The 576,716-nt window shown below is 39.3% G+C and overlaps 4 protein-coding genes across 4 annotated transcripts; 1 reads left to right on the top strand and 3 right to left on the bottom strand.

Moving 5' to 3' along the window:
• The first annotated feature begins 139,017 nt into the window (after window positions 1-139,017).
• On the top strand, window positions 139,018-406,258 carry LOC149192612 (uncharacterized). The gene is made up of 10 exons (XM_089404651.1): window positions 139,018-139,427; window positions 139,726-139,756; window positions 139,998-140,146; window positions 189,668-189,759; window positions 189,932-189,939; window positions 190,092-190,163; window positions 190,350-190,517; window positions 230,055-230,150; window positions 298,675-298,797; window positions 405,720-406,258. Exons 1-10 carry the CDS (start codon window positions 139,408-139,410, stop codon window positions 405,789-405,791), a joined length of 831 nt encoding a protein of 276 aa, XP_089260777.1. The 5' UTR covers window positions 139,018-139,407; the 3' UTR covers window positions 405,792-406,258.
• Window positions 406,259-429,662: 23,404 nt separating this feature from the next.
• On the bottom strand, window positions 429,663-430,172 carry LOC149192611 (cullin-1-like). The gene has a single exon (XM_089407005.1). The coding sequence runs from the start codon at window positions 430,170-430,172 to the stop codon at window positions 429,663-429,665; it is 510 nt and encodes a 169-aa protein (XP_089263131.1).
• A 13,398-nt stretch (window positions 430,173-443,570) lies between these two features.
• On the bottom strand, window positions 443,571-576,390 carry LOC149192609 (uncharacterized). The gene is made up of 3 exons (XM_089404650.1): window positions 576,011-576,390; window positions 523,009-523,426; window positions 443,571-443,937 (listed from the first exon to the last, which is right to left on the bottom strand). The coding sequence occupies exons 1-3, from the start codon at window positions 576,184-576,186 to the stop codon at window positions 443,872-443,874; spliced, it is 660 nt and encodes a 219-aa protein (XP_089260776.1). The 5' UTR covers window positions 576,187-576,390; the 3' UTR covers window positions 443,571-443,871.
• Window positions 545,895-551,046, bottom strand: LOC149192610 (uncharacterized). The gene is made up of 4 exons (XM_089406171.1): window positions 550,951-551,046; window positions 547,142-548,021; window positions 546,886-547,027; window positions 545,895-546,761 (listed from the first exon to the last, which is right to left on the bottom strand). Exons 1-4 carry the CDS (start codon window positions 551,044-551,046, stop codon window positions 546,266-546,268), a joined length of 1,614 nt encoding a protein of 537 aa, XP_089262297.1. The 3' UTR covers window positions 545,895-546,265.
• Window positions 576,391-576,716: the final 326 nt, after the last annotated feature.

Below are 576,716 nucleotides of genomic sequence, written 5' to 3'. Positions count from 1 at the left end.
TTCATATGATAATAACCAAGAAGGCTTTAAACCCTCTTTATCTAGCTCTAATAACACTTGTTAGCCCATGCATTCATCAACCATTCATTAGATTATCAAAACATGCCAAGAGCCACAGAAATAATACATCATATAACCATCATATAAATAGAATGGAAACCATGGTAAATCAACCATAATTCCAACATGATAACCAGTACAAGTGCTCATATACCATAATAGGAAAATAGCTCTTATTAACATATGAACATGTCAACCAAGTTAGGGACTTCCATATAACAACTGACCGTAGATTGGGCTGAACCAAATCTCTCTTTCAGCCAATTACCCCCATGCCATATACCAAGCATGAATGTGGGATTTTATTGGATAACCCAAAACAAAACCAACTAGGGCTTCCAGAGGCCAAACCACCTAAACCCTCAACCATAGTGATTCCACCTCCATGGTATATAAATCACTAACATCAACCAGGTCGGTCTCTACCCAAGTTTTCCAGGACTCCAGGAACTAGTAACCCAACCCATAACCTTCCAAGGCTCCAAAGTGTTTGTTCCAACCACAAATCCAAGGAATAGTAACTCAACCCACCAAGGCTTCGAGAGAATTTTCCCTAACATGCGATTCCAGGAATTAGTAACCCAATCCATACTGTTTTAGGGCTTCCAGAGTGTTTGTTCCAACCCATAATCATAGGGAACCTTAGCACCAATAAAAAATAAAAATAAAAACCTACAACACCATGGTTATCCAGGTAATGACAAGGCAAGGTTGAAACCATTGTCAATCCAGGAAAATCTCCATGCCAATGAAAACACATAATCAAGGAACTAAATGCATATACCATGCATCCAAAAATCAGCAAGGAAATTACACATGCAACTTGTTACATTCAAAGTATCCTTGTTGTAGCTATTGATCCAACCATTTCCTTACGCTTCCTTTCTCTCCTTTGCTTTCTTTCTCCAATCCAAGTGAATACTGCAATGATCCAAGCATGATCCATGATCCAGATTTATGAAGGAACAAAATGAAATACATATATAAAAAAAAACACAAACATACAACAAAAACAAAACTTCAATTCATTAATAACAAAGTACTTGAAATAGTTTTCATGCATAATGGAAATAAACTACCTTAGGCGATGGTAGCTTATCTTTGAGAAGAGATGTGGCGGCTACATACTTTCTAAAGTGTGTTACAATGGATCTCAAAGGCCTATTTATTATTCAGAAATAATGGAGAACCCTAGGAGATGAAGCACCAAAGTCTGTGGGCCCCATTGGGGTAAATTGGTACATCAACTTCTCGGGGTCGTAACTTTGGCATATGATATTGATTTGACGTGTACGACACCTCATTAGAAAGTTATATATGAGGAATAAAAATTTCAATTGTAAACCCCAATTGCAAATTACCAGTTTGCCCATTTTCTAAAAAAAAAATCCATTTAGGGCCTCAAAAAAATTCTTGAAGTTCATGACCCAAAAAACTGCCAAAAATAGTAAACTATGTTATAATTAAAAAAACTAAAAGAAACAATGGTGGGGGTCCAAGTGGAATAGGCGGGTCGCCACTAATATCCAACTAGATCAGTCCTCCATTAGGAAGCATTAGTCCCCATTATTTTGCGTGCCTCCATGAGATGGGGAAACTTCTGTTGAACTTGATCCCTAGTGAGCCACTTTCCCAGGTGAAAGAGTAGGCCTACTTTAACAACTTGATATAGTTGGATCCTCTGTTTGTGAGTGTTGTTGACCTATGTGTCCATGATATGATCATTTGTGGCTGGTTCAATGTATTATGGGTTGATCTCTGTTGGTTTCAACTTCTCAACAATGTCTATTGTCTCTAGCAATGGTGGAAAGGATGGTCGAAGGCGGTTCACATTAAATACGAGGTACAAACTAGGGAATGGGGCGATATTGAGCTCGAAAAAATTTTCTCTCATAGCCTTGGTGATGGTTTAAGGCTTCTATCGGAGTGGTCGAAGTTGACGATAGGCTCTAACGAGATGCTCTTTCTGCAGATGTAACCAAACTTTGTCACCCACCTGAAACTTATGGGGCACTCGATGTTTATCATGAAGTTGTTTTTATTTGGCATTGGCTTTCTCCAAGATGTCATGAACCTATTGGTGGATGTGTTGAATGCAATCAATAAACCTAGTGGCTTTATCAGCTTCAAACTGAACATGGGCAAATTCTTCCTGTGTAGTTGCAAAAGGTAGTCCAACATCAAGGGGACATAACGGTTGAAATACCAGGCCCACTTCAAATGGGTTATGGGTAGTCGAGCTATGGAGAGCTTTGTTGTAGCTGTTTTTTACATAGGGAAGACTCTCATCCCATGTCTGAAAAATCTTAGAGTTGTACATGCATAGTATGTGCACAACCATTATGTTGACAACCTCTGTCTAGCCATAATTATGGGGGTGGAATGCAATCAACTTGGTGAGCTTGGTGTCCAACAATGACCAAAGGCTTGATCGAAATGCGCTTATGAACCTTCTATCCCAATCTGATATAACATTCTATGGGATCCCAAAATGTACCCACACTCGTTCAAATAAGAGTCTGATAATGGCCTATGCTATGATACTCTTCTTGTGGACAACCAATATGGTCATCTTAGAAAATATGTCAATGACCACAAATACACATTCGTTGCCATGCTTGGTAGGAGGAAGGTCAAACATATAGTCCATGGATATGGATTCCCAGGGTTGGATAGGAGTAGGCAAAGGAGTATTCAATCTTTGCTTCTTAATAGTTGGCTTGGCAATCGCACAGGCAGTACAAGACCTGATGTATTTTCCAATATCCTGTTGTATATTTGGCCAGTAAAAATACCTTTGTAGTTTGGCCAAAATTTTCTCCACACCAAAGTGTCTTGCAACCCAACTATAGTGCACCTCCAAAATCAGCTTGGCACGTCCTCTTAAAGGAGCACAAAGGTGGCTAAGATAAAAAAATAATGCATCCTAGAGCTGGAAGTCTCAAACTTTATTTCCATCCACTAGCATATGGTATGTGGTGGAGAAATTTGGATCAATTTTATATAGTTGTAGTTATCCAGAGGTCTTGTGGCCACAAGATTTGAGAATAGTGGTCAGTGTTGCAACTGGTGGCCGACTGGGGAAATTTGCAAAATAATTGGTGTTGCCCTTGTTGTATTTAATATTCAAATGGAATTATTGCAGATGTGTGGAACTTTTGATGGTGAGTGTTTTGTAACTTCTCTTGGGTTTGTATAAACTGCATGGGTTGATGATTTGTGTGGATGACCATCTCCTTCCCCAGAATGTAATGTTTCCATTGACGACGAGCTTGCATGATGGATTACATCTCCTTATCATAGGTGGGACATTTCCAAATGGTGTTGAAAAATGTCTCACTGTGATAGGCCACTCAATGCTCTTGCTGGGTTAGAATGGCACCAATAGCATAGTCATAGGTGTTTGCCTCAATTTCAAATGGTTTTTGTAGGTTTTGCAAGGTGCGTACTAGTTCATAACAGAGGCAATGCTTCAGCTCAACAAATGCCTTCTATTGGGACTTGGACCACGACTCAAAGGCAAAGTGATATGAGAGATTCCCAACATGAACCTCTAATAAAAATTGGCCAAGCCCAAAAATTTGTGAAGCTCTGTTAGAGTGGTTGGGGCTGGCCAATCCTGAATGACTTGGATCTTAGCTGGATCCACATGCATGCCTTGCTCATCAATGATGTAGCCCATATATTGGAAGCAGCCCATGGAAAATGTGCATTTCTCTAAGTTGGAACACGGTTTGTGTTGCCACAGGGTTTGAAGGACCTACCGAATGTGTTGCAAGTGCTCTTCCAAACTCTTACTAAACATGAGGATTTCATTTAGATAAATAACCATGAACGAGTTAGTGAAGGGTGTCAATATGTCATCCATCCACCTCATAAATGTAGTAGGAGCATTTTTCAACCCGAAGGGCATGACCAACCATTCAAAAAGGCATTCATTGGATTTGAAGGCAATCTTCCATACATCTGTGGGTTCTATTGGAACCTGGTGATATCTAGACTTCAGATTGATCTTGTAGAAATACTTGGTCCCCTTGAGCTAGTCTAGGAGGTCATCAATTTGTGGAATTGGATACTTATTCCTGATAGTGATTTTGTTTAGTGCTTGATAATCAATGCAGAGCCTCGAGGTCCCATCCTTCTTTTGTACAAGTATAATCGGGGTCCCATAGGGTGAGGAACTTGGTTAGATTTGCCCTTTTTTCAACAACTCTTGGATCTGTCACTTGATCTCTTCATTTTACAGAATGGAGCGGCAGTATATTGGCCCGTTGGGTAGAGGTGATCTGGGAGTCAGATTTATTGAATGCTTGACCTGAAAATGCAAGGGTACCACTGTGGGTGAGGAGAATATGTCATTGTATTCTTCCACGACCTTATCCACCTGCTTCTGCTATGTGGAGGAACCCTTCCCAGCGACCATGGATGTGGCCATGATCTTCCCCTTACTTTAAGAGTGAATAAAAATGAAAACTAATTTCTTGGTCTAGGAGATGGTATTACTGCATTTCTTAGTAGAGATTAAAGAGATGGCATTAGACGGATCTACCTCTGGTATTATATACAACCTATTGCCAAATAAATAATAGCATTGTGAGGCCTCGAATCATACATAGCATGACACTTCCACAAGTATGGTTGGCCTAATAATACATCACAAACTTCAAGAGGAGCAACGTCACATAGTACCTCAACAGTGAAGGGTTTGATGTTGTAGGGAAGATGACACTGTCGACTGATGCAAAGATCTCGTCCTTGGTGGAGCCACATGATGGTGTATATATGTGGGTATGGCGTGGTCGGTAGGCCAAACCGCTTAATGACGATGTTGAGATGAGTTCATTTTGGCTCTCGCTATCAACAACGAACTGCAGTGGAGACCCCTTCACCCACATCTGTGAGTGAAAGAGATGCTCCCCTTCTTCTAGATCTTGGGCTCAATCTTCCGGATCTTGGTGGTGGAAACGGTGGCATTGGGCTCTGCGTCAATAATATGCTTCCCTTTTTCATTCCCCTTGTCAGGATTTGACTCAGATTCGAAACATGCATCTAACTTTGAAGCCTTCATCTCGACCACTAGTGACTGCTTGGCTCGACACTCACTCCTGTTGTGAGTGGGGCTCTTATGGAACTCACACAACTTTCATGTGTCCTTATTTGAATTGTGGTGTTCTTCTGTTCTTACAACTTTGGAAAGTTGTCTTGGGTCACCCCGCCTTGGATTTTTCCTTTGTTCTACACTTGGGGGTGCCTTCACCTTGCTTCAAATTCATAGATCCAAAGTATCTCTTCTTCTATTTAATTTTTTTCTCGATCTTGACAGTGTATCGATAGGCGACACCAAGTGAGGAGATGTCCATGAATTTCATCTCATCGTGGATATATTTGTGTAGACAGCAGCAGTACTTGAGTACCAGATTCCACTCAGAATCCTTGATACCCAACTTCGTTCCAAGGGTATGAAAAATATTTGTGAACTTTGGCACGTCTTTGTCCCTTCCCTGCTGCGGTGTAGTCCACTTTATGTACTTATCCTCATAGCTCCTGACAAGGTAATATTGTTCCTTGATGGTGTCTCAGAAATAATTCCAAGTGGGTGCGACTAAAAACAACGAGGGTTCCCTCTCATCCCTCTACTCACAGTAGGTTTCCCACCACTCCTTGACATGGGTGGTGGCTTTGAGGAGTGAAAAAGTAATCTTCTCCCTATTGGAAAAATCATGAACCGAAAAATATCCTTCCAATAGATTTAACCATTTATCTACGACATATGCATCTATTTGGCCTTCAAATATGGGAATGTCAAAGTTGACTTGTACCTTAAAGGGAGTGGTGCCTCTAAGGTGGTTACGAGATGAAGATATGTCACCTATGGGTATCTGCCGAAGGATCTGGGAAAAGTTGTCCATCATCACGTTCCTTTGTCACTTGAGGGCTTCTTCGAGAAATATTTTGAAAGAATCTCCTTCTCCCTTGTCTTTCTTTTCTTCCACCATGAGAGGTCGTTAAGGTCAACGAGGCCAATATTGCAAAGATTCAACCAGTTCAAGCCACAACTCTTTATACCTCGACTTTAATGGGGACATGCACAGAATAATAGAGAAAGAGAAGATCACTCTAATACCACTAATCCATATTTATGAAGGAACGAAATGAAATACAAATATAAACAAACACACAGAGATACAACGAAAACAAAACTTGAATTCATTAATAACAAAGTACTAAAAATTGTTTACATGTGGAATGGAAATAAACTATCCCAGGTGATGCTTACTTATCTGAGAAGGGATGTGGCAACTACATTCCTTTTTAATTATGTTACAATGAGGCTTGAAGGCCTATTTATTATTGAGCAATAATGTAGAACCCTAAACATCCAAAAACCTAAACCCAGGAGATAAAGCACCAAAAGTTTGTAGGCCCCGTTGGGGTAAATTGGTACTTCAACTTCCTAGGGTCGTAACTTTGGGATACAATCTTTGTTTAACACATGTGATACCTCGTTAGAGAGATCTATATGAGGACTACAATTTTCAACTAAAAATCCTTTTTAGAAGCCTTTGGTTTGACTGTTAAAAAAAAAAAAAAACAAACAAACAAAACAAAACAAAACAAAAACAAAAACAAAAAACGTCATTTAGGGCCTCAAAATGGCTCTGGAAGTTCAGGACCACAAAAACTGCCAAAAATAGTAAATTGTGCTACAATTAAGGAAACTGAAAGAAACAATGATGGGGATAAAAGTGGAATAGGTGGATGGCCACCAATATCCACCTAGATCCCTCCAAGAATGCTCTAAGTGTGCAAGAGTATGAGAGAATGAGAGAATTAATGAGAGGGCCAAAACCTGAAATGGAAAAATCTCAACTGGCAAAAGTTGTGAACTGACCCTTTGGTGCTTTTTTAATATTGAGGGCTCCTTTTTCCTTCATTTTCCTTAATTTTTCCTCTAATTTCCCTTTCATGCAAATTTGTGTCTCTTCGCCTTCCTTTTCTCCTAGTTTCCTTTATTTTCATAATTAAAATGCCAATTATTGCCTATTTGCCTTTGCCAATTTTCATAACCATTATTAATCACAAGTGATGCCCACTATTATGTTTTTCCCAACATTCAGCTTGGAATATGTGTCCAATGACCTTAATCTTATTTTATTTACATTGAAAATCAACCAGGGGTTGTTACAAACCCCTTCCCCTTGGGGGAACAACATCCTCGGTGTTTAATGACACTTATAACCAACAAAACATGTTGCCCATGGAGCTTTATAACACAGCTCGATGCAACATTTACAACATACCAAATTGTTGAAACCATGAACACCATACTAGTTATTGGAGCTTTATAACACAGCTCGAAGTAGTATTTAAAAATTACTGCTTATTCGATCTTTATAGCACAACTCATTGCAGTATCTACAATACACATATGAATAAACATAAACCAAAACACATAAATCAAACTCATTTTCTCAAGCAGCAAATAAAGAAGGATACATAGCCTACATCTAATTAGTCATCTCCCATGTAGCTTCATCAGGCCCAAAGTGCTTCCAATGCACTTTAACCTACTCAATTTCTCTATTCCGGAGCATGAGTTGTTTCCACCGCAAAATGCACTGAGGTTCTAGCCAAAATTATCCCTTTGGATCCTTGGAAGAGTAGCTCGCACAGCTGATGGAGCTCGAAGAGGACAGATTCTTGGCTAGATTTCATCACTAAGTATATAAGGAACGCGAAAAATCATGGCATGATCGACACATCAAGTTGCGCATGTTTAAGGTAAATGACTTGGTTTTATTATATGATAGTAAGTTCGCTAAGTTTCTAGGAAAGTTTCAGATGCACTGGTTGGGGCCATATGTCATCAAAGAAATCACAGATAGGGGTGCGGTTCAGCTCGCAAAGCTAAACAGAGAACCTTTTCTGGGAAAGGTGAATGGAAGCCGATTGAAGCCATATATAGGAGATCCGACACAATGACTATATGATGGCAGGATAGTCTTAGTGCTCTAGGCAGCTGCAAGGTAGCGCGGGACTATAAACTACACTGCCCAGTTTGGGGGACTATGCGACAAGGGGGCTACGTGAAAAAGGGTGATGTCACAATACCAGAAGTCGCGTGAAGAGAGCTGCGCTATGGAGGGAGATATCGCGCAGCACAACCAGAAAGTGACCATTAAGGTCATTGTTCATGATTTGACAGGCTAGAGATGGTTAAGAAGAGCGGGTGGGTGGAATTTAAGGCTGAAATCTTTGGAGATCTGCCACCAAATCAGCATTAATGGAAGAATTTTGGTGGGAACGGTCAGATTTGAATTCGAATTCTTATATAAATTATGTGTGCGAGTCCAACAAAGAACACTTTGCACCCTTAGATTTTTTGAGCTATGTTGTCCGTCGCTTATGAATTGTAAGTTATTTGAAGATTTGGTCACAAGCTCCGTCTTCAATAATCTTCCCGAGTTAACCTAGAAATTCATTTGCAACACCATGTCAGGACCAGGCCCTGCTGAGACTACAAGCACTAGAGGAACTATCGCTTCCGAAGGAGTTGCTCCAAAGGTTGTGAGCATGAAGGCTCTAGCTCATGTGCCTATGGCACCAAGGTCACATATGCCTAAGCCTACACCTATGAGAGAGACCCAAAAGCCGAAGAAAGATAAGCAGAAGAGGTCGGTGCCAGTGCATGAGTCACCTAGGAAGCATTCTACTGCCCAGGTGCGGAAGAAGGATAAGCAGCCTGAGAACGTTGTATATTTGGAGGATTAAGAGGGCGTTGAAGATATAGATTCTGAGGGCACGGAGCCCATCGCCAAGTTGCTGGAATATATCCCTCCACGTAAAGGGAAGGTGAAGATCACCAAGGACCCATACTCAAAGAAATTCATCATTCATGCATCCCTGTTGCCAGATAAGATAACCTTCGAAGGTCGGTGCTTGGCACGGGTTCCCCTTTTAAAAATGGAAGATTGGGACTTGGTTTACCATGAGAGGTTCCCCCACCTCATGACAGATAACTATATGAAACAAGTTTATTACAAGGACTCAGGTGTCACTGAATTGGATTTAGTTGAATGGATCCACGGAGTAGAGCAATTTGGGTTGTTCAACCTGATGTGGGGCCCCACTACCACCTCTCTAACATTAATGCCACCTATATACGGCAGTTGCTTACTCTGGTGCATGATGGGTGCTTATGGCTTGGAGCACCTATCCCCATCACAGATATGCTCATCAATAGGATCACGCACCTGCTGCATGAGGGTTTGAATCCGGCCAAGGAATTTGGCGGAAAGACAAGCGAGAAAGACTTGGCAGAAAGGATGAAAAATAAATTCGAGCTTATCAAGAAACCGCAAGACTACTCCATCACATCCATCAATGATCCTGAGGTGAAGATTGTTACCTAGATACTAGTCGGCAAATTTATGACGAAGTGTCATGCGGATGAGGTTCCAGCACCTGTGATCTCGTTAGCTGCACAATGCGTGGAGGGAGTGCAGTTTAACTGGTCATGCTATTTATGTAGTGAGTTCCTTGTGAATTGTCATGATGCCCAAGATGAGAGCAATACCTTCCACTACATGTGGTTGTTTCTCTCCATTGTGTTGGTATCTTAGGATCTCCGGAGGATAGCCAGTTTCCTCCCTTGCAAGCAGGGTTGCCAGAGGTTGCACAATTTCCCTCCCTCTGGGCCGTGAAGGACCCTGGATAGGTCACATAAACGAATATTTTATGGGTGTTGATGGAGTCAAGATTCCGCATGGCCATCAACCAGCGCCCACAGTTGTCCCCAAACGTGTGTGAACAGTTGTCTGAATATGCTGAGTTCAAACAAGACTTCCACCGTGTTTACATCAGGGCACGAAAGGACCCACAGCAGAAGTGGTTTGATCTGCCGTACCTAGTTACTGATGATGCCATACAGGAGGTAATCAAGCGCTGGCCAGCAGATTGGCATACTCCATCTGACTTGGCCGCAGGTACCAACAAAGGCATGGGGAGCTCAGCGGAGAAGAAGAGAAAGGATGCAGCAAAGCAGGCAGCGCAAAAATTGGTCGTGCAGCAAAAGGAGGCCGAAGAGAAGGCCCGAATGGAAAAGGAGCGCATTGCAAAGGAGCAAGCTGAATAGGAACAACGCGACTCCGAACAAAGCCGTAAATCCTCTTCGCCCGAAATTAAGGAGGAAGAGCAGTCGACGTAGAGTGGTGGAGGTGATGAGGGGCAGAGCACCCCATTTCGGGTAAGGAAGCACAAAGAACAGCAGCAGGAGGGGTCCTGGAAGAAGAAAAAGGTGACTAAACCACCGGTGGATCCCATTACGCTGACGGAGGACAATCTCGACGAGATCGGGGACAAAGTGCACGACACTACAGCCGAACTGTTGTAGCAATTCGAGCAATAGTACATGTAGTCATTGGGTAATGTTCAGAAGGATCTACACAAACTGCAGACCTAGACCAGCAGAATACAAGTGGGTGCAGGGCAGGTGAGCACCGCACAGACGAGCCTAGCACCGGGGACAAGTCAGGTTGCCAAGTTGGTCAGGAGAGTGGACCTTAGGATAGTTTCACTACCAGAAGGTTCCCTGACCACGGAATCGGTTGCTGACAAGATCATCGTTAGCACCCTGAAGAACATCGACCTCAATATTGAAACCCTCCCTAACGATTTTCTTCATGCGCTGCAGACAAGTGTGACAACGGAATTGAGAGCGCGGGAGTAGCGTGCTCTCAGTTTAATAAGTGAGATATGGGTGAACAACGAGAAAATCTTCACTGAGAAGACACAGGCTCTAAAAGAAAGAGATATGATCTAGGTGTAGAGCGCCCAGTTAGCGGTCGCGGTTGCAGAGGTGTATAGAACAGTGTCGGAGTTACACATACCTAAGCACGCCCAACCAGAGGCTAAGATCCAGAAACTCGTTGTAGGCATCCGTGATGTGAAGGCAGAGGTGGCAAGAGTTCAATTTGAACTCAATATGAAAATCACAGATGTTATATACCTAGGGGGGATAATATGGGGTACAAAGGGAGGTACCTGTTATAGACATATTTGGGCACTGCAACCCCAATCACATATGCCCATAAACCAAGGGCTTCTAAGTCCCTAGAAGTGTTGTTTCATACCCTAAAGGAGCAAGGTCAGCTAATTACATCATCTCCCAGAAGTTCTCCATGAAAAGCTACTCAGAACTGGTCAAAGCAGGACCATACATACTGCCCAGTGCTAAAGGTGTGATGCATCTCACCTACCACATGCAAAAAGTGCGATGCATACTGGAAATCCCTTCTATAGGGTGCGATGAGCGAGAGAAGACAAATGGAAGAAGCAGTTTGCTAGGTGGAAACCCAGAGAATCTTCTAGAAACTGCTCATTTGACACTTGCCTCTCTGAGTTCACCCAGGGATGAGTAAGAAATCTAAATTCTCCATGTGGAACCAGGAACTATCAGGGAGATGGCACTAATCAAAATCCCAGAAGCTGACTCACCCCCCTGCAAATATCTATAAATGGATCCCTCATCCAAGAGATCCAGGGGTTGGAATTTGGTAATTTGCAAAGAGGTGATGCCGGTTTCTCTTTGAAGACATTGTTGGGTGATCTTGCTTTGTGTGAGGTGAAGAGGGCTTTCAAGTTGGGAGGATGGCATTGGGTCAGACCAAATGGTTGTAATCCTCTCTTCTACGACTTTTACTAATAAAGCTATTTGAGTTTTCCTCCATATTCTTGTGTATCTCTGAATATTTTGTTGTTATATGCATTTATATGGTCAATATATATCTGATCCTATATTGTTTACAATGAAAGATCTTTACGCTTTGATGGTATTATGCTGTTGTGAATCTATAGGTGCTCTTTGAAGTTGGACAAGGAAGCAATGGCGAGATTCTGTCAAAGGGGAAAGGAAACAAGCAAAGAGCTAAGCGGAAGACTGAGGTTGGTACTTTCTGCTTCTTTCTCATCTCTCTCTCGTAAAGGAAAAACAAGTGACTTTAATCTATTTGTTTCTAAGATAGCTACCCATCTTAGTGGGACTAGCAGCTCTGAATAGACACTAGATTTCCCAATAACAAAATGGTGACTCCGCTAGGGAGCGATTAGTTTGATTTCTTGTCTCTATTTGTTTGATTCATAAACCACAAATGGAGCCTGAAGTCAAGCCATCTAGCCTTCGAACTGCATTTGTTATGCAAGTGCAAAGTAGATCAATGTTGCTTCATTCAATCTTCGGGTTTGTTTATGAACCGAACAATTGACTTGCAAACATCCTAAGTGCCCTAGAGGTAGCTTGAGTAACCTCATTAGATCAACCATATACTTTGTAGTTACTGACTATCATTTGCTCGGCCTAAATCCCTGAACTAAACTGCAAACTGTGACCAAGAACCAAGTTAAAGTCTCGTCCCAGGACCATCACACCTTGTCTTCTTGGTAGTATGGATGCATCGCACCTCCCGTGTGCAATAGGTGATATGCATCCCTGTTTCCCTGTGTTATAGGTGCGATGATCTTACAAGACTAAATCTGCCTCTTGATTTTGGTTTTTTCTTCACTATCTTAAGTTTTATTCAGGAGTTTTGCTATCTATGATCAGTAGACCATTGTAGAAACCCCATTTCTTTGCATCATCCAACCTCCATTGTACAAAGAATTGTGAATGTTTTTATGTATTGTGCGCCATTTACAATTCTCTTTTACAAATAAGTAGTTTAATCGAACTGTCGTCTTTTGATTTGGAAGTGTCGTAAGTGTCATTTTTAGTCAAAGAAAAGAATCCTACTATTCTTGATAGTCGATTGTAATGTTACTCTTGTATTTGATCTGAATTAGTAGTATTTCAGGTGTCAAAAGCAGTTTTCAATTCAAAATCGTAAAGTGTCATCTTGTCTCCTTTTGTTTTTTGAAAAGAAAATCGTTAGTGCTGTCGCTTTGAAAGAAGGAATAGTTCATATTTTTATTTAGCATTCTTTTTGTCATTCACACATTAAGAAAGCGGAAAAAAAACACATGCATGTGCATTTTCATTTAGACTACTTGTTGATTTTGATTTAGGACAGTACATCTAGTGTGTGCTCTCTGCTCTATGTTGAAAAGATTTCATTTCTCTTTTCCTTAGTAGCTAGGATTTTCATTGCAAAAAGAAGATTAAACGACTGTTTATCATCTTAGATTGCATTTTAGGAATTGTATATCTACATCACATGGTGAACCTAAAAGGAAAACTTCTTAAGAAAGATCAACTATAAAATAAATTCAATGAACATAAAAATGCTTTGGAACCTAATGCACAACATCTAGAAGTCTAGGCTAGAGACGTATCCCGACGTCGTAAAGCCTGGTAACTGTTGCTTTCATCGTAGGTTGGGTGATTCCTCCTCTTTGAGACAATAAGTGCCAGTACGGACTTGTGCTCCCACGTACTGTTGAGTATATATTGGGAGATCAAAATAGGCTATATCCTTTATCCTTAGGAAGTCGTGTCTGCCGCCCTATCATCGCAATGCACTGAACACAACATTCGGGAAGATTCATTGCCGTACCGTAAAAAGTATTCTGCAGTTTTGCAATTGGTTTGGTAATCCCTCTATCTAGATTTACAGAGTAGTCTCTTTCGATCCTTTTCATACTCCTTAAAGGAAAAGGTCCATCTAAGCACTTGTCACTTCAGGCTCATTAAAAATCAAAGGCGACTAGAGTCATCTTTAGCTTTTTCTCAACTCTTAAAAATTGAAAAAGCAAGTTGTGTCAAAGCGTCTAAAATTTATTTTAATCGGAATAACGTCATTGTTCCCTTGTTGGTCTTAGGTTAGGAAGATGGAGTCCACCAACCAAGGATTTCCCCTTGGGGGAAGTCCTAGTCCTTTCTCCTCTTGGGCAGATGTTGGTGCACCTCATATGGCCACATTGTCCCTTCCAGGACTGACAATTGGCCTACTAGTATGGCTTTTCTCAACCTCTGTCATTCAAAACACCGTGATTCCTGAATAATCGAATCAGCAACTAGATGATACCAGAGTTCCCCCCAACCTTCTACTTCGTTTGTCTCTCCCTCTCCTTCTTCCTCTTCGCTTGGTGAAGATAGTAAAACTAAAAACCAAGTAACTGAGAAGAAGAAGAAGGAGAAGGAGAAGGAGAAGAAGGAGCCAACGACAAAAAGGGGCAACCGTGCATCGTCTAGCGAAAATCCACACACCGCACTGTCCAAACCTAAATCTCCATGTGTCATCCAGCAAAGGATGCCACTATCACCAAGATTGTCCTTGCATCCCACGGATCCTATGGGACTGGTCTCCCCGCTTGCACAATCCAGTGTCATTAACCTCTGACGATCATGTTGAAAGTGCACTGTCAACTAGTGAAAGTGAAGTCACCGGAAAAAAAGGAAAATCTAAATTTCCCTGCAGACTATGTGAAGGTGATCATGCCCTCCACCATTGTCCCTTCCTGGATGAAGCTAAAAGAGTCTTGGATAATCGTCCTGTATCACCGTAGCGACTCCCTCCTAGGTACAAGAAACTCTTGCCGAATCCATTACTAGTTGAAAATCCGACTAACCCACCATTGGAGTCGGTAAAAGCACCTATCATTGAAGACAAACCCTCTGAGTCCACATCGAACCAAATTCAACAGGTCAAGATGGCAGTCGATCTCATCTTGACTTCAGAAGATTTACCTTCAAATGATACAGCCACCGAAGAGAATGAGAACGACACCGTTCAAATTCTTTTCGTAAACACAGACTCTGATGAACATGGGGGCAATCTGCCCATTCCTTTACCGCAGGAAGGAAATTCGTCAAAGTTGTATCCGGCCGTTTATTCGGTCCCACCTCCAAGCAACCTAGTCGTTTCCTTCGATTGGAATCTACTAGGTAGACCCCGTTTACCATCTAATGTACCATTTTGAATCATAGTGCAAACTTACAAAATGGTCATGGGTGGTACCATCATAGATGAAGGGGCTTCTGTGAGTATCCTTTCCTCAACTGCTTGGAAAGCACTTGGTTCGCCATCGCTTTTTCCTGAGATGCGATATCTGACAGGCTTCGATAAAGGAACCAGTCGGCCGTTAGGGATCCTTCCAAGTTTGCCTATAACTTTGAGAAGGAAAACCGTTTATCTGAACGTAATGGTAGTCCAAGGACCTTTAGATTACAATCTACTCCTTGGGCGCGACTAAATTTATAGCATGGGAGCCATCGTCTCCTCACTCTTTCGAGTAATGTGTTTTCCGCATGAAGGCAGAGTGGTCCAGCTCGTAGACTAGCTTTCATTCCCTGGTTCACACATAGCTAATAGTCAAATTCCATCCCTAACAGGTCTTTTTGCACAAGGAATGTCTCATCAATCTCCAGTTCGTCCACTTGATGAGTGCGAGTGATTCGGTGGTCAAGACTGAAACCCAGGGGGCATGCACCCTGGTCTGCTTCGGCAGGGAAACTTCAGGTATAGGGTAGGTTTTTGCAGAGGATATATGACTGGTCTGACACACCCATCCGTTTAAGAAAATGGGATTGGACCGGAAAAAGGTACCTCTGTTAGAAGGTAGGCCTTTCCCGATAGAACAAATGTTTTGTTTGCAAATTGAGGGGTAACCTGGAGAAGTAGGCCTTTCTCGATAGAACAATTGTTCTGTCTACAAATTGAGGGGTAACCTAGTAAACTCTACTTCGCTATACTTGGGGGCATGCAAACCTTTTTGCGTGAAAGTGAAAAGCGACCATTTATTTTCTTAGTTTGTAGGTTCTTAACCGTTTAAACTCGTAGGATTGGTCGTTCCTAGCTTACATGATAAAAGGAGTCAGAGAATAATTTCGAATGGTACAAGCTCCCTAAAAAAATGAACCTATCGATGAGACATCCTTATTATACGACTGGCACGAGCAGTTTTACGCGAAGTTCAAGCTCGTTAAAAATTAAACCTAGCAATGAGAATATGTTCCACCAGAGTTTAAGCTCATTAAAAAATGAACCCATCTCCAATAAATAACCATTGTGAATGCAATATCATCAGCTTTTGAGCCTTGGTCGTGTTCTTACCATCACCTCCACTCTGTTGTCGCCGATCATTCACCTCCATTTGATTGTTTACCCCTTTCGAGGAACAGCTGCGATGAGTGATCCTATTAGCCACGTTTTTACACCGTCATGATTAGAAAGTTCCAAACCTTACCTGGAACCAGCTGCTATCTAAAAACATCACTCGTTCCTCAAAAAACGAGTCTCCTTTAAGCTCTTTTCATCTGACTCGTAAAATATGAAAAGATTGTCAAGCAATTGGCCTCTCCAGCTCGTTAAATTGATTGGAAGGGCTATCCCTCCTCTAGATTTTAATCTTTTTGGACCTAAGGGATTATTACAAAAAAAGATCGAGTGTTTGTCTTGTTCGGCTCGTTAAAACTATCAAAAAGTCATCCCTTTCGCATTGTTTTATACTTTTTGGACTTAAGGGATTATATTACGAAAAAGGAATATTGGAGTCTTCTTTCTGTCTCTTTTTAAACTCTTTAAAATTGAAAAGGACTGAGTTATCCTTCTCGTTAAACTCGTTAAAACAATAGTGACAAACTTGTCCATTTAGACAAGAGCGAGTTTCACTGTCGTTGGGCTCGTTAAAACATAGCGACGGGTTTGCCCGAAGGGAAAATTATAAAACAAGCATATGTTATCCTCCTCAAGCTTGACAAAAATAAAGAGGTACTGGTCAGAAATGACTGGGGAAAATTGGGAAGAAAACTTGAAGAAACTTTATTGGTAGCAGGTCGCTCTTGAACATGACACTTTCACTCCATCACCATGATTGAGTCGAGTTGGGTTATTCTGTTCACTGGTCATATCACCATTGGTCCACCATACCATCCACTTTTGGGGTTAACGCTACCAATCCATTTCAGTGTCGCCGATATGTTCAAGAGAATTCGCTCAGAGAATTCACCCAGCTTGTGTCTCATCCGCTACAGTACCTTCACGCTTCATTCTTTCATGACCACCACCCTAAACCTTGTATCATCAGATCGTTTTCACCTCTACAAGATCATTTGCTCCGTTCCGTGTTGTAGATGTGGGATCCATTAATGCCCTCCTATGACGGGTCACTTCTTGTCGACATCAGCTCATTATTGAAGAAGCCGACCTAAGGACAACCCTTCCAATACTTTGAAGCATGCATGCCTCAATGGCAAGTTTCTCACTTCCGACGACAGGTTTACACTAATGGCCTTCGACCGAAAGATTTTGCGTGGTGTTCGACATCAACTCATGTATTCACACCATGTGAATTGCATTATAGTACCTTGAGGGTCATCATCATCATCGGTGATTCCTCTCGTGTCTGTCAACAGCTTACATCATTGGGTAGTAATCATGCGATGTCCTTCCATGTTCGACATTAGAACATCTTTTCACATGGATTGACTTGTACTTTCGGGTGAAGATTGAACGAGTTTTGAAGACCTCGGATCTATTTTCATCCATCCGGGCTGCGATATAATCAGGAAAATAAAGACATAAAATGTACATCATTGTTGCACAGACAATCATCCAAACTAAGGGATGATGGCTCTACCAGAATCATCAGTCTGCACACAGACGGTTGTCTGTACTATGTACATGAAAATGAATTTATCAAGCTGAGCATGGGAATGCCTGCCTCAGATAGATCATGAAAATATTATGAAGATAATGTATTGTATTGTATCTTATTACAAGTCACCTTCCAGTGCGAAAAACCTCGAATCCTCATTATAAATCATTTCACCCGACATCAAAACATTTACGACCTCATACTTTAGGGGGAAACTGTTATAGACATATTTTGGCACTTTAACCCCAATCACATATGTCCATAAACCAAGGGCTTCTAAGTCCCTAAAAGTGTTGTTTCATACCCTAAAGGAGCAAGGTCAATTGATTACATCATCTCCCAGAAGTTCTCCATGAAAAGCTACTCAGAACTGGTCAAAGCAGACCCATACAGATTGCCCAGTGCTAAAGGTGCGATGCATCTCACCTGCCACATGCAAAATGTGCGATGCATACTAGAAATCCCTTCTATAGGGTGCGATGAGCGAGAGCAGACAAATGGCAGAAGCAGTTTGCTAGGTGGAAACCCAGAGAATCTTCTAGAAATTGCTCATTTGACACTTGCCTCTCTGAGTTCGCCTAAGGATGACTAAGAGATCTAAAATCTCCATGTGGAACCAGGAACTATCAGAGAGATGACACTAATCAAAATCCAAGAAGCTGACTCACCCCCTGCAAATATCTATAAATGGATCCCTCATCCAAGAGATCCAGGGGTTGGAATTTGGTAATTTGCAAAGAGGTGTTGTTGGTTTCTCTTTGAAGACATTGTTGGGTGATCTTGCTTTGTGTGAGGTGAAGAGGGCTTTCAAGCTCGGAGGATGGCGTTGGGTCAGACCAAATGGTTGTAATCCTCTCTTCTACGACTTTTACTAATAAAGCTATTTGAGTTTTCCCCCATATTCTTGTGTATCTCTGAATATTGTGTTGTTATATGCATTTATATGATCAATATATATCTGATCCTATTGTTTACAGTGAAAGATCTATATGCTTTGATTGTATTATGCTATTGTGAATCTACAGGTGCTCTTTGAAGCTAGACAAGTAAGGAAGCAGTGGCGAGATTCTGTCAAAGGGGAAAGGAAACAAGAAAAGAGCCAAGTGGAAGACTGAGGTTGGTACTCTCTGCTTCTTTCTCATCTCTCTCTCGTAAAGGAAAAACAAGTGACTTTAATATGTTTGTTTCTAAGATAGCTACCCATCTTAGTGGGAGTAGTAACTCTGAATAGACACTAGATTTCTCAATAACAATACCCAAGGGAATAATGTAATAATGGGATGGGCCATAATAATAAATAAGGTGGTTAACCTGTATCATGTAAGGGACCACAAGTAGTTAGTAATAATGTAAGGGGCCCATGGTATTAGATAGATGGTATTGAGAGAACCATGGTAATGACCCATGGTATTGTATGTATGAGGCCTATATAGAGGCTAGAGACTCCACAATGAGAGGTGTCAAGGATTATTGTATGAACAGGCATATGGCTTGTGGAGTGTTCTCCTTCCTTAAGGAGTGAATGTATGGTGTTGCCCTACGTTAAGGGCTTTGATCAATAAAAATCATTTCTATTTATTTTGATCTTGTTGTTTTGGTGATTATTCTTGGGTATATTATTACTATCATATATTTTCATATTAGACATATAACAAGTGGAATCAGAGCCTCATCGTGGAAACCAAACCACACTAAATTCTTTCAATCTTTCCCATATATGATCTTTCTTTTTTTTATGACTTCTTCAATAGTAGGACCATTATCTTTTCCTGTAAAATATAGCATCTCCATGAAGAGGGTTTGAGAAAAATTCACTTACTTTTCGAAAATTGAAATTGCCGCAATTCAGTTAGTATTGCCCAGAATCTCTATTATGACCTGTTTTCGAAAATGGAACAACCATTCTGCATCTTCCCATGTGGTAGAAATCCTGATCCAGGCACTGGAATTTCAGATCCGCGCTGCAACTCTCCCACCGTCACTAAAAATTCTGAAAAAAAGAGTTGATTTTAAATCAGCGATATCTCCCTCCTCCGGACTCCGATTCGACTAATTTTTTTTTTTTTGAAATCAGGTATTTTTTCACAAAGAATCCAGATCTACAATTATATTTTGCAGATCTTACACCAGGACGTCTAGATCTGCACTGCAAACTCGCTGCCCCGAACAATTGTCTGCAACACCACTAATTTTTAGATCAACGATATCTCCTTCATCCGGACTCCGATTCAACCAATTTTTTTTTTGAAATCGGGTATTTTTTCACAAAGAATCCATATCTGCAATTAGATTTTGCATATTTTTCCCCAAAACATACAGATCTGATCTTCAAACTCGCCGCCCCAAAAAGTTCCTGCAAAAAAATAAAAAAAATTCTTTCCTTTTGCCCAAGAAAGTGCTCTGATTCCACTTGTTATAGCTCTGATACCACTTGTTATAGATCTAATATGAAAATATATGAAAATACAAATATACCCAAGAAATAACAAGATAGAAATAGATAGAAATGATTCACTTTATTGATCAAACCCTTCAGGTAGGGAAACACCATACATTTGCTCCTTAAGGAAGGAGAACACTCCACAAGCCATAGGCATGTTCATACAATGATCCTTGACACCTCTCAATGTGGAGTCTCTAGCCTCTATATAGGCCTCATTCATACAATACCATGGGTCATTACCATGGTTCCCTCAATACCATCTATCTAATACCATGGGCCCATTACATTATTACTAACTACTTGTGGTCCTTTACATGATACGGGTTAACCACCTTATTTATTACTATGGCCCATCCCATTATTACGTTATTCCCTTGGGTACCTCCCTTTGTACCCCATATTATCCCCCTTAGGTATATAACAACAGAGCTAGAACTCAAGTTATAGCCTTTGACTCCACCTAAAGTCAGGGAACAACACAGAGTTCCATCAAGGAAGGGATAGTTACTCTGGATATTGCGGTCATTCACTGCACAGCTTTGTTTGAACAGTCCATGGAAGTGGTGATGACCCAGCAAGAAGATCCCAACCTGCAGATATTGAGTACAGAGGTTTGCAAGCTCCAAACACAGTATGACGAGGTTAGGGCTATGGCACACACCATTGCTACAGTGCAGCGCCTCGCCAAGTTGTAGGAAGGGAAACAGCTCCTCGCTCAAATGGAAGCAGCACATAAAAAAGAAGTAGTGCTTAAGGCCAGGTTGGATCCTTGGTTGGAAGAAGCCTACCAAGTCTCCACCAACATTCAGGAAAATCTGACAAACTTGCAGCTCACACAATAGAAGATCAAGTGAGCCGGCAAAGGACCAACTATAGAGAAGCTGGTTGAACAAGTGAAGCAGGCAGCCACGCAGAGTGCAACTGAAGTAGCAGTTGTGCAGGTGGAGCTAGGGGATCTTCACAGTAATATCACTTCACCATCCAAGTGACTCGAGGGCAATTCACGACCTTTGTGTTGGGGGCCTATTGGGATGGAGTCCCCTGGGTCAATTTTTGGGAAAAAGCCCAAGTTTTGATGTAAAAAGATGTAAAGTCTCCGCAAATTATGGATGTGGAGCGTGTTGTTAGTTAGAAATCAAAAAGGGTTTTTACCCGCATTTATGTAAACTTGAGTTGGTTTTGGAAGATCTACCCATAGTCCGCGGACCATGGGATTGTATAAAAAGGTGTGTATTAGAGAGTCTAAGGCAGATCTATGTCTTTTTCTATGGGTACGATGGAAGTAGTCTAGAGAGTTAGTGCAGAGAAGTAAGTATTAGAGGGGGAAAGGCTCTCCAGCTGAGTGCCCATGGAAGTTTTGAGTGTCTAACCTTATACTGAATATCAATGAAAAAGACTATTGGGAAAATTCACATGTTTTATCTATTTCTCTCCACTATTTATGATTGTGATATATGTTGTAATGAATAATTTCTTTATGAAATAATGATGTGTATATGCACGAATTTACTGGATCTCTCTTATTAACTGAACACAATTAATGTTAAGTGATTACCCGAATATCATAACACTTTCTGTTAATTTTATTGAATACTTGGGTAGATCTGAGTACATATTGATTTAAGAGTAATCTAAGGCGTGCGTAAGTAGCCAGTTTGTCTATTTAGGGTCCGCAAAGACTGATTGTAGGCCTTCGCAGAGGTCCAGGAGCCAATTGAGGGAAATTGCAGCACTAAGCCTTAAAGGCTTATAGATCTATGTGGAGGCAGATCTAGGGCATAAAAATACATCACACTGATCTTTGGATGTGGAAACTTGGTTCCAGCATCCCCCCATACTGCTTCGGGTGAGACTTCAGTCCGCACTACGGATTTATGCTAAAAGGGCCAGTAGTGTAGGGTTTTTTTTGGTGCAACTAACTTTGAACCTAGGTCAAGACCCCCTAAGCCAACACCTATAATACAGGCCAATCAATCACATGATCAACATCCTGGAAATATCTCTTAAGAAATGAAACATGGAAAACATCATAGGCTTTCACTATTGGCGGTAGTTCAAGTCAGTAGGCCACTAGTCCAATCCTCTCAAGGATCTCAAAAGGCCCACAACACCGAGGTGCGAGCTTAGCACATGACCCAATCCTCGAGGAGCTCCTATTGGGTTTGATGCACAATTACACATGGTCCCAACCTTAAACTCCTCGAATGCTCTATGTTGATCTGCATAAATCTTTTTCATGTCCAATGTTTCCTTTATGATCATATTGATAACCTACATCTCCTGCTACATATCATCCAACATATATGGTCCAATCCACACCATGTTCACTAGATCACTCTAGCTAATAGGAGTATTACAACTCCGCCCATAGAGAGCCTCAAATGGAATAATCCTCAAGGATTCCTAATGCCCATTATTATATGCAAACTCTATCAGTGGAAGATACTCATCCCACTTCCTATGTTGATTCATAACATACATCTTCAACATATCCTCAAGAATATTGTTAACCCTCTCTATATGTCCATCTGTCTACAGGTGATAAGCTATACTGAAAGCTAACTTTGTCCCAAAACCTACAAACAACTCCTTCCAAAACATGGAAGTGAACTGGGAATCTTTGTCTAATATGATATTCTTGGGATGACCATGCAATCTCATTATCTCCCTAATGAAGATATGAGCTACCTCACTAGTTGAATTTATAGACTTCACCATGATGGAATCATGTTGCTTCGATGTCCCCGATAAACATGTAATCAAGTCCATGGAAATTACCTCCCATTTCCATTCTAGAATCGGAATAGGTTGTAACAAAACAACTAGATGCTTACACTTTGCTTTCACCTACTGACAATCCAAGCATCTCGCAACAAACTCATCCACCTCTTTCTTCGAGTTCGGTAAATGATAGAACTTATTAATTACTATCAGAGTCTTAAGATATCTCAAGTGACCTAAATACAACTTGACATGAAACTCCCTCAAGATAAGCTTCTTGAGCTCACTGCTACGGGGCACATACATCCTATTACTAAATCTGACCAAGCCATCTACCATGAGGTGATACTCCCCATCCCTAGCACCTTCACCCTATTGTTGATATCTCTGCCTTAGCTGCGGGTACTTGTCATCACACTGCCATGCCTGCAAGATATGCTCCTACAAACCTATCTCATAAGAACTCACTATTGTAATATGATTCACCTACACTCTCCTACTGAGATCATCTGTAACCCTGTTCTTCTTGCCCCTAATGTATATGATCTCAAAGTCAAACTCACTCAGAGTAGCCAACCATCTAGCTTTCTTGACATTCAAATTAGGTTGGTCAAACAAGTACCTAAATCCATTATGATCACTCATCAAAATAAGCCTCTTGACAAGAAGATAATGCCCCCATATCTTCAAGGCATGAATGATAACTACGACCTCAAGATCATGAGTCACATAATTCTTCTCATGCTCATTCAACTTCCTTGACTTATAGAATACTACATGCCCTCCCTGCATCAGGACTCCACCAAGTCCTATCTTACAAGCATCTATACAAACAACAAACTCCTTATCATGATCTACAATCTTCAAGATTGGAGCATTTGTAAGCAAATGCTTCAACTACTCAAAACTAGCTACACACTCCTCATTCCATTCAAACATCTTTCCTTTTCGCTACAAAGATGTAATATGATAGCCAATCCTTGATAAGTTTCCAATGAACCGCTTGTAATAACCTACTAGTCCCATGAATGATTTGACCTCAACCACATTCCTATGAGTTGGCCACTCATGATAGGTCTAATATTTTTTGGGTCCACCGTTATACCTTCCTTGGAAATAACATGTCCCAAGTAATGAACTTCAGTCTGAAAGAAATTTCACTTCTTGAGCTTAGCATACAAATGATGCTCTCTCAACAATCTCAATATTGTTGTCAGGTGTTCTCCATGATCTTCCTCATTCTTAGGATATATCAATATGTCATCAATGAACACTATCACAAACTTGTCTAGATAAGGATGCAACACATTGTTCATCAAACACATGAAAGTAGTTGGAGCATATAACACCCTCCTCCCACATCTACCCAAGTAACTGGTCAATTAAGGTAAACATGTGATGAGAAGTTACTATGATATGATTCAACCTCCTAATTCACCTTAAGGAAGTGAAACTGATGGAAACACACCATACAGGCCTTCCACATCAACAACGGAACTCCCAAAAACCATCTCAATCTCTCAGGTAACCAACCCCTAGGTCCCACTAAGATTTTAGACATTTTAACCCCAGAACACTCCCTTGATATGGGCATTCATGCGTCCAGGAGGCTTTGGACACTCCCACCACATGGGTAGACCAATACCCAGGGACTTTTCTGCCCAGCGCTATGCTTACGTCTCCGGAATTTGAGCCACTTTTTTAGGCCATAGCCCAGGTCACTGCCCAGAACTCAATGACACTTTCAGAACAAAAAGATAACAACAGAATAATGATACAAATGCAACTATTTGAACAAGGAATTGACTGGACCCCTACTATCCATGACAGGAATTTCATCAAACATGTCACAAATATGTAATCTACAGGTTTAAACAACATATCTGAGCATAGGGGTCTCATACTTATCTTAGAATCGCTAAGAAGCATTGTTCCCTTACATCATTAGATGCATTATCATCTATTAGGTCATAGATACATTGTTCATTCAATTACAAATCAAAACATGAGGAGAACCATACATGATCGTTGTCATAATACATTATTATAACCAATATAATAAAAACAAAAATATTAAGGATAAATCAGCCATAGAATCCACATACAAACCAGTATAACACTCATACTATACCAAGTAAAGAACCTCTTATTAATGAATGCAAAATCCATCCTGGTATGGGACTACCATGTTCCACCGAACCATAGAATGGCTAAGCCAATTCTCTCTTCAGCCATTCATCCCCGTACCATATTCCAAGCATGAATGTGGGACTCAAAACAAAAGAACCAACCAGGGCATCCCGAGGCTAAACCACCTCAACCTCATCAATAGAAACCAGGCTTTACCGTAATCCATCCCGAATCACTAGGCCAAACAATAAACATGTAATAACAGGCTTTACCATGATCTCCACCATATCACTAGACCAAACAAGCATGGATGCCACCGGATTTCTCCACCTACACCATGAGGAATTTTCCTGTCTCCTAGTCTCTTAGACTTTACCGCAATCCACAATGAATCACTAGGCCCTAAACTGAGACCCACTCTCCAGGCTTTATCGCATATCCCATCCTGAGATTACTAGGCATGATGGAGAGCACCCACCTCTAGGCTTTACTGTATATCCGACGATTTACCAGTCGAGGATTCCTAGGTCCACTGAGGCACACAATACCTGGATTTACCACAACACACAGTCTCGTTCAGGGGTCACTAGGCCAGTGGCTTTACCGCAATCCATAGTTCGATCCAAGGATCACTAGGCCATGTGTCCTTTATTTTGGAGATCTGCCACACTCAGCATCAAATCCTTCCAGCAATCCAGCTCAACCAAAACATAAGAACCCCATCACACCATGGCTATTCAAAAATGGCAAGGCTAGGTAGAAAACATTGTCACACTTGGAAAAACCCATTCCATAACAGCAAAAAACCCACATGCAATACCATGCATGCCAAATCTACCAAGGAAAACACATATGCAAATTTATACCTGCAAAGAATCTTATTGTAGTTGCTTGATCTTGCTCTTCCTTGCTTTCACTTTTCTTTCCTTTATTTTTCTTTGTCCTTCATTTGCTTGCTTTTCCCTTCCTTTCTCCAAAGCTAAGAAAAAATCTTACACATTGATCCTCATAAGCCTTTTTATTAATGAGGCCTCTATTTTCTTCATTTTCCATTATTTTCCTTCATTTTCCTACTCACATGTAACCTATGACCTTTCAACTTCCTTTTCTCCTAATTTCCATTATTACATAAATAAAATGCCAATGAATGCCACCTTGTCTTTTCAAAGCATTTTCCCTTGCCTTTCCCAATTTCCTTAGCCATAATAAATTGAATGAACACCCAATAAGATTTTTTTCCCACCATTCAGCTTGGAATACGTGTCCCATGACCGTGGTCTTATATTTTTATATTTACATGGATTTTTAACCAGGGTTGTTATAGAGCATTAGTAAGACCAAATGGAACCACCACAAACTCTCAATGTCCATACCTGGTATAGAATGTGGTCTTGTAAATATATTCTTCTTTGATGTGCACCTAATGATATCTTAATCTCAAATAAATCTTTGAGAACATTGTTGCTCCCTTCAACTGATCAAACAAGTCATCAATCCACAACAATGTGTTGGCTTGATGGGGCCTGACCCAGGTTCAAAGTTAACTACACCAACCAACAAAACCCTAACTGCTTGCCTTTTCAGCAACAACCCTCGTAGCGCAGGCTGCAGTCTCACCCGAAGCAGTATTGGGGGATGGTAGAACCAGGTTTCTGCATCTAGAGGCCTCTGTGATAGGTTCCTGAGGCTCCTAGGGCTTAGTTCGGTCTTTGCAAACCCTAACCCTTCTGAAACAGATAATTACAATAATTTGCTTAAACGGTACCTATATCTAAGTATTAAGGGGTTTTCGCAGTGCATTATATTAGATATCATTTTGGGATTCGACTATGTTAAGTAAGTCATTCATCTATGACCATTTCCATGAGAGGTAGTCGTAACTGACTAATTTCTCATGATTTTTAAATAGTTCACTTCGCACTCATTGCATCAGGTGATGCTCACAGGGTGATGCAATGAGTGCTAAGTGAACTATTCAAAAAACATGAAAAATTAGTCAGTTACGACTACCTCTCATGGAAATGGTCATAGATGAATGACTTACTTAACGCAGTTGAATCCCAAAATGATATCTAATATAATACACTGCGGAAACCCCTTAATACTTAAATTCAAAAAGAGTGAAGGGAACTCTACTTGAATGGCTCATGAGGCACAATACTTGCAAAGGTTTTACAAATAAGGTAGCAAGCTAAGTGGGCTTGGTTGTGGGGAAAACTCCATAGTTAAGTGCGCTTGAGCCAAAGGCGATCTGGGATGGGTGATCTCCCGAGAAGTCTTGGTTACAGGGTGCAAGCCCTGGAAGTGATGATTGACGCTATGTGATTCATTTCACTAGTTTCAATCCCACTTCTTCACCCCTATGAGCATCACCCGATGTAATGAGTGATAAGTGAACTGTTCAAAAATCATGAGAAATTAGTCAGTTACAACTACCTCTCATGGAAATGGTCATAGATGAATGACTTACTTAATGCAGTTGAATCCCAAAATGATATCTAATATAATGCACTGTCGAAACCCCTTAATACTTAATTCAAAAAGAGTGAAGGGAACTCCACTTGAATGGTTCATGAGGCACAATACTTGCTAAGGTTTTGCAAATGGGGTAGCAAGCTAAGTGGGCTTGATTGTGGGGAAAACTCCACAGTTAAGCGTGCTTGAGCCAGACATGATCTAGGATGGGTGACCTCCCGTGAAGTCATGGTTACCGGGTACAAGCCCCAGAAGTGATGATTAACACTATGTGATTCATTTCACTAGTTTCAATCCCACTTCTTCGCCCCTGTGAGCATCACCCGATGCAATGAGTGCTAATTGAACTATTCAAAAATCATGAGAAATTAGTCAATTACGGCTACCTCTCATGGAAATGGTCATGGATGAATGACTTACTTAACACTGTTGAATCCCAAAATGATATCTATTATTTATATCTTCGCGAAGGTCATGAAATATTAATAACATGTATAAATTATACTAATCTACCACTTTCGCCCACAAAATAAGCATTCAATCATATAAATTACGATATAGAGCGAAGATACAGAAAACTGAATAAGTAAGAATAAATACACAGATACACAAGTACTAGATCAAAACTATCTTTATTAGATGAATTTGTTCAAGTACAAACTCTTTCTTCCTTGCATACTCAGTTGCAGGGGCCCACGCACTCAACCTGCGGACTTACCGAGGTCTCCACACACTCAGCTGCAGGAGCCTTCCCCTTCGCCTAAGTACAGGAAACATAATTTTCCTGCCTTAGCTTACTTTCCCTTACAATGATTTCTATCAATCAGTTACTTTTTAGACTCACTATGACTCTTTTATTTATAGCCCTTTCTTTTACAATACCATGGTCCGCGGACCATGGGTGGGTCTCAAAACCTTCCTATTACCTACCCACCTAAGGGACTAAAGCCCCTTTTACTCTTACTATCTTCGTGCTCTGCTTCCACAAATCACGGAGACTTTACATCTTTACAAAAATGACTTACAAAATTTAACAAAATTTAGCCCTAGGGACCCCATCCCAACAGGCCCCCAACACAATTTGGTGACTCGTCCTCAAGTCACTCAACTGGCACTTCAATATTGGCTTGGAGTTCATAGAACTCCAACTTCATAACCTATAGATCAATTGTTCCCTACATAGATGTATGCTACAATCCCTCAAATAATTTCTCTATAGTGGGGCCTTCTACCGCAATGCCCATTGTCTTGTGAGTCTATTGTATGCCCTTTAACTTGTTTTGCACTGACAGAGTGAGTTGGTTGGCTTCCTCTATCCAAGGTTGGGTTTTGGCCCTAAGAATGGCCTCTTTCCAGTGCAACTCTTCAATTTTAGTCTGTAGTTTCTTTCCTTCTTGCAACAACAGGAATCATTGCACTAGCACCAAAGTGCGCACAGTTGACCTTATCTCATCAAATTGTTGATGTTTTTCTCTAAGGTTAGTGTCAATCTTCTACAAAGTGGGGTCCTCCTGTAGAGATTTCTAGAGCTTCATGGCCTATTCAAATAATTTTGTGCAGTCCTTGACTGTTTTGTCTAGTGTGGTCATTCCCTCCTTGATAGTTACTTTGCGCTGCTCCCGAACCTCTAGCAGAGTTGTCAGCTGCAACTTCAATTTCAACTCCGAAATCTGTACTTGTAGCTCAATCAAACTTGACAAATTTCATCCTTAGACTCCTTGAACGCTACAACCGGCTTCTAGATATTTTCTGTTGATTCTGCATCCGCTGCAATATTGAGTTCAGGCAACGCATTACACCTATGTAATCGTTACTTCTAAGTTATGGTTGTGTGTGGCAAATTCTTCCTTCTCTTTCAACGCCTGTGCATTTTCTTGAAATATATATTGGTTATTGGTATTAACTTCATTAATGACCAGCAGCGTGCATTTCTCCATAACCCTCACTTCATCCAAAACACCTTGGTGTAGCTCATGTAGAGTCTGGATAGGGAGTGTCACGAAGTTGATGCCTATATCGTTGATCTGTGAAAGTTGGGCGTCGTCCTCTTCTGATTGGGAGCGCAGGGCCCCGTCGGGCAACTGAATCACATGGAGATCCAAAGTCTGATTTGTGTCCAATATTATCACACTCGCTTGACCAACAATCGCTTGCAATCGCCCTGTCTGGATCTGCAGATTGCACAGATCCTTCTGCACATTGCCTAGCACCTATTGGTACTACTGCTCAAACTGGGTCCATAACTCTGTCATGGTGTCCTAAACCTTGTCTCCAATCTTGTCTAATTCCCCTTCAGTGGGGACTAGCGGATCCACCTGGGAGAGTCTTGTAGACTTCTACTTCTTTTGCAGTCTCGAGGTGGTCTGCTTCGGTCTTTTCTTGACCCCAAAGGGGGTTCCCTACTCCACGCCCCCGCTTCCTTCTACGTCTGGCCCTTCCTAGTCCTGGGTGTGCTGAAAATCACACTCCTCAACCTTTATCGTAGTTTCCTGGGTCACTCGCTCTTTTTCAGCAGCTCTCTTAGCAATAGCTTCCTTGTCTACAACTTCCTTAGCAACAGCTTCCTTCTGTTGCGCAGATTTCTCCCGAGCTGCATCCTGCTGGGCCTCCTACTATTTTTCTACTGCAGAGGTCTTCGCGGTGGTACCTTCTGCTACCTTCTTGTTCTTGCACCTGGATCATATGGGTAGAGCCACTCCCTTGGCCATTTACCAACAATTTCTTAGATGTCCACCTCGCCAACAATATAAGGAAACTTATGCCATATCTTCTTCAAATCCTTGCGACCGCGAATAGATACATTATGGAAGTCTGCTTTGAACTCTACGTAGGGTTCAAGTTGATCGTATAGGGTAGGTGATAGCCTCGAACTTTGGCTAATCACCGTGCGCAGATCCATTTCCACTAGCACCAAAAACATCTTGGTCTCAGTGACCCACGTTGCATACTTTATTGCCTAGAGAGAAGTGAACTTCACTGCCTCCAGAAGTTCTTATTCTTAAGGAGTAAACTAATTGTCCTTCTGCATCCTCCATGCTACTAATACGGTCAACAATAACAACCGAGAATAATGAAATTTCTTGCCCTCATCCTGGGCCTCTCAAAAATTCGCCAAAAGCTCCTTGCATAGGTACTGAGCCCAGTTGTACTGGACTCCTATGGCACATTGCATAGCCAAGGAGATCACTGGAACTTGAACCTCATTCGCTCGACACTTCCACATGATCTTGCATGCCAAAATCTGCGTGGTGAACTGCACCGCGGGGTCTGAAATGGAGCGAATGGAATATCCACGTGACTTTTCACCAATCCAAACTCACTCTTCATCTCATTTGCAAGTTGATTCTCCTTTTTTTCCCTCCAAATGCCTCTGTTGGATCCACACCTTGATAGGGCAGCAAGGTGATTCGGTGGATCAGCATATCAGTGATAGGGATGGGTTCTCCCAGCCAGAGACACCCATCATGCACCAAGGTGAGTAATTGTCTAACACATACAGTGTTAATGTTTGTACGGCTGAAGTGCGGCACCTAGAGAATGTTTAGAAGGCCCACTTTCTCAACTCCCACAACCCACTTCATAGGCTCTAGTCGCGTAACCCTGGTTTCCTCATAATAGATTTTTTCCAAATATTTGTTTGACGCAAGCTGAGGGAACTTCTTGTGATCTCCCAAGACCCAATCCTCGAGCTTGAGCGACAGAATGCGGCCCAACAACGAATCCTCAAACACCACCTTCTCTGGAAACAGTGGTGTAGAGATCATGAATTTGGCACTGTCTGGTGTCTTTAGGCACCTTGGATGTGCCCTTGCACAGTGGGAAGTATTTCGGGAGCCAAGTTATATGCTCACCCTCATTGGCATCCATCTCCTCGATGCCTCTGTGAAGTTCTTATTCATCTAAATCAAGGGGATCATGGGGTTGTTTCACTTTGTCCATTTTCCCCTTCTAGCAAATCTCTGTGGGAATTTTTCACAGTTATTGCCTCAGCAAAACTTGTTGTGGCTTTTTTTGCTTTTTATCAGTTGCAGAGGGCTTAGGTCTAGGAGACCTAGGCGTGATAGTTGGAACTCTCGTAGGAATAGAAGGAATTGCTTCAATGGAGGGTGCATCTTCGGTTGTGGGTGGAGTGGTAGTTATTCTCTCAAATATGATCTCATAGCGCCACTCAGGTAAGCTGGAAAACTATGACCGTGCTAGGATGTCTTCCCAAACCTTCTCAAACATACATCATTCATTTTGGCCGCAAAAATAAGGCAAACTTGTGGACAACAAAGTGTTCGAATGTTGGTCAACTTGCCATATTTTTAGGAGTATTCAAATTCGAATCCAACCTTTCCCTCCAATTTTTTATCATTAAGGCATATTTGGCGATAGATTTCCAAATATTTGCCCCATAAATGTGCCCTCCCTGCTCCTCCTAATGGAAAATTTGTCATCCAATCTTCTACAATGCATTCAATGGCTAGCTTTTCACTCGACTGCGTGGCACCAACCTCTATGGCGCAGCTCCCCTCGGCACCCAACTTTCTTCCATCGTGCAACCCTCTTACCTCGTCTTTCCAATTTTCGGGTAGTGTCGTTTGTAGTCCCGTACTTCCTTGCAGCTCCTTGGAGTACTAAGACTATCCCAACATCATATAGTTATTGCGCAGGGGCAAGATCTCCCTTGTACAACTTCAATCGACTGCCATTGACTCTACCTAGAAAGAATTCTCCATTCAGCTTTGCGAGTTGAACTATGCCACTATCTATAATTTCCTTCACCACATAGGGTCCAAGCCAGTGCACTTAAAACTTTCCAGGAAATTTCGTAAACTTGTTGTCATATAATAAGACCAAATCATTAACTTGGAAGATGCTCTGCTTTATATGTCGACTATGTCATGCCTTCTTGCACTCCTTTTGCACCTGTTAGTGAAATCCTATTAAAAATCAATCCTCCTCCAATTCCATCAATTGCACGAGGCACTCCTCCATGGTCTCACGATCAACCATATCCGTCAGTGCTGTAATATGCAGACTCGGCATAATATATTCCATGGGCATCACAATCTCCTGCCTATAGACCAACATGAAGGGGGTTTGGCCTATCAGCTTTTTACAAGTAGTTCTATATGCCCACAGAACTGCTAGTATGTGCACATCCCAGTCATTTCACTTCGCGTTGCAAAACTTTGTTAATGCACTCTCCAAGAATTTTTTGAAGGCTTCAACTATACCATTAGCTTGAGAGTGATATGATGTACTTTTCTGATGATAGACCTGAAATTCTTCAAGCATCGCGGTAATTGTTTCGTTTAAGAAGTGTGTGTCGCTATCACTCATTAATATCTTAGGGTAGCCAAAACGGGAAAAAATAAACTTCGCAGCAGTAGCTATGCTATAGTCCTTTAGCAATTGTGCTTCCACCCATTGCGTCAAGTATTCAGTTGTTGTAATAATATATCGCACTCTAGCCTTTTTCCCTAGTGGCTGGATTGGACCCACAAAATCAATCGCCCACTTATCAAACACCTACAAAGTTATTCGTGGATTTAAGGGCAATTATTCCCTCCACAATGGTCTCCCCATCCTTTGGCAAGCATCGCATGCCCTACAATATTATTTTGCATCCTTATGTATTGTTGGCCACCAAAGTCTTGTGCGCAGGATCTTTTGCGCGGTCTCTCTTCCTGCATAGTGGCCTCCCGCTACTCTGCCATGTGCTTCTGTGAGGATGCTTGGTAATTCAAATTCTGGGACATATCAGCATAGTATCTCATCACAACCCATTTTATACAGGTGTCCAGCGATCATAGAAAAATCAGTGGCGCAAACCACTGACTCCTTTTTCTATTGTGTAGAATATCCTTCTGGGGCTGTGTCAATCATTAAAAACTAGATTATATCAGCAAAGTGATCATCTGTGACATCAATAGCAAAGAGCTACACATCAGGCAACCCTTCTTCCAAACTAGTAGGCTCACCACTAGTCTCAATCCAAGAGAGATGATCGGACCATCATTCAATCTTCTGGGCTTCACAATTACCTCAAAATCATACTCTTGTTATCACTAATAAAATTCCAATGCCAAATGTCTTACATTTGTTTGATGCTAAAAGTCGGTGCTAGTCTAAGTTTGAGTTTTTGTTTGCCTTAGAGTCTGAGTCTTATGAGTCAACTATGTATTCTCGTTCATCACCGGTCATTCTTATTCATCCCCGGTCTCATTTCCATGTGTCAACTCTGTTCAAAGGTTATTATGTGCTACAAAGCCATTTAGGTAATTTCGTAGCGCATAAGTCAGTTTTAAAGTGATTTCGTAGCGCATAATTCATATTTTGTACTCACTGCGCTACGAAATTGGGAATTTATCTTAATCCACAGCCAATCTTACACAGCTGTCATATTCATCAAAATTCATTATCAGTGACTAGCTTATACCCTTTGCCTGTCAATTCGATCGCCTATCCTTATCATTAGGTCATTAGGTGTCGTCGTAAGCTCAGGTTGCAAAACGGGTTCAGACAGATTTGAGAGAGATGTTGCAAGTTTCCAGGTGTGTTACATTTGTGAAGAATGAGAACATGTTGCAAGATTATATGCGGAAGCAGGGGATGCCAGTTCGATTAAATAAAGGTGTGATAGAATTAGTAACAGATCATGTAGTTTGCCGAGAAGGAGAGCCGATATCACCCGAAGCATCTCGCATACTACATTTAATGTGTGTTCAAATGGCTACATTCCACCTCAACCTTGTATGCCGGTGGATCTTGAGATTTACAGAGATCATGGTGTGGCAAATCCTTCAGATGGTTTGTAGCGCATGCATTAAGCATCAAATTCTTTTACAAGTTTTTTGGTTCACGGTATTATTTTAATGTAATACCTCAAGTTCCTTACCATGTTATCATGAATCAACCTGAGGAGATGTTTGCCGTGAGCAACAGTTCTCTGTCAGAATTTGGTGTTCTGGGTTTTGAATTGGGTTATTCAATGGAAAATCCCAATTCATTGGTCCTGTGGGAAGTTCAGTTTGGTAATTTTGCAAATGGCGCCCAAGTCATTTTTGATCAGTTCATAAGCAGTGGGGAATCAAAATGGCTTCGCCAATCTGGACTTGTTGTTTTGCTTCCTCATGGATATGATGGCCAGGGTCCAGAGCATTCTAGTGCAAGATTAGAGCGGCTTCTCCAGATGAGTGATGACAATCCTTTTGTGATTCCTGAGATGGATCCTACATTACGCACCAAAATTCAGCAGTGTAACTGGCAAACTGTAAATGTGACAACTCCTGCCAACTATTTTCATGTTCTTCGTCGCTAGATAAATCGGGATTTCCGTAAACCTTTGATTGTCATGTCTCCAAAGAATCTTCTTCGGCACAAGGACTGCAAATCAAATCTGTCTGAATTTGATGACATGCAAGGTCATCCCGGATTTGACAAGCAGGGAACCCGATTTAAACGTCTCATTAAGGATCAGAATGATCACTCTGACCTAGAGGAGGGCATCAAGCGTTTGATACTTTGTTCTGGAAAGATCTATTACGAGCTGGATGAGCTTGGTATGGAGGCAGTGGCATTGCATTCTCTCAAATCACAATCTGCAAGGCTTGCTGCCCTTCAGCATTTCAAATCTGGGCAGGTTCCAGTTTTGTTAGCAACTAAGGTAGCAAGTCGTGGTCTTGACATACCAAATGTTGATCTTGTCATCAATTATGATATACCAAGGTATCCTCGAAATTATGTTCACCATGTAGGTCGTACAGTGAGAGCTGGAAGGGAAGATGAAGGCAGATGTTCAAACTTCACAGCTAAACGTATATGGTCATCCAAGGTGAACCTGAAGCTGTCATCAGGGGGAAGAAAGGATCTGTAGGTGTCACCATTAAGAAGACAACATGTGCACTTATCTTTGGCCTTTATGATGAACCGGTGACTCCAGGCGAATGTAATATGATTGTGGAGAGGCTTGGTGACTATTTTATTGACCAGGGCATCTAATTCCCAGTTTGTCGTGTCCCAAGTTTGGACATGCTGATGGTTTGCCAGAAGTTTTACCATCAAGTTCAGATCCCAACATAACTAGCTGTAATGAAGAGTCCTGTGATGTAGAAATGCAGATAAAGAAAATCAAATTGTCAAGTGGAAGAACAGGATGATAATGCACTTTGTATCAACTTGCTCAATGGAGAAGACTGTGTTTTTTGAAATTACACAGCAGTTTCGTAGCGCGCTACGAAACTGCTGTAGGTGGTGTTTTCAACGCAGAAAAACAGTTTGGTAATATGTGCGGGAATTTTCAAAAGGAAACACCTAAAGGACATGTAAGGGACCAAATGAAGCCATCACAACCATTCAGATCAAGACAGCTGTACCTTTAAAAGGTGGAATGCTTTACCTCAAGTTTGAAGTTTCTGTTATAAAGCCACTTTATTACCGGTCATAGGGTATTAAATGAGTTGCATACAAGGAATTTTGGCTTGCACACTTGGCCATCGACGAAGCCTCCAACACATCAGTAACATGGTGATCTCCTATATTTTTGGGTTATTAAAAGGGCTAAAAACATGCTGCTGTATATTCGAAGTTATGGAGGACTGGAACCGAAAAGCAAGGGATATCACCTAACATCACTGAGCAGTTAAAGTATTCAGCATCCGAGGCCAACATGGAGCTTTAAATACTCATCTCAGCCATCTCAGCCAAACTGCAAGGAGTCCAAGTGTCAAAGAACAAGAAGGAATCATTCTACGAAGAAGATAGAGTTAGAGTCATAGTCAAATTAGAACTCTTTAGAACTCCAGTTAGCACTAATTGTATTTAATAGTTTGTTGTAAAGCAGATAGGTGTCATCATAGGAAGAATTCGAGTTCCCTTCATGTTGGAGGAGGAAGCTCGAAGTAGTTAGAATAAGGATTTTCTATATATAGCTGGAACATCTATGTAATGAGGGTTGGATATTTTATAAAACAGAGGACTGTTTTGGCTTATGTAAAACAGAGTTCAGTAATATAAATGATGGTTTTACTTCTCAGGATTCATAAGGGATTTTCTTGTTCAGAATGTGTGATGGTATATTTTCTTTAGTGTTCTTTTACAGTTGTACAAATACATAATCACTCAGAATTCATTGATCATGCTCTGACTTCCTGTATGTCTTTGTAAACTGTGGTTTTATATAAGTGGTATTCTGAACATCCAAATGCTAAATGCCCTGACTTCTATGTAAGGCATCATCATTGTTTGTTGTAGTATGTTTGACTCCATAAGCCCAATGGAAACTTATGTAATGTTTGTCCAGCCTTCATATTTGTTAATGTTATTTCAAGAGAGTTAGCCATCTTATTAATAGTCAAAATCAATAACCCTTTGAGAGAGCCCTCTCAGGCTAAGGAGGCTAAGCCTTAGTCAAAAGATTGGTCTGAAATAGTTACTTGAAGTCTTCCTGGTCAGCAGCCTTCCAGGGCCTGATTTTGAGATAACATTTTGGTGCGTCTGCCGAGAGTCTGAAGATTATTCATTCCCGAAATCATGAAGCTGAACTTCTGAAGGTAGCAGGAGCTCAGACATCTATTTGAGGCTGCAAAACTACCTTGGCGACTCCACACATCGAATAAGAAATTGGAAGGTGACTCCACTGCTAGAAGATCAGTAGCTTGATGAAGTTTCAAAATGAGTTCCACTGCAAGAATGAATGCCAGGTATGCTCCTATGAATCGGTCTCATATCCCCGGTTTTCCAAATCCTATGCCAAAGGTTGATTGGTTAGAGGATCTTCCGATATTCAAAGATGAAAAGAAAGACAATGCTGCTCTTCATCTGGTTAAATTCCATATGCATGTACGCAGTCTTAAGGTTCATTTCCCTGAAGATTGTCTCATGAAAATGTTTATGACCACTTTAGAAGGAAAAGCATGGTCTTGGTATAAAAGTCTGGAAAATGGTTCAATATATTCGCTTGCTAGTTTTCATGATGAATTCTGTGAAATGTATAAAGAAGGTTATCCTTCCTTATTGCTGCTTAAAGATTGCTGTAGACATTCTTTAAATCTTATTCAGTATTTGGAGGATTGTTATGATGATGACGAATTCACGGATGAAGAAATTTTAGAGGCTCTTCATAACAATGCATTCCAGCACCAAGGAGAAGGTATAACATTCCATGAAACGCAGCATGAGGAGCAGCAGGGGTTTACTTGTGAAAACCATGTTTCATCCTTTGATACGAATGAAGAAATGCAGCAGATTTCCCAGTCTTTTGGTCATAAAGAGTATGAAAATGATTACACACAGCAAGAAGAAGTACTGGAAGATAGCGTTTACGACTCTCAGGCAGAGGAAAAGGTTGGTTTTTTATGTCAAACTTCTCAGCAGCTTACAGCAATAAATGATCATAAGAAAGAGGAAAATTACATTGTTTGTAGGCAGCATTCAGAAAAGCAGTTCGATAGCATATCAAAAGAATATTGTGTGGTTGAGAATCAGTTGTCTAAAGATGTGGAATATTATGATGATCATCAACATAACCATGTATTCTTTGACCCTATAAGTGAATACATAGACAAGCTTTGCACTCCGGTCTTTCATTTTCATTTGCATTATGAAGATCAAATATATTATGAGTTGATGTGGTCATCTCACTACCATGGTTATTTTGAGGTCGGATGCAGTCAAGAGCCTCAAATATCAGATAAGACAGTTGATTGGCTTTATTGGAAATATCATGTTGCCTGAGCTACAAGTGGAGCTTCCAGCTGATAGGGTAGGTAGGTAGGAAAGTACAAATAAATGACAAGCTGAACAGGAAGCTTAAGCCCGAGGTGAAGGCCCAAGAAGCTTGAAGGGGATGCTTGTCAAGCAAATTTCTGTTTGTCAAATAAATTTTGCAAGGCACTGGAACTGCAGGTTCTTAGTGTACCACAAGGGCACACTATCCCAAGTGGAGCCACTGTTATCACTGACAAAATTCCAATGCCAAATGTCTTACATTTGTTTGATGCTAAAAGTCGGTGCTAGTCTAAGTTTGAGTTTTTGTTTGCCTTAGAGTCTGAGTCTTATGAGTCAACTATGTATTCTCGTTCATCACCGGTCATTCTTATTCATCCCCGGTCTCATTTCCATGTGTCAACTCTGTTCAAAGGTTATTATGTGCTACAAAGCCCTTTAGGTAATTTCGTAGCGCATAAGTCAGTTTTAAAGTGATTTCGTAGCGCATAATTCATATTTTGTACTCACTGCGCTACGAAATTGGGAATTTATCTTAATCCACAGCCAATCTTACACAGCTGTCATATTCATCAAAATTCATTATCAGTGACTAGCTTATACCCTTTGCCTATCAATTCGATCGCCTATCCTTATCATTAGGTCATTAGGTGTCGTCGTAAGCTCAGGTTGCAAAACGGGTTCAGACAGATTTGAGAGAGATGTTGCAAGTTTCCAGGTGTGTTACATTTGTGAAGAATGAGAACATGTTGCAAGATTATGTGCGGAAGTAGGGGATGCCAGTTCGATTAAATAAAGGTGTGATAGAATTAGTAACAGATCATGTAGTTTGCCGAGAAGGAGAGCCGATATCACCCGAAGCATCTCGCATACTACATTTAATGTGTGTTCAAATGGCTACATTCCACCTCAACCTTGTATGCCGGTGGATCTTGAGATTTACAGAGATCATGGTGTGGCAAATCCTTCAGATGGTTTGTAGCGCATGCATTAAGCATCAAATTCTTTTACAAGTTTTTTGGTTCATGGTATTATTTTAATGTAATACCTCAAGTTCCTTACCATGTTATCATGAATCAACCTGAGGAGATGTTTACCGTGAGCGACAGTTCTCTGTCAGAATTTGGTGTTCTGGGTTTTGAATTGGGTTATTCAATGGAAAATCCCAATTCATTGGTCCTGTGGGAAGTTCAGTTTGGTAATTTTGCAAATGGCGCCCAAGTCATTTTTTATCAGTTCATAAGCAGTGGGGAATCAAAATGGCTTCGCCAATCTGGACTTGTTGTTTTGCTTCCTCATGGATATGATGGCCAGGGTCCAGAGCATTCTAGTGCAAGATTAGAGCGGCTTCTCCAGATGAGTGATGACAATCCTTTTGTGATTCCTGAGATGGATCCTACATTACGCACCCAAATTCAGCAGTGTAACTGGCAAACTGTAAATGTGACAACTCCTGCCAACTATTTTCATGTTCTTCGTCGCCAGATAAATCGGGATTTCCATAAACCTTTGATTGTCATGTCTCCAAAGAATCTTCTTCGGCACAAGGACTGCAAATCAAATCTGTCTGAATTTGATGACATGCAAGGTCATCCCGGATTTGACAAGCAGGGAACTCGATTTAAACGTCTCATTAAGGATCAGAATGATCACTCTGACCTAGAGGAGGGCATCAAGCGTTTGATACTTTGTTCTGGAAAGATCTATTACGAGCTGGATGAGCTTGGTACGGAGGCAGTGGCATTGCATTCTCTCAAATCACAATCTGCAAGGCTTGCTGCCCTTCAGCATTTCAAATCTGGGCAGGTTCCAGTTTTGTTAGCAACTAAGGTAGCAAGTCGTGGTCTTGACATACCAACTGTTGATCTTGTCATCAATTATGATATACCAAGGTATCCTCGAAATTATGTTCACCATGTAGGTCGTACAACGAGAGCTGGAAGGGAAGATGAAGGCAGATGTTCAAACTTCACAGCTAAACGTATATGGTCATCCAAGGTGAACCTGAAGCTGTCATCAGGGGGAAGAAAGGATCTGCAGGTGTCACCATTAAGAAGACAACATGTGCACTTATCTTTGGCCTTTATGATGAACCGGTGACTCCAGGTGAATGTAATATGATTGTGGAGAGGCTTGGTGACTATTTTATTGACCAGGGCATCTAATTCCCAGTTTTTCGTGTCCCAAGTTTGGACATGCTGATGGTTTGCCAGAAGTTTTACCATCAAGTTCAGATCCCAACATAACTAGCTGTAATGAAGAGTCTTGTGATGTAGAAATGCAGATAAAGAAAATCAAATTGTCAAGTGGAAGAACAGGATGATAATGCACTTTGTATCAACTTGCTCAATGGAGAAGACTGTGTTTTTGAAATTACACAGCAGTTTCGTAGCGCGCTACGAAACTGCTGTAGGTGGTGTTTTCAACGCAGAAAAACAGTTTGGTAATATGTGCGGGAATTTTCAAAAGGAAACACCTAAAGGACATGTAAGGGACCAAATGAAGCCATCACAACCATTCAGATCAAGACAGCTGTACCTTTAAAAGGTGGAATGCTTTACCTCAAGTTTGAAGTTTCTGTTATAAAGCCACTTTATTACCGGTCATAGGGTATTAAATGAGTTGCATACAAGGAATTTTGGCTTGCACACTTGGCCATCGATGAAGCCTCCAACACATCAGGAACATGGTGATCTCCTATATTTTTGGGTTATTAAAAGGGCTAAAAACATGCTGTTGTATATTCGAAGTTATGGAGGACTGGAACCGAAAAGCAAGGGATATCACCTAACATCACTGAGCAGTTAAAGTATTCAGCATCCGAGGCCAACATGGAGCTTTAAATACTCATCTCAGCCATCTCAGCCAAACTGCAAGGAGTCCAAGTGTCAAAGAACAAGAAGGAATCATTCTACGAAGAAGATAGAGTTAGAGTCATAGTCAAATTAGAACTCTTTAGAACTCCAGTTAGCACTAATTGTATTTAATAGTTTGTTGTAAAGCAGATAGGTGTCATCATAGGCAGAATTCGAGTTCCCCTCATGTTGGAGGAGGAAGCTCGAAGTAGTTAGAATAAGGATTTTCTATATATAGCTGGAACATCTATGTAATGAGGGTTGGATATTTTATAAAACAGAGGACTGTTTTGGCTTATGTAAAAACAGAGTTCAGTAATATAAATGACGGTTTTACTTCTCAGGATTCATAAGGGATTTTCTTGTTCAGAATGTGTGATGGTATATTTTCTTTAGTGTTCTTTTACAGTTGTACAAATGCATAATCACTCAGAATTCATTGATCATGCTCTGACTTCCTGTATGTCTTTGTAAACTGTGGTTTTATATAAGTGGTATTCTGAACATCCAAATGCTAAATGCCCTGACTTCTATGTAAGGCATCATCATTGTTTGCTGTAGTATGTTTGAATCCATAAGCCCAATGGAAACTTATGTAATGTTTGTCCAGCCTTCATATTTGTTAATGTTATTTCAAGAGAGTTAGCCATCTTATTAATAGTCAAAATCAATAACCCTTTGAGAGAGCCCTCTCAGGCTAAGGAGGCTAAGCCTTAGTCAAAAGATTGGTCTGAAATAGTTACTTGAAGTCTTCCTGGTCAGCAGCCTTCCAGGGCCTGATTTTGAGATAACACTCCTGAAAGAGCAACAGCCATTTGCAAATCTTCCCCCCCAACACAGGCTTATTAACCAGGTATCTTAGAGAAAAATGGTTTTCTTACATCTTAAAGTGTGCACCTAACAGATAGTTCCAGCATTTATGTAATGTGTACACCATAGCCATTCCTTCGCTCTCTGTAGTTGAGTAGTTCTTCTCTACCTTAAACAACTTCCTACTCGCAAACGCTATAGGATGATCAATATCGCCTTCACCTGGTTGTGTTAGCACTGCACCTAGTGCAATACAAGAAGTGTCTACATGAACATGAAACTCCTTTTTCCAATCCAGAAATACCAAAATGGGCGTGGTGACCATTTTTTTCTTCAGAATATCTCAACTATTCTAACACTCTTCATCCCAACAGAATGTCACGTCTTTCTTCAATAGTTTCTCCATTGGCACAGTGATTTGCACATAAAACTTGATAAATTTTCTATAATATCCCATATGGCCCAGTGTCGCGTGAAGCTATTTTACGTTCTTTGGGGCCTCCAAATTGACAATAACAACTATATTTACACAGTCTACCATCAATCCCTACTTGCAAACCACATGACCTAGCAATATCCCATAAGGAACACAGAAGATGCATTTTTTCAAAATCAGGGTGTTCTAATGTCTACGACAGGTGTCCAACATAAGGTGTAGGCTTGCAACATGGTGATTTACTAACCCAGAGACAATCCAATCATCAAAGTAAAATTTTAAGAACTTGTGGATGAATTCCTTAAAAGCTACAATTATTACCCGTGAGAAGATCGCAGGTGCATTCTTCAATCCAAATGGCATTATCGTATATTGAAAACATCCCCATTCTGTCACGAAGGTGGTCTTGATGTGATCCTCCAGCGCGATCTTGATCTAATGGTACCCTGAGAACCCATCAGTGAATGAATAGGCTTCCTACCCTCCAACATTCTCTAGGACTTCATCTGTAAATGGCGTTGGAAACGGGTCATGGACGCACACATCATTGAGCTTCCTTAGATCAATGCATATCCAGATTTTATCATGTTGCTTCTTCTTCTAGACTTCCATAGGAGTTACCCAGTCTAATTCTTCCATCGGCTCAATGATCCCAGCCTCTAGTATTTTGTCCAACTCCTTCCGCACTTTTTACTTATACTTGGGATTAAAATGGTAGGGTTGTTGTTTTACAGGCTTCAAAACTGGCTTCAAAGTAATCTTCATCACGCCCAGGTCACCTATTATCCCCTTTAGATCTGATAACTTGGTGGGAAACAAGTCTTGGTATTCGCACAGCAATTCCGCGACCTTATCAATTGTATCCTCATCCCAATAGTCACATATTTTAGCAAACTTCGACCGCGAGTCTGATCCAATGTTTACCTATCTAGTCTTCAAAGGTTCTTCTATGTCAGGAATTGCTGCTTTGGTTCCTTCACCTTCACGTTGTCCCTTAGACTCCGTAATGTTGATATTTCTAGGATCATCTTCTTCTTCTTTTTCGGTCACGTTATAGCATTCTAGCGCATCACACAGCTACGTATTCCAGTCTGGTTGAACCCATTCTACTGGGTCCTCAGGAATTCTAAAGATCGCAGCCTTAATTTCTTGGATCATAACATCAATACATTCAAAGCCATCCTCAAAGCTGAAGGTTAACAAGAAACTTTCCTTGAGGATATCCCAATCGGTTGTTCCATGGCGTAGATCCGTTTCCAGGTACCAATTCACGGAATTGTATCCAAAGTCTGACAAAAGATGTGCACCCATTCAAGCTGAGGATTCTCTCCCCATGCTTTAGTCCATCATGCCAGATGCTTGTGCAGATCGTCTTTTCCAGTGTATTTCTCTGTCATACGGGTATTGGCGTACCCAAACCTTAGCTTCATCATCCACCTATATTCTTTCCAATTGGCGAAGCTATCCTTATGCATACCCCACCAACGGGCAGGTGTACCATGCAGTGCCAGATCTAATGCCTGGAACCGATGTTCTTCTGGCACCTCCCTTTCAAACTTATCCAGAAATAAATTAACATCATTTAAACCATCATAATGAGGCAGATTTCGTACCTCCATGGAAAAAAAACGAAGCAATTTTGTCAACATGTTGCAATGCAGCGAGGAGACTTTGTGTAATCCGTTCTGCCAATGCTCAAGCTCTTCATCGGAATCTGAGGTGTAGGAGTTATCTCTATCCCATGCAATTCATTTGTTTGTTGTAGGACTAATCTAGTCCTCATCACGTGCAATGATCTTATATATTTCATCCAAATTGTCCTCTTCTTCATAGTCATGGACTTGTTCCGTGTATCGCGCACCTTCAGTTGGATCTAAGGGAACAATTACTTAGATCTCCTTCCTTTCAAATGTCATTCTACGTTTCTTAATATTAATGACTGCATCCATGTCGAAGGCCTAATCAATTTCTAGTAGCATAGGGTAAGGATTACTATCATCCACTATCTTGATTACTTCAAAGTTAGACAAGGCGCTTGCACCTTCAATATCCACCGTAACCCCATATAAGCGCCCCATAGGAATGATTTTCTATTAATTTTCCATGAAAAGCTGGATAGGAGACCACTGCAGCGTAGGTCTCCCCATTCTTTCCCAGGTTTGTTTTGGTAGCACATTCGCATCAGATCCTAGATCAAGAATTACCTGCTCCATTTCATACTCTCTTATCTAAGCAGTTAGCCTCATTCCATGACCTATTCGTTTCTTGATTTTCCAACTTTTTGTACAATGTATTGTTTTGGAGGAGGCTTGACCTCATGGGCACAGTTATCAATTAACTCTTGGAGCCCTTCTACCACCTTTCTATCCCATAATAGCTTCATACATGTCTTCAGAAAGGTAACTAATAGCGAAGGATCTACGTCTTGTGCTTCGTTGTTTTTGCCAGACTTCTCCTAACTTTCAAAGGTAGAGGCCTCAGTGAAGTTCTTTTTGGTTTCCATAAAGGTTTCCTTAGCCTGGTTTAGATAAAATCCAAGTTCCTTCTCAGCAGCCTTAGGTACCCATCCTTCACTATCTGGTTGCTTTCCTTTATATTCTCTTGTGGAAACACCAATTCATATTACGATATTAATATTATGCTCTTCTTTGTGAGGCTCTGCTCTCATCATCTGAATATTTTGTGTAGGTGGTTGAACCTTCTTCTCCCGCATCTTGGTTATTAGTATCAGGCAATCTTCTATATGATGATCAAATTGTCGGTAATACTAGAAGGAGGGATGCGTTGGATTCTAACAGTCGTGTGCAAAATGTCCTGCTTCTCCACAATTATAACAAATCACTTGTCTACGACCCCTTCCAACCCCTCCTCCTTGTCCTCTTCCTTGGCCCTGGAATCCTTCGTGCGCTACACCTGCACCCTGATCCTAAGGCTGATTTTCCGTCTGCATTCTATACGTAGGGTTTCGTTCCATCATCAGTCCATAGCTCCATAAATTGCGCTCATCGTGCCCAACTGACTTACAGAAAGTAAAAAATAACATTTTGTGGTGTCTGCACAAAATTTTGCAGGAGATGACAGTTATCAGTCGCGTGCTTCCTAGCTATCTGATAGATAGCGCACTATAAGGGTACTCCCGCGCTCTGTCCAACAGTGTTTTCCAGTTTTAGAGGAACAAGACCTCCCACAATGAGGTAGTTCTAATAAACAGGATAGTGTTCCTTATCATGACCCTGGCCCTTACACTTTAGGCACCAAACTTATCTGCACACCTCGACCTCGACTTCCTTTCCCTTCTTCAGGCTCTGCAATTCCATGTGCAAGCTTGCCAACTATGATTGAATCTACTGTACCCCTATATTTGTATCATGCACTTGTGACGCTTCTAATCTCATGGCAATATCCACTGCTTATGCTTGTGTTCCTATTTTTTGTTGTGACAATGGCAATCTCAGATACAGTAGGAGCAAAGCAAAGTACCAGTCTCTATGATGAGTATCTATAATAGTCATATTAGCCTGTTGAATCAGACATTTTAATCTTTGATCAAAGTCCCACGTGGACTCGTTTATCCTCTACTGAATCTCCTTGAGCTCTGTTATAGACTGGGCCTGAGATTGAGGCTTCTTGAACTCACTATTCAGCACTTGTTGGGTCTTTAGCATAGTCGCGTTGGGCCTATCTATGTAGAACTTGATGTACCATCTCAGCGCTCTATCCTGCAGACGAGATGTGCTTTCTTCATATTTTCATCAGTGATCTTCTATTCCATCCATACAGTTTCTGCGACAAATCAAAATTGTTCGCGGTCTTTAGTTCCCACCCCCTTAAACACATGCATCTTCATTGTGTTCACCATATTAAATGATGGAGGTGGAGGTGGAGGTGGAGGCGGAGGTGGAGTGGATGGATAAGGTATCCCTATGATACCTTGACTCACGAGATGTAGCACGCTTCGCAGTGTTCTTAGAATATTACCTTCATCGTCCCTATTAGAAGAGCCTAACATCGGGCTAATTCTTCATTCCTTCTTAATTCTCTCCCACTTCGCGTAGTCCCAAACATCAATTTAAAGGAATAACCCTCTTTTCATACAATAGCATATTATTCCAAGTCTTTAGAGATTCCAAGTACTTACCTCTTGGTGCTTTGAAGAACCTGCACTCTGCTTCATTGTAACTGGTGGATGTATTGATTGCGAACTCAGTGATGAATCCTCCCAGAATACGACCGATCCAATGGTCGACGACCCATGTGATGTTATTTTCTAAAGCCTCCAAGCGCTTTAGCAGTTCAGGGGTCCACATAATAGGGTCGTCAAGCTTCAATGTACCCTGACTATCCGCCAATCTGGATAGCCACTCATGCAATTCATAGGGGAAAGAGTAGAAGAATATTTCATGTTTGTTTGTAAATAGGTATCTATTCATCCACACTTCCTTCAAAAAGTGCAGATTTCTGTTCTCCTGAGTTGCAAACACGTGCAGCTTCCGATCAAACTACTTTTTGATTTATTTCTTAGTGCGGAACCACATATCACACATCCCTTTAGCAAGATCTTGATCCCGGCAATAGAACCATTTTTTGGCTTAATGGGGCCTGACCCAGGTTCAAATTTAACTCCGCCAACCAACAAAACCCTAATTATTGGCCCTTTCGGAAACAACCCGCGTAGCGCAGGCTGCAATCTCACCCGAAGAAGTATTGGGGGATGACAAAACCAGGTTTTTGCATCCAGGGGCCAGTGTGATAGGTTCTTGAGGCTCTTAGGGCTTATTTTGATCTTTGTGAACCCTAACCCTTCCGAAATAGATAATTACAGTAATTCACTTAAACAATATCTATACCTTCGCGAAGGTCATGAAATATTAATAACAAGTATAAATTATATTGATCTACCACTTTCGCGCACAAGATAAGCAATCCATCATATAAATTGCAATACAGAGTGAAGATATAAAAAATTGCAGAAGTAAGAATAAATACACAGATGCACAAGTACTGGATCAAAGATGCCTTTATTAGATGAATTCGTTCAAGTATAGACTCTTTTTCTTCCCTTTGCACTCAGCTGCAAGGGCCCGCGCACTCATCTTGTAGACTTACCAAGGTCTTCGTGCACTTAGCTGCAGGAACCTTCCCCTTCGCCTAAGTACAGGAAACAGACGTTTCTTGCCTTAGCTTACTTTCCCTTACAATGATTTCTATCAATCAATTACTTTTTAGACTCACTATGATTCTTCTATTTATAACCCTTGCTTTTACAATACCATGGTCCGCGCACCATGGTTAGGTCTCAAAACCTTCCTATCACCTACCCACCTAAGGGACTAAAGGCCCTTTGACTCTTACTATCTTCGTGCTCTGCGTCCACAAATAGCCGAGACTTTACATCTTTACAAAAAGGACTTACAAAATTTAACAAAGTCAACCAGGGATTGTTCCAGTTGATTACCCATGGGACTCATAGGATCCCTTCACAAACTACATCAACAAGCACCCTCTTTACCCCATCCTTTGCATGAGGTTGTCCATTATAGGAAATTGTAAATGTCATCAACTATTCCTAATCATGCATTAATTACAATTGCATAAATTATCATGTTATATCGAGTGCATGTATCACAACATTTTCACTCAATGAACAACATCACATAGTTCCAACATATCTATATAGATTATACTACAACTTATCCCTTAATGTGTTTATCAATGCAAATGTATTTAAACTATTTTACTGTCCTTGTACTTATCAACATTATCAAACCTAAACTATTTACCCATAGCACCTTTCTCAATCTAGAGAATATAATAAATCAATAAGAGAGCAATCAAGGGGTTGTCCCTTTTGATTCCTAATCAAAACCTAAAATTCCCAACTTAGTTAATTTATTCCATGTCCTTTCTGCATAGTATATTATCAACTATGATATTCCTTCAATTGGTTATTCTACTTATTTTCTTAGAAACATATATTCGTCTAAACAAGTTAGAGTTTTAGAGTGAGAAAAAATTTCCCCTTTTTTTCCATATATTCCTATGCATTTTATCCCCCTTTTTGGTTTTGGCTACCATTTTTTACCCTTCCTAACTTAGAGTTACCTTCCTTGATAAAATTATCATACTAAAACATCATATATAGCTCACAAGTTCAATTAGAATAAAATGTATTTGGAATATTAATCATGTTCAAATCATATTTATGAGAATTTTCCTTAACACATGTTTCCATATGCATACATATGTCTTCGCCTATGTTTTTAAATTTCCTCCATTATTTTTTATAACTATTGTTATCTTATCATATCCTTCATGTAGTCATTCCACATGTGATAGCTTCAACATGAAACTCCTTCGTTACAATGTCTAATAGCTCATAATATTCAATTGGAGTTTTACATATCAAACATATGTGCATTAGGAGTAATGAAATGCTTCATCATCAAATAGTTATATTCAAATTCAAATTATTCGTCACAAGTGGACTCAAGTTTGCTCAAACAATATCGAAACACCTAACTCTTAGTTGGCCAATACATGTTCTACTCTTTTTCACAAGCTCTATTCCATTATTTATATTAGGAGTCATTTCCCATGTAGTTGTCCTACTCAATGGAGTCATAAATCTCATTAGTTTCATAACAAAACCTACTAATCACAACAACTACCACATTTTTAGGAAAATTTTCAAAATGATAAGTCTAAATATATAAAATCTCTCCATGCAATAATGTTACTCCATTTATGAGTATTCTTCTACCTTTCAATGAAAATCATTAACCAATTCCATTTCCATTCAATGATTGCACATTATGAAGACAAGTTAATTCACATATCAATCTCCTATCTCAACTGAAGGACCAAGGAAAATTGGCCCCTTAAGCTACGCTTTCTTCTCCCATGACTGCACTATCATGTCCAAGGTATTTTTTTCAACGAGTTTACAATCATATTCATACAGCGTCCGCACATACTTAAAATTAGTTTGTCTCATGAACTTTTACCATCATTCAAATGGAAATTTTCAAAAGTATGTTGTTCTCTTTCATAAGTTAATCAATGGAAAAGAAAACATACCGCTTATCAAGTCATACGTAACACTCTTTCCCAATTATTGCATGACCATTTATACAAGCTCTTCCTAGTGAATGACTTACAACCCAATGTGACTAATACTCCAAATACTACAAAACATAACCTTTAAAATAAGGTTAACTAGGTCGAAGGAACTTAGCTCAAGTGGTATGGCACAATTTTCATGTCCCCAGCTACGTAGTTCAAGTCTCTGGAGACACACTGTAAGCTAGCCCTTATGGCATTTATAAAATAGTTATTCTACTTGGTGAAATAGTTGGAACCATATGTACAAGTTATTGATTCCGCTAAGTGAAAAGCAGTCATTCCTTTAAAAATAATAATACTAAGGTTAACTACGTAACAATAGTATCACACAAAACATAGCAAGCTATATTTCATGTTCCATGGTTAGATTCATGTAGGTGTTTCAATCAGTAGCCATGTACTTAGGTCAATGAATATATACATTCCTTTTTAGGAATAAGAAATTCACTTAATAAGGTTATGCTTAGAATTTTATTCACACTCACGTGTCTCTTGGCCCTTTTTTTAACATTGATTTCTAAGTCCCATTAGCAATACAACATACCACCAAAGATGACTTGTTTTACACCAATTAGACTTTTTCCTACTAGTCATATGAAATTTTCATTTTATTAGTCGTCTCCAGCACCATAGCCATCCTAAGGACAAGGGTAATTTCTTCAATCTCGTGCTTTAAAAATCCATATAAAAAACATGGGTAAGTCTCATTCCTTTGTAGATCATCCTATGTGTTCAATATATTTAACAATAGCCACCCAAGTAAACAATCCATAAAACATCACATTTAAACATACTACATTTTCTAAAGGGTGCACAATCTGAGTGTTTTCCTTCACATGAACTCATAACATTAAGGGGGGGTTTGTTATGAACATAACATTTAATCATGGACGGTCCTTGACTTATTAAATTCTCCTTACAATTCCAAAAAATCACAAATATGTCTAAGGCCATTTATTCACACCCAAATGGTTATTCAACCATCATATGTGTTTTGCCATAACATAGCTGGACTAACCATAACAAATTCCAAATCAGTTCCTCAAACATAGGGAATTATTCATTCAAGCTCCAGTCTTTACACAAGCATCATCCCTTGGCAAGAGGTTTTATCAACTCATACTAGTATGAAATAATTACAATGATATTCACATTAACTCATATAGATCTAGGGGTTGTAATCAATGCTCTGTTTCTATCCTATGTAGGTCCAAATATTGATGATTTTGACTCTATGGTCCATCTCTCGCCCATTAAGACCTTGTGTTTGAAGCATATCTTTGACACCGATTGTAAAACACCCTGTTAGCACCCTATAATTCAACCTCTAGGCCGAGAAAAGGATTACAGGGGTAACCACAAACCACTTGTAACTTAAGGTCCAGCTCCCCTAACCTTGGACAGGGCTCTCTCACGGTTTCGTACTATCAATCACCTAGGGGATTTATAGATCTAGTTTTGAGGCTGACTGATTAGAAACTTATTTTTATTTTATTTTATTTTTTTAAATTAGGTGCAGAGGTTGAGAACTATTTTGGACCAGATTTATAGATCCAAATGAATAAGGGACATATTGTGATTTGTAACAGGGGCAAGATAGGAAAACTTACTGGTGATTTATCAAAAGTTCGTTGTAGTAGAAAGATAAATTGGGTAGGAGAAAAACTTGTACTAGAAAGATAAATTGGGTAGGAGAAAAACAACAAACTGAGCATCAAACTGTAGATGAATTAAGTTTTCCATAGAAGAAACATAACACTTATAACCAACTGAAAACTAGGTAGGGTAAATACATGAATTCGACTATAGGTTTTAACCCCGTACAGAAATTACCTGCATACAAATTCTGCATACAAATTCTAAAACATAGAAAATAAATAATGCGAGAGCAGAACACATATACACAGAGATTTTCCCCTGGATCCCAAAACCGGGACTACCAGCTTGATTTTTCATTATGTTCCTTTCAATGTTATAATACATATTTATACATGCCGAAGCATCCAATACCATGGACCGAAAACCATCGCGTCCAAAAAACATGTGCGAAAATCATGCATAAAACCACAGGTGGGTCCGCCCAACCTAACATAGGGTCCAGAACCAAAATTTTCTGGGGCAGTGCCCTCGACCCCATAAAGTGGGGTTACGGGTGCCCCTCAAACCCCCTGTTAACTACGTGGAAATAATATAACACAACCCAACATTCTCCCACTTGTTGTTTTCCTTCCACAGGGGGCCACAAGAGAGCTTAGTCATTTTTTCCAACCCTGAAATGCCCATTGTCTCTCTACACCAAGAGAACTTCTCAGAGCTCACAGATTTTTTCAATGCATCTGCAGTATTCTTCAAAGTGTCCACCTTTACCAGCAACACCTTTTTTTCTTCTATCATATCCCTCACAAAGTGATACTGAACATCAATGTGCTTTGTCTTTGAATGATATGCGGGGTTCTTTTCCAAGAAAATTGCACTTTGGCTGTCACAGTCTATCCTTATATCTTCCTGTATTAACCCCATACTTGAACACTATCTCTGCAACCACATTGCTTCCTTGCTTGCATGAGTGGCTGCCATGTATTCTGCCTCTGTAGTTGATAGTGCCACTACAAATTGTTTCTTACTCATCCAAATGAATGCACCTCCAAATAGGTTAAACACATACCCACTTGTAGATCTTCTCTGATCCAGATCTCCAGCCCAGTCTGCATCAACAAAGCCATGAATATCTAACACTCTGTCCAATCCTGGTCTTCCTTGGTAGCACATACCATAATCACTAGTGCCATGAAAATACCTGAAGACCCGCTTCACTGTTGTCCAATGCTCCTTTCCTGGTTTTGACATAAACCTGCTCAATACTCCCACTGCATGTGCAATGTGTTATACTCATATAGTAATAGGTGTCATATTTCATGATTGACTGGTTGAGCTCTGTAATATGTTCATACCTTTCCTTGTTGTAAAGGTTTCCATATTATGAAAAAATCAAAAAATTTAAAAAATGTAAAGAGGGTATACCCTAAAATAAAAATCAAAAGGGTGAAAAAATAAATGGTCAAAAAAAATGAAAATAAATGAACCTCAAATAAAAAAGACCAGGAAAGTGTGCAAGTCCAAATGCCACTACTATTTCATTTTCTGTAAATAAAGCATCATGTACAGCTTGTTGAAACTTTTTGCCACAATTGATGAATGGCTGAACAGCTTAATCTTGGCCAGTTCATGTTTTGAATTTCATGTTTTAGAGATAGAGAATAAAATTTGTCCAAACTGTTTAATCTTGGCAGATAAGTAGATAGGTAGAGAAGCAAAGGAGCTCAACAGTTTAATCTGAGCCCTTGGAAGTAATAAGTGCAGACTTAGATAGGCTTATCATGCAAAGAAAAGAAAATTGATGAGGGTTTTCCAGTCTAAGTGCACCCAGTGAAAGAAGACAAAATGTTAGGCAGAGTAGGCTGGGTAGGTAGATGATGTTGCAGAATGATACTTGTGATAGATTTTTGTCTCTGAGTGTGTCAACTTTTTACTATTATCACAAATACCTAGCAGATATTTTTTGGAGCAACTCAAGCGGGGCATGACTAACTCCCTTCATATTGTTTCCCAGTCATTCACTAACTTCCCCAAAGGTATTAAGATCTACTTAATATCCCCAAACCACTCATTCCATTTTTCATCAAGTGCCTAAGTAAAACCCCATTTTTACTCAAGGAAGTGGCCATATTTCTTGTATAAACACCTTTTTTCTTTTTTAGCCTAAGTGTTAAAATGTTAAATCTCTAACATTATACTTAGCGTTGTTCATTTCACAAATTCATATCAACACTAATTTTTATTATGTAAATTCCTTATAATTGTTCCCCTCCCCGTATTACGTATATATAACAAAAACCCCAATGTTTTAATATTCCCCGCCCTGGTTAACTATAACCGTATGTCACTGTTTCAAATGGGGATTAATAGTTCATCCGGAATTGATTAATAAACCACCGCACGCATATAATGGAATTAATCACCATCAAGGTTGATTAATAACCTAACCAATCACCCTGCAAACCAATGAAATTGGCGCCGATTTGATTTATTAAACATTAAATATGATCGGGCCCCCACATATTAAACGTCCGCCATCTCCAATGGGCACCCGCCGTCCGATCTCCATCGCCTCATCCAATGGTTGTTAACCATTTCGTACAACCCTCCATCACCGATGTTTATGTTGCGGGAGACCGGTAGTACTGTTCCCGTACCAGGACAAGCATCGCGCTCCCCCGTTGTTTGCTACCCCTCCGCCTGAAACTGCCAAGCCCAAAAGTGGTGCGAGCAAAACAACTTACCGCCCTCCCACTGACCCTCGTTGATGTCATCTTGCCACATCACCCTTCACTGACGTCACCCACCATGTCACCATCCGTCCTGCCACGTCATCTGTCCTGTACCCCCCACTGACATCATGCTAATGTCATCTGTCCTTAAAACCAAAATTTCCTGCCAAAAATCATTTTTGTTCAATAAAGGGTGAAAAGGTCATTTTGTTATGTTTTTTTCATTCAGCACCCCCATGCGCTCCAGGCGTAAAAAGGACCAAGATCTCATTTTCAGCTATTTCTTCCGCCTCCGACCATAAAAGCTCCAAATAAAGAGCTCGCACCCTCAACCAAAGTTGCCATTGTACAGTCTTCTTCCTTTTTAATACAGTTCAAGCCAGCACTAAAGGTCTTCCTAGCCCACAGAAGAAAAAACAGATATTTACAGGGATATTTGCTACCCTAGCCAGTGTGTCATCAGAGACATGAAAACCAGCAGAGAAAGGCGATGAGAAAACATGTTGCAGTATTGTTTTTTCCAGAAAAACGGTGAGCAGGGGTCATCTCAGCATTAAAGAGGATCCAAACAAGTCAAAGAGTATCAGGGAAATAAAGGCAAATCAAATCAGAATTAAAGAGTATCAGAGCCGACTAAGAGAAGAAAATTAGAATCTAAGAGCGCAGTTAAGACAAACAGTCGGCACAGAGCTACAAAGGACACCTGCAAGACGAACCCTAAAGAGCCAGCCTCCAGCACAGCGTAAGTTAGTTGTATCTACTTTGCTTGTAAATTACTTTAGGTTAAAATCTAGATATTATCTCACAACTTTGATGAGATACCTGTTGTACATATTTTGTTGTATAAATACCCCCTTCATCAGAGTTTTGAAGAGGTGGAGTATGTGTAGATTTTCTTAGACTTTGTTGTAATACTGAACTTTGGAATAAAAAAGTTGTTGGGATCAAATTGTGTCTAGTCTACTAGATGAAGAATTGAAGCAGAGGACCTGTCACAAAATTCTTGAATCAACCTCTGGATCAATAAGTCCCCTATATCTTTTGTTTTAACAATTTTTTGTGTTTTTATATCATCTGTGTCTCATGATCTAAATAATAAAGAAAAACATTAATTCAGAATTTGCTTGACTGCACTCTGTTTTTAGTCTTTATTATTCTCTGTGTTTTCTTCAGAATTAGTATAAACAGTGAATTCTTAATTGCTCCTATTTCTTGATTCTCTCATCTTGATTATTTGATAAAGAATTCTTAACTGCTCTTTGTCGGTAAGCATCCATTTTCCCTCTTTCAATATGTTGAAGGATTCTTAACTGCCCTTCATCCATTTGAGCCCATGCCATCTGATTTTAGCTCTTTAATTGTTCCATGTTTGACTACCTTGCTCTGTGATGCCATCCTCTATAGGGAAACCAAATCCAGAAAACCATCTCTTTTGACTCCATCATGCCCAATGGACTGAACTACTCAGTTTTACCTCACTGTTCTATTGAATCTCACCACCCAAACTCAAAACAAAACCCTTGAAATTCATAACTAGCCTAAAAACCTCTGAAAACAAAACTAAATCAAAAAGAGAGAGCCCTCTCTGGATACAGATTGGCTAGAATCTGTATCTAAAAGATTGTTCTGTGGTTACCTCGGCCGTATTCCCTTTCTTACAACTTTTGGGAACAACCTGAGTGATAACACAATGTATGGTCTAGTACAGACCATTACATACATCAGGCTACTGACTGCACTTGCATATGGAACATGGGACATGTCCTCTTCCTCTTCTTGTGTCTTGGGACACTGTTCAGCAGATAACCTCACACCTACAGGAATAGGAACCTTCACCGGTTTACTATCCTGCATATTAAACCTCTACAATATTGTTTCGAAATACTTCCTCTCGTTTAACTAGAGCTTCCTCTTTACCCGATCTCTTTTAATTTCCATGCCAAAAATATAGTTTGCAGCACCAAGATCTTTCATGTCGAATTTGGAGGACAATTGGGTCTTCAAATCCTGGATAATTTCTTTGTCATTTCCAACCAGCAACATATCATCCACATACAAGACCAGATAAATAACACGGTCACCAATTAATTTAAAATACACACAGTGATCTGCTTTGCTTCTGGTGAAGCCAAGTCCCCATATAAATGTATCAAATTTCTGGTACCACATCCTTAGTGACTGTTTTAACCCATACAAAAACTTCTTTAACTTGCATACCAGTTCTTTCTTACCCTTCACCGCAAAGCCTTCAGGTTGCCTCATGTAGATTTCCTCTTCTAGATCCCCATGAAGAAATGATGTCTTCACATCCATCTGTTCTACCTCAAAATCAAAAGAAGCAACAACAGATAAAAGTAATCTAATAGAAGTTACCTTGGAAACAGGGGAAAAAAAATCACCAAAATCAATTCCTAGCACCTGGGAATAACCTTTTGCTACCAACCGAGCTTTGTATTTCTCCGCTTTTCCTTCTACATTTGTCTTCCTTTTGAACACCCATTTGCTGCCAATGGGTTTCCTTTCAGCCGGCAACTCCACCAAATCCCAAGCCTCATTTTTGTTCAAAGATGCCATTTCATCAACCATGGCCTCTTTCCAGAGTTTTCCATCCTCTGAATCCACTGCTTCCTTCACAATTCTGGGATCATCATCAGTAACAGACAAAGCAAAATTTGAACAGAAAGAAGATGGACTATACCTTTCTGGTTGCCTTCTTTCTCAAATTTATCTTCTCACAGCCGGAGTTTGTGGCTCTTCGTCTTCTGATTCCTCCTCTACTTTAGAGTCTGATTCTTCCTCCTTTAGCTCAAACTCTATCTTCTCAGGTTCCTTTGGTTGGACTTCATGTTTAATAACATCTTTCACCTCTCTGAACACCACATCTCGGTTGTACATAACCTTCCTTGTTACTGGGTTCCAAAGCTTATAACCCTTTAAACCATCTTTATACCCAATAAAGATGCACTTTTCAGATTTACTATCCAACTTTGTTCTTTTCTCCTTTGGAACATGTACATATGCATCACATCCAAATACCCTCAGATGTGAAAGAGAGGGTTTCTTACCAGTCCATACCTCTTGTGGAGTCTTATCCTCCAATGCTGATGAAGGTGACCTGTTGACCAAGTAACATGCAGTATCCACCGCCTCTGCCCAGAATTCCTGTCCTAACCCGGCACCACTGAGCATACTTCTTGCCCTTTCCATCAACATCTTGTTCATTCTTTCTGCAACTCCATTTTTCTGAGTTGTATATGGAGTAGTCTTCTACCATGTTATACCACACTTCTTGCAGAATTCTTGAAATTCCTTACTGCAAAACTCTCCACCATTATCTGTCCTCAGCACCTTTATCTTCTTCTCTGTCTGGTTTTCCACTAGAGCCTTAAATTCTTTAAACCTATCAAAGACTTTAGATTTCTTCTTAAGGAAATATATCCATGTATTCCTTGAGAAGTCATCTATAAATGATACATAGTACACAAACTTACCCAGTGATGGAACCTTCACAGGTCCAAACAAATCACTGTGCACAAGCTCTAATATATGTTTCACCCTCTTACCACCAAAGGGGAAACTCAATCGATTCTGCTTCCCGTATACACAATTTTCATAGAAATCAAAATCCAGTGAGCTATTACTCATACCTTTACCAGGAAGTATTCGAAGGCCTTTCTCTCCAATATGTCCAAGACTTTGATGCCATAGCATGGTCTTTTCTCCAGAGACCACTAGATTTTCTGCTCCACTTTCAGGAACCACGGAACTGTTGCACCCATCAACAACAGTGCTACCTTGTAGCTTGTATAGAGTTCCAATCCAAACTCTCTGCATCAATACCAGTGCTCCCGGAACCATCTTGCAGGTATCCTTCTCGAACATTGTTTTTACACCTACATCATCCAGCTTACTAACAGAAATTAAATTTATGTCTAATGTAGGAATATGTAGAACACCCAGAAGTGTTCTAACCCTTCCACCTTGCAGCTTCAACTTTACTTTTCCACGACCAATGATTCTAGCCTTCCTGTCATCCCCTAAGAAGACATCACCACCATCATATTTCTCATACTCACAGAACCACTCTCTATGGGGAGTGAAGTGAAAGGATGCACCTGAGTCAATCAACCATGCCTCATGATCTACATGTGTACTTGAAGAAGCCAAGTACACATCCCCACCTTCATCTGAGGTGGTTTTCACCTCTGCATAAGGAGCCACATCAGATCCCTTTCCTTTGCCAGGAGCTTTAGATTTACAGTCCCTTTTGATGTGGCCTTCCTTTCCGCATTTCCAGCACACCACCTTTACAGGTTTTCCTGGAGATTTAGATCTCCCTCTAGATTTAGATCTCCCACTCGATAACTTATTTTTGTTTTTGTTCTGGGATCGTCCTCATATAGACAAGGCATCACCATTTTGGCTCTCCATATTTTTTTCGTCTCATCTCCTCCGTCAGTAAGGCTGAGACTATTTCATCAAACTACAAGGCAGTTGCATTGCTACCTATTGCAATGACCAGACTATCCCACGAATCTGGTAGAGAACACAACAAACTGATGCACTTATCTTCATCTGAAATTTTAATATCAACATATGCTAATTGACTTACCATAGTATTAAATGCGTTCAGATGCTCTGTCACTGAGTCTCCATCTTTCATCCTTAGGTTATACAGCTTTTTCCGCAGGAACAGTTTATTCACCAGAGACTTAGATTGGTACAAAGTCCCTAACTTGTCCCACAAAGCCTTTGTTGTAGCTTCCCCTGATACATTCAGCAATACTGAATCTAAGACACACAATCGTATTGTGCTCTTTGCCTTCCGATCCAACTTCTTCCATTCTTAATCAGACACTCTCGTTGGTTTAGTACCCGAATCTACCACGATACACTGATCTTTATCCACCAACAGATCCTCCATCTTGAGTTTCCACAACTCAAAACTCTGACCATTAAATTTCTCGATCTCTATCTTTCCATTGCTCGCCATCTTCTTTCACCACTAGAATCAATCTCGTAGATCTCCCACTGAACAGGGTCTACCACAGGCCCGAGCGAAACCCCTCAGCAATAAAGGCGTCCCCTTGAAGCCAAATCTGCTCTAATAACAAAAGTAGGTTTTAACCCCATACAGAAATTACCTGCATACAAATTCTGCATATGAATTCTAAAACACAAAAAATAAATGATGTGAGAGCAGAACACGTAAAACACATATACACAGAGATTTTCCCCTGGATCCCAAAACCAGGACTACCAGCTTGATTTTTCATTATGTTCCTTTCAATGTTATAATACATATCTATACATGTCGAAGCATCCAATACCATGGACCGAAAACCATCGCATCCAAAAAACATGTGCGAAAGTCATGCACAAAACCATAGGTGGGTCCGCCAACCTAACATAGGGTCCAAAACCAAAATTTTCCAGGGCGCTGCCCCAGACCCTATAAAGTGGGGTTACAGGTGCCCCTCAAACCCCCTATTAACTACGTGGAAATAATATAACACAACCCAACATCGACAACAAATTTGTTTCATCTGAGTATGAAGAAATTATACAATATTCAACTAAATTTAAGAAAATATATGAAAACAAAATATATTTGATTCGCGAAGGAAAACACACCAATAAAGCATGACACAAGAATCCCTGTTCAAAAAACATTCACCTTCTTCTATTTATTTGGAAAAATAAAGTAAAATTCAAAAAATATCCTTCAACTCTTACAATTCAAACCCAACTTAACCCTTTTTTCATGTCTTGTTATGTTAAATACAAGTAGGTCGAATGGAAAATCAAAACTAGATACAATGTATCTTCTACCTACTAAGAGGATCGAAACAACTTGAATTAGAAACATCATGTCTTAAAGCTAGGATAAAAACTCAGCAACATCAATTTTAGAAAATCAACCTTATCTACCACTTTAACTACTTATTCATCCCTATCCTAATCACTGACATCTATCATTATTACTAGCATAACTATAGAAAGGTCCAAAAATAATCGAAATAAAAAATAGCGTGAGTGATGAGTTGCGCGGCAGTGTGCAGTGGAATTCCAGCTCAGCATGGTTATAGGTTGTACCGAATGAAACTGAGCTAATGGGTACAATGAAAATGGTGTTGTGTTGAAGTAGGACCCACTAGATGCTTCCTTCCATGTGTGTAGACCTCTAAAATTCCTAGTCACCACTTGCACAACAAAATTCAAATTATGAGTTTTCCTGTCATTTCCTGCTCCAAAAACATTGCAATATCCAGCAATTCATCACATATACCTTATAACTCCTAGCATGTGTTAAAACTCCAAAAACTTTCACAGTTTTCATAAAAAAAAAAAATATGCCCTCTTGTGATTGAAAAATGAGCCCTTAGCTACACAAATTTTGACTTTCAACAAAATGGAATAGAGTATATGATAAAAAATGAGTAAATTCAGTCAATATACCAAAGCTACCTCCTCCTCTTCTTGCTGGATGATGGTTTGGTCTCTTTTCTAAAGGTTGTTTTGACTTATTTAGCTGGCTTGGAGGTTGTTTTGACTTCTTTAGTTGGTTGTACTACTGTGGGTAGACTGTTAGGTGACTGTTTGATCTTCTTGAGTTTCTTCCTAGATCTTTCCAGCTTCTGTTTCATTAGCCTCAATATTCTCCTCATAATTAGATTTCTTATGTAATAGTTCTTTAGTTGTCTGCGTAGGGGAAGAGTCCATTTTAGGAATACTTTGGCTTTTTCAACTGTGTCCAAAGCTTCTGCAACCCAAACATCAACTTTCGAGATGGTATCATTGATGGCCCTCTTGTAGATTTCAGTATTCTCTATTATCTGATCAACTTGCCTTTGGCAGACCTCAATCTCCTCAAATAGCCTCTGATACTCCTTCCATTCATCAAACTTTGGCTTCTATGTTGTTTGAAAGGTTTCTTTCATATACTCTTTCCATTTAGTTGTTAACCTTGTCATAGGCTTCCTTAGCTTCACACTGGGTTCTCTTACCTCCTCTACACCAATCACCTATTTTCCTTTATCCTGGGTTGTATGCCTAGGAGGCTTCCTGGAAAACTCACTTTCTTTATGCTGGGTTGCTTCTTCTATTGTGTGCCTGAGCTCTCGGTTATCCTTCTACAAATAGGCAATGGTAAGATGAGCCTTAGCAAGGTTGTCCTGCAACTTTGTAATTTCAAGGTATTTGTCCTCCATTTAAACATCTTGCTCACCTCTTGCATCTTTTTCTTGCATATCCTTTGGGTCATCAATGGTATTTTGAGGAGTTGGCTTCTCAATCAACTGCTTTGTAGAAAATCTAGTCCTTGACCTATATATAAATTGTGCTTCTTCCTGTGCCACTTGGATCTTGCCTTTCCCTTTACTAGCTACTCTCTTATCCCTCACTGGTTCCTTCATTGTCTCTTTAGCCTTAGGTTCTTCTTCATGTGCTTCCATTGGAGAAATGTCTACATGAGCCAACAAACCTGAAGTTGACAAGAAACCATCCCAAGACATCTTCCTTTTCTCTAACTCATGCAAAACCAACAGTTTGATCAGTGCAAAGTGGAATAAGTTAGGCAAGTGTTTATCTCCCTTGGACTGGACCCTTTCTGCCATCTTTCCCAAGATTTTGAATAGGTAATAAGGTAAGTTCAGGCTCCTCTTACCAGTGAAGTGCATAAGAAACCTAATGTGATATTGTTACACCTTACTGAAGCGGCCTTCACATGTAAAATACCTATGTACTACCTTCAACAGTTGATTATAGTGGCTCAATAGGTAACTTCTTGGAAATGTGGTGTCATATTTGTTTTTGTATTGAGGTTTTACAAACTCTTTAAAATGTGAGGCATCTAACTCCTTGCCTTTGAACCAGCTTTCACCCTATAATGGAATCTTTGTAGCTTGAGAAATAGTTTCTTCAGACACTGTGAATTCTAAGTCTCCAATTTTAACCTTGTCACCTTTAAAGTTTAGGGAAAACATACTAGCAAGTTGAAAATGGTGGCCATGTGTTTGGACTTTCTCACAAAAGGATATGCACCATATCCTTTCAAATGCCACTTAGATTGCAAGGTCATAGTTCATCATTTCCAAACTCCTAGGCTCAAACTACCTCCCATCCCTTTGCTTTGCCTCTGCTCCCTGGACTTTCCATCTGGCTTTTTGAAAAACTACAACACAGAGTTTCAACTATGTTTTCATGGCACACACCAAGTCTGTGGAGGACAGGTTAACTAACAGTGCATTGGACAATGGAAAGGATGACAGCGTGATGTAAAGAGGTGACTGACAGGGTTTTCACAAGAGTCAAATGACTTTAGCTTTTGGTGCCCTGACAATCATTTTTACATGCCATATATTTGCAAAGGAATCATGCCAATTAACATGAGTTTTGACATATGTGCTATGCATAGACACACATTCGACTTCATACAAACTGACACATAAACCCTGAACACTTCAAAACATCTCAAACATAGACTAATCAATACGCAGGGTTTGTGCAACGATTATGCAGTAAACACACATAGATTTTACCAATCACTCTCTAACTGATTTTTAAAGGGGAAACTATGGGTGGAATGGTATGTTTCCTACCTCTGACAACAAGAAAACTCAGTTGGAAGTAGTGAGAGACCTTTGTAAGGAACTTGAAGTGGTTTTGCAGTAGTTGTGCAATGACTATGTAACTCAGAACTTTGTGCAGCTGCTGCGCAACAACCTTCTCACAATTGAAAAAACCTGCTTTCGAACCTCTGCCAAGCTGATTTCAGCCTTGTGCTGCGCAAACTGTCAAATTTTCTTAGAGAAGAGCGTGACCTATAGATTTGAGAGAGAATGAAGGCAATATGAACAAAAATTTGAAAATGTGTGCCTCATATGTTTTGTTTGGTCATGGGTATAAACTTTGGGTAAAGGGTTATTATGAACATGAAATATGAATGATGGTAATGAGTTGTGGAGGGATGTAGTAGCAATGATGATGAGAGGTGAGTTGGGGGTGGGGGGGCGGTTGTGCATATGATGTTAAATGTAAATGAAGGGGGTCTATGGAAGGTGAGTTATGAATGGAAGGGGTATATGAAAGGAATTATGAATATTAAATGGTGAAATGTGAATGATGAATCATGAATGGTGGAATGGGGGCATGATGGACACCATTAACAACAGACCCACAAAACTTTAATAAATGAAACCTGACTTGTTCTATTCATGGTTTTGACTTGTGATACATACCCCTTGAACCCTAAATGACTCTACATGAAAATATGACCTTATGACCCTCTCATAGACTTAGACTCTCTCAAATTTAATTTTGTCTTTAAGGACCATCTACAACATGAAAAACTTGTAGTGGCCTTAGACAATGATGCTTTAAACTATGAAAATTGTGGTACATAGGCTAAATTGACATAAAAAATATCAAAATGAATAAAAATAGGAAAAGACATTTTATTCCTAGACCCTACGACCCTAACACACCCAACCCCCTAAATGTCATTAGATTGGTCGGGTGTATGATTTTTCACTTAAAAAGATTTCCTAATCACAACATAGGCTTTAATTTAAGAGTTCATAGGCCAATTATGATTGCCGATATCTTTCTAATGGTCATGCTCCTACTCAAGTATGAACTCGAAGCATAAAGTTATGATCTTCCAAAGTTCCAAGGTAGAGGAAGAATTTGTAAGGTGTCAAAATAAAAGTAATTCTTAGTCACCAAAATCCATGTTAAATGAAGACAATGAAAGGTCAATTTTTTACCAAGCAGTGATGCAATGAGTTTCTCCAATGTGTTGAAAGGGAGTTCAAGCTATGAAAATGAGTTTGGAAAACTCACCAAAACAAGTTGAAAATTATCATTGGTGGCAATATTTTTTTTTTATTGTTGAAGGGAAGTTCTTTGAAGGTGTCAAAAAGATATTTCAATTTAGGCATCAACCAACGGCGTTTCTTTTGGGTGTCAAAAGCTAAATTTTCACTCGGTGATAAAAGATAAAGATTCTTAGATAAACCAAATAATCAAGATTGAGGATTTTTCCATGTGATTGAAACATTGGCATTTGTACAATTATACCTCATGATCCATATGATGATATCTCATCATTTATATGATGGCACATCATCATTTATGCATGTCATATTAGTAATCATTATTTTCTTCTATACACTTTAGATGTATGGGTTCTAGGTTTTAAACCCGTGCGGAAATTACTTGCTTACGAATTCTAAAAACATAAAATAAACAATGGTGAGAGCATAAAACATAAAATAGATATACATAGAGATTTTCCCCTAGATCCCAAAACCAGGACTACTAGATTGATTTTTCATTATATTCCTTTCGATGTTACAATACATATATATACATGTCGAAGCATCCATAAACCTCAATCCAATAACCTTGGATTAGAACATAATCCTAGTTCCCCTGACCGGATCTACAAAATACCATGGGCAGAAAAACATCATGCCCAAAACCATGTGTGAAAACCACGCACAAAACCATAAGTAGGTATGCCCACCTAATATAGAGTCCAAAAAAAATTTCCCAGGGGTGCTGCCCCAGACCCCATAACGGGGGGTTGTCGCCCCCCTCAAACCCCCCCATAAAGAGGGGTTTTGCCCCCCCACCCCCCGCTATGCCCGGTGCAATGAATGGGTAGCTGGCTATCCCCCCTAACCCCCTGACCTCACTACTGGGGCTAGTCGTGGAAACAATATAACACACACCCAACATTCTCCCACTTGTTGTTTTCTTTCCACATGAGAGCTTAGTCATTGGTCCAACCCTGCAACGCCCATTGTTTCTCTACACAAAGAGAAATTCTGAGTGCTCACAAACTTTGTTCATGAATCTACAATATTCTTCAAAGTTTCCATATTTCCCAGCAACACCTTTTGGTCCTCGACCATATCCCTTACAAAGTGATATTGAAAATCAATGTGATTTGTCTTTAAATGATAAGCAGGGTTCTTTGCCAATAAAATTGTACTTTGTTTGTCACAGTCTATCCTTGTAGCTTGTTGTACTAACCCCATACTTGAACATAATCTATGCAACCAAACTGCTTTCTTGCTTGCATGAGTGGTTGCCATATATTCTGCCTCTGTAGTTGAAAGTGCCACTACAGACTATCTCTTACTCATCCTACTAACTACACCTGCAAATAGGTTAAACACGTACCCCCTTGTAGGTCTTCTATGATCCAAATCTCCAGCCCAATCTGCATCAACAAAGCCACGGATGTCTAAAACTGTGTCCAATCCTGGTCTTCCTTGGTAACACAAACCATAATCACTAGTGCCACACAAATACCTGGAAACCTACTTCATTGTTGTCCAATGCTCCTTCCCTGATTTTGACATAAACCTGCTCAATACTCCCATTGCATCTGTAATGTCTGGTTTAGTATAAACCATTTCATACATCACGCTACCGATTACACTTGCATATGGAACAAGGGACATGTCCTCTTCCTCTTATTATGTCTTGAGACACTGTTCAGCGAATAACTTTACACCTACAGGAATAGGAACCTTCACTAGTTTACTATCCTGCATATTAAACCTCTGCAGTATTGTCTCTACATACTTCCTATGGTTTAACTAGAGCTTCCTCTTTACCCGATCTTGTTTAATTTCCATGCCCAAAATGTAGTATGTAACACCAAGATCTTTCATGTCGAATTTGGAGGACAATTGGGTCTTCAAATCCTAGATAATTTCTTTGTTATTTCCAATCAACAACATATCATCCACATACAAGACCAAATAAACAACATGTTCACTAATTCATTTAAAACACATAAGTTTTCTGCTTTTCTTCTGGTGAACCCAAGGCCCCGTATATATGTATCAAATTTCTAATACCAGATCATTGGTGAATATTTTAACCCATATAGAGACTTTTTTAACCTACATACTAGTTCTTTCTTACCCTTCACCGCAAAGCCTTCAGGTTGTTTCATGTCGATCTCTTCTTCTAGATCCCTGTGAATAAATGTTGTCTTCACATCCATCTATTCTACCTCTAAATCAAAAGCAGCAACAACAGATAAAAGTAATATAATAGAAGCTACCTTGGCAACAGGAGAAAAAATATCACTAAAATCAATTCCCAACACCTGGGAATAACCTTTTACTACCAATTAAGCTTTGTATTTCTCCACCTTGCCTTTTGCATTCATATTCTTCTTAAACATCAATTTGCTTCCAATGGGTTTCCTTCCAGCAAGAAAATCCACCAAATCACAAGCCTCATTTTTGTGCAAAGATGCCATTTCATCAACCATGGCCTCTTTCCAGAGTTTTCCAGCCTTTGGATCTACTGCTTCCCTGACAGTTCTGGGATCATCATCAGTAATAGATAAAACAAAATTTGAATAGAAAGCAGTTGGACTATACATTTATGTCTGCCTTCTTTCTCGAACTGATCTTCTCACAACTAAACTTTGTGGCTCTTCATATTTTGATTGTTCTTCTGTTGTAGAGTATGATTCCTCCTCCTTTAGCTCAAACTCTATCTTCTCAGGTTCCTTTTGGTATGACTTCATGTTTAATAACATTTTTCACCTCTCTAAACATGACATCACGGTTGTACACAACCTTCCTTGTTTATGGGTTCCAAAGCTTATAGCCTTTTAAACCATCCTTATACCCAATAAAGATGCACCTTTTAGATTTACTATCCAACTTGGTTCTTTTCTCCTTTGGAACATGTACATATGCATCACATCCAAATACCCTCAGATGTGAAAGAGAGGGTTTCTTACTAGTCCATAACTCTTATGGAGTATTATCCTCCAAGGTTGATGAAGGTGATCTATTGACCAGGTAACATGCAGTATCCACCACCTAAGCCCAGAATTTTGGTCCTAACCCGACACCATTATGCATGCTTCTTGCCTTTTCCATCAATGTCCTGTTCATTCTTTCTGCAACTCCATTTTTCTGAGGTGTGTATGGAGTAGTCTTCCGTCGTGCTATATGACACTTCTTACATAATTGTTCGAATTCCTTCCTGCAAAACTCTCCACCATTATATGTCCTCAACACCTTTATCTTCTTCTCTGTCTGGTTTTCCACTAGAGCCTTAAATTCTTTAAACCTGTTAAAGACTTCAAATTTTTTCCTGAGGAAATATATCCATGTATTCCTTGAGAAGTCATCTATAAATGATACATAGTACACAAACTTACCCAATGATGAAAGCGACACAGGTCCAAACACATCACTGTGCACAATATCTAATATCCATTTCGCCCTCTTAGCACCAGAGGGGAAACTCACCCGATTATGCTTCCCATATACACAATTTTCACAGAAATAAAAATCCAGATAGCAACTGGACGTACCTTCTACCATATCATTACCATGAAGTATTTGAAGGCCCTTCTCTCCAATATGTCCAACACTTTGATGCCATAGCATGGTCTTTTCTCCAAAGACCACTAGATTTTCTACCCCACTTTCAGGAACCACAGAATTGTTGCACCCATCAATAACATTGCTACCCTGAAGCCTGTACAAAGTTCCAATCCAAACTCCCTGCATCAATACCAGTGCTCCCCTAACCATCTTGCAGGTATCTTTCTCAAACACTATTTTTACACCTACATCATCCATCTTGCTTACAGAAATAAGATTTTTGGCCAATGTAGAAATATACAGAACACCCATTAGTGTTCTAATCCTTCCACTTGCAACTTTAACTTGACTTCTCCGCGACCGATGATTCTAGACTTCTTGTCATCCCCTAAGACGAAATCACCACCATCATATTTATCATACTCGTAGAACCACTCCCTATGGGGAGTGAAGTGAAAGGATGCACCCAAGTCAATCAATCATGCCTCATGATCTACATGTGTACTTGAAGAAGAATCCAAGTACGCATCCCCACCTTCATCTGAGGTGGTTTTCACCTCTGCAGAAGGAGCATCATCAGATCCATTTCCTTCCTGAGGAGATTTAAATCTATAGTTATTTTTTAAGTTCCCTTCCTTTCCACATTTCCAGCACACCTTTACAGGTTTTCCTAGAGATTTAGATCTCCCTCTAGATTTATCTCTCCCACTCGAGGATTTATTTTGTTTTGGTTCTTGGACCATCCTCGTACAAACAAGGCATCACCATTCTGGCCCTTCATATTTTTCCGTGTCATCTCCTACAACAGCAAGGATGAGACTTGTTACACAACATTTTGTCATTGTCCCTATACCTACAATGAACCCCACATGCTTTGCCTTCATGAAGAAACTCCCATTGTGTCCCTCTTCATGAGAAGATCAATTCCCTTTTTCACCATTTCCCATGAAACTTCTGTTTTGCCCAGTTTACAAGACCAACACTAATGGCCTTTGTCTCCCCCACGCCGATGTGCAGAGATAGCACTATCCCTAGTGCCAACCGGAGCAACTGAACTGTGTTCCAATCACATCGGTCCTATTATGGAATTTTTTTTTTTAAATTAAGAGCCGAAGCTTCCATCTCTAGAAGCTTCGTAACAGAAGTCTGGTAAATGGTTTGGCCGAATGGGGTCGAGGATGTCAATCTGGGCTCCTTTCCCCTATAATGATGGAACTACCTCAAGGGATAAGACCTTCTCCCATGAGGAGAGGATCCATCTCCCATCCATTCATCCTATATAAACCTCCCTTCTTCCCAAGCACAAGCTAGTGTTAGTGTTGTAGTGTTAATGTTGGTGTGTTAGTGCTATTTTGGTTTGGAGTATACAGCAAGTTGTTACTAGTTGTAGCTATCTAGTTGTGTGAGGGAGAAGCGTGATTTGGTTTGGAGTGAAGCCTAAAGGGAAGAGCCTTAAAACTATTGTAGATTGAGGCCATCATGGAATGTTAGCAGAAGTGTGTGGGAACCTAGTCTTCTCAAAGGAGGATTGCAATGCCATCATGGAATGTTAGCAGAAGTGTGTGGGAACCTGGTCTTCTCAAAGGAGGATTGCAATGTCAAGACAAATGTTTGTAATCTCTCTTTGATATTAATATATGCAACTATCAATTGATTTCCTACATGATTTGTCATCTTACATATTCATGGATTAATGTTTCTTGACTTGTTAAGTAGGTTGAATTACAATTTGTCTATTATCACGATGTCGTTTACTTGTTTCAGGTGCTTGAAGAAGTGATAGATAGCTGGAGTGAGCAAGCAAGGACATCATCAAACGGGATAAGCGTACCAAGAGGTAGGCCCTCTTGATTGGTTCTAACCTAAGGAAATCTTCCATAGAATGTATCTGTTGTGGCTAGACCCATTATCGGGCTAGAGGAATTTGTTTGTGTCTGCACTTATAATTTTACTTCACCACAAATTGGCGACTCCGTTAGGGATCCCAATCCTTTTGTTTGTCTTGGATTTCATGATTTCATGAGAACTTTTCTAGTTCCACTTTTTCCCTTTGGTTCTGTTTCTTTTCTCCTGCTTACTAGCCTGAGTCTAAAATTAATAGTAGAAGAATTGGTCTCTGTTTCATTTTTTTTATTTTTTTCCTTAGCTCCCTCGATCAACGCACTTAATTCACTGAAAGTCACATCGATCAGCGTGAGTTGCTAAGAAACAGTCGCGCCAACCAGCCTCTGGTGCTTGTTGTCAGTTAGGCAGTCGCGTCGATGCCTGCAAGTGAAGATTAGGGCCTGACCCAAATCTTGGCCGGTGTGTTCTGCTCTTGTGATTTTGACCCTGTAAGCCTTTTGGACCATTTTTTCCCTGGTTAGAAAGCTACTTTTCTTTTGGTTGTGTTTGCTAGTTGACTTATCATCTTTCTGCTTTATTGATTGATTCATTGAGTGGTCAGCAACACTAGGGCATCTAGTTTGTCATCCATTTAGCAGTTTGTGAACTCAGTAAGTCGGGTTGTAGGTGTGCTTACTCCTTGCATTTCGTTTTTGGTCCTTTTACGACTTTGACCTCTTTTACACAAGTTTGAAAAGTTTTTGTTTGCTTGCCTAAATGTTCCTTTTCCGGCATGGATTACGTTGCTTGTCTTGTGGTTGGTAAAGTCAATGTTTCATTAGTCTGAATGAGTTTCTCTTTTCATGTGTTCATCTACTTGAAGAGTTTATTGTCTCAAGAACTTTTTCATTGAAGAATTATATGCGAAAAGTTTGTTTCATTGTTTCATGAACAAGTATGAAATTCTAGCTTGTTGCATCATTATGCTATGCTAACTTGCATCATTGCAAGACTAGAATTGCATCAGCATTTGAAAAAGGAAGAGAACTCTTTTGCTTTTGAAAGGACTAATAGATAAGTGCTTGTCAGGAAATTAGGAATTGGAATACATTTTTCATTAGTTTATTTTTTTTTAAATAAGGTAGTGAAAGACATTTCATTTTCAGTTGCTTGATTGTTTGCATTTGATTGAATAGTTTCTACCCTATCTAGTGTAGGCATTTCATTGAATTGAAAGGCTCTTGTCTCATTTAGTTGCATTTAAGGTTTTTTGATTCGCATCGCTAAGGCCTAAAAATTGAAACATAGCTCAAAATAAACTTTAAAATGGATTCAATTAACCTAAGGCACATTTGACATTAACGATCATATCTAGAAGGTCTAGGCTAGAGACATGTTCCAGCGTCTTTAAACCTAGCAGTTGTCGTTAGCTTCGGCATTAGATAGCGCTAGTATGGATTTGTGCTCCCCATATCGTCGAGTGTATAACGTGATACCCCTCTAGGCTGCAATCCTTTTATACTTACGAAGCCAAGTCGTCTGCCTTGCAAACGTGATACACTGAACACAGCATTCGGGGAGATTGCTTGCTCGTACTTCTCGGTTCGCAGGGAGGTATTCTGCAGTTCACAGTTTCCTAGTAATCATGTTTACCTAAATCATCCAGAGCAGTCATTTGATCTTTTTGACTCATTAAACTTAAAAGATCATTCGATCTCTTGTCCTTTCGAGCTCATTTCCAATCGAAAGCGATAGAGTCATCTTTATTTCTTTCCGGACTCTTAAAAAATGAAAGAGCACCAGTCTTTTATGTGTCTTAATAATTGATTGCCCACGATCTGAAAACATCCTGTTAGTATTTTTCTGAGACCAAGTCATGAGTTTCCCTTAAAAGAACATTTTAAAGCATTGAAGTTAATTGTTTTGTTGGCTAAGACAAGGTCATCGTGGCTGAACCATCTGGTTCACCTAGTTCCTCTTCCTCTCCTCCGTCTAAAAGATTGTATGAGGAGTCGTTTCATGAGTTACCAGAGTTAATCGAAGACCAAGGTGTTGAACTTGGAATTGTTTTGAGCATTCAACCTTTGTCATCTCATCCTATACCTACTTCGATACTGGGCCATTTGTTGATTTTGGCTCTGAATCTCCGGACAATCCCATTCAAACTCCAGAGAACTCACCGACCACCAACGGTCAGCTTGGACTGGTTATCTACCCTCTGAACCCCCTGTTTGACCTTGTTGTGATATCACTGCAGCATCCTTACAGTTAGTATGACTAGTCGGGTGTTCCTTTGGAACTATCCCCTTGTACTCGTTCGAACATTCGTCATCGTTTGTTTCCAAACATGGAACTTGAAGGTGAAGCTCTAGTCACCTCTCCGGATGAGTCCGAAGTTTCTACTCCACACACTGTTGAGGGGGAAGAGTTTCCTTTTCCTCCCGAGGGTTTCCCCTTTTTCAGAGGGTATTCCCTCCAGTTTTCCACCCAACTATTTGTCTTTGGCACAATTGGTTTCAAGTACACCTAGTGCCTCATCGCTTTACCATAACCTTGTTTCGGCGTCAGGCGCCATGCCTACTTCAAGTCCATTCGTTACGAACACGACTACCCAACAGGTTGTTACCTTAGCCCCAGTGCAACCCACCATTCCGAATACGCTTGTATCGTCAATCCCAGTTACCCGTCAGGCACAACCGACAATTTCAAAGAATGTCTTTGTAAGTTCTTTCGTCCCTCTAATCAGTGGCCAAGTTGTGCCACTGCCTGGGGGGTAGAACCTGAATGTTTCTATGGTGTTAGGTGCCACTAATGTGAGTAGCTCACAAGCTCATGTGCTTGGTATAAACTAGCCTTCTTCTAGTATTATTCATAACCCTGCTGATCCCGCTGAATCAAGAATTGTCCAATACCAACAGGTTCAAAATCCCGTTGGTCCATCTGGATCAAGCAACGTTCAGTATCAGCAGCCCTATGGGGCTCAGGTCCAATACCAAAATCCTTACATTTCATATGGTTCTCAAGGAATGGTTACTCAACCTTACACCCTCCAATATAGGCAGTATATCCAGCCTGACTATGGCCAGATTCAGTTCGGAAATTTTCTGAGCACTATTCAAGTACCCTTGCAACAGCAAGGACAACCTCTACAACAACATGGGCAGCCTTTGTTCCCACAAGGGCAACCTTTGTTGTAGTAAGGGCTCTCCGCGCAACCGTAAGGGAAAATGATCCCGTAGCAAGGTCAACTGCAACAACCGCAAGGTCAATCCTTGCAACCATTGTAGCAAACCACGCAATAGCAAATGCAATATGCTTCGCGCACCTCTCAACCTCTGTCCTCGCAGGGCCAGGATAAATTTTGCAACCCCAAGGTCAACCCTTGCAACATCAAAACCAACCAGGGCAGAAACAACCCTTGTATACATATCAACAAGTTCAACCCTTGCAAGGGCAGGGTCAAGGTCAAGTCTTGCAGCAGAAGGCTCAAAATCCTAACATCCTAGGTCAACAGGTCCAGATCCTACCAGCCAAGGGCATCAGGTACAAAACCCTAATGCCTTAGGTCACTAGGTTCAAAATCCTTTTGGTGAAAGGAAGCAGGTACATAATCCCTATGTCCAAGGGCAACAAGTGTATGAACCTTATGCCTAAGGATAGCAAGTCCAAAACCATCTTGTTCAGGGACAATAGGTCCAAAACCCATATGTTCAAGGGCAACAGGTCCCATGTCCATATGTCTAAGGTCAATAGGCTCAATAGCCTTTCAACCCCTACGTTGCTTATCAGCAACCTATGGTCGGACAGTTCCAAGGTATTTTTTGTAGATCTAATATGAAAATATAAGATAATGCAAATGAACCCAAAAAGTATATGAAATGATTCTTTATTGATCAAAACCTTAAGGTAGGGCAACACCATACATTCACTCCTTAAGGAATGAGAACACTCCACAAGCCATATGCATGTTCATACAATAATCCTTGACACTATTCCTTGACCTGGAGTCTCTAGCCTCTATATAGGCCTCATACATACAATACCATGGATCATTACCATGGTTCCCTCATACCATCAAACTAATACCATGGGCCCATTACATTATTACTAACTACTTGTGGTCCCTTACATGATATGGGTTAACCACCTTATTTATTACTATGGCCCATCCCATTATTACATTATTACCTTGGGTACCTCCCTTGGTACCCCATATTATCCCCCCTAGGTATATAACATTCCACCCCCTTAGCATGTTTCGTCCCCGAAACATGGGAAGAACACTAATAATAAGATCTACTCAAAAGAGTAGTCCACTGGTACCATGCACGTGCATCTGGACATCCAAGAGAAAGGTGAACCCTCGATCTCACTAGTGCCTCGCTCGCTTGAGATGGAAGTTGAACGTGGCATCTCTTCTGTGTTGATGTGTAGTAGGTGGATCTTCGCTCCTCGCTATCTGTCATATGGGGGTTGTTGTCCTTGTGGCTAATTGGTTGCCATCTTGTTGGTTGTTTTCTTGCGGGGTGATGTGGGTGATGATATGTTGAAGTTTTAACCCACGGTGTCTTTTTCTTTAATTCACCCTGCTGTGGTGCCTATTGTGGTGTCTTCTTTTCCAATATGACTTCAACCACTGAGCCCTCATCTGATGTACCTGTAACCTTTTCTGCTTCAACCTCTGTTTGTGTTTGATTATCGATCATCAAAGGCTCATCATCTGATATGTCAGTCCCTGGAACATCTTCTGCTTCAACCACCATGTACTTTACCTGTTTATTGATGAAAATATCCTGTAATGTAATTTTCTACTTTTTATACCAGAGCTTCAGGAATTTCTTCTGCACATTAATATTGATAGTACCTGCAGATTCCATCCAAGGATATCCCAAAACAACATCCATATTATCCATCTCTGAAGTATAAAAATCACCATGCAACACATACTTATCCATAGAAATCTTCAAATCCTTATACACTGGAACATCCTCATTATCCACTTGTGTGTTTTCAATGTGTTTTGCTGGAATTTGCAATTTTTTTCCAAATTAACATTGATGAAATTATGCTTGCAACTAGGATTTATAGAAACAATGATCTTCTCTTTCTGAATCAATCCATGAACCTGCAATAAGGATATACCAGTATGAAATAGCACCACATGTTTCTCCTTATCTTGTTTTCTGGCATGAGACCATCCGTCTAAAAGTAAATTTTCAAATTCTTCAATGGGCAGGTTGTAACACTTCGTTTTGTTAAGTAATCCCCACCATGTGGCTGCCTCCTCTCCAAATAGCTCCACTACCCACCATTTCCAATTGTTTTTCCATAATGATATCTGTTTTTTTATGTATTCTTCAATAGTAGGACCATTATCTTTTCCTGTAAAACCTAGACCCGCTTTGAAGAGGGTTTTGAAAAAATTCACTTACTTGGCGAAAATTTGAAATTGTCACAGTTTAGTCAATATTGCTCAAAATCCCTATTATGACCTTATTTCAGAAATGGAACAATCATTCTGCATCTACCCATGTGATAGAAATCTTGATCCAGGCACTGGAATTTCATATCTGTGTTGCAACTCTCCCGCCGTCACCACAATTTCTGCAAAAAAGAGCTGATTTTAAATCAGCGATATCTCCCACATCCAGACTCCGATTCGACTGATTTTTTTTTGAAATTGGGTATTTTTTCACAAAGAATCCAGATCTGCAATTATATTTTGCAGATCTTGTGCTAGGATGTCCAGATTTGCACCGAAAATTTGTTGCCCCAAAAAATTGTCTACAACACCACTGATTTTTAGATCAGTGATATCTCCTTCATCCGGACTCCGATTCAACTGATTTCTTTTTTGAAATCGGCTATTTTTTCACAAAGAATCCAGATCTGCAATTAGATTTTTCAAATATTGTGCCAGGATGTCCAGATCTGTGCCGCAATTCGCTGCCCCGAAAAATTGTCTGCAACACCACTGATTTTTAGATCAGTGATATCTCCTTCATCCGGACTCTGATTCAACCGATTTTTTTTTTGAAACCAGTTATTTTTTCACAAAGAATCCAGATCTGCAATTATATTTTTCATATGTTGCACCAAAATGTACAAATCTGATCTGCAACTCGCCGCCCCAAAAATCCTGCAAAATAAATAAATAAATAAATAATAAAAAATTCTCCACTTTTTTGCCCAAGAAAGTGCTCTGATATCACTTGTTGTAGATCTGATATGAAAATATAAGATAATGCAAATGAACCCATAAAGTATATGAAATGATTCTTTATTGATCAAACCCTTAAGGTAGGGCAACACCATATATTCACTCCTTAAGGAAGGAGAACACTCCACAAGCCATATGCATGTTCATACAATAATCATTGACAATATCCCTTGACATGGAGTCTCTAGCCTCTATATAGGCCTCATACATACAATACCATGGGTCATTACCAAGGTTCCCTCATACAATCAACTAATACCATGGGCCCATTACATTATTACTAACTACTTGTGGTCCCTTACATGATATGGGTTAACCACCTTATTTATTACTATGGCCCATCCCATTACTACATTATTACCTTGGGTACCTCCCTTGGTACCCCATATTATCCCCCCTAGATATATAACATTATTCATGGTCAAAATCCTCCCTATGGTTAAGGTAATCCGCAATGGGGCCAGCCTCAGATGCCATATGGCCAAAATCCCCCACTGTGGGGCCAAAATCCTTACCAATAGGGATGGGCTCCTCCGTATGGACCGGCTTATCGACCTCCCATGTCTTTTAACACCCAATTGCCTTTCTTGACTACACTCGAGTTGCCAGATGTATCTCGCCTTACAAATGATTCGATCCTTCATTCACCATACTAGCCTTCGGTGCCATCCACGATACCAAGGAATTGTCCAAAGTTCGATGGGAAAGCTAAAGAAGATCTTTAGGCCCATGTGATGACATATCACCTATGGTGCTCGTCGAACTCGTACGCGGATGATTCCATTCGTCTTCGTCTTTTCCAACAAACCCTCACGGGTGCTACACCAAGGTGGTACATCGAGCTACCTCGAAGTACTTACCATGACTTGAACTCTTTAGCCATGGCTTTACTCACGCATTTTTAGTTTTCGGTTTGCTATGAAACTGGCACTTATTTACTCACATCGCTTAAGCAAGATACTGCGACGCACATCTATGATCACATCCATGAATTAAGACGTAGACGTCACCTGATCAAATTCGATATTGTTGATCACTTGCTCACTGAATGGTTCACCAAATCATTTGTGGCCCCAATTGCTCGCGATATAGCTATGGCCGGATGCGTCACTGAAGAACAGGACATCGCTCGTGCCTAGTACTTGGATCTAGTTTACTCTTAGTCTGGCACTTTGTACGAGTTATTACCTAGCTCTGCGGCCATCATCTAATCAACAACATCAAAGTCACCAGTTGTACCTCCTGTTGATGGATTTATTGGTTTAGTATCCTAGACCCCTGCTAAATCTTCTTCCAAACAGAAGTCGGTCTCAAATGTTGTTCCTAATAGTTCATCCTAGAATCCACCTGGCCTTGGAAAAACCTCAGAGCTCCATGTTGTCCAGTCAATCGCAATGGACAAATCCTCGAAAGGAAAGAAGAAAAGCAAAGGCAAAGCTAAAGCCAATGCCCCGAAACAGGGTCCTCCCAAATCGTCTGCTAGCGAATCTTTGCAATGGAAACCTAAGTATTCTTGCCTCATTTGCGAGGAAGATCACTACACGAAGGATTCTCCCCGACGATCCGAAGTTATTCGCTTGCTCAAAGGGACCCCTACTATCCTCAAAGAGTCGTTTCCATCTCAATAGACCCAAATGGTAGACCAACCCCAATCTGCTTCCTCTGGATCTCAAGTGTTCATGATGAGTATGCCTATTGATGTGGCTACTAGGTCAAAAGACTATCAAACTCATACTTTGGCAGTTGGGAAAGAGAAGGAAGCCACACCTTCTTCTTCTACCCTGAGTTCTAGCCCTCTTCATATTGAGTGCCCTAACCCTGATTCCGCTATGCAGCCACCCTCTCAAGATGTGCTACGGAAATCCTCATATAATCCCAATGCCCGAGCTACTCAACACTACAATATTCTTGAGGATTTGGCTCAGGCGCCGTCAGCCATGTCAGCTCTCGAGGTACTCCAAAGTTGCCCATCACATTGAAAATATTTGTTGTTAGCTATCAGGGGCATCGATCCCACCGATTCCAATCTGATATGTTTTGATCTAGAGAACCATGTTTTGCAGCTTCCTCATCAGATTTCCTTTCTTATTCAGGTAATCATCAATGATAAAACCATCCACCATATTTTCATCGATGAAGGTGCTTCCACCTGCATCATGTCGACCGCATGTTGGAACGCTATTGGTTCTCTGGCATTGAACCAATCTCCGAACACTTTGGAAGCTTTCGATGGGTGCGATTCACGACCCTTCGGTGTCTTACCTAACCTTGCCATCACACTGGAAGGCAAGACAGTGCAAATTGAAATAGAAATTGTTGACGCCAATCTCAATTATAATCTTCTAATCAGCCGAAGTTGGACCCACGCCATGCATGTCGTGGCCTCCTCTTTATTTCATGTGATTCTTTTTCCCCATTAAGGGAAGATTGCCACCGTCGACCAACTGTCTTTCTTTGCCTCTTCCTGCTCAAATGGCAATGTTCCATACGTCAAGCACACTGGTGCTCCCTATGAGAGTACGGGGGCAGGTATTTTCAAAGATTCTGCCTTAATGGGAATTTTTCCACTCCCACCTCCTCATGTTGCCTCTGTCAACATGATCTCGATCAAATCTGATCCTTGGGTCTTACCTGCACCAGATCTTGTTGAAACCTGGGGTGAGGTTATGCTGCTTAGTCCCACCAAAGTCAATTACGTGGAAATTGTTTCAGCTTCAAGCTCTGTATCCTCTGATTCTTTTATTTCAAAGACCTCTTTCGATATGTACTCTCAATCCCCGTGGCTTGGCACTTTGGAATCGCTTGATCCCTTAGCCGAGACCTTCCTTGCTGATGAAGGTATCATGGAAGTCATGTCTCTCGAGGAACCACCGTGGATCGATACTCATCATCGCTCCTCATTCCTACCTCGCCCAGCAGTCATGTCTACCATTTTCGAAGAGTCCTCTTCTTCATTTCCGCCACCGATTGTTACTCATGAAGTATGGTCGGAAGGAAATCTGGGTAATATTACCCAAACGATGTCGATTGACATTTCTATCAAACCCGGTATCGTTGAACACGTTCATATTGGGGTATCTTGTTCTCTGGATGAGATCAAGACATATACTCATCTATTTTAGGAATTTTGTGATGTGTTTGCATGGTCCTATGAAGAAATGCCCGACATTGATCCTAGCATTGTAGTGCACGAAATACCAACGTATCCACACGCAAAGCCCGTTCGCCAACAGCTTCACCCGGTGCACCCTAGGAAGGTCGCCGCTATTAAGGGTGAAGTTGAAAAGCTTCTCAAAGTTGGGTTCATCTATCCCCCTTACAGACTGGGTGTCCAATATTGTCTCGGTGACTAAAAAACAGGGCACAATCCACGTTTGCGTTGGTTATCGAGACCTCAATCGTGCCTGTCCAAAAGACAACTATCTTACTCCCTTCATTGATCAAATCATTGATGAATGTGCTAGGAGCGGATATTTTCCTTTATGGAAAGTTTTTCTGGTTACAACCAGATCAGCATCGCACCGGTTGATCAAGAAAAGATAGCCTTTATCTGTCCGTGGGGTACGTTCGCGTAAAAGAAGCTCTCTTTCGGCCTCAAAAATGTTGGGGCTACGTTTTAGAGGGCAATGTCCTATGTGTTTCATGATATTCACAACATTGTCCAGCCCTACTTGGATGACCTTCTCGCTCATTCTTTTCGATGCCAAGACCATCCAGACCATCTTTGGCAGATTTTTCTTCACTGCAAACACTATAACATTCAGTTGAACCCGCACAAATGTGTTTTCTGCATAGAATCCGGACGACTCCTTGGCTTCATCGTTTCTAAGGATGGTATTCGCCTTGATCCGTTAAAAGTCGAGGCCATTGTAAATTTACCCCCTCCATCTTCACTGCACCAACTCCAGAGCCTGCAAGGAAAGGCCAACTTTCTCTGTCGTTTTATACCCAACTATGTTGGGTTAGCCACAGGATTTACTCGGTTGCTAAAACAAGGAACGCCCTTTGTATGGGACGAGGTGGCCCAAAAATATTTTGATGATCTCAAGGTTGTCCTCGTAAGTGCTCCTCTGTTGCACCCACCAGATTATTATCGAGATTACTTCCTCTACCTAGTCGTGGCTCCTAGCACCATTGCTATGGTCTTCGTCCAAGAAAATGATGAAGGCAACGAACATGTAATCTACTACCTTAGTCAAAATCTTCTCGACACTGAAACGCGTTATGCACATGTCAAGAAGTTGGCTTTGGCTATTGTTCATGTTGTTCAATGCTTTCGGCACTATATACTTCTATGCACGACTACAATGATTTCTGAATGCAACCCCATGACCTATATCCTAACTCGCCAGTTGTTGGAGGGTAAATATTCTAAATGGATCGTCATCCTACAAGAATTCGATTTGGTATTCACTACGACCAAATCTAAGAAGTCACTTGTTTTTGCCGAATTGATTTGTTCCCTTCCCTCCAAGTCTCTCCCTATTGGTGCAAATGAACAACTTCCAGATGAGGCCCTCTTTCTAATTATCACCCTTGACACGTGGTACGGTGATATCATCGTGTATCTCTAGACATCCACATTCCGGTCCACGTTCACCAAAGATGATCGCTGAAGGATTCAGCATCACTCCCAACCCTATCGTATTATTGGCGATACTTTATACCGTTTCGGTGTCGATTCAGTTCTTCGTCGATGCCTTATGATCGAGGAAGCTGAAAGAGTTCTCAATGATTGCCACTCCGAGGCGTGTGGTGGTCATATGTCTGGTTACACTACAACACAAAAAAAATCCTTCACGTTGGTTATTTATGTCTGTCTATCTTCAAGGATTGTGTTTGGTCTAAAATGCGGATGCAAATTAGAGTTTCATTTACTATCAATCCAAGTAAACTTCAAGGATCATTAAATATATATGGATTTAGAGACAAACTAAACTAAGCTAGGTGAAGAAATGCCAAAGCTCCCTTACAGGAGGTCTTTCATTGGGATCTCCAACACCTATTCAGTCATTTAACAAAATGAAATCTAAAGACATTATGACGAGTGTAAGAAATATTAAAGCTCCCTTACAGGAGACTGTCCATTAATATTTCTAACATCTTAATCAATTAACTAAGAAATGAAGGCATTTAAACATAATTCAAATTGATTACAGGAAATATTAAAGCTCTCTTACAAGAGACTATTCATTTATATTTCCAGCATCAAGATATTTAAACTAATGAAATTTAAAACATAAATCAAAGAAATCTTACTATACCAAAACAAGTATTCAAGTGAGGCAATGGGGGCCCTCCATAGCTCCACAAGCACGCTTAGAAAGAAGTCAAATGTAGAAGAAAATCCAATCCACTTTATTTATCATCAATTGCAAATTGCAATTACAAGCTCCAAGTTCTACATTCCAAGAGGTCCTAAACTCTACATCACAATGATTTTAAAATCTAAAATTAGAAATGAAGAACTAAGTTTCTAAATTCTAAAAATTAAGATTACAAAATGAAGATTACAAATGAAGGAGATAACACTCCTATTTATACAAAAGCTATGATAACAAACTCATAAATGTAAATCCATTATTCCCTCCTTTGACCCACATATTTCTCAACCAATGGTGACACATAACCCTATCCTCCATGCCCTCCTTCATGAGGTCCATGCTGTAACAGCCCTGAAATAAAAACATGTAATTAATTAGATTAATCATGCGATTTATAATCAACACGCAATTTATCAACTAATTAACATCAAATTTCAAAAATATGAGTAGAGACAACTTACCTGTGGCGATGATGTTTCTCACTTGTGATTTCGAGGTTGAATGCTAGTTGAATTCTACTAACTGCAACAAAGTCTTGGGGATGACTCTCCACCCAACCGTAGGCTCAATTGCACAAAATCTTGCTACAACTGGCCACCCCCGAGCCCTCAATCAACGTACTACTGCCAGGGAATCCTTTGTCTCACAACACTATTCTTCCAAGAGAATGGATGATAGAATCATGGAATGATGGAATGCCTCTCATCTTCCTCACCATCTATTACATAGAGCAAACATTGGAAGGGAACCACATGCACACACTCCATGTGTCAACATGCAACTTTAATGCTTTCTTGTTTTATTTCTTTAGTTTTTACTTTTTGATAGCTTTACTGATTTTTACTGCTTTCTTGTTTTATTTCTTTTGTTTTTACTTTTTGATAGCTTTACTGATTTTTACTGCTTTCTTGTTTTATTTCTTTTGTTTTTACTTTTTGATAGCTTTACTGATTTTTACTATTTTTCTGTTTATTTTTATTTATATTTATTTAGAGTTTTAGTATTGTTATTTATTATTATTTATTATTTATTTACTATTACTATTACTATTTTTTATTTATTTTTTATTATTTATTTAATATTATATTATATTATTTATTATTTATAATTTTTATTATTTATTATTTATTATTAAGGGACATTACATACTCCCCCACTTTAAGGAACTTCATCCCGAAGTTTAAGTTGAATTATTTAACATTTTATTTTGTTATTTATTACTTCATATTCGCCAACACCCTATGCTGAACTCGTATAACCAGCAGGGATCGAAAGTTTCACAACGCCCAGGAAATCCCAAGGAATCTCTGTCATTTTTCCCACTTTCGGAACCAGGCATAAGCCTCCTCGGTCTGTGTCCTAGTCCAAGGCTGGCCCCAAGGCTCGTGCCTAACTTAGACCTCATCTGCCCCAAGGCAGGCATTCGGTACAGTGCTCAATGTCTCTATGCATCTCGCAAGGTTGGCCCACTCCCTCCACAACTCACTAAGGCGCACAACCCTAGGCATCGAAGTCCTTACACCCCCACCAGACTTCGGCATCCCAATACAATACTAAGCACCTGGCCTTCAATATCAGGCACTTGGCCTCCTCAAGATGGTCCCATAGCCCTCAATAGCTCTCCATCAAGAGCTAGACAAGACAAAGGAACCAGTGGCATATGTAGTGTTGATTGAGTTTGTCCCCAGCCCATATTGTGTTACTTATTTTCCCTTGTGCATATGGGCTCGCACGAGATCATCAAATAAACCGGCCCTCTCAGCCCATTTGTGAAGTCCTGTCAATCATCACACCTCAACATGCAACCAATGCATTAGCTATACCATAATAGTATCATAGAAAACAATCCACATGCCAAGTCTTGCATGTCATCATGTAACATTCATCATTGTTAATCGCAACATTATGAATAATAACGAACTGCATGCTCATGCATGTCATAAATTTGTAAGCAACTCTCACTCATGCATTGCAGGTGATAGCTGCAGAGTCCTTAAAGTAGAGACAAATCTGACACTAACTCTAATTTATTTTTAAAATATCTATTTTTAAATACAATTTAAAATATCTTTCAAATCTATTTAACTAAGCGTGGTCGAGCTATAAATTATTTTGAAGATTTTGACCGGATAAACCAATGATATGATGGCACGATATTTAATCATAAGCATGAACTGAGCCAGCGCTTTAGCCACGCCCACTGTTGGAGATTTAACTCTAGTTATTAATTATTCCCGAGTTCTTTTAAATGGATATTTCACTGAAGAAATTGTAAAAAAAAAGAACGTCCATCGTTGAGTGAAATTTATGACGGTTTTAACTCTGGTTTTACTCTTTGATGTTTTCATGTAGGAAAGCTTATTTATTTTTATTTATTTTTTGTACAATTGAGATTGCAATCGAAATTTGTCCAAGAAGTCATGTAGGAAAGCTTATTGAAGTTTTGCTACGAGTCTTAATAATTGAAAACTTCCTAAATATTTAAATTTTTATCACCTGCCTAAGATTCATTTTTTAATATAATTATTTTATTTATTTATTTAAATATAACAATTAAAAATTTTAACATCATACATGCATACAATTGTTTGGAAATAAGAACTTTAAAGTTTATAATAATTATTGTAAGAAAAGAAAGTTTGTATTTATTTCTCTCAAATTTAGTTTAACTAAATTAAACAATTTAGTATTTTTCTCTAAAATTTTATCTTGAGGTCACACAGAGTTGAAACCCGCTCTGATACCATATGTAACAACCCTGAAATAAAAACATGTAATTAATTAGATTAATTATGTGATTTATAATCAACATGCAATTTATCAACTAATTAACATCAACTTTCAAAAATATGAGTAGAGACAACTTACCTGTGGCGATGATGTTTCTCACTCGTGATTTCGGGGTTGAATGCTAGTTGAATTCTGCTAACTGCAAATGAAGTCTTGGGGATGACTCTCCACCCAACCGTAAGCTCAATTGCACAAAACCTTGCTACAAGTGGCCACCCCCGAGCCCTCAATCAACGTACTACTGCCAAGGGAATCCTTTGTCTCACAACACTATTCTTCCAAGAGAATGGATGATGGAATCATGGAATGCCTCTCATCTTCCTCACCATCTATTAAATAGAGCAAACATTGGAAGGGGAACCACATGCACACACTCCATGTGTCAACATGCAACTTAACTGCTTTCTTGCTTTATTTCTTTTGTTTTTACTTTTTGATAGCTTCATTGATTTTTACTGCTTTCTTGTTTTATTTCTTTTGTTTTTACTTTTTGATAGCTTTACTTATTTTTACTATTTTTTGTTTATTTTTATTTATATTTATTTAGAGCTTTAGTATTGTTATTTATTATTTATTTACTATTACTATTTTTTATTTATTGTTTATTATTTATTTAATATTATATTATATTATTTATTATTAAGGGACATCACACATGATCTTCTCCATGAGGTCCATGATCTCCTCAAATTCGAATTTGAACATAGAGTGCCACATAAAGATTCCTTGGAAGCTTCCTTTGTACTTACACATGTCAACAAACTCATTCTAATTGTTAGGTATAATTATATGGATATTATTTTCTAAAGTTTAACCATAGATTCTCTTAAAAATACTAAGAATTAATAATGTTTTGGAAAACACAAAGGTAACCCATATAATGATGAAAGTGAAGCTGATGTGGTGACATGGTGGTCGAATAGAGGTGAGAAAATGTGTGAATGGAGTGACAGTGGATGTTTTTTAAGAATAATTCCTAGGCCCAACAAACTGCATTCTTGTTGTTTGCAAGTGCCACGAATGCCAAATTTACCAACGCAAGATGTGTGCCCCACCCTCTCACCTACACCTCGTCATTACCGTTGGTCCTTTTGCCAAATGGGGCATCGATTATATGACATGTAACCCTCGTTCGACTAGGGGGTATGGCTATATTATCGTCATTGTGGATTATTTCACCAAATGGGTTGAAGCGATGCCTACATACTCTATAGATGGTAAAAAGGTGGCTCAATTCCTTTTCAACCATGTTATTTCCAGGTTCAGCATACCTCAAGCCATACTCATAGACCATGGCTCCCATTTCAAAGATTACATGATGGCTAAGCTTACATCTGCATTGGGTTTGCGCCACGATGGCTCAACCCCATATTACCCTCAGGCCAACGGCTAAGATGAATCCGTGAACAAGGTCTTGGTCACAATGCTTCAACGTACTATTGGGATGCACAAATAAAATTGGCATCTCATGCTCTTTTCAACTTTGTGGACCTATCGAACCTCAACCAAAGATGCAACTGGTTTCACACCATTCCAACTGATCTATGGTCTGGAATCAACATTTCCGATCGAATGTGAGATTCCTTCACTAAAGTTAGTTGTTGAACTCCTCCCTGAAACGTCACCTCAAGAGGAACGCCTCTTATATTTAGAACAACTAGACGAGACTTACCGTCTCGCCACCTTGGTCATCAAAGCACAAAAGAAACGGGTCAAATCCCATTTCCCCCAATTGGTCTCCCCTCGCGTGTTCTCTGAGGGTGATTTGGAATTACTATATGACCAAGCTAATGATAAGCTAGGGGCAGGCAAGTTTGAACCCATGTGGCATGGGCCCTACATCATGATCTTATTGAATATGAAGGAAATCCTCTTGATAAGCCCTGAAATAGGCTTTACCTCAAGAATTACTAGGCTTAGGTCATCTTGCATGGTTACTTGTGTACATTAGTGTGTCATTCATTTTTTGTGCAGCATAGTTTTGTGTGATAGTTTTCAAACAGCTTTCCTATTTACGATGCTTTTCTTACTTTGCAGATGTCTGCAACTCCCCACATTTGTTTCGTTGATGGTGCTTGCAGCAGTACCCGAAACCTATCATCCTCGACATGGGCTATTTATGACCCTAACAGTGAGTTGATTAACCTCCAAGGTATCTGTCTAGGTCACACAACTAACTGTAGAATTCCCCACTGTAAATCAACATATTATGTAATAAACTAAAACACAAGACAAGATTTACTTCTACAACACTTTGCAGAAGCTTAATCAAATTGAGCAAGATCAATAGAACTCATATAACTGAGAATGAGAAAGAAATCACACATAACACAGAATAAATATCACGGGGAAAGCCTCAGCCTAAAACCCCAACTCTATATTATCATACAAGTGGAAATCTTGTTCAAGTTACAAAAAGAATCAGCTCTCAAGCTATCCTGCTCTCTCTGCAATCAAACAATATAGCTCACAGACTGAATAGACATAGTATATGTCCTCCTCAAGCCCTCCAAGCCTCCTATTTCCTTGCGCAATTTTTCTTGGGGTCCAATGATGTCACATGTGTGAATTGGCCTCATCACACTCACTGTAACCTCTGATCTAACTGCGCAATCCTCAAGGAAAGAATTCCTTCTGCATGCAAGGAATATTCACAATGGAATATTCTAGCAATTGATAGTACACTGCCCCTCCATCTGATCTCAACTGGGTCTCTAACTGAACTGACATGCATGAGTTATTTATGAGAGAATACTCAGTTATCTGAAGTGCAGTAGTTACATGCATGCAAGCATTAACTAACTGAACTTACATTAATTCAACAACTGTTTGAATTAATCTAACTCGACTTGACTCAGTTAACTAAGTCAACTAATTACAACTCACTCTTATCTCTTTAACTGATGGATAAATTCCTCAATTAATGGAGAAACTGTTGCATGTCCCCACATAGACTTCAAGTTTGATTTTCCTTCACTAATTAACTCAAGATGAATTAATTAATTAATTTACAAACTGTTGATAAGATCAAATTCGAATTTTCCTTCACTATTTTAGTATAGGGACTAACTAAAATAGAAAGGTATCCCAAAATGCTATTTATAGAATGCTATTTTTAGCACTTCCATTTTTCCATCCATTGTTGCTAAGATCAACACTAGTTGAACTGTTATTTATAGCAATGCTATTTTTATCAATTTTATTTTTAGCATTTCTTGTTGCTATTTTCAACACTAACAACATTGCTGAATACAATGCGGTCATCGAACTGTTATCAGAAGCCATCGCTCTGGGAATCAGAGAATTGGTTGTCAACCTGGATTCACAGCTTGTCATCCTTCAGCTCAACAGGGAATATTCCATTAGAAACCCTCAAATATTGAGAATGTATCTCTGTATCCGTCTATTGGAAAGGAATTTTGATTATATTACATATTATCACATTCCTAGATGCATGAATACATTGACAGATACATTAACTAATCATGTGTTGGATAGACATTTACGAAACATGTAAAAGATAAAACAAACCATTTGTATCATAGTAGACAGGAAAATACAACATATATATATATATATATATATATATATATATGGTGATAATGTTTGATACATCAGAACCCCAAAAAATAATATGTGTGTCCAAAATAACATCGGCGGCTCGCAGGCCTCATATATTCGTGGCATGCAGGCCTCAAAAAATGTAAATTCTGGACCTAGGAACTAATCAGCATGGTGATCGTGGTAGCATGATACGGCTCATGCAACACGAGTCAGCAATCAGCGGATCCGATCCGATACTCCCACCGTGTGTCTCTGGTACTGACAAGGAATGTCTCCTACCCGAGCATACTCCAGGATACCACGAGTTAACCCCTCAAGGTTCCTCGCGATCTTCTCCTCGTTGTCACTCCCAACCTGATAAGGAGCAGCAACATCAATAGGGTGGGGGACGCGCCTGGCTATTGCGGACATCCTAGCAGGTCACTCTGGTCCAACGTTTGCATTAACAAGAGAAATGTTATAAGCACATATATACCAAAAACAATTAAAAAAATATTAAAATCAAAAATTTGATTTTTTACCTTCAACATCGAAGTCTTCCCCATCTGGTAAGGGCATATCTGGATCTCCACGGAAATCAGTGTCACTATATGGCCAGTCCTCCATGGCGTTCTTATGTCATCATAGCCATGAAAAGAATGCAGGTCGGTATGACATGTGCTAACCGCCAGTGATCTTGGGCATCAAACGGCTCCAGCCGACCATCCGTGGATCGCGTGGCATGGGAGGATCTACCTCAGTCAGTTGATACTGGAACAGTGGTACCCGTTCCAAGAAGAAGGTCACAAGTATAGATCCGAAGCAAAATTGCTTCAAATTCCCCACCTTGGCTTTGGACAGCTGGTGTTTGATGTTGATCTTCATGGCCTCTGCCCAGTTGAAGATCGTATGATCTGTACAGTCAATAGCATAAAGGAACTTCAACTTGTTAGTCTCATGTTCCACCTGGGACCCCGCCACTCTTTTGATAGTCAACAGAAGCACTCTCAGTGTCAAATCTTGAACACTGGAAATCTCTATCTTCCCACTTTTGGATTTCAGGGCCTCAAGGCAATGTTCAACAAGCAAGGAAGATATGATTGCCCATATCGGTCATGACCCGTACAAGTTCAATGGTTCCCCTCTGTGGGACAATCTAGTGATGAAGTATATATCTGAAGTTTCCAACTCCATCTCCTCGTCGCCAATGACAAATATCTCCCGATTAATGTCCCAAAGACTAATCACGTATCGAAGCAACTCGGGATGGGCCCACATCCCTGGTGTGAGAAAGAATTTGAGGAGCGCGCAAGCCCTCAAAGCTTCCAGGCAATTTTGGTCATTCATTGCCTGGGTGTCAATATCCTCATGTTCCCGTTCTTTCCAGTCCACCATTTCAAGCGATTCTTTCCTGTAAAAACCATTAATTTGAGTCAACAATCATCCTTGGCCCATAAAATTTAAGTTTAAATGGGGAATTTTTGAGAAAATAGGGTTTCGCCCTACTTACAGCATCGGCGCACCTGTTTTAAAAATAGTTGCGCCGATCGGCGTGGATTGCTTTGTTAATCACCCTCGGCCGGTGCGATTCCGTGCCCAGAATTCACGTCGACCGAGGGCGAATTTTTATTTCAAAAACCTCCACAAAAAACCAAAAAAATGGTTTAAAACATAAATAAAGGACATGAAAATGGAGCTTAGGGATTTAGTTGTTACCTGGAACTAGCGGCTCATCGATTGACCTCCCGGATCTCCCGCAATCTACTCCAAAACAATTAGGGCAAAAGTGAGTAAAAAGTCTTCACAACAAAGGTAAAATGGTTAATTTTTAAAAATATATTTACTTTCCCCTTTTTATTCATTTTTTCATGAAAATATCAGGGTTTTGTAAATATTTTGACCTATTTTGCCTCAAGAACTCGAAATACACTTTACCTTATTTGTGCAGCGACTAGTGATGGATGTTCGACGATGATGACAAGTCATGTTTCAGCTCTTTTATCGACTCATTAAACTCATATGAAAAGATTGCCGAGTGTTTTTCCCTTTTGACTCGTAAAAGAAAATAAAATGGGGGGTCCAATTTCAGCTCTTTTCCGACCCTTTAAAAGCAAAAAGATGGTCGAGCCCCAGTCATTTCTAACTTGTTAATGGATGTGAAACATCATGTGCCCAGTATAAGTTTACCCCTTTTTCATGCTAGGAGGCACTATTTACGAAAAAGGTACTCCTGAATTGAAATGGTCAAGCGATTCTCTCAAGTATTGTTTTCTACCTTTTCGGGCTCGAGAGACACAAACGTACGAAAAGGGACCATGTGGAGTTTTCTTTTACGTGTCTTTTTCAAACTCTCTAAACATGAAAAAGATACTGAGTTACACCTTTGTCGAACTCATTAAACTATTAAACAACATCGGATTCATCACCATGACAAACATGAGCTTCTCCTTCCTAGGGCTCGTTAAACTTACTAGGTCAGATTCATCTGAAGGATGAACTTATAGTGCAAGCATATGCTATCCCCTTCAAGCTTGTGATTAAAAAATAATTGGGGTACCTGCCAGGAATGGTGGGGGAAAATTTGGAAATCTATCAGTTGTGTCAGAAGCTCACTCTTGAACATGACACTTTTTGCTTCGTGTCGGGTTGGGATATCCTCCTTTGTATCGTTGACCTTCTTGGGTTTAAACCATTCATTTTTTCCTTCCATTTGATCTCTACCACGTCATCATGACCATCGATCCTATGGATCCAAGAGCTGCCAAACTTCTAGTTGTGTCGCCGATATGTTCAAGAGTTGTCCTTTTGTAGTTACACTTAGCTCTGATTCTCTGTATCACTCAAAATCATTTTGCATCCTTTCATCTCATGTCGATGATGTGGGAAACATTATGGCCCTCCTTCGACACGATCATTTCCCGTCAACTTCATCTCATTATCCAGAAAGTTGACTAAGAGACTCCCTTCCAGTACCTTAGAGCTTGCATGCCCTAATGGAAAGTTCTTCGCACTCGACAACAAGTTCACATCATTGGCTTTCGATTGAGTGATTTCATGGGTGTTTGATTTCAATTCTTCTATTCACATTCTTTGGATTGTGTTGATAGTACCTTGAGGACCATTGTCATTATTGGTGGTTTCTCTCACACTTGTTAACAATTTACATCATTGATTGGTAATCAAGCGACTTTCTAGCATGTTCAGCGTCAACACATCTATTCACATGTTAGAATTTGTACTTTGATCAGGTCGTGTAAAAGTGCAAGACCCTAGACTCATATCACAAAAGTCCAGGTTGCAAAGTGGTGTGACATGGTTATGATGATATGCATGTCTCTTTCAGATGGCTGGCTGCGACCAGACCATGAGTTATCAGATGTGATCCTTCTCATTATTGGATGGATGCGACCATACCTTGGTTTCATTATGATCCTCTTTGACGAATAGCTGCACCCATACTTGGATCCATTTACATGATCATTCTCTGGATGGTTGCGTCCATGCCATGATTCATGTATCATTTGAAAGAGTTCTCAATTATGTATATGTATATGTACTTGCTTGCAGGTTTTCTGACGACAGACTACGATTCCCCGCACTGATTCATAAAGCACTTCATCCCTCACTCTAGCTCGGCCTTCATGCTTTAGGGGGCATTTTTTACACAACATTTTGTCACTGTCCCTGTACTCCCCGTTCCTTGATCCTGGAGGACCTCTACATTGAATCCCACATGCTTTGCCTTCATGAAGAAACTCCCATTGTGTCCCTCTTCATGAGTAGATCAATTCCCTTTTGCACCATTTCCACTGAAACTTTTGTTTTTCCCAGTTTACAAGACCGACGCTAATGGCCTTTGTCTCCCCCATTCCAATGTGCAAATATTAGCACTATCCTTAGCACTGATTGGAGTGACTGAGTTGTGTTCTAGTCACACCGGTCCTGTTATGGAAAGTTTTTTAAATTAAGAGCCGAAGCTTCCAGCTCTAGAAGCTTCGTAACGGAAGTCTGGTAAATGGTTTGGCTGGATGGGGTCGAGGATGTTAGTTTGGGCTCCTTTCCCCTATAATGATGGAACTACCTCAAGGGATAAGACCTTCTCCCATGGGAAGAGGACCCATCTCCCATCCATTCATCATATATAAACCTCCCTTCTTCCCAAGCACAAGCTAGTGTTAGTGTTGTAGTGTTAATGTTGGTGTGCTAATGCTATTTTGGTTTGGAATAGATAACAAGCTATTACTAGTTGTAGCTATTTAGTTGTGTGACAAAGAAGTGTGATTTGGTTTGGAGTGAAGGCTAAAGGGAAGAGCCTTAAAACTATTGTAGATTGAGGCCATCATGGAATGCTAGCAGAAGTGTTTGGGAACCTGGTCTTGTCAGAGGAGGACTGCAACGTCAAGACAAAAGGTTGTAATCTCTCTTTGATATTAATATATGCAACTATTGATTGATTTCCTACATGATTTGTCATCTTACATATTCATGGCTTAATGTTTCTTAACTTGTTAAGTAGGTTGAATTACAATTTGTCTATTATCACATTTGTTTGTGTGTTGTTGTTTACTTGTTTCAGGTGCTTGAAGAAGGAAGCAAGAGATATCTAAAGCGAGCAAGCAAGGACATCATCAACTGGGATAAGCGTACCAAGAGGTAGGCCCTCTTGATTGGTTCTAACCTAAGGAAATCTTCCATAAAATGTATCAGTTGTGGCTAGACCCATTATCGGGCTAGAGGAATTTGTTTATGTATGCACTTATAATTTTACTTCACCACAAGACTATTTCATCAAACTACAAGGTAATCGCATTGTTACCTATTGTAACAACCAGACTATCCCACGAATCTAGTAGAGAACACAATAAACTGATGCACTTATCTTCATTTGAAATTTTTATATCAACATATAATTTTAAGTCCCTAGGGACCTAACACATAACAACTGGCTTACTACAGTATTAAAGGCATTCAGATGCTCTTTCACCTTGTCTCCAACCTTCATCCTCAAGTTATACAACTTTTTCCATAGGAACATTTTATTCACCAGAGACTTAGATTGGTACAAAGTCCCTAACTTGTCCCAAAAAGCCTTTGTCGAAGCTTCCCCTAATACATTCAACAATATTGAATCTAAGATACACAATTGTATTGTGCTCTTTGCCTTCCGATCCAACTTCTCCCAGTCTTTAGCTGACATTGTTGTTGGTTTAGTACCCGGATCTACTGCGATCCACTGATCTTTATCCACCAGTAGATCCTCTATCTTAAGTTTCCACAACTCAAAACTCTGACCATTAAAATTTCTTTATCTTTATCTTTCCACTGCTCGCCATCTTCTTTCACCACAAGAATCGATCCCGTAGAGCTCCCACTGAATAGGGTCTACCACAAGCCCAAGTAAAACCCCTCAGCAACAAAGGCATCCCCTTGAAGCCAAAACGGTTATGATACCAAATGTAGGTTTTAACCCTGTACAAAAGTTACCTGATTACGAAGTCTAAAAACATAAAATAAACAATGGCGAGATCATAAAACATAAAACAGATATACATAGATATTTTCCCCTGGGTCCCAAAACCAGGACTACCAAATTGATTTTTCATTATATTCCTTTCAATGTTACAATACATATATATACATGTTGAAGCATCCATAAACCCCAATCCATTAACCCTAGATTAGAACGTAACCATAGCTCCCTTGACTAGATCTACAAAATACCATGGGCAGAAAACCAGCATGCCCAAAACCATGTGTGAAAACCATGCACAAAACCATAGGTAGGTCTGCCCACCTACTATAGGGTCCAAAAAAAAATTCCCTTGGGTGCTACCCTAAACCACGTAGAGGGGGGCTACCGCCCCCCTGAGACCCCCCTGTTGTGCCTGGCGAAACAAAGGGGGAGCTTGTCGACCCCCCTCTCACCCTGGCTTCACTTCTGGGGCTAGTCATGGAAAGAATATAACACACTCCCAACATGGGTCACATTTTCACATGTACATACATTTTACTTTTCACTCAATTTGGAGGATTTTGTGCTCTATATGGCATAGCGAGTGTCACATAGAGATTATTTTTTCATGCAAAACTATTTCTGACACCTTAAAGATTTCTCTTTTGTGGTGTATCACACCTTGGAAACTTTTGGAAACTTTCTCAATGGGGCATATCACATTATTTTTTCTCCTTTTTATGCAGTAAAGGGAATTTCACTACCTTCCTTTATTATCACAAATTTTTCTTTCATGTAGTGTATCACACTGAAAAATTTTCTTAGTGTAATACATTACATTTCTCAATTTTTGTATCCTTTTTCGAGGAAAGAAATCGGCCTCCCTCTTAAATCAAAGGAAAGAATGCGGTTACTGGTACCAGGCCATCCCACAATTATACTCACATAAGAGTTCTTACTTTTCAAGCCATTACAACAATATCCTTCAACGCATCAAAGCTCAACACTCACTATTGGGGATTTGAACCTAGGTAGGTAGGATAACATTCATTCCACTCAACCACTTGAGATAACCCCAATTAATCTAATTTTTTTAATCTATGTGAAAAAGAACTCGTTTTCCTAAAAAGAATTGTCTTTTTAGACTCATTACTCTCTTACTCCCTTGCTCTTTGCATCATTAAAAAAATTCTTTGCTAGAGCACGTTGCATGAAAAGTTTTTCCAATGCAACATATTGCATCATCCTAAAATATTTCCTAATGATGCCACTCTTCCCCTTTATTCAGTCAAAATGTTTTCTTTATGTATGATGTATTGCATTGAAAAAATATCTTGCTGTGATGTATCCCAAGGAAAAAAATCATGTGGTATATTAAAATTCTCTATGTTTTCCTAAAAAAAATTATGTCCTTCTCCCTTTGTCACATCATAAGATTTTTTTTTGCTCAATGTATCACAGTGCCACATTTTCTTTTTGTGTGGTATGTTGCACCAAGAAAATATATTTGTGCGATATAATGCAACATAAGAAAATCTTTTATTGCGATATGTGAAATTTTCCTAAATTTTCTCAAATTTTATTAGGTTTTGAAGACTTGTATTTCTATTGATAAGCATCATATTGCATGGAATAATTTTTCGTGAGATACATGTTGTATCACAACATTATTTTATCTTTGTCATACATGTTGTATCACTTGAATATTTTACTCACGTGATACACCAAAAATTACTAAATTTAACTTGAAATTTCCTAAGTATTTATCACAAACATTTCTAATCATTTACAAGTTTAGGGTTCAAATACTTGTAGAACGTAGTTGGAAACTTTTCATCTCTAAGTAAAAAACCACAATTCCATTTTTGTAATCTCTAGACTACAAAATGAGTGGTTGACTAAGTTCCTACCAAATATGAAACCAACAACCTACCAAACAAAGATTACCCAATTAAGCTCATAAATTTTACAACATCAAGCAAACAAAGAGATAAAGAGGGAAACCTTTTTGTTCATTGCCCAAGGATTTTTCCTCGTGGTTATATACATTTACATTCATTATGCACCTCAGGATTCTAATAGAGTGTGGTTGACTTTCATTCCCTGGTATGTAAAGAATATTTTTACCAAAAATTAGACTTAGAACATTCATAACTCAAATCATAACACTGTTGTAGTATAAAATCGATTTGTAAACTGCCATGGATATTCTATTAGATAGTTTTTCACAACATATCTAATAAAATTAAGCTTAAAAATGGATATCTACATCATAAGGATTTATTTCTCCTTAGATTCCTAGACCTATTAATTATTGTGTATTATGTATACATGCAAATCCAATCTCGCAAACCTCGACAACCTCAGATGGCGGAAGAAGAGAAAGACGAGGGAGCAGGAGATCCCTTAAAAATATTGCTCGAAGAAGCCCTTGAGTGACAAAGGAATGTGATGATGGACAAATTTGCCCAGATCCTTCAGCGGATGCCCATACTTGATGCATCTTCATCCGAAAGCCACTCTAGAGGCACCACTCCCTTCAAGGTACACGTCAACTTTGATATTCCCATATTTGAAGGCCTGATAGATGCAGACATCGTAGATAGATGGCTAATTCTATTGGAAGGGTACTTTTCAGTTCATGATGTTTCCAATAGGGAAAAGATTACTTTTTCACTCCTCAAAGCGCCCCCCTCCCCCCCCCACCATGTCAAGGACTGGTGGGAAACCTACTGTGAGCAGAAGGACAAGAGGGAACCCTGATTGTTTTCAGTCACACCCACTTGGAACTCTTTATGAGATGTCATCAAGGAGAAATATTACCCTGTTGGTGTTGTGGGGAAAAATGCCTATGCAGGACGATCCTATCCACCTAACGTGTGACAGTGCCTTAGCAACAAACGAGTACAGCTATATTGGTTTCTTCCTTTATGAAATGTGAAAGAAGAGAGATCAATAGACTTACCAGTGTCTTCCATTTGTCCCTCGATCCGGTCTCTCTTCTCTTTGGGTGTTCACAGCTACTTGCCTTCTTGCTTATCTAGCTACAACTTCCTGCAAGATCACAAGAGAACAGCTACTTGCGACAAGAGAACAGCTACTTGAGACAAGAGAAGAACACTACACAAAGACAGATATTCACATTCATAACTAGTTTAGGATTAGAAATAAACTAAACCTGCTAATACATTCATACATCAAAATACATCAGCATATAGGAGAAACCAAGATAACTTTATTGATGAATAACAAGGTTCAGGAAGAGATACAACCCAGAGGGCTCCAATCCAGCATCTCCTTCCCAGCAAATGGAATTCCTCTCTTTTCCCACTTCAAAGCATTAAGCACCCAATGATTCCAATCTCAAACCAACAGCAATTCTTTGCAATAACAAAATTCCAGCCCCCAGATCTCATGGAGGAGAGATCCATATATAGATTTTTGGAGAGAGGATGAGTCAGCTTGAGATCTGACTAGTGTCCTCTCCCTCTATCAGTTCTTGAGTCCACTTGGAGGTTCTTGCTTCCACTTGGAGATTTGGAACCTCTTACTTATCACCAGTCGAATTCCCTGAGGCAAGTGTCATTTTGGAAGCTTCCTGGGTTTTGACACCTTGAGAAACGAGCCTGCCACTTGTCCACTCTCGTTCAGCGCAGGTAGCCTTTGTTCCAGTTGACATTCAACGCAGGTAGCCAGTGTTGGCTTTGACATTCAGCGCAAACAGCTAGTGTAGCCACTGAAATGATCCTGAATTGACTTGTTTTTGAGCAGTTTCAGGTGGAGAACTTCCGTGAATTGTTGTGGTTTGTTAGCCTTGTTCCTCTAGGGGTATGAACAACATGTTTAGGGACTTTGGATCCCTTAGATTATGGACATTTCATGCTCAATGTTGTAAGGCACAAAAATGTCTATAACAGTTGCCCCCTAAAGTATGAGGCTGTTTATCGGGTGAAATGCTTTATCAGGGGGATCCGAAGTTCATCCAATGCTGAGAGGAGACCTGTAATAAGATACAATACAATACATTATTTTTCATACTGCTTTCATGATCTAGCTGAGGCGGGCATTCCCATGCTCAGCTTTATAAATTCATTTTTCTGTACATAGAACAGACAATCGTCTGATGGTAGACTGATAATTTTGATGAAATTATCATCCTTTGAGTAGGATGATTATCTGCTGCAATGATGTACATGTCAATGTCTTTATTTTTCCTGAATATATATCGCAGCCCGGATGGATGAAACTAGATCCGGGGTCTTCAAACTCGTTCGATCTTCACTCTAAGTACAAGTCGATCCATGTGAGAAATGTTCTGAAGTCGAACGTGGAAAGACATCGCTTGATTACCGGTCAATGATGTAAACCATTAACAAGCGCAAGAGGAATCACCGATAATGATAATGACCCTCAAGGTACTGCAGTACAATTCACGTGGTGTGAATAAAGGACTTGGCGTCGAACACCACGCAAAATATTTCAGTCGAAGGTCATTGCTATATACCTGTCGCCGGAAGTGAGAAACTTGCCATTGAGGCATGCAAGCTTCAAAGTACTGAAGGGTTTGTTCCTAGATCAACTTCTTGGATAATGAGCTGATGTCGACAAGAAGCGATCCGTCAAAGGAGGGCCTTAATGAATCCCACATCAGTGACACGGAACGGAGCTAATGATTTTAATGGAGGTGAAAACGATCTTTGACATATGATTCAGGGTGGCGGTCATGAAAGGATGAAGGATAATGTATGGCAGTGGATGGGACACGGTTGACTTTTCTGAACGACTTCTCTTGAACATATGGCGACACTGATACGATGGATCGGTAGCATTACCCCAAATATGGATGGTATGGCGAGACCATGGATGTGACCGGTGAATGAAACAACCCAACCCGATTGTGGTATGGAGGAAAAGTGTCATGTTCAAGAGCGACTTGCTACCATCAAAGTTTTCTTTAGTTTCTCCCAATTTTTCCCCAGTCATTGCTGACCAGTACCTCTTTATTTTTGTCAAGCTTGAGGAGGATAACATATGCTTGTTCTATAACCTGCCCTTCGGGCAAGCCCATCGCTATGTTTTAACGAGCCTAGCGATAGTGAAACTCGTTCTTGTCTAAAGACAAGTTTGTCGCTATTTAATGATTTTAACGAGTCTAACGACAAGGATAACTCGGTCCTTTTCATTTTTAGAGAGTCTGAAAAGGTACATAAAGTTAACTCCAAAATTCCTTTTTCGTCATCTAATCCCTTAAGTCCGAAAAAGTATAAAACAATACAGAAGGGATGAGTTTTCGATAGTTTTAACGAGCCGAATAAAACAAGCGCTCGATCTTTTTGTGCAATAATCCCTCAGGTCCAAAAAGATTAAAATCTAGAGGACGGATAGCTCTTCCTGTCCCTTTAACGAGCTGGAAGGCCAAGGACTTGGCAATCTTTTCATATTTTACGAGTCAGATGAAAAGAGCTTAAAGAAGACTCGTCTTTTGAGGAACGAGTGATAAACAGGGATAGCAGCTGATTCCAGGTATAGGTTGGAATTTTCCAATCACGGCAGTGTCACAAGGATGGCTAGGTGAAATCACTCTTCGTAGCTGTTCGTCAAAATGGGTAAACAATCATATGGAGGTGAACGATCGGCCAAATGAAAAGTGGAGGTGACGGTGCAAACACGACCAAGGCTTTAATGGCTGATGATATTACATTCACAGTGGTTATTTACCGGGATAGTTCATTTTTTAACGAGCTTAAATGCGGGTGGAAACATTTGCTCGATCTTACGTTTATTTTTTAACGAGCATGAATTACGTGCTAAAAATACTCGGATCTTGCGTTTATTTTTTAACGAGCATGAACTTTGTGCCAAAACTGCTCGAATACCCAGTCATATGATAAGAGTGTCTCATCAAGATTCTATTTTTTATGGAGCTTCATCTCACTAAGCTTTGCTCCGCATCCTTTCTTTATGCAAGTTAGGAAACGGCTAACCCAAAAAACAGGTAAATAACCGCTCTTTTCTTGCACTCCAAATGGTTTGCATGCCCCCAGGTATAAAGTACGATTTCAAGGTTACCTCTACTTCTTTTCCTTCAAAACAATTGTTTTAAAGAGAGAGGTTTACCTCTTTCAGGTTACCCAAAGATTGTCTCGTTAATCTTTCAAACAAAACACTTCCTCGGCAATGTCTACCGAAATAGACAAAGGTGAGCAACGGTGCCCGCCAACTCACATAACTTTGACAAAAGAATCTTATTCTAGAACAACCCCTCTTCCTCTACGGACGGGGTACGGACTAGTCATATTCTCCCGCGGAAACCTACCCTATACCCAAAGTTTTCCTGCCGAAGCATACCAGGACGCATGCCCCTTGGGTTCCAATCATATCCTCCCGGATTACTCGCGCTCATCAGGAGGACGGACCGTGGGTTGAGACACTTCTTGCGTGAATAGACCATTTAGGGATGGTACATGACTATTTGCGATGCGTGATCCGGGAAACGAAAGTTGGTCTACGAGCTTGACCATTCTTCCTTCATGCGGAAAACACATTACTCTAAAGAGTGAGGAGATTATAGCTCCCATGCAATATATATAGTCTCATCCAAGGAGTAGGTTATAATCCAAGGGTCCTTGAACGACCATCACGTTCATCTGAATGGTCTTCCCTTTCAATGTTATAGGCACATTGGGGAGGATCCCTAAAGGTCGACTGGTTCCTTTATCAAAACCTGATAGATTTCTCATTTCAGGTAAAAGCGTTGGCGAACCAAGCGCTTTCCAAGCAATAGAGGAAAGGATACTCACAGATGCCCCCTCATCAATGATAGTGCCAGCCATCACCATTCTGTATATTTGAACGATAATTCTGAATGGCATGCTTGCTGGCAACTAGGGTCTGCCTAGTTGGTTCCAATCAAAGGACACAACCAGGTTGCTTGGTGGTGGGACCGAATAAACGGCCGGATATCGCTCTGATGAACTTCCTTCCTGCGATAAAGGAATGGGGGCATTGCCCCCTTGTTCATCAGAGTCAGTGTTGATGAAGAGAATTTGGACGGTGTCGTCTTTATTCTCCTCTGTGATGGTATCATCCGAAGATAGAGCCTCTGAAGGCAAAACCGGGTCAACTGCCGTATCAACCTGTTGACTTTCGTCAGGCATGGATCCAGACGGTTCATCTTCAATGATAGGTGCTTCGGCTGACCATCTGGGTGGGCCAGCCGGGTTCTCAACTAGTGAAGGACTTGGCAGGAGTTTTTGATATCCAGGAGGAAGTTGCGCTCGTAAAATCGGGCGATCTTCTAGAACTCTTTTAGCCTCGTCTAAGAAGGGACAACGGTGGATGGCGTGATCGCCTTCACACAGTTTGCAGGGAAATCTAGATTTCCCTCTCTGTCCTGTGACTTCACTTTCACTAGTTGACGGTGAGCAATCAACATGGCTATCAAAGGTTGATGCTACCGAATTGTGCAAACGGGGAGACCAGTCCCTTAGTATTCGAGGGATATAGGGACAATCTCTATGGAAGTGGTCTCCCTTGCATATGACACATGGTGATTTAGGCCTTGTCAGTGCTATGTGTGGATTTTTGTCAGACGACACTTGTTTGCCCCCAGTCGCCTCTGGCTCCTTCTTCTTCTTCTCTTTCTTCTTCTTTTCCTTCTTCTCCTTAGGAACTTGGTTTTTTGTTTTACCAATTCCGTCAAGCGAAGAGGAAGGAGGAGAGGAAGAGTTAGATGAAGTATAAGGCTGGCTGGCAACCCTGGTCTGGTCTAACTGTTGACTTGACTGTTCAGGAATGGTGGTGTTCTGAACGACATTGGTTGAAAAGAGCCAAACTGGCAAGCCAATTGTCAGTCCTGGAAACGACAATGTGGCCATGTTGGGCGCACCAACATCTCCCCAAGAGGAGAAGGGACTAGGATTTCCACCAAGGGGAATTCCTTGGTTGGTATGCTCCATTTTTTTAACCTAAAGATCAACGCAGGAATTAAAGGGTGATTGTTCCGTTTAAAATAAATTTTTTCACGACGCTTTAGACACAACTTGCTTTTTCAGTTTTAAAGAGTCGAGAAAAAGCTAAAGATGACTCTAGTCTCCTTCGATGTTTTAACGAGCCCGAAGTGACAAATGCTCGGATGGACTTTTTCTGTTATAGAGTCTGAAAAAGGCCAAAAGGAACTACTCTGGAGTTCTAGGCAGAGGGTGTGCCAAACTTTTCGCAAAACCGCAGAATACTTTTTAGGGTACGGGCGGTCGATCTTCCTGAATGTTGTGTTCAGTGCATTGCGATCGGTACGTGGGAGCACAATCCGTACTGGCACTATCGTCCCTCAGGAGGAATCACCCACCATCCACGAGATCGACAGTCATCAGGCTTAACGACGCCGGAACACGTCTCTAGCCTAGACCTCTATGTTGTGCGTTATGTTACAAAGCGTTGTTAAGTTCATTCAATTTATTTTAGGTTGATATTTTTAAAGTTTGCCTTTCAAGGTTCACCACGAGATGTATGATACAAATTCCTAAATGCAGTCTAAAGATGATAAGCAAGCTTTATATCTTTTCAACTTTGAAAATCCTAGCTACTAAGGGAAAAGAAAGACACCATCTTTTCTCAAAGAGCAATCAGCACACTCTAATGCACTTTTCCTAAATCCAACATGCAAACTATCAAATGCAAATGCACAATGCAGGTGTTTGTTTTCCGATTTCTTAGTATTGATGCCTACAAAGAAAGCTTTTTGTACAACTTTGAATTTGCTTTTAAATGATCAATACAAACAAGTTTACTTTTTCGAAATCAGAGAAGATAGAAGAGATTACAACACTTAATGATTTTCGAAATGAATACTTGTTTTAACACTTAAAAGAGACAAACTCAAACCAATAAGCAAAAGCAAATGTATAATCAATCTGCAAACAGCCAATGAACTCTCTTCTAAGATCACAACCAACAGATCTGAATCAAGGGCTACAGGATGACTATTTCACTCATGCAAAGGAAAACTGTAAATGACGCCACAAACACATAAAAACACTCACAGTCTTTTTGTACAAAAGGAGGCGGAATGTAAGCAGAGAAAAGGAGTTATCAGACTGGTACCTATGCTGGTTACAGGCTGCAAAAATCAGAGATCAAAACAAGGCAAAACAGAGCAGAGAACCCCAGCTGCACAAGGACAAACTGGTTCAGCGCAACCTCAACACAGGGGTTTTGACATTCAGCGCAGGTAGCCTTCACGGGACCTACGTTGAAATGCAGAATCCCTTCACTGGGTCTGCGCTGAAGGAGAAACTCTCATTTCCCTCAGGTTCTGGGTCACAGATTGCTATTTAATTCACTGTTTTAGGCCAAATAAAAGCAACAAGCAAGGTACAATCAAAGGGATGCTTTGAAGGGCTACTAAGATCTATCACAAGGATCATCAAATCATTTGTGAATCCATTGTTCAGATCATAGACAAGTCTAGCAATTGGACCAAAGCATCAACTTTCTACTTTGCATCCGGGAAAGATGCAGTTCGATTGTTGCTCTCAAGTATATGATGCAAACAATGATAGAAACACAAATAAAATGACTAAACAAATCTTCCCCAGCGGAGTCGCCAATTTGTTGTGGGGAAAAATGCCTATGCAGGACGATCCTATCCACCTAAGGTGTGACAGTGCCTTAGCAACAAACGAGTACAGCTATATTGGTTTCTTCCTTTATGAAATGTGAAAGAAGAGAGATCAATAGACTTACTGGTGTCTTCCGTTTGTCCCTCGATCCGGTCTCTCTTCTCTTTGGGTGTTCACAGCTACTTGCCTTCTTGCTTATCCAGCTACAACTTCCTGCAAGATCACAAGAGAACAGCTACTTGCGACAAGAGAACAGCTACTTGAGACAAGAGAAGAACACTACACAAAGACAGATATTCACATTCATAACAAGTTTAGGATTAGAAATAAACTAAACCTGCTAATACATTCATACATCAAAATACATCAGCATATAGGAGAAACCAAGATAACTTTATTGATGAATAACAAGGTTCAGGAAGAGATACAACCCAGAGGGCTCCAATCCAGCATCTCCTTCCCAGCAAATGGAATTCCTCTCTTTTCCCCCTTCAAAGCATTAAGCACCCAATGATTCCAATCTCAAACCAACAGCAATTCTTTGCAATAACAAAATTCCAGCCCCCAGATCTCATGGAGGAGAGATCCATATATAGATGTTTGGAGAGAGGATGAGTCGGCTTGAGATCTGACTAGTGTCCTCTCCCTCTATCAGTTCTTGAGTCCACTTGGAGGTTCTTGCTTCCACTTGGAGATTTGGAACCTCTTACTTATCACCAGTCGAATTCCCTGAGGCAAGTGTCATTTTGGAAGCTTCCTGGGTTTTGACACCTTGAGAAATGAGCCTGCCACTTGTCCACTCTCGTTCAGCGCAGGTAGCCTTTGTTCCAGTTGACATTCAACGCAGGTAGCCAGTGTTGGCTTTGACATTCAGCGCAAACAACTAGTGTAGCCACTGAAATGATCCTGAATTGACTTGTTTTTGAGCAGTTTCAGGTGGAGAACTTCTGTGAATTGTTGTGGTTTGTTAGCCTTGTTCCTCTAGGGGTATGAACAACATGTTTAGGGACTTTGGATCCCTTAGATTATGGACATTTCATGCTCAATGCTGTAAGGCACAAAAATGTCTATAACAATTGGGAGCTATGGATATAAGTACATAAAGTGGACCACACTACGGTAGGGAAGGGACCAAGATGTGATAGATTTCACAAATATTTTTCATACCCTTCACATGACATTGTGTATCAAGATTTTGAGCAGCATTTAGTACTTAAGTACCATGGTTGCCTGTACAAATAAATCCAAGATGAGATGGAGTTCCTAGATATCTCCTCGCTTGCCGCCACTTACCGTTACTCTATCAATATCGAGCAGAAGTTTAAATAAAATAAGTGAGACTTTGGATCTCTGAATCTGAAGCAAAGTAAAGACGCCCACAAACCGCAGAACAAAGGACAAAGCCAAGGTGTGGCGACCCAAAACAACCCGTCAAAGACACAAGAAAAGAACAACACCACGAAGATAAATAAGGACACAGGAAAGTGATGTGAGTTCCATAAGAGCCCCACTCACAACACAAGTGAGTGTTGAGACAAGCAGTCACTGGTGGCAGAGCTAAAGGTTTCAAAATCATATGCATGTTCCAACTTTGAGTTAGAGCCCGATAAGGGTAATGACACAGGGAAGAAAATTATTGATGTGAAGTCCAATGCCATTGTTGCCACCACCAAGATCCAGAATATTGAGCCCGAAGATCCAAAGGAGGAGGAGCGTCTCTTCCACTCACTGACGTGGATGAAGGGTTCGCCACTACAATTCATTATCGACAGTGGGAGCCAAAAGAACCTCATTTCAATAGAGTTTGTGAAGCGGTTGGGCCTACTGACCACACCACACCCACAGTCGTCCACCATCGTGTGGCTTTACTAAGGACGAGATCTTCTCGTCATCCAATAGTGTCACCTTCCCTACAAAATCAAGCCCTTCACAAATGAGGTATTGTGTGATTTTGATCCTCTTGAAGTTTGTGATGTATTATTAGGCCAACCATACTTGTGGAAGTGTCTTGATGTATATGAGTTGAGGCCTCGCACTATTATTATTTCTTTGGGTACTAACTTATACAGGATACCAGAGGTAGCCCCGCCTACCGCCATCTCTTTGATCTCTTCTAAGAAATTCAGTAAGATCATCTCCCAGACTGAGAAATTTTCTTTCTTTCTAATTCTCTCTCAAAGTAAGGAGAAGATCATGGCCACATCCATGACCCCTAGGAAGGGTTCCTCCATGCAACAAAAGCAGATGGATATTGTGGAAGAATACAGGGACATCTTCTCCTCACCCACAGGGGTAGCTTTGCACTGTCAGGTCAAGCATTCGATCGATCTGACTCTCGAAGCACCTCTACCCAATGGGCCGATATATCGTCGCTTCCTTCTAGAAAATGAAGAGATCAAGTAGAAAATCCAGGAGTTGCTGCAAAAAGGGAACATCTGACCAAGTTCCTCACCTTACGGGAGATCGATTGTACTTGTATATGGAGACTCTGCATTGATTATCGGGTACTAAACAAAATCAATTTCAGGAACAGGTATACAATCCCATGGATTAATGACCTTTTGGACCAACTCAAGGGGGCCAAGTATTTCAGCAAGATCAATCTAAAGTCTAGCTATCACCAAGTTCTAATAAATCTCACAGATGTATGGTAGACCACCTTCAAATCCAAGGAAGGCCTTTTTGAATGGTTGGTTATGCCCTTCAGGTTGACAAATGCCCCTACTACTTTTATGAGGATAATGGATGACATCTTTCGATCCTTCACCAACTCATTCATGGTTTTTTATCTGGACAACATCATCATCTTCATCAAGAGTTGGGAAGAACACTTGCAACACATTCAGCAGGTCTTCCAAACGCTACGGTAACACAAACTATGTCCCAACTTGGAGAAATACACCTTTGGCATGAGCCAGGTTCAATATCTGGTTTACATCATAGATGAGCGTGGCATGCATGTGGATCCAACTAAGATCAAATTCATTCAGGATTGGCTAGCCCTAACCACTCTAATAGAGCTTTGCAAATTTTTGGGCCTTACAAATTTTTATCGGAGGTTTGTGTTGGGATTCTCCCATATCACTTGGCCTTTGAGTCAGATTACCAAAGATAGAGCGAAAGTAAATTTTTCCTGGTCTGAGTCCCAACAGAAGGTGTTCATTGAGTTGAAGTGCTACCTCTTCTCTGCATCATTACTCACATTGCCAGACCTGCAACATCCATTTAAAATTGAGACGGACACCTTCGGCTATGTTATTGGTGCAGTCCTCACCCAACATGGAAATCCAATGGCCTATCATAGTGATACACTTTCCGATACAATTCAGAAGTACCCCATCTATTATAAAGAGATGTATTCCATTGTGTAGGCCGGTCGACATTGGAAGCATCACATTCTGGGGAAGGAGATGATAATCCACACCAATCACCAACCTCTTCAGTTTACATAGACACAAGGGAAGTTGCAGAACGATCGCCATAAGAAGTGGTTTACATATCTTAAAAAATTCCACTTGAACATTAAATACAAAAAGGGTAGCACCAATCATGTTGCAGACTACCTCAACCGACCCTTAGTTGCAGCAGTGACTACTATTCTCAACTCTTGTGGCCACGAAACCTCTGGATGGTCACAACTATACAAAAATGATCCAGAGTTCACCTCCACATACCAGATGCTAGTAGATGGCAAGCAAGTTCCTATTTTCCACCTCTAGGATGCATTATTATGCTACCTGGTCCACATTTGTGTTCCTTCAAGCAAGTGTGCCAAGATGATTTGGGAGGTGCACTACAGTCGGGTCGCAGGACACTTTGGTGTGGAGAAAACTCTGGTTGTACTACAAAATTACTTTTATTGAACAAAACTCAGACAAGATGTTGGGAAATATATCAAATATTGCATTGCCTGCGCCATCTCCAAACCAACCATCAAGAAGCAAGGCCTGTACACTCCTCTGCCTACTCCCAGCCAACCTTGGGAATCCATCTCCATGGACTATATGTCTGGCCTCCCTTCTACCAAGCATGGTAATGACTATGTATTTGTGGTCGTGGAAAATTTTTCTAAGATGGTTATATTGGCGACCTATAAGAAGAGTATCATAATAGAGGGCACTAACAAACTCTTCTTTGAACGAGTGTGGGTGCATTTTCGGATCCTGCGGACCATTATATCAGATCGGGACAGTAGGTTCCTGAGCACATTTTGGTTAAGCCTCTAGACACTATTGGACACCAAGCTCACCAAGTCGATTGCATTCCATCCCCAGACTGATGGCCAAATAGAGGTCGTCAACAAGATGATAGTGCACATACTATGCATGTACAACTCTAAGCATCCATGAACCTGAGATGAGATTCTTCCCTATGTACATCACAATTATAACAGAGCTCTCCATAACTCAACTTGTCGCAATCCCTTTCAGGTGGGTCTAGGATTTCAACCATTGTCTCTGATTGATGTTACCATGCCTCATGCAACTGCACAGACATAATCCACACATGTATTGTCTGAGGTTGATAAAACAACCAAATTTATTAACATCCACCAGCAGGTTCACAACATCTTGGAGAATTCCAATGCCAAGTAAAAGCAGCGACATGATCAACATCGGGTGCCACACAAGTTTCAGGTGGGCAACAAAGTTTGGTTGCATTTGCAGAAAGAACGCCTTACCAAAGCCCATCAAAAGCTCAGGCCAATCCTATATGGGCCTTACACCATTACCAAGGTTGTGGGAGACAATACTTTTGATCTCAACATTTCCCCATTCCTTGGCCTGCACCCAGTGTTCAATGTGGACCGCCTTCAACCATACTTTCCACCATTACTGGACACATCAGACATCGCAAAACAACTCACACCAACAGAGTTAAACCCAAACTGCATGGAACATGTCAAAATTGATCGGATCATGGACACACAAATCAAGAACACTCGGTAACAGAAGATCCAACTATATCAGGTTTTCAAAGCTGGCCAACTCCTACACCAAGATAAGTGGCTCACCAAGGACCAAGTTCAATAGAAGTTTCCCCATCTCATGGAGGCACTCAACACAATGTAGACCATTGCTTCCTAAGGGGGCAGGATTGATCCAGGTGGATATTGGTGGCCACCCGCCTATTCCACTTGGACCCCCACCATTGCTTCTTTCAGTTTTTCAGTTTCCTTAATTGTAGTACAATTTACTATTTTTGGCAATTTTTCGAGTCTTGAACTTTCAGAGCCGATTTGAGGCCCTAAATGATGTCTTTTTGGAAAATGGGCAAACAATATTGTTCCATTAATGTTTGCAGTCAAAATTTATAGTCCTCGTCAAATGAAGATTGTATGCCAAATTTACAACCCCAAGAAGTTGATGTACCAATTTACCCCAACTGGGCCCATAATTTTGGCTCTTCATCTCCTAGGGTTAGGTTTTTGGATGTTTAGGGTTTTCAATTATTTCTCAACAATAAATAGTCATTCGAGACTCATTATAACATAGTTCAGAGGCATGTCGCCGCCACATCTCTTCTTAGAGGTAAGCTACCATCGCCTGAGCTAGTTTATTTCCATTTCTGTATGTAAGCATATTTCAGTTCTTTGGTATTAATGAAATGAAGTTTTATTTATGTTGCATCTCTCTGTATATGTGTATTTTGTTGCATCCCTGCATAAGTCTGGATCAGTAGATATGATTATTGGCATGAAATTTAATGTCCATACTTGATACGTTCAAATCCTAGACTCACCATAATAGCATTTTCTTTGTTATATTTACCTCCTCTCTTGGTTTTTCCAAAAAGAAAAACAATTATCCATGGGTTATGGGTGTAAATTGTGATGACATTGAAAACTTATTAGCAATATTCACTACAAAAGTGTGGTTTAATGTATTTTTTTAAAAGAATGTAATAACAATAGTTAAACCCAAAGAAATAAGGCCATCTCTCATTCTTTATGTTTGCATAGCCTATCTCTCTAAAAACACCTAACGTGTTGACAAACCTAACATGGTTACAATATTGGTATCTAATATTTTATTATTATTTGGAAACATCTATTGGACCCTCGACCACTTAGTATATTATACATGGCATCCTTGTTATTGCATAGACACTTGGATGAAAAAATACATAATTAATACTTGAATGTAAATCTCTCAACAATTCATTGATCTTGTAAAGGTTTTTGCAAGCTCATTGTAAAGATAACACATGTTTTTCTTTGTTTCACACAAAATTATGCTACCTTCCTCGAACATTTCGTGAAGGAGAAAGAGGAACCATTAGACCAAATTCGTCAATGGAGGTCCAGTTCAAGCAAGTTCAAACAACATAAATCAGGTACATATCCTATAGCATCTCTCGCTGCTCCCTACTCTTGTGTTGCAACTATGATGTGTAGATAATTTGGGCATGCCGATATAACCAATTTTTCTGTTGAGTGGGCTCCCCTAATAGATGAAGGAGTGAACTATCTTGTAATGGATTGGGGTACCATTTTTTCTAACAACCTTTCTATGAAAATTCGGGAATATAGGCAAAAGCGATTTGTCACCACTAGAACAGTCCCACCGTTTTTCATGAGTGCCTAGATTATGAATGCAATCTATTCCACCACTAGTTTTCTAACTATGGGATGGAAATGGACTATTCAAGACCCTACCCCCATTCACATATATGACAAAGTTCTGTGGGAGTCCAATTACCAATCCCATTTCTACAAAATCTACCAAGGAATCATGTTACCCATACACTAAGCAGTTTTTGACAAGAAGGCCCCAAGATTATCCGATGAGGCCAAGATTGATATTTTTCCAGTAGGTAGATGGTTCGGGGAAGAGTTTTTTACTTATGTCTAGGTTTTTGGAAGTATAACACCCCCTTATGTCCTCCCTTAGTATGTACCCAATAAGCTTCTTGTCCAGGAGATTGCTTACCAAACTGTAGGGGATGGGATAACTAAAACCTTGAAAGAGTTCAAACAATCCATTTGGCCTTCTTTTCCCCTCCAATGTGATGTCTATGCATTGCACGATTTCAATCATGGTGCACTTGAAATCGAACACATTTTAAGTTTGAAGCTAGCTACCATTCCCGGCAGGCAGTATGACCCCAATAAGGTCGCGCTCAACTTCATTGCTTCAGTTAAAATAAGGCAATTCATCCATGAGGAGGATGATTTTGATGATCTATTTGAGTCAGCCAAGCTATTTTCACAAGTCCAGCATCTGGCTACTCTAAGACTCAATCCACCATATTTGGCTCATTTCCACCAGTACATGAGGAAAAGGTTACTGAAGCTCCCTATGGACCTATTAGAAATACCTAAGCCAAATACTCAAAAGGAACAAACCCCAAGCCACAGCTCGGAAAAAGGCTCAAAACACAATTTTGAGCATGATTCAAAAAAGGTATCAGAACATTATTTTGAACATGATTCAGAAGATAAATCAGAACATGATTTTGAACAAACTTTAGAGCAAAGATCAGCCTAGAATTCAGAATAAGGCTCACAGCATGACTCAAACCATGACTCAGAGTATGATTCAAAGAAAATCCAAGAAAAAAGTCCTGAAAAGTCCTCAACGAGAAAGAAGTGGAAGATGTTTCCACTAAAGTACACAGAAAGGAGCGCCCCTTGAAAAATCAACTGGATGAGGCATGGAAATAGTTTGATCGACAACTCAGAGGAAAGCAAGGGGAGGAAAATGTTGAAATAGAGAAAATACTCAACACACCCTAGAATAATGAACAAAGCTCACTTACTTACAGAGCTACTAACAAAGTTGTTGCCACAGAAGAGATTGAAATCATCACGACCTTCCCCTCAACAGAAATTGTTCTCAGAGTAGAGGAAATTCCTCCTCTTGATGTCTTTTACAATCCAAAGCATCAGGTTGTGGTAAAACAACAGAGGAAGAAAAGGAAAATAGAACAGTCCTCGGTGCTAAGTCCTGAAAATGAGCCAATGGACGTCATTTGGAAGGATACTCCTATGGATCCTTCAGATAATTTGACCAAACTGTCACAGTTTGCAGGTGCTTATGCATCTGCCACTATTGATAAAGCAGTGGAGGTCAAACAACTAATAAGGGAGAAATATGAGAGGATACAACAATTGGAACAACAGTTGGCTGAAGAAAAGAAGAATGTAAATCGTCAAATGAAAGCACAAATGGCACAACTAGAGTAGAGCTTTGATCAGTTAAATATCCAATCTCAAGCAAAGACAAGTGCCAAAGATGCTCATATACAACAGCTACAATTCTCTGTGGAACAATTGAAAGATAATCCTAAAATTGAGGATTTTGTCAAAGAAGCACTTGAACTAAATTCTTTGTTGTCAAAGCAACAGGCAACATTTTGTCATAGGCTATCGATCATCAATTTGATGTGCAAAGAAAGTGATTCACTGATGAATCGAGTATCCGATATGAGGGTCACTTTCAATGAGATTGATGAGAAAATTTCAGGATACATTTGATGGCAAGATACTACAAAAGGAAGGATAGCAGATCTCCCCATAATAGAGGAATCTCACTAAGATATCCTCTTCATTGATTGGGATATTCAGCTAAAGCAAGCAGAAAGGGCAGTCGCAAGAGTGACTGATGCTACAAGAAACATCATTGAGACCATCAAAGACAATTTACGTAATGCCCACCTGTGAGTCTTCCCAATATCAGATACTTAGAAGAAAAATGGCAAGAAACTTCTACAACAAAAGAAGAAGTGATTAAATAGCTTACAAAACTACACTGGGAAGTGTATTGGAGGTATCTGGTAAAGCCACACAATCAGTGGCTAGTACTATTTTGCCTCGCTGACTCAACCATGCACATGCTTCCTTCCCTTTCAAATGCGGTGTATACCGGCCAGATGCACACAAGGGTGAAACAACCTCATAAACTCAAGATGATGATGGATATATATCAACTCATACAACAGATGAAAGATTAGATATCGTTGCATGCTAGAACTAGTCATTTCAATCATTTGTCTTTTATGTAATTCTGTCACTTATTTTAAGGAGAGTTGTTTAAACCTCCTCGGAACTTCATGCAATACCTATTTTTGTACTTATATTTTATTATTTAAACCCTTTCATGTATTTTAAGAAAGGGTCTAAAATTTTATAAAGAAACTCTTTATTTGCTTGCATTTTTGTACTTTAAAGTTTCCCTTGGTAGAATCCTTGGATCAGAGTCCTAAAAAAATTGTGAAGGAGGTTTACAGCAGCTTGCACTTTTGTACTTTTGCAAACCATCTTAATAAGACAAACTAGACTGAAGCTACTTCCTTTATGAGCAAACTGATATGCATCGGGTACTTCTATCTTTGTGTATTTATTTGTTCATGAAATAATAGCCATTTTATTACATTGTTTACCATATGTATTTTTTTCATACAATATTGTATCCATTCACTTTTTAATATACTAGCATTGTTATCTTTTAATGCATTGGTGAGCAAGTGTTTAAACAATATTTGATTCGATATATGTTTATAAATTATTTTGATTAACTATTTAATCAAAATAATTACTTTAAAATCTTTTTCATTTCTGATAGTATTTCGTTAATCTTCATTGTCAAGTACTAAAGATCATCATTGTAGATCGCACAAGTATAAGTAAATTCTCGGGTAGTATATAGATTGGTTATACATGTATATGTGTTTTAGTTGAAAAACCACCCGATATATCACTTAGTTTTAGCAATAAAACACCTTATCCATCCTATCACATTTTGATTAGGAAACTGGTCCAATTATATTCAGTGGGAGCCGCTAATCCAAATGGAAACGGGATGGTATTCAAGTCCCCAACTCGGTGGTTTTCCTCCATGTTGTTCTAGCGATTTTCAAGGCATCAAAATTTGTGTGCTAGAAGGAGGGCTAAGACTATTAATGGCAAAGAGAACTCAATCCAAATTAACAAGCCATTCCAAAATCCACTCCCCCTCAAGATCACCTCCACCTTCTAGATCATCATCTAAAACTCCTATTTCTAGATCAGAATTTGAGTAGTCACTCCCAAAATCTCCTAGTTCTATTCCTAAAGTACCTTATTCAGATTATAATCCTGAATCACCTGAGGTTCAAACTTTAATAAAGAAATTAAAGGAAATCTCTATTTCAGAAGACAAGCATGTCCCATCTGAATCATTTGAAGGAAGTATCACTTCGGTTTTACCTAATCCGTTCTCAAAGTGAGAAGGTTGGAGTTCCTCCATCTGAATTTCCTCTTCCTTATTTTAGAAACAAAACTAAGAAATCTGAGTCACATACAACAACTAGTGAGGTTTTATCAAATTCCCCACCGCAAACACCTTCATTCCCTCCATTCGTTCCCACTTATTCTTCTCAAAATACTGGTGCTAGTTCATCAAACCCTAGCCCTCAACCTGCCTCTTATTCCACTCAAACTATGTCAATATAAACTTCCCCTCAAACTCCAATAATGGCAGGACAACAACCACCACCACAAGTCAGACCATGGACTAATCCTAGAGTTGTACAAATGGTACCTCCCCTTCATGACCTACATAAACATCTTGAGAGATGGCTGCCAAAATTCAATCCTGATGATGGATTTCTTGTTGAGGAACATCTCCATAATTATATGTTGGCTATCAATCTTAATGGAGTAGCCGAAGAAGTTTGTGAAGTAAGATTATTTCCCTACACTCTCCAAGGATCAGCAGGTTCATGGTATTTTTCAATACCACCAGGATCTTTTACTAATTGGGACATGTTTGAAGAAAAATTTCTAGCCAAATTTGGTGATGATCATACAATCGCGTCTCTTATCAATGATATTTCTAATTTAAAAGCTAAATCAGGTGAAAAGATCAAAAACTTCAATTCCAAATTCAGTAAACTGCTAAAAAAATCCTAGTTGCATCAAGCCCTGGCGTTGATGTCCAAATCGAGTGGTATATTTCCTCTCTTCCATCTAATATAGCAATTTTTGTAGATAGAGCTAATAAGGCTACTCTGGCAGAAAATATGAAGGAATCCCTATCCGTGGAAAAGAGAATAGTCGCTTTAGAAAAGAAAATAGCCCAGGAAGATAGAAAAACGAAAAAGGTATCATTTAAGGATGAACCAAAGAAGCAAACCCCTAAAGATCCTTTTGATCTCGAAGGTCTGCAAAAAGTCCTAAAAACCATGTCAGATGAAATGGTAGAGATTAAGAAATAAGTAGTTGAATCCTCTTCTAAAAAACCTTTTAGATGCTTCAAGAGGAATCGAACTTCTAATCCTCATCCACCAAATACAATATCCAATGTTGAATCTGACTTAGAGGAGGAGGAGGAAGAAACTGCATTGACTAATGAAGAGACTGAAGATGAATAATTGGTTGAAGTACATGGAATGTGGGATTTCATCCTCCCTATTTCCAATAATGAAGAAGAGCAAGAAGCTTTACTTGTTAGCACCAGGAGTAAGGGCCCTGCTGATTCAACATAATCAAATAAAAAGCAAAAGACCTCAACCTCTGCTGCCAAGGAAAAGGTAGCCAATATAAATTATTCCCCCAAAACTTCTCAACCAACTCCATCCTCATCTAATCCTCCATCTTCATCTAAAACCTTAGTAGTTATTGACACCGTGGAATATAATATAGTGGAGGACATGAAGAAAACTGGAGCCAATATCCCTCTTCATGAGCTCAGTAAACTTAAACATCAACAGAAAATATTGTTGAAAGAATTGAATGCAGTTCATGATTCTCCTCTTCCCGCTGCTGTCATATCCCAAGATGCGAGAGGAATGGGTAAACTCCATAATGATTCGTCAAATAAGGTCGATCCTATTGATGTTATCTTAATTGGTGACAAATCCAATTCACATACTCCCCCTTTCCTCTTGACTTATGAAATCTTCAATAAAAATTTGCACAATTGCTTAATAGATTCAGGGGCCTCTTCAAACATAATGTTAAGAATAATCTGTTCTAAATTAAATGTCTCACCCCAAAAGTCTATTGTTCATATTATGCAACTTGATAGGACAAAAGTTGAGGTCTTATGAGAAATGAACTCAGTTACCATTAGACTCTCTTCTAATCCGAAAGTTTGTCAAGTGATTGACATATTAGTTGTTGATATACTCGAGTTCTATGGTTTAATTATGAGTAGAGATTGGTCTGAAAAGCTCCACGGCTATTTTGCAACAGATTGGTCTCACATGTGGCTCCCTTACAATGGAAAGCCAAACCAAATCAGAATTGACTGAGAAAAGCATTTGAAGCACACAGTGACTGATTTTGAAGGTGAGAATGAGCTAATAGCTTTCAACAATAATATCATTGGAAATTATTCTACTGAGTCATTTTTAGGGAATTTCAAAGCACAAAAGTCTCCTTTTTTGGACAAATATGTTACTTCCTAGATTGAGAACTTTTCTCAAACAGATTCTTCCAGATGTATAAATCTTGTAGATAAACCATTAGTTAAAACTTTGTTTTGGACATTATATTTTGATGGATCTAAATCCAATGATGGTGCAGGAGCCGGTTGTATATTAATCAGTCCAGAAGGAGAAAAAACCATGCTAGCATGGAGGTTATAATTTGGATGCACAAATAATACTACTGAATATGAGACACTGATTCAAGGTTTGTATAAAACAATAGGCCTCGATATCAAATATCTTAGGGTCTTTGGAGATTCAGAAATTGTTATCAAGCAACGAAGAAACACCATTCATTGTCTCTCTGGACATTTAAAACATTACCAATCATTAATACAATATCTTACTTCACATTTTTTAGCACTCAACATCTCTCCTATTCCTAGACTTCAAAATCCAAGTGTTGGCCTTCTAGCTAACATAGCATTCAAGCTTATAGCATTAGAAGATTACAGTTAAGATAGGTTTTCCATAGAATTGATTTTTAGACCATCCATTCTCGATAATGTCACCAATTGGAGAGTATTAAATGAGGAAGAGGATATTATAAACTTTTTAACATCAGAAGGGTCATATGATGATCAGATAATAGATGAAAATGAGCACGATAATCAGCGGAAACAGAAGTCTAATGAGAATCCCATACCTAAATATGTGGTAAAACTGGAGGATCTCTATGAACTTAAGGACATATTCAAAAAGGTTACTAATTATAAAATCCAAAGTTCAACCTTCAGGTTTGAAATAGTAAACCTTGGAATTGATGTCAAGCCTCAAAACATCAATCTAGTACTTGGTCTCTCTCCTGATGAAAGATCAACCTTTATCCATTTGTTAAGAAAGTACAAAGGTATCTTTGCTTGGAACTATGATGATCTTAAAACATATGATAGCTCTATTAGACAACACACCATTTCCATGATATCCGATGACAAGCCTATACAACAGAAATTAAGGAAAATTCATCCCAATTTAGAAAGTCAAATCAAATCTGTGCTGAATAAACTCCTTAAAGCCAAAATCATCTTCCTGTTTGGCATTCAAAATGGGTTTCAAACTTAGTAGCTGTCACAAAGAAGAATGGTGACATTTGCATCTGTATCGATTATAGAAATTTTAACAAAACTTGTTAGAAGGACAATTTCCCATTACCAACCATGGCACAAATACTGCAATCAGTAATTGGTTCAAAACTAATGTCTTGTCTTGATGGATTTTCAGGATATAACCAAATCCTTGTTCATCCAGATGATATATTAAATACTACATTCAGGACTAAATGGGGGACCTATACCTACCAGAAAATGCCTTTTGGTTTAATTAACGCAAGGGCAACTTTCCAAAGAGCTATGGATATAGCCTTTAAAGGTCTGATAAACAAAACTATTGTCATCTATCTGGATGATATCACTGTAAAAAAATAGCCATTTACATGACTTAAAGTAGATCTTTGCACATTGTAAGAAATATGGAATTTCATTAAATCCAAAGGAGTCTTATTTTGCTATAAGTGAAGGTAAACTTATAGGGTTTATTGTATCCAAAAAAGGCATTTGTATTGATTTGGACATAATAAAAGAAATTGTTGAAATTTATTTACCCCACAACAAAAAATCTATGTAGTCTTTTCTGGGTCAGATAAATTTTGTTAAAATATTTGTCCTTGACTTTTCCCAAATTGTTTTACCATTACAAACCATGATTAAGAAAAAATCAATCTTTAAATGGGGACATAATGAAAGAGAAGCTTTTGATCTTATCAAACAAGCTATTATGAATGCTCCCTCTTTAACAACTCCAAATTTTTCTAATCATTTCATTTTGTATACATTCACTTTTGAAACATCATATGTTGTTGTTTTAACACAACTCAATGATCAAGAAATCGAAGCACCCATCTCTTTCTTTAGTTCTAATTTTCAAGGTGCTGAACTAAATTATTCAGAGGTGGAAAAACAAGCTTTTGTTGTTTTCAAATCTGTAAAGCACTTCAGGCCTTTTCTCCTCAAAACCCATACTAAAATAATAGTCCCATTCTCAGCAGTGAGACAATTACTTATGCAAAGGGAAGTAGGAGAAAAAAGGGAAAATTGGGTAACAACTCTGCAAGAATATGATATTGACATTAAACCAACCAAAATTGTCAGAGGACAAGGTTTTTGCAGATTTCTTAGAGCTTCCAACCTACCAACAGATGAGGACTCAGGTAACACTGTACATGTATCAGAGGTAAGCCTAAATGATTTAGAGTCCCAATATGTTGATCTTATTTTCTATTTGAAAAATGGATACGCTCCTCCTGAACTCAATCATAAAAGGAAAAGGGCTTTAAGATTGAAATAAAATCAATATGAAATCATTGATGATGTGTTATTCAAAAGAAATTACGATTCTATATTATTAAGATGCCTTGAAAATTCTGAAGCGCATAAGGTTTTGCAGGAACTCCACGATGGACCAGCTGGTGGACATTTTGGAAGAGATACTACTACACACAAAATCTTGCATGTTGGGTACTATTGTCCAACCTTGTTCAAGGATACCCATGAATACGTAAGGAAATGAAAAATATGTCAAACTGTTGTTGGAAGACAACAAAAACCTACCTTACCTCTACAACCAGTGAACATTGATCAACCTTTTGAACAATGGAGATTAGATATCATAGGTGAGATCGTTCCTCATTCTTTAAAAAAACATAACTATATCCTTACAGCTATAGACTATTTACTAAGTGGGTGGAAGCCATTCCACTAAAGGTAGCCAATTCTGATGCTATCATTGGATTCGTTGATCGATTCATTATTACTATATTTGGTTTACCAACTGCACTTATGTTTGATAATGCATCTTACTTTTTAGGAAATAATATGACTAAATTTTCTCTTAAGAGGGGTTTTAAACTTAAATACTCTGCTAACTACTACCCTCAAGGACCTCATAAGGATTATTAAGAGAATTATTGATCAGATCCAAAAGAATTGGCATAAATCTTTGACATTTTCTCTATGGGCAAATAGGATCGGAAGGCCTCAATAGGCACTTCTCCATTCGATCTGGTATATGGGAAAGAAGCTACCATCCCTGATCCAGGTGGATATTGGTGGCCACCTGCCAAGTCCACCTGGACCCCCACCATTGTCTTTCTCAGCATTTTCAGTTTCCTTAATTGTAGCACAACTTACTATTTTTAGTAGTTTTTCGGGTCCTGAACTTCCAGAGCCGTTTTGAGGCCCTAAACGACGTTTTTTGGGGAATCCGGGGGCAACATGGGTCCATGGAATGGACCGATGTTGCTTGTTCCAACAATGGTAGTACTCGGATAGATCTTTCTAACGAGCTATTGTATGCGTCAAACGGAGATCGTATGCCAAAGTTACGAACCCGGGAAGTTGATGTACCAACTTACCCAAAAACGGGGCCCACAATTTGGCGTTTCATCTTCTAGGGTTAGGTTTTGGAATGTGAAGGGTTTTCCATTGTTTCTCAACAATAAATAGGCCCTCGAGCCTCATTGTAATACAGTTCGAAATAGTTCAGAGGCATGTAGCCGACACATCTCTTCTCAGAGATAAGCTACCATCGCCCTAGCTGGGTTATTTCTATTTGTAAGCATATTTCAGTATTCTCCATTAATGAAATGAAGTATTATTTCCGCTGCATCTCTGTTTTTATGGTTATTGCATCTCTGTATTTATGGTTATCTCTGTAATCTATTGCGTTCCTGCTTAAATCCGGATCAGTGGTATCAGAGCGGTCTGCTTTTTCTCTGTTTTTCTTTGCATGTCCCCAACGAGGTCGGGATATAAGGAGTTAGGGCTTGAATTGGTCGAACCTTTGCAAGACCAGCCTCGCAAATCTCGACGACCTCCCATGGCGAATGAGAAGAAAGATGAGGGGGTAGGAGATCCTATCAGAATCTTGCTCGAAGAAGCCCTCGAGCGGCAAAGGAACGCGATGATGGATAGCTTTGCGCGAATCCTTCAGCGGCTACCCAAAGGCGACGCATCGGCTTCCAACAGCTACTTTGGAAACGCCACACCATTTAAGGTACAAGTTAATTTCGAAATCCCCATCTTCGAGGGTCAAATAGACGCAGATGCCGTAGATAAATGGCTAAATCTGCTAGATGGGTATTTTTCTGTTCATGAATTTTCAAGTCGGGAAAAGATTGTTTTCGCTCTTCTCAAAGCAGCCCCCCACGTCAAGGACTGGTGGGAAACATACTGCGAGCAGAAGGATGAAAGTACAGGCTCACTGTTTTTAGCCGCACCCACTTGGAATGACTTCCGGGATGCCATTAAGGAGCAGTACTACCCTGTCAAAAGCTATGAGGACAAATACATCAAATGGACCACACTGCGGCAGGGACGAGACCAAGATGTACCAGAGTTCACAAATATTTTTCATACCCTTCGCACATAGTTGGGTATCAAAGATTCTGAGCTGCATCTGGTACTCAAATACCGCGGCTGCCTACACAGATACATCCAGGAAGAGATGGAGTTCTTGAACATCTCCTCACTCGGCACAGCATACCGATACGCTGTCAAAATCGAGCAAAAGTTCAAACAGAAGAAGCGAGACTTTGGATCTGCAAATCCAAAGCCCAAAGGACAAAGCCAAGGCGGGGTGACCCAAGACAACCCCTCTAAGCTGCAAGAAAAGAACAACACCATGAAGCCGAAGAAGGACACAGGAAAGTGGTGTGAGTTCCACAAGAGTCCCACTCATAACACAAGTGAGTGTCGGACCAAGCAGTCGCTGGTGGCCGAGTTGAAGGCTTCCGAATCAGATGCATGTTCCGACTCTGAGTCAGAACCCGACAAGGGGAATGACAAAGGGAAGCAAATCATTGATGCGGATCCCAGCGCCACTGTTGCTACTACCAAGATCCAGAAAAATGAGCCCGAAGATCCAGAGGAGGGGGAACGTCTTTTCCACTCACAGATGTGGGTGAAGGGTTCGTCGCTGCAATTCATTGTCGACAGTGGCAGCCAAAAGAACCTCGTTTCAGTAGAGGTCGTGAAGCGGTTGGGCCTACCAACTACACCACACCCACAGCCGTACAGTATCGGTTGGCTTCACGAAGGACGAGATCTCAAAGTTCGCCAGCAGTGCCGCCTTCCCTACAGCATCAAGCCCTTCACAAACGAGGTATTGTGTGATGTTACACCTCTGGATGTTTATGATGTACTATTAGGCCAGCCATACTTGTGGAGGCGACATGCTGTGTATGAGTCAAGGCCTCACGCCGTCATCATTTCTTTGGATAATTCATTATACAGGATACCGGAGGTAGCCCCACCTACCGCCACCTCTTTGATCACTGCTAAGAAAGGCAGCAAGCTCATCTCACAGACTAGGAAATTTATTTTCTGTCTGGTTCGCTCCCAAAGTAAGGGGAAGATCGTTGCTACATCCATAACCCCCGCGAAGGGTTCCTCCACACAGCAACAGCAACAGAGGGATACAGTCGTGACAGAACACAGGAACAACTTCTCCTTACCCGGAGGGGTACCACACAAGTTTCAGGTGGGCGACAAAGTTTGGTTACATTTGCAGAAGGAGCGCCTTACCAGAACCCATCAGAAACTCAGACCACTTCGACATGGTCCTTACACCAGTAACAAGGCTATGGGAAACAATGATTTGAAGGACAACATTCCGCCATTCCTTCGCTTGCACTGAGTGTTCAATGTGGACCGTCTCCGACCATGCTCCCCACCATTTCTAGACACATCCGACATTGCAGAACAGCTCAAACCCACAGAATTAAATCCAGATTGCATGGAACAAGCTGCAACTGATCGGATCATGGACACACAGATCAAGAACACTCGCCAACAGAATATCCAACTGTATCGAGTTGTCAAAGCAGGCCAACTCCTTCAGCAGGGCAAGTGGCTCACCAGGGAACATGTTCAGCAAAAGTTTCCTCATCTCATGGAGGAGCTCAACGCAATGGGGACCATTGCTTCCTAAGGGGGGAGGAATGATCCAGGTGGATATTGGTGGCCACCTGCCAAGTCCACCTGGACCCCCACCATTGTCTTTCTCAGCATTTTCAGTTTCCTTAATTGTAGCACAACTTACTATTTTTAGCAGTTTTTCGGGTCGTGAACTTCCGGAGCCGTTTTGAGGCCCTAAACGACGTTTTTTGGGGAATCCGGGGGCTTGTTCCAACAACGGTAGTACTCGGATAGATCTTTCTAACGAGCTATTGTATGCGTCAAACGGAGATCGTATGCTAAAGTTACGACCCCGGGAAGTTGATGTACCAACTTACCCAAAAACGGGGCCCACAATTTGGCGTTTCATCTTCTAGGGTTAGGTTTTGGAATGTGAAGGGTTTTCCATTGTTTCTCAACAATAAATAGGCCCTCGAGCCTCATTGTAATACAGTTCGAAATAGTTCAGAGGCATGTAGCCGACACATCTCTTCTCAGAGATAAGCTACCATCGCCCTAGCTGGGTTATTTCTATTTGTAAGCATATTTCAGTATTCTCCATTAATGAAATGAAGTATTATTTCCGCTGCATCTCTATTTTTATGGTTATCGCATCTCTTTATTTATGGTTATCTCTGTAATCTATTGCGTTCCTGCTTAAATCCGGATCAATCCCTTCAAATATAGCTATTCCCTCATTAGCCCTAGTCCAATATATTGAAGAATAACCTTCTTCTTCCTTACAACTAAGACAATCTCAAGTCATTAAATTAGAAGAAGAAAGGGAAAAAGCCAAACTTACACATACTCGCCATCAACAGCTAGTCAAATATTCTTTTGATGCAAGTTCTGTTTCCACGAAATCTTTTCAAATTGGTGATCTCATCCTTAAATGGGACAAGGCACATGAGGAAAAGGGAAATCTTACCAAATTCCAGAAAATGTGGCTTGGACCATTTCAAATTGTTGGACAGGTAGGCCCATCAACATTCATATTGCAAGACTCATCAGGAAAGAGAGATTTTCTCCTTGTTAATGGGCTTATTTTGAAAAAAATATTTTCTTAGAAGATTACATCTTCTACTGTACATTATTGCATTTACATTTTGTGTTTTCTTAGGAAAATAATGTTAAATAACATTACTTTTGGCTTTACAATAAAATCTCTTGAAATATTTTGATTTTTCGCTTTTAAAGTAGAAATTCTTAAGGAAATAAGGACAACATTTGAAACTTAGCTAACTATCATAAAACTTTGAAATCTTCTTTTCCATTGAAGTTATAATTCTTTGAAAACCTCAACTTTATAAAATCCTTTATTCTATTATCAGTGAAGAAAAGTTATTTTTAACAAAGTAAAGACTAATTACAGCTAAGCATCTCTAACTCTAAAATTGTCATCCAAAACTCTTAAGGAGTCAATGATTCTCCCAATCCATTAACTTTACTATTTTTAGAGTGTAATTCAAAAATATATTAAACTTAAAAGATAAGGGGTCTCATCACAAGCCTGCTTACCATGTTCATAGGGAAATAATAGACTGACATTACCAACACTAAATACCAAACCAAGGTAATGGCTTATGATTATGTTAATCTTAACACAAGGGGTTTCATCACGAGCCAACTTGTTCAGCGCAATTACAACCAGTGAATGGCATTGTCACTTTCTGGTCACCAAACCAAGGCAATGGCTTTTATGTAATAAAAATTGCTAAGAGAAAAATAAACAAATAAAAAATGAAAAATGAAATATATATATACTTTTGAAATTATCTCTAAAGACTACACTCTTATATGGACGGGATTCTGAATCATTGATGGTTAAAAGGTAACCCTATCAAGGCTATGGATGCTTGCTGGAAGCAGTGGCTCTACTTGTGACAAATGAGTATATCAAAACACTAAGTTGTAAATAGCCCCCTACTTTATCTTTACAACTAAATAATGACTGATATAGATAAAAGGTTTTTCATCTATACGAGGATATAAAAAGAATTGTAATTAAGTGAGACCTTTTATGTTCAGAGTAATGTTACTTATCTAAATATTTCGAAAATATTTTTCTTTCCTGAACTATTTTAACTTAGAAAAGTTTTAGAAATTTCATTATTATCATAGATAATTGGTTCTTCTGGTGAATCGTCAATTGTTGTGTTGTGCAACAACCCCCCATTTATTTGTCTTAAAACTTAGGTGATTATTGTATAAATAAATGGGGACCCTTAAAAAATTAAAAAAATAAGAATACAAGTTTAATTTGAAGATTTTCTTAGGAATAAATTTGATTTTCTTAATAAAACCTCATTAAAGCTTGAATGACCAAAGAAGGCCACTTTAAAGGAAAATCCGACAATATCGCATATCACAAAGTCTCAAGAGTATAAAAGTTCATCTACCGAGTCGAGACTTGCGATTGCGATAAAGGATAGCCCCTGAGAACCCAAACATATTCATTCTTTATAAAAAGCTTAAAGTATTAATAAGAATTCCTTACGGCGAAAGCTTCTCACATCGCAATCCCACGACAAACATACAATATATCCAAAAGGCCTCCCTCTTGCAAAACGTGGTAATCATCGGTTTCGATGAAACACTAAACCATACCATTAAAATACAATCGCATCCGGCAAGAATGCTACTAATCTTCGTCTGTAACATTCCAAATGGTTCTGATTGTGATAAAAGTTATTCATTAAAGGAAAGTGCCCAAGGAAATTATGAAGCTTAAACAAAAGCCTCGCTTAAATATAAACCTAAGGGCTCACTATACTTCCACGTCATTTATCGCAATCTCTAAAAAGATTTTGGCAATATCTATTCACCGTTGTCCCGAAATAGCCGATTGCGATATTGCGATTATCGTAATCACAAATCTTCCATGCTTAACACACCAATACAGTGATATCTTTGTCGCATATCGGTGCATCACTTAAAGAATGAACTTGTTTCACCATCCGAAGAGATCTTGTGATGCCATTTATTAATGAATAATAAATAAACCATGCAAAGCCATGATTTCAGTTAATTAATGGGTTTTAATGATATTAATGGTTTCAGGGTGCAAGGAGATTTGGTGACCTGTTTAGATTGATTTGCATTAAAACCTCCCTTTCTATCATTTCAAAAGCTTTATGTGTTCGCATGATTTTACGTTTAACTCCTATTTTCTCTTCAGTTGCTCTGTATTCTCTATATTGCAGGATTTCTCCCGAAAGAGAATTGTGTAGCAAAATGACTAAGTCTAAGAAGGGAAAGAAGTCTGGTGAAGCCACTCAACCCTCTACGTTTGATGTAACTGAAATGCCTCCATTATTTTTAGACACAACATGTACTATTGATAGTGGGACTTCCTCATGGGAAGCTATGTACAATCTGCTGGAAAACGAGGGACCAAGAATAATTGAAACCAAAGAAACAACATATGCTACCACTTCTTTTGAAGCTTCTTACTTTGAAGTTGTTGTTGGGTTGTGTTATATTCTTTCCACATAGTTAACATGGGATTTGAGGGGCACCTGTAACCCCACTTTATGGGGTCCGGGGCAGTGCCCCAGGAAATTTTGGTTTTGGACCCTATGTTAGCTTGGGCAGACCCACCTATGGTTTTGTGCATGATTTTCACACATGTTTTTTGGACACGATGGTTTTCGGTCCATGGTATTGGATGCTTCGACATGTATAAATATGTATTATAACATTGAAATGAACATAATGAAAAATCAAGCTAGTAGTCCCGGTTTTGGGATCTAGGGGAAAATCTCTGTGTATATGTGTTTTATGTGTTATGCTCTCGCATTGTTTATTTTCTATGTTTTAGAATTCGTATGCAGGTAATTTCTGTACAGGGTTAAAACCTACATTTGCAAGTTCTTTCCTACACAGAATTGTTGTCATGCCGAAGATTTTACCATACACTGATATGGTAAAATGGATTATAGACAGCATCAACATTTCAGACTGTGCATTCCAGACTTCAAGACAAGAGGTTATTGGTTCCTTCACAACAAAAGACCTAAAGAGAATGTATCATATACCAGACCCACAGAAGGTATATGATAAATCCTTCCTCGAACATTTTGCGAAGGAGAATGAGGAACCATTAGACCCAATTCGTTAATGGAGGTCCAGTTCAAGCAAGTTCAAACAAGAGAAATCGGGTATGTATCCTATAGTATCTCTCGTTGCTCCCTACTCTTGTGTCACAACTATGATGCATAGATAATTTGGGCATGCCGATATAACTAATTTTTCTGTTGAGTGAGCTCCCCTAATAAATGAAGCAGTGAACTATTTTGTAATGGATTGGGGTACCATTTTTTCTAACAACATTGCTATGCAAATTCGGGAATATAGGCAAAAGCGATTTGTCACCACTAAAACAGTCCCACCATTTTTCATGAGTGCCTAGATTATGGATGCAGTCTATTCCACCACTAGTTTTCTAACTATGGGATGGAAATGGACTATTCAAGACCCTACCCCCATTCACATATATCACAAAGTTCTGTGGGAGTCTGATTACCAAGCCCATTTCTATAGAATCTGCCAAGGAATCATGTTACCTATCCACCAAGCGGTTTTTGACAAGAAGGCCCCAAGGTTATCTAATGAGGCCAAGATTGATATTTTTCCAGTAGGTAGATGGTTTGGGGAAGAGTTGTTTACTTATGTCCAGGTTTTTGGAAGTATAGCACCCCCTCATGTCCTCCCTTGGTATGTACCTGATAAGCTTCTTACCTGGGATATTGTTTACCAAACTATAAGGGATGGGATAACCAAAACCTTGAATGAGTTCAAAAATTACCTTTGGCCTTCTTTTCCCCTCTAATGTGGTGTCTATGCATTGCACGATTTCAAGCATGTTGCGCTTGAAATCGAACACATTTTAAGTTTGAAGCTAGCTACCATTCCCGGCAGGCACTATAACCCTAATAAGGTTGCACTCAACTTCACTGCTTTAGTAAAAATAAGGCAATTCAACCATGAGGAGGATACTTTTGATGATCTATTTGAGTTAGCCAAGCTATTTTCACAAGTCCAACATCTAGCTACTCTGAGACTCAATCCACCATATTTGGCCTGTTTCCACTAGTACATGAGGAAAAGGTTACTGAAGGTCCCTATGGACCTATTAGAAATACCTAAGACAAATACTCAAAAGGAACAAACCCCAAGCCACAACTTGGAAAAAGGCTCAGAACACGATTCTGAGCATGATTCAAAGAAGGTCTCAAAACACGATTTTGAGCATGATTCAGAAGAGAAATCAGAACAGGGTTCTAAACAGACTTCAGAGTAGAGATCGGCCCAGAATTCAGAACAAGGCTCACAGCATGACTCGAACCATGACTCAGAGCATGATTCAAAGAAAAACCTAGAAAAAAGTCCTAAAAAGGACACTGAGAAGGAATTCGAAAAGGCGTCAACAGAGAAAGAAGTGGAAGATGTTTCCACTAAAGTACACACAGAGGAGACCCCCTTGAAAAACCAGCTGGATGAGGCATGGCAATTGTTTGATCAACAACTCAGAGGACAACAAGGGGAGGAAAATGTTGAAACAGAGAAAATACTCAACACACCCCATAATACTAAACAAAGCTCGCTTACTAATAGAACTACTGACAAATTTGCTGCCATATAAGAGATTGAAATCATCTTGGCCTTCCCCTCAATAGAAATTGCTCTCAGAGTAGAGGAAATTCCTCCTCTAGATGTCTTTTGCAATCCAAAGCATCGGGCTGTGGTAAAACGACCGAGGAAGAAAAGGACAATGGAACATTCCTCAGTGCTAAGTCCTCACAATCAACCAATGGACGTCGTTTGGAAGGATACTCTTATGGATCCTTCAGATAATTTGACCAAACTGTCACAGTTTGCAGGTGCTTATGCATCTGCCACTATTGATAAAGAGGTGGATGGCAAACAACTAATAAGGGACGAAGATGAGAGGATACAGAAATTGGAACAACAATTGACCGAAGAAAAGCATAATGTAAATCATCAAATGGAAGCACAAATGGCACAACTACAACAAAACTTTGATGAGTTAAAGGTCCAGTATAAAGCGAAGACAAGTGTCAAAGATGCTCAGATACAACAATTGCAATTCTTTGTGGAACAATTGAAAGATAATCCTAAAATTGAATATTTTGTCAAAGAAGCACTTGAATTAAATTCTTTGTTGTCAAAGCAACATGCAGCATTTTTACAGAGGTTATCAATCATCAATCTGATGTGCAAAGGAAGTGATTCACTAATGAATCGATTATCCGATATGAGGGTCACTTTCAACGATGTTGATGAGAAAATTTTAGGATACATTTCATGGCAAGATACTCCAGAAGTGTTAATGGAACCAAAGCAAGAAGAAAGGGTAGTCGCAAGAGCAACTGATGCTGCAAGCAACATCATTGAGACCATCAATGACAATTTATATAATGCCAATCTGATACAAGAATGCCCACCTGGGAGTCTTCCCAATATCAGAGACTTAGAAGCAAAATGGCAAGAAACTTCTACAACAAAAGAAGAAATGATCAAACGACTTACAAAACTAGACTGGGAAGTGTATTGAAGGTATTTGGTAAAGCCACATAGTCAGTGGCTAGTACTACTTTGCCTCGCTGCCTCAACCATGCACATGTTGCCTTCGCTTTTAGATGCGATGTATACTTGCCAAATGTGCACAAGGATGAAACATCTTCCTGAACTCAGACCGGTGATGGATATATATCATCTCAGACAACAAATGAAAGAGTAGATACCGTTGCATGCTAGAACTAGTCATTTCAATAATTTGTCTTTTATGCAATTCTGTCACTTATTTTAAGGAGAGTTGTTTAAACCTCCTCATAACTTCATGCAATACCTATTTTTGTAGTTATATTTTATTATTTAAACCCTTTCATGTCTTTTAAGAAAGGGTCCGGAATTTTATAAAGAAACTATTTATTTGCTTTCATTTTTGTACTTTAAGTTTCTATTGGCAGAATCCTTGGATCAGAGTCCTGAGAATTTTGTAAAGAAGGCTTACAGAAGCTTGCACTTTTGTACTTTTGCAAACCATCTTAATAAGACAGACTGGACTGAAACTACTTACTTTATGGGCAGATTGATATGCATTGGGTACTTCTATATTTGTTTATTTGTTTGTTCCTGAAATAATAGCCATTTTATTATATTGTTTATCATATGTATCTTTTTCATATAATATTGTATCCATTCACTTTTGAACATACTAGCACTGTTATTTTTTAATGCATTGATGAGCGAGTGTTTAAACAATATTTGATGCAATATATGTTTATAAATTATTTTGATTAACTATTTAATCAAAATAATTACTTTAAAAGCTTTTTCATTTCTGATAGTATTTGGTTAATCTTCATTGTTAAGTACTAAAGATCACCATTGTAGATCGCACAAGTATACATAAATTCTTAGGTAGTATATAGATAGGTTATACATATATACATGTTTTAGTTGAAAAACCACCCCATCTATCACTTAGTTTTAGCAATCAAACACCCTATCCATCCTATCACATTTTGATTGGGAAACTGGTCCCATTATATCCAGTCAGAGCCACTAATCCAAACGGAAAAGGGACGTACTCAAGTCCCCGACCGGGTGTTTTCCCCCGTGTTGTTGCAGTGATTTTTGAGGCATCAACAGATCCCAACAATAAAATGTTGAGAGTGTCTAAAGTATATATGTGGCTTATCATAGCAGGGCATGATTCCACCATGTCTTCCACTCTTCTTTTGGTTCCTATGGCGAGTTGAACCAACCATGATTTTTCATGGGTTTTCTTTTGCAAAGCACATTTCTCCACAACCTTTAGGTTGATATAACCGAAATTAGAACCTGGGTCAGTTAAAATTTAAAAAGTTTGGTTAATGACCATATCTCAATTACTAAATATTGATGGTTTGATTGCCTATTGTCCAATGTGGTGTAAATTTGTGGCATATTTTGAGCCACATCATTCATTGTTGTTGCCTCTTGCAGATTGTATATTTTCGTATGTTGATAATTACTTGTGATATCTTTGAGATCTTATTAAATTTCTTATGTTCTTCTTTTATCTTTGTTTCATCGAGCAATCATCAAAACAAAACATGAATATCAACAACACCATGTGTAGGCTATCATCCAGGGCTAAAACTCCTCTATAGGGGAAAACCTAGTCAAAATCTTCCACTAGTAAATCAAATTGAGATAGACCAAGACCTTAGACCCCAAAAACCTTCCTCCTCTACAAATCCAGCCTTCCAAGATGATTCAACAAACTTGGGTAGTCCCTTCTTGTTCAACAACTACAACCCAACAACAATCTAGAACTTCAACCCCGAACAACTTCATAATTTTAGCCTTAGAAACAATCCAGAACATCAAACTTAGCTACCTCATAACTTTGTCCCAACAACTTCGCATGTGTGAGAAAAGGAGAGAGAAAATTTTGGCTTCTAGTTCTTGACAAAGTCCTTCTTTTTCGCTAGCCCTTTCCTTCTTGTTCCTTAAATTTCACACCCATTTCTTATCCCAAAAATTGCAAATTGAACTTGATGAGTGAGTGCTCCAAATGAGGGAGTTGTTGCCTTCATATATGATATTTTGCCCCTCAATTAGGTCGACTTGTCCAGTTTCAGGCTGACATGGTGGAGGAGGCCTAGAAGACCTAATTTACATCAAAATAAATTTGTTTCTTAAGTTAAAATGCCCAAGAAGGGTCTATTACATTATGACATGGACACGGACACTTGACATAAACCCTAAAATTCTACAATGGAGGCTTTGGCCTATAAACTATTGACCCAAGCATGAAACCCATGCTTTAATAAGTCAATTTCTTTAATAATATTTTATTTTTCTTTATTTTAATAAATACATTACAATTACGAAGATCGGCACTAGTTACATTCTTCAACGCTCCCTCTTAACTAGGGAGGTATTCATAATTACATATATATAAAGGTACATTGAAGATATCAAAGTGATATACTCTATGAAGAGTCACAACACACACAATGCTACAAATTAAATACCTAACCATGGTACTCTAAACGGGTGGGACTAAGGTGGACTCAAGCTTTAGCCACTCTAGGTACCATCAGACTTTTAAGTTCTACGACCAACCCAAGGATCTAGGTGTGTATCCAAGGTTAGAGGTCCATGACCAACGCCACCCTACCTACTTCAGGATTTAGACATCAACGCATAGAAATCCAGATGTCCTCCCAGACATTTTGTATTACACAATATGCCTCATCTCTCCTTTACAACTAAATCATATATATATCCATCACTCCAAGCATGCTTCAAACGTTCAACCTTTTTATGGAGAGATCCTACACAATCACAACCCCAATCAATAATAAACCTTTAAATACATATTCAAGTAAACACAAACCTTCAAAGTCCTCAATCATTTTGATGCTACTCATATCATCATCAAGTTATCCATATACAATTTTGTCGAAAGCTTTATTCTTTCACTTCTTTAGTAGCACCAAAACACAACCTCAATATTTCTTTAAGTCTTTTGTTTGTAACACCATGAATCATCTATTTTTAGTACTTCAGTCTCATTCTTTCTTCAAGGCATTTATTATGACTGTCATAATATGCCCTCCCTCTTAACTTGGGGAGATATACCCTTTCTTCTATCCAGGCTCCCTCTCAACTTAGGGAGATCAACAACTTCATAACATGGCAGAAACTTCGTCCTTTTAAAGTTTTATTCATGTCATCAAGTTTATTTTTGATCATAATCTTCATTATGAACATATTCAATTGAAGATCATGTGCCTGCAAAACCTTTTTAGCAAGTACAATACAAATATACAGAAGCATAAAGTCACCTATATCAAAATCATGTTACTAGAATGGAAGCATTAAATCATTCATGCTTTAGACATCAAATACCTAAACCTAGTTAGGTTCATAATCAACAAGGGTTACATCTTTTATATACTAGACTTCAACATCTTGCTAGGGTTTTGTCATAAGCCCTAGATTCCTTCTTCGAGATACAAAGCCTTAGATTCAATCAAATAGTAATCTAATCATAGTACTATACATCTATGGTTTCAAAAATATGCTTTTAGAATTTCATGTTAGACTCTACTAGGGTTTTTTGCAAACCCTAGATTTTATCATCAAAGTTGAATCATATCAATAACCAAAAACAATATCATCATATCCTAGAATATCAATCTCTACTAGGGTTTTGTTACAAACCCTAGATTTCACAAACTAAAACATGAGCATCAACAATTAAGTTAGCATACGCACATATAAATGTCTAGGATGCATTTCACATCAATATCTACTAAGTAAACCCAAGACACAAACATTCATACATCAAAGTTAGATATACAACAATTTTTGACCAGGCTAGGGTTTCAATCATACATATGAATATATACCAAGGGTTTCATTCCTAGGATATTGTTACAAGGGTTTTGTTTATGAACCCTAATCCACCAAAGCCTAAATATATAGGGTTTCACTATATGACCTACACATTAATATCAAACCCTAAAGGACCATGGCTTTTACCAAGATATGACAAAAACCCTAAACTTCAAAAGAATAGGATTTCAACATATGTTCTAGACTTTATCAACAATCCCTAGGTGACTATGTTTTCATTATTAACATTGACATACCATTAGCAACAAAAGGCTAGGGTTTGAAAGTGAACCGTAAGGATTAGAGGTTCATAAGAATGATCAAATAACAAGAGATAATATAACATGGGTAGATTCAACCTAATGATTAATCACCCTAACAAGAATCTTTATAATCCAAAATCCTAGATATAACGATGTCAATAATGTAAAGTAAATTTCCAAAGAGAATGATCATACCTATTGTATGAAGAGAACCTTGTACCAAAAGTTGTACTTTGAAACATAACTTATGTTGTTCTTTCACAAATCTTGTATGACTTCAGTTCTTGAAGGGCTTCCTTCGCAACAAAACTTCTTTCATGATTCAAGTCTTTCCTTTGAAGTCTCCTCCATAACCTTTGTGCATTCTGCAAGATTTCCTAACAAGGAAAATACAAAGAAAAGGTTATTATTATACAATATAAGGAAACCTCGACATGAGGAGGAAACCAAACATAACAGAGGAAACAAGGAACAAGATACTTATCTTTTAGTAAAATGGTGGAGGTTTCCTCCTAATCTAGTCCTTTGAGGGATACCTACACTTCAAAAAATCCAAAAGTGTTCTAACAAGATATATTAGACCTACAATTTTTAGAAATCAAAACATAAAAGAAAACATTGCAAAACTTAAGATAGAAGGATATGTGAGGGATAATATTCCCTAAGAATATTTGGAAAATAGGTCCTTGATTTCAGATTTTTCAGTCTTGTTTCTCTTAGGTGGAGCTTCATTAGCAACATTCACATGTTCTCTTTCTCTCTTCTTATTCCTTGGATATTCACGACAATGGCTTTTGTAATGACCCATCTTATGGCAATTGTAGCATTCAATCTTGGATAGGTCAACTTTCTTCCATGTTCCTTTGAACTTATTGAATGTTCCCTTCTTCTTGTGATGAGAAAAATAGGCATTACAGGTGTTGTCTTCTTCATCATCCTTATTGTTGTTTACTAATGATATGCGGGCTTCTTCTTGACTGCATGCATTCCACATTTGTTCAAAGGTAGGTGTGTATTTTCAACTACTAATTCCTGATGCAAATAAGCTCCATGATTTCAATAGACCTAGAAGTGCAACAATCACAAGTACCTTTTCTGGTACCACTTCATCTATAGCTTGGAATTCATCTCTTGTTCTAGAAATCCTTACAAAATATGATGACACAATATTGTCTATTGTCATCCTTATTGTCCTTATTTCATTCTTGAGGCTAGCAATCTAACCAATGTTCTTGATGGTGAATTACTTGGAAAGAGTTTCATACATTTCTTGAGTAGATTCTATGTTGGATATGTATGGAATTAGGTTGTCTTTTACTCCATCTACTATCATATCCATGGCCAAGATTTCAGTTTCTCTGAACTTCTCCTTTCCTGCATTATTTGTAGGCTTCTTGAAATTTCCTTGAACAAGGTTCAAAACTTTTGTGCTTAGTGAGGATAAGATCTATCCTATTTTTCAATGCCCTGTAGTTGGAGGATCCTTCTAGCTTGGTTTCTCCCTTCATTGTAGTTGACATAGTTCCTATAGATAGTTGTATCCTTGTATATTCATTTCCTTTGATCCCCTATTTCTTCAATAGATTTCAAGTTTCCTTTTTCTTCCTTCTTCACCTTAGCTATGAAACCATGTTAGAAAATAAAAAAGGCAGAAATATTTTATTATGTTGATAATTACTTGTGATATCTTTGAGTTCTTATTAACTTTCTTACGTTCTTCTTTTATCTTTGTTTCATCAAGCAATCATCAAAACAAAACATGAAGATCAACAACACCAGATGTAGGATATCAACCAGGTCTAAAACACCTCTATAGGGGAAAACCCAGTCAAACTCTTCCATTAGCAAATTAAATTGAGATAGACCAAGACCTTCAACCTAAAATACCTTCCTCATCCACCAAACTAGCCTTCCAAGATGATTCAACAAACTTCGGTAGTCCCTTATTATTCAACAACTACAACCCAACAACAATCTAGAACTTCGACCCCCAACAACTTTAGAATTTTGGCCCCTAGTAACAATCCATGACTTCTACCTCAGCTATTTCAAAACTTTGACCCAACAAATTCACACGTGTGAGATAAGGAGCGAGAAAATATCGACTTCTAGTGCTTGACAAAGTCCTTCTTATTTTTCGCTAGCCCTTTCCTTCTTGTTCCTTGAATTTCACACCCCTTTGTAGTCCTAGAAATTGCAGATTGAACTTGATGAGTGAGTGCTCCAAATGAGGTCGAGTTGTTGCCTTTATGTAGGAGATTTTGCCTCTCAATTAGGCCGACTTGTCCATTTTGAGGCCGACTTGGTGGAGGAGGCCTAGAAGACCTAATTTACATCATAATAAATTTGTTTCTTGATTGACAATGTCTAAGAAGGGTCTATTACATTATGACATGGACAATGACACTTGAGATAAACCCTAGAATCCTACAATGGAGGCTTTGACCTATAAACCATTGAACCAAGCATAAAACCCATGCTTTAATAAGTCAATTTCTTTAATAATATTTTTTTCTTTATTTTGATAAATACATTTCAATTATGAAGACTAACACTAGTTACATTCTTCAACATTATACAACCTTTTTCCATTTTGATGTTGCTGAGGACAATCTCTCTGTAGATGTTTCTCTCCACATGTCCAACATTGTAAGGTCCCTTTCCTAAACTCCTTGACATCTTATCTTGCTAGTTTAGTGGGACAATTTTTGTTGGCATTAGTGGGTTTTTGTTGATACTCATTCTTCGTAATAGTGGTGAACTTCACATTCCTCCCTCCTTGCTTATATCCTAAGGATTTTGGCCCTTTTCCCTTGAAGATGGTCTTATCTCTTTTTTTCCATTATGTTCGAAACTCAACTCTATGTTGGATTGCTTATACCAATATTTGGCATTTCAATTAGTGTCCTATAATGTTCTTGGCCCATCAAGCTTAATCGTGTCTCGATAAGCTTGTAGTAACCCACATAGGTACCTTTGAATCTTCACCTTCTCTTCCCTGATATATGGCACATACCTTAACAACTCCAAAAATATGTTTGTGTACTCAGGAACAGTAAGATTCCCTAGCTTATGCTCATGGAATTCCTTAACTTTGCTATCATAGTACCTCTCAGACAAGTACTTCTCCTAGAAATATTTATCAAACTTTCTCCATGACAGTTCCTTCTCCTTAATGTCCTTAACGTTTCTCAAATCCTCCTATCAGATATCAATATTTCCCCTCAAGCTGAAAATGGCTACTCTAGTCTTCATGTTTTCAGAGTAGTCATGCACTTTGAAGTATTTCTTCATTCCCAACAACCAAGCCTCTATCTCTTCAGCCTTCTTTATTTCTCCAATGAAGGTAGAGGGATTTGCTTTATTCAACTCTTCTAGCATTAAGCTCTTCTCACTTCTTCTTTGTTGATTGACTTCTCGTTGCAGCACCAGATGAATGGTCACAACTGCTTGATTCTCTTTCTAGACTGCTAAGTGATATTTCTTCTCTCACCGTGTCTTCACTTAGTTGCCTACGTCTTTTCCTTGACTCATTGCCTCCTACCCTATTGTCTTCCAGTCTTTGCTTTTGGACCTTTAGTAGGCTTGGCTTGGATTTGTGCTTGCCTAAATATTGACATCGAGCTCATGCTGCTTATGCCTTTGTAGGTCTAGTAAGCTCTGCAAAATCATTGCATTCGCCTATGCTTTCCTTTCTTTTTCTCTAATAATCTTTTCATTGTCTTCCTTGCAACTTCTCAATTCAACTCTCAAGCTGCTGAGAGCATCCATTTAATCAGGGGAATTTTCATCTAAATTCTTCCTAACCAAGTCCTCTTACTAATAATGATGGGATTTTTCCATGCTGCATTGTACCATTATACTTCTCATTCATATATATCTCGTTGGAAATTTGTGTTTTTTATCTCTCTCTGTTAATTTGCATTTTAGAAAACAACATAACATATTGGAAATCTATCAAGCCAACAATAATATCAGTTGTAGGTCAAAAATCAATACACATTAATATATAGTAATTAAACTATCAGATTAAGTGTTTATCCTATGTGCGTGAGAGCCTCTGCATGTCCAATGTTGAACCTTCACTCTGATACCACTTTATAATAGTCCCTCCCAACCCCTTCTACTAGCTCAAGTTAAAGGATGTGTTACTTAACAATCTAACCTGAACTCCAAATTTTGTCTTGAAGATCGGGTTACAAAAATCCTACTTATCCAAAGGTTGCAGAATTAAAATTATTTACCACCATTATGTCTATCTCATGAGAGATTTTCGATGATATAAACCTCATCTCAACCTGAGTCATGGATTGAAAGTTATGCCTATTTGAAGTTTAACCAATTAAATAATGCCACATCAGTAGGGGATCCCCATGTGATCACTACTAGGTCCTCGTGGCACTTGCCACGTCAATCCCAGTACGCGGGTTCCACTAGAATCAAACCTTCATCCTATACAAAGGTTTAATGTTATGTCCGACTCAAGATTCTAAAGGCTAGAGTGGTTTCCATAGGGGTGGAGTGTATACCTAGTTTAGTAAACATGATAAGGGGTCCTCCCACGCACCCTAGCATTAACCTGAGTGATTTCCCTCATGGCCCACTCAAATGATAATGTACCGCAGACTAGGGGGCCAATGATTTTGCTAAGTTGTAGATTTATCCCATTTATGCAATCATGTTGTTCAAAATATTTGTTGTTAATGGGGCCCAAGCATTAAACACCAACATGTTCATGGGGTCTGCCAACCATCGATCTTGTGGATCCCTGATTGCACTATTCAAGGTGAGCACCCGTTAACGTTGATTGGTCCAAAGTGAGGATGAGTATATTCAATGAATATACCCTACGATTTCATCAAATGACGAAGAATTTCCTCTCTTCGTCGCCATTCTCAACCTTTGGACTATCAAAGAGTTTAATTATGTTGGGAAAATCTCCAACTACTGATATGTCAATTGATGAGCTCAACGATCGACCTTTTCACAGCAGCTGTCGCCATTGCTCTACTATCGCTACCCATTCCATATTGTATCGCATATATGTTATGATGGCGAGCAATGGGCAGTGGCAAGGTTCTGCCTCAACATTAACACAGTTCCATACCAACTCACCATTATCATGTGGTGCTTCCATGTCAACACTGGTGCATGGGCCCCACCAAGACCACTTCGTGTTATGCAATCATTTCACATTACATAAAGTCCTAGAGCAATCCGAGGTGATACACAATTGTCCACTATTGATGTACCTTAGATTGCCAAACCTCCATACTACTTGACTTCATTTAAGGAGATTTGACTTAGCAAATGTCTGGGGATCCACAATGGTGTGTACCACTTGCCAGCCCTAGATCTTAGACATGCCTAATAGAAATATGGTCCTAGCCTTATCCAGGATCTCTTGCGTGTTCGCAAACTCGCTCATATCCAGATTCTCCTAATTACCGGATGCATCCAAGAATGAACTTGAGAGTTGCCTCCTCAAGTATCCGGATACAAACAACACTTGGGCGGTAAAGAAGTATCCAACCCAGACACAACATTCATAAAAAGGGTCATGCAGTCCCAGATAAGTCCCAAATTACTGCCAAGGCTCTACAAATAAGTTAAGGTCAAGGGAATTTACCAGAATTTCCTAAAAAGTTGGTGCTTCTACTAGAATGCCAACTTTCTAAGACAATGGCCAAATCCTGGGATCAAACCTTCAGAGATACTAAGCCATGTCCACAAGAGCTCAAGGACACCAACATAACTTAATTTACTAAGGATTCTAAACAAAAGAGATACATGGATCCATAGGCCAGATTTCACAAAAAAGCTACAGACTAAGCTCTGTTTAGTGAATATCAAGATCTCAAAACAAAGTACAAGTGCATATAAACTATAAAATCATTGCACCACTCTCATACCAAGTAACTTCCAGCACTAATTGAATCCTCACTTGACATACACACATAAGTTACCATAAATACATGTAAGAAAACTCATTCTCAACGAACATTCAATGAATTCAACAACCTTCCTGAGTAGTGTTGAACCATAAATTTGCTAATAACATATTAGACAATTTCATCATCCGTAGTTCATTTATACACGAGCCATTATACTTATCTGAATAACTTGAAATGGCTGGCAATCGAAGGAGGGACTTCAACTCTCCAACCAACCATAGGCCAACTACACTGCAATCTCTCTTGCAAATATCCACCCTTTAGCCGGATCCAAAGCCTGAGGGGATGCTTGCTCAGGGAATTCACCCAAGGCTCAACTGGGGTATTGCTTAGTTCCAGGAGTTTAAATCTACTATCTAGGTGGTTTATCAATTGTATTATCAAAGCAAGCACTATAAGAACTTGTAACCCACTTTATATATGGTTTATTAGCTTCACGACAAGCACCATAATGGCTCAGTTAGCCCTACCAAGTGGTTTATTAGATTTGCAGCAAGCACTTGAGTGGTTTATTATCCCATTCAACAAACACTAAGCGGTTTATCAACTTATTCAACAAGCACTTATTGGTTTATTAGCTTACTCAACAATCACTTGTGGTTTAGTCCCCCTTTAAGCCTCCTAACGCCCAGTCAAGCTTGGACGCACACAATCTAACGACCTCAACACATCAATACAAGGGATAAACACCCCAATTTTAGAGTACAAGACTTCGTTGCACTTCCAACACTGCTCCTGTGCTCCATGCCCAACGTTTCATCCTTCTTTCTCTACTGTCACCTCTTCTTTTCACTATCTTTTTCCTTCTCACCTCTTATTTTTCCTTGAGTCCCTTCGTATCCTGCAATACTATTGAACTTTGCCTTCCCTCACATTGTGGATTCAAGAAACATGGGCACTTCCCCTATCCAATCATGTCTTTTCCATCTGTTAGGTGGTAGTTTGATCTATTATGCCACCATATACCACTCTCCCACTTCTCTGTTGTCCCTTAGACTTGGATTCGTGTGTCCCTCTCTTCAGACTTGCATTTCATATTTTCATTATTTTCAAGAAAACAATTTAATATTTGAATTATGTACAAGATTGTCTCATCGCATTGTGGTTACCACGTTGGCTTTTACAATTATTACCACACATACAATAATAAGGGGTAGAAAGGCGGGATTTTTACAATTTTGCACATTGGTTTGACAATTAGAGTGAGCAACCAACACCTCAATAAGATCCCCATAGTTGGTGGTCTTGATGAGAAATCTTATTTAGCCTTGTGTTTGTATCAACCTTAAGAATCCTTAAGAATCTCCAAATTATAGACATTTTAGCCTACATAATAAGCAATGAGTGTAATTATGCTAGATTTAGAGTTCCTAGCTCCAAGGTATAAGCTTTCTTCATGGATTTTATAGTGTTTTGATAGAATATGCCCTTTCAACAAAGGCCTCAAAGTTTAGGACAACTTCTTCCTTTTTAATGAGATTTATAACAAAAATGATTACCGTAGTCAAGCATAATGATGATATAATTGAAATACTAATCTAAATTATAATGCCACTTATCATATAGATAAATAAAACAAATGGTTTCTTATATAAATGTTTACACAAATTCTTTATTTTAACACTGTGTTTACCGTTTTAGGACATCTTCTTCTTTTTTAATGAGATTTATAATAAAAATGACTAAAGTCAAGCATAATGATGATATAATTGAAATATGAATCTAAATTATAAAGCGACTTACCATATAGATAAATAAAACAAATGGTTTCTTACATAAATATTAACAAAAATTCTTTATTTTAACACTGCTTTTACCATTTTAAATTATCATTTAAAATACTAAAAAAAGTTATGATTTTGAAAAAAAACTTATATCTAGAATTATAAAATATAATTAAAGTTTTATATTAATTTTTAATATTGGAAAAAATTAAAATTATATTGATTTTTAATTTTTTAAAAAAACTATTGAAATATAATTAATCTTACTGCTTCTCTGCATTAAAAATAAAGAAAATAAACCCTTAAATTTGACCAAACTAAGGACATTGATTGGAAAGATGCTGCTCCCATAGACACGGTTAGGCTAGAAACCCTTTGTCCTATGGCAAACCAAACACTTCTCCCACACAATAATAGTAATGATGACAGTGGTCAGCTATTTCAAACTCACTTGCACTTGCAGGAATGTATGCTTATGTGGGGTTTACAGGCGATGTTTGTCAAGTACCCAACTGTAATCAGCATGAAATGTATTTTTATTATTTACTATTTTGGTAAGCGCAAAATACCATTAGGCAGAGAAGTCATTGGATTTCAGTTGACATCTCCTCCTGAAATAATATCCAAATAAAATACAGACTCGAGTCAATTACGTGCGCTTCACTTTTAAAGGAAAGGCACGTACCAATCCTACAAAGTTGAAGAATGGACAATCCGAGGGCATCTAGGTGAGATTTTTTCATTGATCCTCTCGGCAGACAGAAAGTTCTTTCGCTTTGTTTTTCTTGTTTTCACATATAGGCAGTCTCTCGCCCGTCCTCGTCGAAGTAATTGGAAGCAGGACAGCAGCAGCCATGGTTCAAATCACAGAATTGTATCCTCCCCTGTTAATTTCTATTTGTTTAAATCAGATTCTGCATCTGCTCATTGTCATATAGTGTTCGTCTGAGTTTAGTCAGCTGTTTTTGTGAGTGAGCGGGAAACTACCTACAGAAATTTCATGGAGACCCTATTGGGGAATTAGCATTTTTCATATATATAAGAGACAGACAACATAGCATAAATTCATACGAATGGGTAGGAGATGGTGTTTTATATATTGCGAAAGAATTCTCAAAGATTCGAGCTTGTAAATTCCTTGACTGGATGCCAATTGGCGAACATTACTTCAGCCGAGTGGTGATGCCCCTGTCTTTGGAAGAGGTAAGTAGTGGATGGTTCTTTCTGTTTGTGTTTCCTCATACATTCTGTTACATGAAGCGATGGTTTCACAACAATGGCGTCTGTTTTCAATATAAAGATGTTAGCATTGACAACAATTACAATCAGTTTGTTTCTGTGTGCAAAGAGGCATCCATAAAATAGAACTAGATTCCAAATTTGCATATGGGTTTGGCATGAAATATGACATTTTGTTGTTTGATCTTGTGGAAATCATCCACAGTATCAAATAGGACAGATGTACATGGTCATGAAGCTGCAGCAACAGAGCACGACAGGAGATGAAGGAGTTGAGGTATTAGAGAACAGACCCTTTGAAGATGATGAATTTGGGAGGGGCCAATACACATATAAGGTCTATCGTCTACAAAGGTACTGCACTTTGCGATCGAATTAAGTTATATTTGATAGCAATTTTTAATCTTTCATTTTCAGAGTCAAGAGACTGGTTAGAAGTGAAAAATGGGAAAAGGCTATCTTTTTTAAAAAAGATCCCTTTTTCTCAACGGAAGTACAATGCTATACATTCATAAGCAATGTCGTTACATTACATACACGTATGGCACTGAATTCCGAGAGTCGGCTTAACCATATCGTTTACAAACTCATACACATTGAGTTACCATTTTCCTTTTCAAACAGAAACTCTCCATTTTTTTGGCTGTAGTGGGGCAATCTCCTAGGACGTTGGAGATTCTCTGGTAGTTGAGAGAGGTTAACACCAAAAAGCTGGGAATCAAACCTGGGTGCCCAACCGACAAGTTAGCATTAGGCTAATCTATTGAATTTTTCAAAAACTCCATGTGAAGCACCTGCAACAAGATGATTCTCAGCATGATTGTTTGCTTGGAGTGTCATGATGGACAATATCGGCAACGGGGTCATTGATCACGCCCTCACTTCAATTCATTTCATCTTGAAAGTTTCTTGATGAGATCTTTTACTGACTGTCCATTTGCGAACAATGACTCTTAGTTCATCGAGCTCTTTTTCATTTTCTCTGATCTGCTTCCAAATGTTGGTGCTGGCATTGTCAAGCTGGAAACAGGTGCCTTTCAAGATTTATGATACTTCTTGATTCTTGAACCTTGACCATTGCTTTTCTACACGGGAATCACCACGTCGTGCTATACCTTCTCAAGAATCTCAATGACAATCTTTAATTCATTGATGCCACTATCCTTTTGGTCTGGCCTTGCATGGAGGTGCTGTCACAATGTTTTGAACTGCAACAAAAGGTCAAAATGAAGATTTACCACAGAGATTTTGAATAAGAAGCAAGAATTGCTTAACAAAATTTTTCATTTGTCTCTTTGGAGATGGGTTAAAGTAAGTGCTCTAATGTAATTTTTTTTTTAAAACTGGAACTGTTAATTTTCATTGATATTTATAAAAAATGGCTGAGTTCCTGCACAGCTACAGGTACAGGGTTCAAAACAAGTTCAAGTTCTGAGTGGTATCCACTCAAAGACAGAAACACCCCGTTGCATAGTGTAATTAGCAGAATTTTCAAAAACCCTGCAGTTCCTTTTCGTACAACCCTGCTGCTATAAATTCTACAGAAGAAATTATTATTTTTTGGGCAGGAACAAATTATACAGAATTATAAAATAAAATAACGCCCATCTAACCCATGGCTCCCCGTGTCGCTGCTCCTGTTGGTGCTGTGTTCCTTCCAAGCGTATTAGATTCATTATGGAATGGGGTGGTGGGAGGGGGTGGCCCCCCTTTTTAAAAGTCCTTCTTGTAACCTTACTCCTACATTGGCTTGGGTATCAGCCAAGGAGTTCTGTCCCTTAAAATATGGAATGCTGCCACCTTATTGAAGCGTGTAAATCATAACTTGATTCGTGCCCACAGACCATCAGATGGAGCAAAGGTTCCAGATTGGATTTTGAACAGTTGATCGATAATCAGACGTGAATCCTCAATCACATTAAGCTGCTTGATACTTAACTGCTCTAATGTTTAGCCAAATTCAAACTTTGTAAATTACATTTATATCTCTTAGTAAGATTGTTTTCCATTCTATCGGCTGATAAATGGTCCTGTGACAGCTACCATCTTTCCAAGCCCTTCTATAGTTATTCGAAACCTGTTTAACTGATTTCATGGAGGCGCACAGTTTACATTTTAAATTTGTTAAATTGTACAGTTTAATGCTAACTTGCAGGTACCGATGGAGCACACTGCTATGCACATAATATGATAATTGCTGGATAAGCAACTGTTATAACTGAAAAAGAAACTTGTAACTGAAATCTGAGCTGAAAATTGGAGAACTTACATCTGAAGCTAAAACATGATTATCTCTGGACTGAAATGAGAAAATTGAATTTCTAAACAGAAATATGAAAAATTTCCAGCCAGGGGAACCATGCAAAAAACATGAAAATAGATACAAAGTACATACAGTTACTTTTATTATTACAGACAATTACATGAGGTAAGTAACTTTCCTGAGGAGTTAGGGGTGCCAACTCAGGCCTAAGTCTCAAAGGTAGTATGGGTGATGTACAGGGAATTAGAATACTGTATCTCATAGGCTACCTATAAAACAATTCTCCAAAACCCTCCCGTAAACCCTAGCACTGGTTTGTTTAAATAGATTCTTATATCTCCCAAATTACACAAGAAAACAATAGCATAAGATAAGGACAATTGTAAGAAAGGTCCTAGAGGGGACAAGCTAAGTTAAGAATGCTAAGTTTGAAAAAGACAGATAAGAGTCCTAACTTAGATAAGATAAGGTAAAGTACTATTTTGGAGAATATAAGGATGCCAACTCAGAGAAGATAAGGACATTATCTTAAGAGAATATAAGAAATGGTATTTTAAGCGTTGCTAGTTAGTGCTGCTAAGGCTTATCAAAGCCATGGAAGATTATGCTTGAGCATGATTATTGGAAGCATCTTATGAACTGGAATTACTGTGTTTTTCCTTAGGTATCACAATGGTGCCCCCTCCTTGAATTGCTTTTCCCCAAAGCAACTATAGTGCTGGATGTAGTAGGATATCCAGTCCTTGTTACTATATTGTCTATATCAAGTGATGATGCCAGTTCTAACATTACAGTAATTGGCTGGATGTTGTAGGATATGTGGCCCTTGTTCCAATAACTGCACGCCTCGACAATTTAAATCCAGCTTTGTCTATGCACAAATGAATGATAGCGACAACAGTCTCTTCACTTTCATTTGACTGATTTGGATTGCATGCCCATCAATGACTATGCTTCTCCTAGCTTCTTGCTTAGGAGATTTCAGTATCATCTTAAGAGAATAAATTTCTTTCTACAGGGTTCCCAGCCCGCTTTACTTCTGCTATATCAGAACTCAGTGAATATGAGAAATGATCATAAGGTGTGTGTAATGCATGATTGAAGGCGTTTTGCTATGAATACTTGGTTGTTCTCCGAAACTTGGTAGGTATCATCTTGCTGGCTGGAAGGAATAACTGTCTGGCAATTGCCTATACATGTGCAATTTTAAAACAATTTTCATTTCTGGAGCTAAGCATTCTCCAAGCTGAATGATCTTGTACCACAAGGACTTCTTCACATGCTGGATTATCTTTGCTATTTGTATATGAGTACTCCCAGTACTTTGTTGGATTGCCTTGAGGTTGTAGGTTACTAGGTAGCCTCTCACTTCCACTAGAAAACTCTCCATAGCTGAAGCAACATAAATACATTTTTGGAAGCAGAGGTATAGATGTTTGAAGTGATATTTGTTCTATTCTTTGGTCATTATTTTTAAAGACTTGATGGAAACCATAACTTTCTACCTTATAAGTTGCCTTATCTACATTAGATTTACAGAATGAATCATAAATTTGAGAATCATCAGTGCATGCATAACCTCATTGTTCTTGGAAGCTGGAAGTGATTGGCATTGTTATCTAGTATCTACCATTCTGGAGAATAGTGATTGCACATATGGTTTAGTAGACCGTGACTCAAAGATCTGTACTGTTGCAGAGGATTCATAAATTCTTTAGCCAGGCAAATCTCATTCTGGTTATAGCTCAAAAGTGGCATTGAATTACATACTGTCAGCCCCTGCCCTAAATCATGTGACAGGATCCTTAACTTACGAAGACCTTACTTTGACAGCTGTGAAAATAAATTTTGAAGGAGATATTGCCCTCGTTCAATCATGGTCATATCAAGAGCAGAGCATCTACAGCACTGGGGAATAGAATGGCTTAACTGTGCTCTTCTTTTGGTATAATATTTGATGATAAGGAGGGTCGACCTGTCCATGAGAAGACCTAATAAAGGGGCCAACCTATATATATGAAACCCAGGGCCGACTCATGTTTATTTTAGTGATGAACGAGTATTTATATACCTGTTTGGGGGTGCTTTTTGGTGGCTGGTCCAGAACAAAGTTGGACATAATTCCTGAAGAAAACAAAGTCTGTTTGGTGGGCTTTCTTATGGGTTGTACTGGGAGTTCTCTGGGCCTCATTCTTTCTTGCAAATCAGCAGATTTATGAGACCTTGTAGCAGCATTTGTAATGGCTGAACTGGAGCTGAAGTGCCATTTTAAATCTGTAGAAGCAGAAGCGAGGCATGCTTTTTCTCAGGATGTTTTGACACATGGAGGATTCTTACAAAATTTTCATGTATTATTCTGGAATGTGCTTAACTTGGAATAAATCTGTCCTTGTGCAACCTGAAAACAGTCCAGTTTTAGCTGTATGGATATGACAGCAATGCTATGGATTTGTTGGAGTTCAAAATTGAAGTGCCTTTGGGTCCTTTCCTGGCAACAAACCTTTCCAGGGATGTCACAAGCATCGAATCAACATTTATGCTAGCTCCCAGACCTGGCAGACTTGAAGAAGGATGTTTTCAAAGCAAGAATAGGGGTGCCCAGCGTTGACAGCCTGTTGATATGGTCAAGGGTACTTGACTTATAATTACTTCATTTTGATTGGTTTTTACATTGGATACCAAGCCATGATGATAGGGTCACCCCACATTCTTTAATGCTGTTGTCGTTGTCTCTAGAAGTCTGGTTGTCATTTTTCCTAATGTGGAGGGCATCCTGGTTTTGGGGAGGTTATTTTAACTACCCTTGACCTAACCTTTCACTCATTCTAAAGAGCTGTCACCATTCCATATTGGAGGCATCAAACAATTCTTACTTGGAGCTGATTTGAAGGGGCTGTCCCCTCAAGTCATCACCTTGAGGACTCCAACGTCTCCTCTGGAAGGTGAATTAGAAGGTTTGCTTGCATGGTTTGAAGATTTGGTTGAAGACACGACCTTGGGGAACCTTTGGAGGCCAGATGTTGCATCTTGGAGCCACCTTCATCCATCATTTATGGAGATGTCCCACTCCTTTGGGGATTTTTCACTTTGGAATCTGGATATTGTCCATGTGGCTGAATCACCCTATCTTTTATGGATTTTAGACTTAATTGTTGAAGATAAGTTTGTTTTACTTCTCCATAAGCGAGATTGGATGATTTCACATGAGATAATAATATTTTGTTGTAAATGAATGTAAGCATCACTACATAAATTGAGATGCCCTTCCTCATTTGTACTCATGAGTAGATTGAGGGAGAAATCCCTTTGCCCTTTTGAAATTTTGTTGGAGACTTTTATTCTTCTTCTATATGCTATGATTGGCTAGCTTGAGGACTCTCATGAAGGTGTTATTTGATGATGCTTCTCAATGAATGGATGTGCAATGGAATGAGTGGCTTGGTGTGTGGTCTCTTCATTTCCTTGTGGTATTTTATCTTGAAGGGTTGTAAAAGTGGTGTTTTCCCTAGTGGTGGTGGTGCACCCTTTTTTTCTTTCCTTGATAAATCCCTTCTCAAAGACATTGGAAGAATTTTAGTGGCGGATCTTCCCCTAACCTTCTTGAAACTTGTTGAGCAACCAGGGTGATTTATTAGGGCTTGTAGTGGACAACCCTAATTATCATTTTAGTTTCACCTGTAACTTCTGAATAAGGAGCCTTAGTTGATCCCATATGCCCAATGAAAAGGCACTAGTTTTTGGTCCTTCCATCAACCTCTTCTCTTTAACTCTTTTAAAACTGTTCTACTAGATTTCATTTTTAAAATCTCCTTGGAACTCGTTCCCATGTTGGCTTGAAGGTCTACCATATGGTTGTTTTCTCTTTTAACATGAAATTTTTTATATTCCTCTAATTTATTGAGAAGGTACATTATCCTTATTACCACAGGAGAGGGGTCAGAGTCTATAAGGTGCTGCTTCCTAGAGAGTCTTACACACTTTTGAATTACCACCATTGAGTCACCGACAATGATCAATTTCATGATGCCTTTAGAGATACTAATCTTCAGGCCTTTCCAAAGTGAGAGTCCTTCAACTTGATTGTTCGAGTTCCCCAGTCCCCAAGAGTACTTTATTTCAGTTTTTTCTTTGAGGTTCTAAAGCACCCCTCCCATTCCTGCCTCCCTATCATTACTTACAAGTTATGACTGAAACTAAAAACATGATATTTTCTGGACCGAAAATGTAAAACTGAACTTCTAAACAAAAATTTGAAAATTGTCCACCAAGAGAACAATATTTAAAGACTAGGAAATAGACTTGTACTCTCACTTGTATTATTTCAGACAAGTGCATGAGATAATGTAACTTTCCTAAGGAGGTATTTGTGCCAACTCAAGCCTATGTCTCAAAGGCAGTATGGACATTGCACTTGGCTAGGGGGTTAGTCATCTTCCATGTCTTTGATCAACCTTATCATCTGTTGGACACCTAATCCTCTATGGGTTGGTGTAGAATGTGAACAACCATGAGAGTCCAAGAGACCTTGGGATGTGGAACCCAACGGTCACACAAATGTACTATAAATGTATATAATTGTCAATAATAGATACACACTCATGTTTATCATTTACACATTGTGTTTGCCATGTATGTGTCTAACATGGTATCAGAGCGGGCAATACCCTGCCTTGCCCATATCTAAGCCACCTGGTTTTGTGGCTTTCCTATATGCTCTATCTAGCTGTGCACTTCTTGACTGTGGTTTCAATGGCGTTATCTATGGGTTGTTTCTTCATTGAAAGGATCGTTGCTCTTGATATGTATATTGCATAAGTTGGATAGATCGGAGTTTGTGCATAATATGTGGGATGTATGCATAGAATTGTGTTGAATGTGCATTGTGTTCTACATTCTAAATGTTACTGGGATGGAGCGTTGAAATAGTGTGTTATGCACATGTCAGTTATGTCATTCTGCTCATTGTCATTTCTGCTCACTGTCTGTAATACTCCATTAATTTACTGACGATTAGGAATTCGTTGCCTCTCCTCTATCGATTCTTGCTATAACGTATTCTCCTTTTGTTGATCCTCTCTGCGTGGCGACCTTTACGCTGTTGGCATATTCGAACACTCATTCGCAGGCATCTCCACGAAAAATCCTAGGGTCTTTGCGACGACCTTTTCTTCACGCGAACGGGCACTCTGTCCAGTGATGTGATAGGCCGCGCTTGCATCGGCGAACTTTGAACTCATACATTCGGAATTCGTGGCAGGAATACGTGTCCACGGCAGGCCAAGAAGCCTCTTCTTCGTTGTTGGAGGGCAAGAATTTATTCGGGGACTCGATCACAATCCTTGGACTCACCAAAAAAAAAGAAAAAATCCTCAGACTCCATAATTGTAGTGGTAAAGCCGAAGTTGACACCGAGGCCGTTGTTGCCGAAGTAGTGGCTCTTGTTGAAGAGCTTCTGGACCGAAGCAAAATATTTACTGTTTCTTGATTTCTCAGAATTGGGGAAGTCTCAGAAAATAAATTCAGGCTTTGCAAATATTCCATGTTTGTCAAGGCATAAGGGGAAAGCTCAGGGGGTTCAACATAGAAAGATTTTGGCAGGTCTTGGGACTCAAAGGTGCGACTTACAGGACAACAACAGTTGCAAAAATGGACGTTTTGAAGAAATAATTAACCTAGCCTATTTGCCTTCTTTACTAGGGAAAGCGTTACAATCTTAGCGTGATAGGAATAATCTTGGCTTACCAAATATCCCGAAATTTGCCAGGAACAAAAAGCATTCTCCAAATCCTGAAACATAACGTTGGCTCCTGTCCTTGTACAACTTGTTTTCCTGTTCACTCTTGTCTGTGGCCCAGAAATCCTTGGGAAACTCTCACACTTTGAGCTGTGATAGAGTGTGTACAAGCTGAGAGATATGTATATTGTGCGAGCAAGCCAAAGGTTGTGGCACGACACTATTTTGGTTGCGTACAGAGTTGCAGGTCTGTAATACCATGCGAGCAAGCCAAAAGCTACAACACGACTGTTATGTGTTGTGTTTACCATCGTGCGAGTGTGCCTCTTATCTAAAATTACTCGGATTGGTCAGAACCTGCTAAAGGGATTAGGCTGGTTTTCAGTCTGTTGCTATTGATTATCCCATGCCTGTCTACTCTGTCGCTTCACCGCAATATCCACATTGTTTTCATTTTCTCTCGCATCTGCAATTTCTCCATGCGTTTCTCTGTCTCTCAAGCTCTGTCCATTGGTTAGTACATTGGTCCTCCTTGAAGAGACCTGACTGAGTGCTTGTCCAGACCATAAATGATGTCTCTCAAAGCAAGGACCGGAAAAGATCAGATAAGATGAAGCACATGAGGAACTAGAGTTTCGAAATCCAAGCACATACCGGTGGAAGTAAGCATTATTGGTCAGAGGTAAAGTAGAAGCCCAAACGACACAGATATAGAGATGCCTTATTCCGTCCAGAAAACATATGCATGGAAACTACGCGTAGAATAGAGATCCATGGGAGAGACGACAAAATACGATTTTTATAGCAGAGCAGATGTGATTTGCAGAAGGGTAGTTTCCCTAGAAACAAAGTGAATTTTGGAGAGAGGAGACAATGCAAAGCAGTTTGAACTAAGGCTATACAATGTCGAGCCAACCAGAAGCATAGAAAAAGGCATGGACTCTCCTTCAACTAGTTTTTAAATATTCACATCAAAATCTGGAGAGACTTCTCGGACCCCAAAAGACATTACATCAGTGCGAATTGAAGGCCATGAGTAGTGGTTGGAGCCTTGAAGTCGGTGCTTGTTATAAAGGAGATAAAGGAATGCAACTGAAATTGGTCCGACCTGCCGTAAATAAGTTTTGAGTAAGGTGAAGTGCTGGTATTGTTTGTGCGTAACTATACTGTATTATCTATGCACAATTTTTCTAAATCATTGAATTAGTTGTGGAAGCCACTAAATCAATTTTGGAAACTGTGTGTTTGGCTTATGTGCTGCATTGAACCTCTATGTTGAATGAACTTGGTCATTATTGTGAGGCAGTATAGCAAGCTCAAGCATCCAAGTTTTTTGAATCTCCTTTTTTGTTGAGTTTGAGTTGTTGATAAAATGGCTAAAATTACCACTTTATTAGAGTTATTGAGAACTCTAATCATGTCTACTGCTGAAAGCACACTTAAAGTCAGCAAAGACACTCTCACAGATATTCAAACCTCTCTGCAAAATGCACAGGAGAATATTGAGTTTTTGTAGCTTGAGACAACGCTACAACAAGAGGAGTTACAACAGAAAAGACATCCTTCTGAATTTGTTCAAAACAATTCCTTATTTGACTTTGAAATAGGATCCTATCAACAACTAGCAAGTCATCAAGTCAGTAATGTTGAGTTTGATCCCCATCAAGTGCCAATTTCAAGAGTAGTTTCGCATAAAGATGCAGAAATTCAGCCTGCACTTCCTAAGAAAATCATCAAACCTTGGGAAGAGCTTGTCCACAACAAGCACAGAACTGGTCTTGGATATGACAAGGACGTGTCCTTTCATGTTCTAGATTATTCAAAGCCCATTCAGTTTCACAGTGTTGGATTCCTTCATGAAAGTTCGCCTTGAATTGTTCCAGATTCTGCTCCTCTTCCGCAGCAACAACAATAGATTGTGAAATGGCAAAACTGTGACTGAGTTGGCCATCTGAGAGATCACTGTTTTGATCTTCATCCTTGTAAGCATTGTCATAAAAGCAATCATTCTTCAAACAAATGTTTCAGAAACAAACCTCCTGCAAGAACAAAGATTCATCTTGGATGGATCGCTTCTTGGCAATGGGCTACAATAGCCAAGAAGATATTTCGTTCATACAACAGGATTTGTTCTCGAATATTGAAAAGTCTTGCAATTGAGATCTCTCCATCATCTCACCTTGTATCTGACATGGGGGGAAATGATGGTCATCTACAAGCTTCAAAGCCACATCAAGCGAGCCTGAGCCACAACTTGCCATACAAGATTCAGAGTTGTAGCCAGAGACAAAGATGCCCCTGAGCATGCCTTCAGTCAGTGATACCTCTTCAAAGAATTGGGGACACTTCCTCTAGCAGAAGACTTCAGCTTCTTGCCAGTTTTGGAAGAGTTCCAGGAATTGCATTAAGCATTCCAGAGTTGGTGGTAATCTTTAAACCATCACAGGTTGAGACCTCCCTTTTCAGGTTGAGGTTCTCCCTTTTATGCGGGGTGAGACCTCCCTTTCATGGTTGAAGGTTTTCCTCTTCAAAACATCAAGAGCACTTCCTCTAGTAGAAGACCTGAGCTTCATGCCAGACTTGGAAGAGTTCCGAGAACTACACTAAGCGTTCCAGTGTTGGTGGTCATCCTTAAACCACCCCCCTTATACCAACATTTCAAAGAGCACATTCAGCCTAGTGCTGCCATGCATGTTTTTTGCACATTTTGTATTACAACTCTCTTCTTGGACTCATACATACCCCTTCGGATTAAGGGGGGAATGTTGGACACCTAATCCTCTATGGGTTGGTGTAGAATGTGAACAGCCATGAGAGTCCAAGAGACCTTGGGATGTGGAACCCAACGGTCACACGAATGTACTATAAATGTATATCATTGTCAATAATAGATACACACTCATGTTTATCATTTACACTTTGTGTTTGCCATGTATGTGTCTAACATCATCTCTAACTAGTTACACTTCAACCATTTATTTTCTTCTCCTATGATAGTATTCTAATCTTCTCTAAATTAGCATCTTCTCCAAAATAATATGTTACTGTATCTTTTGTAAATTAGGATTCTTATTTTATCTTTTTCTAAATTAGTATTCTGATCTGACCTTATCTTAGTTCCTCTATGACTATTCTTAGAATTTTTCTTTATATTTTTTTCACAGGAATGTGTAGATTTTGTATTTGCAAAAGCTGTGGCTGAATTGGATAGTGGTGTTGTATTACCCCTTGAAAATACATGCTTCATTTTTTGCATTTTCATGGGCTTTTCTTCTCTCGCCTAGCTTAGTTACAAGTTGATGGAAGCACATGGCACCGAGAGATACAATTTTGGCACGCTTGGAAAAGTTGAGGAAGGAACACCCTATTTTAAGAGATGTCTAGAACATATCTATGGTGAGTTGAGGTGTCAAATACAACCTAGAACAAGAATGCCCTACACATGGAAGGTTAAGAGCACAAAGGGAGCAAATGCCCGTCTTGGAGGAGGCTCGGGGCATGACAAGTTACAAAGGAAAGACTAGATAGAGGAATGCCTAGCTTGGAGCACTGCTTTGGTCAAAGGAGATCACTTGATAATACAAATTCCACCTCAAAGGAGCATTGTGGTGAGTTGATCATGAATCAACCCCTTGCAAGGATATTTGGGAAAAAATGGATTTAAAAGCATGATAAAGCAACTTTGAGGGGCATTGCACGTTATCCAAGGTGCATTCCACATTTTTGGAGGCAAGTTTGACCATTGAGACATTTGGGGCAAAGGCACTTGCTTCGTGGTAGGTTCTACATATTTGAAGGAAAGTTTGTTGCATACAAAACCACCATGTGGCATGGTTGATATAGTCCAAGTCCCTAAACGAAGAACAAATGAATACTCAAATGAATTAGAATAATGACATGTGGTAAGTGGGCTTATGCAAAGGGAAAAGGAGGTCTTGTTGACCCCATCAACGGTTAAAATCTAGCTAGTTTTTATCAGTTGGCATTTAGTTATAGGTGTAGCAGGTTCCATAGAGATCAACACCAAGTTTCACTATGATTAGAGTTTCATATTAGATGCATATTCACTAGTATTGGGGAAAATTGCTATTTTTAACAGTTTTCCTATTTTCTAAGAGCCAAAGTTTCGAGGTTTGCATGTCAAAGTTGATCACATATTTTTGGTCCTTGTGAGTTCATGATGCCATTGAACTTTTTTCAGGATACATATAAGCATTTTCATGATACCATTGTTTTTAGTAGTTAGGGTTTCAAGGCTCTCATTTTGATTTAGAGCACATATTTGGATTCCTTGGAAAAAATGAGTTTGATGAGATGATTTGATTGCCATGCAAGGTGCTGCTATTTTTAGGCATGTTATCATTAGCAACAATCTTGTAGCGATTCCCTTTGTATTTTAAACTATTTTTTACGAGTTAGATTGCTATTTTTGGCATGGCTCTAATTAGCATTACTATTTTTGGTATGTGTATGCTCTAGACTCTTGGTTCCAACGAGTATTCATGAATGGGTTTGTTAAATTTAGGCAACAATGATATGTTCTATGCTTTAGAGCAATTTTACTTAAATTTATTTATCAGCCCAATATCAATTTCAGTTTAGTAATCACATAAACATGTAAGTAAAATGCTGATAGAACATAAACATAAACAGTACAAGACAAGCCAAGACAAGAGGACACAAGATGTGGCACCAGCCAGGGACAAACCCCAATGTGGGGAAACCCTTGATCAATTCTTCCTTTAGTCTTCAATAGCTCAATAGAGAGAGATAGTACAATTTACAAATTCTGATAATTTATGATAGCAGCAAAAGAGCCATAACCAGAAAAGTCAACGCTGGTAAATATGGCAGATTTGACCCTCAACAATTCGGTCAACTTCAGTCAACTTTGGTCTCCAAACAGCAAGATGAATCAACCCTCAAAACAGTCACATTCAACCTAGTTAAAGTTTGGTCAAACAATCAACCTGCAGTCAACCCTAACCATAGTCAACACTGGTCAAACAGTCAACGGATTGCCTCGATTTCTGTGCTCAGAAATGCAGCCTACCCAAACAGAAATTCCTCACACAAAACCACAGTGAAAGATGGTCAATGCAGCCCAAAACAACCTTTTGCAAATTCGGTCAAACCTGGTCAACGTAGAAACAAAAAGTTTCCCTTCCTTTCCTTCGCACGTGTGGAGAGAGAGATTGCCCAAAAATCCATACCCAATCAATGAGAGGAGAGAGAGATGTATGAAGATGAGTGTGTGTCCAAATGAGGAGGAGACATCATGTATTTATAGGCAAACGTTGAGGATGAATAGACGTGATTGTTGGGCTTCTGAGCCTACATGAGTTCGCTAGCTGTCCTTGACAATTTGTCTATAATCAAAATAAATTCATAACTTCATTTGTACATGTCAGAATGGGATGATCTTTAGATCAATCCTACACCTCTCGGAGAGAGGAATCCAAGAAAAATATCAGCTGTCATAAATGAGATGACCCATGTGGAGTTTGGCCCTAGTTGCCAATTTTAACACTCCCTCTCAACTAGGGAGAACTCCACCTGCTAATCCATCTGCCAATCTGTACTATCTCTGCCATCCATGCACTGCTCTGCTCAACTATGAAGAAGAAGAAGTGATCGAGAATGTATCATACCATTCTCTACTGATCCGAAGTCAGTCCCAATCAAAAGAGAGTGTCTCATACCACTCTTACTGACCCGAAGTCGGTTCCAATCAAAAGAGAGTGTCTCATACCACTCTTACTGACCCGAAGTTAGTTCCCATTGATCCTAGATCAATATCAGACATCCTAGCATAGGGAGTATGGTAGTACACGATGCGTCCATCGGTAGTACTATGGTCCCTATCCTCATTTCCCTACTCATTGGCCAGATGAGAGGTACTTCCCATGAGTCCCAAATTGCATGGGTAGGATGTCTCAGGAGGAGAAAGGTGAACCAGTCGTCATGCCTACATGTCGCCAAGGGGTATCACAGGGGATGGCTGAACCACTCACCCTATACACAATAAACCACTAGGGGAAGGTTGAACCACTCACCCTATGGTTGCTCATGCTCCAAGTAGTACCCCAAGCCCCTCGAAGCTCCCAGAGCTCAATGTCCGTCTCATACAGGACCCTCATATGATGGTCTCTCCACGACTCCAAGTCCTCGGAAGGCCAAGAATTTGACCTTTCCTAGGGGCTTTGTTAGAATATTGGCGACCTGCTCATTAGTCCCAATGTGATGAAGCCTTATTGCTCCTTGTTGTACCATATCCCGGATAACCTGGTACCTGATATCTATATGCTTGGATCGATCATGAAACACGGGATTCTCTGATAATCGGATCCCACTCTGGTTGCGCAAAGGATCATGGTGGTATCCAACACATGTCCAAACAACTCACTGAAGAGCTTCCTCAACCAGACAAATTCACAGGAGGCCATACTAGCAACTATGTATTCGACCTCGGTGGTGCTCAAGGCAACCAATTTCTGCTTCCTGCTCATCCAGGATATCGAAGCAGAACCCAAAGAAAAACAACATCCAAAAGTGCTCTTGCGATCCACCACATTGCTAGCCCAATCAACATCAGAATAACCATGCAGCCTCACATTTCCGGTAGTGTATCTCAGTCCATGAGTGATTGTGCCTCGAAGATATCTCAGAAGATTCTTGGCGGCAATCCAATGTATATGATGAGGCTCAACCATGTACTGGCTCAATGTGTTAACTGCAAAACATATGTTCGGACGAGAGTTCACCAAGAACATCAGTGCTCCTATGAGTTGACGATACTCAGAAGCATTTCCCAATTCAGGTCTAGCAACACTACCACATAACTTCTCAAAGTTAAGTTCCATCGGAGTAGTCACAAGCTCGCAATCCACCATCCCAAATCTTTCCAATATTTTCACAACATATTTTCCTTGAGAGAGAAAAATTTCACCTAGCTTTTGCCAGACTTCCAACCCTAGGAAATAGTGCATCGGTCCTAGGTCCTTCATCTCAAATTCAGAAGCCAACTCCCTCCTACATTTGTGAATGAGAGGGTCTACACCTGTCAGAAAGAGGTCGTCCACATAAAGTAACAGAATGAGAGGTTTATCATTTTCAACCTTAAAGTAAATGTTCGTATCATCTTCACTTCTAGACAGCTTCATCAGATAGCTATTGATCCTCTCGCACCAAGCCGGGGGTGCTTGCTTCAATCCATAGAGAGTTTTCTTCAACCTGCATACATGAGATTCCTGATCATGAACTTCAAACCCCTCGGGTTGTTTCACATAGACTTCCTCTTTGATTGAACCTTGCAAGAAGGCGACATCCATCTGATGTAGGTTCCATCCTTGTGAGGCAACAAGGGCTATGATTGAGCGGATGGTGGTGTATCGGGCAATAGGTGGAAATATCTCATCGTAATCTACACCTTCCTTTTGAGAGAAGCCTCGAGTAAAAAAGTGAGCCTTGAACTTTTCTGCACTTCCATCAGCTCCATGCTTGATTTTGTAGAGCCATTTAGAAGTGACAACCAATTTGTCCTGGGGTCTAGGGACCACATCCCAGACATCATTCTTTATAATTGACTCGTATTCTTCATCCATAGCATCCTTCCATAATTGTTGCTTCATGGCTTCTTCGAATGATGAAGGCTCATTTTGAATGATAGTGCTCATGGTGGTCAAATATCCTTGATACTTGTTTGGCTTCTTTCTTTCACGGAAAGGCCCCCTTGGTGCAATGTGCCTCTTAGCATCTTTGAGAGTCTCCCTAAGCCATGAGGGTCTCCTCTTGGAGGAGGAAGGCTCATGAGAGAGTGGATCAATAGGATCCGTAGGTTCATCAACATCAGGCATCGTTTCGTCCTCTTTTTCACCCTGATTTCTTGTGTCAGCTTCTTTGCCCTTCCTTAGGATATGAAGGTTGTTGATCTTCTTGAGGGCCATATCTTCGTCGAAGGTGACATCATGACTTATCTCAACTTCCTTTTGACCAGCCACATAAATTCTATATCCCTTAGAATTTTCACTATAGCCCACAAAGATTCCTTTCTTCCCAGATGCACCCAATTTGCTTCTTTTCTCTTTCGGCACATGAAAATATATGAGGCTTCCAAAAATTCTAAAATGAGAGACATTGGGTTTCTTACCAGTGAACATTTCTTCGGGAGTCTTGGAGTCCAATGCTTGATGAGGGCATTGGTTTTGAACATACACGGCGGTATTTGCAGCTTCAACCCATAGAAACTTCGGAAGGCCTTGATCATGAAGCATGGCACAGACAACTTCTACAATAGAGCGATTCTTCCTTTCAGCCACACCATTATGCTCGAGTGTATGGCGTTGTAGTCTCCCTCTTAATGCCAGCTTCTCTGAAATAATCTTGGAATTCATTGGATCCATACTGGGTCCCATTATTAGTCCTCAATATCTTGATTTTCTTCTCGAATTGGTTTTTGATCAAGGCTTTGAAGTGTCGAAACCAGGGGAACACTTAATCCTTCTTCTTCAAGAAGTAGATCCAGGTTTTGCGAGAATAATCATCCACAAAGGTGAGATAATATAAGTATCCTCCCAAGGAGTTTACGAGCATCATACCAGATATGTCGGAGTGGATCAATTGCAATATGTCTGTCGTCTTGCTATTACTTGAGGGGAATGGTCCCCTTGTAAGTTTTCCATCGGCACATTCCGAACATACAACTTCATGCTCTACTTTGAACTTGGGCATACCTGTCACCATCTGTATCACATCGGGTAGGGCCTTATAGTGAAGATGGGCGAACCTCCGGTGCCATAGTTCAGATTGTAGAGATGTGTTACAAGACATGGCTCCCAATGGACTTCCTCCAACTTGATATAAAGTGTCAACCCTGAACCCAAGAGTAAAAGCATCTTTAAAATTTCTTTTCCAAACACATACCTTTCCATCGATAAAAGCCACCTTGAATCCTTTATCTTCCATTGCCGAAATGGACACCAAGTTCTTCTTGAGGTCGGGTACATATAGTACTTCTTGCAAATGAATAATGTAACCTTGATTCAATTGAAGGGTAACATTCCCTACTCTCTTCACGGGATAGGTGGCATCGTCTCCAAGGATGATCTCCAGGTTTGTCTCCTTTTCTATCAGATTAGAGAGGGCTTCCTTGTATCCGGTGAAGTGCCTTGAGGCACCAAAATCAATTAGCCAATTTCTCAAAGTGTTTGGAGGAGACGCAATGGAGAGGGCCGATATAAGATAGTACTCCTTTTGCTTATTGTTAACAACATTGGATTCTTCATACCTGGAGTTCCTTGATTTCTTGGAGGGTCGACCATTTCCTTGATGTCCCGCATTCCTTTTTCCTTTGCCATTGGACTTGCCATTCCTTTGATCATTGTTGTTGAAGTTGCCCCTGGAGTTGTTATGATAATCATCATCTCGAGGTGTATCCCTTCTATTAGGACACTCCCTTGCATAGTGGCCAAACTTATTGCAAACAAAGCATCTTCCCTTCCTTCCATTTTTGAATCCCGGTCTTCCTTGACTTTGCTTCTTTGAACCTGCATTGTTCTTCCTCTTGGCATGAGTGGAGAATGTAGTGGGGTTGCTTCTATTAGAAGACATTTCTTGCTCCACCATTCTTGTTTCTTCTTGAATTTATCTCAACATCAGTTCTTCAAACCCTGGAATTCGATCATTGTTGAGTATAGTGGTTCTAAATACATACCACTCAGGTGGGAGTCCTCCAAGGGTGGTGAGAGTAAGTTCCCTGTCATGAATGACTTCTCCAATCAAGAGTAGATCATTCTTGATCTCAGTAATCCTTAAGAAATAGGATTGAATGTCCTTGTCCCTGCCCTTCTTAATATCCTTCAACTTATTCTTGAGAAATAGAATTTGATTAGCATTACTAACCTTGAACATGTCGACCAACCTGTCGTAGATCTCCTTGGAGGTCTTCAATTCAGAGATATAGGCCACTAGATGCATGTGAATGGAATCCCTGATAATCTTCTTCGCTTTGACTTCAGCCCTATTTTACTTGGTCTTCGCAGCAGCCGATGCATTTGAAGGAGGTTCAGGGATTTTACCCTGCACATAATCCATCACTTATTTTTCTTCCAAGGTCAAGTCAAGAGACATCATCCATCCATGATAGTCAGATTTATCATGGAGCTTATCTTCAGCCGGAAAGTAGAATGAGGAACCCATTGAGTCTTTTGTCATTGTCCGACTGTCTTTGGTGATTGCTCTTTCACTCTTGCTTGGGCTTTGTCTTCACCTCAACTCTGATACCATGTTAATTTTAGGAAACAATGGTATGTATGCGTTAGAGCAATTTTACTTCAATTTCTTTATTAGCCCAATATCAATTTCAGTTTAGCAATCACATAAACATGTACGTAAAATGCTGATAGAACATAAACATAAACAATACAAGACAAGTCAAGACAAGAGACACAAGATGTGGCACTAGCCAGGGACAAACCCCAATGTGGAGAAACCCTTGATCAATTCTTCCTTTAGTCTTCAATAGCTCAACAGAGAGAGATAGTACAATTTACAGATTCTGATAATTTATGACAGCAACAAAAGAGCCATAACCAGAAAAGTCAACGCTGGTCAATAGGGCAGATTTGACCCTCAACAATTCGGTCAACTTCAGTCAACTTTGGCCTCCAAACAACAAGATGAATCAACCCTCAAAACAGTCACATTCAGCCCAGTCAAAGTCTGGTCAAATAGTCAACCTGCGGTCAACCCTAACCATAGTCAACACTGGTCAAACAGTCAACGGATTGCCTCGATTTCTGTGCCCAGAAATGTAGCCTGCCCAAACAGAAATTCCTCACACAAAACCGCAGTCAAAGATGGTCAACGCAGCCCAAAACAACCTTCTGCAAATTCGGTCAAACCTGTAAATGCGTAAGCAAAAAATTTCCCTTCCTTTCCTTCGCACGTGTGGAGAGAGAGACTGCCCAAAAATCCGCACCCAATCAATGAGGAGAGAGAGAGATGTGTGAAGATGAGTGTGTCCAAATGAGGAGGAGGCATCATGTATTTATAGGCAAACGTTGAGGATGAATAAACGTGACTGTTGGGCTTCTAAGCCTACTTGAGTTTGCTGGCCGACCTTAACAATTTGTCCATAATCAAAATAAATTCATAACTTCATTTGTATACGTGAGAATGGGATTATCTTTAGATCAATCCTACATCTCTTGGAGAGAGGAATCCAAGAAAAATATCAACTGTAATAAATGAGATGACCCATGTGGAGTTTGGCCCTAGTTGCCAATTTTAACAGGGTTCAAATTGAGCAAGTGGAAGTATTTTGGTGTGACACATGGCAACCATTGGGAGGGTTGTCTCATGAGGCAAACCCTTGGTCAAATTGATATTGAGCTTGTCTGTTGCATAAACTCTAGTTTGATCCCCTTGTACTTTTGGTAGTTTGTTAAGTTTGTCTAGTCAAAGTTATATCTTGTCGTCATGACATTAGTGCTAAATTTGCCACTAGATGACCCTTAACATTTTGGGGCCTTCCTAAACTTGGATAGCTAAAAGTCAAAATTTGAATTGCTATCTTTGGTCAACACAAACCTTGATACTTTTGCTAGCTTTGACCAATGTGGCCTTTTCATTTAGTTTTCATGTGAATAGCTTTAAAACTCTAATTTGATATGTCATTCCTATGTGGCATGTGTGATGATGCTAACTAGCTTGATCAAGCTGAAAACCCTAATTCGCTTTGGTTCTTGTGTTTATTTGGTCAGTTGAGACTTAAACTTCAATGGGATATTTTTAGTTGATACTCTTGCATGCGTGAGTTTGACATTATAATTTGGATCTATACCCACAAAATTAGGTTCATGCATGCCAGTCACTCATCAATTAGAGCTTTTGAGATCTTATTAACATAGAGTGAATAGGATAGAACTAGAAAGAGTTATTCCATTGAGCCTCTAACTTTCTCCTTGTTTCATTATTTCTTTCTGCCTTTGTTGTCTATGCTCCGTGTCATGATTATTATGCAGCTGGCCTTGTATTTTATCGCTATGATGCAAACAATCTTTTGATTAATGTGGTGATAGAGTTTGACTATGTAGTTTTTTTATAGCTCTTCAAAATTGGTGGTTGAATAGATTTGTTTTGTTGCAGTTGTGTGGGTGGGCTAAGTGCCTTTACTTTGATTTTTGATCACTATAAGTGCATGCCCATCTTTATTTCATGTTTCATGGTTTAGTTGTTGTGAAGTGGAAGCTCTCATTATTGGATTTAAAAATTTTCGTGTTCTTGGTTGCTTGCATGCATAGTAAGGACAACTATTTTGTGTGTTGATCAATTATACTAATCATGTAGATTATCTAAGTGTCATTGGTGCATGAACACTAGGGACACACCCTCTTGTGACTAGAGAAACACTAGTCCAAATGAAGGAGTAATTACTAGTAACCTTGGGCCAATTACTCATAGTTGTTCTTAGGTTTCCATGGAGTAGATGAGAAAGATACAAATTGGCATTGTTGTTGGGGACATCGTCAATCCTCAAATACTACAATGACAACATTGAGTTTTTATTTAGTGATTTATTTTGTTTTAACTCACTTGATGACTTTATTTGATCATACACAAGGCGTTGTTTCGAGTCTTAGGTGAATCTGAACATCTATTGTGGAACACAAGGGTGGATCACTACTAGCTAACAACATCCCTCGGTGACTCCATTGTAGAAAGATCATGATTGATCATGCGTGTTGAATACATATAGTGGGTGTAGGGTAATTTTTCCTTGGTTTATGAGTATTCTTACATTAAGAGGGAAGAAGATGCAACTATTCGTAAGTTTTATGGCAGATTTGTTAATGCATTGCATGAGGTCAATTCCTCATTTCAACCAAGAAACATCTTGGTGGGTTATGCCTTTGGTTCTGATTATGAGTTTTGTGCTCTCTTTTGGAGTGAAAACCCAAGAAATTTAGGGCGACCCTTTTTTGCTGTCCTAAGAGTGCAAGAATTCCTTGCTACTAAAAAAGAACATGGTAGTGGAAATCTTGCGTGTGGTGAAATTATCAATGATGAAAGGGATGATGGTGACTCTTGCTTGGTGGATTATGCCTTTGGTTTTGATTATGAGTTTTGTGCTCTCTTTTGGAGTGAAAACCAAAGAAATTTAGGGCAACCCTTTTTTGTTGTCCTAAGAGTGCAAGAATTCCTTGCTACTAAAAATGAACATGGTAGTGGAAACCTTCCATGTGGTGAAATTATCAATGATGAAAGGGATGATGGTGACTCTTGCTTGGATAATATGAACTAGTAATTGCACAACTTGCGCCAAGTGTAGAGTTTATTGAAGATGAAGAGCTGAATTTACATTGGGTTTGTTGGTTTCTTCCATTAGTGATGATAAAATTCAAAAGGAAGAGCAACAAATCAGCAATGCAATATTGAATCAGCAAGAGACTTTCTCCTTGATCCAAGAACAATTTGATTTGATACAATTGTTGTAGGGGAGCAACTTTTGGTTCAACTAGAAGCTGATATTCCTTACAATTTGCCCATAATCCCGCATTCAGATTTTGATCTTCAAGGAGGTCCTTTGACTGATCATTGCTTGGATATTAGGATACTAATGATCTGGTTGAACTGAGGATGATGGAGGTGTGTTAAACTTTAGAGTTAATATGTTCTTTTCTTAGGTCAGTTACTTCATTAGATTATAAGCTCATTATCAATTCCATTATTCCATTAGTAATCACGTTAACCATAGGACAATAACTGATGAAAGAACCTTAAACATAAGTGCAGAAGGCAAGCCAAGACAAGAGAACGCAGGAATTGGCTCAAGCCGGGGAAAACCTCAAGATGGGGAAAACCCTTTATCAATTCTTCTTATTATTAATATCAAATGTTCAACAGAGAGAGAGAGAGAGTACAATAAAAATGACTTGCTATTTGACGATCTAATAACATTGTCCTTAGACAAGAAGATAGCTTAATCAATCTACAATTCTGGAAAAACATGCTTCTAGAGTTGGTGCTTTCTTCTCTGCAATACTGACGACTAGTCAGGGTTTGTTGTTAACCTGCTACACCTTTGTTTCTCCTCTTTCAGACCTACTCAATCATTGTGGTTATGCCTCCAATCATCTCTGCCCCTCTTCCCTGTCAACATAGGTTAGTAATTAGCCCTTCAGCTAGTCATCCACCTACCTGAGCAAGGGATATAGGCTTGCGGCCTATTCTATAGCCTTGAAATACCTCTTGGCCCTCTGGTTCCAAGTCAAATAGGCCTGCGACCTACCTGTGACACCACACAAAGAAAGCAGCCTGGTGATGGAGAGTTTCACACCCAAAAGTCATGCCAAAACATCATCCAAAATTGCCATAAAGCCTGCGGCTAGGTGCCTTCTACTAACTTGGGCTTGTGGGAGATAAATTAGCCAGAGAACAAACCCAAACAACTCATCCTCCTAGCTTCTCCAAGCCGCGGCTCCCTCAGAAGTATCACACAAGAGATTTTGGATGCGTGAAATAAGGTTGGAGGACTCTTCCTTTTATAGGAGATGGAGAGGGGTTCCAATTGTTATTTGACCCACGTTGACCTTATCAATTTGCACATGTGAGGACTTTAATTCAAAAACACATTTCTCCTTGACCAAATTTGATGATCTTTAGGTCAATTTTGGTCCTCTCGAAGAGAGGAATTTAATGCAATAATTATCTTCATCAAATGAGCTGTCCAAAGTGGAATTTGGCCCTAGTTGCCAATTTTAACAAGGTGTTGTTGGAATTTCTAAGTCTAACTGTTAGAAATCTTTCCTGTACTCTTTGATTTATTTCTTCCTACTTGTTCTGTTAATTAACAAGTTATTTGCCATGTAAATACTGAAAATAAATACAAGTACAGTCTCAACACATACAGATCAATTGAAGGAAAAAAACAAGCACACAAGCACACAAGTGACACTGTTATTTTTGGACTAATGTCCCCGGAAAAACCCAATGCGGGAAAATCGGTGTAGCTATATGAGGGTTTTATTATTAAGCAGTTTCAAAATAAAATCTGGGTGCCAAAAATGGCTCACCCAACAGAGAATGCCCTCGGCAGTAGTACCTCTCAGTCGGAGACAGATATTAGCCCCAATTTGACCCACGAAATCTCCCAACGTCAACCTCTAGGGTCAGCGTCAGCGTCTCTGGCCTCGCGTCAGCCTTTCTGGCCCAGCGTCAGCCTCTTGGGGCTCTGCGTTAGCCTCTGGAGTCTCTGCGTCTCCCACGCTGGCCCTCCTTAGGCTCTGCGCAGCTCCTAGATGCCTCTACATGGCCTCTGGCTGCTTCTGCGTGGCCTCTAGCTGGCTTTGCGTCAACCCTCTCCCGGCTTCTGTGCTGATGCTCTCGGTACTATCTCTGCCTTTCTGCTACTGCATTCACTGCTCCTCAATTGCAACTCTAATCACTCCTTCGATTTTCTCAGCGAGCCCTTCCCCAGAAAATCGAATTCTTGATCAACTCGATGTGTTCTTCAAGTGACTCTCAAGCCTCCTCTTATACTTTTCTCGTTGACATTTCAATCGCTGAGATTAAGTCCCTAATCAACGGCTAAGATTAGATCTGGCTTGATCCATGACTTTTGGACTATTCTAACTCAGTTTTATATTAATTCACATTAATATTTTATTTTCCCTAAGTTTATACTTAGGGACTCCATTAAAAATATTAATTATTTTAGTATCTCCCAAACTGGTTAGATTCTACCCAAACCATTTCTCGGTATTGGAGATCTCATGTGCTTTAGCCTCTCCACCAATTTTCGTGGCTAGAGCACATCCGATGCTACCTCAAATCAACAGGTGTTTATGGAGTTAGATTTGAATAGTTTTGGTTCTTCTACTTTCTTATTGATCACTGGTGAGGTACCATGTTCCAAGTTTCAACCGATATACTTACTTGATTTCTTAAGTAAGAAGCACATGAGTGCATCTTTCTATCTTAGGAGACTTCATGATTGGTTGCATTACAGGGTTGATTATGGTGATCTATGCCATATCATTGATCACTTGTGTACATGACTACATTTGGCATTTAAGTACGTTGATGATCATGGTATCTTTTTTTTTTTGATAACAATAACTAGGAGATATATAGTAATCAAAATTTGCAGCACATGCACACAACAAAAATACAACACAAATACAAGAAAGATTTGCTTTAGAGATTTTGAACAAAAAGCAACAACATAGCTAAAAACAATCCTCTCCCATCATAATGATGAAAGGGAGATATCTAACTCTAAACCTTCCATAACTAACTCTTTCTGCTTCCTGAGTCAAGGGTAGATTCTTAAAAATTGCTTAAACAAAATGACGCAGAAACAAAACATGATTAAGTATTGAGCGATACCCTCTCCCCACTAAACCCGAGGGAGTCTAGCATTCGCTGCGTACTAGTTAAAATTTTTGGATTTCTCTTTGCTTTTCAGATCGCTTGGTTTAATCCTTGGGGAGGGTTACGCCCAAAGATGGCCTTCCATATTGAGCACTGCTTGAAGCTTAAATATGGGCTCATAGTTTGACCACAATGTACACTCTACAATTGGGTGTATGCTCTTTGTATTCCCCTCAACTAGTTCAGAGTGGGTTCTCATATACTTCGAGTAGAGACAGACCACTGGATCAATCGAGCCTAGACAAGATCTGCCAACTATGCCATCTACAAGAGATTGAGACTGAGGAGCATTGAGATCAGGGGGGTTTCATTGTCTAGTTAGGGGGGACTTAGACCCTCACTAGCTTCTCCAATTTCCCAGACCAAAGATGATTAGTGTTATGCATTTAGGAGGCCCTAAACCTCCAAGCCCATATCAGTCCAAATGCGTGCAATTTGTTGCCCTGTAAAGGCTGTGCTAGATGAAGTGTACAAGTGTTGGCTATGAGGTATCCCAGATACCCCATGTGGATCGGTCATGCCCAGTCCTTTTGTGAAAATTGGCAACTAGGGCCAAATTCCACTATCGATAGCTCATTTGATGGGGATGATTATTGCATTGAATTCCTCTTTTGGAGAGGACCAAAATCGACCTAAACATCATCAAATTGGAATAAGGAAAAATGTGTTTTTGAATTTATGCCCACTTATATGCAAACTGTCAAGGTTAGCCTCACCTCCATAAAGCCCAAATGTCATGTCTCTTGACCCTCACAAATTTGTATATATATATATATATATATAGGTGTCCTCCAACGTCGTTTGTTACATCCCAGGGCTCCAAAGTATGTTTGAGGTAGCTGAGTTCTATGAGGATGAAGGACTTTTTTGTTTTGCGCTTTTTCTTCTGTCACAAGGCTGAGATTCTTCTGACAGATAGTCACAAGCTAAGTTGCAGGAAACGCAGGGCAGGGGTCCGTTTCCGTACGGAAACGAAACGGAAACGAGTTTCCCCGTACCGTACGGCGTGGAAACGAGTTTCCGTCCGTATGGGCGCGTTTCCCGAAATGGAAACGCGCCCGTACGGACGGAAACTCGTTTCCACGCCGTACGGGCCCCGTTTCCCACAAAAAAATACTTGTTTTTAAATTTTTTTTTTTTCCTAATTAGTTTTTAATTTATTTTAGGGTTTCTAATCACTTCTAGAAACCATTTCTAAAGTTATAAAAGAGCAGTGCCTCTCATTCTCTCATCACACTATTCAGCAAGGAGTTTCTCTTGGAGATTGGCAGTTGTTTCAGTAGCTGGTGTTTTGAGCATTGAGCAAAGTAGATTTCAGCAGCGGGAGAAAGAGATTTCAGCAGTAAGAGAAGGAGATTTCAGCAAGAGATTTCTGTAGCAGCAGATTTGGCTCAGTTACAGCCATATTTCTCTTCTCTTTTCTGGCATTTCCGGGTAGTTTCAACCACAGAAAATTAATTTGGGTAAGTCACATTCATTTTGTTAGTTTTTTCTTACTATTTCTTCAATTTTTCTAGGGTTTATGCAGCTAAATTGCTGAAAAACGTTTTTTATTTATAGATTTGTTTTTTAAATTTATTTTTGCAGCAGATTTGGCTCAGCTACAGCCATATTTCTCCTCTTTTCTGGCATTTTAGGGTAGATTCAGCCACAGATAATTAATTTGGGTAAGCCACATTTATTTCTTAGTTTTTTTCTTACTATTTCTTTAATTTTTCTAGGGTTTATACAGCCAAAAATATGAAAAACGTTTTTATAAATTTATTATTTACAGATTTGTTTTTTTAATTTATTTTTGCAGCAATGGCTTCCAGCCAAAGTGCAGCTGCAACTTCAAACCCTAGGGCCAACCCAAGGGCTGAATATTATCCTCTTTGGAGGCATGTGGTGAAGCTTCAAAAATGTGGAGGTGGTGGCTCATGGGAATGGCGATGCACTCTTTGCAATATTACGTACAAGGGCTCCTACCCAAGAGTGAAGGCGCATCTGTTGCATGGAGGAGGACAGGGGATTCTGGGTTGCACAAAAACAGCAGATCCGTTGGTAAGGAGGGCATATCAAAGAGAGCAAGATGAGGCGGATGGTACTAAGAGGAGGCATGATGAGCATACTCAGGCTACATCTAACATTGAGCCAAGGATTGTAGTTGAAGCAAGAAAGAGGAGAGGTGGTCTGGGTCACAGTCAAGAACATGAACAAGCAGCACCCAAACATACCAGAGGCTCAGGGGCATCCCAATCAGTTCAGGATAGCAGAATTGCTAGATTGGTGAATGTGCAAGCAAGAGAAGAAGCTGATTCCAGAGTTGCCAGGTGCATTTATGCATGTGGTATCCCATTCAATGTTGTTCGCTCTCCTTACTGGCAAGATATGTTGAGGGCAGTTAACAAAGCTCCTCAAGGGTACAAGGGGCCCAACTATGAGAAAGTCAGAACCCAGCTTCTCAAAAATGAGAAGGAACTTGTGGAGGACGTTTTAGCTCCAATTCGTTCTTCTTGGAGTAGCTCTGGGGTTACCATAGTCTCAGATGGTTGGACAGATATGAGGCGCAGACCATTGATAAATATCATTGCCACTTCCCCCAAAGGAGCAATGTTTATCAAGGCAGAAGACTGCTCAGGAGAGGTGAAAGATGCACAGTTCATTGCTGATATTATTATAAAAGCTATTGAACAAATAGGGGCTAACAGGGTGGTGCAAGTTATCACGGATAATGCACCAGTTTGCAAAGCTGCAGGTTTGATTATTGAGGGGAGGTATGACAACATATTTTGGACACCATGCATTGTCCATAATCTGAATCTGATCTTAGAGGAGATCGACAACAAAGTTTCCTGGATAAAGGAAGTCACAGGGGATGCAAGGGAGATTATCAAATTCATCACCAACCACCACCAGTCTCAGGGCATATTTCGAGAGTACTCCAAATTGGAGTTGTTAAAAGTTGCTGAGACAAGATATGCCTCAAACTTCGTGATGTTGCGCCGCCTTGTTGAGGTTAAGCATGCATTAGTTTCTATGGTGGTGAGTCAACTGTGGATTGAGTGGAGACAAGCAGATTCAGAGCGGGGATCTATGGTGCGTAGATTTTGCCTTGATGAGGATTGGTGGAGCAAGGTAGATTTCTTGCTAAAGTTCACAACCCCTGCATTTGAGCTTCTCCGGAGTGCTGACACTGACCAACCTTTCTTGGGAGAGGTATATGATGGCATGGATTCCATGGTTGAGAAAACTATGGAAATCATTTCGCAGGAGTCTCCACAACTTCTGTTTGTTGATGATCATTTTGCTGGTTTGATCAAGAAAATCATTGTTGACAGGTGGAACAATTTCAATACACCATTGCACACTTTAGCACATGCTTTGAACCCCAAATTTTATGATGAAGAGCTTATTGCTAAAAGCAATGGGAAGAGGAAGGCACCCCATAAGGATAGAGAGGTGGCTACTGGGGTGAAAAAAGCACTAATGAGAATGTTTCCTTCTCACCTACATAGGGAGGTAAAGGAGGAATTTGCCAGTTTTGCTGCAGGAATAGATGATTATGCAGATATATCAGCTTTGGAGGAGAGAAGCACCATGAATCCAGTTAGGTGGTGGATTTGTCATGGAGCAAATGGTGTACATTTGCAAAGCCTTGCCATTCGTATTCTTTCACAAGTGGCAAGCTCTTCATCAGCAGAAAGGAATTGGAGCACTTATGGTTTTATTCATTCTGTGAAGCGCAATAGGTTGGGCTCACAGAAAGCAGAGGATCTTGTTTATGTGCACTCCAACCTTCGCCTTGCATCTCGTAGGGGTCCAGAATACAACAGTGGTCCTTCTAAAGAATGGGATGTGGATGCAGAAAATCCTGATTTGGATCTCTCTCTTGCTGCCCTGAATATTGAGGAGGATTCTGGAAGTGGAATTGGTGCATCATATTCTTCAGCACCACCATCCACTGTTGAGCATTCTGCTGCTTCTATTTTTGATGAGGATTGTTATGATGAGGATTAGTCTTTTGTGACTTGTCTCTATAGTTCTTGCAGCCTTATAGTCTTTATTGTACTTGCAGCCTCATATACTAATATAAATAAAGGCTGATTTTGGATTTTCCAGTTCCTATATTTTTATTTTCATTATGTGATGACTCATGAGTAAATGTGATCATTGTGATGTAAATTTAATCTTAATGTTAAAATGTTTAAGTAAATGTATCATTAATGCTTTATGATTGCAGTCTTGCACATATATATATTAATAATTTTTAAATGTTTTTATATATATATATATATATATATATATATATATATATATTATTATATATATTCGCGTTTCCCCGTTTCCAAAATTTGGGGAGGTCGCGTTTCGTTTCGCTTCCGCGTTTCGTTTCGCTTCCCCGTTTCCCCGTTTCGTGCAACTTAGGTCACAAGACTTAAGAGAAATTCTGGGCAGTTTGTATGGGTCAATTTGTCATTGCAGGAATAAATTCAAGAGAAGAAAATGAGGCCGAGTTTGTTAATTGTTTCTGGGCTAGTTCGTGGTCATCTTGAGGAAGAAAATCTCTCCTTATGAGGACACACTTTTGATCTGTTGTCTCAGGTAGGGCTGCAGGTCTGTTATAGTCTGGACCAGGGGCTGAGAGGCCTAATCTAGGTTCAAATCAGCCCTAAGGGCCAACGAAGGACAACACATTGTATGTCAAGCAAAGCTGCAGCTAACATAGGTATTTTGGAGCAGTGTAAGAGGGCTAAAACGCTGATACCTAACCCTAACCAAGTCACCAAATCCTACAACAGAGAAGCAAACCTAGATCAAAGGAGACTTCAGGCGTGTTAATGTAGATTAGGAAGGATCGCCGTAGTTGTTGAGAGATCATAGGAACTGTTTGGAATAATTTGACATTGGATATTAGGAGCCCTAACTAGGCAACAAGCTACATCAACAAGAATTGTAGACTTTACAACGCAGTTGTGGACAGTGATTCATCTAGTCAATTTTGGCTTATATTATTGTACTTTCTCTCTCTCTCTCTCTCTGTGCTGAACGTTTGATCTTAATAATAAGAAGAATTGATCAAGGGATTTCCCCATCTTGGGGTTTTTCCTTGGAGTGAGCCATATTTTGTGTCCTCTTGTCTTAGTTTGTCTTCTACATATATCGTCTATGTTCTTTCATCAATTACTGTCAATGTGATAATGTTTTATGTGATTTCTAATGGAAATGAAATGAATTGAAAATCGGGCTAATATGGATCCCTGAAGTAACTGTCCTAAGCAAAGAACATGTTAACCTAAAATTAACATGGTATCAGAGCTGAGGTGAGGACAAGCCCAAGCAAGAAGGAATGCAATCACTAAGAAGCTTGTTGACAAGTCTCCATGGACTCCTTTCTCTTCAAAATTCAAGGCTTCATCCAAAGTCGGAAATATACCCAGGATCGAGCTCCTTGTGGCATTAAATCAAATTCTGGCCATGATCTCAAGCTAAAAACCTAATCAAGGAATTCGTAACAACAGGACTAATTCGCTTTATTTCCGGTTGAGTTTGTACACACTTCTGTGCATTTGTTTGTGGCAGGATACTCTAAAGGTTGAAAGCTTATGTGACTTTGAAGATAGGGCCAAGCCATTTTAGTACCTTGTTTGAAGAGTTACAGTACTTGTTTTGGAGGACCGGATCATCAGGCATATAGCTGGAGTAAAATAGCGCAAGAGATGTTTTGATCTGAGGCACTTCACATGGCTCTAATGACTTTGAAATTTTCCATAAAACTTGTACTGTTCTCACTCCAATTTTCGCATGGAATAGATCTCATCTTCATAGAAGTTTCGCTATTCTTTCATGCTTGGGTCTCGTTCTCACGTCACATCTCTATCTCGGCACAATAACCATGTTTTATGTGGCATCACACAGTTGGCACGGTCCCTTCGTAAATGCTTACATTATAGATGTATGGTTTGACACACCCTGTCGCTGTTTGGCACCTTGTATGATTCTTCACCCATCACATCTCTTTTGGCTCATCGCATTTGTAATTTCGAGTCCTCAACACATTGGCATAGAGATACGAAGGTATGGTTCAAGCAATATATGTAAATGGCAGACAACGTTTTGGTATGACTGAACCATATGTATTTAAAACATGGAAATCATCTCAACTGAGTATAGTTGAACCACATTATATGCATGGTATAGATACTCTTAAGTTATAAGAAGCCATTATGGTATTATATATATTGACATGGCCTTTGCAGTACGTGTGGCTTCTTGTATACTATTGGTATGGCATCATATTTATAGGCAGACCAATATTCATACATATAGTCAGCATTAGAAGAAGTGTTGATATATGTATGACATCTAGAGGCAGTTATGGTATTTTCACAAACAGTGTCGTATGGAAATTTTGATAATGAGACTTGTTCACAATCAAAGTTGTGAACAAATCATGGGCATGGGTAGTATGTTGACTTGTATCTCCTTGATTGAACTTCTGAGCCTGTTTTCAAAATCCTCATCATTCAAATAAATGCTAGAAAAGAAGAAGCACAGTTCTATTGTTCTTAAGCATAATTGAAACTTAATTCCAACCTCTTTCATAAAGAAAAAGGAGCCGAGGGGACCTACGACGATGGCTCATCACCTTGTTTTGGACAGTAGTATAAAAGGATTAATGCATTTGTACACACCCTGTCACTGTTTGGCACCTTGTATGATTCTGCACCCATCACATCTCTTTTGACTCATCGCATTTGTAATTTCGAGTCCTCAACACATTGGCACAAAGATACAAAGGTATGTTTCAAGCAATATATGTAAATGGCAGACAAAGTTTTGGTATGACTAAACCATATGTATTTAAGACATGGAAATCATCTCAATTGAGTATGGTTGATCCACATTGTATGCATGGTATAAATACTCCAAGTTATAAGAAGCCCTTATGGTATTATATATATTGACATGGCCTCTACAGTACGTGTGGCTTCTTGTATACTATTGGTATGGCGTCATATTTAGTCATACATATAGTCAGCATTAGAAGAAGTGTTGATATATGTATGACATCCAGAGGCAGTTATGGTATTTTCACAAACAATGTCGTATGGAAATTTTGATAATGAGACTTGTTCACAATCAAATTTGTGAACAAATCATGGGCATGGGTAGTATGTTGACTTGTATCTCTTTGATTAAAATTCTGAGCTTGTTTTTAAAATCCTCACCATTCAAATAAAGGCTAGAAAAGAAGAAGCACAGTTCTATTGTTCTATAGCACAATTGAAACTTAATTCCATCCTCTTTCATAAAGAAAAAAGAGCTGAGGAGACCTACGACGATGGCTCATCACCTTGTTTTGGACAGTAGTATAAAAGGATTAATGCATTTGTATACCCCTCCTCAGTATCAAGAAGATATGCTGATAATATAAGTCTCTATATGAGATCTACAGTGACATGTGATGAGTCCCATCAATAGGTATATCTTGAAGTTCATTATGCTATCCTCCAGCCTTAAAACTATCATTTTCTCACATTTATTCACATTTTTGGTTATAATATGCTTAGTAAGAAGAGTAAAAGGTGTTTGTCATAGTATGTGGCCTAATGTGATTAAATTGTAGGAAAAGAAGCATTTTTGAGGCATTTACTATGTAGGGGCTTGATGAAGACAATCAATAGGAAATCTAGGGAGGCTTGTCCACCTCCTCAACTCTCGGCTTAAGATCACCAAATCCTCACTCACAAGCTCAAATTCACTGACAGCCGAGTAACTCCAAGTGCATGAGAAGCTCAAGGAGGACAAGATCCACAATTTTCGAGATCAAGGAGGAAATCACTCCTATTTTCAAGGGAGTTGCTATCAGCTACCCTTTTGTATAAATAAATGAGCTGAAAGGCTCATTAGGATTCAAAGTTTTGATTCAGCTAGGAGTAGCTATTGAGCCCAAGGCTTGACATTGTCATTGTTAACTTTCATATGATGTATGAGACTACTATTTTCTAATAATGAGAAGTTGGTTATTAAGCTGCATCTGAGCTAGTGTTAGAGGGTTGAAACCCTTGGGTTTGGGCCTAACCCAGAGGCTTTGGTCCCTCTTTTGTATTTTTGTCTTGTTCTTAGTTTAAATCATTTCATGTCTTTCTTTCATTGTAGTAGATGTTAAGCTATAAAAACCTGTGATTGCAGGCTTCCCTATCACCTCTCTTGTGGGAGAATGGTTGGAAATATTTACAATCTCAGTCCAAAAACATTTTGTTTATGATTTCTTGGAAACAAATAGATGTTAGTTGTCCTTCTTCATATTTACTTTCTGCAACTTAAGAGTTAGTTCAGTGATCAAAATAGTGTTGTGGCATAGAATAGATGTTATTCAAATTCAACTCATCTTTTCCATCATAGTTTATATCACTGTGTTAATGATCAATTGATGCATACATGTGGCTAGTTGCAGGGTTGTGTTGATCTGTAGGGGAGAAAAACTCTTTCATCTCCACTCGGACTTCTCCATCTTCTCCTTCCACCCTTCAATTCTGCTCCCAAAACTCTGTTTCCATAGTCACTTTGTTTAGACAATTAAGGACACTGTGGGCATTCATCTTGGTGCAAGACAGACCTCCGAGAGGTCCTAGGCTTGGCTAGGAGGCTTCCCCAACCTTCCTTCACTCCCTCCTACCTTCATCCACCTCTTCATGCCTTCAAGACACCATCTCCACCCTAAAAAGGATCTCGGAACCCCTCCTGTAGCAATACAGGTCCTCTTGTAGCAATACAGGACCTCCTGTAGCAGCACCTGTAGCTGGCCTGTAGCACCACTTTCCTCCACCTGTTTTGCTCCCCACTTCAATCTTAGCTTAGTCAAGATGAATAATGACCCCAACTTGTGATTTGATGATCAAGAGAAGCTCCTAGACCACTCCAACCACCTCTTTTTCTCATTGCAAAACAAGGTAGAATTAGTGTTTTTCATTCACAAGCATGATACAAGTTAGAATTCTGATTTTCAAGCAAATGTGAAGTAGATCAATGGTACATGCAAATAGGTTACTGATTTGATGAATTATGCAAGATAGAGTAGCTTTACTTCTGCAGGTAGATTAGCCCTTTCTCTTTCATGTAATGTTAGTTAGCATCTACAAGTTGAACAAATGGCATTTTCATTTTCATAGTTAAGAATCAATTTTCAATTGTGCTTTCACTATAGTTGAATTGGAGGAATGGTCTCTGAACACCTTGATCTAATGTCATGACTAAGGGTGGCATGAGTAGAATCTGACCTACTGTGCATATAGCATTGTCACCTCTAAGTTTGCATGAACCCCGGGTTGATAATTTGAGTTGAGGAGCCCTTGGGAGTTGTAACACTCTTGGTGCAATACCGAGGCTCACCAACATGATCAACACACACACACACACACATATATATATATACACAACTTGAACTTCTTATGTCAGTTGAGCCAACTTGTGGAGTTTTTTGATTTACAGTAGCTACACTGAGATCCTACGATATAGACATCCGCAAATTTTTGGTCACATTGGAAAGAAAGATAACCACAGGCATCAAGCAGTGGAAGCATTTGATTTTTGTAATCCTCTTTCAGTTTTGAGAAGAAATACTCTCCTTGAAATCTTCTATACTAAGCTTCAGTAGTGAAGCAGAGATTCTGCTGATGACATGTCAGTAGGCAAAGATCTTGGATCTCTCAAGAAGGAATGGTCCTCTTGAAAGTTTGAAAGCTCTGAAGCTATCATAAAAGTCAAAGATAGAAGCCTGTGCAGTGAAGATTCTTGGTTATATGTGACTTCAGTTCTGCTATGTGTGGCACTACTCTATGTATGGCATCTCAGTATATTCAGCTCAACATGGTCTTCTTTCAGTTCTGCATTATGCATGATATCGTTACAATCCAGTAAGTATAAATTGATGACAGTGTTATAGTCTTGTTCACAAGCGAAGTTGTGAACAAGAAAGATGTTAACTTTGGATAGCTTATCTTTTGAAAAATTATCTACTGTGCAAAAGCTACAGGGATCCTCTAGTAAAAGAAATTGCAATACCTTTGTCTTTGATAATGGGTGCAACACACTTGAATTATTCTTGAATAACGACTGGGAGAAGAAGTGCATGGCACTTTGGAACAGTTCTTTGTAACATCAACATGGAAACGAAGGTATCTTGCCAAATTCTATATCTTGATGATCACGATAAGCAGAAGACCCTGATTTTGGCATCTTAATTGCATTAAGCAAATATCTTATGAAGAATAGTCTTGTAGATGTCTGGATGCGAAGGAGCCCTCCTCATCATGGATTGGGTAATTTGATGCGTTGGTAGCTGTCAGCTAGCAATAAAAGATAATTCAAACTGTTTTGAGTTTGTTGTTGCAGTTGCCTCGTGGAAAGTCTCATCTCTCATATGGGTAGCTCATGATTAAAGACTAGATGATCACTCAAGCAAGGCTTCAGAGGGAGCTATGATGATTGGATACAACTATTGATGATATTTGTTCAACAGATGATGATCCTCCCATTTATCAATGTGAGAGGCATGAAAAATAGGCCTGATAAAACGGAGGAGCTGCTAATTCAGATAAACAACTTGTGGGAATCATGATGTTCTAGTTTAACATCCGATCAAATATGTACCTTGCTACAATTTATGGTTAAGCCTAAATAACTGCCTATTTATCTATGATCTAATATACTCTACCAGGAATCTAAGATTCCATGGATTTTCCGATGTTAACTGAGATGGCAGAGTGAAGAGTGGAAAGAGCACATCTAAGTGTTGCAGCTCCTGAGATCCACCTTTTATTTCGTGGATGAATCAAAGACTAATGTCTGATGCTCTGGGAGCACCATTGAGGTTGATTGTATAAAGCAACAAGCATGGCTTATTATGAAGCCATTTAGTTGAAGAAGCTCTTCAGTGAGCCATTTGTGCACATGCTGGAAATCATCATTGTATATTGTAGAATGGGATTCACCTTTTAGAGAATCCCGTGTTCCACAACCATTCTAAGCATATTGGCATCAGGTACCATTTTATGTATGGAAGCAATCAAGCTCCATCATTCCAGGATGGATGCACAGGTGTTCAACATCCTTGTAAAGCCTCATGGTAAGATCAGGTTTCTTAGAAAGAGGTTGGAGTCGTGGAAAGACCCTACTATGAGGGTCTTGGTTGAACATTGAGCTCTGGGATCTCCTGGGGGCCTGGGGTACTTCTTGGAGCTATGTGTGACCATAGGGCGAGTGGTTCACCTTCCCCTATAGGTACGTTGTGTACAGGGTGAGTGGTTCACCTTTCCCTGTGATGCTCCATGATGATATATGCATAGGATGAGTGGTTCACCTTCTTCTATGGTATATGAGCAGGATGAGTGGTTTACCTTCTCCTACGGATACCCTAGTGAGAGATGCATATAGGCATTTGTCAGTTGTCACATGTGGACATGTCGGTGGGACGTGGTTCATCCTTTCCCCACATGTAGGATGCTCATTCCCTACGATTGATGGTTGACATGTTGGTGGGACGTGGTTCATCCTTTCCCCATGTGTAGGATCCTTCCTACGATTATGGTTGGCATGCATGTAGGACGTGGTTCATCCTTTCCCTACTCTCGGTGGTTTGCATGCGCGTAGGATGTGGTTTATCCTTTCCCTACGATGGTTGTGACATGTGACTGTAGGATGTGGTTTATCCTTTCCCTACATGTGGTTGTGAGCAAGATGTGATTTATTCTTTCCCTGCTGTTGCCCCAACATCATCCTACCCATGTAGTCCGGGACACATGGGAAGTACCTCTCATCTGGCCAATGAGTTGGGAAAAGTGGTTTGGGACCATAACACTATCGATGGACGCATCGTGTATTGCCGTACTCCTTATATCTAGGATGTGTGATGTTCAACAAATTTGATCTCTTGGGATTAAGTTTGATTACGGTTTTACACCTGGTTACGTGGACTGACTTTTGTCAGTGGAGAGTGGTAAGGTCTTGTGACTCACTCTCGATTGATTCTTCTCCATTATCTATATCAGTGTTCAACAAAGTTGAGATGGGATGCAAAGATGGTTCTTGATGACAGGATGGCATGGATTGGCAGGTGGAATTCTCCCTAGTTGAGAGGGAGTGTTAAAATTGGCAACTAGGGCCAAATTCCACTCTAGACAACTCATTTGATAGAGATGATTAGTGCATTGAATTCCTCTTTTCTAGAGGACTAAAATCTACCTGAAGATCATCAAATTTGAATAAGGAAATATGTGTTTCTGAATTTATGCCCACTCATATGCAAATTGTCAAGGTTGGCCTCACCTCCATAAAGCCTAAAAGTCATGTCTCTTGACCCTCACGAATTTGTATATATATATATAGGTGTCCAACGTCATTTGTTACATCCCGGGGCTCCAAAGTATGTCTGAGGCAGGCAAGTTCTAGGAGGACGAAGGGTTTTTTTGTTTTGGGCTTTTTCTTCTTTCACAAGGTCCAGATTCTTTTGTGAGACAGTTGTAGGACTTGAGAGAAATTCTGGGCAGTTTGTATGGGTCAATTTGTCATTGCAGGACCAAATTCAAGAGCAAAAAATGAGGCTGAGTTTGTGTAATTATTTCTGGGCTAGTTCATGATCATCTTGAGGAAGAAACTCTCTCCTTATGAGGACACACTTCTAATCTGTTGTCTCAGGTAAGGCTGCAGGCCTGTTCTAGTCTAGACCAGGGGGCTGAGAGGCTTAATCTAGGTTTGCATCACCCCTAAGGGCCATCGAAGGACAACTCATTGTATGTCAGGCAAAGTTGCAACTAACAGAGGTATTTTGGAGCAGAGTAAGAGGGCTAAAATGATGATGCCTAACCCTAACCAAGTCACCGGATCCTACAGCAGAGAGGTAGACCCAGATCAAAGGAGACTTTAGGTGTGTTAATGCAGATTAGGAAGGAGAGCAGCAATTGTTGAGAGATCATAGGAACTGTTTGGAATAATTTGACAGTGGATATTAGGAGTCCTAACTAGGCAGCAAGTTACATCAACAAGAATTGCAGACTTTACAAGGCAGTTGTGGACAGTGATTCATCAAGTCAATTTAGACTTATATTATTGTACTTTCTCTCTCTCTTTGTGTGTGCTGAACATTTTATCTTAATAATAATAAGAATTGATCAAGGGTTTTCCCCATCTTGGGGTTTTTCCTTAGCTTGAGCCATATTTTGCGTCCTCTTGTCTTGGCTTGTCTTCTACATATATCGTCTATGTTCTTTCATCAGTTACTGTCAATGTTATAATGTTTTATGTGATTGCTAATGGAAATGAAATGAATTGAAAATCGGGCTAATATGGATCTCTGAAGTAACCGTGTTAAGCAAAGAACATGTTAACCTAAAATTAACACCTTTTAGTGCCCATTCTCAAGGTGCTTGGTTTATTTGCCTCTATGGCTGAGTATCCCTTCATGGGTGTAACTCCCTACCATGTTGAACATTTATGTCTTGAGTAGTTATGTGAGCATTTCTAGATGGATCTACTTTGACACATGATTAGGGGAGCCCTTAGTTACTCACTTATGTTATTGCTATGTAAAGGTGAAAATACCTATTTTTAGCACACCTATTTTTATTTTTCACATGGACCATGTTATCGTATGTGTCCATACCTTTGGGCTTGGTTATTTGATATCATCACTTTTACATGGAAGTGTCACAATTCACGATGCATTTGCATTCCCAGTGATGATGTTGCAAGTACTTAAACTGACATGGAGGTGCAAACATGGAAAATAAATGATATGTCAAGACTCAAGGACCAAGGTCAAGCATGGAAGCAAAGAAATCATGCCCTAATTCATTAAAGCAAGCAAGAAGAAGCCCAAATATGAACTCGTCCATCTTCAATATTGCCATTGGGGGTCAAAAGGTGTAATGTTGCAAACTTAAACAAACAGTGATATACAAAAGCAAATTCGATTTATGCACAGAAAAATTAAATGATCAACAAATAATCAATACACAACAGAAATGAGAACCAGCCGAGCCATTTTATTTATGAATGGAGCAAGAACAATAGTGTGGAAAAAGCACCTGGGCTTGCCTCAAGGGCAAGCTAGATAGAACCCAAGTGTCAACAGAAATCCAAAATGCTAGAAAGCAACTGCTCCTCTAAGGCTCTATGCTGTCTCCTAGTAATGTCAACTGTTGGCTGGAAAGGGGCTGCAAGAAACCTTGCCTCCGGTGCTCAGAAAATGATGAAACTTCAGCCACAAGATCCTTAGCGAAAACCCACAAAACCCAAAAAGGGTTTGGCCTGAACCCAACCTCCCAAATTCGACCTCCTCTATGGCCTACACCCTCCAAACAACGCCAGAAATACAACCTGCAAGAAATGGCCACAAAGTCTTCCTCCAAGCTCTGGAAAGGGAATAAACTTCACCCCGAATAACTCCTCTAACTCCACGACAAAGCTCAGCCTCAAGAGCTGATACTCTGCCCACCAAATGAGCTCCCAGACACTGCCTATGCGCTGGCCTAGGTAGTGCGAAAGTCACACTGTCAAACCAGAAGCTCAATCAACTCCCAAACTTCCCCAAAGGCTGACTATCTTCCTTACCCTCTCCTTCGGAAAATCTCACAACAAAACTCCACAAACGATACAACCTCCTCTCTCACTGTGTCCTCCAGAAATACGCACCACCTGGAAGGAAATGCTACTGCTGGAAACCACAATGTGATTCTCCTCTTGAAGAAATGAAGGAAACCTTCCTAGGGTGGCACTCGAAGTCCCCTGAAGAAAGGGTGAGCTCTTCGCCTAAAGAACTCATGCTAAACAACTAGTGACTCGTCTAAGCAGCTCAAGCAACCAAGAGAAATCGATATACACTCATGAATGAAATAGAAGAGGAGAGCTTCCCTCCTTATATAGTTTTCGTGGGGCACTTTTCCCTCCATTTCGTCTTCCATCGCGGGCCACACTTAACCAACACCATGCAAAAGTTATCCCCCTCCATGCAAATTGAACTACGGAGTGCGTAATTCCCTAGTGAGGGTGGCCCCCATGTGTAACTTAACTACAAAACAAAACATCTTCTCCTAGTCTAATCTCCTAATAACATCGAACGAGGTCCACTAACTCCAAAATTGGCCCCATAATACAAAATAAAATCTTGTTCCAAAATGATTTAGGAAGGGACATGATAGTCCTTCCTACTAAATGTTGCTTGTCCCTAAGCAACTTCAATGCTGGATCTTCCAAAATGTCCTCTCCCTCCCAAGTGGCATCCTCATTTGGTAGATTTTTCCATCGCACCAAATATTCTCTGATTATCCTGCTTCTGAGCTTCCTCTCTCTGGTTTCCAAGATGGCTTCTGGCTCTAAGATCAAATGCCCCTCATCATCAAGCGGAGGCAACTCCATGACTGCTGTAACCTGTTGCCCCAACACCCTCTTGAGGCATGACACATGAAAGATGTTATGAATCCTGCTCCCTGGTGGTAGCTCCAACTCGTAAGCCACCTCTCCAACTCTCCTGCTCACTCTATACGACCCAAAGAATCTCGGCTGCAACTTTTCGGCCCCCTTCTGCTTGAGTGTGGATTGTTGGTACAACTATAATCAAAGGTAGACCAAGTCACCCTCCTCAAAATGTCTCTCTACTCGATGTCGATCAACATACATCTTCTGCTGGTTCTGGGCTACCTGTAAGTTATCCTTAAGAGCCTTGAGGATATCTTGGCTCTCTAGGATCCAATCCTTGGCCTTTGGGGCCCTGCTATCTCCAAAAACAATATCAGCAAAAGATAAAGCATCATAACCATATAAAGCACTGAAAGGAGTGGGTGGTGTTGTAATAATACTCTCCCAGGTGCAACCATCGAATCCAAGCCCTTTGCTTCCCTGTCACATAATTCCTAAGATAGCCCTCTAACCACTGGTTCACCCTCTCTGTCTGACCATTAGTTTGCGGATGATAGCTGGTGCTCGAGGTGAGCTCAGTGCCAACTAGTCTGAAGAGCTCTTGCCAAAATCCTCCCATGAATTGGCTATCCCTGCCACTGACTATGGTCTTAGGAGTCCGTGCAGATGAAAGACCTGCCTGAATAACAAGTCTGCCACTTGTGAGGCTGAATATCATGTCGGTATGGCAAATAAGTGTGCAAACTTGGTCAGCCGGTCAACCACTACAAAAATACAATCCTTCCCTTGCACCGAGGGAAGTCCAGTGATGAATTTTATAGAGATGCTCTCCCATTTCCCCTCAGGAATGGGAAGAGGCTGCAACAATCCTGTTGGATGGGTCAACTCACCCTTATTCCGCTAGCAAGCTTCGCACTCCTGTACATGCCTCAATACATCTCCCTTAAGGCCCTTCCAAGTGAAGCGCTCTCTCACTGCCATATATGTCTTCCTAAACCCTTGGTGCCCAGACAAAGGAGAATCATGAGCTGCTCGAAGGACGCGCTCCCTCAACTGTGATCTTGAAACCAAAAATATGCACCCTTTATAATAAATGACCTCATCCATCACCCTGTAGCACTCATCTGCATAACTACCCTCCAAGATCTCGCATGCCCGACGATCCTTGGAGTACTCTACCAATAACTGAGCCTTCCAGTCATGACAAATGCTCATGAGTGAAAGCCCGACTGGTCTCCTGGATCAGTGTTGCACGAAGCGCCCCCCCCCACGGTTCCAAGCCCCGAAGCGCGTCCCGTACGGAAGCGCCTAGGAAGCTTGGTCGGAAGCGGTGCTTCCGAATTCGGAAGCGCCGCTTCAGCATTTTTAGACGCTTCCTGGAAATTTGGAAGCGTTGTACGGAAGCGCCGCTTCCGAAACGCGCTTCGTACGACGCTTCGGGCATCGGAAGCGTGGCGCTTCGGAGGAGGAAGCGTACGCTTCCCGTACGCTTCCAGAAAAGCGTTTAGAAAATCGTTTTTTTTTTCAATTTTTTTTTTAATTTTAGGTGAGTTTGCTTGTTGGGGGTGGGTCCACCTTGGGTTACGGTGACGAATGAAGGCAAAAAAAATATAAATATAGCAGATGCTTCCTCATGGTAATGTTAAGTTCTTAAAGTAAAAGTGACATTCTCCTTTATTTTTCATTTTCATCCTTTTACTTAAATTTTTAACATTACCATGAAATGACTCAGGATGTTTGAGAGTGGTTCCAGCCTCATTGGACTTCATATGGAGAAAATAGAATTTCATATCCTATTCAAAATTCAACAGACTTAACAGTTTTCAGGAATTCAGGATCAATGGGATTGTGGCATTTCATTAGATTATATCAATTATGAAGGTATGCGATTAGCATTTAATCAAGAGCACCAAGCCCTATATGTACCCTAGTGTTGGTGGTGTTATTGTTGAACTCCTTTGTCACGCGGCACGCCCTTAGCAAAAAATTACCTTTCAATCAAGTCAAAATCATCGATCAAGCATGTTAAGCTTTTTCTACCATATTTTAAGTCTTGAATTAGGTAGTTTGATCAAAATTGGGCAATGTTGACTAATATCCCTAGACAATCGAGGTAGAGGCAAAGGCTAGACAAGAGGAGAAGAATCTAGATTCTAGATGGTTGATGCATCTAAATGGTTGATGCTCGAATAATTAATCATTAATGTACAATGGATGTTATATCTATCTTGATTTATGCAAAAATATGCATGTTTTCATGTCTTCTACAATTAATTTGGTATTTGGGATGTTTGTTTTGAGTATAAATGCAAAAAAATATAAATATAAATATATATATATATATAGCAGACGCTTCCGCGGACGCTTCGCTTCCTAGATTTTTGGAAAATGACGCTTCGGCGTCCCCGCTTCCAAAAAACGATTCCGCTTCGCTCCCGCTTCGTGCAACATTGTCCTGGATAGTGCATCCGCCACTACGTTGTGCTTCCCCTGCACATACTCAATAGCAAAATCGTAGGCCTATGCTTTGCTGAGCCATCTCTGTTGTTTGTCATTGAGGCCTTGCTGCCCCATGAAATGGCGATGATTGTTGTGATCCATCTTCACCCGAAAACGATTCCCCACCAAATACTGTCTAAATTTGGCCAATGCGTGCATTATGGCCAACATCTCCTTGTCGTAAATGGAATACGACAACTAATGAGGTAGAAGCTTCCTACTCTCAAAAGCAATGGGGTGCACACCTTGGGACAAAACTACCCCGATCCCTACACCTGATGCATCGCACTCCAATGTGAAAGGCTGAGAAAAATGTGGGAGTGCTAAAACTGGACAACAACTCATCCCCTCCTTGAGGCGGTCAAACGCTGCCTGAGCTCCATCTGTCCACATAAAGGCCCCTTTCTTAGTCAGATCAATAAGGGGTGTTGCCAACTGTGAGAAGCCCTTCACGAACTTCTGATAATAGGTACAGATGCCCAAAAATCCTCTCAATGTTGGCACATCTCGGGGCTTTGGCCAATCTCGAATGGCTCGAATCTTCTCCTCATGCACCTTGACCCCATCTTGCACCGATGATGTGTCCCAAGTAAAGCATCTCTGTCAACCCAAAATCACACTTAGACATCCTTGCATAGAATTGCTGCTCCTCCAATATACGCAAGACTGTCTCCAAGTGTTGCAGGTGCTCTTCACATGTCCTGCTGTAGATCAAGATGCCATCAAAGAATACCAGTACAAACCTCCTCAACTGGCTTCAGACACATGGTTCATGCATGATTGAAAAGTAGCTGGTGCATTAGTCAACCCAAAAGGCATGACTAGGAACTTGAAATGCCCATAATGACACCTGAAGGCTGTCTTCGGAATGTCCCACTCTCTCACCCGAATCTGATGATACCCTGACTATAGATCTATCTTAGAGAAGTACTTGGCCCCTCTAAGCTCGTCCATCAACTCATCAATGCGTGGAATGGGATACCTGTTCTTCAACGTCTTCTTGTTGAGGGCCCTGTAGTCAATACACATGCGAAGAGTCCTGTCCTTCTTCTTCACCAGCACAACTGAAGAAGCAAACGAACTAGAACTTGGTCCAATGCCAATCAGATGGCTCTCTCGATCTCATCCTTATAGGCCTTGGGATGCCTATAGGGTGTGGTGATGACTGCTTGCACACTAGGCTCCAACTCTATAGTGTGCTCAAATCCTCTGTCAGGTGGTTGCCCCGGTGGTATATCTCCAAAAACTACCAGATATCTATCCAGTATTGCCTGTATGTCCGGATGTGGTGGTGTGGTCTTTTCCCCAGCCTCTGAAATCCTCAGCGCTATTGCTCATGCTATGTCTCCATGCGTCAAATCAACGTCCATCCGGTGAGCTGAAACTGTCCAAGGGGGGTACGAATGCATGCCCCTAAGAACCACCGCTTTGCCATCTGGCCCAATAAACTCCATCACCCACTGTTTCCAATCGGTGGTAACCCGACCAAGGGAATACAACCATTGGACACCTAGCACCACATTGGTGTCCGGTACATCCACTACGAAAAAGTGAGCATCAATAAAATTGTGGGTGGCCCCACTATCTACCAAGACTGAGACACGTTGCCCCTGCACCGCACCTCTGATCCTCAAAGTCAAGAATTTGGGAATCCCGCACAAAGAAGCTAGGACTTCCCCTGCTGGTGCGAAGGGTGCTCCTCCCTGATGTCGTGGTGGTGGTCCTTTTCTCGCTGGCTCCTCGCTGTCTTTGCCACCAAATTCCAACTCCTCATCATCCTCCTAATCACTGTTTGAGAAGACCTTGATGTAATGGGCCTTGCTTGCTGTGCACTTATGACCGAGTGCCCAAGGCTCTTGGCATGTAAAGCATAGTTTCGTCCTCCTGAGGTCTCTCCTGGTCTCGTCATCCAACTGACCACACCCTTGGGCTGCTCTCTGCGTTGTGGGTGCTCGAGTGTCACTTCCCTTCTGAGGGTAGGGAGTGTGTGCAGGAAATGGAACTCGAGCCTTGGGAATGACCCCCTGCAAATCCGGAGTGAAAGACACTGCCTCCAAAAGAGTAGATGGTTTGCAAGACTTCACCAGTCCTTGCAATGGCTCTGTCAATCCCTCCACAAATGTGTATACTCTCCTCACATCTGACAAATCAGGCACCATGACTGAGACCCTCAAAAACTCCGAGATATAATGCTCTGGATGCCCTATCTGTCGGAGCTGGGTCAACTCTCTAAAGTGAGCCTCTAGATCCTTTCGATCAAAGCGCTCCACTACTCTTCGTGTGAAATCCTCATAGGAGGTCACGCTGGCATGCCCCAGAGTGGACAAACCATGAAACCACCAATCGTGTGCCTCCCCCTCCAGGTGCAATGTGGCCATCTTGATGGCTTCTACCTCTGTCATTCGATTCAGCTGGAAGTATGTATCCAACTTCTCTACCCAAGCACGTGCTGTGCACTTGGAAGTGCCATCATATGTAGGGAAATATATTTTCCTAATAGAACGATGTAGCTCATAGTTTTGTGTACCATAGCCTTTCCCCTTCTTGTTCTGCTTGAGCTTGCAAAAGTCTCTGAAGGTTAGAGCCTCTCTAAAGTCTGCCCCCATGGACTGCCACTCCCGAAAATGCTCCCCCATCAATGATGGATCCTCAACTCCACCAGACTCTCCCTGCGCCAGAGTTATAAAAGAGGGTAAAGTAGCTTGAGTTGGTTCACTTGAGGATGGCCACTGTGTAGTGGGAGAAAGATGATCGAACTGTTGAGAGGCCCCCTAAGTCTCTCCAACTACAAACTCCCGGTGAGTGCTTCACTCCCGATTTTGCATTTTGATCTCGTCCAACAACTCCTTCTACCCCTTTGCCAAATCACTCAAAGCCTTCAAGACGCTATCGAAGGTCATCTCTTCTCTGCTCTTGGGCTCACCCATATCTTCTGTTACTGGCAACTGCAGTCTTCCCACGATCCTCCATGTCTGGAGTAATCTCCAACTCCCTTTTCCTGCTCCGCTACCTCTTCCTTCTGGAAGTAATATTCTGCCGGTCTTCTTCACTCATAGAAAAGTTTTCCCACAGCTTAGCCAAAACCGAAGCTTTGATACCACTGTAATGTTCCAAACTTAAACAAACAATGATATACAAAAGCAAATTCGATTTATGCACAAAAAAAATAAACGATCAACAAATACTCAATACACAACAGAAATGAGAACCAACTGAGCCATTTTATTTATGAATGGAGCAAGTACAATAGTGTGGAAAAAGCACTTGGGCTTGCCTCAAGGTCAAGCTAGACAGAACCCAGGTGTTAACAGAAATCCCAAATGCTAGAAAGCAACTGCTCCTCTAAGGCTCTGTGTTGTCTCCTAGTGATGACAACTGCTGGCTGGAAAGGAGTTGCAAGAAACCCTGCATCCGATGCTCAGAAAATGATGAAACTTCAGCCACAAGCTTCTTGGCCAAAACCCACAAAAACCCCAAAAGGGTTTGGCTTGAACCCAACCTCCCAAATTCGACCTCCTCTATGGCCTACGCCCTCCAAACAACTCCATAAATACGACCTGCAAGAAATGGCCACAAAGTCTTCCTCCAAGCTCTGGAAAGGGAACAAACTTCACCTCGAATAACTTCTCCAACTCCACGACTAATCTCAGCCTCAAGGGCTGATACTCTACCCACCAAATGAGCTCCCAGACACTGCCTTTGCGCTGGCCCAGGTAGTGCGAAAGTCACAGTGTCAAACCAAAAGCTCAATCAACTCCCTCGAAGAAAGGGTGAGCTCTTTGCCTGAAGAACTCGTGCTAAACAACTAGTGACTCGTCTAAGCAACTCGAGCAACCAAGATAAATTGATATACACTCATGAATGCATAAGAAGAGGAGAGTTGCCCTTCTTATATAGTTTTCGTGGGGCACTTTTCCCTCCATTTCGTCCTCCATCGTGGGCCCCACTTAACCAACACCATGTGAAAGTTATCCCCCTCCATGCAAATCGAACTACAGAGTGCGTAATTCCATAGTGAGGGTGGCTCCCATGTGTAACTTAACTACAAAACAAAACATCTTCTCCTAGTCTAATCTCCTAATAACATCGAATGGGGTCCACTAACTCCAAAATTGGCCCCATAATACAAAATTAAATCTTATTCCAAAATGATTTAGGAAGGGACATGACAAAAGGCCAATTCCAAGAGGACACTGAGCAAGAAAGGGTGACGTTTGGCCTCCTAAGGAATCTCAAACAAGTCACTTCAAGCCAATTTCAAGGGAAATGTTGGACCTTTCAAGCAAATTGGCCTCCTATGTTTGACATTACTTTGTTTAGTGGGGCTTTATTACATTTTTGAATTTGGAAATTCATTTCCATGCTTCATGGAAGTGCTTTTGACTTGTGGTATGGGCATAGGCCTTTATTTAAGTCATATTTTGAAGGCCAATAAGCTATATTTGAGGTTTTTATTGGAGTTGTTTTGAAGGTGCCATCCCCTTGGAAGATTTTATCACCTCTCTTGGGGATTTTAACCGATGTGAATCAATTTTTTCATGTAATGACTTAGTCTCCAAGCCTTTTGTTGTTGACATGTCAATATTTCTTGAAGTTTCTTAGCATTTTCTAAGGAGCAAAAAGGGGAGAGATGTTGAGAGCCTCTTCTATAAATTGAGAACTTACCTCCCAAATCATTGTGAATTGTTGAGATCATTATGCCATAATGTAATATTTTCATGAAGCCTTGGTGTCAACTATTGAAGTCTCTCTTTCTTGGTTATTCTTCATATTTTTCGTAAGGCATTATTGTGATGATTCACAACTACCACAGGGCTACATAGATTGATACATTGAAGGGCAACTTTGTCACTTGGAAGGAGAAGTCAAGGGTTTGTTTTCTCACTTCCCCTTTGTTGGCGCAAGGTAATTATTGAATCTCCTTGTTAGGCCATACCCTCAAAGGTTCCTTAACAAGGGTTTTGATTTTATTTCATTCCATAGTTGATTTTGTGGTTGAAGCATTCCCCCTGGAGGGATACACGGGATCCCTTTGTGTAGGGATTTGGTTTCATAACTTTTCTTGATTAGACAAGGGGCTAATCTAACTTCTATGGTTCCAGCCTGTTGCCTTAATCCACAAGGATCAGATAACCAATTTTAAGAGGGGCATTCATCTTGACTCCAATTGCCCTAGTGGAGATAAGGAAATGAAGCCCTAATCCAATAACTAACCACTTACTTTAAAAATTCCAAAATTGTCTTTTATTTTTCTATAAATTAAAAAATACAAAAAATAGAAAAAAATAAAAGAACAGAAAAATCTAATTGTCAAAAAAAATTATTGAAATTCATTTATTTACCATTTAGAATAAAATCCACAGATCAAATTTTTGATCTAGATGTTTTTCTTGGGATTTGTGCCATATTTGGCCCAAGTGCAAGGTGGCTCTCTTATTTTATGCTTTCTCTAACATCGTTTTAAGAGTTTGAAGGTCCTTACAATTCAGGAATTTTATAACAGCAATATTTACTATTTCACAAGAATTGGTAAGACCCTAGGCCTAGGGCTTCATGAAAAAGGTTGTTTCTAACCCTCTTCAGCCCTAGTTTCATTTGTAAAGTGTTTCAGGTGTATATTATTAACATTGGGAAGTGATTTAATCTACCCTAAAGGCTGCAAGAGGTTTCATCTTGTTTAGGGTGTTTTCCAATTTTGATCCCATGGGGATTGGCCCCCAATTTCACGCAAGTTTGGATCAGATTTCTGTAGCTTACTATATACTTGCATTCTTACTGCTGCTGGAATGTATTTTTTGTCTTATTACAGTGCCCAACTTCAAGCACCCATAGATCCATCATCCTAGTGTGTTTAAACTTTACACATTTCAGGCTTGCTTGAAAGACACTCCAAACCTGGGATTTCTGCATTTTTTGCCAATTTTGCAGGTATGGAAGTGTAGGACAGTGGCAAACTAGTCCAAATCAAGTTACAAAATCAAGTGGCAACCAAAGGCAAATCATTTCACTTGATGTATATACCCTTCCCTCACTCTTGAGTGTCAAAGGTAACCATTTATTATGAAAATTGAGTGAGCATTCACATGATGGTTTGTATTTTTTGCATTTCGTATTCATATATCGGACCTAGCATTTTCTTTCAGTTAACTACTAACCTACATCATACATCGGCATTGGTCTCTAGAATTGTTGGTGAAGTGTGTGCAGATTGGGATGCCCCTTGTGGTTTCCTAGCAGTTGGCCTAAAGTGAAAGGAGATCATGCTGAGGTGATAGTGGGCATATCTCCCTTGTCTTTACCCCCTAGCACCTTGACCATGACCTTTCCAAGTCTACTAATTTGGGTGGTAACATGTGCCATGATCAGACTCTGCATGTTTTGTCTCTAATAGTCTGGAATCTTTAAAATATTTAATTTTTATTAAATTTAAACTTTTTATGTGTTTTTTTAGTAAACTGAGTCATTGAAATCAGATTGCTTTGAGTCAATCCAAGTCTAAGTCTGAGTTGACCTTGACCAATTCTGAGTTCGAGTTTAAAAAATTGGAACTTCAATCTCCTCAGTTCCTTCTGCTACAGTTGTCTGAAACTCTGATTGTAGGATCGATGCCCTATGTCATCACCTCATAGTTAACCCATTTGTTTTGCAAGTGGCACTTTACCTATCGCAACTGGTTGCTTTGTCCTGTAATCACTGTTCCCCAAGATGACAATCATTGTTCTATTTTCAACCTTGCAACTAACAGTTTCCCTCTGGAAAATATAGTTATTTAGTTGTGATCAGCAAACGGTTTCTACCCATAACTAGCTAACAACATGTAACCTACTATATGCACTTCACTTGTAGGATGATTCAGACAATGAAAGTCTGGATTTTGTAATTGGTAAACCTAATCTAAAATTAATTTTATTCTATTTATGGAAAATAGATAGTTTATATGCCATATATTCCAAATTATGTATTGGATTAGATATTTTCACTTTGGCATATTACTTTTTCTACTTCAAGATACACCATCTGGATTCTATTCTTGATCATCTGAAAATCCTATATGCCTGTTAAAGATAGATTCCCTACAACAATGTTGCTAGTTTTCTGCAACAAAGAGAACTCTCAATTTCTGTCTTGGCTTGGAAACATATACTCTACAGTTTTGTGCATAACTTGAAGAAGTTACGTGTGTGCTTTTCATATATTAATATATTATACATGCATTTGTAGTCCCTTTGGAATCTTTTCACCATCCCTAGATGTTGCTATAACTTATTTGTCTTGTGTGCTAGTCTGTTTTTCATCTTTGCAAAGCATACTTACGAATTTCTACCTTCCTTTGCTTCCATGTCTTACTATTCCTGACATACTAGACCTTTTTGGGCTTGAGTTTCCTTGTTTCTACATTCCCTTACACTTCTAGGAGTCTGAATATAGGAGTGTAAAATGCAGATTGTTTAATTTCAATTTTTGTGTCTGGTTGGGCACCTTTTCAATTTCTACCTTGCATATCCCTCATGCTGATAAATTTTATATTAATTTCATAAATGTCCTGTAGTAAAGTTCCTTCATGGCTGAAAAGTTTTGCGCCGGCAAATGCTCTCATCCTTGAAGAGGAAGCGTGGAATGCTTTCCCAAAATGCAAAACAGGTTTTCCACTATTTGAACCTTTTGGGTTGTGTGTTGTTTCCAGTGTTCTTGTTTATTTTCTTTATAACTTTATTATTATTATTTCTTATTATTGTTCAGCAGTATGGACTTTGTACTAAACTTTCCACTGTTTCCTTGTTATGCTGGCAATGGATCGTAATTTTTTTTCAAGTGCTCAAGGTATGCCTCCGAAGATAAATTAGCATGATGCTTTTTTACTGCATTTCTGTATTATTTCTCAATTTTTTTTTCCCTTTTACAACAGTAATTCTTTGTTTTTGTAGCATATACAATTACAGATGAGAGAAATTACTAAAATTTGCTTTGTTTAGTGCCCGTATTTTACCAAGTTTACTGTGACTGTCGAGACTATCCATGTGGCAGACAATGAGCGAATATTTAATGTAAGCATGATTTTATTTTATCTTAAGAATGATCCATTTGATTCTCTTTGCCAAACTATCTTGAATTGCACTACCACGTTAGTGTACTTTTCTTTTTACTTAAGATATAAATTTTCTCTTTATAAAAATATTGTGAAAGGCACACTGCTAGTGAACATGGTTAAAAAAAAGGACTTTTCCCTGCAGGTACATAATTTAAGTGTGGAAAAACTAGCTTTAAGGAAGATAGAAAGTATTGATATAGCATCAACTACAACAGATTACTGGAATTATCTAATTGGAAGCACCAATATCGACATTTCAACATTTCAGTCATGTAAAACAGGTCGAGGACCCCTTTTGGCTGGATGGCAGGTGAATATGATACTATGCTGTAATATTAATTGATAAGAGGATGACTCTGCTTCTGCATTTGAATTATCGTTTTGTGATTAGTTGAACCTTGACTGAAAGATGAATTGAGTTCTCATACTTTTATGAATTTTAGTTCAGAAGGGAAGTCATGGCGATTTCTACCACTAACTTTTGTATGAATCCCGTTTTTTTCTTTTTTTTCTTTTTATAGATTTTGTATATGCATTACATGCATCAAGGAAAATGCATTCTTCATATATTATGAGTGGAATCTATTGCGATGCTTATGGACCTTAGATGTCTTGTTTATTTTGTTCTTGACAACAACAGAAAGAAAGTCTACATTTTTGGAGATGATTGCATTTTATGTAAGGAAATATGTCTATGTTAGGATATTCCAACACATAGGAAATAGTTAAGTATAACTTGGTCTAATGTAGAGTTAGGTGAAGTGTGTTTCTTTACTATGTACTTTTGTAACTTACAATCCGATGGTTACGATATGTTCTAGACATGAAGTGATCCGACGGTTCATTCTCTCATCGGTATTACCGATGCTTGATCCTTGGCTTAACACCCAATTGGTCCATGATCTCTATTCAAAGAGCATGGAGGGTCATTTGTAGTGTAACCGTTCATGAGAGAAGCTTATGTAAATTTTCATTCTTTTATTAATAAATTGCCTGAAGTGGCCGCGTTGGCTCAGGCCGTGGACTGTTTCCCTCTTTGAGGGTTTTAACCACATCAAGAAAACTAGTGTATTGATCTGTGATCTGTTTGTGAGCGGTGTCCTTTGGTGTTCTGTATGAGGAACTTGCCCTATAAATTCCTAGATGGGGTTGCTCTGTTACCATGTAGGAATTTACAGGGTAAGTTCCTCAGACAGAACAACATACTGGATTTATACAAACAGACTCCAGCCTTGTATGTCAGCTTAAGAAATCCCTTTATGGTCTCAAGCAAGCCCCTCAGGCTTGGTATGCCAAAATGGATAGCTTTCTTTTAGAAACTGGCTTTTCTAGGTGTCATTTTGACAATACTGTCTACACCAAGAAAGTGGGAAAGTATCTTATCATTCTTGTTCTTTATGTTGATGATCTTATCCTTACTAGTAGTGATCCCAACCTTATAAACCATGTGAAGTCCAGCCTTAAAAAGAAGTTTGAAATGACAGACTTAGGACACTTGCATTATTTTCTTGGTCTTCAAGTCTTGCAATCCAAGGAAGGTATTTCCCTTTCCCAGTCCAAGTATGCCTGTGATCTTCTATGCCATTTTCACATGGAAGACTGTAAGCTAGCCCCTTCTCCCTTTTAGTCTGGATCCAAACTTTCAGTCACTTGTACTTCCCCTGAAGTTGATGCTACCTTATACTGTCAACTTGTAGGAAAACTTTTGTATCTGACCCATGCTCGTCCTGACCTTTCCTTTGCTATTGGCCTTATTGCTCGGTTTATGCGAAAGTGAAATCCACATGAAAGTCATTGGAAAGCAGCTAAAAGAATACTTCGTTATGTTCAAGGTACAATTCAATTTGGGATTCATTATAGTCCAGAAGCATCTCCTCTATTGGTTGGTTTCACTGATTCCAATTGGGCTAGTGACCCCGATGATCAGAAGTCTACTGTAGGTTATGTGTTCACTCTTGGTTCAGGACCTATTACATGGGCTTCAAGAAACAAAGTGCCATTTCTCTTTCTTTAGCAGAAGCAGAGTATCGTGGTGTCGTAGAAGCTAGTAAGGAAGCCCTATGGATTCGTTAGATCCTGTCAGAGTTTGGCTTTCAGCAGCAACATCCGACTACACTTTGGTGTGTTAATCAAGGTGCCATTCAACTATGCAAAGATCTAGTCCAACATCAGCGCAACAAACACATTGAACTGCACATGCATTTCATTAGAAGGCTCATTCATGACCATGTTCTTGAAGTGCAATATTGTTCAACAGATGATCAAGTTGCAGACATCTTTACAAAGGTTCTCACAGAGGCATAGTTCTGACATACTTGGCTTGCTCAAGTGCTTCGAGATAACTTCATGACCCCTCCATGATTACCCAAAAAGTTTGTGGGTAACGGGAACTGTTACAACAAAATCTGTTGTCTTAGCACAAAGCATCACTAGGTGACCTAGACAATGTGCAACACTCAGGAGTGTCACCATTGTCACCTCAGTAACTACTCCCCTCTTTTTAGTGAGGGACACGATCCAACACAAGCAAGGCTTCCCTGGTAGGGCTTAGGGATCAAGTAACCCAAGCATTTTAAGTTAAGTTCCCCTTAAGAATCCTACTATGTAAATCCACTGATAAAGTATAGCAAATTAGGGTTTGAGGTGGATGGAGTGGATTCTAGATTTGGGTTCAAGAGAGCTATGGGTCAATTGAAAGGCTAGGGTTGGCCTAAAGAGTCTCAAATTGTTTTCCCAAACACCAAATCAAGAAAATACTCATGGTTGCTATAAACTATGGTTTTAAATTAGCAAATTGCAACAACACAATTGTTTATAACAGCAGCAATTTTAGCTGTGAGAATAGTGGATACGTATGTAAAATAAAGGGTAAATTAGAGAGTAGCTAGGGACAAAGTTATAACAATTTTTGATTGTTAATAAGGCAGAAAACTGCAAATCAAACCTTGAAATCAGTCCTAGAAAATGGCTAAAAATATGAAGAACTTCAATTTATTTCTCTAATGCACTTTTACACAATGTCTAACCCTAGGGCATACATCAATAAGTCATTAAATGCTAAAATTTAAGATTTTGTTGTAATTTAAACGTAATCTACCATAAAATAAAAAGAAAAACAACATTTTGTATTTTAAATGAATGCCACAAGAGATTTGGACTAATTTTTTTATCAATCTAGGGCATATGGAGTCTAAGAATCAAACAATTTTAGGTTTCCTTGGAGTGACACTAAATCCAAATAGATGAGGAAAAATAAACAAACTTACCCGAGGGTTGGAGATTTAGGTTTGCATTTTTTTAGACGATTAAGGAAAATAATAAAATATCTCTATTCCTCAAATACTTGGAAGAAAGATTTAACTTAACAAGGGACAATGGAGCAAATACGAAATAAACTTAACAAGGTACAATGAAGCAAATACAAAATAAACTAACTTAGCACATGAATTTGCATCCCATGAAACATTGCAAGGGTGGAGTAACAAAGCTCAATCCCCTTGAAATTTCTTCAACATGGTTAATCTGATGTTTACTTCCAAGTGGCTCCCAAGTACCTTTAGGCACCATTTTTAATACGTGCAAATCACTTTATTATAACCAGTGAAGTGGGCTCGATCACTCCATTAGGTCCGATATGATCTCGATACCAAGATAAAACAAATAAACCATCTTTCTTCACCATGCATCATCCAAGATTAACCATAAGCATCCATGAAAAGAGATCACATGATATCACAATTCCACCCAGGAGAAGTTGCTCAACTAAGCCTCCATAGTGCACGAGAGAGAAAATTCACTCAAGAGAATGAATGATCCAAGTTATGACAATAAATGAAGGAGGTAAATTGCTTTCGTATTTCTATTACTGTAGCCAATCGATTTAACTCGAAATTAGGCTAAAGGCGCTAAAAAGTACTAAATTCATGATAAAAGGTGGATATGTCATCAAGCTACCACCCAAATATAGTCTGTAAAAAGAAATAACATGAAAAATAGCCTCAAAGAGCCCACACGTGTGAGCATAAACTCCTCCAAGGGTGACTTTATTGTCAAAAGGCATGCCTTTCTATGAAAAGGTGCAAGAAATAGTTCAAAGGGTGTATCTCATCCCATAAGTCATGTCTCTCCATCCAAAGGAAGTGTCTCATCACCAAAATAGCCCTTTCAAGCCATATGTTAGCCTCCAAATGCTCATGTCATTGTTAAACAGAGTGCTAGGGTGTTTTCATCAAGCTAGGGCATGATCTCATCAAGGTAGAAGGTGGAGTTACCCCTCCAAAGTGGTCCCAAGTGGCCATCCTCATCAATCACCATCAAGAGAAGAGCAACATCCATCAACAAGGTACAATGCTACTGTGGGGGTGTCCTTTCATCTCAAGGGTGCACCTGCTCTCCAAGCCAACGTCTTAGCCTCAAAGGTTCACTTCTAAGGTCCTCAGGTCGAAGGAGGTTCTCATCAACTCGACTAAGTCATCATCAAGGTGAACACTCCTTAAAGGTGCCCCAACATCCCCCGTTAAGTGCTCCGCGTAATCATGGAATGTGGCTAGACGTCCTCTATGAAGTAATGGAGAAGCAACACATCATCCCTCAAGGGATCTTGGCAACACCTGGAAGAATCATCTAGCACATACTCAAGGAATCAAGTGAGATCAACATCCTAGGTATAAGAATCGTAAGAGCATCAAGGTGGACCATATTTAACGTCAAAGTCATCAAGGTACTTCACACAAGTAGCATCTTCAAATGTCTCACTAGCTTATGATTGTATACAAGTTGCTAGTCTTAGGTATGGAAGGGTTATCACATAACTCTATTAGGCGCTTCCAACCCCAAGGGGAGGAACAATTTCTAGGGTGACCCTTTCAAATGATGGGCACAAGTGGTAGGTGTTATGGCTTGGGGTTTACTTCATAAAAGGTGTCATAGTCTTCTAGTAGGTTATGTAAATGCAATATCCCAAATGGCTATTCTAGTGTAGTAATAAGCTAACAGGCAAATAAATCTTCAAAGATAGACAGGAAAACAATAATTACTCATGAACAACTGGAAATAGCACCAAAAACTCCATATATTTTATTTATTAAAATAGAGAGTACATCAGCTAATAAACACATGAAACTTGGACTTTGCCTAGCAAGAGAGAACACGACCTACAATAGAAGAAGGAAATCAACCCAATCTGGCTATAACAACTTGTGTTGAAGTTCCATGACACTAGAGAATCTAGGTTAGGGTCTTACAATCTCTGACACAACCAACTCAAATCCCACAACAAACTACTTTGCACAACAGAATAAACACAACAGTAAATCAACTAGTGAACATTAGACAACTTTTTACAATTTTCAACCCAACTTCGTTATATTAATCAATCTTTAATACAACAGTCTAGGCTACTGTACCAGGGATCATGGCCCTCATACAATCACTGATACAAGAATACAACTAGGCCTTGGTGTCAGTCCTTTGACAACCAATCTACTTTGAACAAGACAACACTTGACCTACTTGTTGATGTAGCGCTCCACAACCCTTTTAGTCCACGTGTCCTAAAGTTTAAACATTATGCTGGTCCTTTGGCTCCTAATCTGTAGCAACACCAATATGCCTCTATCAATGATCCACGTCCTTTAGGTCACTAAACACAACTCACCAATTTCCCTCTAGCCGATCATTAGTCCATCGATGTGTCAACACATAAGGTCTTCATCAACTTCCCACTTGCTGCTCCTTAGTCCTTCAAGAATACAACACTTTGGGACTTCTTCCCACTTCTGCCTTCCTTTGCTATTATATTAAGACAGACTTAGGGCATGGAGGCTGCCCACTATCACTATCAAAAGTCCTTCTCCAACAGTCAACTTAGAGCCTATTCATAAGCTGTTAAAATTGGAAACTAGGGCCAAACTCCACATGGGTCATCTTATTTATGACAGCTAATATTTTTCTTGGATTCCTCTCTCCAAGAGGTGTAGGATTGATCTAAAGATCATTCGATTCTGACATGTACAGATGAAGTTATTAATTTATTTTGATTATGGTCAAATTGTCAATGTTGGCCAACAAACTTATGTAGGCTCAAAAGCTGAACAATCATGTCTATTCATCCTCAACGTTGCATATAGATGGAAGGTGACTTAGCCTCATTTGGACACACTCATCTTCACACTTCTCTCTCCCCTCATTGATTGGGTACGAATTTCTGGGCGTCTCTCTCTCCACACGTCCGAAATTTCAGGAGAGCGAAATTTTAGGAGGCCGAAATTTCAGGAGACCGAATTTCTGGACAGTTTGACCAAGCGTTGACCAGCATGTGTTGACCTCCTTTGACTGCGTATTTTGTGAGGGCTATCTCTGTTTGGGCAGGCCGCATTTCTGGGCACAAAAATCGAGGCTAAATGTTGACTGTCGACCAATGTTGACTGCAGTTAGGGCTGACTACAGGTGGGCTGTTTTACCAGACTTTGACTGGGCTAAATTTCACTGTTTTATCTTGTTGTTTGGAGGCTGAAGTTGATAGATTTGCTGAGGGTCAAATCTGCTCTGTTGACCGGCGTTGACCTTTCTGGTTAGGGCTCTTTTGCTGCTGTTATAAATGATCAGATTTGTAAATTGTACTATCTCTCTCTTTTGAACTATTGAAGACTAAAAGAAGATTTGATCAAGGGTTTCCCCACATTGGGGTTTGTCCCTAGCTGGTGCCACATCTTGTGTCCTCTTGTCTTGTCTTGTCTTCTATTGTTTATGTTTATGTTCTATCTACATTTTACTATCATGTTGATGTGATTGCTAATCTGAATATTGACACTGGGCTAATAAAGAAATTGAAGTAAAATTGCTCTAAACCATAGAACATACCATTGTTGCCTAAAATTAACATGGTATCAGAGCTGAGGTGAAGACAAATCCCAAGCAAGAGTGAAAGAGCAATCACTAAAGATAGTTGGACAAGGACAAAAGGTTCAATGCGTTCCTCATCCTACTTCACGGCTGAAGACAAGCTCCATGATAAATCTGACTATCATGGATGGAAGATGTCCCTTGATTTGACCTTGGAAGAAAAAGAAGTGATAGACTATGTGCAGAGTAAAATCCCTAAACCTCCTACAAATGCGCCGATTGCTGCGAAGACCAAGTACAATAGGTCTGAAGTCAAAGCAAAGAAGATTATTAGGGATTCCATTGACAATCATTTGGTGGCCTACATCTCCTAATTGAAGACCTCCAAGGAGATCTATGACAAGTTGGTCGGCATGTTCAAGGTTAGTAATGAATGATCTACTCTCGATTGGAGAAGTCATTCCTGATAGGGAACTTACACTCACCACCCTTGGAGGACTCCCACACTGTCCTTAACAATGATCGAATTCCAGGGTTGGAAGAATTGATGTCGAGATGCATTCAAGAAGAAACAAGAATGGTGGAGCAAGAAATGCCTTCTATTAGAAGCAACCCCACTACATTCTCCGCTTATGCCAAAAGGAGAAATAATGCAGGGTCTAAAGATTTTCCATAGAAAGCCTAGATCTAAGGGAGGAAGGAAGGGCAGGTGCTTTGTTTGCAATAAGTTTGGCCACTATGCAAGGCAGTGTCCAAATAGAAGGGACACATCGCATGATGATGATCACAATCATTCTAGGGGAAACTTCAACAACAACGATCAAAGGACTGGCAGGTCCAATGGCAAAGGAAAAAGGAATTCGGGACATCAAGGAAATGGTCGACCCTCCAAGAAATCAAGGAAATCTAGGTATGAAGAATCAAATGTTGTTAACAATAAGCAAAAAGAGTATTATCTTATATCGACCCTCTCCACTGCCTCTCCTTTGGACACTTGGGAAATTGGTTGATTGATAATGGTACCTCAAGGCACTTCACTGGATACAAGGAAGCCTCTCTAAACAGAAAGAAAAGGAGACAAACTTGGAGATCATCCTTGGAGATGATGTCACCTATCTCTTGAAGGGAGTAGGGAATGGTACCCTTCAATTGATTCAAGGTAACACTATTCATTTGCAAGAAGTACTATATGTACCTAATCTCAAGAAGAACTTGGTGTCCATTTTAGCCATGGAGGACAAAGGATTCAAGGTGGCATTCATCGATGGAAAGGTATGTGTTTGGAAAGAAATTTTAAAGATGCTTTTACTCTTGGGTTCAGGGTTGACACTTTGTATCAAGTTGGAGGAAGTCCATTGGGAGCCATGTCTTGCGACACATCTCTACAATCTGAACTATGGCACCAGAGGTTTGCCCATCTTCATTATAAGGCCCTACCCGATGTGAGACAGATGGTGACAGGTATGCTTGAGTTCAAAGTAGAGCATGAAGGTGTATGTCCAGGATGTGCCGAAGGAAAACTTACAAGGGGACCATTCCCCTCAAGTAATAGCAAGACCACAGATATATTGCAGTTGATCCACTCCGACATATCTGGTATGATGCCCATAAACTCTTTGGGAGGATACTTATATTATCTCACCTTTACGTATTATTGTTCTCGCAAGACTTGGATGTACTTCTTGAAGAAGGATAAAGTGTTCACCTGGTTCCGACACTTCAAAGCCTTGATCGAAGACCAATTCGAGAAGAAAATCAAGATATTGAGGACTGATAATGGGACCAAGTACGAATCCAATGAATTCCAGGATTATTGCAGAGAAGATGGCATTAAGAGGGAGACTTCAATGCCATACACTCCTGAGCAAAATGGTGTGGCGGAAAAGAAGAATCACTCTATTGTAGAAGACTTTCGTGCCATGCTTCATGGTCAAGGCCTTTCAAAGTTCCTATGGGTTGAAGCTGCAAATACTGCCGTGTATGTTCAAAACCGATGCCCTCATCAAGCATTGGACTCAAAGACTCCTGAAGAAATGTTCACTGGTAAGAAACCTGATGTCTCTCATTTTAGACTTTTTGGAAGTCCCATATATTTTCATGTTCCGAAAGAGAAAAGAAGAAAATTGGGTGCATTTGGGAAGAAAGGAATCTTTGTGGGCTATTGTGAAAATTCTAAGAGATATAGAATTTATATGGCTGGTCAAAAGGAATTTGAGATAACTCATGATGTCACCTTCGACGAAGATATGGCCCTCAGGAAGATCAACAACCTTCCAATCCTATGGAAGGACAATGAAGTTGACACCAGAAATCTGGGTGCAAAAGAAGACGAAATGATGCCTGATGTTGATGAACCTATGGATCCTCCTCCTCATGAGCCCTCCTCCAAAAGGAGACCTTGATGGCTTAGGAAGACTCTCGAAGATGCCAAGAGACACATTGCACCAAGGGGGATTTTCCGTGAAAGCAAGAAGCCGAACAAGTATCAAGGATATTTGACCGCCATGAGCACTATCATTCAAAATGAGCCTTCATCATTCGAAGAAGCAATGAAGCATGAAGTATGGAAGGATGCTATGAATGAAGAATACGAGTCAATTATGAAGAATGATGTCTGGGATGTGGTCCCTAGACCCCAAGACAAATCGGTTGTCACCTCTAAGTGGCTCTACAAAATCAAGCATGGAGCTGATGGAAGTGCAGAAAAGTTCAAGGCTCACTTTGTTGCTCGAGGCTTCTCTCAAAAGGAAGGTGTAGATTACGATGAGATATTTGCACCTGTTGCCTGATACACCACCATCCACTCGATCATAGCCCTTTCTGCCTCGCAAGGATGGAACCTACATCAGATGGATGTCAAGACCGCTTTCTTGCATGGTTCAATCAAAGAGGAAGTCTATGTGGAACAACCCAAGGGGTTTGAGGTTCATGATCGGGAATCTCATGTATGTAGGTTGAAGAAAGCTCTCTATGGATTGAAGCAAGCACCTCGGGCTTGGTATGAGAGGATCAATAGCTATCTAATGAAGCTGGGATTCACTAGAAGTGAAGCCGAATCGAACCTTTACTTTAAGGTTGAAAATGATAAACCTCTCGTTTTGGTACTTTATGTGGGCGACCTCTTTTTGACAAGTGCAGACCCTCTCATTCGCAAATGTAAGAGGGAGTTGGCTTCTGAATTTGAGATGAATGACCTAGGACCGTTGCACTATTTCCTAGGGTTGGAGGTTTGGCAAAATCCAGGGGAAATTTTTCTCTCTCAAGGAAAATATGTTGTGAAGGCACTGGAAAGATTTGGGATAGTGGACTGCAAACCTGTGACTACTCCGATGGAACTTAACTTTAAGAAGTTATGTGGTAGTGCTGTTGGACCTAAATTGGGAAATGCTTCTGAGTATCGTCAACTCATAGGAGCACTGATGTTCTTGGTGAACTCCTCTCCGGACATATGGTTTGCAATTAACACATTGAGCTAATATATGGTTGAGCCTCATCATATACATTGGATTGGTGCCAAGAATATTCTAAGATATGTTCGGGGCACAATCACACATGGACTAAGATACACTGTCGGAGATGTGAGGCTGCATGGTTATTCTGATGCTGATTGGGCTGGTAGTGTGGTGGATCGCAAGAGCACTTCTGGATGTTGTTCTTTTTTGGGTTCTGATTCGATATCCTGGATGAGCAGGAAGTAGAAATTGGTTGCCTTGAGCACCACTGAGGTCGAATACATCGCTGCTAGTATGGCCTCTTGTGAAGCTGTCAAGTTGAGGAAGCTCTTCAGTGAGCTGTTTGGACATGAGATGGATACCACCGTGATCCTCTGCGACAACCAGAGTGGGATCCAATTATCAGAGAATCCCATGTTCCATGATTCCTCCAAGCATATAGATATCAGGTACCACTTTATCTGGGATATGGTACAATGAGGAGCAATAAGGCTCCATCACATTGGCACTGATGAGCAGGTCATCGATATTATGACAAAGCCCCTGGGGAAGGTCAAGTTCTTGGCCTTTCGAGAACGACTTGGAGCCGTGGAGAGACCCTCTTATGAGGGTCCTCTATGAGATGGACATTGAGCTTTGGGAGCTCTAGGGAGCTTGGGGTACTTCTTGGAGCGATGAGCAACCATAGGGTGATTGGTTCAGCCTTCCCCTAGTGGTTTGCTGTGTATAGGGTGAGTGGTTTAGCCTTCCCCTGCGATACCCCTTGGAGACATGTAGGTAGGATCGGTGGTTCATCATTCTCCTGCTGAGACATCCTACCCATGCAGTCTGGGACTCATGGGAAGTACTTCTCATCTGGCCAATGAGTAGGGAAATGAGGATAGGAACCATAGTACTACCAATGGACGCATTGTGTACTACCATACTCCCTATGCTAGGATGACCAATATTGTTTTGGGATCAATTGGAACTGACTTCGGGTTAGTAAGAGTGATATGACACACTCTCCTTTGATTAGGACTGACTTCGGGTCAGTGGAGAATGGTACGATACATTCTCGATCACTTCTTCTTCTTCATAGTTCAGCAGAGCAGAGCAGTGCATTGATGGCAGAGATATTACAGATTGGCAGATGGATTAGCAGATGGAGTTCTCCCTAGTTGAGAGGGAGTGTTAAAGCTGGCAACTAGGGCCAAACTCCACACGAGTCATCTTATTTATGACAGCTAATATTTTTCTTGGATTCCTCTCTCTGAGAGGTGTAGGATTGATCTATAGATCATCTAATTCTGACATGTACAAATGAAGTTATGATTTATTTTGATTATGGTCAGATTGTAAAGGTCGGCCAACAAACTTATGTAGGCTCAGAAGCCCAACAATCACGTCTATTCATCCTCAACGTTGCATATAAATATAAGGTGACTTAGCCTCATTTGGACACACTCATCTTCACACTTCTCTCCCCCTTTCCTCATTGATTGGGTACGGATTTCTGGGCCTCTCTCTCTCCACATGTCCGAAATTTCAGGAGAGCGAAATTTCACGAGGCCGAAATTTTAGGAGATCAAATTTCTGGACAGTTTGACTAAGCGTTGACCAGCATGCGTTGATCTCTTGACTGTGTTTTTTTTGTGACGGCTATCTTTGTTTGGGCAGGCCGCATTTTTGGGCATAGAAATCAAGGCTAAATGTTGACTGTTGACCAATGTTGACTGCAGCTAGGGTTGATAGCAGGTGGGTTATTTGACCAGACTTTGACTGGGCTGAATTTGACTGTTTTGAGGGCTGTTTTATTTTGTTGTTTGGAGGCTAAAGTTCATTGAAGTTGATCGATTTGCTGAGGGTCAAATCTGCCCTGTTGACCAACGTTGACTTTTCTGGTTAGGGCTCTTTTGTTGATGTTATAAATTATCAGATTTGTAAATTGTACTATCTCCCTCTGTTGAACTATTGAAGACTAAAAGAATATTTGATCAAGGGTTTCCCCACATTGGGGTTTGTCCCTGGCTGGTGCCACATCTTGTGTTCTCTTGTCTTGGCTTGTTTTCTACTGTTTATGTTTATGTTTATGTTCTATCTGCACTTTACTATTATGTTGATGTGATTGCTAATCTGAATTGATATTGGGCTAATAAGGAAATTGAAGTAAATTGCTCTAAAGCATAGAACATACCATTGTTGCCTAAAATTAACATAAGCCCACTTTGCTGCCCTTATTCCTTCAAGAACAACCCCTTTGGCTTCATCAAGTCTACCCTTCTTACAACTGTTATAAGCAAAACTGATCTAGGGCTCATGTGACACCTACTACAGTCCTTCCTTTCTATCCTCAGGATGTCAAACAAAACTGTCCAACCTGGATTCTCATCCACTAGCAACAAAGTCAACTTGAAAACATCATTCTACATACCTTTTCATTTGTCACTGGACCTATGCATAATGTTGTAGGCTCTCGACCTAGTTAGGGCTTCTGACTGTACATGTAAGCCCTACCTTTCTGCTCCAAAAACCCATCCTCAAGCTGCAGTCCTGCTCCATCTTCAATTCTCTTCCCTTTGCTAGCTTCTAGGACTGATGTAGCACTTGCTTAGGCCTTTCGGCCTCTCTAAATTAGAGGTTACAAGACTCTCGACCCTCCTTCCAAACACACAGAGAAATGCGGCTTGATTATAGGATATTTCGCTATGCCTTTGTTGGGTCCCTATAATACTAGTGATTACCCCATTACTATTGTAGTTGTACCCCTTATTAATATTGTTGTGCCCCTATTAACCCCATATTGTCATTACTGTGCCCCATAGAATCCCTCTATTGTTATTTTTGTGGCTTTATATTATTATTGTTAGCTCGTCTGGGTTATATTGTGACTCCTTATACTCCTATATATAGAAAGGATGTTTTGTCATTTGAATCATCCAAGAATTGTTCATTTATGTAATGTAAAGGAGGTTGCCCCCTCGAAGAGGCTGAATTCTAAGGCGTTGATCTATCTTTTCTATCTTTTTCTTGAGCTGGTTTCATAACATTTGGTATCAGAGCTTTGGATTCTAGGGTTTCGCTGCTCCAAACAGGTCATCGTGGCATTTTCGCTAGAACTTTTTTTCTACGACGTTTCAGAAGCTAAAAAAAACCCATTTGAGAAGACATCGCGTTGAATCTCGGGTCCGAATTTCAGAGCTTTTCGCGCTATATTTGCAGAGATATGATCTGAGGAAGTTGGTCTTTTTACAGACTCCTGAATTACATTCCAAACAGGTGACCTGGGGAAAATCATCATAACTTTCTCTCTGAGCATCGGATTGAAATTTCGTAAGAAGCTACAGAAAGAGGACGGACTATAGTTTCTTGTATATCTTTTTCAGAGCCAAAGGTCGAAACAGGGACACGTGGCATGTCGTACAAGTTCGCTCTACTGAACTAGTCTATAATCAGGTCACTGTGGGAGATTTGACATAACTCTTCCTTGGAGAATCCAATTGGGATTAGACTGGTGGCATTGGAAAGAGGACACAGAGGGCTACTACAGGTCGCAATTTCAGAATTGGATGATCAGAAATTACAAAGATACATCAGAGGCAATATCGAGCTCCTACAAAGTGAAAAAAGGTGTGTAGATTTTTTTAAATTTTTGCTTAAGCTTGGTTTGAAAAATTATTTTGAAGGAATTCAAAGGGCATAGTAGAGCATTGTTATCGGTAACTGATGCCCAGAGGAAAGAAAATGCAAACACCTAGTAAGCAACCTGAAAGCAGTAGCATGACTCATGAAGAAGAGGAAGAAATGCTACATGATATATCAAAATTACAAGACCAAGTGCAACAAATGTCAGTCTCACAAAAGCTAACGGAAGCTAAGATAAATGGCATGGAATCTAAGATAAAGGGCGTGGAAGCTAAGATGAATGGCATGGAAGCTAAGATGGACGATTGGAAGACAGATTTGAAGACAGACATGGAAGAATTGAAGATAAATATGAATAAGTTGCTACAAGAAATGGTCCCTAATGGTGAAAAGGTAGTAAAGGAAAATCATGATGAGAACAAAAGAAATGTTAATCATGATTCCATAGACCCTAATGTTGGATCGAAGACCCTCCATATTCCAAAAATCGATATGAGGAAGTTTGATGGCAAGGATCCCGCAACATGGATATTACAGATGGAACAATTTTTTGATCTCAATAATGTGCAAAACACACAAAATGTACGTATTGCAACTTTATATTTGGAACCAAATTAGTTTGTATGGTATCAATGGCTTTGCTCTCGTAAACAAATTATCACTTGGACAATTTTTACGGAAGAATTGACAACACATTATGAGGATACAAAAAGCAACACTTTTTTTAGCCAATTGATAAGTCTCAAACAAAAGGGTCCAATAATGGAGCACATTGAGGAGTTCCAAAAATTGAACATAAGGGTAAAAAATATTCCAGAGGAGCATAGGATTGATGTGTTCATAGGGACTTTAAAGGATAATATCTAACATGATGTTCGCCTTTGGGAATCTGATTCATTAGAGAAGGCTTTCAGGTTAGCAAGAAAAATGGAAAGCAAAATTATGGCAACCAGGAAGCACACCACTCACAACTATAAAGATGGAAGTATTGTTGCCCCTAGTCTTCCACAACCTGTAAGGTTGACACCACAACAATTGGAAGAAAAAAGAGCAAAAGGGCTTTGTTATAGTTGTGATAGCAAATACACTAAAGGTCATAAGTGTGCTGAGAAGAAATTATTCTACATAGATTGTGAAGAGGAAGAAGAAAAGGAGCAAGAAAAGTCAAAAGAAGAGGATATACTCCAGGAACAAAGCCTAGATAAAGAAGAAATGAATCCGACCATATCTTGTAATGCATTGGCGGGAATTACCACTCCTCAAACCATCAAGATAGAAGGACAAATCAAGAAGAAAAAGGTAATAGTGTTGATTGATTCAGGAAGTACCCACAATTTTATTCATTGTAAGGTAGCAAAAGAATTGAATTGCTTCTTATATCCAGCACCAGAGTGTCAAGTGATGGTTGCAAATGGAGGAACAATAAATTGCTCAGGAAAGTGCCATAATATCAAGCTATCGATGAGAGAATATGTATTGACTAGCCCAATGCTTTCCATTCCAATGGGAGGTGCTGATGTTGTACTAGGAGTCTAATGGCTACAATCCTTGGGTACAATAGCTTTTAACTTTCAAGAACTTTTCATGAAATTTTCTGTGGAAGGAAAGGAAGTTGAATTAAGGGGTATTGTAGGGAAACCGAGAAAGATAATTAGCTCTAACGGTATGACAAAGCTTCTAAAAAAGGAACAAAGAGGTGTAATTGCACAATTATGTTCGCTAGATGTTTCCACATTGGAATCATTTATTTCTCCAGATCTCCAAAAAGCCTTGGACAATCATTCCAAGGTATTTGAGACTCCCAAAGGTCTCCCACCTATTCGTGATCACGATCATGCTATTCATCTGATTCCAGGAAGTGTTCCTCCAAACATCAGGCCGTACAGATATCCCTATGCCCAAAAGAGTGAAATTGAACGTGTGGTTGCAGAAATGCTAGAGGCTGGTATAATTCAACCGAGTCAAAGTTCTTTCTCTGCTCCAGTAGTATTGGTGCACAAGAATGATGGATCATGGCGCATGTGTCCGGATTATAGGGAACTCAACAAGCTCACTATTAAAGATAAGTTTCCCATTCCTGTCATTGATGAATTACTGGATGAATTGCATGGATCAATTTACTTCACCAAGTTGGATCTTCGTTCAGGATATCATGAAATCAGAATGAAGACTGAAGACATTCCGAAAACAACATTTAGAACTCATGAGGGTCATTATGAATTTTTGGTCATGCCTTTTGGCCTTACCAATGCACCTTCAACATTTCAAGGTTTGATGAATTCAATTTTCAAACCATTCCTTAGAAAATTTGTGTTAGTATTTTTTGATGATATACTAATCTATAGCAAGTCTTGGAAGGATCATGTTGAACATGTTGACAGGGTGCTACAACTATTAGAGGAGAAACAATTATATGCAAAAAGATCCAAATGTTTCTTTGGAGTACAAGAGGTGGAATATCTGGGTCATATTGTATCTCATGAAGGAGTTAAGGTAGACCCTAGCAAAATTAAAGCCATTAAGGAATGGAAAATTCCCACATCCATAAAGCATCTGCGAGGATTTCTCGGGTTGACAGGGTATTATCACAAGTTTGTTAAGAATTATGGGAGAATAGCAGCACCTCTAACAACATTATTGAAGAAAGATGCATTTTCATGGACTCCAGAAGCAACAAAGACATTCGAACATCTTAAAGAGGCAATGTGCCAAGCACCGGTCTTAGCTACACCGGACTTCACAAAAACCTTTATTGTGGAATGTGATGCTCAGGAAATGGAATTGGTGCTGTTTTAATGCAAGATGAAAGACCCATTGCTTTTGAAAGTCGTCCAATCAAGGGAAAGTTTTTACACAAAGCTATTTATGAGAAGGAAATGTTGGCAATACTCCATGCACTTAAGAAATGACGACCCTACCTAATGGGAAGACACTTCAAGGTAAAAATGGATCATGATAGCCTTAAATACTTTTTAGAACAAAGTTTATCCTCTGAAGAGCAACAAAAGTGGGTCACAAAGATGTTGGGTTATGACTTTGAAATCATCTACAAAAAAGGGAAGCAAAATGTGGTGGCAGATGCACTCTCAAGAAAGGATGAGGATGTGGAAGCATTGTTGTGTGCCATTTCTATTATCCAACCAGATTGGATAAACGAAGCAAGGGAGGAATGGAAGAATGACGAAGAAGTGTGGGCACTTATTCAAAAGTTACAACAAGATTCCAGTATGTCTGATACATTTAGCTGGCAAAATTATTCGTTATGGTACAAAGATCGCTTATACCTCTGTAAGAATTCCCAGCTAAAACAAAAGATTCTTATGGAATTGCACACTTCTCCCTTAGGAGGGCACTCAGGATTTTTAAAAACTTACCACAGGGTTAAGAAGGAATTTTTTTGGGATGGCCTTTAATCAGATATCCAAAAATCTGTGGCGGAATGTTTGGTTTGCCAACAAAATAAAATTGAAACAATTAAGACACCGGGTCTATTACAACCTTTATCCATTCCAAGCCAACGTTGGGAGGAGCTTTCAATGGATTTTATCACAGTTTACCCAAGTCTGAGGGAAAGAGTGTCATCATGGTGGTAGTTGACAGACTTACCAAGTATGCACACTTTTGTGCATTATCACATCCATGTAAAGCCAGTACAGTTTCTACTGCATTTATGGAAACAATTCAAAAGCTACATGGAAATCCAAAGATTATTGTAAGTGACAAAGATCCCATTTTCACTGGAAATTTTTGGACATAATTATTTTCTTGTCTTGGTACTCAGTTAGCTCATAGCTCATCTTATCATTCTCAATCTGATGGGCAAACTGAGATAGTAAACAAATGTTTGGAAGGATATCTTCGTTGCTTTGTATCTGATAAACATACACAATGGGTCAAATGGTTGCCTCTGGCTGAATGGTGGTATAACACTTCCTTCCATACAACAACAAAAATGACCCCATTTATGGCACTTTATGGGTATCAGCCACCATCCATCACATCATATTTAAGTGAAAATTCTAAGGTTCAAGCAGTGGAACATCACATCGAACATCAACAACAAGTCCTCCAACTCTTAAAGGATAACCTCGTGTTGGCACATAATAGAATGAAACAACAGGCAAATCAACATCGTAGCGAAAGAAGTTTTGATGTAGGTGATTGGGTATTCCTACGGCTACAACCATATAAGCAAATGTCCCTCAAGCAAGCTAAGAAGGATAATAAATTATCACCAAAGTATTATGGTCGATACAAGGTGTTGCAAAAGATTGGTACTATGGCATACAAATTGGAGCTTCCTGCAGCTTCTTGATTGCACTCAGTTTTCCATGTTTCATGTTTAAAGAAGGTTATAGGAGACAAGCTCCCAGTTCAAACAATATTGCTAGAACTTGACGAGGGAGGAAAAATTATATTGGAACCGGAAGCAGTCACAGAAATACGAACTCGACAGCCACGAAATCGATCAATTTCGGAGTATCTTATCAAGTGGAAGAACTTATCCGCTGAAGATTCCACATGGGAGGATGAGAATTTTATACAGAAGTATCCAGAACTTCTCAAGCGTTGAGGACAACACTTTTTTGAAGGAGAGGGGCATGTTGGGTCCTTATAATACTAGTGATTACCCCATTACTATTGTAGTTTTACCCCTTATTAATATTTTTGTGCCCCTATTATCCCCATATTGTTATTATTGTGCCCCATAGAATCCCTCTATTGTTATTTTTGTGGCTTTATATTATTATTGTTAGGTCGGCTGGGTTATATTGTGACTCCTTATACTCCTATATATAGAAAGTAGGTTTTGTCATTTGAATCATCCAAGAATTGTTCATTTATGTAATGTAAAGGAGGTTATCCCCTCGAAGAGGCTGAATTCTAAGGCGTTGATCTATCTTTTTTATCTTTTTCTTGAGCTGGTTTCATAACAACCTTTATGCACAGAACTGCCTTCTAGACTTCGGCCTGCACTCTTCCAAACTTGGCCTCCACTGTGTCACAAGAAAGAACCAAAACCTCACCTTTCTCAACTTCGGCTAGGGCACCAATGGACTACGGCCAAATCATAGATGTTTTACCTATGATTCATTGCACTTGGATGTGACAAATGAGGATGCTCCTCTCCCTTTTTTATATGTCTCCTTGGTGGTAACAACTAACCCTTGAAGGGAACCTGTAAGTCTAGATCGACTTGAAAATTTTGTTACAAACCCATTCTTTGACATAATTTTTTTTTTCTCCACATTGACAAGTGTTCTCTTGTTGTACTAAGCAACCCCTTGCTCCTTTAAGGGTGCTCCATCATCTCCATGTGCTAAGAAATAAAAAACATGTATGGTTTCACATCCATTGCAAAACTGACCTCTTGGGTTTTTAGCCCACAAAGCCCTTTTGTGGTGCCAATTCCTGCACAACGCTATATCCTAGTGTTTGGAGTACATCCCAAGTTACCAATCTCAACAACTTGGCCCAAACAAAGAAGAAAACACAACCCAACAATAGAGAAGGTATGGTCGAGAAAAATAAGGGATACAATGAGCAAAATAAAAGGAAACTCAACCTCTGGATGTGTCCCGCGTCCAGCCTCTAGAACCCCACAAAATGACCTATAAATTGGCCCACTACTTGGTTAATTTCTCCTCGTCAATAGCTGAAAACATAATAGGCACTTGCCGCCCCCAAAACAGACCCAAACTTCAACCAAAATCCGCCCAACAAGACAAAAACGTGTGACCCATACTTAGCCACTAAAACCCCATGATATGACTGAGAAAATTGGCTCGTTTGTGGCTATTATAACTCTCTATGGCCATTGGAAACAAATGGGCACTTGCTTCCCAGAAAACAACCCCCAAAACCTTGCAAAATCAGCCCCTTGAGATAAAAAAGTACTGCCTATAAATCAACCTCTATGGCTGTACAAATTTCTCCACAAACTAGCTCCAAAATCGTTGCAAATTCCTTGCTTTAAGATCAATGGGAAAGTTGAGATGATTTCTCCGTTGGATGCTAGCTAGGGTGGCATTCAAAGTCCACCGAAACCGGCTAAATATGAGTGCCCTTGGAAGCCCTAGCACGCTCTAGTAGAGCTGCGTCCAAGTTTAATTTCCAAATAGGTGAACGTAAGAATAGAATAGAATGACCCATGAGGTCCCCTCATCACCATGATCACACCGGCCACTCCAAAGCCCCTTTTCATCATCCTTCCTTCTAGATTTTTTCATCTCGATTCCAAGTTATTACACTAAGGTGTTCCTCCAAATAATCAACTCCAAATAACACCTTTAGCGTATTTGATTAAAATATGTTGGATAATAATCCCATTTTACGGGAATCGTTAGAATGTAACGAAACCAAGAACGAGCTGTGCGGAACTGACCCTGATGATGAAATATAGCAAGCGAACCCTGTTGGACGCCATAAAACTCCTCCAAAACCCTCCAAACCCTTTGATGATGTAATCTCGCTCTTGTGACCTGGTTGTCACTAGCCTTGGAAATCCACCCTAACCGCATCAAAAGGGAAACCAAAAATGGGGATATTTAGTGTTGTGAATCCTGAAGCCGATATTATCGCAAGTAGTAATCGCGGATTTTTTTTTATACACAATAATTTCGAAAAAGTCGCGATTTTTTTCCCAATTTATTGCTGAGGGTCGGGGCAGCGCGGTTTTATAAGGGATGCTAAATGTTCGAAATGCAATTTTTTTGAAAGAAAAAAATAATTTTTGAGTGGGGCAGCTTAATGATCAAGTCTAGGCCCTAGTATTGATATGCTATTCATGGTAATGTTAAATTCTTAAAATAAAAGTGACATTCTCCTTAATCTTCATTTTCATCCTTTTACTTAAATTTTTAACATTACCATGAAATGACTCAGGATGTTTGAGAGTGGTTCCGACCTCATTGGATTTCATATGGAGAAAGTAGAATTTTAGATTTCATTCAAAATCCAGCAGACTTATCAGTTTTTCAGAATTTCAGGGTTTGGAGATTGTAATGTTTCCAGGTGACACCACCTGCCGGGCTACCCCTGCCACCGGTAGAGGACGTGGTCTACCTCCAATAGCTCCTACTTCTAGTTCTTCAGCTTCTAGAGCACAGCGGACTCCATTGCCAACTCCACCAACACCAGCATCTACATCTAGAGGGAAAGGGAAAGCTGTGGCATTTTCTCACAAGAGGGGCAGAGGAAATCAATAGGATTAGACTTTAGTTATTTTCTTCATTTTATTGTATATGACATTATGACATGATGAGATACATTATTATATTTTTTGTTGATATTTTGAGGCTGAGTTGGGACTCAGGAGTCAGGACTTACTATTCAGGACATGATTCAATGTTTTGTGTGATTTTAGCACTAGAAATGATATTAAACATCTTATATATTAGTTCTTTTATCATATTTATGTGTCAATGTATTTATTTTATGTTGTAGATGGTTTAGATATTAAAAAACTTGAAAAAAATTGAGAAAAATGAATATTTTTGTACCAAACGATTTTTTCCCGATTATTTCCGATTATTTCCCAATAATTACGATTTTTTCCGATTTTTTCCTCGCGCCGATATTAACCCGATAACAATTAATGCAACATTGGATATTACAGATCATATGGGAAGCCAAAAAATCCCATGTTTGGTTTCGCTTATGATGCGGTTACGATGGACTTCCAGGGTTAGTGACAGCCAGGTCACAAAAGCAAGATTATGTCATTAGTGGGCCGGACTTTTGATTTCCCTTATGATCTGTAATATCCCCATTTTTGGTTTCCTTTATGATGCAGTTAGGATGGACTTCCAGGGTTGGTGACAACCAACTCACAGGAGCGAGATTACGTCATCAGTGGGCCCAAAGGAGTTTTATAGTTCGCTTGCTATATTTCATTTATGTTGCACAAAACTTCTACGAACTCGACGTTTTGGGCCGTACTCGTACCCGAAACTCAGCCATCATGTAATCATCTATGAGAGTTAGTAGACATGGTTTTCCTTCTAAATTGTCATCTATGGGTCTTATTCCCTTTTTTCTTGCTAGATAATGTGTTATTTACTTATATATATATATATATATATATATATATATGATGTTTCAGTTGACATTTCCATTTTTGGGAGGTGACGTTTCTAAATGTACTTGTTTCAAAAACTCTGAAATGTTTCGGAAATTCGTGCAACTTAGTATTTCATCATCAAGGTCAGTTCCGCATAGTTCGTTCTTGGTTCCATTGCATTCCGAGGATTCTCATAAAATGGGGTTATTATCCAACATATTTTAAATAAATACACTAAAGGTGTTATTTGGAGCAAATTATTTCGAGAAACACCAGTGTAATTACTTTGTTGGAATTAGAGTGAAGAGATCTACAACATGGGATGATGAAAAGTGACTTTTAGTGGCCAGAGAGATCGTAGAGGCATATTAATCATTTTCCGAGATTAAAAGTGACTTAAATAAAATAAAATAAAAAGAGTCACTTAGATAAAATAAAAGGGAGGAGTTTCTAGAATGAAAATAAAATAATAAAATAAAAGTTCTTCTAGAAGGTTGGAGAGAGATCCATGAAGTCTTTAAAAGTGGGCAGAGTAAGTCACTGGGGACATCTTGGATTCGGATTACTTTCTTGGAGAGTTTGAGAACTTGGTTTTGAGGTTCTGAGAGCCCTAGGACGAAAACCCTTGGGTTTCTTGTTGTGTTGGATGAAACCCCAATCACGATTGTGGAGGTTTCATTCATAATTCTCATAGAGCTTCATCAGTATCAGTTGATGTGCAAATCTGTGGATTGGGGTAGGGATCACCTAAATCTCCAACTTGGACTTCATTTCTAGTTTCGGTTTTGAGAGGCTAGGAACAATATTACAACAATAATTCTGGAGGCTATATTGTTTATTATCAACCATTCAAATATCTTGTTGGTGTTTAACAGGTTCCAATCCAGATTTGGCATGTAATGTCATATTTCAGTTAATGAAATGAGGCTGATTTTCTAATAAATATTGTCTGTGTTTTCTTGCCAAGTTTTCCCAAGAGTCATGGCATTATTTTTTTGGCAAATATATCTGTGTGAAATTGTCAAGAAAAGATTTATCGAAAGTTTTTACATATTTTCTGGTTATTTATGGCTAATTAAACAAAAAGGTATATTAAAGTAAAACCATCATCCATGAATGTCTCTATAAAGGGAGTGCGTAGCTACTTGAGTTACCTTCCCTCACCTTTGTTTTTCCAAGCCCCCTTATTTACCTTTTTCTTTATTTGATTTGGCTTGTTTAACAAGCTTCATTAATCATGGAATAAAGATAATATAATTCCCCTATAATGATGGGCAATTTATCACTTCATTGAGGTTAGGATGTTCTTTCAAAGTTTCTTTTTCTTTGATAGGCATGATATGCATGGATACTCTCGAGGATAAGTGGCTATATAAGAGGAGGTAGAGCTCAAGCTATAATTGGATTTTGATTGCTTTACATCCCTTGCCATTCTTTTGCATTTTAACATTTGGCTTGTGCTTTTTCTTTTCTTACAGTTGCATCAACCTCGGGTATTTTCAACTCCCTTGCTTCTCATAAGACGAGGTATACAGGGAACTAATATGAGCAACTGACAACAACTAGTCAAAAGTTGGGATAATGAAATAAGGGGAGTGATGACAAGTGTTAAGTATGAATATCCTGGAACACTACCACAATCATATCCTCCTATTCATGCCCCTCTTAGACAATGAAAGAAAGACCCTAAGGAAGGTCAAATTGGACTAGGAACAAATGGTAGCCACCAAGGTGAACTAAGGGAACAATTTATATAACCCAAACATCATGGTCTATAATACAATTTCCGCTCATGATCTATACTAGAATGCTAAAAACGTTAAATGAAAACACTTGCATGCAAGAATGGTTCATGTGCCTTGTTACCCACCCAAAGTGGGTAACCCCAGGAGAAATTTTTTCTCTCCCATTGGTCAGCTAGCCAGCCAATAGCCCAATCATGATCCACAAATAACATTACTTTAGAGCTCTTCACCTATGCTTTGGTTAGTGCTTTTTCCCATCTAGCATAGTTCTTGAAAGAAGGTGGGTCATCTATGAGAAGGTATGCTAACTATTTCTATAATATGTATTTTCATTTAATGTTTGGGGCATACTAATATGGATCACAGGCCAAGCTAGATGATTGACCACTCTTCATTGTACCCTTGATTCCATACTTCACTTGGGAGATTATCCTTTATCCCTAGTCTAGTGTGACCTCCCCTGAGCCCCTTTTCATCCACTATTAGGAGGGACACTAATAGGAGGCACTAATTAATTTAGCATGCCCAAGGTAATTCATATTTACCATGTGCCATGTTTCTCTTATCATCCACATCCATTCTTTGGGTTGATAGACATTTGTCACTGGGGCTGGCACCCTATATCCTCATTCTTGTGTCAGGGCTTGGAAATTTTCCCAAAGAGGTTGATGCAACTAAAAGAAAGATAAAAAAATATGAAGCCACAAAAAGAAAAAGAAAAATACAAAAGATGGTTGGGACATAGTAAGTATGTGGGCAAAATCTTAGCATGAGCTCTACCCCCCATTATTGGCCATCACATTGTTACTCAATATTTCATGCTCTATCTAAATAAAGAAACTCATGAATGTCCCAACCTTGATGATGCTACATCTTTAAGAGGCATTGGAAAATCATAAAGTAAGCCTGGGTCTCTTAAGCTATGCAAGAAAGAAAGACAAATAATTGGATTAAAAGGTGCATTAGAGGGGTGGAAAAAGCAAGCCGAGGAAAGGGGTAGCTCATGCCTCCATGATTGCTCCCTCTTTTCATTATAACACTTAGATATGTTGGACTTCCTTAAGCTGGTTCCATGGCTATGGTCATTTTCCTTGAAGTCTTGCCCATTCATTCAGCACCTTTACACATGCATATATTAGAAGGTACACATATAATTTCTGTAATCATGTGTTTTCATTTAACGTTTGGGGCATACTAATATGGGTCATAGGCCAAGTTGGATGATTGATCTCTCTTGATTGTATCCTTGTTCCTATCCTTCACTTGGAAGATTATCCTTTACCCCTAGTCCATTGTGACCTCCGTTGAGGCTCTGTTACCCCTCAATGTTTGCAAGGGTAATTTTTTTTTGCATTTTTTATCACCACCATTCTAAGCCCAAGGTCACAAGTCAAAAGTGATGTAAAAGCCATGTGAGACCTTGTATTAAGTATCCTTGACCTTTTTTTTGAGTGCGTATCTTGTTCTTTTGGTTCAACCATGGTTGGTCCCTTGAAGTTTCACTTCAAGTTACTCTCAACCTGTATAGGATTGGAGGGCCTTAGGTGAATTTTCTTGAGGACTTACGGTTTTATGGGAGTCTGCATTTGTACGAGTGATCACCAGTGTATGGGCCATACAATGCACATCAAGGAGCACCTATGTCATTCCACATGGTTATGATCTGTAGAATTTGTAGGTGGCCATGGCTTTGGTGTAGTATTCCTCAAACAACACTCAAAGAGTGACAGTCTCACTTGACAACTTTTGACATCCCCTGAGGCAATTCATGGTTCCCAATGTGAAGTGGTCCTGGTGGTCAAGCATTCAACTTGGTCTCACAATGTGCAATTTGAAAAGAAGAATCCATGCCACATCGAATTTTTCCAATCAAAGATGGTAGTGGCTAGTTACAACTTGGTCAAACTCGGCCAATAGATCAAACCAAGTTTCTAGGTGACAGGACAGGGGCAACATTGTGTTGTTTGCGACATGCATTATGTCAAAAGTGGTCTACTCAATGATGTTGATTTTGGGTAGCATCGGATGTGCTCTAGCTCCGAAATTTTGTGGAGGGGCTAGAACACATGAGATCTCCAAACGCAGAAATCGTTTGGAGAAATTCCACCCAGATGAGGGGTTATTAAAATAATTAATATTTTTAATGAGTTCCTAAGTCCAAACTTAGGAAAATAAAAATATTAATGTGTATTAATAAAAATATGGGTGAGAAGATTCTAAGTGACGAGGATCAAGCCAGTTCTAATCTTAGCTGTTGATTAGGGACTTAATCTCGGCTGTTGATTCATCAACAAGAAAAGTATAAGAGGAGGCTTGAGGGTCAGTTGGAGATACATCGAAGAGATCAAAGAGTTCAATTTTTCTGGGGCATGGTTTGTAGAGAAAGTCGAGCTAAGTGATCTGAGTTGCAGTGAGGGGTAGTTCGGCAAGAGAACTTCAGTCCGAGGCCGAAGAATACATAGCAGAGAGGCAAAGCAGCACTGGGAGAGACAGTGTAGTCCTAGAGAGGGTGACGCAGAGGCCATAGGGGCTGATGCAGAAGCCGTAGGGGCTGACGCAGGCCCTTAGAGGCAGCGTTGGGGAGATTCTGTGGGGCAGAGAGGGAGCAGTTTAGCAAATCGAGTTTTTGAGCAAAGGAGGCTCATTGTGGAGGTGACGCAGCTCCTAGAGGAGGTGACGCAGTTCCAACACAGAGCTTGGAGCAACCATCGCTGCCCAACACTGGAACAATCGGGTTGTCTGTGGGGTTTGATCATCCAATTGTTGAATTTGCCAGAATATCTGTCTCCAGATAGAGGTACTTCTGCCAGGATTTTTTTTTTGTTGGGTGAGCCATATCTGGTACCCTAGTTGTATTCAAGAATGTGCTTAATAATACAAACCCTCTATATGTTGCACCGGTTTTCCCGAATTGGGTTTTTCCGGGGACGATTGTCCAAAAATAACGGTGTCCCTTGTGTGATTGTCTCAATGTATTTCAGTTCATGTTCTGTATGTATGTAGGTTGCAATAGTGTTTTTCATCGATATTTATGTAATTAAATAACTTGTTAATGCAAAGAACAAGTAGGAGAGGTTAAACTAGTAATTGCAGTAAGGGTTTTTGATGTGTAGATTCATAAATCTTCACATGGTATCAGAGTGATTGCAGATCACAGGCAACTGAAGAAACCAACCAAGAAATCTGGATAATTTGCAATAGAAAAGCAACTGTCGCGAGTGACAGCGCTGTTCCAGAGCCAAAGACGCAGAAGGTGGAGTGACGTAGTGCAGAGAAAGTGACGCAGAGGCGCACGCAGTGCTTGCGTCAACACTTTGAGCCAGGTGGAGATGACAGTAGCTAGGAGGAGCCCATGCAGTAGCTACTTCAACCATCAAGGCCAACACAAAGGTAGAGGGGGACAGATCAAGCTCATGCAGAGCCACGTCATCTTTCTGAGCTAGGAAGGATTGACGCAGTTGGCTAGGAGGAGCTGATCCAGCCCACGCAGTGGTTGCGCAGATCCTGAAGGGCTCAAATTATTCAAGTTGCCGGGGCTAAGGAAGCTGAGCAGATTTTTGGTTTGAGGAGCTGGTGGGATGCTGTTTCTGTTGGTGCAGAACAATGTCTAAGGAGATTGAACCAAGGTAGAGGGAATCACTACCTTGACAGATTTCTAGCCAAGAAATCTAGATCCGGGTTGCAACAATAAAGGAGGGTTGGAGAGGAGCGATTCGACAGTTGGCCGGAGGATTTTCGAGAGGGAAATCAAGACTCGGAGGGAGTCTAGAGAGGTGTTGTTCCTTAGAGGGTTTCTTACACCCAAGGAACCCAGATCCAAGTCTTGCTAGATGGACAACAGGAGAGGGAGAAGAGAACCAATTCTATTTTTGAGTAGAGATGGCAATGAATGGGTTGAGGGATCAGGACAGATTGGATGAAGCTTCCAATTTTGTCATCTGGAAGGCTAGGATCTTGGCAATCCTAGATAAACATCACATTAAGGACTATGCCTTGAAGGTGGTTGCTGTTTCGATTGACGCTGATGCGGCATAGAAGTATGAGGAGGCCCAGGCGAAGGCTAAGTGCATGATCCTAGACGGGGTCAAAGATCATGTAGTACCACACATTGCTGAGAGGGACACAACAAGAGAGATGTGGGAGACCCTGACCACGTTGTACCAGGGCTCTTCCGTGCAACAGAAGATGCTATTAGAGAATCAGCTAAGACAATACCAGATGCAGAAAGGAGAGGAGATAGATCCCTTCCTTCTCAGGTTGCAAGGGATTCGTGACCAACTGACTTCTGTGGGGTCTACACCAAATCCAGAGTTCATAGTCAGGACTACCCTGAATGTAGTCACTGAGGACTAGGAGACATTTGTCCAAAGTATCTTGGGTAGAGCAAATCTCCCCAGTTGGGAGGAGATGTGGGCAACTCCTCGACAAGAAGAGCTTAGGAGGTTGACCAAGGCAGGAAGTAGTGGCAAGGGAGCCCGAGTCAAGGAGGAGGAGGAGGAGGAGGAGGAGGAGGAGGAGGATGCAGCTCTCGCATCAGTGGGACAACAGGGGCCCCAGAAGAGGAAGAAGGAGGACATGACTAAGGTCAGATGCTTCAACTGTGGGGAGCTGGGACATTATGCCACTCAGTGCCCCAGGAAGAAAGGCAAGGGGGAGGCTTCTGACTCAAAGGCTGCTCCAGCAAGGGCAAACAAGGATGTCGAGGATGACGGTTGTGCCATGAGTGCTCATGCACCTTTGGAGAAGAGGTGGGGCGACATAGAGTTGTAGTAAAGAGGACTACATGACGGGCATGATCCTTGAGGTGCCTAAACTCTTGGATCACATACGGCTACGGGAGTCCTTAACGAAAGTAGCAAAATGAGGGGTGTCGGTTGGAGTGAGGTGTGATGGAGCAACAGTGGCATTGCTAGAGTGCCAAAGTTTGAGGTAGCGCAGTGGATGTTGTAGCAGTGCGAGAGGCACAGAGCAGTTTGCTGCAGCACAGTAGCAACAACGGGTCAGCACAGATTAGTAGTAGAGGTAGCTTCAGGATCACGAGGCATCCACATTGACCAGGATGTCAGTGTTTGGGTGAGTCTTCAGTTGGCTACTTCTCAACAATTGAGTTGCAGCGCAACAGTTAGCAGTGTTGATTTGGGGTAGCATCGGATGTGCTCTAGCCACGAAAATTGGTGGAGAGGCTAAGGCACATGAGATCTCCAATACCTAGAAAGGGTTTGGGCAGATTCTAAACAGTTTGGGAGATATTAAAATAATTAATATTTTTAATGGAGTCCCTAAGTCTAAACATAGGGAAAGTAAAATATTAATGTGAATTAATATAAAACTTGTGTTAGAATGGTCCAAAAGTCATGGATCAAGCCAAATATAATCTTAGCCGTTGATTAGAAACTTAATCTCGGCCGTTGATTTGTCAATGAGAAAAGTATAAGAGGAGGCTTGAGGGTCACTTGGAGAACACACCAAGAGATTAAGATTTCGACTTTCTGGGGCTGGATTTGCTGAGAAAGTTGAGAGAGTGATCTGGAGTTGCAGCTGAGGAGCAGTGAATATAGAAGTAGAGAGGCAGAGATAGTGCCGGGAGGATCAACGCAGTAGTTGGGAAAGTTGATGCAGAGGGCAGAAGCTAGAATTGCCGGGAAAGCTGATGTAGAGGGCAGAAGTTGAAACTGCTGGGAACAGCTGGAACTGTCGGGAAAGTTGACGCAGAGGGCAGAAGTCAGAATTGCCAAGAAAGTTGACACAGAGGGCAGAAGTTGGAACTGTCGGGAATAGCCGAAACTGTCCGGAACAGTCGGAATTGCCGGGAATAGCCGAAACTGCCGGGAAAGCTAACACATAGGGCAGAGCTAGAACTGCCGGGAAAGCTGACGGAGAGGGAAGAAGAGGCTGACATGGTCCCTAGAGGCTGACGCTGGGGTTTTTCATGGGGTAGATTGGAGCTGAGGAGCTGCCAGAGTGTTTATCCGTGGTTTCAGCTGGAGCATCTGTCTCCGAAGGAGAGGTACTACTGCCGAGATTTTTCTCTGTTGGGTGAGCTGGATTTGGCACCTAGATTGTATTCTGAAACTGCTTAATAAGTCAAACCCTCAGATCGCTGCACCGGTTTTCTCGCATTGGGTTTTTCCAGGGACATTAGTCCAAAAATAACGATGTCATTTATGTGCTTGTTTTTGTTTCCTTCAGTTGATGATTTGTAATGTGTTGAGCATGTACTTGTATTTATTTTCAATATTTACATGGTAAATAACTTGTTAATTAATCAGAACAAGTAGGAAGGAATAAATAAGACAGTACATGGAGGGTTTCTAACTGTTAGACTTAGAAACTCCAACATGGTATCAGAGAGTGGATACAGATCACAGGAGAATTGAGGACATCAGTCGAGTAGAGCAGCAATAGCAGAAAACAGCTGTCCTGAGTGACAGAAGCTGTTCCTAGCAGAGAAGCAACAAGGAAGGGGTGACGTCAAGTTCGAGCCAAGAAGAGGTAGCATAGAGGCTAAGGGAAGTACAGACAGGCTCACGCAGAGGCCAGGAGGGTTGACGCAGTTGGCTGAGGAAGTTGATTTGCCGGTGCCCGGATTGTGCAGAGCCTAGGAGCTCTAACCTTCAGGTTGTTGGGGTTTAGGAGGCTGTGGGTAAGTTGCAGAGTGGCGCTGGTGCAGTACTGTAGTCAGAACAATACCTAACAGGACAAGGCCAAGGTAGAGGGAGTTGCTGCCGAGGCGGATTTCTAGCCAAGGAATCCGGATCAGTGTTGCTGTTGCACAGATGATTGGAGAGGGGCCACTTGATGTTGGCAGAAGGATTTCCAGGTGGGAAATCGGGACTCAGAGGGAGTCCAGAAGAGAACTTCCAGACGGGAAGTAGAGAGACTCAGCAGGAGTCGAACCGAGAACTTCCAGACGGGAAGTGGAGAGACTCAGCAGGAGTCAAACCGAGAACTTCCAGACGGGAAGTAGAGAGACTCAGCAGGAGTCGAACCGAGAACTTCCAGACGGGAAGTGGAGAGACTCAGCAGGAGTCGAACCGAGAACTTCCAGACGGGAAGTAGAGAGACTCAGCAGGAGTTGAGCTGAGAACTTCCAGACGGGAAGTAGAGAGACTTAGCAGGAGTCGAACTGAGAACTTCCAGACGGGAAGTAGAGAGACTCGGAGGAGTCAACAAGAAGAGCAAAGAGATGGCCATGAATGGACTGAGGGATCAGGACAGGTTGGATGAGGCATCCAACTTTGTCATCTCGAAGGCCAGCATCCTTTCTGTTCTGTGTGCCATGAGTGCACACACACCACTTGAGCAGAAGTGGGGAGACATTGAGCTGTAGTCAGACGGACTACAGGCGATGAGGGGCAGGATCCTCGAGGTATCCAGCCTCTTGGATTAGACCTTGCTACGGGAGCCCCGAAGAGGAGTAGCAATACTGGCGATGTCAGTAGAGACGGATGCGGATGGAGCGACAGAGGGAGCTACAGTGCAGGATTCCCAAGACAACACGAGGCTAGCAGGCTGCAACAGTGCAAGAGGCACGGGAGTGTTGCACTAGTGCAAGATGGCACAGAGAGGTGTGCAACGGTGCGAGATGCATGGAGTTGTTGCAGCAACACAGAGGTCAGAGAGGGAGCACTTGTCAGTGACGGAGGGAGCTTCAGCATCAGGAGTGTTTCTAGCCTGACAAAGATGTTAGAGTTGGGAGATCAGTTACTTACTTCTCAGTAACTGAGTTGCAGTGCAGCAGTTAGCAGTGGTAGTGCTATGAGCAACACAATGCAACATGATGAGAGGGGTTGCAATGTAGATGCAGTAGTGGCAGTGGCAGGGCCATGGGCAATATCACAGATGCAGAGGGAGTTGCAGTACGAATGCAACAGTGGAAGTGGCAGGGCCATGGGTAGCAGTACAGGATGCAACATTACAAAGGATGTTGGGCAGCAGGCCTAGCATGAACACAGGGACCGATGTCGGATGATCAGAGTGATGCTCAATGAGGAGTATTACTAGAGCACAGTCCTCACTAAGAGGGAGTGTTGATTTGGGGTAGCATCGGATGTGCTCTAGCTACGAAAATTGGTGGAGAGGCTAAGGCACATGAGATCTCCAATACGTAGAAAGGGTTTGCACAGATTCTAAACAGTTTGGGAGATATTAAAATAATTAATATTTTTAAGGGAGTCCCTAAGTCTAAACTTAGGGAAAATAAAATATTAATGTGAATTAATATAAAACTATGTTAGAATGGTCCAAAGTTCATGGATCAATCCAGATCTAATCTTAGCGGTTGATTAGGGACGTAATCTTGGCCGTTGATTTGTCAACGAGAAAAGTATAAGAGGAGGCTTGAGGGTCACTTGGAAAACACACCAAGAGAGAGTGATCTGGAGTTGCAGCTAAGGGGCAGTGAATATAGAAGCAGAGAGGCAGAGATAATGCCGGGAGGATCAACGCAACAATCGGGAAAGCTGACGCAGAGGGCAGACGCTGGAATTGCCAGGAAAGTTGACGCAGAGGGTAGAAGCTAGAACTGCTGGGAATAGCCGGAACTACTGGGAAAGTTGACGCAGAGGGTAGAAGCCAAAATTGTCGGGAACAATCGGAATTGCCGGGAAAGCTGACGCAGAGGGTAGAAGCCGGAACTGCCGGGGACTATCGGGAAAGCTAATGTAGAGGGCAGAAGTCGGAACTATCGGGAACAACTAGAACTACCGGGAAAGCTAACGCGAAGGGCAGAAGAGGTTGACACAGTCCCTAGAGGCTAATGCTAGGGTTTTTCGTGGGTCAGATTTGAGCTGAGGAGCTGCCAGAGTGTTTATCTGGGGTTTCAGCCAGAGCATTTGTCTCCGAAGGAGAGGTACTATTGCCGAGATTTTTCTCTGTTGGGGAGCCAGATTTGGCACCCAGATTGTATTATGAAATTGCTTAATAAATCAAACCCTCGGGTAGCTGCACCGGTTTTCCCGCATTGGGTTTATCCGCGGACATTAGTCCAAAAATAGTTGTGTCATTTGTGTGCTTGTTTCTGTTTCCTTCAGTTGATGATTTATAATGTGTTGAGCATGTACTTGTGTTTATTTTTAGTATTTACATGGTAAATAACTTGTTAATTAATCATAACAAGTAGGAAGGAATAAATCAAAAAGTACATGGAGGGTTTCTAACTGTTAGACTTAGAAACTCCAACAAGCAGTGGCAACGCTATGGGCAGCATGAGGCAACATTTTGAGGCGCTGTAGTACAAATGTAGCAGTGGCAGTGACAGAGTCATGGGTAGCAGTACAGGAAGCAACAGTGCAGTGGATGAAGGGCATCAGGCCAAGCATCAGCAACACAGAGGACCGATGCAGTGGATCAGTGTAGTACTTCTATTGAGAAGTGTTACTAGAGCACATTCCTCGCTAAGAGGGAGTGTTGATTTTGGGTAGCATCAAATGTGCTCTAGCTCCGAAATTTTGTGGAGGGGCTAGAACACATGAGATCTCTAGAACCCAGAAATCGTTTGGAGAAATTCCACTCGGATGAGGAGTTATTAAAATAATTAATATTTTTAATAAGTTCCTAAGTCTAAACTTAGGAAAATAAAAATATTAATGTGTATTAATAAAAATATGGGTGAGAAGGTTCTAAGTGACGAGGATCAACCAATTTTAATCTTAGCCTTTGATTAGGGACTTAATCTCTGCCGTTGATTCATCAACATGAAATGTATAAGAGGAGGCTTGAGGTTCAGTTGGAGATACATCGAAGAGATCAAAGAGTTCGATTTTTCTGGGGCGTGGTTTGCTGAGAAAGTCGAGCTAAGTGATCTGAGTCGCAGTGAGGGGCAGTTCGGAAAGGGAACTTTAGTCCAAGGCCGAAGAATACATAGCAGAGAGGAAGAGCAGCACTGGGAGAGATAACGTAGTCCCAGAAAGGGTGATGCAGAGGCCGTGGGGGCTGACGCAGGCCCTTAGAGGCAACATTGGGGAGATTCTGTGGGGCAGAGAGGGAGTAGTTCAACAAATAAGCTTTTTGAGCAAAGGAGGCTCACTGTGGAGGTGACACAACTCCTAGAGGAGGTGACGCAGTTCCAACGCAGAGCTTGGAGCAACCATCACTGCCGAGCACTCGGAACAACCAGGTCATTTGTGGGGTTTGATCATCCAGTTGCTGAAATTGTCAGAATATCTATCTCTGGATAAAGGTGCTTCTGCTAGGATTTTTCTCTGTTGGGTGAGCCATAACTGGCACCCTAGTTGTATTCAAGAATCTGCTTAATATTACAAACCCTCTATATGTTGCACCGGTTTTCCTGAATTGGGTTTTTTCGGGGACGATTGTCCAAAAATAGCGGTGACCCTTGTGTGATTGTCTCAGTGTATTTCATCATGATTTGTATGTAGGTGTAGGCTGCAATAGTGTTTTACATCGATATTTATGGAATTAAATAACTTGTTAATGCAAAGAACAATTAGGAGAGGTTAAACCAGTAATTGTAGTAGGGGTTTCTGATGTGTAGATTCAGAAATATTCACAAATGAGAGGGATAAAACCCATGTTTCAAATTTTGCAAATCCGTAATGGTGTTAGAGATCATCTACTTAGGCATGATGATGCGAAAGAATATGTTTCTAGATGGCTTAATAGGGGAAAATATTGATAGAATTTGAGATGTAATGTCTAAATTAGTCTATAGAATGAGAGGAACAAAACCCACGTATCGATTTCTCTAAATTCCCAATGTAGCTAGAGATCCACCACATGGCAAGATGATGTGGTAGGTAGGTGATGATTTGGTAGCGCTATGAAAGATATGAAGATTTCGAGAGATACCTAGTTTAGATCCAAGCTGGTTTCAACATACCTAGTTGCTGGGATTGTTAGAAAGTCAAGGGCGTTGGAGATTCATCTTCCATGTAGCTAAGTTGAATTACTAGAGGGAATAATCAAGTCAAAAATATTTGTTGGTGAAATCAACTAGCCATAAGAGGGTCTAAATACTAGCCATTGAGGACCTGGTGGACCAATTAGTTGGGAAATGGACCGAAGTAGCCGTTAGAAGATGAATTTCTCCCCCAAGGGACCAAATCTATTTTTTTAAGGGTGATCAAGTGGAACATTGAGCTACTATTGTTTACTGTTTTGACTATTAACCATTGTGGACCATGAGCAAAGGGAATTTTGAGCTAAATTTTGGAAGATTGTCTAAGTAGACCCCCTAGTGGGTGAATTAAAAATTATATTGTAATATTTATGAAAAAATTACTAAGTCTCCAATTTGTGGATGACTAGTAAATTACTATTTTGAGGAGTCAAAACTAATCGTTAGCTAGCCATTATCTAGCCACTGCAAATTGTTCTATAAAAGGCTAGCCTTCCCTCATTGTATTGTTGTTGTTGTCAATTGAGATAGGTGCTATCATAATAAAGAGCTCACTTTTTGAATACCCTTGTGTAAATTTTGTTTATGCATTGTGTGGAGTGAATATTGTTTTCATTCTTTTTCTTGATATATGTTCTAGGCTTTTTGTTCTAACTATTCTTGGTGATAAATAAAATTATGCTAAAGCTAACAATTCTTGCTATTGAGGAGCTATCTAGCCACATGGAAAAGGCCACCAAGGGGTTGACCCCACTCAAGTTCTTTTGTTTTGCAAGTGGGTCGATCCAAGCAACCAAACCATCTCTAGAGGGGAGCTTTGATTTGTGTAGGGTCTTGCATTTATCACACACAGAAGTTGAAGGCTAGAGACACCACTTTGAGAGAGGTCGCTTCTAAGTGAGTTTGAAAGTCACCAAGAAAGTTAAGTCAATAATGGGGGCAGTTTCTGTCCAAGGCCAAACCCACTCCTTTGAGTTCAACCAAATATATTGTTTTAAGTTCACTCCCATATTGCCAAAGATGATTTGACCAAATTCCTGGAAAAGCAATTTCCAGCTCCAGCTTGCTGGAAATTGACCTTTTCAGCTGTCATAGGTTGATGAGAGGCCTCATAAGTCTCTATTTTGATCCTCAAGCCTCTCCACCCATAGACATAAAGTCTGGAAGTGCTTAGGCACTTGTAGGGGGGCTGATTTGGGCTTAACAAGTTGTTGTCCTTGTTTTTATGTAGAGTTTGCAGTCTGATTTTAGAGAACAACAAACTTTTTTGACCCATAAGCCTCTAACCAATGGTCCAAACTGAAATATAATTACATATTTGGTTAGAATAAATTCCATAGACTAAAATTCATTGGTTACACTTCATACTTCCAGGATTTTGGTACTTCTAAATCTGTTTATTTTTTTGCCATACAATGACATTAAAGACCAACTAGACAGTTCCAAGAGATTAACACCTCCACTCCAAGTGACCCCATCTAAGACACCGATCTTATTTGGGATTGTTTGGGGTTATATTTGGGACTCCTCCCTTGACCATTTAGGAGGTTGTTGGGTCTAAAAAATGAGGGCTTGGGCTGAGGTGACGGTGGGTTCCTGCCTTATTTGTGCCCATCTAGAGGATTGCGAGGACCTTAGCAACCATGCTAATTGGATTGGTAATAGGCACAAGAGAGTTGGACGTCTCTATCAAAGAAGCCCTGAGATGAGTCAAAGTTGCAATGTCTAGCCTCCAAAAACTTCCAAGTGGATAGACCCACAACCAACTCCTCAAGTTAGGCAAGATAAGCCTCCTTTATCTCCTCCAATGTGGATGTGGAGCTCTCAAGGTGTAACATTCTCCACAAAGTGTGAAAGGACCAAGTAGAAGACCTCATAAATGGCATGTGTGACCCTTTGAGTGAAATAACCTCCATTGGATGTGAGTAAAAGCTCCTCCAAGGTGGATGTCCTCAATATTAGCATAAGTATGTGTGCAATAAGGTTTGAAAGTGGTGGAGTCCATCCTCCTCAAATGAGGGTTTGTAGCATGTCACCTCCTTGCTCGGTGAGACAACCCATTAATAAGCAAGCTAAAGTGTTCAATGTAACCTTCAAATAGCCCATGCAAACCAATAAATCATGAGAAGATGTGTGAGGTGGGAGATCTAAGGAAGAATGAGTCAAATAAGCCATCAATCAAGTGCCAAGTCATCAAGAATCCAACCAACTCATCAAGGAGAAAGACAACTTCATCAAAATATGCATGAAGTGATGCAGAATGTGCATATGCTTCCAAAGGTAGGCCTATGATGGGGAGCACTCAAGATAATATCATGCTCCATGCTACATGTAACCCATCCATGTGTAAAAATTGTCGAGAAATATTGATTGAACAAGAGCTTCTTACACAATTTAGATGTAAATGTGTGTGAAGTAGTTCGAGACGACTTCTAGTGATCACTTAATAAAAGTGGGAAATAATACCATCTTGTAATTTCACTTCAATAAATAAAAGTCAAAGTCAAATTTCCTAATTTCTCTTAATTTATGAAATCTAAATGAAATATTATAGAGATTCTAGAATATTATTAGATTTCATCTAATCTTAGCCGTACACGTCAGTATTGAGATAATGTGGTTGCTAGGATTAAGAGAGATTTTAGAATATTATTTGATTTCATCTAATCTTAGCCGTACATGTAACGACCCAGCTAAATTGATCCATTATATAAAGTTTTAAACCTTATAATAAAACAAATGTGATGGAATTTAAACAATAAATGTGTTAAGTTTTATAAATACAATTTAAATTTATAAACATATATAAGTTAAATTTTATAAAATATATAATTAAACTTTATAATATATATATATTAAATTTACAAAATACATAATTGAACTTTATAATATAAATTTTATATACTATATAATGGAACTTTATGATATATATATAACTTAAATGTTATAAAGATATATAGCTGAACTTATAAGTATACATATGCTAAGCGTAAAACACAACCTATGCTAGCATACCTAAAAAAATCATTAAAGGATCCATTAATAAGGGGCGCGTCCAACCAACTGAAAATTTATAGCAGAGCGCCCTTTGCCAGGAAAAGATCTGAGAGTTAAATTGCATGGAGGGCGTGTCAAGTCGAGGGAAGGCGGTGGCTGCAGGTAGGAGGGCGGCCACCGCCAGGCCCGGAGATAAAAACCGGCAGCCTGGATCGAGAGGGGGGGAAAAACCAGAGAGGGGCAGAGAGAACCGGAAGCAGAATTTCACCAGGAGAAAACCAGGAGAAGATAATTATCCATTGGAAGAGCTTTAAGCCGTCTGAGGTTCTGGGCACGGAGGGACAGAGAGCTTCTGTTGAGCAGCTTTCTGGATTGAGCAGCTAGGTTTGCTCAGTCTGGTTGGGTGGTATTGGTCTCCCGGAGATTGGATCAAAATAGCCACGGCATCACCAGCAGCAGAATCACCAGTTCAGTAGCAGAATCAGCAGCAGTTAAGGTAAGTACAAATTAATTCTTCAGGCTTCTGTATTTCAGATTTTAGTTACTGTGTGTGAATGGTTATTACAGTACATGTCATTGTTGAGATAATGTGGTTGCTAGGATTAAGGGGATTAGCTGCTAAGGTTTGGGATAATAGTTGCTAAAATTTGGGAAATTAATTGCTAAGATTGAGGAGATTAGTAATCTCTCTCAAAGCATAAATAGAACAAGATTGGGGAGGTTGAAGAAAGTTAGAAACACATTTTTTACACCAAGAAGACTTAAAGAGATCAAGATAGATAAGTTGAGCAGATTCAAAGCACAGGAGAGGAGCCAAGGCCACGAAGCAGGCCAAAATACAGTCTATACAGTATTGTACAATAGTTTAGGTTGGCAGATTCTCAATTGACCAACAGGTAGATTTATCTTATTGAGTGCAGATATGATTTTTTTGTGTATACCACACAGCTGTTAGTTTGACTGCTTGTGGAGGTTTCCTTATAAGTTTGGGATATTTAAATGAAAATATGATTGGAGGGTGTAATTACCAGCGTATTGTGTTTATGCTTTCGATGTTCATTTTTCAGCTATATATGTGATTGCTGCATGTTTATAAAATATTTATTTCTGTTGTGAAATTGATTCAGATCTGGTTTATTTAATTGAGGGAAATATAGGATAGCAATTACCAAGGGCTTTAAAATTGATAAAATTCATCTGTTAGAGCTAGGGCATTGGAGACAAAGGAGCTTAAAGCATGCTCATACTCGTCCATCCAAGTGATACGCCATATGTAAAAAAGGGGATGCATACCAAGTGCTCTAATGCCATGATGAGGCCAACCAAAGGAGTATGCCAATACAATGCCTGCATAGCCCCAAAGTGTCAGGGAATTCCACCAAGGGATTCATACATCTTCATATCCAATAATTTAGCAAAGAATGGAGACCAGAACATCACTTGATGAAGTGCAATGTTATTTCTTTCATGATAAGCAAGTGCATCAAGCAAAACACCATCAAAGCCTCTAACACATCATCATCCATGTCATCAACAATCCAAGAAACCAAGTGAGAACCAACAAATGCTAGCCATCCAAAGCTTTTTTTGATAAAAATCGCAAGGGTAGTGAAAAAAATTCACTAGTTTAAGACCTCGTGCAAAATCAGGGGTAACATGTAGAATAGTAGAACAAGTATTGATATTTCACTTGTAAAAGTGGTTCTCTCGTTACTTAAACATCTTATACAAACTTCCATTTTGGGTAAAAGAATAACTTTTGAGTTTAAAAGCATGGTCCTTCATAAAAGCATCTTTTGCTACCTGCCACATTTATGGGTAAGATTTTGTTTTGCATCACTCAGGCTCAGATTTTTAAATATTTCCACGATGCCTAGTATAAATTGGTTTATATTGATTCTTAAAGACATTGTTCCCTTACAGATAGCTTTTAGATTGAAAATTGAAATCAACAGACAAGCATATTAGACATTGAGTTCATGTATTCAGATTTGTCTACTATGGCTTCTTTATTTTGCTTTTATTCTCTACTAGTAATAAGAGGGAAGCATTCAGAAGTTCATCGCAAGTTTTATATCCTGCTTGCTGAATGATATTGTATGAATTCTAAGATTCTTATGGTGCCAGAATTTGATTTACTTTAGTAGCTTCATTATATGTGTGATCTTTTTTAAAGTATTTTCTGTGTCCATCATTCCTTAGTACAAAGAATTTTGAGGATTTTAAGTTGCAGGTTTCAGTGATACTTTCTATGGCAATGATGTAGGAAAAATGTAATCCAATTATGACAGCATACAAATTGGTGACAGTGGATGCCCCTTACTGGGGTTTTGGTTCTCGTTTGGAAAAAATGCTTCTATCGGTATGCTTCCCATTTCAGGCCCCTATTTTTTAAGTTAAAAACCAAATACCAGACATATTTGGTTGTCCATAGTGTCAATTTTTGTGAAATACGGAAGAATTAGAATATATTGTTTTATAATAGCCTTGCAACCTGTAATTCTGATTTCTACAAAATTAGCAAGACATATTTTTACATATTCTGATTTCATGGTTTGCATATTGGCAATCATATTATTACAGATCCGAATATATTGTCACAATTCTTTGAGTGCAGCGTGTATTTTGTATGGACTATAAAAATAACAAAATCAAACTCTGCTTTGCCATGCGTTTAGGACACTCTACAATAAAATATCTCAAAGGAAAAACTTGATCATAACCAGAAATAGAGCCATCTTATCTAGGTGACATACCCCTATAAATATTTGTTTGTATTGTTATGAGGTCTGTTGATGCTGCCTAGCACACACACCTAGTTTAGTGTGGGAAAAGTCCTTAACCCCACAAAGTGTGGCTTGGTGGCAAACTTAAGAGATGGGGCTGTCACCTATTCCCAACTCTCTCCATTAAAGCTCTCTCCAAGGTAAAGCTAAGGGGGGTGGTCCCTAATGAAGGTTAGATGAAGAAATATGAGTTTCTAGGAGATCTTAGGTTAATGAGACTACTTTAAAAAATTATGAGCAAACTTAGTGAATATAATGAGCAATACAAAATATGGATTGAATAATCAAATAAGGATATTTTCAATGATCATCAACATATCTTTCAAAATATAAACATGTAAAACCAGTGCCTTGATGATTGCTTCAAGCCATAGTAAAGACTTGCTCAAATAAATATTCAAAATGAAATCAGAAGTAGTCCTGCAAAACAAATCAATGTTAAATGAAAAATATCAATTGCAAGGTACAAATTGCACTTTAAAGAGATGCTCAAATAAAGATACTATCATTCATGAATCATGATGATAAGCATGTATAGCAGTAAGTTAAATGATAATGACTTGCAAATGAAATTAAATGAAACAAAGCTTTACTCTCAAAGAAAAATGTTGTACTTGTTAAATGAGATACTTCAACAACAAAAATGACAACTTCAATGGATAGTGAGGTTGTTCACCATAACAAGTACATGAGATAAATTTGCAAGTAAATTTGGAAAATGCTTTAAAATAAATGAGTTAGAATGATATGCACTTAGCTAAGGTGAAATGCAATTATCTTGGTAAGTTTTTAAACTAAATGCCTGTTCTAGGTGAGAGATTTTCTCTTTAAGCTCTTACCAAAGGGTAATGATTGGGGTGGTTGAAAGGAATAGGGGCTGAGGAAGCACTTGTCTTCGTTAACGATACTCTTCCCCTAATCCTTACAAGCCATGTGTGCCTTCATTTCTATAAGGGGCAAAGCCACCTTCATAACTGCAAGGTTGCACACTTTACTTTACTCCATACCAATTAGAAAAACTTTTAAGGAAAACCTATTATTTCTATTCAACCAAGCTTATGCTTGGAGGTAAATTTTAAGTATGCAAGATCTAAAACTAAAATGCCTAAATGCTTGTATGTTATTAGTGCTTGCAAAGGAAAATGCCTCAAAGTAAATGGATAAATTGCTCAAAATTGCATCAATGACTTCCAATATTACTCACAAGCTTGTAAAAGTAAATGGCATGTAAACATAAGCTTCATAAGTGACCAAGATTTGCAAATTTGCTCCAACTAAATGCTTAATCAAAGGATATACCAATGGACAATATACTTAAGCATAAATTGACAATGAAGCATGTATCAATTGAAATGTAGCCAAGAGTAAAATGCTTGCTTGTAAGTGAGCAAAATGATTACTTAAAATGTATGATGCATGATCAAAACAACAAGTAAGCATGTAATGAGGCAATATATTCCAAGGAAACCAAATGCTAAGTAAATGAGTTAAACTTGCCACATAAAACTTAGAGTACTTGTATTTGCTCAAAGATTGTGCATGGAATGTAAGAGATTGCAAATACTTGAGAAATACAAAGCAAGCTAAAATTTGAAATTAAATGTGGATGCTATGTGAGTTAGATTACCAAAAGAGCATGTAAATGAACTAAGTGAGAAAACTAGAAAATGGAAATGCAAGTCAATCCATCCAAGAAAGGTCCTCCCTCTAAATGAGGAGGAGGGATGCCATGGGTAAATGCCCAAGCTCCCACAAGAAAATTGGAATTTTTATTAAATGTTACAATGAGGAGAAGGCCTTTAGAAGGCTGCCCAAAAGATAAAGGATAAACTTTTACAAAGTAGGAGCTTTAGAAGCTAGAGTCTCCTTGTGAAACTTGGCAACCTCAATAGCCAATGGAAAATTTAACAAAAATCTGAAATTACAAGAAAGAAATCAACCTCAAAGGGCCCATGGCCTAGCTATTTTGCAGCTGCCCTCAAGTGCTCATGGCCTCCTTGAAATTGATCTCCAAAAGTGTGAGAGGTCTTGCAAACACTAGTTAGAAGTTTCAAAAATCTCTCCTCAAGACTTGTCACAAGATGAGTTGCCAAAGGCTCCAACTATGGGCTGCAAAACAAAGAGGATTATTAGTGGAGAGAGCATGCAAAGAAAACAAAATATGGTACATACTAATATACAAGAAACCAAACCAAGTGAAAGGAGTGAACCCCCATACTTGTCTAGTTTAGAAAATTGCTCTTAATTAGCTTATGAAATCTTTGAAAGCTCTAGATCAAAAGAAACATGTAATTTAAATTTATAAATGATTCAAGTAGATAATGGGAAAAAGAACTCCCCTCTTGCTTCTCTTTAGATGAAATCCTTGAAGTGAAAGTTGATGGGTCTTGAGCAACCTTGAATCTGAGAGTGAGTTGATCTATGTGAAACTTCTCCCACGCCCAAATGGATTCCTACACACAATTCAAATAGATTTTCCCTACACACTTGAAGACAAATATTAGCTTGCAAAAGGAATTAGAGCAACACAATGGGTGAAATAGACCAAAGATTCCTCCAAAAATCAATTGGCAATCTCACTCCTAGAATACTACTGTAAACGCTTGCACATATTGATCCAAAATAGATGACAATAGAAGCTAACAACATTCAAATGTATAAGAAATTGAAGCACAATAACAATAGTATGGAAATAAATCACCTCAAAGTGCCAAGAGAACACCACCAAAATTGCCCCAAAGTCTTTGTTTTTATTAGCAAAATGCAAGTGTACAAAATGACAATGTTCTCAAGCCCAGTAGCTAATAACATGAATACATAGTGAGACTCCAATGCTCACTTATATAGAAATTTGGGAGCAAATCCCAATGAGAGATCCAAGTGACAAGTGGTGTTGGAGAAGATCCCAAGAAGAGAAGTCGAATTCCAAGTGGAGAGATGAGATGACATGTGTGGAGCTTCAACCAAATCGAACTCCTTGAGGTGGCCATCAAATTCTTCAAGTAAGTCAAAATTCCATGTGTGAGACCAAGATATGCCAAATGTGCAACAAGAGGGAGTTAACTCCCCAACCATCAAGCCATGAAGTGCCACATCGAATTGATGTTCCCAATGTGCCATGCATTGGAGCTCCTTGAGGAAATGCGTGGGCCTTCCTTGGGGAACTCGTTGATCCATGATGATGCCAAGTGTAGAAGTAGTGGAGTTATGTTGGAGACAAGCCTCCACTAAAATCTCAATAAAAAATCCATCCAAATATTCCCTCATGTGCATTTACTCCAAAAAATTCGATTTTCCCAGTCAGCAAATTGAATTCTCTTTTTGTAGCAAGAAAATCGATTTTCCCATGTGATAAATGCTTTGATGATGTTAGGTGCCAAATCATCTCCCACTTGTCCTTTGACTTAACTCTTGACTTGAGATAATTTCCAAGTCATTTCCATGTCATTTTCTCACATGGAGTTATTTATTTCTCTCCATTTATTTAATTTCTGGGCTAATTTATTCCCACATTTTCCACTAAACTTAGGAAAAGTGGGTTTTGAGGGTCTAAAACTTATTTTTTACCCCTCAAAGTGTGTCATAGTAAAATGTTGAGGGTGAGAAGAGAAGTGTAATTTTGAGCACACATGCCCCATACAACTTCTCTAGACATCACTTATTACGAGTGTTCCACGGGGACATGTCCCCCAAGGTCGAGTGCACGCACCCATGCACCCCTCGCACACCATGCACCTGGGACGGGGGGACATCTGGGGGTGTGTTTCCCCAGTGTGGGGGGCGCGACTCCCCAAAAGGGGTGCTTTCCCCTTTGAGGGATGTGACTCCCCAAAAGGGGTGCTTCTGGTCGTCCCCTTTTGAGGGGGGATGCGCCCCCCCTTGAATTTGTCTAATAGCACTTAATGTAGAGGACCAATCATTGAGATTAACTCCTTGATATTGATTTTATTTTCAGTCCTCATTGTCCACTTTTACTTTTCACTTTTAACTTGATGTGATACTAGATATTGAATTTTAATGACCTCAGACCAACTATTGACTCCTCACTCTTAACTATTTTTGAGTTTGAGATTTTGAGTTATATCAATTTCAAATTAAGTAATTTACTATCGCAGTATGAAGGGGTTTCTGCAGTGCATTATATTAGATATCATTTTTTGGGATTCAACTGTGTTAAGTCATTCACATATGACCAAGTCCTCACACTTAACTATTTTTGAGTTATATCAATTTCATATTAAGTAATTTACTATTTTAGAATTAAGGGGTTTCCGCAGTGCATTATATTAGATATCATTTTTTGGGATTCAACTGCGTTAAGTAAGTCATTCATGTATGACCATTTTCATGAGAGGTAATCGTAACTGACTAATTTCTCATGATTTTTGAATAGTCCACTTAGCATTCATTGCATCAGGTGATGCTCACAGGGGTGAAGAAGTGGGATTGAAACTAGTGAAATGAATCACATAGCATCAATCATCACTTCCGGGGCTTTCACCCAGTAACCAAGACTTCCCGGGAGGTCACCCATCCCAAATCGCTTCTGGCTCAAGCGTGCTTAATTGTGGAGTTTTCCCCACAATCAAGCCCACTTAGCTTGCTATCCCATTTGCAAAACCTTAGAAAGTATTGTGCCTCATGAACCATTCAAGTAGAGTTCCCTTCACTCTTTTGAATTTGGGGAAACTAAGTGGGCTTGATTGTGGGGAAAACTCCACAGTTAAGCGCGCTTGAGCCAGAGGCGATCGGGGATGGGTGACCTCCCGAGAATTCCTGGTTATCGGGTGCAAGCCCCGGAAGTGATGATTGATGCTGTGATTCATTTCACTAGTTTCAATCCCACTTCTTCACCCTTGTGAGCATCACCTGATGAAATGAGTGCTAAGTGGACTATTCAAAAATCATGAGAAATTAGTTAGTTACGACAATCTCTCATGGAAATGGTCATACATGAATGACTTACTTAACGCAGTTGAATCCCAAAAAATGATATCTAATACTATTTTATTGTTCAAACTTCAATATCTAGTATGTAGTATATAGTAATATACTAGTATGTTTTTCTTTTAAATTTTAATGTAGATTCTAGAATGATGAATGATGAATTTAAGTTTTTAATCGATGTAGATTATAGAATGATAGATGACATGGATCTATGTATTTGAATATTTCATTATTGAATCACATGGTATGGATGAATGATGAATATATCATATGAATGATGTAGTATCAAAACGAGTGATGAGGAGGGATCAATGCATGCCATTATTTAATTCAATTATGAATATAAATTTTATGTGTGGATCAATGTATTTACTATTACTGTTGGACACCTAATCCTAAATGGGTTAGTGTGGAAGCTGAATAGACTAAGTAGTCCAAGAGACCTTGGGATGTGAAACCCAACGGTCACAACAATGTACTATAAATGTATATCTCATGTTAATAAAAAATGTATTGCATGTTTTATCTTTCATATCTCTCTTGCTGTCCATGTGTGTTTAACATGGTATCAGAGCAGGCGTATTCCTGCCCTGCATAATTAATATGAGCCACTTGTTTTCTGTGGCCTTTCTTACCTGCAAGTCATGTACATTCATATAATTGTCAGTGCTGCTATTATGGATGTAACGTACATTCCAGCAATCTGAAAATAGAGGCCTGGGTATTTTAAGAGTCTGTCAACTCTGCAAAACTTGCCTGCCTTCTCAGTCTAACGCTCAGCCTATCGCTCTCCCCATCGGTTCCGCTGGTCGCTCTGCGCTAACTGTTCTGATGCCTCTGTCATCAACGCCTCTGTCACCACTGCGCTCTGTCCATAACGCTCTATAACACATCTGTCTCTCATAAGTCGCAGCTTGTCTCTGACCGCATCGGAAACTGAATAGTCGAGGTTCGAATCTCCATCAATGCTGCTCTGACATCAATGCTGGTTGAAACGCTGTGTTATGGTATTGGTATTGATGCGTTTAACTGTATTGCGCTGAATTGAAATGAAAACACTGTTGGATTGACTGTGTATCCGTGTTGAGAATTTTCACCTTTCCTAGTTGTTTCTTTGCGGGTTTCTTACAGTTGCTGGTCGTGTGGGAGTTAACCGTCATGAATCGTCCATTGTAGAGTTGTTTGAGAGACACACTCTCTGTAACAGATATATAAATATTATCACTGCCTAGCATATACTAACAATGTAAATGGGCGTCGCCTTGTTAGATATTTTGGAGATATTTTCTTACAGAGGTTTCTAACAACATCAGTGCTTGTAATAAGCTCCATTTGCTGCAGAATCACCTTGACAGCCGAAAGTACAACTGCACAGTTGGCATGCTGAAGACGAGGAGTTACACGTTCAACAATGTTCTCTGCATCTCGGGCATCACTTGCCTTGTATTTTGAAAGAGCATCTAGTATAAACACTTGACCCCATTCAGTGCATTCATTGAGCGCTGCCAAAAGTTTAAAAAGTGTGTGACTAGTAATTTCAAATATTGCTCTACTACTGTTTTCTTGGATCTCTGCCAGTGCTGCCACGACATTCGCTACAACCATGGGATTGCTATCTGAAATCAAGTCCTTAAGAGTCTCTAGAAACCCTCTATCCTCCACCAGTTCAGCATTAATATCATAAAGTTTAGCAACACATATAGCAGCCGTCTTTCGCACATAAGGATCATCATCCTTGAGGCATCTTTGAAGCGGATCACACAAATATCTGTGTTTTTGTCAACCCGAATACAACCCATTGTTCGTACAACAGTATACACTGTATAATATTAATTTTGCTGAATACACTGTATGATTTGTTGCGTTGGTGTATTTGAAGACTGGTATGCGTGGTTATTTTGGTTATAATAATTGATATGCGTGGAGGTGTGGAGACTAACCGTGACTCTTCTTTCACATATATATACACTTGTGTTGTGATACGTTGCTCTCGGCGCTGAAATGAATTGATAGTTCGTGACCTGTGTTGCGATACCTATGGTTCATTTGAAGTGGTGGAACAGTTTGCAATATATACACGGTGCGTATGATGGTCCCTTGGATGAATGTATTGCGTGATTGAACAATTAATTTATCTCTGGCATGGATTATATATGCGTTGGAATTGGTTATGTATTGAAGTGTGCACAACCTTTGTTTTGAGTATTAATATCCAAAGGAATATTAGATCTCCTTGATCGTATAGCCAGATGGGTTATAGTATTTTTTTGGGTTGTCGTTGAACAACATTTGGTCCAACAGCTGCATCAATTTATTGATATCATCAGAAGCAAGCGCATAAACAGTTGCTGGCAAATTTTGCAACTTTTCATTCAGAGAAATCGCCTGATCATAGCCAGTTGAAAGCTGAGAATTGGGGACAGACGAAACAACTTCTCTGCATTTTTTCAGCAAACTTTCCTCCTGTTTAGACTTTCGAATCTCCACCAGGTTTTCCTCCCGCTTGTGACGGGCCTCCACTGTATCGACCGCCACCTTGTAACGTTGCTTCCGGGCATCGGCTTTGGAATTGGGTTTGACAGACATTTTGGCCTTCGGGATCTCAGAAATCTCGCAGAAATGATCCAGGAGAGGTAAGGAGTTCGAGTCACAACGACCCCACGAGCCTTTACAAGGAGTCGAATTACCATTCCTTACTGTTGATCGCATTACTTGCTTGTTGGGTACACGCTAAAGTTTGTGGGTTACAAATCCCCGGTCAGAGGCCGAATTTGTCATTTATGTTAGGGGATATTAAGAGACAGTGTGTATTAGGAGTTACAATGAATCGATGTGTGTTTAACAGAAAATTTCGTTACAAAATGCCAAAACGCATCAGTGTTTGCCATTGTTTTGTAAATTCGAAGTTGTCAAATTTGTAATCTCTACGAATAGTACAAAGAATCTATTATATCTTGTACTTCGGGCCTCATAGCAGCCATCACATGCATCTGCACTCGGATTGGTGTGCATGAATCACTCCCACTGAGTGCCATGAATATCACCAAGGGTAGAGATTTATGTTAAAAACTCTCGATATTTCGTTGTCAATAATAAAATAAGACAGGTCTGCTAAGGCTGTGGCCATGGTTAGGCCGAGATATCTGTTCAAAACTCTCGATGTGTTGGAGAACGCAAGTGTATCGAAGTCCGCTCAGCAACGTATATGCTCACTGTCACTGTGATATACAGGAAACAAAACGTTGTGTTGTGTGTCATAGGTGTGCATGAAAACACTTATTGTGCGTAAAGTTTAGGAGCCAGCAAGTCATTGGAATTCAGGAGCTCGTATTGGCATAAAATTGCAGAAGACCGAGCTTGTCATACTCAGGTGGTTGAAACCACTACTGTACTATGTCAGAGGAAAAGGTTGCTCTTGGGTACAATTTCTGGGTATTGCAAAAGTGGGAAATTTTCATCTTAAATAGTTGAAACTTCTACCGAAATATCTAAAGGAACGTGCATTGGAGACTAAAACAACAACAACAACAAAAAGGGGGGGGGAGTGCATTTTTGGTCATTTGATTGTTTTTACAAATATATTGTTGATTTGATTGTCTGAATAATGGAGAAAAATCATGGATTATTAGAGTTATTAAGCACTCTAATTTATCTACTGATGGAAGTATAGTTAAAGTCAACAAAAACTTTAAAACACTCTCAGAGATATTCAAAAATCTTTACAATATGCACAGGAAAAGATTGATTTTTTGCAACTTGAGACAAAGCTACAACAAGAAGAATTACAACAGTGGAGTCATCATTCTGAACCTGTTTCTGTTCATAAAATTGAAACAGACTCCCATAAACAGCAAGACACTAATGTTGCAAATTCAGTGCCTAATACAACAACAGATTTACATGCAAATGCAGAAACTCAGTCTGCACTTCCCAAGCCCATCATCAGACCTTGGGAACAACTTGTCCACAACAAGCACAGAACTGGTCTTGGATATGACAAGGACTTGTCCTTTCATATTCCAGACTATGCCAAGCCCATTCAGTTTCAGAGTGCTGGATTCATTCATGACAGTTCACCTCCAGCTGTTCCAAATTCTGCCCCTCTTCCACAGCAACAACAACAACAACAGATTGTGAAATGCCAACACTGTGACCGAGTTGGCCATTTGAAAGATCACTGTTTTGATCTTCATCCGTGTAAGCACTGTCATAAAATGATAAAACCAGTCATTCTTCACACAGATGCTTCAGAAACAAACATCCTGCAAGAACAAAGATTCATCTTGGATGGATCGCTTCTTGGCAATGGGCATCAACAACCAAGAAGATATTCCAAACACATGTCAGAACTTGTTCCAGAATATTGAACAATCTTGCAGTTGAGTTTCCTCCATCATCTCACCTTGTATCTGACAAGGGGGGAAATGATGGTCATCTACAAGCTTCAAAGTCACATCAAGCAAGCCTGAGCCACAACCTGCGACACCAGTTTTAGAATTGTAGCCAGAGACAAAGATGCCCCTGAACATGCCTTCAGTTGGCAATCTGGGACACTTCCTCTAGCAGAAGACTTCAGCTTCTTGCCAGTTTCAGAAGCATTCCAGGAACAAAATTGAGAACACTTCCTCTAGCAAAAGACTCCAGCTTCTTGCCAGTTTTGGAAGAGTTCCAAGAATTGCATTAAGCATTCCAGAGTTGTTGGTTATCCTTAAACCATCACAGGTTGAGACTTCCCTTTTCAGGTTGAAGTTTTACCTTTTATGCGGGGTGAGACCTCCCTTTTATGGTTGAAGGTTTCCCTCTTTAAAACAATAGGATCACTTCCTCTAGCATAAAACTTCAGTTTCTTGCCAGTTTTGGAAGAGTTCCGGGAACTGCACTAAGCGTTCCAGTGTTGGTGGTCATCCTTAAACCACCGCCCTTTTTAACAACATTTCATAGAGCACATTCAGCCTAGTGCTGCCATGCATATTTGCACATTTTGTATTATAGCTCTCTTCTTGGACTCATACATAACCCTTCGGATTAAGGGGGGGAATGTTGGACACCTAATCCTAAATGGGTTAGTGTGGAAGCTGAATAGACTAAGTAGTCCAAGAGACCTTGGGATGTGAAACCCAACGGTCACAACAATGTACTATAAATGTATATCTCATGTTAATAAAAAATGTATTGCATGTTTTATCTTTCATATCTCTCTTGCTGTCCATGTGTGTTTAACAATTACTATTAGTCTATTTATGTTTTCATTATTTAATATGAATATGAATTATATATATATATATATACAAAATTAAAAATTATATACCCTGACGCCGCCTCATACCCTCGAAATTTCCCTAAAATTTAAGGGTACTCCCGCACATCCGCCCTGTGTGTCTCCCCGCACCAGAGTCTTGGTGGAACATAGCTTATTACATTTTACATTCAGAATTTATTTAAATTTCCGCCCTACGGAAAATAAAAAAAAAAAAAAAAAAAAAAAAAAAAACTGACCCCTAGACTTATTCAAATTCCACGAAATTTTACGAGTGATCTAGTATGGTAATATACAATGACTCTAGACACTAGGACTCACCCAAGGCCTCACCATCAAGCCACACTCTGGATTTGGGGTTATGCTTGAAGGAAAAGACTCAATTAATTATTAAGTCCTCGAAAACACCTAATAATTAACCAAGTAAAAAAAATCTCTTAGAGTAAACTCACTTGATGACAATGTCTGAAGTTACCCAGGTCTGTTACATGAGTCAACTCATCACACTAGCATCACTTTACATCATCCCCATAGGACTTTTGGAATTTGAGTACAACATGAGAAGAAGATGAGAAGAAGAAATAAAGTTAAAAAACTCTAATGATATAGTGAACTCTGATGGTACATGAAGCCTTTGATATATCTTTGGCATGGAGCCTATCTATTTAGATGATTTATTAAAAGCAACTTAATCATGTAAACTCTTGATATGCTACTATCATATGCTTCTTTCTATGATGCTATGCAAAACAAACTATTCTAAAGGAAAGATTAATCCTTATAAGGAACTTGACAGTTAGTGAGCCTTCTTTAGTAGTTAAGATCCTTCACTTCTTCCTTCTTCGACTTCTTCTCAATTTCTCCCACTGCCTCAGCTACATGAGCTTTGCTTCTTTCCTTTCTTTTGTTGTTTTCTTGGCTTGGACAATCCCTCCTAAAGTGTCCAAATTCATTGCGCTTAAAGCATTAAACCTTGGACATATCTTTCTTCTTGGACTTTCCAAACTTTCCCTTATTTAGCTTCCTAACTCAGGCTAGAAATGCTTGAGAATGCTCATATGATCCAATGCCATCTTTTACCTTGATCCTTAATTCTTACAGAATGCATTGAGCCCATAAATCATCAAAAGGAGTTGAATCTATCTTGGAGTAGATGCTTGTTGCAAAGCTGCTCCATTTTGGTGGCAATGCATTTAGTACACAGATGGTCACTTCCAAATCAGAAATTGATTCCCCAAGTCCTTGCAGTTGGTCTCTTAGCCGAGAGACTTTCATGAGATAGGATGCCATATCGTCATCCTTTGTTTCTTCATTCTATATAACTTATTCCGCAAAGATATCTTTTGTCTTGATGTACTTACAGAGTACAAGTTCACTAGCTTGTCATACATAGCCTTGGAAGTTTTCAAGTTTGCAACAAATGGAACAAGAGAATCTTTAATGGATTCAACTATGATCCTTTGAGCCCTTACTTCCCCTTTCTTGTACTTTGCTAGTTCTTGTGTCTTGTCTTTGATAGCTTTTGTAATTCTCAAGTAACATACTCCATTACTTCTTGTTCTGTGAGTATCAGGTCAGTCCTTTTCTTCCATGCTAGATAATTTGATGCTCCAATGAGCTTATTTCTCTCCTTGCAAAAAGAACCCATATGACTAGTAGATTCAAACATGATGTAATAATATGATACTTGATAACCAAGATTCTTCTTGATGGTGTCTCCTGTTGGAAAAGTAACTAGGTTCGGTCTTCATAATTGTCCTAGTCCTCATGATGGATATGATGTAAAGAATATAAGAAAAATGATTTATTTATAAAGCATGGGTTTCATGCTTGTGTCATTGGTCAAATAGGTTAAGGCATCCATTGCATGCCTCTAGGAACTGTCATGAAGAGTCAATATAATTTGTAAAACCCTCTTGGGTATATTGTCATATTGTTTACAAAAGTTAATTAGACCTCTAGCTACAAGTCAACATAAAGAAGCACTACAAGTCGGCCTCTGGACCAGTATACATGTCGGCCTAGATCTTGATCATGTCAGCCTCTTAAACTTGCATAAAGAAGTATATATTGGAGCCTATTTGCATCCTTTTGGATACACAACACACTACAGTGTAGAGATTGGAAAAGACAAAGCTTGAATACAAGATTAATTGAAGCGAAGAAGATCAAAACTATAAGAAGCCTATCCCTAAACTAAAACATAAGAAGTTTGCTCAAAATCAAAGTTACAGAGGTCCAAAGGTGCAGTAAAGAAGTTAAAAATTGCAGAAGTATGCAAATCCGAAGATGTAGTGCAGAAGTCCGAAATTGCAGAGGCACAAAGGTCCGAAGGTGCAATAAATTGTAGAAGTACAGAGATCCAAAGGTGCAATATAGAAGTCTGAAATTGCATAGGTACAGAGATCTGAAGGTATAACACAAAAGTCCGAAGTTTACAATAAGAGGTACAAAGGTTCGAAGCTTGTAATAAGAGAAGTCCTGGAGACGTGTTGACTTGTGGGTAGAAGGTTTGAATTGGTTATTGGATCTTGAGAAGTCTCTTTTTTTGATCTGATTCTATAAGAAGGAGATTGTTTGAGTTTTCCCCAAGAAGTGGGGTTTTTCTCTGGTGTGGAGCCTACATTTAGTGTCTTGTCTCTTGTATCTACATTGCTAATAATTGCTTAATGAAAGAGAACCAAAATAATTAATAAGAAGACAATAAACTTCACAAGTAATTATTAAGCTAAAGAGAATCAACATCAATCTTTATCTGCCTTGATTTTCCAACATGGTATCAGAGCTAAGGTGAAGAAGAGACACCACATCTAGAGAGCAAAAAGAAGCCCATCTTTGTAGCAGCTTAAGAAAAATCATTGTTGCAGAAGGTATCCCTCAAATAGGAGTTCATCTCCAACACCTTGTGTCTAATCTAATGGCTTATACGTGCAAGGAAACCAATAAATTAGGAGCATCCAACTTCAAGGCATGGAAGAAGAGAATTGACTTAGCCCTTAGAGAGAATGAAGTCATGAAGTATGTTCTTGGAAAGGCCACTATTTCAGATTCAGAGGATGAAGAAGAAGTTGCAAAGTATGAAAAAGGCGAAGTCAAAGCTCAAAGAATGTGTTGAAATTTCTAAGTCTATCTGTTAGAAATTTAATTTGTATTCTTTTGGTTTATTTCTTCTACTTGTTTAAATTCGAACAAGTTATTTAAAACATATAAATAACAAAATAAATACAATACAGTCTCAACATCTACAGATCATCAGCTGAAGGAAAACAAACACACAAGTGACACCGTTATTTTTGGACAAATGTCCCCAGAAAAACCCAATGCAGGAAAACCGATGCAGTTATTTTGAGATTTTTATTATTATGCAATATTTCCTTGAGTACATCTGGGTGCCAAACCGGCTCACCCGATAGAGAAAAACAACCGACAATAATGCCTCTCTATTCGGAAACAGGTATTCAGAAAACCTGTCCCATGAAACCCTCTCCAGCAACTCTGAAGCACTGCGTCAGCCTCCTGCTACTTTGCATTAGCCCTTTGAGGCACTGCGCAGCCTCTAGGACCCTCTGCGTCACTCTTGTTGCCCTCTGCATGGATGACGCAGGCCCTCTGGCCTCTGCGTTGTCTTTGCTGGGCTCTGCGTGGCCTGCTTTGGCTGCTGCTTCTCGCTCTTTGCCTTTGCGCTGGTCTTTCGACACTATCTCTGCCTCTGTGTCCAGTACTCATTGCCCCTCGCTGCTGATCATTGATTCGACTTTTGTTAGCAACCCCACTCTAGCAAATCAAATGACTGATCACTCTGGTGTGTCTTCCAACTGACCCTTAAGCCTCCTCTTATACTTTTCCTGTTGGTCCTTCAATGGCCGAGATTAAATCTCTAATCAATGGCTAAGATTAGATTTGGCTCGATCCATGACTTTTGGAGCCTTCTAACCCAGTTTTATATTAATACCCATTAATATTTTATTTTTCCTAAGTTTAGACTTAGGAACTCCATTAAAAATATTAATTATTCTAATATCTCCCAAACCGGGTACAATCTGTCCAAACCATTTATGGGTATTGGAGATCTCATGTGCTTCAGCCTCTCCACCAATTTTCATGGCTAGAGCACATCCGATGCTACCCCAAATCAATAGAATGCTCTTTGAGTCTATTAAAGACCACCTCATTACATTTGTGTCAGAACTATCCACATCTAAAGAAGTATATGAGACTTTGGTAAAATTATACTCAGTCAACACAACATGTCACATGATTGCCTTAAGGACTCAATTATACCAATCAAAAATGTCTACAGAAGATACCATATCTACCTTTTTCATGAAGCTATCAAAAATCAAAGACCAACTTCAAGAAGCTGGTGAGAAAATATTTGATTCAGAATTAATTACAGTAGCAATTAATGCTCTACCTAAGGAATGGGATGGCTTTGCAAGTAGCATTCGTGGAAGAAAAGAACCTCCATCATTTGAAGAATTATGGGCTCAATGTTCAATAGAAGAATCCAAAATAAAGGCTAGAGGCAAGTCCTAACCTACCGATGAAGTTACTCAAGCCTTTGCAGCTAAATCAAAGAAAGTTTTTGACAAGAAAAAGAAAAGCAAATTTAGAGACATGTCCAAAGTTCAGTGCTTTGGTTGTCATGAATATGGACACATCAAAGCAAATTGTCCTAAGAATCCTAAGAAAAATAAAAGGAAGGAAAGGTGTGAAGCTTTAATAGCTGAATATGAAGAACCCTCAAAGAAGCAAAAGGAAGATGTCAAGGACCTCTTCTATTAAGGATGCTGACTGGTGCATCATACATAAAAGTTTAGATAATGGTCTAGCATGAAGACATGCATAGAAAATTTGTTTTTCGCTCTCATCAGAACTAGCAAAAAGAGGAAGAAGTAGGGCATCATGTTTTTCTCTTAGAAGAATTATAGAAGTAAACACTACCTTGGATTGAGATGAAGTCTTTGCAGCGACTTCCAGTGATCATGAAGAACTAAGGTATGTAGTCCTTGTCTATAAGGTACGTTTAATTGTTTTATGCATATAGGGTCTAACATGAATTATATTAGGATTTTTTGGACATGTTTGGTTCAAGGTTTGTAGTCTTCATCTTGTTGAAGGTTGTTCGTCTTCAAGCTCTGAAGGTTTGAAGTTTTTGTAAAACCCTTGGTTGGAACTTGAAAACCCTAGAAAGGAACCCTAACCCTAATCTGTTTGTTCCCTCATAAGAAACCATAAATTTTGGTTTTTAGGGTTTGTAAGTAGTCGAGGGTGAATGGAAAACCCTAGTGAGGGTAGAATTGATTTGAGATTCATGTTTCAATAGGAAATATCAAGAGATTTAGGGTTTGGATCTGAAAACCCTAGAAGTTCTCCCTCTCTAAGATTTCATGGAATCCCTAGACTATCAAAATCATAATCATGCTCTTGTACTTGTATATTTTGCTTGGTGGTACTTGTTGATGAATGTTGCAAGTACATAATGAAGGAAGCAAAATGAGAAAGATATGCTGATCTGATGCCATGAAGAACATGATGAATGGAGGGAACCGTAAAGATCCTGTGGGAATTGTTGCTATCAAAGTTCATTGAAGGGAAAATGGTAACTTGGTAATCAAGTTGGATCCTTGGGCACTTTGATGCATAAAAGTATACTCATATGAAGATGGACCATGAGGAAGTTGTTGCTTTGTTGAAGAAGACTATCATGGTGAGGTAAGTCTGATGTTAATATTTGTTGTAGGTTATCTTGTTAATATATTGTTTTTGCTACTTGGAAAAATGTTGTAGGGGTACAAGATGACAGATAAGACAAGTTCAACTGTTTAGATATTGAGGGAAAAACTCAACATCTAGTACCTGGCATCTATAAAGATAAAGTTGTGCTCCTCTTGGGATTTGGAAGGTAGCAATATAAGAAGATAACCTGAAGGTCTAGAAGGAAGATCACTCTCATGAAGAAGTTAAAATCAAGAGGAAAGTGATGTAGAAGATGGATGACCTGAATATATCATGAGGAGATGGATCTATGATTCGTGATATCGTGAAGGGAAGCATGCGTTGTACAATAAGATGCGGGGGAAAGAGGGATCCATGTAAGCTATAAAGAATTGATAGCTGGTGCTATTGTGAAAGACAAGGTAGAGGACTTAAGGCGATGACTTTGAAGTTGCAATCTCTTCTAGGTTTGAGAGGGAGTAAAAGGAGACCTCCTTGAATGCGAGCAGGATCTATTCTCAGACTACAAATAGAATAGGGATTTCCTCCCTGATTGAGAGGGGTATGGTTGGTGATTGGTTCCCCTTGTGTCATGTACTAGACCAGGAATAACAATTGTAAGTCTAGTACATGCATCATGGATAGGGAGAATGATGACTAGTTTAATTCTCCCTATGTCAAGTACTATGATGAATCAGGACTGATGTCCTAAGTCATGTACTTCAACATGGATAGGGAGAATGTTGGATTGAATAAAGCATCCTGGATAATCTTTCTTGAAGTCAAGTAATATGATGGGTTAGGATGAAGATCCTAAGTCATATGGACTTAGATAAGAATTGTACGGTGGTAGGATTACTTGGGTATCCTAGGTGGAGTATGTACCATGATGAGGTAGTACGGTGTCCTATGCCTCCCAGCATTGTGCTTTGATCTTGTGAGAGATAGAGTGTACCTGTTAAGGCCTTGGGTAACGTGACAATGCTACTATGATGAACGATGCTTATCAATCTGGATCCCTTCTTATGAGAATATTTCAACCTGAGATAGACCTGTTGAGTCATTATGAATACCTCCCTAGTTAAGAGGGAGTATTGGAAAAGTAACTAGGTTTGGTCTTCATAATTTTCCTCGTCCTCATGATGAGTATGATGTAAAGAATATAAGAAAAAATATTTATTTATAAAGCATGGGTTTCATGCTTGTGTCATTGGTCAAATAGGTCAAAGCATCCATTGCATGCCTCTAGGAATTGTCATGAAGAGTCAATATAATTTGTAAAATTCTCTTGGGTATATTGTCATATTGTTTACAAAAGCTAATTAGACCTCTAGCTACAAGTCAACATTAAGTAGTACAAGTCAACCTCTAGACCAGTATACAGGTCGGCCTAGATATTGATCATGTTGGCCTCATAAACATGCAAAAACAAGTATATACTGAAGCCTATTCGGATCCTTTTGGACACGCAACACACTGCAGTGCAGAGATCAGAAAAGACAAGCTCAAATACAGGATTGGTTGAAGCGAAGAAAATCGAAAATATAAGAAACCTGTACCTAAACCGAAACATAAGAAGTTTGCACAAGATCAAAGTTACATAGGTTCGAAGGTGCAGTAAAGAAGTCCGAAATTGCAGAAGTATGCAAATTTGAAGGTGGAATGTAGTAGTCCGAAATTGCAGAAGTATGCAAATTTGGAGGTGCAGTGCAGTAGTCTGAAATTGCAGAGGTACAAAGCTCCGAAGGTGCAGTGAATTGTAGAAGTACATAGATTCGAAGGTGCAGTAAATTGTAGAAGTACATAGATCTGAAGGTGCAATACAAAAGTTTGAAATTGCAAAGGTACAAAGATTTGAAGGTACAACATAGAAGTCCGAAGTTTACAGTAAGAGGTACAAAGGTCCGAAGATTGTAGTAAGAGAAGTCTTGGAGAAGTGTTGACTTGTGGCTAGAAGGTTTGACTTGGTTATTGGGTCTTGAGAAGTCTCTTTTTTTGATTTGATTCTATAAGGAGATTGTTTGGGTTTTCCCCAAGAAGTGGGGTTTTGCCCTAGTGTGGAGCCTACATTTGGTGTCTTGTCTCTTGTATCTACATTTTTAATAATTGCTTGATGAAAGAGAACCAAAATAATTAATAAAAAGACAATAAATTTCACAAGTAATTATTAAGTTAAGGAGAATCAACATCAATCTTCATATGCCTTGATTTTCCAACATTTCCAACCTTTTTAATGCCTTCAACAACTTCCAAAAGTGATGAATAATAAGATCCTTCGATGCTTCCTTTAAACTGGTCTACCGATGAGTTTTTGATTAGATCCCTTCAACAAACAATCCTTCTTGAAGTCTTGTTCTTTAGGCCTTCCTTGAGAGTTTCCTTTTTCCTTCCCCTTGACAAGTAATTCCTTCTAGTGTCCTTCCAATTGGCTTCCTTGTTCACCTTAGCTTTGATACTGTGTTGGAAAATATGCAATTTGGCAGCTTAGTACTTATTTTTCCTTAACCTCAATATTTGCATGTGAAATTAATTAATCTTCTTTATGTTCTTTAGTTAGATCCTTTCATCAAACAAAGATCATGAATGAAACAACAACAAAGGACATAGAAATTAGGATCTTAGCTAGGGAAAAACTTGGAAAACTCTTCTCTTCTTATAAAATCTGCTTCAATTGAGACACAAAGACCCAAACCCTAGACCAAGTCCTCCTCCAAGTACCAAGTCATCCCTCCAACAAGTCTTTCTCTGATCCTGCAACAACCAACTTCAATACTATAACTTCGACCTGCCAGCTTCAAAATTGCAACTCGTACTGCTACTTGGATCCTCCAATTTTGACGTTACAACTACTAAGGAAACCCTAATTTATCCTCCTCCTGAGAACTTCCTAGAGAAAGACACCTTCCCCCAAGGTCAACGAGGTCAAGGTAGGGTATTTTTCCTTCTAGCTACAAGATACTACACTTCGTCCTCCTGCAACTTAGATGTGCAGCTTTGGCCTTCTTCTACAACACCAGAAACCTTAGAATTTCGCACGTATGAGAGAGATAGAGCCCAAAACAAAGATTTTTCCTTTCTTCTTGGATTCTTCTTGCTTCTTAGACCTTCGCTCTCCTTTTTTGCTTCTCCCAGCTATATATCGAACTTCCTTCTTGATAGATCGAACTTGTGGATGAGTGAGTGCTAAATGAGGTCGAACTGCTTCTTTATATAGCCTTTCTAGGGGATCGAGTTCCCTCCTTTAAGCCAACTTGTAATTGCCAAGGCCGACTTGTACTTTTGGAGTTTCCAGGACTTTCCAGACCCAAAAATAATTCTTTTAACAATTACATTTTGCTCAGAAGGGTCTTATAAACATGATGTTGACTCCTTTGACTCATGGCAATAAGTCCTAAGACCTAACAAACCATAGAAGCATGAAGAACATACTTTTACTTAGATGACCATCAATAAAGAGCATGAAATCCATGCTTTAATAATAATAACTTTTTCTTTTCTTCTCGTGTTTTTTACAGAGGATACATATTGAAATGAGTACAACAACAATTATGAAGACCAAAACTAGTTACATTTTCAACAAGTTGAAGCCTTAATGCTAGATTAGAGTTATCTAGGCTAGAATTCCTAAGGTTTGTGATGTTAGCCCTAAGGAGGTTATTTCTGTTGAGAAATCAATAGGGGCAACACTTAGAATGATTTCTCTTTACTTGATAATTGCTTGCGAAGTTATGTTGGCTTCTTTTTACTTTTATTATGTTCTGTTCATCAAACAATTATCAAAACCATAAACTATGAAGATCACAAGTAGACAATGAACACAAGATATAGGCTTAGTACTAGGGCAAAACCCCTCCAAGGAGAAAACTTGAAAAATTATTCTCTTCTTATAGAATTAGCTCAAATGAGGAATTCAAGACCCAAACAACAAGATGAAGATCTTCAACAAGAACGAAGTCAACCCTCCTCCCAAGCTCTTCCAACAAGACAAAAGTCAACTCAAGTCAAAAGCTTCCAAATTAGTTCCAGCTTCAGAACTTCCACCCCCAACTTCAGAATTTTGGCCCCTAGCTTCAGAATTTTGGACCTGCAGTGAATCTGCAACTTCGACCCCTGCAACAACTTCATAATTTCGGATGTGTGAGGAATCTAGGGTAGATTTTAGAGCAAAAACTTCAATTTTTCCCTCTTCTTTCTCTCCCTTGTTTCCTAGCTTCTCTTGAATTTCACACTTCTTGTTTTGGAGATCGAAATTTCTTGTTTTGTGCATCAGATGAGGTCGAACTGTCTCTGTTTATAAACAACCAGGAGGTCGAATTACCCTTCTTGGGCTGACTTGAGGCAAGCCTGACTTGGTCCTGTAGGTACAAAAATTACATTTTTTAACTCAAGTACATTTCTTTTTCCACTTTCTTTTCAAAGTCTAAATGGGATTTGACTCAAGAACGATATTTTGACTTATGACAAGTATTCTTTTGATTCAATAAACCCTAGAAGCATGAAGAACATGCTTGACCTAGATGACCAAAAAATTTTGAGCATGAAACCCATGCTTGAAAAATAATATTTCTTTTTCTTCTTTTGTTCTTTACATGAAATATATAAAAATATAGGTACAATAGCAATTATGAAGACTGAACTTAGTTACATTTTCTAACACTCCCTCTTAACTAGGGAGGTATTCATAATCCCATAATAGGTACAAGGATATACTCAAACTGAAATGTTCTCATAAGAAGAGTCGGATTGGTAAGCCATCTTTTAAGCATCATCAACATGACCAACATTGTCAAATACCAACATAGTGAGGCCTTTTGACTAACAAGCTCTATCTCTCCACAAGATTAGAGCACAATGCTAGGAGGCACACATATATGGACACCTCAGCCTCTCAAGGCATGTACCCCATCTAGATGTTCACAAGGTATGTCCTTCTAGGACTTATTCTTACCTTGGATTCCCAATCCTCAAATAATATTGGTCCTCTTCGACTACTCTTATCTTGGATACCCTGTAAGATCCTCAAAGAGTGTTGGTCCATAAGATCACTTCCTATCTTGGATTTTCAATCCTCAAGGAGTACCAGTCCCTAGATGCTTATCCAATCCTCCATTCTCCCTCCCAGTGTGATACACTAGACATATTGTGGTTAGTCCTGGCCTAGTGCATGACACATATGGAGAATATAGTGTCCACCATCACTCATTCTCAACCAAGGAGGAGGTCATTACACATTTTCAAGTATAAAGGAAATTTCTTGCTCCCTCTCAATCAAGGAGACTTCATCATAATCATATGCTTCATTCTTTGTTTCTTTCATTGGCTACTTGTTCTTCTGTGGAGATCATAGTAGTAGCTGCAAGGGCTCCTCTCTCTTATCTTCATATCATATTTGAGCTTCGACCTTCCTGGATGTTGTGGAGCCAAACTCTTTCTCGATCTTCCTTCGTAACAAGGTTCATGCCATTAACCTTTTACATCACTTCCCATCAATCACTATTTTCATTATCAATAGTATCTTTCCCAACCAATCAATGTAGAGTTAATCATTGCTCCCTCTGTCCATCGGAAAGTTAATTTCATCAGATTCAACATGACCAAAATGTTATCTTGTGACTTGCTACCTTTTTTTCCATACATAGTGTGCATATTTCGGCCATCAATACTACTAAGCCAAAAATCATTGTTGTCAACTCAATCCATTTTGTTTAAGAATTGAGCCTAAGCCAAACAATTGTAGATATATTATCTCAACTGTTATCTTTTTAATCCATACTTCTGTAACATGTTCTTCTAGGCAGCCGAATCATCAATACCAAATTATCAAAATCAAAGTTACCCAGTTATGATAGGCTTCAAGATGTCATGCTCTACTAGTAGCTCCTTCTGAGAGAAACATCCTCTTCTATGGGTTGTCTTTATACTAGAATCCTTCTTCATGCTTTCTGCTTTTCAAGTATTAGTTAATATGTCTGTGGAGTAAATTGATCAAGCTTCAAAATCATGTTTAGTAGAGTTTATGCAGCTCCCTCTGAAGTTGTACATCTTTCATTCTTCAGGAGACCAAATCGGATGTTGATCAATATCATCATGTGTTCTGCCCATCCATCATGTTTCTATATACTAGATAATCATATGGAAGAGTTCCAAGACATATCATCATGCTCATCTATCATGCTTCTATGTATATGGAAGAGTTCTTTCTTATCCATCATGCTTTTATGTGTTGAGCAATCAAAGGGAAGAGTTCTGTCCAATCCAATCTTTATCCAAGACATATCATGCTTGTGCTACCAAGCATATTTCTACAACAATCTCTTACTGCAATTTTACTGAAGACAAGAATTGTACTTCTCAATGAGAAGTTAAATATATACATGCCTGTTTCTTTATGCTTGCCATCTAGTATTATTTCTTTTGAATGAGCTGCATCTCTTTTTGAGGATGATGTCTAGAATGATGTTCAAGATGAGACTTCTTCTCTAAGATGAGAAGTGCTCAATTATATCTTCATGCTGCAACTTGATTATCTTCATTTCTGAGAGCTTCTTCGAAGCAAGTTTCCATAATTTTAGTAGAAGTATGCTTTAAATATTCCTTCACATAGTGAAGAACCTTCATAATCACTATCAAGGATCCTTGTGATGTTTTCTAGCTAGTAGACTGCCTTTATAATGATGTGAATGCCAAAAAGTAACTGCCTGAATTGTGGAGAGCTGGATGTTCCAAATTGATGACTGCTTGTGATTGTTGGACACAGATTGTCATTGATGTCAATATGGAAATATTTGAGGAGCAAATGGAGCCAAGAGGAGCCAAGAGGAGCAGAACTCAAATATATGCCAAAATAGAGCTATCGAAGCTATAGAGGAGCCATATATGTATATGTCAGATATATATGCCAAAGAAGAGGAGTACACAGAACAAACAGAGGAAGCAGAGAATAGGGTCATCAGAGAGCTTATATGCATGCAATCAACAGGGTCATCGGGAGCCATCGGAGGAGCAATGGAGGAGAAATGAAGGAAGCCGATGGATGCAAGATGTGTATATATATGTATTTACCCATCGGAAAAACCATATGTATATGCATCTAATGCAAATGGAGGCAGAAAGACTTGGGTATATATGCTTTAACACTATCGGTGGGCAAAACTATGCATATATAGGCAAATACACTATCAGAGGCGGATTGCGGACTTGAAACCTTATACACGGGAGCGCTGAGACATATCGGGTCCAGTACCTCATATCGCATTGCTATAAAGGAGTGGTCTACGTTAAGCGATCGCCGATAGCGATATCGCATCGGACCTCCACCAAGGGCAACCCCCGATTGCGATGAATGCATGTGGACCCACCGCTACATTACAATATGACTTAACCTTCATCGCATCCATTGCAGATCGCACGCCGAGAAGCCTTGCTGCATGAAAGCGCTGATTGCGATAAGGCTGTGGACCCGACGGGCATATAAACCATGGTTTAATACCACATCGCATCCGGTTCATCGGAGCAGTGGAGGATCGACCGTCGGCCATCAGCGGAGTCATGGGTCCAAAATATAAAGGATCCCCAGGAGTCACGAATCACCGATTGCGATTTAATCACGGACCCGATGCAGAAATAAACACGGGTGTAACACACCCTGAAGTCCGCCCTTCAGTCATTTCCACTGTTTTGCCTGTGTTTTCTTGTGTAATCGTGTTTTTGGCCTGCGCAGGGTTCTTAGGCCGAAAGGCCTATGATAACTGGTCCGTAACTGGTCCGATGATTCAGGAGGGTGTATCAGAGCGATGGAGAGTGCGATTGGGGCATAACGCCTCCATTTAAACCAAAGACAAAACTCTGTGCATGCCCACAATCATTGTCAAAGGAGCGTTGTTACAGTCGTAACCAGTAAGATGTGTTCTCCATGGAGTTTTGGACCTCTCAAATGAATCTACGTGTCCTCAGAGAGTCGGTAAACTTGCACAGCACAGAGGAAGCCACGACGACCGAGGAGGAAGACAAAGAGGTAGTGGTAAGCGAAAATGAAGAGACAGAGGCATGGGGAATGAAAAAAACAGTAAAAACAGAGAACTGTTGTAGTAGTTGTGGTGGTGAAGAACCAGAGTGTGAGGTAGCAGAAGCAGCAGAGGCAGAAGAGGCAGCAGAAGCAGCGGAGGCTGTAGAGGCAGCAGAAGCAGCAGAGGCAGGAGAGTAAGAGTGAGAGAACCTTAGCTGAATAGTGTAGCAGCATACCAATTTATACCAAAGTTGGGAGCCTCAAAACTGAACAGGACCAAGTCATTAGGGGTAGGTGCTCCTAAGTGCAGAACCACTGCAAAACAGATTTGGTGCACTGGAGGTTGGAGCCTCACTGAAGTCCAAGTTGGAGCTTGGCAACTATTCACAATCAAATATATACTTATATTGCATTTATTTCATTGCACTGTCTTGAGTTCTAATAAAAGCATTAATTCCAGCTGTTGATTTCTGTGTTCTGTGTATACATATACATATCTATATATGCTTTTGGCAATCACTAGAACTATTAAAAAAAAGGGAAATACTGATTCACCCCCCCCCCCCCCCTCTCAGTATTTCCAACAGCGATGAGATGCAACTGACAGTGGAGATTCTAATCCTTCCCATGCTTTATGCTTCTTCCATGATGCCATGCTTCAAAAACCAATTTTCTTCTATAAATGTAACTGTACATGCTACTATAACTGCCATCTTCTGAAGAAAAAGAAAACATACTGTAAGCAAACTTGCTAGTAGAGTCCTTCAATAATATAGATCCTTGGTGTCTTCATTCTTCAGTTTCTTTTTGGGTTCTTCATTTTCTTCAGTTGTATGTGATCCACTTCTTTCCTTCTTCTTGTTGTTCTTCTTTTGTTGCAGATCTTTGGGACAATCTCTTTTAAAATGTCCATATTCATTTCATCCAAAGCATTGCACTTTGGACACATCTAGATTTCTTCGTGGTTGATTGATGTTCCTTTGACGAGGCTCAAACTTTCTAAACTTCCCTTTCTTCTTCTTTACTTTAGCAGCAAAATCTTGAGATTTTTCATTTGGTTCGGTGTCATCTTTTTCCTTTATTCTTGTTTATTCTATCATACATAAAGACCATATCTCATCAAAGTTCGGAGTGTCCTTTCTTGAGTAAATGCTTGTCACAAAGCTACTCCATTCAGGGGGCAATGCATTTAGTATACAAGTTATAATTTGAGAATCAGAAACAATTTCTCCAAGACCTTGTCATTGATCCCTTAATTGTGAGACCTTTAATAGATATGAGGTCAAGTCCTCATATTTTGATAACCTTGTCTTGTAAAGCTTATTCCTTAGAGATATCTTTTGACTTGTAGTGCTTACCGAATACAAATTCACCAACTTGTCATACATTGCTTCAGATGTGCCCAAATCTGCAATAGGAATGCGATGATCCTTAATGGGTTCAATGAGAATCCTTTGAGCTCTTACTTCTCCTTTCATGTACTTGGCTCATTCCCGAGACTCATCTTTCTTTGGTTCTGCCACTTTGCCTTGAACATGGTCCATGACTTCTTTTTCTACAAGTATCAAATCTATTATTTTCTTCCATGCTTGAAAGTTTGTTGACCCATCAAGCTTATTGCCTTCCTTACAAAATGAAGTCATTTGATTTGAAGATTGAGCCATAGAGAATAATGTAGTACTTACTTGATATAAGAGTGTCTAGCTTGATAAAGAGATCTTCAAATACCTTGATGTTCCCAAGACTTCCAAGAAACTTCAAAGATGCCCTAGAGTGATGACTTCTAGGATGCCTCCAACAATAGTGTCTTCAAGCTGCTTCAAAGAGTGTAGATGATGTTCCCAAGATTCTTGATGCTTCCTTGTCTTCCAAAGAACCTTCAAAATGATAATCTTCCAAGAGAGAGAGATCAATGTTCTTCAAGATAAAAAGCCTTCAATGGAGGAGTAGTAGCCTTCCTTCAAGATGAACCTTTTGAGTCCTCTTCCTTGTATCCTTCTCTTATGTCCTTCCTTATATCCTTCCTAGTGTCTTTCCTTTTGTCCTTCCTGCAAATAATGTCCTTCAAGGCATCTTTGATGAAAGTCTTCTTCTTGTGCCAACAAGAGTGATCTTCAAGCTGCTTTCTTCTTCACCTTAGCTTTGATACAATGTTGAGAAATCAATAGGGGCAACACTTAGATGATTTTTCTTTACTTGATAATTGCTTGTGAAGTTATTGTTGAGAAATCTAGGGGCAACTAAATAGATGATTTCTCGTACTTTGTAATTGCTTGTGATGTATTTTTACTTAACTTGATTAGCTTCTTCTTTCACTTGATTAATATTAGTGTTCTCTATCATCAAACAACTACCAAACAAATGAGACAAGAGGACACAAGATATAGGCTATAAGCCAGGGCCAAAACCTCTCCTCTTGAGAGGAAAACACAAGAACTCGTTTCTTCTTACAAATGACGAATTCCAAGACCTAAGACCCTTGTCAAAGACCCCTCCAAGACCAAGTCAATACTTCCTTGATGAGTTTTCCTTCTAGCAACTTCTCTAGCAATTTCGACCCCAACAACTTCTGCAACTTCGACCCCAGCAGTTTCAACTTCGACCCCCAACAGTTTCTTCTGCAACTTCGATCCCCAACAGTTTCTTTTGTAGAAACCCTAGCTCTTGCAGGTGTGACAAAGATGGTGATTTCTTTCTCTTTTCTCCTTTGCTTGAATTGATTGTTTGTTCTTGGAAACTTGGCTTGCAAAGTATGCCAATTGATGCCTCAACTCGACTTCTGCAATTCGGTCTTAGTTGCTATAATAGGTGCCCTAATTTTCTCGTACGTGTGAAGGAAATAACCCAAAAACAGTCCCAAAACTTCGCTTTCTTCTTCCTCTTTTAGTCCTCCACTTCTTCATACCTTTTTGGTCTCTTCCTCTTGCTTGATCAAATCTCTTGTGTGATGAGAGAGTGCTCTTCAAGTGAGGTCAAAGTCTCTAATTTGTAGGCTTCTCTTCGAGGTCGAATTGCTGCTTGGAGGCCGACTTGTCCTCTCATGAAGGTTGACTTGATCTTTTCTTGTTGACAAGGTCTTGGAGGGTCTATTTGACACTTTTGACTTTACATAAATTTTCTTTACAATATACAACATGCCCAAAAGGGTCTTCCATACATGACAATGACTCAATTGACTTGTTGACTTAATGACAAGCCCTAGAAGCACTCAATGGGTGCTTGACCTATAAATAAAAATAACCTTGAGCATGAAACCCATGCATCAAGAATGACAATAATAAATTTCTTTCTCTTTACATTAGATACATAAAATCATGATTACTTATCATTATGAAGACCGAACCTAGTTACATATTTCAACAATTATGTTGGCTTCTTATTACTTTTATTATTTTGTTCATCAAACAATTATCAAAACCATAAACTATGAACTTCACAAGTAGACAATGAACACAAGATGTAGGCTCCAAGCTAGGGAAAAATCCCTCCAAGGGAAAACCCAAAAAATTCTTCTTTTCTTATAAAATCAGATCAAATGAGGAATCCAAGACCCAAACAACAAGACCAAGACCTTCAACAAGAACCAAGTCAACCCTCCTCTGTTAAAATTGGCAACTAAGGCCAAACTCCATGTGGGTCTTCTTATTGATGGCAGTTGATATTTTTCTTGGATTCCTTTCATCGAGAGGTGTAGGATTGATCTAAAGATCATCCGATTCCGACATGTATTCATGGAGATATGAATTTATTTGTGTTATGTGACAATTCGTCAAGGTCGGCCAACAACCAAATTACCCCCATCTATCCTCAACGTTTTGTTATAAATAGAAGAGGTCTTCAAGTCATTTCACACACATATCTCTTGTGATCTCTTCCTCTCCACTTGTTTGGGTTTTGGTGGAAGGAGAAGTCCCTAAGAGAATACGTTGCCCTAGAGGAGATGCCCTAGCCCTAGACGCTGTCTAAAGAGACCTATACGCTGCCCTAAATTACAGTCATGAGACATCTAGACGCAGGCCCTATAGACGCAGTCATGGAGGATGATTATCACATTGAAGAGAGGCACCTACGCTGCCCTAAAGGAGGCTCTCCTACACAGTCCTAGGAGAGGCTTTAACGCAGGTAAGGAGATGCCCTAATCACAGCCATGAAGGAGATCTAACCACAACAAATGATGCCCTAATTCGCTATCCTAGAAGGCTCCCATATGCAGTCCTAAAGAAGAGACTTAGCCACATTTAAGGGTGCCCTAGGCCGCAGTCAATAAGAGTTTTTATGCAGCAAAGGAGGCATGTATACATAGTAATGGAAGAGGCCTTATTCGTTGTTATGAAGACGCCTTATCCACAGCAAAGGGAGGGTTGATCAGCAACCCTATACGCTGCATAAAGAAGGTCTAACGTTGGCAAGAGAGACCTAATATATCTGTTGTTAAGGAGACCTAAACCGCAATCCTCAAGGAGACCATATCACAGTCATGGAGGACCTATTCGCTGCCTGAAGAAGCTCCTCCTTATCGCTGTCAAGGAAAGGCCTTAGACTCAGTTAAGAATGATGCCCTAGCCACAGTTAGTGCAACCCTCATTCCGCAGCAAAGAAACCCTATACGCAACAAAGAAAGAGACTCCTTATCCGTAGCATAAGATGGCACTTATTCACAGTATAAGGAGGTCTGAAAGGACAACATATAAATTCAGATTGCTGCAGGTGACAACATGATGATGGAAGTCATTTAAGTCATGCCTTAAGGACTGTGCGTAATGTTGGTAAGTCATTGTTACATAATGAAGGAATGCATCTGCCCTAGATCAACATATGTAAATAGTTGGATGTTTGAAAGGGCTGACAACAGAGTCAAGTTCTTATGATGCTGCTTGGATGCAGGTTGATAAAGGTCTGGGGGCTTATCTTGTTGCTGGGCTAGGCCGTAAGCCATAGCTAACAACAAAGGCAGTTCTCAGGGTGCCAATGAGACCTGGACAGCGTTGCAGTGGGACAACTTATGCAACAAGAAGACTACAACGTTCTGGGAATTATATTGAGTCAAGGCTTGACTATGTTTAGCTCTGTGTGATGAGCTTCATGTTGATGATACCTGGGTGAAAGATTCTGTCTAGCATTGACTTCTCTGGTCGAGGGTTTTATACTGCTGTCACAAAATCTCATATTTATGTATTTGTACTATCTCTCTCTCTCTGCTGGACTATTGAAGAATATAAGAAGAATTGATCAAGGGTTTCCCCACATTGGGGTTTGCCCCTGGCTGGTGCCACATCTTGTGTCCTCTTGTCTTGGCTTGTCTTCTGCTATTTATGTTTATGTTCTATCTGCACTTTACTATCGTGCTGACGTGATTGCTAATCTGAATATTGTCATTGGGCTAATGCGAAAAATTGAAGTAAATTGCTCTAAGCATAGAACATACCTAAACTTAACATCCTCCCAAGCTCTTCCAGCAAGACAAAGTCAACTTGAGTCAAAACCTTCCAAATCAGCTCCAACTTCAGAACTTCCGTCCCCAATGCCAGAATTTCGGCCCCGAACTTCAGAATTTTGGACCTTCAGGGAATCTGCAACTTCGACCCTTGCAACAACTTCAAAATTTCACGTGTGAGGAATCTAGAGCAAAAGCTTCGATTTTTTCTTCTTTCTCTCTCTTGCTTTCCAGCTCCTTTTCTTGAATTTCGCACTTCTTGTTTTGGATATTGAACTTTCTTGGTTTGGGCATCAAATGAAGTCAAACTATCTCTATTTATACACATCCAGGAGGCCGAATTACCCCTTCCAAGGCTGACTTGATAAGGCAGGGCCGACTTGGTCTTGTAGGTACAAAAATTACTTTTTTGACTCAATTAAATTTCTTTTTTCCACTTTCTTTTTAAAGTCCAAATGGGACTTGACTCAAGAACAATATTTTGACTTATGACTAGTGTTTTAAAAACCTGTCTGTTTGAACCGGAAAATGGTCAAACCGATCGATTCATTAGTCGTCTGTGTCAAACCAGTAGAAAAACCGGGTTTAACCCACCTCTTCACCCAAAAAACACATAAACTGGTGCTAACCGACCGATTTAGGATGGAACCGACTGGTTTATGGTCAAACTGGCCGATTCTGTCCTAAACTGGTTGGTTCACTGCCAAGGCCGCGGAGGACCCACACAATGCAGTTTAGGAAGGTTCGAGGGTGTTTTGGAGGGAAAATAAGGGTTGTTTCCCTCCAAAAACACCCTCTCCAAGCCTTTAAAAGGAGCTTATCCCCCTCATTTGCCTCACACATCTCATTTAGAGTTTTTGTGAGTTTGATTGGGAGCTTGGAGAGTGTTGAGTTTTTGCTGGAGTAGTGGAACATCAAAGAGTTTTGAGCTAAGTAGTAGTCATCATGCCTCCAAAAGCCAAGGATACTGCATGGGCTCATTGTGATATGATTGATGGCAAAATGATCTGCAAATATTGCCAAAAATCTATTGAAGGAGGGGGTATTAACAGGTTCAAGCAACACTTGGCTAGGATAGGAGGTCATGTAAAGCCATGTGGAGCACCAAATGAAGTAATAGGGCATATTAGGGCAGAATACCTTCAGAAGTTTGAGACTCAAGTCACTGAACCAATAGAGAAGTTTGTGACTCAAGCAGTTGCAAAGTTTGGGAGTCGAGACTCAACCAACTGAGTTTGATCATGATGACTCATGAGAAGTTTCAAGTGATAATGCTGATCACTATTATCATATATGTAGACTTGTAGTAGGCTAGTGGCCCCATAGTTTGTAGGCTTTGTTTTTGCACTCTAGAGGCCATTTAGAGCCTCATTGATTATATATTTTGTTGCTGATATGTATTGCACTTGGTGCCATTTTGATATATTCACCTTTACATGGTATATATATGAGCAAACTTTGCATATTTTGTGTCTATTGGTTTGGAATCATGGTTTTAAATCTTAAAAATATTTTTTTTATTAAAAATTAATTATTTCATGTGTTTTTTTAAAACCGGTTCATTGAGATCTAACCAGTCCTGGTTTGACCAGTTTCGATTTGAAACCCGGTTTATTAGGTGGACCGGTCCATTCACCAGTTCCGATTTTTTAAACTATGCTTATGACAAGTATTCTTTTGACCATAAACCCTAGAAGCATGAAGAACGTGCTTGACCTAAATGACCAAATAATTTTGAGCATGAAACCCATGCATGAAAAATAATATTTCTTTTTCTTCTTTTGTTCTTTACATGAAATATATAATAATATAAGTACAATAGCAATTATGAAGACAAAACCTAGTTGCATTTTTTAACAATTTCAACTATGCAAAATGCAAGATTTAGGTGACATAAGGTCCAACTAGTAGGAAGAAACTCAAAATAGGCCAATGCCTCAACCATAGTTGAATTTTTCCTTATGCCCTAGCCCTAGCGGTTTGCGTTGAAGGGCCGAATTAGGTGAGGTGAGAGAAAAGAGAGTTGTTATAGTTTTTGACCACCTTTGTGTATGCCAGTGCCTACTAACTACTTGGGTGATGGAGTCTAAGGGAAATTTACTATGGAAATATCAAATCTTGGAAGGGAGTAAGGGGGAAACCTTAAGTTTTCACTTTAAAACCCTAGCTATCATTCAATATGGGGATAAAAACAAGAGAAAAGCTCTCTAGGAGGTTCTCAAGGGAAGTTCAAGATTCTTAATTAAAGCATGCAACTTTTCACCAAGAATTTCATATAAAGATAAGCATTTAGACATGGAATATAGAAACCCTAGCAAGATACATTGCATACAATAACCATAAAATATATTCAATAAGAAAAATAGTCACAAGATATCAATGAACAATCCTTCTTTATCCCAAAATGATGTCTCCACAACAAGGGCTAGTCTCTAATAGCAAAAATCCACAAAGATCACATCTCCGCAAGAATAGTAGGGTATAGGAGCTAGGCCAAAATTCTCTTAAGATGATGAAATAATCCATAAGTGACGATGAATGAAAGTGTATGGCGATCTTTTATTTATATGATGTCTACCTCACCTAATCTGTAATTGAGAAACCCCTAAATAAATTTGATATTGAGTAAACACAAGTAAACCTTGGGTTACAAGCCAACCCACTAGCTCAAACATGAAATAATTCCGAAATAGACCCACATGTGTGATCTGTAAGCCTCTAATATGATGATGTCATGCCCTTTTTAGGCTCCAAATGTTGAGTCATGGTGAAAGGAAGGTCGAGAATGTCTTCAAGCATTATGATCATCCATCATTTGACGAGAAATCCTCAAATCAAACCTCAAAGAAGCTCCAAAGGTCCCAAATCAAATTGGGGTGCCCCCATGTCATGTCCATGGGTCTCAAAGGGTCAACATAATGCTTCCACTCTCCAGTGTTAGGGCTCCATCAGGTGCAACAAGCCTTCCCTACTCATCCTATGGAAGACCATCCTCACCTGGGCTCTAAATCATGACTTGCCCATCAGGTAGTGTCAAGGCCATCTTGGGGTCATGCTAGGTCCAGTGGTACAATCATCAAGAATCCTCTGTGCTAGGAAAAAGAAGATCAACATCCTAGGTCCTGGAGGTACTCTAGGATGTGTATCAGTTGCTCCAGTCATCAAACTATCCCCTACTCTGTTGCAAGTGGGAAACATTGCATCTGGTAAGTAATCAATCTCCTTGGAGGCCTTGGGTTCCTGTGGAGTGGGTGCCTTTAAGGCTTGTTTTGTTGTGGGCCACCTGGCAAGACCAACTCAAACTCAAGTGAAAACAACCATTCATTAGAGACTAAGATCATAAAGCATCTAAGTGGACCAAACTTGTATATTAAGGGCATACTAATACTTCAAACAGGGATCACCTTCCAATAGCTATGTAGACCAAGTGCCATAAAGGTGTTCCCTACCTTGGTAGGGGTGGCTAATAGTCAACCGTATTAGGTGCTTCTAGCCCCCAAGGGGAGGTGACATTTCCAAGGTTAACCCTTGAATCAAAAGGTGTTGGTGTAAGTGAGTGGCAATGGAGGGGAAAGACTTCATGGCCAAGTGCCATGGCTAGGGGAATGACTAATGGGAGTCCACACCCTAAGTGTATAGATGTAATGGAGGGAGCAATCGTGGAGGCATGAGTTACTATACTCGGCCTACTTTTTCCATCCATCTAGTTCATCTTTTACTTCTTTTTGATAATGCTTTGTATTATGGTGCATAGCTCAAGGATCAAAGCTTGCTCTTTATGATATAGCATTTAATTTTACCTCTTAAGATGAGGCAGTTTATTGCTCATTATTGTTTGGGACATGGAAGGGTTCTTTTTGATGAGATAAAACATCAAGTGCTTAGGAGCCGAGTGATGGCTAATAAGGAGGGTAGAGCTCATGCTAGGCTTTTTCCCACGCGCTAACTTATGCCTCGACCATATTTTGCATTTTGATTTCATTTCCTTTCATTGTGGTCATATTATGCTTTTCCATTCTTTTCGCTGCATCAACCTCCAAGACAATGTCTCTCGGCTATGTTGCACGAAATGTTGAAACCTTTTGGAGTTTTCGAAATGGGTATATGGACTCCAAAAAGATTGTGGACTCTGTAACTTACTTGAGCAAATGTAGAAGACGAACGTCGGACCTCAAATTCTCACACCGAGATTACGAGCGCAACACGACCTCTTCCTCATGGGTCTTCAAAACGCCATCGCTTTACTTCTCAAGGTTCTTTTGAATTTACAAAACTATCCTCAGACAGGCGGCCCAACAGGCTTCAAATTACTCAAATAAACATGTACATACCACGAGATGCTTCAGAGTATATGAACTCAAAGCCCTCTTAGAAATTACAACACACGCAAACTCTCAACTTGCCATCTCAACTTGCCGTGTTTCTGAATGAAACACCCACTCTCTTATATAAGAGATTACAATTATTGAGAGAGGATCTATGTCCAGGATTGAAAAGACCTAATATTCTAACCTATCTAAAAAGATGAAATTATTGAGGGTCTTGTCGGATATCTATGATCCAGATGGTGTCTACTCAATATTCCATAGTACAATAATGCAAAGAAAAATACTATTACCAAGGTCCTTTCGGACTTCGGTCACTATCATAATTATCATCAGAAGAGATATTTTTCTCCAAATAGGAATCTTCAAGTGCTCTGAGGTAATCAATTTCGAAATCGTACTCAGTGGGGTCTTGGGCATCTTGATATACATCCAAAAATAAAGTGGCTTTTTCGTTTGTTTCTTGCTTTTCTTTTCCTTTCCGAGATGCCATTGCTGTGGATGCAGCTTTTGCTTTTGAGGACTGCCCTATTTCCAACTTTATATTGTCCTTAAAGACATGATGATTCTGATAAGGCTGTCTAAAGGGATCATCTCTCTTTCTCCACCTGTTAATGTATGCTGTCGGGTTTACTTCAATATCTAAAAAAGAATCTTTATGAGCTGTGGAGAATGCTGGTACTGGTTGAACTGATAGCTCGATCCCATCTAATAATTCCCACTTGAAAATCTGGAACATATTTGTGGCGGTCTCAATAGTGTGCTGAACCCATATTCTACAGTTATCACTTATGATATCTCTGTTTTGCCATCCTAACTCAAAATTGAATGAAGTGCAAGTTCTAGTAGATAATAATAGGCTGATTAAACATATTACATTTGCAGTCCAGTTTCCTGAAATTATTGCAATGGTTATTAAAGCCTTTTGATTTATTGAAAACCTTAAGACTTTCTTTTCTCCTTGCAGTTCATCAAGTTTCTTTAGAATATGGATCTTTTCTGTTAACTTGGCTCGGCTGAATTCTTTTAACCAAGTTATTACTCTTTGGATTTCTTCAGTGTTATTTGCAAGAACAGAGATTTCTGAGAAAGTATTTTCAAAAACTTGGGCGAATGGATTTGGAGAGATTGCATTCCTCATTTCTAAACTCTAATAATCCCATGGAGATGAGAATATCCTCAAATATTGAATAGTTCTTTCAATACATTGAGATGTTCTGATCACTTGCTTCTTTCTGCAAAAACCATCTTTCATCTCCCAATCTGCAAAAGGCTCAAAAAGCTCATACTGAGGAAATGTGTCAGTATTAGCATAATGTTCAGTATTCCTTTGCAGGAATGAAGCCTCCAATTCTTCAAAGAGATCTGGAATTCGTAATGTTCTCAAATAATTTTCAATTTCTGCTTTGATATTTATCTCTTCTAAATCCATCATTTTAGCACTAGTGAAAATTTCTAGTGCAAAATCAACACTGCCAATCATCTGATAAAAATTCAAAATTTTCAAAATCCATATCATGGGCTCTGTATATTTGATGGACCATATATCATCAAGGGTTCTGAAATATATCTTTACCTTCATGTTAGGTAGAGGATATACCTTTACCAATTCTGCATCTAACCCAAGAAGAATGCCAATATTTTTGGATTCCCAAGCTTGGCATTTTTGGATCCACTGGTTTCTTCTTAATCTTAGCCCAACAATCTTTTTAATTTCTTCACAAAGAAATTTACAATGTTTTTCCAAAATTTTAAATCTGTATACAAAAGTGGCAAAATCATCTTCCTTACCAGGGATATCAAAGAGACTGTTGCTACTGACCCTATGAGCTTTATTCATTTCTCTTGTCAGTGCATCTGCAAGATAATTAGAATTTCCTGGTACCCATTCTACATCAAAGTCATACTGTTGGAACCAGATCTGCCAAGATAGCAGTCTACCTCTTGCCATTTGCCTGGATATCTTTGCTGCTAGAAAATATTTAAAATTCATGGAGTCAGTTCTAATTAAAAAAAATTTAGGAGCAAGATAAAGTTCAAATCTTTGGATTCCATTAAATATTGCAAGAGTCTCCTTTTCAGCAGTAAAATAATTTTTCTGATGGGGAAGGAATTCGCCAGATGCATAAGCACATAGCTCTTCTTCTTTCTTATCTTCCCTTTTTTCAAAAAGAACTGCAGCCCAAAAATCATCTGAAGCATCAGTTTGCAGAATTAGCAAACCTTCTCCTGGGGGTTGTAATTTCGGAAGATTCTGACATTCAACTTTTAATTTCTTAACTGCTTCAGTTGCCTGGTCTGACCATCCAGATTGCAAATGTTTTCTGATTGGAGCAGTTTTTTCTGATAATCTAGGGATGTATTTATGAATATAATTTAGTACCCCTAGAAATCGCTGAATTGTTTTTGTATCTTTTAGCTCATTAGGAAAATCAGCTAATTTGGTCAGTACATGTGGTTGCATTTGTATGTGACCATTAACCACATGAATTCCCAAAAAATCAATGTTTTCTTGAAACAAAACCATTTTTCTTTTTGATAAAACTATTCCATGGTTCTGGACTTCAGACAAGAATATCTCTAAATGCTTTAAATGAGTTGTAAGATCAGGACTATGAATCAAAATGTCATCAATGTAAGTAATGATAAAATCATACTTACCGAATATGAAATCCATTCTCCTTTGGAAGAAGGCAGGAGCATTCTTCAAACCAAACGGAACAACTTTCCACTGGTAAAAACCTGCTGGACATGTGAAAGTTGTTTTGTGTCTATCCCCTTCTTCTATCTGTATCTGATAATAACCAGATTTCATATGCTGAATCTTCTGCATAATGACTTCTTGTTGTGGCAAAGGATAGTTGAAACTTTGGGTGATAGCAGTCAAAGGCTTGTAGTTTATCACCATCCTTGCCTTTCCTCTTACTAACTCAGAATGATTTCTAACAAGGAATGCGGAACAAGAATAATGTGATAAGCTGGGTTCAATTAACTTTAAACTCAATAACTCAACAATCTGTTTTCTAATTTCTTGTTCATCGCTAGGAGTACAAGGAATGAGCTTACCTTTTACTCCGTTGTCATGCAGTGTGACAATTTCTTGCTTCAGACTTTCCTTTTCCCAGAATTTCTGAGGATCTTCTGAACAGCTCTTAAGCAATCGTTCATACATAGAACTTTGTTCTTGAGACCATTGGGGATCAATGACTGCTTTCTGTTTTGTCTTCATGCTTTCTTTTTCTTCATAAATTTGCAGCACTTCCTGCCAATTTCTAGAATCATTTTGTGGTTTTCTAGCACCAGCTTTTCTTTGGCTATTTTCTTTTCTAGCTTCTGAGTCTGCAAATTGTAGTCTAGGCACAAAAATTGCCTTCTTTTTCAGATTGATAATCAACTTATCCTCACTGATTGTGACTGGGAGAACATAATTAATGAATGGCATGCCAAGAAATAAACTAGCTGAGGGATCATAGTGCTGAATAGCTGAAATTTTTACAATACTCCCTCCTACTTTTAAAGAAATATTATCAACATAATGAGTTAAATTTACAGTTCCTCCAACTGTTTCTGATACTAATATGTTCTGCAATGGCTTCCACATACCTTTGAATAAAGATGGGTGTGCTAAATTGTTGGAGCCTCCGGTATCAATGAATGCATCTACATTTATCCAACTATTTCTGACTTGAACTGATACTGGTATATATAACAAATTATTGGTTTTGACCATTTTCTTCAAAAAAAATTGTTCTGCTTCTGCATCAAATTCTGGCATAGGCATAGAAGATGAAGGACTAACATTCTTTTCATAAGGACAAAAAGAATTTAGCTTTGGCAGAGAAGACACTGGTTGCTTACCTTTGTCCTTATTCTTTTCTGGAAACCAGCATAGTGAAACAGTTTCACTTTCACTTGTCTCATCAGTTTCTGATTCAGTTTCAAATTCATCACTAAAATGCAATTCATCTTCTTCAGATAATTCAGACAATTCTTCTTCTGAACAATTTGTGTAGATATTCATTTTCTGAGAAATTCCTGGATTTTGATCTTCTTCTGACAATGAAGCATCAGTTAGAATATATACATCTGATACTTCTTCCTGAGAATCTACAATTGACCAATCATCAACAAAATCTTCGATTTCAAAGCAAGCTTTTAATTTGTTTGACGAGCTATTTGGACATTTTCTGGCAAAGTGTCCTTCTTGCTTGCAAATGAAACAGTAGTTATTGTTCTTTTTGGGCTGTTTCCTCTTTTTCAAAAAATGAAATTTCTGAAATGGTCTTCTAGGGTTGGCTACCTTCTTTGGTTTAAATCTACCATATCTTTGAGTTTTCTTTTTTCTGTTGAAAGGTGTCCAAGGAAGAACAACACGACAAACATCAGGACTGGGAGTTAAGTCATGTGCTTTCTTCTGCCAACATAAATATTTAACCTTTTCTTGGCACCTAAAGGACACCGCTCACAACCAGATCATAGATCAATACACCAGTATTTTTGACGTGGTTAAAACCCTCAAAGAGGGAAACAGTCCACGGCCTGAGCCAACGCGGCCACTTCAGGCAATTTATTAATCAAAGAATGAAAATTTACATAAGCTTCTCTCATGCATGGATTACCCTACAAATGACCCTCCATGCGCTTTAAATAGAATTCATGGACCAATCGGGGTGTCAAGCCACAGATCAAGTGTCGATAATACCGAGGAGAGAATGAACCGTCGGATCACTACTTATCGTGACCGTCGGATTGTAAGTTACAAAATGTACAACGGTAAAGAAACACACTTTACCTAACTCTACACTAGACCAAGTTGAACTTAACTATATCCTATGTGTCGGAATATCCTAACATCCCCCCTTAAGAACAACTTGGGATAGGATTGAAGGATTTACAAATATGACACAATAGGAGAAGGAAGGAGGCACTAGAGCCTATCCCCCCTTAGTGACAACTTCCTGAACTCCAACCATAAATCGAAGTTTAGTGAACTTTGCCTCTGTGAGAGCCTTTGTGAAGATGTCTGCAACTTGATCATCTGTTGAACAATATTGCACTTCAAGAACATGGTCGTGAATGAGCTTTCTGATGAAGTGCATGTGCAGTTCAATGTGTTTGCTGCGCTGATGTTGGACTGGATCTTTGCATAGCTGAATGGCACTTTGATTATCACACCAAAGTGTTGTCGGATGCTGCTGCTCAAAGCCAAACTCTGACAGGATCTGACGAAGCCACAAGGCTTCCTTACTAGCTTCTACGGCACCACGATACTCTGCTTCTGCTGATGAAAGAGAAATGGCACCCTGTTTCTTGCAAGCCCATGTAATAGGTCCTGAACCAAGAGTGAACACATAACCGGAAGTAGACTTCCGATCATCAGGGTCACCAGCCCAATCGGAATCAGTGAAACCAACCAATAGAGGAGATGCTTTGGCACTGTAATGAATGCCAAACTGAACTGTACCTCGAACATAACGAAGTATTCTTTTAGCTGCTTTCCAATGACTTTCACGGGGGTTTTGCATGAACCGAGCAACAAGGCCAACAACAAAGGAAAGGTCAGGACGAGTATGGGTTAGATACAAAGTTTTCCTACAAGTTGACGGTATAAGGTAGCATCAACTTCAGGAGAAGTACAAGTGACTGAGAGTTTGACTCCAGACTGAAAGGGAGAAGGGGCTGGCTTACAGTCTTCCATGTGAAAATGACGTAGAATATCACAAGCATACTTGGACTGGGAAAGGGAAATACCCTCCTTGGATTGCAAGACTTGAAGACCGAGAAAATAGTGTAAGTGTCCTAAGTCTGTCATTTCAAATTTCCTTTTGAGGCTAGACTTCACATGGTTTATAAGGTTGGGATCACTACTAGTAAGGATAAGATCATCAACATAAAGAACAAGGATGATAAGAGAGTTGCCCACTTTCTTGGTGTAGACAGTATTGTCAGAATGACACCTAGAAAAGCCAGATTCTAAAAGAAAGACAGATCTATCCAATAAATATGATCTATTGTTTTATTCTGAACTTCAAGATCCTTTGAGATCAGATCACCGAGATTTCCTGGAAGTTTTGACAAGAATGCAATTTTTTGAGTTGAATCATTAGAAAGATTTTCTTTATAGATTTTGGCCATAAATTCTTGACCAAAAGATTCTAGAAACTTCAAATCTTTCAGCTCCATCCTAGTGAGATCTGTAATGATTTGTTTCTTTTCGTCCACTGGTTCTGGCACGAACTGGGTTTTTAACAGTAACTCAAGGGTAGATAACCCTACTGCAATTACTGCTTGTCTTTCTGACTCTGGTGGCCCTGTCCACCAATCATATACAATGCCAGCCATCCTTTTTTCTGCTAGGACAAAAATGGATACATTATCCGACCTGGTAGTTATCTGCATCTAGTATAATGCACCTATCCATATTCTTATGGGCTCACCTAGATTGGTAGATTTGTCTAAATCTAAAATATATCCACTTGAGTTTGATGCAAACTATTTGTTAATTTAAGGTATGTTCTATGCTTGAGCAGCTGCATTATTTCCATACCTGGAGTTCGTTGACATCTTTTGAAGACGATGGCCTTCTTCACAATCATCAGGAACATCTCTTCTTCTTCTTTCATCTCCTCTTCTTCTATCATATGTTCTTCTTCTATCATTGAACCTGCTGTTGTTGAAGACATGATTGTTGTTGTAATTGGACCTTGGAGCATTCTCATTTTTTGGTCAATCTTTGGAAAAGTGTCCATACCTATTGCACTTGAAACATTCAACTGTCCTTAAATCTTCTTTGAGAGTCCCTGGATGTTGGCTTCCTTGAGTTAGATGGACCTCCTCTCCCTTTCTTTTCTTGTCTCAAGCAACAAATGCAGAGGGCTCTTCTTCTTCATGTTTTTGAATCCTCCCTCTGGAGATCATCATGGATTCTTCTTAAGTACATTTGCCAACCAACTCGTGAAATGTTAGAAATTTGTCATTGTTTCTTATAGTGGTGATGGAGGTTTCCCAAATAGGAGGAAGATGTTGAAGAGTGACAAGCACTAGCTCTCTATCAGATATAGGTTCTCCTACTATTTGCAATTGATACCTTAGTTGGGATATTCTCATGACATAGGATTGCATAGATTCCCCCTAGTTCATCTTAATGTCCTTGAATTGATTCTTCAAGGAAAGGATGTGATTCAAATTGTTTACCTCATACATCCCAACCAACTTATCAAAGATATCCTTAAACTTCTTCAATTTTCCAACATAAGTAAGAAAATGATCTTTCAAAGAATCAATAAGAATTTTCTTGGCTTTAAGCTCACCTTTCTTATATTTGGCCTTGGTAGCAGCAGGAGCATTTTTCGGAGGCTTAGGCACTTTTCCTTCCACCTTTTCCAAAACATCATTATCATCCAATATTACTTCCAACTTGATCTTCCAAGCAACAACATTTGATGAGTCACCCAACTTCTCTATATCCTTGAATTAAGAGGTAGACATCTTGATCAAGTCAAATAGGCTCCTTTAGCTTCTTCCAAAGATGATTGCTTCAAAGGTGATTTCTCTTGTCTCTTGTTTCCTTGGGCTTGTCTTCACCTCAACTTTGATTCCATGTTAATTTCATAGCTCAAGGACAAATTCCCTCCTTTGGACAACCTTCCTCATTCAGAGAAAACCTTATTTGCCTTTGAAAAATTTAATTTGGTCAAGGAAAAATATTATTTTTAATAGAAAACCAGCAAGTACACAAAAGTTCAGGTTGTCCTAAAGGACAAAGTGGGTCTCCAAAGTCACATATAAATACACATCAAGGTAACCTCATTTGGACATCACATCAACACATCTTCTTTTCTTTCTTCTCTTGTGATTGGTTCATATAGGTTTGAAGTGAAGAAGCTGAGCTCACACATGCAAAGGAAAGAAGGGCAATTTGAAATATCTGCGTTGACTTTTGTTTGGGCAAGCGGTTGACCAAGTTTGACTTGGAAAATTTCGATCTTGGGAGGTCGAATTCTTTGGTGAAGAAAGCAAATTTTTCTGGGCTATTTGACTGAGGTGGACTGTAGACCCTTGACTGCAGTTTGACAGCAAGTTTGACCTTAGATTCTCTCTCCTTTAACTGAGCTGTTTTGGCTTGACTTTGACCAAAAAGGAAGGCTGAATTCTTTGACTGCTAACCGAGTTGATTTGGAGATGATTTGACTGCTGATTATTGTCTAGTTAGGGCATCTTTGACTACTGTTGACTTTGGATCAAATTTGACTTTTGGGCTCATCTCTCATTGGATATTGGTTAGTTGAATTGATAAAGCTGTTGTCCTTTGACTCATTCTTGGATTGGAATATTGTATCTCTGTTGAACTTTTGATGACAATCTAATAGAAGAAGAACTTGAAAGGGTTTTCCCCCTTGTGGGGTTTCCCCTAGTCTTTGACCAAATCTTGTGTCTCTCTTGTTTCATGTTCTTGGCTGTCTTCTATTGCATTTGAATTACTATTACTATCAATGAAAGATTAAATATTGGATAAAGTGATTGCTAATTGAAGAAGAATTTTTGTAAGTGATTGTGCTAAGCATAGAACACTTGAAAAATTAACATGACCTTGAGGAGTTGTGTCAATCTTCCTCACCGTGTATTGCCAATAAGGAGGCCGAACCACGTTGAAAGGGATACCACAAGCATACATGGCCCTTGCCAATCTGGATTCAATGTCCTCTCTCCTCTTCCTTGCTTGAAGCACAATCATTGGCTCAATTTTTGGAGCTTGAGGAGTAGCATTAGCAAACTATTCATGTCCTTATTTTAATCCATCAACCTCTTCTTGCTCAATCTCATACATCCTCCTTTCTTGTGGGTTTACTATCTTTGGGTGAACATCCATAACCTTTCACTTGTCATGCAAAAAATGTGCCTTCACTCTTGGGTAAGAGCCCTTATAAGGTTTCTTACACATTGCATATCCATTCCCATAAACCACCACCAACAATTTTGGAAACTTTTGTTATAGGCTTCCAAAGAGGATAAAAGTTAGTCTTCATGTCGCTCATGGGCACTGTAGTAGAAGTACCTATACAAGAAGCTCTTATTGCTGCAAAAAATACAAAAACAAATCTGCAATAAATAAAATGAAAAAGGAAATTAAAAAAGTTAATCATTTTCTTAGAAAACATTTAGAAATAAACTCTTAGAAAACACGAAATAATTCAAAGGTGTTTGCTTCAATACCAAAAGATGTTTTTTGTAGCTGAGGTTGCCGAAAAACATCACAAAAAAATCCAATGATGGTTGTTGCTATCCAAAAACACCATAAAACGACAAAAAAGTATGGTTGTAGCTGCTCAAACCAGCAACAAGAATGGTTGTAGCAACCTAATAATTTTTTAGAAATCTATAGGGCAGTAGTTAGGATGATTTCTCTATCTTGATAACTGCTCTTAATGTCTTTTTACTTTTTCTTACTTATTAGCGTCCTCTCTTATTATTATGTTTGTTCTTATCATCAAACAACTACCAAAACAAGAAGAACAATAGGACACAAGAACATAGGATATAGGTTGCAAGCCAGGGCCAAAAGCTCTCCACTTGAGAGGAAAACCCGTAAATCTCTTCTCTTCTTATAGATTCCTCAATTGACGAATTCCAAGACCTTTAGACCAAGACCAATACCCTTTCAAGACCAAGTCCAATCTTCTTGATGATGTGTTTCCTTTGTCCAAGTCAATCCCAGTCAAACCTCTCCCAGCAGCACAATTTCGACCCCCAACTACCAAATTTTGGCCTCTACTGCAAGTCTGGAATTTCGGCCCTAGCAACTGCTACTGCATCCACACATGTGAGCGAAATTTAGCCTTCCAAGGCCTTCTAACAACTTCGCTTGGTTTGCTTCCTTGTCTAGAGCTATTAGGTGACCTATTAGGCTCTTCTTCCAACAACTTTGATCCTCTTTTAGCAACTTGAGAATTCAACCTTGAAGCAGTAAACCCTAGCCTTCCTTCTTCGCACGTGTGAGATAGAGAGAGAGAGATAAATAGCCCAAACACTTCTTCCTTCGTCCTTCTCCTCCTTCGCTAGCCTTCTTCTTCTTCTCCTTTGCTTGGATGATGAGAGATGAATGTGTGTCCAAAGGAGGTCAAGTTCCCTCCTTTATATAGGCTTCTAAGGTGGACGAGGCTCCTCAAAATAGGCCAACTTCTTAGCTGGCAGGCCGAATTGGTCTTGAAGGGTATTTTGACACTTTTAAAGACAAAAATAATTCTTTTTACAAGTTACAATGTGCGCGATGGGGTCTTCAACTTATGACAATGACTCTTTTGACTTCTTGACCTAAGACAAACCCTAGAAGCACTCAATAGGTGCTTGACCTCTAAAATAAAAGACCTCGAGCATGAAATCCATGCTCTAAAATAGCAATAATAATTTTTCTTTCATTTTACAATATTCAAGAATCAAAAGTACATTTCATATTTATTAAGATCGAATCTAGTTACAAATTTTTCAACACTCTCTCTTAACTCTGGAGGTATTCACAAATGGTACATGGAAATTCTCAATCTGAAGAGATCTCACAAGAAGAGTCAGATTGGTAACCCATCTATTTAGCATCATAACAACCAACATTGTCATATAGCAAGGCCTTGACTAACAACTCTGTCTCTCCACAAGATCATCGCACAATGCTGATGAGACCAATGATTTATAGACACCATCATCATTGTCTCTCAAGGTACATACCCCACCTGGGTGGTCACAGAGTATGTCCTTCGTTGGACTATTCTTATCTTAGATAGTTAGTCCTAAAAGAATATCAATCCTCGACTACTCTTATCTTGGATGCCCTAGCTCATCCTCAAAGAATATCAATCCTCAACTACTCTATTCTTGGATGCCCTAGCTCATCCTCAAAGAGTATCAGATGCCAAATATTTACCCAGTTCTCCATTCTGTCTTCTCGAGTGAAGACAAGAATGATGTGTCTATCTCTCCCTCTCAACCAGGGAGGCTATATCAACCAAACCAAGCTTGTTTCTCAAATACACAAGCTTCTTGTTAGGAAGAGATCTTGTCAATATGTCAGCTACCTGCTCATCGACGGAGATATATTGTAGCTGCAGTGCACTGTCTTGTACTAGCTTTCGAATGTAGTGATACTTGTTGTTTATATGCTTTGTATTTCCATGAAACATTGGGTTTTCAGACAATCTTATACAATTGGTGTTATCACAATGTATCACTATAGGGTCCATTGGTCCTTCAAATAAGTCGGACAACAACTTCCTCAACCAGACAACTTCTCTGCTTACTTCACAGGCTGCGATATATTCAGCACCAACACTAATCAAAGCAACAGTATCTTGCTTTCTGCTCATCCATGAGACCATGGAGGATCCCAAACTAAAACATCCTCTTGTAGTGCTTCTTCCATCCTGCTCATTGCCTCCCCAACAAGTGGACATCATTCCATCTGTCATCAATATTTAATATTTAAGTTACTATATATATATATATATATTTTTTTTTAATATTTAATATTATTTTTAAGTGGACATAAACCCAAGTTTTCCTTAAGTGGTCATCAATGAATTTTACATAATATAGATGATCTCCAAGAGATTTTGGAGACATAGGACCACAAACATCAGAATGAATGAGATCCAAAATTTCTTTTGACCTTGAAGCACTACTTCCAAATGCTCTCTTGGTATTTTTACCCAATGCACATCCCTTGCAAATTTATTCACGTTCTTCTTTCAGTTTGGGATGCCATTTACTATGGTATTTAGGGTTGGTAAGATTTTGTAGTGGAGATGACCAAATCTTCTATGCCAAAGTTCACAAGGACTAACTTCAATATGAACCAAGGCTTGAGCGAGGGGAGTCAACAAACAATAAGTCTTCCTTCACGGATCCCAATCATTCTTGCATCTTCTATGCTTGAGTTTTTACTCCATTCTACAACTTTTCCATCAATGAAAGCAACTCTATCACCCTTGCCTTGTAGATTTGAAATGGAAAGTAATTTTTTGTGCAAATATGGAACAAATAAGATATGTTGAGATTAATGTTCCCTCCAATTTCCATCTCAATCAAAGTTGATCCAATTCCTCTTACAGGGTAGCTTTTGTTATCACCCAAGTTCTACGGAGTAAGAGGACTTCCCTTTTGATAATGTCTTCAATTGCTTATGTTGACCAGTCATATGTCTTGATGCTCCACTGTCGATCACCCAAATATTCTCATCTTGAAATGTGCCAGTAAGTGTTGAGAACAATCCTTCATCCTTTGTAGATGTCTTGGTTACTTCCTTCTTGGAAGAAAATAGGAGATCCCATACTTCTTTGATTCCCTTCTTGAGTTGACTTGCCACCTTCGAACACTTCTTTAGGAACTTCTTCAGTGTAGTAGAGATCTTCATTATGCCCTTAGCCAACCTTAGCTTTGATACCATGTTGAGAAATCTATAGGGCAATAGTTAGGATGATTTCTCTATTCTTGATAACTGCTTGTGATGTCTTTTTACTTTTTCTTACTTATTAGCTTCTTCTCTTATTATTATGTTTGTTCTTATCATCAAACAACTACCAAAACAAGAAGAACAATAGTACACAAGAACACAGGATATAGGTTGCAAGCCAGGGCCAAAACCTCTCCACTTGAGAGGAAAACCCGTAAATCTCTTCTCTTCTTATAGATTCTTCAATTGACGAATTCCAAGACCTCTAGACCAAGACCAATACCCTTTCAAGACCAAGTCCAACCTTCTTGATGATGTGCTTTCTTTGTCCAAGTCAAACCCAGTCAAATCTCTCCCAATAACACAACTTTGACCCCCAGCTACAAAATTTCGGCCTCTACTGCAGGTCTGGAATTTTCAGTCCCCGCAATTGCTATTACATCCACACGTGTGAGTGAAATTTAGCCTTCCAAGGCCTTCTAGCAGCTTTGCTTGGTTTGCTTCCTTGTCTAGAGCTAGTAGTGTTGAAGAAAATGTAACTAGGTTCGGTATTTACAAATGTAATTTTGATCTTTGTACTTGTAAAGGAAAAGAAATATTATTTTTGTTGTCTATAACAATGAGTTTCTTGGTCATTGAATAAGTCAATCAAGTCAAATAGTCAATGTCATGCTCTTCTTGAGCTCATGTCTAATGTATACAAGTCTACAAAATGTCTAGATTAGCCCTCCAAGACAAGCACAATCCTCTTGATGAAGTCGACCAACAAAACGAAGTAAAATCAGTCATGTCGGCTTGCATAAATGACACACCTCTTCAATGGTTCAAGTCGGCTTATTATGGAAAATGAAACCACTATATATATCCAATAGGGTCTGCGCAAAAGAGAGACAACTGAAACTCAGATTCCTCTGAAATATCGTGGACATAGAATTTGGATTCTCTGAGATCTTCGCATACATTTATGTAGCTTCTGGATGGGCACAATGAGACACATTCTCGGACATCTCTAGAACTGCACAAGAATCACAGTGTAATCTTCTCTGTGGTAACACTCTCGACATTCTCTCTAGATAGTTGTAGGTTAAGCATCGTTGTGATAAGAAGGATCTCGGTGATCCTATAGTAACTCACTTTGTCTCGACACACATCTAGATGCTTTCATAAGTCTTGGTTTATTTGTGATAAGGATATCTCTGTCTCGGCATACTTCCAGACATAGTCATGATCTTGATCATGATCTCGGTGGTGAATTGATGATACAGATCTCAATACAAGGAACAACGCAGTCACAGTCTTGGCAATTGAGTGACGATGATCTCCAAACAATACACTCTCGACAGACGCAGTCACAGTATCGAATGATGAGGATCTTGGTGATTACATAATGACACTCTGTCTCTGTATACATGTCTCGACATACACTCTGAAATGATCTCAGTATAGTAGTGATCATGATATCGATCATAATCTTGGTGAAGACAAGGTGCAACTCTCATATGTATACATATACATATCAGTATGAAGACCTCGCTGACATGAAGATGATCTCAGTAAGAATGCAACAATGATCTAAGTGAAAGGGAAGCTATGGTGCAGAAGTAATAATCTCATTGTTATAATGAATATCTCAGTGAAGGTGCAGTAATGATGACCACGATGAAGCAACAATGATGATGATGATCTCAATAGTAATGAAGAAGAGGATTAGTGTCTTGGTCTTGGAGTGGCTCAGTATGTCAGAATCTCTATAAGAAGAATTTTGTGCGGGTTTTCTTCTCCAAGAAGGAGAGGCTTTGGCCGTGGCAGAAAGCCAACATCGTGTGTCTTTGTCTCTTGTGTTTTGGTAACTGTTTGATGATGTAAGGAATACACACACTAATAATATCAAGAGAAGGCTATGCTAATAAGAAAAAAGTTAAAATACCTCACAAATAGTTATCATCATGAAGAAGAATCTCAATTAACTCTAACTGCCCTAGATTCTTCAACATGGTATCAGAGCTATGGTTGTAGTCTAAGGAAGGGCAGAAAAGAGACATTCAAGGATCAAGTTTCTAGCAGGGCATCAAAGCAAGCTGAAGAATATCAAGATCTGCATTGAAGAAACAAACCTTGATCTTGATCAAACCCTAGCAATCTACAACAATAGTCCACAACAACAAGGGTTTTGGAGAACAACAGTCAAAAGATGAAGCATTCAGAACTCGGGTACATGGCAACCTCCCACAAGATCTGTCATCACAAATCATTGATGTTGCATACTACAAGATTTGAAGCAATACAATGCCATCTCAAATCAAGCAAGGAATCATCTCCTCACCCTAGAAGAAGATCATTCTAGAGGGAGCATCAATGCATCTTCTTCATCCATCATCAAAGTGATCAAGTAGAAGAGTTCATCTTCACTTGTCAAGTAAGTATCTTTCATTTTATAATCAAGTTTGGTTAAATGACTTCATGATTGCAAGGAGATCTATGGATTGAATGGGTCATCAAAAGTCCTTGCATGAAGTAAGGAGGATTGTCATAATCCTCATAGATAAAAAGAAGTCAGAATCAAGAAAAAGGTCTCCTTTGAATTCATGGGAAGGAACTTTTAAGGTTCTCTCATCCCTATGTAACAAGAAAGGAGACACATAAAAGAGATATATGAAATGCTAGAAAATATACTCTCTGAAATGCAATGAAGAAGGTCATATCACTTAGACCTGTTTTAAGGTGTCAAAGAATAAAGGGATATCTTCATGAGATCTCAATTGAGAGATCTAGGAAAGATGCTAAGAAGATAATCATTGAGGTAACAAATATCCATGAACAAAGAAGGTTACCTCATTCGCCAACTTGTGATATCTATGTTAGATAGAAGGCAAAAATGTTGGAGGACACAATTGTGTAGAAAGGAAAGGAAAAGACAGAATAGTATAAGATTTAATGCTATGGAAAGAATATGGAAAGAAGCTCATATCGCTAGAAAGATGGAGGAAGCTGAAGAAAAGGAAAGAGGGGGCAAGAGATCTCCACTACGATTAAGATGGCCTCCCTCACAAAAAGATATTATCATAAGCTCCTCGATCTTTTGTTAAAGATATGACCATGATATTAAGATGCATCGTGGCATCATGAAATCATTAGAAGCAAAAGCTCGTGGCATCACCATGGGAATTATGAAGAACAAAATCCACAGCAGTCAAACATGAAAGACATAACTCTTAGGAACCTCATTAGACATTGAAGGAAAGGAAGAAGTCATCCAAGACAGGTCTCATCATACATCAAGTCAAAAGGGAAACATCTGCAAGATGAGGATATACAAGATCCTCAAGATTCTCTGATAGAATCCTAATTGGAGGATTCACTAATCTAGAGAGGAAGAAAGTGTTTCATCAAGAACTCCAACTCATGAAATTCATGGATGATGTTATGGTGACATAAGAATAGAAGCAGATCAAGGGGTTGAAGACACTTCAATCAAGAAAGCTGCTGGAATAAGCCTAGATGACCTAAAGGTGAAATGAGGTATGTATGTGTGTATTTAATATTATAATGTCATGTCGTATGGTTGCAGGTAATATAGATCATCACTTCTATCTTAAGAAGCATGATCAAGGGAAAAGGATCTCCTCCTCTGAAAAGATGCAGAAAGGCATAAGTCACACTAGATGAAATCAACATAATATATCCTCATATAAAGTATGAGTTGGTTGACTACGATTAAAAAACTCTTATTAGAAACCCCTGAGAATGAAATGTGTGAGGAAGAAAGAGACTATGAGCTATGCAACTATGATGCAATCAACATCCAAAAGACCAAGAAGAGTTGACTATGAAATCTCTCGGAAAGAAATGAAGACTCTGATGAAAGTCTGAAAAATGGAGACCCTTGACAATGATATCTTTGGGAAATGTGTCAACATGTATGCAGGATGTTGATACCTACAGAAAGATGTCATGATGAAGAGCCATCTTGTAAGGTATGATTTGATGTAATATGATGTTTTGATTTCTTGAATAATATCTGGATAATGCAGGGCTACTCGAACAAGAGTTGTAAATACAAGTACAACTAGCATTCATGTGATGGATGGAAGAAGCATGATGAGAAAGAAGTAGTCATATAAAGGTTCCAGATATGAAGAAGGCCACTTTCCATGAAGAAAGGAATGACATGATGAACTAAGGAGGAAAGTGATCGATGGCTGTTGCCCTACAAGGAAGAAGCTCATCTAAATTTCATGACATCAAGGAGAGAAGTTGATCAATGTTAAAATTGGAAACTAGGACCAAACTCCCTATGGGTCTTCTTATTTATGGCAGCTGATATTTTTCTTGGATTCCTCTCATCGAGAGGTGTAGGATTGATCTAAAGATCATCCGATTTCGACATGTATTCATGGAGATATGAATTTATTTGTGTTATGTGACAATTCGTCAAGGTCGGCCAGCATCCAAACTACCCCCACTTGTCCTCAACGTTTCACCATAAATAGAAGAGGTCTTCAAGTCATTTCACACAATCATCTCTTGTGATCTCTCTCCACTTGTTTTCGTGTTTTGGTGGTTGGAGAGATCTAGAAGGTTTGCCCTAGCTCTAGACGCTGTTTGAAGAGATCTATACACTGCCTTAAATTACAGTCATGGAGCATGAGTATCACGTTGAAGAAGAGGCACCTATGCTGCCCTAAAGGAGGCTCTCCTACGCAGTCCAAGAAGAGGCCTTAACGTTGGTATGGAGAAGCCCTAACCTCTGCTAAATGATGCCTAATACGCTGTCCTAGACCGCAATCATTAGGGGTGTGTTTGCAGCAAGAAGAGGCACTTAACACAGTCATGATGGAGGCTTCCATTCACTGTCAAAGGGAGCCTCTATACGCAGCTAAAGGAGGCTCCATAAAAGCCCTAACTGCAGTGCTCTATACACAACTAGACACAGTCAAAGGGAACCTAAATGATCTCCTATGCGCAGTAAGAAAGAGACTCATACACAATCCTAAAGGATGTAATTAGGTGTTGTTCAAGCAAGGAGAACTAGCACATCTTAGCCACTGTCAAGGAGGGCTCTATAGGTAGCTAAAGGAGGCTCCAAACAATAGCATTTAAATGTGCCCTAGGATGCAGTCAATAAGGCTTTAATCCGTAGCTAAAGGGAGCTCTAGTCTCTGTCCTATCCATAGTAAAGGAGGCCTAAGAAGAGGCTCCTATCTGCTGTTCTAAACCGCAGATCAAGAGGTGACCCCATCCGCAGTTAAGGGTGACTGTCCATAGCTACAGGAGGATGGTCACAGGCAGCCTTACACAGTCACCTAGCCACTGGGATTATGCCACATTGCTGTAGGTGACAGCATGGCCATTTGTTTGGGTATGATATGCTGGGCAGAAGTATCCAATAGGGCTGCTGCATAAAGTCTGATTGGGTCACTGTGTGAAGGGACAAGCAAAATGAATATGCTGCCTGAAGACTGTTGTTAGGCCGCAGGCCATAACATCACAGTCAATTTCGTATGGATATTTGAGGACTCATATCATTAGCATTATGTATGGAGCTATAGTGTGTAATACTGCTGAGATCTCAAGCTATTAGAGGGTTGTATGATGCTGCTGCAATATGAGGTTGACAGAGCTATTGTCATAGTGATGGATGCAGCATGGTTGGATGCAGCATAGTGTTGGATGCAGCATGGTGATGTAATCACTTTGGAGAATCAGTTGAAGCAGTATGTCTTCACCTGAGTTCAGATCTGTAGTGCTTGTCATTAGATCTACAACCTCTTGTGTCATCTTCATAGAGAAGATCTCTGATGTCCGATCTTCTATCTTGGCAAGTCAAAGTGTTGACTTCTGATGTATATGTACTATCTATCTCTCTGCTGAACTATTGAAGAATATAAGAAAAATTGATCAAGGGTTTCCCCACATTGGGGTTTGTCCTTTGCTGGCATCACATCTTGTGTCCTCTTGTCTTGGCTTGTCTTCTACGATTTATGTTTATGTTCTATCTACATTTTACTATCATGCTAAATGTGATTGCTAATCTAGAATTGATATCGAGCTAATATGGAAAATTGAAGTAAATTTGCTCTAAGCATACAACATACCTAAATTTAACAATCAAGCAGCCGAAGGACCCACAAAGAAGAAGTCGTTGATGTATAGAAAAGGCCCTAGCTAAGAGGGAGCTCTGACAAGTTCCTGATTAAAAGGGAGCTTGGGCAAGTTTTTGATCAGAGGAAACTTGGGCATATCTTCCCCAGTTAAGAGGGAGAGATAGACACAACATTCTTGTCTTCACTTTGGAAGAAAGAATGGAGGATTGGGTAATCATCTGGCATCCGATGCTCTTTGAGGATGTGTAGGGAATCCAAGACAAGAGTAGGCAAGAGGACCGATATTCTTTGAGGGATGGGAACCCAAGATAAGAATAGTCCTAGAAGGTCATACTCAGTGAACACCCGAGTGGGTATGTACCTTGAGAGACAATGATGAATGTGTCTATAGTCATTGTTCTTGCCAACATGGTGCTCTGATCTAATGAGAGATAGAGCTATCAGTCAAGGCCTTGTTGTGGAAACAATGTTGGTTATTATGATGCTATAACAGTGGTTACCGATCTGATTCTTCTTATGAGAAATTCTTCAGATTGAGAATGACTAAGTACCATTATAAATACCTCCCTAGTTAAGAGGGAGTGTCGAAGAAAATGGAACTAGGTTCGGTATTTACAAATGTAATTTTGATCTTTGTACTTGTAAAGAAAAAGAAATATTATTTTTGTTATCTATAACATTGAGTTTCTTGGTTATTAAATAAGTCAAGCAAGTCAAAGAGTCAATGTCATTATCTTCTTGAGCTCATGTCTAATGTATACAAGTCTACAAAATGCCTACATTAGCCCTCCAAGACAAGCACAATCCTCTTGATGAAGTCGGCCAGCAAAACGAAGTAAAATCAATCATGTCGGCTTGCATAAATGACACACCTCTTCAATGGTTCAAGTTGGCTTATTATGGAGAACGAAACCACTATATATATCCCATAGGGTCTGTGCAAAAGAGAGACAACTGAAACTCGGATTCCTATGAAATATCGTGGACATAAAATTTGGATTCTTTGAGACCTTCGCATACATTTCTGTAGCTTTTGGATGAGCACAGTGAGACACATTCTCGGACATCTCTGAAACTGTGCAAGAAATCACAGTGTAACCTTCTCTGTGGTAACAATCTCGACATGCTCTCTAGACAGTCGCAGGGTTAAGCATCGTTGTGATAAGAAGGATCTCGGTGATCCTAAAGTAATTCACTTTGTCTCGACCCACGTCTAGATGCTGTCATAAGCCTTGGTTTATTTGTGATAAGGATATCTGTTAAGTTTAGGTATGTTCTATGCTTGGAGCAATTTATTTCAATTTTCACAGTTAGCTCAATATCTTTTCCAGATTAGCAATCACATTAGCATTAAAGTAAATTGCAGATAGAACATAAACATAGATCGTAGAAGACAAGCCAAGACAAGAGGACACAAGATGTGGCACTAGCCAGGGACAAACCCCAATGTGGGGAAACCCTTGATCAATTCTTCTTATATGTTCTTCAATAGTTCAATAGAGAGGGAGAGAGAGATAGTACATATACAATAGAAGTCAACACTTTGACTTATCTAAATAAGAGCATAGATCATCTCTAAGTAGATGATATATGAGGTAGCTGAACTCAGTTGAAGACATGCTGCTTCAACTGATTCTCCCAGGTGACTCTATCACCATGCTGCACCTATCATTGTGCTGCTCCTCATCATCATGCTGCACTTCACTGTGCTACACCATGCTGCACCCATCATCACTATGTTGCACATCTCATCATGCTTCACTAATCATGATTGTACCCATCACTGTACTGCATCATGTACCATTGCTGTCCCTTGTGCCATTGCTGCACCATATTTCCACACTGCTATCCCATGTGCTTGCTGCACCATGCTTGCCATGCTGTCCCAATGTGCTTGCAGCATCATGCTTGTCATGCTGTCCCAATGTGCTTGCAGCACCATGCTTGTCATGCTGTCCCGATGTGCTTGCAACACCATGCTTGTCATGTTGTTTCGCTGTACCATGCCATTGCTGCTGTCATGTGGCATTGCTATGCCTTGTGACATTGCTGCACCATGCTGTCACACTACTAGCACTGCTGTCCCACTGTTAGTCATTGCTGCTCCTATGTGGCAGTATATAGAATCTCCTCATCAATGAAGAGACCTTTCCAATCAAACAAGTCAAAGCACAAGTTACCATACTTTTGCACTTTTGTTTATGGGCAGTGTTTTGGTCACTGGTTAGGGCTCCCACTGTAACCTACAACAACCCAATAGTCATGCCCAAAACACACCTTAAATTATGCGGCCTCCTTTCCTCTTCAAGTTATGTGACCTCGCTGCTTGAGGAGGCACCTACAACCCTATGCTTGATCCTCAAAACAACACCTACAAGCCTGTGTCCTAATCACAACAGAATAGTCCCTTACTCGGCTTGTTTAAGGAGGAATACCTCCATCTACTAGCCAAGATCAGTCCCTTACTATTTTGGCCCTCCAGCATGGTACTTCGACCCTCCTTTTAGCACTCTGTTACTTGAAAATGTCCCTTCAAACTCGCTGGCTTGTCTTCCTAACTGCGGCTAGGGCACCTGCGTATTTGGGCAACATGAATAGGCTTGCTATATCTCTCCTTTATGCAGCGTAGAGGGCAGGTTGGGCAGCGTATAGAAGTAGGGGTCTCCTCCCTTGAATTGCGGCTAGATCATCCTCCTTAGGACTACAGCTAGGGCATCCTCCTTAGGACTGCGGCTAGGGCATCCTCCTACATCTAGGGCTTCATCATCTAGATTTCTCTTGCCACTAAAACCCAGAACAAGTGGAGAGAAATCAAGAGTGAAGTGTGTGTAGAAATGACTATCAAGTCATCTCCTTTTATACTAAAATGTTGAGCACATGAGGGGGTTATTTTGGTTGTTGGCTGACCTTGACGAATTGTCCCATAACACAAATAAATTCATATATCCATGAATACTTATCGGAATCGGATGATCTTTAGATCAATCCTACACCTCTCGATGAGAGGGATCCAAGAAAAATATCAATTGCCATAAATAAGATGACCCACATGGAGTTTGGCCCTAGTTGCCAATTTTAACAATATCTCTGTCTCGACATACTTCTAGACATATTCATGATCTTGATCATGATCTTGATGGTGAGTTGATGATACAAATCTCAATACAAGGAAAAACGCAGTCACCATCTTGGAAACTAAGTGACGATGATCTCCAAACAATACACTCTCGGCAGATGCAGTCACAGTATCAGATGATGAGGATCTTGGTGATTACATAATGACACTCTGTCTTTGTATACATGTCTCAGCATACACTCTGAAATGATCTCAGTATAGTAGTGATCATGATATCGATCACAATCTTGGTGAAGACAAGGTGCAACTCTCATATGCATACATGTACATATGAGTATGAAGACCTCGCTGACATGAAGACGATCTTAGTAAGAATGCAACAATGATCTAAGTGAAAGGGAAGCTATGGTGCAGAAGTAATAATCTCATTATTGTAATGAATATCTCAGTGAAGGTGTAGTAATGATGACCATGATGAAGCAATAGTGATGATGATGATCTCAGCAGTAATGAAGAAGAGGATCAGTGTCTTGGTCTTGGAGTGGCTCAGTATGTCAAGGGTCTTGGTCTTGGTGTTTGTCAATCAGAATATCTATAAGAAGAATTTTGTGCAGGTTTTCCTCTCCAAGAAGGAGAGGTTTTGGCCCTGGTAGAAAGCCAACATCTTGTGTCTTTGTCTCTTGTATTTTTGTAAGTGTTTGATGATGTAAGGAATACACACACTAATAATATCAAGAGAAGACTATGCTAATAAGAAAAAAGTTAAAACACCTCACAAATAGTTATCATCATGAAGAAGAATCTCAATTAACTCTAACTGCCCTAGATTCTTCAACAAGTAGGTGACCTATTAGGCTCTTCCAACAACTTTGATCCTCTTCTAGCAACTTGAGAATTTCGACCTTGAAGCAGTAAACCCTAGCCTTCCTTTTTCGCACGTGTGAGATAGAGAGGGATAAATAGCCCAAACATTTCTTCCTTTGTCCTTCTACCTGTTTAGTCAATTTAGTATGTCCTAAATTGATACATTAATTATCAATCCAGGAGTCGTAAACTGATGAAGTGTGGCGCACTATATGTGCAAGATAACCTCTTTTTTACTTTTTATTGTTTTCAATTTTATTTTGTTTTGGGTTTGTCTTTGTTTATCTCCTAATGCGAATGGAAATCCTATTCCTAAGTTTTAAGAATACTTTAGAAGGCAAGTATGGATATAGTTTTTAGACAATTATGTCTCTTATGATAGCTTCCTGAGCTTAACACTTCAAAGGATCTCAAAACATACTAGTGATAAGATTAGTACTTGAACAAGAATGTAAATGTGCAGCTATTCAAATTAAACAAAAGATGAACTACTGATCATGAAATCACTGTCTCTACCGCTCATCTAAATATAGAAATAAAAGTTAAACTATTGCACTCAAACAAACCAAAAATTGCAGACTAATGAAAGTAAGATCAATTCACTTCACTTATAGTCCGATAGCTCGCCAAGTAGCTTTTCGGGGTTAAGCCATGGCTCTGGAGATAACGTCAATAACATGAAGAATTGATATCTAAATTACCTACTTGCAAATGAAAGTAAAATCAAGTCACTTCACTTATAGTCCGATAGCTCGCCAAGTAGCTTTTCGGGGTTAAACTATGGCTCTGGAGATAACGTCAATAACATGAAGAACCTGATATCTAATTGCAAAAATGAAAGTAAAATCAAATCACTTCATTCATAATCCGATAGCTCACCAAGTAGCTTTTCGAGGTTAAGCCATGGCTCTGGAGATAACGTCAAATGTCATGAAGAATTGATATCTAAATTACCTACTTGCAAATGAAAGTAAAATCAAGTCACTTCACTTATAGTCCGACAGCTCGCCAAGTAGCTTTTCGGGGTTAAACTATGGCTCTGGAGATAACGTCAATAACATGAAGAACTTGATATCTAATTGCAAAAATGAAAGTAAAATCAAATCACTTCATTCATAATCCGATAGCTCGCCAAGTAGCTTTTCGGGGTTAAGCCATGGCTCTGGAGATAACGTCAAATGTCATGAAGAACCTGATATCTAACTGCAGAAATGAAAGTAAAATCAAATCACTTCACTCATAATCCGATAGCTCGCCAAGTAGCTTTTCGGGGTTAAGCCATGGCTCTGGAGATAATGTTAAATGACATGAAGAATTTGATATCTAACAACAACAAATAAATAAGACTGAAATCAAAGCATAACTGAAATTGAAAAGCTAAAAAAACAAAGTCAGCAGAGAGGCCAATCTCATGTCACTATTTATTGCAAAAAATTATATGAAAACGCTCGAGCATAGCCTATCCTGAAACACACTGATCAGTGTTAGCAAAAATATACAATGCTGGAAAATTATGTACAGGAATGAAACACTAACACCATAACTGAATTATGAAACATACAGGTGAACGAGCTATGAAATATTTACAATGGAAATAAGAAAACGATGCATGAAGACTTTACAAAAATAGAGAAACAAAACCTCAGCCAGCAGGGGCCCTCTGCACGGCCTTGGTTAACACGCTGTCAATCTGAAATTACGCTCACACAGTCATAAGAAACAGGGTCTTTTATATTGCAAAACAGAGGAAGTATCCCCTCGTTACAACAGCAGGACCAATGTCACGGCAACAGTATATAAACTAACAACAAGACTATATAAAAAACTAACTACATGCGTTTGCAAACGCGTTATTTATAGAGGAAATTACATAACTATTTTTCCTATGAAACACCTACAACAGAGGACACGTAAAAAGACAGAACCCATGAGCTTAGCGTCTTGGTTGCCATGATCATTCAATCTACCAAAAGGTGGATGTTGGATTTGCGTCGTGGAGGTAGTCTACAACTGTCAAAATGGATCCATGGATCTAGGAACGGTCTCGAACCTTTCACGTGTTGAAAACAGAGACCTGTTTGTTGTAGAACTCCTCGTTTGACCATCGTTTGACCAAGGCTTTCCTTTACGAATTTGGCTGAACCGATAGGACCTGGTCCATGTCCAGATCATTCCTGAACTGCCCACATGCCTCGTTTTACTTGCCAACACCTGTAACCTAGAGATCAATAAAAACAGCTGCAGAATCACAAGTCAGCTGCGGAAAGTGGCTGCATTCCGCAACTGATGAACAAAATCTAAGTCAAATAGCAAACACAAAAATATAGTTAGAAAACCACTTAAATGCACTCTTATAATCAATATGTAATGATCTTTGATAGCTTATGAGGCACTGGTGAGGGGAAAAAGGTCTAGGAAAGTATGTAGAAGAGAGGTAGTTTTAGGGCTTAACACTCCCCCTTCGCTAGCCTTCTTCTTCTTCTCCTTCGCTTGGATGAATGAGAGATGTATGTGTGTCCAAAGGAGGTCGAGTTCCCTCCTTTATATAGGTTTCTAAGGAGGACGAGGCCCCTCAAAATAGGCTGACTTCTTAGTTGGCAGGCCGACTTGGTCTTGAAGGGTATTTTGAGACTTTTAAGGACAAAAATAATTCTTTTTACAAGTTACAGTGTTCCCGATGGGGTCTTCAACTTATGACAATGACTCTTTTGACTTTTTGACCTAGGACAAATCCTAGAAGCACTCAATGGGTGCTTTACCTCTAAAATAAAAGACCTCAAGCATGAAACCCATGCTCTAAAATAACAATAATAATTTTTCTTTCATTTTACAATATTCAAGAATCAAAAGTACATTTCATACTTATGAAGACCGAACCTAGTTACACATTTTTCAGCAATAATTTAAATCCTCTCTTGTTGAACTCGCACTTGCTTGAATACCCATTGCCGAAATCAACCTTGCTTAGTTTCCTTTGCTTCATTCTCCCTTGCTTAAGCCTCAAATAGTGTGAGGAGAAGTGAAAGGGACTTCCTTTTATAAAAAAGGTTTTTTTATTTTTAGAGGCTTTTAGAAATCTCAAAAAATATTATTAAAACATAATCACTAAACAAATTTAATTTTTAATCACTTAATAATGGTTTTCAATGGGTCCCAGGCTAAAAATAGGCCACTCAAGCGAGCCATATGGACCCCCATGCTTTGTACGACAACTCAAGTGTGTCATACAAAGGGTGATATGCATTTCAAAAACGTGAAATGCATTTCAGCCAAAGCACGTTTCAGCCCAACTGAAATGCATTTCATGCACATTTTTGGGTTTTTGTATCATAACATTGTTGGTACCGAGGGGGGTGGGGGTCTACATTTCTTGCAACATAGTCTTGAATTTGAATCCATTTCCCTTGCGGATTGGCACTAGTCTCGGTCCTCTAGAGGCCATCCACTTTAGTTCCTATATTAAAAAAATCATGTTTACTTTATATCACCTTGAACCTAATTGCATTAAAATTTAGTAATTCTAGACTTGGGACACCCCTCTTGTACAATTGGAGAGCCAATATTAAGTGAGAAGAAGGTTTGTGTGGTGACATTGACATCCCTCTTGAGTTGCCCATTGGCTAGCACCGATATTGGACTTTGGATCTAATGTAATGTTCCTAAGTAGGAATGTGAGTGATATTAAGCAAATAAATAGTGCAACAACATATAAAAATAAAAAAACACATTAGACATCCATGAAAACACTACCAATCAGGAACTGTTGAGCCATATTATAAAAAATCAGAGGGCTAGATGCAATATGAAATGGAATGGTGCACCTGGGCTTGTCCTAATGAACAAGCAAGATCAACCCCAGGTAGGAAAATAGCTGAGTTGAAGGCTGCCCAACTGCTGCACCACTCTGCGCTGCGCTACCCCAGTAAACTGCTGCACTATTGAACTTCGACTTGCTGGAATGTGCCCAAAAACTACCCAAAAAATTATATCCTTTTAGTCGCAGACTCCTTGGACAAAACCCAAAAAACCCAGAAGGGAATTTCACTAGTTTTGACTTTGGATTTTCGGCCTCCTTGGAGCCTCTCCCCAGCGTCTGCTGCCAAATTTGACTTGCAGGAAACAACCTGCAAATCCCTCTGAAAACACCTCTGAAATGCTGGTTTTACCTGTGCTATCCAACTCCTTGCTCTCGGATGGCTCTTGGCCAAGATTAACTGCTCTCCCAAGCCCCACGAAATTGTTGCTACAGGCCTCTGCACAATCCCTCTGCCCAGAAATTCGTACAACTGATGCACTGGTCTAGTTGGCTGCAAATCCCAACGAAAATGTCCTCAACAAGCAGCCTCCTTAGCTCCCGAAACTCCCAACAAGCAATGAACCTCCTTGCTGGCTTCCAACTCCTCCTGCGTGTTTCTGGCTGTCCAAGAAATACACAGTTCCCTCTCTGCGCTATTGGCTGAAGTGTGTAACTGTGCTTAACTCCCTGAAACTCCTGTGGAACGACCTCCCTAGGGCGGGCATGGATGGTCCCCCGAAGAAGAGGTTGAATCTCCCGCGTGAGAGATTCGTGGCTAAACAGTCGGTAGACTCGCTAAGCAGCAGAGCGTACAAAAGAGTGTTTGTTTGCAAATGTTCAAGATGAAAACAAAATGAGAGCTGATCTCTCTTTATAACTCCTTGGGCCCCCTTAGCCTCATGTGGGCCCCTCCATCCACCCATTTGATTTTCCCTCCAAGCATATTGAATGGCTAATTCGAACTCCTATGTGGGTGCCCCCCACATTCCACTAGCAGCTAAATAAAGTTGATTTGGCCCCTAAGTCCCTAAGTCGAAAGTGTGGGGCCCTCTTCCTTAGTAAAAAATGTGCAAAATTGTGTAGCAGCACCCTGTTACTAATGTGTTTGAGAAGGGACATGACAATCCTCCCCTCCCAAATGTTGCTTGCCCTCAATCAACCCCAAAGCTGGGTGCTCCAAAATATGCTCACCCTCCCAGGTGGCATCCTCATCTGGCAAGTTCTTCCAATGCACCAAACATCGTTTGTCCTCAAGCAATGCCTGAACAAACACCCTCTCTGACTGTGGACCCCCACTATCACTGCAAACTTCACTAGGGTCCCAAATGTGCCATTGGATCGTCCCTCGCCATTGTACTATCCTATAGTGATGGAGTCCCTCGATACTAGGATCCCAAGCCAACCTGATCAATGTGAAGCCCCCCTTGCTCCACTCACTATCCTGCCAGATATGGGCATTAGAACCCCTGTGTCTATCACCAATAAGTAGAGCATCCTGACGATGTAAAACTCTGCCCGAAGCCTCATGAAGCTGCTCTATCGAATAGTCCACTCCATGCACTTTGATTGTGTGCCCTTGAAGATACAACTCAATCCCTATGCGAATGAAGCCTCTCCTGCATGAGCTCCTCCTGAAATCCTCTTGCTGGCCATCCTGCCATGTTGATGAAGTCTCCCACGCCCTTGGCGAATCACTGAAACCTAATGGAGAATCTTGATGACCCTACCCTATAGAAACCAACTCACCCCTATGGGTATCTGAACTGCAAATACTATGATGATAGGGTCCCATGCCCAACGCAACAAGAAACTGTCCTACTGACCCCGCGACACCTTCGTCATCACTAACTGTCTAACATGCTCGTACCAGAGCCTCCTCTCGCATAGGTCTTGGCCACAATCTATGCGATGATTGAGGTTAGGCCCAACATGCCAAAGTGACCCAATAGTGTTAGCGCCTATCCCTCCATGGTTGGCCCCAACCTTGAGCAACAATCTACCTCGCCCTATGGTGAGGGCTTCGCTGATTCCCCATGTGTCTGCCTATGAATGAATCAATTCACATGTTATCCTGCCCATGTTCATTGAGGAGTGGAGTATCCCACCAATCCAGTGGATCCCATAACCATACTAGGGGTCCGCAACCCCCATTCCTCCCTGCCTGTCGCTGTGATATGTTGCTAGCTGTTGGGACTCCTTCGTGCCCCGTCTTTGACTCCTGTAGGTATCCAATAGGTAGGCACTGAGCATCAAGAACCCGTGTTGCGAATAACCAATTGCTCCGCGCTTGCCAAATCACACAGCAAGATCTACTATCCCAACTCCTGATGATGTGCCCTGGTCCTACTGGAAGCCTAGGCATCATCCTGCCAACAAGGGCTACCATCCCTCGCACCTCATGCTCACCTAATGTCTCAAGTTGTCGAGCTAGAAAAGCACCATACAACTCCCTCTCGGTCACCTCCCCAAGTGTGAGCCTAGGGGTGGAACATATGCTACCTCGACAATCAACCATGCTATCCCTAAGCCTGTATCTGTCAACTCGTGCACCTACCAAGTGTCTCAACTGGAGAGTCTCCTCCCAGCCCATGACACAAGGTGTATCATCCAACTGTCTAGGGTGAGCCTTCCATGCTCTACTGCCTGAATGGAGAGTGTCAAGTGGCAACAACCAAACACTATGTGACTGCAAGCAGCACCGGAGGAGGATGGGTGGGTATGTCCCGAAGGATATGATCAAGAGTCTGCCAGAATGCTCAAGAGTAATCCTACGGACGTCCTTGTCTCTGCCTTGGATCTACTGACAACCCCCTCGTGGCCCTATCTCCACTAAACATGGTGTCACCAGATGCTCAACCATGTCCTCATCGATCCTAGGTGAGATGCATCCAATGGTACACCTATTGCCCCTGTCCATAAGTCTCCTTGGAGGTAACGCTCCAAGTGCCCATTGCACTGCATCATCTGCCACTGCATACCACCCGATATCACCACACTCATCGACATGACATTGTATACCACAGCCTGTCTCTGTGTGGAATACCCCTGGCTACAGCCATACCATCTTGTATCATCCCATTTCTTGCTTGTGTTACTGCACCTGTCACTCCCCGCACGTCCTCAATGCGATGCGAGTCACTCCTCCTACCCCACAATGTAAACCGACATGATGTGGTATACCACCATGTATCTCCATGCTCCTCTGTAGGCCACTGCTCCTTGCTGCATAGCCCTGCACACCACTGGGTGCTATGGCCACATCCCTCTATATAAAATTGGACGCTATGACCTAACTCTGACCAGTCTTATGTACCACTGCCTACTATCATACCACCCTCTAACATATGGTATCCCGCATGTGCCAAGTGTCTCCCACTTTGATAGTGACCCCACCATGACACGCATCACGCCCCCTCGTCCATCTTGGTAGACCTGAGCATCCTAACTCCACTCCTGCTAGGGGGGATATCTCTGTTGTGCCGATCCTCTGTGACCCCTGAGTCCTAAACCTCAATGGGAGAACATCGTCTCCATACAATATCCGGTCTGGTGACATACCCATGCCATCTCCTCCAACCAACTCGTACCAGAGAATGCTAATCATCCTGTGCCCCCATGCTTAACCAACTTGCCAAAACAACCAATGGAGTCTGCTCACAAACCACCTGGCCACTAGCATCAACTGGAACTCCCCTAAGGAATGCATGCGCTCAGGCACGGGGTTGACTACCTCATCAATGCCATAGCCTTCCCGCATGTTTGATATCGGATAGGAAGCCCCGCCTGGATCCCAATGGCAACCTGAGCCTCTAGCACCCTCAATGTCTGAGAGCTCCCACTGAGCTTTACTCCGAACTACGACCATCTCCATGAGTCTAGCCCACTCCACTGGGTACCAACTCAGAATCTCTCGCCATCCAACCCCAAGAGAGGGATCGAATGCACAAATTCTTGCACATAGAACGAACCCTCCATCCTGCGACTGTTGCACCCTGCGCAACTCATGTTGCCTCAACTCACCATCTTGGTCAACACATAAAATTTGTCGGGGAGTCTCTGCATCTCTCTCTTCGTGGTGCAAAGGTAGTCTAGCAATGTTGCAAGCCCCATCTATATAAGCCCAGATATAGTTATTATCTGGAAGTACTGCAACTTTATTGACGGTTTGTGCATCTAACAAATCTAAGTCAGTGGTGGGCCCCAAAGAAGACTGCTCGTCCTCCTCCCCCATGGGCTCAACATGAGTCACGAACTACCCCTCCATGACTAGCTCACGCCCCTCTATGTGCTGTCCATGTTGTTGTAGGTGGTTGTCATCTCGCAACTCTATCATAGATCTGGGTGCCTTTGTACCTATCGACTCCTCATCAAGGGTGGTGATGTTTCTCGGCACCTCATCATCCTATTGTGTGCTGCTATCACCTGAAAACTCAGTCACGACCCCAGATATCTCAACAACGGATGTCACCTTCTCAATAGTGGACCTGTATGTGTTTCCTGGCACCTCATCAATGGATGGTCCTATGGGTGCATGCTCTACTTTCTCCCCCAAGGTGTCAACTGGTGCTATCAAAGAGGCCTCCAACAATGGTGACTCTTGTGCCACACTGGGTATACCAATGTGATCCTCACACTCCCGCGTGTCCTTTGCCTCATGTTCAATCTCCTCCTCAGGCCCCTAATGTCTAAGACCAGGTCTCCACCAGAAAAATCGTCTCCTTGACTCATCCTCTAATTGTCTTTGGCCTGCCTGCTCCTTTTCAGGAGATCTGGTGCCCTGATTCTGTCGGCTTTCCCCACATAGTGTAGATGGTTGTACTCCCACGGCTTGTGCACCTCTAGTGTCTATGTTGTAAGGACAAGGATGGATTTGGTCTGACATCTTCCTCAATTGAGCCAACCTCTCATTGCTCCAGCGGATTCCACCCCAGAATTCCTGCATACTGAATCTCCCTTGAGCCATGGGTAGTGTACGAAGTAACTCGTCACTATGCATACATGCCCAAATCTCCCATGATCTTACTGGTTACCCACAGCTGGGCCAAGATCATGCTCTGATACCACTGTAATGTTCCTAAGTAGGAATGTGAGTGATATTAAGCAAATAAATAGTGCAACAACATATAAAAATAAAAACACACATTAGACATCCATGAAAACGCTGCCAATCAAGAACTGTTGAGCCATATTATTAAAAATCAGAGGGCTAGATACAATATGAAATGGAATGGTGCCCCTAGGCTTGTCCTAATGAACGAGCAAGACCAACCCAGGTGCGAAAATAGTTGAGCTGAAGGCTGCCCAACTGCTGCACCACTTTGCCTACGCTGCCCTGCTGAATTTTGACCTACTGGAATGTGCCCAAAAACTGCCCAGAAAATTACATCCTTTTAGCCACAGACTCCTTGGACAAAACCCAAAAAAACCCAGAAGGGAATTTCGCTGGTTTTGACTTTGGATTTTCGGCCTCCTTGGAGCTTCTCCGCAGCTTTTGGAGCCTCTCCCTAGCTTCTGCTGCCAAATTCTACTTGCAAGAAACAACCTGCAAATCCCTCTAAAAACACCTCTGAAATGCTGGTTTTACTTGTGCTATCCAACTCCTTGCTCCTGGATCGCTCTTTGCCAAGATTAACTGCTCTCCCAAACCCCACAAAATTGCTGCTACAGGTCTCTGTTCAATCCCTCTGCCTAGAAATTTGTACAACTGATGCACTGGTCTAGCTGGCTGCAAATCCCAACGAAAATGTCCTCAACAAGCAACCTCCTCAGCTCTCGGAACTCCCAGCAAGCAATGAACCTCCTTGCTGGCTTCCAACTCCTCCTGCGTGTTTCTGGCTGCCCAGGAAATACGCAGTTCCCTCTCTACGTTGTTGGCTGAAGTGTGTGACTGTGCTGAACTCCCTGAAACTCCTGTGGAACGGCCTCCCTAGGGTGGGCATGGATGGTCCCCCAAAGAAGAGGTTGAATCTCCCGCGTGAGAGATTCGTGGCTATTCAGCCAGTAGACTCGCTAAGCAGCAGAGCGTACAAAAGACTGTTTGTTTGCAAATGTTCAAGATGAAAACAAAATGAGAGCTGATCCCTCTTTATAACTCCTTGGCCCCCTTGGCCTCATGTGGGCCCCTTCCATCCACCCATTCGATCTTCCATCCAAGCATATCGAATGAATAATTCGACCTCCTATGTGGGTGGCACCCACATTCCACTAGCAGCTAAATAAAGTCGATTTGGCCCCTAAGTCCCTTAGTCAAAAGTGTGGGGCCCTCTTCCTTAGTAAAAAATGTGCAAAATTGTGTAGCAGCGCCCTGTTTGAGAAGGGACATGACATCTAAAGTGCTAGTTTGGTAAGTAATAGTAACTACATTTGTAGTATGCTTGATGTTATCTATGTAGTAATAAATGGTTGATGTTCAATGATTAATCTAAAGTCTACTATACTGACATGTTTACAACTTCGTAATAATGTATACAAGTAGCATAAATATGTATGTTTTCATATTTTTAACAACTAATTAGGTGTTTTGTATTTTTTTTATGAATATATATGCATTAAAATATATAAAATATAGATTATATAAAAAATGCTCCCAAGATGCTTTGCTCTTGAGGTTTTTTGGGAATTGGTGTTCCCGACACTCTTATTGTGGCTTTGCTCGCACTATGGTAATGTTGGTTTGCGTCTTGAAACCTTGAGGAGCAATGGTAGTCACCCTCACCGGGGCCTGCAAGTAGGGAGACCAAATCATATTGAAGGGGATACCACATGGGTAAATAGCCCTTGCCACTCTTGTTTCATGTTCTTTCCTGCCTTAAGCACCAAACATTTTTACCAGTTAGCTCGGCGTTGAGTTTGTAAGAGTTCTCGTTGCACTTGTCTCATTTCTCTAGGCTCTTGAACAATTCATAGCTCCAGACTAGTGGTAGCTGGAAAAGGGTTAGAAAGTTGGGTTATCCTTACTTTGAGCCTTTGCGCATCATTATGATCCTTTTCACATGGAGCCCTTTGATATGCTAGCTTTGTTTCCTTCAAACCATCAATCCTATTCCATCCATGCAACAAATGTGCTTTTTACTCTTTTGTAAGAATTCTGGAAATTAGTCTTACAAAGAGTGCATTGTCATTCCCAAGAGCCACCACATGGAAAATGTCTTTGTTTGATCGCATGTCTCCAAAGGGGATAAGGATCACTATGGCCGCCAATTTTTCTCAAGGATAAGAGTTGACAACACTTTAAAGGACATGGATGCTAAAAATAAAAAAAGAAATGGTTCCTACTACTGGTAATGATACTCTTCTTGATGCTCACTGTTGTCACTGCTCTAGAAATCGTGACTATGCTGCAAATATCACTCGAGGCCCTTTATTGTTTTTTATATTATAGGAATTGCTTTCTGCTATAGAAAATGCAAGGAGAGCGAAATAAGTGGGGTTATTTTTCTCTTCTTTTTCATTCAAAGAAATTCAAATGTGAATTCTGCTTTAAATCAGCAATATATATTTTTTGTTTGTTTGTTTGTTTATTTCGGTTGAAAACTTAGTTTTCTTGTTAGGTGCTATGTGAGACCCACAACACCCCACACATGCCTTAGGGGTGGTGAAATGGTCACTACATGCCTGAAACAATTGGGAAACAACTCTTAAAATTTTTGGGTTGTGTCCAGCTAGTTTCAGAGGTGTTTCAGTACCTAAAACATTTTGGGGTGCTGAAACCATGAGGAATGGGTTGATTTTCCTGCAACCTAGGCCACAATAGATAGACAGATAACGACTTCTTCCTCATAGGAAGTATCATGTTATAATGCTAGGTTTAGCTTGCGCATTGTAACTTTGCAAGTGCAAGATGAGTTTACACTTGCAAAATTTACTTTCAGCTTTCATGATAGAAATAAGGTGAGAGCCCAAAATATGTTACTACATTTGTGGTTTTCTGTTTTCCCCTCAAAGAAGTGAGTATGCAAACCATGGTCAAGTCTCTTCATGTTTGGATTCAAATGTTCTTTGCACTGAAATTCACTGTTCAAATAACACCTGAGTTGTTCGTTCTTGGTTTTTTCTCCTTTTCAATGTATTTGGGAAAATACTTGAAATAGATTAGATCATTACATGTATATTTTATATATGTAGTTTTGATGCAGGCAGAGAGGGCTCTATTTCAAGAAAGTCATAGACAATGTTTTTCTTGGATAGATGATTGGCATGGATTGACATTGGAGGAAATACGACAACTTGAGTATAAAGTTGATGCTGCATTAAACATGGTACGAACTTGGATACTTTATTCTTATCATTGTTAGCTATGGTTGGAAAGCTATCTAAAGCCATACCAGTGCCTTGTCAGGTTTTCTGTTTTCTTAATGCACACTTATTGCAATTAGTCTATAAAATGAACAATAGTCCCATCCTGTTACTCTAGTTGCATTTGTTTTATAAGATGTGCCAACCGTATCCAACTGCATATTATACTTAGGTTATGTGGTGTCATACTTCAATGTGCCAACCTTATCCAACTGCATATTATACTTAGATTATGTGGTGTCATACTTCAATGTGGATTCTTAAACAATGACCATGTTTTATAAGTTTTTGTTTCTTTATATATTGTGCCAATCTGGAAACAACAGATTCTATAAGACGTCAAATCTGTGTTGAAACTTGAGACATGTCTACTATATTATTGTCATATCTTGAGTCTATACGACAACTGTCAGTGTAAAAGTGATGTTGCATTAAACATGTTACTCACCTGGTAATTTATACTTAGTATTTTTAGATGGTTGGAAAGCTATCCAAAGCCATACCAGTGCCTCATAAGATTTGCTGTTTTACTAATGCAAACTTATTGCAATAAATAGTAGACAGAATGGACCATAGGCGTATTCTGTTATTCTAGTAGCATTTATTTTTATTAGCTGTGCCAATCTTATCCAACTGCATATTATACTAAGGTTATGTGGATACTTCAATTTGGATATTTAAGAAACCACCATGTTTTATGTGTTTTTGTTTCAATTTGGAAACAACCGAATCTGTAAGACATTAAAACTGTCTTAAGACATATTTATTATATTGTTGTCATCTCTCTTGAGGCTCTCTATTTCTCTTCCTGCTAGTTGCCTTTGTAGAGATGCCTTTGCTAGAATCGATTGAAGGGTTGAAACTGGATACGAAAAATGTTAATTTTAGATAACAATGTTATGTTCTATGCTTAAGATCAATTTACTTCAATTTTTCTTGTTAGCCTAATATCAATTTCCAGATTAGCAATCACATTAACATGACAGTAAATGCAGATAGAACATAAATAAAAACCAAAAGGCAAACCAAGACAAGAGGACACAATATTTGGCGGATACCAGGGAAAAACCCCAATGTGGGGAAACCCTTTGATCAAGTCTTCTTATTATTCTTCAAAAGTTCAGCAGAGAGAGAGTACAATATCCAAAATTCACTTGCCCAAACACAGTCAAATATGTCCAGTCAAATTGCAGTCAACTGGATGTCCTAACCAGAAAGTCAACGCTGGTCAACTGAGCAGAAATCTTCCTCCAAATCAACTCGGTCAAACCCAGTCAACTCGGCCTCCAAGGATAGTCCGAATCAGCCCAAAACTCGGTCAATGCAGAGTCAAACCTGCGGTCAAACTTGCGGTGGTCAATGCTGGTCAAACATCACAAAAAATCTTGGTTTCTATGCCAATGAATGCGGCCTGCCCAAACAGAAATATTCCCACAAAAATCATAGTCAAACAAGGTCAACGCTGGTCAAACTACCTGCACCTTGGTCAACGCTGGAAACAAAAAATCGCAGTCAACCCTTCGCACATGTGGAGGAGAAGAAGGCTGTCCTGAAGTTGTACGACCCAATCAGATGAGGAGAGAGAGATATGTGTGAGAATGAATGATGTCCAAATGAGGTAGATGCACCTTCTATTTATATGCAACATTGAGGATGAAAAGACATGTCTTTTGGGCTTCTGAGCCTACATTAGTTTGCTGGCCGACCTTGACAATTTGTCCATAAACGAAATAAATTTATAATTCCATTTGTACATGTTAGAATGAGATGATCTTTAGATCAATCCTACACATCTCGGAAAGAGGAATCCAATAAAAATATCAGCTTCATCATATGAGCTGTCCAAGGTGGAGTTTGGCCCTAGTTGCCAAATTTAACACTACCTCTCAACTAGGAAGAACTCCACCTGCCAAATCATTTGTCAATCTATACCATCTTTGACATCCCTGATATACTCTGCTCTACTCTGTTGAACCATGAAGAAATAATGAAGAAAGAAATGATTGAGAATGTGTCATACCATTCTCCATTGACCCGAAATCTGTCTCCAATAATCGAGAGTGTATCATACCACTCTCCACTGACCCGAAGTCATTCTCCATTGATCCCAGATCAATATCAAACATCCTAGCATAGGGAGTATGGTAGTACACGATGCGTCCATCTATAGTACTATGGTCTGTATCCTCATTTCCTTACTCATTGGCCAGATGAGAGGTACTTCCCATGAGTCCCAGATTGCATGGATAGAATGTATCGGCAGGAGAAGGTGAACCACTCATCCTGTTCATACCCCATAGGAGAAGGTGAACCACTTATCATATGCATATCTCAACCATTATGGGGTATGATAGGGGAAGGTGAACCACTTGTTGAAGAATCAAGAGCAATTAGGTGTAGTGTGATTGTTCTTGACTTGATAACAATTTGTGGAGTATTTTTACTTTTTCTTGATATTTAATATTCTTCTTCTTCTTATTAATGCATGTGTGTGTACTTCATCAAACTGCTACCAAAAACATAAGAACAAGAACACAAGATGTTGGCTCTCTGCCAGGGCCAAAACCTCTCTTCTCTTGAGAGGAAAACCCTTCAGTAAATTTCTCTTATTGAAGCTTCTTATTGATCAATGCCAAACCCTAGACCTTTGACAAGAATATCCTCCAAGCACAAGTCTAGTCCTTCTTCCGACAATTCCTTCTTCCAGCACTTCGTCCTTCTCCTTCCAACACTTCGATCTTCTTTCAACTGTTGGTAAACCTTGTTGCATTTGCTCTAGAAGAGGCACTTATTCTTGGTGTACGATGAGTCTCCTTATTTGTGATGATCCCTTCCTTCCTCTTGACCAAATGAGCTTCTTCCTTGAGATGTAGGTATAGACTTGGTATGACTGTCCTGCAGCCCTAATTTCTCGAACGTGTGGTGGTTTGCTTGATGTTGTAGGCTCTTTTCTCCTTCGCTTGAGTGCCCTTCTTCTTCACTTGTTTGGAAAGCCTTATAGGCCTAGTTTACTAGCCCCAAATAGTGAGATATATCAGTTCTGTGTTGCTGCTGTCATAACTGCAGAGACAGTCTTGTTTTTATCGCATGTGTGGCTGTAGCTTGCCTTAGAAATAGTCTTCTCTAGCTCGGTTGTGTACCCTTCTTCTTCATTGCACTTGGAGATCCTCTCTTGTCCTTTGTTCACCCTTTGCTTGCCTCCTTAACGTTGATTTGGGGTAGCATCGGATGTGCTCTAGCCACGAAAATTGGCGGAGAGGTTAAAGTACATGAGATCTCCAATACCCAAAAATGGTTTGGGCAGATTCTAAACAGTTTGGGAGATATTAAAATAATTAATATTTTTAATGGTGTCCCTAAGTCTAAACTTAGGGAAAATAAAATATTAATGTGAATTAATATAAAACTGTGTTAGAAGGGTCCAAAAGTCATGGATCAAGCCAGAGTTAATCTTAGTCGTTGATTAGGGGCTTAATCTCGGCCGTTGAATTGTCAACGAGAAAAGTATAAGAGGAGGCTTAAGGGTCACTTGGAGAACACACTAAGAGATCAAGATTTCGACTTTCTGGGGCTGGGTTTGCTGAGAAAGTTGAGAGAGTGATCAGAGTTGCAGCTGAGGGGCAGTGAATACAAAAGCAGAGAGGCAGAGATAGCACCGGGAGGATCAACGCAGTAGCTGGAGAGAGGGATGCAGAACTAGCCAAGGGTTCACGCAGAGCCAGCTAGGGCTCACGCAGAGGCAACCAGGAGCTGCGCAGTGCCTCAAAGGGCCAGTGTGAGTGACGCAAAGGGCCAGAGGACTGACACAGTGCCTCCAGAGGTTGACGCAGGCCAAGCCAAAGTGACGCTGGGCTAACGCTGGGCCAGAGAGAGCTGACACAGTCCCTAGAGGCTGACGTTGGGGTTTCGTGGGGCAAATTGGAGCTGTAGAGTTGCCGAAGAGTTTATCCGGGGTTTCAACCGGAATATCTGCTTCCTAATAGAGAGGCACTGTTGTCGAGATTTTTCTCTATAGGGTGAGCCGTATTTGGCACCCAGATTGTATTATGAAACTGCTTAATAAATCAAACGCTCAGATAGCTGCACCGATTTTCCCGCATTGGGTTTTTCTGGGGACATTAGTCCAAAAACAACAGTGTCACTTGTGTGCTTGTTTCTGTTTCCTTCAGTTGATGATCTATAATATGTTGAGCATGTACTTGTATTTATTTCTAGTATTTACATGGTAAATAACTTGTTAATGAACAAAATAAGTAGGTAGGAATAAATCAGTAAAGTACATGAAGGGTTTCTAACACTTAGAAACTTCAACATGGTATCAGAGCGTGGTTGCAGATCACTGGAGAACTAAGGACATCAGCCGAGCAGAGCAGCGGCAACAGAAAACAGTTGTTTCGAGTGACAAAAGCTGTTCCTAGCAAAGAAGCAGCAAGGAAGGGGGTGACACAGTGCCTGCGTCATCAAGTTTGAGCCGGGAAGAGGATTAGCGTAGTGGCAGAGGGGAGGAGACTTGACCTATGAAGTGCTCAACCATCTTTCTCAGTCAGGAAGGATTGATGCTCGTGGCTAGGAGGTGTGGATTTTTGCTTGTGCTGGGATTTTGCAGAGCCTAGAAGCTCTAACCTTTAGTTTGCTGGGGCTTAGGAGGCTGTGGGTAAGTTGCAGAGTGAAGCTGGTGGGGTACTGTAGTCAGAATAGTACCTAACAGGGCAAGACCAAGGAGGAGGGAGTTGCTGCCGAGGATTTCTAGCCAAGAAATCCGGATCAGTGGTGCAACTGCACTAAGGATCGAAGTGGGGGCATCTAGACATTGGCAGAGGGGTTTCTAGGAGGGAAATCGAGGCTCAGAGGGAGTCACACCGAGAACTTCCAGAAGGGAAGTAGAGGAGCTGCGAGATGGCAGTGAACGGGGTAAGAGACCAGGACAGACTGGACGGAGCCTCAAACTTCGTAGTCTGGAAGGCCAAGATCTTGTCCGACAAGGATCGTGCCAAGAACTTCGCCTTGAGGACGTTAGCGACGATAGCAATCCCAGTTGACCTAGCTGAGAACGACAAGTACGAGGAGGCAATGGCGAAGGCCAAGAGCATCATCCTTGACGGGGTCAAGGACCATGTAGTACCACATATTGCCAAAAAGGACATGGAAAATGAGATGTAGGAGGCCCTGAAGAAATTGTACCAGCATACTTCTGTGTAGAGCTACTAGAAAATCAGGTGCGCTCATACCTGATGCAAAAGGGAGAACAGATCGACACCTTCCTCGGTCGATTGAAGGAGATATAGGATCAAGTTTCAATTGACTTCCATAGGGGCCACGTCGGATCAAGAATTGATGGTGAGAACAGCCCTGAACGCAGTCTTTGAAGATTGGGAGGTGTTTTTCCAGAGCATACTAGGCAGGGTGACCCTTCCAGATTGGGAGGAAATGTGGGCGGCTCTTCGCCAAGAAGAGATCAGAAGGCTAAGCAAGGCTGGAAGCAACAACAAGGGGATCAGAATCAAGGAGGAAGAGGAGGATGTTGCCCTAGCATCTGAGGGAAAGCGGGAGAAACAGACGAAGGACCTCTCCAAGGTCAAATGATTCAACTGTGGGGAACTGGGTCACTATGCAAGCTAGTGTCCGAGGAAGAAGAGCAAAGGAGATGCTTCCGAGACCAAGGCTGTGCCAACAAGGGCGGAGAGGGAATTGGAGACAGATGATGATCGTGCCATGAGTGCTCACACGCCACTTGAGCGGAAGTGGGGAGACATTGAATTGTATTTAGACGAACTACAGGCGATGAGGGGCAGGATCCTTGAGGTACCCAGCCTCTTAGATTATACCTTGCTACGGGAGCTCCGAAGAGGAGTAGCAGTACTGGCAGATGTCAGTAGAGAAGGATGCAGATGGAGCGTTAGAGGGAGCTATAGTGCCGGATTCCCAGGACAGCGTGAGGCAACAATGCGAGATGCAGAGAGTTGTTGCAACAACGCAGAGGTCAGAGAGGGAGCACTTGTCAGCGACAGAGGGAGTTTTAGTATCGAGGGTGTCTCTAGCCTGACAGAGATGTCAGAGTTGGGAGATGAGTTACTTACTTCCCAGTAACTGAGTTGCAGTGCAGCAGTTAGCAGTGACTGTGCTATGGGCAACACGATGCAACATGATGAGAGGGATTGCAGTGCAGATGTAGCAGTGGCAGTGATAGAGCCATGGGTAGCAGCATAGATACAGAAGGAGTTGCTGTACAGATGCAGCAGTGGCATTGGCAGGGCCATGGGTTGCGATGCAGCAGCTTCAGAGGATGTTGGGCAACAGGCCTAGCATAAACATAAGGACCGATGCTAGATGATCAGGGTGATGCTCAGTTAGGAGTATTACTAGAGCATAGTCCTCGCTAAGAGGGAGTGTTGATTTGGGGTAGCATTGGATGTGCTCTAGCCACAAAAATTGGTGGAGAGGCTAAAGTACACGAGATCTCCAATACCCAGAAATGGTTTGGGAAGATTCTGAACAGTTTGGGAGATATTAAAATAATTAATATTTTTAATGGAGTCCCTAAGTTTAAACTTAGGGAAAATAAAATATTAATGTGAATTAATATAACACTGTGTTAGAAGGATCCAAAAATCATGGATCAAGCCAAAGTTAATCTTAGTCATTGATTAGGGACTTAATCTCAGCCGTTGAATTGTCAACGAGAAAAGTATAAGAGGAGGCTTGAGGGTCACTTGGAGAACACACCAAGAGATCAAGATTTTGACTTTCTGGGGCTGGGTTTGCTGAGAAAGTTGAGAGAGTGATCAGAGTTGCAGCTAAGGGGCAATGAATACAAAAGCAGAGAGGCAGAGATAGCACCGGGAGGATCAACGTAGTAGCCGGAGAGAGGGACGCAGAACCAGCCAAGAGTTCATGCAGAGCCAACCAGGGCTCACGCAGAGGGAGCTGCACAGTGCCTCAGAGGGCCAGCGTGAGTGATGCAGAGGGCTAGAGGACTGACGCAGTGCCTCCAGAGGCTGACCTAGGCCAAGCCAGAGTGACGCCGGGCTAATGCTAGGCTAGAGAGAGATGATGCAGTCCCTAGAGGTTGACGTTGGGGTTTCGTGGGGCAGATTGGAGTTGTAGAGCTGTCGGAATGTTTATCTGGGGTTTCAGCGGGAATATCTGCGTCCGAGTGGAGAGGTACTATTGCCGGGATTTTTCTGTGTTGGGTGAGCTAGATTTGGTACCCAAATTGTATTCTGAAACTGCTTAATAAATCAAACCCTTATATAGTTGCATTGGTTTTCCCGCATTGGGTTTTTCCTGAGACATTAGTCCAAAAACAATGGTGTCACTTGTGTGCTTGTTTATGTTTCCTTCAGTTGATGATCTGTAATGTGTTGAGCATGTACTTGTATTTATTACCAGTATTTACATGGTAAATAACTTGTTAATTAATAGAACAAGTAGGTAGGAATAAATCAGTAAAGTACATGATGGGTTTCTAACAGTTAGACTTAGAAACTTCAACACTTACTTCGCTAATTTCAGAGATATGAGTGCATTCTATTTAGAGAAGTGGACAACCTTTATATATAGAGGACTATCCCTTCTTTAGGCCCACTTGAGGCCGACTTGACATATATATAGCCCAGATTGCTTCTTTGATGATGCCTTTGCTTTGTAGGAGACTTGACTTTGCTTGTAGGGATATCCTTTGATTTTTATACAAGCATATACATGGTGCAACATGCTCTTAAGGTCTTCAACATTTTCTTTTGACTATTTGACTCATCTATAACACTTTAACATGTGGTAGACCTATTTCAATGAGCAAGAAACTCATTGAAATATATTATAAAAATAATATTTCTTTTCTTGAATAAATAAAAATATCAAAAGTGCACTTATGAAGACCGAGCCTAGTTACATTTCCTTCAACACAACTCACCCTATACATCACGCACCGTTAGGGGAAGGTGAACCACTCACCCTATGGTCGCTCATCGCTCCAAGAAGTACTCCAAGCCTCCCGGAGCTCCTAGAGCTCAATATCGAAATCAAACGGGACCCTCATAAGAGGGTCTCTCCACGAATCCAAGTCGTTCATGAAAGGTTAAGAATTTGACCTTCCCCAGGGGTTTTTTAAGAATATTTGCAACCTGATCATCAGTCCCAATATGACGGAGCCTTATTGCTCCCCTTTGTACCATATCGCAGATAAAGTGGTACCTAATATCAATATGCTTAGAGCGGTAATGAAACACGGGATTCTCAGAAAGACGAATCCCACTTTGGTTGTTGCAGAAGATTATGGTGGTATCCAACACATGTCCAAACAACTCACTAAAGAGCTTCCTCAACCAAACAACTTCAAAGGAGGCCATACTAGCAGCAATATATTCGGCCTCGACGATGCTCAAAGCAACTGTCTTCTGCTTCCTGCTCATCCAAAATATGAAGCAGAATAACCATCTATCACACTGCCAACCCAGTAAGCATTAGAATAACCATGGAGCCTCACATTCCCTGCAGTGTATCTAAGTCCATAGGTGATTGTGCCCCGGAGATATCTCAAGAGATTCGTGGGAGCAATCCAATGTATGTGATGAGGCTCGACCAGAAACTGACTCAATGTATTCACTGCAAAACATATGTTCGGACGAAAGTTCACTAAGAACATCAGGGCCCCCATGAGTTGACGATACTCAGAAGGATTTCCCAAATCGGGCCTAGCAACACTTCTGCATAACATTTTGAAGTTAAGTTCCATCGGAGTAGTCATAGACTTGCAGTCCACCATCACAAATCTTTCAGGTAGCTTGACAATGTATTTTCTTTGAGAAAGGATAATCTCACCTAGTTTTTCCTAGATCTCCAACCCTAGGAAATAATGCATCAATCCTAGGTCCTTCATTTCAAACTCAGATTGCCAACTCCCTCTTACATTGATGAATAAGAGGGTCTGCACCTGTTAAAAAGAGTTCGTCCACATAAAGTACCAAGATAGAGGTCTGTCATTCTCAACCTTAACGTAAAGGTTCAGATCAGCTTCACTTTGTTGGAATTTCTAAGTCTGACACGTTAGAAACCCTTCATGCATTTTACTGATTTATTCCTACCTACTTGTTCTGTTAATTAACAAGTTATTTACCATGTAAATACTGGAAATAAATACAAGTACATGCTCAACACGTTACAGATCATCAAATAAAGGAAATAGAAACAAGCACACAAGTGACACTGTTGTTTTTGGACTAGTGTTCCTGGAAAAACCCAATGTGGGAAAACCGGTGTAGCTATCTGAGGGTTTGATTTATTAAGCAGTTTCATAATACAATTTGGGTGCCAAATCTGGCTCACCCAACAGAGAAAAATCGCGGTAGTAGCACCTCTCTACTTAGAAGCAGATATTCTGGCTGAAACCTCGGATAAACACTCTGGCAGCTCCACAGTTTCAATCTACCCCACGAAACCCCAGCGTCAGCCTCTCTCTGGCCCAGCGTTAGCCTAGCGTCACTCTGGCTTGGCCTACATTAGCCCTCTGGCCCTTTGCGTCACCCACGCTGGCCCTCTGAGGCACTGCGCAGCTCCTGGCTGGCTCTGTATGAACCCTTGGCTGCTTCTGCGTCTCTCTCTCTGGCTACTGCGTTGATCCTCTTGGCGATATCTCTGCCTCTCTGCTTCTATATTCACTGCCCCTCAACTGCAACTCTTATCACTCTCTCAACTTTCTCAGAAAACCCAGCCCCAGAAAGTCGAAATCTTGATCTCTTGGTGTGTTCTCCAAGTGACCCTCAAGCCTCCTCTTATACTTATCTCGTTGACAAATCAACGACCGAGATTAAGTCCCTAATCAACGGCTAACATTAGATTTGGCTTGATCCATGACTTTTGGACCATTCTAACACAATTTTATATTAATTCACATTAATATTTTAATTTCCCTAAGTTTAGACTTAGGGACTCCATTAAAAATATTAATTATTTTAATATCTCCCAAACTGTTTAGAATCTACCCAAACCCTCTTTGGGTATTGGAGATTTCATGTGCCTTAGCCTCTACACCAATTTTCGTGGCTAGAGCACATCCGATGCTACCCCAAATTAACACTCCCTCTTAGCGAGGACTGTGCTCTAGTAATACTCCTCACTGAGCATCACCCTGATCATTCGGCATCGGTCCCTATGCTGATGCTAGGCTTGCTGCCCAACATCCTTTGCACTGCTGCATCTTGTACTGCTACCCATGGCCCTGCCACTGCCACTGCTGCATCCGTACTGCAACTCCCTCTGCATCTGTTTTGTTGGCCATGGTCCTGCCACTGCCACTGCTACATCTGCACTGCAACCCCTCTCATCATGTTGCATCGTGCTGCCCATAGCACTACCACTGCTAACTGCTGCATTGCAACTCAGTTACTGAGAAGTAAGTAACTGATCTCCCAACTTTGACATCTCTGTCAGGCTAGAAACACTCCCGATGCTGAAGCTCCCTTTGTCATTGACAAGTGCTCCTTCTTTGACCTCTGCGCTGCTGTGACAACTCCATGCATCTCGCACCGTTTCACACCTCTCTGTGCCATCCTACATTGGTGCAACACTCCCATGCCTCTCGCACTGTTGCAGCCTGCTAGCCTCGCGCTGTCCTGGGAATCCTGCACTGTAGGTCCCTCTATCGCTCCATCCGCATCTGTCTTGACCGACATCCGCCCGTCCTGCTACTTCTCTTCGGGGCTCTCGTAGCAAGGTCTTATCCAAGAGGCTGGGTACCTCGAGGATCATGCCCCTCATCGCTTGTAGTCCTCCTGACTACAACTCGATGTCTCCCCACATTTTCTGAAGTGGCACATGAGTAATCATAGCATAATCATAGTCTGTCTCCACTTCCTTCTCTGCCCTTGCTGGCGCTGCCTTGGTCTCGGAGGCCTCTCCCTTACTCTTCTTCCTTGGACACTGGGTCGCATAATGACCCAGCTCGCTAGAGTGGAAGCATTTGACCTTGGAGAGGTCCTTCTTCTTCCGTTTCTCCTGCTTTCCCTTAGATGCTAGGGCCACATCCTCCTCTTCCTCCTTGATTTTGATCCCCTTGCTGCTGCTTCCCACCTTGCTCAATCTTCTGATCTCTTCTTGACAAAGAGCAACCCACATTTCCTCCCAATCTGGAAAGGTCGCCCTGCCTAGTATACTCTGGACAAACACCTCCCAGTCTTCTGAGACTGCATTTAGGGCTTTTCTCACCATCAATTATGGATCCGGCATTGCCCCTATGGAAGTCAGCTGATCTTGGATCTCCTTCAATCAACCAAGGAATGGGTCGATCTGTTCTCCTTTCTTCATCTAGTATGATCATAGCTGATTTTTTAGTAGCATCTTCCTCTGCACGGAAGTATACTGATACAACTTGGTCAGGGCCTCCCACATCTCTTGTGCCGTGTTCTTTTCGGCAATATGTGGTACTATATGATCCTTGACCCCGTTAAGGATGATACTCTTAGCCCTCACCATTACACCCTTGTACCTGTCGTTATCAACCGGGTTAACTGGGATAGCTATTGTCCTTAAGGCGAAGTGCTTGACACAATTCCTGTCTAGTACGGATAAAATTCTGGCCTTCCGGACTATGAAGTTTGAGGCTCCGTCCAGTCTGTCTTGGTCTCTTACTCCGTGTAGAGCCATTTCGCTACTCCTCTACTTCCCTCCTGGAAGTGCTCGGTATGACTCCTCTGAGCCTCGATTTCCCTCCTGGAAACCCTTCTGCCAATGCTGACATGCCCCTCTCTAATCGTTTGTGCAACTGCAACACTGATCTGGATTCCTTGGCTAGAAATCCACCTTACTTTGATGAATAAGAGGGTCTTACCTTGGCCTTGCCCTATTAGGTACTGCTCTGACTACAATACCCCACCAACTCCACTTTGCAACTTACCCACAACCTCCTAAACCCCAACAAACTAAAGGTGAGCTCCTAGGCTCTGCGCAATCCCGGCACTGGCAAATCAGCTTCCTCAGCTAACTGCGTCAGCCCTCTTGGCCTTTGCATGAGCCTGCCTTTGCCTCCCTTAGCCTCTGCGCTGCCTCTTCCTGGCTCAATCTTGATGATGCAGGTACTGCGTCACCCCTTCCTTGCTGCTACTCTACTAGGAACAACTTCTGTCACTCAGGACAACTGCTTTCTATCACTGTTGCTCTGTTCGGCTGATGTCCTTAGTTCTCCTGTGATTTGCAACCACGCTCCGATACCATGTTGGAATTTTTAAGTCTAACACGTTAGAAACCCTTCATGCACTTTACTGATTTATTCCTACCTACTTGTTCTGTTAATTAACAAGTTATTTACCATGTAAATACTGGAAATAAATACAAGTACATGCTCAACACATTACAGATCATCAACTGAAGGAAATAGAAACAAGCACACAAGTGGCACCATTGTTTTTGGACCAATGTCCTCGGAAAAACCCAATGCGGGAAAACCGTGCAACTATCTAAGGGTTTGATTTATTAAGTAGTTTTAGAATACAATCTGGGTGCCAAATCCAGCTCACCCAACAGAGAAAAATCTCGGAAGTAGCACCTCTCTAGTCGGAAGCAGATATTCTGGCTGAAACCTCGGATAAACATTCCGGCAGCTCCATAGCTCCAATCTACCCCACGAAACCCCAACGTCAGCCTCTAGGGACTGCATCAGCCTCTCTTTGGCCCAGCGTTAGCCCAACGTCTTTCTAGCTTGGCTTGAGTCAGCCTCTGGAGGCACTTTGTTAGCCCTCTGGCCCTCTGCGTCACCCACACTGGCCCTCTTAGGCACCGCACAACTCCTAGCTGGCTCTACGTGAGCCTGGCTGGCTCTGCGTGAACCCTTGGCTGCTTCTGCGTCCCTCTCTCCGGCTACTGCACTGATCCTCCTAGTGCTATCTCTGCCTCTCTGCTTTTGTATTCATTGCCCCTCAGCTGCAACTTTGATCACTCTCTCAACTTTCTCAGTAGACCCAGCCCCAGAAAGTCGAAATCTTGATCTCTTGGTGTGTTCTCCAAGTGACCCTCAAGCCTCCTCTTATACTTTTCTCATTGACAAATGGCCAAGATTAAGTCCCTAATCAATGACTAAGATTAGATCTGGCTTGATCCATGACTTTTGGACCATTCTAACATAGTTTTATATTAATACACATTAATATTTTACTTTCCCTATGTTTAGACTTAGGGACTCCATTAAAAATATTAATTATTTTAATATCTCCCAAACTGTTTAGAATCTACCCAAACCCTTTTTGGGTATTGGAAATCTCATGTGCCTTAGCCTCTCCACCAATTTTCATGGCTAGAGCACATCCGATGCTACCCCAAATCAACACACTTCTTGTAAAACCCAGCTTCATCAGATAGTTGTCGATCCTCTCATACCAAGCTCGAGGAACTTGCTTCAACCCATAGAGGGTTTTCTTCAACCCGCATACATGTGTCTGATGATCTTGAATTTCAAACCCCTCGGGTTGTTCTACATAGACTTCCTCCTTAATTGAACCATGCAAGAAGGCGGTTTTGACATTCATCTGTTGCAGGTTCCATGCTTTCGAGGCAGCAAGGGATATAATCGAACAGATGGTGGTATATCGGGCAACTAGTGAAAATATCTCATCGTAGTCCACACCTTCCTTTTGAGAGAAGCATCGAGCAACAACCCTAGCCTTGAACTTTTCAGTACTTCCATCAACTCCATGCTTGATCTTGTAGAGCCATTTCGAGGTGACAACTAATTTGTCCTTGGGTCTAGGGACCACATCCCAGACATCATTCTTCATTAGCGACTCATACTCTTCGTTCATAGCATCCTTCCAAACTTGGTGCTTCATATCTTCTTCAAATGTGCAAGGCTCAGTTTGAACAATGGTGCTCGTGGCAGCTAAGTACCCTTGGTGCAATATGTCTCTCGGCATCTTCGAGAGTTTCCCTAAGTCATGAGGGTCTCCTTTTTTAGGAGGAGGGTTCATGAGGAGGTGGATTAGTGGGATCCATTAGTCCTTCAACATCGAGCATCGGCTCATCCTGCTGTTCTCCGGTTCTCCCTTCTTTCTTGTATCTGCTTCTTTGTCCTTCCTTGGAATATGAAAGTTATTAATCTTCCCAAGGGCAACATCTTCATCAAAGGTGACATCATGACTTATCTCCACTTCTCTTTGACCAGACATATAGATTCTATAGGCCTTAGAAGTTTCACTGTAGCCCACAAATGCTTCTTTCTTCCCAGATGCATCCAGTTTGCTTCTCTTTTCCTTCGGCACATGAAAATATACGGGGCTACCAAAAATTCTAAAGTTAGAAACATCAGGTTTCTTTCCGGTGAAAAGTTCTTCGAGAGTTTTGGAGTCCAACGCTTGATGAGGGCATTTATTTTGAACGTACGCAACAATGTTGGTAGCGTCCGCCCATAAGAACTTCAGAAGGGTTTGATCATGAAGCATGGCACGAGTGCCTTCTATAATAGATTTCATGCATGTGTTGTACTTGAAGAGAGTGGGTGAATGTTCCTAGAGGCACCTAATAGGTTTTAAGCCTCGAAACTTCATCTCTTTGGCAAATTTGAAGTATAAATCCCTATTGACCTAGTTGCTGCCCTTGGAGAGGCTAACAAAGATCAATTAGGGCTCCTTAGCTCACGAAAACTCTCGATCCATGTGTGTCTTGACTCCATTAAGCCCAAGCAATAAGGCACTGATCCTCATATCGCTTTGGTGGTCAAATTTACCTCTCTTTTCTTCATTTTTCCAAATTCTAGGCCTAATCCTACAGGATCACGTAGGGCATCAAGCGAAATCTTTTATAGCCATCCAAACACTTTGAAAATTGGTCCACAATTGCATTGGGGTCTTCTGAAAGGGTCCTCCAATCCTGAGCACAATCCAATGGTGGAATCCTGTGATATTGCAAGCCTTAGATTGAGGATCATTTATCTCCCTAGGTTGATTTGGGTTAGTGTCCTCATTTGGATCATTTCATTTCAATTCTCAAAGAAAATTTGTCCTTTAATCCTCTTATCTTCCATAATTAGGTCAATCCCCTCCTTGGTTGATCAACTCCATACCCTTGACCTAATTTTGGGTCCACTTGGTCCTTTGTGGTCCTGCAACTTTATAACTCTAATAACACAAAGATCCCTTTAGCCCTTCCTAGAGAGTCACCACCTTGCTTTTGAAGCAAGCCAACTATCTAATTGAGCCTCTCTTGTGAATAGGCCTTGGGAATCACTTCTTATCCTTTCATAGATTCATCCTTCCTTGTGATTCCTCTTATATCAGGCCTCCTCCCATAGGTGAAAGTCCATAACGAGCAACGAGCCTTAACTGAGGTGACAGTGGGCTATTGCTCCATTGTTGCCCTTGACCTAGTAGTTGCTCTATAGGATCTCCTCCTAGGACCCTTGCTAGTTTGAGCGGTAACAAGACCTACCATTTGGGGATTATTGGAGGATGAATATTAGTCTTGAAACCCTATTTTCAATTATGAGAGGATTATCCCTTGTTTGATTAGTTTTCCACATTGGAAGATGTGACAATACATGCATTTTAGGGATTGTCCACCTTTGGAGGATTCTGGGGCTATGTGTTCACTTTAGAAGCGTTTGATGGGCAGATACGCAAATTTGGTGGAAAAAATAAATCTTTGAAGGGCCTTTGGAGGCTAGATGTTACACCAACACCCTCTTTTTGCCCTTCATTTTTGGAGAAGGGTCATCTTTTGAGGGCTTCAACCCCTAAGTTCTGTATATGTAGCATTAGAAGCCTCATTTTATACTAATTTAGATTAATTAATTTGTAGAGAGGGCCTTTTGCCCCTCCTTAGGCTAATTTAGGGGATTTTAGCTTAGAAAATATTATTTTATTGAGGTTCTTTCCTATTAATAGAGAGAGCTTTCAACTAATTTTCTCATGGAGTTTTGGGGGAGAAATCCCATAGCTAGTTTGATTTTTTTGTGATTTTCCTCTTGCAAATTGCTATGGATATTTCAAGTTGAGTGAAATTGCCTTTGGGAGAATAAGTTGATTGGACGATTCTCTCTCTTAGATGATTATTGGTAATTCTTTGATGATATGTGCTAATTTATTGTGAGTATCCTCCATCTTGTGCTTGTTGAGGAATTAGGGTTCTAATGAAATTTTCACCAAAGTGTTGTTGAATGTTTTATGGCTCCAACATCTCCTTGAACAACATTTCACTAAGTTTGTTTCGACGAACCTAAGTGTATCTTCCTCTCTCTCCTTGAAATCACTTCCATCTCTTCTCTTCCATAGATTTACTCCTTGTCTGAATCCATATGCCCATAAATTCATTGATAAGCTAAGGCATTGATCCTTCATTCCCCATCAGTTTATTTCTCTTTGTAAATCATAAAAAGGAATTTTGATAGGATTCCACTCTCTGGGGAGTCTCATGGTTGTGTATGTTTGGGGACATTCCCTTTGAACTATAACCCTAATCACCCTAAAGAAACATGGCAATCCTTCCTTTCCCCCAAACCCTAGTTGGTCAAATCATTTGATTGGTGGAGTGTTAAGTAGAAGAATTGGACTAGGCCAGGCAATTTGATGTCTAAGATATACAAGGAGAAACCCCAATGACCTAGAGGAGAGTTGGCCAGAAGCGAGAAGAGGGTTGGTGAGGTGACAGTGGCTCCCTTTGACATGTAGTGGGTTGCTCACTTGAGTTTTTGGACTTTATCTTGAGAAGTGCAATATTTTATTGTAACAAGTCGAAAACACTAAACTGAGCTAGTTACTAAACACTATGAATCTATCATCCATGACAAATAAAATAGTGAAAATGGAGAAACAATTATTTTAATATCTATGACTTTGTCTACTATTCCTTTGTTGTTACACCACCACAACTATTGAATGGGCTTGTATATGGTGGTAGTGGAGCTGAAGTAGGATGAAATTGTAGCAAATGAAAGCGAAACTAAAGATAAAGCCCCCTACTACTATAGTTGGAGACCTAGACATGGGGACCATGGCAGTGGATGGGAATGGAAGCTCAACCTGATTATCACCATCCATAAGGGAATTCTCCAATTGCTCCAAAACTAATACTCCATACTCCAAATTATCCTCCTCTATATTGTGGTCCTAAGTCTTCAAGTTTGTATCCATCATTGCCTCCTCACAATAACAAGACAACAATCATGTTTCGAAGTTGTAATGCGCATAATTCATGCTTTCAAAATCATTCACATCCAACCTATTTCTTTTGACGTTGTGGATGAAATATGGACATGATAGAGTTTAGGCTCAATTGGACCACTTAACATGCCTAATCAATGATTTTGGTTTGAGTGAAGGGTATATTTTAATTTTTGCTAAGTCCATGACAAAGGAATTTGACAATCAACACCACCAACATTGGGTTATATAAAGGGCCTGATGCTCTTGATTAAATGCCAATCACATACCCCAGTTTGTGATAGAATCCATTGGAAATGTTGCAATCATATCAATCTTAAAATCCTGAAATAAGTGTGTTGAATTTTGAATGGGATATGAAATTCTACTTCCTCTTTATGAAGTCCAATGAAGTTGGAATCACTATCAAACTGTTGAAGAATTAAGGGAAATAGTGTATAGTAGGATTCTTCTAGACTTGATAACAACTTGTGAAGCACTTTTACAATTTATCTTAGCTTGATCTTCTAATTCTTGTTAGTGTGTGTGTTTACTTCATCAAATTGCTATCAAAACATAAGAAACAAGAAGACAAAATATTGGCTTTTTGCCAGAGCCAAAACCTCTCTCTCGTAGAGAGGAAAACCCTTTCGTAAGTTTCTCTTATCGAAGCTTCTTATTGATCAATGCCAAACCCTAGACCCTTGACTAGAATGTTGTTAAATTATGGTATGTTCTATGCTTATAACAGTTTACTTCTTTTTCTTATTATATTCCACCGATTAGCAATCATATGTACATAAAGTAAAGTGCAGATAGAACATTAAACGATCGACAGAAAACAAGCCAAGACAAGAGACACAAGATGTGGCGGCTAGCCAGGGACAAACCCCACAATGTGTGGGGAAACCCTTTGATCAAATCTTCTTTTATCTTCAATAATTCAGCAGAGAGAAATAGTACAATAAATCTGATTCATATCAGCAGTAGCAAACCCTAGATCAGTAGCATCAGCGTTAGCGGCTTCATTATCAAACTAGGGCAGACCATATCTCACAAATCGACAGTCGGATTGACTTCATTCCACCACCAAAAGTTTCGGCTTTCAAAGGAGGTTCAGATGAACCTACAGCGCAGTTCCAAAGAGGAGATCTTCTAGGCCACGCAAGTCAATCTTTACTTCTGCAGTTGCAGCTTCAGTTTCAGCAGTTTTCGGCTTCAAACTAGGGCAGTTGATATCTTGCAAACCGTTCGTCGGATTGACTTCATTCCACCACCAAAAGTTTCGGCTTTCAAAGGAGGTTCAGATGAACCTACAGCACAGTTCCAAAGAGGAGATCTTCTAGGCCACGCAAGTCAATCTTTACTTCTGCAGTTACAGCTTCAGTTTCAGCAGTTTCCGGCTTCACATGTGTGAGAGAGAGAGAGACCCATTTCAGCGCAGTAGAGAAGAGACTCGTATCTGCGCAGTAGAGAGAGAGAGATGTGATGAGATGAGTGAATCCAAATGAGGAAAAGTCCTCTTATATTTATACACAACGTTGGTGGGTGAATAGATGCGACTGTTGGGCTTCTGACCCTACATGAGTTGTAGGTCGGCTTGATAATAATTCCATAATCAAAATAAATTCATATCTCCATGAATACTTACCGGAATTGGATGATCTTTATATCAATCCTACACCTCTCGACGAGAGGAATCTAATAAAAATATTATTAGCCATGAATAAGATGACCCACATTAAGTTTTACCCTGGTTGCCAATTTTAACACTCCCTCTCAACCATGGAGAACTTCATCTGCAATCTGTCTATCGGTCGTTACTATTCATCCATCAAATGCACTGCCCTGTACAGCCTGACCCTTGCCCTGCTCTGCTCTATTGTCCCTGTTTTGCTTTGTCTTGTTCTGCCATGCACTGTTTTGTACTGTTTTTCTCCGTTCTGCTCTGCTCTTGCATTGTTCTGTTCTGCTCTGCTTTTGTCGGAATTATGAAGAAGAAGAAATGATCGAGGATGTATCATACTGACTCAAAGTCAGTCTCAGAGTATGTACCACTGGTCCCAGACCAGTCTCAACCAACCCAAAGTCAGTGTCATAGTGAGTACAACTCCAATGGTCCCAGACCAATATCATCCTCCACTGACTCAAAGTCAGTCTCAGAGTATGTACCACTGATCCCAGACCAGTCTCAACCGGCCCCGAAGTCAGCGTCATAGTATGGTACAACTCCTACCACTGGTCCCAGACTAGTATCATTGATCCCAGATCAATGGAGGTCATCCTAGCGTAGGGAGTACGGTAGTTACAACGATGCGTCCATCGGTACTACTATGGTCCCTAACTTCATTTCCCTGCTCATTGATCAGATGAGAGGTACTTCCCATGAGTCCCAGACTGCATGGGTAGGATGCCTCGACAGGAGAACTAATCAATCCTGTCCTCACAGGAGAACACATCAATCCTGCTACAATTGCCATGGAGAACACATCAATCCAGGCCTCACAGGAGAACACATCAATCCTGCTACAATTGCCATGGAGAACACAATAATCCAGGCTGCCATGGAGAACACATCAATCCAGGCCTCACAGGAGAACTAATCATCCTGCTACACAGGAGAGCGAATCATCCTGTTCTACAAGAGAGCGAATCATCTTGTCCCACAAGAGAGCGAATCATCTTGTTCCAGTGTGCATCACCAGGGGAGGGTGAGTCACCCTGTGGTCATATGTTGCTCCAGTAGGAACCGCAAGTCCTCAGAGCTCCCAGAGCTCAATGTATGCAACATGCAGGACCCTTGTACAAAGGTTTCTTGTCGACTCCAAGTCGTTTGGGAAAATCACAAGGTGTATCAACCTGTACATCATCTTAATGTGATGGAGCTTCGACTTATCATATCCCACATGATGTCTATCTGCTGGAGCAATTGACGAATACGAGATTCCTCAATAATCGAATCCCACCTCTGGTTGTTACAGAGAATCACAGTGGTATCCAATGTAAATCCAAACAGCTCACTGAAGAGCTTTCACAACCAGACTGCCTCACACGAGGTTATGCTAGCAACAATATATCCTGCTTCGGTGGTGCTCAAAGCCACCGACTTCTGCTTCTTGCTCATCCAGGATATCGAAGCAGATCCCAAGGTGAAACAGTAACCAGAAGTGCTCTTACGGTCCACCACACTGCCTGCCCAATCAACATCAGTATATCCAAGTAGTCTCACATCTACGGCAGTGTATCTTGTTGACACCTAATCCGAAACGGATGAGGTGAAGCTGGACAGTCATCTAGAAGATGAACTGATCCGTTTTGTACATGTATAAATAACAATAGTCTAATGAATAAAATCATAAGTTGTTTTCTTGGGCTCATCAATTGCTGGAGTTACCCTGGCCTGACATGGTATCAGAGCTCAGGTCCCAGTCCCCAAATTAGCTGTAACTCCTGCCTCTGCGCTCTCTGGCCTGAATACGCTGCCTCTGTCATGCGTTTCATTCAGGAAATTCGCTGCCCCTCTCTGCGCTGCCTCTGACATACCTGACCTGACATATCTGTCCCGGGTCTGACCTGACAACGCACTCTGCTCCCATCCGTTTTTTTCTTGAGTACGCTGCTCCCATATGCACTCTGCGTTCCATATACGCTGCTCCCATAAACTGTGGATTAATTCCGAGGTGTGCCAAGTCTGTTATTTTCTTTCCTGCGTTTCTGATTCAAATTGCTTCGCTCTTCTTCGTCCCGCCTAGGGTTTCGAGGGTTCCAAAGCAGTAAACCACGCCTATCCTCGGCTTCCTATTCCTGTATATTGTATATTATATGTGGGTTAATATTACTGTGCGTTGGCATCATTGCTAACTTCAAAAATCTGATTGAACGAGTTGGCAGAAGCAGCAACGGACCAGAAACGCAGGCAGAACTGATTGAGCTGGACTTTCTGTATGACTTGTTCGTTTATCGCCCCATCCGGACCGAGGAAAAGCTCGACGGGACCTTCTTGACCACTTGAAGAAATATCGTTTGCGAGCAAAGGTGGAAATCCAGGATGCTTCACGCCATGGTAACCTGGTGTATTTGAAACACTGCGTTTTTTGTAAAGACTGTAGTATCCTGGAGGGGCTTCACGCCATGGTAGCCGCTGCCCGGTAAAGGGGTTTGGTTTCGAATTACAGTGAGAGATATTTTGTGCTTTATTTTATGTTCTGTGCGTTGGTATGGTATGGAGAAAATATTGTGATCCTTCCAACAACAAACTTGCTGGAGACAAAAAAATCTGTAATCTGTAAATCGAATGTTATAGCCATATAGCGTAGAATGCAACCCATAAGAGCACCTTACATACTGTTTAAATAAATCTGGATGCTTTGGCAGAGTCATGGGTGGATCAGTAGATAAAGGAGTCATTGAGTGCCTGCTTTTTTTTGACTGCGTTTTTTATTGAAGACTCTCGGCATCGGTTGGTGACTGCATTTTTTTTGACTGTGTAATGGTGACTGTGCTTTTTTATTGAAGACTCTCGGTTGACAGCGTTTTCATGTGATATATGTTGAGCAGTGGTATATGTTGAACAGTGATATATATTGAACAGTGATATATATTTGAGTGCCCTCATTTTTTTTCCTTAAAACATAATATTATGGAAGTGATAAAAGAAATGGTGACATAAGATTTTTTCCCAGCAGAAGTCTTGTTGTGGCATAAGATTTTTTTTCCCAGCAGAAGTCTTGCTGTGACATAAGGATTTTTTTTCTCAGCAGAATTTTTTTTTTCTATCAACAGAAGTTTTTTGGCAGAGATATTTTTTTACAGAATGCATTCAATCATTTCAATGGTCGGAATAGTTCTCACTGGCAAGGAGAACTATTCTGAATGGTCTCGGATGGTAAAACACACCCTTATCTACAATGAGCTGTGGAAAGGAGTGTGTGTCGGAGAAGAAGATAAAGACCCTGTGCAGCCCACATCAGACAAAGAACTCGCCATTTGGGAAAACAAGAACAACAAAGCCTTTGCATTGATCGCAGCATCTGTAAATGAGGAAGTAAGTCGTCATATTTCATCCTATTCCACTGCCTTTGAAGCTTTACAAAAGCTGAAAGAACTCTATGATACACATTCTGCACTTGAAGTTGTTCAGCTCATGATTAAACTCTTCACTCTTGAACTGAAAAATAATGATCCTCTTACTCTTGCATCTGAAATAAAGTCTATAGTGCATGATATTAAATCCACTAAGGTTGAGCTGGATATCTCTCTTATTGCCTTTCTCAAAGCACTCTATCCTACCTACTCTAACTATCTTGAGTCTTTACAAGCAAATGGAGATCTTAAAGATATAACCTTTGACACTCTTGTGAAAAAGTTTGCTGAAAGAGAGAAAGCCTTTGGAAAGAAAACAGTCCCTGAATCTTCTGAAGAGACTGTTTGCCTTGCTCATAAAGAAAAGCATCCTGCTCAAGATTCTACAAGAGGAAGAGGTGGACGAAGAGGAAGAGGAAGATACTTCAGAGGCAGGGGGGGCAGACATCCTCAAGCAGAAAAGGCAGATCTGCATTGCATTCGCTGCAAACGAAATGGATCACATGATGCTTCTACATGCAAGCTACCATGGGACAAGGTTGAGCAGAGAAGAAATCAGCAGAAAGGTAAAACTGATGACACAGACAAATGTAAAGCACCTGAATCCGCTCACTATATTGAGGCACAATGTAACATTGGAGTAAATGAAGATTTGTTTAATGCTTCACTTGCTTCTTCGAAAAATGACTGGTTGCTTGATTCAGGAGCAACCTGTCATATGACTCATAGGAGAGATTTCTTTGAAGATTTCACTGACAATGTTGATGGAGCAGTATACTTTGCAGATCAGTCAAAAATCAAGCCATCAGGGCTTGGCACAATCAGGCTTAAACTGCCTGGTCTTCCAGACTTTCTTCTGGAGCATGTTCTATATCTCCCACAGCTGAAAAGAAACTTGTTGTCCCTGGTCCACATCCGCCAGCAAGGTCACTCCATTCACATGTTTGATGGCAAGCTTGAGGTAAGAAAGACATCTGACCACTCACTTGTCATGAGGGGTATAGAAGAAGAAAGACTCCTTAAACTGCAAGGAACCTCTGCTCATGCACAACATTTCTCATATATTTCTCATCATGAAGAAGGTGCACTTTCATCAAGTTTATTATGGCATGCTAGATTTGGACATTTAAACTATGATAGTCTCCGCTTGTTGAAGAAAAATGGTGTTGCTGGTTTGCCTACAATTCCTAGAAAACATAAACAATGTGATGCTTGCATTCTAGAAAAGCACAGCAAACAGTCTTTTCATGATTCACATTCAAGAGCACATAGGAAGCTTGAACTTATTCATTCAGATTTATGTGGTCCAATGCCTGTTTCTTCTGCAAATGGAAATAAATATATCATGACATTTATTGATGATTACACCAGAATGTGTTGGGTTTACTTATTGAAGAACAAATCTGATGCTTTTCAAACATTCAAGAATTTTCATAAGTGGATTGAAAATGATGCACAATCTCATATTGGGTCTATTCGCACTGATAATGGAAAAGAATATACATCAAATGAATTTGAACACTATCTTCGCCAACATGGGATTAAACATCAAACAACTGTGCCTTATAATCCTCAACAGAATGGTGTAGCTGAAAGAATGAACAGAACAATTTTGAATATGGTACGATCCATGCTTTTCTTCAAAAATGTAAAGACAATGTTTTGGGCTGATGCTGTTCTATGTGCTGCATATATAAAGAATAGATGTCCATCTAGTGCTATAAGAAACAAGACTCCTTATGAATTGTGGTATGGACATGTTCCTTCGGTAAAACATCTCAGGATATTTGGTTCCACCTGTTATGCTTTAATACCAAAGGTACATAGAAACAAACTTGGTGCTAGAAGTCGTAAGTGTATCTTCCTGGGGTATTCAAACACATCTAAAGCATACCGCCTTTATGATGAAGTAAATAAGAAGTTTGTTTTATCTAGAGATGTCATTTTTCTTGAATCATCCAAATCTGACAGTGTTGTTGAGCGGCAACTTGATCGCTTGGATAGATTCACAAAACCAAAATCATTCCAAGAGTTTGATAATCAGATTCCACATCTTGAAGGGGGGATTCCTATACTAGATCAACATGTGGAATCTCCTTCTGAAGAACAATCTCCCTTGCATGACACTCCAACAACGGATGATGCTTTAAGTGATGTAATTGATAGAATTGGGAGACTTAATCTTGATTCAGTCCCAACTCAATCAACAGAACAGCCTGGACCATCTCAGAAAGGTCCCCCAAAGTGGCTGACAAAGACACTTGAAAGTGTTCATCCTGATGAAATTGGAAAAACAGGAACCAGAAATACAAACCGACAAGATGGAGGTGATGTAGATAACTCTAATTCACCTGTTGATATGGATATTACTTATGATTGTGAATTGAACTTGTCTACAGATTTTGAACCAACTTCCTTCAAAGAAGCTGCTTCTCATGATGAATGGAGAGAAGCGATGCAGAAGGAGTATGATGCCCTCATAAAGAATGGCACTTGGAAGCTGGTTGATCCTCCATTTGGAACCAAACGAATTGGCTGCAAGTGGGTCTACAAGAACAAGTACAAAGCTGATGGCTCACTTGACAAGCACAAAGCTAGGCTTGTGGCAAAAGGTTTTGCACAGAAGGAAGGGGTCGATTATGAGGAAACTTTTGCTCCCACAGCAAAATGGGCCACCATCCGGACACTCTTTGCACTAGCTGCTCAGAACGGTTGGAAAGTCCATCAAATGGATGTAAAAACTGCATTCTTGAATGGAGATCTAAAAGAGAATGTTTTTATGTCCCAGCCTGAAGGATTTGCTGTGAAAGGACATGAAAATAAAGTATGCAAACTTGTGAAGTCCTTGTATGGCCTCAAACAAGCACCACGAGCCTGGTATGAAAAACTAACTGAGCATCTTCTGAAACTCAACTTCAAACATTTTGATCTTGATGATGCAACTTTATTTGTCAAGAAAGTTGGCAAAACAGTTGTATATCTTGTGGTATATGTAGATGATCTTTTAATGACAGGGAACAATGAAAGCTATATTGCATCCATAAAGAAAGAATTAGGAAATTTTTTTGAAATCACTGATTTGGGCTATGTTCATTACTATCTTGGCATTGAAGTAACCCAACATCCAAAGTCCATATTTCTTTCTCAAAAGAAATACATTGGTGATTTGTTAAACAGATTTGGCATGACAGAGTGCAATCCCCTTTCTACTCCAATGGAACAAAACTTGAAGCTCACATCTATTGAAGGAAAGGAATTTGAGGATGCAACAAAGTATAGATAGCTTGTAGGAAGTCTCATCTACCTCACTACTACCAGACCAGACATTTCATTTGTTGTTGGAATCCTCTCCAGGTTTATGCAAAAGCCTTGTGAGGGACATTGGTCTGCTGCAAAAAGAATTCTAAGGTACTTGAAGGGAACTCAAGACCTTGGAATCAAGTATACACAGGTGGACGACTTCAACCTGATTGGATACTCTGATTCAGACTTCGATGGAGACAAAGAAACTGGGGTATCTACTTCAGGATATGCTATGAGTCTTGGATCAGGAGCTGTCTCCTGGAGATCACGCAAACAATCAGTACCAGCAGATTCCACAACAGAAGCAGAATACGTGGCAGCAGCTGAAACAACAAAAGAAATTGTGTGGCTCAGGAAAATTCTTGAAGATTTGCAGGTAAAACAAATACAATCTACTCCACTCATGATTGATAACACATCTGCAATAAAGTTGGCCAAGAATCCAAAGTTCCATGATCGTACTAAGCACATCAATACTAAATATCATCTGATCCGACATCATGTTGAGGCCAAAACAATCCATCTCCGTCATTGTTCCACAAATGAGCAAATTGCAGACATCTTCACCAAAGCGCTTGGAAGAGAAAAGCTTGAAAGATTCAGAACGATGCTTGGGCTCACCAACATCCCTTCAGATTAAGGGGGGAATGTTGACACCTAATCCGAAACGGATGAGGTGAAGCTGGACAGTCATCTAGAAGATGAACTGATCCGTTTTGTACATGTATAAATAACAATAGTCTAATGAATAAAATCATAAGTTGTTTTCTTGGGCTCATCAATCGCTGGAGTTACCCTGGCCTGACATATCTTAATCCATGAGAGATTCTGTCTTGAAGACATCTCAGAAGATTCCTGGCATCAATCCAGTGAGGTTCAACCAAATATGAGCTCACAATGCTAATTGCAAAACATATGTTCGGACGGAGGTTCACCAAGAACATCAATGCGAATGAGTTTTTTTTTTTTAAACTCAGAGGCATTTCCCAAGTCAGGTCCGACATCACTACGATATAACTTCTAAAAGTTAAGATCCTCGAGGTAGTCACAGGCTTGCAGTCCATCATACCGAATCTTTCCAATATATTTACCACATATTTTCCTTGAGATAGGAAAATTTCCCTTGGCTTCTGCCACACTTCAAGTCCTTGGTCCTTCATTTCAAATTCAGAAGCCATCTCCCTCTTACATTTGTGAATGAGAGGGTTTGCACCTGTTAGAAAGAGGTCATCCACATACAACACCAGTATGAGAGGCTTGTCATCTTCAACCTTAAAGTAAAGGTTAGGATCAGCTTCACTCCTAGTGAATCCCAACTTCATCAAGTAGTTATCGATCCTCTCATACCATGCTCGAGGTGCTTGCTTCAGCCCATAGAGAGCCTTCTTCAACCTGCATACATGAGGTTTTCAATCATAAATCTCAAATCCTTTAGGTTGCTCCACATAGACCTCTTCTTTGATAGAACCATGCAAGAACGCAGTCTTAACATCCATCTGATGTAGGTTCCATCCTTGTGAAGCCACAAGGGCTATGATCAAGCAGGTGGTCGTATATCTGGCAATAGGTGCAAATATCATAGTCTATACCTCCCTTCTGGGATAAACCACGAGCAACAAAATGAACCTTATACTTTTCCATACTTCCATTTGCTACATGCTTTATCTTGTAAAGCCATTTTGAAGTAACAATTGTCTTGTCCAGGGTCTGGGAACTACTTTCCAGACATCATTCTCCATAATAGACTCATATTCTATGGTCATAGCATCCTTCCATAGTTAATGCTTGATGACATCTGAGAATGATGAAGGTTCATTTTGTATGATCGTGCTTATGATCGTCAGGTATCCCTGATACCTGTTAAGTTTCTTACTTTGATGGAAGGTTCCTCAGGGTGCATCATGTCCTTCAGCATCATCAAGTATCCCCCTAAGCCATGAAGGCCTCTTCCTAGAAGAGGAAGGCTCATGAGGATGAGGATCAATCGGATCCATGGGTTCTTCTACATCAGGCATTGATTCATCATCCTTTTCTTTCGGTTCCCTGGTGTCGGCTTCTTGAGAGCTACTCAAAGTCGGAAGATTGTTCACCTTGCTGAGAGCCATATCTTCGTCAAAGGTGACATCATGACTAATTACGACTTCCCTTTGACCGGCTACATAGATTCTATAGCCTTTAGTATTTTCACCATAGCCCACGAAAATTCCCTTCTTTCCAGATGCTCCCAATTTATTTCTTTTCTCTTTCGGCACATGAAAGTATACAGGGCTTCCAAAAATTTTAAAATGAGAAACATCAGGTTTCTTACTGGTGAATTTTTCTTCAGGAGTCTGGGAACCCAATGCTTGATGAGGGCATCGATTTTGTACATATACGGCAGTATTTGCAGCTTCAGCCCATAGAAACTTAGGAAGACTTTGATCATGTAGCATGGCCCGGACAACTTCCATAATTGTGCGGTTCTTCCTTTCTGCCATACCATTTTGTTCAGGGGTATATGGTGTAGTAGTCTCCCTCTTAATGCCAGCCTCAGATATGCCTGAGTGAACCAACTGTAATATATCGAAGGTCTTGCTTTGGCTTGAGGCAAATGGTACCCTTTTGAGCATTCCTTCGACACATCTCGGACAGACACCTTATTTCTCTACTTGGATTTCAGGCATCAATGTTACCATTTGTCTTACATCGAGTAGAGCTTTGTAATGAAGGTGGGCAAACCTCCGATGCCAAAGTTCAGACTGAAGAGATGTGTCACAAGACATGACACCTAGCAGACTTCCATCGACCTGATATAATGAATCAACACTAAACCCAAGAGTAAAGGCATCTTTAACATTATTTTTCCATATACATACCTTGCCATTGTTGAAGGTTACCTTGTAGCCTTTGTCTTCCATTGCCGAGATGGACACCAGGTTCTTTTTGAGATCAGGTACATATAATACATCTTGTAAGTGAATTGTATTACCTTGATTCAGTTTAAGAGAAACGTTGCCTACACCTTTCACTGGGTATTTCATGTCATCTCCAAGGACAATTTCCAGGTTAGTTTCTTTCTCTACCAGATTATAGAGTACTTCTTTGTAACCAGTGAAGTGTCTTGAGGCACCACTATCAATGAGCCAAATTCCCATTGAGTCCGAAGGAGCGGAGGTAGATAGAGCAGCTGGTAGATAATATTCAGCCTGCTTATCGTAAACAGTGTTAGATTCATACTTGGAATTTCTAGCCTTCTTGAATGGTTGCCCTCTTCCTTGATTTCCCGCATTACTTTTTCCTTTGTTGTTGAATTTTCCATTCCTTCGATTACCATGAGAGGGATTTTGATCATCGTCACGGTGAGAGTCCTTTCTATCAGGGCATTCCCTTGCATAGTGACCTGCTTTATTGCAAATGAAACATCGTCCTTTTCTTCCACCCTTAAATCCAGCCTTTCTTTTCGATTTAGACCCAGAATTATTTCTTTTCTTAGCATGAGAAGAAAAAGCAGCAGGAGGACCTTTAGGCAAGGGCATTTCCTGCTCTTCTACCCTTGATTGTTCTTGAATGCATCTAGCCATTAATTCCTCGAAACTAGGAATTACATTATTGTTCAGAAGAGTAGTCCTGAACACATACCATTCAGATGGTAATCCTCCGAGAGTTGTGAGTGCCATTTCTCTGTCAGTAATGGTTTCCCAAATAGATAGGAGATCGTTCTTGATCTCGGTGATTTTTAAGAAGTATGCTTGCATACTTTCATCTTTACCCTTCTTGATTTCCCTCAACTTATTTCTAAGAAACAAAACTTGATTTGCATCATTAACTTTAAATAAACTCACCAGTCTGTCGTAGATTTCCTTGGAGGTGTCTAGATCAGAGATGTAGGCCACCAAGCGCTTGTCGATAGAGTCCCGGATGATCTTCTTTGTTTTGACTTCTCCATTTTTCCATTTGTTCCAGGCAGCAGCAGATGCATTTGATGAAGGCTCAACAATATTGCCTCTTACATGGTCCAGCACTCCTTGATCTTCAAGGGTTAGATCGATAGACATCTTCCATCCGTGATAGTCAGCTTTCTCACGGAGCTTGTCTTCGGCAGGAAAGAGTGTTGAGGACCCCATAGTTCTTTTAGGATAGTCTTGCCAATCTTCTCTTCAATGATTGCTCTTGCTCTTGCTCGGGCTTTGTCTTCACCTCAGCTCTGATACCATGTTAAATTATGGTATGTTCTATGCTTATAACAGTTTATTTCTTTTTCTTATTATATTCCACCGATTAGCAATCACATGTACATAAAGTAAAGTGCAGATAGAACATTAAACGATCGACAGAAAACAAGCCAAGACAAGAGACACAAGATGTGGCGGCTAGCCAGGGACAAACCCCACAAGTTGTGGGGAAACCCTTTGATCAAATCTTCTTTTATCTTCAATAATTCAGCAGAGAGAAATAGTACAATAAATCTGATTCATATCAGCAGTAGCAAACCCTAGATCAGTAGCATCAGCATTAGCGGCTTCATTATCAAACTAGGGCAGACCATATCTCACAAACCGATAGTCGGATTGACTTCATTCCACCACCAAAAGTTTCGGCTTTCAAAGGAGGTTCAGATGAACCTACAGCGCAGTTCCAAAGAGGAGATCTTCTAGGCCACGCAAGTCAATATTTACTTCTGTAGTTGCAGCTTCAGTTTCAGCAGTTTTCGGCTTCAAACTAGGGCAGTCGATATCTTGCAAACCGTTCGTCGGATTGACTTCATTCCACCACCAAAAGTTTCGGCTTTCAAAGGAGGTTCAGATGAACCTACAGCGCAGTTCCAAAGAGGAGATCTTCTAGGCCACGCAAGTCAATCTTTACTTCAGCAGTTGTAGCTTCAGTTTCAGCAGTTTCCGGCTTCACATGTGTGAGAGAGAGAGACCCATTTCAGCGCAGTAGAGAAGAGACTCATATCTGCGCAGTAGAGAGAGAGAGATGTGATGAGATGAGTGAGTCCAAATGAGGAAAAGTCCTCTTATATTTATACACAACGTTGGTGGGTGAATAGATGCCACTGTTGGGCTTCTGAGCCTACATGAGTTGTAGGTTGGCTTGATAATAATTCCATAATCAAAATAAATTCATATCTCCATGAATACTTATCGGAATTGGATGATCTTTATGTCAATCCTACACCTCTCGACGAGAGGAATCTAATAAAAATATTATTAGCCATGAATAAGATGACCCACATGAAGTTTTACCCTGGTTGCCAATTTTAACAAATGTCCTCCAAGCACAAGTCAAGTCCTTCCTCCTTTCAACACTTTGTTCCCCGACATTTAGTCTTCCTTCTTCTGACACTTTTGTGCTCGGCACTTCGTCCTCCTCCTTCGTTCTTTGATTGGAGATAGACCTTGCTTATGTGAGCTCTAGATGAGATGCTTCTCTTCTATACTTAGTGATATCCTTCATTCATGGAGACACCTTCCTTCTTTTGACCAAACGAGATCCTTCTAGAGGTGTAGTTGGGGACTTGGTGTGACTGCACAACAACCCTAGTTTCTTGCACGTGTGGGTGATTTCCTTGAGTATTAGGCTCCTTTAACCTTCGTTTGAGAGATCATTTTCTTCGCTATAGTAGGAGGCCTAATAGGCCTAAGTTACTAGCCCAAACGATGAGAGATATGGTGCTGATATGCTATTGCTGTTATGATTGTAGTGAGGCTTCCTTTTCTCACACGTGTTTGTTTTCCACCCTAGAAACAATCCTTTTGACTTCGGTATAGACTTCTCCTTCTTCCTTGCACTAGAGGCTCCTTAAACTTGTCTTTTCTTCACCTTTTCTCGGCTCCTTGTCTTCGTTGATTTCAGAGATGCTTGCTTGTCATTATGAGGGAGTGGACAACCTCTATATATAGAGGACTGTCCCTCCTTTAGGTCGACTTGAGGCCAACTTGTTGACTGTAGGCCGACTTGAAGTTTCTTCATCATTTTTGTTGCTAGGAGGATGTCGTTGCATGGAGAGGACTTGACTTTGCTTGGAGAGATTTCTCTTGACTCTTATACAAGTATATACATGGTGTAACATGCCCTTAAGGGTCTTCAATAAATACATTGACTCTTTGACTTCCTAGAAGCACTTAAATATGTGCTTGACCTACTTCAATGAGCAAGAAACTCATTGATAAATATAACAAAAATAATATTTCTTTTCTTGAATAAATACAAATATCAAAAGTACATTTAGGAAGACCGAACCTAGTTACACTTTCTTCAACACAAACATCCTAAAACAATTAATTCTAATTTTAAAAATTTAAGTACAAGGACAAAAAGGAAGGATAAATGGCATTACCATTAAAACCTACTCAAAAGCCACAATCATGATTTAATGTGCCTAAAGAGCGCTTGGGGATCATCCAGGGAGTGTTTAAACTTTAGGGATCCCCTAGCAAGAGTGCTCCCTACTCTAAGAGCATCCTAAGGATTCCCACTCTCCCAATAATGGTAAGTAGTGTCCTAGGGAGCCTTGGAGCATGATCCCGAATTTCGGGAGTGCACTCTTGTGAACACTCCCTAGATGCTCCTACTTGGAGCACAATTCTTGGAGGGGTAGGGTTGGTCCCAGTAACCTTGCCCGAGAGTGCTCAAGGAGTAATGCTTCTTGAGCACTTCCTAAATCCTCCTTTAACGAGCAAGGAGTACATTTTTTTATCGAATGGAGCGTGCTCACAAATTTTTTTTTTTGAAGAGAGCATTCAAAAAATGTGCTTCCTAAACTCTTCCCCTAAGAAAAGGCTTTTGGAGCGAAACTTTTGGGGGGTGGGGATGGGGGTGCTTCCCCACAATATATGACTGACATGTAGAATATTACCAAGTTGTCTGTAATGCTCCAAGGAAGAAAGTTAATCAAGCATCCAAATAAGGTACAATAAACACTGAGTAAGTCAGCGCCAATGTGCAAGTCCATCATGGATCAAGCAAGAGCTAACCATGCATTATGTGCCCAACGTCTCAAGAAGCACCCCTAGACATGGGGTAAACTCTTTTGGAGTAACTCCATCTTTATGAGGAAAATGTTTTAACCAACACCAGTCAACTTCCTCTACAACTCAACTAAACCTGACATGTGCAAATCTGTACCTACTGTAGTCTCGAAATCAACCACTGTCTCTTAAAGGGGAACTATTACCCATCTATTGCACTCCTCCAAGGCATCCCACTAAATCTCCTCTATCAACCTATTGGCTCACCTATGGAAGAAGCCAGTCAACATGGTTTAAATATCTCCTAGAGGATATACTTGCCCTCACTGAAGATCTAGGTGCTCCTCAATTGGTCTTGTGCTCCTTGTAACTTCTAGGTAAGCCATCTCGACTTTTTGTGTGCTAGAGTAGAAGATGAGGACATAATCATCCCTAATCTAACCTTGTTTACCTTGAAATCAAACACATCTCAAGCCTTTGAATCCATCTTTAGAACAACACTTTTCTCATTCTCCTCAATTAATAAAGGAGAATCTTCAGAGCTAAAATCCCTCACATCTTCATTAAACTTTACATCTTTACTTACTACTGTCTTCTGCTGTGCTGGGATGTAGACCATGTAAGTTGTAGAAGTATCACTATATACAACACAAGATGCTCTCATAACATCTTGAACCTCCAAAGAATCTTGATCACATGTGAATCTAAAGGAACATAACTCTAGATCATCAACAACTTGCCAAACTCCATCTCTCAAGTCATCATCATAGACCGAAATTGCCAAAAACTTGTTAAAATTCGACAACTCAGGGATCAATTCCTCCTAGAAGAAATCATATCTTTTAGTGCCATTTGAACCACCTATAATAAAATTTCATTTCTAACAATTCTAATATGACTTTCCAAAAATAGTCACATCTCAATTTTGAAGTGACTTTCGAAAAATAGAAAGTCATGTCTAAATGATCAAGTATGATCTCGACATATGGTTCCACTTCAAAATCAAATCAATCATGATTATACAAGTCAAGAATTAATATTTTTATCCTTACTAGTATTATTATTATTATTATGATACTATTATTTATAAAATAGTCTAAAGTCATTCACCTTTAATGGATTAATAAAAACGAATTCTCTCATGAAATAAGTAAATTAAATTGAGAATCTCTTGGCAAATTGAACCTCTCTCTTGGAATAAAATAGTAACTCCACACTTAAAAGAATGTAACTCTCCCCCGCTAATCCAATGTATGACAAAAGTGTAACTCATTAAATGCACTTGTAATTCCCTCATTCAATTTGATTTGTAACTCTCACCAAATACTTTCTCTCTCCCTAATTCAAATTGTAACTTCTCAAGACAAATATACCTCTCTCTCTATTCTTGGGATGAGTTACACTCCTCAAGTAAGTCCCTCCCTCATGGAATTCAATTATCCTATTATTGGCTCAAGGAATGAATTCATTTTGTAACTCTCATTTTTCATCTATTTAAGCAAGAGCAAGTGAGAGTTGAGAGTAACATGTTCATTGTGAAGAAGGAGAGCTAGAGTTGAGTGTGTGCAAGAGATGTGTGAGAGAAAGTGAAGAGTAAGAGCAAGAGAAGAGTTGGAGCAAGTGTGTAGGGCAAGATCTAAGCAAGAGCACTTCAGCTGCAAGTTGATCAAACATTGGTGACTTTATTCATTCTCTCTCTCTCTCTCTCTCTCTCTCTCTCTATACTCTGCTGAACAATTGAAGAAATCTAATAGAAGAAGAATCATTTCGGTTTTCCCCTTGTGGATTTTGCCCTGGTCATTTGACCTAACTCTCAGTGTCTCATATTTGTGCTTCGCTGTCTTCATATGATCCTTAAGTTTATTTTCTATCTACAATTGCTGTTCTAAAAAGTTGTGAAGAAGAAATCTGCATTCTAAGTAATTGTAACAACGTAGTACATTCAGTTTTCTGCAAAGTACATTTAACTTTCTGTAAAGTACATTCAATTTTCTGCAAAGTATATTCAGTTTTCTGCAAAGTACATTCAACTTTCTGCAAAGTACATTCAGTTCCATTCATTTTTCTGCAAAGTACATTCAATTTTTGGCAAGTACATTCAGTTTTCTGCATAGAACTTTCAAGTTTTTGCAAAGAATTTTTAAATTTCTGCATAGAACTTTCAAGTTTTTGCAAAGAATTTTTAAATTTCTGCATAGAACTTTTATATTTTAACACAACTTGTGGTTCTGTATCTTGTTTGTTTACTTGAAAATCTCCTATAGTTAAAACATCAACTTGAACACGATCACCTCCTTCTTCTGAGAGAATCATGAAGCATGAGTAACATCAAGATTAAGTCCCTCTATTCGACAGAGTCCAACAATGTTGTGCCTATACTTCACAACATTCCCATCAACTACAAACTTGGAATGAATCCATGATTCCACAATTGGTTCTAAACCATGCTCAATGGCATCCCACCATACATGTTCATATGGCTCCTCAAATCTAGAGGGCTTGTCTAGCCTCTCACTAGAATGTACAAGTGCCACCAAATCAACATGTAACCTGTAAAGTTCACTAGCTCACATCTCTCTATCCAAAGTTTTCGAACTAGCCAGATTACGATCATTGATAGTGCAATGTTGTCCTTCAAATGCAACTTTACAATGAGGGTTTGCCATATAAGAAGATGAAAGAAGATTCTTCTTTAAACTAGAAACAAATAAAACATCAGTGAACTCAAGTACATCACCGGATGGAATCTAGAAGTAAATGGCACCAACTCATGTCACAGGATAAGTATCATCATCACCAAACTCCACACACATGCCTCCTTGCTCTTGAAGTCTACTGAAGATTGACCTAAGTCATGTCTGACATAGTGATATGTTGACACTTAATCTTTGGGATTAGGTAAATCCATGTAAATATTGTAAATAGAAAAATAAAGGGAATTGGAAGACGAAGAGACATTGAGAGATGAAACCCAATAGTCTCCTTCTCCATGTATATATCCATGTTCTATCTTAATGAAAATCAACAATCACATTCATGGAGTTACTTTTGGCCTAACATGGTATTAGAGCTAACTCCCAATTTTAGTTTTCTGCATTGTAACTCCTATCCATTGCCAGATTCCCTGCTCTATGCACTGAATGCTCTGTCCCTCTGCATTGATCATGTTGAAGCGTTGGAATGATGCTCTTGAGCTCTGCATTGAAGCAGTTGCGCATTATTTGTTTGATAGGGTCGTTGCTGGAAATTGAATGTTATGTGTACGTGTTGGACTGTGTCTTGATCAAGTTCTTGAGATGTGGAACTTGCGTTAAGCATCGAAATCCTTTACGGTGTGTGGAAAGGTTGTGTAATGGTATGCTCTATTGAGCGCTCTAGTCCACTGTGTGTTGGAATTTCTTTAAAGGGTTGTGTTACTCGTTTGTGCATGGTATGCGATGACTGGTGGATGACAAACATAGTTCGGGCAGACTGTTGTAGGAGTCAAACTACTGCATAAACGTGGTATGTATGTTAGACATGTTGTGTGGTACATTCGATGAATGTTGCATAACCGTGGTGTCGGAAGCGTTTTAATGTTAAAAGTCATGAATAACTTTGTTGCTGTGCTGGAGGATGATAAAGCCATGAGCCAATGCAATCCATGTAATCTGGTATGTGTAATCATCAATTTTCAAAGACTATAATCTAGCCTGCCTGCATTCGCTGTTGTGGAGAGCCTATAATGGACGTGTATTTGAGTTAATCTGTGGTGGTATGCATTGGTCTCTGTCGTGGTTTGTTTATTAAACAAGGATTGATATATGTTGTTTGTGCATCTGAATTTTGGTGCCTCCAAATCGGCCCTACATTAATGGTATGCTGTGTGAACCCTTGAAAGCCGTATGGTAACTATGTTTGGTAGTTATCTTGTGCGTTGACGACTTTGATGACTTTTTGCATCAATACATATACCTGCATTGGATATACATCCCTGTATGATTCATGTGTGCGTTGAAGCTCGTGAGGTGCACTTAAGCATTGAATACGCACCTCTTGTGCTACAGTGACTTGAATTCATTTTTTGAATGTCGCTTTGGGTCAAATATGTTCCCATGGAATGGGAGCACATGCGATGGTTGGAATAGTCTTCCTTTTTAAAAGGCTACATATGGAATATACATAATGTGTTGTGGTATGGTGCAATTTCATAGTATGTACGGTGTAAATATTATGGAGAATGTTTAATATATGGTGTGAGTGGTAGTGAGAGTTGGACCATATTTTTTTTTACCTTTGAGTTAAGTTTCTTTTTTGATACATAATGCCACTCTTTAATTTGTTAATTTGGGGTAGCATTGGATGTGCTCTAGCCACGAAAATTGGTGGAGAAGCTAAAGCACATGAGATATCCAATACCCAAAAATGGTTTGGGCAGATCCTGAACAGTTTGAAAGATATTAAAATAATTAATATTTTTAATGGAGTCCCTAAGTCTAAACTTAGGGAAAATAAAATATTAATGTGAATTAATATAAAACTGTGTTAGAAGGGTCCAAAAGTCATGGATCAAGCCAGAGTTAATCTTAGTCGTTGATTAGGGACTTAATCTTGGCCATTGAATTGTTAAAGAGAAAAGTATAAGAGGAGGCTTGAGGGTCACTTGGAGAACACACCAAGAGATCAAGATTTCGACTTTTTGGGGCTGGGTTTGCTGAGAAAGTTGAGAGAGTGATCAGAGTTACAACTGAAGGGCAGTGAATACAGAAGCAGAGAGGCAGAGATAGCACAGGGAGGATCAGCATAGTAGCTAGAGAGAGGGACGCAGAACTAGCCAAAGGTTCACGCAGAGCTAGCCAGGGCTTATGCAGAGGCAACCAGGAGCTGTGAGTGCCTCAGAGAGCCAACATGGGTGACGCAGAGGCTCTAAGGGTTGACGTAGGGCCTCCAGAGGCTGACGCAGGGCAAGCCAGGGTGATGTTGAGCAGACGCTAGGCCAAAAAGGGCTGACGCAATCCCTAGAGGCTGACGCTGGGTTTTTCGTGGGGCAGATTGGAGCTAGGAGCTGTCAGAGTGTTTATCCAGCGTTTCAATTGAAATATTTGCTTCCGAGTAGAGAGGTACTACTGCCGAGATTATTCTTTGTTGGGTGAGTCGGTTTTGGCACCCAGATGGTATTCTGAAACTGCATAATAATAAAACCCTCAGATAGTTGCACCTATTTTCCCGCATTGGGTTTTTCCGGGGACATTGGTCCAAAAACAACAGTGTCACTTGTGTGCTTGTTTTTGTTTCCTTTAGTTGATGATCTGTAATGTGTTGAGCATGTACTTGTATTTATTTTCAATATTTACATGGTAAATAACTTGTTAATTAATCAGAACAAGTAGGTAGAAATAAATCAGAAAAGTACATGAAGGGTTTCTAACAGATAGAATTAGAAATTCCAACATGTTATTGGAGCGTGGTCGCAGATGATAGGATAACTAAGGACATCAGCGGAGCAAAGCAGCAGCAACAGAAAACAGTTGTCCTGAGTGACAGAAGTTGCTCCTAGCAGAGAAGTAGCAAGGAAGGGGTGACGTGCATCAAGTTTGAGTTGGGAAGAGGATCGACACAGTGGCAGAGGGGAGCAAACTCGACCTACGGAGTGCCCGATCATCTTTCTCAGTTCGGAAGGATTGACACCTGTGGCCAGGAGGTGCAGATTTTGTTGGTGCTGGGATTGCGCAAGGCCTAGAAGCTCTAACATTTAGTTTGCTGGGGTTTAGGAGGCTGTGGGTAGGTTCCATAGTGAAGTTGGTGGGATACTGTAGTCAAAACAGTACCTAACAGTGCAAGACCAAGGAGGAGGGAGTTGCTACCGAGGATTTCTATCCAAGAAATCCGGATCAGTGGTGCAGCTGTACTAAGGATCGGAGTGGGGGCACCTCGACATTGGCAAAGGGTTTTCCAGGGGGGAAATCGAGGCTCAAAGGGAGTCACATTGAGAACTTCCAGAAGGGAAGTAGAGGAGCAACGAGATGGCAGTGAACGGGGTAAGAGACCGGGACAAACTGGACGGAGCCTCAAACTTCGTAGTCTAGAAGGCCAAAATCTTATCCGTTCTAGACAGGAACCGTCTCAAGCAATTCGCCTTGAGGACAATAGCAGTTCCAGTTGACTCAGCTGATAACAACAAGTACGAGGATGCAATGGTGAGGGCCAAGATCATCATCCTTGATGGCATCAAGGACCATGTAGTACCACACATTGCTGAGAAGAATACGACAAATGAGATGTGGGAGGCCCTAAAGAAGTTGTATCAGCATACTTCCGTGCATAGGAAGATGCTACTAGAAAATCAGCTGCGGACATACTAGATGCAGAAGGGAGAACAGATCAACACCTTCCTCGGTCGATTGAAGGAGATGCGGGATTAGCTGACTTCCATATGGGCCACGCCAGATCAAGAATTGATGGTGAGAATAGCCTTGAACGCAGTCTCAGAAGACTGGGAGGTGTTTGTCCAGAGTATACTGGGCAGGGCAACCCTTCTAGATTGGGAGGAAATGTGGGTGGCTCTTATCCAAGAAGAGATCAGAAGGCTAAGCAAGGCGGGAAGCAGCGGCAAGGGGATCAAAGTCAAGAAGGAGGAAGAGGAGGATGCTGCCCTAGCATCTGAGGGAAAGCAGGAGAAACGAAAGAAGGACCTCTCCAAGGTCAAATGCTTCAACTGTGGGGAACTGGGTCACTATGCAAGCCAGTGTCCGAGGAAGAAGAGCAAAGGAGAGGCTTCCAAGACCAAGGTTGTGCCAGCAAGGGCGAAGAAGGAATTGGAGACAGATGATGATTGTGCCATGAGTGCTCACACGCCACTTGAGCGGAAGTGGGGAGACATCGAGCTATAGTCAAAGGGACTACAGACGATGAGGGGCAAGATCCTCGAGGTACCCAGCCTCTTGGATTATACCTTGCTACAGGAGCCCGAAAGAGGAGTAGCAGGACTAGCGGATGTCGATAGAGATAGATGCGGGTGGAGCGAAAGAGGGAGCTACAGTGCAGGAGTCCCAGGACAGCATGAGGCAGTAGTGCGATAGGCACAAAGTTGTTACAGTAGCTCAAAGGTCAGAGAGGGACCACTTGTCAGTGACAGAGGGAGCTTCAACATCGAGAGTGTTTCTAGCCTGACGGAGATGTCAGAGTTGGGAGATCAGTTACTTACTTCTCAGTAACTGAGTTGCAATGCAGAAATTAGCAATGGCAATGCTATGGGCAACACAATGTAGCATGATGAGAGGGGTTGTAGTGCAGATGCAACAGTGGCAGTGGCAGGGCCATGGGCAACAACATGGATGCAGAGGGCGCTGTCGTACAGATACAGTGGTGGCAATGGCAGGGCCATGGGTAGCAGCACATGATGTAATAGTGCATAGGATGTCGAGCAGCAGGCCTAGCATCAACACAGGGACCGATGTCGGATGATTAGGGTGATGCTCAGTGAGGAGTATTACTAGAGCACAGTCCTCGCTAAGAGGGATTGTTGATTTGGGGTAGCATCGAATGTGCTCTAGCCACAAAAATTGGAGAGGCTAAAGCACATGAGATCTCCAATACCCAGAAATGGTTTGGGCAGATCCTAAACAGTTTGAGAGATATTAAAATAATTAATATTTTTAATCGATTCCCTAAGTTTCAACTTAGGGAAAATAAAATATTAATGTGAATTAATATAAAACTGTGTTAGAAGAGTCCAAAAGTCATGGATCAAGCTAGAGTTAATCTTAGCCATTGATTAGGGACTTAATCTCGGTCGTTGAATTGTCAACGAGAAAAGCATAAAAGGAGGCTTGAGAGTCACTTGGAGAACACACCGAGTTGATGAAGGTTTTGATTTTCTGGGGCAGGGTTTGGTGAGGAAGTCGAAAGAGTGATCAGAGATTGCAACTGAGGGGCAGTGAATACATAAGCAGAGAGGCAGAGATAGTACCAGGAGGATCAACGCAGAAGCCGAGAGAGAGGGACGCAGAGCCAACCAGAGGTTCATGTAAAGCCATCCAGGGCTCACACAAAGGCAGCTAGGAGCTGCGTAGTGCCTCAGAGAGCCAGCGTGGGTGACATAGAGGCTCTAAGGGCTGACGTAGGGCCTCCAGAGGCTGATGCAGGGCAAGCTAGGGTGACGCTGGGCCAGAAAGGGCTGACGCAGTCCCTAGAGGCTGACGCTGGGGTTTTCGTGGGGCAGATTGGAGCTAGGAGTTGTCGGAGTGTTTATCCAGGGTTTCAGCAGGAATATTTGTTTTCAAGTAGAGAGGTACTACTGCTGAGATTATTCTTTGTTGGGTGAGCCGGTTTTGGCACTCAGATTGTATTCAGAAATTGGATAATAATAAAACCCTCAGATAGCTGCACTGGTCTTTCCACATTGGGTTTTTCTGGAGACATTGGTTCAAAAACAACGGTGTCACTTGTGTGCTTGTTTTTGTTTCCTTCAGTTGATGATCTGTAATGTTTTGAGCATGTACTTGTATTTATTTTCAATATTTACATGGTAAATAACTTGTTAATTAATCAGATTAAGTAGGCATAAATAAATCAGAAAAGTACATGACGGGTTTCTAACAGTTAGACTTAGAAATTCCAACATAATCTCTATTGTGGGAGTAGTTCTCATTCGAAAAGAGAACTACCATGAGTGGTCAAAGAAGATAAAACACACCCTGATTTTCAATGAGTTGTGGAAAGGGGTTTGTGAAGGAGAAGGAGGCAATGCATCGGAAAAACCTACTTCAGGTAAGGAGCTTGCCATTTGGGAAAACAAGAACAACAAGGCATATGCCTTGATTGCAACATCCGTAAATGAAGAGGTGAGTCGTGATATTTATCCATTTTCAAATGCCTTTGAAACCTTGAAGAAGTTGAAGGAATTGTATGACTCACACTCTGAACTTGAAGTTACTCAATTGATGATTAAATTGTTCAATCTTGAGCTGAAAAATGATGACCCTCTTGCCTTAGCATCAAAAGTAAGATCCATTATGCATGACATAAAAGCCATTGGTGTTGAAATAGATATTCCTCTCATAGCTTATGTCAAGGCACTATATCCCACCTATTCACATTATCTTGAGTCATTGCAAGCAAGTGGAAACCTTAAGGAGATTACCTTTGACTCCCTTGAGAAGAAGTTTGCTGAAAGAGAGAAGGATTTTGGGAAGAAGAAAATTCCTCAGTCTACTGAAGAAGTTGTGTGCCTTGCACAAAAAGAGAAGAATCATACACAAGATTCTTCTAGAGGAAGAGGTGGTCGAAGAGGAAGAGGAAGGAAGAATTTTAGAGGTAGGGGGGGTAGACATTTCCAAGGAGAAATGTTTGATCTTCATTGCATATGATGCAATAGAGATGGAAATGATGCTTCTACATGTAATATGCCTTGGGACAAAATTGAGCAGGAAAGAAATGAAGGAAAATGTAAAACAACTAACAAAGAGAAAGGAAAAGCACGCGAGTCCGCTCATTATGTTGCGACACATTTCAACATCAGAGTAACTGAAGACTTATTCAACGCTTAACTTGCTTCATGGAAAGATGCTTGGTTGCTTGATTCAAGAGCAATTCACCACATGACTTTCAAGAGAGATTTCTTTGAAGAATTCACAGATAATGTTGATGGAATAGTATACTTTGTAGACAAGTCAAAACTCAAGCCATCAGGGCTTGGCACCATCAGGCTCAAATTGCTTGGTCTTCCATACTTTCTTCTACATGATGTTCTATATCTCCCGGAGCTGAGGAGAAACTTGTTGTCTTTGGTCCACATCCGCCAGCAAGGACACTCCATTCACATATTTGATGGAAAGGTTGAGGTCATAAAAGCATCAGATCACTCACTTGTCATGACTGGGATAGAAGAAGAAAGACTTCTGAAGCTGCAAGGAACCTCTGCTCGTGCACAAAACTTTTCATATAGTTCTCACTATGATGAAGGTACATTTCCATCAAGTCTTTTATGGCATGCTAGATTTGGACACTTGAACTATGACAACCTTTGTTTGTTGAAGAAAATGGTGTTATTGGTTTGCCTACAATTCCTAGGAAACTTAAGCAATGTGATGCTTGTATCTTAGGAAAGCACAACAAACAGTGTTTTCATGATTCTCATTCTAGAGCACATAGAAAACTTGAACTCATTCATTCTGATTTGTGTGGCCCAATGTCTGTTCCTTCTGCAAATGGTAATAAATAAATGATGACATTTATTGATGACTACATCAGAATGTGTTGGGTTTATTTATTGAAAAACAAATCTGAAGCTTTTGAAACATTCAAGAACTTTCATGCATGGATTAAAAATGATACACAATCTCATATTGGATCTATTCATATTGATAATGGAAAAGAATATACATCAAATGAATTTGAAAACTATCTTCGCCAACATGGGATCAAACATCAAACAACCATGCCTTATAATCCCCAATAGAATGGAGTAGTTGAAAGAATGAACAGGACAATCTTAAATATGGTACGTTCCATGATGTTTTTCAAGAATGTTAAACTAATGTTTTGGGATGATGCAGTTCTATGTGCTGTGTATATAAAGAATAGGTGTCTATCTAATTCGATCAAAAACAAGATTGCCTATATGAAATGTGGTATGGCCACATTCCTTCAGTGAGGCATCTCAAGGTTTTTGGCTCCACCTATTATGCCATGATACCTAAGGAACAAAGAAACAAACTTGGTGCAAGGAGTCGCAAATGTTTCTTCTTGGGGTACTCAAATACCTCCAAAGCATACCATCTCTATGATGAAGTGAATAAAAAGTTTATAATATCTAGAGATGTGATCTTTCTTGAATCTTCCAAGACTGACAATGTTGTTGAGTGACAACGTTATCTCTTGGATCATTAGGAGAATTTTGAGGTCTAAAATGGGCCTCCTAAGGAAATTATAAAATAATAGTAGAAATAATAAAATAAGATTAGATTACATCATCAAACTTGAGAGGGAAAAAAGAAAAAAATGTGTTTACTCAAATTTCGAGCGGGAACACTCATTGGATGAAAAATTTGATTCCCTATCCAAGGAATACCCATGTTGCATACTTTCGATGGACCCTGCTACATGAACAATGAGAAATACATGAAAAAACTTGATTTCAATCATGTTTTTTCATGTATTTCTCATTTTTCGTGTAGCAGGGTCCATCGAAAGTATGCAACATGGATACTCTTTGGATGAGGAATTAAATTTTGCATCTAACAAGTACCCCCACTTGAAATTTGAGTAACACATTAGGGAGATAACTTGAAAATACAAGTTGAAAAAGTGGTTTGACTATTTTATTATTTTTTAATCTTTTTACTTTTTTACTCCAAAATGGTGAATCATCCCCCATGGTTGACATCGTCATCTTGAATCCTTTTGGTTCTTATAAAGTTTATTTTAGTTGTACATTTTTCTTAAGAGGTCCATTTTAGACCTCAAAAGTCTTCTAATGAGATTCAAACATGCAAAGTCTTTTCAAGAGTTTGATAATGAGATTACATATCTTGAAGGGGGATTCCTATACTGGATCAATCTGTGGAATCTTCTTCTGAAGTACTCTCTCCCCCGCATGAAGCTCTAGTCACTGATGACACTTTGAGTGATGTGATTGACAAAATTGGGAGAATAAATCTTGATTCAACGCCATCTCAATCAACTGAGCAGCTTGGGCCATCTCATAAAGGTCCTCCAAAATGGCTGACAAAGACACTTGAAAGTGTTCATCTTGATGAGGTTGGAAAGACAGGAACAAGAAGCTTAACCAGACAGAATGGAGGTGATGTAGATGATTCTGATTTACCTGTTGATATGGATGTTTCTTATGATTGTGAACTGAATTTGTCTATAGATTTTGAACCAACTTCCTTCAAAGAAGTTGCTTCTCATGATGAATGGAAAGAAGCGATGCAAAAATAATATGATGCTTTGATTAAGAATGGCACTAGGAAGTTGGTTGATCCTCCGTTGAGATCCAAACCAATAGGCTGCAAGTGGGTCTTCACAAACAAGTATAAAGCAGATGTCTTATTTGACAAACACAAAAACCAATAGGCTGCAAGTGGGTCTTCAAAAACAAGTATAAAGCAGATGGCTCATTTGACAAACACAAAGCCAAGCTTGTGGCAAAAGGTTTTGTACAAAAGGACGGGGTCAATTATGGGGAGACTTTTGCCCCCACAACAAAATGGGCTACCATCCAGACTCTCTTTGCCCTAGTAGCACATAATGGTTGGAAAGTCCATCAAATGGATGTAAAAACTGCTTTCTTGAATGGAGATCTGAAAGAGAATGTTTTTATGTCCCAACCAAAAGGATTTGTTGTGAAGGGTCAAGAACATAAAATATGCAAGTTTGTAAAATCCTTGTATGGCCTCAAGAAAGCACCGCAAGCCCTGGTACGAGAAGTTAATTGAGCATCTTCCGAAACTCAATTTCAAACATTATGATCTTGATGATGCAACTTGTTTGTCAAGAAAGTTGGCAAAATAGTTGTATATCTTATGGTGTATGTAGATGATCTTTTGATGACAGGGAACAATGAGAGCTATATTACATCCATAAAGAAAGAACCGAGGAAAGGTTTTGAAATCATAGATTTGGGCTATGTTCACTACTATCTTGGTATTGAAGTAACTCAACATCTGAAGTTTATATTCTTCTCTCAGAAGAAGTACATTGGAGATCTGTTGAACGGGTTTGGCATGGCTGAGTGCAATCCTTTGACTACTCCAATGGAACAGAACTTAAAGCTCACATCCACTGAAGAAAAGGAATTTTAGGATGCAACAAAGTATAGACAACTCGTAGGAAGTCTCAACTACCTGACCACTACCAAACCAAACATTTCATTTGCTGTTGGAATCCTCTCTAGGTTTATGCAAAAGCCCTGTGAGGGTCATTGGTTTGCTGCAAAAAGAGTTCTAAAGTACTTGAAGGGAACTCAAGAATTTGGACTCAAGTATACACAGGTGGGTGACTTCAGTTTGATTGGATACTCTGATTCAGACTTCGATGGAGATAAAGAAACTGGGGTATCTACTTCAGGTTATGTTATGAATCTTAGATCACGAGCTGTATCCTGGAGATCAAACAAATAGTTTGTTCTAGTAGATTCCACAATTGAGGTAGAATATGTGGCAACAACTGAAGCAACGAAGGAAATTGTGTGGTTCTAGAAAATTCTGGAAGATTTGCAGGAGAAACAAGAGCATTCAACTCCTCTTTTGATTGACAACACTTCTGCAATAAAGTTGGCCAAGAACCCGAAGTTCCATAATCAAACCAAGCACATCAATACAAAATACCATCTGATTCGACATCATGTTGAGGCCAAAGCAATCCACCTATGACATTGTTTCACAAATGAGCAGATTGCAAACATCTTCACCAAAGCACTTGGAAGGGAAAAGTTTGAAAGATTCAAAATGATGCTTGGACTCACCAACATCCCTTCAGATTAAGGCGGGGGGGGGGGGGGGAATGTTGACACCTAATCTTTGGGATTAGGTAAAGCCATGTAAATATTGTAAATAACAAAATAAAGGGAATTGGATGACGAAGAGACATTGAGAGATGAAACCCAATAGTTTCCCTCTCCATGTATATATCCATGTTCTATCTTAGTGAAAATCAACAATCACATTCGTGGAGTTAATCCTAGACTGACATGATAGAAGACAAAGAAGAGACCATGGATAAGTCAACCTCAAACTGAGAAGAATCCTCCTCTACACCTGCTACAGTCCTAGTTGCAACTTCTTTCTCCCCCTTCCACTTAATCTTCAATGGACACTCACTGGCATAATATCCCATCTTGTGACATTGGAACAGATTCCTTTTCCTAACCCCATTCATACCCTCTCCTTGTAGCCTTTAGTGCTACCCTTCTTTGTCCTCTCAACGGAAGTTTGTCTCCTCATGTTGCTTTGAACATGTCTATATCCTGATTTCTTCATGTACAAAATCATTCTGTAGCTTTTCAAAGGGTAACGACAATGGATTCATTAGACATCTTCAACAATCACATGCTAAAGTTATTGACATTATTTCCAAGAGTCGAACTAAGGAGCAATTAATAGACAATTGGTGCACTATTGATCACGTTCAGGTTGGCAATAAAGTTTGGCTCCATATGGACAAACATTGATTTTAAGGAGAAGGCACATCACAAAGTCAAACCTCTCAGATATGGCTGTCACGTAATTGTGAAGTAAATATCTAACAATGCCCTTTGACTAGCAGCTGGCATCCATGATGTCATCTATGTTAAGTTGCTTAAACCATATAAAGAATTGACATTAAAGACTGAAGTACTAGTTAGCCATCTTGCGGAAATTGTACCGGATTTTTGAGCCTCCATTTGTGGAACTCTTCATCATAAAGACTCACATTATGAGGAACAGTTCCATGATTTCCTATCTTGTGCTAGAAATAGGATGATTCATGCATTAAGGCAAGTGGATAATTTTTAGCACATGCAACAACACTCGTATCATTTACTGCAAGCATTGGAGACTAAATTACTAGTCAGTCATCCTGCAGAAATTGTACCAGATCTTCAACCCCTACTTGAGGATCTTGTCAACATGAAAGTTCATATCACCAAACATGGTTCCATGATTTCTTGTATTATTGCTAGGAAAGGACAATCCCCACATTAACCCAAGTGGATATCATTTAAGCACATGCAACAAGACTTTCTTCATTTACTACAAGAATTGGAGACCAGTTATTCTTAGGATCAACATGCATATGATAGGAAGCATGCAATTATTGATAGGCAATGATTTTTTGCAAGTTCTTACAAGGATGTGGGGGAGCACCCCCTCGAATCCGCTCCCGAACCGCGCTCTGCTTAGGAGCAAACCTGAGAGCGCGCTCCTTAAATAAATTTGTGCTCCATGGTCTGAGGGGAGGAGGGATTTTGGAGCTTGAGTTGAGGAGGTGAGTGAGAGGAAAATTGAGAAGGTTTGAGCTTGGGGAGCTTGAGGAGCTTGCAAGGGAGATTGAAGATTGCCATTTGAGAGAGCTTGGGAGATTGAAGGCGTCACCAATGGAGAGCCAAAGAGGTAGGGTCTAATCCCATTTTTTTTTTCTAGGTAGCATTTTTGTTTTTTATATGTTGAATGAAAAATGATCTCTTCTCCTACTCTTTCCCAATTCCTATTCCTCTTTCATTTTATTGCAGGCAAGAAACTATAACTCCACCAAACATCATGGCTATATGGCTTGGCATTCTCTTGATGTTGGTTCCTTTTTTTGTTATGATGGTTTTGGGGAGCAGAAGGAGTGATGAAGATGATGAAGAAGTGGGTAGTGGTGGATTAGGAAACCTTGGAGAGGAGGAGTACCAAGAGGAAGAGGAGGAGGATAATGAGAGTGGAGATGATGATGGAAAGAAAACCAAGGTAGACCAAACCCCCTTGTGGAAATATGTTACTAGGATTTCAGGAGGGAAAAGGGGTGGAACCACACGCTTACATGCACCCATTGCAAAATCACTTACGTAGGTTCATCTACTCGTGCCAGAAAGCATCTATGTGGGAAAATGGCATGGGATGGAACTAAGCAAATAGGAATGAAAACCTATGGAAGTGTGTCAGCACAACAAAGAGCCAAATACATAAGGGAAGGGGAAGAAGCCCAATACAAATCTAAAAGATCAAAGGGTGACTTTGAACATGACACCACTAGCCAACAATCACATAGACTAAGTGTTGAAGAATCTAGGGCATGCATATTTAGGGTGATTCTTCAATACACGATAACAATTTGTGAAGTATTAATGCAATTTTATCTTAGCTTGATTGTTTACTTCATTATTAGCATGTGTAAGTTAAATTCATCAAACTGCTATCAAACAAAAAGAGACAAGAACATAAATGGTTGGCTATCTGCCAAGGCCAAAACCTCTCCCTCCTGGTGAGGAAAACCCATGTGTAAATTCTTCTTATAGAGATCCCATTGACGAATACCAAGACCATGACCCTTGACACACTCTGCCTCTCCAAGACCAAGATATCAATCCTCCTTTCTTTGCTGTTGAGATCATCCTCATTGCTACACCATTCAAGCTGTTACTGTTGCATCACTGAGATCTTTGTTGACTACTTCTTCATCATGTCATTGAGATCTCTTGACTAGATTGAGCTTATGACCTTCAAGTCCGAAGTCATAACTTGGGATAGGATCCTGACTGTACGTGTGCCATGATAAAGTATTTTCCTTCATTATCATGTACTGAGATAGTCCTTATTTCATTGATGAGACTGCTTCTTCTAACTATGCTGAGGGTATGGTATTACTTCCTCTCATTATGAAGATACTACTCCTCATCATTTGCACCGAGACTGTGATAGTCATAAGGACTGTATCTATCCTTTCACCGAGACTAAGATCTCCTTGTTCTGAGACCTAATGTAGTAATGCCGAGACTGTATCATTGTAGCCTTTTCTTAATAATGATTTGACTGCGTCTATAATGAGTGTTGTTGTAAGAGCACCAAAATACAAGTATATACATATATACGCTGAGGCTGCTAGGAGACCGAATACTATTTATTATGATGCCAAGACAGTACCTCTGTTTACCTATGCAAATACACAGTGATACATCCGTTGTCCTCCTGTAGTCTGTCTACCAATCCAAGGTGTAGGTAAACCCTTGTGCACTTGCCCTAGTGCAATTTGAATATGTTCCTCATATTCATAAGACCTCAGAAGGGAATGTGAGATTTGTCTGCTCCTTAGGCATCCGAGTTTATGGCTGCACCTAAAGCCCAAATGAGGTGCAATCAAAACCCTTACTGCGGCTCTTCTTGACTGCGGCTGCTCCTTCACTGCGACTCCTCTTCCTCCATTGACTACGGCTGCGCTTTTACTGTGGCTCAATTGAGACATCCAAAATTTTTCTATCTCATTTTCGTTGACCCCTCATGGGTATTTATAGTGATCAACCTCTATAATGAGTTGACATATGTTCATGAACCGACGTGACTATTGTTTCAAGCTGACATGACATATTTATATATTTAATTCATTTGTTTGGAGCCAACATGATTATTCCCTTATCGCTTTGCTTGCAGACTTCAGAAGGCTTTTTTTGAGGCATTGATCTTGGTCTTGGAGGGCTGTTACACAACTTTGAAGACTTGTACATATTTACATGAACTCATAAAGAGTTTCTATACACATGACATGACTCTTTGACATTTATAATAAATCCTAAAGACATCAAGAAGAAGTCTTTTACCAAGAGACACTTCTTGCTCATGAAACCCATGTAGCAACATTACAAAAACAAATTATTTCCTTTTATTACATAAAATACAAAGATCATGTCATTATGAAGACCGAACCTAGTTACACTTTCTTCAACACTAAGAACTACATCAACATCCACCTATCGTAGTGGATATAGAGGCAGATGCACAAACATCCCTTTAAGGTGTAGAACCATATTAGATTTCCTTGATCAAGGGTGTAGGGATGATGTGGATGTAAAAAAAATTCGGTTTCTCTATGCATGTGGGATACCATTCAATGTTCTTTGCTCACCTTATTGGCATGAAATGGTTTCTGCTATCAATGATGCCCAAGAGCCTTGGGTATGATAGAGCTAGAACCGCGAGACTTGATCATGAAAAGGTCAAAATAACACATGCTTTGGGTAAATTGACAAATTCTTGGAATGACTATGGGGTATCCATTGTATGTGATGGTTGGATAAATGTAAAAGGAAAGCCATTGATAATTGAAAGTTTTGGGCCATACAATGTCATCCAAGTCATCACTGATAATGTTTCTAATTATAAGGTAGCAGGAGCAATCATTGAGGATAAATCAATGTTATCAGAACCGAATCAGTGATCAAATCGAAAACCTTGTCGACCGGGAACTGGTAAAAAATCGGAAAAAAACCGGTTTACCAAAAGTACATAAAATATTCATATTTTAAAGAAAAACATATATATTCATGTGCATCCATAAGAATCCAAACCATTTATACACAAATATGAAAAAGTTCTCATTTACATAGCATGTAAGGGTGCACGTAACCAAAATAACATCGAGTGCAATCCATCTTTGAACTGAAAATACATCAACGAATAGGCTCTAGATGGCCTCTAGCATCCAAAAACAATCATGTTACAACAAATACCTACATATCATCAAAACCATTGCCTATATTGGGGCAATGTCACATGGTTCGGGTTCGACAATGATTAGGTTCAGTTTAAGTTCGAATTTTTTGATGAGGTTCGCCATTAGGTTCGTCTATATATATACATATATATTAATTTTAAATGAATTATGGGATAAAATAGTAATAAATCAACATCAATAAACATAAAAAATGCTATAACAAACTTGGAAACTGCAAAGATAAATTACAAGCTTGAATTGTGACATGAAGTTATGATTTTTGATCTATGGACTTGGTCAATGGCTATGAAGTTCGATGAGGTTCGCCGACCTCAATTTTTTTTTAAGGTTCGTTAAAATTTGAACCTCAAGGTTAAAGTTCGACGAACCTTGTGACATAGTATTGGGGTCTTCGTCATCAATATAACCATTTAGGCATTAAAATAAGATAGAAAAAGCATAGCATGTCATGTCAAGATTTTGTTTGAGTGATGGGCACATTTTTAGTAGAGTCATAATAGAGGAGTTTGACAATCAATGCCACGAACATCAAAGTACATAAAGGGTTTGGTGCTCTTTATTAAATACTAGTTCCATACCCTCGTACATGACAAAATCCAATGGAAACATTGCAATCCCCCTGTTGACCACTAAGTGTCACCGACCCATAGCAATACACCTCCATTTTTCGCAAAAGGGATAACCCCTGATCGATGTGTCTGTGCCGTTCAGCTATCATCATCAGACTAATTATCATGTTACAATGTAAACCCATTCTGCGTGTATATGATGTAAATAATCTCAACAGATCTGTGTCATGTATGTAATTGCCTAGGTAAACCTAATTTTTTGGTGACAACCTACATTATGGGAGGTTTTTGGTCTCACCAATCCATTCTCGGATGGTCAGAAGAGTTTTCCTTCAATCTTACCTCAAAGCCGAAATGTATTTTGTCACTGGGATCTTAGGCAAGTCCTAGTTTTATAGATTGAGTCTATGTAAAAATGATTTGGGAATAATCCTAATTATTTGGTTAGGTTATTTTATTACAAATTGCTTGGTCTGCTGGATTATATTTGTGTCGCAGAGATGGATAGTCTGTGAGGGACTATTTCAGATGTGTTTTCCCCTTTATGATGTAAAATATATGAAAATTATGATATAAAGTGTCCTTTGGGTTGGAAAAATAATTTATCCCCTCATAGGTTAATTAATTAAATTTTTTGGCCAAAAATTAATTAAAATCCTAAGCCAGAAATTTAATTAATACTAGGTCCTAGGTAAATTTAAATTTTCCAAAGGCAAAATTCGTTGGTTCTTAAAATTCAAATTTCAAAAGGTCCCGGGACTAAGGTAAATTAATTATTTTGCTAAATTTTAAGCCTTTCTTCCCTGGGGTTAAGTCAAAGTCAAAATTTTGAGGAAATTAATTCAAAAATTTAATTGAAAAATTTGAATTTCCTCAAAAACTTAAAATTTCAACGGATGAGATTAAAAGAAATTTTGATCCTCATCATGGTCGAGATTGCTTTGACAAGGATCACTCGAACTAGCCATTGGAGGATTTATCTTTAAATAGGAAGTCATTTGTCAGTTAATTGATCCGACCTTTGAGTCGTGTGCTAAGCGAAAAGCTTTCGTGTAATTTTTATTTGGATAATAAAGAAAGACTTTGGGGTTAATTTTCGTCGGTGTTACTCTTCATGGAAGTACTGTAAGATGTGTTGTTTCTCATGTGTAATTTTTTTTTAGCCATTGATAATAGCTTCTGAAGAGTGATTTGAGTACACATATGTTTCTCAGTCGCTGGGGTTTAATTGATAATTTAAATTTGAATGTAATAGTAAATATCTCTATTTATTTGAGTTTTATTATCATTTTCTCGCTCTATTTTGATGGTTGAATTGAGTTTTGCAGGAAAGTCTTGATTTTTTAGATCATTGGGCATTCGTGGAAGTTTTCAGTTGGACCAATCAACTCCCGATCCGTGTTTTCTGAAGAGCCCAACTTAATTTGATCCCGAGTTATCATTAGATTTTCATTGGTGATGTATGAAGGGTTTTGAGTTCAACACCTCCTTTAAACTTTAAATTTTTTTATTTTTTTACATGCGAAATTGATGAATCTGGCTATTGATAGCCTTAGTTTATCAGATCTGAGAGCGGAGTTGGACTCACACTCTCCAGATCTACCATTTCTGTGCATAGATCTGTAAATTGTTTTTGGTTTTTCTGACTTGGGTTTCTGGGGTTTTATTTATTTTTGTATATCCAAGCTCTAGGTGTTTTTATTTTCAGGTACAAGTTGCAGATTTGAAGGTGAAGTTTGGTTTGAAGCCAGATCTAGGCCCTGGAGGGTAAGATCTGGCCTCATAATAATTTTTCTAGGGATACTATCTAGATTTTTTGTAGTCCCAGGGTTTCTTTAATTTTTTAAATTTGGAATAAATTTAAAAATTTTAAGGGTTTCACTGGTAAATCTTAAGCAGAAATACATCGTCTTAATAAAAAAATTCTGAAATTTTTTTGGGTTCTTTGGCTACCATTTTCTCCTGTTTGCTGCCTGGGGTTGTTTGCTTTTGTGTTGTATAAAATTTTGAATTTATTTTTGGAAAGCCTCTTTCCTATTTGCTGCCATACCCCTGTTGTAGAGAAGATTCATTCCACATTTCTGTTGCATCTTTCTACAAATCCGCAGTCCCCACAACTCCATTATACCTGTGTTTCTATTTGTGGCTGCTTGGGATCCTCATCCCTTCCCTACTTGAGCTCATTCTACTGCTCTTGAAACGTTGTCTCACGCACCATTCTCCTGCAAACCCTGGATGCCATCCTCCATCGAGCTCTCACCCTTGCTCCCACTCCACTTCCTCTTACTACATCTTCATTCCCCCCTCCCGCAGCTCCAACCTGCAACCTTTCCTTTCCATTTCCCAAGACCTATCCACCACATCCCTGCGTCCTCCCTGCCGCTGTCGAGCTGGTTGTTGTTGCCTCGTCAACTCTCTTCTCCTTGGCTCCCGCCGAGCTAGCTCTTGCTTCCCCTCCGCGTCTTCTCCAGTTCCCTTTGCTCAGTCTTAGACCTGTGTATTCCTTCTCCTCACCCTCACTCTCCTCCGCAGCTTGCCACCTGCATCTCTTGCTGCAGCTCTCAGCTCCATTTCTTCTACCTGCACGTTGCCACCGTCGAGCTCAACCTGAACAACAAACAATAAAAAAGCTATCGATTCTTTTATGTATATGTTAGTCTCATATTTTAGTTTAGTGCATTCATTTTTATTTCATTTTAATAAAACTTAAGTTAAGATTCATTAAAAGTTTAAAAAATTTCGATTTTTGTTTTCATTTTTATCTTGATTCATTTTCATTTCATTTCTATTTTGTAATTTATGATTTTTATTTTTGATTTAAAATTCTAAAACTAAAAAAAATTAAAATATTTAAAAATCTAAAAATTAAAAAAATTAAAAAATCTAAAATCTAAAACATTTAAAAAACAATATTTTTTTTTTGGTGACATTTGATTTAAATTTTTTTTTTTTTAACTCAAAAAATATAAAAATTTTGAAAAATGTAAAAATCCTCAAAATAAAAAAAGTCTCAAATTTTTAATTTTTTTTTGTGACTTTAGAATTTGGAATAAAATAAATTAAAGGACTTGCGCTTTCACATTAAGTATTTTTAATGTGGCCTATGGCCCATTAAAAATCTATTTTATTGACCCTTTGATTTGTTTTCCTCATTTTTCACATTAAATTAAGTTCCTAAGGAATAATTACATTGTTAATATGAAGTTCCTTAGTGTTATTTGGTGATTAAATGCATTTTTGATATTTCTCTATTGTAAAGTACGATTAATGTTTCAAAATTTATATTGGCGATAGGAGAAAGTTAATTAATTTTAGATCTGGGTCATTATTGAAAATTATTTTAAATCTAGAATTTCTTGCATATTGTAGTTTTGGGCATTTACATTGATCATTCATGATTGTCACTATTCGTCACACATTTATAAACTGCTCTGGGTGACTTGTCATTTACTTAGTCTTTGGTTAATTCAAATTAAAGGCACTGATTTGTAGTCATTTTTATCTTGTGATTGTGTCTATCTATCTCAATTGACTGAGACTTAATCTTAATTCATCATGTTGTTCATCCTTAAAATCTCCTAGAACCCATGTTCCACAGGCTATCCTCATCCATTTACCTTAGGGACTACTCCCCTTGACTTGTCTAGGAGAAAGTCTAAACGAAGTGAGTAAGGATTAAGAGTAACAACCCTTACTTTGAGCATTATCGCGGTGCCTAGACACTTTGTGCGACAACATTTTTTGGCGCCGTTGCCGGGAACCGATTTATTGGGCCTTGCGTTTATGACATTCATTTTTCATCTTTCTATCATTCATTTTAGTCGGCAACACCAAAAAATTTTGGCGTCGTTGCTGGGGACATTTTTTTCTCGACGTTTCAACGACATTTTCTCATCATTCTTCTCATTTCTCATCTTTTCATTTGAGCCGGCAACAACAACATTTTTTGGCGTTGTTGTCAGGGACATTTTATTCTCGGCGTTTCAACGACATTTCCTTATCATTCTTCTCATTTCTCATCTTTTCATTTGAGCCAGCAAGGACAACATTTTTTGGCGCCATTATCGGGGATAGAGGTTTTATGTTCTTGGTCCTCACGACATTTTTCTAATCATCTAATATTTCATCATTTCTTATCCCATCAACACAACATTTCCTAGCATCATTTGATCTTTTCATTGCCCTATCTTTTGTCATCTCATTAATCATTTCATCTGCACTTTTAGCACCTGGACATTTCAGTTCATTTCTTGTTTGGGTGGTGACTCCACTTCTTTCATTTATTATTTCTCAGACAAGAAGTCCTCCCTTATATCTAGTTGTTTTTTCCTTTTGGATCCTAGAGCTAGATTCATGCCCAAGTGGCGACTTCACTTCTTTCATTTCTTACAAGAATTTCTACTAGAAGCTTGCTTCTTGTGGATCTCTTGATTTTCTTGAGCAGGGGTCTCTCTAGCATCCATTTGGTCCCTCCTTATCCCTTTAAGCAAGTCATTATGGATGACTTGTTTACCCCACGTCATTTTACTAATTTTCTCCATGATATGCCGGAAGAGGCCATTCATAAATTGCCTTTGTTCTCAAGTGGTGATTCAGTTGCTGCTAGAAAGCATCTATGCAGGGTCACTCGTACAATAATCAAATATTGTAGTTCTTCCCAATATAAACATGAAGATGTCAATATGCGTCTATTTGTCTTTTCTTTAGAGGGTGATGCTTTGAATTGGTTTCATAATTGTCCTGAAGATTCTGTCGCTTCTTTACAAGGCATCATCAATGCTTTTATAGATAGATATGGTGATCAAGGTGGCTCGCCTTGTGCCCCTAATACTATGCAACAGAATGAAAGTGATCTTGTAAAGGATCCAACTGTCAATGAAAGATTTCAAGACAATTCTCCATATCAGAATGTGCCATCCACTTGTATCGTTGCAAGACAAATCCATGATAGTGGAAAATTAGGAACAAGTTATCAAATCAGTGTCGACAGTGAAAGGGAGAATGATAAGCATCTTATAGAAGAACTAAAGCAGTTGGTTAAAGACATGCAGTTCAGTCAAACACAGCTGGTAAAAAATATGGAGCTTAATCAAGAAAAAATTATAACTGATTACGTCAAGGATATGAGAACTTTGTACACTCAACTGGAAAAACGTGATGAGGAGATGGAAATCATGAAAATTAAACACTTCGATCACGTAGCCACTGTAGTAGAAAAGTGTGCTCAGAATATGGAGGATATGAGGACCGACATGCAGAGTCAACATGCTAAGGAAATGGAAACCATGAAAGCTAATCATGACAAGGAAATTAATTCTATGCAAAGCAAGTTATTAGCCCTAGAGGAAAATATGACGATCATGGAATTTAATCATTCAAATCACGTGACTGCCATGGAAACAAGTTATCAAGAAGAAATAAGTTCGATTCAGAACAAATTGTCAACTATGGATGAAGAAATGACCATCATGAGATTCGATTATAATAATCAGTTAGCTATCATACAAGCAAATCATGAGAAAGAGATAAACTCTATGCAACATTGCTTGATGACCATAAAAGCAGATAATGACAAAGTAATAAAAAATATGGAAGTTGGTCAGATATGTCTTCAGAATAAGTTATTGACCATGGAGGAAAACCATGCCAAGAAAGTCAGTGCTATGGAAGACGAACACTCTACCTAGATGGATGCCATAACAATACAGGCACAGAAACTTCAGCATCAGTCAGAGGATGAAAGAAACAAGGAAATGTCAACATATCATAAGCCTCCCTATTCGCTGCAGCAAGCTGCATATTATTATGAGGTCATTTGTTCCATTGAAAAGCGGCTAATTGAAGATGACTTAGACAAAATGGAAATTAATAAGAATCATATAGAGAATGAAGAAAGACATGTCATGCATATCTTACTTCATCTGAGAGTTTTGAAGCAAAATGTTCCACATCATCAGTGATACAACCTGCCACAAAGAAAAGACGCAAGAGAAAGAGAATGAGAAAGCGGTTTGATGCATCTGATGGTCGCGAGCAGCTTGATTTTCGGATAGGAAAAAGTCCTACCGTATGCAGGATTAGGCGTGGCACATCCGAGAAACAACTGACAAATTTGCCTGAAAGCAGGCAAATGCTCAACATGCACTATATTGAACGCATCTGATGCCATGGGGCATCTTTGTATTGTATTTCTAACCTTATACCCTGTTATTTCAATATTTCATTTTGTAGTTAGATTTATGTTTTTCATGTTATTAGGATAGTTAATAAATGAAGAGCTTATATCTTTCTTGTGCTTCACACTATATGATGATTTTTGGATGGATGCTGCTTATGTTATGTTGTGTGTTGCGTGGATGCAGATTCTGGATTCTCACATTCCTCCGGCGCAGCGACGTGTTCCCAAGTAGAGCCAGATGTTGACCACTAAGTGTCAACGACCCATAGCAGTACACCCCCTTTCTTCGCAAAAGGAATAGCGTCTGATCGATGTGTCCGTGCCGTTCAGCTATCATTATCAAACTGATTATCATGTTACAATGTAAACCCATTTTGCATGTATATGATGTAAATAATCTTAGCAGATCTATGTCATGTATGTAATTGCCTAGGTAAACCTAATTTTTTGGTGACGACTTACATTCTGGGAGGTTTTTTGTCTCACCGATCCATTCTCGGATGGTCGGTAGAGTTTTCCTCATGTCTTACCTCAAATCCGGAATGTATTTTGTCACTGGGATCTTAGGCGAGTCCTAGTGTTATAGATTGAGTCTATGTAAAAGTGATTTGAGAATAATCCTAACTATATGGTTAGGTTATTTTATTACAAATTGCTTGGTCTGTTGGATTATATTTGTGTCACAGAAATGGGTAGTCTCTGAGGGTCTATTTTAGATGTGTTTTTCCTCTTATGATGTAAAAGATATAAAAATTATGATGTAAAGTGTCTTGAGGGTTGGGAAAATAATTTATCCTCTCGCAGGTTAATCAATTAAATTTTCTGGCAAAAAATTAATTAAAATCCTAAGCTATAAATTTAATTAATACTAGCTCCTAGGTCCTAGAAATTTAACGGATCCTTCCACGTTTCTGTTGCATCTTTCTACAAATCCACAGTCCCCACAACTCCATTATACGTGTGTTTCTATTTGTGGCTGCTTGGGATCCTCATCCCTTCCCTACTCAAGCCCATTTCGCTGCTATTTAAACGTTGTCCCATGCACCATTCTCCTGCAAACCCTGGTTGCCATCCTCCATCGAGCTCTTACCCTCGTTCCCACTCCACTTCCTCTTGCTACATCTTCATTCCCCCTCCCGCAACTCCAACCTGCAGCCTTTCCTTTCCATTTCCCAAGGCCTGTCCACCGTATCCCTACGTTATCCCTGCCGCTGTCGAGCTGGCTGCTGTTGCCCCATCAACTTTCTTCTCCTTGGCTCCCACCGAGCTAGCTGTTGCTGCCCCTCCATGTCTTCTCCAGTTCCCTTTGCTCAGTCTTAGAACTGCGTATTACTTCTCCTCACCCTCGCTCTCCTCTGCAGCCTGCTACCTGCGTCTCTCGCTGCAGCTCTCAGCTCCATCATCTTGCGTCCTTCTACCTGCACGCTGCCACTGTCGAGCTCAACCTGCACAACAAACAACAAAAAAGTTATCAATTTTTTTATGTATGTGTTAGTCTCATTTTTTAGGTTAGTGCATTCATTTTTATTTCATTTAAATAAAACTTAAGTTAAGATTCATTAAAAGTTTAAAAAATTTCGATTTTTGTTTTCACTTTTATCTTGATTTGTTTTCATTTCAGTGTTATTTTGTAATTTATGATTTTTATTTTTGATTTAAAATTCTAAAACTTAAAAAAATCTAAAATATTTAAAAATCTAAAAAATCTAAACTCTAAAACATTTAAAAAAAGTATTTCTTTTTTCTTTGTGACATTTGATTTGAATTTTTTTTTAAACTCAAAAATATAAAAATTTTGAAAAATCTAAAACATTTAAAAAATCTATTTTTTTGTGACTTTAGAATTTGGAATAAAATAAATTAAAGGACTTGCGTTTTCGCATTAAGTATTTTTTATGTGGCCTATGGCCCATTAAAAATCTATGTTATTGACCCTTTGATTTGTTTTCCTCATTTTTCACATTAAATTAAGTTCCTAAGGAATAATTAAATTGCTTATCTGAAGTTCCTTAGTGTTATTTGGTGATTAAATGCATTTTTGATATTTCTCTATTGTCAAGTACGATTAATGTTTCAAAATTTATATTGGCGATAGGAGAAAGTTAATTAATTTTAGATTCGGGTCATTATCGAAAATTATTTAAAATCTAGAGTCTCTTGCATATTGCAGTTTTGGGCATTTACATTGATCATTCATGATTGTCACTCTTCATCACACATTTATAAACTGCTCTGGGTGACTTGTCATTTACTTAGTCTTTGGTTAATTCAAATTAAAGGCACTAGTCTGTAGTCATTTTTATCTTGTGATTGTGTCTATCTATCCCAATTGATTGAGACTTATTCTTAATTCATCAAGTTGTTCATCCTTAAAATCTCCTAGAGCCCATGTTCTACAAGCTATCCTCATCCATTTATCTTAGGGACTACCCCCCTTGACTTGTCAAGGGGAGAGTCTAAACAGAGTGAGTAAGGATTAAGAGTGACAACCCTTACTGTGAGCATTGTCGCAGTGCCTAGACACTTTGTGCGACAACACCCCCCAATCCTGAAATCTTGAAAAACTGTTAAGTATGCTGGATTTTGAGTGAAATCTAAAATTCTACTTTCTCCATATGAAATCCAATGAGGTTAGAACCACTCTCAAACATCTTGAGTCATTTCATGGTAATGTTAAAAATTTAAATAAAATGATGTTCTCCTTTATCTTCCATTTTCATCCTTTTACCTCAAAAGAATTTAACATTACTATGGATTCCATAGCAATACTAGGGCCATAGGCTTGATTATTAGGCTGAGGGCCATAAGCTTGAATATTAGGCTAGCCTAGGGGAGAATTGGAAGTGAGCCAACCAACTGAAAGGTTCAAAAAACAAAAAAAGGCAAGTTTTTTATTTTATTTTTTATTTTTTTTAATATGCTGGAACTAGTCCTGAACTGACCAGTTCGATGAAATAAGCTGGTTCAATATTGAACCGAACGATTCTGTTACAGATCTGACCGATTCGGAGGCCCGGTTCGGACTGATTTTGGGTTAAAAACAGTCGGACTGGCCAGTTCCATTGGTTCCGGTCCGGTTCTGATAACACTGGGATAAATACCCCAACATATTTTGGTCTAGGTGTTTGGTTTACACAATCATGAACCTTTTGATGCATGATATTATTAAGATCAAGGAACCTCAATACAGATGGATTGGTGATTTGTACAAGAGAGGCAAGAGATTGATAAAATTTATTACCAATCCGAGCAATACGCATGGGCTTTTCCGCAGTCAGTCAAGGTTGGAACTATTGAAGCTTGGGAAGACTAGATTTGCTAGCTATTACCTCACCTTTAGGTGCCTTTTGAAGGTAAGAGAGTCATTGGCTAGCATGATATCAAGTCCACATTGGCTAATATTAAAGGATAGGGATCCAACTGCAACTGACAGGGAAGGTTTTGTAGAGGTGGAGGAAACTACTCTTGATGGTCTGTTTTGGTCAGGTGTGAGGGATGTTTTGCAATACACCAAGTGCATTGACATGATTCGTTTTGTAGATACAAATGTACCAATGATTAGGGAGGTGTATTAGCAGATGGATAACATGTTGGGCCAAATAAAAGATATTTTTCAACCAAAAGATCCCAACCTGTATGATCATATTTACAAATTTGTGTGTGCACAGTGGGATAAACTTAATGTTCCACTATATGCTTTGGCGTATATCCTTATGCCAAAATAATTCTCTCCATTGTGGTTGGGAAAACCTGCACTTGGGGGTGGGGTTAGGACCAACCCCATACAAATCCAGAGGTACAAGTTGGTAATATGGCAACATTAGACAAGCTGGTCGTTGACAGGGAGGAGTGTGCCAGATTGCATGGAGAATTAGGCAAATACTTCAGTAGCACCAGAGTGTTTGTTTCTTTGCATGCAATGGAAGATAGGGACAAAATGGATGTTGTCACATGGTGGGACATGTATGGTGGTGGGGGACCTTTGGAAAAATTGGCAATAAAAGTGCTTTCACAGGTTGTTAATACTTCTTTTGCAGAGAGGTGTTGGAGCACCTATAGCTTCATCCATAATGTGAGAAGAAACTGCCTCAATGAAAACCGAGCAGAAAGCTTGGTTTTTGTGCACTACAACTTGAGGTTGTTGACACATTATTGTGAGCAGGCTTGTGCTGATACATCATATATGACTTGGGACAACAACCCAAAGGAAGATAATTTGGAGGATGGAGCTATACATTTAGAAGAATTGGAAGTAAAACTTTTAAAAGATGATGAAGCAACAACAACAGCAACAGCAACCATACCACCCCCATCATCTAGTAGCAGTGCTCGAGTTCCACAAGCATTGCTACCGCCACCTCCATCTATAGCCTCACGTGGAGGTCATATGTCTTCTAGTTCTAGTTTTGAACATGGTCATCCGACTATGCGGGAGGAGACTCCCAATAGACCCTGAGCTTCTTAGAAATTAGTGGAACGAACAAAGTTCGTTCTTAAGTCAAATACTCCAGAAGACTTGGAATATGTAGATCTCCATTGAGATACAAGATTATATATTAAATGTATGACTAAGAATGATGATGCTACAAATGTGTTAATTTTTGGTATGTTATATGCTTAAGAGCAATTTACTTCAATTTCTTAATTAGCCCAATATCAATATTCAGTTTATCAATCACATCAGCATGATAGTAAAATGCAGATAGCACATAAACATAAACAATAGAAGACAAGCCAAGACAAGAGGACACAAGATGTGGCACCAGCCAGGGACAAACCCCAATGTGGGGAAACCCTTGATCAATTCTTCTTATATTCTTCAATAGTTCAGCAGAGAGAGAGATAGTACAAATTTACAAATCTAATAATTTATAACAACAACAGTAAAGCCATAACCAAAAATGTCAATGCTGGTCAAACAGGGAAGAATTCTTCCTTCAAGCAGCTCGGTCAAACCTAGTCAACTTTGACTTCCAACATCAAACCCAAACAGTCCAAAACAGCCTCGAAAAATCTAGGCAAATGCTGGTCAACAAAAGTCAGATTGCAACTAGCAACTAGGGCAATCAACACTAGTCAAACCAGAGGTTAGATCACCTCGGTTTCCGTGCCAAAATCTACGACCTACCAAGGAGAAGTAGCCACGCCTACAGGCTACAATGCAGTAGAGGAGAGGTCAACGCTGGTCAACGCAGCTCAAACAAAAATCTTCCTTCTTCCTTCGCACGTGTGAGAGATGTTGCCCAAATTAGCGTACCCAATCAAGTGAGAGAGAGAGAGATGTGAGGATGAGTGGATGGAATAATGACTTGAGGTCTCCTCCTTTTATATGCAACGTTGAGGATGATCTGGGGGTAAAAATCCCTGTTTTGACTGCTGTTCGACCTTGACAATTTGTTAATAATACAAATAAATTCATGTCTTCATTTTTACATGTCGGAATCGGATGCTCTATATATCAATCCTACACCTCTCGAAGAGAGGAATCCAAGAAAAATATCAACTGCCATAAATAGGGTGACCCATATGGAGTTTGCCCCTAGTTTCCAATTTTAACACTCCCTGTCAAGTAGGGAGAACTCCATTTGCTAATCCATCTGCTAGTCGGTACTACCTCTGTCATCAATGCACTTCTCTGCTCTACTGAACAATGAAGAAGAAGTGATCAAGAATGTATTATACCATTCTCTACTGACCCGAAGTCAGTCCCAGATAAAAGGGAGTGTCTCATACCACTCTTACTGACTCAAAGTCAGTTCCAATAAAGAGAGTGTGTCATACCACTCTTACTGACCCGAAGTTAGTTCCAATTGATCCCAGATCAATATCATCCTAGGATAGGGAGTACAGTAGTACACGATGCATCTATTGGTAGTACTATGGTCCCTATTCTCATTTCCCTACTCATTGGCCAGATGAGAGGTACTTCTCATGAGTCTCAGATTGCATGGGTAGGATGTCTTAGCAGGAGAAGGGTGAACCACTCACCCTGTAGACAACAAACCAATAGGGGAAGGTTGAACCACTCACCCTATTGTTGCTCATCGCTCCAAGAAGTACCCCAAGCCCCTCGATGCTCCCAGAGCTCAATGTCCATATCATATAGAAACCTCATAAGAGTGTCTCTCCAAGACTCCTAGTCGTTCTCGGAAAGTCAAGAATTTGACCTTTCCCACAGCCTTTGTCCGAATGTCGGCGACCTACTCATTAATCCCAATGTGATGGAGCCTTATTGCTCCTCATTGTACCATATCTGAGATAAAATGGTACTTGATATCTATGTGCTTGGAGTGATCATGAAATATTGGATTATCTGATAATCGAATCCCACTCTAGTTGTTGCAGAGGATCACTGTGGTATCCAACACATGTCCAAACAACTCACTGAAGAGCTTCCTCAACTAGACAACTTCACAGGAGGCCATACTCGCAACTATGTATTTGGCCTCAACAGTGCTCAAGGCAACCGATTTTTGCTTCCTGCTCATCCAAGATATTGAAGCAGATCCTAAAGAAAAGCAACACCTAGACATGCTCTTACGATCCAGCACACTACCAGCCCAATCAGCACAGAATAACCATGCAGCCTTACATCTTCGACAATGTATCTCAGTCCATGAGTGATTGTGCCCCGAAGATATCTCAAAAGATTCTTGGCACCAATCCAATGTGTGTGATGAGGCTCAACCATATATTAGCTCAACGTATTAACTGCAAAACATATATCCGGACAAGAGTTCACCCAGAACATTAACTCTCCTCTGAGTTGACGATACTCAAAGGCATTTCCCAATACGGGTCCGACAACACTACCACATAACTTCTTGAAGTTAAGTTCCATCGGGGTAGTCACAGGCTTGCAATCCACCATCCCAAATCTTTCCAATATCATCACAACATAGTTTCCTTGAGATAGGAAAATTTCTCCTGGCTTTTGCTAGACCTCCAACCCTAGGAAGTAGTGTATCAGTCCTAGGTCCTTCATCTCAAATTCGAAAGCCAAATCCCTCTTACATTTGTGAATGATAGGGTCTGCACCTATCAGAAAGAGGTCGTGCACATAAAGTACTAGTATGAGAGATTTACCATCTTCAAACTTAAAGTAAAGGTTCAAATGGCTTTACTCCTAATGAATTTCAGCTTCATCAGATAGCTATCAATCCTCTCATACCAGGCCCGGGGTGCTTGCTATAGAGAGCCTTCTTCAACCTGCATACATGAGATTTCCAGTCATGAACCTCAAACCCCTCGGGTTGTTCCACATAGACTTCCTCTTTGATCGAACCATGCAAGAAAGCAGTCTTGACATCCATCTGATGTAGGTTCCATCCTTGCGAGGCAACAAGGGCTATGATCGAGCGGATGGTGGTGTATCGGGCAACAGGTGCAAATATCTCATCATAGTCTACACCTTCCTTTTGAGAGAAGCCTCAGGCAACAAAGCGAGCCTTGAACTTTTCTACACTTCCATCAACTCCATGCTTGATTTTGTAGAGCCACTTAGAGGTGACAACCAATTTGTCCTGGGGTCTAGGGACCACATCCCAGACATCATTCTTCATAATAGACTCGTACTCTTCATTCATAGCATCCTTCCAAACTTGTTTCTTCACGGCTTCTTCAAATGATGAAGGTTCATTTCGAATGATAGTGCTCATGGTAGTCAAGTATCTTTGATACCTGTTCGACTTCTTGCTCTCATGGAAAGCCCCCCTCGGTGCAATATGTCTCTCGGCATCTTCGAGAGTTTCCATAAGCCATGAGGGTCTCCTCTTGGAGGAGGAGGGCTCTTGGGGAGGAGGATCAATAGAATCTAGAGGTTCATCAACATCTTGCATCATCTCGTCCTCTTTTTCACCCTGTCTTCCGGTGTCTGCTTCTTTGTCCTTCCTTGGGATAGGAAGGTTGTTGATCTTGCTAAGAGCCATATCTTCGTCAAAGGTGACATCATGACTTATCTCAACTTCCCTTTGACCAACCACATAAATTCTATAGCCCTTAGAATTTTCATGACAGCCCACAAATATTCCTTTCTTCCCAGATGCACCCAATTTGCCTCTTTTCTCTTTTGGCACATGAAAATATACGGGACTTCCAAAAGTTCTAAAGTGAGAGACATCGGGTTTCTTACCAGTGAACATTTCTTTGGGAGTCTTGGAGTCCAATGCTTGAAGAGGCATTGGTTTTGAACATACATGATGGTATTCGCAGCTTCGGCCCATAGAAACTTTGGAAGCCCTTGATCATGAAGCATGGCACGAGAAGCTTCCACAATAGTACGATTCTTTCTTTCGGCCACACCACTCTGCTCGGGAGTGTATGGTGTTGTGGTCTCCCTCTTAATGCATACTTCTCTGCAATAGTCATGAATTCATTGGATTCATACTTGGTCCCATTATCAGTCCTCAATATCGTGATTCTCTTCTCGGATTGATTTTCGATCATGGCTTTGAAGTGACGGAACTAGGTGAGCACTTCATCCTTCTTTAGTAGGTCCAAGTCTTGCGAGAATAGTCATCCGTAAAGGTGAGATAATATAAGTATCATCCCAAAGAGTTTACGGGCATCATCCCAAATATGTCGGAATGGATCAACTGCAATATATTGGTGGTCTTGCTATTACTTGAGTGGAATGGTCCCCTTGTAAGTTTTCCTTCGGCACATCCCGAACATACCTTCATGCTCTACTTTGAACTCGGGCAACTTGTCACCATCTGTCTCACATCGGGAAGAGCCTTATAATGAAGATGGGAAAACCTACGATGCCATAGTTTAGATTGTAGAGATGTGTCGCAAGACATGGCTCCCAATGGACTTCCTCCAACTTGATACAAAGTGTCAACCCAGAACCCAATAGTAAAAACATCTTTAAAATTTCTTTTCCAAACACGTACCTTTCCATCGATGAATGCCACCTTATATCCTTTATCTTCCATTTGCCGAAATGGGCATCGGGTTCTTGTTGAGATCAGGTACATATAGAATTTCTTGTAAATGAATTGTGTTACCTTGATTCAATTGAAGGGTGACATTCCCTATTCCCTTCATGGGATAGGTGGCATCGTCTCTAAGAATAATCTCCAAGATTGTCTCCTTCTCTATCAGATTAGAGGGAGCTTCCTTGTACCCAGTGAAGTGCCTTGAGGCACCACTATCAATTACGCAATTCCCCAAAGAGTCCGGAGGAGAGGTAGTGGAGAGGGCCGATATAAGATAGTATTGGATTGCAGATTTCTGTGGTTCGGTTTTTTAGAATCTAACCTCGGATAATCCACAGTTTTCATTTTTCTTTGTCGACGTTTCGAGTCTAGACCAAGACTCATCATCAGGACTTGATTTACAAAGGAGAGAGAGAAATGTGTTGATAAATAGGGTTTTAGGTTGAACTGTCAAGAATGTGAGCCGACCAGTTTCATGTTTGAATAAACTGGATTATTTTTAATCTTTCTAATATATATTCTATTAGGGTTCTTTTTAATTTTGTTTATTATTTATTATTTATGGATAATTATTATAGTTATATATTAATTTTCCTTTAAGTGAATTGTTTATGCAATAGGTTTTTTTTTAATAAATGATGATTTTGTTTTAATTATTTGTAACAATGGTAATTATGCTTATATTTTTATAAGGTTTCTAAGGAAATTGTATTATAAAGCTATAAAAGATTAGGATGATTTCCATATTTTAATATTCTTATAATTTTTGATAAATTAAAGTTATTTTTAATATATATTTATTATACATGAATATACTTATTTTCTTGTTTACTAAGTATTGCAATTAATAAACATACATGTTTATTGTACATGAATATACTTTTTAACCAAGTAAATATGATAATAGTTTAAGTTTATATTAATTTTTATTATCTAAATAATTAATCATAAAGATTTGTTTTACTACTTGAGATATTTTATGATTTTGTTTAAATTTCATTTAATTTTATAATAATAATTTTATTTATTATACATGAATGAACTTATTATACATGTTTATTAATTGCTTTAGTATTTTATTAATTTCTTATTTACTCAATAATTTATCATAATGATTTGTGAGTTATTAAGGATGAGTTTATTAGGCCTATAAGCTAGATAGGTATTAACAAAGTTTCAGGGGCTGATTTAATCTAAAGAAGGTGTTTATATTTCATTTAATCTTTTAATATTCTTATAATTTTGAGAAATTAAAGTTTGATTATTATACAAGTTTATTAATTTCTTGAGTTTTTTTATTGATTTCTTATTTACTCAATAATTTATCATGATGATTTGTTTTAACATATTGTAATATTTTAAAACTTATGTCTATTTTTCATATAATTTATTTAATTCATGTAAGATTTTAAGAGGATAATGTGTTATTGATAATGTGTTATTCCTTTTTCTTATTGTTAACAACATTTGATTCTTCATACCTAGAGTTCCTTGCTTTATTGGAGGGTTGACCATTTCTATGATATCTCGCATTCTTTTTTCCTTTGCCATTGAACCTGCAATTCCTTTGATTGTTGTTGTTGAAGTTGCCCCTGGAATGGTTATGATCATCATCATGTGATGTGTCCATTCTATTTGGAAACTCCCTTGCATAGTGGCCAAACTTATTGCAAACAAATCACCTTCCCTTCCTTCCACCCTTAGATCTGGGCTTTCCATTGAAAGGACCTTTAGACCCTGTATTATTTCTCCTTTTGGCATGAGCGGAGAAAGCAATGGGGTTGCCTTTATTGGAAGGCATTTCTTGTTCTACCATTCTTGTCTCTTCTTGAACACATCTCGACATCAATTCTTCAAATCTCGGAATTCGATCATTATTGATAATAGTGGTTCTAAATATATACCACTCGGGTGGGAGTCCTCCAAGGGTAGTGATAGTAAGTTCCCTGTCAGGAATGACCTCTCCAATTGATAGAAGATTATTCTTGATCTCAGTGATCCTTAAGAAGTAGGATTGAATATCCTCATCCTTGCCCTTCTTAATATCCTTCAATTTATTTTTGAGAAATAAAATTTGATTTGCATCACTAACCTTGAACATGTTGACCAACATGTCATAGATCTCCTTGGAGTTGTTTAGATCGGAGCTGTAGGCCATCAGATGCTTGTCAATGGAATCTCTGATAATCTTCTTCGCTTTGACTTTAGCCTTGTTGTACTTGTTCTTTGTAGCAGCCGGTGCATTTGAAGGAGGCTCAAGGATTTTACCCCTCACATAGTCCAACACTTCTTGTTCTTCCAATGTTAGATCAAGAGACATCTTCCATCCATGATAATCAGACTTTTTACGTAGCATGTCTTCAGCCGGAAGTGGGATGAGGAACCCATTGAGCCTTTGTCCTTGTCCAACTGTCTTCAGTGATTGCTCTTTCACTCTTGCTTGGGTTTGTTTTCACCTTAGCTTCGATACCATGTTAATTTTTGGTATGTTCTATGCTTAAGAGCAATTTACTTCAATTTCTTAGTTAGCCCAATATCAATGTTCAGTTTAGCAATCACATTAGCATGATAGTAAAATGCAAATAGAACATAAACATAAACAGTAGAAGACAAGCCAAGACAAGAGGACACAAGATGTGGCACCAGCCAGGGACAAATCCCAATGTGGGGAAACTCTTGATCAATTCTTCTTATATTCTTCAATAGTTCAGCAAAGAGAGAGATAGTACAAATTTACAAATTTGATAATTTATGACAGCAACAGTAAAGCCCTAACCAGAAAAGTCAATGCTAGTCAAATAGGGCAGAATTCTTCCTTCAAGCAGCTCGGTCAAACCCAGTCAACTTCGGCCTCCAACAATGAACCCAAACAGTCCAAAACAGCCCCAAAAAATCCAGTCAAATGTTGGTCAACGAAAGTCAGCGTGCAGCCAACAACTCGGGCAGGCAACACTGTTCAAACCAGAGGTCAGATCACCTCGGTTTCTGTGCCAAAATTTGCGGCCTGCCTAGGAGAAGCAACCACACCTACAACGTAGTCAAGGAGAGGTCAATGCTAGTCAATGCAGGCCAAACAAAAATCTTCCTTCTTCCTTCTCACATGTGAGAGATGTTACCCAGATTAATGTACTGTTAAAATTGGAAATTAGGGCCAAACTCCATGTGTTTCTTCTTATTTATGGCAACTGATATTTTTCTTGGATTCCTCTCATCGAGAGGTGTAGGATTGATCTAAAGATCATCCGATTCCGACATGTATTCATGGAGATATGAATTTATTTATGTTACTTGACAATTTGTCAAGGTTGGCCAGCTACCAAATTACCCCACTCAACCTCAACGTTGCACTATAAATAGAGGTGGCCTTCAAGTCATTGCACACTCACTTCACTCATGATCTCTCTCCACTCGTTTTGGGTTTTGGTGGCAAGAGAGGTCAAGATGATGAAGCCCTAGACGTAGGAGGAAAGGAAACTAAGGAAGAAAGCAACAGTCTAGCCGCAATCAAGAAGAGGTCTAATACACTGTCTTAATGGAGACCTAGCTGCTGTAATAAGATGCCCTAGCCACAGTGCTAAAGGGAGGGAGATCTAGCCTTACCCTAGCCGCAGTAAGGAAGAGATAAAGCTGCAGATTTAAGGGTGCCCTAGCCGCAGTCTAAGGAGGCCTAACTAGCAGCAAGGAAGAGGCCCTAATAACAGTCTTGAAGGTGCCCTAATCCGCAATCCTGAAGGAGACTAGGACGCAGTCAAGGGAGGACCTATATGCTGCCTACAAAAGCCCTAAATGTCGTCATAAAGAAGCCCTATTCACTGTTAAGAAAGCCCTAAATCTGCAGTGATATAGAGGCCTGAAATCGCAGTCAAATGAAGGGTTAGCTACAACAAGAGGAAGCCCTTGCCGCAGCAAGGAAAGGCCTAATCAGCAAGGTCATTTGAGGACTGTTTCAAGGGTCTGAGTTGCTGATTGGAAGGTCGAGGCCCTGATCTTGGAGGCCGAGGTTAGGAGGACTTGCTGGAGGGTGGACAATCCTTACGTTGGGCTTGAAACCAGTCCCAGAATTCCAGCAGTGCAACAAGAAGTCTACAACACTTTTAAGAGATGCTTTGAGCATTCAGTTGATGATGTTTTGAGGACATTTGTTGTAGGAGTTGCTATGTGCTAGACCACAGGCCATAGCACCATAGCAAAGGCTACTTAGGGTTGCCCTTTTTGCCTTAACCAAAATCGCAGGAGCTGGCAATCAGAGGAATGTTGCAGCAGTGTTATATGGAGAACTACTAGATTGATGATCTGCTACAACACTCTTATTGGTTGAAGAATGCCATGGGAATACAAGTTACAACACTACATCCATCAACTGTCATCATTAGTAGAATGATGGTCTTGCTACTACTGTTATAAAAATCTCAGGTTCATATATTTGTACTATCTCTCTGCTGAACTATTGAAGAATATGTGAAGAATTGATCAAGGGTTTCCCCACATTGGGGTTTGTCCCTAGTGTTGGAAACACTGAGAGGGGGGATGATTCAGTATTTCTTTTCAATTATTATTTTTATCAGTTAAATACATTTATAATTGGAACACGGAAATAGATAATAGGAATAGATGCTTTTATTAATGTGATCTTTGCAATAAATCAAGTACAATATATATATATATATATATATATATATATATATATATATGGTTTCAATCAGTTGCCAAGCACTAACTTGGACTCTTTGGAGGCTCCAACCTCCAGAGCACCAACTCTGTCTTGTCAAGGCACCAACCTTGAATTTAGGAGCACCGACTCCTAGGAAACCAATCCTTTCAGTTCTGAGGCACCAACCTTAAGGGCTCCAACCCTCTGCTGTAACTGTCTGGATTTGTTTGGTTGTAATTCTCTGCTCCTAACCCTACTGGACCTATAACTTACTTCTGTCCTCCTGTTCCTTCCACTTCTGCTAGAACTTCGGCTCCCTTTTTTCTTACAGTTCGCCAGCAACATTAAACTTTCCTTGTTCTCTGTTTTATATGCCTGATATGCCTAACCTTTGGCTTCCTCCTTGCTCGCTTGATCTTTGGCTTCCTCAACGCTCACTTGATCTTTCAGCTTCCTCTGCGCTCACTCTTTGGCTTCCTCTGTCTCTTCGAATTCATCAATACTCACAAGACACGTTAATTAGGAAGAGAGGCCATCTTTATTATTATTCAAACAATAGACTTATTCTTTACGGCAATCGCAACATTCATGAATAGTTGGAGTTATTCCTTTAAACCCACAATTGCAATCGCAACATTCTGGAGGTCTTTATAAGTCGTGCCCATAGTACAGCCAATGGCCGATAACCGATTCCTCTGCTGGATGCAATATGATTATAAATTGTTTTTAATGAATCCATTGAGTCCACAGTAATATCGCAATCACAGTTTATAGTGTGCCATCTCTTTATAACTTGCAATACATATCTTTCGATGCGACAGACGCGATATTACAATAGGGCATATTACAATGGAGCAGCGGGTCCGTGGTTTTATCACAATCAGGGTTTTAACGTGACAAGGCCTTAAACGCTGCGATACATAACCCCTGATACGGCGGACGCAACTATCGGACTTAGACCTTGTGGTTATGCCACTATCACCTATTGGAAGCGTTTATGTGTGTATTTACATTAAAAACCAAACCATACAAAAACTCAGAATATAAAGGAATACACGGGAAACCCACTCTGAACACATAAGCCAGACTTCAAATGCATTAAAACCGCATATACAAATCTCTCGGGTCTGCTAATACCAAACCTTTCCGCTTTATTCCTCTTTATCTTTTTTATCTCCGACCTCCGATCTCTCTTCATCGCTATCGACCCATCGCATATCGACATTCCACCACGCCGTCACTTAACCTTCCTGAAATGCAATCAGCGATTAAATCTCGACCGTCGATCTGGTTTCTGATCCAACAGTCCAAATTTCACCCGATCATCAGAACTGATCAAAAGATCTCCATCGTTCAATCAACCCCGCTTGATCTGACGGTTGATATTGATTTTGGGTGGATAACTTGCGAGAGGAATACTTGCCCGATAAAGCGGTTTTCTCTCTCTAGTCTCCTGCCACGCGTCGGTCGATGAATGGTATCGGGTGATCAGCCCTAAATACCACTTACAACCTTGAGTTCACCTGATGAACCCACTTACCGCTTATGGAAACTATGCTATCGGCAGTTAATCTGGGCCATCCATCCTCCAGTTTCAATGATATGATTTAATCTTCACCGTCCATTGCCCTTCATTGGTTTCTTGGCCTTTCCTTAGGAATTTTAGGAAAAGTCTGCATTCTCCGTTATAGTCAGATATTCTCGGTCTTCCTCTGTTCCACTGTAAAACTCAATTGCGCCTGCTTCCGACTGATCCTTCCATCCATTCACATGGAAATCCCGATTTCTACATGCCTAGATCCAATATAACACTCCTGGTCTGACAACTTCCAATATTCTCTGCTCTGATATGTTCCTCTTTGCTTCTTTTGATGAATTCTTCCTCTCGGTTCTTCTTGGGCATACATTACACGCGATACTCCCGATATGGCTCCTCTGATGTGGCTCCTCCTCAATCTTCCGCTCTTACACTTGCTTCTCTTCTCTGCTTTGATAGCTCTGCTCTGATAGCTCCTCGACTTCATATTTCCATTAATGACAATCTAGATCAATGACAATCTAGATCAACAATCTCCCCCTTTGTCATTGATGGCAATATTCTTCTTCTCTCCCCCTTTGACATCAGTGGCAAAGGAGTGCACGAGGACTCCCCCTGTCGAACTGCTCCCCCTGTCCTATAACATCTTTATGAATCAACTTAAGTGATGCTAAAGAGATAACCCCCATCTTTTGACAAAGATGTTCAAATGCTTCTCGAGGAAGAGGTTTTGTGAAAATATCAGCTATCTACTCCTTAGTATTGATATATTCCAAGATGATGTTTTGTTCAGCTACTTGTTCACGAAGGAAATGATACTTGATTGGTATATGTTTGGTCTTTGAGTGTATCACTGGATTTTTGCTGATGTTGATCGCACTTGTGTTATCACAATAGATGGTAATTGGTTGATTTGTACCTATGTTGATATCTTTTAGAGCTTCCTTCATCCATAGTATTTGGGTACAACAATCTGCGGCAGCTATATACTCGGCTTTAGCTGTAAATAGTGATATGGATGTCTATTTTTTGCTGAGCCAAGATACTAAACAGTTTCCCAGGAAGAATGCATTTCCACTAGTACTTTTCCAATCATCAACACTTTTGGCCCAATCAGTGTCAGTGTATGCAGTCAAAGTAAGAGTTGAGCTCTTAGGGTACCAGAGACCGAAATCAGGAGTTCCTTTCAGGTATCTGAGAATTCTTTTTACAGCCAACAAATGGGATTGTTTAGGAGCTGATTGAAATCTTCCCACCATTCCCATTGCTTGCATAATGTCGGGTCTCATAGCAGTTAAGTACAAAAGGGCTCCAATTATTGACCTGTAATGAGTTGCATCTACCGAAGGGGAGTCATCACTTTTGCTCAATTTGCAATTTGTGGTCATAGGTGTGCTCATGGGTGCACAGTCTTCCATTCCATATCTTTTAAGCATGTCTTTAAGATATTTGGCTTGAGATATAAACATGCTTGCCATGGTTTGAGATACTTGTAGTCCAAGGAAGTGAGATAACTCTCCTATCATTGACATCTCGAACTCTTTTGACATATTTTGAGAAAACTCATGGCTCATCTCATCATTATTACTAGCAAAAATCAGATCATCAACATAAACAAGTGTGACTAGTAACTTATCCTCATCCGTCTTTATGTAGAGATTACTTCCTGCCACCCCCTTCTTGAAGCCTTTTTGTTGTAGATAGTGGTCTAATCTTGCGTACCAAGCTCTAGGAGCTTGTTTCAACCCATATAATGCCTTTTTCAACTTACAAACAAAGTATTTTCCTTCTATTAGATTAAACCCTTCTGGTTGCTCTATGTAGACTTCTTCCTTGAGTTCCCCATTCAGAAATGTTGATTTTACGTCTATTTGATAGATCTTGAATCCTTTTGAGCAAGCAAATGCCAAGAACATCCTGATAGCTTCCACACGAGCTACTGGTGCAAATGTTTCTTCAAAGTCAATTCCTTGAATTTGTGAATAGCCTTTACAAACAAGCCTTGCCTTGTTTCTGATGATTTGTCCATCTTCATTCATTTTGTTTTTAAACACCCACTTGGCTCCGATAGAATATCCAAGAAAGATCCCTTCATCAACCCGTGAATCAAATTTTCCTGGTGAGTCATCATTGATTTTTATGAAGCACTTGCTTCCAAAAATATTGAAGTATGTTACTGACGCAGGTCTTCCTTTCCGTAATTCATAAGGAGTCTTTTCATTATTGGTCTCAATTGAGTTCGATTCAATGTATAGACAGCTCTCCCCACTGCTTCTTTCTAGAATTTTGTCTGCAAGTTAGTTGCTATTAACATTGTTCTTTCCATTTCTTGAACTGTTCTGTTTCTTCTTTCAACTACCCCATTTTTTCTTTGGTGTTCTGGCAACAGATAGTTCTCTTTTAATTCCATGTATTTTACAGAATTCATCAAATTCTTTTGATGTGAATTCTCCCCCTCTATCTGTTCTGAGACACTTAATCTTAGAGTCCTTTTCATTTTCCACAAGAGCTTTAAGATTCTTAAAACACTCAAATGCTTCAGATTTATATTTTATAAAATATACCCACATCATTCCAGTATAGTCATCAACAAATAAAGCAAAGTACCTTTCTCCTTGGAGTGTCGGAGTTCTAGTTGGTCCACATAAATTAGCTTGAATGATCTCCAAAGGTTTTGATGTAGAGAACTCCTTGGTCTTGTGACTTGTTCTAGTTTTCTTTCCATGTTGACATGGACCACATACTCCTTGATTTGGTTTGAATAACTTTGGAATGTCTCGTACTGCTTTAATCTTGCTGATATTGATCAAGTTATCGAAGCTTGTATGTCTAAGTCGCTTGTGCCACAACCAACTTTCATCTGTTTGACTTAAGTGGCATTTATCTTCTTGAATCTTGTTCAGAATATAGATGTTGTCTGGTGTTCTAACCCCTTTTGCCACAAGTTCCCCTGAGGAAGAGTTCCTTATTTCACATTCTTTGGTGCTAAAGACAACATTATGTCCTTGATCACAGATTTGGCTAACACTCAGGAGGTTGTGTTTGAGCCCGTTTACTAGCAAAGCATTTTGAGATTTTCCTTTTCCATTAATAAGAGTAACAATTCCTTTTCCAGCAATTTTTGCAGATCCACTTCCAAAGAATACATTTCCTTCCTTTTTGTTCAATGAGACAAACTTCCCTTTGTCCCCTGTCACGTGTCTGGAGCATCCCCTATCCACAAACCAATGATTTTAATTATTTTGAGCACATAGAGTTAGGCCACATTTATCTGTGTTAGGATTCTCACTTCTTGATTTTCCTCTTTCGAGTGGGCAATTTTGTTCATTGTGTCCATTATTATTACATAATGAGCAAATCAGATCAAATTTGGCCAAGGGATCAAAAGAATTGTAGGTCTTGATTTGTCCTTGCCCTTTGGGGCCATATGGTTTGTTTATTTGATCCTTCAGTTTTGGTGTGTCATTCTTACGAGCCATGCAATGTCTAGCTTGATGACCAAAATTTTTACAATGGAAACAATGCCCAAAAAAGATAGTTTTGTACCTGTTGTAATAGCCATGATTTGAATCAACATTCTTCTTTGAAGTTACTCCCGCTTCATTCTTTGGATTTGAGATGGGCCTTTGATGAAACACTGTTTTGTATCTATTGTAACATCCATGATTCGAATCAAAATTCTTCCTTGGAGTTACTCTCTCTTCATTCTTTGGATCTAGGATGAGCCTTTGATGAAATAATCTTTCTTTTGGGTTGCTGGAAAGTATGTCGATATAGCTTTTCGCACTATTCTTAGTACTTGATGATTCTCCTTTAAAACCTATTCCAGATTTGCCATGTTGAGGTTTTTGATTATTTAGGATAGTGTCAAGTATTTGAGAGCTTTTCCAACCCTTTTTAACTTGCTCCAATTCCTTCCTCAGAGATACTATTTCGGTTTCACGTTCTTTGCAAGCTTCTTCTTTTTCTTTTAGCTTATTTTTCAAGAGATCTTCCCTTTTTTTGTTTCCTCGTTTTCTACCTTGAGAGAAATGATTTTATTTTGTAATTTCTCATTTTCTTCAATGGCTCTTATTAACAATTCATCTACATTTCCATCTAGCCCTGGGTCATTATCATTTGTGAATGCCATGAATAATACTTCTTGGCTTCCAGCACGGTCATTTTCTTCCTTTGATTCTTCATTACCTCCTTTGCGGTGAGGGAACTAGTTAGTTGATTTCTTTTTGATGACTACAAATTCATCTTCATCGGACTCATCTTGCTTAGAGAGGAAATTCTTCTTATTGAACCCTTTCTTTTTGTATACCATCTTTTTAGAATTTTCTTCATCATCACTATCATGCTTATGAGGACATTTTGCAGCATAATGACCTATTTTTCCACACTTGAAACAAATAAGAGGGTATTTACCTTTTAGCTTAGATCCTTTCTTCAGCCTTCATACAAATTGTGCCAATTTGGATTCAACATCGGAGTCATCACTACTGACATTCCTTTCTTTCCCTTTTTTGATTTTGAGGCCTTGAATGTTGCATCTTTGGAACTTGGGCAACCTTTTCTCATCTCATAGGCAATGAGGATTCCATGGAGTTCATCCATCTTGAGAGTATCTAGATCCTTCATTTCTTCCATGGCACTTACCTTGGAGTCAAATCTGTCTGGGAGAGATCTTAAGACCTTTTGAACAATGGTGCTTTCTTCAATGTTTTCTGCCAATCCTTTAAGAAAGTTGACCACTTCAGCTACTCAGAGAAAGTATGATGCAATATCTTCTTCATCATCTATTTTCAGACTTTCAAATTTCCTTCTATGAGTTTGAAGCTTTGCCTTCTTGACTTTGGAGTCCCTGTCATATAAGCTAATTAGTTTATCCCATATTCCTTTGGCAGAGTTACAATTCATGACTTTTGTAAATTCAGAATCAATGATTCCACTAGTGATGGAGTTTAAGGCTTTTGAATTTGCAACGTAGACTTTCCTCTCGTCTTGATCTGTTGGAAGAGTGAAAGGAGCTACGTACTCATTTAAGATTGAATGCCAAACTTTAGGTCCAAGGGACATTAAGTAGTAGGACATTCTCTTTTTCCAGAAACCAAAATTTGTGCCATCGAACAGAGGAGGTCTCCCTGACACTTCTTGATTTCTCATCATGGCTAAGAATCCTTCTTCAAGCTGTTAGGCTGATATGAAGAAGCCCGCTCTGATACCAATTGTTGGAAATACTGGGGGGGGGGTGAATCAGTGTTTCTTTTCAATTATTATTTTTATCAGTTAAATACATTTATAATTGGAACACAGAAAGGAATAGATGCTTTTATTAATGTCATCTTTGCAATAAATCAAGTACAATATATATATATATATATATATATGGTTTCAATCAGTTGCCAAGCACCAATTTGGACTCTTTGTGAGGCTCCAACCTCCAGAGCACCAACTCTGTCTTGTCAAGGCACCAACCTTGAATTTAGGAGCACCAACGCCCAGGACACCAATCCTTTCAGTTCTGAGGCACCAACCTCAAGGGCTCCAACCCTCTACTGTAATTGTTTGGTTGTAATTCTCTGCTCCCAACCCTGCTGGACCTATAACTTACTTCTGTCCTCCTGTTCCTTCCACTTCTGTCAGAACTTTGGCTCCCTTTTTTTCTTACAGTTCGCCAGCAACATTAAACTTTCCTTGTTCTCTGTTTTATATGCCTGATATGCCTGACCTTTGGCTTCCTCCTTGCTCACTTGAGCTTCGACTTCCTCAATGCTCACTTGATCTTTCAGCTTCCTCTGCGCTCACTCTTCAGCTTCCTCTGTCTCTTCGAATTCATCAATACTCACAGGACACATTAATTAGGAAGAGAGGCCATCTTTATTATTATTCAAACAATAGACTTATTCTTTACGGCAATCGCAACATTCATGAACAGTCGGAGTTATTCCTTTAAACCCACAATCGCAATCGCAACATTCTGGAGGTCTTTATAAGTTGTGCCCATAGTACAGCCGATGGCCAATTGCCGATTCCCCTGCTGGATGCGATATGATTATAAACTATTTTTAATGAATCCATCGGGTCCACAGTGATATCACAATCACAGTTTATAGTGTGTCATCCTTTTATAACTTGCGATACATATCTTTCGATGCGGCAAACGCGATATTACAATAGGGTGTATTACAATGGAGCAGCGCGTCTGCGGTTTTATCGCAAGCAAAGTTTTAACGTGACAAGGCCTTAAATACTACGATACATAACTCCTGATACGACGGACGCAACTATTGGACCCGGACCTTGTGGTTATGCCACAATCACCTATTGGAAGCGTTTATGTGTGTATTTACATTAAAAACTGAGCCATACAAAAACTTGAAATACAAAGGAATACACGGGAAACCCGCTCCGAACACATAAGTCGGACTTCAAATGCATTAAAACTCCATATACAAATCTCTCGGGTCCGCTAATACCAAACCTTTCCGCTTTATTCCTCTTTACCTTTGTTATCTCCGACCTCCGATCTCTCTTCATCGCTATCGGCACATCGACCCATCGCATATCGGCATTCCACCACGCCATCACTTAACCTTCCCGAAATGCGATCAGTGATTAAATCTTGACCGTCGATCTGGTTTCTGATCCAATGGTCCAAATTTCACCCGATCATCAGAACTGATCAAAAGATCTTCTTCGTTGTTCAATCAACCCCGCTTGATCTGACGGTTGATATTGATTTCGGGTGGATAACTTGCGAGAGGAATACCTGCCCGATAAAGTGGTTTTCTCTCTCCAGTCTCCTACCACACATCAGTTGATGAATGGTATCGGGTGATCAACCCTAAATACCACTTACAACCTTGAGTTCACTCGATGAACCCACTTACCGCTTATGGAAACTATGCTATCGACGGTTAATCTGGGTCGTCCATCCTCCAGTTTCAACGATATGATTTAATCTTCACCATCCATTGCCCTTCATTGGTTTCTTGGCCTTTCCTTAGGAATTTTAGGAAAAGTCTGCATTCTCCATTATAGTCAGATATTCTCGATCTTCCTTTATTCCGCTGTAAAACTCAATTGTGCCTGCTTCCGACTGATCCTTCCATCCATTCACACGGAAATCCCGATTTCTACATGCCTAGATCCAATATAACGCTCCTAGTCTGACAACTTCCAATATTCTCTGCTCTGATATGTTCCTCTTTGCTTCTTTTGATGAATTCTTCCTCTCGGTTCTTCTTGGGCATACATTACACGCGATACTCCCAATATGGCTCCTCCGATGTGGCTCCTCCTCAATCTTCCGCTCTTGCACTTGCTTCTCTTCTCTGCTTTGATAGCTCTGCTCTAATAGCTCCTCGGCTTCATATTGCCATTAATGACAATCTAGATCAACACCTGGCTAGTGCCACGTCTTGTGTCCTCTTGTCTTGGCTTGTCTTCTACTATTTATGTTTATGTTTTATCTGTATTTTACTATCATGCTAATGTGATTTCTAATCTAAATATTGATGTTGGGATAATAAGAAAATTGAAGTAAATTTGCTCTAAGCACAGAACATACCTAAATTTAACACGTACCCAATCAATTGAGGACAGAGAGTGATGTGAGGATGAGATGATGGAATAATGACTTGAGGTATCCTCCTTTTATATGCAACGTTGAGGATGATCTGGGGGTAAAAATGCTTGTTTTGACTGCTAGCCAACCTTGACAATTTGTCAATAATACAAATAAATTCATATCTTCATTTTTACATGTCGTAATCGGATGATCTTTAGATCAATCCTAGCCCTCTCAGAGAGAGGAATCCAAGAAAAATATCAATTGTCATACATAAGGTGACCCATATGGAGTTTGGCCCTAGTTGCCAATTTTAACAAAATGAGAGTGAGGGGTTTGCTTATATACTAGGCAGTGCCTCTTCATGGAAGGTCATGTCCCATTTAGACATGTCTCTTCAATACTAATTACTAATTAACTAATCATTATTACAATTATCCTCTTTATTTATATTTATATTATTTATATATATTTTATTCGTAAGATTGCTTTCCTCCTCAAAAAAGCTTTGTCCTCAAAGCTTGTTGATGCAAAAGGCTTGATCTCTTTTTCGGTTTCAAATGTCTTCTCGTCTCGGCACTATCATCTTCGTTGATACAAGTTGATATGATCTTCTAAGTGACAAACAAAACTGTCGCACTGAGAAGGGATCAGACCATCCTAGATTAATCTTCTGTGGAATATTCTGATCATCGGAATTCTGTAACGAATTGTCATCATAGGACTGGATTTAGGTTACATCAATATTCTTTGGACCATCAATTTGTTTTTTTGCTCTAAATGGTCTCGATACGTATATTGGTTGAGTTGTCTACTCTCATGATTCAGACATCGATAGGGAACGTTTTTGGTTTGACTTTCCCTTATTACGTGTGGAGATTTTTTTATTTCCTTCTGGTACTACGTTTGTTGAGTTAGGTACACAATCTTCGTTTGGAATCTTCATCATCTGGATTGCAACATGTGAGTGTGTTTTTCCTTCAATTGACTAATCCTCTTCTAGAGTTCTTTTATTGATTGATTCGATATTTGTTTCTTTATCTTCAACTGGGGATGTTACAACTGACGACTTTGATACTTCCTCTTGAATACAATGGTCTGACTTGTCTTTTAACGACTTCTTGTGTTTCTTAAGCTTTTTAATTTGTGTTAGTAATTTTTCGCTATGATCCTTAAGTCGCAAGACTTCTTCATTTCTATCAACAGTGATTTTGTCAATTTCATTTTTCATATTTTGTAATACTTTTTTACCTTCTTGAAAAACTACTTTTGAAATATCTTGGATGTTGTCTGGTGTTAATAAATTTGGCTTCACGGTGACATCCTGTAGTGTTATTTATTTTTTATTTTTGTAAGAAAATGTCAAAATCTTCTTTTTCATATTCAGGATGAAAGAACCGAGGGTTTCCATCTAGGGTGAACCTAAAATAATGTTAGCTTGATCAGTCCATAGTGTTTGAACTGAAAATTGTGATACAAATGTATAATCTCCAACATTTAATTGTAAATTGGTTGTCATATATTTTGTTGTTAAAACAGTGAAATTTTTCAATTATATTTGACTTAGGAATCACTAATTGGTTTGCGATTTTAGGTTTTATATAATTTTTATTTTCCATTGGCGAGATAGCGATAGTAACATCTTTTCCCACAATAGACCTTTTTATTCTAAATAGAATTGAGGCATAGTTATATTTAGTTTCTGGAAATCTTCCAACCTTTGTTTCCGTATTAGGCTCCATTTTGCTTATTTGGGATGAACTTAGGTTTTTAAAAGTAACCCCTTCTTTCTAATAAAGTATTATTTTCTCTTTAATAAACCTTCATAACTTTATTCCCTCAACTAATATTGAATCCTTTACTAATTCTCCTTTTATGATTTTTGACTTGGAATTTCCCTTCGCTCTTCTTACTTCAACTTTCTTTTCCCTTCAAAACTTCTTCATTCAATAATCCTATTTCCTATATATCCCTTTTATTAATACTACCACCTTTTTCTCTCTTTTTTATAATATACCACCTTAGCAACTAAAAAGTTCACTAACTAAATAATCACCTTGTAATTACTCAGGGATTGTTAATCAAGGTTGTCATTAATGTCAGTATGGTAGTGTTTGTGATGGCAAATTCTTGTGATCATAATGTTCCCCATGGAGGACGCAAAGACTGAATACAACATATGGATTAAATATATATATATATATACATACAGGCAGAATAAAAGCAGTAGACCCAAGGAGGAAAGCCAAGGAGAAGCAAATCCATGAAGTAGTAGGAGCAATAAGCCAAGGAGGAAAGTCATCAAAGAGTAGCCATCGAAAATCATAGAGAAGTCACAGGAAAGCCAAGCCAAGAGTAAGACTCTGTTACAATCTGTTTTTATTGAAATATCACATATGCTCAAGAGTAAGAGCCATATTGGAGATATCACATGAAATATCAGAGAAATATCGGAGGGGTTAATATATCGGAGGATTATTAGAGGAGTTAACATATTGGAGGAGTTAAGATATCGAAAGAGCTAAGGAACATTCGAGTAATAAGTCGTGGAAACTCTTTAAAGTCCACAATGCATCGAAGAAAACATATCGGCAGCCTTATCGGCAGTTCTATTATATGCCACTGCTCAAAACCCCCAATTGCGATGTGTAACACGAACTCGATGGCCCCATTACAATATGCCTTAATGAAACATCGCGTCCGCTGCATTGGAAGTTACGTATCACAAAGTCTTAAAGATATGTCACACAAAAAACCGTTGATTGCGATATAATATTGCGGACCCACTGCACCATTATAATACGCTCTAAAAGAAATAGTCTCATCCATCCCATTTTGCAAGCCATAAAAGGATGCTACATAACCGTTGATTGCGATAGAGTTGTGGACCCGACGGATTTATTAACAACTGCTCAATATCATATCGCATTTGCTCCTCGGTAGTAGGGGATTGGCAATGTTATGTGCAGACCTTCAAAGTTGTGATTGAGGAAGTGACGATTGCGATTTAAGCAGCGACGTGGCATGTGGGACTGCCAAACATCTATTATAATATGGATTTTCGTAAATAAACAAGTTTATGATATGATTTTAATGTGCAACCCCATACACAAGTCGACCTCTCCTCCATTGATCATGTCTTTTGGGTATTGATGAGATTCATATATATATAAAGTTAAACACTTCACCTCGAGTATGGAATTGAATCTGGGCATCGAACACAAAGTAGAAGGACAATTCACAACTTGTGAACGTGAAGGGACAGAAAAAGGTTGAGCGAGCGAAAGAGGAAGCCGAAGGTCGAGCAAGCGCAGAAGGAAGCCGAAGGTCGAGCAAGCACAGAAGGAAGCCGAAGGTCCAACGGAAGAAGAAGGAAGCCAAAGATCGAGCATTTTGTTGACTGGGTTATTCATTGAATGGATCGAACCTAGAATGAATCCATAGAAGCGCAACCCGCGATCTGTTAACAAGACTGCATAGACAGGATCGTTTTAATTGAATACACAACCTGTAGCCGCAACAGTCACTCCTCTGAAGGAATTACTCCTGAAGCACCACTTTTGAAGCAGTTACTAAGATAGTAAGAACAGAGTGTCGAAACAGAGAGCTGTTTTGTAAAGACATTGAGGCTTAGCGCAAATATCTTGTTGATAAGCATCAAATGATCTTGGAGACTTTATTGAAGATCATTATGCATTGTTGAAGTCATCATGGGGTAAAATTTGCAGACTCTGTTAGGCAATATGAAGAATTGTGAAGACTCCTTCATATGACGACAAGTTGTCATTGATGATGTAGCATGGAGACTACAGTGAAGCTGTAGATTTTTGGGAGCTGTGAATTACTATAAACATATCTAGACAAAGTATAGCAGTGGGTTGGAGCCTAGAGGGTTGGTGCCTTGAAGGTTGGAGTCTTGAACAAACAAGGTAGGTGCCTTGAAGGATAGGATTGAAGCCCTAGAGGATCGGTGTCCTCAAGAGACCAAGTCGGAGCCTGTACCAGAGAAGGGTTGGTGCCCTAGGGGTTGGAGCTTCACAAAAGACCAAGTTGGTGCTTGGCAACAGGTTGGAGCCTAGGGGATTGAAGATTGGTGTCTTCATCAAGGGTTGGAGCCCTATATATATATATATATATATATTATGCTTGATTTATCATAAAGCTTATATTAATAAAATCATTTATTCCTATTGCTCATTTTATGTTCTAAATATAATTGATTTAACTGGTAAAAGTAACAATTGAAAAGGAATACTGATTCACCCCCCCAAGTATTTCCAACAATTGGTTTCAGAGCTAGTACCTTCACTCAAAGCCTAACAGCTTGAAGGTTGATCAATTAGGACACAAATGGTGAAGCCAAGGAAGAAAGTCTCCAATCCTCCTAAAGATATGTCTCCCTCAACCACCGAAGTTGAAATCAATCAATTTGTGAAGGCTCCATTGTTCAATGGAAATTTTGATATATGGGAAGCAAGAATGGGGAATTTCTTAAGGACTCAAGGTATTGGAGTTTTGAAATCAGTGATTGATGATAGCATGATGGATGGAGAATCCAAGGAGTACAATGCAAAAGCAATAAAGTAAATCTCGAATGGACTACAACATTCTATAAAGGACAATTTAGGAAAGTGTCCATCAGAAAAGGGTATATGGGACAAACTTCATGACCTTCACTCAAAAGGAGCATTGACCATGACCACTAGTCAAGAAGATGATGGAAATCTATGTTGTCGCACAGATTGACACGACAATGCTCAGACCAGGGGTTGTCACTCTGATCCCTGATCTCTCTGTTTAAGCCTGTCTCCCACGGCTAAGGGGGGTAGACCCTATGAAGTGATGAAGACCAACTGTCGACCAGTTGGGTTGGGAGACACGAAGAAACAAGCACTAAATTGATTTTGTTAAGTTAAAAGACCAGTGCCTTGTGGGTTTGATGTTTAAACGATTATTTACTAGATGTTGCAGAGATGTAAACCATGTACAACAATCATTTATCATCAAATAACTTGAACGATGCAAGATATCCAGTAAAACCACAATGTTCTTATAATGATTAAAGCTCAATAACGATATCCAGCGATTAAAAATTTCGAAAGATAAATGCTTTAAACAACCACGCAATTATGAACATTAACCAGATATCATATTCATGCAGCTAATCTTCAAAATGATCATTCATGTGCAGACTCGCATAAAATGATAAACATTCATTCCACATCAAAAAATTTAGCCTTAGCAGAAAAGATAAAATGTGATAAAATCCCCGAGCCGAGACTAAATCTGGCAAAATATTTCCAAAAAAAATTATTTTTATGTTTTTTTTTTAGATAAAAATTTAAAACAAAAATTAGAGCTGAATGAACCTAAAAAGAAAAATCTAAAAATAATCTAAATGACATTAAATCTAAACTAAATCAAAATCTAAATTAAAACTTAAAACAAAACTTGTAATTATAAAATCAAATCTAAAATAAAAAGGAACCTATGCACATTATATTTTTTATCAAGATTTTATTTTTTATAAAAAATTTATGATTTTAAAATCTTAAATTTAAAATGAAAAATTTACCAAATAAAATCTAATTTAACACACAAATTTATTTTTGATATTTTTTATAAATATTCAGAATAAAAAAGGAAAAATAAAACTAAGATCTAAACTCTAATTAAATCTAAACAAAAAAGAAATCTATTAAAAATGATACCCACCTTCTTTCTTTTTTTAATTTTTTATAATCCTAAATCAAACCCCGAAAAAAAGGAAATACCTGCGCTATGACATAAAATTGAAATAAATAAAAGACTAAACCTATGCTAAACTCACATGATTACGCTGAAACCAAAAAAGGGATGCTTCCTACGCAAAGCATAAATAAAACGATTTGATCGACGCTCTCTGCTGTAAACGCATGGATCGGGATTCTTACCTGACGTCCATGGGAGAAAAACCTGATCCTTGCCCAGTCTTTGAGAGATTCAACGATTTTCTGCTTGGACAGGTGCGGGCCACGACAATTTTGATGGAGATGATATGCGGTGAAAGGCGTAGCCGCAGGGATTGATGGATACGTTTTCCTTTAACGCCTTAAAAGAAATCAAATTTAAGTTATATGTGTGTGCAAGTGATGGAAATATGCAAGCGGCTGAACAGGTGGAGGTTGGAGCTGCGCGAAGAGCAGCGAATGCAGGAATAGCGTGGGTAGAAGGCGATATGCGTGAACAGGCAAGCGAGGGGTGACGGGTTTGGAGCAGAAATGCAACACGTTGGTGGGCAGTGAATTATCTGCGAGCAGCTTGATGTAAACCCGATGGTGGATAGAATTTGCAGCGTGAAGGATCAATGAAGAGAGCAGTAGGGACAACGTATGCAGTCGACAGCAGATAAGGGATCGCAGGAATAGAGGGTTGCCAAATAAATCACGTGGAGAACAGGAGGTTGTGCAGAAATGAAACAACCTGCTCTCATAAAAATCTTTCTTCCTGCAAATAACTCTGTGATCTGAAATGCAAAAAACACCAAGAAGTGAGACCTACCAGAAACAAATGAAACTCTAAATCAGCTAAAAAATTTACAATTGTCGACTCTTAAACAGCCAGATCTATCAGTAATCAGCAGTAATATTATCGAAATTTTCAGATTTTACTATGAAGAACTTCAGAAAATCTCTCATGCAATTTAGAAAAATAAACTGAATGATAAACCCAGGATCAAAACTAGCTGGGCTCTGCAAGAAATGCTTGCGGGAGTTGGCTAGTTCAGTCGAGAACTTCCCCAAACGCCCACTAGTCTTCTTTAATAAGGGTTCACTGCACAGCTCATTTCAACTGTCAATAAAGAGAAAAAAAAAACAATACTAGATCTCAACAGCAATGGAGATACCTGCCATTACTTCAGAAAGCCTAATACCATTCAAACCCTAGCATGTAAACAAGATCCCTGTGCTCAACAATACTCTATAATAAGCTGTTACTAATAGCTGAAAATCAAAATATGCAGAAAATAAAATAACTCACAGCACTTCCAGAGAGTAACACCAGCCAGATTTGAACCCCAAAGTCTTTCTTTATTAGCACCAGAAAAGTTTACAAGAGAGCTTCTTCAGCACAAGACTCCAAGATCGAATGATCTCAAATGACCCCTAGCACCCTATTTAAAGGAAAAGATCCCAACAGCTAGTTCAAGTGATCCATGTCAAAATGATCTTGACCGTCAATGAGGATCAAGATATCCCTTGATCTCATCCGTCGAATTTTTAATGTATTAAAAAATTGAAATTCTGCATTTATTTACTCAAAATATTATTATTTTATTATTTTTAGGTTTTTTACTTTATCATATATATTTTTTATTTTTATTTTTTTATTATTTTTTATATTTTATATTTTATTTTTTTATTTTTATTTATTTATTATTTTTTAATTTATTTTTTGAATGGATCCTTGAACTTAGCTTTTGGGAAAATTACCTAGGACCTAGGACTTAGGACTTATGAGGGGATTAAAACATTTCTTAACCCTCAAGACACTTTACATCATGACTTTTACAACTTTACATCCCAAGGGGGAAAACCCATTTGACATAGACCCTCATAAACCACCCAGTTCTGCGACACAACTATAATCTAGCAGATTAACACACTAGGATTCTCCTAAGATTCTAATGACAAAATCCATCCCGGCTTTGGGGTTAGGCTGAAGGAAAACTCTGCCGATCATGGATCGGTGAGACGAAAAACCTTCCGGAACATAGATTATCATTTAGAAAATTAGGTCCACCTAGGCAATTTACAGAGATGACTCATATCTGCTAAGATTATTTACAATTTATACATGCAGACTGGGTTTACAACATAAATTGATCAAGCTGTCAATCACTGTAGAATGGCACGGACATGTCGATCAAGCGCTACCATTTTTGCAAAGAAAAAGGGGGTGTACTGCTATGGGCAGTTGACCGGTAGTGGTCAACATTTGGCTCTACTTGGGGACACGTTGCTGCACTGTAGGAATGTGAGAATCCAGAATCTGCATCCACGCAACACACAACAGAAATAAGTAGCGTCTATTCAAAAATCATCATGTAACATTTAAGCACATAAAAGATAGAAGCTCTTTAACTATGAAAAGTAAATCTAATTTAAAACAGAAATGAAATGCTGAAATGACAAGGAGTAGGGATAGAAATACAATACAAAGGATGCCCTATGGCATCAGATATCATCTTTGAAGAACAGCTTGATCATTTGGCCATTCGCTGGTAGATCAAGTGGTTCGCCATCCAGTGTGCTCAAGTGGAATGAGTTTGGTCCAACTATATCACGAATGATGTAAGGTCCCAGCCACAAACTGTCAAACTTCTTATGTTTTCCTGGTTTCTCATTCTTGCGGTCCCAAAGCAATACCATATCTCTCACCTGCAAAGATCTAGATCGAGAGAATTTATCAAAGCTTTTCTTAATGTTAGATTGATTTTTACATATGGCATCAAAAGTTGTCCTACGAGCTTCATCTAACTCCACAATCTGATCCATTCTATTCTGAACAACATCTTTATTAGTAGAATAATTCTGGAGGAGCTGATAAGCTGGCAATTTGAGGTGCACAAGTAAAGTTACATCCAAGCCATAAACTAATTCAAAGGGAGATTTACCAGTAGCTTTCTTCTTAGTGATTCTATCTGCCCATAAAGCATACTTGATTTTGTTGTCCCATGATCTCTTATTATCTCCTACTATCTTCTTGATAATGGTGATGAGATTCTTGTTACTTGATTCAGCTAGACCATTACCCCGAGGATAGTAATTTGACGAATGAGATAAGACAATGCCATACTTGAAACAAAAAGAAGAAAACTCTAAAGAACTAAAAGCTTTGGCATTGTCAGTAGTGATCTTAGCGGGGACACCAAATCTAGTGATGATGTTATTTTCAATGAAATCCATAATAACCTTTTCAGTGGCATTCTTAGCAGGAATGACTTCAACCCATTTAGTAAAATAATCCGTAGCAGTCAAAATCCATGAGTAGCCATTGCTAGAATTTTCATGGAACTTCCCTATGAAGTCCAGACCCCAATGCTGAAAAGGTGCCTCTACAATGACAGGTTGTAGAGGCAGGGCAGCAAGCTTCTGTTTCCCAGTGAATAGTTGACAGGCTTGACAGGCTCTAACAAACTTGTGCACATCAGAAAAGATTGAAGGCCAATAATAGCCAGCTCTCAGGATTTTGTGGGCGGTAGTTCTAGCAGCATAATGACCACCACAAAATCCTGAATGAAACTCAGAGATTAATTTCTTGGACTCAACGTCGTCAACACACCTAAGCACTATGCCCTCAGGATTTCTCCACCCAAGGCCATCCTTCATAAGGCAATACTTAGTGGCTTTTAGTCTAAGAGCCCTTCTCTTATGAGCGACTAAATGGTTAGGACATGCAAGATTCATCAAGTAATAAACTATGTCCTTGTACCACTCATGCTCTCCTAATCTTTGCAACTCCGGCGAAGATAGATCGCTAAGACAAAACAAACCTAGAGTCTTTTCGTTACCTTCAGTTAACATCTGAGCTAAACCTTGGCCTTTGACTAGCTTGGTGGGTCTGATCTCTAAATCATATTCCTGTATTTTAGTAACCCACCTAGCACGCGTCCCTAAGCAATCAGTTTGAGTTAATATATCCTTGACAGCAGAATGTGGGACGAAAGCAATGATTTTAGAATATCCCACATAAGTTTTAAAGTGCTTAAGAGACTTGACCAGGGCATAAGCTTGCTTTTCCATGGTATTTTACTTCAATTCGGAATTTTGAAGTGCTCTACTCATGAAAGCAATAGGCTGCTCATGACCATCTTTATTCTTTTGAAGCAGGACACCAGCAATGGTATCTTCGGAAGCGAAAGAAAAAATCATGAAATCCTTGGAATAATCGGGACTAACTAAGACAGGAGCTCTTGCGATAGCACATTTGATTTCTTGGAAAGCCTTTTTGCCATCTTCTTGCCAAACAAATTTTGCATCTTTCTTTAGAAGATTTTGAATAGGCTTAGCTATTTCTGCGTAATTTGGAATAAACCTTCTAATAAAATTTATCTTTCCGAGGAAAGACTGAAGGGATTTAAGATTATGAGGGAGAGGAATCTTTTGGATTGCTTCAATCCTTTCAGGATCAATTTTGATTCCTTCCTTAGAAATGATATGGCCGAGTAATTTCCCTTCCGTTACTCCAAAAACAGACTTAGCTGGATTCAAAGAAATCCCGTATTCTCTACATCTATCGAAAACCTGCCTAAGATGATTTACATGATTGGTACCATCTTTAGAGAAAACAGTAAGATCATCTTGGTAAATTTCAATAAATTTCCCGATTAACCCTTTGAAGGCATAATCCATAGCCCTTTGGAATGTAGCCCCAGCGTTTGTTAATCCAAAAGGCATTCTGATGTATTCAAAGGTACCCCATGGTGTGGTGAATGTGGTTTTATGACGATCTTCCTTCTTAACCCATACCTGATTGTACCCAGAAAAACCATCTAGCAGCGACATCATTCCAGAACCGGTTACTCTTTGCAATAAAGTCTCCATGTTTGGCAAAGGGTAATTATCTTTCTTGCATGCTAGATTGAGGTTTCGAAAATCGACACACAGCCTTATCGTACCATTCTTTTTCCTAACAATCACCAGATTCGAACACCATGTCGAATGCTTGTTTGAGCGATAATCCCTGCTACAAGCATTTTCGCAAGCTCCTTCTGAACCAAGGGGGCTAATTTAGGATTAATTTGCCTAAGTTTCTGACGAAAGGGTTTAGCATTTTCATCTTTTAAGGGGATAGTATGTTCCATGACATCTTCCCTATAGCCCTTTAATTCATCATAAGAAAAAGCTAAAATATCTCGATATTCGCGAATTAAATCAATTAACCTTTTTCTTTCCTCCACACTAGTACCTCTACCAATTTTAACGATCTTTGGGTTTTCAGAAGTACCAATGTTTATCTCGAGATATTCGCCTGGGTCCATTTTATTCTCTTCTCTCAGCTTCGTGGCATCATGCCGATCAAAATGTTGCTCTAAGGCAACCACATTCCTAGGAGTAGGATTTATGATATGCTCGTGATTTAAAGATCCATCCTCCTCAGAAATTATCCGGAAATCCTCAAACTCATCCAAACTATTAAGAAAACAAATGACTTGCTTTTCATCATTGAAGACCTGCCAATGCTCTGAGTTATCTGGAACAGATGGTCTGAATATTACTTCCATTTTGATCTTGTCGTTAATTAGCTCATCAGATAACTGGAAAGTAGTAGCAGCTACTGCAAGTTCATCTGCCAAACTATTCTGCTCTCTTGGAATTGCTTCGAGGTCAAGCGCATCAAAATGCTCCATAGTATCCCACACAGCGTTTCGATAATTTCTTAATCTTTGATTTCTGCATGTGAATTTATTTTTAAGCTGCATGATAACCAAATCAGAATCCCCTTTAATGCTAAGCAATTTAACCTTCAAGGACTTGGCCAACTCAAGCCCCAACAATATAGCCTCATATTCAGCGACATTGTTGGTTGCCTCAAATTCTAATCGATAGGCAAACTTGAAAATGTGACCAAGGGGAGATTTAAGCACTATTCCAGCACCTTTACCATGCCTAGACGCTGCACCATCGAAGTACATATACCAAACTTTACCCTTGAGATCCCTAATCTTATCATCGCGAGGAACTATAAAATTAGACATGATGGCATAGTTCCCAATGTCAGTTTGCTCTTTGATTATTTCGTTGTGAGGTCTCTTAGGATCTTCAACATGAAATTTTCTTTCGGGCTCTCTATTTAGTCTTACAAAACCATCACCCCTAGGAGAAGGAATCATGGCATATGACCAATTCATTTGAATACTTCCTCCTAGATCAGAGGCCCACTTTCTAGATAACAGCATACCCCAGGCATCAAGCACATCCACAACAACAATATCCATGACAACCATGATGTCTGGGTAAACTGAAAGATGAACTTGCAAATCTTTGATTAAACCATGCACTTCGATTTTCTTAGAATCCATGGTGCATATGTTATAGTAGGGTCTACAAACTCTCAAGTTAAGTTGTTCCATGACCCTTTTAGTCATTACACAAGCTAATGCACCAGAATCCAACATGCAATTATTCAATTTATACCCATTAACTAATAAGGTGATAAAGAAAGGCTGGTGATCTTTGTTATTAGCATCTAAGCTTTGCAGATATATGGGAGCATCATGATAGTCAACTTCCCGAGTCTTCTGTTGAGAAGTATTGACTTGAGGACCTTGAATCGCTTTTAGTAACTTGTCCCTTTGGGAAGGGATTTTGGCAATCTCGGAGACAGGAACCCAGATTTTTGCATTGTTATACCAACTTCCCAAATCGACATCTATTCCAGAGTTTACACTAGGGTTAATAGTTCGAAGGGGAATTTGATTCCCGCTTTGATCTTTATCCCTTCTCTGATAGGTCAAACCCTTATCTCTAGCAATTTCGAAGATTTGCTCTGGAGAGGGTTTTTCACCATATAACCTAGCCAAAATATCATCTTCATTTTCAAGGTTATTTATACTAAAAGTTGATGAAGGATTCACAACATCACGACTCCTTTCCTTGACCTCTATCCAATCATCCATAGACAAAGGAAACATGCTGCCTACTACATTTATTTGATCACCAGTTCCAAACATTCCATTATCTAAAATTCTTCTAACGATGGGACAAGTGGCCTCTTCATGAAGAGCATCACAAACCCGACAATAAGGAGGAGCATTATCAACCAAATTATTTAGCGGATTAGGAGGTCTCTGCTCACTAGATTGACCTTTCCTTTGCCAATTGTTATTTCTATTATTATTATTTCGAGGTTGAAAATTCTGCGTTTGCGATCTTTCCATTTGGATCAACCTATTCTGCAAAGTGGTTATCTCCTTATTATGATTAATTTCCATAGTTTCAATTTTTTGAAGCAATTTGAGAACAAGCTCACTTTCAGGTTTTTGAACTGCTTTTCCTTTAGTTTCCTTTAGTTTCGTAGCAGCCCTATCGAAACCTGGGATCTCAGACTTCCCAGATGCGGCCTTGTCCTTTTCAAGCTCTATAGCTAAGGCTTGGCAATCTCTATAATCATTAAGTTTAGCACGCCTTAATTCATAAGATGGCTTAGGACTAAAGGCATCAATGTAAAAATCTTGGAGAGTTTTGTCTGTAGGTTTATAGTCTTGAGGTAATTCTCTAACAATACCATTAAACCTTTTATTAAATTCTTCAACAGTTTCATCCTCTCTCTTTTTTATTAGGCTAATAGCTTTTACAAGGTGTCTTCCTTCTCTCTTATCTCCATATTTTTCTTTAAATGCGTTAATGATCGATTGTAAGGAGTTAAACGAATTCTGAGGCTTTTTTGCAAACCAATCATAGGCATCACCTCCTAGAGTTAAGATGAAAAGAGTCATTCTGACATCCGCATGATCGAAATCAGCAGATCTTGCGTACTTAGCCATCCATATGCTAAAATCTCGCAAATGAGAGTTAGCACTAATCGCATTATTTCCTTGAAATTTAGGCAATTTATCGATCCAATTAGATGGAATATCGTTGGGATATCCTGGAATGTTAGAAAAATCACAAGGGGCATACATATCCATGATGTTGTGCCTAACTTGACCCTTAAAAAGCAAATGAATATCAGAGAGGGTTTCTTGTCCAAGGTTTACAAGAAGTGTACGAGAAGCGAGTTTGTGTAATCGTATCCTGAGGACCTTTTCAGGATCAGGAGTAGGATTGCACAGACTGCTTGGATGTCTTCTAGTGTACACTCTTGAAGATAATATATGAAGTGGAGTCGCCACCTGAACAAGAAGTAAAACACGAAAAAGCTTGAGATGAAAGAACCAAGGACAGAAAAACTCTATCCCCGGCAACGGCGCCAAAAAATGTTGTCGCACAGATTGACACGACAACACTCAAACCAGGGGTTGTCACTCTGATCCCTGATCTCTCCATTTAAGCCTGTCTCCCGCGGCTAAGGGGGGTAGACCCTATGAGGTGATGAAGACCAACTGTCGACCAATTGGGTTGGGAGACACGAAGAAACAAATACTAAATTGATTTTGTTAAGTTAAAAGACTAGTGCCTTGTGGGTTTGATGTTTAAACGATTATTTACTAGATGTTGCAGAGATGTAAACCATGTACAGCAATCATTTATCATCAAATAACTTGAACGATGCAAGATATTCCAGTAAAACCAAAATGTTTTTATAATGATTAAAGCTCAATAACGATATCCAGCGATTAAAAATTTCGAAAGATAAATGCTTTAAACAACCACGCGATTATGAACATTAACCAGATATCATATTCATGCAGCTAATCTTCAAAATGATCATTAATGTGCAGACTCGCATAAAATGATAAACATTCATTCCACATCAAAAATTTTAGACTTAGCAGAAAAGATAAAATGTGATAAAATCCCCGAGCCGAGACTAAATCTAGCAAAATAACAAAAAAAAATAATAATAATAATTTTATGTTTTTTTTTAGATAAAAATTTAAAACAAAAACTAGAACTGAATGAACCTAAAAAGAAAAATCTAAAAATAATCTAAATGACATTAAATCTAAACTAAATCAAAATCTAAATTAAAACTTAAAAAAAAACTTGTAATTATAAAATCAAATCTAAAATAAAAAGGAACCTATGCACATTATATTTTTTATCAAGATTTTATTTTTTATAAAATTTTTATGATTTTAAAATCTTAAATTTAAAATGAAAAATTTACCAAATAAAATCTAATTTAACACACAAATTTATTTTTGATATTTTTTATAAATATTCAGAATAAAAAAGGAAAAATAAAACTAAGATCTAAACTCAAACTAAATCTAAACTAAAAAAGAAATCTATTAAAAATGATACCCACTTTCTTTCTTTTTTTAATTTTTTATAACCCTAAATCAAACCCAAAAAAAAAGAAATACCTGCGCTATGACATAAAATTGAAATAAATAAAAGACTAAACCTATGCTAAACTCACCTGATTACGCTGAAACCAAAAAGGGATGCTTCCTACGCAAAGCATAAATAAAACGATTTGATCGACGCTCTCTGCTGTAAACGCATGGATCGGGATTCTTACCTGGCGTCCACGGGAGAAAAACCTGATCCTTGCCCAGTCTCTGAGAGATTCAACGATTTTCTGCTTGGACAGGTGCGGGCCACGACAATTTCGATGGAGATGATATGCGGTGAAAGGCGTAGCCACAGGGATTGATGGATACGTTTTCCTTTAACGCCTTAAAAGAAATCAAATTTAAGTTATATGTGTGTGCAGGTGATGGAAATATGCAAGCCGCTGAGCAGATGGAGGCTGGAGCTGCGTGAAAAGCAGCGAACGCAGGAATAGCATGGGTAGAAGGCGATATGCGTGAACAGGCAAGCGAGGGGTGACGGGTTTGGAGCAGAAATGCAACACGTTGGTGGGCAGTGAATTATCTGCGAGCAGCTTGATGTAAACCCGATGGTGGATAGAATTTGCAGCGTGAAGGATCAATGAAGAGAGCAGTATGGGCAATCGTATGCAGTCGACAGCAAATAAGGGATCGCAGGAATAGAGGGTTGCCAAATAAATCACGTGGAGAACAGAAGGCTGTGCAGAAATGAAACAACCTGCTCTCATAAAAATCTTTCTTCCTGCAAATAACTCTGTGATCTGAAATGCAAAAAACACCAAGAAGTGAGACCTACCAGAAACAAATGAAACTCTAAATCAGCTAAAAAATTTACAATTTTCGACTCTTAAATAGCCAGATCTATCAGTAATCAGCAGTAATATTATCGAAATTTTCAGATTTTACTATGAAGAACTTCAGAAAATCTCTCATGCAATTTAGAAAAATAAACTGAATGATAAACCCAGGATCAAAACTAGCTGGGCTCTGCAAAAAATGCTTGCGGGAGTTGGCTGGTTCAGCCGAGAACTTCCCCAAATGCCCACTGGTCTTCTTTAATAAGGGTTTCTTGCACAGCTCATTTCAACTGTCAATAAAGAGAAAAAAAAAACAATACTAGATCTCAACAGCAATGGAGATACCTACCATTACTTCAGAAAACCTAATACCATTCAAACCCTAGCATGTGAACAAGATACCTGTGCTCAACAATACTCTATAATAAGTTGTTACTAATGGCTGAAAATCAAAATATGTAGAAAATAAAATAGCTCACAGCACTTCCAGAGAGTAACACCAGCCAGATTTGAACCCCAAAGTCTTTCTTTATTAGCACCAGAAAAGTTTACAAGAGAGCTTCTTCAACACAAGACTCCAAAATCGAATGATCTCAAATGACCCCTAGCACCCTATTTAAAGGAATAGATCCCAACAGCTAGTTCAAGTGATCCATGTCAAAATGATCTCGACTGTCGATGAGGATCAAGATATCTCTTGATCTCATCCGTCGAATTTTTAATGTATTAAAAAATTGAAATTCTGCATTTATTTACTCAAAATATTATTATTTTATTATTTTTAGGTTTTTTACTTTATCATATATATTTTTTATTTTTATTTTTTTTATTATTTTTTATTTTTTATATTTTATTTTTTTATTTTTATTTATTTATTATTTTTTGAATGGATCCTTGAACTTAGCTTTTGGAAAAATTACCTAGGACCTAGGACTTAGGACTTATGAGGGGATTAAAACATTTCTTAACCTTCAAGACACTTTACATCATGACTTTTACAACTTTACATCCCAAGGGGGAAAACCCATTTGACATAGACCCTCATAAACCACCCAGTTCTGCGACACAACTATAATCTAGCAGATTAACACACTAGGATTCTCCTAAGATTCTAATGACAAAATCCATCCCGGCTTTGGGGTTAGGCTGAAGGAAAACCCTGCCGATCATGGATCGGTGAGACGAAAACCTTCCGGAACGTAGATTATCATTTAGAAAATTAGGTCCACCTAGGAAATTTACAGAGATGACTCATATCTGCTATGATTATTTACAATTTATACATGCACACTGGGTTTACAACATAAATTGATCAAGCTGTCGATGACTGTAGAATGGCACGGACATGTCGATCAAGTGCTACCCTTTTTGCAAAGAAAAAGGGGGTGTACTGCTATGGGCAGTTGACCGGTAGTAGTCAACAAGCTAGAAGGAAATCCAGAACCCATCTTGGAAGCTGAAGATAAGAGTAATAACATCAAGGCTAAAGAAGACCTAGAAGATGAAGAAAATGAAAATGATTTTGAAGAAGATCTCCTCACTAAACTTATGGCTGCCATGGAAGAGATTATCAGTTTGAAAAAGGAAAACAAGGAACTTCAGAAGAAATCACTAGCTGGTGATCAAGACCAAACAAGGAAGGAAGTTGACCTTGTCAAGCTTCAAATACAAGAAAGGAATGAAAAGCTTGCCAAGCTTGAGGAATTTCATCAAAACAAAAGAAAGCATCATGAAGAAGTCATATCCATGACAAATCAATTGGATAAGGCAAAGAAACTAGAAGATACCTTGTCAAGCCACCTTGAACAAAGGCACAAAAGCTTGAACAAACTTGAAGCAGAGATTGGTCAATACAAGGAAGAGGTCTCCTCTCTTAACTCCTAACTAGAAGAAGTAAGAAAGCTAGTACAAGGAGTTGAGAAGACAATGGAAGCATTGGCAATCATAGAAGGACAAGTTGATGAAGCAAAAAAGGAAAGAAACACCATGATATGTCAACTAAAAGCAAAGGATGAAGAAGTCTTCAAACTAAAATTTGACATCAACCTTCTCAAGACCGAAACATGTGAAGCTACTAGGATCAAGGAAGAAAATGAAGAAATCTTCAAAATGAAGTCAGGTATCATCTCCCTTAAAATAGAAGCAAAGGAAGCAATACGTATCAAGGAAGAGTTTGAGAAACAACTTGCTAAGAAGAATAATGGTTGCGAAAGATTGGAAGAAGAGATTGTCTCCATGAGGAAAACGGTTGAAGGAATGGACAAAATCTTGAAGAGCTCTCAAGCCTTGGATGACATGCTCAGCCATCAAAGATATTCATTTGATAAATCAGGTCTTGGCTATGAAGGTGAATCCTCAAGCAACAGAGATGTGAGGAAGTCATAAAGAAATGTTGATGCTCCCAGTTTCAGCAAAGGTAAGGATAAGAGTCAAGGCAACAATGAAGTCTTGTTCCAAGAAGAAATGCAGATGATGTCAAGGATGCGAGAAGCAATGGTTATCATCAAAGGATCTCAAGGCAGAAAGACTTCAGAAGTACATCAAGGAAATCTCCATCTCCCAGTACCAAAGTTTATTTCTTGGTTATTGTTATTCTTGTACAAACTTTGGACACATGGCAAAAGATTGTAGGGCATATCACAAAGATATATATTATGGTCCCCAACAACCTCCGAGGAGCAATTTTGCAAGAAGTCATGAATTTTTATTCATAAACAACATAGAGTGCTTCAAGTGTCATAAAATTGGTCATATGGCATGTGATTGTAACTTGACTTGGGAACCTACTCAAGCTAGAACTATGCCAGAGAAGAAAGTTACACAAGTATGGAGAAGAAAGCAAATACAATCCAAAAATCTCCTGAACTCTCCAACCAACAACACATGTTGTTGACTTGATAAAGATATCCTTGATATTCCGAGTGTTTGATGATGGGATTCTGCCAAAAAGAGACCATGCATACAATTAGGGGGAGCTTGTGATTCTTGATCATTATTGCAGAAGCTATCCGTGAAAGGGTCCTTATGAAATCCTTGATGAGCTATATTAACAATCATTCTTTGATAGATCATTTCTCGGGAACACTCCTTAGAAAGAACATGATCTCTTATCTATCCATTGGACTATTGTTGAAGATGTTCTCCACTTGATCATTAAGCAGAAATTGGAGCAGCAAAGAATGCCATCTAATGCTAAAGTAATGGGGCAAAGAACTATGTTTCTGTTATTACAGAAGTTTAATGTCTCGACTCAGGAATATGATTTAAGAACGGGTAAATTATGGACACAATAGAGGCAACCTTCAAACAAACAGATACATCTGGGAATGGAGCTTGAAGCAAGAGCAGTTGGCAGCGTCTAACATAATTGAAGCATTGCAAAAAGTCATCAATCAACAAAAAGAATTTAAAAGACAATTACAGATTGGATATCAAAATCTGCTAGTGGAGATAACTTGCAGAAATTTTTATTAGAACACGGAAAAATGGCTCATCAAAAGGACTATAGAAAGGAGAATGTTGTTCAGTGGAATATAGCTCAGGTTGATCTGGTCACTTAGAAAAATAGCAACAGTGAGGCACAACCTCTCACCATTTCATCCAAATGCAATGATGTTGAAATGTTGGATGGCAGTGACTTAAGGAGAAGCACAGAGATACAGAGGAACTCTAATTTAAAGAAAGATAGCAAGAAAGACAATTTCAGTGGCATCTTCTCTTGATTCGAACTATGAAGACCTCTTAATTCTGACTATGGAGACAACAGAATACGGATTGTAGAAGCATAAAAACTTGGACTTGAACATTTGCTATGTGGCTCTTTGGAATCTGTTTAGGAGCATTGAAGAGGAGCATCTTTAAGCATTGTTGAAGCGATGATAAAGTAGTTTTTTGAGACATGAAGAAGGGATAATGTGATAGCTAATGATAAGGCAACAATCCTTCTATCTTGAGTAAAAAAGAAGCACTATGACAGGGGGAGTAACATACCCATGAAGATCTACTTTTCATGAAGAAGAGAAGCAGTTCAACAGGGGGAGTACTTAGGCACCCCGTTTGCCATTGATGTCAAAGGGGGAGAAAATGTTGAAAGGGAAAAACTATTTCTGTCAATGACAAAGGTGGAGATTGTTAATCAAGGTTGTCATTAATGTCAATATGGCAGTGTTTGTGATGGAAAGTTCTTGTGATCATAATGTTTCCCATGGAGGACCCAAGGACTGAATACAACATATGGATTATATATATATATATATACAGAATAGAAGCAGTAGACCCATAGAGGAAAGCCATCAAAGAGTAGCCATCGGAAATCACAAAGAAGCCACAAGAAAGCCAAGCCATGAGTAAGAGTCTATTACAATCTGTTTTTATTGAAATATCGCATATGCTCAAGAGTAAGAGCCATATCGAAGATATCACATGAAATATCAGAGAAATATCGGAGGAGTTAACATATCGAAAGAGCTAAGGAACATCTGAGTAATAAGTTGTGGAAACTCTTTAAAGTCCACAACGCATCGGAGAAAACATGTCGGCGGCTTTATCGGCGGTTGTATTATATGCCACTACTCAAAACCCCCGATTGCGATATGTAACACGAACCCGATAGCCCCATTACAATGCGCCTTAATAGAACATCACGTCCGCTGCATCGGAAGTTATGTATCATAAAGTCTTAAAGATATGTCACACAAAAAACCGTCAATTGCGATATAATATTGCGGACCCACTGCACCATTATAATACGCTCTAAAAGAAATATCGCATCCATCGCATATTGCAAGCCATAAAAGGATGCTACATTAAAAACTGTCGATTGCGATAGAGTTGTGGACCCAACAGATTTATTAACAACTGTTCAATATCATATCGCATTTGCTCCGTCGGTAGTAGGGGATTGGCAATGTTATGTGCAGACCTCCAAAGTTGAGATTGTGGGAGTTTTATGAAGTTGCGATTGCGATTTAAGCAGTGATGTGGCATGTGGGACCGCTAGACATCTATTATAATAAGGATTTTCGTAAATAAACAGGGTTATGATATAATTGTAATGTGCAACCCCATACACAATTCGGCCTCTCCTCCAATGATGGTGTCTTTTAGGTATTGATGAAATTCATATATATATAATGTTAAATGCTTCACCTCGAGTATGGAATTGAATCTGGGCATGGAACACAGAGCAGAAGGATAGTTCACAACTCGTGAACGTGAAGGAACAGAAAAAGGTTGAGCGAGCGAAAGAGGACGCCGAAGGTCGAGCAAGTGCAAAAGGAAGCCGAAGGTCCAACGAAAGAAGAAGGAAGCCAAAGGTCAATCATTCTATTGACTGGGTTATTCATTGAAAGGATCGGACCTAGAATGAATCCATAGGAGTGCAGCGACGATCTATTAAGAAGACTACATAGACAAGGTCGTTTTAATTGAATACACAACCTGTAGCCGCAACAGTGACTCCTCTGAAGGAATTACTCCTGAAGCGCCACTCCTGAAGCAGTGATTGCGACAGTAAGAACAGAGGGTCGAAACAGAGCGATGTTTTGTAAAGACATTAAGGCCTAGCGCAGATATATTATCGATAAGCATCAGCAGATCTTGGAGACTTTATTGATGATCATGATGCATTATTGAAATCATCATGAGGTAAACTTTGCAGAGTCTGTTGAGCAATATGAAGAATTGTGAAGACTCCTTCATATGAAGATAGGTTGTGATTGATGATGTAGCATGGAGACTACAGTGAAGCTGTATGTTTTTGGGAGCCGTGAATTACTATCAACATATTGAGACAAAGTATAGCAGTGGGTTGGAGCCCAGAGGATTGGTGTGTTAAAATTGACAAGTAGGGCCAAACTCCATGTAGGTCATTTTATTAATGGAAGCCGATATTTTTCTTGGATCCCTCTTATCGAGAGGTGTAGGATTGATCTAAAGATCATCCGATTCCAATAAGTATTCATGGAGATATGAATTTATTTGTGTTATGGGACAATTCATCAAGGTCGGCCAGCAACCAAATAAACCCCACTTGTGCTCAACGTTTTAGTATAAATAGAGGTGGCCTTCAAGTCATTTCAAAACACTTGGGATCTCTTCCTCTCTACTTGTCTTTGGGTTTTAGTAGGAGGAGAGATCCTAAGGGATAACGTTGCCCTAATCTAGAGGGCAAACGCCGGAACTGCTGGAATTGCCAGGAAAAGCCGGAACAGCCGGGAATAACCGGAATTGATAGAACTGTCGTAACTGCCAGGAAACGCTGGAACTGCTGGGAATAGTCAAAACTGTCGAGAAAGCTGGAAAAGTCTGAACTGTCGGGAAAAGCCGAAATTGTCGGAACTGCCGGGAACTGTCGGAACTGCCAAGAAAAGCCGGCAATAGCTGGAATTGCTAGAACTGCCGAGGACTGCGGGCAATAGCTAGAATTGTCGGAACTGCCAGGAACTGCCGGGAAAAGCCGGAATTGCGGGGAATAGTCGGAACTTCCAGGAACTGCCGGAACTGCCGAGAAAGTTGACGCAGAGGGCAGACACTGGAACTGTCGGGAACTGTCGAAACTGCCGAGAATCGCTGGAATTGTCAGGACTGCCGGAACTGTTGGGAACAACCAAAATTGCCAAAACAACCGAAACAGCCGGAATTTCCAGAACTGCCGAAACTGTCGGGAGCCGCTAGAACAAGCGAGAAAGCTAACACAGAGGGCAGAAGCCGGAACTGTCGTGAACAACCCGAACAGCTGGAATTGCCGAAACTGCCGAGAACAACCGGAACTGCTGGAACTGTCGGAACAACTAGAGCATCTATCTTCGAAGGAGAGTAGCATGCAAGGGACAACTAACTAACATTGGGATAATTGTATGGTACTTAGCAACAAATATGCCAAGCATGCAATGTTATAGCTAGCATGCAACAACAAGCATGCTAAGAACAACAAGCATGCTAGGGACAACAAGCAAGCAAGATGCAGCCAACACATAGTTCAGTATGGCAACATGGTGCAGCAATGGCACATAATGCAATATAGTGATGGGTACAGTCATGATTAATGAAGCGTGATGACATGCAGCATAGTGATGATGGGTGCAGCATGGTGCAGCACGGTGAGGTGCAGCATGATGACGAAATGCAGCACAACGATAGGTGAAGTAGTCACCTTGGAGAATCAGTTGAAGCAGCGTGTCTTCAACTGATCTCATGTATTATCTTCTTAGAGATGATCTATGCTCTTATCTAGATAAGTCAAAGTGTTGACTTCTGTTGTAAATGTACTCTCTCTCTCTCTGTTGAACTATTGAAGAATATATAAGAAGAATTGATCAAGGGTTTCCCCACATTGGGGTTTGTCCCTAGCTAGCGCCACATCTTGTGTCTTCTTGTCTTGGCTTGTCTTCTGCGATTTATGTTTATGTTCTATCTGCAGTTTACTTTAATGCTGATGTGATCACTAATCTAGAAAAGATATTGAGCTAACTGTGAAAATTGAAATAAATTGCTCTAAGCATAGAACATACCTAAAATTAAGATGGTGCCCTGAAGGTTGGAGCCTCGAACAAACAAGGTAGGTGCCTTGAAGGATAGGGTTGGAGCCCTAGAGGATCAGTGTCCTCAAGAAATCAGGTCGAACCCTGTACCAGAGAAGTTGGAGCCTCTGAACGCAAGATAGGGTCGGTGCCCTAGGGGTTGGAGCCTCTGAACGCAAGATCAGTGTCTTGAGAAGATAGGGTCGATGCCCTAGAGGTTGGAGCCTCACAAAAGACCAAGTTGATGCTTGGCGGTTGGAGCCTGGGGAATTGAAGATATATGTCTTCATCAAGGGTTGGAGCCCTATATATATTATACTTGATTCATCATAAAAATTATATTAATAAAAACATTTATTCGTATTATTCATCTTGTGTTCTAAATATAATATAATTGATTTAACTGGTAAAAATAACAATTGAAAAAAACATTGATTCACCCCTCTCAATATTTCCAATAGGGATATAATAATAACTTTGTAATTACCATTTTTCCCTTTTTCACCTGGGGTGATATAATAATATGATAATGTGGTTCTCCGTTTAACTTTTATAAATAATACATATATTGATAACCTTTTTAATTTACCACTTAGTATTATTTTCCCTTTATAATATTTGGGATATTGCGATATTCTAATTGTTATAACAAACTTCATGGTTTTTATGGTATGCCCTTTAATTAAATATGAATTGGGAATATAATAAAAGATTCTCTTCAAAAGATACATATATTGATAACCTTTTTAATTTACTACTTAGTATTATTTTCCCTTTATAATAGTTGGGATATTGCGATATTCTAATTGTTATAACAAACTTCATGGTTTTTATGGTATGCCCTTTAATTAAATATGAATTGGGAATATAATAAAAGATTCTCTTCAAAAGAACACACCTATTCGTATGCACCCATTTGTGTGGACAAAAGACTGTTGAAACGGAAGTTTACGGTACAATACAGCGACAAATTTGGCAGTTGATGGTTGTACGAATTGAAGAATGTTGTGATTGCACGGAATCTTATAGATATATCCAGAAAATCACATGAGGAAATAATTTTCTACTCTACTATCACGTCTTCTTTCTTCTCTTAGAAAGTAGCAAGTGCAGGAAATGTCGAACCACATATAGTATATGGTCGCTGTAATTTGCAGTTTCACGGCAATAATTCCGGAATCACAATTTATGATGGTTGTTGGTTGAATTCAGCGGAATGGGGATAGCAACTGTGGTTTCGTCTAGCAGTGGAGGTGGTGGTTTCAGCCAGCTGCTATTTTTTTATTTTGCCCTTCTTCTTTTTTTAATTATATTTTTATGTAAATTTTTTTATATACTTTGTTATTTTTATAAACCTTTTTTGTTATTGTTTTTTAGTTTAATATTTTTTTTCCATATTATTTTTTAGATTTTTTTTTATTTCTTTCTCTTTTTATATATATTATATCTTTTTTTTGCTATAATTTTTTTTCCATTTTTTTAATAATTTTTATATAATTTTTTTTTAATTCTTTTTTTTTTTTTTTTTTTATGGCCAAAGGCCTAACAGCGAAATGGAGAACCTCCAATTAGTTGTGTGGCTAAAAGCCTCAATCGCTTGACAACGAACTTGATTAATGTTTGATGGCCAAAGGCCGGATCACACTGGCTCTGTGCAACAGTTGAGCGGCCAGAGGATTAAATAACTCTGATATCAAATAGAACGAACAAAGTTCGTTCTTAAGTCAAATTCTCCAGAAGACTTGGAATATGTAGATCTCCATTTAGATACAAGATTATATATTAAATGTATGAATAAGAATGATAGTGTTACAAATGAGAGTGAGCGCTCTGCTTATATACTAGGCAGTACCTCTTCATGGAAGGTCATGTCCCATTTAAACATGTCTCTTCAATACTAATTATTAATCAAGTAATCATTATTACAATTGTTCTATTTATTCATATTTATATTATTTATATATATTTTATTCGTAACAATTAGAAATTTCTTTTGGAAAGAGGCCCAAACAGTAGATAATAGATTTACTTGTCTTTTCTAGTTTCTAGTAGTTTTTATAACTGTTGACTCTTTCATATATATTATGATATTTTTTGTAAACAATACATGACAATTTAAGTTTGAAGTTTGAAGTTTGAAGTTGGCAATTGTAACTCATTGGTAATGAATTATCAATATGATGCTTCGTGAAAGTTAAAAGTTGAAACATTTCATTTCATGTTAGATATTCTTTATTATAGTTTGGTTACTTGGTAACGGTTATGGTAATGGTTACAAGTACAACTTTAGTGATCACTAATGACAAATGTTATATATTGAATTTTGAAAGCTTGAAACTTCAAGATTGATGAATTATGAGATTCCATATGTTGTATGTTACTAACCTGTGGACATGTGGTTGAGATGATTGATGTTATATGGTTTAATCCCATTTTTATGCTTTTTATATCTAATTCATCATTTTACATGCTTTTGTTGACATATATGCATCAAAATATATAAAATTATATATTATATAAAAATTCCCCAATTCACTCCTGACCCAGGAGCTTTTAAAAATGTCGCTTCCCATTCCCACTCCCACTTCTGCTCGTGCTCCCCAACAGCCCTGCTGAGTTCTTGTATTGTATAATATTTGATTCTCGATTAATATAATTCATTCAGTGTGGATTTATGCATAAATTGCTGTGTATAATTCATTTTTGGTGTACTTGTCCACATCATCCCTGCCTAGCACTTTCTAATATTGTAACGAATAAAGGCTATCTTGGAGGTACCTTGAATATTATAAGTTATAACAATAACAATGCTGTTTATATCATAGTGGCAAGATTCAGCCATTTTGGTGTTTGCTGTCTGAAAATTCAGTGCCATTACGAAATTCAGTAGATATCTGGTACAGTATGAATACAGTAAGGTCAGCATACTTTTGATTGTATTTCTTATTCCATCTAAAGTATTTGATCCCTGCCCTCTCATGAACCCAAAGAACTAACAGACCAAAAATCTCAAAAATATCAAAACAAATTCTTGAATACATTTATAAATATAAATTAGTCACGAAATTTTCAAGAATTCGATTATTTTTTCTACTTTATTGGACGTTCTTGAGGCTGAAACTCTTCTACTCCTAGAAGCAAAATTCATATTGAATGATATTCAAATTCAAATATGCATATAAATATTGCTAAAATGGTTTAGATCTCCACTTAGGTGCTTAAGTCTGGACCTTTCCATTTTTGGTCTCGAGGTTTTTGTCAATTTCTTATAAATAAATGTCAACAATTTAGGTGATATAATCTCTGTTTCCACGTCTCTTGTGCCATTTGTTTGGATTGGTGTGGAGAGAATTGCACTATAGTTATTAGAAACAGAAAGTATTTGATTTTGACATTACCATATCCAGGAGAAACGCTTGGTGAACTAAAAATCCCAACGTTGGGGATAATTGCTTCAGCTGTCAATGATTTTTGCAGAAAAGCAACCAGTCTGATACTAGTTTTCATTTATATTTTTAATGAACTGGCAGGCATTTAGACGGAATGGGTTGTCTCAGAAGCTTGAGGACATGGAAGAAGGCAAGTCAGATGAAAAGGAGTGAGAATGGGAAGAGAAGTCTACAGCAGACAATGCAGACCACCATATCATATTATTTAAATCCTCTTAAGTTTACCACGGGAAGGGGGAAGAGCACCTGAATTACTAAATTACCTGTAAATAAGCATACCACCTCTTCAATTGTGCATTTCAAAGTTGAATCATCTCACCAATATGGTGTATTGATGATTATTTATTTGTACATGGTAATGATGAATGAAAAGTTATTTTTTCATGTTTTTGAAAATAATACTATTATTTGTATTGCCACAATTTTGAAATCACCTTCTCTTTCATTGGTGGGAGGAAGTGTGACGAAAGGAAATAGAGAACGTGAATATAAATGGCAGTTCACCCATTTAGTTTGATTATAATTTGAAGGCGATAAATAGTCTACAGAAATCATAAAGAGGATAACCTCTTCGAATGCATATAACAAGGTTAATAGTAAATTTCATATTATTCATTCTCCCTCGCTCCTAAAATGTTTTACCGTCAATACATATTCTAATTTGATTTGTTTTCTGCTACTTTTATTACCCTTTTTAAACCGCAGTTGTATTTTTCCCATACCAATATTTTTGTTCTCTTTTGTTTGGTTCTTAAAGGAGAGCCATTACCTTCTGTGTTTTTGATATGCATATATAGACCTTTGCTAAAAATATTTTAGAAATATGAAAGCAGTGATCTAGTTTCCAATTTATTGTGGTTATTAGCGGTTGCATTTTTTTAGATTGTACAAGTTGATTCTCTGTGACTGCATTCAGCAGTTCCAAAAAATTATTTCAAAATTCATCTGGCAGTGGTAAATTACAATTGTAATAGTGAAGTTAATGACTAGATCCTTGGTATTTGTTTCTGTTTTGTTTAACTTACACACACAAAAGCCCATTGGGCTAGTCCCAATGGTGGACATTCTGCACCATCAGGCATTTGCCAACCAATATAGGGGCCCCACCCAGGTTTGAAACTCTGTTTCTCTGTCTAGCGTGTCTTGTGGGCGGTTGCGTTTGGCTCAAGATTATAGTGACAGTCCCACTCCCTCTCAGCGCTTGATAGATCAGGGGTTAAGATGCATCTAGGTTGGTTTCAGTCATGTCTGATCATATAAAATTTGTTGAACATCTAATTATTTTGGTAATTTTCAATATGCTAAATATGTCTAAGATAATTTGCTTAATTTGATTTTAAATTTTCTTAATTACCTTAGTTTTTTGAGATGAGAGACACTGTTAGTAACTTGAATGATGAAAAATGATGAAATAAAATTTTTGATTGCAAAGTGAAAATGTAGCAATGTTGAATGATAGAAAATGTGAATAATAAGAATTTAGTTACAAACAATCTTCATTGTGATCAATCTCAAATTATTTTCTTCTACTATTTTTATTATTACACCTATTAGTTTTGCCATCTTTTCATATCGATCATATGAAAAGGTCAGTGGAAATCATAGATCATTCAAATATTTAACTCGCGCTACTGTAGTAAACATCATACCTTGTAAGGTCGGGTATTTTGATTTTCATTCCAAAAGAGAGGGGGAAGCAACACTTCCAATTACAAAATTGTTGAAGAGATCAAGGAAGTATAGGAGAACAAAATCTTTGCATCTTCTTGCCCAGTTGCTAAGTTTACTTTGTAGATTCCTAATTTGCCTACAGTGCCAAGCTTGTAGATCTTAACATACTGTAGCAACAGTAATTTACATTTACATTTCATAGCAAGAGATAAAGATCAAAAAATAACTAATTCTAAGAATACTTCTGGCTGAATACAAAATGGTGTTGATGCACTAGATTTGTGATTCCTTTTAATATTGATTGATTGTTTTTTCCTCTTGTTGCTAGTTTCTACTGCTTCGATCTAGGGTATTGGAGCTTTCCCCTGGCTTCTTTGCTATTACTTCTCTCAGAAAATTCATTGTATTCTCCATGTGTGCGCATATGTTATTGATTTTTTCAAACTCCTCACTGTGTTTACTGAGTTGCTAAAAGATGAGAGCATTCTCTGATCTTGTTTGATTGTGCAACTGCTCAAGCATTGATTTTATATGCTCAAGCACTACTTTGTGCACTTTGCAGTGGGTGCAAGGCTGAGACTTAGGAGGATTGTCCATCGGGTGCATTTGGAGAGATGAAGGCAAACTACTGGAGGAGAAGGGCACTGCACCAGAAAAGGGATGCACAATTAGCGAGATAGGAGAATGCAAAGAAGGGGAAGGCGTCGAGCTGAAGGATAAGGAGGAGATGCAGGGAGATCAACCCGCAAAAGAGAATGGGATGCATTGCAATGGAGAAGAGAAGGGGCAGGGAGATATAGGGAGAAAGGTCAAACACATGATCCGAGAGTTAGAGAAGGGAGGATTGCGAGGAGGATAGGAGTCAAAAGAGGAGCAACTCAAGAAGGATAATGGGGTAGAGACAAATTTCTTTGGGATAATAGAGCTGACAGGGGCAAGATAGAGCAAGATTTTGAGGATGATAATCCAAAGCATGAGGAGGTAAATCAGAAAATGATAAGGATGAGAGGAATTAAGGGATGATTTGGTTGGAGACTTCATTTTCAATTTTTAAAACTCCATGGGGGAAGAGCAACCACATTGTTGGCATGTCTATTTGCATCCTTATTATTTTCTCTTAGAATGTGGTAGAAGGTGACATTACCCAAATTTTTTAGATGGTGGTGTATTATGGTTGTTATTTGCCTGAGGCCAACATTTTTCGACCTTTCTTTCTTTACCATTAATTGGATTAGAATTGAACAATCTCCAAATATGACCAGATTCAAATAATTTTTTCTTTTAAGGATTTGAGATCCCAAAAGAAATGCATATGCTTTAGCTTTGTTGTTGGAATCTGGTCCAAGACCCCATTCGAAAACTGTCACGTTTTTCTTCTCTTCATCCATTACATAACCACCAGCTCCAACTCTACTTGGATTTGATTTTGAGGCCCCATTGAAGAATAAACATGGCCTCTTTAGAGTGCTTAGCCACATCATAAAATCCTTTCCTTTAAGGTAAATTTTCCAATTTTCGTATTTACTTGGTGCCATACTTGTGTTGAAAAGCGTAACTAGGTTTGGTCTTCATAATGACATGTAATTATGATTTTATGCAATGAGATGTAAATAAGAAAAATGAAATTATTATATTGACTTGCTTCATGGATTTCATGAGCAAGGGATTTTGTTTTTGAGTCAAGGCTCCCATTGAGAGTCTTTAGGATTTATTTATCATCTAGTCATAAAATGTAAGAGTCATTGTCATGTAATTAAGTCATGTTACACTTTGTAAAAGGTCAATATTGTCTATGTAAAGTATCCTCCAAGAACTTGTCACATAAATCTTCAAGTCGACTTACAAACGATGAAGAAGATGCTAGGTAAAGTTAGCCTAACTCCAGTATTCAAGTCGGCCTAAATGTCAAGTGAAGAAGTGTATAAATAGCCCAACTTGGCCTCATTTGGAGACACAATTCGAACAAGCAATTCGATCTAATCTCAACTAGAAAAGTGTGAAGAGAAGGCATAAGAAAGGTATGAAGAGAAGGCTAAAAGGAGTGCGAAGAAGGAGCAACAAAGAGAAGTGCGAAGATTTTTCTGGGTATAACGAAGTTTCTTCTGGGCAATGCGAAGTTAGGGTAGTGAAATTTCTTTTGGGCATTGCAAATTTAGGGCAGTAAAGTTTCTTCTGGGCAATGCGAAGTTAGGGCAGCGAAATTTCTTTTGGGCATTGTGAAGTTAGGGCAATAAAATTTCTTTTGGGGCAGCAATAGAAAGAGTCTTTTAAGTAGAGAAGGGAGGATTGCGAGGAGGATAGGAGTCAAAAGAGGAGCAACTCGAGAAGGATAATGGGGCAGAGACAAATTGCTTTGGGATAATAGAGCTGACAGGGGAAGGATAGAGCAAGATTTTGAGGATAATAATCCAAAGCACAAGGAGGTAAATCAGAAAATGATAAGGACGAAAGGAACTAAGGGATGATTTGGTTGGAGACTTCATTTTCAATTTTTAAAAGTCCATGGGGGAAGAGCAACCACATTGTTGGCATGTCTATCAGCATCCTTATTATTTTCTCTCAGAATGTGGTAGAAGGTGACATTACCTAGATTTTTCAGATGGTGGTGAATTCTGGTTGTTATTTGCCCAAGGCCAACATTTTTCGACCTTTCTTTCTTTACCATTAATTGGATTAGAATTGAACAATCTCCAAATATGACCGGATTCAGATATTTTTTTCTTTTAAGGATTTGAGATCCCAAAAGAAATGCATATGCTTCAGCTTTGTTGTTGGAATCTAGTCCAAGACCTCATTTGAAAACTCACGTTTTTCTTCTCTTGATCCATTGATTAGCAACTGAACTTTTTGAATTTTCCCTTGGCTTGGAGCTAAGAAATTGTGGTTTATGTTCAAACTTGAGATACATGTAAGAAAAAAGCTATGGTATTAGCAATGGGTCATTTGAACATGGGCTTGAACTTTTAGGTTATGATCCATATAATGGCTCCACAAGGAACTAGCCCATAAACACAGGTTTCAAGAAAACACCTATACTATATCATTTCAACAATTCCACTACACTTAATGCATCAAGGTTGTTTAAAATCTCTACCAATACAACCTTCAAAAGTTTCAAACTAATAATTCGAGGTACTTATTACATGATGCAATATGCATAGAATTGCATCTCATTGAAGAATGTCAAGGCTTCATTAACTCCACAAAGAACTAGCTCATAAACATAGGTTTCCAGGAAGCACCTATACTTAGCAATTTCAACAATTCCACTACACTTAATGCATCAAGGCTGTTTTAAATCTCTAGTATTACAACCTTCAAAGTTTGGAACTAACAATTCAAGTTAATTAGTGCATGATGTAGCACGCCTTGGACTTGCGTCTCATTGAATAATGCCAAGGCTTCCATGGGGTGGGCATTATTTTTGCATAATTATGGATTTTCTTACCTTTTGCTAGAGCTACATCATCAAATCACATAGGAAAACCACTAAGCATGGCAATCAAGTTGGGTTTTATGCCTCGGACTTGCATGTCATTGAAGAATCTCAAGGCTTCATGGGGGTGGATATTCTTTTTGCATAAAAATGACTGTACTTACCTTTTTCTACAATGAATAAATCAACAACACACAAAGAACATAAACACTTATGATTGAGTTGGGTTTTATGCCATGTGCTTGCATTTCATTATAGAGATGACAAGACTTCATGAGGGTGGGAATTCTTTTACATAACCATGGATTTGCTTACCGTGTTTTGGAGTTAATATATCAATGCACATATGAAAAAAGTAAATATTGTGATTGAGTTGGGTTTTACACCAGCATTAATTTAATTTTAAAATATTGAGGCTTCATGGGGTTGAGAATTCTAGTTAGAGCCAGTAGATCAAAACATACATGCAAAATAGTAAACGTCACAATTGAGTTTGGTTTTACACCATGGAATTGCATGTCTTGAAGAATGTCAAGGCTTCATGGATGTTATGAATTATATTCTACAATCATTGTATGGTTACATCATATTCATCTATAACTAATCATACAAAAGAATAGATCTAGCCTCTAATTGTGTTTGAATATTTGAGTTTCTAGATTTATTTGTTTCACTTATTTCTTTTCTTTTTTAATCTAGTATGGCTATGTTTGAAATAGATTGTATCCTTGGCATATTTTATTCATCCTCTTTGCATCATTTAAAGGTTTGTTCCTACATTATGATTGTTAAAACTGGAAAAAAAATCATGGCTTCAAATCCAAACAAAAATTCAACAACTTAAAGAAATAATTCTACTTAAATGAATGAAGATATTTTGTTGACATTGAATCCTCTAGGGAGGGGATCAAACCATTTAGTGTCATTCTGGGGGTTCAAAATGTATTGCATAGTGTTCCATGAGACAAAAATAAAGATTCAATCCAAGAGAGGAAGTATCGCATAAATCCATTTGTCACAAACCTACAATAATTTTTTCCAAATTATTTGACTTTATAATTCCTTTTTTTTTAATAACTTAAATATGGCCTATAGGGTTAGCTCAATTAGTTGGTGCCACTATTTCGAAGGTGTTTCCCATAATCTAACGCATTGTACATGTCCCTAGTTTGATTCCCACTAGGTTAGGTGAACTAAGTCTACGCTGCCCACGTTACACTAGGTACCATCCTTAAATTGAGAGGGAATTGTTTCAATGTTTCCAAAGGAATTTTCCCCAACATAACAACAAACATAAGCCCAAGTCATATATATATTACAATAAAAAAAACTCTAAAATCCTACTAAATAATTATACCTTACATTCCATTAAATCCAACATGTAAATTACCATGAAATCATCAAAAGCATTGTTTATAGCAATATTGTCTATATTGTTTTCTTGTCCATTGAATAATATTATTTCTATGTTTTCAATTAGAGGATATAGATATGAATCATTTAAAACTTGTAGATGAGCTAGCTTGACAATTTATAAACATTAAGTACAATAGCTTTAGGTAATTTTGTTTAAGAATGTTAACCTTTAGATTTGTGCTCATTGATTAATAATAGTAGTTGATTTTCACTCACATATCAGTGACTCTTTTGGTATAACAAAGCTCATGCCACATCTTGGCTCTTCTAGCATAATTGGGAAGAGAAAGCAAAGCTTTGTATAATAATTTGATGTATTTTTTGTGATTCAGTGTTAAAGATCTTTTTTCACAAAGTAATACAAACCTTAAACTTTAGCTACACATATTTCAAGAATCCACCTAACAAGGTTTATTTTTACTACTTTCATTGTCATACCAATTACTTGGAATTTGCTATCATTACATTATATCTTGTGTTGTTGCATTTGTATTGTAGGCATTGAACAATGGCCAATTAGAATCATGACCAATATTGAGATATTTTATTTTATACATTATGAGAGTTTGAACTAATTTCTCTAAGCCTTGGATAGTTCTACTACACAAAGCATCTATAAAAGTAGGTTTAACAATTTGAATTTTTGAATCTATGTTGTCAAGCACTGGTGATATACCATGGATTCAACATAAAATCACACCTCTAAGGTAAAATGTGGTCATGTTTTCTTATTTTAGTTTGTTATTTATTGGTATGGAAGGAAGAGCTATGACCAAATTGCAAATAAGAATATGCATAATTAGCATTAAGTATTAAATATTGTTGCAAAAACTTGTATGCACTAGGAGGTTAAATTTTGACATGGTTTAGTATATATGGTTTGAACTAGGTGGATCACTAAGGTGATAATATATGTAGGTATCTATTTTTTAGAGAGATAATTTGGATTACCCATAATAGTATGTGAATCTTGTCGATGTTTCGTATACCAAAAAGGATCCATCATCAGGACAATGAATGAATGGTAGAAGAGTGAAAGCGGAGGATGAATAAATAGATAATAAATGAACAAAATCAAACCTAAAAAGTTGGCTGAAATAATAAAACTTGAACTAAATCTAAATTAATATCATTAAAATAATTAATAAATAGTTTAATAGATGAAATAATAGCTATAAATAAATAATTAGTTAATTAAGTAATTAATTAATTATTATAAATAATTAATTAATAATAATAATAATTTATTTATAATAATTACTAATAATAATTATTTATTTATAATAATTTAATATTATTTATTTATAATAGTAGAATACTTAATCTAAAAGATGAAATATTTGTTATGAGTAAATAAATAATTAATTAATTATTATAAATAAATAATCAATAATAATAATGATTTATTTATAATAAATAAAAATTAAAAATTAATTTTTATAATTTTTAATAATCAATATTTTAAATGTTAATAAATAAATTCACTTAGTGCCATTAAAATGTTTTCTTCAAAATTGAATATATAAAATAGGGAAAATATTATTCCTGTGACGTTATACCGGAGAAGAGAAGAATTGGAAGACCTAATCTGTCTTATTAGAGGAAGCTAGTTTCCACTGATCTCAATCCCATCGTCCCTATTGAGATCATGTGGATACTTCATAATCTCAAGAGCTTCTCTAATTTTCCCCTTTTGATATTTCTCTTCCATCGTGATAATGATGGCACCTTCTAAGTAAACATGATGCTTAGTTTTTGAGGAGTATTCTGCAAGGGCTGAAGTGTGTGATCTTCCATTCTTAATGTCAACTTTGTATTCCTTCAATCTTCCTTGTAATGAGTGCCTTGTTTTCCCAATATAACTTTTGCCACAAGAACAATCAATTTTATAGACTCCCTTGAGTTGATGTTGATCAATATCATCCTTAATAGACTTCATTATTTGTTTTATTGTTCTTGATGTTGGGAATTGAGTTAATGTCTTTCTTACCCAAGATATTTGCAATCTGATATGTAACCCCTTGAATGTATGGTAGGAATACTCTACCACATGGAGCTTGAGCTTGAGGGTTTTGGGAGAAAACCTTCCCCTCAACTCTTTTTATAGCTTTCTTAATTTCCTTCTCTTTATAGCCTATACTCTTAAATATAGAGGTTAAATGTTTTTTCTCTTCGACAAAGTGCTCAGAGTCAGATATTCTAAGGGCCCTAACAACAAGATTGTTAAGGACACAAAACGTTTGAGAAGGGTGATGATAAGATTCAACATGGAGGTAGCTTTCTGTGTGAGTTTTCTTCTTAAATACCTTATGTCCCAAAGTACCATCTTCCTTTTTGATAATAAGGATTTCTAAAAATGGAATGCTCTTCTTTTCTTCTAGCTCCATCGTAAACTTTATTTTAGAAGATATAGAATTAAGGTGTTTGAAAAACTTATCAAGCTCTGCCATACCATGAGTCCGTTTTACGTTGGTATCAACAACAAATCTCTTCCACCATGCTAGTTTTAAAGGGTAGGATTCAAGGCATTTCTTCTCAAAGTACTCCATGTATAAGTTAGCGACAATTGGTGAGACTGGTGAACCCATTGTGACTCCAGATATTTGTTCATAATAACTTCCATGATAACTAAAAGAAATGGAAAGAAAACATATCTCAACAATCTTTTCAGTTTCTGGATAGTGACCTCTTTAATAACATGAACAACCTCATATAGGGGAATTTTGGTAAATAAGGACACTGCATCAAAACTTACAAGGATGTCATCTTGATCCACCCTTTCATTTTTTATAAAATTTACAAAATCATTGGAGTTTTTAATAAAAATAATCATTGTTTCCAACAAGAGGTTTTAGGATCTTGGCAAGATACTCTGTCAATTCATAGGTAGGGGATCCAATGGTATTGGCTATTGGTCTAAGACGAACCCCTTCCTTATGGATTTTTGGCAACCCATAAATTCTATGGATAACTTCACAGGTAGGAGTTAATCTTTTCTTTAATTTCTCATCAAGGTTGGACTCCAAAATTGCCTTCTTGACCTCTTTTATGATCTTGGGAATGGGATTGGTGTTAAGTTTCTTATGACTACCACATTTAAGATGCTCATTCATTTTACAAATGTAATCCTCCTTGTCCAAAACAACCATTTCCCCTCCCTTATCTGCCTTAAGAACCACAATTTTGTCATTATTACAAAGGGATTTAAGAGCAATTTGCTCATTTTTATTTAAATTTCTCTTAGGAGGTTTAGCCTTCCTCATTATGAGGGCACATTCCTATCTTAATACTTATTTGTCCTCAAAGGAGAGGCCTTGAATCCCATCCTCAATGTTACAAATGATGCTCTCTACTGGAATTTTCTTTGACGCAACAACAAACCCCAAGCCTTTGTTGAGAACATTAATAGTTTCTGGACTTAATTCTTGAGATGACCAATTAACCACCTTCTTTTTAGGTTTAAATTATTGATATTATGTTTCTCCCCAAGTTACACTCTTCACTGCTAAAAATTAACCTTTTATTCAAGTTGATTTTACTTCTCTAAGGGTCACTATCTAAAGGGTTAATAATAAAATAATAAATTCTAGATCTATTACTGATATCGACGTTAATATTCATGCTTTCATTGTTGACTGCATTGATCTTGGAGTTATTGTCTTCCAAGTCCTTAATGTAGCTACCTGAGATATTTTTATTTTTTTGTAAGCTTGGTAGGTCCTTCCTTTTTCATTAATATAAAAAAGAAAGTTACATCCACATACATATCATTAGGTGGCCTCAAATTTCCCAAAGGGAAATCAAGTCTGTTGACCACCTAACAGTGTGATATGCCATCCAGTAACAAAAAATAACAAGGCTTTTTAACCAAGCTAAATAAGTCTGATTGTCTTTGCATTCCTTGAATTCTATATACCTAAAAACATAACTATCAGCGTATTGAAAACTAAATTCTTCTCGCATATAGAAACGAAAAGAAAACTGAGAGACCAACTATCAAACTACTCTAGACCATCAGCAGACACAGATTCCACCGGAGCCGAGTCCTTAGAATTAGATCCTGGGAGCTCTATCTGTGGGAGAATATAAGGAAGGTGTTCTTCAATACGCCGAAGTTGGCCATCTTACTTTTTCATCTGAAACTGGAGCTTCTGAAATTCTTGTTTGTAGTTAGGAAAATATTGTATTGTTGCTGCCATACCCATAGAACTTTGTTCCAAAGCTTTTTCCATAATACTCTTCATAGAACAATACAAGAACAAAGTTTGTTGAAATTGAGTGGCGCGGTCTCTGGTGTGACCTGGGTCCGGCCCCATAGCTCATCTGTCTTCCACATTGATTTCCATCGTGTCATCCTACTTGTTCGTATCTACTTCCTATTCCTCCATTAACTGTCGAATTTCTTCTGACGTGCCTTCATGATAGGTTACAACTGCATCATTTATGATGCTGGAGACTGGCTTTCAACCCCGCATTTTTGCCTCAGAGGAGTTTGGATTCCTTATCGTCGAGGCCCCCCTGGTTCTTCTACTGTGGCCCCTTGAGGATGGGCTTCTTACCTTTGTTGTCACCGACCAAACCATTGCCTTATGCCTACACTTTGTTGTGGAGGTTGTGACTAATCTAGTTACTTACGCAGGTGGTAGCCCAAGCCCAGAAGCTCCCAACTTCCAGGAGACACTACCGCCTTGCACACTTATCATAGAAGAAACATGAACCAATAATTTCTAGTATAGAACCTGAGAGATCGCCCCCCTCCTCTTCCATTGCAAACATCCCTTACTAACCGACCCGAATAGAGATGTGACCCCCATTTCTAAGAGTCAGCTAACATAAGAATCGATAATTGGTATGGAGAAAACCTAGAAGCTTAATCCACAGAAACGGACCATATTCCCAAACCAAAGGTGAAGCACAAACATACGCCAAAGACGACGCCCACGGAGGTAGAGACAGAATCCATAGAGATTAAATATTCTCCAATAAATCCAACAGAAAAACACCCACCTTCCCCAAGGAAATTCAAAAAGACATAACCCAAAAACGAAGTTGAGACCTACCATTCCCCAAGCCCATTCGATGTTGGGTCGAGACAGGAGGTAATCCTAGAGACAAACCCCAGAGTCAAGCTCCTAATATAACCCCATCCTAGACAGAAAAATCCCAAAAACAACAGACACAAAAACAATACAACGCGATTGGACCTGCTTCAGATGCCATACAAACGCATGCAGATGCATGGAGCCCCTCTTCCTTTGAAACCACGATGGCTCAAAACCATACAATCCCAATTCCATTAAACAGTTCAGCTAATGCACGGAGGAGAGAAAAAGATGGCAGACCACATACCATTAACCAGCGCGGGGAGAAGCTAAGTTCAGCTAATGCATGGAGGAGAGAAAAAGATGGCAGACCACATACCGTTAACCAGCGCAAGGAGAAGCCAAGATGGCCACCTCGCCTGCTCCTGCATCAATCCATAGAGCCCAGCACCACCACCCTTCAACAATCCTTTACCATACACCACACAATTACCGACTTCCCTCGTAGAGCAACTTACCAACTGCCAAAGTGCAATGGCTTTGTCACCTTCAGCGGGAACCTTAATACCTCACATGCATGTATCCACCACACGATATGCCTCGAGCATGTCGAGGGTGGTGGGTTTGTACCTCGAGGAGACCCCCATTAATTCACCATAATGGCATTGCCCTCCATCTCACACCCCAATCAGGGGCTACCCGAGATATTATTAACTCCAACATTTCCTTTTTCATTTATCCGAGCCTATGCTGCTTCTTCCAATGAATTTTCTATCGAAATTTCCAAAGCTAACTTCACTTCCCTCACTTTCTGAACTCTAAAATTCAATATCTATGCTATTAGTTATTGTAGTGTTGCTTTTAATGAAATCAAGTTTATCTCCAGAAGATGTTCGTTTTTCACTAATTGAAACCATGGATCTTGAGCCACTAACCAAATCCGACCTAGACTAGTTTGATCTACCAAATTGAAATTCATTTATTGATCCTTCATTGTCATCGCCTTCTGAAAATGTTAAGTCTTTATCCAGGCTATTAAGAATCCATTGTTGAGGCTATATTGTGTCTGTAAGTAAAAAAATAACGCACTAATTAGAGGAAATTTCAACGTAAAAGTGCCCATGAAATTTTCAAGTACTCCCCATGTCATAATATGTAAACCAATCAGAATCCCTTAAATTTAAAAAGAGGTACATGTCCTAAATAATTTTAAATTGTTTAATTTAGGTATCCGTGAAATATTTTACTATTACTTTGGATATTGATGAAATATTTTATTATTAATTTGCATATTCATGAAATATTTTATTAATGTTATTTACCTACCTTACCCATATAAATAGAATACAAAAAAAAGTTATTAATGCAATGTACTCTTAATATTAATGAAAAATATAAATTGAAAATGTTGGTCATTTGACATTAATAACCATGCCCACAAAGATACCAAAAAAAATAATAAATTTAAAATAACATAGACTACAATTAAATATAAAATATAAATATAGGCCATTATAGTTAAATATTAAATAGTTAAATAGTTAAAAATAGAATATAATTATATTTAAATATAAAATAGTTAAATAGTTAAAAGGTAGTTAAATATAAAATATAAAATACAAAATAGTTAAATAACCAAAAATAAAATATAGATAAATATAAAATAGTTAAATAATTAAATATGAAATAGTTAAACAATTATATATATATATATATATATATATATGATTTATTAATTTATTATTAATTAATTATAAATAATAATTATTTGTCCCATTTTTCCTTTCCAATAAAAAATAGTCGTTTTCCTTATAGCCATTGGAAGGTTCTGACTCCCTATTTAACTTGCCGCTATGATCTGACTTTTCACCTTGTCCTAATGATGAACCACACTGGTTAGTTCAAAACGCGTCGGCCTAAATCTACCAATGTGAATTCTTCCGAAAATGTTTTCAAATAAGTTAAATATAATATAATTAAATATAAAATAGTTAAATAGTTAAAAAATAGTTAAATATATAATAGTTCAATAGTTATTAAAAACATATTTCAAAAATGACAAATTACTAGATTCTGGCCAAAAAATATATTTTGAGCGAAATTGTGGCTTCAGTAGACAATGTCGTTAAAAAAATACAAAAAAAATAGTGTTATATATATATATATATATATATATATATATATATATAGTTAAATTTAAATACAAAATAGGCTTAGTCTAATTTATAGACGAAATGGTCTTTTTCACGACAATTTTTCCGGTTAATTTAGTCAAAATTCGACAAAGATTTTTAAAAACTTGAGTTTAAATTGCTTAATCTACATAATTTGAGTTCCCAAGAGGTTTTTGCGGGTGCTTAATCCATTTATGCATTCAAAAACATATTTTAAACAACAAAAAATATTGAAATTGTATTGCCGGATTTTGGTGAATTTCGGTGAAAAAGGTCATTTCGTCTATAAGTTGGACTAAGCATACAAAATATATATATATATATATATATATATATATATATATATATATATATATATATATACAGTTATTTTAATAAAAGTACCATATATTGAGAGATTTCGATAAAAGTAAAAAATAATAAATAATATATTAAAAAATTTTATTAAATCTCGTTCTAATAAATATTGTCAAATATAGATAAAAGTAAAGTAATATTAAAAAATGGAGTTGTCTTTAGTGCGACTTTTTGGAGATTCCAGTGACGGAATCCAGCAAAAAAATTAAGGTTAAATCTTGATTTGTATTATTTAAAATGGTTTTTTAACTGCGTATTTGGTTTCAGCACCCTGAAAAACCCCTGGGACGCTTTGATTGTGCGGAAATTAGCTATCAAACTTGCGATTTCAATAAATTGTTGCTGGATTTTGACCGGAAAAACTCACCGGAAAAGCTTCCAAAAAGTCTCTTTAAAGACAACTCCTTTTTTTTCTCGTTCCATTTTAAAGTAATGCTTACTCTCAATTGGACAATTTCAAAAAAATAAATAAAAAAATAAAAAAATTTGCAAGGTGGTAGTATTCTTGTTATTTTATTAGATAGAAGTTGGATATGGTGACTAATCATATATTTTGCTAAAATTGGAATAGATTTGTACAGAGCTATGTGATTAATAAGCACCAACAAGTTAATATATATTAATATATATATATTTATGTTTTTAATCATACTTATTTTACAAGAAAAACTTGGATCCCTCTCAAGAACATGCCTTTTGCAAATGATTTAATCAAGTGAGCCAAACCTTGGGTATTTATGTTTTTATTGGTACATTTGAATTGTAAAGAAAATATGTTATTAAAGTATATTTATCTTCTTTATAGGAAACTAGAGCAAGAGAGAGTCTCCCCAATTCCAAAGGAACTTCCATAAGTTTTTATGCTTGGGGGTTAGGAAATCTCTTCAGTAGCTTGGGGTATGCTTATTCTCTCCATTGTGGTTTATTCATTGCGGAGGAAAACATTAGAATGTTATTAGTCTATGAGGACTCTATGCTCATAGTTAAGGAAATGATTGGGAAATCCTCTCTTCAAAGCACCAAACTAAAGATCATCATCTCAAGAATCGACTAGGAACTCCAGGTCCACTAAAGTGTCCTTCTATTAAATAGAAATGGATCTAAATGAGGAAGTATATCATCAAGAAAAGTGAGCATTAGAGGTAAACCCAGAATTATTAATACAAAATGGGGTGCAAGACCATAAGGCCATCTCCTAAACATGGTTTTAGTGGTATTAAATGTTTTAACTAAATTTATTATCCATCATTTATTAATGCAATGGCATAGCGTCAAGAAGCTTATTGGCCCAAGGATACCCAAGGTTTGTATCTCCATGTGAGTTCAATATTCAAATGTGGCAATTGAATCTTGTTCAATGCCCAGCTATAATGATGGCAGTATAGTGGGTGAGCTAAAGTTCAAACATTGACGCCTCTCTTTCTAGTTCTTTCCCTAAACTAGTGGTTTGGTAAGGATTTCAACAAGTACTAGTAATCACTATGGTTCCTTCCTCTATTAGCTACTTACAATACTTATCAATGTGGCTTCTATGTCAATTGGAGTCATTTTCCCTTGTCAATTCTCATAGTTTTGTTTTAAATTCACATTTTGTTCATTTTTCTCTTCTCTAGCCCAGTCCATGTAAAAATTGAGGATTTGGGTGGTGTAATTTGAGGCTTGCTTTCTCTTCGAGTTCTAATGAATATTTACAACAAATTTATGAAAAATTGAGAGATAGTGAAGTAATGGTAAATTGGTTCAAAAATTCAAAATTGCACATAAATTTCAAAGGTGGGTGTTATAACTATGGATGTAGGATTATGAGTCTTCTCTCAAATTCCTTGTTGTTCAAATTCTCAATTGTATGAAGATGATAGTGGATGTATGCAATAAAGATGTTGTAGTTTGGAGTGAATTTAGGTTGAAAAATTCAAAGTCGAACCACAATTGTTAGAGAGACAAGTAGCATAGATAGAGGAGATTTGTGGGAACTTCAAAGAGTAATGCATTGTCATGCGACATTGATCTAGGCCAATAGAGACTTTATACCAGCAGTTCCTACCAAAATGGCTAAGACAGAGTAATCCTACTATAAAAAATTAACCAATGTCATGAATATCTTTGAGCCTCAGCAAGAGAGGATAGACTTTCTAGAGGCAGAATGTGCTAGGTTACTAAATCTCACTCTAAATTAGCATATGAAATATTCAATGATGGCATCTAAAAACAAGGGAATAGAGAACTCATAACAAGTTCACTCGAGGAGGAATAATCAATCCATTAGCTAAGGTACTACATGGAGATTGAAGGAAGAAGTTCTTGTGAAAATTTCGAGACCCAATTTTCTACTGCAACAACTGATTAAGTTTCTTCTACTTGTTAAATAACTGAACAAATTATTTATTGTGTTCTACAGTAAATATTTAAACCAATACACTGCAGCCTTCACTAATTAAATTATATGCGGAAACAAGAATTGAGCAAGAAGAAATACACAACATGCAATGGACATCGTTATTGTTGGACAAATGTCCCCGAAAAAACCCAATGTGGGAAAATCGATGTAGCAGTTGAGGGTTTGTATTATTAAGCAATAGTTTTATGAATACACTTCTTCATATGCCCAAACTGGAAATCCTATACATAGATCTAACTGGGAAAAAATGTAGTGAGATGATCTCACTTTGTCACTAGAAGATCTAGCATTGATCTGCGCTGGAGATGAGCCTTTGTGATGCCTTTGTGTAGTATTGTGTCACATCCACACAGTCACTACATCACTCCTATTGGGACTGTGTTGCACCTCCTCTCTATCCTCTGCTAGCTGGAAACTTTGGCCCTCTGGCCTTCCGGTCTCACATCCCGGCTCCGACACTATATCCTAACTGTTCCTCAACAGAATTTCATACTCCCTCTGAAGCTCTGAGCTGCCACAATGTAGCTCTGCTTGGCCTTGCGTCAGCCTCCCTAGACGTCTTTCTTCCCTATCTACCTTGTACTCTCGAGGCCAAGAAAACTTCCTCTGGAAACTATCCCTACCCCTCATTGCAAGAAATCACCTCGATCACTTCTCCGGCAACTGTTGCGCAGCTCTGTTGAGCTCTCTCTTGATGTGTTTTCCAAATGCCCATCACACCTCTTCTTATAATCCTCGCATTGATCAATCAACAACCTAGATTAGATTCTAATCAATGGCTCATATCATTTTGGCTTGATCCTCGTCTTCTTCTAGAAGTTTCACCCTCAGTTTAATCAATACCATTCAATTATTTTAATTTCCTAAGTTTAGACTTAGGCATCCATTAAAAATAATTAACTATTTTAATAAAACTATCTCTAAGTGGAATTTCCCAAAAAAAAATCTGGGTATTCTGGAATACATGTGTCCTAGCCTCCCTACAAATTTTGATGCTTCGAACACATCCGATGCTACCAGAAATCAACACTCCCTCTTAGCGAGGAATGTGCTCTAATAATGCAACCTATTGAAGCATCACCCTGACTCTGTAACATCTCCATATGCATTTTTTATGTCTGACATCTCTTCCCACCAACTACTGTGCAAATTTTGCATATATGTTGTTGTTGGCCCTGCCACTCCCAACACTTCATATGCACTGCAACCCTCTCCAACCGTTGTTGTTGATGCAACAACAATGGAAAAGCATCCAAAACACTGAACAGGTGTTCATCATGATGCATCTATTGTTGGAGTTATGATTGTTGCTAGTCTTTGCGCTAACCCTTTGAAGCCTCTACCTTTCTTTTGACTATGCTTTGTGCCAACTGCATTGTTTCCAACTCTTCTTTGTGGTGCTCAGTCTCTGCCGCTCCTAGCCAACGTAATTGTCACTCTAGCACTCTGCATCAACTGACACTGGTCCATCCTGCTACTTCTGATATGGGCTTATGTGGCAAGGTATGGATCCAAAGAGGTGGACTCCTCAAGAATCCTACCCATCTGTAGTTCTTTCAAACTACAATACTAGATCACCCCACCTCTCCCCTGGAGGTATCTAGGAAACCATGGCAAACTCCTTTTCCTCGATCTTTGTGGTTGCATCCTACAGATCATGTTTCTCGTCCTTTTCCTTCTTCTTGACAGGACATTGTGTAGCATAGTGACCAAATTCACCACACCAGAAACATTTAATCTTTGATACATCCTTCTTCCACCTTCGTTGCTCATGCTACCCCTTTGATGCAAGGGTTTCATTATCCTCCTCCTCCTTCGGCTTATTCCCATTGTTATTGTTGCCATCAAGTTTGCACTTGACTAAGTCTCACCTCATCTCTTCCTGTTGAAGAGTGGCCCACATCCCTTCCCAATCTAGAAATTTCTCTCTGCCCAAGATACTCTATACAAATACTTGCCATTCTTCTGAGACTTAATTCAGGGCTAACCTCACCATCTCTGTAGGCTGAGGTGATGACCCTACAGCTACCAAGTGATCTCGAACTTCCTAAAGCTTCGATAGGAACAAATCAATGTGTTCCCCCTTCTGCATCCTCGCAGATCTCATTTTCTCCTCCAAGTACATATTTCGCTACTTGAAAAGATCCTTGATACAACGTATCCAAGGCATCCCACATCTCCATGGCAGTCCCTTTCCCATCAATGTGACATACAACATGATCCCTCACTCCATCGAGGATTAATCGCTTGGCCTTCGCAATTTCAACCTTGTACTACTTGAGTGGATCTGCATCTGCAAGTTCAGCTACCATGCTATTGACATAGGCTTTGAGATTATGCTCATCCAGAAGGCAAAAGATCCTAGCCTTCTAGATCACATAGTTGGATGCTATGTCCAACCAATCTTGATCTCTTGGCCCATTAGCTATCATCTCTACCAACAAAATATCGAACTGCCTCCTCTCTCCTTTGTGTTGCTGCTAGGCTGGCCTACACACTCCCTACTAGAGTTAGTAGATCTGCCTCTCTACTGTTGCTCAGCAATTGAGAAATCGAATTCTTTGGCTAGGAATTCTCTGAGGAGGAAATTCCCTCAAAAAGTGTCTCCTTCCTTCTTCTAACGTTTTTCTACCCCAGCAACTGTTGCAGAAAATTGTGTTGCTAGATCTATTGTTGCGTTGCTCCCTCTACCACTTACAAATCTTGATCTGGAAATCTTACCTCTCTGTCAACTCACTCAGAGAGAGATCTTAAGAATATTTTCCTCCTAGCCTGGACTGCGCAATCCCTCTGGGGATTCGACCTGGTGCCTACGTATTACTTCGATCTCCCTCCTTCTCTTCAACGTTGGGCTCTTCCAGTCTCCTCTCTTGCTTCACCTGCACTTAGATACCATGTGAAAATTTAGAGACCCAAATTTCTACTGCAGCAATTGATTAAGTTCCTTCTATATAACTAAACAAATTATTTATTGTGTTCTACTTTAAATATTGAAACCAATACACTACAGCCTTCACTAAATAAATTATATGTGAAAACAAGAATTGGGCAAGAAGAAATGCACAACACATAATGGACACCATTGTTTTTGGACAAATGTCCCCGAAAAAACCCAATGTGGGAAAATCGGTGCAACAGTTGAGGGTTTGTATTATTAAGCAGTAGGTTTCTAAATACAATTGTTCGGATGTCCAAACTAGCAATCCTATATAGAGATCTAACTGGGGAAAAAGGTAGTGAGATGATCGCACCCTGTCACTAGAAGATTCAACATTGATCTGTGTTGGATATGAGCCTCTGCACAGTACTGCGTCACACCCACGTCATCACTGCTACTAGGACTACATTGCACCTCCTCTCGATCTTCTGCTAGCTGGAAACTTTGGCCCTCTGGCCTCCCGGTCTCACACCCCGGCTCCGGCACTAGATCCTGACTGTTCCTCAACAGAATTTCGGACTCCCTCTGAAGCTTTGTGCTGCCACAACGTATCTATGCATGGCCCTGCGTCAACCTCTCTGGATGTCTTTTTTCCCTCGCTACCTTGTATTCTTCGGATCAAGAAAACTTCCTCCGGAAACTATCCATGCCCCTCACTGCAAGAAATCACCTCGACCACTTCTCCAACAACTGCTACGCTTCTCTCTTGAGAAACCGGTGTCTTGATCTCTCTCTCGATGTGTTTTCAAAATGCCATCAAGCGTCTTCTTATAATCCTCTTGTTGATCAATGAATGGCCCAGATTAGATTCTAATCAATGGCTCAGATCATTTTGGCTTGATCCTCATCTTCTTCTAGAAGTTTCACCCCCAGTTTAATTAATACCCTTTAATTATTTTAATTTCCTAAGTTTAGACTTAGGCTTCCATTAAAAATAATTAATTATTTTAATAAAATTGTCTCCAGGTGGAACTTCCCAAAAATATTTCTGGATATTATGGAATACATGTGTCCTAGCCTCCCTGCAAATTTTGAGGCTTAGAGCACATCTAATGCTACCAGAAATCAAAATTTCCCCTCAATAAAATGAAGGGAAAGAATAATGGAGAAGGACTCTTGTTTATCAAGAAAGCAATGTATTTCATAATCATCTACTTTTTTGGAATTTACGAGAAACATACCACATGTAGGCTAACTTGGAACAAACAATTAGTGATTTTTTGGAAACTTTGTGATTCTTTCTAATACATTTTTATGTTGGAAATACTGAGAGGGGGGTGAATTAGTATTTCTTACAATTTTTAGATTATGTCAGCTAATATTCTTTTTAAGTTAAGCCAGAACAAAGGAATTATAACAAAAAAAAATCATTATTGAAGGAGGACTCAAATCGTCTTTTACAAAGACAGGCTCCGATTTGTAATATAAGTTCTTCAATTCTTCCAAGCACCAAGTTGTTCAATATGAGGACACCACTCCTCTTAAGCCAATCTAGGAACCAACCTAGTCAATACGAAGACACCAATCCTCTTAGGCCAATACAGGCACCAACCTGGTCAATATGAAGACACCAATCTTCTTAGGCCAATCCAGGCAACAACCTAGTCAATATGAGAACCCCAATCCTCTTAGGCTCCAACCTTCAAATATACTTTGATGGTTCCAAGATACTTCAAAATGTCTTCAAAAACTACTTCAAGGATGACTTCCAAAGATGGCTTGAATATTGCTTCAAATTCACTTTAGAATGATGATCAAGGATTCACCGAATTCTTATCCATACCTCTTCAAATATTTCTCTAAGGAGTCTTCAAAAACCACTTCAAATGACACTTCAATGGTTGCTCCAAAAATATCTCCAGGGTATACTCCAAAATGTCTTCAAGATTGCTTCAACAAATGTCTTCACTGAATCTGTTCCAAGTCTGCCTCAAGTCTGTCTCAAGAATGGATTCACAGGTCTACTCAAAAATTTATTCTCGAAATACTTCATAGACAGCTTCAAGTGTGGTTCCAAAATATACTTCAAATAAGGCTTCAAGAGTTCCTCCAAAAAGGGTCTACAAAATTTTCTCTAACTTCACTTCAATGTCTAGATCTAGGTTTGATCCAAGAGTCTTCAAGACTGCTTTAAAAGGGGTTGCCTAAGAGTTCCTCAAAATGTATCCAAGTCTACTCCAAAAATATCCAAGTCTACTTTAGATTAAACCTCAAAAACAATCACCCACAAGCCTGAGATCTATGCCAATATAGGGTCAAATTAGCTCCTCAAAAAAAACTTCGATTTTTGTTCAAAGGGGGTTGAGTTTAGTCACAAGTGGGGGGCAGGTTCCATAGGCCACAGGCACGAATTTCCACATGTCCAAGCTCTGTTCTACAGGACAGATATCAACATAATTTCAAGACTAAATTCTACCTTGCCTCATGGTTGAAGTCTACTTACCTCAGGGTTGAATATTGAGGTTAAAACCCAGTTCCTCCATAGGTTGAACTTTCTCCACAAATGAAGGTTGAAATCATTCTTAAAGGAGTCGAGTTCTTGTACTAGAAAGAATGCAAAGAGCAGTTTCAAATAAACTCCAAAAACATATTAAAAAACCCTCCAAATATCCTTATCCAAAACAGAAATGGCCTTCAAGTAGTGCTCCTTCTATTAGCTTTTGGTTCATGAGATATGAACCTTTACTCTTCTTTCCTCATGCTTGAATTATCTCTTTTCTACCATAACTGAGTTGCTTGCCTAAATGGAGGAGAAGACTCATTTATATATATTGATCAAGTAACTTAAACATAGCTTACCTGTATTTGTATTTGACCTGTATTTGAGTCGACCTGGCAAGAGTTTAATTACAAATTTAATAGGTCATGTAGATGACTAGAATATTACAATGTCATCCTCCCTCTTATACTGTTATTAGATCCATATCTTCTAATGACAAAATTTCTTTCCCTTCCACCTGAGTTGAATGAATTTGGACCTCATTTTGACATGTTCCTTAGCTAGTCAGAAAATGGGTTTACTAAGTGATCCATAGAGTGGGATTCATCGGGTTTCATAGCTAATAATTGAACCATAAGGTGGTGTAATTCTTGAATTGTAGTCTCCAAAGCATTACTATGTTTTTTTTGTAGAAGGATACATCTGATGGCCCCCTCCTTGAAATTGAAGTTACTTTATTCAACAAAATCTTCTTGGAGATTAATTATAGAGTGCTACCATGTTTCTTGATGGAATCTTCATTTCTCTCCAACACTTGTCTGGTTACTTTAAACTCCTTGTAATCCATGAACATGTCTCTAATGTCTTGATCCATGCGTTGAATACAACTTAGTGAAAAAATGTATTGACCCATGCTTGCTTCCACTATTGCAAACACCTCCAAAGGTATGCTTCATGTGTTTGCAACCCTATTCCTTAATTTTCAATGCATCTTAAGCAATATTTTTTCACTGGTCAAAATTATAAGAATTACACACATTACTTCATGATCTAGAGGATTGAACATTATTGTATTGTCAAATGTCTTCTTTCGCAATAGTCTGATTTGACCTTGTTTGTTCTTGAACATAGTTGACCCTTGTTTTGCCATCAATGACAATATCTCAACAATCTCCCACTTTGGCATTGATGCCAACTTGAGTAAAACTTCTTGTGAAAATGACGTTGTAACTCCCCCCAAACTCATGGTTTTTTTCTACAAGAAACTCCCCCTCAATTAATGGCATGTTTTACTTTGCTTATTTTCTCCCCCTTTGACATCAATGACAAATGGAGTGCATCTAATATTGTCTTTGATTTTGACTACATCTTTACATGTTCTTCCCCTATCTGTGTTATCTCTTTCCTTTCAATCATTGTAATTTTCTTGAGCTACCCCTGGGCTTATGCTTCGAATTTCTATCTTCCTTCTGCCATTTAGATTCTTACTAGGATCATCAATATTTTTTATTTATTTTCTTCTTGACAACTGCTACTATTTTGCATGACTATTTCAAAACTTTATGGTCAATGAACTTATATATCAACATTCTCAATGACATTTTTCTTCTCATAATTACCTTCAATTGGAAGTAGGATCTTAATATTCCTTTTTCCATTTGTAATTGATTTCAAAACTATCACTAACAGATATTTATTTTGTTTCAAGCTCCTTGAGAAAAAAATTATACTTAGAAAATACAAGTGAATGTAGCAGCCTCACAAGATCCTCATCTCTCAAATTCAGTCCAGCTTTGATGTCTAAATAACTCAACTTTTGGGAGCTGTTAAACAAATAACAATAAAATTGCATAGTAAGGTGTTACTACCATTTCTATTTGCTCAGCTTGAAACTTGCCAATGACATTACAGGTCCCTGTGGAATATAGCCATGTAAGCTGTCGATGTTGAGCATATGTAGAATAAAACTCTTTGAATGTGTTCCATTCATTTAATCATCTCCAAGGGCAAACTAGGTTTAGAAGATTTGAAAGGGGGCCAAAATGTGAAATTCAATACTCTGACATCCAAGTTTATTCCAGGATGGATATTTGGATTATTAGTCAGGTATGCCTTAAAGCTAGCTTGGTTCACCTCTGCTTGTAACATATCTTTAACCATACTCTCCATCTTTGATGTCAAATTTCTGCTTTAGTTTTAACAACATGCTCAGCTCATGAGCATTATCTGTACTTTTATAATACAATATTTGACAAGTTAATTTTTTCCTATATATTTCTGTAAACAAAGCTTTATCTTCACGTATTTCTAGAATGCCCTCTATATCAACAAATCTTAATCTTTTACTACTGCCACCCTTTCTAAGTACCATGTCACAGAGCATGGCCAGGAATTCTTCACTGGTGTTTCCTGCCACTCTTTTATTACAGATTTCTACAAATGTTTCATTTAAAGCTCTATGCAAAAGAGCATTGTGACGAAAGACATGGATAATGTCCTCCACAAACTTGTCATGCAATTCCAAAACTGTATTTACAAATGCAACTTCTTCTTGCATGCCACCTGTATCCCTTCTCCCTGCCTTATCAGTTATAACATCTAGATCCCTCATAACTAGTGGAGTGCAGTCTCTAATTACATGCTCTTTGAAAGCATTTACCATTATTTCCAGACCTTTAGGTATTCTACAAAACAAGCTTTACAATTTTGAAAGGTCAAGTTTGTTGTTATCCCTAAGAAGGGAAATATTTTTCAAACTTCTTAGGCATAATCTCAAAAGATAAAGGAACCATAGATTCATCCATTAGCATATAACCAATCAACAACTTGAACAAATGATTGGAGTACTCAAGACAAGTTCATTTCCTGGTTCAGCATGTTTTCTTCTCCATACTTTTGTAGTTTTCCCAAATAAATTTTGTTCTTTCACTTGCTTAGGAGCCCATTTCATGTCACTTTTGTAGTCTCGTGCTATATGTCCAAATTTGTGACTTTGATAACATTCTATATTGAACTTGAATAATGGAACAACTAGATTGTAAATTCTGCTTTCACAGCAATTAGGAATTTTGTCTTATTTGCCTGGAAACTTACTTCTAGTATCTTTATAACTATTCTTGTAGTACATTATGCAATCACTTGCTTTATGAATGAAATTAGTGCATAAATAACAATAACCAGATAACGTTCTTGGGTACCTGGACAAGTATAACTCTCTTGATGATCTTCAAAATTTGTTTTGCCTTGGAGGAGATCCAATCTTCTCTTGATTCTTACTGTTGTTTGTATTTTGTATGGACCCCTTGGGAGCATCAATAATACTTTCATCCTTGTTGTGATTTGACTTTTGGAGAATGATTGCTTCTCCTTCAGGTATTTATTCTAATTTTGTCTTTGAATATTCCCCTATATAACCAAGTCCCATTTTATCAAATGGTGATCTATGATGGCTAAAAATGTCATCCAACAAGTGAGAACTCTTCAAACTTGTGTATAGATTGTCAACTTCATTTTTCAATGAGACAATTTCTTCTTGACGTTTCTCATAATCTTCTTCTTTCTTCGTCAATTGTATCTTTACAACTTATTCCATTTTCTTTACTTCTTCCAGTTGAGTTGTCAGGGAGATGACTTTTTCTTCATACTTCCTTTCTTGTTGATCAAATTTTGATTCAAGACTTTTAAAACCCTTAGATCTTTCTTCTTCTTGGAGTCTTAGGAGAACAGCTTCTTCCTTTGTACGATCAAGGTCTTGATTCTTTTATTCATTTTCTTTATTTTATTTTTTCAATATATTTATTTCTTTTATAGTAGCCACTAGTTCAGCTTCAAGGTTCACTTCAGCCTCTACCTCTATGTCATCTTAATCTTCATAGTCTTTCATGATTTTGGTGTTTTCAATTTTACCTTCATCTATCTTCTTTGATTCTTGATCTTTTTCTACATATTTTGGTGTTGGCTCAGTTGTCAAAAAGGCAGATTCCTATGCACAAAACTTTTGTAGCTTTTCCAAAAGAATTTTGAGGCTGAAGAACATTGACCCATCTTGAATTTTATAGAGTTTGATAGACTACTCAATATCGACTTCATTGCTTTTGTATTGTATTCTTTTGAATCCTTTGTCATTGTGTTTCTAATAACCATTGATTCTCATACCTCATATCCTAGAGCCATCAAATAAAACTGCATTATTTTGCTCCATGACACATGGTTTGTTCCATCGAACAAGGGAGCTTTGGCAACCTAATCGACTTTTGATTTCATGAATTTGGAGATATCTTCATAGGTTTTGGAGTCTATACTTCTTGACCTTTCCATTTTTTCTAGGGGATATTCCTTCCAACCATTAGGTTGAGACTAAAGGAACTAGCTTTGATACCAATTGTTGGAAATAGTAAGATGGGAGTGAATCAATGTTTCTTGCAATTGTTAAATTATGCTAGTTATAAAAAAAAATCAAGTTAAGCTAAAACAAAATAAGTAGAACAAAAAGTAACTTTATTATTGAAAATAGTTAGGACTCCAATCCTCTTTTACAAAGAGAGGTTCCAACCTGTAATATAAGTTCTTTAATTCTTCCAGGAAACACCCTGGTCAATATGAAGACACCAGTCCTCTTAGGCCAATCCAGGCACCAACCTGGCCAATAAGATGATACCAATCCTCTTAGGCTCCAACCTTCAAATATACTTCAATTGTTCCAAGATACTTCAAAATTGTTCAAACGCTACTGCAACGATGACTTTCAAAGATGGATTCAAGATTGCTTCAAATTCACTTCAAAATGTTGATCTAGGATTCACCAAAGTCTACTCCATACCTCTTTAAATATTGTTCTAAGGATTCTTCAAAAACGACTTCAAATGACACTTCAAAGGTTGCTTCAAAAAGATCTCCAGGGTTTGCTCCACCAATGTCTTCAAGACTACATTAACAAATGTCTTCAAAATTTGCTCCAAGTTAGCCTCATATTTGCTTCAAGAAGGGCTTCATAGGTCTACTAAAAAATTTCTTCTCTTAATACTTCATATATTGCTTTAAGCATTGGTCTAAAATATGCTTCAAATAAGGCTTCAAGAGTTCCTCCAAAAAGGATCTTCAAAATCTACTCTAAAGTCACTTCAATGTTTGGTTCTAGGTTTTCTCCAAGAGACTTCAAGACTGCTTCAAAAGGAGTTGCCCAAGATCACCTCAAAATATATCCAAGTCTGCTCCAAAAAATCCAAGTCTACTTCAGATTAAATCTCAAAAACAATCACCCACAAGCTTGAGATCTATGCCAATATAGGGTCAAATTTGCTTCTAAAAAAAATTTCCGACTTTTGCTCAAGAGAGATGAGTTTAGCCACAGGTGGGGGCCGAGTTCCAAAGGTCGCATGCCTAAATTTCCACGGGTCTAAGTTTTTTTTCTGTAGGTCCAAAATCAACCTCACTTCAGGATCAAAGTCTCCCTTGTCTGAGGACCGAAGACTACTTACCTCACAGTTGAAGACTGAGGCTAGAACCAGGTTCCTCCATAGGCTAAAATTGCTCCATAAATGAAGGTCAAAATCAATCTTAAAGGAATCGAGTTCTTGTACTAGAAATAAAGCAAAGAGAAGTTTCGAAGAAACTTCAAAAACAAATCAAACAAGCCTCCAAAAATCTTTAACCAAAATAGAAATATTCTTCAAGTAGTTCTCCTTCTATTAGCTTCTAGGTTCATCAGATATGAACCTTTACTCTTCCTTTTTGAGGCATGAACTCTCTCTCTACTACCTTGACAGAGTTACTTGCCCAAATGGAGGAGAATACTTCTTTATATATATTGATCAAGTCACTTAAATAGAGTCGACTTGACAAGAGTATATTTACAAATTTGATAGGTTGTGTAGATGACTAACATATTCCAATGTCATCCTCCTCTCTTCTATTGTTATTGCATCCATATCTTTTAATGACAAAATTGCTTTCATTTCCACCTGAGTCGAATGAATTTGGACCTCATTTACCTTTTGGTTTGGTAAAAAATGGGTTTATTGAGTATTCCATAGAGTGGTATTCATCACGTTTCATAGCTAATAATTGAATGAAAAGGTGGTGCAATTCTTGAATTGTAGCCTCCAAAGGATCACTATTTTTTTTGTTGAAGGATACACATGATGGTCTCCCCATTGAAATTGGAGTCACTTGCGAGAAAAAAATCTTCTTAGATATTCATTGTAGAGTGCCACCATGTTTCTTGTTGGAATCTTCATGTCTCTGCAACACTTCTCTAGTTACTTTAAACTCCATGTAATCCATGAACATGTCTCTAATGTCCTGATCCATGCATTGACTAAAACTTGGTGAAAAAAATTTCTTGATCCATGCCTGCTTCCACCATTCCTGACACCTCCAAAGGTATTCTTCATGTGTTTGCAACCCTATTCTTAATTTTCAGTGCATCATAAGCAATCTTTTTTGCACTGGTCAAAATTATAAGAATTACATACATTACTTCATGATCAAGAGGATTGAACATTATTTTAATGTCAAATGGATTCCTACTCAATAGTCTTATTTGACCTTGTTTTTTCTTGAACATAGTTGACCCTTGCTTTGTCATCAATGACAATATCTTAGCATTATAAACTAGTTGAGGGACTTTAGAATCATATATATGTAATTTGTTTTCTACTTTGAGAACAACATTTTTATGAATGAATATAAATTATGTTCAAATTATTTTTTTAAAAGCATCTTTACATTTTTTACTATTTTCATTTAATTTAATTTGAAAGCAACATCTATGAATATTTCCATTATAAAAAACATAGAATAAATATGTAATTTAAGTTAAATATTGTCTATAGTTATTTAAAATAATAAATAAATTATTAACTTTAGAAGAAACTTATATTCCCAATCTGAGAACTCTGCAAACTTTGATATTACCTTTATTTCAATGTACATGCACATATAAAAATAGCTACAACTCAAATAGATGTTTAATCTAAAGTTCTTTGCATTAAATACACAAGTATTTTGCATCTCTCTTTGTCTCTCTCACAAACACACACACACACACACACACACACAATCTTTAAATAATATAAAGTATATTATATTCATATATGTTGCAAACAAAATTCATAAAAATAATTGTAAAACCCTATTAATAAACCGCATCTTTAAAATAGGGGTGGTAGGTGTGGGTGGTGAGTCTTCATGGTCCCAAAGGAAATAAGATTACCCATCACAATTGGCGACTAGGTAAAGTCTCAAATAATATGGCATATGCTTACTCCTTTTGGTGTTATTTATCCATCACGATGCGACAAAACATTCAATCCTTCATGACTTTTGGAGATTTAATGTTGGTTATTAAAGCAATGATAATATATTCATATCCAGAGGAGAATAACGTTAGATTTTGTATCTCAAAAATCAATCTTGAACTATATTCGTTTGACAAAGTTTCCTTCCTGCATATCAAGTGAGATTACTCTGTGAGCTTGATAATTGGGCCAAGTTTTCAATTCATCTATGCACAAGAATATTATCGAAAAATGGTGATTTACATTATTTCCCAATCCCTTAGGTTGATTAACTAATGGCTCTTAATGGAACATTTCCTTGGTATGAATCAATTAATGAGAACGGGTTGGTCATGCCTTGGAAAGAACACTGGATGGAGCTTCATTCCCCCAATTCAATTAATAATGTAGTCATTTCTCATGGTAATACAATGCATTTTGGAAACTGGGTTTTGAAAATGTGGGTTGGTTGCTTGGGACCCTTCATAAAGATTTTGGTGGGTCTTGTGGTTTTGGGTTTGCGAAGCTCTAGTGGTGATTTCTTTAAGGATTTTGGTGTCATATTTTATGTGAGCTCCATGTTAGGAACTCACAACAGTCAATGTTGGTGATGTTGGGCTCTATGCAGGGCATGTGTTTCTCCTTGGTCGCATTGGAGATCCTAAAGGTGGTTCTCATGGGGATGTTTGTGTTTGGGTTCTATAGGGTGTTTGGTTTTGTAGCAAGTTAGAACCAGATTGGTTAAATTCCTTTGTAACCAATTCATAATTCATGGTGTCGACTTTCAAATCGTGGGAACCTCTAGCCATTCTAGACTTTGTGCCAATAAGGAAAGCCCTAAATTCCTAGCTTTTTCTCTATGATATTTCTGTAGCATAACTCTAAATTTATGGTAATTGACTCTTTTAAATGAAACAAGCTTCATTTTGAGAATTCAAGATTTTGTGTGAATGGGTTATATCTATGATTGGTTTCGATTTTCCTGGCTCACCCTTGGTCTCCTTATGTGGGCTTTTGGACCATTTATGTTGTCTTTCTTATTCGTTCAGCAAGTGCCTTTGAATTTGTTTTATTTTTGGATTTGTGTGTTTCTTGTTAGGGCAACAAGGAAAATAGAAAATTTTGGTGATATCTTCAACAACATTAGATCTCACAGGGTAATAGTAGTGCATTGTTGGTGACTTTAATGAAAAATTATGAATTGGAGAAAACTAGTCCACTCATAATGCTAATGTCATGAGCATTCTCTTGCTTCAGGAGTAGAGAATTGATTCCCCAGAACTAGAATACAATAGACTTCATAATTTTATTCTCTCCTAACAGATGGAAAACCTTTCAACGACTTCTAATAATCAAAGAATATAAAATTTATGCAACGCAAACTAAAAGGAAGAATAATCAATCCATCAACTTTGTGATCCTACGGAAATCAAACAACTTTACCCTCAATCTGTTGACGGGAAAGAAACAAAAAATAATATATCAAAACAAATTCACAAAAATAACATTATAAAACCTAAGTCGTCCAACAATTGAGAACTCTTCAAACTTGTGTATAACTTGTCAACTTCATTTTTCAATAAGACAATTTCTTCTTCAAGCTTCTCATAATCTTCTTCTTTCTCCCTCAATTGTATCTTTACAACTTATTCCATTTTCTTTGCTTCTTCCAGTTGAGTTGTCAGGGAGATGACTTTTTCCTCATGCTTCCTTTCTTGTTGATCAAATTTTGCTTCAAGGTTGTTAAAATCCTTAGATCTTTCTTCTTCTTGGAGTCTTAGGAGAACAACTTTTTCCTTTGTATGATCAAGGTCTTGATTCTTTTATTCATGTTCTTTATTTATTTTTTTCAATATATTTATTTCTTTTATAGTAGCCACTAGTTCAGCGTCAAGGTTTACTTCAGCCTCTACTTCTATGTCGTCTTAATCTTCATGGTCTTTCATGATTTTGGTGTTTTCAATTTTACCTTCATCTATCTTCTTTGATTCTTGATCTTTTTCTACATATTTTGGTTTTGGCTCAATGGTCAAAAAGGTAGATTCCTATGCATAAAGCTTTTGTATCTTTCCCAAAGAATTTTGAGGCTGAAGAACATTGACCCATCTTGACTTTTATAGAGTTTGATAGACTACTCAATATCGCCTTCATTGCTTTTGTATTGTATTCTTTGGACTCCTTTGTCATTGTGTTTCTAATAACCATTGATTCCCATACCTCATATCCTAGAGCCATCAAATAAAATTGCATTCTTTTGCTCCATGACACATAGTTTGTTCCATCGAACAAGGGAGCTTTGGCAACCTAATCGACTTTTGATTTCATGAATGAGGAGATATCTTCATAGGGTTTGGAGTCTATACTTCTTGATCTTGCCATTTGTTCTAGGGGACATTCCTTCCAACTGTTAGGTTGAGACTGAAGAAACTAGATTTGATACCAATTGTTGGAAACAGTGAGACGGCAGTGAATCAATGTTTCTTACAATTGTTAAATTATGCTAGCTAAAAAATTCAAGTTAAGCTAAAACAAAAGAAGTAAACCAAAAAGTAACTTTATTATTGAAAATAGTGAGGACTCCAATCCTCTTTTACAAAGAGAGGTTCCAACCTATAATATAAGTTCTTCAATTCTTCCAAGAAACAACCTGGTCAATATGAAGACACCAATCCTCTTAGGCCAATCCAGGCACCAACCTGGCCAATATGAGGACACCAATCCTCTTAGGCTCCAACCTTCAAATATACTTTAATTGTTCCAAGATACTTCAAAATTCTTCAAAAACTACTCCAATGATGACTTTCAAAGATGGCTTCAAGGTTGCTTCAAATTCACTTCAAAATGTTGATCAAGGATTCACTAAAGTCTGCTCCATACCTCTTCAAATATTGTTCTAAGTATTCTTCAAAAACCACTTCAAATGACACTTCAAAGGTTGCTCCAAAAAGATGTCCAGGGTCTACTCCAACAATGTCTTCAAGACTACTTTAACAAATGTCTTCAAAATTTTCTCCAAGTTGGCCTCATATTTGTTTCAAGAAGGGCTTGACAGGTCTACTAAAAAAAGTCTTATCTTAATACTTCATATATTGCTTCAAGAGTTGGTCTAAAATATGCTTCAAATAAGGCTTCAAGATTTCCTCCAAAAAGGATATTCAAAATCTACTCTAAAGTCACTTCAACGTTTGGTTCTAGGTTTTCTCCAAGAGACTTCAAGATTGCTTCAAAAGGAGTTTCCGAAGAGCACCTCATAATATATCCAAGTCTGCTTCAGAATAAACCTCAAAAACAATCACCCACAAGCTTGAGATCTATGGCAATATAGGGTCAAATTTGCTTCTAAAAAACAATTCTGACTTTTCTTCAAAGAGGGATAAGTTAGTCGTAGGTGGGGGCCGAGTTCCAAAGGTCGCAGTTCTGAATTTCCATAAGACAAAGTTTCTTTTCTATAGGCCCAAGGTCAACCTCACTTCAAGACCAAAGTCTGCCTTGCCTGAGGGTCGAAGACTACTTACCTCAGGGCTAAAGACTGAGGCTAGAACCTGGTTCCTCCATAGGCTGAAATTTCTCCATAAATGAAGGTCAAAATCAATCTTAAAGGAGTTGAGTTCTTGTACTAGAAATAAAGCAAAGAGAAGTTTCAAAGAAACTTCAAGTAGTGCTCCTTGTATTAGCTTCTAGGCTCATCAGATATGAACCTTTACTCTTCCTTTCTAAGGCCTGAATTCTCTCTCTACTGCTTTGACAGAGTTTCTTACTCAAATGGAGGAGAAGACTTCTTTATATATATTGATCAAGTTACTTAAATAGAGCCGACTTGTATTTGAGTTGACTTGACAAGAGTTTAATTACAAATTTAATAGGTTGTGACTAGCATATTCCAATCTCATCCTCCCCTCTTCTACTGTTATTGCATCCATATCTTTTAATGACAAAATTTCTTTCCCTTCCACCTATTTCGAATGACTTTGGACCTCATTTGCCTTCTGGTTGGGCAAAAAATGGGTTTATTGAGTATGCCATAGAGTGGGATTCATCACGTTTCATAGTCGATAATTGAACCAGAGGGTGGTGCAATTCTTGAATTGTAGCCTCCAAAGAATCTCTATTTTTTTTGTTGAAGGATACACATGATGGTCTCCTCCTTGAAATTGGAGTCACTTGCCAGAACAAAATATTCTTAGAGATTCAATGTAGAGTGCCACCATGTTTCTTGTTGGAATCTTCATGTCTTTGCAACGCTTCTCTAGTTACTTTAAACTCCATGTAATCCATGAACATGTCTCTAATGTCTTGATCCATGCCTACTTCCACCATTCCAGACACCTCCAAAGGTATGGTTCATGTGTTTGCAACCCTATTCTTACTTTTCAGTGCATCATAAGCAAGCTTTTTGCGTTGATAAAAATTATAAGAATTACATACATGACTTCATGATCAAGAGGATTGAACGTTATTTTATTGTCAAATGTCTTCCTACTCAATAGTCTGATTTGACCTTGTTTGTTCTTGAACATAATTGACCCTTACTTTGCCATCAATTACAATATCTTAGCATTTTAAACTAGTTGAGGGACTTTAGAATCATATATATGTAATATGTTTTCTACTTTGAGAACAACCTTTTTATGAATGAATATAAATTATTTTCAAATTATTTTTTTTTAAAAGCATCTTTACATTTTTTAGTATTTTCATTTAATTTAATTTGAAAGCAACATCTAAGAATATTTCCATTATAAAAAACATAGAAGAAATCTCTAATTTAAGTTAAATATTGTCTATAGTTATTTCAAAATAATAAATAAATTATTAACTTTAAAAGAGACTTATATTCCCAATCTGAAAACTCTGCAAACTTTGATATTACCTTTATTTGGATATACATGCACATATAAAAACAGCTACAACTCAAATTGATGTTTAATCTAAAGTTCTTTACACAAGTATTTTGCATCTCTCTTTGTCTCTCTCTCACACACACACACAAAATCTTTAAATAATATAAAGTATATTATATTCTTATATGTGCCAAACCAAATTTATAAAAATAAAACTGTAAAACCCTATTAATAAACCCTATCTTTAAAATAGGGGTGGTAGGTGTGGGTGGTGAGTCTTCAAGGTCCCAAAGGAAATGAGATTACCCATCACAATTGGGGACTAGGTAAAGTCTCAAATAATATGGCATATGCTTACTCCTTCTAGTGTGATTTATCCATCACACTGGGACAAAACATTCAATCCTTCATGACTTTTGGAGATTCAATGTTGGTTATTAAAGCAATGATAATATATTCATATCCAGAGGAGAATAATGTTAGATTTTGTATCTCAAAAATCAAACTTGAACTATATTCGTTTGACAAAGTTTCCTTCCTGCATATCAAGTGAGATTACTCTATGAGCTTGATAATTGGGCCAAGTTTGCAATTCATCCATGCACAAGAACATTATCAAAAAATGGGGATTTATGTTATTGCCCAATCCCTTAGGTTGATTAACTAATGGCTCTCAATGGAACATTTCCTTGGTATGAATCAATTAATGAGCATAAGTTGGTCATGTGTTAGAAAGTACAATGGATGGAACTCCATTCCCCCAACTCAATTAATCATGTAGTCATTGCTCATGGTAATACAATGCATTTTGGAAAATGGGTTTTTAAAATGTGGGTTGGGTGCTTGGGACCCTTCGTAAATATTTTGGTGGGTCTTGTGGTTTTGGGTTTGCCAAGCTCTAGTGGTGATTTCTTTAGGGATTTTGGTGTCATATTTTATGTGAGCTCCATGTTAGGAACTCACAACAGTTAGTGTTGGTGGCGTTTGGCTCTATGCAGGCCATGTGTTTCTCCTTGGTCGCATTGGAGATCCTAGAGGTGGTTCTCATGGAGATGTTTGGGTTTGGGTTTGGGTTCTATAGGATGTTTGGTTTTGTAGCAAGTTAGAACCAGATTGGTGTGATGTTGTTTAGAATCAAAGGAATTTTAAAGAATTCCTTTGTAGCCAATTCAACCAATTCATAATTCATGGTGTCTACTTTCAAATCGTGGGAACCTCTGGCCATTCTAGACTCTGCGCTAATAAGGAAATCCCTAAATTCCTAGCTTTTTCTCTATGATATTTCTGTACCATAACTCTAAATTTATTAAATTTACTCTTTTAAATTAAACAAGCTTCATTTCGAGAATTCAAGATTTTGTGTGCATGGGTTATAGCTATGGTTTTGATTTTCCTGGCTCACCCTTGGTCTCCTTATGTGGGCTTTTGGACCATTAATGTTTTTTTTCTTGTTGGTTCAGCAAGTGCCTTTGAATTTGTTTTATTTTTGGATTTGCATATTTCTTGTTAGGGCAACAAAGCAAATAGAAATTTTTGGTGAGATCTTCGACAACATTAGATCTAATTAAGCAAAGTCTTTCAGTAGAAACCACATAAGAGAAATTTTCGGTCGACGTGTTTCGAACCAACAAGTGTGGTTCATCATCAGGACCAAATGAAGAGGCAGACGATGGCAAAGGCTTAAATAGAGAGCATTGTAGAGACATAATTTCAAGTAACGACTATATTTTAACAATAATATTTAAATTATGTTATTAATTTTTTAATATATTAAAAACAAATATTATTAAGTAACGACTATATTAAATGGTTAATTTTTGAAAAATAGTATTTAAATAATAGTAGTGCATTGTTAGTGACTTTAATGAAAATTTATGAATTGGAGCAAACTAGTCCACTCATAATGCTAATGTCATGAGCATTCTCTTGCTTGAAGAGAATAGTATTAATTTCCTAGAACTAGAATACAATAGACTTCACAATTTTATTCTCTCCTAACAGATGGAAAACCTTTCAACGACTTCTAATAATCAAAGAATATCAAATTTATGCAATGCAAACTAAAAGGAAGAATAATCAATTCATCAACTTTGTGATCCTATGGAAATCAAAGGACTTTACCCTCAATCTGATGAGGGGCAAGAAACAAAAAATAATATATCAAAATAAATTCACAAAAATAACATTATAAAACCAAAGTCACCCGACACGGGGACACGCAAGACACGAGGATTCAAGTGTCCGACACAGGCACGTTGACCCCCGAAACAGGACACATTAAGACATATATATATATATATATATATATATATATATATATATATATATATATATTAAAAAATAAATATTTCTTATACAAATTCTCATTCATGATACAAATTCATTGATTCAAACATAGATCTTCATCTAGATGTAAGTTCTACAAGGTAACATTATGCATACAAATACAATTGTAACAGATTCATCAATGATCCAATAGAAGAAAGACAAGAAAATGCAGTTATCTCATTAAGTCATCAAAATCAAAATGGGTTACATAGGTAGTAGAGATGTCAATGGCAAATAGAAATAGTAAATACAAAACAACTACAAGCCTCAAGGCAATAGGTAGCTCATGAGTCATCAATCATCATCATCAAAATCAACATCATTATCATCATCATGGTCACCACTGCTCTCCTCTACTACATCCTCCTCCTCTGTATCCAATATCATCTTTGCATGTGCTGGTGTGGAGGATGACCCCTCAACAGAGTCACCATCACCAAAAGTGACAGGTTCTAGCACTTGCTCATTAATATCCAAGATGGCCAATGCCAACTCAACACTATTGTCCAAACTCATATCATCAGGAAAGACATCCCACGCCTTTGTCTTTCTCTTCAACCACTCATCCCTCTACCTGTAAATAAGACGAATCGCCTCCAAATTTCTCCCAAACCCTTTGTTATTCGCTCCCACACCCACAACGAGAGAGACACAAAAAAGTGTGAGAGAGGGAGAAATGACCCAAAACCGGCCTTTGTGGGACATTAAATCAAAGGACATGTGTCCTACTGAATCGTGTTTGATTCGACCCATTCGAGACAAGCAGAGGGCTTAGGATGAATCTAGTTTCTTAATATCAAACCCATCAATAAAAAATTAGAAAGTTAGATAAATGGATGAATATCTTTAAATACAATTTACAACATATCAAATTATAAAATACTTATTCTATTTTGATATTTTATTATTCAATATCATATTATAGCAAAAACAAGAAACATGTCAAAATACATATTAAATAGTGTGAAATTATAAAAAATCCTAAATCAAATTAATTAGGATCCGTAAATTATTTAACTAGGTTATAAAATTCCAAATTAAATTATTAATTTTATTTTATTTCTAGAATAAAATATTTTTCTTTAACAAAAATAATAATACTAAATTTAATCTAAATAAATTTATTACTCTTAACCTTTTTTTATAAATTAAAATTTAATAATCTTCAATATAATGTTTTAAATAATAATAAATTAATATGAAAAAAGATCTAAGAGATAAAAGGTATGGCACAGTATAATCAATTCTTTCATTCTTGTGATAGAATTATGAAAGGCATTGTGGTGTTACAGAGTATTGTTAATGTGATACAATGTAAATGTATAGTTTCAGAGTATCGTCGTGAAGGAATGCTAATACTGACGGTCATCCTTAGGGTGGAATGAAATCTTCAACGAGGATATTGTCACTAGTTTTATCAACCATGGAAAAAATCAATCAAAATTAGGTGGTTTTTTTTTAACGGCATACCAATCAATTTAATATCAAATTTTTCCTCCATGAGTGAAAAAAACAAAATTGCTCTATTAGTATTTTCTGCGCTTTCTCCGTTTTGCAGTAACTGCTGCGCTTTCTCCATTTTGCATTAACTGGCAAAATAATATGCAGGATCACTTCTAAAAGAGAGTAACTAATCTTATTATTTCATTATGCAAACAGACTGACAAGCTAAACTATGATCAAATTATTATTCCCATGAAAAATAACAATAGTTTATGATCTCCGCAACCATACAGATTTTCCTTCAATTCAGGGCCCTGTTGGCCTGACTAAAATTGCCAAGGCGTAATTGCTTTCACGTTCAACTTGCCTGAAAAAGTTCATATGTACAACAACATCGAATAATGCCTGGAATAATTCTTATCTATAATGATAACTCAGCTGATCAAATTGTGGTACGCATTAATGAACCATATTACTCCTCAATCACAAAGCCCACGCCATCTTTCTCGCTAAAGAAATGCGTTGTGTGATCCACCTCCTGCAGAATAACAATTGCCTTAATTTACACAGGCTCTAAATAGGTATGTTTATCATTAGACTAACAAATACATCTTAGATTTAAAAATATAAGAAAAGATATCCTGAGTGTCTTAAATGGCGAGAGTGCATTTTCTTCAAAGAAAAATCTTTACAGCAGAGGTGCGAAATGATCTGTATACTAATATATGGGCAATGGGGACTAAAATGGAGATAAAAGCATGTCGCAACCATGTACATATCAGCTAAATATGTTTCTTTGTAAATATCAACCAAACATGATGGAAATACTCCATGACAGTAACTGTCTGCTAGCAAAAGTTAAATTTTTCGGACATGGTAATCAAATCCGCACTCCTACGATTCTCTAGAAAACTGAAATAAAAACTCATCAAAACTGTAAGTAAGAAATGCCAACTCTGAAAACATACGATTGAAAATATTTACAGCAAACAGATATTGCAGCAACCGATCACACCCGTCTATTGACTCAAAACTAAATATTGCATAGCAACTCACGGCTCCCCAAATCTGCCCTACCACTCCTTTATAGAATGAGAGATCTAGGGTTTACAAAAATTTAACTGTCAAAAAAACCAGCATAAACCAGCATAGATCCATTTTAAACTAGGATCGGATCTATCATATATCGGCAGGAAAAAAAAACCAGCATAGATCCATTTTAAACTATTTTAAACTAGAATCGGATCTGTCATATATCAACAGAAACCAGCATAGATCCATTTTAAACTAGGATCGGATCTATCATATATCTACAGAGATGAATATATCTACAGAGATGAATTTCTTTAAGGTGCAAATTTTTCAATCATTTAATTACTTGTAATGTATTAATTCTTTCACATTAAATGATTAAAGAATTACACCTTCAGAAATTTGGTCTCTCCACACCCTTTATAGATCCAGGTTTAAGATGGATAACACTAATTTATTGCTTATATGTTGTGATGTACATAGGTGGTTATTTATTTTTTTGTTTATTTATTTTATTATTGTCATGAAAAGCATTGGCATTGTTATTTGTTTCTTGTTTATTTATTTTTTTGTTTTCACATAATGTTCAGAGACAGATCTCCCCCATACTAAGCTATAAAATAAACATCGCCCAATACTCCGTTACTTTGACCCAACAGCTAGTATAATAAAGGAAACGTCTAGTAGAAGGGGTCGACTTGCTTTAGTTGACTTGATATCCAACGCCCTCGGCCTTGGAGACTTGACTTCACTTGAGTTATTGACCATACTCAACCTCTAGTTTTGACCTCCCAAATGACTAGTTTGACTTCACACATGCATTGTTATTTATTTTTTGTTTATTTATTTTTTTGTTTTCACATGATGTTCAAAGACATATCTGCCCCATACTAGGCTATAAAATAAACATCGCCCAACACAACATTACTTTGACCCAACGGCTAATATAATGAAGGAAACGTCTAGTAGAAGGGCTCTACTTGCCTTAGTTGACTTGATATCCAACACCCTCTGCCTTGGAAACTTGACTTCCCTTGAGTTATTGACCATCCTCAACGTCTAGTTCCTCTTCAACGGCTAGTTTTGACCTCCCAAATGACTAGTTTAACTTCACACATTTGGGACATCCCTTTGCTTGGATGAGCCACATGCTTGATATCCAATGCCTCCGCTAATTTGAGGCATTGAGCACATGGGATTTTGTCTGAATAATTTTTACATAACCTTTGACATAAGTCTTGTCCCTTCATGTCAAGTACGGACCCCATTTTGCCAATTTTAACCCATATGTTCCACCATAGAGGGCACAGCCACCTTTGACTTGGAATATCTGCTTGGCACCTTCACAATCTAAAAAAATATGTAGATGGCATGCCAAGCACATATTGTTTTGAGCATTTTGAGCCTTTCTTGATTTTGGTGACCCAAGACCCTATGCATTGGAATTTGTGACCTACCTCAATAAACATGAAATAATGTGAACTATGAGACTGTCATGTTGGGCACTGTCAAAGAAATAATGCACAAAAGTCAAAGGAATGCATACAAACTCTATGACACATGACGATGTGGATAAAACATAGGCATGCTCAAGACATGGCTTGGATTGACCTTACATAGTGTGATCATCCCTACAAAACCATTGAATCTTCTAAACCATGTTACCAAATCGGTCCATTCTAAGGCCTTCGACAAAAGGACTTACTATTGATGTTTGTAGTTCAGGGAGGTACTTCTGAATAGGCTTTAGTGTCTAGGCATGTAGATGTTGCCCACAGCCTGCTTAGAACACTTGCACAAGTGTAAAGAAGTTACATTTGTAACATAACCTAAGTTAGACTCAAGAAAAGCACATAATTATTATGTTGGCTTATTGAGCTAGAGTAAACTTAAGAAAAGTAAATTATTTACTCTAGTAATTATGTTTTAATCTTAGCCCTTGATCTCAAATGCGGCGTGATCTAATCTTGACCGTCAATCACTTTGAAAAATGGGGTTAATGATTTAGCTCAACGAAAAGTTATAAAATCAAGGCTAAGGAGAAGGAGAAGACACATCATACAACAACACAAGATTGAGAGAGGCATGTCACTAAGTGTGTTGGGTCCAAGGAAGGGGTAGTAAGGAGATCTAGATCAATGTTCCACCAAGGTTCCGAGACGAGGGGGCGAGGGAGCGAGGATATGCGGGAGCGGCCTATGCAAAAGCTCCCCACCAATTTTTAGGAAACGTGGGGGGACGTCAGGGTCTTAAAAACTTATAAATATAAAATATAATTTATAAATTGAGTCCACTATGACAATTGGGTTTGAATTGAAAAGCTGCAAAGCATGATCATTGATATGAATATCATTATCCAATATCATAAAAATTTTAAATTCTGATTTATAATCATACATCATACATTATGATTAAAGTTTAAACCATATTGATGTTGCACTTCCTACTATGAACATTTAATACTAAACTGTGAATATCGACATAAAATTATAAAAGTCAAGTCTGATACATCAAGAGTCAAAATTTTATAGAGTCAGAATAACATAAGAACATCAACATATCAAACGATAAACGAGCATAATTTCGCTGAAGCCTCAAGGTAATTCCCCGCTAGTCTCTGCATCCAGCTACTGCATGAATAAATTCGAATCAACCATATCACCATTTGAATCTGAATCACTAGCATTCTCAAACATGCTAAGTGGCACACCAACCAACCCCATCTGTCTCTCATCAAGTCTCTCCTCCATATCTACTTGTGCATCATCCTCTAGATCAACATCCCATCGTGTTGCTGGTCCCTTCAAATACTCAGGTGTCTTCCTATGCTCAAGATGTAGGGCACTGTGCACAACAACTAACTTCTTCGCTCTTTTAGAGGTAAGCTTGTTCCTCTTGATAGAGTGGATGAAGCTATATGTGGACCAATTCCTCTCTACTGTAGAGGAACTATAAATTTGAGACAACAAACGCATAGCTAGATCTTTGGGCTCTGGAGCACCATCCCCATGCATCCTCCACCAACCAATCAGGTAATCTTGGGCTAGATCTATGCGATATGCCCGAGCACCACGTGTGTTGAAGGGACCACTAAGAAATGCGAACTGAACAAACAGTCTTCAAAATCTTACCCCCTCCACCTCATTGTACATCTTTGCAATTGCATCTAGGAAGCCATTCTTTACCTCAAGATCATCAATAGGAAGTCATTCTTCACCCTAAAGTTATAAAACGAATGTTAAATTCATTTAAAAAAATCAGACACCACAACCCCCCTTGACCCCCCACGTCCCCCCTCGACCCCCCAAACCCCTTTTCGGAAACGACCCCTCAGCAAAAGGAAACGACCCCCTGGCACGTCCCCTTGCGTACCCTGTTTTTTGGGAGCATGGGGAAACAACCCCTTCTCATCCCAAAGTCCCGGGAGCGCAGGGGAGCTAGGAAACTAGACCCCTAGGGGGGGCGAGTCCCCGTGGAACATTGATCCAGATCAACCAAGGAGGGCTTGATCAGTTGGATCATATCCAGTTGTTATATGTATTTTCTCAGTTGGGCCATTTTCCCAGGAAGGAAACCCAAGTAAGTTCTAAATTTTAATGAAGAACTGTGATTGGGTAGAATATGTTGTGTCATCTTTTCGTGATTGAGATTGGTATAATTTTGTTTCCACTAAATTTATTATGTTAAGAACTGAGTTGTGCAATTAATCTTTAATCTTTAATCTGTTAGGTCAATGGATTATCGGGGGCTAGGTTTGAAGGAAAATTAGCATGACATCAGAGCAAAAAATCATAAGAGTACCATTCTCTAAATCACAGATGTCAGGTTCATACAAGATCGTTGGGGCTAGGTTTGGCTACAATTGTACGAGTGGAAATATTTTTTTAAGGAGGCTAAGTTTGTATCGCTATGGCTGTCGAAAAGATTTTTTTTTAAAAGATGGGTGCAAATTCTGTTGAGATAATGATAAATTGAAAAAAAAAGGTTGACCAACCAACAACTTCGACAGCGACCAACAAAGAGTTTGTGGCCAACAATCCCAGCCACCACCAGTGCAGGTGGCCGTCAACACTCCAATCGGGCAGACCAACTGTCAAGGCTCAAGAAACATCAACATTGGTCTATGGGTAAGAAGAACAATCGATGGACAGTAGCGGTGCATAGTGGCTCGTATTGAGCCAATAGTTAGTGGAGGATGTAAGAAAGTGCAAGGAACGTGGTAAAAAACATCGTGTAGAGACGAGGTCGAGACAATATCGTCAATCTGTGTAGGGACCAACCACAAAAGGGTCGTTTAGCGTAGCAGCCACCAAACACAAGCTAAAGAAAAAAAAAGAAAAAACAATGGATTGACTGTAGCTACCAAAGCAATGACAACATCTTCGTCAAACAGAGTGGGTTAGCAAAGTCTAGGGCAACGTTACTGAGGTGACCAAGCAATGAGTGAAGCGGCCAACAAACATTGAGGAAGACAACCGCAAGATGTTGTAGAGCGCGCAGCTGTTGAGAGAGCCACAGGACCATGAACCCAGCCACAATGTCGTCATGCCATTAAAAAAAGGCACGGGAGGCAGACAGCTTAGGCACAAACACAGAGAACAAAAGGGTTGGCACAGTGGTTGCAGAGATCGAGAATCGCTGCGTACAGGTAGCCCTCACCAGTAGTGGTCGTAAGTTGTTGCAGATGGAGCTGTCAGTCGAATAGGTGGAGAAAGTCAGTGACGTGCATGGACTACACGAGGACCATAAGAGGCAGTAAGCTAAGCCGCAAAGGATCAATGCCAAGGGACAACAACTACGTAGTCAATAGGACAATGTTGATAATAGTTTGCTAGTACAACTAGCAGGATTGGCAGAGGTAGCCCTCAAAGGGAAAGAGGGAAACCATAACAATTAGGGTGTAACAGTTAGAAGTGTCCAGTGATTTTCTAATTTTAGGGTGGCATCAACCAGTCTAAGGTTTGAGGATAGGTTGGATGGGGTTTACAACTTTAGTCCATTGAATGAGAGGATAGCATTGGTTCTCAAGGGGAACAGTCTATGGGAGTTTGCAAACACCCAAGTTACAACTCCTTCAGACATTATAGCTATGGCAGCCTACAAATTAAAAGATGTGAAGGCCAAACATATCATCATGGATGGGTGAAGGATCACATGATCCTTCATATATTAGGGAAGAACAATGTCCATCAGATGTGGATTGCTTTGATGAGCCTATATCAGAGTGACAATCATAATCAGAAAATGGTGTTAAGGGAGAAGCTCAAGAACACCAAGATGATTGAATCAAATAATGTGGCATCATACCTCACTAGGCTTCAACAAATTCAAGATGAGCTTGGAGTTGTTGGGGTATCCTTTCTAGATGACGAGCTTGTAAGGACAACCTTGAGCGGGTTCTCAAAACCATGGGCTACCTTTGTGACAGGTGAAATAGCAAGAGAAAAGCTACCATATCTAAACAAACAATGGGATGACTTCACCTAGGAGATTTGGGAGAAATCATTCTTTGGATGACAACAAAAGAGTGGGGATGATGATAGTCTTGCTCTTGTCAGTCAGGCAACAAGGAGAAAAGGTTTGAGTAGTAGGGGTTAAGGAGTCAACCTCACAACCCAAGAAGGACTTGACTAAGGTCAGGTGTTTTTCCTGTCATAAGACAAGAAATTATGCTTCATAGTGTTTGGAGATGAAGAAAGGGCGAAGGGCACGCAGCCAGTTGTAGTTGCGTCGACAGAGGCTTAGGAGGAGTTTGTTAGGAAGTTCGAAATCGAATTCACACTTGTTTCCTACCTTACCTCGAGCACATTACCAATAGGTGCATGGATGCTAAACAGTGAAGCCAAAGGCATATAACAAGAGCACGAGAATAGTTTGACAGTCTGACCGAGTGGGACTTAGAACTGCATTTAGAGTTTGTTGATGATGCCAAAATTGTCGTAAAAGAAGTTGGAACAATGATATTCCAACTCAAGTCAAGAGGCAGGATGGAATTCAAGGACGTGTTGTGGGTGCCATAACTTAGGTGGAGTTTTCTCTCAGTCTCTATGATGGAGAAGAAGGGGTTTTTTGTAGCATTCCAAGATGGAAAGGCATTGATCAGACCTAGTGGATCTAGCTCTAATGAGGGACATGTCATGGGAGACAAAGAGAGCAACATGTATAGGGTAAAGGGCCAACCTATTTGAACAATGGAACAAAGTAAAGTAGTGACAGAGAACAAGGAGTAGGTAGCTTTGAAGGTTGAGCAACTCGGAGGGAGTCAGCCTTAAAGTTCAAGAAGGGAGGAGTAGTCGATATATTCCTCCAAATCCGTCAAGAACTCCAAATCCGTCAAGAACTCCAAATCCGTCAAGAAGGTCTCTTGGTACAAGATGACCTTACAAGATGTTTAGGAGCATGAGGCTTCTAGGAATCAAGCCAAGGAAAGCAAGACTTCAAGGATGTTTCTAGACTAGATGGCATGGAAGGCTTCTAGTTCAAAGAGAACAGCCAAGACAACAGATGTGATTCCATGATCGAAGTCAATTCTAGGTGGCAGAAGCACCTCCCTTGCTAAGAGGGAGTGTAGACGTTTGCAGCTCAGGCAGGTACTTTTGTAGGGGCCTAATTGTCTAGGCATGAAGAAGTCGCCCACAATCTCCTTAGAACACTTGCTCAAATGTGAGCAATTTAAACTTAGCCTAAGTTAAACTTAGGAAAAACACATAATTATTATGTTGGCTTATTGAGTTAAAGTAAACTTAAGAAAAGTAAATTATTTACTTTAGTAATTATGTTTTAATCTCATCCCTTGATCTCAAGTAAGGTGAGATCTAATCTCGGTCGTCAATCACTTTGAAGATTTGGGTTATGAATTTAGCTCAACGAAAAGTTATAAAAGCAAGGCTATGGAGAAGGAGAAGATACACCATACAACAACACAAGATTGAAAGAGGAATCTCAGTGAGTGTGTTGGGTCCGAGGAAGGAGTGGCAAGAAGATCCAAATCAGCCAAGGAGGGCATAATCAACTAGATCAAATCCAGTTGTTGTATGTATTTCCGCAGTTGGGCCATTTTCCCAAGAAGAGAACCCAAGTTCATTCTGAATTTTAATGAAGAGCTATGATTGGGTAGAATACATCGTGTCATCTTTTCCTAATTAAGATTGGCATATTTTTCGCTAAATTTATTGTGTTAAGAACCTAGTTGTACAATTAATCAGTATATCTGTAATCTACCAGGAATTAAGTATCAGGTGCTAGGATTGTGAGAATTGGTTATGTTTTGCTTCCACTAATTAAAATTAAGAACTTAGTTGTGCATTCATTCATTGGATCAGTTATTTGTTAGGTCAATGGATTGCCAAGTGCTAGGTTTGCGGGGAAATTAACACAAATGGAGTCTAAAAGGATAGGGCATGGGCAACCAAGACAGACCTAAGATACCATAATAGATAGCATCACATGGCCTACAAGGCTTTCGACTTGCATTCTCTAGACTTACAATGTTGTTGCCAAAAGAAAAATGGCTATAGTTAGCCCTGTTGAAATGATGGGTAATAGGTATCTAAAGGCATTTTATTTGGAGGTGTATTTTTAAGTATGAGCTTAATTTGATGTTCATGATCTCTAGAAGGTAGTCCATTTAGAATTTTGTTGGAAGACTCTATCATGCTTTTCCAAGGTACATTTTAATTATAGTGGAATGTTTTCAACTTCATACTATACTTCCATAGTATATGTTGAGAAATCAATGCTTATAGGAATTAGGGTTTGATTCCACTTTCTTGATAATTACATGTGAATTATGTTGGCTTCTTTTACTTCTTTATTAGTTTATCTTTCATCAAGCAATTACCAAATTATATGTACATGAAGACCACAAGAACAAGAGACACAAGATATAGGCACTTAGCCAAGGAAAAACTCCTCTAAGGGGAAAACCCAGTTCAACTCTTCCACTAGTAGACTCGAATCAAGATGAGACAATCTAAGGCTCTTTAGACCTAGACAAAGACTTCCTACAATCACCAAGTCAACCCTTCCTCCCAATAGATGATCCTTGTCAAAGTCTCTAAGTGACAGCTTCCCGATAGCAACTACAATCTAGAATTTCGGCCCTCCACAATAGATTTTCGGCTCCAGCGATAGAATTTTGGACCTATAGTAGTTTCATAATTTCGACCCCAGCAACTGCCTAGAAACTTCGCACGTGTGAGAAATAGATAGCCCAAGAACTCGTTTTAGGTCTTCCCAACTTCTTTCTTCCTTCTCCAGCTACTTCACTCTCTTTTTTTGCTTCTCTTTCTTGTAGATCGAACTTGTTGAGTGAGTGCTCCAAATAGGTCAAGTTGCCTCTCTATATATAGCCTTTCTATTGGGTCGAATTGCCCTAATGTAGGCCGACTTCATGGGGACAAGGTCGACTTGGTGTGGAAGTGATAAATAACTTTTTGACTCAAAAATAATTATTTTTACAAGCCCAAGAAGGGTCTAATAAAAATGACAATGACTCTATTGACTCGATACAGAACCTAGAAGCCCTCAATTGAGGCTTTGACCTAGAAAACATTGACCCAAGCATGAAACCCATTCTTTAATAAGTCATTGTTTTTAATAATAAAATTTATTTTGACAAGTACAATTATGAAAACTAACACTAGTTACATTCTTCAACACTCCCTCTTAACTAGGGAGGAATTCATAATTACATACATATAAAGGTACATGGGAGATCTCAAAATGATATGAACTATGAAGAGTTTTAGCACACGTAGTGCTACAGATTAGATAAATGACCAAGGTACTCTAATTGGGTGGAACTAAGGTGAACTCAAGCTTTAGCCTCTCTAGGTACCATCAGGATTTTAAGATCTATCACCAACCCAGGGCTCTAGGTGCATATGCAAGGTCAAAGCTCCATGACTAACACCACCCTCCCTACTTCAGGATCTAGATATCAACAATAGGCAGGCTAGATGTCCTCCCAAGCATGTTGTTGCCACAAGATGCTTCATCTCTCCCTATAAACTAAATCTGTAACATCAACCAATCCAAGCATGCTTCTAAAATATTCAAACTTCTTATTCGGAAGAGATTTTGTCAACATATCAGCTACATGTTCATCTGTAGGATTATATTGTAGCTACCCATCTTGTACCAAACTCCTAATGTAATGGTACTTCTTGTTGATACGCTTCGTCCTGGCATGGAATACGGGGTCTTCAGACATCTTGATGTTGCTTTGATTATCACAATTTATCACTATAGGATCTAGAGGCTTTCCAAACAAATTTGACAAGAGTTTTCTTAACCAAACAACTTCTTTTCCTACTTCACATGCAACAAAATATTCTACTTCAACACTACTTAACGCAACAAAATCTTGTTTTCTACTCATCCATGAAATCATTGCAAATCCCAAATTGACACATCCATGGGTAGTGCTTCTTCCATCAATGTCACTGCCACCCCAATCGAATCAGTAAAACCTGTTCACCTAACTTTCTTTCCATCATACTTCAGGGAGTGATGAATTGTACCACATAAGTATCTCAAGATATGCTTGGCAATCATCCAATGATCATGACGAGGTTCCAACTGAAATTGACTAAGAACATTTGCAGCAAAAGCATATATCAAGTCTTGTATTCACCAAGTACATCAGAGAGCCCACCAACTTACAATAGCTTGTAGGATCAATGAGACTAGAGTCAGAGCTTCTCAACTTCTTGAGATTTTTTATCATGGGAGTAGTCACTGGCCTGGAATCCATCATACCAAACTTTTGTAACATCTTGATTATGTACTTACCTTGACCAAGATATATTTCATTGGGTTTCTGCCAGACTTCCAAGCCCAAGTAATAGTGCATGAGTCCCAAATCTTTCATTTCAAATTCTGTTGCCAACATTTTCTTGCATTCTAGAATTTTGTACTCCACACTTGTAATAAACAAATCATCCACATATAGTAGTATAATGATTGGTTCATTCTTCACTATCTTGATGTAGAGATTTGCATTGGCAGAACTTTTGACGAACCCAATCCTTAAGAGATATGCATCCATTCTTGCATACCAAGCCCTAGGAGCTTGCTTCAAGCCATATAGAGTTTTCTTGAGTCTGCAAACATGTGTATCCCTGTTATTTATCTCAAAGCCTTCTGGTTGTTCAATATATACTTCTTCATCAATGGTTCCATTTAGAAATGTTGTTTTGGCATCTATTTGATGGATATTCCTGTTGAAAAGTGTAACTAGGTTCGGTCTTCATAATGACATGTAAATGTGATTTTATGTAATTAATGTAAAGAAGCAAAATAAAATTATTTTTGTGATGCTTGTCTCGTGGGTTTCATGAGCAAGGAAATTTATTTTTAGTGATGGCTCTCATTGTGAGCCTTTAGGATTTGTCATCTAGTCATAAAAGTCAATTTGAGTCTATGTCACGTATGAAGGACCCTTCGTGGGCATGTTACACGTGTATGTCATTAAAAGAGACAAAAGACCCTCCAAGACAAACACAAGCATCTCCTAGCAAATCGGCTTCAAGAAGGAATTAATAATCTCCTCCAACTGACAGGTCGACTCTACTCCATCAAGTCAGCTAGTTTGAAGGGGAAACCACTATAAATAGGAAACTTGGCCTCAGTTCAGAAGACATAATCTTGGACAAGTGAGGAGTTGCAGTAAGAAGTGTGAGAATCACTTAGAAGAAAGTCATATAGCTAGCAAAAGGAAGGAAGGAAGAGCGAGGATTGTTTGGGTCTGTTTTAGGGTTATCCATCACTCACACGTGCAAAGAAAGGGGACTGTTTCTGTTGCAGAAGAGGCTGAAGTATTGCAGGAAGGTCAAAGCAAGAGGAGATAAGGGTATATCTCTAGCCGAGTTACCAAGGAGAAGATCTCCCACTAAAGCGAAGGGAATCAAGTCATAATAGAGGGTCTTATGCATATGTTAGGGTTTTTGAATTAGGATTGCAGACCTAATTCAAGGAGGCCGAAAGTCTGAAGCAAAAGGAAGTCGAAGTTGAAGAGGAGCCGAGAAGAAGAAAGGAGCAGAAGGTTGACTATCGTTGACTAAGGATCTCATCAAGGGAGCTTGTGTCTTGGTCTTGGAGTGGCAAGTAGGTCAAGGGTCTTGGTCTTGGTATTCGTCAATTGGAATCTCTATAAGAAGAAGAATTTGTTCGGGTTTTCCTCTCAAGTGAGAGAGGTTTGGCCCTGGCTTATAGCCTATATTCTGTGTCTCTTGTCTCTTTATGGTTCATGCAATGGTAGTTGTTTGATGAAGAATAATACTATACTAACATAAGTAAAAGAAGATCCTAATCTAAGAAGTAAAAAGCATTCACAAGCAGTTACTAATAGAAGAGAAATCACTTAACTTTGATGCCCTAGATTTCTCAACAATTCCATCCCATAGTAGCAGCTAGTGAAACCAACAATCTAATAGTAGTATACCTGGCAGTAGGAGCAAATGTTTCTTCATAATTTATTCCTTCCTTTTGTGAGAAACCCCTTGCAACAAATCTGGCTTTGTATTTGTCTATGCTTCCATCAATGACATGTTTGATCTTGTAAATCCATTTGGAGGTGACAACCAATTTGTCACTAGGTCTAGGAACGATTTCCCAAACCCCATTCTTCATGATGGATTATATTCATCCTACATCGCTTTCTTCCATCCTTCTTAATTAGTGGCTTCTTCAAAGGTAGTTGGTTATGCTTCAATTAACTTTGTCATGTATGTTGCATACCCTAAGTATCTCTTTGGTCTTTTTCTTTCTCTGAAAGTTCCTTTAGTTGCTCCATGTCCTTCGGCATCTTCAAGTGTAGCTTTTAACCAATTTGGCCTCTTCTTTGTTTCGGGAATGATTATAGGTTGAATAGGCTCACTTGGTCCTTCTTTTCCTTGGTTTGCAGGGGCCTTTTCATGTTGCTCTTCTTCTTCAAATAGTGGTACTTCTTCTTCATTGGATTCAATTGGTATATACTTGGATCTTTTGTAGGCATGGTTTTCATCAAATATAATATCCCTGCTAACTTCAATTTATCTTCCTTCTTTGATGTAGATTCTATAAGCCTTTGATGAAAGGATATAGCCAACAAAGATACATTTTATACTTATAGAGTCCAACTTCTTTCGCTTGTCTTTTGGAACATGGATGTATGCGGGACACCCAAAGATTCAAAGATGGTTTACACATGGCTTCTTCCCTGTGAATACTTCTTTCGGTGTCATATTATCAAGGATTCTATGAGGACTTCTATTTTGTATATATATTGTTGTCATGCCTACTTCTCCCCATAGAAATTTTGGTAAATCTTGATTAAATATCATAGTCTTTATGCATTCTTCAATGGTTCTATTCATCTTTTATGCAACTCCATTCTACTCAGGATTGTAGGGAACAATGAGCTCCCTCTTAATACTTGCTTCTTTACAATATGTAGTCAGCTCTTTTGAAGTGTATTCCTCTCCATTGTTGGGTCTCAAAGTCTTTATCATTCTTTTGTTGAAGAATCTAGGGCACATGTAGTTTATGAGATTCTTCTTGACTTGATAACTATTTGTCAGGCATTTTAATTTTCTTATTAGCACAATCTTCTCTTTGACATTACTAGAGTGTGTGTTTCTTATTTCATCAAATAGCTACCAAAAACAAAGAGACAAGAACACAAGATGTTGGCATTCTGCCAGGGCCAAAACCTCTCCCTCTTGGAGAGGAAAACCCGCACAAAATTATTCTTATAGAGATTCCAATTGACGAATACCAAGACCATGACCCTTGACCTACTAGGCCACTCCAAGACCAAGACACCAATCCTCTTCTTGCTGTTGAGATCATCATCATCATTACTGCTTCACGGAGATCATCATTCATGCTTCCTTCATTGAGATATTCATGGGAGTATGACTGTTGCACCATATCTCCATTTGTACTTAGTTCATTGTTGTTGCTTCATCATTGTTCCATCTTCACTGCATTCTTACTAAGATCATCTCTACTGCACCATCATTATTGCACCTTTGTTGCATTACCACCGAGATCTTCTTTAGACCACCACCGAGACCATGATTACAATTGGGATCATGACTGTGTTTAGTAGGTATGCTGAGACTGGATGATCACAGAGATCCTCTTCATCATGAACACATCAAGACTGTGAGACAGTGATCTCTGTGACTGTGTTTATGCCGAGACAAAGTATCCCTGAGATCCTTCTTCTAACATGAGACTATGATTGTGTCTTCTCCTGCACTTTCACTGAGACTGTAATCAAATTCTCCTTGCACCAAGGTCTGCTACAGCTATGCCAAGACTGTATCACTGTGACCCTGTAACTAGACCGAGATTCTGTCCTCATCCGAAGTTGCAGACTTGTGAACAGACCTCCGAAAATGTTATCTGAAATTGTCTTCCTGTACCCATCCGCAGTTGCAGAGACTTGTCTGAAAATCTGAGCTTCTGTGGTGACCTCAACGGGCTATTTATAGTTGTCACGTCTCTATAAATAAGCCGACATGACAGTGAAGTGTTGTGTCACTTCATTTGAGCTGACATGACTAATCTTTATGTCGTTTTGCTGGCCGACTTGACTATATTTGACATCGTTTTGTTTGCTGCTCTTTTCAAGAGGATTGTGCTTGTCTTGGAGGGCTAATCTAGTCACTAGGTAGACTTATATTCATTACATATATGCTCAAGAAGAGCTCTTTACACATGTCTTTGACTCTTTGACTTTCTTAGACCTATGGAATGAGCAAGAAACTCATTCTTATAATTTACAAAAATGATATTTCTTTTTCTTGATGAGTACAAAGATCAAAATTACATTTGTTAATACTGAACATAGTTACACTTTATTCAACACTCCCTCTTAACTAGGGAGGTATTTATAATGGTACTTGGTCATTCTCAATCTGAAGAATTTCTCATAAGAAGAATTGGATTGGTAACCCATCTATTATAGCATCATAGTAACCAACATTGTTTATAGCAAGGCCTTGACTAACAGCTCTATCTCTCATAAGATCAAAGCACAATGTTGGCGAGACCAATGATTTATAGACACCTTTATCATTGTCTCTCAAGGTACATACCCACCTGGGTGTTCACTGAGTATGACCTTCTAGGAATATTCCTATCTTGGGTCCATCCCTCAAAGAATATCGATCCTCTTGCCTACTCTTACCTTGGATGCCCTACACATCCTCAAAGAGCATCAGATGCCAGATGATTACCCAATCCTCCATTCTTTCTTCCTAGATGAAAACAAGAATAGTGTGTCTATCATGTGCCTACATTTCCATTCATGGCCTTCACCTAGACATACGGTTGCTAGTCCTGGTCTAATGCATGACACATGAAATAGAAAAACACAACTGTCACTCCTTTTTAATCAGGGGTGATCTAATCCAAGCTCCCTCTTGATTAGGGACCTGTCAGAGCTCCCTCTTAGCTAGGGACTCTTCTATACATCAACAACTTCTTCTTCGTGGGTCCTTTAGCTGCTTGATCAACTTCTCTCCTTGATGTCATGAAAGTTAGTTGAGCTTCTTTCTTGTAGGGAAACAGTCATCAATCACTTTCCTCCTTAGTTCGTCATGTCATTCCTTTCTTCATGGAAAGTGGCCTTCTTTATATCTGGAACCTTCGTAATATGACTACTTCTTTCTCACCATGCTTCTTCCATTCATTACATGAGTGCTAGTTGTACTTGTAAGTAGCCCTACATGAACTTATCCAAATATTATTCAAGAAATCAAATATATCATTAAATCAAATCGTACCTTACTAGGTGGCTCTTCATCATGACATATTTTTGTAGGTATCAGCATCCTGCATTCATGTTGACACATCTCCCAAAGATATCCATTGTCAAGAGTCTACATTTTTTCCATCAGAGTCTTCATATCTTTCCGAGAGATTTTCTAGTCAAGTCTTCTTAATCTTTTGAATGTTGATTGCCTTCATCAGGGTTGCATATCTCACAATCTCTTCCTTCCTTACACATTCCATTCCCAGGTGCCTTTTAATTAGAGTTTCTTAGTTGTGATCAGCCACCTCATACTTCATATGAGGACATATTATGTTGATTTCATCTAGTGTGTCCTATGTCTTCTTGTATCCTTTCAGAGGAGGAGATCATTTTTCTCTTGATCGTGATTCTCAAGATAGAAGTAATGATCTATGTTACCTGCAACCATATGACATGTCATAATATTAAACACAAGCATACATACCTTATGTTTACCTTTAGGTCATCAAGGCTTCTTCCAGCAACTTCCTTGATTGAATATCTCTTCAATCCCTTGATCTGCTTCATGTCATCACGTCATCGTCTCATGGATTCCATAAGTTGGAGTTCCTTGTTGAAACACTTGCTTCCTATCTAGATTAGTGAATCCTACGATGAGGATTCCATCAGAGAATTTTGAGGATCTGGTATATCCCCAACTGGCAGATGTTTCCTTTTTGACTTCATGTACGATAAGCCTTGTCCTAGATGACTTCTTCCTTTCAATGTCCACTGAGGTTTCTAAGAGCTATGTCCTTCATGTTTTGTCTATCATGGACTTTGTCCTTCATGATTCCCATGGAGATGTCACGAGTTCTTGTTTCTAATGCTTCCATGATGCCACGATGCATCTTATCATCATTGTCATATCTTATCGCAGAAGCTTATGATAGGACCCTTTTGTGAGGGATACCATCTTACTCATGAGAGATTTGCTACTCCCTCTTTCCATGGCCCTTTTCTTCAACTTCCTCCATCTGTCTGATGATATGAGCTTCCATAATTTTAGCTATACCTATTCTGCTTGTTTGAGGACCAAACTTCCCTTTCCTTTCTGCACATGATTTAGTCTTTTACCCTTCAATACTTTTGCCATCAACTTGTCTTTCTCTATTTAGCATAGAGACCATAAGTTGTCGAATGAGGTAACCTTCTTATCTTATAGATATTTGTTACCTTGATTATCTGTTAGTGCATTATGGTTATCTTCCTTTCTAGGTCTTGTAGATGGAAGATATCCTACATCCTTTGATACCCTTTACTTTCATGTAGATCATATTTCATGTGACCTTCTTCATTGCATCTTTAGAGAATGAGTTTATCATCTACATCACTTTGATGTCTCCAATATTGCTATGTGAGGGGATCTTTCATAAGCATCCCTTTCCATAAATTCAGAGGAGACCTATTGATATGTTTAATGACTTCAGCTTCTTAGAGGACTATGACTATCCTCCTTCTTCATGCAAGGAATCTTGATGACCCATCAACTTATAGATGTCCTTGCAATTCATGAAGTCATTTAACCAAATTTATAAATTGAAAAGATACTTACTTGTCATGTGAAGATGAAATCTTCACCTTGATCATGTTGATGATGGTTGAAGAAGATGTATGAGGGCTTCTTCTTGGATGATCTTCTTTCAAGTGAGAAAGCCTTTCCTTAATAGAAAAGGTTTCTCCCTTTTGATGATTTGTTGCTTCCTCGGATGGTCTTCTTCTAGGGCAAGGAGATGATCCTTGCTTGATTTCATAACCTTGGAGATGACAATGCCTTCTTGCTTTCAATATGCCTTCTTTTGTAGTGTGGATCAAGGTTGCTTCCATGGTGTCAACCTGTTCCAAGATGAGGTCTTGCTTTGTAGACAACTTTTATGAGGGTCTTGGTGGCCTTTTGATGATGACTTGTGAGCATAAAAGCTCTTGTTGTTGTAGACTGTCTTCTAGATTGCATAGACAAAAATCCTTTGCTATTGTAGACTGTTGTTGTAGACTTGATCCTTTAATCTTGACAAAACCCTTAAACTTGTTTTAATGCCCTTCTTGAAGATTGATCCTTGTATGTCTCTTTTGTTGCCCTTCCTTTGACTTCAGCACCTTAGCTCTAATACCATGTTGAAGAATCTAGGGCACATGTAGTTAATGAGATTCTTCTTGACTTGATAACTATTTGTGAGGCATTTTAATTTTCTTATTAGCACAATCTTCTCTTTGACATTACTAGAGTGTGTGTTTCTTATTTCATCAAATAGCTACCAAAAACAAAGAGACAAGAACACAAGATGTTGGCATTTTGCCAGGGCCAAAACCTCTCCCTCTTGGAGAGGAAAACCCGCACAAAATTATTCTTATAGAGATTCCAATTGACGAATACCAAGACCATGAGCCTTGACCTACTAGGCCACTCTAAGACCAAGACACCAATCCTCTTCTTGCTACCGAGATCATCATTCATGCTTACCTCATTGAGATATTCATGTGAGTATGACTGTTGCACCATATATCTATCTGTACTTAGTTCATTGTTGTTGCTTCATCATTATTCCATCTTCACTGCATTCTTACTAAGATCATCTCTACTACACCATCATTATTGTTGCATCATTATTGCACCCTTGTTGCATTACCACCAAGATATTCTTTAGACCACCACCGAGACCATGATTACAATTAGGATCATGACTGTTTTTAGCAGGTATCTTGAGACTTGATGACCATGGAGATCCTCTTCATCATGAACACATCAAGACTGTGAGACAGTGATTTCTATGGTTGTGTTTATGCTGAGAAAAAGTATCCCTGAGATCCTTCTAACAAGAGACTATGACTGTGTCTTCTCCTGCACTTTCACCGACACTATAATCAAATTCTCCTTGCATTAAATTCTCCTTGCTACAGCAATGTCGAGACTCTATCACTATGGCCCTGTAACTAGACCAAGATTCTGTCCTCATCCGAAGTTGCAGACTTGTAAATAGACCTCCAAAAAATGTTATCCGAAATTGTCTTCTTGCACCTCTTGTACCCATCCGCAGTTGCAGAGACTTGTCTGAATATTTGAGCTTCTGTGTTGACCTCGGCGGGCTATTTATAGTTGTCACGTTTCTAAAAATAAGCCGACATGACAGTGAAGTGTTGTGTCATTTCATTTGAGCTGACATGATTGATCTTTATGTAGATTCAAATCAAGATGAAACAATCCAAGACTCTTTAGACCTAGACAAATACTTCCTCCAATCACCAAGTCAGCGCTTCCTTCCAATATATGATCTCTGTCAAAGTCTCCAAGTGGCAGCTTACCAGTAGCAGCTACAATCCAGAATTTTGACCCCTGGCAACGAAATTTCGACCCCCAGCTACAGAATTTCAGGCCTGCAATAGATTCAGAATTTCGACCCCAGAAACTTCGCATGTGTGAGATAGATAGCCCAAGAACTCGTTTTAGGTCTTCCTAGATTCTTCCTTCCTTCTCCAGCGACTTTGCTCTCTGTTTATGCTTCTCTTTCTTGTAGATCGAACTTGTTGAGTGACTGCTCCAAATAGGTTGAGCCACCTCTCTATATATAGCCTTTCTACTGGGTCAAATTGCCCTAATGTAGGTGTTAAAATTGGCAACTAGGGTCAAACTCCATGTGGGTCAGCTTATTTATGGCAGCTGATATTTTTATTGGATCCCTCTCATCGAGAGGTGTAGGATTGATTTTAAGATCATCCGATTCCGATAAGTATTTATGGAGATATGAATTCATTTTGATTATGGAATTATTATCAAGCTGACCAGCAACTTGAGTAGGCTCAAAAGCCCAATAGACATGCCTATTCATCATCTACGTTTTAGTATAAATTGGCAAGGACTTGAAGTCATTTGGACACACATTCTTCATGTGATCTCCTCTCCATGTCTTGGGTTTTTGGTGAAGGAGATACACTAATGAAGAATGCCCTAGCTGCAGTCACAGTCAACGTAATACCCTAATTCATGGAGATATATATATGCTGAAATGGCACAGCATGGAGATATATATGCGCACAGCATTCAAGGGATACATACGCAGCTATATGTATGAACAGCATGGAAGCCACAGTACAAACAAGCCTAACACGCTGGTCATATAGACAGTGATACACTGTTTATGAAGACACATATAAACGCAATTCATGGAGACATAGATACGCTGTTTATGAAGAGACATCTACACATTGTCATGGAAACACCTTACACACAGTTATGTTGATCATGACATTCATACGCAGGTCATAAAGTTATTAACACGCAGACACATACGTTGGGTCATGAATTCGCCGACAATGGAGACACATACGTTGGGTCATGAATCCGCAGGCACCCTATCTTCAGTAAATAGAGACACATATGCAGGCAATAGAGACACCTTATACGTAGGCCATGGAGATGTATTAGATGCAGTGATCTACGAATTGAGTCAAGGCATGAAGCCACCGTCTAGGCATGAAACCGCAAAAGAAAATGCTACAGTCAAAAACAGCTAAATAGCGTAGGCCTGTTCATGGTGAACCTATACGCTGTCATGGAGACACTTTCCACACTATCATGCAGACTCTTGTTACAGGTAGGCTGTGTGGTAGACCGTAGGCCACAGGCCATTCCACCACAATAAAGCACTTGCATGGGTCTGTTTTGGGGCTGTATTGTGACCTAATCTCCAACGTGGAAGCAGAGGGATCACACTAAGGTGAGCCGCAAGGATTGAAGGTTGTTTGAGGACTGTTCCGGGATTGTTTGAGGGTTGTTGCAGTGTGCTAAAGTGCCCTAACCAGGAACAATCAAGGGCAGCATGGGACAACAGATTTGGAGGCAAGGTTGTTGTGTATTGGGTCAATGTGTTGACCAGATTTGAATCAGATTATTGAGCAGCCTGTGGAAGCCATGATTTGAAGCTGACTTGTGATGAATGGGCATCATGATGATCTCAACATAATGAGAATGATAAGGATGATCAATCTCAGATCACGATGGGCATGGGCAACAAAATGAAGGTCAGCACTATGCTACTTGGGAGCGGGAGCGGAAGCGGGGAGCGAGAGCGGGAGCGGAAGCGGGGAGCGGGAGCGGAAACGGGAGCAGGAGCGACCATTTTCAGAAGCTCCCAGTTTGGGAGCGAATCCCAGAGCGATTTTTTAAATATATATATATATATATATATATATATATATATATATATTTTTTTTTTTATTTTTTTTTTTTTGATACATATATGTCAACAAAAACATGTAGAATGATGAATTAGACATAAAAAACATTAAAAAAACATAGATTGATCATTGATCATTGAACCATATCACATCAATGATCAATCATCTAGAAATTATAATCTTCATCAACCATGTCCACAAGTTAGTAAAATACATATTACAACTGCAACATATTGAGTCTCGTGAATCATGATTCATCAAATTCAATCTTAAAGTTTCAACTTCAAGCTTTCAAAATTGAAAATTCAATATATAACATTTATCATCATTGATCACCAAAGTTGTACTTGCAAGCTAAGTTTAACCATTACAAGAAGTAATATCTTAGATATTTCTAAGTCCTAACTTCTAACTGTTAACATGAAATGAAATGTTATAAAATGAAACATGAATAATGAAATGAAATGAAACAACTTTAGTCTTTCACGAAGCATCATATTCATAATTCACAATCATTACCAATGAGTTATAATTGCCAACTTCAAACTTCAAATTTTCATTGTCACAGTCATATATTGTTTACAAAAAATATCATTATGATATGAAAGAGTCAAGAGTCAAGAGTCAAGGACTCAAAACTCAACAGTTATGAAAACTAAAGTCTAATAGAAACTAGAAAAGACAAGTAAACTGTAAATCTACATGTGGCCCTTGCCACGAGAGTCTCCAGGAGTATAAGCAAGTCGTGGTGGTCTTCTAGGAGTCTCCCGCACAGACCGACGACCAGAACTAGAAGGCACATGCCCTCCACGTGAGGGTGTAGATGGAGGTGGCGACAGCAAAGGAACAAGACTCGAACCTCGAGCACTGCTACTGGATGGTGGAGGTGGAGGTGGCATGGCTGCTGCAGCTGCTTCATCTTCATCCCTTATAAGTTCCTCTTCCAGTTCTTCAAGATGTACAATGCCATCCTCCAAATTGTCATCCTCTGGGTGATTGTCCCAAATTTTATATGTGGGATCCTCATAAGCCCGATCACAGTAATGACTCAACAACCTCAAGTTGTAGTGCACATAAACCAAGCTTTCTGCTCAGTTTCCATTAAGTCTGTTTCTTTTCACATTATGTATGTAGCTGTAGGTGCTCCAACACCTCTCTGCAGAAGAAGTACTTACAACTTGTGAAAGAACTGTTTTTGCCAATTTTGGCAAAAGTCCCTGGCCGCCATATGTTTCCCACCATGTGAGAGAATCAAATCTATCTTTGTCGTCCATTGCATGGAAGTTACGAAACAAACCAGTGCCACTGAAGTATTTGCCTATTTCAAGGCACACAGCTGCACATTCCTCCCTGTCAGATATCAACTTTTCTAATGCTTGCAAATATCCACTAGTTACCTCTGGATCTAAATGGGGTTTGGTCCTAATCCCACCCCTTGGTGCAAGTTGGCCCAACCAAGATGTAGAGTAGTATTTTGGCGTAAGGATATACGCCAAGCAATGTAGTGGAAGATTAAGTCTATTCCACCGTTTACACACACAATCATGAATCAGTTTGTACAAGTTGGGATCTCTGTTATGAACAATATCTTTTATTTGCCCCAACATGGTATCCATTTGCTCATACACCTCGCCAATCACTGGTTTGTCTGTATCTGCAAACCGAATCGTGTGATAAATGGGCTTGGTGAAATCCAATACTTGCCTCACACTTGTCCAAAACTGACCATCAAGAGCGGCCTCCTCCACCAGTTCAAAACCTTCCCTGTCAGCTGCATTTGTAGCCCTTTCCTTTAATACCTGCCAATGTGGACTTGATACCATGCTAGCCAATGACTCTCTTACCTTCAAAAGGCGCCTGAAGGTGAGGTAATAGCTACCAAATCTGGTCTTCGCAATCTTCAACAACTCCAATCTCAAGTGATTGCGGAAAAGGCCATGGGTATTGCTATGATTTGTAATAAATTTTATCATTTGTTTGCCTTTCTTGTACAAATCACCAATCCATTGGTATTGTGCATTTTTGTTCTTGACAACATCATGCATCAGAAGGTTCAATGTGTGAACCAAACATCCAGACCAAAATATGTTGGGGTATTTATCCTCAATAATTGCTCCCGCTGCCTTACAATTAGCAGCGTTACCAGTGATGACTTGGATGATATTGTATGGCCCAATACGGTCAATTGTTTCAAGTAATGCTTCTGCAATGTTGATGGTGGTCCTGAACTTGTCTGAGTAATCATGTGCAGTTAGAAAGATGGCACCACTAACAGACATAGCAAGAACATTTATCAATGGCTTGCCTTTTACATTTGTCCATCCATTAGATACAATGGACACCCCATGGTCAGTCCAAGAACTTCTCATTCTATTCAAAGAATGTGATATTTTTACTTTTTCATGATCAAGTCCAACGGTTCTTGCCTTGTCATACCCAGGGCTCTTGTATCCTTTAGGCGCATCATTTATGGCAAAAACCATTTCGTGCCAATAAGGTGAGCGAAGAACATTGAATGGTATCCCACATGCATAGAGAAACCTATAAACCTTTGAATCCACATCATTCCTACACCCCTCATCAAGGAAATCTGATATGGTTCTACGCTTTAAAGATGATGACCCTGTGCCTCCATATCCACTGCCTTGGGAGGATGTTGAAGGAGTTCTTTGTGCTTGTGGTTGTGAGCTTGGTTCAAAGAAACCCTTTGATTTTTTTGATTTGTATTGGGCTTCCTCCTCTTCCCTTATGTATTTGGCTCTATCCGCTGCTGACACCGTTGGACAAGTTTTGATTCCTATTTGTTTGTCTCCATCCCATGGCTTTTTCCCGCAGAGGTGTTTTCTAGCACGGGTGTATGAACCTGTGTAATCATTGTTGCAATGGGGGCAATGAAATTTAGTGGTTCCACCCCCTCTCCCTGTTTCAGCCCTGTTAACATATTTCCACAATGGGGTTTGGTCTTGTTTAGTTTTTTGAGAGTCATGTTCACCCTCCCCCAGCTCCTCCTCACTGGGGTTTTTATCAATTCAACTTTCTCCAGCTTCTTCATCCCCCTCTTCATTTTGGCCCCTCCGTTTCCTACTCTTCGGCACCATAATAACCATAAAAGAGACCAAGAAGAGGAAAATGCCAAGAAATATAGCCAGGTCCATGGTGTTTGATATTTGTAGGCTTTTGAATCTGCAAATTAATTTAATTTATTTAGATTAATTAATTTAATTTAGATTCATGATTTTTAAACTAAATAAAATTAATAAACTAAATAAACTAGATTAAACTAACTAAATTACTACCTAACTAAATTAAACTAACTAAATAACTAAGTTACTTACCTTTTTGCAGGCTTGCTCCTTGCTCCTCAGTGCTTGCTCCTTGCTCTCCTCGCTCCTTTGCTCTTGCTCTCCATCTCTAACTCAACTCATCCAAGTGATAATGAAATATTTTTAGCCCCATTGGGCTTTTAAAACAACTTTTTTAAATTTGATTTTTTTTCGGGTCCGCGGATTTTTCTCTGCCGAATCACTCCCGGCGCTGCTCGATTCGCTCCCAGAGCGAAAATTTATAGTTCGGGAGCGGTCGGGAGCGATCGCTCCCCGATCGCTCCCGGGCTGTAATTTTCGCTCCGAGAGCGATGGGAGCGACGCTCCCGACAGCGCTTCCTAAATTGGCAGGGAGCGAAAAAAAAAATTCAGGAGCGCGCTCCCGCCCGGAGCACAGATTGGGAGCAGGTTCGAAGGGGGGGTGGGGTGTGGGGCGCTCCCCCGCAACATAGGGTCAGCATGATGATGAATAGGGCTGCATGATGATGGAAGATGCAGCATGATGATGAGCGCAGAAGAGAGCAGCTCAGTCATCAAGGTTCTACACTATGACAATACAGCATGGTGTCATTCGGTTATCTGCAGCAAATGACGAAAGGCAGCACTATGATAGGTGAAGGAATCACCTCGGAGAATTAGTTGAAACAACATGTCTTCAACTGATCTCATACAGATATAGGAAGTCAAGATGTTGACTTCTATTGTAAATGTACTATCTCTCTCTCTTTCTCTGTTGAACCATTGAAGAACATAAAAGAAGAATTGATCAAGGGTTTCCTCACATTGGGGTTTGTCCCTGGCTGGCACCACATCTTGTGTCCTCTTGTCTTGGCTTGTCTTCTGCGATTTATATTTATGTTCTATCTGCAGTTTACCTTAACGCTGATGTGATTGCTAACTGTGAAAATTTAAATAAATTGCTCTTGCATAGAACATACATAAATTTAACAGTAGGCAAACTTCATGGGGACAAGTTCGACTTGCTATGGAGGTGACAAATAACCTTTTTGACTCAAAAATAATTCTTTTTACATGATACAAAAGCTCAAGAAGGGTGTAATAAAAATGAAAATGACTCTATTGGCTCAAGACAAAACCTCGAAGCCTTCAATGGAGGCTTTGACCTAGAAAACATTGACCCAAGCATGAAATCTATCCTTTAATAAGTCATTCTCTTTGATACTAAAATTTCTTTTGACAAGTACAATTATGAAGACTGACATGTAATGTCCCAAACACAAGAAATTTGGAACAAACTCTTCAAATCAAATTATCTAGCACTTAACAGGAAATTCCCATGGACACCCAAACACCAGAAATTTGACTAAAACCATAAACCCACAAATTGCATAAAATCTCATTAAAAATCACAACATGAGGAACAATGAGAAATGTAGCAACCAAAATCCATCTTTATTATATATAGATAGATGCCAATACAATAGTTGCGAATGACCCTCCAATCTCCAAACTAAAATAGAATAACAATCACTACACCTGTGGATTCTGAATGAACCCGCCAAGGGGAGATGGGTGCTCGCCCAATCTCTCTAAATCACCCAAGGGTTTCCATACTGGGGCTACTGCTGGAGTAGAGAACTGTGTTGTCAACCTCACATACAAGAAATAATGTCAAAACCAAAATGTCCTCGAATGGTCTCCTCCTCCTCTTTTATAGATTTGATGGACTCCTCTAGAACCTTCTATTTTATTATTATTTTAATCATGGAGCACTTTTCCCTCTTTTATTTCAATTAAAATATTCTTTTAATGCAAAAAAAGGGTAAATTAGCCACCATGTCTCCTCAACAGTGTTGCGAAAATCGCAATATTATCACGATAATATCAGAAAATCGAGATTTTTTGAGTTTGGCAATAATATCGGCCGATTTTTACGTTGATTTTTTTCGTAAAAAATCGCGATTAATTGAAATAATCGCGATTTTTCCGTAGTTATCGCGATTCGAACTATAGTTATCATGGGGTCGGCGAACAGCAGGTTTTATAACACAAAAAACGATTTTTTCTTATTCATTTGGACAGACAACGACAGCGGCGTGTATTGGGAGTGACCTAGGAGAAAAACCTTGGTGGATTGGGAGCTGAGGAGAAAAACGACTCAAAAACCCTGGTGGATTGAGAGCTGAGGAGGACAGGATCAAATTTCGCTATCAAACCAGTATGGGCACCAAATTTATGTGTTTTGTTTTGGTTTTTCTTTTGTTTTTGCTTGGGTTTGAATAACCCATTGTTTATCAAATATTTTTGAGTTGAATTGATGGTGTTTTTGTTTGTTAAATTGTCAAAAATTTAATGTGTTGTGTCATGTTACTCATGTATGTAATTTTTTTTTAATTTTTGTAACTTCAATTCTTATTGTGCCATAGGTTCACCGTTCAACTTCAAAGTTCAAACTTCATCTTACATTAAAACTCAAGAGTCAAGAGTTCAACCAAGTTACAAACATGCCAAGGAAATTGGACCCTCTGTGAGAATTTGGTGAGCCTGATGGAGCGTTTGATAGAATAAACTTGAGTTGCAAGTTCTATGGGCATCATATGTTAGGGGGGATTCATAGGTTGAAGTATCACCTTGCACAAATCCTTGGATTTGATGTAGGGTCTTGCACAAATACAAATGCGGAAATCATCCGAAAAGCCATTAGATCATTGGAAGAATTAGAGCACGAGAGAGAGGCCAAAGCAGAAATGAAGAAGCAACTAGCAAATAGGATGTTAGGCTCAGGTGAACAAGGAAGTGGCACTGGTTCTACTTCAGCATCAATATCTACAACCAACCCGGTAGCTGCCTCATCATTTTTTGTTCCTAGAACCACGCCTGGTTCACAACCATCTATCACTTCAATGCTTAAAAAAACTGAGAAAGAACAAGCTGACAAGTTGTTGGCCAAATTTCTCCTTTGGAGTGATATTCCTTTCAGCATTGCAAGGAATAATCCATTTTTCCAGCCTATTGTTGATGCTATTGCAACTGTTGGCCCAAGGTACAAAATCCCTTCTTATGATGACTTTAGAGTCCTAATTCTTCAAAATGAAAAGGTTGACTGCACCAAAAAATTGGAGGAGTTTAGGGCATCATGGGCACAAACAGGATGCACTGTGATGTCAGATGGTTGGACCGACCTAAAGGGGAGAATCCTTACAAACTTCTTGGTTAGTTGTCTCAAGGGGACAATGTTTATGAAATCCGTTGATGCGCCTTCACATATCAAAGAAGCAAAAACATTATGTGATTTGTTGGATGTGTTTATTTTGGAGGTGGGTGCAGAACATGTTGTCCAAGTCATAACGGACAATGCTGCAAATTATGTTGTTGCTGGCAGGATGCTTATGGAGAGGCATCCTACTTTATTTTGGACACCTTGTGCTGCACATTGTATTGATTTGATGTTGGAAGACATGGGAAAAATTTCCTTTGTCAAAGATATTGTTGACTCATCAGAAAACATTACAAAATTTATATATAACCATATATTTGTGCTTAACTTAATAAGAAAATTCACCAACAACAAGGAGTTGGTGCGCCCCGCCATTACACGGTTTGCCACCAGTTTCATATCTCTTCAATCCCTCTTGAATTCTATGTGGGATGTGAAGAGAATGTTTCTTTCAGAAAAGTGGCGGTTTTGACAATGAGACACAAATTAGAGGGAGAGGCCATATGCAGATTAGTTTCATACCAGGAAGATTTCTGGCGAGAGTGCAAGAGGTGTGCACCATTACTGAACCTTTGGTAAAAGTTCTTTGATTAGTTGATGGTGAGAAGCCCGCAATGGACTATTTGTATGAGGCCATGGACAGGGCCAAAGAATCCATTCGAACCTACTATGATGATAAGAGAGATGAGGGGTTTCAGAAACAACTCCTATGAGAAGTGATTGATGAACGATAGAACAACACACTCCATCGTCCCATTCATGCTGCAAGGATCTACCTGAACCCCACATTTTCTTACCCATGTGGGTTCGTATTTGATGCTTAGATCATGGATGGATTCTTAACCTGTGTTCAGAGGATGGTGCGGTCTCCAGCAAAACGTACAGAAATCTCCAAAGAAATGGAGACATATAGGATGGCTGGTGGCACATTTGGTTTTGAGATGGTTGTGACGTATAAGACAACTAAAATGCCAGGGGATTTTTAGATTGTTTCAAATTTCATTGTCTCTTCAAGTTCATAACTTCATACTTTGTTTCAACTTTCAAATTTCATTTTTTTCTTATGTTTATTTAAAATTTTATTTGTAATTTTGTTGTAGATGCATGGTGGAGAATGTATGGTGCCAGGGTACCCCATCTGCAAAAGCTTGCCATTCGAATCCTCAACCAAACATGTAACTCCTCAGGATGTGAACGCAACTGGAGTGTATTTGAAAAAATACACAACAAGAAGCGCAACAGGTTAAACTTAAAACTTAAAATATTGCAAATTTCCAATTAATTTTTTGAATTCATTAAACAATATTTTTTTTATAATTATTATTTCATGATCTTTGTACAGGTTGGAGTCCCAGCGACTTAATGACATGGTCTACGTCTACTACAATCTTCGATTGTGGGTGAGGCAACTTGAGAGGATACCTGATATGGAGGCCATCTCATTGGATGGGATTGACACCACTGTTGCATGGAGGGTTGAGGCCGAGAGGCCTCTCATGGAGTCTGCCAATGATTGGTTAGAGCAGGAGGTAGTGGAAGGCGTAGAGGGGGAGGAGGAGGAGGAGGAGCAACAGGAGGAGGAGGTGACACCACCTACCCGGGCTACCCCTACCACTAGTAGAGGACGTGGTCTACCTCCTGTAGCTCCTACTCCTAGTTCTTCAGCTTCTAGAGCACAGCAGAGTCCACTGCCAACTCCACCACCATCTACATCTAGAGGGAAAGGGAAAGCTATTGCATTTTCTCGCAAGAGGGGCTGAGGAAATCAGTGGTATTAGACTTTAGTTATTTGGTTCATTTCATTGTATGTGACATTATGAATCATGATATGAGATACATTATTATATTTTTTGTTGATATTTTGAGCCTGAGTTGGGACTTAGGAGTCAAGACTTACTATTCAGGACATGATTCACTGTTATGTGTGATGTAGCACTACAAATGATATTACACATCTTATATATTAGTTCTTTTATCATATTTATGTGTCAATGTATTTATTTTATGTTGTAGATGCTTTAGATATTTAAAAAATTGAAAAAAAAATGAATATTTTTGTATTTTACGATATTTTCCCGATTTTTACAATTTTTTCCCTTGCCGATATTATCTCGATAACGATTACTGCAACATTTCTCCTCAGGCCATTGAAACTCATATCTAACCATCCCATCCTGTAGATCTTCTTGTTTCGGTTCCAATGGGCTATTACACTGAGGTGTTCCACCAATTAATCTCCTCGGAATGCCACCTCGAGCATAATTAATTAAGTTATGCCCAATAATAATTTTGATTTCTGAAAGTTGTCGAAATGAGACAAAACGAAAGGCAAACTGTATGGAGGGTGGAATATGCCAAGCAAATGCCATCAAATCCCATAAAAACTCCACAAAACTCCATCGGAACCCCTAATGACATAAACCTGCTCCACTGACCTCACCATCTCCTGCCCTAGAAATCCACCCTAGCTGCACTATGAAGAAGGATGAAAATTGGGCCATGACAGTCCTCCCACCCCAAGATTGTTTGCCCTCAAGCAATCCAAATATGTGGACCAATCTGGTAGTCCAACGCAACTGAGAACCAATGCCAGGATCCCATACAAACCACTGGGTGACGCTCTGCTCCTGTGTCAACCCACCATGGACGGACTTCTCGATGCCCGGATCCCAGATCAATCTCCGACGGAACCTGTCATCAACAAATCCTCCTGGATCCCAATGTTGCCAAGAAGGAGCATCAAGGCTCCACAACTCCTACTGTGCTATAACTCTGGCTGTGAATGTTGCTCCACCTGTCGCGTACCAACTCATCACCTCTCTCCAATCCAACCCTTGGCATAGACCAAGGTCAACCTCATCATGTTGAAGTAGTGTTGAAATACTGATGAATGGCCAGCCTACATCCTGCTGCCAACTGAAGCATGTGATATCCCTCACCATGGAGGGCTCTTGCAATACAATGCTCCTGACTAAAAATGACACTCCATCAAAAGGATACCAGCTCATGATCTCTCGCCAATCCAACGCATGGACACCTGTGCAAGGGATATGTCTGCTATGCTAAAACTGGTCCATGCTCAGTTGTTGATGCTCTACTTGGACAATCCAAGTGTGCCCAAGAAATCCTGCCTCTCTCCCCTAATGGGAAAAAGTGGGCAAACCGTGTTGTAAGCCCCATCTATGTACTCCTAGAGAGGGTTGTTGCCTGGAAATGTTGTAATTCGTCTGGCTGCCACTACATCTATTTGCACCTCATCAATGGGTAGTCCCAAAGATGGACACACTTCCATCCCCCTCACCTGGTAGGAAACTCCACGCTACTCCAATCCACCAATCTCATGCCGAGTTGTCCTACCATACTCCAGCATCTCCTGAGGACAAGTGTCAGCGAGTAATGTCACCTTGCCAGCTGTTTGTACATCTGTTCGTTCATCAACAACTGACCCCAAGGGTGGCTGCTCATCCTCCATCATCATGGGTTCAATATGAACCTCCAATTGGCCCTCCCAAACAGGCTCATCATGCATACTGTGCGCCTCATCCTCCTCAGCTGACTCACGCTCCATCATATGCTGCTCATGCTGATTCATCACTGGTGACAAGCTATCCTGAATGTCTCTCCTAGGACCCATGGACTTCTCATCATATGAGTCTGGCCTGATGTCAATGACTTGCCATGACTCATGCTCCTCTATGTGTTATCTATGTTGAATCATCAACCGCTCATCTACTCCCTAATCTCTTTCCCACATGGGAACAATCAGTTGCCCCTCGTACTCCTCTACCACACATGGATGCATATCTAGGCTACTGTCATCAACTCCATATGACTGCTCGTGCTCCTCTAAGGTATCATCGTATGAACCCATGGACTCATCCAACAAAGAGTCCTCATCCTGACAGACATAAAGAATATCTCCCTGCTCTAACGTTGCCATCTCCTCAGTGTCACTCAAGCATGAGTCAACAAGTCCCCAAGGTCCTTTGCAGATGAAGCAAAGTCCCTTGCTCCTCATCTCATTCTTGTTGCATGAGCCCCCAAACTTGAGCTCCTCCTCCCCGATCAACTGTCTCCTGAACAGCCCAATGTTTTGCTCAACCAACCTCTCAGCTAGACCATAATCAATAGGTGAGACCAACTGCTCTCTCCTCCAAACAGACAACAATCGAGACTGCAACTCCTGACAGATGGCATCATGACCTCTCATACATGAGGACAAGATGGACTGCATGTGTGCTATGACTCTGTCAGGATGATGTTTCCTAATGCTGAAGAAGCATTGGAACATCTACAAGATCAAACCATCACACTCTAGATCAAACATGACTTCATAAGTCCTAGTTACAACCATAACTTCTAAAATCTCAAGCTTCTTCCCAAATGTAGGACCCGCACTGTTGTCTAAGTCCTAAAAAGTATCCACTATCAGCTTGAAAACTCTCCTCATAACATCATCATTGTAAGGAGATCTAGGGGCAGTCAGTCTCATGATGTGACTGAGACAAGATGCAATTGGGAGTCTAACCCTTCACAAGGTTCCTCCAAGAACTTGTGTTGTATGAGACCAAGCATAGCTGGTCTTAAAGCCCAAATGAGTTTCTTCCCTTCTAACTGGTTTACTTCAGAAATGAGTGCATCCATTTCATCCAGTTTGGAAAGGACTTTCCATGTGACCTTCAAGCGCTTCAAATATGTCCCAAGCGCAAGGATCTTGTGTCCAATCTCTGGCTCCTTCTGCAAATCTCTTGGTTGTTCTTTCTTAAGGATGGCATAAACTCCCCTTGACAAAGGTCTGTTGTTTGGTTTCTTTGTTTGGTCCATATGGCAGTTTACTGAGGTACTGTTGTGCTGGTGTACAAGGTATTTGAGAAACTCCATTGTTCAACCAACATATATGGCTATAATGGTCATACAAAGCTACTACAACAGCATGTAGGACACTGGTATATTCTAGCAACCAATTTTGATCAGCACTTAAGATATTTTTCACATATTCTGGCAAACTAATTATGACAGTGATACATGGTATAATTCAAATTAGTTTTCTGCCTATACAATTAATCTGGAGATACATCCCCTGGACCATTGAATAATACCCAATATAAACTTGACAGCAAACAAAGTATATTTTCAAGCATACAACCAACAATAGCTATGCAATAGAGGAACCTGAGTTACAATTTGGTACTTGGTTCTGAGGCAACCCTCAAGAGAGATGAAATTTTTCCCTTGCTGAAGAGAGAAATTAAAAAAAAAAAAAAGGTTCTGTCCCATGTGTTATGTACATTATTTCTGGAAAAATGCATTGACTGGCAAATTAGATGTGTGATCTTCTCAGGTTTAACTACTACAGGTAAAACCAACTCAGCCTCTGAACAAGTTTCTACAGGAATCAGATCAACTTGTTTCTCTAAGGTTATGCTGCTACAGGCATAGGGAATTCAGATCTAAAGTAGCAAATTGAGATAAGCTGTTACAGGTAAGGGAAAGATGACTACAAACAATTCAATGGCTCTTTGGCTAGAAAAAGAAAACAACTTCCTTTTGACTGGGGCTAGCACCAAAATTCTCCAACAAATAGCCACTATGGAAATGCGCAACTAGTGCCACTGGATTTTCTGAGGTTTTAAATGTACAATTTCGTCAAACACTTTGTTAATGGCACATCCACATTACCAGACCTCAAGCCAACCAATTTCAAAACAAATAACTTCCAGGAAATAGGATATTCTGCTGATAACAATTATTTTTCAACAACTGAAAGGTGCATAGTCATATTACTAATCTCTAGCAATGAAAATCCAACATAATGGGCACATTAGAGAACCTGGTTTGTGCACAATGTTGTTTCTTCAATTTGATGCTCAATCTTCAACAAAATGTTGTCATAAAGCTCCCAAGAGAACCGACCTCTCACCCTTCTATCTTTCTGCCTCAATCACAGCTACACAGTTCTGCCCAGCTGAGAGTACGTGTATAGTCATCTCTGCTACAGGGAAAAATTCACGGCCACGCTCATTTATGACTAACGATAAGCTACAGCAGCGAACATACCCAATCCCTCAATGAATATGCAATCATTGCGCAAAGAAACAGTGGGCAAAGGGTGATTCTGACGCGTCCTTCACGAACTCGGCCTCCGTGATCCGTCCAAAATTGTCGGCAGGCAAAGCACTATCACATCAATAAATTTCGTCCCTCGATCTGCCTATAGACTCCGCCAAAACGATCTCAGTCAATTGTCGTGATGATAATAATGTGTGGTTGCGGTCCTCGTTAAATTGCTTGTACAACTCAGGGTAAAGATTCGGCCCGATCCTCCTTCCCATTTGCCACTCCCGTGCAAGCTCCTGTGTCAACAATTTCGACCACGGCTAGAATGAAAGCTCGATGTGACTCCCATGCAAGCTCCTGTGTCAACAATTTCAACCACAACTAGAATGAAAACTCAATGTTGACATTGGCTTGATCTCAGCGAGGGCAAAGGCGACATTAACGCATTAAGCAATTGCATGTGTGGCTCAGCGTCTATCATTGTAGTATTCCGTCAGCTTGCTTGACTGCAACATTATTTCTACGCCAATAATCTTCCACGATTTCTCAGCCCTTTGATAAAATCGATATCAGCCCTTTCCAATTGCAACAGACTACTGATATAATAATGTCGGCCTTCTGAATGAATGATAATTTCAATCCAACAATTTATAATATGTGACTTGGCCTGTAGATGACGAAATTGGCACTTCGTTGAGTTTCACGGCTTCCTGATCCGCAGTGCGCACATTCAATTTGTGTACATCGAAACTACCATCCAGGAATTACGAACTTCAAATTTCCCTGACAGTTTCATGCTTGGCCCCTTCACTTCAAATTGTGATCCTTACTGTGTGATCAAGAACTACTACAAAGTGAGGCTCGTTCTTATTTATTATCCCTTGACTATATTGACAATTCCATGAATGATCTCCGCGTTCCATGAACACGGACCACGAATTTGTGCACGACCTTTGGTCTTCTTTAGTCAACAGTACAGGAAGGCAACTTTTCAAAAATCAATGGACAGTTTAGCCCAAGAGAACTGTATAAATTCGATTTCTTAAGGAAGCAATCTCGGCCCCTTCAGACTAGTGTATTCAACCTCAGCAATCTTGCTTCCTTCAATAGGATAAATTCAATCCTGACAATGTGGTCAACTCAATCCTTAAGAAAACAAGATTTGTTCTTCAAATTGCACCATAGTTTAAGATCGATCCTAGATTCTTTTCAAAATTGATCAATTTTGGGTCGAACTGTAATAATAACAGGAAATTGCCATGGAAACCCAAACACTAGAAATTTGACTGAAACCATAAACCCACAAATTGCATAAAATCTCATTAAAAATCACAACATGAGGAACAATGAGAAATGCAGCAATCAAATCCAACTTTATTATATATAGATAGATGCCAATACAATAGCTGGGAATGACCCTCTGATCTCCAAACTGAAACAGAAAAGCAATCACTACACATGTGGATTCTGAAAGAACCCACCAAGGGAAGATGGGTGCTTGCCCAATCTCTCTAAATCACCCGAGAGTTTCAGTCCTAGGGCTACTGCTAGAGTAGATAATTGGGTTCTCAACCTCAAATACAAGAAACAATGTCAAAACCAAGATTTCCTCCAATGGTCTCCTCCACTTTTATAGATTTGATGGACTCCTCTAGAACCTTCTATTTTATTATTATTTTAATCATGGAGAACCTTTCCCTCTTTTATTTCAATTAAAATATTCTTTCAATGTAGGAAAAGGGTAAATTGGCCGCCATGTCCCCTCAGGCCACTGAAACTCATATCTAACCATCCCATCCTGTAGATCTTCCCGTTTCGGTTCCAACGAGCTATTACACTGAGGTGTTCCACCAATTAATCTCCTCGGACTGCCACCTCGAGCATAATTAATTAAGTTATGCCCAATAATAATGTTGATTTATGAAAGTTGTTGGAATGAGACAGAACGAAAGGCAAACTATGCAGAGGATGGAATATGCCAAGTGAATGCCATCAAATCCCATAAAAACTCATCAAAACTCCATGGGAACCCCTGATGACATAAACTTGCTCCACTGACCTAGCCATCTCCTACCCTGGAAATCCACTGTAGCTGCACTATGAAGAAGGATAAAAATAGGGGACATGACACGACACTAGTTACATTCTTCAACAGTATAAAGTCTAGCAATAACTCTACTACATCCCCTATTAGGATTTTTTCTTTTCCATTCCATGTGAGCTAATTATCTGAGAGGGTAGAGATTTTAACCCATTGAGACCATATTCAACTCCATTTAGTTTCAATCTCAAGAAATTCATTATAGTTTGTAGAAATTTTACTCAAATTTCTTGACCATTGAATCCCTATAATCGCATCCACTTCCCCAATAGAAATGGCATATATGGGGCTTGATAAGTTATAGTCTCCATTACTAAGTTTGATGTTTTGTCATTTTCCTCCATAATTGATACTACCCCCATCAACAACCGATACTTGAATCTTTGTCACCAAGTACACAAAACAATTGAGACAATATACTAATCTTTTATAAATGAAGTTATGGGTACTGCAAGTATTGATAAGTGTTATGACATTTTGCTTCTTAATGTAGCTTGCAATCTTGAGGCTTTGAGACATTAATACACTTGCCAATGCATGCATTGATATTTCACTCTTGGTATATATGTTTGGTAAATTTTCTACATCTTTTTCTTAGTCTTTTGGGTTCACAGTTTCTTCTTCATGCATTTGTAGGGGTGCCTCTATTTCCTCCTCTTCATTATTTTCCACAGTGAGCAACTTTTATTTTTGACATTGATGTTGCTTGGACCATTTGCTCTTACAATCAAACGATAGTCCTTTTACTCATCTTTCATCCATTTCCTTCTATGATATTTAGGTGGGTTAGGGTGTCGTTGCCCTAGGAGGAACAAATCTATTTCTACTTTCGCAGATGTTCCCATGATAGACTTATGTGTAGTTACATTTTGAAATTCTAAATTATAATCCTCAATAGACCCTAAGAGCATCAATCTTGTCAATTGACTAAAGCAATCTTGTTCCCAAAGTTTAACATTACTATGCTTCTAGGTCCCTCACAAATAGAGCCCAAGAATAATTTTAAAAAATAAAGTGCCTTTTATCTACCCATTGATATGGTCTTCCCTCAAGCTACATATTTTCTATATAAATAGCCCAAGGGGTTAGCTCAACTAGTTGTTTCCAATGTTGATGGATATTTTGCCTAGTTCAAATCCCCTTGGGTGAGGTATGTTATCTCTCAACATGAACCTAGAGGAAATGTCCTAACTCCTAACCTCGCTCACACAAAGGCCAAGGATACTATCAAGTGAATCACTACTTGTCACCTGTGTGATTCAATCCACTCTCTAGGCTTGGACAATTCCAAAGACAAGGGGGGATTCCCTTAACTAATCATATGTTTATTGTCGATATAGGGGAGGAATGCAGCCTAGGATTAGTGTACTCAACCAACTCACTTAAGAAAAAAATTCCAAAGGTGTGACCCAAAACCAACAGTTACTTATAATGTTGAGATGATGTGAGTTTAAGTGTTGGTGCTTATCTATTGTCAATACTTGAGAAATTACACAATAATAATTATAATCATCATCCTCTAATACCATTAGAATTCAGCGTGTTCCATAGAACCATTGATCATTATGAAAATAATGAGGTTTACTGAACATGGACAGAACCTTTAGAACATCACTCAAGAATCATGTATCAAATGACCAAATTGCTAACTCAAATAAGGTAATCTTTCGGAAATGACAAAAGTATAAAACTACACTAAGAAATTTGTAAATAAATTAATTGTGAAATGAAAAATGATCTAAATAAACTAAGAACATAAACAAAAACAGTGAATCAAAAACAAACAACTACAATACTTGCTCGAATAGCTTATTCGTATCTAACCTATTGGCAAAGTAGAGGATGGACTATTAGGTGAAGTCACTGATCCAATGCAACCACTTGAGAAATTCATCCACAATCTGAGACTTTTCCTTATCTTTGGTTATAAACAAAAACAAAATTGGGTGGACATCAAGCAAAATTGTGGTCATTATTAAGTTTGGAGCCAAGGTAAAATTATGAACATGAAGCATAAGACCTAGATTAGACCAAGATTGGTGATGGTTTCCAAAGATTTCATCCATCCAAAGATCAATTAAAGCCAATATAATTATTGTTGGAAAGGATCATTTCACAATCATGGTCAGGTGGTTGAAACGGTAGCTCCAACCCGTTGATTTCCAATGCTAATCTTAGTTAAAATGGAAAGGAGATAAATAAATCAAGGCCAAGCAATGAGGATGAAAACAGTCACAGGTGAAGGGTATGGTTCCATAAACACAAGGTAAATAATATTGAATAGTTAGGATAATGTCCTCACCAGTAACCCTTTCCATAATCAAGGTAAAATTTACTTCATATTCTTCAAGACTTGGATCATCAAAATGATCCAAGTTGTATTCTTCATTAGGTCCAAGGTCATCAATTGTATCACTCAATATCACCCTCAAAATCAATATCACAGATGGGATCACCTTCAAAGTAAAAACAATCGATATCCCATTTAAATCTGATGTAGAAAAGGTCAACAATGCTTAATCATTTTTATATTCTAAATTTTCATCCAAATCTTGTTCATAAGGTTGTTCCTTCATGGATACTAGGTTTTCTACCTCATCCATGTGATCATCATTAAAGTCTTGCCCCTCGTGAAGTGATTCTCCATGTGATTGGTTTTCTTCTTCATTTTTACTAAGGTTGTGAAGTAACTCTTGTTCTGTAGAAATCTCAAGAGAAACCTTCATCCATGTTTCCTTCTTGATTTTGAATTATGGAAAAATCTACTTCATGGGTTGCAACCTTAGATTGTTGTTTTTCTATTAAGTTTAAAAGGACATTATTTTCCCCTATCTTTTTACTTATCTCGACCACCAACTCTAATGAAGTATTCCTCTAGAAAATAAGAAACAAGCCATCTACATCTCCTTGGCTATCATGGAAGATCTCAATCCAATCATCTAAGTGTCCATCCTATCCTTTCCATGATCTTCTTCACATGTTTAACCTCCAATGTGTTGATAAGGAAATGGTTGTTCTTCAAGGGGATCACAAGAAAATACTTCATCCACACTTCTTTCAAATGATTGACACTCCATGAAAGTATAAAGAGTATCTTCAATCTCATAATTCTTAGAATTCTTGATAACTTGATGCCTTAGAGCATAAATTTTTAGGGCAGCCATTTTCAAGGGCAATTATCTTTGACAAAATGCCTAGAATTCTGCCAGATTGGCCACTGGATGGGGTCATAATGGAAGATCTTATGTTGTTGCAAAAATTGCTATGTGAAAATTATCATTTATTTTGACCACTTGACATCCACATGTGTGGAATTTGACCACAAGATTGGAGCTCTCCACTAGTTTGACAAGATCAATGAGGAAGTTAGTAGCTTTTTAAAAATACCACGTGTAACAAGCACATGGTATTCTAAAGCACATTGCATTGAATGATGATTTTGAATAACCTCTTCTCTTATAAAAGAAAATAACTTTTTTACTATTTATCTTGAAAAAAAAATGTGAAACCTCACCACTAACCCTTTCCATAATCATGGTAAAATTTACTTCATACTCTTCAAGACATGGATCATCAAAAAGATCCAAGTTGTATTCTTCATTATTTCCAAGTTCATCAATTGTATCAATATCACCCTCAAAATCAGTATCACATATGGGTCACCTTCAAAGTAAAAACAATCGATATCCCATTTAAATCTGATGTAGAAAAGGTCAACAATGCTTAATCATTTTCATATTCTAAATTCTTATCCAAATCTTGTTCGTAAGGTTGTTCCTTCATGGATACTAGGTTTTCTACCTCATCCATGTGATCATCGTTAAAATCTTGCCCCTCGTGAAGTGATTCTCCATGTGATTGGTTTTCTTCTTCATTTTTACTAAGGTTGTGAAGTAACTCTTGTTTTATAGAAATGTCAAGAGAACCCTTCATCCATGTTCCCTTCTTGATTTTGAATTATGGAAACATCTACCTCATGGGTTGCAACCTTAGATTGTTGTTTTTCTATTAGGTTTAATAGGACATTATTTTCCCCTATCTTTTTACTGATCTTGACCCCCAATTCTAATGAAGTATTCCTCTGGAAAATACGAAACAATCCATCTACGTCTCCTTGGCTATCATAGAAGATCTCAATCCAATCATCTAAGTGCCCATCCTATCCTTTCCATGATCTTCTTCACATGTTTAACCTTCAATGTGTTGATAAGGAAATGGTTGTTCTTCAAGGGGATCACAAGAAAATACTTCATCCACACTTCTTTCAAATGATTGACTCTCCATGGAAGTATAAAGAGCATCTTCAATCTCATAATTCTTAGAATTCTTGATAACTTGATGCCTTAGAGCATAAATTTTTAGCGCAGCCATTTTCAGGGGCAGTTATCTTTGACAAAATGCCTAGAATTCTGCCAAATAAATGCCATTGGGGCAGATTGGCCACTGGATGAGGTCATAACGGAAGATCTTATGTTGTTGCAAAAATTGCTATGTGAAAATTATCATTCATTTTGACCACTTGACATCCACATGTGTGGAATTTGACCACAAGGTTGGAGCTATCCACTAGTTTGATGAGATCAATTAGGAAGTTAGTAGTTTGTTAAAAATACCACGTGTAACAAGCACATGATATTTTAAAGCACATTGTATTGAATGATGATTTTGAATGACCTCTTCTCTTATAAAAGAAAATAACTTTTCTACTATTTATCTCAAAAAAAAATGTGAAAAAACTCAACAAATATTAAAAAGAAGGGGATCCAATGGTCATGGCTTAAATTAAACATAATATAATCCACACTCAAAATTTTAATTCAATTATAAAAAAAAAAACCCATATACCAAATCTACGATCCATTCCATGCACTAATCCTCATTCATGATGAGTTATCTCACTATTTTTTCTGGTTAATGATATATGTGGTATAGCTAATACCTATTTCTGAGCTTATATATTTGGTGTTATAGTCATTATTTTTAGAGCTAATACATTTATTGATCAGATTTAAATGAAATTTGGCAGTACCCTTAAATTCACTATGATGATCCATTAAATTTTAAATCAAGTTTGGAAGTGAATCTAGTAAATCCCTGAGACATTAAAAAAAAATTGGTGAGTTAATAAAGTAGCACTTTTATTAACTCATGATCTCACAATTAGCATATGGTTTACTAGGCAAATGTTATTCATACATTAAACTTACTTTAATCTTTATTGGCACGGAATAAATTATGATGTGATATCTTCTTGCACAACTCATTCACTTTATTTGAAGTAAACAATCTTAATACATGGTTTAAATATAGTTAAAGTAATGCAATAATGCTTGGCATAATCACACATTATCTTCTGGGTTCATTTACACAAAAGCATACTTCTTTTACTTTGATGAAAAATATGTTCGTCATATTTTATGGGATCTTGTAATTGAATAAAGTCAATGATGTTCCATGATTAGTTAAGCACTCTTTGTTAGCATATAAGGAATATATATAAATTGGTGTGATGACATAAGACTTGTTATTTATCTTCACTATAAGCATCAAATTCTTTATTTATTTAATATTGAATGAGGGCTCGTCATTAGTTGAATCTAATTTTTCCAATACATATCTCAACCAATTGGGTATCAAAGCATATCCTAGGTAAGAACTTTTAAGAAATTTTTTAGGCTAGAGATGTATTTCAATGTCTTTAAACAACCACAGTGATCGGTCATTAAGCAGGTAAAATTGTAGTTGGGACAAATACATGCAGGAATCACATGATTTCACTTGGTTGGAGACCCCTAGTTTCACCTTGTTGGAAATCCCTATAACTCCTATTGGTACCCCTTCAAGTAATACTACATCATATAGCACCCGTATACAGCTTCTCACTTCCACGTACTCTCAAGTATATCGAAAGTCCCATAAGTCTCCCGAAACCAACCATTCGCAAATATACTCTTGCATATTGTCGTAATCGGATAGTATGGCTAATTGTATAGTCGCTCCTCCTTAGTTAGCACTCTCATATATTGAGCTAAGTACGATTGTTCGAGCATATTATTATAGTAGAGAGTTGTAGCACAAGGCAAACCTTTGTTTATCAACCCTTTCAAGCCTTAAGATTTGTTGCTTCAATCTTTGTTATTTAACCAACACTTGCTCTTTGTAATATTTGGGGAGCACTAATTTCATTACCCTAGCCATGTGGGTTGAAGTACCCATAATTCTTCTCGTTTACCTTTACAACTCCTTTCAGATCATCTTCCATAAATCTCCCAATCAAAATTTATGGAGGTTTCAAGTTAACAATCCTTTTTAATCGCCTATTTGGGGACTATCTTGCATGCCAACCTTGTGTTGTATCTCCAAAATTACTATGCTTCTAAGTCTAAAATTTAAACATGTAATATCTTGGTATGTCTTCTTTGCAATGCCACAAGTCTCGCCATTTTTGGTGTGCCAAGGAAAAGCTACGAATCACGATGACCTTCCCAAAACATGCTTATAAACCATTCAGGTCAAATTTGCACAATTTTCCACCCATTCAATTTGTATCTGAGACAGCCAGATATATCTTCTTTCTAATGGCATTCAATTTGGACCTCACCAGCTTCAAATGTGTCTATTTTACCAAAAACATATGTTTGAGACTAGTTTCAAGGCTACATAATAACCCTAACTTGTGTTGCCCATAGCTTGAAACTAGAGTTTGAAATTTTGACTAGACATAGTTTGTTCTATCCTCTTTCAAACCCCACATGCCCCACAAAGTTCCATTATCATAAAAAAATGGTGTAGAAAAAATGGTAATATGACTCATTTGAATAAGTTGAACCAAGGATCACCCACTCGAATACCAAAAGTGTTGTGCCAAAATAACCCAATATAAGTTAAGAAATACTACTTTCAATAATGCCATGCCTAAAACAAGTGAATTAGTGAATAAAAGCCTCTTCAATGGGGCAACCTCCAATTACAACTTATACAAATGCATAATATGAGCTGATTATTCTAATGAGTCTCCTTGATTTATAAATAGGAGATAAAGAGGACATGAAGTATCATACACTCTAGGTCAACTTAACTATGACTAATATAACAATAAAGAATGAGGGTTAGGACCCTATTGTTCTACACTTCCCAAACTACTTTTATTGTTGGTTTCCTTTTGAAGCACTGCATGTGACACAAGCCTATCATATCTTGGTTTAAAGACCTTAAATCTTCCTTTTTTCCCCTTTTGACCCCTCTCGGGCCCCTTATATTAAAATCTTTCCTCATCTTCCCAATGAGAGCTAGGTACTAGATCCATTCCATTTCGGCTACAACTATCTCTAGCCTGATTTCCCCTTGATGAAATAATCTAACAAAGATTCTCAAAATTAAGAAGTTTCTCACAAGTACAAACACCTTAAATAAAGGATTCCCTAGATGAAGAGAACCCATTTAGTGCTATGGGAACCAACTCCTCAGTCTTGAACTTCATCCTGATAGCTACAAGTTGATCTTTCAACTTATGGATTCTCATCAAGTGGCTATCCATTCTGTATGTGTCACCAATGTGTGTGGAAGAAAACTTGATCTTTAAAAGCACCTTGCAAGAATATTCAAAATCTATTACAAAGTGAACAAGGCATCCTACATGATACATATCCAAGTCGAATTATTCTATGTAATGTGAGAGAACAAATGGTTCTTCACAAAATCAAGGATTATTTTCTTTGCTTTAACCACCTTTTTATATGTTCAGCCAATTGCATTGAATTAGCAGGGACTGTAACCTCCCTTTCAACAAAGCACCAAATATCAACCTACCCCAACACCATCTGAAGTCCACACTTCGAAGGACTGAAGTTTGCAACACTTTCTAACTAGTCACACTTTTTGATACCTAGACTAACCATCACTACAACAATGGGAACATGCCTCAAGAAAACAAACAAATCATGTGTAAATCAAATCAACTACTATCTCAATTGGAGATCTCCTCTCCAATCACAAGAACACCTTACAACCTCTCACATGTCTAGATCACTTCAATCACTTAGACTCTTGGCATCACACCAACTGAAACCTTATGACAACTCCCCCTCATAGGGAGCAACCTTCTCCAAGCATGGATTCCTGGGAGATTTCAGATTTGCAACCCTAATACCATGGTAAATTTTTAGGACAAGATAATCAAACCTACACTGCTACAATACTCTAGAAAACCAAAATTAGAAACTCCTATCAAAAATGTAAGTAAGAAATGCTAGATCTAAAAACATACCACACCGAAAATGTTTACAAGAAGTTGATATTGCAACAACCAATCACACCCATGTATTAACTCAACAATGAATGATTACATAGCAACTCACTTGCCAACCCTCCAAGACACTATTCCAAAAGTCTACCCTATCTCCTCTTTGTAGAATAGGGGAGAACTAGGGTTTTCAAAAATAGAACTATCTAATAAAAATGCTTATGTTGATTGTGTCAAGCTTCAAAACCCTAACTCCTCTACAGAAGTACACCCAGCTTTGAATAGACCTACCTCAAATAGAGCACCAAGCTAACCTTAGAAGCGCCCCTAGCTCATCTAGGCTATTTTTCGAACTTGTGCCAAGTTTGAACTTAAAAAGGACTTCCTAGATTCAACAAAGAAAATCAATCCTAAATCTAGAAAAGTCACTTCTAATTAAAGAATGCTAAAACTAGAAACTAACACTATAACATGCATGCTTGAGGCTGTTGAAATTGTAACTAGGTTCGGTCTTCATAATTGTTATTATACTTGTATCAATATGTATTTCATGTAAAAAACAAAAGAAGAAAAAGAAATTATTATTATTTTGTAGCATGTTCTTCATGCTTTATTTTGGTCAAAAGAAAAGTCAAAGGGCATGTTCTTCGCGGCCCTATGAAAAGAATAAAATTTGATTTTTTGAAAGTATTATTTATCCCTCCAAGTTGCCAAGTTGGCCCTCCAAAGGTACATGTCTGCCTACCGAGGAACACGCCTATTCCATATTGAGAAGGCTATATACAAATCATTCATCCTCTTCCTAAATGGAAATTCATATCATATATTCTTCTCTTTGAAGTTAATACGAAGGATTGAGGCTACATTTCTATGGAGCAGTACGAAAGTTAGAAGGACATTCTCCTATGATTTCAGGGGTACATAATGATGTGAATTTCAAAAGATGGTCTCATATAATGATGTGAATTTCAGAAGAAAGTATCATATAATGACATGAATTTCAAAGCTACCTGTGATGCAAATTTTAGTGACACGACATATATATGATGCGAGTTTTAGTAATGATGACACAAGTTTTTGTGATACATTTCCACATGATTATCTTTCGATGGCACCTATATGCCTGTGATGAATCAAGCATGTATAAGCAAATTGGTTAATGAACTTGTGGACAAAACATGGCATAGTTTGGAGGGCTGACTTGGCACTTGGGTCACTGGTGATTTTGACTTGGATTTCTCTTGTTGACAAAGAAGCTACAAGGAAAGGATTGACGAGTTTTCCCCTTATGGGTTTTTCCCTAGCCTCTGGCCTGACTTTTGTTGTCTCTTGTCTCTTGTGCATTATGACCTCTATATTTTACTAATGTATAATTGCTTGCTGACATAACTAAACAAAGTAAATGAAGGAACAGACTTCAATGGTAAACAGAAATATATATAAATATCTTATTAATAAATGAATAATGAATTGAATGATGATTGTTTACAGTGAGGGTCCCTGGCTTATATACTGCCATGGGCACCCTTTGGGGAAAGGGCATGATCTTATGATCGTGCCCTTTCATCTAATTAACCTAAAATTAAATAATTTTTACATAACATTGCCTTCCTCTCGAAAGAATGCTTTGTCCTCAAAGCATACGTAACGACAGATGTTGTTGACAAAATGATTCATTCTCCCAAGAAGCTTCTTCTTCGGGTAAGTCCTTCCACTTGATCAGATATTCCTTGATTGTACGATGTCGAAGCTTTCTTTCTCTAGTAGATAAAATACCTTCTGGTTCTAGAATGACCCTTCCCTCATCATCCAGGGATGGAAGCGTTGTTTGCGCTGATTGATGGTCGCCTAGTGCCCTTTTAAGGCAAGAGACATGGAAGACGTTGTGAACACGACTTTTCTCTGGAAGGCTTAAACCATACGCAACTTGGCTAATCTTTTTGTTGATCTGATAAGGTCCATAGAACTTTGGTGCCAATTTGTTTTTTCCTTTCTGTTTTAAGGATAATTGTTTGTATGGTTGGAGCTTGACAAACACCCATTCTCTGACTTCAAACTCTCTTTTGGTTCTGTTTCGGTCTGCTTGTTGCTTCATACGATTCCTTGCATTATTCAAGTTTTCTTTTAATATTTGGACGATTTTTTGGGTTTCTTCTAGTTGATCTTTAACAGCAGGTAGATTTGTCTGGACAACAGCTAGATCCTTCCATTTTGGGGGTTCATATCCATACAAAGCTTGAAATGGCGTCATTTTTGCTGACGTATGATAAGTAGAATTATACCACCACTCAGCGAGATGTAACCATTGAGCCCACTTATTTTGTTTTTCTGTAGCGTAGCAACGTAGGTAGGCCTCCAAACATTTATTGACAACCTCTGTTTGTCCATCTGTTTGAGGATGATAAGCAGAACTCATATTTAGGTAGGTTCCTATGTGATTGAACAACTCCTTCCAGAAATTACCCTTGAATTTGGCATCTCTATCACTTACAATGACTTTTGGAAAACCATGTAACTTATATACATTTTTGCAAAATATTTCAGCGATTTCTTTCGCTTAGTATGATTTCTTTATTGCCATAAAGTGAGCATATTTGGTGAGTCTGTCGACTACTACGAAAATTTTGTCCTCGCCTTCAAATACTGGTAATCCTTCGATAAAGTCCATCAAAATTTCTTCCTATTTCTGATTTGGAATGTTTAAAGGGTGAAGTAATCCCAGTGTCGTAATATTTTCACTTTTATTCCTTTGACATGTGTCACACTCTGTTACATACTTCTGAATATCGCGACTCATTCCCTTCCAAAAGAAGGATTGACGTGCATTGTAGTAAGTCTTAAAGAATCCTACATGTCCAACTGACGGTGAGTCATGTGACTCCTTGAGTATCTTAAATTTAAACTTGGAATTTGCATTTAGATAGATTCTTCCCTTGTACCATAGGATATCATTCTTCCACTCAAATTTTGAGTTGTTGGGAAGATTATTGATTATTGTCGTTATTTCCGGATCCTTGGCATACTCACTTCGAATTTCGTTAAGCCATTCAGAAACAACAACCGAGATTGTAAGTAGTGTTGGTTCTTCATCTTTCCTGGATAAGGCATCTGCTACTACATTGTCTTTTCCTCTTTTATGTAGTATTTCCATGTCAAAGGCGGCAATTTTTTCAATCCATTTTTGTTGTTCTTTGAAAAGTGTTTTTTTTTAAGGAGGTGCAGGAGACTGTTATGGTCTGTTCGAATGGAGAACTTACTTCCCAAAATATATTGCCTCCACTTAGCTAGTGCGTGCATAATAGCGAGCATCTCTTTGTCGTATGTGGATTTGAGGTGTTCTCTTTTGTTGAGCTTCCTACTTTCAAAAGCTATTGGATGCCCTTCTTGCATTAAAACTGCACCTATATCAAATCCAGAAGCATCACACTCAATGATAAATGGTTTAGAAAAATCTGGTGTTGCCAATACGGGGGCATTAGACATAACTTCCTTTAATTTTTCAAAACACTTTCCTGCTTCTTCATCCCATAGAAATGAATTCTTCTTTAAAAGGTTTGTCAAAGGCGCAGTTATATGTGCATAGTTTTTAATAAACCTTCGGTAGTATCCAGTCAAACCTAAGAACCCTCTTAGCTTGGATACATTAACAAGTTTGGTCCATTCTTTTATAGCTTGGATTTTATTAGGGTACACCTTTACGCCTTCATGGGATATAATGTGTCCAAGGTATTCTACTTCTTCCTTTCCGAAGGTGCATTTGGATTTTTTTGCATAAAATTGATGCTCTTTTAGTAGTGTAAGAACTATGTCCAAATGTTGTAAGTACTCTTTCCAAGTTTTACTATAAATTAAAATATCGTCAAAGAATACTAATACAAACTTCCTAAGATGTGGATGAAATAATTCGTTCATAGTTGTTTGATACGTTACTGGAACATTGGTTAACCCAAAACGGCATTACTTTAAATTCATAGTCACCTTCGTGTGTTTGGAATGTCGTTTTTGGTATGTCTTCCAATCTGACCCTGATTTGATAGTAGCCTGACCTTAAGTCCAATTTGGAGAAGTATTTTGCGCCATGTAGCTCATCCAACATTTCGTTGATAAATGGAATTGGGAACCTGTTTTTAATTGTTACTTTGTTCAATCCTCTATAATCAATGCATAGCCTGAATAAACCATCCTTCTTCCTTACCAATACCACTGGAGCAACATACAAACTTTTACTTTTCGAGATGATCCCACACTTCAAAAGGTCTTGGATTAATTTCTCAATTTCGATCTTTTGGTGATGTGGATATCGGTATGGCTTGATGTTGATGGGGTCTGACCTTGCTTTGACTTCTATTGTATGCTCAATTTCCCTGTTAGGAGGCATTTTCATAGGTAGGTCTTGAAATACTTTTTCATGCTTCTAAATTAGATCTTGTATCTCTGGTGACTCTTCGTTGGTCATATTTGCAACTAACATTTCCAATTGGTGACATTGTACTACATAAGTGGGTGCTCCTTTTCGAATCATCTTCATCATTTGAGATGATGATACAATTTGATTCTCTGGTGCTTGGAATCCGTGTAATTTGTACTTCTGACCTCCCATTTGAATTTTATGAATTGTACTTGATGGTTGGCGGCATAAGTACCTAAAGTTCGTAGCCATTGGATACCTAAGACTACATCTACTCCTCCTAATGGTACTGTGAAGAATGGAGACTCTAAATTAAAGTCTTGAATCTGCAATTTGACCTTATGGCATTTCCCCACCTTTTCAATCTTCTTACCGTCAGCGACCATCACTTTCATGTTTGGTAAGGGAAATGAAAAAATATTGAGTCTCTTTGCCACGATTGCATCTAAAAAATTGTGTGTGCTACTAGAGTCGATGAGAACCACTACATTGTTCTTCTTTATGTGTCCTTTTAACTTTAAGGTTTGAGGTTGTGATATACCTGTCATAGCTGATAGTGACACTTACAGAATACTTCCGTCCTCTAATTCTGGTGAGAATTCTGGGGCATCTTCTGTATCTTCTATAACAGAGCCTTCAATGTTTGAATCATTAGTTGCTTCACAATTATATAGGTTCTTTGATTCTTTTCCTTTAGCACACCTATGCTTGGGGTCCCACTTCTCACCACAACGTTTGCATTTGCCTTCTTTTATCCTTTGTATTTCCACATTAGATTTTTCATCTTCACAACGATGTGGTGGAACATATCTTGTATTGTTTGAGTCCATAGACTGGGGTACTCTTCGTCTTGAATATGCTTTTTCCGATTTTGACCAAAATATTTGTTCAAATTTCTTTTCAGCAGTTTTTGCTTTTCGTCTTGCTACTTCTATTGATGTAATGTCATGCATCTCAAGTTCTACTTGTAAATGGGTTTTAAGTCTGGAGACGTATGATTGAATTAGACGAGACTCTGATAACCCAGGTACTCGTGTTACTAAGGTCTCCCATTCTTGAGTGTATTCGTCCACACTTCCTTTTTGTCATAATTTGATGAGTGTTGAAAAGAACTCTTCTTCCTTTACACCTTGGAATCTTTTAAAGAATGCATCCTTAAATTTTCTCCAACTAATGGCGTGTGTCGTCTTTTTCCACCACATATACCAATTATATGCTTCTCCTTCCATTTTCATGGATGCGTGCCTGAGCTTTTCGTCATCATCATTGATGTCATATAACTCAAAGTATTCTTCTGCTTTATTTATCCATGCAACATTGTTTTTTTCGTTTCCATCGAATTTAGGCATCTCGACTTTTGCTCTTCGTTGCTATGTCGCTAATGGTTGAGCGAAAAAGGGGTGTTGATTGGTACAGGTATCCCAAAGTTGCTTATTTGCAAGAGTCGCGTTACTAATTTCTTGGTGGGGTGTCGCTGATTTTTTTGGAGATTCAGCTTTATGAGAATCTGTTGATTTTGTTGAGTTTGATGAATGGTGCTCTTGATTTTCTTCATCTTCTTGGAGTAGTTGTTCTGGTGTAATATCTTGCTTTCTACACGAGATTCAGCATTGCCAAGGCCTGTTTTTGGTTCAATTCGGACTGGTTCTTATTCTGATCCATCTGTTGTTCTATTCGATTCGTCATATCCTGAAGCCTCTTGATATCATCAGACTGCCTACTAAACTTACCCTCGAGATCGCTTAGTCTCGTATTGACATCATTGGAGTTGTTAGTCATCTTATTCTCCACTTCAATCAATCTTTTATTGAAATCGGCCATTGACATTGTCAACACTGAGCGAGTTTGTGGGGGTGTATATTTATCTGCCAGCGTAAATTTTTTTTAATTAATTAAATTAAAGTTATGTATATAGTTTTTGTATGTTTCAATCTATACATATGTTATATCATATCGTAACACTTCTAACTAATTCACTGAACGGTCACGTTAGTGAACAGTCATGTGACAAATGATTTGACCATCGACCCTTCGAGAGGATATCACCACAGACGTGGGTGGCCAAATACGAAGGTTTGGACTGAACCGGTCGGCGGATGTGAACAGCACAATGACGGATGCGAACGCAGCGTGGTCGTGTACAGAGACGTCAGCGGGTGATTGCAGCGGACGGTGTGTGGACAAAGGCGCAACTGGAAGTGGAGCGGAAACGGATGGCGGAGAGTGCGCAACAGAAAGTACGGGATATCCGAGAATACGACAATTTAACAATGAAACAACGAAAAACCTGGGACAGTGAAATGGCGGGTGCTTATGACGTTTTGAAGTTAGGGCAGCAGATTGGCTCCGCTACCAGATGAAGTAACAGACTTCAATGGTAAACAGAAATATATATAAATATCTTATTAATAAATGAATAATGAATTGAATGATGATTCTTTACAGTGAGGGTCCCTGGCTTATATACTGCCATGGGCACCCTTTGGGGAAAGGGCGTGATCTTATGATCGTGCCCTTTTGTCTAATTAACCTAAAATTAAATAATTTTTACATAACAGTAAATACTAAGAAAAGGAATGTATATCAGTCACAAGTAATTATCATGCTTAGAAATTCTAGCTTGCATATGAATTTCAATAGAGGCAAGTCCTAATTAAAGAATGCTAAAACAATAACTAAGGTTGGCACATGCATGCTTGAGGCATGTCCTAATTAAAGAATGCTAAAAGTATAACTAAGGTTGGCACACGCATGCTTGAGGCATGAAATATGAATGTCCCTCTACCTCTTCCTATCTCTATTGTGAAGCTTGCATGTGCTTCTTCTAATATTATTGCATCCTCATTCAAGGCACCTCTCTATATGCACAAAGCCAGAGGCAACAATCTACAAAGTGATGCACCATAACTGACGAGTACCCGTGTCGAAGATAAATATGGACTGAGCAATAGTAAACTAAAATGAAAGGCATGCAGTTCTAGGAAGAGTTACACACTAAGTTGTAGGAAACGTGTAGAGGGGAGTCATAAATACATGTGGTACAACCCTGAAACATGTCTCCAATTGTCCAAATGTTTCCCACATGTGGTAAACATATTTCATATGGCTGAAAATGCATTTCTAGGTCATAACATTGTCCATACGACACATTTACAAGACTAAATATGCCAATTTTGCATGGGTTTGACCATTGGGACCAACCAATTTGGAATTAAATGCTAATTGGAGGTTAATTCATCATTAATTAAAGGTTACACTTTGACTAGGTTTAACCAAAAACACTAAAGCCTAGCAAGTAATGCTAATGTTTGAGAAGTTGACATTTCCTTTATCTTTCATTTTCTATCCCTTTACATAAATTTCTAACATTGCCATCAACTATTTTAGGATGTTTGAGAGTGGTTCCAATCTCATCAAAAACCATATTGAGAAAATAGAATTTCATATCCCATTTAAAATTCAACAAACTTAACGGTTTTCAAAATTTCAAAATTGGAAAGATTGCAATGTTTTCATTGGATTCTATCATGTATGAAGGTATGGGCTTAACATTTAATTAAGAGCACCAAGTTGTTTATGTACCTGAAAGTTGATGGTGTTGAATCCTCTGTTGCAGCTTTAGCAAAAATGTACCCTTCACCCAATCCAAAATCATTGATTAGGCATGTTAATCTTTTTCTACCATATTTTAAGGCTCGGATTGAGAAGGTTCATCAACATTGGTTAGTGTTGATTGATGTCCCTAGAGGATTGACGTAGAGGCAAAGGCTAGATGTGTTGAAGTTGTAACTAGGTTCAACCTTCATAATGAATATTTATCATTATGGTTTTGTAAAATAGTGAAAAGAAAATTATTTTATTTAAACAATAGTGTCTCCAAGTTGACCAAGTTGGCCCTCCATTTGTCAAGTCGGACTGCCCAAGAGTTGTGTCCTTTTGCATGGACAAACAACTATATATTGGCACTGTCACTCCACCATTTTGGGCATCCAACTCGCAGCTTCTATGGAAGGATAATTCGCGTATCTGAGGCAAAATAAGACAAGTTTCTAAGGCAGGATATAACATGGATCTGAGGCAAAAGAAGATGAGTTTTTGAGACAAGGTAAACAGAATATGACGAGTTTTTCCTAAGGCATACATTCTGTGATCAGTGAATATTTCCTGAGGCATACATTCTGTGATCGGTGAATATTTCCTGTGACACTATTTATGGACAGTCATGTGGCAAACATCATGTGGACAATTGATTGGAGGAGGGTGTTGAAATGTAAGTAGTGTCGGTCTTCATAACTTATACTTGAGTCATGACTTGATGTAATTATTGATGTATTTGTCAAAAGAAAAAGAAAAGAAAAAATATTTGTAAAAGAAAATTATTATTATTGAAATGGGTTTCTTGCCCATCATGTTGTTGTCCTAGGTCAAAGCACCCATTGAGTTATCTAGGGGTCTTGTTAACAAGTCAAAAGGTCAAAGTCATGATGTACTAGCCCTTGGAGGGCTCATGTAACAAGAAATAAAAATAATAAATGTAAATTGTATTTTCTAGAAGCCTCCAAGTGATGGGTCGGCTAGCACTCTTCAAGTCGGCCCAAGGTGGCCTAATTCATCCTCAAGCAAAGCCTATATAAAGGAATTTGCTCTCCCCACTTGTACACACATCCATCAAGTAATATATCTTTGATCCAGCGAGAGAATTAGAAGAGATCTAATCCAGAGAAGAAGGGAAGGAGTAGTGAATTTATGTGGAAGCCAACAAAGGAGGAAAGGAAGAAAATTTTGTATCTGCTTGTTCACACGTGCAAGTTTTGAAGGAGGAACTATGGTTTCCTCAGTCTTGTTGTGCAGAGATATTCTTTGGGATTTGGCTGGCTCATAACTTGGGGTTTTGGTCTTGGGTCATGGTCTTGGAAGTCTTCATTGAACAAATTCTATAAGAAGAGATATTTGTGGGTTTTCCTCTCTAGGAGAGGTTTTGGCCCTAACTTGCAACCTACACTTGGTGTTCTTGTGTTTGCATTGGGAATTCTTATTGGCATTTGTCTTGATGATGAACATAACTAAATAAGGATGATAATGTCCTAATATAAATCAAAAGGAAATGTCAAGGATTAAAAGAGAAATCAAGTTAATAAATACTCTAACTCTCTGCCCTAGATTTCTCAACATGGTATCAGAGGGCAAAAACAAGATCAATTTGACGGTCATTTCATCTCAAGGAAATCATCTACCATAGACTGAATTTGTGGAGGAAAATAGATCAAACTTTTGGGCACGATTACCAACTCTAATTGTAGATACAAAGCCGCAAACCCATCTAGAAAATCGAGGGCCTAAAGAGGCCTATTCATAAAGATCCAAAAGGCTAAAACTAACATATCAAGGGAGGCCACACTTCTTGGTGGAGGAGCAGAGGTAGAAAGAGACCTCACAAGGTCTGCAATCTTCGAATTTTCTGAACACCTCCTATCTCTGGTATGTTTGAGCTTTATTGAACGTATGTTTTGGTTTTTGTAAGGCATTTAAGGCCTATCTATTATCAGCTTCAATAACCCTAGAAAGGCACCAAGCCTTCTATCAAAAGTGTGAAATTTTGGAGTATTGTTTTAGGCATAAAAGTCACATTAATAGCCCTGGAAAGACAGTCAATAAAGGAATCGAAATTCTTGCTCTACATTTGTGCATAAGGAGATCCGAGACAAAATTGATTAAGGGTTCTAGTACTGAAGTTCTGCAGCAAAGTCTCATCAAAAACGAAATCCATACCCTACTTCTGTGCATTCAAAGAAAGTTTTGAGCATGTTTTGCAAAGTCAAATCCGAATTGAAGAAGTCAAGATTTTGAAGTCTCAAGTCTATCATTTTTTTTAAAGAAATCGAAATTGTGAGCATGTTTGTGAAGGAACTAAAAGAACTATTGAAAGAAGACCCACCTATGCATAAGACCGAATTCATTAAGTGTTTCGTTGGAAGGCCAATTTGAGCATAAGTCCGAAATACTAAGGTACAAATTTTTTGCTTTGTTGAAGGACTATGAAAAGCATAAGAAGACCGAGATCTTCTTACCTAGAGTTCGAGTTGTGTAGACCTATGCGATATACCTATGCATGAAAAGAACCCTTATCTGATTGAAGTTCTAGGTCCATCAAAGCCATCATCATTTTCTAGATCGAAGTTCTAAAGCGTATTTGTGGATACATAGTATCAACAAGTTGTAGAAGGCTACAAGAAGGAAGTTGAGATTTCCTTCACTTATGATATAAGCATACCTACAGTGGTATAAATCCACTTAGAAGTGACAACTCTATGTATAGAAGATGAGTTTTTTTTATCCATTGTTCTAACATATACAAGATTCAAGCCTAGTCAATCAAAGGATGAACCGGCCTATGGAGTGGCAAAGAACCTGTGGTACGAGATCCACGAAGGTATGAAGAGTTTGTGCATGCATTAGTGACGAAATTAGCATATATATATATATATAAACAATCCAAGTCTACAAAAGTCAGTAAGCCGACCTACGGTAAAAAGGTACATTAATTTATCTTTGAAACATATTGTGGCATTCTTTTGGGAATTAGTTTTGAGTATGGGTCTATATTAAAATTTTGGTCCTAAGTTATAGACATCAGTGAGGAAGTCACATATAGACCAAATATATAAGCCATAAGCAATAAGTAGTGCCACAATGACAACAAGGATGCCTCCTTTGAGTCAATGAAGTTTTGACAAGAAATATTCAAAGTCAACATTTTTTTTTGAAGAAGACTTTATAGTAGCAGTCATCTTTGTGGGACCTATGTAATAACAAAATTGCAAGCATAAAAGCAAAAGTCTACTTTGAAGAGATAATAGTCCAAAAGCAATAAGTAGGTTCATGAAATTGTGATAAGTCATTTCTTTGAAGGAAGGTTTTGATCAAAGGACTATCATTTCGTCAATAGCTGATAACAAAATAAGTCTTGTTGACAGCCATTGTCAACATATTGGAAACTTCTAGAAGTTCTTGGGAGAATGATATATCATTGCAAACAGTTCTCTAGATCTGTGCATCACTAATAAAGAGCAGTAGCATATTGGTTCTGAAGCAAGAAAAGGGAAGCAGATAAATACAGTGAAAGATATATTGAGTTGATACACACCTTGAGGCAAAGTGATAAAAGGACCATCGCATCCAGAATAGAAAAGGTCACAATGACTAAGGTATGTAACCTTGAGGTATGTATGGCATATTTTTATTAAGGATCCAACATGAAATGTTGTAGGGTTGGTTGAGTGAATGGTTATAGGGTTTGTTGTTAAAATTGTTGATATTGGTATTGATATCTAAAACCACCGATGACTCATGTAAAGCCCTCATTATATAGAAACCCTAACCTTGTTCCCTCATAGAAACCCTAAACCTTGATCTTTAGGGTTTGTCTGCAATCTAGGGCTCATAACTGATATGAATAGATAAGCATGATAAATTGGACTAGGGTTAGCTCTTGAAAACCCTACGAATACATCCTCTAAATCTCATGGTAATCTTAGATTGTCAAATTGAAATCATGCTTTATTACTACATATTTTGCAAGTGTGTACTTGTCACTGAATATTGCAAGTACAAGGAAAAAAAAAAAAAGTATGCGCAGAAAATTTGTTTTGGTAAGCACAATGAAAAGAGGGAACTGTAAGGACCCTTGGATCCTTGGGCACTCTAATGTAAAATGATAGATTCATGGTATAATCGTGGCACTGTAGATGCCTGGAAAATAAGAATTAGCAGTAGTATACGGAAAGATTCACATGAACCTGATATAACAATAAGCTAGCCAAGATCTTGCTCTCGATGAACCTCATTTTGAAAAAAAGGATCAGGGCTAGATGATTGGCTGAGACTTGATGATGTTTCGCCAAAGACTCTAATGAAGATTGAAGGAAGACCATGATGGTGATGATGACATGATACACTATTAGGTTCTGTACGATCCTACTCTGAGAAAACTGTGTGATAGTCATGATATGATTCCATTAGGTTGTTGCCTTGGCACTTGGTCCGAAGGAGCTATTGTACACCACGATGACAGATATGAGAGCAGGTTGTAGGTGGTTTGATAATCATGTCCTAGATCACTTTCTAGATGTTTAGAGGGAGCCATGTTTGAGCTCTATGATGATTGGTTCGTGAAGATGTAGCAGATGTAGACTGATGATGTGGAGAGTGATGGTGGACCATGTCGTGATGATGATGTTGTACATAAAGGGCAATGTGAGGATCAAATAAAGCTCACACATGTGATGATGATGATAGAGCTCTGAGAGCTACTATCATAGTAGTTGATGATGGACACTTCTCCCTAGTTGAGAGGGAGTTCCTCCCTGGTTGAGAGGGAGTGACAGATATGGTTCTCTACTTCATGTGTCATGTACTAGACCAGGACTAATAGCCGTAAGTCTTAGTGAAGCCCATGAGGAGAGAATAGCGTCCGGAGGATTGGGTAAGCATTTGAGACAGATACTCCTTGAGGATTTGGAATCCAAGATAGGAAGTAGTCTGGTGACCGACACTCTTTGAGGATGTGACAAGGCATCCAATAGGTAAGAGTGATCGAAGAGGAAAGTCCTTGAGGATGTGTAAATCCAAGACAGGAATGGTCCTAGAAGGACATCCCTTGTGAACATCCAGATGGGGTATGTCCCTTGAGAGATAGTGTGGTGTCCCACATAAAACCTCCCAACATTGTGCTCTGATCTATTGAGAGATAGAGTGTGTTAGTCAAGGACTTGTTATGTTGACAATGTTGGTTGTATATTGATCATAATGTTGTTGCTTAAGGTGGCTTACCAATCTGACTCTTCTTGTGAGAACGATTCAATGAAAGTATTATCCTTTGTACTTGTAGTCATTTATGAATACCTCCCTAGTTAAGAGAGAGTGTTGAAATGTAACTATTGTCGGCCTTCATAAATTAAACTTGAGTCACGATTTTATGTAATTATTGACGTACTTGTCAAAAGAAAAAGAAAAGAAAATTTAATTGTAATAAAATTATTATTAATGAAATGGGTTTCTTGCCCATCATGTTTTGGTCCTAGGTCAAAGCACCCATTGAGTGCTCTATGCGTCTTGTTGACAAGTCAAAAGGTCAAGGTCATGATGTACTAGCCCTTGGAGGGCTCATGTAACAAGAAAGAAAAATAATAAATGTAAATTGTATTGTCTAAAAGCCTCCAAGTGATGGGTCGGCCAGCCCTCTTCAAGTTGACCCAAGGTGGCCCAATTCATCCTCAAGCAAAGCCTATATAAAGGAATTTGCCATCCCCGTTTGTATACACATTTGTCATGAATAAAAATATATAAAAAATAATACAAATAATGTAAAATAATAATAATAATAAATATTGATCAATTAGTAAGTAGTTAATGAAAAGGTATGTCTCTAAGGACATAACCATTGGTGAAGAGGTACCTACCTAGGGTATATACGCAGGCCCTCACCCTGCTTGTAGTCATCTCATATCTCATATCAATTCAATATACAGTTACTTGTCCTACAATGGATGTTTACATCTTCCAAGTCTTTTGAAGATTACTCCGTTGCGTATACGAACCTTGTTCGTTACAACATCCATCAAGTAATATATCTCTGATCCAGCGAGAGAATTAGAAGAGATTTGATCCAGCGAAGAAGGGAATGAGGAGTGAATTTATGTGCAAGCCAACGAAGGAGGACAGGAAGCAAATTTTATATATGCATGTTCACACGTGCGAGTTTTGAAGGAGGAACTAGGGTTTCCTCAGTCTTCTTGTGTATAAATTTTCTTTGGGATTTGACTAGCTCATCACTTGGGGTTTTGGTCTTGGCCCTTGGGTCATGGTCTTGGAAGTATTCATTGAACAAACTCTATAAGAAGAGATATTTGTGGGTTTTCCTCTCCAGGAGAGGTTTTGGCCCTGGCTAGCAGACTACATTTGGTGTTCTTTTGTTTGCATTGTGATCTTCTTATTGGCATTTGTCTTGATGATGAACACAAATAAATAATGATGATAATGTCCTAATATAAATCACAAGAAGATGTCAAGGATTAAAAGAGAAATCAAGTTCATAAATACTCTAACTCTCTACCCTAGATTTCTCAATAGAGGGTTGACTTTGCACTTGAGTAATCAATCTATTGGTTAGTTTATCTATGACTTGGATTCTTCTATTGACTAAGATTCTATAAGGAAAGGATTGTTGGGTTTTGCCCTGGCCGCTGGCCTAATCTTTGTTGTCTCTTGTCAAATTTTGTATTGTATTTGTATAACTACTTGATGACCTAATGAATGAAGAAAACACTAAATGGAAAAACATATATAAATAGTCACAAGTAATTATCATGATTATAAATTCTAGAATGCACTCGAATTTCAACATGGTATCAGAGCTATAGTTTTGCAGAGTAGTTCGAAAGAAAAGGTGGAGAAGTCTCTTGGTTCAACAAATTATCTCTGAGGTCTTCATCTGCCACAAAAAGGATGAATTTTTATGACTTGTTTCTATGGCATATAGTTGTGTGATTCATTTATATGACAAAGGTTCGAATTCTATAATACATTGCATGTGCAAGGATGTTTGAACCTATGGAAGTCATTTGTGGAACTCCGAACCCATAAGAAATCATCTGCGACAGGGGTCCAAACCTGCGACAGCCATTTATAATAGAAGGTTTGTGACAAAAGTTTGTATATTAGTCCGAGCTTCTATCGATTATAATCAAGTTTTAAACTTGTTGCAATCATTAAACAAGGTGAAGTGTACTCAAATTGAGTTAATTACAAACCAAATTTTAACAATGGAAGTTTGAAGTTTGAGATTAGAATCCAAATATATAAAGGACCGAGTTATCTATGTGGCTATGAAATATGCCCTATTGAAGGAGCTTGTCTTGATAAATAACTTGACATTTTTATCTTACTAGCATGTTGCATCAAACTCTTCACTGTGATCAAGGATCCAAATTGATACTCGAGCCTTTGTAATCAAGTTGGAACAACTCAAACTACATATTTGAAGTGTTGTTATACTTGATCCTTCCTAAACAGATTTTGTAATGATGTTCCATGTACATGATTACAATTATGGTTCCTATGTAAGAAGGGTCGAGTCCCTGTGATAGACCAAAAGTTTGTTTGTTATACCTCAAAGACTACAGATCATTAAGACATTCATGCCATCCTCAACCAAGATATAATGACTCTTGTGCCAAGTATGACTAAAGACAGAAAGTTGAGATACATCCTGTATATATATCAAAAGGAAAGCTGGGAGACTCGACTTGAAGGAATCAAGGAGACTTGAAAATTCTGTATGCCACAAGAAAAGGCCAAGCCCTACTTAAAGTTGAAGGTTGAACTTGATGAGGACATCTTATCTGATATCTTGCTGAATGGGATCTGGACATGTGTATCTAGGGCTTGGAAGGTTGAATTCTCTGACCAGATCCAAAATTTTTGATATTGGAATATCTAGGGTTTGTGAAACCCTAGCAAAAAGGGTTTTGAAAGAAAACCCTAGGGATTGTTAACCCTAGCAAGGGTTGGATTAAGAAAGGCCTAGGGTTTGTAGACAAAACCCTAGGATTACACGTTTCTGCTGAAGGAAAAAACCCTAGAAGATATAACATCACGCTAAGGACAACGATGATAAGTTGCAAGAAGAATGCAAGAGATCTAAGATCAAGAGGGAACCGATATTTTTCTCAAAAGATAAGTATTTTATGTTGTTCGATTACTACTATTATTATTATTAGTTAGCCTTTTTGTCTTTGAATTCTTTGCTTGGGTGTACTTGTTCTTTCATGACCTCCTACTGAGGATTGCAGTTACATAGAAGAAGTTGACAATCCTTTGGCAACGATTAGAAGAAGTGGAAGGACAAAGCAAACCAAGACAACTTTCCAGAATTGCTACTTGAAAGATATTTTACTAGATGAGCTCCAAGTTCAGAGAGAGCGGACAGTTTAAAGTATAACTTGATTGTCAAGATCTAGCATGTAGCAAATAGTAGCATGGTAACACGATTTGAGAAAGTTCTCCCAGAAAGAGGGAGAGGATCATGTCAAAACATTTGCCTCAACTGCCTCAGACTTTGAAGAGCATGAAGAAGCCTCGTGATCAAATATAATTTCTCTGCTAGAGGGAACAGCTGTGAAGGAAGTATTCAAAGGGAGCAGCAAAGCTCAAATATATTTCCACTAATGAGTAGGTAGTCAATATGTTGATGAAGCCTCTTTCTAAAGAGAAGTTTGAGATGCCTCTTTGATTAAGAGGGAGTGATGATTATATCATGGATATGATTTCTCCTTGTGTCTTGTACTTTGACCTAAATTAGGGAGGTTATCCATGTGGCAACTACGTTGACCGAAATTAGGGAGAATGGTTTGAAAGATTGGATAGCATCGTGGACTGACATTCTTCTTGTGTCATGTACTTTGACCTGATTAGGGAGGTTATCATCGTGTCAAGTACATAGGCCTGATGAGGAAGAATGGTCTGGTGGACTACCATTCTTCCTATGTCATTGTATAGTGACCTGATTAGGGTTGTAGTCCCTGTGTCACTTTGACCTGATTAAGAAGAATGGTCTTGTGGACAGACATTTTCCTATGTCATTGTATAGTGACCTTATTAGGGTTGTAGTCCCTGTGTCACTTTCACCTATATAGGAAAATGGTCTAGCAGAGGACTCTCATTCTCTCTGTGTCATTGTACAGTGACCTGATTAGGGAGGTTATCACTCTACCACTTTGACCTGATTAGAGAAACTGGTCCTAGAGTTTGTAGCCTCCCAGCATCATGCTTTGATCTCTTTCTAGAGTGAGCTTGTTTTGCCATACGTCAGGGGTATTGACTGGGTTATGGCAGTGTGGTTGACACTAGTAATGATGTTGATGATGATGCTTATCCTAATCTTGATGATCCTTTCTTATAGAAGTCTTCAACTTGAGAACATCCTAATAGTCATTACGAATACCTCCCTAGTTAAGAGGGAGTGTTGAAGTTGTAACTAGGTTTGATCTTCATAATGAATATTTATCATTATGATTTTGTAAAAGAACCAAAAAGAATGTGTTTGAGTCAAAAGAAAATTATTTTATTCAAAAGAAAGTTGTCTCCAAGTTGACCAAGTCGGCCCTCCATTTAAGAAGTTGGTCTGCCCAAGAGTCATGTTCTTTTGCATGGACAAACAACTATATATTGGCATTGTCACTCCACCATTTTGGGCATCAAACTCGCAACTTCTATGGAAGGATAATTCAAGTATTTGAGGCAAAAGAAGACAAGTTTTTGAGACAAGATATGCCATGGATCTAAGGCAAAAGAAGATGAGTTTTTCTTAAGGCATACATTCTGTGATCAACGAGTTTTTCCTGAGGCATACATTTTGTGATCAGTGAGTTTTCCAGTGACACTACTTATGGGCAGTCATGTGGCAAAAATCATGTGGACAATTGATTGGAGGGTTGACTTGGCACTTGAGTAATCAATGTATTGGTCAGTTTATCTATGACCTGGATTTCTTTTGTCGACTAAGATTCTATAAGGAAAGGATTGTTGAGTTTTCCCCATTTGGATTTTGCCCTGACCGCTAACCTAATCCCTATTGTCTTTCATCTTTTTGTGTATTGTATTTGCATAATTGCTTGATGGCCTAATAAATGAAGAAAACACTAAATAGAAAAACATATATAAACGGTCACAAGTAATTATCACAATTAGAAATTCTAGAATGTACTTGAATTTCAACAAGATGTGGTGACAAAGGGCGATACTAATGATGACAATCCCAATATAAGTGATGGTGAAACATCGCTTGTCATTTATGATTGTTAGTTAAATTCTTGCTCATTTATTCATAATGCTTTCTTTCAAACTTTAAACATAACGTGCTATTTATAAATTAGCATTATATATATCTCTAATGCAATATCGTGTTTTCCCATTCCCTAATTTTTGAAGGGCCACATCCCCAACACATCTTTATTTTGGAAATTCCTACCCATTTCCTTGTATCATTCAACTTAGCTTAAAAAAAATGGGAAGTGTTTGAGAACTTAAGGGAAAAAGTTTGCATACAAACAAAAATCATAAAAACATGTTATGAAAAATCAATTAAAATGTTACATAGAACTAATAAGAGTGAGCGAAAATTCCATATTTACATTTGAACTCTAACAACTCTACATTTACAAGAGAGGAGGACTCATCAAACAAGAAGTTGCTTTAACTTAAAGAGATGGATGCATTGAGTAATGTTCCACGAGGATGCACCTACCAGGGTCAAGGGCATTCCCCCCCTCACTTCCCACACTTCAAGGACTTGGGGGCACCTGGGGAAACGTTTGCCCATTTCCCCCTTTTTTGGAAACACATAGGGAAATATGTCTACAATGTGGGAAACATATTTCCCAAAAGGGGGGTTTCTAGGCATCTATTCAATCTTCGGCCCTCAAAGGGAGACACCTAGGCATCACCTAGCTAAAATTTCATATTTACATTTGAACTCTAACAACTCTACATTTACAAGAGAGGAGGACTCATCAAATAAGAAACTGCCTCCACTTAAAGAGTCGGATGTATTGAGTAGTGTTCCACGAGGATGTATCTACCAAGCGTTAAGGGCATGCCCCCCTCAATTCCCACACTCCAAGGACTTGGCGGTGCCTGGAGAAACATTTCCCCATGGCCCCCTTTTTTGGAAACGTAGGGAAATGTGTCTGGAATGTGGAAAACATCTTTCCCAAAAGGGTGGGCTTCTTATTAGAATATTCCTATTTAGTATCCTATTCCTATTTTGTATTTAATACTCATCTATTCTGTTATCTTTATTCTTTTAAGCAGTTTCTTAGATGAAACTGATTGTTTCCATATTCTACATAGAAACTTGATGTTTCTATTATTGTAAATTCATTGTATTATTATTGAGCTTCTGCTTGCTCAAAATTAATTAATTCATTCGACATTCTTTTATGGTATCAGAGCGAGGTTAAGAGATTTCTTGAACAGTTATTCTCTCTGCATCCTAATCTCTTGAGTTCTTTCTTTCATTCCTTTCTAAGGTCGAGCCCTCTGTAAGCCAGGTAGCCTTCACTGAGTCTTAGCCTCGGCTTTGCTCACTGTGATAAAAGCTTACAGTCGTCTATCTCGATACAGAAATGGATTCTTCTCCTGCATTATCATTTTTCTGAGGAATTAAAAGTTGAAGAAACTCTTGGATCTGGTTTAGAACAAAATTCCCTTGCTGGTATACCGATTCTGTTTGGATAATCGCTACAGCACTTTGTGGCGGTGATCGTCTCGTGGGCGCGGGATTCGTTCTCTGGCTGGCTGACTCCGCCATATTTGTTTTTACTGTTGAACTGCATCTTCCTCACATTTCCAACGCAGCATCACAACCCGGAACCCCAGGAGCTGGATCGTGGTGTTATGAGCAGTAGTCTATTTGTCGTTTGAAGCCTTGTGTCGCTGGACGTAAAAATTTGAGACGACGGCATTCTCCGACAGTTGGTAGCAGAGACGTGAAAATTTGAGACGACGGCATTCTCCGACAGTGGAATCACAAAACGACGGCAGCGTGGGTTTATCAAAACGACGGCTCACGTGACGGCATTCTTCGACCGAAAGACTCGAACATCCACCGAGTATTTTCGTTGATATGACAGCAAATACAATCGTGGACGGCTCACGTGGTTTCACTTTTTCAGTCTACGTATTTTTTTTCCCTTCAAATCAGCTTTAATTTTATGAGGATGCATGCGACCTCTTGTCATGGTTTTGGTCTGGTGCACTGATACAGATCTGAGGCATGGTGTTTTTGCACATATTCTTTCCTAGAACAGAGTGTGGAGAATTCGAGCCTGAGACAGCGTTTTTTTTTGAAAAATTCAGGACTGTCTAAACTTTTATCTAGCAAAGACCTGAGTTAATTTTTGTGCATTGTTCAAGCCTATTTCTTTCAAGGCAGAATTTGTTAAGGTTCTGTGTCAATCTCATACAGTCATCTTGATATTTTCTTGGAATTTATTTGCGGCTCCTTCATTTGAAAAGGCATCACCTGAAAGAGGAATTTTTAAACGTATCTTGTAGCCCTAGCCATGCAAGAGTCTCGGCCCTTATTTCCTGTTACTTGATCTCTGAAGTTTGGCATTTGTTTGCTCAAGGCTGCCTGTGGAGAATTTGTTCTGCAACTTGTGAAAGAAGGGTATAGCTACAGCAGTGGAACCTGCTCTATTGCTACCTTTTCTAGATTGTGGAAATATATTTGCTGGACTTCTGTATTGTCTTTGGGAAAATGGCCACGCTCACCAATCTGATGTTAGAAGGAAATCAACGCTTTAATGGCAGCAACTATAACATTTGGAAACAAAGAATGTTAACAATTTTTGAATACAGGCGTCTTGATCAGCTCATTTTGGGCAAAGAGCTTCATCCCGGTACAGCTGGTACCGATCAAGATAAATTTGATGATCGAAATCGAGAGGCTGTTATGCTTCTCAACCTCTCTGTCGCTGATGATCAGTTACCACAGATTCCTTCTGGCAAGACAGCTGCCGAAATCTGACAACAGTTGAAAGAACTGCACGAGACATCTGACAAAAGCAGAGCCTTTTTTCTCAAAAATCAGCTGTTCTCCATCATGATGGACGAACATATGTCTTTTCAGGAACATCTCAACAAAATTAAAGACATTCGAGATCAGCTCGAAGCCATTGGTCGGACCATGGAGGAAGAAGATATGGTAGTCATTACTTTGAAAAGTCTACCGAAATCTTATGAACACTTCATAGAAACACTCAACATTACCACCACAAATGTTGATCTGAAGTTTCCAGAGTTATGTACCAAACTTCTGCAGCAGGATCGGTGGAAACAGCAGTTTGGTAGTGGTGCTTCATCAGGGTCCTCGAAAAATGCATTTGCTGCAAAATATCAGTCCTCTCAGTTCTTTCAGCAGAAAGGCTCTTCTCAGCCTTTTGATCCTGCTAGGAAGAAAAGTGTGCAGTGTAATTACTGTCACAGGTTCGGTCACATGAAGAAAGATTGCCGACAGAGGATTGCTTCTGAACAGAAGAAACAGGGAGGGTCACATCAGACAGCAAATGTTGCAGAACATTCCGAACAGACAGATTCTACCTTTTACGCCTTTATGGCTAAAAGGTCTTCAGATCATGTTCCTTCCTCTGCATGGTACATTGATTCTGGTGCATCACGCCATTTCTCTCACAGGCGTGACTGGTTTATTGACTTCTCACCTTTCAGTGATTCCGTGGTATTTGGCGGAGGTGAGAAGTACACAGTAGCTGGCAGAGGTACAGTTCAAATTCAGTCTGGTGGGCGCACACTCATATTTCTGAATGTATACTATGTTCCTGGTATGGAAATTAATCTGCTATCTGTCAGCCAGATTATGAGGAATTCTCCTCAGCTTGATGTTGTGTTCAGTGCACACAAGTGCTCCATTATTGACAGGGAGACTAGTCTAACAGTTGCTGTTGGCCTAGAGGACCATGGTCTATACATGCTACTTGACACCAGTGACTCTCCAGAAGTGGCTCTAGCAGCACGTGTCTCTCCCATCAGCACTCTATGGCATCAGCGATATGGGCATCTAAATATGCAGTATCTCTCTCAGCTCTCTCGGGAGGGACTTGTGTCAGGATTACCTGATATTCAGACTCAGCAGTTGGGGGTATGCAGCGCCTGTCAAGCGGGAAAGCAACATCGGTCTTCATTCAAAGATGGAGAATCTTGGCGCGCATCTAAGGTACTTCAGTTACTTCATGCTGATATTTGTGGTCCTATGAATACAGCTTCTATCACTGCTTGTAAATATTTTTTACTTATTGTAGATGATTTCAGTAGAAAGATGTGGGTGTATTTTCTAAAAAATAAATCTGATGCTCTTAGTACCTTTCAGAAGTTTAAAACCTTAGTTGAAAAAGAATCTGGTCGTAACATCATGACCCTTAGGACCGACAATGGGGGGGAATTGTGTTCCTCAGCTTTTGCCAACTTCTGTGATATTCATGGCATCAAACGTCAATTAACCACCCCTTACACTCCTCAGCAGAACAGTGTTGTCGAGCGTCGCAACCGCACGGTTGTTGAAATGGCTCGTTCCATGTTACAACACAGGAGTGTTCCAAACAAATTCTGGGCTGAAGCAGTATTTACTGTTGTTTATCTTCTTAACCGATCACCTACTCAGGCTGTTAAAGGGAAGACTCCTGAAGAGGTTTGGTCTGGCCGTAAGCCTAAGATCAGTCACCTCAAAGTATTTGGCTCAGTTGCATATGTTTGGATTCCACCTGCTAAGCGCTCTAAGTTGGATTCCAAAAGCCAGAAACTCATGATGACAGGTTACAGTGATCATCACAAGGCCTATAGGCTGATAGATATAGCCACCGGTCGTCTTAGCTTCAGTCGGGATGTAGTATTTGATGAAGATAGAGGATTTTTTCAGTCTTCTTCTTCTAAGCAGTGTTCTGAGGATCAGCCTCACAGTGTTCTTCTTCCGATCGATCCACCTGATGGGAGGGATGATGTAGCATCAGTATTTGATAATACTCTATCTGAGCTTCCTCCAGAAAATAACCCTCCTCTTGTTGTTCCTATTGAGTCTTCTTCATCTCCTCCTGATATTGGTTCCTCTACTCTTCGGCCTAAATGGTGGGCTAAAACCATTGGTGATCTCCGGGATGATGAGCTTCTTGAAGGTAGAACTTCTAGACATAAGAACAAACAACAGTCTACAGTCAATTTTGCTCTTATGGCTAACCTTCACAGTATTTTTGAACCTCAAACCTATTCAGAGGCTAAGGGTACATCTGAGTGGGAACAGGCTATGGAAGCCGAATTTCAGAGTCTTCAGAAGAATCACACATGGACACTTTCTGATCTTCCTGCAGAAAAAAAGCCCATAAGCTGCAAATGGGTGTATAAAGTGAAATACAAAGCTGATGGCACCCTAGACAAGTATAAAGCTCGTCTTGTGGCTCGAGGGTTCTCACAGAAGGAAGGCATCGACTATGAAGAGACTTTTGCTCCTACAGCCAAGATGAGTACCATAAGGCTTGTCCTTGCCCTAGCAGCGCAGTTCAATTGGAAAGTTCATCAGATGGATGTAAAGAGTGCTTTCCTAAATGGTGATCTCCAAGAAGAAGTCTACATGACGCAGCCTCCAGGATTCAAGGTTGTTGGTCAAGAACAGAAAGTGTGTCGATTAGCTAAAGCAATCTATGGATTGAAGCAAGCTCCTCGGGCTTGGTACATGAAAATTGATCAGTATCTGACAGCTCAGGGTTTTCAGCGGAGTCCATCTGATGCAAACCTGTATATCAAGCATACTGGTGATGATATCTTGCTTGTGGTTGTATATGTGGATGATCTTATCATTACTGGCAGCTCTGCACATTTGATCCATGGGATCAAACAAGATTTATGCAGAACTTTTGAGATGACAGACTTGGGACTTCTTCATTACTGTCTGGGGGTTGAAGTTTGGCAGACTGAAAATCATATCTTTCTCTCTCAGTCCAAGTATGCCAAAAATCTTGTGGACAGATTCAGAATGCAGGATTGCAAACTGGCCACGACTCCTATGGAACCAGGGCTCAAACTTTCATCTCAGTCATCCTCTCCTCCTGTGGATGAAACTTTATTCAGGCAACTAGTGGGCAGTCTCATCTATCTTACTGCCACCAGACCTGACATCAGTTTTGCAGTAAGCTATATCTCCCGCTTTATGTCAGCACCTAAAGCTGATCATTGGATAGCAGCAAAGCGTGTGCTACGATATGTGCGTGGTACATCTGATTATGGCCTCCTATATACTCGCAGTTCCAATCCTATACTCAGTGGTTACACTGATTCTGACTGGGCCGGTTCGGTTGATGACCGTAAATCTACAGCTGGGTATGTGTTTAGTCTAGGATCAGGTGCTGTTACTTGGACTAGTAAGAAGCAACAGGCAGTGGCTCTCTCCTCAACAGAAGCAGAGTATCGGGGAGCAGTTAAGGCATCCTGTGAGGCAGTTTGGCTTCGACGTATGCTTGCAGATATGCATGTTTCCCAGACAGGGCCTACGTCTTTGTTTTGTGATAATCAGGGAGTGCTCAAACTTGCCAAAAATCCAGTCTTTCATGAAAGAACAAAGCATGTGGAAACTCATTGCCACTACATTCGCCAGCTTGTTGAAGACGGCTCAGTTCAGTTGCAATATGTTCCCACAACAGAGCAGCCTGCCGACATCTTCACCAAGCCTCTTGGTCCTGATAAATTTGTAAAATTCAGAGGGTCTATTGGTGTTGTAAATAGATTGAGTATTAAGGGAGGGTATTAGAATATTCCTATTTAGTATCCTATTCCTATTTTGTATTTAATACTCATCTATTCTGTTATCTTTATTCTTTTAAGCAGTTTCTTAGATGAAACTGATTGTTTCCATATTCTACATAGAAACTTGATGTTTCTATTATTGTAAATTCATTGTATTATTATTGAGCTTCTGCTTGCTCAAAATTAATTAATTCATTCGACATTCTTTTACTTCTAGGCATATATTCCACCCCCAACCCTCAAAAGGGGAACACCTAGGTATCCCCCTACACTCACTAACTTTTTTTTACAACCCTTAAATATTACTAAATAAATAAGTAAAGAAATAAAAAACAAAAAATGCATAAATACTTATGAAGATTAAAAGTTAAAACCTATCTTCATCTCGCATTTCACGTGAAAATTTCAACCTTTATGTCGCAGATGGATGTAGAGGACCAATCACTGGGATTGACTCCATAATGCTCATTCTATTTTTGGTGTTCATTTTCCATTGTTAATTTTCAATTTTAATTTTTGAGTCTTGATTCTAGGTACCAATGACCTTAAACCAAGTTTTTGACTCATCACCCTTTAGTAATTTTAAATTACTATTTTAGACTTCAGTCAGTGTTTTAAAACTCTGACTCAAGTTTGGAAACGGTCGAGGGTCGGCTCTGACTCTGACTACGAGTCTAACTTGGTATCGACTTGACCAGTGTGATTTCAATGACTCGGTTGTTGTAAAAAATACATTAAATATTAATTTTTTTATTAAAAAAACATAATTTTAAAGATTTTCATTCATGTTTCCAAACACAAAGCTTTAGAATATAAAGAGAAGACAACATATGATCAAAGTAGGCTCATGTATATATCCATTATATCAAAATGGCACCCAGTGCACTATCCACTACATACATGATATAGAGATCAAAACAAAAACACATAACCAAGGAGGCTCTAAATGGCCTCTACAACAAAAGTAAATTGTAAAACACCACTAGTCACCAGTACTACTAGCTACTACTAGAGGAGCCAACATCATCTGGGTCAGACTTTGAATTAGAGTCTGACGGAGAAACCCATGGCTCCTCCTCATCATCATCTCCAACTACATCTGTAGAAATGGTAGCACTGGCAAGCTGTGCAGCTGCTGCACCCTGAGATAGACAAGATATGTGCTTCTGTCGTGGTTGAGCAAAGGAAGTGCCTGCAACTTGGAGGACTCGACGCTGAGCCTAAGGCTGGTACGACTAGATCTGCATTCAACTGAACATTTTGTTCAAGTGATGCCTCCATCTGTAAATCCAAATCAAGATCCTCATCAAAATCAAACTCTGTCGGATGACTCTCCACTACCTAATCTGATGTTGGATCAATATCTTCCAACACAATGGGATCTAAATCAAGTCTTTTGTTCAACAATTGGTTGTGTCTGACCCGAAGGTTGTATAGGACATAGACTAGATCATTTAATCATTTTTCATCCAAACAGTTTCTCTTCTAGGTGAAAATCCTCTCAAAGACAGACCAATTGCGCTCACACCTAGTGGCATTGCAAGTTTGACTCAAAATGCTAATTGCAAACTTCTGCAATTGAGGATAATGGCTACCAAAAGCCTAATTGCAAACTTCTGCAATTGAGGATAATGGCTACCAAAAGCCTCCCACGATTGTGCTACAAAAAACATAGTAGTGTAAAGAGTTAGCTCAACAAATTATATCCAACAATCAACTTTCAAATTATAAACAATTTAACAAAATAAGAATTTGAAAATTGAATTTTTTGTTTACCTGGCTCATCTACTTCCTTGCAATCTTTGCTAGGTTCTTGCCAAAGGTACATGTGGCTTTGCTGAAACAAGTGACCTGTTGGTGTATCTCCAGCTGATCACTCTCCAATGGGATCATGCGATTAATGCAGTCAATCAATCCATCTCTAACCTCCCCACCCAAAGCTCCTGCCTCCAGAGCTTTATAATGATACCTTAGGTTCAAAAAATACCCAACTGCACGTATAGGGCGATGGAGTTGATTCTTCCATCTTTTATCAATGATTTCCCAAATGGGCCCATACTTAGCCACTCTATCCTTGTATGCCCTCTTTATTTGCTCCTTTGCTTGATCCATAGCCTCATAAATGAAGCCCATAGCCAATCTTTCCCCATCCACCAACTGCAACACCTTAACTAGTGGCTCAGCAACCTTTCACAATCTCTGCGGCTTTTTCCAAAATATTTCTTCATTAACTTTCTTTTTCAAATCTTTGCCATCCTATTTGTTAGACCACTGGCTTTGATTCCATTCATCACTGGAAAACATCTTTTGCAAGTTTCTATGTTGGGAAAGTATAGATTGCAATGTCAAAAAATGAGTTGCAAATCTAGTGATGGCAGGCTTAATAATATCCTGCCCCCTGTGTGTCTCCTCATCAAGCTCAAAATCCATCAATGATTTTAGATACATTTTGTTATGCTTTTGGCATGATCTATATTGTTCTTGACCCAATCTAATTTTCTAACATCCTCAAGCAAGAGGTATATGCAATGTGCAGCACATGGGGTCCAAAAGATGGTTTTGTATTTTTCCTCTAACAGTTTACCAGCAAGAAAATAGTTAGAGGCATTATCTATGATGATTTGAACAACATTAGCCACCCCCACCTCCTCAACAACCTCATCCAATAGTTGAAACAACAATTGTCCATCTTTCACCCTATCAGATGCATCAACTGATTTTAGAAACATGGTTCCCTATGGGCAAAAGATAAGAAAGTTTATGATGGTACAATTCCTTTGATCAGTCCATCCATCTGACATGATGGTACATCCTATTTTTGCCCATGAGTTTTTGAAATCTTTCAAATACTCATCAATGGAGGAAATTTCTTTCTGCAAATGAGACCCCCTTAACTCATGCATAGTAGGGCCTTTGAAGCCCTTTCCAACAACAAATATGGCATCAAACATAGGCTCATAATATGGTGAATGGGAAGCATTGAAGGGGATATCAGCATCATACCACCATCTAGCTATGTAATCACAAGCAGTCTCCCTCAATTATTTCTTCCAATGGTCATCTAAAGTGGGTTGCAAAGTTCTACTAGCTTGAGGACCATGTGCATCTGATGGAGAGGAGGGTGTGACAGTGAAATAACTTTTGATATTCATATCACCCTTCTTTTTCATTTTACCCTTACCCTTTTTTCTTGCATGGACTCCAAAGAGGGAGGAACATAGCAGAAGGGGTTGGATGCATCAGTACAAGGGATAGATGAAGAGCCCTCAAAATCAAAATGGGGGTTGGTAGCCATCATTTGTTGTATACTCCTCTTCCTCCCAATTTCAGCCTCTATTTCTTTTTGCCTAGCTTTTTCTTCCTGAAACTTCTCAAAGCTATTTAACAACTCCTTCCTAATCTCCCCAATTTGTGGTGATTCACATGGAGTAATTTGGCCTCTAATACCTGCCAAGTGTTGTTTCAGCCTATGAATGCCCCCAAGACCCTCCTTAATTTTTTTATGGCAAAATTTGCAATGCATTTGATTATCAACCATTTCAGCATATGCCCAAGCAGCATCTTTCACTCTAGGAGCCATTTTTTGACTTGGAAATGAAAGGAAAAAATCTGAAAATGAAAACAAAAAAAATAGCATTGCTTCAATGTTCATTTCTTTTACAAAAAACACTCTTTTCAATTTCCAGATTTGCACAAAAAAATAAATAAGCAAAAACAGATTTTAGAAGTGAAAAAAAAAAATACCTCTAGGCACAAACCGCCTCCTCAATGCTGCTCCAACAAACCAACTCCTCAATGTTGCTCCAATGGCTACCCAAGAAGCTCCTCACTGTTGCTCCAATGCTTTCCCAAGACTCCTCACTGCTGCTCCAAAAAACAAACTCCACAACTCTTCACAAACTCCTCACAGATTCTCAACAAATGCAATGAGATAGCTGTGAGGAAATGAGAAGGGTTAGGTAGCTTTTATAGGGTTGGGAGAGGTAAATGGACCTCAAAATAACCCTAAGCCAAATTAGAATTAGTTGTCAGGTCCCTTCCCAAAAAAATCTGTAGGCTGCAAATTAGCCACGGTGACCAAGCTGGTTGAGTTAGCTCCGGCTCGGCCAAGCCGGCCGGGTTGTTATTGAGTCGATCACCGGCTTAGTAACAACCCGGCCAGCCAAAACGTTTTGGCCACCGAGCCGATTTGGCCAGGTAATGGCTCGGTCTGGCTCGATCGTTTCTTAAAATAGTGACTTCGATATCACTATTTTGCTTACTACTATTTACATTCTAGAATGATCAATATGAATCAATGTATACAATATTTCATTTATTAATCGATGTATTTCATTTCTGAATCTAAATTTGAATCATGTTTATACCATTTACAAAACTGAAATTAGAATTTACATAGCACAATGATGAACTTTTATGGGATCAAATGTTATGGTTGGGATTTTGTCATTTTTATTTTTATTTTTATAATTTTAGAGATAGAGTCCTCTGTGTTAGGGACCCTACATCCCCACCATCCCCAATGAATTTCCCAAAATTTGGGGGGTGTCTCCACACATCCTCCATGTGTGTTTCCCCACTCATGTTCCTGTATCCCAAAAATAGGGTGGAACATTGGATTAAACCATAGGGTGGTGCTATTCTACTATGTCATATAAATCCATTTAAAGGAGATTTGGCTTTTTGCTAAGAGATAAGGCCCCCAATGATATATCAGAAACTCAAAAGATGGCAATAAAATTGAAGGCTATGTTGCTTCTTTAGGCAAAGTAGATTTGTTTAGATCTCCTAGGGTATTCACCTCTAGAGCTACACCAAAACCTAAAGCTCTGAATTTAACAAATCCAACCCAAGATGCAATAACATTGTTGATTAAGACCATGAAAGGGTTGAGTTCCAATTTTAGTCAATCACAATCTACAATGTCAAGAATACAAAATAGGCTCTGGAAGGAGCACAATAGAACCAGTGTTAGACAAAGGGAAATATTGGATGGAGTAGAAACAAAGGTCCTTAATAGCAAAGACCCCCAATCCCCATAAATCCCACCAATATGGTAGATCAAGAAGAGGTGTTTTGGTGTTAAGCCTGTGATAATGTGCATAATGAGGAATCACATCCAAAAGTTCGAAGGGAAGTTAGAGAACACCAAACTAAAGGTTGAAACAAATTTGACAATGTGAATTTAGTAGAAAACAATAATTACATTTGCACTTTACAAGACAAGTCCTATGTCATGTCAAAAGAACATATGAATGAGATAAGGAACAATAGCATAAAGATTGACAAAATTACAAGGATTTTAAGAAAGAAGCCTACGGTTGAAGAAATTAAAAAGAAAATCATGTATAAAGAATGGAACACTTAGCTCCAAAGAAAGAAAGGTGTTCCACAAAAGCCTAAATCAAAGAGGCAAGTTTTTCAAAGAACTCTTGTGGACCTTCACTCGAGGTCAAGAAGTGGAGCCACCAAAGGGTCCTCATTAAAAATATCAGTTATGAATATGAATTTTGATTTAAACATTGATTTGACAAGTGGATGTCCAAAATGAAGGTCCCTATTCCCTTTCTTCAATTAGTAAGATCTTACCCCAAAGGGAAAAGTTAAAAAGGTTCTTAAGGTTCAATGATGCTAATGAAGATTTCTCAATATGTTTCAAGCAATAATCAAAGAAGAAAGAATGGGGTAGCCACTCTCCTTTATATATTACCTTAATGATAAACGAGTTGCTATTTCATAATTGCTTGTTGGATTCAGGGGCTTCCATGAATGTTATATCTTTGAAGGTTATGAATCAGTTGAGCATTAGAACCACATGGCCTTGCACCTTGGAATCAATCAAAATCGAAGTGTGTGGTTTGATCAAAGATCTTCAAGTCAAGTTATTGGCCTATCCAAATACCACATTGTTAATGAAAATAGTACACTTTTGTCAAGAAAGTGAGCTGCTAATCTAAGGTAGCACTCAAATGGATCTATCACATCGCACTATAACCACATATGAGAACACTAACATCAATTATATAGGGAACCAATGATGAAGTACCATGTTGAAGATATGATGATCCAATGAATGAATCGGTTGTATAGAGGATGTTATTGGGAACTTTTCCATTTTAGCACATTCCATAGTCCCAGATATAGAGGGGACTCCCATGGAAGATGCATGTTGATGGAGCTCAATCCAAGACAGGTATAGGAGCAGGGATAGTATTCACATCCCTTCATGGAGAGGCCACCTTTTTCTCTTACAAGCTCAAATTTCATTGCACAAACAACACCGCAAAATATGAAGCATTGTTGGTAGGCTTAGAAATGGCTAAAGAAATGAAAATAAAGGTCATTGTAGGATTGAAAAAAAAACTAAATGGCTAAGTTTTAAAGATCTATTTAAGGCAAATGAATGTTTAAGCATATTTGTTCACATGTGGTCCTTCATTTTGCTTTCATATGGTTTCTTCTATTGGCTGAAAATTACATACAAATTCTGCTGTAAAGGGCCTTGATTCAAGAGCAAAATATTTCATCTAAAGAAAGGCATTGGTTGAAGTGTTCCTATCCTTTTCACTTGCTGATTTTTGTTATGATGCTACTTAATTTGCTGTTGTCATTTCAGCAAAAGGTAAGGCAGATTTGTGGTTGTCAGCAAGATCACCCCTTGTTCATGCATATGTATTTGAGCACCTTTGGAAAGGCCATATCTAGCTAATTTTCTTGCAAATCTGAAATAGCATTCATACATAAATCCTAGCATGATCTACCAACGTTATATATCATCCCCATTCATATATGTTCAAACACTCTAAATATCCTTTGACTCCATTTGTCCTAAGTTGTTGATTGACACTAGTTTTCTTTTTATCCAACCAAAAAATATAAACTAGAACTGTTTTATTTTTCTGTTCACTAAATCTGAAATAGACCTTAAGTTTACATCATAAATCAGATTTAATTGTCTAGGGATTCCCCCACTGTGCCATTGGAGAATTGGCCTAAAGAGAGCACAGGAGTTATTGTGATGACATCATGTAACCCTCCTGTTGATTTGGGGTAGCATCGGATGTGCTCTAGCCATGAAAATTGGTGGAGAGGCTAAAGCACATGAGATCTCCCAGACCCAGAAATGGTTTGGGCGGATTCTAATTCGTTTGGAAGATATTAAAATAATTAATATTTTTAATAGAGTTCCTAAGTCTAAACTTAGGAAAAATATTAATGGGTATTAATATAAAACTGGGTTAGAAAGTTCCAAAAGCCATGGATCAAGCCAAATCTAATCTTAGCCGTTGATTAGAGATTTAATCTCGGCCGTTGATGGACCAACGAGAAAAGTATAAGAAGAGGCTTGAGAGTCAGTTGGAAAATAGACCAGAGTGAACAGTCATTCGATTTGCTAGAGCAGGGTTGCTAAACAAAGTCGAATCAGTGATCAGCAGCGAGGGGCAGTGAGTACTAGACAAGGAGGCAAAGACAGTGCCAAGAGACCAACGCAGAGGCATAGAGCGAGAAGCAACAGCCAAAGCAGGCCACACAGAGCCCAGCAGAGACAGCGCGGAAGCCAGAGGGACTGTGTCATCCACGCAAAGAGCAACTGGAGTGACGCAAAGGGTCCCAAAGGCTGTGCAGTGCCTCAGAGGGTTGATGCAAAGGCCAGAAGGGCCAGCGCAGTGCTTCAGAGTTACTGGAGAGGGTTTCGTGGGACAGGTTTTCTGAATACCTATTTCCGAATAGAGAGGTATTACTGCCGGTTATTTTTCTCAGCCAAGTGAGCGAGTTTGGCACCCAGTTGTACTCAAGGAAATGTTGCATAATAATACAACCCTCAGAATAGCTACATCGGTTTTCCTGCATTGGATTTTTCCGGGGACATTTGTCCAAAAATAACGATGTCACTTGTGTGTTTGTTTTCTTTCCGCTGTTGATCTGTGGATGTTGAGATTGTATTATGTTTATTCCATTATTTATATGTTTTAAATAACTTGATTAGAATTAACAAGTAGAAGAAATAAACCAGAAGAATACAGATTAAATTTCTAACGGGTAGTACTTAGAAATTTCAACACCTTCTACATTGCCCCTAGGTTTTCACTTTTGTTTTAGGGCTTTACCACTTAAAGTGAGGGTTTGGGAAGCAATATACACAACTCAAGTACAGAGTCCTCACAAGAGGGGCTATGGACCCACATAAGTAGAGTGCATGCCCCAAGAGGGTTATTGAGCCTACATATCAAAGTTGACTAGGTTGACCTTACCTATATCTTATTATTACAATGAACCATGGCTTTAGCCATAATTAATCCCCAACCAAATGCATTAATGACACATTATGAGATGGCAGTGTCCACATGTACAAATTACACCAACAATTCAAACCAAGGTTGCCAAAGCATAGAGCAAAGTGGGAACAAAAGCAGGAGCAAGAGCACTGAGAGTGCCATTTCCCAAAAAACCTTGGGAGTGGAGCAAACCAAGAGCATTTATATATACTTCATTTCTATTAAAAAAGAAAAACATGCAAAATGCCAACTAGTTGCAAAATATATGAAAATGTGCATATTTGTGCTACTTGTAGATGAACACTGTCTTATTATGAAGTTAGAAATGTCATGCATACTACATTAATGATTATATTGAAACTTTGAAAGAAAGAATTATAAATAAATGAGAAAGAACATTTAATGGACAAGCAATGTTCCTATTGAATTTTCTAAGTCTATCCGTTAGAAAATTAATCTGTACTCTGTTGGTTTATTTCTTCTACTCGTTTAAATTCGAACAAGTTATTTAATACATTTAAATACTGAAATAAACACAATACAGACACAACATCTACAGATCATCAACTGAAAGAAAACAAGCACACAAGTGACACCGTTATTTTTGGAAAAATGTCCTCGGAAAAACCCAATGCAAGAAAACCAGTGCAGCTATTCAAAGGGTTATATTATTATGCAGTCTATCTGAGTACATCTAAGTGCCTAATCCGTCTCACCCGACAAAGAAAAATACACAGCAACAACACCTCTATATCCGGAAACAGATATTCAAAAAACCTGTCCCACGAAACCCTCTCCAACGCAACTGAAGCTCAGCGTTGGCCCTTCTAGCCTCTGTGTCAGCCTCCTGCTGACCTGCGTTAGCCCCAGGACCCTCTGCATCAGCCTTCTGAGGCACTGCGCAGCCTCTGGGAGCCTCTACGTCACTCCCTCTTCCCTCTGCGTGGATGACACAGTCTCTTTGGGCTCTGTGCTGCCTCTGCTGGGCTCTGCGTAGCCTGGACTGACTGTTGCTCTCGCTTTCTCTGCTTCTGTGCTGGTCTCCCAGTATTGTCCCTGCCTCTCTGCCTCGTACTCACTGCCCCTCACTGCTGATCATTGATTCAATTTTGCTTAGCAACCCCACTCTAGCAAAATGAATGACTAATCACTCTAGTGTATTCTCCAACTGACCCTCAAGCCTCCTCTTATACTTTTCTCGTTGGTTCATCAACGGCCGAGATTAAATCTCTAATCAACAGCTAGGATTAGATTTGTCTTGATCCATGACTTTTGGAACCTTCTAACCCAGTTTTATATTAATACCCATTAATATTTTTATTTTTCCTAAGTTTAGACTTAAAAACTCCATTAAAAATATTAATTATTTTGATATCTCCCAAACCGGTTAGAATCTGCCCAAACCATTTTTGGGTCTTGGAGATCTCATGTGCTTGAGCCTCTCCACCAATTTTCATAGCTAGAGCACATCCGATACTACACCAAATCAACAGTTCCACCATCGCTTATAATGGGATTGTCATCATTAGTATCATCCTTCATCCTTTGCCTCTTGTCTAGCGTTTGCTTCTACCTCAATCCTCAAGGACAACAATCAACATCACCAAATTATGATGAAATAGCTTAATCCATGCCTTTAAATAAGGTAGAAAAATTTTAACATGCCTAATTAATGACTTTGGTTTGAGTGAAGGGCACAATTTTGCTAAGGACATGACAAAGGAGTTCAACAATCAACACCAACAACATTGAAGTACATAAAGGGCTTGGTGCTCTTAATTAAATGCCTATCCCATACCCTCATATGTGATCTAATCCAACGAAATGATACAATCCTATCAATCTGCAGGGTCCCAAATTTCGGGAGGGTGATTCTAGGGAGGGAGGCGCCCCCAGTAACACTGATTCCAACAAATCTGTGCAAAGTGCTTTATAGTATAGACTTGGCAGGAGACCAGCAATTTGAATCAATTCAACTTCATTATGGCATCTTTTATGCAAAATTAATTGAATTAACAAGTGTTTCTGAAACTCCAGGGCTTTTCCCTCATTCCAAGTATGGCACCAAGTGTAAAGCATGCAGCATAGAATTAACGCACTTGACCCAGATAGAATCAAACTGGGGACCTGCACAGCACACCAGATTACCAGTGAAGTCCTTGCAACAGTGGTTCCAACCAATTGAGCTAACCCTCAAGGCCAATAGTACATCATTATTATTAAAAATAATGATACATTAATAATGTATCATTGCCAATATATCAATACTATTGTCCATGCCAATCTGTACACACCTATAAAGAATTGTATGGCTGGGTGTTATTAGTTTTTTTTTTAATTAAATGCATTGAATTTTTAACGCTTACATATTTTTGGGAAAAAAGAAAGATGGAAAGACCATTTTACTGCTCAGAAAATGAAGAGAGACACCTGGGAAACATTTCTCAAGCATTTTCCCAAACAATTCCTGTATAGAAATGAGGAACAATGACCAAGTGTACGTGCAAGACAGACAAAAAAACAAAAGGTTTAATGCATTTTTACTCCACAGGAAATCAACAATATCAACTGAAAGATTATTTTCATAACAGCATGCATTGAAACTCGAAACCACCACCAACCAAAGAGAGATAGAACTTAAGAGAAGGGATAAGGAAACAAAAGATACATTTGTGTCACTCAGCTCCAGGTTGTAGAAGTCCATGGATGCGTCCTTGAAAAGTGGGCCAGCATGCCAAGTTCCAACATTGAGTTTCAAAAACTGGGAACCCTGCACTCGAAAGACTTTCACATCCTCAGGAGCTGGTGGAATGTAGTAATGACCAGCTTTTGAACGTGCAATTTTCTCCTTGTGAAATTGATTCATAGATTCATCACTGTTTTCATTGCCATCATTATCTTTAGCAGCATCGTGTATGTTATCTTCCTTGTAGCCATCCGACTCATTTGTTTTCACAATAGAAGGCCTTGCCACACCCATATACCATGGCTGCCCACCAACAGAACCAAGGCACTGAGTAACACTTGCATGGTGAGTAATACTATTAAACCTTAAAGCTCTACCTGTCAAATTCATTATGTAGAACCTGCAAAGGAAAAATAATGTAAGGAACTGTGAATTGGAAGATCTGGTCCTTGCTATACACTATCATGTACCCTACCACTCCAAGATACATTCAATGCTATAAGAAATACCCAGTAATCATCATGCATGTAATATCACTGAACTTGCCACTCTGAATCTATAAGATGCATTCATTGTTATAAGAAACACCCAATCAATCTTGTCAATCTAGTATCAGTGAACCAAACAGGTAAGCCTGAAAGAAGGGCGGTGTCTCAGATAACGTATAAATTTGTAACTTCTTGTTGAAAAATGTAACTAGCGTCAGTCCTCATAATTGTATTGGTCAAAAGAAAGAAAAAGAAATTTTTATTATTAAAAGAAATTGACTTATTAAAGCATGGGTTTCATGCTTGGGTCAATGGTCAATAGGTCAAGCCTCCATTGTAGGCTTCTAGGATTTTTGTTGAGTCAAAGTCAAAGTCATTATGTAAGAGATCCCTTCTTGGGCTCATTGTGTCAAAAAAGAAAATCTTTTTTTATGTCAAAGTATGTCTTTCCTTCCTCCATCAAGTCGGCCTATTTAAATCAGCTATGCCTCATTACAAGTCGGCCTCTTCTACTATTTCATGTCGGCCTCAATAGAATAGACAGAAACAACTATTTATAGCCTATGAACTCGACCCAGCTTGAGAAGGAACAAGAAAGTTCAGATCTGCAATTGGACAGCAAGATTACAGGTTGAAGTCTGAAAGAGGACAGTAAGATTACAAGGTCGAAGTCTGTAAGAGAACAGCAAGACTACAGGGTCGAAGTCTGTAAGAGGAGCAGCAAAAATGCAGTGGTCGAAGTCTGTAATAGGAACAGCAAGATTGCAGAGGGAAAAGGTACAGTAATGGAATTGCAGAATCAAGTCTATATTGGCGCAACAAAATTACAGAGCTAAGGAGCAGATGTGTTGATAAGAGGCTGACTTGATGGATGGAAGTAAGACTGTGTCATGGTCAAAAAGGTCTTGGTCTGTCTCATCTTGATTTGGTTCTACTAGTAAAAGAGTTTGACTGGGTTTTCCCCTTCATAGGGGTTTTGCCCTGACTGAGTGCCTACATCTTGTGTTCTCTTGGTGTCTTTGAAGTTTTGACAATTATCTTGATGATAAACATTTAATAAAAAAGAAGAAGAAATAAGAACTAATCACAAGTAATTGTCATATAATACAGAAATCAATTTTATAAGAAGCCCTAACTATGCTGCCCCAGATTTCTCAACACTTGTTAGATATGATTACAAGCTAACTTGAATGGACAAAGTGGCATTTGATCTAGACATAGGATGTCTACTCCTAGACACAAAATTTTAAATTCCCATGGGAGCATACCACTTGTGCAGAATACCCTGTATATACCTAATGCCATACATTGGTATATTCCCTTGGAATCTGAAGAAATCCAATATTGGAAATGTTAACTTACACTGCTTCATTTAACAACCCGGTTAGCTTTCAAAGATGGTATGTGATGTGAGCTGTGGGAGTGAAGAAGAACAAGATGGGAAGTGGCAACAATTCAACTGTAGCATTAATTTAGAATATAGTATTTAGCTGAGAAAATTCAGCTTGTTCTGTATAAAATAAGTGAGGGACTTAAATAGAAGGAGGGCCTTTTCTTACATTTGACCACCTTATCTAGCCACAAGACGCTAATCTAATTCCTAAATGAAAGTTAGGAATCTATTTGGACACGACATTATAGTTATACAAGAGGCCAACCTGTACTAAAACACAATCGCAAAAGTTTCCAAGTCCTATACTAAGATGCTCATCATTTACTCCCTTCTTTCACAGGAAGCTGTTACCAATTTCTCAATAAACCATCTTGAATGAGGGCATATAACCATTGGAGGTGATAACACACATGTTTTTGAATATTTCCCAATTTCTCAATTAACATCTTGAATCGGGACTTATGACCTGTTACCTGCTAGGAGATACCCTATATCTTTCATGGCAACACCACTGTAAGACCAATGAGATGCAAGTCCCAAACCCTTGAAGGCCATGAGGATGATGATGTATATCATGTCCTAGGCCTTTTGATGGTTGGCCATGCCCAGTCATTTAGTCCCCATTCTCAATTCCTTTCATCCTAGATAGGATTGGAGGTCTAGAGATGGATCTACTGGGATATTGGTTTATGGGAGCCAACGGTTTTGTAGGGGTGATCACATTATGCAGGGTTTATTTTGCCCATCATCCTAAGCACGCCTATGTCATTCCCACATGGTCACATGTCATAGAATCTGTATCCATCTTTGGTCGTGGTATAGTATATTCAGTTCTCCACATGGAAATCTCATAGTTTACAAGTTACAACAAAATTGAAGTTTCTTGAGGCACTTCACAGATCCCAATGCACAACACTCCCAAGTCCAAAATTCAACAAGGGTACAAAATGATCAATATGAAGCATATTTGATGTGCTATTATCACTCTGATATTTCTTTTGAAGTTAATGAAGAAAGAAAAATCAAAGGTAACCACAAACCACTTTTGGAGATCAAGACCTAGCCTTCCTGATGCTCAGAGAGGGCTCTCTCTTTATAATTTAACTTTGTTTTAGTTAAGATGATTTTAGGCTAGTTATTGCTTGCACTTGGGGTTTTGTTTTGAAATTTGGTGGTGGGATCACTTTACTTAGATGAAAAGAGGTTTGGTTTCTACCATTGGGCTATGGAGTCGAATGTCAAACAAACAAGACTGGATTGAGTTCTAAAAACAGTGTCTACAGGGCAAGATAGATGAGTTACTACAGATCTCAAAGGCTAAATGGTGGAATGGTTTCAAATCGGATCCAGGGAGCAATTAAGGGTTCCCTAGGCCGGACTTCGGAAGGAATGAAAGAAATCAACCGAGATGGGAGAGCAATTAAGGCTTCTCAAATACGGGTATCAGAGGAAAACATGTAACTAAACTGTGCAAAACAGAGTGTAATTAAACAAATTCTGAGTGATATTTCCAGTTAATTCATTCAAATTTAGAACACAATTAAGATTATGAAAACACATAAGAAGGTAACCAAATCACACAAAGAAAGTTCTTCACTGCAAATGGCTCATCTCATGGATCCTGTAGCAAAATGCTTTTATTACTTGCTCCAGTCTGTTGACTTGAAAATGGTACAATCACCCTTAGGTTCAAGATCAAAATAACTCTACAAATGTAAAATAATCCACCCTAATCCTTCGAATTTTGAAGTATTTCTACAAAAGGAATTACAAAATATCTGAAACTGCTTTCAGAAGTAATCTAGGAAAAAAGGAATATCTTCTTGCAAGAAGATAGAGACAACTATTGAACTGTTGCTTGTTGTCCCTGTTATTAAGGTTATGTTGGCTTTGCTCTTTGATCTTTTGCCCTTTATGATGCTTGGCTATATGGTCTTCACGCTGGATGTTCTGTTTTACTTTGACCTTTCACCTGATACACTTTAACCCTGCTGACTTGTCAATATCCTTTTACCTTGTTGTTTCACTTTTCACTGTAAATTTATAATTCACTGTCCTTTTACTACAGTAAATCATTCCATTTTCCCATCTTTCTTCATCTGGTAATTGGATATTGATCACTTTTCTCTATATCTCATCTGCCTCTGTATATTTGGCAAAAGTGGGCTTATCAATAAACAGGTATTTTACCTCATGTTGGAGGTAAAACAAGTTTTCAAAAGTTTGGTACAACACTTTGCTTGTTGGCATGCCCTTCATGGATGAAGTGATCACCTGTTCTTTGGCCACTTCCCTGATCTTCTTGTTGTAATCTGCCTGTGTCATTAACTTGTCATTTATAACTAAGGGATTAGGTAATCCCTTTTCCTTCAACAGCTCAAACTTAGCCATGAACCTGTCAACGACTAGTTGCATGTTCTGACACTTATCTTCTAAATTCAACATCAAATTCCTCTTGGTGAGGACTCTTCTGACTTCCAAAATTGTACCTGTCCTGTCAGGTATCTCAAGCTCTTGCAGTTCATACTTATTCTTGGAGTTGAGGAAGTGGATGATTCTTGTTACTTCCTCTGGCATATCTCCAAGTTTTGTTTTAACCCTTTCAATGGATTTTGTAGCCTGCTTTATTAAATCTATCTGCTCAAATATGACCTAGATGGATGGCCAAATATCATTGACAGAGTCAATGATATTGGCCCACAGTTGCTCTTTAGCCTTTCCTATTGGTTCAGTCAAGGTCAGTTCTTTTTCCAGGCTCTTTATCCTCTCATTCATCCTTGCAGCCTTTTGTTGTTCTTCCTTATGCATGATCTGGGCAAGTTTGCAATCTGTCTCAAGGTTGCTGACTTTCTCTTTCAATTTGTTCATCTCATTGGTCTGAATGGACATTTCTTCCATTGCTTTGACCAGCCTGTTTGCTTCTTCACTTGTGGAGGTCGTTGTTGTTGATCCTGTTGTTGATGTAGTCTGTGCAGATGTTGATAGTGCAGTGGCCATTGGAGCAGTGGGAGCTAATGTTGCTGCCAAAGTAGAAGGTACAGTTATGGTCACTATTGGAATGACAGTTGCAGGAGCATTATCAATGCTAGCTTGTTTAAGCTGGATTAAGGTATCCAACTCCTTCTCCATCTCCTTTAACTGGTCATTCAATTGCAGCACCAAGTCCATCATCTCCTCATGATTGGTCTGGCTTTCTAGGACTTCTTTTGTTTGTGGGTGCTGCAAATGAGGCAACTTGAGCTGTTTCTTGAGGGCTGCTATGTCCTCATTCTTCTTTTTGATCAGTTTCTCTGTGGCCTTTACATCACTTGGGTCATGGCCCAGTTCAATAACCAAGTCCTCCAAGGACTTTATCCTGGTGTCTTTAGCCTGTGAAGAGGCTCTCTCTAGCTTGAATTGAGTTGTTATATTGTCTAATGAATCCTGTAACTTGTAAGCAGCCATGGCCTTTGCTATGAGGGTGGAGTAGATCATCTCTCCAGCCTACTTGTGAAATTCTATCTAATCAATGGGATGAACATCCCTAGCCAACACCTCAAAATTTGTCTTCTTGTAGTCTGCTGAGGTCTTTGGTTGTTGTACAGTGGGCTGTAGGAATGAGACCTGCATTTTTCCTTCTTTGATGTCAAAGGCTGACATCAGTCTAGTCTGGTTTGGTGGTGTGAGCTTGAGATATTGGGCATATGTCTCTGCCTTCAGTCTCTCATTCCTCATTTTGATTTCTTTGAATCTGTCTTTAATGTCTTTTTCCTTGTCAGTTGGCTTGACATAGGAAGAGATCTCCATACTCGGCTGTCTATCTACCAACTATGTGTTGGATGTTGAGGGTTGTTGTGTCTCCTCTGATGCAGCTACTTCTTTACCTTTTTGTCTCATTGCCTCAGTGTCAATTATTTCTTCTGATGCAATGTTATCCTCCTGTTCAAAGACAGGATTCAATTTGGGCCTCTTGCTTGGCTCAACCAGCTCATTAGTAGTTTCCATGGCAGAGCTAGATGCCTCATCCCTACTCCTTTTAGGATTCTTTTCCTCATTTAGTGGAGTCTGTATGACAGGAGGAATGTTCATTGGCCCTCCTTGCTCTGGAACCTGCAGGAAAGAGTTATGATCAAATTGTCTCTCCAAATCAATAAGTGTATTCTCTATATCCACAACAGTGTTGTCCATGTCAATCAAGGTGTTCTCCACCCACTCATCCTGGTTAGCAAACTGTTCAATGTCAGGCCTTGGGTGGTGGATGTATGCTGCCAACTTGACTTTGAGTCTGAGCTTGTTTATGACCCCATGAGGGTCATAGTGCCAGATGAAACTGTTTTTTAATTTCATTAGTTGAAGTAACATGTCGACCTCTGGTCCAGCTTCTCTGTTGTTGCAAATAAATGGGCCCATTTGGTTCTTCACTTTGAACTGGGTTTTCTTCCTATAAGCTAGGAAGTTGATCTCATCAGAGTTGATGATCTGCCTGAAGTACTTAAGAGCAAATATCCTCAGAGGTATTTGGGCAACTTGTAGGGGGCTAGCTCAGAGCCATAAATCCTGATCTCTGTGTGGTTTTGGTACAAGTACCAATCTCCCACCTTGCTGTTCTTGGCCAATTGCAGTACTCTTTTAATCTCTGGGTTGATTCTAGGCTGAGTCTTAGAAGTCAGCATGTTCATAACTGGGTATACAAAAGAGTCAATAAAGTCTTTGTAGGTGAATGAAGTGGAAAACTTGTGGACCAAGGGTGTCCAGTAGATGACTGATCTCTCCTTTCCCTTGGTGTCCAATTTCTGGATCCTCAAAGGGAACTTATCTGTTTGGTAATACAAGAACATATGAAACAGCACTGAAAAATATTTGAAAACTCTTTCAGTGGACAATCTAGTGAACTGTTCATGCATTCTGTCTGCAATGAACTGGGCATAATCATACATGACAGCAAGAGGCTTGCCTGGAGTGAAAATGGATAAGAAGGCCATGATGACCTCATCCACATGCTCATCAGATGTGTATCCAAGGATGCATGAGAGCATGGCGATTATTCTCCTGCCAGTCTCTGAAAAAATAGTGGCAGCATAGGGTGGAATGTCTTTAGGATTATGTCTCTCCTCAATGATGAAATTCTGGAATATTTGTTTGATCTTGGCAGGGTCCAGTGTGATGTACAGGTCCAACAGGTTTCCAATGGACAAAGGAGTCAGATTAGGACTAGGTTGGATTTGCAGCATCTGGTAGATGGATTCAGCAGTAATGGTGAATAATATCTCATGTTTTGGTGCCTCAATAGCCCTATGGCTTGGAGGAACATAACAGGCATGACAAATATGTACTATGTCTGGGAATGGGTGGACTTCTGGGAATGTATACTTGGGAAAATTGGATTCCCAAAGGTTTATATCGTCAGCATGGTTTAGGAACCTATCCTTGGCCCAGCAGTGGATTCTCAAAAGGTGGCCTGGAGTGGTTGTGTCTTTAATTTGGAAATCCTTGTCTACCAAGGCCAAGTGGTCAATGTCTAAATGAGGGGTTATCACTGGTCTGACATCTAGAGAGGTTTGGGAAGCCATTTTTGTAACAAGTTGTGGAAATTGGGCTTATACTGTCTGTGGGAATGAAGTCTTTATAACTCTGGTACAGGGGTAGGGTATTGGCAGTTTGTAGGTAGGAGTTTTGGTATTTTAGGAGAGGGAATACTCTCAATTTAAGGGAATTCAATTAAATTCAATCAATTATTTCATGAATTTTACTATACGTTTTAAACTGAGAGGGTCGTTCTGGTTTTATGTCGAAATACCTAGAATTTATGGTCGGGGCTGCAAATTGGTCTTTGAATGGTGGTTGCAGAGGTTTTTGTGGCTTCAAGTGTGCTGTGAATGGCTGAAATGGGTGTCCGGAGCTTCTTCGGGTTGCAATTGGTAGTCGGAACTAGTCGCAAAAGCTCGGGGGCGCAAGAGGGCTTAAAACTCTTTCGCAAAGAAAATGCGTGAAAAGAGTGAAAATGGGGGTCTATGGGCTTTTAATCAGGAATGGTTAGAAAATTGGTGGGGAAAATGTTTTTATGAACAGTGATGGTTTTGCTATATGGTGGGGAGGCGGTATTTGGGGGATATCGCACTGCTTATGGGGGTCGGGCAGTATTTTCTCGAGAGCACGCGACTTAGCGCGGTGCCGCCACGTAACCCAAGGGGGCCTGAGCAATACCGCCCATATCACGTGCTTTCAGGCTGGTAAAGGTCGGGCAGTGAGCGGGCGCGATATGGGCGAGGGCCGTAGGATTTGGGGGTGGACGATCCAACGGTCATCGCGTGGCGGAGTAGCATGACGGGGAATGGGGGCGGGATTTAGCGGGGCCCATGGTTAATTACCCTTAAGTGTAATTAATCATTGTATATGTGCGGGGTTAATAAAGTAATGCGGGTTTATGGAATATAACGGGTAAAAGTGAATTTTCGGGATTAACAAAGTAATGCAGGGGGGGATAATAGTTAGGATAGGAGGTTTTAGTGGGTTTTTTTGGAGATTTTAGGGGAATTAATCAAAGGGAAAGTGATTTTTCCAAGGGGAAAAGGGTTTCACACTAGGGGAAAGGGATTTTTGAGAAAGGGGATGAATTTAGAAGGTAAATTGGCTAGGGAATGTGTGAAACCAAGGGGTAGGAGTCAAAATGAAGGGAAATGGTGCCTTCACAAGCCATGAAGGGGTAAAAGGGAAATTAATTATATAGTGGGGGGTGAAATGTAATGGGGGAAGTTAGGAAAATCAGCATATGAGCATCATTTTTCTTTCACAATTGTTCCTGCACACTGAAACACATGATTAAACATGATAGATGTGCTTATGCCTCAAATAGCTTGTATTTCTACAACCTTTCTTCTACTTACCCTTTTACTTACCCTAACATTTTTTCTTCACTTTATTGGGTGCACTTAAGCTAACAAACCCTTTTCTTTCCTTTTTGTTTTATGAAACAAACTATCTACTTCTAACCTTATATCTTCCAAGGGCTCAGATTAAACTGATGAGCTCCTTTTATTTCTCTACCTATCTACTAATCTGCCAAGATTAAACTGTTTGGTCAAATTTTTATTCTCTAACTATAAACATGAAATTCAAAGCATGAAGTAGTCAAGATTAAACAATTTGACTATCATGGGTTGTGGCATGTATGACAAGATACACACAACCATTATTTAAGACAGTAAAGTAAAGAGTAGTGACACTTGGACTTGCACACTTTCATGATCTGTTTTTTTGTTTGGGGTTCATATTTTTTCATTTTTTTTATCTTTTCTTATTTTTCTTGTCCTTTGATATTTCTTTTAGGACATACCCTCTTTACATTTTTTAATTTTAATATGGAAAACATTTGCAGAAAGCAAAGGTATGTACAATATTACAAGACTTAACCTCAGTCAATTCAAAATTATGAATCCTATCACTATAGGACTCTAACACATGCCACATTGAGTTTTTGGAAAGGGTGATGTGGACATGGTATTCTATGAGTAAAAAGGTGGCAAGCATAATTTACATCACATATGCTATATTTTATGTTGCATGTCTTGCATGGGGCTTCCTAACACACATGCACACCTAGAACCCAAAAGAAGCTCGACGTTGAAGTTTTCATGTCCATGCAAGAAAAATCGACTTCATCTCAAGCCACACAAGGAAACAATAAAGGATGGCCTAGACATAACGCCCTAGGTCAAAGGAGGTCAAAAGATGCCACATTGGCATCTCCATAATGAAGACCACCCTCTTCAAGCAAAATGTCATCCTTATCATGCAAGGTATTCCTCAAACAAGGGAATTTGTGGACTAGTCAACTTGCCTTCCAGCTCTCACGTGGGAGTTAAAAAGGGGTCAAACTAGTTGTTGGTGCATAAAAGTCAAGTTGCTGGGCTACTTTTCATCACTTCAAGCTTAGTCAAGGTCAAATCAAGCTACACGTTGAGATCCTAGACCAAGCTATGGTCTCTCTCATTCAAGTCGACCCCTTTGTGGTTGAATTAATTTTTAATGCAGAAAAATATTTTTCTTTTGCGATGACATAGACTCCAGTCTTGTGAATGACAAGTCAACGAACATTGTTTTGGGAAAGGGATTTACTAGCTGTTATAAAAAAACTTATATAAGGCTAAAGCCCTCTACCCAAATATGTTGTTGTTGAACTATGAAATCACTATATGTCATAATAATACTTTCCTTTTGTGCAAATTTTGGGTCAATTTTTCTATTCTTTCTCGTCTTGATTTATGTCGTAGCAATTATTAGAGAATAGGCAGAAGTGTTTTCTTGATTATTGCAGGACTATTGGGTTGATCCATCAAGGGACAATGTTTTCACATGGAATGAGAGATCAAGGCACAAGACCTCATCCCTCCTTTGTCAGTGAAAGGTTATCAAATCTCATAGCTAGACAAATCCTTATCGAGGGTTTCTTTACCAAACGAAGGAGATTTCATTTTGTCGTAGTTAACCCGTCGGTTGGAAATCTCTTTGTAGAGGGAACTTTCGTAGTGAAATTCAGAAGCTATACAATTATCCTCGACTAGATCGAGGTTTGATCATCCCCTTGATGCCTTTCCCCTTCTCTAATCCAGATCGCATGAACAACAAATAGAGGGTTGTGATTGTGATTCCGTGCCCTAGAAAGGTAAAATTGCCAAGGTAAGCCACATTATAGAAATCACTTAAAAATTATTAATTTATCTTACTTTTTGTTTTATAAAATAAAAATACCAAAATATTTTTCTCTATCTTTTCCGAGGTTGCATCGAAATTTTTATCTCTAAAAAGTTAGTAAACCCCTGGGGTTTTAATTTTTAGATCTATTTTTTCAAAGGAATTTATACCACATTTTTTTGCAATTAAATTATATATTTCACAAGGATATTGTTAAGATATTTTTGCAAATTTGCAGTTTATTGTAGCAGAATTTTACACAGAACCCAGAAATATTTCTTCAAAGGGCATAAATCAAGTAAATATCACAAGTAACCGTTTGTTTTATTTCCAAATCTCATTTTATAGATTAATATATATTTTCTGACATAGAAATAGAGATATTTCAGCCACTAGAAATCAATTACTTTGCTGGAATAATTTTCTAGGTTTTGGACCTAGGGAAAATAAACCCCATTTTTGTTGCAAGTACTTTCCAGATTGCTGGGAATTCCATTCAACTTACAAATTTAGGTTGCTGGACTGTTTTTATTGCTAATAACATGCTGCCCAACCTTCCCCGCCCATGGATATATTGATCTGCTGTGTTTCCACACTTGTGGGTGGCCTCCAAAGGCACTTTTGCTTGTTAGATTTCTGCATTTTCCTATTTTGCAAGTCAAAAAAGTGCAGGACAACGACGTAGTTGTCCACTTTCAGCGATTTATCAAAGGATAAATTGAGGAATTCATTAATTTGGTAAGGGCATCCATCACTCACCTTTTTTTGATATTAAAATAAGGCATTTCGAGGTTTGAGTAATTATTAGCTTGCTGGTCTGCATTTTTTCTGCAGTTTATGTCATATTTCAGAATCAGTAATTAATTAATTAACTCCTACCTTCACCCACCTTCACCCTAGACATCACATTTAGGCATCAGTCTAGTTATCAAGGGCAAAGTTGTTTATGTGTAGATTAGGGAAGCCTACAATAGCTTTCATTAGGAATTGGTTTAAAGAGTGGATTTTTTGTATCAAGGTGACAGTAGGCACTTATCCTGTGAAGCATCACCTTAGCACCTCAAGAGGACATTGTCGAGATCCCTAAATTGGGCAGTAACATGACCATTGGAGGTGATAGTTCACCAAACTCCACCCTGCTTAAATGTTGGCACTATTTTCTCCTATAACACATACCCTAGCCTAAATTTGCATTAGAGGAGGTTAAATATGTGTTTCCCATGATCATGTGCAGATTGAATAAGTATGCCATCCATATAGGTGTACAGAGGTGATGATGACATCTTTGGAACCTACTTGGTTCATATTTCAATGTTGGACAAATGGTCCTAAAATGAAGGGGAATTCTTTTATACCCACTCTTAAAGATGGGCACATAAGGCTCTACATCCAAGGCTTAGGGAAGCCTTGCTTCATTGCTAAATTAAAGAGCTTGTGTATGTGCGGGATGAGGATAGATTCTCCTATTTGCAAATTTTGACATAAGCAAGGATAGCAATTATCCAAATCAGGGAAAGACAATCTACCCATGACAATCTATATACATTTTTATTGCCATGGCAAGAAAACAATAAGGCAGTACAACCCCATCATTTGGACCAAGAAGCAATTTTGAGTTGATTGTTTCCACTGTTAAAATTGTAGCTCAGCTAACAAAAGCTTCAAATAGTGCAGGAGACACCAACGCAACTAAACCAACAGCAAAGCTTTTGCAATTGGCTGCTCAAATTGTCAATGTCGGTAAAACTGTTAGATTTCCTTAAAACCCAATAACTGATTTGCAATTTTCTAAGTGTGCTACCAGAAATACAAAAAATTGTTGTTCTGAAAACTCAAATTACAAATACATTGAGTTTTATAACTTAGTATGGACAACAGAAATAAAAAAATCAGAAGACAAACACATTCAACATACAGAACACAAGATATACTCAGGACACCCCAACTGCAGGGAAAACCTGCAAGCTGTGTGTATTGTCTTCGACAAAGGTAATTCTTCAGAAAATTTGCATCAAGGGAAAACTTCCCTTTCACCACAGAAAATTTCTAATCAACTCCCCCCAGGAAAATCAAACTCCTGTGCACTCATTCTGCTGTATGGCCGCGCAGTTTGGCCTATCTGCACACAACCCTGTCTCTTCTGCGCACACATGTGAGTTGAATGGTTGCGCTTGTTGAAATTTGGGCAGCTTCGGGATGAATTTCACCAAGAGAAATTCAATTACCCCAGAGAGAAGCCCAGCTACCCCAAGGAGAAACCATCTTGCCCCAGAGAATTCAAAATTGGATAATAGAAAATCATTTTTGATGTGTTCAAATCGGCTTGGCACTCCTCTCATTATTATTTGATGGGACAATGTATTTAGGTTTCAGTATCAAGGCACTTATGAAAAAATTAAAAAGGCCTTCCTTAAGTCGACCTCACTAAATAAAGGTGTGAAAATTCTATCACTGCAGCAACTGATTTATTTTTCCTACTTATTCCACAATAAGTTATTTATGAAATTACTTCAATAAACATTAAAATAAATACCGCTGCAGATATCACACCGTAATACAGAAATAAACATATGCACAAGCATTAACACAATGACAGATATTTTGGACAACAGTCCCTGGAAAAACCCAATGTGGGAAAACCGGTGCAGCAAGGGAGGATTTTATTGTTCAGCAATTCTTCTGTACAACAGGATGCCAAATTGGCTTACCCACACAGAGAAATAATTCTCCAGCACTTCTCCCAATCCTAGCGTCAGCCCGGCTGACCTATGCATGGATCTCAAACCCTCTGCGTCAGTCCCTGCTTGACTACATCAGCCCTGGGCCTCTCTGCGTCACTCATGCAAGCCCAGCAAGTGACTGCGCAGTCTTTTGTTGCCTCTGCGTCTGCCTGAAAAGCCCTGTGTCTGCCTCTCCTGCCTCAGCGTTGATCTCCAGTGGCTGATCCCACCTCTTTGCTCCGTACTTGTTGCCTCCTGATTGCTCACCAGACCACTGGTTCAATTTCTCAGCTAACCCCGCTCCAGAAATTGAACTGACTGATCTCCCTCAGTGTGTTCTCCAAGTGACCCTCAAGCCTCCTCTTATACTTTTCTCATTGACAAATCAATGGCCGAGATTAAGTCCCTAATCAACGGCTAAGATTAGATCTGGCTTGATCCATGACTTTTGGACCATTCTAACACAGTTTTATATTAATACACATTAATATTTTATTTTCCCTAAGTTTAGACTTAGGGACTCCATTAAAAATATTAATTATTTTAATATCTCCCAAACTATTTAGTATCTTCCCAAACCCTTTCTGGGTATTGGATATCTCATGTGCCTTAGCCTCTCCACCAATTTTTGTGGCTAGAGCACATCTGATGCTACCCCAAATCAACAAAAGGATCACGTTGGCACAAGTTCAAGTCGGCTCCTCCACTAGTGGCACCCTTTCACCCAATCGAATGCCTATATAATAGACCATTTTGAGGCTCATTTGAAGCACGCTCAACACACACATCTTGATCTGAAATTTTGGTGGCAAGGGAAGTTTTGTTCCAGCGTATGAAGGAGGTTTATCTCAATGTGCATCTCTGAGGCATTTATATGGTGAGGTTGTTCAACAATGCAACCTAGTCAACAATGTGGCCTATTCTCTGTCAACAATGCGGTCTATTCTCTGTCATCAATGTGGCCTATCTTCATCTTTTTTGTGTATTGACAGGGCCAAATTATGGAATCTTGCAGGTCGAGCTTGAGAGTCAATTTTGTGGATGATTTGTTGGGGTATTTCTCTGCTCAACAGGCCAAAGTTTCCCTGTGTCTTTTGAAGGAGGGTCGAGCCCCTGTAACACTAGATCAAAGGGTCTGTCCTGTTTTGGGAGGGTCATAAGGCCTAATAGGTAGCTAGAGCAAGGCCAAGTTTGTCTTAAAGGACAGTGTATGGTTTTGAGGAATATTGAGCCACAGTCTTAGGGTTGACATGGAATATCAGGAAACCCTAATCAGAGGACCAAACATTTCAAGTATATGCACAGGCCAAGAAGCAATCTAGGGCAGAAAAGAAGTTGACTAGAATAGAGGTATGTTTGTCTTTTGTGTTTGATGCATTGCTAGGTGATGAGGTTCAATTTGAACAATATTAGAAGCAACCTAAGATCAATTTGGTTGGAGGAGTATATTGGGTTGCTTCTAGCCCTAAGTACAGTCCCTAGTGAAGGACATCAAGGTTGTTAGTGGGAAAGTGGTTTGGAGTCCTAAGGATTCACTTTTGAGGAAGCAAAGGAGCAATCAAGTGGGCTAGTGATCAAGCCCTAGTGACAGTGATGTATGGCAACGACGTTTGTGTACGACAGTGATGTATGGCAATGACATTTGTGCTTATGACATTGATGTATGGTAGTGACATTTGTGCTTATGACAATGATGTATAGCAGTGAAACTTATGATTGTGATGACAATAATACTTGACAGTGATATCACCATGACACATAACTTATGATTGTGATGACAATAATACTTGACAGTGATATCACCATGACACATAACAGTGATATGTGCTCCTATGGTAGTAACATGTATGCTACTTGAGACAAAGATATATGCTACTTACAACGATATGGAGGCAACCCTATAAGAGGTCATGTGGAGGGCTTGTGAATGCCTCCTTAATAGTCTTGTCTCGGGTCTGAGGATCTTGTATGATTCAAGGTTGGGCCTAGGAGGCCTAATGTGTTTGATGTTGCAAGACTTGTGTATTGTACTTTGTATTGAAAGACTTGTGTATTGTACTTTGCAGCAGCTCTTTTATTCATTGGTGGAGCTCATGGGACCTTTAGCTGCTTGTATAGCTCCTCCATTCGATGTCATGAGTTTTATTTTTTAATATTATGGAGCCTTCATTTTTGGGACTTCTATGTAGTGTATCGGCCATCCATCACTTTCCTTCTTGAATCAGGGCAATCATGTCATCCCTTATTTCCTTGGAGAGTGATTCATTGGACTATATCTATCTTTTCCTCATATAGCTACCTTTTTCACATCATGTCTCCTTCACGATCTTCCATTCTTCCACATGAGTATCAGTTGTAGATGACATCCACACTTCTCTTTAGGTAGCCCTGTATTAGCCCATCCAGATATTATTCAAAAAATCATAAATGAACATCAAATCAAGAATTACCTTTTGTAATGACCCTTCATCATGACATCTGCTTGTTGCAATATCAATATCCTGCATTCATATTGACACATCTCCAAGATATTCATTTGTCAAGGGTCTTCTCTCTTTTCAAATGTTTCCAAGGTCTTCATATCTTTCCCATGTAAATATCATAGTCAATTCTTCTAGTCATAGGATGTTGATTGCCTTCTCCATAATTGCATCCTTCACGATCTCTTCTTTTCTCTTTCTTCACATATTACTTCCCAAGAACTCCCAATCATAGTTCCTTCATTTTTGTCAACCACCTCATATTCCATATGAGGACATATTATGTTGATTTCATCTAATTAATATGTGACCATGCCTTTATGCATCCTTTTTAATGAAAGAGATCATTTTCACTTGATCATGCTCATGATGTAGAGCATGCATCCTTATTATCTGGAATTATATAATGACGTGACTTGATTCATTGAGCATATGCATACATACCTATTTTCTTCTTTGGTCATTTAGACTTCTTCAACAGCGTCTTGTCCTTCATTGAGAGTGCTTCAATCATCTTTGTCCCGCTGCATTTCTTTGTCATCATACCATCATTCTTCTAAACAATGAATCCCATCCCATGTGGAATTCTTAGCTAGACATCTTTCAAGAGATGAACCTTCTAATAAATATTCTAGCAAAGGATCCTGATTATCTTTATCTTGCAGATGCTCCTTCCCACTAATGTATAATGAGCTTTATACTAGATGATTCTCATTTTACCTATAAGTGCTACTTATGTTTCTAATGAGATTACCAAGAGCTCTAGCTTCAGCCATATGCTCCTATGATGCCATCTCCTAAAATGATGTATCCTATCATGCTTCTAAAGATTCCTAACATGATAGCCATATTTGACAAAAACTGAAAAGAACTAGGTAGAGAAGACTTAGAAGACTTATCTCAATCATAGTAGAGACCTTTTACTTCTTCCTTTTTGGATTTCTTCTTTTCAGCGTCTTCCACTTCTTCGGTGACATGGGCTTCTTCTCTTCCTCTTTTGTTGTTGCCCTTCTTGAGTTTGGGACAATCCCTCTTGTAGTGCTCATATTCTTGACAACCATAGCATTGAACTTTCACCATATTCTACTTCCTTTTCCGAGGACCAAATTTCCCAAAAAAAAATTTCCTCTTCGACATGGCAGCATATGCTTGAGTTTGCTCGTTTGATTCTACATCACTTTTTGCCTTCAATCTGGTTTATTCAATTTTGCATAGTGACCATAGTTCATGGAATTGAGTACCTTCCTTCTTCCCATAGATGCATGTGTTAGTTTTTGTAGCATTGGATGTGTTCTAGCCATGAAATTTGGTGGAGAGGCTAGAATACATGAGATTTCCAAAACCTAGAAATCGTTTCTGGAAACTCCTCCTACAAATGATTTAATTAGATTATTAACCAGTTTTTAAATATTTGGTATGAGAGGATTGATAGCTATCTTATGAAGTTTGGATTTACAAGGAGCTATTCTAATGCAAACGTATACTTCAAGGTTGAAAAGGACATGCCACTTATTTTGGTCTTGTATGTTGATGAACTATTTATGACTGGTGCAGACCCTCTCATTTATTAATGCAAGAGGGAGTTGACTTCCGAATTCGAGATGAAGGACCTAGGACTGATGCATTACTTCCTAGGCTTGGAGGTCTGGCAAAAGCCAGGTGAGATTTTCCTTTCTCAAGGGAAATACATTGTGAAGCTATTAGAAAGATGTGGTATGGTGGAATGCAAGTTTGTGTCTACTCTAATGGAACTAAATTTTAAGAAGCTATGTGGAAGTGTTGTTGGTCCCGAATTGGCAAATCCTTCTGAATATAGACAACTTGTGGGGGCCCTGATGTTCTTGGTAAACTCCCGACCGGACATATGCTTTGTTGTAAATACTTTGAGTCAATTTATGGTTGAGCCTCATCATGTACATTGGATTGCTGCAAAGAATCTTCTAAGATATCTTCATGGCACTATCAACTATGGACTGAGATATACTGCTAGGAATTTGAGGCTACATGGATATTTTGATGTTGATTGGGCTGGTAGTGTGGTGAATAGAAAAAACACATTTGGACATTGTTTTTCTTTGGGATCTGCTGCAATTTCATGGATGAGCTGAAAACAAAAATCTGTGGCACTAAGCACCACAAAGGCTGAATATATTGCAGCTAGTATGGCTTGTTGTGAAGCTATTTGGTTGAGGAAGCTCTTTAGTGAGCTATTTGAGCACGTGTTGGATACCACCGTCATTCATTGCAATAACCAAAGTGGGATTCGCCTTTCAGGGAATCTCGTGTTTTGCAACCAATCCAAGCATACTGATATCAGGTACCACTTTATCCGAGATATGGTACAAGGGGGAGCAATAAGGCTCTATTAAATCAACACTGATGAACAAGTCGCTAACAACCTCACGAAGCCCTTGGAGAAGGCTAAGTTCTTAGCCTTCCGAGAGAGACTTGGAGTTGTGGAAAGACCCTCTCATGAGGGTCCCGCTTGAGTTGGACATTGAGCTCTGGGAGCTCCTGGGGTGCCTGGGGTACTTCTCAAAGCTATATGAGCACAAGTTGAGTGGTTCACCTTCCCCTATGGTTGATGACATATGCATAAGATGAGTGGTTCACCTTCTCCTATGGCATATGAGTAAGATGAGTGGTTCACCCTCTCCTGTGGATGCCCCATCATACACCCCACCCTTGCAGTTTGGGACTCTTGGGAAGGACCTCTCATTTGGCCAATGAGTTGGGAAAAAGTGATTAGGGACCATAGCACTACAGATGGATGCATTATATATTCTCGTACTCCCTATGTCTAGGATGCATGATGTTCAACAACTTGATCAATCAGGATCAAGTCTAATTGGAGTTCTACCCCTGGTCATGTGGACTGACTTTCATCAGTGGAATGAGAGTGGTAATATCTTGTGACTCACTCTCGATTGATCCTTCTTATTATTCATGATATCAATCTTCAGCAAAGACGAGACAAGATACAAAGATAGTACATGATGTTCAAGATGGCATGATGATGGATGAATGTTGGCCAGTGAAATTACTCCCTAGTTGAGAGGGAGTGTTAAAGTTGGCAACTAGGGATTAATTTCCTTATTTGGTAGCCCCTATTTTGATGGCATGATTCTTCATTTGAAAATTTGGAATTTTTGTCCTCCTACAAATGCCTCTTTTTGATGTCAGCTCAGGTCTGCCCCTATTCATGTCGGCCCTCTTGATGAAAACACGTCTATTCACCCATGCCAACCACTATAAATATAGCCTCATGTTCACCTCATTTGACATATCTCACACACACAACATTCTCTCTCTTCTAATTGGTTCATACACATCTGAGGCAACAGATTCATCTCACACATGCAAAGGGTTGACTAGGCATCTTTGTTTTCTCTGCGTTGACTTTTATGCAGCTAACTTTGACCAGCATTGACCAAAGGCTTTTAAGGACAGTTTGACTGCAAATTTTGTGGAAGAGACTCTGTTTGGGAAGCCCGCATATTCTGGCACAGATTCCGAGGTTTTCTAGGCAGGTTAACCAACATTGACTGCAGAGTTTGGCCACAGGGTATTGACTTTGATAGACTAAGTTTTGATCTTTGTTTTGGGCTAACTTTGACCTATTGAAGGGGTCGAGTTCCTTGTTAGTTTCACCGAGCTAATTGGATACTATCTGGCTGTTGTTTGACCACCGTTCACTGCACTGGCTAGAGCACGTTTACTGTTGTTGACTTTTCAAAATTGCTAGTTTCATCACGCTAATCAGATTTGACTTTGACTTCATCAGTTGGATATTCATTTGGATACTTTGCAAAAGTCAAGTGACATTAACTTTGACTTTGATCATCGTACTATATTGGATATTATCTTTGTGCTAAACATTTGATATTTGATAATAAGAAGGATTGATTAAGGGTTTTCCCCCTCTGGGGGCTTTTCCCTGGCTTTAGCCAAATATTTGTGTTCTCTTGTCTTGACTTGTCTTCTGCATTAAATTGTTTATGTTCTATCTACAGTTACTGTCAATGTGAATTAATGGTTTATGTGATTGATACTAAACACTTGTCATTGGGCTAATAAAGGGGCATTGAAGTAATTGTTACAAGCATAGAACATACCATTGTTATCTAAAATTAGCATTACTCCTGTAGGTTGTGCATCGTGAGACCTTGTGGCCCTAGAGATGTATTGTTGATTCCTCCTATAGGTTGTGTGTCATGAGACCTTGTGGTCCAAGGGATGTATTCTTGATTCCTCCCTTAGGTTGTGTGTTGTGAGACCTCTTGGTTAGGGAGATGATTTGAGATGGATGCTATGTATCTTTCCTTATGATGAGACTGATGATCTCTCCCTTAGGTTGTGGGTTGTGAGACCTATAATTGGTCAGGGAGATTGATCTTGACAGAGAGAGAGATTTGTATTTGTGATCTCTTCCTTAGGCTATGAGTTGTGAGACCTATGATTGGTCGGGAAGATTGATCTTGAGAGAGAATGAAAAGTACCTCCCTAGCTAAGAGGGAGTGTTGAAAAATATGGTAGCCATGGTCAGTATTTTCATCTTGAAAAATAAATGGAAATTTGAATTTTTAAATTTGCCTCCAAATTTATTAAGTCGATTGGGCCCCTAAGAGGCACCCATTCGAACCCACTTAAAGGCTATATAAAGGAGATCATTTCTCCTCATTTGGACACATCAACTTGGTCTCATGCATCTCTGATCCAGCGAAATTACAAGAAGGAAGAAATTTTAGGAAGAGGATGAAATTTCAAGAGGAGACCGAAATTCTAGGGAGGGCCAAAATTTCAGGGACTTGGATGACATGGCACTTCATCATGATTTTGGTTATTGGTTTGGTTATTATTCTACTATTGTTATTTATGATGTATAGATGAATCTGGAAACTCTCTCTCTCATAAGGAAGAACTTTTTTGGGTTTTCCCCTTATGGGTTTTGCCCTAGTTGTGTGCCTAATTTCAATGTCCCTTGTCTCTTTATTTCATGGTTACATTACTGCTCTTTCATGTTTATTAATTGATGTTTTTCTTCTGTATAACTGCCTAAATGATATTGAATTTAATGCTATGTGAAACTAATGTTTAATTGATCATTGAAGTAGTTATCAGGTGAAAAAAAACCTAATTCTAGCACGTGCCCTAGAAAATCAACATTATTTTATGATTTTAGGGGCTTGTAGACAAAATAGGTTATGTTAAACCTCATATATATTGGAGAGATGTTATTCCATCTCTCATCATCATCATCACTTAGGATTCCGGCCTCCTTAGAGAGACTCGAACTTGTTATTTTCTTGGATTCTTTGATGATTAAATGGATTTTGATATTTGGAGCTGAATTTTGGACATCTTTTGGAGCTATTCTTAGCATAATGGATGGAATTTCTTGCAAAATTGTCTTGTAAGTGCTATATTGTTGAAGATATTTTCTTTTCATGTCTAATGTATGGAATGAGTAGTTCTAATCTATGCTAAATTGTGCCCTAAATTTTGATAAGTATATATTGAATGCTAGTTAGAAGAAAATCACATGCATTATTCATACATGACATTGTAAGAATTATCCTAGCGGTGAAACTCTTTGAAGCTCTTCCCATAAACTCCATTTTTCCTTGAGTGGGTAAATGTTTGAAATTTGAGCTAGAGCATCAAATTTCAGCCTCCTTAAGAGAAAGATTGGCCAATCTTTGACATCCATGACTCCATATACCTAAGGGGCAAGGCACTAGTCCAAATCTTTGGTGATCAATCTAAAATTTTATCCATTTTCTCCTCCTTTTAATTTGGTCCTTCCAAGGCTAGGGAAAAAATCTAGGGCTTGGAGCAAAATTTTAGGAAGGATGATTTTTGGTGATTTGAGAGCCTAAACATCAAGAGATAGGTCAAGGCTACCTAACCTATCAATTTGGTGTGCATCACTCAAATTTCATCCGTAAAATCTTTTGCCCTAGGTGTTGCTCTAAGAGGGAAATCCTAGGTTACTTTCCCCTCAAGTTGATGACTTTCTTTAGTGTTTCATAAGCCTTGGATTAGTTGAATATCATTGTAAGAAACCTTTTCCCTCGAACCTTAACCTTGTGAATGTTGAAATTCCTAAGTATTACCGTTAGAAATTTTATTTGTATTCTTTGGTTTATTTCTCCTACTTGTTAATTACGAACAAGCTATTTAAACATATAAATATCAAAATAAACACAATGCAATCTCAACCATCTACAAATCAATAGCTGAAAGAAATAGCAAACACACAAGTGACACCATTATTTTTGGACAACTCGTCCCCGGAAAAACCCAACTTGGGAAAACCGGTGCAGCAATTCTGAGGGTTATTTTATTATGCAGTCTTTCCTTGAGTACAACTGGGTGCCAAATTGGCTCACCCAACAAAGAAAATAATCCGGCAATTATACCTCTCTATTCGGAAGCAGATATTCAGAAAATATGCTCCACAAAACCCTCACCAGCACAACTGAAGCACTGTGTCAACCCTCCTAACCTCTGCGTCAGCCTCAAAACCCTCTGTGTCAACCCTTTGAGGCACTGCACAGCCTCTATAGCCCTTTGCGTCACTCCTACAGCCTCTGCGTGGATGACACGACCCCTTCTGGCCTCTACGCTCTCTTTGCTAGCCTCAGTCTCTCTACCTCTGCGCTCTCTCTACTAGTCTCAGTCTCTCTACCTCTGCGCTCTCTCTGCTAGCCTGAGTCTCTCTACCTCTGCGCTGGTCTTCCAACACTATGTCTGCATCTCTGTCTCGTACACACTTCCCCTCGCTGCAAACTGATCACTGATTCGACTTTTCTTAGCAAAACCTGCTCTAGAAAATCGAATCACTGATCACTCTGGTGTGTTCTCCAACTGACCCTCAAGCCTCTTCTTATACTTTTCTCGTTGGTCCTTCAATGGCCGAGATTAAATCTCTAATCAACGGCTAAGATTAGATTTGGCTTGATCCATGACTTTTGGAACCTTGTAACCCAGTTTTATATTAATACCCATTAATATTTTCTTTTTCGTAAGTTTAGACTTAGGAACTCCATTAAAAATATTAATTATTTTAATATCTCCCAAACCGGGTACAATCTATCCCAATGTTGCACACATCGCGATCGGGATTTAATCGGCGCCGGGAAAAAATCGGAAAAATCGTTAAAATCGGGAAAAAATCGGGAAAAAATCGGAAAAAATCGTTTGGCACAAAAATATTCATTTTTTTTCATTTTTTTTCAATTTTTTTAATATCTAAACCATCTACAACATAAAATAAATACATTGACACATAAATATGATAAAAAAACTAATATATAAGATGTTCAATATCATTTCTAGCGCTAAAATCACACATAACATTGAATCATGTCCTGAATAGTAAGTCCTGAGTCCCAAGTCCAACTCAGCCTCAAAATATCAACAAAAAATATGATAATGTATCTCATCATGTCATAATGTCATATACAATAAAATGGAAGTCTAATCCTATTGATTTCCTCTGCCCCTCTTGCGAGAATATGGCACAGCTTTCTCTTTCCCTCTAGATGTAGAAGCTGGTGCCTGTGGTGGTGGAAATGGCAGTGGAGTCTGACGTGCTCTAGAAGCTGAAGAACTAGTAGTAGCAGCTACAAGAGGCTGAGGTGGACGGAGACCACGTCCTCTACTGGTGGTAGTGGTAGCCCGGGTAGCCCGGGTAGGCGGTGTCACCTCCTCCTCCTGCTCCTCCAACTCCTCCTCCTCCTGCTCCTGCTCCTGCTCCTCCTCCTCCTCCTCCTCCCCCTCCTCCTCCCCCTCATCCTGCACTAACCAATCCTCAGTGGGATCCATGAGAGGCCTCTCGGTCTCAACCCTCCATTCAGCAGTGGTGTCAATCCCATCCAATGAGATGGCTTCCGTATCAGGTGTCTTCTCTAGTTGTTTCACCCACAATCGAAGATTGTAGTAGACATAGACCATGTCATTAAGTCTATGGGACTCCAACCTGTACAAAGTTCATGAAATAATAAATTAATAATTAATATTATAAAAAAAATATTGTTTAAAACTTTAATGAATTCAAAAATTTATTTGGAAATTTGCAATATTTTAAATGTTTAAGTGTTAACCTATTGCGCTTCTTGTTGTGTATTTTTTCAAATACACTCCAATTGCGCTCACATCCCGAGGAGCTGCATGTTTGGCTGAGGATGCGCACGGCAAGATTTTGCAAAAGGGGTACTCTGCCACCATACATCTTCCACCATGCGTCTACAACAAAATTACAAAGAAAATTTTAAATAAACATAAGAAAAAAATGGAATTTGAAGAAACAATGAAATTTGAAACAAAGTTACAAAGTACATACTACAAACTAAAAAATACCTGGGATTTTAACCGTCCTATCATTGATAGCCATCTCAAAGCCAAATGTGCCACCTGACAACTTATATTGCTCAATTTGTCTAGAGACCTCCATACGTTCTTCTGGAGTTTTCACCATCTTCTGGACACAGGTTAATAATCCTTCCACGACCTCAACATCAAAATTAAACCCACATGCATAAGAAAATGCAGGGTTCAGGAAAAGGCCAGCAGCATGAATGGGACGATGGAGTGTGTTGTTCCATCGCTCATCAATGACCTTCCATAGAAGGAGTTGTCTCTGGAACCCATCATCTCCCTTGTCATCATAGTAGGACCGAATGGCTTCTTTGGCCCTATCCATGGCTTCATACAAATAGCCCATTGCGGGCTTCTCACCATCTACCAACCGAAGAACCTTTACCAAAGGTTCTGTGACAGCGCACACCTCCTGCACTCCCGCCCAGAAGTCTTCTTGGTATGAAACAAGTCTGCAGACGGCCTCTCCTTCTGGTTTGCGGCTCATTGGCGAAGAACGCCACTCCTCTGAAACAAACATTCTCTTCAAATCCCACATAGAATTCAAGAGGGATTGAAGAGATATGAAACTCGTCGCAAACCGTGTAATGGCGGGGCGCACCAACTCTTTGTTGTTGGTGCATTTTCTCATCAAGCTAAGCACAGATGTGTGATTGTAAATAAATTTTGTGATGGTTTTTGATGAGTCAACAGCCTCTTTGACAAAGGGAATTTTCCCTATGTCCTCTAACATCAAATCAATACAATGGGCAGCACAAGGTGTCCAAAATAAAGTAGGATGCCTGTCCATAAGCAATCTACCAGCAGCAACATAATTTGCAGCGTTGTCCGTTATGACTTGGACAACATTTTCTGCACCCACCTCCAAAATAAACACATCCAGCAAATCACATAAATTTTTTGCATCTTTGATTTGATGAGTTGCATCAACAGATTTGATAAACATAGTCCCCAAGGGACAACTAACCAAGAAGTTTATAAGGGTTCTCCCCTTTTGGTCAGTCCAACCATCTGACATAACAGTGCATCCTGTTTGTGCCCATGATGCCCTAAAATCCTCCAATCTTTGGGTGCAGTCACGCTTTTCATCTTGAAGAAGCCGGCCTCTGAAATCATGAAGAGAAGGGAGTTTGTACCCCGGGCCAACACTGGCAACAGCATCAAGAGTAGGTTGGAAAAATGGATTATTCCTTATAATGCTGAAAGGAATATCACTCCAGAGGAGAAATTTTGTCATCAACTTGTCAGCTTTTTCTTTTTCAGTTCTTTTCATCATTGAACCGATAGTTGGTTGTGAACCAGGTGTGGTTCGAGGAACAAAATATGATGATGCAGCAAACGGATTGACTGACGCTGCAGTAGAACCTGTGCCACTTGGCCCACTTCCTTCAACTGACCTTCTTAGTTGCCTTTTGAGTTCTTCTTTGGCGTCTCTAGTGTGCTCTAATTCTCCCAATGCTCTCATGGCTTTTTGGATAATTTCAGCATTTGTCTTTAGACAGGGCCCCACATCACGTCCAGGGATTTGTGCAAGGTGGAACTTCAACCTGTACACCCCCCCGAATATTTCCTTTCCACACAACTTGCAAATCAAGTTTTGTCTATCATTCGGAGTTTTAGGGTCACCATATTCCCAGAAAGGATCCAATTTCCTTGGCATGTTTGTTTTTGAATTTTGAATTTGCAAACCTATGGAAAAATAAGGATTAGGAAATAGGAATTTAGGATTACATAAATGATAATAGTAAATAGTAAATACAAATTACAATTTAGCATTTGCAAAATTACAAGCTAATTATTTCCAAAATCCCAATTTCTAAACCCAAAAAACAATGAAAAATAAAAAAAAATAAACAATGTTTAAAGAAAATGAGAAAATAAAAAACAAAAATTGGTTCTCATAGTCATAACAAATAACCCATCCCAAATCAATGAAAAATTTCCAAAAATTCTTTAAAAACAATGAAAAACAAAGTTTTTAGAGAACCAAAACAAAAAAAAATTAATCTACATACCTGGTTTATGGACAAATTCGCGATCTTGGCTTGGATTCCTCCTAAAATCGGCTCCCACAAGCGACGGCAACCCTCTCCCTCCCTTCTTCTCCTTCTCCTCCTTCTCCTCCGCGGCGGACTGCTGAATGAATAAAATAAAAATCGAATTTCCATATAAAACGCCCGCTGCCCCCGTGCCCGGCGATTTTTTCCTTAAAAATCGCGATTTTTTCGAAAAAATCGCGATTTTTTAAAAAATCGCGATTTTTTCGATAAAAATCGTTAAAAAAAATTTCCGCCGATTTTTTGGATAAAAATCGCGATTCGAATCGTCATTTTGAAAAAATCGCGATTTTCCGATTTTATCGCGATTAAATCGCGATGTGTGCAACACTAACCATTTCTGGGTCTTGGAGATCTCACGTGTTTTAGCCTCTCCACCAATTTTCATGATTAGAGCACATCCGATGCTACCACAAATCAACACTCCCTCTTAGCAAGGATTGTGCTCTAGTAATACTCCTCACTGAGCATCACTCTGATTATCTGGCACCAGTACCTGTGCTGATGCTAGGCCTCCCCGCCCAACATCCTCTGCACTGCTGCCCATGGCCCTCCCACTACCACTGCTGCATCCGTACGGCAGCTCCCTCTGCATCTGTGTTGCTGCTGGTCCATCCTCCCAACACTACATCTGCACTGCATCCCCCTCTCATCATGTTGCATTGTGCTACTGCACTGCAACTCAGTTACTGAGAAGTAAGTAACTGATCCACCCAACTTCTGACATCCCTGTCAAGCTAGAAACACTCCCGATCTTGAAGCTCTTTCTACCACTAACAAGTGCTCCCTCTACTGACCTCTGCGTTGTTGCAACAACTCCCTTCATCTCGCACTGTTGCACACCTCTTTGTGCCATCCTACACCGTTGCAACACTCCCGTGCCTCTCGCACTATTGCAGCCTACTAGCCTCGCGTTGCCCGGGGACTCTTGCACTGTAGCACTCTCTGTCGCTTCATCCGCATCTATCTCTACTGACATCCGCCAGTCCTGCTACTCTCTCTTCGAGGCTCCTATAGCAAAGTATAATCCAAGAGGTTGGGTACTTCAAGGATCTTGCCCCTCATTGTCTATAGTCCTCCTGACTACAGCTCGATGTCTCCCCACTTCTTCTCTAGTGGCACATGAGCACTCATGGCACAATCGTCATCCTCCTCGACTTCCTTTTTCGCCTTCGCTAGCGTTGCCTTAGAGTCAGACGCCTCTCCCTTGTTCTTCTTCCTCAGACACCGGTAGGTATAATGACTCAATTCCCCACAGTGGAAGCACTTGACTTTAGAGAGGTCCTTATTCTTCCTCTTCTCCTGCTTTCCCGCAGATGCAAGAGCTACATCCTCTTCCTCTTCCTTCTTGATCCGGACTCCTTTGCTGCTACTTCCCGTCTTGGTCAGTCGTCTAATCTCTTCTTGACGAAGAGTCACCCACCATTCTTCCCAATCTGGAAAATTCGCACTGCCCAGTATGCTCTGGACGAATGTCTCCCACTCCTCAGAGACTGCGTTTAGAGCAGTCCTCACCATCAAGTCCTAATCCGGCGTGGCCCCTATGGAAGTCAGTTGGTCCTGGATCTCCTTCAATCTACCGAGGAAGTGATTTATCTGCTCCCCCTTCTACATCTGGTATGACCGCAACCGATTCTCAAGTAACATCTTCCTCTACACAGAAGTACGCTAGTACAACGTCTTCAAGGTGTCCCACATTTCCTTTGTCGTATCCTTCTTGGCAATATGCTGGACCACATGATCCTTGAACCCATCAAGAATGATGCATTTCGCCTTGGCCATTGCCTCCTCGTACTTTTCATTGTCAACTAAGTCAACTGGGATAGCCATTGTTCTCAAGGCGAAGGCCTTGATGCGATATCTATCTAGAATGGACAAGATCCTGGCCTTCCAGACCACAAAGTTGGACGCCCCGTCCAGCCTGTACTGATCCCTCAGTCCATTCATGGCCATCTCTCTACTCTTCCTTTCGACTCCTCCGAGTCTCTACTTCCCTCTAGAAGTTCTCTCTTGGACTCCCTCTGAGTCGCTAATTCCTGTCTGGAAGTTCTCTACTAGACTCCCTCTGAGTCTCAATTTCCCTCCTGGAAATCCTCCTTCCAACCGTCGAGTCGCGCCTCTCCGATCTCCTATCCACCTGCAACACTGATCCGAATTCCTTGGCTAGAAATCCGCCTCGGTATCGACTCCCTCTACCTTGGTTTTGCCCTGTTAGGTACTGTTATGTCTCAGCAGCAACAACACCCCACCAGCTTCACTCCTCGCAAACTGCCCACAGCTTCCTAAGCCCCAGCAACCGAAGGACTGAGCCTCTAGGCTCTACGCAATCCCAGCACTGGCTGAAATTCTCCGCAAGCCAATTGCGTCAACCCTCCTAGTCTCTACGTGGCTCTTCGTGAGCCTTTTCTGCCCTCCTCAGCCTCTGCGCTGACCTCTCTTTGGCCCTAGATAATGACGCAATCCCTCTACATCAACCCTTGTCTGCCGCTTTCTGCTAGGAATATCTTCTGTCACTCGGGATAGTTGTTTCTATTGCAAATGCTCTTCTTCAGTTGGTGCCTTCAGCTCTCCTGTGATCTCCAACCACGCTCTAATACCATGTTGAAATTCCTAAGTATTACCTATTAGAAATTTTATCTGTATTCTCTGGTTTATTTCTCCTACTTGTTAATTACAAACAAGTTATTTAAACATATAAATATCGAAATAAACACAATACAATCTCAACCATCTACAGATCAACCGCTGAAAGAAATAGCAAATACACAAGTGACACCGTTATTTCTGGACAACTCATCCCCAGAAAAACCCAACTTGGGAAAACCGGTGCAACAATTCTGAGGGTTATTTTATTATGTAGTCTTTCCTTGAATACAATTGGGTGCCAAACCAGCTCACCCGATAGAGAAAATAATCCGGCAGTTGTACCTCTTTATTAAGAAGCAGATATTCAAAAAATCTGCCCCACAAAACCCTCACAAGCACAACTGAAGCACTACATCAACCCTCCTGGCCTCTACATCAGCCTCAAAACCCTCTGTGTCAACCCTCTGAGGCACTGCGGAGCCTCTATGGCCCTCTGCGTCACTCCTGCAGCCTCTGCGTGGATGACACAGGCCCTTTTGGCCTCTGCGTTGTCTCTGTTAGCCTCTGCATGGCTCCCTCTGGCTTCTGTGTCTGCCTCTCTGCCTTTGCGCTAGTCTTCTGGCACTATCTCTGCCTCTTTGTCTCGTACTCACTGCCCCTCGCTGCAAACTGATCACTAATTCGACTTTTCTTAGCAAACCCTGCTCTAGAAAATCAAATCATTGATCACTCCGGTGTGTTCTCCAACTGACCCTCAAGCCTCTTCTTATACTTTTCTCGTTGGTCCTTCAACGGCCGAGATTAAATCTCTAATCAACGGCTAAGATTAGATTTGGTTTGATCCATGACTTTTGTAACCTTCTAACCCAGTTTTATATTAATACACATTAATATTTTATTTTTCCCAAGTTTAGACTTAGGAACTCCATTAAAAATATTAATTATTTTAATATCTCCCAAATCGGGTACAATCTGTCCAAACCATTTCTGGGTCTTGGAGATCTCATGTGCTTTAGCCTCCACCAATTTTCATGGCTAGAGCACATCCGATGCCACCACAAATCAACAGTGAATACCTATCACCATCAGAAACCTAAAAACCCTACGTCTTGAGCCTTGTCTCTCTAGGGCTTTTGTTGGAGAGCAATTTGCTTCTTTGAAGCCATTGTGCCATTATTATGCCTCTCTTTGAATGAGCTTTAGTAGGGTCACTTTATATGTTATCATTAGCATATCTATTTTAAGTAATTCCTACTTTACCGAGGCTCCTCCCATCAGTGAAATTTCGTAAAGGGCAGGGGGTTTTGGCTAAGGTGACATTGGGCCTCTACCCCATTGTTGTCCCATTATCTAATTTTCACCTTGTAGGGTTTCCCTCCCAAGAGCCTACAAGATTTTGCAGCAAGAAGCCCCTCATCAATCAATGAAATAGAACTCTGCCTCAACATGCATGCAAGATGCCCAATGAAAGATGAAATGTATAACTAAGCATGCAGGAGAAGGTGTGCAAGGTGTCCTCATAAGGAGGAGCTCTTTGCTAGATGCATCAATATGTGTGCAACAAGTCTTTTGAGCTCAAACTCCAAAGTGTAATCACCCTCTACAAGTGTGCAATTGGCTAGATCCATGAACAAGGGGTTACTCCATCATGACAACACATGCTAAACCATTCAAGTGATAAAAGGAGGACAACCTCATCATTGAAGCAATAAGAGTAGGACAAGTTTGTATGTGCCTCCACAAATAACCCAAGGAAGGGGACTACTCCAATAGAAACCATGGCATACTTCACGAATAACCCTAATCCAAGTGCAAAACCAAGCAAAAGATCTAGGGTGCTCCACATAGGGTCACGATCGACCTAGTAAGTAACCCATCCATGTGTTAAAAACATCCATAAGAGTTAGGGTGTTTGAATAATGGGCCTCTTACCCATGTTAATACTATGCAAAACCATTCCAAATGAATGTGAAATCAAGTGATAGCAAATGAATGTGAAATCAAGTGATAGCAAATGAATGTGAATGTCAAGCACTTTGCATCATCATGAAGCCAATGAAACGAATATGCCAATACAATGTTAGCTTAGCCCAAACATGCTAGGGAATTTTTCCCATAAAGTCACAAATTAACATGTATCATCAACTATCCACATGATCATAGGGGCTCCACAACCAACTCTACTACCATGAAAGGAAAGCAATCACTAAGTTGGCATCATCAAAATATCCATGGCCATACAAAGTGAAATCACAACCCCTAGGCCATCCAAAGATCCATAAACCCAAAACCTACCTTTGCGACCAAAATCACAAGAATAGTGAAAATGTTCACTAGTGTATGCCTCATGCAAAAATGAGGGGAAATACTACTCAAGTCAACTGAGTTGAAACAAATTCTCGAGTCTCAAGATGGGTGACCTCGACTCATTTGAGGAACATATTGCAAGGTTTAAAAACATCAACACTAATATTATTCAAGCAGGAAGAAAAGGAAAATAAGGTATGAAACTTTTAAGTATTGTTCTGAATAATTTCTCTCAAACTCTCAAATCCTTTTCTTTTATATTCTATGGCATTCCTTTATTTGTTAAGGATATTGTAACTCCTACTCTTGAATAGGTTTTCCCTAATCTCATTCAACATCCAGTTAATTTGAGGAATATGGGTGAATTATTCCCCAATCTCAAGCCCATCTAAAGACTTCAACCTCTCTTATATCTAATTCCAATAGGGTTAAACAAGAATACATGTAATCCTCCACGAAGAAAATTCGTGTGTGGCTATTGCCCTGAGGAGGGACGTTCTTCAAGTCTTGCCTTGCTTGTGTTCATAAAATTGAAGAACTTGAAAGATCTACAATAGGCACCAAAGACCTTTTTGATGAGAGTGTTGGATCTCCTCATAGTGCACTTTGATAATACACTTCATGCTTTTGTCCTCTTCTTCTTTGCAAGAATGGATCATTGATTCTAGAGCTTCCCAACACACAACCAAACATGAGCACCTTTTCTCTGATTATAGATAACGACAAGCGAGGGAGAAAGTGTCATAATTCAACAATACAAGTTATAGGTTGTGGTGATGTCATCATTCACACAATCAGCAAGAGTGGATCAGTGATTCTAGAGCTACCCAACACATGACCAAAGACAACAATTCAGCCATACAAGTTGCAAGCTATGGTGATGTCACCATTGATACAACTAAGTTTGGAGATGTTCTTCGTGTTACAAGTGTTGCATCAAACCATCTTTTCTATTTACCCCATTACATGCACCAATAACAAAATGGAATTCTAGCAAGATCAATGGGTTGTAAAGGACATGAATGATAATTTCAAGGTGTTTGCCTTAGGATATGTTGACGAATCCAGTCATAGGTACAAGTTGGGGAAGACTCCTCCTTCCTCAAAGAAAAAGAGTTTTGTCGCTATGGTAGCTAATGCCAACGAAACTAACGTGGTATGGCGTCAATGTCTTAGCCACACCAATTATGTATCTTTGGCAAAATATGAGTCAATTGCATATGTTTAATGACTTTCCACAAACTGAACCAACCTCCATCAATTCCTGAAGGTTACCTTGTATGGGAAGTGATTGATGAACGATGGAACAACACACTCCATCGTCTCATTCATGCTGCAGGGATCTACTTGAACCCCGCATTTTCTTACCCATGTGGGTTCGTATTTGATGCTTAGATCATGGATGGATTCTTAACCTGTGTTTATGTTAAAATTGGAAACTAGGGCCAAACTTCATGTGGGTCATCTTATTCATGGTTGATAATATTTTTATTAGATTTCTCTCGTCGAGAGGTGTAGGATTGATATAAAGATCATCCGGTTCCGATAAAGTATTCATGGAGATATGAATTTATTTTGATTATGGAATTATTATCAAGCCGACCTACAACTCATGTAGGCTCAAAAGCCCAACAGTCACATCTATTCAAACACCAACGTTGTGTATAAATACAAGAGGATTTTTCTTCATTTGGACTCACTCATCTCATCACATCTCTCTCTCTCTACTGCGCAAAAAAAAGTCTCTTCTCTATTGTGCAGAAAAGCGTCTCTCCCTCACACATGTGAAGTCGAACGCTGCCAAAACTGAAGCTGCAACTGCAAGAGTAAAGATTGACCTGTGTGGACTAGAATATCTCCTCATTTGAACTGTGTTGTAGGTTCATCTGAACATCCTCTAAAAGCCGCAACTTTTGGTAGTGGAATCAAGTCAATCCGACGGATAGTTTGCAAGATATTGACTACCCTAATTTGAAGCCGGAAGCTGCCGAAACAGACGCTGCAGCTGTAGAAGTAAAGATTGACCTGTGTGGACTAGAAGATCTCCTCATCTGCACTGCGCTGTAGATTCATCTGAACCTCCTCTGAAAGCCGCAACTTTTGGTGGTGGAATCAAGTCAATCCAACGGACGGTTTGCAAAATATCGACTGCCCTAGTTTGAAGCCAGAAGCTGCCGACATTGAAGCTACAACTGCAGAAGTAAAGATTGACCTACGTGGACTAGAAGATCTCCTCATCTGAACTGCGTTGTAGGTTCATCTGAACCTCCTCTGGAAGCCGCAACTTTTGGTGGTGGAATCAAGCCGATCCGACAGTCGGTTTGTGAGATATCGTCTGCCCTAGTTTGATGATGAAGCCGCTAATGCTGATGCTGCTGATCTAGGGTTTGCTACTGCTGATATGAATCAGATTTATTGTACTATTTCTCTTTGTTGAATTATTGAAGATAAAAGAAGATTTGATCAAAGGGTTTCCCCACACATTGTGGGGTTTGTCCCTGGCTAGCCGCCACATCTTGTGTCTCTTGTCTTGGCTTGTTTTCCGTCGATCGTTTAATGTTCTACCTACACTTTACTTTATGTACATGTGATTGCTAATCTGTGGAATATAATAAGGAAAAGAAGTAAATTGTTATAAGCATAGAACATACCATAACTTAACATGGGATCAGAGCTAAGGTGAAGACAAAGCCCGAGCAAGAGCAAGAGCAATCACCGAAGAGAAGATTGGCAAGGCTATCCTTAAAGAACGATGGGGTTCTCAACACTCTTTCCTGCGGAAGACAAGCTCCGTGAGAAAGCTGACTATCACAGATGGAAGATGTCTATCGATCTAACCCTTGAGGATCAAGGAGTGTTGGATCATGTGAGAGGCAATATTGTTGAGCCTTCATCAAATGCACCTCCTGCTGCCAGGAACAAATGGAAGAACGGAGAAATTAAAGTGAAGAAGATCATCCGGGGCTCTATCGACAAGCGCTTGGTGGCCTACATTTCTGAACTAGACACCTCCAAGGAAATCTACGATAGAATAGTGAGTTTATTTAAAGTTAATGATGCAAATCAAGTTTTGTATCTTAGAAATAAACTGAGGGAAATCAAGAAGGGTAAAGATGAGAGTATGCAAGCATACTTCTTAAGAATCATCGAGATCAAGAACGATCTCCTATCTATTGGGGAGACTATTACTGATAGAGAAATGGCACTCACGACTCTTGGAGGATTACCATCTGAATGGTACGTGTTTAGGACTACTCTTCTGAACAATAATATAATTCCTAGTTTCGAGGAATTAATGGCTAGATGCATTCAAGAAGAAACAAGGGTAGAAGAGCAAGAAATGCCCATGCCTAAAGGTCCTCCCGCTGCCTTTTCTTCTCATGCTAAGAAAAGAAATAATTCCAAGACTAAATCAAAAGGAAAGGCTGAACCTAAGGGTGGAAGAAAAAGACGATGTTACATCTGCGATAAAGCAGGTCACTATGCAAGGGAGTGCCCTGATAGAAAGGACTCACACCGGGACGATGATCAAAATCCCTCTGATGGCAATCAAAGGAATGACAAATTCAATAGCAAAGGTAAGAGGAAGAGCTGGGAATCAAGGAAGAGGACAACCATTCAAGAAGGCTAGAAATTCCAAGATGTATTAAATGCACCTGACCTCAAAAAGAACCTGGTGTCCATCTCGACAATGGAAGACAAAGGCTACAAGGTAACCTTCAGCGATGGCAAGGTACGTATATGGAAAAATAATGTTAAAGATGCCTTTACTCTTGGGTTTCATGTTGATTCATTATATCAGGTTGATGGATGTCCACTAGGTGTCATATCTTATGACACATCTCTTCAGTCCGAACTTTGGCATCGAAGGTTTGCCCACCTTCATTACAAAGCTCTACCCGATGTAAGACAAATGGTGACAGGGATGCCCGAATTCCAAGTAGAGAAAGAAGGTGTATGTCCGGGGTGTGCCGAAGGAAAGCTCAAAAAGGGGACCATTCCCCTCAAGTGAAAGCAAGACATCCGATATATTACAGTTGGTTCACTCAGGCATATCGGAGGCTGGCATTAAGAGGGAGACTACTACACCACATACTCCTGAGCAGAATGGTGTGGCGGAAAGGAAGAACCGTATGATTCTGGACATTGTCTCTATGGGTAGATGATGTAACAATGTCTGATGTGAAGGTACCCATGGATCCTATTTATCCACCTGAGCCTCCCTCTTCTATGAAGAGGCCTCCATGGCTTAGGGGGATACTTGATGATGCTGAAAGACATGTTGCACCCCGAGGAACCTTTCGTGAAAGTAAGAAACCTAACAAGTATCAGGGATACCTGACCATCATGAGCACAATTATAAAAAAAAATGAGCCTTCATCATTCTCAAATGCCGTCAAGCATCAAGTATGGAAGGATGCTATGACCATTATGGAGAATGATGTCTGGGAAGTAGTTCCCAGACCCTGGGACAAGACAATTGTTACTTCAAAATGGCTTTACAAGATAAAGCTGCAGCAGATGGAAGCACAGAATAGTATAAAGCTCATTTTGTTGCTCGTGGTTTCTCCCAAAAGGAAGGTATAAACTATGATGAGATATTTGCACCTGTTGCCAGATATACGACCATGCGCTTGATCATAGCCCTTGTGGCTTCACAAGGATGGAACCTACATCAGATGGATGTCAAGGCTGTGTTCTTGCACAGTTCGATCAAAGAAGAGGTCTATGTGGAGCAACCCAAAGGATTTGAGATTTAGGATTGAAAATCTCATGTATGTAGGTTGAAGAAGACTCTCTGTGGGCTGAAGCAAGCACCCCGAACATGGTATGAGAGGATCGATAGCTACTTGATGAAGTTGGGATTCACTAGGAGTGAAGCCGATCCTAACCTTTACCTTAAGGTTGAAGATGACAAGCCTCTCATACTGGTGTTGTATGTGGATGACCTCTTTCTAACAGGTGAATACCCTCTCATTCACAAATGTAAGAGGGAGTTGGCTTCTGAATTTGAAATGAAGAACCAAGGACTTGAAGTGTGGCAGAAGCCAAGGGAAATTTTCCTATCTCAAGGAAAATATGTGGTAAAGATATTGGAAAGATTCATTATGATGGACTGCAAGCCTGTGACTACCTCGAGGATCTTAACTTTTAGAAGTTATATGGTAGTGATGTTGGACCAGATTTGGGAAATGCCTCTAAGTTTCATAAACTCATTGGCATTGATGTTCTTGGTGAACCTCTGTCCGAACATATGTTTTGTAGTTAGCATTGTGAGCTCATATTTGGTTGAGCCTCACTGGATTGATGCCAAGAATCTTCTGAGATATCTTCGTGGCACAATTACTAATGGGTTAAGATACACTATCGGAGATGTGAGACTACTTGGATATATTGATGTTGATTAGACAGGCAGTGTGGTGGACCGTAAGAGCACTTCCGGGTGCTGTTTCACCTTGGGATCTGCTTCGATATCTTGGATGAGCAGGAAGCAGAAGTCGGTGGCTTTGAGCACCGCCAAAGCAGAGTATATTGTTGCTAGCATGGCCTCCTGTGAGGCAATATAGTTGCGAAAGCTCTTCAGTGAGTTGTTTGAATTTACATTGGATACCGACTGTAATTCTCTGTAACAACCAGAGGTGGGATTCGATTATTGACGAATCCCGTATTTGTCGATTGCTCCAGCAGATAGACATCATCTAAGATATGGTAAGTCGATGAGCAAGGAGGCTCCATCGCATTAAGATGATGTACAGGTCGATAAACCTTGTCAAAGCCCCGAGGAAAGATCTAATCTGTGATTTTTTTAAACGACTTGGAGTCGTCAAGAAATCCTTGTACAAGGGTCTTGCATGTTGCATACGTTGAGCTCTGGTTGCTCTGAGGGCTTGTAGTTCTTACTGGAGCAACATACGACCACAGGGTGACTCAACCTCCCCTGGTGGTGCGCACTGGAACAAGATGATTCGCTCTCTTGTGGAACAGGATGATTCGCTCTCCTGTGTAGCAGGATGATTAGTTCTCCTGTGAGGCTTGGATTGATGTGTTCTCCATGGCGATTGTAGCAGGATTGATGTGTTCTCCTGTGAGGCCTGGATTGATGTGTTCTCCATGGCGGCCTGGATTGATGTGTTCTCCATGGCGATTGTAGCAGGATTGATGTGTTCTCCTGTGAGGACAGGATTGATTAGTTCTCCTGCCGAGGCATCCTACCCATGCAGTTTGGGACTCATGGGAAGTACCTCTCATCTGATCAATGAGCAGGGAAATGAAGTTAGGGACCATAGTAGTACCGATGGACGCATCGTTGTATCTACCATACTCCCTACGCTAGGATGACCTCCATTGATTTGGGATCAATGATACTGGTCTGGGACCAGTGGTAGGAGTTGTACCATACTATGACGCTGACTTCGGGTCGGTTGAGACTGGTCTAGGACCAGTGGTACATACTCTGAGACTGACTTTGTGTCAGTGCAGTACTGGTCTGGGACCAGTGAGAGTGGTACATACTATGACGCTGACTTCGGGTCGGTTGAGACTGGTCTGGGACCAGTGGTACACTCTCTGAGACTGTGATACTGGTCCAGGACCAGTGGTAGGAGTGGTACCTACTATGAAGCTGACTTCGGGTCGGTTGAGACTGGTCTAGGACTAGTGGTACGCACTCTGAGAATGACTTTGAGTCAGTGGAGGATGATACTGGTCTGGGACCAGTGGAGTTGTACTCACTATGACGCTGACTTCGAGTTGGTTGAAACTGGTCTGGGACCAGTGGTACATACTCTGAGACTGACTTTGAGTCAGTATGATACATCTTCGATCATTTCTTCTTCTTCATAATTCGGACAAAAGCAGAGCAGAACAGAGCATATCAATACAGATCAGTACAGGGTAGAACAAGACAAAGCAGAACAGGCAGAATAGAGCAGAGTAGGGCAAGGTCAGGTTGTATAGGGCAGTGCATTTGATGGATGAATAGTAGCGACCGACAGACAGATTGCAGATGAAGTTCTCCCTAGTTGAGAGGGAGTGTTAAAATTGGCAACTAGGGCCAAACTTCATGTGGGTCATCTTATTCATGGCTAATAATATTTTTATTAGATTCATCTCGTCGAGAGGTATAGGATTGATATAAAGATCATCCGATTCCGATAAGTATTCATGGAGATATGAATTTATTTTGATTATGGAATTATTATCAAGCCCACCTACAACTCATGTAGGCTCAGAAGCCCAACAGTCGCATCTATTCAAACACCAACATTGTGTATAAATACAAGAAGATTTTTCCTCATTTGGACTCACTCATCTCATCACATCTCTCTCTCTCTCTATTGCGCAGAAAATAGTCTCTTCTCTATTGCGCAGAAAAGGGTCTCTCCCTCACACATGTGAAGTCGAAAGCTGCCGAAACTGAAGCTGCAACTGCAGAAGTAAAGATTGCCCTGCGTGGACTAGAAGATCTCCTCATTTGAACTGCGTTGTAGGTTCATCTGAACCTCCTCTGAAAGCCGCAACTTTTGGTGGTGGAATCAAGTCAATCTGAGAACGGTTTGCAAGATATCGATTGCCCTAGTTTGAAGCCGGAAGCTGCCGAAACTGAAGCTGCAACTGCAGAAGTAAAGATTGACCTGCGTGGACTAGAAGATCTCCTCATCTGAACTGCATTGTAGGCTCATCTGAACTGCACTGTAGGTTCATCTGAACCTCCTCTTAAAGCCGCAACTTTTGGTGGTGGAATCAAGTCAATCCGACGGATGGTTTGCAAGATATCGTCTGCCCTAGTTTGAAGCTGGAAGCTGCCGAAACTGAAGTTGCAACTGCAGAAGTAAAGATTGACCTGCGTGAACTAGAAGATCTCCTCATCTAAACTGCGTTGTAGGTTCATCTAAACCTCCTTTGGAAGCCGCAACTTTTGGTGGTGGAATCAAGCCGATCCGACAATCAGTTTGTGAGATATCGTCTGCCCTAGTTTGATGATGAAGCCGCTAATGCTGATGTTGCTGATCTAAGGTTTGCTACTGCTAATATGAGTCAAATTTATTGTACTATTTCTCTCTGTTGAATTATTGAAGATAAAAAAAGATTTGATCAAAGGGTTTCCCCACACATTGTGGGGTTTGTCCCTGGCTAGCCGCCACATCTTGTGTCTCTTGTCTTGGCTTGTTTTCTATCCATCGTTTAATGTTCTATCTGCACTTCACTTTATGTACATGTGATTGCTAATCTGTAGAATATAATAAGGAAAAGAAGTAAAGTGTTATAAGCATAGAATATACAATAACTTAACAGTTTAGAGGATGGTGCAATCTCCAGCAAAATGTACAGAAATCTCCAAAGAAGTGGAGACATACAGGATGGCAGGTGGCACATTTGGCTTTGAGATGGCTGTGACTGATAGGACGACTAAAATGCCAGGTATTTTTTTGTTTGTTTCAAATTTCATTTTCTCTTTAAGTTCATAACTTCATACTTTGCTTCAACTTTCAAATTTCATTTTTTTTCTTATATTTATTTAAAATTTTATTTGTAATTTGTTGTAGATGCATGGTGGAGAATGTATGGTGCCAGGGTACCCCATCTGCAAAAGTTTGCCATTCGAATCCTCAGCCAAACATATAGCTCCTCAGGATGCGAGCACAACTGGAGTGTATTTGAAAAAATACACAACAAGAAGCGCAACAAGTTAAACTTAAAACTTAAAATATTGCAAATTTCCAATTAATTTTTTGAATTCATTAAATAATATTTTTTTATAATTATTATTTCATGATCTTTGTACAGGTTGGAGTCCCAGCGACTTAATGAGATGGTCTATGTCTACTAGAATCTTCGATTGTGGGTGAGGCAACTTGAGAGAATACCTAATATGGAGGCCATCTCATTGGATGTATTGACACCACTGTTGCATGGAGGGTTGAGGCCGAGAGGCCTCTCATGGAGTCTGTCAATGATTGGTTAGAGCAGGAGGTAGTGGAAGGCATAGAGGGGGAGGAGGAAGAGGAGGAGGAGGAGCAACAGGAGGAGGTGACACCACCTACCCGGGCTACCCCTGCCACCAGTAGAGGACGTGGTCTACCTCCTATAGCTCCTACTCCTAGTTCTTCAGCTTCTAGAGCACAGCAGAGTCCACTGCCAACTCCACCGACATCTACATCTAAAGGGAAAGGGAAAGCTATTGCATTTTCTCGCAAGAGGGGCAGAGAAATCAGTAGTATTAGACTTTAGTTATTTGGTTCATTTCATTGTATATAACATTATGACTCATGATATGAGATACATTATTATATTTTTTGTTCATATTTTGAGGCTGAGTTGGGACTCAGGAGTCAGGACTTACTATTCAAGACATGATTCACTGTTATGTGTGATGTAGCACTAGAAATGATATTACACATCTTATGAATTAGTTCTTTTATCATATTTATGTGTCAATGTATTTATTTTATGTTGTAGATGCTTTAGATATTAAAAAAATTGAAAAAAAAAAATGAATATTTTTGCATTTTACGATCTTTTCTCGATTTTTATGATTTTTTCCCGATTTTTTCCCTTGCCAATATTATCTCGATAACGCAACAATGCGGGCTCTTAACATATCAAACGTTGTATTTTTGCCCTCTGCTGCGCGCGAGACTGCAACCCGCGATCGAGCCTCGGCCTGGGCCGCCTGAGCGAGCTTCATCATGGACCCTCCAGACCCTCCCGGTGGGGATCCGGACCTGCAAAGAGCATTCTCCAATCTGGTAAAGTCACTCCCTCCGCAAAGACCTAGACCAGCAGCAACAAAGTTTGTGAAAAAGCTTGATGTATTACAGGAAGTTCAACTGCCGCCTACCATCCCACGCATGGCAGCCATTTCCCTAGCAGAGAAAGGATTGATTGGGCAATTTACAGGATTGTGGCCATCACCCAGAACAGTGCAAAGGTGGGTCGAACGAAACTGGTCGGACAAGATCCAGGGTAAAATATCCATCAGATTCTGTGGCAGAGGATATTTTACTTTCCATTTCGAAACCAAAGAGGACAAAGATCTAATATTCAGGAATGGGCCTTACTTTATGGACTCCAGGGGTCTCTACCTCAACAAATGGACCCCGGATTTTGATCCAGAACTTGATATACCGAATGTTGTACCAGTCTGGGTTAGACTGCCGCACCTTCCCCTTCACTGCTGGGGGGATGACTCGGTCAAAGCAATAGGAAATGCGGTTGGAAAATACATAGATCGCAGTGAACCTAAAGACAACATGCAGGCGTGTGCGCGGATTTGTGTCGAAGTCGATCTGGGCCGAGGACTGCCGGAAGCGATCAAATTGAAAGTTGATGATTGGTGCCATATTCAGCAACTGGATTACGAGCAGATACCCTTCAAATGCAAGGTATGCCATGAATATGGACATTTTGCAAATAGATGCACCAAAATAGTTAATGTAGATTCTGATGAGCAGGATGGGCAATGGGAAACTGTAAAAAGGAAAAAATCATCTCCTCCTCTTAAGTCTTTGGATCCTGATGCCCCTGGTCCTTCCCAGCAACATCCTTCCTCCCCTCCTCTGATTCCCGATCCTCCTCTCCCTCCATCTTCTAACCCCTTCGCGACCCTCTCTGAGGCAGAATCGGGGCCTGATGTCCCTTCCACAGATCCCCCTCTTCATCTTTCCCCTCCTCTCATCATGCAGCCCTCTCCTGATCCCCCCTCTTCAAGGATTACCAGGAGCTCTTCAAAGGAACATGGAGCGCCCAGTGATGTCCCTAAAAAGCAAGGGCCTGGCAGGAAATCAGCCAAGCAGCAGAGGGATGAAAATGCTCAGAAAGACATAGCACTGGGCACCCAAACTCCAATAGAGTCCTTCATTCTTGGACACTTGGAAAAAGAAAATAGTAACAAAGGCCATGAGAGGCGAGCACCTCTCCATGTAACCAGTAAATCATGATGAAAATACTATCTTGGAATAGTAGGGGCTTAGGGCACCCCTCCAAGCTAGCTGCCCTCAAGGACTTAATTCACAGTGAAAACCCTGAAATTGTTCTGATTCAAGAAACAAAGCAAGATCAATCAGAAATGAGTAGAGTAATTAGCCAGCAAAAGCATTTTAATGGATGCGCAAGCGAAGCAAGAGGAGCCTCAGGCGGTATATTAACTATATGGGATAGCAATAAATGGATCTGTGACTCCACCAGCGTTCACCAGAACTGGATTCGAACTAACTTAGAAAGTAAAACTGGAGGCTCAAAGGTAACAGTTTATAACGTATATGCTCCTAATCAGTACAGAGAGAAAGAAATGTGTTGGAACACATTGGAAGCAAGTATAGAAGAAGAGCAGAATAACAATCTTATTATAGCAGGAGATTTAAATCTGGTGATGCATGCTAACGAAAAAAGAGGAGGAAATTTCACTCCTGATCCATCCAGAAGTCGACTAGAGGCCATCATGCAGGAGCACGACCTTGTTGATATCAGACCCAAAAATCGTAGGTACACCTGGAGCAACAGAAGGATTGGCGCCGGCAATATCATGGAACGTCTTGATAGGTTCCTTATAAGCATAGCATATCTGTCCACCTTCTCCACAGGTCACTCAAACATCCTCAATGTCTCTGCCTCCGACCATTACCCAATAACGCTTACTCTTCATAGTCACTGTCAGCTTGGGCCTATACCCTTCAAATACTGCGCCATTTGGAACCGTATCCCAGCTGCAAAAGATGTGGTGCGACAGACTTGGGTTCAACATGTAGAAGGTTCGCCAAGTTATATTTGGGAGACAAAATTGAAGAGAGTACGACAGGCTTTAAAAAATTGGGCAAAGAACAATTATCAAGAGCCTGAGATGAATAAAAAGAAAATTAAGCAAGATCTAGAGGAAGTGCAGCAAAGAATCGAAGTGCTGGGGCTATCTCAGCAAGCTAAAGAACAAGAAACTAGATTATACTCACAGCTGAGTCAAACTATTAGAGACGAAGAAACAAAATGGAGACTGAAATCAAGGCAACTTTGGTTGCAGGAGGGAGACAGAAACACATCCTATTTTCACAAGCAAGCCACTGTTCGAAAGGCCAGAAATACAGTGAGCACGATAATGGATAATGAAGGGAACCGTTACAACACACAGGACTCTATAAAGGAAGCAGCTACCAAGCATTTTAATAATCTTCTAACTGAGGACAAAGGCGCGGAGGATTACTCAAGCATGCTTCAGCATTTGCCTAAAGGAGTCACACAAGAAATGAACAGCAGTCTCAGAAAAGAAGTAGAAGAAGAAGAAATCCAAGCAGCAATTTGGAGTTTACACCCAGATAAAGCTCCAGGCCCTGATGGATTTCCCATTTCCTTTTATCGAGAATATTGGCAGATGATTAAAAAAGATCTCTTAAAGATGATTCGTTGGGTTCTAAAAAAAGGCAAAATGGGGGGATTTACCAACTCCACCTATCTGGCTTTAATCCCAAAAGAGAATCGACCTTCCACTTTTTCAAGATTTCGGCCAATCTCTTTATGCAACTCAGCATATAAAATTATTTCAAAAATTCTAGCATCCAGGCTTAAACCTCATCTCCCATCCTTGATCTCTGAAAATCAAGGGGGCTTTCTCCCCAATAGGCACATCACTGACTCTATCCTTCTTGTGCAAGAGGCCATCCACTCGAGCTTAAGCAGAAAAGAGAAAGGGTTCGTTCTAAAGTTGGACCTTGCAAATGCTTTTGATAGGGTAAGACATTCCTACCTATTTGTTGTTCTTCATAAAATGGGGTTTGATCCCTCCTTCATCACAATGGTCAAGGCTTGTATAACGGAACCTTGGATCTCCCCTTTGGTTAATGGGAGACCGTGTGCAGCCTTTCAATCCTCTCGTGGCCTCAGACAAGGCTGCCCCCTATCCCCTTATTTGTTTATCCTTATGGCTGAATCTCTCAGTCAAACCTTGGATTATAACCGGAGAATAGGTCTAATCACTGGCATCAAGATTGAGCAAGGAACAAAGAATATCAATCATTCTCAATTTGCAGATGACACTCTCCTAATAGGAGGAGCATCCATCACTATAGCAAGGCGCTTTAAGAAGATCTTGGACCAATTCATGGATTACTCAGGTGGGAAGGTCAACCAGATAAAAAGTTGTATATATGGTTGGAATACTCCAAATCATACCATCCACAGCATTGCAAGCATCTTTGGAGTCTCCTGCAAACTAGTCTGGAACCATTTCTCCTACTTAGGGATGCCAGTAAGTATGGGACCGCTGAAAGCTGATACCTGGAACGAAATCCTCGACAAAATAAAGAGAAAAGTGCAGCAATGGGGCACCATGTGGTTGAACCCAGCAGGACGACTAGTTCTTCTAAAATCAGGTATAGTTTCTCTTCCCATATATCGTTTTTCCTTATATCAAGCACCAGCTGTTTTCCATCAGAAAATGGAAAGAGCCCTTAGGCATTTTCTTTGGCAAGGAGGGAAAACGGATAAGAAAAAATTCAATCTTGTAAGCTGGAAGAATATAATCCAATCTCAGGAAAAAGGAGGACTAGGCATCAGATCACCAAAATTGCTAAACTTAGCCCTTGGAGCTAAAATCGTATGGAGGATGATCACAGGGCCTACAGCGTGGTGGAAGAAGATCTTAGAGGCAAAATATCTGAGCTGCACAAGGCAGCGACTCCTGGAGACTAATATTCCCAACAGAGATAGTACAAAAATTTGGCAACTTTGCAAGAAGGCTATTACTTTTATGTCTCAGAATATCTCAAAGGTCCCAGGAGGGGGGAGCAGTATCAATTTCTCCACAGACAGAATTCTAGGGCAGCATCCCATTGGAACAAAGATGGAGGTAATCCCTGCCATAAACTGGCTTAATGGCAAAGGAATATTGCACTTGGCTCAAATATCACAATGGGACAATCACTCTCAAGCATGGACAGGATGGAAATTCCCGGATCATCCCAGGGAGTTAGACACCAGTTTCACAGACCTAAAGAAGCTCCTACACAGCAAAGCACCAGTCCAAGAAGGCATGCATGATGGATATCGTTGGGACCCAACTGGAACTCAATACACGGTTAAAGCTGGTCATGAATTTCTTTGTGACAGCACCTTCCATCAGGAAATATGGAACCAATGGAAACTAGTATGGAGAGCAGAAGCACCTCCCAAAGTTAAGTTTTTCATTTGGCTGCTCTTGAAAGGAAAAACACTAACAGCTGAAAATTTAAAGAAAAGAGGCATAATGGGGCCATCCAGGTGCCCAAACTGCTGTAGATCAGAGGAAACAATGCAGCACCTGTTTATAGAATGTCCGGTGGCTGACGAATGTTGGAAGAAGATGGCCTCAATAGGGGAAGCACCCTGGGAGCCTCAGGCAACCATTGCAGAAACGATTCACAAATGGAGGAAGAATTGTCCATGGAAAGAGAAAAGAAGTAAATTGGCGCAAAGGGTATGGAACATCATTCCTCTAACTCTCTTATGGCGCATATGGTTGGCAAGAAATGGAAAGGTCTTCCAGGAGAAAGGCTGCAGCGCTAGGATAATGTGCCACAAGGCTAAAATGTTAGCGGTAGAGACAGTCACAAATCACACCAGAGGCAAAATTGATGCAACAAATTATAGTATGGAAGAGAGAAATCTGCTCAGCTATGTATTTGAGAACATTGCTAGCGCTCAGGAAATAAGCAAGGGAAGGACAAAAATGAAAGAAACAAATAGCGCATGGAAAATGAGATTAAAGGATGAGGAATTTTCGAACTGGCTGGGAAATTGTAACAAGTTCTGCTTATTTTTTTACGGTGCTTCTAAATCGAACCCGGGCCAAGCTGGTGCAGGGGGTCTAATCTGCAATGCAAATGGAGAGAGCATTCTCCATTTCGAATGGGGGCTAGGAGAGATCTCCAACAACAGAGCAGAGGGATTAGCACTGTATCAGGGCCTCACACAGCTACGAAAGTTAGGGATAAGAAAAGCAGTGGTGTTTGGGGACTCAGCAATAATTATCAGGCTTATGGCGCAGCGCCAGAGCACGCCAAATATACTTCTTCAACAGATAAACCACCGGAATCAGATCCTCCATGCATCAATGGAAGAAATCGCGTACTATCACATCCTACGTGGATTGAATAAGGAAGCCGATAAGCATGCCAACAGGGCATGCGAACGATCCAAGGGCAGCCTGAGCTGTAACAACACCGTTTCTTTTCAACCGTTACCATGAGTCCACAACACTCAGTCAACAGCAGGTGTACCACAGCTGACAGAATCAGCGACATCAGACAAGTAAACAGTGCCGACGACAGAGCAAGTAAGGTGGGCAGGATTTGGCTCAGAAATGTGATCAGGATATCGCTTCAACGCATGGGAAACAAGAGAAATCCAGGAGAAAATCGTCCTTATAGATTGATTCTATTTGTTGTAAAAGATTTGCATTTGACCATTCCGCAGATCGCCATGAGATGCAGTTGGGCATCTTCCCGCTTTCAAAGCACGCAAATGAACTCTATTTATACCCCAGGCAGCAAACTTCTTCAAAACATTAAGAAAGGCAGTTTCTACAGGCATCAGAATTTCAATGCTCCCGCCCTCCTCAATTCAGCCCAAGGTAGTTGGTTCAGTGCTCAGCAGAATCGTAACAACTCTGCGAGAGCAGTAGTAGCAGTCTGCTGTAATCGAATTAGAGTCCACAGAGTTCGCAGGTTTTGCGTTATAGCGGCCGACACCACAGACAGGAAGCATTTAGTGATAATGGCCCGCTCAGAGGATTGTTTTCACTGCAGAGATCTTCAGGTAGAATTCGAGGAGCTGAGAGCGCAACAGCGCATATTGGAGGATCAAGTCAAAAGCTTGGAAACACGTATGGAAGATCAGTATAGAATTCTCAATGAGAAATACAGGGCAGAAATCAATCTGTTCCTGCACAGAGTTTCCTCTTTACATGAGCAATACAATAACTTGGCAAACCGTTGCAGCCACGCAGAAGAATCGATAGTAGTTCTCAAGTTCATGATGGACAAAAAGCTCAAGGAAGCCCCCAGCTCCTCCAGCGCAAAGCAGAATGAACCAGACCCAAACCCAGAAGCGTCCACAGCCAGGAAGATTAGCCATATAGATATAGAGATAGATTAAATATGTTTTGTAGCTGTAAATTTTGGTGTTTGCAATATGTAAGGATTTATAGTAGTGTAGGAAGCTTTAGAGGCAGAAAGACTAGAACAAGGATCAAGGAAGGGACCCTTTTTGTAATTCCTCTGATCCATGATGTCCATGAAGCACTGTATGCATGGAGAACTGACTCTTTTTTCAGTTTATAATATAGCAACCGAATCTTGTCTAAAAAAAAAATATTATCCCGATAACAATTACTGCAACAATGGTGTTTATAGCTAAACCCTAGTAGTAGTTAAATTCTCTAGTATGTGTGATATGACAATCTGGAATCTATGAATCTCTATAGTTATTGTTGAAAATTTGTAGATGGAAATCTAGGGTTTACATCAAACCATAGTAGATGCTAGTCATGATGTTGATTAAGCTGTGATTGGTTTTGATTGTTGAAACTCATGTATGAAATCTAGGATATGTATGAAATCTAGGATATGTATGAAATCCTAGTGAAGAATCTAACATATGAATTATGATAATTGTTAGACATATTACTTGTCTGAATTATTTCTAGGGTTTTCTATATGAAAGAACTTGTCATCTTGTTGAAAGAATATTGAAACCCTATATGAGTTTAATATTTTGAGTTATGGATGTGATTTAGGGTTTGTAACTAAACCTGGGCAAGAAGTTGAAGCATTGATGTATAGTCTATTGCTAATTATATTTGTAAAGTCTAATGCTTCTGTTATTATAAGATTTTGTTATGACTAACTTCATGCTTCTATAGATCTGATTGTACTTGCTATCTAAAGTTGTGCATGTACATTATCTTCAAGATGGTGAAGATGATCGAAAGAAAAGTGGATGTGATAAGCATGATGTGAATGGTGATGGTCATGATAACTCTGATGAAAAGGATGGAAACCACGAAAGATTCTCTGATGTCGTAGAGAAGAAGTAGAACTCCCTAAGTTAAGAGGGAGCATGGATGAAATCTCCCTGGGTTAAGACGGAGCTTGAATGAAAGGAATCTCCCTAGGATAAGAGGATGGTTGAGAATATTCCTTGTACAAGAATGATTAGATCCTCTCTAATTAAGAGGGAGTGATAGATATGATTCTCTACTTCATGTGTCATGCACTAGACCAGGACTAACAGCCATAAGTTTTAGTGAAGACCATGAGTGAGAGGAGGAAATTGGAGAATGCATTTTGAGGTGTTGAACGCTGAATCCAATTGAAGAATATGTTGTTGCATGTGAAGTAGGAAAGGAAAGTGTATGATTAAAGAATCTTCTGTCAAAGATTTAGTTGATAGTCCTATTGAGTTGAGAAGCAACATCTAGAATGACCCCGGAGGTTTGTATTTGTTTATGAACATGTGAAAGTATATTATTGATTGGGGTTGTGTTTGTACAGGTAAATCTCTCGAAGTTTTTGATAGCATGCTAGTTACCAATCAATTTGATCGAGAGAGATTTGTTGTCCTTGATCTGCTGGATCAAGGAGTGTTGAGGCTTTGTGAGTGAAGCATTGCCTGGGAGGACATCTGGTCGGCACTTTGTGTTGATGTTTAGGTCCTGAAGTTGGTAGGGTGGCGTCAATGAGCTCTCACACGCACCTGGATCCCTGGGTTGATGGTTAGCTAGTAAGCCTGATGGTACCTAGAGAGGTTGAAAGCTTGAGTCCATCTTAGTCCCACCCAGATAGATTGCCCTAGTCCGGAATCTAATATGTGGCATTGTGGTGCCTAAATTGTTGAGAGACCAATGGATAGATTTCCCTGGTCAAGAATCTAGTCCATGGCATTGCGGTGCCTAAACTTCTTCGTAGATGATGTGTTTTGAGATCTTCCATGTACCTCTTTAATTATGAGTGTTGAAGAATGTAACTAGGTTTGGTTTTCATAAACTGTACTTGAGTCAAAATGTAATATATTTGTCAAAAGAAAATCAAAAAGAATTTTTATTATTATTGAATTTACTTATTAAAGCATGAGTTTCATGCTTGGGTCAATTGTTATAGGTCAAGCCTCCATTGTAGGCTTTAGGATTATTTATTTGGGTCAAAGTCAATTTGTTTATTGGTCAAAGACTCTTCCATCAAGTCTCCTTCTGTCTGCTTCAAATAGATTATCATCATGTCGACTTCGTTCAATTGAAATCATGTCAGCCTAACCTAAAATGATGACACAACTATTCACAAAGTCATGTCGGCTCATTTATGATGGACGAACTACTATATATACAAGCACAGGGACTTCGCATTTTTCACAAGGAGATGAGTTCGGATTTCAGAGAGAAACTTTCGGTTCTACTACAATGAGACAGTTCGGTCTTTTCAGAGAATAGGTTCTAAGCATTTCGGTGATGGCACAATCTTATTATTTCGGTGATGGCACAGTCTCTGCATTTCAGTGATGGCATTTCGGTGATGGCACAGTCTCTGCATTTCGGTGAAGGCACAGTCTTGGCATTTCGTGAAGGGACTGTATTAGTATTTCAATGAAGGCACAATTTGATGAAGATATAACTTCGCTATATATTGCAAAAGATGGTTTCGGTGCTACCACTGTGACAGGTCTTGGTACAATGACAAGATTTCGGTGCAATGATAAAGATCTCCATGCTATCTCAATGAAATAGGTTCAGTGCTAGCACAAGGTCTTGATATTTCAGTGCTGCCACAGAGACAAGAATTGGTACCATCTCAATGACAAGTATTTGATGCTAACATAGTGAAAGGAAGAAGGATGACTTGATGGAGGTAGTCTCGAGTCTAAATTGTAAGGGTCTTCGTCGTCTCATCTTGAATCTACTAAAGGAAGAATTTTGATTGGGTTTTCCCCAAGAGTGGGGTTTTGCCCTGGCAGCGTGCCTACATCTTGTGTTCTCTTTTATTTGTTGTTTAGCATTAGTCTTGATGATAAGAGAAGATAATTCAAAAAAAATAATAATAATAATGAAAAACATCACAAGATAATGTCATAATAAGAGAAATCATGTCATTGCCTCATTTTGGATTTCTCAACACTTTAGACCATAGTAATTACTTCAATAATTAAAGTAATTTCTTTCTGTAAGATAAAGTGAGTTCATCTAATGAAATGCAAATGCTTTTGCATTAGTGAATTAGGTCAATATCAACCGTCGATCTCAAGTGAGGTGATATCTAATCGTAGTTGTCAATCACTTTGGAGATTAGAGTTAGAAATTTAGTCATAACTCAAGCTTATAAAAGAAGGGCTAGGACAAGGGAGAAGACACACAACAATGAGTGAGCACAAGATATTGAGAGAAAGACATCCAAGTGATTAGGTGGAGAAGGACTACCATCCAAGTGTGCTAAGTCCAAGGAAGGTGCTAAGATGCGGCGAGGGGATCCATATTAGCCTAGACTAGGGCTTGATCAGTTGAATCAGATCCAGATTTATTGTATGTATTTTCCTCATTTTGGGCCATTTTCCCAGTAAGGGAGCCTAAGGAGGTTTTGATCAATATTAATGGAGTGTTATTGATTAGGAAGAATTTGTTTTTGTAATGTGTGATTGAGATTGGTTGTGCTTTCGCTGAATATTTTTAATTACTATAAAAACCTAGTTGTGCTTTTATTCAATAGATTTGAGATAATGGTAGATTTTAGACTTTTGTGGTTTGTTTTTGTAGATAGAGAGTTCGGATTTTCCACGAAAATATTTCAAATCAAGGATTTGGGATTCATGGAATGAGATCTGTTTACTCGTGAAATCAAGGATAAAAATTGAAAGAAGAGCAGCAGACCTTCAATTTTCTCAACCGACCATTTTAGGTTTTTGATCTCTTTCTTTTTCCCCTTTTTATTTTATTTATTCCTCTGTTTTGCCTCATCTATCTTCAACCATTGTCCTGAACAAGATCCTCCTAGGGATTCGAAACATCGACAACTTTCAAATATTATTGTGGAAATTCTAAACTCTCTATCTACAGATTTGAGATAGTCTGGTAGGTTAACAAATTGCCAGGTATTGGGTTCAGAAACTTAACAACTCCCTTCTTTTATGAGGCCAACCAAATATTATAAAAGATTGGAGTTGTCGCTTATGCTCTAAATTTGTCATCCACCTTGGGATCCATAACGTTTTCCATGGATCTTGACTCTTATCTCAACATAGAGGTTGGATCAAATGCAAACACACCTTCCAAGTTACCTATATAAGATGGATGAAGAAGGCAAGGTCATTCTCTAATACTTCCGAGGAATCCAAACTTACTTAGAAAATCATTTAAGTCTTCATACGGTTTAAAGGCAAAGCATCTTAGTGGAAGGAGACATGTTGTGATCCCACATTTAACTCTTTTGTATATGCATGTATGCTATGATTTAACCTAATGTCCTACATCTCACTATTTAACATCTGGTTGTGAGTCGTGACAGATGCAAGGGAAATGTCAATACTTGCGTTGCCGAATTGTAAGTAGGCTTACTTGTTTAGCTGAATAAAAACTCTCTATGGAGCAAAGTTATGGATTATTGCTAATTCGATTCTTCTAGAGTCTTCATTTTCTCATTGTTTTGTTGTGTTTCTTGTGTATACATGTCGTCATCCATGCTAAATTAAGAAATCCTGAAAAATGCCATGGTTTTTGGTCCAAAACATTGAATGGACATAATATTATAAATATATGGAAGCATACATCTCATAAATATGAAAAATGCATTTTGCTACACATTTTATAAGAATTTCTACCTCATGAACACACTAGTTGATGCAGACCAGTAATCAGTAATCTAAACTTCGGTTAGCAGATTCTTATTTGCAAACTGAAAACATTGCTGTTCAGGGGTAAACTTATTTGCTAGGGGTCCTACGAGTTGGTTTTCTCTCCTTGCTAATTGTTTATCTTCCTTTAATGGATAGGTACTCTCTCGGTTCACCGTTGACATTTTTTGATGCTAGTGACTAGCTTTCAGTGTTCCATTTTGGCTGAATCTCTCCGTACCGTAGGTAATCTCCTGTGCTTAGTCTCAGTAGACCTCATTTAGCTTTCAGTTCATTGTTAATACTATGGCGTTCAACTCCAAAATCATATCTGTGGCAGCCCAAAATTGCCTATTATGCACAGTCCACAACCCTGGTCCAAATATGTGAACTGAATGAAAACCCTCCAAACTACATACGAGTTACAAAACCCTAATTGCAAAATAACCTTTAAGCACATTGGCCGGCAGATTACGAAACTGATTCTACGTCACGGATTGCAGAGATAGCACCTACTACTGCATAACTATTCAGATGTCTAAAATTATGAGTCCTCTGTGCCAGTTTCTTTCGTCAATTTCAGCCAAGTCCAGGAATTAATCAACCAAATGACAGTCGCCTCAATCAGACCAGTACAGCCTAATAGAGGTATAGATTAAAGGGTGCACAAAGAATGTCATGCCTGCTGACAAACATCCATGAAAAGGCCCTATAGAAAAGAAAAAAGAAAAATTCAAAAAAAAGAACAATAGCCTGATTCCTTCCGGAGCTTATACGTGACAGAGCTGGTAAGATTGGGCAAGAACAGCAACGCTCAACAGAATTCCAGGAAAATTGAGAAGACATCAGCAGAAAACATGAGGAAGTTGCAATTGATTCTATAAACTATCCTATTTAACCACATCCAGTGGATGCAAAAACGTTGAGATTGTCATTGGGTGATTAAAATGGGATTCAATACTTCTCCGTGCATCACACATATCGAATTAAAATGCATCAGTGCTATTGATATAACTATTAATGTCCTCCATTCACGGATGAGAACGAAGGGGAGCAGAATCAGTACCTGGGAGTTCCAAGATTAAGTTGTAACTGAGCATCTAGAGGACCATAGCGAGCGCCGTCAGGAGAAGCTCCCACCACTTGCCCGTACTCTTTGAAGTTATCAGGCGTTGCATCAATCGCCTTCAAACTTATAACCATTTTCTTCTGTTGCTGCTGCCCACCTGCACTTCCATCCATCTCGTCCTGCCTCCGCAGCAACCTTAAGAATTTATGCAATGTTTAATACTAGAGACTACAGGGAATTGTCTGGACACTGCTTCCCGTTCCAGTGCCAAATGGGCATTTCACAGCCATTGCCTCCCAACTATATAGTCCACCTCCATAAAGCGGGACATAAAAAATGTGGCTAATAATGAAATTCAAAACCAATTATACTACGATGTGGGATAATTTCTGTTTTTAAAATGACGCGTTGTGCAGAGGTTTCCCATTGTTTTTCGGCGGAATTTGGGTTTAAAAAATTGTAGGAATTTCATAAGTGTGGTAACAATCTGAATTTTTTATTTTATATATAAATTTAGTATATTTAAAATATTTTGGGAAATTTAGATGGTGGAGATTTCATAATTTAAATTTTTAATTTCAATGAATTTTTGTTCAATTATATGGGATTTTGATTAGAAAAAGGTTTTTATAGAATTAGTCTAGATTTATTTTAACTTTGAAACTATCAAGAACCACGAGGATCAAATTATTCATGCTGCAAA

The sequence above is a fragment of the Pinus tabuliformis genome, chromosome 2_2 (genome assembly GCF_031772625.1).
Source record: "Pinus tabuliformis cultivar Carrire ecotype Pingquan chromosome 2_2, CPIR1, whole genome shotgun sequence".
NCBI classification, from domain to species: Eukaryota; Viridiplantae; Streptophyta; class Pinopsida; order Pinales; family Pinaceae; genus Pinus; species Pinus tabuliformis.
Note: the sequence above shows the minus strand (reverse complement) of the source record. Positions and strands in the feature narration are given on the sequence as shown.

What these genes read in the sequence shown, in the direction of transcription:
- LOC149192610 (XM_089406171.1), bottom strand. Translation starts at nt 551,046, where the DNA reads ATGGCTATCCCAGTTGACTTAGTTGACAATGAAAAGTACGAGGAGGCA. An exon ending in ATGGGTTCAAGGATCATGTG is followed by an intron (nt 548,022 to 550,950) that starts GTCCAGCATATT and finishes TTTATTTTGGAG; the next exon opens with GTGGGTGCAGAAAATGTTGT. An exon ending in TAGGACGGTTAAAATCCCAG is followed by an intron (nt 547,028 to 547,141) that starts GTATTTTTTAGT and finishes ATTTTGTTGTAG; the next exon opens with ACGCATGGTGGAAGATGTAT.
- LOC149192609 (XM_089404650.1), bottom strand. Translation starts at nt 576,186, where the DNA reads ATGGATGGAAGTGCAGGTGGGCAGCAGCAACAGAAGAAAATGGTTATA. An exon ending in CTTAATCTTGGAACTCCCAG is followed by an intron (nt 523,427 to 576,010) that starts GTACTGATTCTG and finishes TTTCCTTTGCAG; the next exon opens with GTTCTACATAATGAATTTGA. An exon ending in TGGAGCTGAGTGACACAAAT is followed by an intron (nt 443,938 to 523,008) that starts GTATCTTTTGTT and finishes GTTATTCTGCAG; the next exon opens with GAGGTGGATCACACAACGCA.
- LOC149192611 (XM_089407005.1), bottom strand. Translation starts at nt 430,172, where the DNA reads ATGGTAAATGCTTTCAAAGAGCATGTAATTAGAGACTGCACTCCACTA.
- LOC149192612 (XM_089404651.1), top strand. Translation starts at nt 139,408, where the DNA reads ATGGTTCAAATCACAGAATT. An exon ending in TGCCCCTGTCTTTGGAAGAG is followed by an intron (nt 139,757 to 139,997) that starts GTAAGTAGTGGA and finishes AATCATCCACAG; the next exon opens with TATCAAATAGGACAGATGTA. An exon ending in AAGGTCTATCGTCTACAAAG is followed by an intron (nt 140,147 to 189,667) that starts GTACTGCACTTT and finishes AATGTCCTGTAG; the next exon opens with TAAAGTTCCTTCATGGCTGA.